Here is a 576,716-nt window from a genome sequence, read left to right as displayed (position 1 = left end):
CAATAGTTGATTCTTGCTTTTATTTTCCTTGCCTTTGGAGACAGGCGGAGCAAGAAATTGCTGCTGCTGAGGTCTAAGAGGTTGTTGCCTGTTTTCTTCTCTAGGGTTTTGATGGTTTCCTGTCTCACGTTTAGGTCTTTCATCCATTTTGAGTTTATTTGAGAAGGGCACTTGGGATGAGCACTGGGTGTTGTATGTAAGCAATGAATCACGGGAATCTACCCCCCAAACCAAGAGCATGCTATTACACTGTATGTTAGCCAACTTGATGATAAATTATATTTTAAAAAAAGAATACATATTTTTAAACTGTTCACCTGTTATTCTTTCATGTTCATACTTTACCTTTTTTGTACAGATAGAAACTATAATAATTCTACAGTATTTTATAATATTTTAAAATTTATTTTGTCTTCTTTTATGCTAACCAAGATCTGTGGCATTACAAGAAACACACTTGTGTTTACCTTTCATTTTTTTCCACACTTGTGTTTATCTACTGCAGTTGGGCTCTTGTGCCCAATTATATTGAATGACTTTTTTTTTATCACCTAGAGTTCACAATTTTATTGACACACAGCATTTGTATGATAAAGCTTGTAAAGCAAAGAACTTAATGGTAGCAATTAACCTTTTTTTATTATAAGTAACACATAATATGAAGTCTATCCTCTTATCAATTTTGAAGTGTACAGTATTGCTAACTGCAGCACAATGCTGTACAACAAGCAGATCTCTAGAACTTTTTCGTCTTGCATGAACGAAACACTATACCCAGTGGAAAATAAATCTTAATTTACCCATCTTTACACCATGCTACTTTCTTCTGCAGGAATTGGACTATTTAAGATACCTCACATAAGTAGATATATGCAGTATGTGCCCTTCTGTGACTAAACTATTTCACTTAAAGTGTCCTCAAGGTTCATCCATGTTGTAGTGTATGACAGGATTTCCTTATTTTTTTTTAAAGCTGATTTCCATGGTAAATACATACCTCATTTTCTGTATCCATGTACCCTTCAATGGAAATTCAGATTGTTTCCATTTTTTGGCTACCATGAATAAAGTTGCAATGAATATAGGAGTGCAAATATCTCTTTGAGATCCTGATTTTAATTATTCTGGATAAATACCAGAATTGGGATGGTTGGATTATATTGTAGTTCTTTTTTTGATTTTTTGAGTTCTATTTTTAATTTTATTTTAAACATTAAAAATTTTAATACTGTCTTACTTAGTACCTGCCCCACTACCAGTAAATATTTCATATCAGGTGAAGTGTGTGAGTGAGTGTGTGTGTGTGTGTGTGCGCGTGTATGCATGGCTGGGTGGGCAGCTGTGTGTGTTTAAGTAATGAGTGAATTCTAAGTTGTCAAATCCATGTATGTGGAGTTGTTCATAGTATGCCCTTATTCTCCTTTTGATGTCGGTATGGTCTGTAGTATATCCCCTCTTGTATTCCTAATATTAATAATTCGTGTTTTGTTCTCATGTTTTCTTTGTCAGTCTTGCCAGTGCTTTGCCAATTCCATTGATCTTTTCAAAGAACCAGAATTTTGTTTCATTGATTTGTTTTTTCTCTATTACTTTCTCTACTCTGTTTTCAAATTTTCACCTTTCATTTTATTATTTACTTTCTTCCATTTGTTTTTAATTTAGCTTTTTTCTTTTTCTTTGTTGTTAACATGGGAGTATATATTATTAAGTTGAGACTTTTCTCTTTTCCAAATGCATGCCTTTGATAGTATGTTTCTCAGTACTACCTTAGCTGTATCTCACACATTTTGATATGTCTGTTCATTTTTTTTCAGTTTAATGTATTTTTAAATTTCCTTTGAATTTTCCTTTTCAAGCCATGGCTATTATAGACATACATTGTTTAGTTTTCAAATGTTTGGGGATTTTCTGTTAAGTTTGATAGTGATTTCTAGTTTGACTCCATTGTGATCAGAGAACATACTCTAGATGATTTTAGTTCAAATTTAAGTTTTATTGCCCAGGATATAATCTACCTTAATATATGTTCCTTGGATATTTGAAAAAAAAAATGTGTATTCCATTGTTGTGAATAGAACCTTGTCTAAGTGTTGATTACATCTCATTAGTGGATACTTTTGAGTTCTTTCCTACCCTTGCTAACTTTCACCCATAGGCAAGGTGTCCTTTTTCACTAGCTGCCTACAAAACCTGTCTTCAGTTTAATTATAATGTACACGGTATGAATTTCTTTGTGCCTATCCAGTTAGGGGTTTACTTAGCTTTTTAACCTGTAGGTGTATGTCTCTTTCCAAATTTGGGAAATTTTTAGTCATTATTTCCTTAAAGTATTTCCTTAGCCCTATTCTCTCTCCTTTCATGACTCCAGTGATACATGCTAGATCCTTTATTTTATTCCCACGGGTCCTTGGTACTCTGTTCATTTTTAGTTTTTTTAGTCTACTTTCCTTCTGTTGTTTAGCTTAGGTAAATTTTTTCTACTTCAGTTTCTTGTTTTGTTGTTGTTGTTGTTTTGTTTTGTTTTGTTTTTTCTCTGTTCCCTCCATTCTCTGAGCCTACCCATTGATCTTTTCATTTCGGTTACTGTACTTTTTTGTGTGTGACATTTTTATTTGACTCTTCCTTTTTATGTTTTATTTCTTTGTTGAGACTTTTATTTACTGACACTTAAATTTTTTATGTTTTAACTATTTGCATTGTTTGTTGAAATTTTTTATTGTGGCTTTATTTTTTTAAGTGTATTTATTTATTTTGAGAGAAACAGACACTGTGAGTGGGGGAGGGGCAGATAGAATCTGAAGCAGCCTCTGCACTGCCAGCGCGGAGCCTGAAGTGAGACTCCAACCAAGGAACCAACTGTGAGGTAATGACCTGAGCTGAAACAAAGAGTCAGATGCTTAACTCCCTGAGCCACCCAGGTGCCCCTTATTGTGACTGCTTTAAAATATTTGTCAGATAATTCTAAAATCTCTGTCATGTGGTGGTGGTATTCATTGCTTTTTTTCATTCAGTATGAGATCTTGTTGGCTTTTGGAAAATAAAAGATTTTTTTTCTTGCAATCTGGATAATTTCATTTATGTTATGAGATTCTGATTCTTATTTAAATCTTCTCTTTAACTGGCTTCTTCTGAGACTGTCCCAGCTAGGAAAGTGCTTGTGGGTAGTACCTCAGTACAATCTGCTGGAAAGAGAAATCTATTTTCTGATCGCCCGTTAATAACTAAGGGAGTAGTAGTAGTAGAAATATGTGATGCTGAACTTCCTTACCTACCCTAGTCCTCCCCTTTACCTCCCCTTTACCTGCATCACCCCAGCAGGAAGCAGTGAAGAACCCTGTTCTATGAGGTGGGTGTGGAAATCCAGATCCTTTAATATCAAGGTCAAGCCATTACAAACAGAGAGGATCCCTTTATGCAATTGTTCTCTCTTTCTCTAAACTCTATGATTATCATTTTATTCTTCCACATGTACTTCCTTTCACTGTTTTCTCTTGGAAGGTGTATGATATATGACACATGTTCAAATGAATTAGGAGATCTAAAGAACCAACTTTTTTTTAGATACAGCAAAGGACAACAATAGATGTAACAAATATTAAAAATGTGTTTAACTGGCAAGACCACATCATTTTCATGGCTGCACAATATTCCTGTGTGAGTGTGTGTGTGTGTGTGTGTGTGTGTGTGTGTGTGCGTATCTTACTTTTCCATAGGTTGCTTCCATAACTTGGTTATTGCAGATAATGCTGCAATAAATGTAGGGGTGGATAAGAATTAGTGTTTTGGTTTTCTTTGAGTAAATTCCAGTTGTGGAATTACTGGATCATACAGTGTTTCTATTTTTAAAATTTTGAGTAATCTCCGTACTGTTTTCCACAGTGGCTGTATCAATTTACATTCTCAGCAACAGTGCACAAGGGTTCCCTTTTCGCCATATCCTTACCAACACTTGTTATTTCTTGTCTCTCTTTCTCTCTTTGCTTTTTAAGCCATTCTGAGAGGTGTAAGATGATATCTCATTGAGGTGGTTTTGATTTGCATTCCCCCGATGATGAGTGACGTTGAGCATCTTTTCATGTGTCTGTTGGCCATCTGGTTGTCTTACTTGGAAAAATGTCTATTCAGGTCCTCTGCCCATTTTTAAATCAGATTATTTTTTGGTGCTAAATTGATTAAGTCCTTTATATTTTTTGGATATTAATCTCTCATTGGATATATCATTTGCAAATATCTTCTCCCACTCAGTACATGGCCTTTTTGTTTTGTTGATGTTTTCCTCTACTGTGCAGATTTTTATATTCATGTAGTCCCAATAGTTTATTTTCGCTTTTGTTTCCCTTGCCTTAGTAAATGTGTAGAAAAATGTTGCTGCAGCTAATGTCAGAGGAATTACTGCCTGTGTTTCCTTGTAAGATTTTTATACTTTCAAGTGTTACATTTAGGTGTTTAATCCATTTTGAGTTTATTTTTGTGAATGTGGTTAGAAAGTGGTCCAGATTCTTTTTTTTTTTCTTTTTGCATGTAGCTGTCCAGTTTTCCTAGAGTTTCCCAGTTTATTGAAGAGACTGTCTTTTCTCCACTGTATATTCTTGCCTCCTTTGTCATAAATTAGTTGACAGTATAAGTGTGGGTTTGTTGTTTGACACTTTATTCTGTTCCATTGATCTATGTGTTTATTTTTGTGCCTAATCTATTTTGTGTCTAATCTGTTTTGATTAGAGCTTTGTAATGTATCTTTAAATCTCGAATTGTGATACCTCCAGCTTTGTTTTTCTTTCTCAAGGTTTCTTTGGCTATTTGGGATCTTTTGTGGTTCCATACAAATTTTAGTATGATTTGTTCTAGTTCTATGAAAAAATGCTATTGGCATTTTGATATGGAATCTTTGAATCTGTAGATTGCTTTGGTTAGTATAAACATTTTAAAATATCCATTCTTTCAATCTGTGAGCATGGAATATCCTGTCATTTGTGTCATCTTCAATTTCTTTCATTAATATTTTATGGCTTTCATAGTACAGGTCTTTCATTTCCCTGGATAAGTTTATTCCTAGGTATTGTATTCTTTTTGATGCAATTGTAAATAAAATTGTTTTCTTAATTTCTCTTTGTGCTACTTTATTATTAGTTTATAGAAACACTACTGATTTCTGGGTATGAATTTTGTGTCCTGCAATTTCACTGAATTCATTTATTACTTCAATAGTTTTTTGGTGGAGTCTTTAGAGTTTTCCATGTACACCATGTCATCTACAAATAGTGACACCTAGAGGGTATTATGCTAAGTGAAATAAATCAGACTGAGAAAGACAAACATCATAGTATTTCACTCATGTGAGGAATCTAAAAACCAAAATAAATGAATAAACAAACAAAAAAGTAGAATCAGGCCTGTAAATACAGAGAACAAATTGATGGTTGCCAGAAGGGGGGGGGTTGAGGGATGGGCAAAATGGGTGGAGTGGGAGATAGAGGCTTCCAGTTATAGACTAAATAAATAATAACTAAACAACTTAATAATAAAAGGTACTACATAGGGAATATAGTCAATGTTATTGTAATAGCGACATATGGTGACAAATGGTAGCTGCACTTGTGGTGAGCGTTAGCATAACATATAGAGAAGTTGAATTATGTTGTACACATGAAACTAACATAACACTGTGTGCCAGCTATATTCAAAAAATTAAAAATAAATAAAATTCATATTATTGAAAAGTATATTTAATTATAGTAAAACTAATTTTATTTTAAGTTATATGATTATTTGGGCACCTGGGTGGCTCAGTCAGTTGTGTCTGCCTTTGGCTTAGGTTATGATTTCACGGTTCATGGGTTCGAGCCCTGCATTGGGCTCTGTGCTGACATCTCAGAGCCTTGGAGCCTGCTTCGGATTCTGTGTCTCCCTCTCTCTCTGCCCTTCCCCCACTTGTGCTCGCTCTCTCTCTCTCTCAAAAATAAACAAAAAAATTTTAGGTTATATGATTATCAACCATTGATACAGCTTTTTGGTTTGGGTAGTGTCTATGCAATATTATTACAGTAGAGATACGAAAGTTTGAAAGATTTATTAAAAAATTAAAAATTTGCAACCTGTTTTATTTCTCTACAATATCACTGTATTTTTATTATACATTCTCTAAAATATGAATTTATTGAGATTTTCTTGTCTGTATCTGTCTCTTCAATTAAACTTTAAAATGTAATTTATACTTTCATTGAAAATTCCAGTTTTTCAGGGAGTCTTAGATTCTGAAGCTAGACATCCTGATTTCACAGTTTAGCATTCCTTTTGTGCAAATTACTTAATCTTATTGTGTGTCAGTTTCTTTTAATTATAAAGTGGGGTAATGAGGAATTGTTTTAAAGATTAAGCATGTTAACAACTGCAAATCTCTTTAAAACATATTTTAAGCATAGTGAATATTATGTGTTAGTACTTCTTTTCTTCTTTTCCTCTTCCTCTTATTTATTACTACAATTATCATCTTTAGTCATGATGCTCCATTACATAATTTAACTATTAAAACACATGAAAAAATTTATTATTTTCAGAGTAGGAGGACAGATTTTATCTCAGAACATCAAATGTTAATGCTGAAATGTCTGCCTCACTTAAAGGAAGAAAATATAACCTGTTATTGGTAAATTTCTTTGTAGACTTGTAATGGATGAGTGTTCTTCATTTATTGGGTGAATGTATGCCAATTGTGTCAAATTTTTAATTGTTACTGAAATCTCTATTACTCTCATGAATTTACTTTCTGTTTTTAGCCTCTATTTTGCTTTTTCCCCATGTATTTGGGCAGTAAATTATTAGATAAATATAGTTAAAATGATAATGTGATCCCAGTGCATTTACCTGTCTACCATTATGAAATGATTTTCTCTAGACCCACCAATGGTCGTGTCACAAAGTCTACTTCATCTAACATTAGTATGGATACATTCAGTTATTTATACATTAGTGTCTACACTTAGAATTATTACAGTATTACAGTCTAGATGGATTTCTTATAAATAGCATTTAGGGTTTGAGTTTTTTAAACGTATGTGATTGTCTGTACTTCTAAATGGGAGTCATTATTTTTTAATTCACTATAATTATTTATGTGTTTTCTGTTTGTTCCATCTTTTATTATTTGTCCCTTTTATTCTCCCTTTTTGCCTTCTTTTATATTAATGAAGTATTTCTATTTTCTCTGTATTAGCTCAATTTTATATTGTTAGCAGTAACCCTAGAGAACATAATATGTATCCTTAATTATTAGAGTACATTATAAATTAGTAGCCTTATCACTTTCTTATCACAATGCAAGGACAATAGAACATTATAACTCCCCCATCCCTTGATATTTTCACTATTATTTTTGTAGACTTTAATTATACATATATTATAAACACCCAAAAGACAATTTTAGGGTCTTAATCAGTCAACATTCATTTACATTTACTTACATATTTACTTTTTTTTCATCATTTCAGTATTTTCTTCTAGGTTTATTTTTCTTTTACATGAATAATTTTCTGCAGTATTTATGTATGTATTTAAAAGTTAATTTGTTTTTGAGAGAGAGAGAGAGAGAGTGAAAGGGAGGGTCAGAGAGAGAGAGAGCGAGAGAGAGAGAGAGAGAGAGACAATCCCAAGAAGGCCCCACGCTGTCAGCATGGAACCTGAGGCAGGGCTTGAACCTATGAATCCTGAGATCATGACCGGAGCTGAAACTAAGAGCCAATTGGTTAACCTACTGAACCACCAGGTGCCCCTCCAGTATTAACTTAATTCTAGAAACAAATACTTTTTGTGTGCTTGACTTATTTTTGAGTTTTATCTATTTTTTTTATAATCGTTTTTGATGAGACGTTTGGTGTAATACAAGCCATTCCACCAAAGTTAGGAGTAGAAGTTGTTTTGTGATGCTTTACCATTAATTATAACTTATTCATCTTTATTCTCTGTCACACAACTACTGTGTCAACATCCTTTCAACCAACATGATTTTTCATTCTAAATCCCAATGTCAAAACTATATTACAATAATCAACTGTTTTGTTTGGGCAAAAACAAATTACAGTGTTGTTCGGGCAACAAATCACAGTTTTGTTTGGACAAAAACAATTTTGTTTGGACAGAAACAACAGAGAAATCAATAGTTTAAGGTACTATTCATGGAACATGGACTAGGTGCCAAACACTATAGTGGGCATTAGATTTTCACAAAAACTTTATAACAGTGTTTCACATCTTAAGCTTTAGAAGCTAATGGTAAAAATAGACATAAATAAATAATTTACAAACATATATGATAAGCACTATAAAAGGAGTCCTTGGAAAGCTATCTAAAATTTAGGGAACAGGGAAAATAAAGAAATATTCAAATCTAAGTCAGTTTTTCAATGAATCAAACTTGTTATTTGACATTTCATTTTATTTTAGATTTTTGCTAATACCAGATAAATATATACTTTAAGTTTAAGGTAAAGTATGAGATTCTCCAAGGCATAGTTTCTAAAGTGTATCAATCACCAGTATGTTGTAGATGGCGGTTACATTCCAAATTTTGCTATTCAAAATATCCAATTATGTACATATCCAAAATATCCATTCATTTGATTCTTGACGGTAAGAAAGAAATATGTAATTTTGCTTTCCTGTGTCCTTTGGACTTTTATATTGTAACATCCATGTGTTCGTTTGTCCAGTTAGTATGGGATTATCTAGAGTATCACCATTTTCCATAATAATGGAACTGTCAGACTTGTGAAGTAGCCAAAATATTTCCAGTAGTATTTGAAAGATTCTAAAGGAAAAACATCAAGAAGAAAAATGCGATAAATGAATCAGTGATAAAAGAACATTTAGAGACAGAATATGCCTCTTGAAATTAGATGTAAGCAATAAAGGAAACTGTATTAATCAGGCAAATGAAATTGTCTTAGACAAATATTATCAGGTTTCATGTAAACATTAGCCTGTAATGTCAAAGTGCGGAAATCGATGGTCTCCTGTTGCTTCCTAGCTTCAGTACATGACTGATGCATTTTCAAAAGCAAAGAGTTACTACTGTAAGAGAATATTCCCACTGAAAATCATGAAAACTGAATTATTTCTAAATCATCATGTGGACTTCTAAAGAGTTCATCAGGACATTATTTTAAAGTTAAGGTCAGGAAAAAATTCCAATGAAATTATAATATAAATGACTTTTAGATTGATCTGATTAGCACAAAAATATTGAAGAGCAAGGATAACTTTAGTTATCAAGCATTATAGTCAGATAAGATATCATGTTAAGATTATTAGTATTGTCAGTTTAAGCTTTCAGAAACTGGGTTTTATTAGACATTGGCCACAGATGTCACATTCTACCTCTAATGTTATATGCATTATACCTTTTTTTTTTGGACTGAAGGAAAGTTTAAAAAAATAGTCCATTAATATGATGCTTTTCATCATATTTTCCTGTTACTAATACCTTAATTGTCTTATGAACTTTAGCCACTAAAATGGATATTAATTATAAGTAATAATATCCTATGAATCATATGTTCTCTCAACTTAATGCATTTTGGAACAATTCCAATGCGTTGAATAATCCAAAAACTTCATAAAGACCCGTTCTCTCCACATTGTTCCATAAATCTTCTGATTACATTTTAATATTGACTTTTAGTTTATATGATTCATTTCCTCCTTAGGTGAAATGTCTCTCACATCATTCATCTCGCTATCTTTATTGCCTTTCACACTCAGTACTGTTAAGAAAGTAAACTTTGGATTTACAGATAATTGGCCTTTATCACTTAACAGCTATGTGATCTTGTGGAATTTAGTCTTTCTGAGACTCAATGTCCTGTCTATAAATTAAGAATGATAATAATACCCAGCTTAGAGAATTCCTGTGAGGATTAGCAGTAGTACATATGTAACCACCAGAAAATTAGAAAAGATGACTATTGTTTCACCTTCTAAAAACTATACCAGCTATGCCTACCTAACTTTAAATCTACCTTCTTCAAAATCCTCAAACTTATTCCAGCTCTAGAATATTTGTAAAATCTACATAAATATCAGTTTATATTCCTTTCAATGACATTGAGCCATATATTTATACATATACATATATATATATGCACACAGTGCTATTGTTCAAGGTAATAAGATTTTCTTATATAATTTTTGCAGTGATTACACACACAATGATTACATAACTATGTGAATAATTATATTTCTATTATAAATTTGAAATGATTTATTGCCCTGAATTCAGAAATGTCTGTATGCCAGTTGTTCTTTTATTCTACTCAAATCTCTTTACCACTTCCCCTATACTACTTTTTGTCTTAAGAGCCTGGTCATAGATTACATCTCCAGCTCTTGCCCTCCAGCCCTCCTGCTTCCATTTGATTTTGACAATGTGCCAGCAGGAGATGACAGTTTAGAAGAAGAGATAGGTCATTGTAGTCATTGCCCTTACATACTTGATACTGAGTACTGGTAGTGGTGCTTTTTATAGTTATATCTCCTTGGAAGAAGCTCTCTTTTTACATTAGTAAATCCCCTATATTCCAAGAACAATGTGGGGTGTTGTTGTTGTTGTGTGTGTGTGTTTTCCTTTGGTATCTTCAGGACTAGAGCCCTACCAACTCACTGCTGGGAACAATTTTCCAATATGGTAGAGAGAATTGGAGTTTTTACAAAGTACTGTAAGGAGGCAGATTTCAGAGTTGGCAAATAGAGCAACTAGAATTTGTGTGATGAGGCATGGGAAAGACAGAATTGGACAGAGGGGGTGCAAACTCTCTGGACAGTCTGTTTGCAAATTCAGTATAAATTTGTGGTTGAGGGCAGTTCTATAGAGTGCATACAGAATAAGACCACCCAAAGATTGTTAGATAACCTCTCTGTGCTTTATTGCTGGACCAGAGAAAGTAGTGGCTGAGCAGTATCAGGGAAGAGCAGTATAGCAGATTATTAGAGTGCTTGCCTTTCGGTCGTAGCAAGACCTGATCAACCTGTTGTTAACATCTCTAACATCCAACTGGGACACCGGGAGTACTGGCAGTGTGAACCCATGCTATGGACATTAGATACAGACATCTACCCTAGCCTTACCTCTATAAAGCCTAAAGGCAAACTCTGACAAGATTCACTGGGAAATAAAGTTTGGAAGCTGTGTCCTGCCGAACTACTGGGCTAGCCAAACACTTTGAGCTTTCCATAGATCTCCATTCACAAGGTATTAAATCAAAACTACCCACGTTCAGGGTGATAAGAAAATAATTCAAATCCTTTCCAAATCAAGAATCCACTGTCTCCAAGGCATAATCTCCCTAATGTCCAAAATTAATCAAAAATTTGGGGGATCGAAATAAGCAGGAAATGCAGTCCACAGCTGAAGAAGAAGAAACAGAGGAGGAAAATGGAGATGGAAGAGGAGGAGGAGGAAATAGAGGAAAGAAAAAATTAATTCATGATAATCTAATATTTGATTTAGCAATAATGATTCTAAAGCAGGTATTTCTTAAAGCTGTTTAAAAGCAAGTAAAGCTGTTACTTAAAACTTTATTTTATTTAAAAGCTAATAAATCTATTCTGATATATTAAAAGAAAATAGCAACATATTAATAAGTGAACATAATATTGGTATAGAAATGGAAACTGAAAAAGAATCCGAGCAAAATTATGCAACCTCCTAGACAGGATATTGTATCATATGAGAGACTGCATAAAGAACGCGTTTGTAGACATAGCAATACAGAAGACCCACTTTGAAAGTCACAGAAGAGAAAAAAGTAAAATAAATGATGAAAACTTCAAGGCTCTGTTGTGCCAATGTCAAATGATTTAAAATAAGTGTAATTAGAGTTCTTGAGGAAAAGAGTGTGATATAGATATAGATATATAGATATACACATATCAGCACAGACTTCCCATATTTTATATGAAGTACACACTTATACCTCTGAGGAGGCCAGCAGAATAAGCAAAAAGAGAACTACACGCGTAGTCAAAATGCTGCACTTAAAGAGAAAAATTTATATGTAGCTGTGGGAAAAAAATCACTTTACACATAGAGGAACATGATTAAGAAAAATTACAGGCTTCTCCTAAAAGATAATTGTAGGAAGAATACAATGTAAGAAAAATTTTAGATTGATAAAAGAAAAACAATCCAACTAACATTGAGCAGAAATATTTTTAAAGGGTGAATTTAAGATGCTCTTCAGGTAAATGAAAAGTGAAAAAATCATTATCCACAAGCCTACACTGTAAGAAATTCAAAAGAATGTCCTTTAGGCAGAAGATAAATGATAACTAGTTGGAAATTGGAATCGACAGGAAGGAATAAACAAAGTCAAAATGGTAAATGCCTATTTTTAAAAGATGTTTTTATTTCTTCTCATAATTTCCTTACAATTAAGATGGTTGTTGAACATAATATTTTATAGAAAACAAATCACATTCACAATTTGTATAAAATTGTTCATATGATTCATCTCATATTTCCACATGTTTCCCATTATTAACTTAACAAACATTTTCATGTGCTACAAGGTTTTGCTTGGTCATTTGTTTAATTGGTGAGAACTATAGAGTCAAGAACAATTGTCATATTTTGTTTATCTTTTAAAATTTACAATTTTTTACAATTATTGCTGTACACAGGTGCTAATCAAGAAATTTTTACTGGGGTTCCTGGGTGGTTCAGTCAATTAAGCATCTGACTCTTGATTTCAGCTCAGGTCATGATCTCACAGTTCCTGAGTTCTAGCCGCCTCAGGATCTGCACTGACAGCCTGTTGGGATTCTCTGACTCCCTGTCTCTCTGCCTCTCTCTCTCTCTCTCAAAAATAAATAAACATTTAGGAAAAAAAGACATATTTACTAAAGGTTTTAAATATAATATCCATGTTGAACTTTATATACATTATGATTCAAAAAATAAACACAAATATAAATAAATTATTTTAATTAATATATCATAATTTGTTCCATATATGTTAGGGTGATACATGCTGAAAATCTATCAAATTTGCACACTATTTTCTTCATATTCCTTGTAGTCCATAGGTTGATTTGTACCAGCATGCTAAATTCTGTATTAGTATTTTTCATACTCGGGTGAGTTATCCTCTGAGTGTGCAAATGTCAATTTCCAGTGCACAAGCACAGTGAGGAATCAAACATAATCTTGAAACCAAAACTGTCGTGGGGTGCTTGGGTGGCTCAGTTAGTTAAGCGTCCAACTTCGGCTCAGGTCATGATCTTGCGGTTCGTGAGTTCAAGCCCTGCGTCAGGCTCTGTGCTGATGGCTCAGAGCCTGGAGCCTGTTTCAGATTCTGTACTCCCTCTCTCTGACCCTCCCCCGTTCATGCTCTGTCTCTCTCTGTCTCAAAAATAAATAAACGTTAAAAAAAAAAAAAGAAACCAAAACTGTCGTATTGGTCTTGAACTTTTATTTTTTTAATTTAAAATTATTGTTTAAAGTTTACTTACTTATTTTGAGAGAGAAAGAGGAAACAAAACAAAACAAAACAAAAACACCATGAGTGGAGAAGGGGCAGGGAGAGAGAGAATCCCAAACACGCTCCACACTGTCACCACAGGTTCAATCTCACCATGAGATCATGACCTGAACCAAATCGAGTCAGATGCTTACCCAACTGAGCCACCACGCAGGCACCCCGGTCTTGAACTTTCATATCATCTCTCAGTTCTAGATGTGAGTTCAGCCTTTCATACAAATATCCTATTTTGTCTGTCCTCTTTTGATCTGTAACTGTCTAAAACCCAAAAACCAAAGTTACTTAGTAATTGTATTTTACTGCTTAGTGGTTAATTCACATGATTTAATTTTTTTCTTTCTAGTTAGATCACAAAGTCCTTGAGAGCAAAATTAGGCTTTAGATCTCTCTCTCTCTCTCTCTCTCTCTTTTCTGTCCAGAGTACAAAGAATTGTGAAATTATCTATGTGTTAACTGTATAGAATTTGAACTCCATAAAAGAACAGAATTGGAGAAGCAGGTCTGTAAGTCCATTTTTGCTTTAAAATAAAGTGATTTTACTGTTTTCCTACATAAACTCAGACTCCTTAATCTTCTTCATTTTACTTCATACAAATTTAGATGTGACATTTACATTATATTTGTTTCATTTGGATAGCAAACCAATAAAAAGTATAAGTATTAAATATAAGAAATTAGTATAAGATCTAAGTGCAAAAATAATTAGCATTGAAGATGTAGTTTCATATTCCAGCAATTGTGTTTACACATCTATGGGAAAGCCATATGAATTGTCTGAGTCTAAGTTATCAATACAGTAAAAGATATCCATTTTAACCACATAAATAAACCACATGAAATTAGCATTGTAATGAGCAACAAAATAGACATTAAAATAACTATATATTAATTTTGTTATCTCTGATAGAATAATAGTAATTAATATTGCACAACACTTTGCAGTTTACAACATTTTTAGGTGTTTGCTTTTGTATTAACCATTGTCTTCCTCATACTCCTGCTGTTGGATAAGTATTATACAGTTAGGGTAAATCATTTATCTTCCTTGGACCTCACTTTCATAATTAAAACTACATAAAAAGATTTTATAAGGATTAAAAATGATGTATATAAAGTATCCAGCAGAGATACAAAGCATAGTACTTAAGGGAACATAACATTTAGTATTTATGTAATTATTCACAAGTATTGATAAAAATCAGAACAAGGGCTGCTCTATAAAGCCACCTAACTTTAATATTAGATTCAAGACATCGCAAGTATGAAAAGTAAAATGATACTGGCCTTCTATGTAAACTTGAATAAAGATCCTTCAGAATTACTTCTAAAGGACAATATTTTTACGCTAGCTATAATTGTAATGCAAATTACAGAAACAATTCATCAAACAAAAAAAATTCTCAATTTTGGACGTGAAAATTCCCCTCAAAAATCTGTGAGGAATGTAATTTACTTAATATTACTGTTTATATTAAACATTATATTTGATATGTACGCTTGCAAAAAATTCCAAAAAGTTGAATAGACAAAGATGGGCACAAGTTCTATAGACCTAGGATGCATACACAGTAAAGAAGATCCCCTTAGATGTCTCACAGAATTGAGACCCACTCATGTTGTAGCCCATTTGTAGTATTCAAGATAAATTCTTCATTTATTGTTTAATCACAAATTTATAAAGAATATAAATACCTAGTCTTGAGATTTACTTCTATTTTAAGTACTTTGACTATAATAACCCACTTAATCCTTTTAACAGACCTGTGAGGTAGTCCTGGATTTTCTGTTTTCAGTTGAGGAAACAGGTCTGGAAAGAATAAGTAGGAGTAATTGCCCAAAGATACCTCTATCAAATGACAGAGTTGGGGTTTGAACTCATACATACATCTGGCTCCACAATTTAAGTTTCCATAACTATACGATTTGATTTTTTTTTTTTTTAAAGCTTTTCGGCTGACCGGGCCATTTATCTTTCATTTCTGTTCTAGGCTTGTTCCACTCTCTTCTCAGTCCCCATTCTTAGTCAATTTCTGGGGATGATTTGTTTTAATTTTCTATATTTTTTCTTTGAAATTGTGCACAATTTAAATAATTATTTGACTTCTCTTGGGAGATTATTTCTGAATTTCCAGCCACCTTCCCCTTTTAATTTCATCTCTGATGAGAAACATAACAATTTTTTTTAGACCATAAATGTTAAGATGAATGGACATGAAAAAAATTCTGGGGTGGCTTCTCAAAAGCCAGTTAAAAATGAGGGAATCAGAATGCTCTTCTCATTCTTATATCACAGTTCAAACAAAGCTGTGTTTTTCTGATTATGGGAAAACTAGCTGACAATTGCCAAGAAAACTAGATTAAAAAAATGGAAACTCTGTATGTCTAACAACATACAGTTACTATACGCATAGCAGCTTTTTCAGAATGTATCTGTGACTACAGATTTCTATATTTTTAGCCTGCCTTGTTAGAGTAAACTTTACTCCACACTATCTAGATGTAACTCCCTGTCTTTGCTCAAGTATTAAAGTAAGAAAATCTCACACACACACACACACACACACACACACACACACACATCACCACAAAGCATAGAAATTATAATTTATAGTTATGCTGCAGTGAATATTGATTTATTGATCTTATGCTTTGCAATGGTTACGAATCCAAACAGGTATTATTTTCTCTATTGTTTATAGAGAATTTACAGCTTTGGGGTTCCAATGGAGAAATAACTAAGACTCTGTGGTGTCTGACATTTTGCTTGCTTTCCCTGACTTCTTCTTTATTACAAAGTAAAGATACTCCAGGAAATGGAATTTTTACAGGTTATTATATTTTGGGGTGCTATGAATTCAATCACTTCATACTTTACGAAATCCAGAGGTGTCTTACAGTCCTCCAGACATGAGCTGCGTGTCACGTTTATTGCCTGAACACTTGTATTAAAAAAAAAAAATCCCTGCAAAGAAGCACTCAGCTGGAAAGAGTGGAGAAAATATTTCTATATCAATAAAGTAACTGAAAGGCTTTCATGGTTGTATTTTCAAACTTATCTTCCTTTTGACACTTATTTTTCTTCACTGCAGCAGCAATAATATGATTTTCCTTTCTTCTTCTTATTGTTACCCTACACATCTTAACCTAGTGCTAATAATAACTTCTGGTTATTATCTTCTTCCACACCTCTGTGGCTCTTCCTTTTGACCTGGAGTCACTATTTAGTGTAGAAGGAATAGTACATCGAAAGGCACGTAAAGGTGAAAATCAGGCTTTCCGTGATTCCAAAGAGCAGTTATAGCCCTTGGCACATCAGCAAACAAATCACAAGAACTACTGAAATCCCTTGCAGGCTTTCTTTCTTGCATGGTTTGGAAAGCATAAGTGTGAGTGATAGGTAAGATGACATTACCATTTTGGGGTACACAGTTCTGAAGGTGATGTAGTGCAGAGTAATAAAGGGAGGTAAAAGATAAGTTGTTGTTGAATTGGTTTTCACACCACTGAAAGTGTATTTTAGTTTAATGGTAGTGACAGTCCGGTTCCAACCTGCTGACAGATGGCTGCTAGCAAGAAGATATATTTGAGAGTTACTGTCAAGATACAAGCTTTCATGTTAACTAAAGAACAGTTTTTTAAGAAGAATATTTCAAAGGATGATGAAAATAAAGAGAAATGATATTTAACACATACACTGCGAAAAGAATATCTGAGAGCCCAGAGCAGGGCTTAATTTGGCAAAGGGAAGATAACTGAATTTCCTAGGTGTGAACACCTCCAAGAAAAAAGTAAATCCTTAAGAAAAAAGGTTGATGTTTGGCTTGGACATTGTGTGGATAAGAGAGCCCACCAAAAATCGCAAAGGTTACCAGATAAGTACACTGAGAAAGACAGTCACCTCTGGTTTTCTAAGCAGAAAATTAGAAAAGAGGAAGAGTGAGCTTAATTTTAATGTGCCCTGACCAACATATTCATTTAGCATATTACTGATATCCATTCATCGGAACCTTGAATTATCATTAAGGAGATTAAAGGTGTTATTAATAGAGGGGCACCTGTGTGGCTTGGTTGGTTAAGCATCTGAATCTTAATTTTGGTTTAGGTCATGATCTACTGGGTGGTGAGTTGGAGCCTGAATTGGGCTCTGTGCTCTCTCTCCCTCTGCTCCTCCCTTGCTGGTGCATGCTCTCTCTCTCTCAAAATAAATCAAAAACATTTTTTTAAAAAGGTGTTTTTAATTGATACTTGTGCCAGATGTTCTTCTAAGGTGCTTAACATACATGACCTTCACCTGTAGTTTTTATCATACCATTTTGAAACACCTACTAGTGTTATCCTCATTTTACAGGAAAGGAAGTGGTAACACAGAGAGTTTACATAATTTCACAAGATCACATAGCTTTTGTAAATAGTAAACCCTTGTTTCAGAAGCAAAATGAACCCATGGCCCTTGCTCTTACACATTTGGTGAAGCTTCCTATGTAGTATATGAAGCCTTTCTAAATGTTAAGATGCCTCTCTTTACCAAGGCACCCAGCTTTGGGAAGCAAGGGTGAAATTGAAGAGAGATACTTTAATTATTAAGAATAACAAAGTGAAGCTTGGAGATCAAGGGGGCAGGTGTGTCTGGCAGGAAGATGGCAGGGGTCTACATCCAGATTGTCCTCATACTCAGTTAAACAAGTTTTAATCGTCCAAATACATAACATGATTGAACCAAAAACCAAAAGAATTAGTCATGGAATGCTCGAGAACGTAGTGTTTTTGGTTTGGTCTGATTTTGCTTTGCTCTGGTGTGTGTGTCGGGGGAGGGGGGTGCGCGCGCGGGCGTGTGTGTGTGTGAATTAAAATATGTCCTTTTCAATTTTAGGCTTACCTGTGTGATACGGAATTGTCAGTGCATTTGTAAGTTTAAATGCATTATTTTTTCGACCCTTAAACAGTATATAATAGACTCCATATAATTCTTTCTTCTTCAGATAGATACTTTTTGATACAAATGTAAAATATATTTATTAATTTCATATCCTAATAGTGTCACTAAGTTCACTACTATTTGATTTTAACTTATGAAGCCAAGTTGGAATGACCATGAGAGAAACAGTGAGAAGAGAAGAATGACAGACTTCTCTAGTCCTTCTAAAATAAAATCATTGTAAAAAAAAAATAAGTTTCTTTGAGCCTCGCAATTAAAAAAAGTTGGTCTGAGGTCGAGAGGATTCCTTAATGTTCTTGTAAAATCAGTGACTCTTCATCTTCCATTGTTTATTTTATGGACTTCATCTACCAATGTCTAACATTGACCAGCACATGCACCAAATGGTCATGTATAAACTATTATTTTTAATGTTTCCATTTGAAAACTACTAGAACATAAAGAGGTTTTTCTCTCTGCATGGGATGATTATAAAATATATGTCATATAGTGAAAGAATTGCTAGTTCATGAAATTTTATCATTACTACTGTAACTGGAGAAGGTATAGGTAACAGCATAGATGCTTAATGCATTTGTAGAGATATTTAAGCCATATGTCTCAAGAATATCTGACAGGTATAAATAAAGATAAGTATTTTTTTAATTTTTTTTAAAAAATAAAGCTTATTTATATAGAAAGAACGCACACACAGGGGAAGGGCAAAGAGAGAGGGATAGAGAGAGAACCCCAAGCAGGCCCCTCACTGTCAACACAGAGCCCCATGATGGACTTGAACCCACGAACAGTGAGATTATGACCTGAGCCGAAATCAAGAGTTGGATGCTTAACCAACTAAGCCACCTGAGCACCCCAAGATAAGTAATTTCTTATATACCATATTAAATTGTCATTCTTAGGAGTAACCAGTTCTGTAAATATTTTCATGTTACCACATGGCCTTAAATTTACCTATTAAAATTTATTAAATTTATCTATCTATTTTTGGCCTTAAAGTTATCTATTTCAAAGAAGGTAATATTTATAGAAAAAAGAATATCTACTTTCAGAGATTATCTGCAAAATGGGTCAGCACCAGTGGTGTAATAAGGGATCAACTCTCCAAATACTTCCTGTCATCCCTGAATTCCCATGCTGCTCCTCCCATCAAGAAGCAAAATCTATTTTCCTCCTTGAATCAGGGTAGGCTGTGTGAATTCCTTTTTCCAATAGAATGTAGCAGAAGTAAATCTTTGCCAGTTCTGGGCCTGGCCATTGAGAACACTGACAATTTCCAGTTTTAGTCTTGGAGACTTTGGCTACTATATTAGAAATTGAACTCTTTGCTAAAGAGAGATACAACCAACCACAGACTTTGCAGCCACCCCAGAAGAGGTCCAGGACATGTGTGTAAAGTCATTTTGAATGTTGCAGTCATGGTTGGGGTTCTAGGTAAGGGCAGCCCAGACATCACTACATAGAAGAGAAGAACCACCTAGCTGAGCCCAGACAGCATAGGAAATGATGACAGATAACACATCATCAGTGTTTTCAGCCACTAAGTTTTGAGGATTTCTTTTTCAGCATTAGGTAACTGAAACATATGAGAAACTAAGAGATAATAATTGAACCTAGAGAATTAACTTCAGAATTTCCTTAGAGATACCAAACCGTAAAATAAAGATATTTCTGCAAAGGCAACACAATAAAAAGTGTTAGTATAAATTAGGAATAGCTCTATGTGGAGAGTGAGCAGTTATTATTTCAATTAATTTAAGCAAGACACTTTAAATTCATTGAGAAGCAGCATCCAGTTGGATGCCAAGTGTTTTCAACCTTATTTATAAGGTAAATATCAGACCCTTCTCATTGCTGTCAATAATTACCCAAGAGCCCTATTCCCTGTACCTCGTGTGTAACTCTTCCCTGATTTAGTTCTAATTTTTAATTCACTGCTTTTTAAAATGTAGATGAAATCATGTCACACCTTACCTGGTATTCTTTAATGGCTTTCCGTTATCTTAAGAATAAAGCCCATGCTCAAGGGATGACTTTCCAGCTCCCTTGGGTTTGACTCTTGTTTATCCCCCACCCTCAACTCATGCCATGCCTCTGTTTCAAACCCAAACCCAAAACCAAACCAGTCACAGGAAGCCTCCAAGCCTTTGCATCTGCTGTTCCCTCCTCCTTTTCCCCTTTAGACCTAATTTCTATGTACTAACGAAAAAAAAAAAACACCCCTTTTAGCTGATATTACCTTGCACTCAAGTCTGAACCATTTACCCTACCTTTAAACTACATAGTACTCAGCATATGTACTCATCATGGCATTTAGCACCCTCCATTAGTGTGCTTCCTAAGTAGTGGAGGATGGCTTTTAGTTCTTTATTCCAGCACCCAGCTTAGTGCCAAGAATGCTAGCAAATGCAGTGCATATTGAATGAGTGGGTGAATAACAGAGGAAATGGATAATGCATGTGAAAATACTTTACAAAGTTAGAAGGGCACCAAAAATATTATTTTGATGATTTCTCCATAACAGATTGTAAAAATAGTTCTATAAAAATAGACTGAAGCCTGAAAGTGTTCAGTGAATATTTTCGGGGAGAGGGGAACACGATTACATATATATGCACATATATATGTATATTTATATATTACATAATATATAATATATAATATATATATTACATAATATATGTATATATACACACACACATACACAATAGAAGTAAGCCTAAGGATTGCCTATAAAACTAATATAAAAATAAAATATTATTTTTATAAATTTGCCTATGAAATGAATAAAAATAATTGTACACAGTTGTTTAAAAAAATAATTTTACACTAGGAAATAATGAAAAGTAAAATAAATTTTAGGAACTGGAGAGTGATCTTACACCTTACATTGTATTTGTTAAAAATTTAGATTATTTAAAACTTGATCGTGGTAGTTTTAAAAATGATTTAAGAAAAATGGAAATAGAGTAAAAATAAATTAGTCATATTATAGAATAAGAAGCATGTATTTAAATTAAGCAATGTTTCATTTAGACATAGAATTGAATTCTTCACCATCAGAATGAGAAAACATTGAGATCAATTTTTAAAAATGATTTAAGAAAAATGGAAATAGAGTAAAAATAAATTAGTCATATTATAGAATAAGAAGCATGTATTTAAATTAAGCAATGTTTCATTTAGACATAGAATTGAATTCTTCACCATCAGAATGAGAAAACATTGAGATCAATTGTTTGTTTCTTAAACACCAGGCATTGTACTAAGTGATTTGGAGACATTCTTTAGTTTAATTCTTAAAAAAAACTATCAGAAGAGGAGTAGAATCCTCTTTTTAAATATGGAAATTAAAGTTGTCCATGTTGATATAGTTTAATATATGGCCAGAGCCATTGCCAGATTTCTGGTTTAAACCCATGCTTTCTTGTCATCAATCAGAATGGAAGACAGAATGAAACTACAAAATTTCCTGCATACAAGAATCTTACAGAAAAGAAAAAAACTATTATTTCTCTTCAGTTGCTTTAACTGATTTTATTTATTAAAGTAACCCTAATCCTGTTAGCACCATGTTTTTCTCTCTTAATGTCTGTCACATCAAAAGTCATATTGCTAAGAAATAACAGATAGGCCTAACATAGTGCAGGGATTATTGCTTGCTATTAAATTGCCACACAAAAGTACCTATGTAGAGGGTGAAATAATGTCCCCTCAAAAAAAATTCTACCTGGAATCTTAGAAGGTAACCTTATTTGGGTGCCTGAGTGGCTCAGTCGGTGAAGTGTCTGACTCAGACTCAGGTAAAGATCTCCTGAGTTTGAGCCCCCACATCAGGCTCTGTGCTGACCGCACCTCCCCCGCTAGTGCTCTGCCTCTCTCTGTCTCTCAAAAATGAATAAACATTAGAAAGTGACTTTGTTTACAGATACAGTTAAGGTAAGGATTTCAAGATGAAGTCATACTGCATTAGCTTGGGCCCTAAATCCAATGATGGGTATCCTAACAAGAGACACAAAAGGAGAAGACAGAGAGAGGGCATGTGAAAATGGAGGCATAAGCAAAACACTATCATAAGCACTATCATAAGCAAAACAATGCCTGGCATTACCAGAAGCTGGAAGAAACATGGAAGGATTCTCTCCAAGAACCCTTGGAGGCAGTGCAGCCCTCCCAATCCCTGAATTTCAGACTTCTAGCCTCCAAAACTGAGAGAATAAATCTCTGTTGTTTAAGCCACCAAGTATGTGGTCATTTGTTACCACAGCAGCATGAGGAAACTAATAGAGCATGTATCCACTTCCCATTTCTGCGCACCTGCCAAGGGCAGTGAAAGAAAACATGAATTCTTTAGTTGTTTAGATGCAGTAGTTAGTGAAAGCGCTCATGAGGGTGTGGCATTCAAGATTATACCAGGAGTACTACACAGGAGGAAACAGACACTAAGAATATTAAAAGGAATAGATAACACAAAGACTAGAAAGAATTTAAGAGTGTGTTGCATGACACAAAGGAGACCACTGTAGCTAAAGTCTACTAAGTGGTGGAGCATTAGGAATCCAGTGGTTCTTGGGGAGGTAAAAAGGAGCCAGATCATGTAGGTCTTTTCACAGTTTATCAAGGAATTTGGATTGCATTTCCAGTTCAATGGAAACTTATAAACTGATTTCATCTTTGCAGTGGAAAGGTAGAGGAATACAGGCAGAAGAGTACACGCTCTCAATTTGTGTTTTAGAAGGTGATAGTAATACTGTCATGTGGACGACAAAGTAGAAACCAAAGGGGTGGAAAGAGTGAGACCTGGAAATAGGCTTTAGCAGTTGTCAGGGAGAGGGAGCAGTGGTTTTTCCATTAGTGGTGATGATAATTGAGACTTGTCTTTTTTGACGAATCTTGTGGAAGTACTTTTCAACTTACTGTTAGATATGAAGTGGGAAGGACAGTGAGACATAACAGTTAGATACCAGAGGACCTATGAGAAGTACAAAAAGCAAGTATGTTGGAATGGAGAGAATTAAGAAGTATTCCTCAGAGGAAAAAATTCTTGTATATATGAATAATAATGATCTACTAATTTTTTTAAAAACTTGCATATGAAATGTAAGAAACAAGAAGCTGTGGGGAGAATGGTAGATAAAGGATTTCGTACTAAATGCTCTTCTAACAAGACCAATTTGCAGTTGAGCTGTTTATATCCCTTTGACTATAAAGAGAAGTAATTATATACAACACTGAAACACTAAATTATTCAATTGCCTCAATTTTGTTAACCTCACATTCTTTTTACTGTGTGCCTGTTTTTGGTCCATCCTCTGCATCAAGACATTTTTAGATTTGTTTTAAATTGGGCATTATTTTATTTAAAGTGAGTGAGTTCAAAACTATTTCTATTTGATTTTGGAAATATTTTCGCTTTTTTCACTGCTTCTTCACAATGACCTTTCAGAGGTCCTGTTAAAGTGAATCCATCCCTTTAGACAAGGTTTCTTATCAGTTTCTCACACTAGAGAGGATATTTTTCCCCAAATCATGTAGTGCTTCTCTCTATAAATAGTATTCTGTGATTTTGAGTCTCAAGCTATTCTATTTAAAAAAAAAAATCACTGGCTGGAGTATATGTTTTAAGAATTACTTCATTTTTAAAAAGATATTGCATATTTTCTGCTTGTCTCAGTGACCTACTTTACTTTTTAAAACTCTCCACTCACATTTCCCTTATCTCTTAGCTGTCTTGTATTATCTGCTTTCCTTTTAGCAAAACACTCTAGTTTGTTGTTATCTTCAATAAAGGAATACAAATTTATAAATATCCATAAGTTGTTCTTTGCATATATGTGAATCATCTATTTAAATTAACAAAAGACAGCTGTATGTATATGAAAGGAGATACTGAGTAAAGTATGAACACTGTCAAAAAGACAAAATATCTTCTTGACTACTGCTATTCTTTTTTTCCTTCTGCTCTCATTCCCAGGGAATAAAATGGTTTCAAAAGAGCACCTTTCAAAATGAGTCTGCTTAGTTTTGCATATGTAAATTTGAATGCCTGAATGAAGAACTCAAAAAAAATTTTTTTTAAAAATGAGTTACAAGAAAGCCAGAGTTTCAGCAAGAATTTATTTATCCTATCTAGGGGCACCTCCTTGAAACTTAAAGAAAGATTGTCTAAAGCATATAAAAAAAAAGGACAAGTCATAGACTTATTTTCTGGAAACATAGGTTCGGACTAGTAATGGAACTAAATTATGAAGGGCTTATATATCATGTACATAGCGTGCAGCATTATTTTACTCCCCAATCCCAGGAGGTCTTTTCAAATCTTTTCCACCTCAATAACTGGTAATACTGGTTTTAGAGTTGCATAAGCCAAAACTACAAATTCATGAAATTTGAGGTTAGATTAAAAATTCAAAATTAATTTAGTATGTCAGAGTTACATATTGTGTGGTTTTAAATATATGTGTAATGTACAATATTGTATTTAATCTTGTGACAATTTCATGTATGTTTCTAAAAGTCAGTGTATATGTATATAAATATATATATATACATATATATGTGTATATATATATATATTTTAAGGTGTGAATGTCAATAATAAATTACAAGAAAGACTTCCAACCGTAAAAAGAAATTCAGAAAAAAATAGCGTAATTGTCATTTTATTGGTCCTCCTCCAATAATTTTTAAGAGAAAATCAGCATTTGGGGTACCTGGGTGGCTCAGTCAGTTAAGCATCCAACTTCAGCTCAGATCAAAGTCTCACATGATCTCACAGTTTGTGAGTCCGAATCCCCCTCAGGCTTTCTGCTTTCAGCATAGAGTCAGCCAGCTTGGGATCTTCTGTCCCTCTCCTTCTCTCTCTCTCTGTCTCTGTCCCTACCCTTCTCTCTTTCTCTCTTAAAAATAAATAAACATTTAATTTTTTTAAAAAGAGAATGTAAATACTCAATAAAAGTTAATAAAATAAAATATAAAAGCCATCAATAAAATTTATAGAATGAATGAAATTTGAGTGCTTAAAATGAACAAATGAATGAATAAATCAAATTACATATGACCCTGATTCTCACTAAGAATACAACAAATGTCAGAAATGTAAAATGAAAGTCAAGGTTAATCTTTTCTGTAAAGAGTACTAAGTTTGACTATAAATATGTTGAGCAGAACCACTGGTAATATAATGTGGAACACTTCTAAATCACTGCCAGGATCTACAACAAAAAAGTAATTTTTGGAATAAAGCAGGAGTTACAAAGTTGGCTCTACAGATAGATTTTTTTAAGTTTATTATTAATAAACACTGGCAAATATAAATTCATACCAAATAGATTTTTTAAAAATCTGGAAATGAAAAATGTGTGTATGTACATGTATGTGTGTGTAAATGCATGGAAAAATGTTTCAGTAGATGTATACTGAAAACAAAAAGCCTTTTATTTTATTTTTTTTAAATGTTTATTTATTTTTGAGAGACAGAGAGAGACAGAGTACAAGTGGGAGAAGGGCAGAGAGAGAAGGAGACACAGAATCTGAAGCAGTCTCCAGGCTCTGAGCTGTCAGCACAGAGCCCGACATGGGGCTCGAACCCACGAGCTGTGAGATCATGACCTGAGCCGAAGTTGGACGCTCAACCGACTGAACTACCCAGGCACCCCCAAAAAGCCTTTTAAAAGCTGTGAAGCTGTATTGTTTTCACCTGTGCCAAAAGCAAACTATTAGATCATCTCATGTCATGTTTTCAATTTTTTATTGTGTTTTATTTATTTTTGAGAAAGAGAGACAGAATGCAAGTGGGGAGGGGCAGAGAGCGAGGGAGACACAGAATCTGAAGCAGGCTCCAGGCTCTGAGCCATTAGCACAGAGTCTGATGCGGGCTTGAACTTTGAACCAAGAGATCATAACCTGAGCCGAAGTCAGACTCTTAACCAACTGAGCCACCCAGGTGCCCGTCATGTCATGTATTTTATATCTAGAAGTTATTAAATAGCAAATGTAGTTTTTTAAATAATGCCTAATGCAAATCACGCTTGAACATCTGTAATAAGCACTTATTTTGCATAACATTCCTTAGCTCCTTCAAAATTCTGTGAAATAGATGTTTTTTCCTTGTTTCCAGGTGCAGAAACTAATGCATAGAGAGTTAAAAATTTTCCACTGATCAAATGAGCAAGTGGTAGAAGTGGACATTAAATCCAGACATGTTCTAGACCATGGGTTCTCACTATCGTAACCAGTAGCCCTTTGTCTTTATTCAGCAATTAACATATGGTTAGTATGAAGAGAAAATGAGTATTTAATTGTATTTAATTTGGGTCAATCAATTTAAGTGTAAAAAAACAAGGAAATGAAAATAATTTTTCCATTAAACACAACTTTGTTGTATTGGTAGGATTATATTTAACTTTAGATATTGACTACTTAATATATTATTTTCTTTTTGAAGTTTCCATTCAAGTGCCTGAGTAGTTTCTAGTATTTCACATGAACTCATGATCAATCTAGTGAGTGTCAATGGGTGGACAGTTTGATTTTTTAAGCACCAATATAACATTTTAACGTATATATTTGAACAGTTTTTCAGACAGCATGAATTATAGGTATGCCTATACTTTAAGTGATAAATACCACTTTAAGTGGTAATTAAATTGAAATCCTAATTAATTTAATTATAGTATAATTAAGTTACTTTTCTAATTCAAAAAATAAGCATGGGAAAGTTTTAATTTTAAAACAACGAACTACTACTTATACAGAATTAAGTGAAAATGCAAAAGCTAGTACTGCAAACAGAATAGGTAAAAAAATAAATACATAAATACAAAGAAGAGGAGTAGAGAGAGAAGATGTGAGAATGTTAGAAAATGTAGCAAATTTCTCAGTGCCTAGCCATGGCAATTTTTGGCCACAGAGAAAAATGAAAAAGCTTATCCTGTTGAAAAATATATAATAAAATGGATTTTATTAAGAGACAATGTATTATACAATTGAAATTTACTAAGGGAGTAGCTCTTAATTATGGAGAGTAGATCTTAATCACATACATAAAATATGGTATCTTAAGTGATGTGATGGATATTTTAATTAGCTTAATTGTGGTCATCATGTCACAATGGATAGGTATATCAAAATATATTGTATGTCTTAAATATGTACACTTTTTATTTGTCATTTATAAGCCAATAAAGGTGGAAAATATTAACAATATATAGGATGGTAATGTGTATTTATTGAGACACATTTCAGCAAGTGCATAGTGATTTTGATAAACAGTTTACTCTCAGTAGTCAAAACAAATCTATGAATGTAGTCATCTGAAATCATAATTAAATATCAATAATTTTTCAAGAATTTTTAATAGGATCTGAGTTTATGCGTTTGGCCAGCTATGATTCTTGCATAGGTATAGTATTTCAAATGTTACATTGCATTTTTAGTTCTCACCTTAACTAAAGATCACATTTCCTTAATTAGGAAAACACTGGTCATGGATTTGTGCCTTGGCTCTCAGAGGTAGTCATTAGATCCCAAGTGGATTTCAAATCCTTCATCTGTAAAATACTCAAGATTCTCTAGAGATACTTCCAAAGTTGTAGGAAAGTTAAATGGGTGGTTTAATTGTCTAGTAAAAGAAGAATTAAGTATAACTTTTCTCTGGAGTGCTTGAGAACCTCCTAGCTTTCTGAAGAGGAGATGAGTTCAGGGATGTTGTGGGCAAAAATCAGATAAAATAGAAAATTTCCTTTGGGAGTGTGAGGCAGCTAAAGCCTACCTCATATGGGACTGGCAATCTAGAAGAGGGTTGGAAGGAGATAACAACAAATGGGTATCTAGCCATTGACAGTAGAGAGAAAACAGCGATCTTTCTAGGCTCTGATTCTGAGACAGCTGTTTCCCATAATGCATAGTGATTTATGTAAACAATGATTTGCCCTAAACGTAAATGTTTACATACTTCAAAAGAACTGAAAGCTTTCAGCTTCATATTCTATATTCTATGGTAGACTAAATCTCGTTAGATGTATTTTGAATTGGGAAAAAAGAAGATAAGTTACATCCTACTTATATATGAAAAGAATATTCAAACTTAAGGTTCTGAAATCAAACAGGTATGTCTTCAAAATGGAATAGGCTGTTGTGGAATAGCTGAGATGTATAGCCAACCACTCTTTGTATGGGAAATTAAGTTCCAAAGTCTAAGCCAAAGATACAAATAAGATGTATATGCAAAATGTGAATAAAGGATTTTACTGCAAGTTTTATAGATTTGCCTAAAATCTATTACTAGCGATCAATTCTTAGTTGATCTTGCTTTTAACAACTTTGCTGTATATTTTGAATGTTTTATTTTCATAATATATATATAATATTTCTAAAAAAGTGTCTCTGGGAACTAGAGAATCATGGAGAAAGTGGTGAGATGGAACAGAGATAGCTAAAAAGTTATAGAGGCAGTCTCATATGAATGCTAAGAGTACTAGTTCAGACCGACCAGAGTTTTTACACTCCATTTCCCTTTGAGCTGTATGACTGAGCTCACTCCTTAGTCTCTGTAATTTCATATTCTCTCAAATATAAAAATTATGGCTTAATAGTATTTCATAATTATTTGCAGAAAAATTAGGATACATCAAAGAACTTTTGCAGTGCCTGCCCACATTGATTTATTTTGGTTATGACCACACCATGGAATACTGTGTGTATTTTGTGCTTGAAGTGATAGATCAATAAACTCTGGGATACATGACTACATTATAAGCATTTATTACCTAAATATCAAAGTACTGGTAAGTGACTTCAGTCTCAATAAAATTCCCTTGCATAACGAGCAATGTGAGGCTTGATAGACTCTCAGAAACTTAAACATTTATGATAAAATATAAGGGTATTTCAATATTACTTCACTGAAAATAATGCATTTTAAAAGTTATGACTGAGTAGTTTTAATTAAAAATGGGTATTTATGGAATTTCTAAGTTTCTTGTATTTTGTTAGATGGCAGCTTTGACTAAAGATTATATGACAGTAACTGAAAAGCTCCATCTGCAGGCTTTCGATTTCAGTGAAAATTGTGATTATGTCCTTTTTTGATTTGATTCTCCTTCCCCTTGAGTTACTATGCAAATAATTGCTTCTCTATTCATTAAAAATTTTATAATATGTTACAGTTTTGTATTTCAAATCAGTACTCATTTATTAATAAACAAAATAACAGAAAAGGCATGTACCACTATATAACCCTATATTTTGAACATTTAACATTTTTGTAACTAGGTAACAAAGCAGGAAAATTAATTATATCATTGACAGAAGACCTTATATATAAATATCTCTAATACTAATTTGCTTATAGTGTTTACTAAATACCTCCATGTTTGAAAAATTCGGTTGTTCTTACGATAGAAATAAAAATAATTTGCTATACTGTATCATCTGGTAATTCTGTTTTTAATTTTTTAAAGAACCTCTATATTATTTTCCATAGTGGCTGCTACCCAAAGAAAATGAAAACACTATTTCAAAAAAATACGTGCACCCCTATGTTTATTGTAGAATTATTTACTATAGCTAAGATATGGAAACAACCCAAATGTCCATTCACAAATGAATGGATAAAGAATGTGGTGTGTACACACACACACAAACACACACACACACTGTGTGTATATACACACACACACATAATACGTACATATATATGTATATACATATACTTACATATATATATGAACATTACTCAACAGTCAAAAAGAATGAAATCTTGCCATTTGCAACAAAATGGATAGAACTACAAGATATAATGCTAAGTGAAATGATTCAAAGAAAGACAAATACCATATGATATCATTTACATTCAGAATTTAAGAAACACATAAATAATGAAAAAACAAAGAAAAAAGAACAGACTCTTAAATACTGAGAACAAACTGATGGGTGCCAGAGGGAAGGTGGGCGGAGGGTGGGTGAACCTGATAAAGAGGATTAAGAGTACATTTATCATGATGAGCACTGAGGAATGTATAAGTTAAGTTTTTATTTAAATTCTAGTTAGTTAACATACAGTGTAATATTAGATTCAGGTGTATAATATAGTGATTCAACACTTCCATACATCACCTGATCTCTTCACAACATAGAATTGCTGAATCATTATATTGTACATTGGAAACTAATATAACATCATAGGTTAATTATACTTCAATTAAAACTAAAAATAACAAAAAGAAAAAATTGCTATAAAAACTCACTGTATTGAAATTCTGTGTTTTCAATAAGTTGTCATAAAAACTAGATAAGACAACCTACTTTTTTCTATCATATTATTAAAAAATAATTCAAAACTAATGTACTTTTAGCACAATAGGTCCTTTAAATTTGTATGTGTGAAATTATAATTTCAAGCAACTCGGCATTTATGATGTAAGAACTCCATTACAAGCTATGAAGCATAATTTAAATAGAAATCATATCGGCAGAAAAGAGATTACTAGTTCATTAAGATCAGGAAATGTAGTCTTCATACAAGCTACTCATAAAGCTTGATTAACCAATTTAAGCAATACTCAGTGTTATTTCTAATTTTACATACAGGTATGAATTAAGCATTAGACTGATCTTAAAGAAAAATTTAGGTTTTAATAAGTATATCCATAAGCTCTGGTTGGTCACAGTCTGTATAAATAAGTTCTCCAGAAAAACCTGTATCTCTCTAAAGCATCCAGGAAAATGGTATTTCCAGCTAAATATTGAAAATAATGCATTTGAAGTTAGACTAGAGTTGAACATGGAAATCCAGCTGATAGAATATTTTGATTCAAAACAATTATTGAAGAACTATGGGCTAGCAACTCTACTAGGTTTGGGACATAACAAAGATAAATAAAGCCCAGTTCACAATCTTGACACCCTTATAGACCAGAAGGGAAAATATGATTTGATAAAGGTAGTAATAGAAGTAGTTATTGAGTTATATGGGCCACAAAGAAGAGACTAGGGGAAAATTGAAAACATTTCCCATTTGGTAACCTCCATGAAGAAAAGTAAGTATATTTTATATATATCTATCTATCTCTTCAAATAACACTTTTCTAGTGTACTTTTTAGTAATAAAAATTGTGTAAAAGTTGAGACAATTTCCCTTGTAGTTAGAAAGTCACCATCCCTGGTGTTATGTCGGTAAAAAGACTACCACAGCGTGAAATAGTATCATTTAATATTTTAATGAAAACTATTAGCTCATGGGGCACCTGGGTGGCTCAGTTGGTTGAGCATCCGACTTTAGCTCAGGTCATGAACTTGTAGTTTGTGAGTTCGAGCGCCACTTCAGGCTCTGTGCTGACAGCTCAGAGCCTGGAGCCTGCTTCGGATTCTGTGTCTCCCTCTCTCTCTGCCCATGCTCTGTCTCTCTCTGTCTCTCAAAAATAAATAAAATGTTAAAAATTTTTTTTAAACTATTAGCTCATGACAAACTGTGTAGGGATGCAAAGCAGATATCTCTCCTCACTCAATATTTTTACTGTCACTTTCTAAATGTTGTGTGAGTCACCTTTTCTGTACTCTTGACATCTGTTTCCTTGTGGTGTCTTTTTTGTCCAGTAGAGCCGTTTATGTCCCCTCTCAATGTCCTCCTATCTAGTTCCGAAGAGAGGGGAAGTGACTTAACCTGGTAGGCGTGTTTAGAAAGAGAAGTTGGATGTACACAATAGCTCATCCTCCACTCCCATCTTTCTGTTGGGAGTTGTTCTCTTCCTGACTGTCACAGTTTTAAAAATTTCAAATGCAGCATTTGTTTCTATGAGACAAGTTTTAATGGTGTTAACTTTAGCTTCTAACACTAAGGGGAAATAGATGTCCAGTCTTTCTTGAAAATACTCCTCCACCCAGTCAGAATATTAACTTATATCCCTCAACTTCCTGGCAGATAATTTATCTCTTGTGTTTCTTTTTTTGAAACTGGTTATTATATTTATTAATTCCTAAAGTATTACTTCTAAGGTATTAATCACTTGACAGTGTAACAATTTGTTTTGTATATTTGGACCACAGGTTTAAAAGGATGAGTAATTTGTATTAAATATTTAAATGCATATTTTTATTAACAATTCCATATGCTAATGCACAAATAAGTTTGAAGTATTAGAAAACATGTGTGAAATGCTTCTTTATTAGTGCTTGGGGGTGGGTGGACCATACTCAGAAGACTCAGAACACAAACAAGTTGGTTCAGTATAACTGGGTCTGAAGCTTGTGCTACCACTTACCACCTCCATGACAATGCAAAAGTTCTTTGTAATTGTGATTTCCCACCTGGGAATTGTGCCTATTAAAATAACTATGATCACTCTGATGATTAAATGATGTTTTCATGATGATCAGGTGAGATAATGTACGCACAATATTTAAAGCCGTGATATTGTAATATATGTGAGTGTTAAATATCAGAGTTTACTATGTACATTAATCAAAGAAAATAGACAATTTGCATCATATTGGTTTTTCCTGTTTTTCTTTTAAGTTCTTACTTAAATTCCAGTTAGTTAACATACAATGTGATATTAGGTTCAAGTGTACATATAGTGATTCAGCATGTCCATACAACACCTGGTGCTCATCACAGGTGCACTCCTTAATCCCCATCACCTATTTCTCCCGTCCCCCACCCACCTCCCCTCTGGTAACCATCAGTTTGTTTTCTATAGTTAAGAATCTGTTTCTTGATTTGCCTCTCTTCTGCTTTTTCCCCCTTTGCTCCTCTGTTTTGTTTCTTAAATTCCATATATGAGTGAAATCACATGATATTTGTCTTTCTGTGACTTTGTTCCTTAGCATAATATTCTCTAGCTTCATGTCATTGCAAATAGCATGATTTCATTCTTTTTATTGGCTGAGTAATATTCCACTGTATTTACATCTTCTTTATTATCAGTTGATGAACACTTGGGCTGTTTACATAGTTTGGCTATTGTAAAAAAAAATGCTGCTATGAACATCATGGTCCATATATTCCTTCCAGTTAGCTTTTTTTGTATTCTTTGGATAAAAACCCAGCAGTGCAATTGCTAGATTATAGTGGAGTTCTATGTTTAATTTTTTGAGGAACCTCTATACTGTTTTCCAGAATGTCTACATCAGCTTACATTCCCAACAACAGTACAAGAGGGTTCCTTTTTCTCCACATCCTTGACAAAATTTTTTGTTTCATGGGTTTTCAGTTTAGCCATTCTGACAGGTGTGAGGTGGTATCTCATTGTAGTTTTGATTTGTATTTCCCTGATGATGAACGATGTTGAGCATACTTCCACATGTCTGTTAGCCATCTGGATGTCTTATTTGGACAAATGTCTCTTCATGTCCTCTGTCCACTTAACTGGATCATTTGTTTTTTGGGTATTGAGTTTTATAAATCCTTTGTATATTTTGGATACGAACCCTTTATCAGTTATGTCATTGTCAAATATCTTCCCCCATTCCATAAGTTGCATTTTAGTTTTGGTGATTGTTTCCTACACTGAGCAGAAGTTCTTGATTTGATGAAGTCCCAGTAGTTCATTTTTGCTTTTGTTTCCCTTGTCTCAGAAGACATAGCTAAAGAGAGTTTGCTATAGCTGATATCAAAGAGGTTGTTGCCTGTGTACTCCTCTAGGATTTTTATGGTTTCAGATCTCACATTTAGGTCTTTCACGCATTTTGAATTTATTTTTGTGTATGGTGTAAGAAAATGACCAGTGGTCATTCTTTTGAATGTATCTGTCCAGTTTTCCCAGTAACATTTGTTGAAGACACTGTCTTTTTCCCATTGGATATTATTTCCTGCTTTGTTGAAGACTAATTGACCATATAGTTGGTGGTTCATTTCTGGGCTTTCTATTCTGTTTCATTGATCTATATATCCATGTTTTCACCAGTAACATACTGTCTTGATCACTACAGCTTTGTACTATAACTTGAAGTCTGGAATTGTGATGCCTCCAGCTTTGCTTTATTTGTTTTGTTTTGTTGTTTTATCACTTGGCAAAACCTTTGTAGAGGTGATTGTTTTTCCTAAGTGTTACATTTTATTTATTTATTTATTTATTTATTTATTTATTTATTTATTTTTAAAGTTTATTTTTTTTTGAGAGAGAAAGAGAAAGACCGAGTGTGAGTGGGGGAGGAGCTGTGAGAGAGGGACACACAGAATCCATAGCAGGCTCCAGGCTCTGACCTGTCAGTACAGATTCCAGTGCAGGGCTTAACCCACGGACTATGACGTCATGACCTGAGCTGAAGTCAGATGCTTAACCGACTGAGCCACCTAGGCATCTCTACATTTTATTTTTCTCCTTATAATGTAAATGTATTTCAGTAAGATCCAAAGTATTTCTAAAACCTTTCTTATGATCCGTTATTTGATGTAAACTTCTTTCACTTAAATTGTGGCTTTGATTTTACTTAAAAGTTGGAGTTTTTGTTAAAAGAGAAAATTTCATGTGTGTAAAATAAGTATGCAAAAATATAATGAGTTAACCTTTCTTATAGTTATAACTTTATCTTACCCTTTATTCAAAACCTGTAAAAGACATGATAGAAACTTCATCACACTAAAATTTCAACTTTTTTATAGCATTATATAACACAAATTAAAGAAAGATGGAAAGAATATTTGTACCATGTTTCAAACAAAGGAATCTGTAATAAAAAATGAAGCTTTATAAATCAATGAGAAATAAAACAGCACAGAAGTAGAAAAATCTTAAATTAGATCATAAAGCAAATTAAAAATAAACACTTGAAAAGAAAGAGAATTTCATTATTAAGAAAATGCAAATAAAATGAGATGATACTCATTTCAGGTAAAAAAACCATAACAGTATATAATCTAAACATATAGTCATTGAATCTATGACAGTATGCACTATGTGTTGGAATATATTCAATAAGTATGTAAGGGTGAGAAAGTAATAAAAAATTATCAGAAGTTTATAGTCTCTGTGCAAATCCACATCTATGATTCTGAGAATAAAACTATCAGGATTACAACACTTACTTTCATACAGGTATATTTTGCAGAATAATATACAATAGCAATAACTTTAAAACAACTTAGATGACTGTGAGGAGAAAGATAAACCATAATGTAATCATGCACATAGTGGGAAGCAATGTATCACTTTATAGTGGGGGAAATACATTTATATGTCTGATCTCAGAATTGTTAAGGGCAAAAAAAAACTGTAGGAGAATTTGCAAAGCATAATCTTATATTTACTGAAAAATAATATTAACAATCAAAATGGTAAAAAGGGAAAGATTTTGCAGTACAGATGCACCTATCCATATTCAAGGAGCAGTGTGAAATGAGAAACCACTGTGCCGATTGCAGTTTGTGGCAGGATCTTTATGTGGAGTCTGTGGTGAAAGTCTGGTATAAGTGAGTCAGTATGTGCTCAAATTCTTCATACTTTCTAGCTCCCAAAATTTGAAAGAAATAATGAATAATATTTACTCTGTGAAATTTTTTAAAAGGTGAAAACTTGTAATATGGATGAATATAAAAACAAGCAATATAAAAGCAGTAGAGTAGTTAAAAAGAAAAATGTCATAAAACCAACAGCCAATGGTACATGACATTTTTGGTAATGGGAAGAAATAAAATCCCCTGCTAAACATGCTATTCTAGGCAGTCTCCTACCCTAGCACACTTCCGGTAAAGAATGGTCATTAACAACAGCAACAGCAAAAGATGGGGTAGTGATTCCTAACACATAAATAAATTACTTTAGAAAATGATTTTTAACCTTGCAGCAAGTACTTTCTTGTTCATCACAGCCTTACAGATGGAAGGGAGGCTTTCTTCTCATCTCAAGGAACCCACTGCCATAATCTCCAATGTGCTTGGCTAGAAAATAGAATTCTTAACATAGTGTCTCCAGCACCATACATTACATTCATTCCTCTCCCTACATAATTATGTCACTATGAAAGGACTTCACTTTAGGTGGATGTTTTTCATGATGATGTAGGACTCATTTACCAGGGTTCTGTAGGATACAGACACTGGGTTGCCTTAATTATGTCCCATCATTTGAGGAATGCCAACTTCCAGAGGGTCTACTGGCCAAGATACATGCAGCTCTTTGGGGCAAGTATGCTTCAATCACACCTGCAGAGTAATTTCTATGTATTTACACCTGCCAAAAATAAGTACACAAATAGTGCAGGTGCAGTGGAGAAGATCCATCCCATTTTGCTTTCTGATTCTAACTTTCCAATAGAAGGACCCACATTAGTGGAATCTAAACTGTTTTATAGCTCTAATGCACAACCTGTCTACATAGATGTAACATTTTTGATTAGTGAGACAGTAATTCTGTTCAGTTTATCTTCATGGGGGGAAACTAAACTTTTATCTTATATTCCTAGTAGCACAGTATAAGAATAAATATAACTGAAATACTCATGCATAAATTCCCCCTCACCACTCAAGTTCCTTTCAGTGAAAGCCTTTAAGAACATAACAGAAAAGTTTATTATTATTATTACTTTTCCCCAGAAGTCATGCTATTACAAAATAGTATGCATAGAAAATTAAGTTTCTTTTCTAATCACAAAACACTATTCTTTCAAGGTTTTCCAGTTAAAGTTGGAATTTATATGTAACAATGTTTTCTGAATTCTGATTGACTTTAAAAATATGTATGAAATCATAAAATACTCTTAAATACAGAGAACAAACTGAGGGTTGCTGGAGGTGTGTTGGGTGGGAGAATGGGCTGAATGGGTGATGGGCATTAAGGAGGACAATTGTTGGGGTGAGCACCAGTGTTGTATGTAAGTGATGAATCACTAATTCTACTCCTGAAATCATTATTACACTATATGTTAACTAAGTTGGATTTAAACAAAATATATATGAAAATTGTAATGTCAGTATCAACTATTTTCATTTTCAGATATAATATTAATAGTATTGATAATTAATATGTGTTCAAACTCTTATAACCTTGATCCTATTTATTGTGTATAACAATCTCCTGTTACTTATACTATTCCATTTCCCTCCTACCAATTAGAAAACCACAGTTTAGAAAAGTTTTGCAATTTGTAAAAGGAGTCACAATCAGTAGGTGGTATATCAAAAATTTGGACCCATATATGTCTAAATTTTGAGTCTGATTTTTTTACCATTAAGTCACATTGAGTCTTATAAGGTTAATCAATAAATTGTGATTCAGTAGGGTCTTGGTCACAATGACTGCTTCTGAAGTTTACAGTCAAATTACACAATATAATTGTTAGATGTAATGACACATCAAAAGCTCCTTTTATTGCTTATCAATTGTTCACATGTACCTTTGAAGATTTTGGTACAAGTCTTTTAACAGGTAAGGATTTTCCAAGTATTTTCTCCCAGTCCATGGCTCATTTTTTTTTTATTCTTTTAGCAGTGTCTGTCACAGAGTATATTAGTTTTTGGTGACTACGCAGCTGATGGGTTAAGACACCAGAAATTAATTTTCTTCCGTTTTGGAGAGCAGAAGTTTTACTGGGTGGGACACAGGTGTTAGCAGACTCTGTTTAGAATACTCCCTTTAGAACTTCTTGGGGGGAAATGCTCTTCTGGCTTCTAGCTTCTGGTGTGTGCTGTGATCAGATGGCTCCGATCCCTACCTCCTTCTTCACTTTCTTCTTTTCTTGTGTATAATCTCCCTCTGCCTCTTTCTTCCAAACGTTGGATTTAGGGACCATATGGATAATCTAAAATAAACTCCCCATGTCAAGATCTTAATTGTATCTACAATGACCCTTTTTATTATAAGGCCACATTTACGGATTCCAAGGTTCAGGGCCTGATATGCTTGGATGGATATTATTCAGCCTACTACACAGAGCAGAAGTTTTTAGTTGAATAATGTCCTACCTATCAACACTTTTTTTTCATGGATAATGATTTTGGTATTATATCAAGAAACTTAGCATCAAACCCAACATTACACAGATTTCTTATGTGTTCTTCTAGAAGTTTTATGGTTTAACATTTGTTGAGATCTAAGGTCCATTTTGAGTTAATTTTTAAAAATCACTTTATTGAGGTATGTTGACATGTCACAAACTGTATATATTTAATGTGTTCAACCTGATAAGTCTGGAGATATGAACACAAAGCCATCATCAAAATCTATGTCATAAACATATCCATCCCCTTCAAAATTTCCTTCCTCTCTCATTATTTATATGATGATAATGATGATGATGATAATGATAATAAACATTCTTAACATAAGAACCACCATCTTATCAAACTTGTAAGTATACAAATACAGTATTATTAACTATAGGCTCATGCTGTACAGTGAGTCTGAAGGATTTATTCATCTGGTATAACTGAATCTTTGTACCCTCTAACTAATACATCCTCATTTCCCTCTTCCACTTAGCCACTGGCAAAGACCGTCTACCCTCTGCTTCTATGACTTGACTATTTCAAGTTCCTCAAATAAGTGAGATCATACAATATTTGTCTTTCTCTATCTGGCTTATTTCACTAAACATATTACACTCCGGGTTCATCCAGGTTGTCACAAATGGCAGGATTTCCTTCCTTTTTAAGGCTGAATAGTGTGTGTGTGTGTTTAAGTTTTTATATAAATACCAGTTAGTTAACATACAGTGTAATATTAGTAATAATAGTTTAATAATTGTATAGTTATTTAACACTTCCCTACAACACGCTGTGTTCATTTATATATATGAGATTTTCTTTATTCATTTATCCATTGATAGACATTCAGGTTGCTCCCATCTCTTGATTATTGTGAATACTGCTGCAATGAACATGAGTGTACAAGTATGTACATGAGTGAACAAGTATTTTGAATAAAAATTTTTAGTATATAATGTACAATAGTGAAAATAAGCAGTGGTTCCCCCATCCATTACCCTCTTAATTATTTAAAATACAAGTTTTTTTTTTCTTCTTCCTGGCTCAGATCGGATTTGAAAACAGTTGGTAATTTATATGCATATTTACATATGTTCCTTGACTCCAAAATGATTTTTTGAGAAAACTAAAACTTTGAGTGTCTAGTATGTGTTTATACCTCTGACAAAATGTTTGCTGATTTACAAGCTTTACAATATAGAAATAAAGCTAGAATTTTTATAAAATTCTAAACATCTATATCTTTTTTATTATTCTTATTAAGTTTAAAATTTTAATTCCAATATAGTTCACATGCAGTGTTATATTATTTTCAGGTGTACAGAATAGTGATTCACCAATTCTATACATTACTTACTCAATGCTTATAAAAAGTACACTCTTAATTACCATCATTTATTTTGCCCATCCCCCCACCACCTCCCCTGTGGTAAACCATTGTTTGTTCTCCATAGTAAAGAGTCTGTTTTTTGGTTGGTCTCTTTTTTTCCTTTGCTGTTTTTTTGTGTTTCCTAAGTTCCACATATGTGTGAAATCATGGTATCTGTCTTTCTCTGACTGACTTATTTCACTTGGCATTATACTCTAGCTCTGTCCATGTTGTTGCAAATGGCAAAACATAATCTACTCTATCATAATAGCTATTGTATCTTGGGATGATGTGTTAACCATGAAAAATTATGCTTATACAATGATACCACAAAGAACCAGAGTTATGTAAATCATTGGTGTAAAAGCAAAGAGGCTCTCTTTTCTCTACAGTATTTAAATATACAATGGAGTACTACGTGGCAATGAGAAAGAATGAAATATGGCCCTTTGTAGCAACATGGATGGAACTGGAGAGTGTTATGCTAAGTGAAATAAGCCATACAGAGAAAGACAGATACCATATGGTTTCACTCTTATGTGGATCCTGAGAAACTTAACAGAAACCCGTGGGGGAGGGGAAGAAAAAAAAAAGAGGTTAGAGTGGGAGAGAGCCAAAGCATAAGAGACTCAAAAACTGAGAACAAACTGAGGGTTGATGGAGGGTGGGAGGTAGGGGAGGGTGGGTGATGGGTATTGAGGAGGGCACCTTTTGGGATGAGCACTGGGTGTTGTATGGAAACCAATTTGACAATAAACTTCATATATTGAAAAAATAAATAAACAAATATACAACAAAACCTTATTTATTGAAATTAGGTTATTCCCTTGAAGCTAAGTTTTTAAACATAGCTTTCCAAATATGTTGAAATGAGTTCTTCCTAAGGCTAAAGCTAAAATATTCAAGATCAATGTGTGATTGACTCATTTAAATCAGATTAACAATTCAGTTCCAGGGAAGAATGAGTCTAGTTAGTGTTTCCATAAATTTAATGAATGCTTACTAATTAGACAATAATAATTACAAAATAAATTGCAGTATGAAATCTCCAACACATATCCCTGTTTAGAAACATCACCTGTATTTTCTTTACTAGTTATTATTATCTCATTCAGCAGAAGTTCGGGTATAATATATTGTTTTTGCAAATTTTTAAGTTTTTCATGAAAATTTTGAGCTAATAATGGAGATTATAAAATGAATCCCTACCTATCATAAGTTTGCCACATTTACTTAATCTTGTAATATTTTTATTATTTATAAGTTACAGATTTCTTCATTTACATTCCCTCCAAGCCTAGATACTGCTTTATAAAGTTGTGCATATGAATTTACCTATTATAACTCAAAACACAATTATGATTTCTCCAAGATTTTGAACCTCTCTTACTGAATTAAAATAAAATCTGAACTCTTTACCATGGTCTGAATGGGCCATAATCTCATTCCTACTTCCTTTGTAACTTCATTTTACATCAAGCACCCCTTGATCTCCGTGTTTCTTACACCTGACTTTATATTTCTCAAGTAAATCAAAGGATTTCTCATGTTTGACCTTATACTTATTATTTCCTGACCATTGCATGATTGTCTTCCTTTCACAATTCAAACCTCAACCCAAACCATATCTTCATAGAATAGCCTTTCCTGGCCACCGTATCTAAAGTGGCCTTTACCTTCTCATTGTGCTCCATCCCAGTCCTCTTTTATGTTTTTCATGGTAATTGCAATCTAAATTATTTAATTTACCCAGTTACATATTTACTGTCAATATCCACCAATTAAGTAGAATTATTATTGGGGTGATTCCTTGTCACAACCTGCTGATGGAATACTGCCTGGCAATATTAGGTGGTACATACATATTTGTTGGGGAAAAAAAAAATGACATTCTTAATTACACTTCCTATGTGACCTCTTTGGGAAACAGGTCAAGTAGAGATTTTCCTTTCTCAAATAATTTTTCCACCAAAGAGCACAACTTGACTAATTGCCAGACTATCAGACTTCTAAGGCAACAATCCCCTCTTGACTGATATGAACTTAATTCTTCCCAGTTGTTACGATAGAAACTTTTCTTTTGGTTGATTCACCTTTGAGGTCAACCTCAGGAGAAATGTCTCTAGTCCCAAAAAAAGATTTCCATTTACATGAATAGAAAACATTTGCTAGATCTCATCGTAAATAAACTTGGATTTCTAGGCTCAGTACTGGCCTTTAACCCCAGAGTTTCACATTTATCAACATTGACTGACATTATAACATGTATATCTGTATATCAGAATGTCTTCTAAATATCAGCAGTTTCCTGTGCAGTACGTTTCCTAGCAGAAAGTGGAAAAATATGTTCTTTAATATAAAGATCTTGATATGTCACTTTTCCTTATATATCATAATATTTATCTGCCTAAAGGGTAAAATTTAAAACACACTCCATTTTCAACATTTCAAATTTTTCATTTTATTCTGGGTCATTTTTATTATTTTTAAAATTTTTATTATTGAAGTATAGTCAACATATAATTTTGTGTTAGTTTCAGGTGTACACCATCATGCTTCAACAATTTTATACCTTATGTATCATTCCCCATAATAAGTGTAGTTACCATCTGTCACCATATAATGTTATTATAGTTATAAGTATGAGGTGGGATAATCTTGGCAAAGGAAATGGTGACCTCACCACCCATTGTCAGTCCTTTAGCCTTTAAAACTGAATTATTAAGATCTGACTCCATGTTCTAATATCAATTGATATTTACTTTAATGTTTTAAAATTTCTGTCAATGCACACCTTATCTAGGTAGCGCCTAGTCCTAATTTAATTCTACTTTAATCTTTATTTATCTGAGGTGTTCTTCAATGAAGGTAACATTTGATGAGGAAATGAACACTGAGATTGCTGGAATTGGTGGAGCACTATAGGAATCATGTATAGAGAATCACCAAGGAAGCATGGGTAGTTTTGTTGTCCCCAAAGTTAATCCATTGGGACAGAAACATCCATTAAAGTATAATTTAATGGAGAATGTACAACAAAAATCATTCATGAATAAAACTTAATCTGCTCAATGGTAGCAAATGAGGCAAACAAAAGAAGGATATTAATCATTTTCATTCTTGTATTAGTGTTTTTATTAGTTAAATCTCTATCCATTCATCACCACTCTTTACGTAAGAATAGTAATTCAGTTAGAAAATAATTTTGCTCTTATTTAACTTAGTGCAAAGGAGTCCCAGAGAATCTGTGTGCTAGTAATAATAGAGATCAGACTAGAGTTTTGAAAAGAGTGAAATGGAATTTGGGGATCCAGATTCTTGTATGAATTCTTGTTATCTATATTTATCTTGAATCTGTTCTGGTTGCCTTGAGAAAGAGAGAAGTTTCTCTCTGATAAACTTGACAATGGATTGTTGACAAGAGGGAAAAGACATTCTTAGGTCAGAGAATGTCTTGTCAAATATCGAATAGTATAACAAACTAAAGTGGCAAGTATTTGAATATGACTGAATTATAAGTTTTGAAGGACCTTATCTAATTATACTTAGGTGTTTGATTTTTATCCTTGTAGACAGCTGTAGAATCATTAAATTGTTACTAAGGCTTAAAATGTATATTGTGAAAGATCAATATAGATCATTTACTGAAGGCATGTATGAATTTTCTCAAAATTAAAGTTTTTTTTCCTATGAGAAGGAAATTCAAATTCCAACTATGGCATCCTGAGCTTTCTGCAAACACATTTGTCCTATCTTTCAAGATGTATTCCTCACTCCCTGTATTAGTCCTTTCCTAAACATAGTATAGTGTTTTACTACACTTCCTAAAAAGAAGTTTCTTCCATACATTCTATCCCTATTGAACCTTCTCATTCTCTGAGCCCAACCTGTCATGTTTACTGACCTTTATTTGGTCTCCTGTAAATTCCCATAAAAAATGATCTTTTTCTTTTTTTTTAAATTTCAACAGCTTTATCTTGAAGTCAGGTGATACATGTTATTGTAAGGTTAATAATGGATTATCTTCATTCCTAGGATATGTCTCCAAATAATTTTGGAGAGGGAAGGTAATTACAAATATAAGTAGAGCAGCTTGGCTCCTGACACTGGTCTTGGTGATGATTAATTTTAGGTTTAACACCAAGAACAAAGGCAATAATATCAACAAAAATAAACAAATGGAGCTACATCAAGCTAAAAAGCTGCTGCATGGAGAAGGAATCAAATAAACAAAATGGAAAGGCAAGAATTCAAATATTTGGAAATATTTGCAAATCATATATCTGATAAAGGGTTAATATTCAAAATATATGAAGAACTTTTACAACCAACAGTAAAAACACAAATAATCTGACTAAAATATGGGTAGAGGAAGTTCACATTTTTCCATAGAAGACATGCAAATAGCCAACAGGCCATATATGAAAAGGTCCATAACATAAAGGGAAGTACAAATCAAAATCACAATGAGATATGCTTTCTCACTTTCTAGAAAAGCTATTATCAAATACACAAGAGATAAGTGTTAGTAAAGATGTATAGGAAAGGGAACCCTCATGCACTGTTGCTGAGAATGTAAATTGGTTCAGCCACTATGGAAAACATTATGAACATTATGAAGGTTCTTCAAAACATTAAAAATAAAATTATCATATGATCCAGCAATTCAAAGGCTGTGTGTGTGTGTGTGTGTGTGTGTGTGTGTGTGTATCTTTTTATGTATACACAATGGAATATATTCAGCCATAAAATTAAGAAAAGTCTGCCATTTATGACACCATGGATGGACCTTGAAAGCATTATACTAAGTGAAATAAGTCAGACAGAGAAAGACAAACACTGTATGTTCTTACTTATATGTGGGATCTAGAAAAACTAAACTTACAGAAACAAGGAACAGATTGGTGGTTGTCATAGGCAGAGGTGGGGGGGGGGGAATTAAGTGGGTAAAGGTGGTCAGGAAGTACAGACTTCCAGTTATGAGATAAATAAGTTCTGGGGATATAATGTACAACATGATGACTATAATTAGCAAAATAGCACTATTATATTTGAAAGTTGCTAAGAGATTAGACGTTAAAAGTTTTCATCACAGGAAAAATAATTTTGTAACCACTTGAGGTAATGGATGTTAACAAAACTTATTGCAGTAAATATTTCACAGTATATACATAAATCATTATGTTGTACACCTTGAAGTAATACAATGTTATATGTCAATTATATCCTAATAAAGCTAGGAAAAAAACCCGACTCACCTGGCCATTAGTTTGTAATTGTCTAACCTGGGCTATGGGTAAATTGAAGTTAATTACATTGTATTCTACTTTGTATATGTTTAATATTGTCCATGATAATAATTGTTCAAATTATGGACAATAATTTGAAGACTAGTGTTCACAAAATTCATGTTAATTTACAATTCAAATAATAAGTGAATTCTCCATTTTTCTGTTACAGTTAATTTCTTGCGTATTTGTTCTCAAACCTATTTCTCAATTAGATTCATTTTGAAGATACATTTTGTATTCCATTTTTATTTTTAAACTTCTTTTTCAAGTATAAATATATGATAAAATTTGAATACATTATATGGAATACTGACAATATCAATATATTTTATACCTTTATTTTTTGTTACAAGTGTTTAAAAATTACAAAATACAAATATTAAACCAAATACATCTTAGCAGTATCTACTACATAACAGAGACAGGATTGTGAGATTCTTTTGTTTGTTTTCTCAAATATATATTCCATGCAAATCGGGGTTATTATTATTATTGTTATTATTATCATTACTATTATTTGCTTTTTTATTGCTTGGATAATGGTTGCCCTGAAACTCAGCGACAGTGTTCTTAAGCGTATTGTGAGTCAAAGATACAAGAAGGTTATCACGACAGAGAATAGATGAATCACAAATGAATTATATGTAAGAATTGAGGAGGAAATCTTTAAGCAGAATATTGTCAGCTACTCAATATGGAAAAAAGACATAAACATTCAAGAGATTCCATGGAGATCAACAAAAATATTAAAGGATTGTGAAATAGTTTCTATGAGAAATGGTTGAAAGAATGGTGGTTATTAGCTTATGGAGTAAAAAACAAAGAAGGAGCTTAACACTTTTCATAGAAAAGTAGTCATACATAAATATTCCAATGAGAGCAGAATTCAGGAAGAATTTTGAAACAACAGAAATGATTTTAGACTCACAGGGGCTTTAGGCAAACGTTAGTGATAATCTCCAAATCTGTACTAATTAAACAAAATTAAGTTGAGGTCAAGATGATTGAATCCATTGATTAGTTGTTCACTCAGGCTTTGTGACTCTGCAAGGCCAAATACAATTTTTTCCTGTATTTGGGAGGAAAATTTATTCTCTGTGTAGGTGAATAAGCTTGTTCTTCATGGTAATCTTGCAAGTTTAAAATTCTATGAATACTATCACAATATTATTTTGCATATGCTCACAGTTGCACACAAATCTACGTTAAATATCCTTTGTTCTCTTAATACCATAGTAGTTAGCATGCTAATTTGGTAAACTTTTGCCTGGTTGGCCACATGTAGTTTAGAAGTGTGAGGCTACAGGGAATGAATACAAGGATTACTCTCTTAATATCTGTGATCTCAATTTCCTAATACCTAACATGGGAGTCTGGATTGGAAGATCTCAATTTATCATTTTGCTAAATTGAAAATTTTTCATGAATGCTTTAAACTCTGATTTTGATACAGATGAAGCAGGAATGTAGCCAGCAGAGGGGTCCTGATCTTATCCCCCAAATTATAGAACCTCTTAAATTGTGGCACACTGTTGAAAGAAATCTGGGTGATTTTTTATGTGATCATAAAAGTAAGGGAAAATTATATTTATGCCCAGTTTTTAAAAAGTAAAAAATGTTGGGGCACCTGGGTGGCTCAGTCAGTTAGGCGTCCGACTTCGGCTCAGGTCATGATCTCACGGTCCGTGAGTTCGAGCCCCGTGTCGTCGGGCTCTGTGCTGACAACTCAGAGCCTGGAGCCCGTTTCAGATTCTGTGTCTCCCTCTCTCTCTGCCCCTCCCCTGTTCATGCTCTGTCTCTCTCTGTCTCAAAAATAAATAAACGTTAAAAAAAAGTAAAAAATGTAGAGGTGTATTATGCAGTAAAATTTCTCTAATGAGAGAACTGAATTATTTTAACTGTTTCAAATTAGCAATTTCTTTTGATCTTCATCAGGATTAGCTACTAGTCCCAACAGCCACTGTGAAACAGAATTAAATCCTCTAATCTTTCAATAACCGTGAAGGAAAAGATTTTGGCTGGAATCAAACACACACAGATGGTATTCCTATATTCTGTGCCTCATACAGAACACCTGCTACAAATCTCTGCTCAAAACCATTAAGGAAATGTGTGTGTGTGTGTGTGTATGTGTGTGTGTGTGTGTGTGTGTGTATATATATACATATATATATGTATATATATATGTATATATATATACACTTATATTTATATGTATATATATACACGTACATAAACATATACATATGTCTGTATATATATTTGTTGGTTTTGATTTATTAAAAATAATTTTCCTACTAATTTGTTGTAAACAAATAATATGTGATGTTATCTTTTATTTTATGAGCATAAAAGTTTCTCATTTTGGAGCCTATTTTCATCTACTGATACTATATACATAACTTCTTCAAATATTTTTCAGTTTCACATATAAATTTAAATTTGATTAAATATGTACACGTGTTAATCCACATGGCCTAATGCTTTCAATCCCTGCATAGATAGATAGATAGATATAGATATATAGATATATACATATATAGATATAGAAGAAATTTAAATATTTATTAACTTTACTATTACTTTAAAATATCATCAACATTTTTGTTTTCTTTTTTAAATCTTCCCTTAATATTAAGAACACCATAATCATAAAACTTGTACTTCCCTGAAATTCCCACCCTTAATCCATTTATTCACATTTACTGAATGTTAACATGGAGTGAGGTTCACACCTTTGAATTATTGCATTGGCTTTCAGTTTTTCTTGTAGAATACAAACCTTGAAGGTGATATAAAATGGTAATCTTAATACACTTAATGTTAATTTACTCACCAGAGGTTAAAAAACAAGTTAGTTAAAAAAGTGAAGGGATAATGAAATAAAAACACTGTATTTTAATAGGTAATAGGCCAATGAAAAATCAGAGAAGTGAGACAGAATAGGTAGTGAAGAATGCAAATTCAAACTTCTCTATTTCTTGGTGTTTCCTAAGTACCAATCTTATCTCTAAGGGAAGCATTTCGGAGATGGGGTAGAAGTAGTGTTGTGTGAGTAGTAAATCAAAATAATTAAAATAATATTTTTAAGACAAGCAAGGTATATATGGCAATATATTGTTTGTATATATAGACTGCACGATGTTATTTAAAATCTTATTTACGTTGTTACATATAACTTGCGTGCTCATAAACTATTTATCAGACAACAAATTTTTTCAAATATATGTTGTAAATGCAAACATACTACATATGAGTGTGTCTATATATGAATTACTCTTCTGTGTTATGTACTGTTTACTGTTTACATAAGTACTTTTTATGTGAATATAAATATGGGTACATATTGATATTGATGCAGACATATACAGAGAAAAAAGAGAACCATCTTTGAGATCATTATAATAGAAAAATATTACATATGAATTTTAGAGAAGTACTCAGTTAAATGTTAAATTGTTGCTTACCATTGTATCCTCATAAAAATGAGATATCATATAGTCTTCTTTCTTATGTACTTAATGAAACTGATGTGGACAACTCACAAAAAAGAGGAATATAGATTACTTGGAACAATGTCATAGTGGACATCCATTGGTATGTGAATCAGGTGATTTGTACATAGTTTTAACTCTTTTAGTAACTTCATGTGGTACCTTAGATACATAGTAAGTGCTTTGGACTTTGCCTTGTAAAAGAATCAAAAGTGATGAATCCTGAATTCCTTTTAAGTTTTATCATTTTTTTTAGAGTTTATTTGTTTTTGAGAGAGAAGAAGAAAGAGTGCAAGTGGGGGAAAGGCAGAGAGATGGGGAGAGAGAGAGAATCCCAAGCAGGCTCCATGCTGTCAATGTGGAGTCTCATGCGAGGCTTGATCTCACAAACCCTGAGTTCATGACCTGAGCTGAAATCAAGAGTTGATGCTCAACTGACTGAGCCACCCGGGCGCATCAATGGTATTTGAATGTATTCTTGACAAAACTCAGCACGAGTTGTTTTAATCATTTAACTCTTGGGGCGCCTGGGTGGTTCAGTCGGTTAAGCGGCCGACTTCGGCTCAGGTCATGATATCACGGTCCGTGAGTTTGAGCCCCGCGTCGGGCTCTGTGCTCACAGCTCGGAGCCTGGAGCCTGTTTCAGATTCTGTGTCTCTCTCTCTCTGACCCTCCCCCATTCATGCTCTGTCTCTCTCTGTCTCAAAAATAAATAAACGTTAAAAAAATTTTTTAAAAATCATTTAACTCTTATTCTAATCCAAATTCTTATTAAATTCTTCTTTATGCAGACTCTTATGTGCACTTTGTTGTTAAAGAGTGGAAAATGTTCAATAAAAGAAACACCATAGTACAAGACAAATTTATCATGAGGATAGGATTAATGCTGCTTTTACCCTTATCCCTGCCTGTGCCCTACTGTTGGAGAAACAATCATTGATATCAGTTTAAAGATATCTTCATTAAATGAAAGTCTACCTTCATTAACACTGTATGTTTTTTAAAATACAGGAAAGAATGAATTATCTCAGTATATATACAAATATGACATCATTTCCACCTATGAAATAATATCTGAAAAACTGATTTATTTAGTTCTTACTCCTTTTTAGGCAATGTTGATAAGTCAAAAGTAATATTACAAAACAAACATTGTAATTTGAACTGAGGATTTTCCTGTGATTTTACCTTATGTTCAGGGGTCTGAAATTGAATTTTTAGTTCATTTGGACTACATTTTTATTTCAGATAAAGCACATAATTTTTCTACTTTAGTTTGTGTTATATAATTTTTATAAAACATACAAAATATGTATTTTTACAAAGGATAGGAACTCTATTATTTGGAAAAGCACCAGACTTAGAGTGCAATCACTTGCATATCAGCCCGTATCTGCTATACTGTGAGATCTGTACTGGGATTCACTCTCTTTATATGTGCAGTAAAGATTCCAACACAAAATTATTATGGCAAATTGTTTTGAGTAATGATTTATCCACCAAAGTTATTTTTTCAGTACTTTCAAAGGCTTCTTAGATGAAAAAATTCCAAGGAGCATGCATGGAACCAAAATGTGCATGCTTTTGTGAAAGATTTTCAAAAACACTTTATCTTCAAAATGATCATCTAAATTTCAGTTTAAACAGATAAACTACTCAGGGAATAAAACAGACAAACAAATAAGTAAATAAGCCTAATACAAAGAAAGCATGCCTCTAAATAACATATAATTCTGTGCTTTTCTGCCTTCCCTAGAATTTCCAGTATGGAGATGATTATAGTCATAGTCATAGTCATAGTCATAATTAGTTGTGTGAAAATTGGTGTTGTCTGCTAAAGGCACAAACCTTAGATCGGCATTTATTCCTGAAATCACCAGTTTGCTATGCACAATGAGCCTTTTAAAAACTTACAACTATGGTATAATGTGAAGGACCCAGTTTATAAGTGGAGAGATCAATCTCAATTTTCATTCAGGTATTCGAAAAATATGTTTACAATGTCTCCTCTGTGTCAATCCTGTGCTCAGATCTAAATGTACAATAGTGAACCAAACTGGCATATTTTACCTATGCTTGGAACTATACTGTAGTTGAGGAAGGAGATGTTAAATAAATAAATATCTAATTGCATATTGTGATGCTGTATGAATGAAAGTATAGTGTTTAATCCTGAGAGTTACAGGGGGGATAATACTTTTAGAGTGAATGGATAAGAAAAAAAAGTACCAGAATAAGAGATGTGTCCTTGAGATTTATGGAAAGAGCAAAAGCCAGCCATGCATAAAACCTAAAGAGCCTTGCTTACAGAGGAAAATTGTAGGGGAATGTCCAGGGGCAAGAAAGTTTGGTGCTTTAAAGCCATGGTTCCTAACCAGGGGAAATATTGCCCTCCAGGGCACATTTGGCAACAAATGGCTGGAGACATTTTGTGTGTGTGTGTGTGTGTGTGTGTGTGTGTGTGTGTGTGTGTGTGTTAGTGATGCTGTTGTGTAGTGGATAGAGGCTAAACATCCTCCAGTGCACCAGACAACCCTTCATAAGGGGCCACGCTTGAGAAATCCTTCTTTAGAAGAATCAAAAGAAGTACAGTATGCCCCAAGTTTCAGTGCAAAAAGATAAAAGGAATTTGTATTCCATTCTGTAAAGAACTATGTATTATCATTAGGTTTTGAGAAAGATAATAATATTTCATTTACATTTAAAAATCATTCTGGGAGACACTGGGCCAATGAAAAAGTATAATCAACATATAAGTATAATCATAAGAGGAAGAAGTTAATTATAATGAACATGAACCCATCCAGGTAAACAAACCAAGCTAATATTTTCTTTTGCCTAGAATGGAAAAAATATCAACCTGCATATTCCCTCGTGGTAATAAAAGTTTTCCTGAGAATTAGAAGCGCGCACACACACACACACACACACACACACACACACACACACACACATTCTGAGTATTTTGTGGATAACAGAATAGCATTAGATAAGAGCAAACGCAAGAATGCCAGTAAGCAAGCTATTACAATACTCAAGGAGAAGTATAAATGATACAAGTTTGGTCTAGGTTAGAGGCAATAAAAATGGAGTGAACTGGTTGTGTTTAAGATAAACAGTGGAAGTAAAATATGACTGAGTGATAGGTTGGATGCGTAGCAGAAGGAAGAAAACCTGGTCAGGAATACTTTCCAAGTCTTTAGCCTCAGCACCTAAATAGATCAGGTGCCAGTAATCAAGATGGAAAAGATGTGGTCATGAAAGAACTTTGGAATAAATTCCATATCTTCAAATGCTCCACTTCCTCTGTAATTCAATAACATTTTAATTTAACTTAGAATCATTCTAATAATATAACCTTTGTGTTTTTCATTCTATTGAGCAAAGATTAGATTTATCTTATAGCTGTAAAACAGAAAACAACGACTTTATACTTTAGTGGCCCTGTGCATATAGAAAAAAAATTATGCATCAATGGAAAACTATGCATTATTTATACACTAGGATATATTGTTCCATTTTATCTGCCTACTATTCTATGGAAGCTATTTTTCAACTCAGCAAGTTGCAGCAAACTAATAACAATGCAAATTCAGCCCTTTCTAGTAGATGTTCAATTGACTTTCCAGTTTTCCCTTCGTTTGCATATTCGTTTCAGTATTCTTGATCTACAAGTTTATGTATTCTTTGAGGATTCTTTTTAACCAGTTACAGTATCTACTTGGTTCCCTCATTGATTAATGAATAAAAAAAAATCTTTAACATGTATTCATTTTGGTATTTCTATGAAAGTTGTAATTTCACCTTTTTTTTTGAAAGGTATATTTCCATGTGTTTATTTTACTGCATTTTAATTTACCAAAATGTGTTTTTAGCCAGTTCAGTTCTAGTTATTTATCATCGCATTCTTAAATTTCTCAAACTAGGTCATCTCTGAACCTGTCTCTGAACTATATCTTCCTAAATGTATTATCGGAATATTTACATATAAAAATGCTTCTGTGTTTTCTCTCCTCCTTGTTTTAGTAAGAGAAGAAGTACTTAGGAAAAAAAGGGTACCACTATAAATGCCTTTTACTTAACGGATCTTAATCTAAGCCTAATGTTCCTACAACTTGCTGATAAAGAATGCTGCCAGTTTCCTAGAGACTGGCAATGAAAATCAACTGTGATTTACTAACACATCCAGTTTCAAAACCAAAGTGCGTGAACAATAACCTTCCATTATAACACACACACAAAAGATTTTAAACTACTTCTGTAATGTGTGAATCAAACAAATTGATACTCGGAGCAATTACTTTTAACTTATAAATAAGTCACCCAATAAAAGTTCCATCTTGCCCAAGGAATGCTTTATATTTTCATGTTGCCTTTGACGTGTGATACTCAGAGACAAAATGCTTTGCAAAATATGTGGCATGGCCAGAAAACAGTGTTGTGAAGACCTGCAATCTGAAGTAAAATAAATAAGCCAAAAAGAAAAAAAGGCAAATCTCAGAAGATTGCTTCTCCCTTCTTCCCTCAGGCCTTTTCCAGGCAGTCAGCTCTTTCAGCTAGGAATAGATCCAAATTTTGTCTCCATAGATAAATGCCAAGCTTGCACAATGTTTCTTGACTTCAAAAATAGATGTTTCTCTTCAATAAGTTGTCAAATTATTTTAGGAGATTTTCTCCTTATTTGGCACAACTGGTATGAATTTATCACTCCAGGTAAACTGTTTTTCTAGACACCAGTGGAAAGAGAAGCACAATTAAATAGTTGTCATAGAATAATCAAGGTGTAAGTGCGAAAAATCCATTTATACAACACATTTAGGAATTACAGAGGGTTGTATGAAATAAAATAGTAACATACGAGAAAAATTTATGAGAATAAAGAACATTCAAGGAGTAGAGACAGATCCAGGATTTTAAATCTTCAAGTTTATTCTTTTACAGGAAATTCACTTTAAGAGAAAAAAAAATACAAAAAAGAAAATTACTAAGGTCCCTTCTGGGTTTTTGAGAGACTTGAGCAAATCCAGAGCTATGAAGCTTAAGTTTCATTAGAATAATTCATCTCTATTAAAGAAGGAAAACTCTTTTTACTGTCTAATTGTTCATTTATTAAACAAACATTTAAAACACTAATGCCCCTCACATGGTAGTTTCTGAGGAATACAGTGAGGAATGAAAAAAGAAAACTGTATGTTCCCTTGCAGTTTATAGTGTGGTAGGCAAAAAAAAAAAAAAAATTGATTAAATAACCATATGGCTACTTTGTTAAAGGAAGTAAGATAAATTGATGAAAAAAGGTATATCTGAAAATTTTACAAAATGTATAAGCATAAAAAATATTCATAGTCCCACCACAAAAAGGTAATTTGCCCTACTATTTTATAATAGTCTCTCCTATTTTATTTTTGCCCATTTACAAGTATGTAACTTTAGTATTCTTATAGCTGTACTATGTATTCAGATTTATGTCTCTTTATATTATTTACATTAGTGTAGCCAAAAAGTACCTATTAATATATTTTAAATATCTAATTATAGTTAATTATAACACAGTGTGTTTAAACATGCCTTTATTACTGGGGAGTATTTGTCTTCTGCTTTTGCTGTCATAAATACTATTATAACAAACATCTCGGACTGCATAATTGAATGATTGCTTAGAGTCTTACATGTGACAATCAATACTTGTGCAAAATATGATGTTTTTATATAGTTCATACATATGGCTAAGTTACTCCCAAGAAATATTTTACCAATTTAAACTTACAGGAACGTTGAATTAAGACCATTTCAATTTCACACAGCCCTCATTAGCATTGGTTGTTAGGATTTGCAATCATAACTTGATTAGTCAAAATATTATTAAAGTTTTATGTTACCTAATATTTATTTAATTCATGTTGATGGTGAATCACTTTTTATTGATTGTTAGTTTATCATATTTCTTCAATGACTTGTTCATTTGAATCCTTCATCATTTGTGTTTTTCGGGGGGAGGTTAGTATTTCCCTTTATTGGTTTTGAGATTTTTTTGTTAAAAAAAATAACTAAGTGGATCTTATCATAATTAAGGTATGTTAATTTAGTATTTTTTTTCTTGAACACTAGTGCCACATGCTGAAGTGCAGAAGATTTATGACTATAAGAATCAGACAGTTATAATAAAGGGGAAATTCCTATGAGTCTGTATTACAAATTTCATAAACCTAGTGATTCTATTCAGCAAACTGATTAGGCACACTCACACAAAAATAAAACAATTGCTAAACCTTATATTTTCACAAAGGATGTGATATTGATATGAATTTTGAGAGTGAATAACTATGAGTTAGGATAAGAAAAAGGAACAGACACTTTATAGAGATGGAACAGCATGTAGATAGGCACAGAGGGACAAAAGCAAGGAGACAAGTGCTAAGAAATTACAATACCTGCATATTGACAAAGTACAGATAATGTAGGAAAGTTGACGCATGAAAGTGGAGAGATGGACGGGGGTCAGTCGAATGACACAAGTTTCTAAGCAAAGTAATCATCTGTTCAAATTTGTGCTATGAGATTAAATTTCAAGGATCTAAGGAGCGCTTTCACAGGAAAAGCGAAGGGAATATATTACTAAAATGGTCCATCCTTCATCCCTGAGGAGTGATTGACACAAGACCCTATTAGAAGTGGATATGAAGGGAAGCAGATTTGAAGGAGAAAACTGAGGAAACTGGGTGAGTGGAATGAGGCAAGGAGGAGACACCTGACCCCTAGAGATGGGAGCATAGTTCAACAGGATGAGGGTTCTGAAGAAAACATTTGAAGAGACACAATGAGTTCCATGTTCATCATATTAATTTTCAGGTTCCTGCAAATCACAGGTAATGGTGTCCTGTAAGTAGTGATTTGGGGAAAATTGGCACTTAGTAATTGACTTTTGAATGATTAATTATATTTAAGAAAGTTTCCAGAAATTTAAATCGGGTGAACCAGATGGGAGGTTCCTCACAGGCTGATCTGACCTGTCTTACATTGTTAGTAACTCTGGGCTGCATCTCCTCCCACTTACAACTGTCGCTCCATTCATTCAGCTGCCCATGGTGTCTTACTGGCCAAACCTTCCTAATTGGTCACTCAGGTTTCAGCTTTGCCTCCATTCTAACCATTATGCACTGTTGCCAAAGAGATTTTTCTAAGGCATGCAATTAAGATTCACCACCATACTATTTCTTATAGCCTTTAGAACACTACTGGGAATACAAATATCTATGGGATGTGTTTCACCTTACCTCTCAACACTCATTCTGTATCCTAAACTCCCACCATACTTAGAAACATGTCCTGATACCTTATCCAGTATCCATTCTTGTAAGCTAAAATATTAATCTGTGGTCATACTCCATTTTAATGGCTTTTCTTTCTCCTCTGCCAGACTGTTATATTCTACAGAAAATATTTTTACTTACCTTGGCACTTAAGTATCCCTAGCACTTAACTCTATACTTAACATTTGGAGGGTGCTCAAAATATGCTTAGTAAGTTAATTCTGTTTCCTCTGAGGTAATAAACTATTTATTTTTAAAGAAGGTTTTGGAAAGGAATCTGTGAGTACAATGTATTAGTCAGGATCCTGTTAGAAACAAACACAAAACCACACTAGATGTTTAGACAGACGGAACATACAGAGCATTGCTTAAACAGGTACATAAGGCAGATAAAATGAAATACTGAATCATCATACAGGAAATAATTGCATCTCCCATCCATTGAGCTGGAGAAACAAAGAGAAGGACTTGGGTCTATCAGCGCCCAGGAGCTCATTGCAGGGATCCCAAATATCTTGGAATCACAGGCCAGAGGAGGAGGCATCTCTCTGCTGGTTCTGGCACATCTGAGAAGGCAAAATGAAGTTGCTTTGGGAACCTCCTGAGTTGGACGATTTGAGTGAAGGGCAACTCCTGAAAAGGAAGTCCACACTGGAGATTCACTGAGCAAGGGAACAGAAAGATGCAAGCATCCTGTCCTCTTCTCTGCCTCTCCATCTGCTCTCTAATACCCTTATATGTGGAACCTAGTAGAAAGCCAACTGACAAGGAATAAATTGTGTAATAACCTCAGCCCAGCACCCAAAACAGAGTCTAGATTTTGTTATACTCAAAGCAGATGAATAAACTTGGAGTTTGGAGAACAGCCTAATAACCAGCATATGTATAAGCCAAAATGGCCTTAAAATTTTATTTTATTAAAAAACAGGGTGGGTGGGGAGCACTGGGTGGCTGTCAATTGGTTGAGCAGCCGACTTCGGCTCAGGTCATGCTCTCACTGTTGGTGGGTTCAAGCCCCGCATTGGGCCCTGTGCTGACAGCTCAGAGCCTGGAGCCTGCTTTGGATTCTGTCTTCCTCTTTCTCTCTGCCCCTCCCCCACTCCTGCCCTGTCTCTCTCTCTCTCTCTCTCTCTCTCTCTCAAAATTAAATAATCATTAAAAAATTAAAAAAAATATATTTTAGAATCCTAATAAGTAGGGGGAAAAAGAGAAGAGAACCATACCTGTTCAGAGAAGAAATAAGAAAAGATGATTTACCAAAATGTCCTAAAACATTTAGGACAGATCTTGCTTATACCTCACTGTAATGATGTATAAAATAAAACTGAGCTCACTGAATTCATGGATGCCCCCTGGATGGTATCCCAGGTTTGAAGCCTGATAAGGAGTACACTATCAAGAAGAGGTACTCAATAAACTTTGTGCTGACTTCACACCATGGCTTTATAACACTTTTTGGTCTTTTAAATTCCTTGGGGGGACAACAATGTTAAATATGAATCTGCACCTCAGAGAATATGCCAGGGCTGAGGATAGAATTTGTGAACTCTAACATTTACTTGAAACCATAAGAGAGGATAAAATCTCCCAAGGGAACTGTGTAGAAGAAGATAAAGTACCCAAGACCATACTTAAGAAACAATAATAAAGTTTATGGCAGAGGATGGGGAGAGCAAAGAAGGGATTAGAAAACACTAAAAGATGTAGTTTAGGAAAGATGGGTATTGCTATCATACTGCTGTTTTAATTTGCATTTTTATTAAAATCCAATTGGATGCTTTCTCATATTTAGTGATAATTTTTTTTTTCCATTGGATGATGTTTATTTCTGTTAAGTTTTATTTTGGAGCTTTCATGACTTTGTTTTAGACATTTCTATGAACTTTTAAATATAAAGTTATATTGTCAGAGGGTAGAAAATATTTAAAGACACCATTCTAACTGCTCCTCTGAAACAGTCTTGAATTTTAGTAGCAGTTTAAGAAAATTGTGTCAAAAATACAAAATGTTTTAGAAAATCCCCCAAATATGGGTATGCAGTTGAATCTGTTCCAATATTCTCTTCACTTCCTCCCTCTCCTTTTTTTTTTTTGTAGGCAATATCCAAATATAGTTGTTAAAGGTGAAGAGTAGATGTCTCTAAAGCAAAGTTCTTGGATTTCAGTCTTGCTTTGACCAAAAAGCATAGGCTCCTGACTGAATTGTGTACCTTCTTTATGATTCTTTTTCTCTTCTATGAAATGAGGATAAAAATACCATCACTAAGAAAAGTGATATTGTGAATATTATATTATTGTGAATATTGTGTAAAGTGATTATGAATATTAATTGAATTGATACATGAATATATTAATTTAAATCACTACATGCGTATGAGAAAATACCTAGTAAATAACAGCTTTTACATTTATTCATCTATGTCCTCAATTTGACTAGCATAATTTAGCATATACTATTAAGATCTCTCTCTCTCTCTCTCTCTCTCTCTCTCTCTCTCTCTCTCTGGCACATACTGTTAAGATCTCTGTCTCTCTGTCTCTCTCAAAGTGTGTAAATATGTACAAAAACCTATATTTCATAAGTAAGTAAACTAAGGCCTAAAGATATTGATATCTTGACACCAAAAAGCAGCAAATGGGCATTCACTGACAATCGTAGCTATTAGGCTACATTCATTAATATTTTTCAAAGTTAATGATCTATCGATCACTATATCAGAATGAGATGTAGTGCTAATTAAATAAGATTACTGAGCCCCCCGCTGTTTACCAAACAACAATTACAGGGATTAATCCCAGAAATTGCATATGAAACTACTACTGCAAATGCTTCATAGGTGCACTAAGTTGGAAAATCTTTGCTCAGAAAAAAACGTGATCCAAAATTCCCCAGAAAGGGAAACATGAGGGAAGAGAACTTCCATTGATGACGTGTGTAAAACACATATATTATGGAAGATTTCAGATCTTTACTGGTGATTAAACCTTGTAAAAATTCTCTCTTTGATCTAGAAAGGCAAAGAATATTTTGAATTATAAGTCTTTCTCTGTATCAGGAGACTATTCCATTGGCTCTTAAAGAAGATTCAAAACAAATGAAGTAATAATTTGGATGGAAAAATTCAAGCTATTTTTCCTTAGTTAATTGGACACATACTTGCAGGTTTCATTTTTAAGGATTCAGTAGTAGAAAAACAAACAACAACAACAACAACAACAACACACAAAAACAAAAAACCAAAAGCAAAAATAAAATAAAGAAAAAAACAGACAAAAATCCTCCTCTCTTTTTGGCATAGTTACATTTGATCTTTATAAATACTCACCTCACATTAATCAGACTGAAGTGAGATGATGTCTGTAAAATGTTTTATAAACTGTAAAATGTAATGAATTGATAAATGGTTGTTATTATTTTACTTTTATGAATACAGTAGTACTTCTACATTACTTCCCCCCTTGATACCCGCCTTTAATAGTCAACAAATATAGGTAACTTATGTTTCAAAGATTACATGAGGAATTAAAGCAAAAAAGATAAACAGGATGAAATTCATGCCCTCAAGTTATTCATGGTCAATTCAAGAGTTTCAAAGACTAATTAATAGCATAACTATAATCACAGAGGTGATTAGACATAGTACATGTAGAGCAAAGCAAAGGAGCATTTTAAATCTTCTTGAGAATTGTTAAGGAAGGTGAAAAAGACCCCAGAATGTGAATGCAACTGAAAGGGATAACAGAGCAGAGGAACAAACAACAGCCTAGAGAAGAACCAGAGGCGTCTGGGATTATGGTGTATTCATCAGGCCAGCACCTCTGTTGGGCTAGATGACCTGCTATCTGTGGGAAAGTCAAAGATGAGCCTGGGTAGTCCAGTAGAGGATAGGTTAATTCATTTACTGTACTCATACATTACTCAATCCATGTTTTATTATCTTTATATACTAGACTAAAAGTATATAATTAATACAGAGATGAAATACAGGATTTTAAAAGGGGACACCCCATAATCAGATGCATATGTTATGTGCAGGATTGAGTAGAGGCCAGAGGCAATTATAATTCTTCTTGTGGACAATGATACCAGCATGAAGTAAAAAGTGCCACTGGAATATGGTGGAGGTAAAGGATGTTAATGAATTTGAAGTAGAGAATAAGGGAAAGAAACCAGGCTCCCAGTTTGGATGTATGAATGATTAAATTGTGGTACCTTCACTGAGAAAACCATTTTGAATGAAAGATGACTATTTTGCTTTTGTACCTTCCAAACATCTATTTGGCTTCTTATCCCCTTAAACTATAGTTATCTGGTGTCTTTCTGAACTATTTAACAGAGTCTGAGTAGGAAACAGACATCCTTGTTTTTTTGTAATTTTTAATTCAAAGCGCTTAAATCAGTGTCTGGCACATAGTAGATACACATGCATGGTTGCTGTATTGACCTGAATATGTGTACTATCTCCTTTAAAATAGACTGTCAGACTAACAACATTATCATTGAGGAAATTCAATCCAAAGAGAAACATTTACATGATTACAGTTGCTAAAGTTCTGAATTTACCAGCATGCATTCCTTTCAGAAAAGGCATCTTCAGCCATCTGAATTGCTTTTTTAACAATTTTAGCTTCATTGACTTCCATTTCAGAGTTATTTTTAGCACACAGATATCAGCTACTGAGACATATTTGGTAATCAAATAAGATACCTGTTTATCATGAGTTCTAAAGTGTTATGGGAATAATTACAGCATGAGTGCATGATACTGGAAATTTTTTGAGTTACAGCTGCCTTTGAGGACATACTCATACCCCTTTCTATTCTCCTTTTTCTTCCTCTGCCTCATATATATAAATACAGATAGAGATATGTAGATATATATGTCAAGATATGAAAATGGCAGCTTACCACCCCGAAGTTGTCAATGCAATAGCAAAAGTCCACTTGGATTAGTGTTAAATTCCTGTAACTCAGTATTATGAAACCTTGTCCGCCTGCATCTAATTCCTACTGTTTACAGGCTGGAATAGACTAAGGATACATATTGAGAATGTTGCACTTCAAATTCAGTATTTTAAGCATAAATCTTATTTTTTTTCCAAGTAAATCTATTCCTTTTCAACTTCTTCCTAAATTAATAGTTACTATCTAGTCAGACTATTAAGTTAAAAACAGCAACAACAAAACATAACTCCCCACACAAAAATAAAACTGAGCCCTTAGTTGACTCTGTCCATTCTGTCTATAGTACAGATATGAATAAAGTGGTAACATGTGCTGAACACTTTTGATGTGCCACACAGCAGCCTAAGCATTCCCACGGGTTACAGCATTTTGTTTTCATCATTAAAACATTCTTTGAGGTGAAAATTGACGTTATCTTCACTCTCCTCTTAAAGAAATTAAACCATAAACAAATTAAGTAGCTTGCCCAAATATATACATGTTTCAAAATCAGATTATCTTAATTTAAATTCTGGTTTCCCTATATTCTAGTTGTTTGGTCCTGGGTGAATTACAATCTTGGTTTGCAATAGACAGGACTTCCTGAAACACAGGATTTTTAAGGCTAAAATTGATACAGACCTGGAGTAATTGGTTACCCTTCCATATTTGAAAAATGAGTGTAGTAAAAGTGCCTACCTTTAAGGATTTTTGTTGAGTATTAAATGATAATCTGTAGAGTATTAGCATAATGACTGACTCATAGTGAGTGTTCAGTAACTTTTAATTCTTATTATCATTACTGCTGTAATTTTCACCCTTATCTTCTTTGTCCTAGATTCTCTTGCTCTATTCTATTGTGCATATTGCTACCCAAGTTATGGTAGAAAACCTAGATTGATAATGCCACTTGCATGCTAACGAAACAGGTTGGCTCTGTACTGCCTACTTAACAAAGTATCTATTTTGTAATATACGATTCTTTGCAATTCACTCTTTACTCTTCAGTGACTTCTTGAGGCAGTACAAGGGATAGAAACAGGGCAAACTCTGTGGTCAAGTATTTCAGGCTTTGGATCCAGTTCTACAGTTTAGCTGTGTAACCTTTGGAAATGCTAAACCTCTCTACATTTTCAATTTTTCCTTTTTAATTATTTTTTTAATTTTTTTTTAGAGATAGGGGTTGGGGAGAGGGACAGAGGGAGAGACAGAATCTCAAGCTGGCTCCACCCTCAGTGCCAAACCCAACACAGGGCTTAATCTCACAATCCTGGGATCATGACCTGAGGCAAAATTAAGAGTCAGACATTCAACCGACTGAGCTATCCAAGCACTTCGATTTTTCATTTTTAAATGACGGGGCACAGTATTGACCCTGTATCTCTGTGCACATAAGATAAAATGATGATTGTAAACTATCTTGCCAATAATTTGTCTTCAACAAAAGCTCATTCATTTCTGTCCTCTGAGTTTTTACATCTGCCTTCCCTTTCAATTTTTTTTTTTTTTTTGAGAGCAAGAGAGACTGAACATGAGAGGGGGAGGGCCACAGAGGGGGGGGAGACACAGAATCTGAAACAGGCTCCAGGCTCTGAGCTGTCAGCACAGAGCCTGACGGGGGGCTTGAAATCACAGACCACGAGATCATGACCCTGAGCCAAAGTCAGAAGCTTAACCCATGGAGTCACCCAGGCGCCCCCTATCTGCCTTCCCTTTCAAATCTATCACCGTTCCACACCTGTTCACCCAACACAACAATACCAACAGAGAAAATACATGCAGTATTTTCCTCATTCATGCTGTTTTCTTTCTGTATAACTTCCCATCTGAATTTATAACTTGTAGAATGGTTATAGTTTAAGACCCAGAAAAACTTGTTACTTCTTCTGTGGAAAATTTTCTAATTAAGTTTCAAATACTCTTACTGAACTTTCTATTGTCTCCATTACAGAGCATTTAACATTTAAAATTATTAATTTATTTAGTCAGTTACTTCCATTGCTATGTTGTGAACCTCTGGAGGTTCACCACATGGCATTTTATAATTATGGAAAATAATACTCCTTTAAGGATCAGTAAAGTTAATGGATAACATGACTTGTCATACTCTCTTTTATATATGAACTTGGGTTCAACCAAGGATCTGACACTTAAAAAGAAGACCACACTTCTTGATTAGTAAATAACTAAATTAAACAGTGAATCGTGTATTCAAATAGGCTTTATCCTTTGGTTGTTCCCTGATGTGTTTATGAATTTATCCTAAAGATACTTTTATTTTTAAAAACATATTGCAGAACTTCTCTGGGATGTATTTATAGATCCTAAAGCTTGAGAATATTAAAAGAAATCAGTCCCAAAATAACATTTTCATTTGTAACATAATGAGTTACAAAATAACATTTCTAAAAGAAGCTATATATTTGGAGAGATAAGGAAGATTCCTCATGTTGTCAACAAGACTGGGAAAGCACCTAGATTTTTCTAAAGTTGACAAGTCTTACACATTAGAGAAATAAGTACTGCAAATGGATGCAAAGAATACTGGCAAATTCTCAGACAACTCATTAAAATTATATAAACAGAATTTAGTATATACACAGTTAGATCGATATTTATATTCAACAAAAATATCTTTGAAATATTAAGATTAAGAAACTAGGCAGGAGAAGATCCATAGTAAAGTAAAAGCAAAATTTGACCTAGATATGGGGCTAGCAATAGTCCCTACATATGCACATTTCAAGTGTTCAGATATCCCAAGTGTTCCTCAAATTGGTTTGTGATGATGAAACATTGTAATAATTAGAAAAGCAAATCAAATATGTATAAATACTCCTGTTGGTTTCCCCTGGTGGTAACATGGGATAATTAGCTTGTATATGAGACTTTGCCTAAATTCCTCACAGAATTCCATGGCTTTAGAAGTAATTATTTATATTAGAAAAGCAATGTCATAACTGTGACAGTGCATGACATTAAGAAATTATGAGAAGTTAGGACTAGTTTGTGGGAGGATTTAATTAGTGAATGGATCTCTTGATTAAATCTGAAGTTTTATATGAAAACACGAAGGGTGTAAGATAACAGTACTGGAATTATAAAATAAGGGTCCAGTATGAATGCCACCTGGAATGAATGGAGAATAAATATATGTGAGAAAATGTAACATATATAGTGATAGACCTGCATGTGGGATATAAGGACAGGATTCAAGAAGATGGTCCAGAAAAAGAAAGAACATGAGAATGGTTTGCAGAAGAGGAGGATGAAAAAGAATTTTTTTTTAAGAAACAAAGTCAACAAGAAGAGAAGGATAATGAAGAAAAGCAAAAAAAAAAAAATTGAGTAGCAACAATATAAAAGCAGATATTAACATTTGGTGCTTATTAGGTATGGGAAACTAATCAGCATGCATTACTCTCATTTTCTAAGGCAAGTTGCACATGCAATCTTTATTATTGTTAGGTAGAAGCTAGACATGAGCAACGAAGGAACACTCTGAGTCAGAGCCCCAAATCCTTGAAGGGGAATGATAGAGACTTGAACTGGGGACAAGGATTATATTTAAATAAGCTACACATTTTAAGTTCAGCATTGTGACTTTGTGGCTTCCATGACTGTGGGTCTAACAGATCAAGAGTCACAGGTGCAGAACACATGCTCTACTCTTCTACCTCTGCTACAAGGGTAACGCCTAGACTCATTATAATGCATTTGCTTTGTGATTATAGTACCCTGATGGAGAAAGGCTGCCATAATGTTTCCAGTACAAACCTTATAGGGTCAAATATTCCCCCTCCCAACCTGAGGGAGGACACCCCCAAATGATTGGGAGCAGCCTCTGTTAGATACCACCCCACTGTATGACACAGCTCCTTCTAGCCCAGAAAGACCCAATGAAAATCCAATCCCAAAACAACCTAGGGGCTGGTTCCACCTCGGAACCTGTCCACTCTCCTACCTTGAGAGTGTACTTTCACTTTAGTTAACTATTTTGTGCTTGCTACTTTCCTCCTGACTGTCTTTATTCTGAACATGGATCCCTACATAAATCTTCTGCATAATCCAAGGACCCAGACCTCCATTCATACAATGCAGACTCTCTCACCTGTAACTTTATGACTCCTAATACTACATGAGGAAATAGACTGAAGGGATCACATACCTAATAGTTGGCAGAGCCAGTACTCAAATTCTTGCTCGAAATCATTCTAAAAACAACAAACTATCATTAGTTTTGAGAGTAATGTACAAAGAGTCTTTTGTCTAAAGTGCTGGTTGGTCTATATTACAGCTGAAATATAGGATATTGACCCACACATAACACAGAATTCTATAGTAAATAGGTAAATATTTCTTATACAAAATCAACAACAAGAGCTGATGCATTTGCCTCTGTTGTTCAGGAGTTGACAGGAGACTTGGGATAATATTAGAGGGAGAAATAGAGCTTGGATGCCCTAGATAGGTTATGGTGAAGGGGCTACAGTTCAGACACAATGAAGCCTGATGCCAGTGCCTATGAGGATTCCATTGTGTTACTCTAGAATGTTTACTTCTCTCATTTTTCTTTTTTTTCCCTCGTGAGTTTTTATATAAATTCCAGTTAGTTAACATAAAGTATAATATTATTTTCACATGTACAATTTAGTGATTTAACACTTCTGTACATCACCTGGTACTCATCACAAGTGCACTCCTTAATCCCCAGCACCTAGTTCACCCATCCCCCACCTACTTCCCCTCTGGTAACCCTCAGTTTGTTCTCTATAGTTAACAGTCTGTTTCTTGGGGGGCACCTGGGTGACTCAGTCGGTTAAGTGTCTGACTTCAGCTCAGGTCATGATCTTGCAGTTCATGAGTTTGAGCCCCGCATCAGGCTCTGTGCTGACAGCTTGGAGCCTGCAGCCTGCTTCAGATTCTGTCTCTCCCTCTCTCTCTGCCCCTCCCCCACTCGTATTCTCTCTCTCTCTCTCTCTCTCTCTCTCTCTCTCTCTCTCTCAAAAATAAAACATTTTTAAATTAGTTTTTTAAATATTTTTCAACATTTATTCACTTTTGAGAGACAGAGCATGAGCGGGAAAAGGGCAGAGGGAGGGAGACACAGAATCTGAAACAGGGTCCAGGCTCTGAGCTGTCAGCACAGAGCCAGACGTGGGGCTTGAACTCACGCACTGCGAGATCATGACCTGAGCCGAAGTCGGACGCTCAACCGACTGAGCCACCCAGGAGTCCATAAATAAAACATTTTTAAAGAATACTTTGTTTCTTGGTTTGCCTCTATTTTCCCCTATGCTCACTTGTTTTGTTTCTTAAATTCCACCTATGGAAGAAATCATATGGTGTTTGTCCCTCAGTTTTCTGATGTTAAAACAGCATCTAACCTAGGAACATGGTACAAGAGTAGCTACAAGAGTAGCCAACAGATTTTGAATGTATACCATGTGACAGGAACAGTTCTTAAGCACTTTTCTTATATTAACTTATTTTCTCTTCTCAAAAATCGTACAAAATACACCATACTATTTTCCTCACTTTATAGATGAAGAAATGAGCACATAGGTTAACTTAATTGAGGTCAAAGCTAGGAAAGGAGGACATTTAGCCTGAGATGCCACATCATTATTAACTGGAATAAGATGCTAACTTCTAGCATAATGTGGATCACTAGATTCTGAACTATTAAAAACTGAGTGTAAGTAAATTTGGGATCTTATACCTATAATGATTTATTTCTCAGCAAGTATTCAGGAAATGATTCGCAGGCCTATACATATGATATTAATATTTTACATGTTATAGAAGATTTCAGTTTAGGAAGCACTTTCACAAATATATCAGATGATTCTCACAAGAAGCCTACAAAGTCACCAGCAAGGTGCCAGCAGCTCAAAAAGAAAATTATTTGCTTTTCATGAACTGATGATGACTTTCTCTTTTTCCCAATGCACACTGAATATTCTCTCTCTTCTTTTGCCTTCATTTTTTATATGGTACCATGTATGCTATGTTTTCTAACATTATACCATTAACTACTTTATTGTGAGAATGTATAATGCATGTATCATATAGCTATGCTTAAAAATGTGCATCTTAAAAAATGTACATCTTATCTTTCAGTCTAGGTTGAGAACAAGCCGTATGTCTTATACTTTATTTCTGTACACTGTAGAAACTGACGGGCATATTGTGCTTGATAAATACTGTTGCTAATTTGAGATTTTTGTTAAGCAGCTTTTTGAAAGCTTAGTAAACGGGCCTTTTGATCTCCCTTTCTATTGCACAACACTCCAGAAACCATTGAGGCTCACAGACTTAGCATTGGAAAAGGATTCACAGACATAAAAGTGACTTATCTGGCAAAAACAAATAAACTTTTTAAAAATATATATTCATCTTTTATACTGACAGAAGTATTTAATCTGAAAAACAACATGAAGCTGGAGAAATCTTGATGAATATGTACATGATAAGGTACCTACCATCTTCACTTCAATATACTGAGAAGAAATTGAAATGCAATCTTCTCAAGGTTACAGTGGGCAAATGATGCTACTTATAGATTACCAATTCTTGTTAAGTTATTAGGGAAGGAAAAAGAGACAGCTGCGCGACACTTTCACAGTTGGTGCAATTTCATTTAGCTCCAAGGATAACAAACACAACTTAAAAGTACGAATACATTACAGTAGATAACAAGAGCTGTTAGATTTATTTGTGTTAGCTTCCCTACATATGGACAATGAAAAGAACTTATGGCTAAAGACTCTTTCAAGGTCAAGAAAGCTATCATTCTGTTTCTCAATTTTATTTTTTAATAAAAATTTTCCAAAGTGAACATACAGCGTTGGGTGGTCTTAATCCCTGCACCTATCTGAAGACAGCTGACCCCCAGAGCCATATTCATAGTATTGTTGCAAACCACGTCATATATCCTTAAATAGTTTATAAAATGCTCGTATGCTTTATTTTATAAAGAAAGGTTTAGTATAAAAAGAGATCTTTGCAGTGTTAAACTACACCTGCAATGTATGGAAAATGCATTCTGGAGATGATTTTCCCTCCAGATAACTTGCTGGTAGTAATAAATATACTCTAGCATTTTTATAAATAGATACTAAGTAATTCTAAAGTTTGTTGAATCACAAAAAAATATATCAAATATATTTGAGAAACGCTGAGTTAAAGTTAAACAGGATTATTGTTTACAAAACTGTTCAGAATCTAATATACTAATGCGTATTGTGAATTTTCAAAAATAAGGAGACTATTGTAGTTAGTGTGTCTGAAACACACCTGTCCTTTGAAATACTTTTTCAGTGAACACTTATTAACTTTATTTCTCCTAGAACAAAATTCAGAAAATGCTAAATTGCCCATTTAATCCATCCAGATTGAGTGTGTGTTTCTAAAATGGAAAGGGGCTAGTGGGAGAATTTCTTTGAAATGCTAAACAATATAGGATTTCAAAGTATATTTCATAAAAATATTCTAATGTATTTTTAAACTCTTATGAAAATTAACTCTTTAAAAGGTGTTTTCTACATCAGTGTGACAAAGAAAAATTGTAAGACAGATTTTATAAAATTGTTCACTAATCTGTGATCTTAGATACCTTTATGCTCTTCAGGTTAACAAATATTTGTTTGCCAACCAAATGAAAGAAAATTTGGTAGATGATATCATTATGTATATGGAAGGCATGAACTCTGTCTTTAAGAAATTGAGTATGTTGGAAGAAAGCAACAAAAACAAGTAAATAGGTTCAGAGCCATAGTCAAAATATTGACAAGGTGCCAAGGGAACCAGAATAAAGAATTAACTGAAGAATTCTCAGAAGGTTTTGCATAAATTGTGACCCTAAGTTTGGCCTTAAAGGATGACATTGAATTGGAAGTTGAGAAGAGAAGGAGTGGTGTATTACAGAGAAAAATTCCAAAGACACGAAGATATGAAATAGCATGGTATATGCTCAAGATATGATAGAAATTACATAATGACCATATAGGTTTCCTTTGGATATATCTGGTGTGGTACTATTTTAGTGACATTTTTCTGAAATGAATATGGCCTTGTAAATAACAAAATTTGGCATTAACCACAAATACAATGAATAGTTAACTTTAGGAAGCTATCCATTTAGTTTTTTAACCTTCGTGTCTCCATATTCATAATGAATGACTCTAATGAAAGTGTGACTGCTTTTATCAATACCTTATATCAATTACTGCCTTATCTTAAAAATCAAAACTGAGGATGAAATACAAAAGAAAGTATGTGATTGTTTTAACACCTATTTTTACGTAGCCATTAAAGACTTATTAAATTTCCTGGCATTTAACTTTCTCTACTGATGGGTCTCACTCCATCATTATCAGTCCCTGATTATGTATTTTTACTTCCTGTTGTTTTCTTCAAAAATACCTTTAATTAGTAATGCTTTCCTTTAGCAGTGTTCCTGTACTACAAAGGTCCTTTTTTTCTACCAAATTTCTACTCAGATTCAGTGGTAGCTGGATCCTGGAAAAGAAGGCAGTTTGGGTATCAGTTCCTTTCTGCCAACAATAACAATTGATTTTCTTCTTCCTAAATTGAAATCATTGAGGAGAGGAGCTCCAAATAATAATCGATGTCCACTCCACTAACCATGTCATAGTTAATTAAATAAAATATGCTTTGTTTTCCTCATTTAAACAACTCTCTAAGGGATGAATTTGGAAGAGGATTTTAATTATGCTTTAAATGCACCTCTGAGTGCTCAGACTTGGTAGTTAAAGAAGATTCCCATTGAGAATCATAAGTGATTATTATATGCAATGCTGTGGAGCTCTTAGATGAACCAGAAGATTTTGTACTCTATATGTGAACGGTGGATTACATAGGTAAACTAAGTGCTGGATTGTGTGCAGTGTGGATATACTTAACCAGTTCAGGCAGAATTAGGAAGTGTTTAGGACCAACCTCGAGGTCTTAATAACGCATTGTGCTGGATAATAAGACTATTCATGGTATATTCCAGAGACTAGGTTACCAGTCCAATTAACATGCAGTTTTGAGTTTAAAATGTTTCACAATTTTTTACTTCCACTTTAGTATACAGGAAGTTAATGTATATTCCATTTATTCAGCACATTTTCACCATTTGGTCTATAAATTGACTAGTAAATACATTCTCAAGTGTTTTTCCTTTTTTTCAAATAGACCTGCAAGATCTTCAAGTGCTAAGATCTTTGTATGTCTTACAGCACAGTACTTTTCTGAATATTTTGATCAGTGGGTAAATTGGTATCCAATTAGAATATTCAAAGGAATGGTCTCTCATTAAAGGAGCACCACAGAAGTCCTCTGCAATGGTAGTATAAGTTGTCAAATATATACAACATAAGGAGTTCAGTTGCCTTCTATCAAATCACACTATTTCTTTATTAGACTTATCATTATCAGATAAGTTATTTATTTCATTATTTATTGCTTATCTCTTCCATCTAAAATATAAAGTACATGAGTGGGATCTTGTCTTCTTCACTAATTTATTATCAATACAAAGTACAGTTGCCTGAACCATAAAAAGGTACCCAATAAATATTTGTTGAAGGAACAAATAAATGAATATTGGATGGAAGATAATGCCTATTATAAATTTCCATAAGAACTGAAAAAATTGTTATCTAATAAGGTATCAATTACACCTCTGCCAACCGTGTATGATATTACTGTATACCTTGCACCTTATCTCAATACTAGATTTTAACCAGTGTTAACCATTGCTATCTATGGATCTGGGATTTAATATCTTGGGAGACTTCCTGAATCCCCAAGATTTTAAATACTCTTCTGTATTTTCTCCTAGTAATTTCATCATTTTATTCTTTACATTTAGATCTTTCATCCATCTGGAATTTATTTTCTTGAGGTGTGAGGTAGATAATATTAACTTTTTCTCTCCAAATAGATAGCCAATTGTTTCAAAACCTTTTAGTGAAGGTTTCAAAGGTTCAAAGGTTTCAAAACCTTTTACATTCTTTCTCTACTGAGTTGGAATGCTACAACATGGGAGTGTATCTGAACTCTCTATTCTGTCTCACTATTCTATCTATTATTGTACCAACAGCACAGTTTAATTACTGTATCCTTATAGGAGATGATCTGGTAAGTCAGGTCCCCACGTTATGCTTAATATTTTGTGCAATTTTCCTGTCCACACTTAAAAATTTATTGTCCTGATTACATGTGGAACAATTGCTAGGTCAACATCCCCAAAGATCCAGGCAATATTTTTATTGATGTGGCATTAGAGTTCCAGATGCTTGGGGAGAAATGGCATCTTTACACCAATGGTTTTTCCCATGCAGGACACCATTTATTTCTTCATTTGTTCTGGATCTACTTTTCCATTCTTTTAAAGTTATCTATAGAATTAGTAGCTTTCAACACAATAGCTTTAATTTCATGCAGACAACTACCTGTCCCAATAGTAATTAAGATATGTAGCAATATATATCTAATTATTTTCCAGTCATGACTCTTTACCAGGGTTAAATGTTTTCTGATTCTAAAAGGATTGCATGATCTAAAACCATCAAGGAATGAAGCTTAAATGTGTTGAAGGAACTAAGTGGTTTTGAGGGCAGGAAGAAAGTTGATGGACAAAGAATGTGTTTGAAACTTAAAGAAACTCAAAACAGTTTTGTGTATAATCCTTTTCATCGCATGGAAAAGAGGAAGAAGTTCAGCATCATTAGTAATTAGCAAAATGAACATAAAAACCACACCCATTCTTATGGCTATAATCAAAAAGATACTGGTGGGAACTTAAAATAGTATTACTCCTTTGGAAAAGTTGAACAATTCCTCACAAAGTTAGTCATAAAGTTACTCTATGATCTAACAATTCCACTCCTAAGTAAATGTAGAAGAGACATGAAAACATATATTTACAGAAAAACTTGCATACCAGTGTCATAGCAGCATTATTCATAATAGCCCCAAAGTAAAATAAACTAATTGTTCATTAACCAATGAATAGATAAATAAAATGTGATATAATGTAATGTAATTTGGCACACAAAAAAATGAAGTATCAATACACGGCCCAACTTGAATAAACCTTAAAAATCTTGTGCTAAGTTTAAAAAGCCAGTTACAAAAGATCACATATTTTATGACTCAATTTGTATGAAATGTCCAGAATAGACAATGTATAGAGATAGAATTAGCCTTGGGTTGAGGGGATGCTGGAGGGAAGGTTGGTGAGAAGCTGCTAATAGGTGTAAGGTTTCTTGGATGGGGGACAAAGTGTTCAAAAATTAGATTGTGTAATGTACTAAAACACATCGAATTGTATATTAATAAAGGTGAATGTTACAGTAAATGAATTATATTTTAATTAACCCATTTAAAAGAAAATGTAAGGATTTCTTTTCTTCATAATAGGAAGTGATGTATATACCTTTCACATGCATTGTCAATTATTTGGAATAGCTACAGTTATATTTATCTTTATTCTGTAAAATACCTAACTTCTGATTAGATTCTAAATAACAACTTTTGGTAATATTCCAGGAGAAAACCATGACAGAGCTTTGGCTCTGTTTAAACTGTACATTGGTATTTCTGTTTGGATTGGTATGCAATATTAACTCTGAGGATTTAAAATGCTCTTTAATGAATAAATTGAGTAAAAAAAAAAGTTTTGCCCAGTTTGAAAAATACTTTTATGTTTAGAAATAATTTTAGAGTTTCAAATGCATCTGGCTAAGATGTTATGATCCCGCCTCTTTACAATCGAGTAATTCTAAAGCTCAGAAAAATGTAGGGGCGCCTGGTGGCTTAGTTGGTTGAATGTCCGACTTTGGCTCAGGTCACTGTCTCGCATTTGTGGGTTCGAGCCCCACATCGGGCTCTATACTGACAGCTTAGTCTGGAGCCTGCTTTGGATTCTGTGTCTGCCTCTCTCTTGCACTTTGTCTCTCTCTGTCTCTCAAAAAATAAAATAAAATGTTAAAAAAATTCTAAAAAAAAAGAAAAGTGTAAAATTCACAAAAATAAATCCTGAAACTGATCACCAACCTATTTTCCAGAATTCTAACAGCCTCCTCACTGCCCTACCATGGTCAAATAATGAAAATGGGCACAGAATAAATATGCTGAACTGAAAGAAAAATATATCTCTTCCTCCATTTTTTTTCTTTTTTTGGCTCTCATATGAAAAATAGAGTGACCATATTAAAAAATACGATGACACTTTTTGTACCTTTTGGGCACTACACTTTGAACGATTCAGAGTGCTACAAATAACTCTTCAAAATTTCTAACATATGCATTTGTAGATTTCAACTATGGGGGAAAATAAAATAGCCACAGAAAAGAGAAAGGAGTGGATAGTAGTGGCACATTGTGTTCATGGCAGTATTGGCTCTATAAGTTCAGCACTAATTTTGAAACAAACATGGGAAGATTCCAAATAGAAGGAAACTGAGTTTTTAGAGCTTTACCACATGTTTAAACATAACACATAACCAGAAATTAGAGTTTCAAAAAGGTTAAAAGAGCCCCACCAAATGTATATTTGTTACATGCTTGTCATTTGGTTAAGAGTGTCCCTATCAATTAAGTTTTCTCTTTGTTGATTCGAGAGCATTTATAATCCTTAGTTAAATTTGATGGAATCTGAGGTGATTCACATGACCTATCAGTTAACAGACAATGAACCTTGATAGATTTCACCTAGTTGAAAAATAAACGAAGCTAATGTGGGCTCTATGAAAACAGTAAGACAATTGAAACTGAATGTTATCAAAGATTCTGATAACCTTGAGTGAGATAGAAGCTGAGGGAGAGGAGTGCCTGGCTGACTCATTTCGAAGAGCATGAGACTCAATCTCAGTGGTTGTGAGTTGGAGCCCTATGTTGGGTGTAGAGATTACTTCAATAAATAAAACTTTAAAAAATAAAAAAAGAAGCTGAGGAACAAAGCAAGGAATATTAGCAAAGTTCTTCCTGCCCTGGAGGAGAAATTGAAATAAATATCTGAAATATAAATGTTTCATATATAAACAAATCTGAAAATAAATATTTTCAATTCTCAGAGACCTTGGTTCTATGAATGGTGTGCTTTTTACAATATGTGGTTACAATATGTGGTTAAAAATTTTGGTCAAGCAGATTCATTTTATTTGAATCCTATAGTTAGTCATCAATAATAAAATTTATGCAAAAGGACATTTCACTTATGCTTTTAGAAAAAAAAAAGGTTTGCTATCAATTTACATATGTGGGTAACTTTTCTGCATCTCACCTATCACTTTTTTTTAATGTTTTTTACTTATTTTGAGAGACAAAGAGAGGGAGAAAGAGAAACCCAAGCAGGCTCCATGCTATCAGCGCAGAGCCTGCAATGGGGCTCAATGTCTCAAACCGTAAGATCATGACCTGAGTCGAAATCAAGAGCCAGAGGCTTAACCCACTGAGCCACCCAGGTGTCCCTCACATGTCACCTTGTAAAAGGATTTATAGTTTCTGTATTTAAAAGTGAAATTTCAGTAACAAAGATATTTACTTTTATGTTTCCAGTGTTCTATTAGGTCTCTCACAGTCTTAAACATAACAGGAATTATTTCATGCTTGCTTTCTTTCCTAATTCAAAGCAGCAAGGATAAGAATTAGTTAAACTACAGGTGTTGATTCTCATTGCTTATTTATTTAGAGTATTTTAACATCTTACTGTGATGTGCCAATGAATAAAAGGTAAAAAAATAATAGACACTTACTGATAGTTTTTGGTTCTCAAGAGACAGTTTGCACTGCCAATGACATGCAGTATTTGTGCTTAAAAAATTATAATTTCATGATACTTTATAATATTCTAATTTTGGCAGGTTCTTCCTTAATCATCTAGTTGAGCCAACACTTAGTATCATTATTCTTTTATAAAGGAGAGGAGAAAAGAGGAAATGAACATTATTTAAACCATGCAGAATCAGAACTTGTAGATATACTTTGCTTGAAATAAGACAGAACAAAAAAAATATAGCTTTGTTATCTTCATGGAAAAAACATCTACGTGAAATACCATCTAGTACTTGTTGTTATTGCCCGAAATATATTACTCAATGTGTTTTATGGTAAAATTACTTTTTTACTACAACAGAATGTGCTTTATTTAACTACTGTATAAAATTTGATCATTATTTTGTTAGCTAATGAGAATATGAATAGTTCCTGTGAATCATCAATGCTACAAATTATTTGAGTAAGAATTTTTGGTAATATAAGGGTTTTCTATAAAATAATATAATTTACTTTTAATTGTTTTAAGAATGGATGAAACACAAAGTGGTATAAATAATCCAAAACTAACAAGTAGTAAACAGACTGTTTTATAATTCATGTATTTTATGCATTTATTTTCATTCTTTTTCTTATTCATCATGATAAGTGTACTCTATAATTTCCATCATCTATTTCACTCACCCCTCACCCACTTCCTCTCTATTTACAATTACTTTGTTCTCTATAGTTAAGAATCTGTTTCTTGGTTTGTCCCTCTCTCTCTCTCTCTTTTTCCTTTGCTTATTTGTTTTGTTTCTTAATTCCCACATAGGAATGAAATAGTATTATTCACACACACACACACACACCACATCTTCATTTTCCATTCATCTGTTGATGAACAATTGGGCTGCTTCCATAGTTTGGCTATTGTAAATAATGCTGCAATAAACTGTAAATCACTTTCAATTGGTGATTTTTATTTTGGGGGTAAATACTGAGTAGTTAATGACTGGATCATAGGGTAATTCTATTTTAAATTTTTTGAGGAACCTCCATACTATTTTCCAATTAGCATTCCTACCAACAGTACAAGAAGATTCCTTTTTCTCCACATCCTCACTATCACTTCTTGTTTCTTATGGTTTTTATTTTAGCCATTCTGACATGTGAGGTGATATCTTATTGTAGTCTTGGTTTCTGTTTCCCTGATGATGAGTGATGTTGTATATCTTTTCATGTGTCTGTTGGCCACCTGTATGTCGTCTTTGGAGCATGTCAGTTCATGTCTTCTGTCCATTTTTTTAATTGGGCTATATGCTTTTTGGTGTTGAGTTGTATCAGTTCTTTATATATTTTACATACTAATCCTTTGTCAGGTATCTCATTTGCAAATACCTTCTCCTATTCAGTAGTAGCCTCCAGTTTTGTAGACCGTTTCCTTCGTTGTGTAGAGACTTTTAATTTGGATGTTGACTCAATAGTTTATTTTTGCGTTTATTTCCCTTGCTTTAGGAGACATATCTAGAAAAATGTTGCTACAACCAATGTCAGAGAAATTACTACCTGTGCTCTCTTCAAGGATTTTTATGATTTCATATCTCACATTTAGGACTTTAATCGATTTTGAGCTTACTTTTGTGTATGGTGTAAGAAAGTGATCCAATTTAATTCTTTTGCATGTAGCTGTACATCCAGTTTTTCCAACACCATTTCTTGAAGAGACTATCTTTTTCCCTACTTTGTTGAAAATTCATTGACCATATAATTATGGGTTTATTTCTGGATTTTCCCATCTGTTGATCTACGTATCTGTTTTTATGCCATTACCATATTGTTTTAATTGCTACCACTTTGTACTATAACTTGAATCCTGGAATTGGGAAAATCTTAAAGATATAAAAGACATTGTATAAGAATATTCTAAACTAAAACTGTATGTTATATAAACCTTTATTTCCTGCTTTTTAATAAAGTAAATTGACAAGTTGATTAAGATTTGTATGATTATAGCATTAAGATGATATATAAAGTTTTGATGCTGTGCTTTATATTTAGCACTTTTTTTATTCAGCACTCTCATTGAAAATGTTCACATATGAATAGATATTCTTTAAAACATAATTTTAATATCTGCATAGGATATTATCACAGGGAAAATAATAATATTTGCATTTATTGAGCAATTACTATACATCATGTACTTTACATACTTAATCCGTACAACATTATTTTAATAAGTACTATTATTGTCCACAATTTGCAAGCAAGAAATCTTAGGCTGAGCTAGAAGGAGATAGAGCTGATATTTGAATATGACCTCAAAGCGTACATTCCTAACCACTGAATGATACTGTTAACTTAGTGTTAAGAAGCATCATCTTAAATATCACACAGTATTTCAGTAAACTTGTACATCATGAATTATTTATTCTATACTCTGGGATTTTTTGGCATTTAACTTAACTATAAATTTCTTCCCATTTTAAATGACACCAGAATGTATTATCCATAAGGGCAAGAATTTTTATCTGTTTTATTCAATGTGGCAATGACAGTTTATAGCACATAGTAGGCATTTCATACATATTTTCATTGAATAAATAAACACCATAAGAAAACAACTTCATGAATATAGGTTTTTTTTCTTATTAAATCTTATACCACTGGTGAGTGAAAACTAATAAAACATCAGTAGGAAAGAGAAATATTTACCAGATAGTTCTAACAATAATTGCCAGTAGTGAGTAGGCACAAATAAATGGATTGAGCTAAAGGTTGGGAAGTGAATTAGAACATTTTATTTTTTCACTTACAGTTTACAGAAGGGACCATATGGGTTGAATACAGTATGGAGGTTATAAGAATTGAAAAAAGAACATGTTTATCAATTAATAGAAAGTGGATTATATTATAATACACAATCCCTAAATACCACAGTTTATGACAGTAAAGGTATTTTTCTCAATGTTCCACATATGTATCAAGACAAGATGTCTTTTGTCATCAGAGACACTTGAAAACCCAGTTACCATATTGAATAGTGCCAGTAATTCTTCCAGAAGGCAGCCAAAGTCTCTCTCTCTCTCTCTCTCTCTCTCTCTCTCTCTCTCTCTCACACACACACACACACACACACACGCACACATTTGAATTCACACTTATTTTCTTTATTAATCACAAGGAGATTGAATCAATACATCAATAGTTGGCCCTATACAGAGCCAACAAGATTTATTTGGCAAACAGAATGGATGATTACCAATCAGGTCAGCACAAAGTAACTGCACATGAAGAACAAAAAAATTGTAAACAATGAAGTATGGATTCAATCCTGAGTGACAGAGTGGGCAGTGCAGGGGCACTTGGGTGGCTCCGTCAGTTAAGCACCTGACTCTTGATCTAGGCTCAGGTCATGTTCTCATGGTTTGTGGGTTCGAGTTCTGCATCAGGCTCTGTGCTCATGGTGCACAGCCTGCTTGGGATTCTATCTCTCCTTCTCTCTGCCCCTTAACCTGCTTGTACTCTTTCTATATATATCTCAAAATAAATAAATAAACTTTTTTAAAAATGTGAGAAAAGTGCAGATGTAGGAAAGGAGAATGAATTTGTATTTGCGTACCTTGAGTTTGAAAATGGAGCTGAAACTCCAGAAAACAGGCTTTGGAAACATAAAGGTAAGAAAAATGAGGTGAAAAGAGAGGCAGTAACTAAGAAACCTTGAAAAAGAAGGGGAGAGAGACTGATTTGGACACCAGTGAAGCTGTATGAAGGGATATGATTAATAAAGGGAGCAATGTAGGAAGAAAAAAAGAAAAAGGCTAAGGAACAAGAACCTGAAAGGATGTTTTGTTTAGGTAGGTTAGCACAAGAAAGAACAAAGGCACCAGAGTATGCAAAGGAAGGAAGAATGTTGAGAATGAGCAGGTGCTCTGAAATATCCCATACTGCTGGCAAGGCGAGGTTTAGGATCTTAGGATCTTCAGTACAACAGGAGAGAGAGAGACAGAGACAGCAGGCTTACAGCAAGACAGTAAGAAATGAGTGATGAGGAAACATTGTAAATAATTGGTATCAGCTTTTCAAGAAGGTAACAGAAAAGAACAAGACTGATATGTTAGCCATTTAACATGGTGATGGAATCATGGACAGGTATATTTGGTTGGGACCCTTGTTTATATATGCATTCTAGAGGGGAGGAGTCATGAGTCATTTAAGCAGAAAAGAAAAGGAAAAAGGATATTATTAAAAGATTGTATAAAACAACAAGATCATTAGGAATTGTAATATTAAAAACAAAAAAAATGAGTTTGTACTAAGAAAACAATATTTTTCAGTGACAGAATTTAAATTTAATAAATGTAGAATGCCAAAGATAGGGAAGAAATTTGAAGTAGAACAAAGGTACTAAAGTATTTTTATTCCAGATATCTGTTTCTAAACAAACAATTTTCTAGGGGTGAAATTGTAGAGTGATAATTGCGGATGTGGAGACCGTGACAATATTTTTGGTGGCATATGAAGTTGACACTTAGTAGTCACTCAATACATGTTTGTTAATCAAATAATAAGAATAAAAATATTTGGGGAGGGTGCATGGGTGGTTCAGTAGGTTAAGTGTCCGACTCTTGATCTCAGCTCAGGTCTTGATCTCAGATTTGTGATTTCAAGCCCGGTGTTGGGCTCTTTGCTGGGTATGAAACCTACTTAAAAACAGTAAGTAAGAAAGTAAGTAAGTAAATAAATAAATAAGTAAATAAATAAAAACATTTTAATAAGTTAGGCAATAATATTAAATAAGAGAAGAATGATTGGAAAAATTCTAAATTATATTGTTCTTTATCGTTAATTATTTTGCCATTTTCACAATCATTTAAACTGGCACTCCCTGTCATCTTCAACCCCTCCCCTCTATATCTGTGTCAGTGTTTATTTTTAATTCCACTCTGATAATTTCTCTATATTTTTGATGCCTATGCATGCTTTATCCTCAGTTGAAGACTTTATGCATCTCACTTAAACAAATGTCAAGTTGTTTGATTTCCTTATCTGCCATTATCATTGCGCCTTCAGTGCACTATTCTTACCAACACCATTATCTTCTTAACCAATGCAGCTTCTTAACCAAATCAGTACAGATCCTTCTTCAAAGAAAAAAAAATGTAATTTTCCTCCTTCCATGATAATAAAATTAAAGATAACATCTTGGCACTCTAAACCTGCCATTTTCTGGCTACAACTTGCTTACCTTTCCAATCATACTAGCATGTTCCCTGGGTTACACATGCACTGCACATTCCCAGGAATAGGTGAATTTCTGCATTTCCTAAGTCTTGAATGCCCTTTTTCCTGTCTCCTTCTCTAAGATACCATTAACCTTCAGCATTATTCTCAAATAATATTTCTTCTAGGATATTTTCCCCAATTTCCATTGAGAAAGTCACTCCTCACCCCTAGATTCTTGAATTACACTGCTTCAGTGACATGCCTTCCTCCTTCATTCACTATGAGCTGTAGCCACAGGGTATGACTCATCTTGTAATGCCCACAGATTATAGTATATTATAGATCCTTAATTTATTAAATTGTCACCTGAAAACCCAAGGCCCCCCAAAATTGCCTCGAGTTGAAAGTCATTTACTGAACCTAAATGCATCCTTCAGCTTTGTAAAATGTAAATGATGAAAGGAAGCAGATTTAGTAAAGGCAAAATTTGAAAACCCTATCAGGATCCATTAGTCTTTCTGTATTCTAAACTCAATATTAGTATTTTACTTTTGTATTGTAGTCATAAGATGATGGCATATAGTTCTTCTTCAACTATTTTCCTCCTTGTTACAAGCATTATATAATTAGATGTACCATGCTACTTGCTCAAAAAACCTAAGTATACCAATCTAGTACACTCCTTAAATTTGCTTAAATGCAAAACTTAGGGTAAAATTATAACATATCCAATAATAAATATATACAATAACCTTAATATAGACTAAAGTGTAAGGGGAATTTTGCTGACATGCTAGAACTGCTAAAAATAACCAGTGTTCTCTTATAATTTATAATCATAAGTAATTTAATGCTAAAAAAATTCAAAGGTCATACATTTATAAATTTAGCTGAAGTAATCATTTTGTTTTTCATAGCCTGACCAAAATTTTATTCTTTACAGTATTTTCCTTCAGATAGCAAAATGTTTTCATAGTTTTGATTTCATTAGGCAATGCCTTCTTTCTTTACATTTTTCTAACATCTACAAAAAAATTTTACTTATAGACAAAGTGACCTCTTTATTTTATTATCTCTATTCAGCAGATTCATTAACTTCACAATTAAATGAATAGAATTTAATTTTCAAAAATTTTGCCCAAGTAAATTCATGAAAATAGATTTTACATATTTTATATTAATTTAATTAAAAGCTATCCCTTTATATGAAGTAACCTATTACAGAGTATAGATAGCACTTAAAAGAATAGGAACAGTATTCAGTTTTATTGACAGTAATTACTAAATCATTTGCATCCTTTCCCACTTAATATGGTAATCTATTATTTTAAGTAAAGTAAAAGACTAAGGCATGGGGAGCTATTTTTTGAAAATATAAATATTTAAAAATATTTATCAAACTTAGGTTAATAACATGTTTTTTTTTAATTTTTAAACGTTTAATTTTGAGAGAGAGACAGACTGAGCGGGAGCAGGGTAGGGGGCAGAGAGGGAGACACAGTATCCGAGACAGGCTCTAGGCTGTGAGCTGTCAGCATAGAGCCCGAAGTGGGGCTTGAACTCACGAGCCATAAGATCATGACCTGAGCTGAAGTCAGACACTTAACCAACTCAGCCACCCCAGTGTCCCCAATAATGTGGTTTTTAACTTTATCACATTCAACATTAAAACATGAGAACATTGAGAACATGAAAACCTATTTGAAAAAAATAAAGATAGCAATTAAAAATTGGGGAAAAAAAACTTTCCATTTTCACCAATATACAAAGAAATGCAAACTAAACAAGATACTATGATTAGTTCTTCAAATTAGCATAGCTTTAATACTAATGTTAATGAAATTATAGAAAAATGTTCTTCATACTCTGCTGTTAGGAAATGAATATCAAGAGCCTTAAAACTTACCATTTCATCAAGAAAGGAAAATCTGCAGGAACAATGACAAAACAAGTAATAAGATAGCACTAAACACGTATCTACAAATAATCACTCTGAATGTAAATGGGCTAAACGTTCCAATCAAAATACATAGGGTGTCAGAATGGATTAAAAAAAAAAAAGTCCCATCTATATGCTGCCTACAAGAAACTCATTTTAGACCTAAAAATACCTGTAGATTGAAAGTGAGGGGATGGAGAAACATTTTTCATGCAAACAGATGTCAAAAGAAAGCTGGAATAACAATACTTACATCAAACACACTAGACTTTAAAACAAAGACTATAATAAGAGATGTGAAGGGCACCATACCATAATAAGGGGACAATACAACAAGAAGATCTAACAACTGTAAATATTTACACACCCAACATGAAAGCACCCGGATATATAAAACAATTAATAATAAACATAAAGGATAAAGGATTACTATCAATAAACATAATTGATAATAACACAATAATAGTACAGGGCTTTAATGTCCCACTTACAGCAATGGATAGATCATCTAAACAGAAAACCAACAAGGAAACAATGACTTTGAATGGCAAACTGCACCTGATGCACTTAACAGATATATTCAGAACTTTTCATCCTAAAGCAACAAAATTCACATTCTTGTCAAGTGCACATGGGACATGCTCCAAAATAGATCACATGATAGGTCACAAATCAGGCCTCAACAAGTACAAAATGATTGAGATCATACCCTGCACATCTTCTGACCTGACCACAACACTATAAAACTTGAAGTCAACCACAAGAAAACATTTGGAAAGACCACAAATACATGGAAGTGAAACAACTAGCTACTAAACAATGAATTGGTCAACCAGGAAATAAGAAAAGAAATAAAAAAAAAATACATAGGAACAAATTAAAATGAAAACACAATAGTACAAAACCTTTGGGATGCCACAAAAGCAATCCGAAGAGGGAAGTAGGTAGCAATACAGGCCTACATCAATAAGCAAAAACAATCTCAAACAACCTAATCTGACACCTAAAGGAGCTAGAAAAAGGACAACAAACAAATCCCAAAGCCAACAGAAGGAAGGAAATAATAAAAATTAGAGTAGGAATAGATGATAGAGAAAAAAATATAATACAACATATCAATGAAACAAGGTGCTGGCTCTTTGAAAAAATAATAAAAGTGATAAAACCTTAGCCAGATTTATCAAAAATAAAAGAGAAAGGACCAAAATAAATAAAATCACAAATTAAAGATGAGAAATAACAACCATACCATGGAAATACAAATAATTATAAGAGAATATTATGAAAAACTATATGCCAACCTAGAAGAAACGGATAAATTCCTAGAAACATATAAATTAACAAAACTCAAACAAGAAGAAATAGAAAACTTGAACAGACCAATAACCAGCAAAGAAAATGAATCAATAATCAAAGAATTCCCAACAAACAAAAGTCCAGGGCCAGATGGCTTCATAGGTGAATTCTACCAAACATTTAAAGAAGAGTTAATAGCTATTCTCTTCATAATATTCAAAAGATTGGAAATGGAAGGAAAACTTCCAAATTCATTATATGAGGCCAGCATTACCCTGATACCAAAACCAGATAAAGACTTCACTAAAGAAGAAAACTACTTGGGACACCTGGATGCTCAGTTAAGTGTCCAACTCTTGATTTCAGCTCAGGATATGATCTCAGGAGCCCTGCACTGGGCTCTGTGCTAACAGTGCTGAGTCTGCTTGAGAATCTCTGTCTCCTTCTCTCTGTGCCCCTTCCCAGTCCACATGCACAAGTGCATGCACGCACGCAGCTCTCTCTCTCTCTCTCTCTCTCTCTCTCTCTCTCTCAAAATCAATAAATAGACATTTATTTTAATTTTTTAAATGTTTATTTTTGAGAGAGAGAGAGACAGAGCATGAGTGGAGGCGAGGCAGAGAGAAAGGGAGACACAGAATATGAGGCAGGCTCCAGGCTCTGAGGTGTCAGGCATCCAGGTGCCCCTCATAAATACACATTTTAAAAAACAGAACTACAGGCCAATATACTGGATGAACATGGATGCAAAAATTCTCAATAAAATACTACCATCAAACTGAATCCAACAGTACATTAAAAGAATCACTCACCATGATCAAGTGGGATTTATTCCCAAGATGCAAGGGTGGTTCAGTAATCGTTAATCAATCAACATGCTACACCACATTTATATAAGAAAGGATAAGAATCATATGATTCTTTTAATAGAAATAGAAAAATAATTTAACAAAGTAAAACATCCATTCATAATAAAAACCCTCAAAAAATTAGAGTTAGAAAAAACATACCTCAACATCATAAAGGCCATATACAAAAAAACCCACAGCTATTATCAATCTCAGTGGGGAAAACCTGAGAGCTTTTCCTCTTTGTTCAGAAACAAGACAAGAATGTCCACTCTCACCACTAACATTTAACAGTACTGGAAGTGCTAGCCTCAGCAATCAGACAACAACAAAAAAAAATAAATGGCATCCATATTGATAACAGAGTAGCCAAACTTTCATTATTTGCAGATGACATGATACATTCTATGTAAAAACAGAAAGACCCCAGCAAAAGCATGCTAGAACTGATACATAAATTCAGTAAAGTAGGACATGAAATCAACATACAGAAATATTTTGCATTTCTATACATCATTAATTATGCAGCAGAAAGAGAAATTAAATAATCAATGTCATTTACAGTTGCACAAAAGCAATAAGATAGCTAGGGATAAATCTAACCAAAGAGGTGAAAGATCTATACTCTGAAAATTATTTAAAAAAAGTAATAAAAGAAGTTGAAGAGAACACAAACAAATTGAAAGACATTCCATACTCATGGATTGGAAGAACAAACATTGCTAAAATGTCTATACTACCCAAAGCAATATACACATTTAATGCAATCCCTATCAAAAAACCACCATCATGTTGAGCTAGGACAAACAATCCTAAAAATTTTATGGAACCACAGTAGACCCTGAATAGCCAAAGCAACCTTGAAAAAGAAAAGAAAAGCTGGAGGCATCACAATTCTGGATTTCGAGTTATATTACAAAGCTATGGTGATCAAGACAGTATGGTACTGGAACAAAAACAGACACATATCAATGAAATATAATAGAGAACCCAGAAATGGACCCACAGCTATATAAATGATTGTCAGTATATCTTTGACAAAGCAGGAAAGAATATCCAATCAGAAAAAGGCAGTTTTTTCAACAAATGGTGTTGGGAAAACTGGACAGCTACATTCAAAAGAATGAAACTGAACCACTTTCTTACACCATAAACAAAAATAAATTCAAAATGGATTAAAGAACTAAAGGTGAGACCTGAAACCATAAAAATCCCAGAGGAGAGCACAGGCAGTAATTTCTCTGATATTGGTCATAGCTGTTTCCTTCTGGATATGTTTCCTGAGGCAAGGGAAAGAAAAGCAAATATGAACTTTTGGGACTTCATCAAAATCAAAACTTCTGCACACTAAAGGAAACAATCAACAAAAATAAAAGGCAGCCTTGAATGGGAGAAGATATTTGCAAATGACACATCCGATGAAGGGTTAGTATCCAAAATATACACTTTATAAAATTCAACACCCCCCCAAAAATAATCCAGTTAAAAAATGGGCAGAAGACATAAATAGACATTTTTCCAAAAAAGACATACAGATAGCCAACAGACACATGAAAAGCTGAAAATCACTCATCATTATGGAAATACAGTCATAACTACAATGAGCTATCACCTCACAGCTGTCAGAATGGCTAAAATCAACAACACAAGAAGCAACAGTGTTGGTGAGGATGTAGAAAAGGGGGAACCCTCTTGCATTATTGGTAGGAAAGAAAATTGGTGCAGCCACTCCAGAAAATAGTTTAGATATTCCTCACAAAGTTAGAAATAGCACTACCCTACAATCCAGCAATTGCACTACTAGGTGTTTACCCAAAAAATACAATAATAACTGTAAGAAATACATGCACCTTGATGTTTATAGCAGCATTATTTATAATAGCCAAGCTATGGAAGCAGCCCAAATTTTCATTGATAAATAAAGAAGTTGTGGTATTGTATATAAATTATAGAATATTATCCATATATATGATAGAATATTATATATATATGATAGAATATTAGCCATAGAAAGAATGAAATATTGCCATTTGCAAAGATATGGATAGAGCAATAGAGTATATTGCTATACAAAATAAGTCAGAGAAAGGCAAGTACCAGAGGATTTCATTCATATGTGGAACTTAAAAAACAAAACAAAGGAACATAGGGAAAAGAAGAGAGAGAGAGAGAGAGAGGCAAACTAAAAAACAGACTCTTAACTATAGAGAACAAACTGATGGTTACCAGACGGGAGGTGGATAGGTGGATAGGTGAAATAGGTGATGGGGATTAAGAAGGGCACTTGTTGTGGTGAGCACTGAGGGATGTATAGAAGTGTTGAATCACTATATTGTACACCTGAAATTAATATTACACTGTATGTTAACTGATTGGAATTTAAATCAAAATTAAAAAAAAAAACTGGACATTTCATGTGTCTCAGTCATTTCTCATTGAGAATTGTTTCCATGTAAATAATCAGAAATGTGGCTAAAGAGTTTGTTAAAATTGTTCTTTGAAATAGTATTATAATAGCACAAAGAACAACCTAAATATTCACAATAGAAGATTGTATTAGTTGAGATGCAGAAACAGATACAGAAATAAACAGATAGAAATGTTACAGGCCAAATAGTGGGGTTGTCAATGGACATTCATCTGCAATGAAAACTGCTTGGGTTATGTTGTCAACGAAAAGATAGTGACTACAAAATTACATAGAGTATGATACCTATGTTGTAGAAGAATATGCATGTGCATGCATGGACTGTGAAGAAATAATTAGAAAGAAATAATAGTTGAAGTTCCTAATACTCATTCCATATATTTACTGTATTTATCTCTAGAATATGGGATTATATGTGTTTCTTCTTTTCACTTACATAAAATTTATCAAGTCTCCAAAATTAGTAATGTTTTATTGTAAGACAAGTATGTTTGCATCTATATTGTGTATGTGTGTGCATGCATTTTCCCTTATTGGAATGTTCTTTGTAAGCACTCTTCATTTATTTATTTTTCCTTTTTATTTCTGTCATCATATTTACTTTTGTTTTTATTATTTTCATAATGAAATATAAATAACATACAATATTATGTGAGTTTCTGGTGTACAACATATTGATTTGACAATTCTACATTTCATTTGGATAACAACTGACCATCTTCCATGTTTAAGCTCAAATGTCCCTTTCTGAGATTTGCCTTGCCATGTTACTTTGATTCACCATGCTACTTTGATTCTCATAGATATTATTTTTACCTTGTCATTTTTCTGTCATATTCTTATCCTACATAACAGTTATTGACATTTTAGCAGCATATTTAAATACTTACTTGGCCTTATCTCTGTAATATCTGACTGCCCCATGAGAACAAGGATCACATCTATTGTGATACCAATTGTCTGAGATTTAGTAAAGGCTCAAACAATGTTTGCAGAATGAAAGACTTCTGAATGTACATCATCTTACCCAGTTTTCTACTGGTTACATTTACTGATTCCTTAAGAAGTTTTGTTCTTAAGCTCATTAGTTCAAAACTCAGCGAACCACTTCTTTTAGGTGAAGTATTCTTCCACATGAAATATTCTTTTAGTAGTCAAAGTTATCTCCTTAGTAGAACTAAAATTTGTGGAAATTTACAGTTGTGAGCACACTGATAAACAATTCAGTCAACATTTCTCAATTTGAAAAGTAAAACGTTATAATTCTTTTCAACGTTTTGAAAAGAACGTTAAATTCTTGTCTTTTTTTCTTTCACGTACATTTTAACATTTACTTGACACCTTGAAAGATTAATGAAGCTCCACTACTAACATATCAACAGGCAAATAAAGACTTCATTTTCCCTAATACGGGTGACATATAGTAATTAATGTTGGTTGAGGAATGGCTTATATTTTCTTGCTTTTCAAATATCAACTTGAATATTTTTCCATAATGTTGCAATAGTGAACTTGCACAATGTATTTCAGAAATGCTACAAGTTGAATAGTTAGAATTTAATTTTGAATGCAAATGCATAAAAGTTACACAATATACACAATACATTTTCTTTAAAAGTTAATTTGTGAAAATGTCACCAGCTTGAGTTACTGTAAAATGACTGAGAAAGAACATTGATACAATGAAGGATTTAAGGAGCTCAAATTTCAAAGAAGTGATTAATGGTCTACTTAAAATAAACTGCAACATGGCAGTTAAAATAGAAAGATACGACATTTTCAGTGACTGATGTGTACTTAAAGGCAATGCACAAAAGATAAGTTGCTAAAAATCAAGGGAGATATGCAAGATAAGGCATTAAAATCTTTGACTCATAAAGTCGGATTTTCAATCTATATAACCCTGAGAAAATTGGAAAAGAGCATCTAAAGAGTGGTGTGAAGAAAAATAAGTGTATTATTTAACGTAACATTTAATCTCTATTAAGCTAAAAAATAAAGGCCATTTCCTGTGTATTTACAAAATGTGAAACGGCAGATGAATTGAATTACTGAAGATTGATTACATTAATGGCTCTAGTTCTTAACCCCTCCTTGTATCTGTGTCCTTTGCTTTGTGACTTTACAGCTCCTCTTACTAAAGGGACTAGGTTTATTTCCTTGACACTTTGTTCTGAATTTGGCAACATGAATTGCTTTGGCCAATGGTGTGTTAACAGATGTGGTGTATGTAGAGCCTTAACAAAGCATTTGTGTATTTTGACTTCGGCTCTTGTGATTTAACCATCACTATGAATACGTGCCCAGGTTTGCTTTGCTGGTAGTTAGAATAGATAGACCAGAACCAACTCACCCCCCTTGTATCAGCCATGGTCAACCTAGTTCCACTGACGGAAAACAAATACCTGATTGTGTGAATAAGTCCCACTAAGGCCAGTAGAAAACTCCAAGTAACCCTCAGACTTTTGAGCTAAATCAATGCTTTTGTGTTCAGCCATTGGCACTTGGTTTGTTGCACATCATTTTGAACAATAGCTACTATTACATGTGGACATGGTATTACTAAATTTCAGACTGTTTGTCTGAATAGGTCAAAAATATAAATTAGGAGTTTCCTTACTAGGGACACTGCAGCCATAATTCTCTAAATGTAATCTTTGTGGAATCTAGTTAATAAAGATGCTTCATCAGCTACTTACTCTACGCAGAAAACTGTGTCATTAATATGGGTATAGTGACTAAAAATCCTGAATATTCTAGGACTGATCAGATATATGTTTGAACAATAAAGCCATGGTAGCCATGGGACATTTAAAATATTCAAACTAGGATAGTGGTCAAGTGGCAAAAACTCTACATGGAAAGGAAAAACATATTAAAAGAAAAACCTAACTAGAGAGCTGTTAAAATTCCTGCTAAACTCTTCTGAAGGAAATGTCATGTTCAAGTTTAGTTACAATTTATCAAAAAGGCTTATAACAGAAGAAGAAGAAGAAGGAGGAGGAGGAGGAGGAGGAGGAGGAGGAGGAAGGAGAGGAGGAGGGGGAGGGGGAGGGGGATGAGGGGGAGGAGGAGGAGGAGGAGGAGGAGGAGGAGGAGGAGGAGACCATGAGATAAAAAGAGAAGGAAAGGGAGAGGAGGAGTAAGGAAAAGAAAAAGAGGATAAAGAAGTCACTATCAGCAAGAGGACAATTATTGAGATAAAAGCAAAGTTTTCAGTACTATTGGCAGAGCTTGTTTTCTCTAAGGAAAATTTTGAGGAAAGAAAATTAAAATGCCTAGGAACCATTCCCTAAAAGAGATACTCAACATATGTTTCATAGAAAAATAATTGAGCAAGACACAATGGAAGTTACCAAGGGCAGAGTGATCCACCCTACTAGAGGAATAATGTTAGGAACAATTTGTAGAAAAATGATATGTATCAGTGCCAAAAACTTCAATAGATAGCTACGCAAACACACACACACACACACACACACACACACACACACACACACACACCAAAGCAAGTACAACCAAAATAAACAAACAAGGACATAAATAGATGATTAGAAGGAAACATAAGGATAAGAAATAAGAATGGAGAGAAGCCTAGGTCTCATTCTCGTATAAGCAATCCACTAAAAGTAATTGACCTAGAAATCTTGTCAGCTTTTACAAACATGGTCCAAAACAACAACAACAACAACAAACACAATTTTTTTCACAAAAGGAAATTTAAAAAATTGTTTTTATTTATTTATTTTTTTTTTGAGAAAGAAACAGAGCGTGAGCAGGGAGGGGCAGAGAGAGAGAGAGGGAGACACAGAATGTGAAGTAGGCTCCAGGATCTGAGCTGTCAGCAAAGAGCCTGATGCAAGGCTCTCACTCAGGAACCATGAGATCATGGCATGAGCTGAAGTCAGATACTTAACCACCCAGGCGCCCCAGGGAAATTTTTTACAATTTATTTTATATCTCATTTGGTGAAACATTTGCACTACTACCTTCTGATTTAATCCTCTTCGAAACCATTATCATATTCCTCCAAAAACAGAGAGATTGACTTTCAGTAAAGTTAGAAAACTGGCCTCAAAGTACACAACAGAGAAAACATTTGCACCCATTTCAACCTCCAGTAGGAACAGTGAAATGGTTGGTACACGAATCATAGTTTGAGATAAATAATATCTCATGGGGGAGAAATAGAAGCACTATAGTACACAGGCTAGAAGCAAGAGTTTTGGTGTCGGAAGCTAGTTTGAAAATTGTTTTGCACTGATAGTACTTAGAAAAATTAGGTTCTTTAATTGCCAATTTTGTTAAGTAAAGAAGCAAAAATGATCATAGAATCTATTTCATAAGGGCATTAGCACAGACATATTGTTGGGCTTCAAGGCCAGCTCTTACATGTGGTTGTGGTGGCTGTTATGAAATAGAGAACTTGAGTGCTTAGTAATAGGAAGGAAAGAACCCATGCTTTGGAACTTGATTTGCAAACGGGCTCCAACCTGAACTGTCTGGGACTCTTAGAATATGAGGTAACATCTCTACTTTTTGTTACTGTTTTCTTCAGATAGCTCTAATATTTTCAAAATTTGAGGGGGAGGTTGTGCTTGAGGGAAAAAAAAATGAATTAAAGCTACTAGTCCAGTGCCTGAAACATAGGATGTATCAGGAATAGTAGCCATTAGTGCCAGTTCAATTATTTAGGTTTATTAATAGTTAACATGTATTAAATTACTTAAGTAATATTTAAAAGTAGTTGTATAATTTTTGGCAAACAAAGAAGAAAAAATGTTGCTTGAGTGTTCTCTATTCCGTGCTCAGAGTTATAAGTGTATGTCCCTAAGATTCTACAGAGATGGCTTATTAAATTTTAAACTGTAAGAAACTCAAAGAAAACTTATTTAAAATCTATTTTATAGTTGAATAGTTAAAGGTTCATTATTTTGCAAAGTCATTTAAATAACAATGACATGGCATAGGTAAGAATTGGGTTTTATGGTATTTGTTTCAGTGGAAAGAAGTCAGTTCCAGAAGGCATCATCCAAGAAGTGGAAATATGAGATACAACCCCAAAACTTGATAAACATGAGTGGGTAAACAAGAAGGGAAGAATTACAGGGTGAGTTAAGTAAACAAAGAAGAGTGCGCAGCTAACTTTAGAAAGTGAATTGCTCACTATCTCTGAAAGGGACTTTCCATATAGAGCACTAGCCAAAATATAAGTTCAAGGTCTTATAGAGTTGTGAACGCCTGAATTATGTGGACATTGTCCTTTAGAGATGGACAAGTCACTGGATGCAATAATAAAATTGACTTTCTGAAGTATCTAAGGACATTTACGACCAACTGGAGGGCTAGTGAAAAGGAGAAGAAAGCACTATTATTTTTTTTCTTAAATGTAATTGGTAGTCAGCAGTACATAGAAATTCAACATAGAAAATAATGAATATAGTGTATGAGGATGTATACAGAAAAGGAACAAAGTCCCACAAATAATCGTTACTTTCAAGTGAATTAATAAATAACATATATTTAAAAGGACTTTTAAATAGGTTTTTAAGGCAGCATTAAGAACAACTTTGTCATGTATATAAATACCTTTACAGACAGGATGTTTCACTAAACACAAAGCATACCATTAGAAAAAAAATGATTATCTTTGCTTCAGGCAGATAGCTATTTGTGGCTTTGATTGTCATTTCATAACATCTTTTGAGTGGCAACCAGCCTTTTACCTTAATTTTCTGATTTGACAGTTTTCCTCATGGCAAAGAATCATTAGTTCTTATCACCAAAGTTAACATATAAAATTAACCATGTCAGTAAAAACGCATTAATTTCCATTTGACTCTTCTGGAAATTGAGAGAACAGTCACCAAAGCAACCAGAATCCCTTGTCAAAATATCAAAATTATACTTCAAGTTTAAATACAACACATACATACATACATTTTATTTTCTTTGCAATGTGGATTGCTGTAAAGCCAGGGTGTAAGTAACAAGAAAAGTGGCTCAGAACTCGTCAAAAGTATATTTGTATTTTCTGTGACTACTGTGGTTTAGAAGATAAGGCTATATGTCCCAGGGTTTAATAATCTGGGGAGGATGTGCACTAATACAAGTGAAAATAACTGGCCTACTGTTACATTTACAATCATCTTCCTTATTCGCTACGATAATATAGCTTGAAGGAAATTGTAGTAGTGTTCTTCACAGCCAGAGTTTTTCATCTTAACTCTGAAAAGCTTTGACAACCCCTAAAAGCATATATCTATTACTGCTATTAAAATATGCCTAAATAAATATTGACAGAAGAACTGTGAGATACTAGTACAAAGAGTTAAACATTGTATTTTACTAGTATGTGATTTTAAAAAAGACAACAGTGTGCCATAGTAAAGTATATCTTTCAAGTAGCTGTTGTTGTTGTTGTTGTTGTTGTTTATAGCTTACATTTTTTTTCAGGAACCGCGTTCTGGTTCTGAACATTAAGTTATAAACCAGGTGCACTATTGACTTCAAGACAGAATAGAATAACTATCCAAGCATTAAATACAATTGCGCCCTCTGAATATAAAGACCAATTTTTTAGTCCTTACTCAGTCAAAACTATCTTTAGAATCAGTGGGAGTGCTTACTAAATTAGGAATGAATTGGATTTAATAAACCCACAGCTGTGTCCATTTTAGCAAAGCTTTTTCTCTAGGATTCATCGTATTTTTTTTTATTTTAACTAATGAAAAACTGTTTTGTATTACAAATATGATGAATAATTAAACAACCAGAGACTAATTTTGACAGCTCTATTTCTAAAAGCCTTCTTGAAAAGATAGCATCACTAGAGTAACATAGAACACTCATGTAAAAAAGCTAGAGTTTAAGGCAAAATTTAATACTTTAAATTGTATTTACTTCCTATTTCTATAGTACCATCTTATGGGTGTCTTTTGGATCTAAATAAAAAGAGCCTCTAGTCTAAATGAATTATTTCAAATAAATGAAGAATCCGAGGTGGGGGCGGGTAGGAAACTATATATAGAAATTTGGCAAAAGCACTAGGCTGAGGTTTGGAATCTTCCCATTCTCCCCTCTTCTTCTTTTCAGAGGACATAGAAAGGGAAAAAGCAATAATAAAACATGATTGCTTCCTATGATTATGACATTCTAAAGGGAAAGCAATTTTTGCATTAATATCAAGAAAAATCCTTCTGAAACACCCAGAAACAGCTGTTTTAATTTCATCCGTAGCAAATGTAAAAGTAAATACTCTTGAAATTATGATGACAAAATGTTCATCTCAGCAATCAAACCATACTTCCCCTCTGAAAACATTTGTATGTGGTTGAAATTAGTTTTTCCACCCCTGTGTGGTAGAAAGATCCACACTGGCTCCCATAAAGCAAGGTGAACCAGGGTAGTTCATTTTGTAGTTGTTGATGTGTTATGCACGACCAAGTAATGCTTATGATCTACTCACATGTAAAGTTTTAGTTTCAGGCAAAAGTGAGTGGAAAAACTCAACCACCAAAGTGATTCCCAAAGCCAACTTCAAGAAATAATTTTATTAATTTAAAACATTAATAACCGCTTTCTTGAAATTTTACTTTCAAACAATTCCTTAATTAAAAATGTGTCCTGTACAATTTCTAAAATGAATATTACAACACAATTTCTTCAAAAATTTAAAAGTATAAGTTAAAAAAATGCTTTAATTTTTTAAATCTCTGTATTTGCACATATGAATACAAACATGAGGTCAGTGAATGTAAATATGTAATATGAGATGTAAAATAATGTGTTACTATTACCAAGGTTAGATCTGTATCAACCACAGATAAATTAGACATAATCTACATTGTCTAAAACAACTGAGTAGGAGTGTCTGGGTGGCTCAGTTGAGCATCCAACTTTGGCTCAGGTCATGATCTCGCGGTTTGTGAAAGTTCGAGCCTCACATCGGGCTCTGTGCTGATAGCTCGGAGCCTGGAGCCTCCTTCAGATTCTGTCTCTCCCTCTCTCTCTGCACCTCCCCTGGTTGTGCTCTGTCTCTCTCTGTCTCTCAACAATGAATAAATGTAAAAAAAATTTTAAATAAAAAGGAAAGAAGACAACTGAGTAACATGTAATGAAAAAGTATATAATCATAAACAACCATGAATAAACATAAGTTTGTTCTTATTGATAGATTATAAAAGCTTCATCCAAAGACAAGATTACAATTATTTACATTGCTTTAAAGCAGGATATATGTCTTTTTCTCCCTTTATCATATTCTAATTCAGTTATTGTGATTTATGAAGTCTTTAATTCATTTTTTGTTATATATTGAAAAATTGCATGTAGTAAGAGGGAAACAGTTATAATTCTATAGTGATATACTGATATCTGTTGGAATTGGTAATTGTTCATTCACTTTCTTGTTCAGCAGACATTTCTTCCACATATTATTCACTCACTCCTACAAATGTGTGTTATTTATGCTATATGTACAGGGGTACACACTTCTGTGTACTGGAGAATAAAAAACATGGCATAACTATCTTGGGGGGAAAAGGCAGAGTTGAAAAGTGGAATAGCGTGGCATGATACTGGCTGCCAGAATTAAGAAAGTATTTTCCTATGGCAGATTAAAACCAAAGAAACAAGTTGACAACCATTTGCTCTCTAAAAAAGATTAAAAAATCAATGTGTGTGTGTGTGTGTGTGTGTGTGTGTGTTTGTGTGTTATGAATGTGTTATCTATGTATTACGTGTAAAACATGAAGTTAGATCCTTATTATATACAATATAAAAGAAAATAAATTCCTGCCCTAATGGAGTTTATGTTGCTAATAGTAAATATAAATTGTCTAGACATGCTGTGATTTTCAGTCTGATCATGAAGATCACTTAATACTTTGCTGAAAATGTACTCCTTTAACAATCTCATGGAGCAGTAAGAGAAGCTTTCTTTTGATTTAATCCCATGAAAGGAATGAGGAGTATTGTTATTGTCAATTGTCATTTATAGATATAGGTATATATACATCCACACACCTACACAAACATATATCCTATTAGAAAAAACTTATTTACACAAAATTAATGCTAAAAAGTGACATGCTTCTAAAACTGGAAGCCAGAGGAAATATGCATTAGGTAATTCATGTGTTTCTCACAAGAAGACTTGGATTTCAACTGTATCTCTGTCATTTGAGAGCTAGGCAACTTGCACAAATTTCTTAACTATTTGTCTTATTTTCTCATGTATAAAATGTGAGTCATAATGTCTATTAGCCTCAAGGGTATATGAAAGTACTTATAAACTACAAAATGATGTGTAATATTTTAATAGATAATATGAAATGAGGGGTAAGTTCTAGAATTTTTTTAAATCTGGAAATTATGTAATAAATAATTACAATGATTAGGAAAAAGAATACTAATTCAGTTTCAAAGTGAGTTTCACGTAAAAGTTTATGTGTAAATGGGGAGATAAGAACATTCCATGGGAATCACAAAGGAAGGCAGCACAAGTTGTATGATTACCATCAGGCAGACTAAAATTTACAGTAATCTAAATATTGTCAAAATTGTAAGTTTAAGGGCAAAAACAAGAAAAAAATTAAAGGTTACCTTCAAAATTGATAAACGAGAAAGCTTAAGATCAAGAGCATATAGGATAAAGTGCATGCATGCTTTTTTTTGGTTGTTGTTGTTAGAGTATAGAATAATCATGATTAAGAAGGCCTTAAAGCTCAGTGTTAGGGAGAGGATTATTTAGAGGATATCAAGCTGTTTTAAATGAGTTACATTGAATTATGCCCTTGGATAATGTAACAACTTGCAGATTTGATCTTACAACCATTGTCACCACCTGATAAATCACAAGAATAATAACTATTGTCAAAAGTTGTATGTGATAGGGGCGCCTGGGTGGCGCAGTCGGTTAAGCGTCCGACTTCAGCCAGGTCACGATCTCGCGGTCCGTGAGTTTGAGCCCCACGTCGGGCTCTGGGCTGATGGCTCAGAGCCTGGAGCCTGTTTCCGATTCTGTGTCTCCCTCTCTCTCTGCCCCTCCCCCGTTCATGCTCTGTCTCTCTCTGTCCCAAAAATAAATAAACGTTGAAAAAAAACATTTAAAAAAAAAAAGTTGTATGTGATAAAAAAAAGTCAAATTTCAAAGTAATGGAAAGAGCAAATTCCAGAAATACAGGGAAAAAAAAAAAGAGTTTGACACATAGCAGTGGCACAAATATACAGCAAAACTATTCTATTTTGAAAATATTTATGAGACATCACCATTTTCAAAGAATTATATTCAATTGTGATCATTAAAGATTAACGTAACATGAAACGTACACTCTTGCTATAATCAGGATCCTGGATAAACAGACATGTGATAAGGGTGGTGATAGATTTGCATACAAATGGTCTGAAGCATGAAGAGGTAACACCAATATTATCTAGGGAAGTGGCAATAGACTTTATATGGGAGATAATTTTTTAAACTGAATGCTAAGGAGGCAAAATACATTCACATACAGAGACACAAATCTTTCAGCGCATTCGAAAAAGAAGTAAGGTGCCAATAATTTACTAAGAACAAATAATATAAAGCTGGCATAGTGAACAAAACAATAAATCAGGAGTCAGGCAGTATGGTCTGTAGTCTAATACTAAACTACATGAGCTTAGTCGAGGTACTCAGGATTTTATATATATATATATATATATATAATTAATATAAATATATAATATTCAATAAATATTAATAAATTATTTATTTAAAATGTTTTAAATCTATATTAATTATACTTATTTTAACAGATCTATTTCATATAGTAATATATTCTTTCAGGCCCTAGTTTCCTTATTTTTAAGTAAGCATTATGCCGCAGTTTTTGTCTTATCTATTATAATCTATACAGAGAGGAGAATTTCACAGTATGTGTCTTGACTTAAACAACAAATTTGTTAAGTATGACGATTAGAAACAACAATCAAAGCTGTCATTCATTAAGTGCTTATATTAACTGTCATGTTTTATCACTGATGGTACATATATGGATAATTTGTAGACCTATAAACTGAACAGTGGTAATTGCAGATGCTTCAATCACTGTATCTACAATGGTCTATTATTAATTTTTTTGGTAACCTGAATAAAGTTCTCTAATGACAATGCTCTGTTTTGGCCTATAGTAATATTGAATATATTTAGCAAATTTGTATACAGCAGAGCACAAGTTGTATTTACCAAATTAGTAGATTATAGAAGTTAGAAAATGTAGCTAAATTAGAACTTTATAAGAATTATGCATTCTGGAACAATCAGCTAGGAGTAAAAACTAAATTTGAAAAGAAAATAAAGGCAAAATCTTCCAATCAAGAACTATTATCAATGTTTTATATGAGTAGACTATAGACATTTCATCTGATCACAAGAAAATTTGGTTTTAAATTCCTTGAAGGTAGAATATATCTGTTTTATTCTCTGTCTCGAGCCTAGTTCTGTAATTGTGATATAATAAGTCTTCAGTACATCTTTTGAACTGCGCTTCCTAGAATTTAAGTGAGTCGACATGTATGATAACTTTAAAACATGGCAATTACAACTTGCTTCAACTAAACTATAATGCCCAAGATGAGGATAGATGAAGTCTAGGTGACTTTGCGCTATATAGATGCAACTTGAGCTATCAAGACAGGATTCAAGGAGCTACACTTAAGGGATTCATTGAAAGTGACTTTAACACTGGACATTAAAAAAAAAATTTGTTAATCTTTATTTTTGAGAGAGAGAGTGTGAGCAGGGGAGAAGCAGAGAGAGAAGGAGACACAGAATCTGAATCAGGCTCCAGGCCCCAAACTGTCAGCACAGAGCCCTACGCGGGGCTCGAACTCATGAACCCTGACATCATGACCTGAGCCAAAGTCGGACGCTCAACCGACTATGCCACCCAGGCGCCCCTAACACTGGACATTTTAAAATTTATCATAATTTTCCATGTAAATATCTGCTTCATAGATACACTTTGAATTCTGTGTGGAAAATACTATGTGGTAACATGTGGTATGATGGAACCAAGGGCATGTGTGGTGTTTGCCAATGACGTGGCTTTATATTAAAAAACCAAAACACAAAAACCCTTGATTTGTAGCATTTGCTGAATTTAACAGTGTAGATAGTCCCACCAGGGCCAATGTCCAGATATCAATTGACTTTCCAATGCCAGGGCCCCAGCACCCCACCAGCACATAGTGCACTGGGTTATGATGGCACAGAGGAGATGTTCAACAAATGTTCATTGAATAAATACATCTGAGGTTGTGAGGAACAATTATATTGGTAGCTAGCCACAAAGGAAGTAACATATTAGCAATATCTAAATTGTTACAATGTTCTCACATAGAAAAAGGACTAGACTTATTCTGAATAGCTCATTGAAGTACCCCTAGGACCCAAGTTTAAAGTTTCAAGGAAAAAGAAATCTGTTTTAAACATTAAGCTAGAGCTCTTTTGTAACACAGTAAAATAAATAAATAAATAAATAAACATGAAGTTAACCACCTGTTTCAGAAATTCCATAGGGACATTCTACATTGAACAAGGAAATTAATGATCTAACTCAGTAGTTTTCAGATCACAACATATCAGATTATAGGCAGCAGATATTTTTTATACTTCCTCAATTAATTTTAATATATAGGGATGAAAAAGCTATTAATTGATGAAGTTATTCTCATTCTATGTACATGGCAGTTACAATGCTCAGTTACAATTAGGCATGAATTTTTTCATTAAAATTTTTTTTTAATGTTTAGTTTTTGAAAGAGAGAGAGACAGAGTGCTGGTGGGAGAGGGGCAGAGAGAGAGACACACACACACAGAATCCAAAGCAGGCTTGAGGCTCCAAACTGTCAGCACAAAGCCTGACATGGGGCCTGACCCCATGAACTGTGAGATCATGACCTAAGCCAAAGTCAGATGCTTAACCAACTAGTCACCCAGGCACCCCTAGGCATAATTTTTTTGAAAAATCTACAAACATGAAATTGTCTTCAGTAGTTGAAGGTCATAGTAAGATTTTCCTCATGAAGTTGAAAATTAAAGAAATGACGCTGCCACCACTCAGTGACAGAAGTTGGCTGACCCAGCAGGGTTAGCAGAAGGCTAAAAATAGAAAAACTTTTAAGAATTTCTTTAAATGAGGCAATACAGATGTAATTCTAAACAAATGGGACTGTATTCTGTATTTTTGCATAAACAAGGCCATTGACTGATCTGAAGAGAAAATAAAGGTATTGAACAAACTAGAAATAATAAAATGGAGCAAAGAAGCAAGCGTTCACATAGTTACAATGCCTACATTTCTGTGTGATGTAGAGAGAATTTTTGCAAGAAAACTTCAAATGTTTCTAGGTCCAGAGCCAACAGTGTTATTCCTGGTAAAGATTTACCAAATGGGACATTTTATAACATTAACCAATTTTCTTTAGTTCCTCTCTGTTTTCACAGAAGCAAGTCTTGGTTTGCCATGTAACTAGACTGCAGAGAGATACACTGTAAACTTCACAAAAGTATACCTTGGTTAGCACTATATATTTATGCCTAGCACAGCTCCTGGCAAATAATAAAAACTTACCTTTATATACATATATTTTAATCAATGAGTGACCACAGGTACAGCAGCATTTTTTGATCCTTGTGACATTCCTCATTCTCCATGAGAATTAATAGACTGGAATTCTTTTGTCAGTCTTAATTGTGATGGCACTTAGTTACTCAAAGCCATTTGGTCTCCCCTGCATGCTAAAAAAAGAAAATCTCTATATCTGCAAGTGGACGGACCAGATACAGCCTTCTTTATCCCCAGGCAAATGCATTCAGTTCTTTTATTTAACATAACCATATTGTTTCATTGTTACATAGACAAATAACTTTTATACGGTTTGTTTTTCCTTATTTCCTCAATTGCCTTATATCCACCATCATAGATGCTAATGTATTCCCCATATTCAGTACACGGTAAGTAAATTCTCAAATAATTGTAGACACTAGTAGTTGTGGCTTTCTTATTGCTTGCTTGTTTTTGTGTTCTGTTTTGTAACGGATATTATGTACTGAAGATAAATTCTGACTACTAGGGCTCCAGCAAATCTTGCCTTATATACCACTCCCAACAGCCCACATCATAGGCTTGTTAGGAAAACTGTGTATGTGTATCTACATTTTCTTATCGTCTACTATCTCCTCAATGCCTTGCAAATTGATTTATGCCTCTATCACTCTCCTGGGACAGCTCATTAAAAGGTTATTTATCAATGGCCAAAGGCAATAATCCTTTCCAAGCACTTTTTTCCCTGTGATCTTTAATGCCTTCAGTGTTGCTCATCTTCCCATCCTTCTGAATACCCTTCTGTCCCCCACCAGTGAACCGTCATGGCTCCCTTCCAGTCTCTCTCAATTATTCTTCTTCTGCCTCTTTCATTAGGTCACCACCCATTTTATACTTTTAGAAAAGATTGTCTTCCAAGTTTCAGTCATTGACATTTTATTCTTTCTATGCTCTACATTCCCCACTATTCAGGTATGAGGATCAAATGAAGCATATAATACATATTCAGTATACGGTTTCTATCATCATATTCTTTCTAAAAGTCTAAACACACTTTTATTGTTCACTGGATGTCAGTAAAAAAATGTCTTACTGGCATCTCAAACCCAGTTCCTAAAACTCTAGTCCTTCTTCTCCCCAATGACCAGCTCCTTCTTCTGATTATCCTGTATTTGCTATTATGATTACAATGGTTTTAACTTAAGTTAAAAGCTCTTCCCACAAAAAGTCTTAACCTGTGGAGAGCATATGGTTTAGTTAAGTCAAGAAGGTCAGTATATAGAATATATCCAATACATCTAATATGTATGTATATACATAACAATTCAGTGATTTTATAATGAAGGCAGATGAGGCCCAGAGAGTTCAAGTTCCATACAGAATCAGATTTACATCTACTACCTTATGTCCTTTAGAATTTCTTTTTATTTATTTATTTATTTTTTAATTTTCTACGTTTATTCATTTTTGGAAGACACAGGGAGAGCACAAGCAGGGGTGGGGAAGAGAGAGAGGGGGACACAGAATCCGAAGCAAGCTCCAGGCTCTGTGCTGTCAGCACAGAGCCCAATGTGGGGCTCGAGCTCGCGAACCGTGAGATCATGACCTGAGCCGAAGTCGGACGCTCAACCGACTGAGCCACCCAGGTGCCCCTGTTCTTTAGAATTTCTTATGGGAAATATGATTTTGGATATATAAAATATAAAAATAAAATGCCGTGAAGGAGAAAGTGAGCCATTTGTCAAATAAGAAATCATGTCAGGAAAAATAATTTGAAGCTTTTGATTGACGGTAGATTGTCAAGCATGGAATCGTGTTCTCTGGCTGCCTCACCACATACCTGGAGTCAATTAATATCCTTCTAAAGACCCACAGAGACACAGAAGCCACAATAACTTTAGTTAGGAAACCCTGAAGTTAGGTTTGGGTTGACACCACCAAATCCTCTGTGCTGCTCATTCCTTTTTTTCCACATGTCAATAAGGTGAATTTTATATTTATTTTATCTTCGCTTTAAATTTTACTTTCTATGAGTTGAGGACCTTTTTGTTTGTTTTGCATGTGCTGTTCATTCTTTTCTGACCTGTGCCCCAGGTCAAATAACAGGGTCTTCTTCGTTAAAACTCAAATACTTCATAAGAAAAACCTCATTATGTCTTGAACTCAATAAATAGAAATACATATCATTACAATGTGTCAATTCTGGGTTATTCTTTAAAGCCCGAAACTTAAGTAGTTTGTTTTGTGAGAGTGAATCAACTGAGCTAGCTTTTCTCAAACTTAGGATTCAATACTCTTAAATATTTAAAGCCTAAAATTTGTTATTCATTCCCAGTGCTTATAGACTTTATAGCACTCTAGACCAAAGTAAACAACCCATATTTCCAAATTAACCATATTAATTTGAATGTGACAGATGATGGTGAGTTGCTGAACTAATCCTTCGCTGGTACCAAGAATATGGTACTGTGCTTCAGGGCAAGATCCTTTCTGTGTGTTATGTCAGTTTTATTGATAGAAAATCCTCTTCTTTTTAAAAATCTAAAACAAGCAAAATTTTCTTATCTTCAGCATAGTAGTTAAGACTATGGACTTTACAAGCCAAAATGCATGGGTTAAAATTCTGTTTTTACCATCTACTAGCCGTGCACTTAGGCAAACTATGTAATATTGTCAGCGTGAAAAGTTTTGTGTCTCTGGTCTTACCAGAGTAAAGAATTAGACACCAGCACTCAAAGTGAAAGCAGAAAAGTTTTAGGAAAGCAGCAGTACACTCTCTAGAGGAAAGCTGGCAATTTCCCTGAGGTGGAACTGGCCCCTAGGTTGTTTTGAAATTGGATTTTTATTGGGTCTTTTTGGGCTGGAAGGAGCTGTGATGTAAGGTAGGGTGGTCTCAATGGAGGCTGCTACTAGTTATTTGGGGGACTCCTTCCACAGGTTGGGAGGGAGAGTTTTTGACCCTAGGAAGTTTGTGCTAGAACCATTATGGCAGCCTTTCTTCATGGGCATGTGTGAGGGGGGGTATAACCACAATGCAAATGTATTATAATGAGCCTAAGGGTTACCTTTGGGACAGAGGTGTAAGAGGAGAGCTCATGCTCTGCACCTATGGCTCTTAGTCCCTTAGCCTGAAGGTCCTGGAAACTACAGGTCACAATGGTGTGCCCCCAGGCTTCTACCTTTTTATCACTGTTCTTGTCTCCAGCTCATGTCTTACTGTCTATTATATCATTCCCCACTCATGGACTTGAGACTGAAATCTTTCAGGTTGGGGGGATGAAATTCCTCAGGGCTTTTTTCCACTGTTGAGATCTAGCTTCTCCCTAATAATATCACTGTGCCCCAGTTTCCTTATTTATATTATGGGATGAGGACACATTGCAGTGTTGCTAGTATGATTAAAGTAGCTTATAGAAGACTATAGAGCATTTGATGTTAATATTGTTATTATACATGAAAAGAGACATATCTTGACACAAAGGTTTTATTAAGTCAATATCTATGATTTTCATTAGCCTGGACCAATTAAAGAAATGTAACTTTGAGCCATATTGATCTGTATACAAGCATAAATTCAGGCATTAAAATTTTATGACAGTACCTATAGGTGAGATGGGCTTATCTCCCATGGGATCTTGTGTCTGCAATTCTGCCTTGTCTTCACTAGATGGAGCTACTATTAGTTGAACTGGGTAGACAGATGGAGAATCAAAAGTTGAGAAATCTCAGCTAAAGTTAATTGAATTTCTCCAAGAACAACAACCCCAAAGCAAGTTTTCTTCTTATGCAGTGAAGTAAACCCATCACTTGAAACTTCCTTAATCTCTGGCTGATCTGGACTTGCTTGCTATTTTATAAATTGAAACATCCAAGCTCAAGGGGAAGCCAGTTAATGGTGAAAGATCATATGGTATCTTCCACATTTAAGTCTTGTGCTAGAAGGAAATTTTTCTTTCTAATATAAATCATTGCTTTTCTATTTCACTTAAAACTATAGTATGGAGGTATTTCATAATATTGTACCTATCTCCTTACTCTCCCATCTTCTTCACACAGATGTACTTACTGTGTTACCAAACATTTTTGCCTGACATGAATTATTGTATTTAATCCTCACCCCAAGCTAGGAGACAACTTTACAGATGAAAAGCCAAAGCACAGAGGCATTAATTATCTTACAAATTCAGAGAAACTGAAGTATGGTCTGCATGCTTAGCCAGTTTATCTCTCACATATGCACATAATCACACACTTGGGGACCAGAGTAATCACAAATAGAAGTGAAAAAACATCAATTCCCTCCAGATCATATATAACTAATAGGACATGATAAGTTAGCCACTTAGTATAAATCATCCTATATACCTTGAAACTATATTTGTTCAGTTGCTAGCAACTGGTATAAATTATATTTGTTCAGTTGCTAGCAATTTTGGTATAAATTAAAAAATGGATATTTGGTTGAATTTAGATTTATAAATTACATCAGTATTACTGAAATAACTTTCCATTACTTAGCTAGGTCATTAACTTGTAAATACAGTTTCCAATATTGCTTAGTAAAGATATGTAACCTTTTTGATCATTTTAAAAAGATGAACAGAATCTAAATTCTATTTTTATTAGATTCCATTTTAAAAGTATTTCACTTAACATTATACCTCACAGAAATTCACAGCACTCTATATAAATGATCCTTAAAAACACACTGGTTTTAAAGTCTATCATGATAGAAAATCTTCCTTTGTTTTATTCTGACTATTGCAAATTATTATTATCTGTAGCCTAAGAAAGTTTGGGTATTTAAAATACATAGCACAGTCAACAAATAATTGAAGACATTAGTCACTTGAAATAAGACTTAAATGTTCAACAAAATTTTTAAAAATAATGTCTACAGGATGTGTTCTCTTCATTTTTGCCAGGAATAGAATGACTCGGATACTTGCACACACACACGCACACGCACACACACATGCACACACACAGAAAACCAATTTTAGATACAGAGGTGGTAAAATACATTATTATTTTAGCTTTAACAAATTTGTTAGAAAATCATGAAGGAAAGGCTTAAACCAATAATTTACAAAAAAGTGAAAGATCTTCAACTAAGTAAACGATTGCATGTTAAGCATAAGAATTTCTAATATCAAATCTCAGTTGATACAAAATCAAAGAATTAGAAAGTATTCTTAATCTTTAGATGGGTCACACAACATGAGATCATTGTTCAAATTAATACTCCGGCATGTTTTGCTCAAAGGGCTTCCAAATTTTATGAAGAATTGTTAATTCACAGCCTAAGTAATCGAAATTATGACATAGATATTTTAAGAAAATGTATATGTCAAATATTCCAGATAGATATGATTTAATTAATTTCTATTATGACAGATGGATTGCTTCAGATAAGGTAGGTCAAATATCAGGATTTATTAGAATTTAAGAGCAAGAGATAGTGCATCATTCCAAAGTATCATGGTTACAGTTGTTAAAAATAATTCATATATATATATATATATATATATATATATATATATATGAACAAGCCATGAATCATCCCTAGTTTGTGAAACTGTTGAAAGGAAGAGAAGACAATGAATTAAAGCATCTGTGTTTTTGCCAATGCTTGTTCGTTGAGTTGTGAATGGATTTTACAAATATTTACCATCCTGTTGCTTCCAATTCAGGATTCCCTTGAAACAAAAGGATTCTTGCCAAATCTTCAATAATCAAAGGCCAAAATCAGCAGTGTGATTTATGTTTCCTCACTGATATCCTAGTGAATATTCATGAGCTAAATTTTAGGCTTTAAGAAAAGAAAACACTACCTTGCTAGACAAATATTTATGTTGAAAATAAACATTTTATAATATGCAATAATAATGATTTCACATATTTCAACATGAGTCAACAATATAATATTTCTGTCAGGAGTGATCAGTAAATTGTTTGAAAACACTATAAGAAAAATTTGAACAATATTGTTGATATAGATAAAATTGGAATTGCTTAAATATACATAATATACCCTCTCAATTTGATGTTAATAAAACTGAGATGATACAGAGTTAGTGAGTTTACTTATTTTTGACAAAATTAGTTGTGAAATTGGTATGTTTTTTCTTTTGTGTCACATCAAGTCTTTCAAAATTGATGGACAAGTTTTGTCAAAGTGAATGAGAATATTTAAAAAAAATTGTTTTTTTTTTACAATGCATTTGGTTCTTGGAATTTTTAAAAGTTATCTGAAGCAACTTCCTCACATGGATCCATCATTTCAATTGCAAATTTTATTATATCTAAATATACATCAAGTATTTGTTTTAAAAGTTTAGTATCTAGATTTTTATATGCTGAAAATATAAAACACACCCTGGATTATAAATACTTTGTAGGGATAAATAGAAAGTAAAATAAATATTTCATTAATTATTTTATATGGACTAAAATGATAAAAATTTTGAAATATTGAGTTAAATAAATATATTATTACAATAAAACGAATTATGATAATTCACCCTATTTATTTTTACTATTTTAAATGAATAGTAGGAAATTTAGGATTCCACAGATAGCTCTCATTATACTTCTACTGGATAACAGAAGGAGAAGGAGGTTGAAAATCTCCATTTTCTGGATTGGACAAATTGGAGCATAATGAAATTATTTAACATAGGAAAAAAGAGCAGTTCCTGGATCTAGGCAGGTGGAAATCATATTATCTTTTGTATTTAATGAGTTTCAAATGTCTTAAGGACAGTCTGTTGAGCAGAGAAATATATGAAGCTCAAAAAAAAAATCTGAAATTAAAATAAAAGTTTGGTCCTTCCCAGTGAATAGGGATTGTGTGACGAGAAAAGAAAATAGCACCAGACTGGAACTCAGAATAATCCACAATATTTAAAGACAAGGCTTATAAAAAAAGGCCAAGATGAATACTTTAAAAGAGGAAGCATCAGTATAGGAAGAAAACAAAAGCAGGTTTCTTTATGGCAGGTAAAACCTTCCAAGCCTATGCACAATATATAATTTTTATTTAGAATTAAGTTTTCAAATTCTATGCAAATAAATTAATGGGTTTTCCAGAACATTCCATCAATGGTAATCACTTTGTTGATGTTGATACCATTTCTGTAACAATTCTTTTACCTCAACAGGGCAAGCAGATTAGAAATCTAACATATCTCTATTTTAAAAGAATGTATTATATTGAAAAACATAATTATACAAAATGATTCAAAATTCATTAAACAGTATTATTTTCAGTTTGGCTTAGGGTTGTCATATGCAGCAGCTACCTTTTATGAATGAAGTTTTTTTTCCACTATTTAAAAATATATTTTAATATATAACATTGAATATGTAGTGGGAGAATTACTGAAAATAATTGTATACTTCTCTCTGTAAACTGTAAAATAACAATCAAAATCAGTTTCAATACTAAAGCAAAGGATAATGACCTATTAATGTTTATATTAAATGCTGTTTGTTGTAGACTTTTTATGTTCTCCAGTGTTTACATGTATCCTAAAACAGCAGCTATAAGTTTCTATCAAATTTCACAAGATACAAAAAATGAATACATAATCATATAGAATATATTCAAATACTTGATTTTTACTATGTCTTACATGATTTTTGTATACTGGGTGTGATACATAAATTAAATCACCACAATATTCCACTTTTCGGGTTTTAAATAAATCTTGCCATAGTTAATTTTTACTGAATAAAGCAAAGTGATGATCAAATTTAAAGGTGGAAAAAAATCCAGTGGAAACCCTACTACATGAAATGTTCCCTTCTGTATTTTATTGTTGTTAGTGGTTGTGCTATAATAGTGTACAGAATTTTGCCACCTACATGACATATTTTTTTACAGCTATTTTATCCTATTTGCCAATAACATTACAATGTAACAGCAGTTTTCACTAGGTAGTCCTATACAATCTAATAAATTTTTAAAGTCGAAAACTTGGCATTGGAAATTATTACATCTCTAAAACAAAAATGTCAGAATCATTCATGCTGTGGAAAACTATTATAATTCCATTTCTATAAACTATGTCAGCCTTGCAAATAATCACTCACCTGTTACATGCCCAAGCACTGAAAACTCATCTCAGAATCCTTACACCCCCTGTGCTTTTGAAGCAGTAGGAATAAAGTTCCTGGAATACACCACTTTCATCACTTTCTGCTTCCTTCTTAGTTAACCAAGAAGTAAGTTAAAATAGAACAAGTTAAATGTAAAACCCCCAAATGAGTATCTAAACATTTTTCAACTATGTGATTGGCATATTATAAACCATTTACCTGATAGAAGCCCTGTTACTTTTTAAAGATGTTTTTTTTATAGCAAAATGAATCAGTTTAAAGAAAAATCTGACTTAACATGCTGTCTGAATTGATTTCCTCTTTATTCTCAAATTAAGAGAAAAGCCAATCATCATAAATTGGCATAAAGTATCAAATAGGCAAAATTTATAGTCAGAAAGACAGGTATATTTTTTAATGATTAGCTCTATAGAAATATAGCCTTCACATGTTAATATAAAAACATATTATGGAATGACAAATAGCTTTAATCATTATAATAATATAATTGGCTCCTGAAGATAAAAAGAAAATGAAAATAATTATCTCTGAAGCAAATTCAGGCAAATACCATAGTAAAGTATTAGACAATGGTGCCTCTCAAAGCAAAGCCTGTCACACCACTTTTATTCTTCCAAAAATATCTCATGCTCAATACAAAGAAGATTCAAACATGAAATATAAAAAATATATTTAAATGTTTCAAATCGAGGAAAATAATTTATGAGGTAAAAATAGCACCAACCAAAGAAAGGAACAATTTGGTGAGTTGAACAGTAACATAGAGGTGCAAGTTTTCAAAATGCATGGGATTTTAAATATGTGCTCCTACTTTTACAATGTAACTATAAGTGATATGTAGACACAAGAGAAACTAAAAGCAATGAGGAAATCATAGTTGGAAGAAATGGTCTGTTTTATGATCTGAAATACGACGTCAATAGAGGTAGTAAGACGTTGCACAGAGGCTGTTTCAGAAGCAAAGTTCAAAGATGTCTTGAATCCCCAATGTTTCATACCTCAAAAAAAATAGATCATAAATTGGGGTGCCTGGGTGGCTCAGTTGGTTAAGTGTCTGACTTCAGCTCAGGTCATGATCTCACTGTTTGTGAGTTTGAGCCCCGCGTTGGGCTCTGTGCTGACAGCTCAGAGCCTGGAGCCTGCTTTAGATTCTGTGTCTCCCTCTCTATCTGCCCCTCCCTCACTCATGCTCTCTCTGTCTGTCAAAAATAAACATTAAAACATGTGGAAAAAAAATAGGTCGTAAAGATAGGAGTTTATGAATGAATTAAGGTAACACATCTTGAAGAAGTGTAAATATCTAAGAGAAATCGTTATAACACAATTGGTAGCCTATTTTTTTCTTTTATAAAAGTAAGAAACTGGAAACAATGTGCCCATACATTTTGATATAAGTAATGCTTCAAGAGAAATTTCAAATTTTAAAACAAATTAAAAAGACAAGCAAAAGAAAATCAAAACTCTAACAAAGGTCAAGTTAAATGGCACAAAATCAAATGGCAAATTAGAAATCTTACTGGAAAATGAAAGCCTAACATATTATAGCAAAAGATTATATGAGGCAGAGAAAATGCATAAATAAAATTAAGTAATAAGAAAAAAATATATAAAATATCTTAAATGTTAGAAAATAGTAAGCCAGTTAATATTTTGTTGTATTTCAGTATTATTTAAAGCAACCAACATTTATTATGCCTCTACCTTTAGAGCACTGTGCAAGATTCCATGGGGATGTAACATTGCCAGGTACACAGCCATTGACCTCTCATATTTCTCTGTTACATGAGGGAGATAGAATATGCATAAATTGATTACATGGCAGGTTGTGGGAGGAACTATAATTCTGATGTATATTTAAGGTTATAATTTTATATATTTAAATTATAAGGTCATAATTTTTATATTTAACCTTATAATTTAAAGTTGATGTGAGGAAAGAAGAGTTTATTTCAACTAAACAGCATCCAGAGAAATGTATCTGAGGAGAGGTAACATTTAAATAAGTTGAAGAGGTAGGGGGATATATTTTAAACCGGGGAGCACGTTTGTTTTCTTTAAAACAAAAGAATTAAAAATCCACTCCAGAAACAGCATATATTAGAATAAGAAAACAAAATACACATGCCTACCAAAAAACAAACAAAAAAACCCTCCTAAATGCCAAACTATGGTCACCTATGTGGATAAAGAATATTAAGTTCTGTTAGAATGTTAAGTGTAAATTGATTGAATTGTTTTATTCTGAATCACTGGCCTCTCCACATGCTCCTCATACTTTTGAACCACTAAAACGTCTCTGAGATCATATAGGAATCAATTTCCTCTACATACTAGGCCAACCTCAACAGCTTATTATCAGATTTAGATTTGGTTCAAGAGCAGTATCAAGAAATCAAGCAGAAGTGAAGTATATCAGTGGTCAAAGAAGAATGGCAATAATTTGTGTTAGAATTTCATTGTTTAGTATAGTTGGAGCTTTCCAATAGGGGGTATGCTTTCTTGAAAAATTTGACCAGGGACAACCATTTTGAGAATTGTAGAGAAATACATTAGCACCAGAGCTCTTGCATCTGCTAGATATTTGGAGCCATCTTAACAAATATTGGATTGGTCAGGGAGGCAAAATAGAATTTCTCTTTTTAAAAAGTAGACTAAACTGGGGTGCATGGATGGCTCAGTTGGTTAAGTGTCTGACTTCAGCTCAGGTTATGATCTCACAGTTTGTGAGTTCAATCCCTGCATTGGGCTCTGTGCTGACACCTCAGAGCCTGGAGCCTGTTTTTGTTTCTGTGTCTCCCTCTCTCTCTGTCCCTCCCCTGCTTGTGTGCTCGCTCTCTCTCTCTCTCTCTCTCTCTCTCAAAAAAAAAAACATTGAAAAAATTAAAATAAAAAGTAGACAGTGATGAAAATCCATTCTACATGCACACTCACACACACACAGAATCCAAGCTTGTCATCCATTTACTTTCAAATAAATACTACAATAGTCATTGTTGTTGCAATAGCCATTATATGTAACAATGTATACTTCATAGAGTGTTTACTCATACTGATCAATTTGGTGTCAAGATTATATGAAGTTTACAGAGAATGTAAGAGGTAAAGAAATTGAGCCTAAAGGAAACATAGCACCAAAAGTCACCTGACCAGTAAGCATGTAGCTGGGATTAGAATCCACCTTCTATTCTATCAAATTAGAGACTGAGAATTATAATAAGTGTTTCCAAACTTCATTTACTCCCCAATATATTGAGCATTACTTGAAAATATGTTCTGAAAGTACCTCATAATGAACAGTTCTTTCTGATAGCAAGGGTAATTTATCAGGGCTCAGTACATTTCTTGGATTCTTACTGTAATGATAATGGAGAGAGTGATATTGATATTCTGAGGTTAGGAACTTTAATGCACATTGTTCAAGTAAAAGAAACAATTATATATTCAAAAGTAAAAGTAGCAAAGGTAACTCATACTTTTACATACTGAATAGCTGTACGGTTTTTTTAAATAAATTATGTTATTTCCTAGGTATCTGTAGCCACCATTAACAGAGTGAGAAACGTGAAGTATATAACAGCTGAAAGATTTGGGCAATATGGATTGATTTTTCTGAGTACAGATTGGACTTAAACTAAATTAATGAATTCAATTAACTATAATCCAATTCAAGTCCCCAAATGTGTATTGAGTGCTACTCTGTTTATAAGGAACTAAGTTAGGTATGGAGATTCTGTGGTAGGTAATTTAAGATTTTTTGAAGTATTCTTTTTAATACAATGTGTCATGATTTAAAGAAACATGATTTATTTCTTTTACATTTTAATAAATAAATTCACAAAGTTTTCCATGAGGTCTGAGTTACTGAATATAAAGAATAAAAGTAAATGTGAAATGAGACCTTAAACACACATTACAGTTAAGGTTCCCTTCTAATTTAATTTGTAAAAAGAAAAGCAAAAACAAAACAAAACAAAACAAAACACCCCAATTATCGAGGAACATTAAATACAATACCTAACTATGGTATCATAACACCTAAGTTTTTTCCACAATACATATTTTTTCCATTCTAACAACAAACTATAACTTAATAAAGGATTCAACAAAGCATGTCCAAATGCTAACATGAGCACTGTCCCTCCGGCAACATAACCAGCCTGACCTTTCTAAATTGTTACCCCTGACTTCTCCTGTTTCTGTTGCCTTCCCTTCATCTTGAAGCATGTAAAATAAATTGTTCTATGTTCAGAAGTAGTCACTCCAGAAAAGAAATAACCTTATCCATGTGAAAGAATTCAGAATTCATCTCAATCTCAGAATTTTTTCTTATTCTCAAAGTTGATGAAATCCTGTTTGGTGTGATGAAAAGAGCAGGCAAGATTTGGAGTTGAGCGGTCAGGGTTTGGACCCGATTTTTCTCCACAAGTGAGCTAATTTCCTCTTCCTAAATTGTTTCCTCAAATTTAAAAAGGAGCTAAGTCTATCAAACACTCCAAATAGAGATGCTTAAATGAGAGGCACTCACAGTCTACAGTAGTGGACCAGGAACTTCAGTTTCTTTTCCTGCCATGAAGATGAGAAAGGAAGTGAAGAATCAGATAAAATAGAAACACCTAGGAACACCTGGGTGGCTCTGTCAGTTAAGCATCCAACTCTTGATCTCGGCTCAGGTCATGATCTCGCGGTTCATTGTTTGAGCCCCACGTTGGGCTCTGTGCTGACAGCTCAGAGCTTGGAGCCTGCTTGGGACTCTCTCACTATTCCTCTCTCTCTGCCCCTCCCCACCACGCTCTCTCAAAATAAATATACTTAAAAAAAAAAAAAGACTACAAACTTTACTTAAAAAAATAGAAACACCTAATGACTTACCTTACAGAGGGAAGTGTTTTCACATGTAAAATGGACTATTATAAAAATTGAAACAAAGTACAGAAGAAAGAATTCATAAATTGTGAATATTTTTGCTTAAAGATATAATTACTAAAAATGCATATACTTCTTATTTTACCCTGCGTTTATCCACACTATTAACACAATTTTGTTCATTGTGTTTAATTTGGGGTTTAGAGAATACTTGAAGTGTGTGCAATGGTTGCATCTTTGAACCAAACACCCTTCTCAGTACTAGCTGAATTAGCAGATACTTGTTTCAAACTCTGATCTCAACTAACTGTAGCCATTTTCATAGTTATCATGAAGGCTTGGTATATATCTTATAGGTGGCTTCTCAGATTTTCTTGTGTACTGACAATAAACAAGCCAGCATAAAAACCTCCCCCTTGCATCTTGAACAAACAGTCCATGTTATGACACAGTTGTTATATGTAAATTATCATTAATACTTTGAAAGAAAAAAAAGAGTTGGAACTTAAGAAGGAAAAACAAAATGAATAGAAAGGCAGTGCAGGGTCCTTTGTATAATAAAGCTTTGTGAAATCTAAAAGGACTGCTTTCTTCTTTGTTATATCAAAGAAAGGAAGGAGCTTAGATGTGGGTTTTGAGGTGTTGGTGGAACCAGATCAGCATATCCTGCAAATTAACTCCCATGCATTAGTATGGGATCTTAATAAATGAAGCTAATGCTATGTATTGTGGAGAGTGTTAGAAATTCAATGGGGTTCACATTATTCCCTCTTTTAGTTGTACCAAGTTAAATAAAACAATTCACGTTACCCAAAGCTGTTTTATCTCAAGCTTCTAGATTTACTTTTCGCTGAAGTAATCTAACTAAGCACAATAGATAGCAATTTGCATACTTAATGGAAATGCTTGGTTTTGATCTTTCATTAATAGTCAACATTTTGAAGCATAGAAATAGAAAAAACCCTTTATATGTGTTGTATTAATAAACATGAAGTCTGGTTTCATACACATTAAATCTTCATTAGATCACAAAAAAAGTGAGGTTTCTGGAATGTGAAAATGGAGAGGGAGATGGCAATCACGAATCACGAAGCACAATGTTTGTGCAAACGTTAAAATAATATGACTCATCAAAGTTTGAATTCGGGGGGGTGGTGAGGAAAATGTAAAATACAATATCAAATTTAGAGAATGTTCTAACCTTGTAAAGATAGATCATTCTACTTAACTCCTATGTAGCAAAATTGGTATTTTCCAATGCCAGTATTTCTTACTAAACTATCAATACATCCTTCTATTGCTCTTTATATCACAAATTAAAAACAAAGCAATGCAAAAAACAATCTACTTACATAGGTCTCCAATAAAGACAAAAAATAAGAAATAGAAAACTATGATAGAATCTGTTATATTTATATGTAATTATTTGTTTTTCCCTTTGCATGTGTTGACCTTGGCTCAAGGCTTATTTTTGTGCATCACTAAATGAAGGGGCAGAGATTTGAATTTAGATTTGAAAAGCATCGAGGCACCTGGGTGGCTCAGTCCTCAGTCCTTTAAGTGTCCGACTTCAGCTCAGGTCATGATCTCATGGTTCTTGAGTTCAAGCCCCACATTGGCCTCTGTGCTGACAGTTCAGAGCCTGGAGCCTGGAGCCTGCTTTAGATTCTGTGTCTCCTTCTCTCTCTGCCCTTCCCCCCTCGTTCGCTCTCTCTCCCTCTCTCTCTGTCTCAAAAATAAATAAAACATAATTTTTTTTTTTAATTTGAAAGACTTAACAAGCCAGTGAGGAGTTCTGAGGCAGGAACTAACACAGAAAAAATGGGTAAGAACAATTTGCTGATCACAAAATCTCTCTACAAATACTGTTACAGAAAAAAACGTGAGATCTTCATTGATACTGGATAAATTAGTTAATATTAGTTGGCTGAACAGATAGGAGTCAATAAACATTTTAAATTGAAATTTACAAGGCAAAATTACATTAGATTAGATCACAGAATGGGAAGTTTCCATTGGGAAGTTTCAATGTGTGTAGGATGTTAATACTCACCTGTGATAGGATAAAGATTTAATATGTAGGATAAATAAATAAAGGTGGTATGAACTATATTGATATTTTATGATAAGAGAATCCCATTAAAGAGCTAAACAATCTTACAATAACTAGATTGTTTTGCTATTATGTTCACAGGAAACCTACTTCAACATAAAGAGTGTCTTGTTTTAGGGTAGTGACTGGATCTTCATCTCTGTATCCTAAACATATTGACACATATTGGCCCTCAATAAATGATTGATTGGTGAAGGAATGTATTACTGAGTCCCGGAACTGATAAGTGCACTACTGATTATTTCTGTGAATATGAAATCTACTGACCTCAGTCTCTTTCACAACTCCTAAATTAAACTGTGTCAAGGCTAGAGTATTTAATTCAAAATAATACTGTTCTAACAAAAGGCTTACTAAACCAAACTGAACTTTAGACCAAAGAAAATGATGCAAACATTTCGGGTAATATTTACGTGAAACAGCACAAGATATAACCTAATATGTCTAACATCTTCCAATGGCTTTCGAGGCCTCTGAGAATTTTGCTTTTGAAGGAATTACATAATTAGAATATAGTTTTCCTAAAATTGGGAGATTTCAATAATCTATGCAAGAACAGGTAAAATAAGTAGTAATCTTCAACATATTGAAAAATGGTTAATTTCTAAGGACTTGCATATTGGCAATATTTAAAAATTAAGTTCAAATTGTCACTTCTGATTTTCATCTATTAATATATTAATGAAAACTGCCAAACTAACATAGGTATTAAAGATTTCCTGGAATGTTGCTAGAAAATTGATTTTAAGAGTTTCTCCGTGGCCTCCTCTGGAAAGATTTAACAGATAAAAGAGCAATCAAGTACTAGTTGGATTTATAGATGAAAATTTTTCTTTGAAAGCCATGAAGAAACCATTGGACATGAACTCAATACAGGCAACCATAGGCCTGTCAACATTTCTGTTGCAAACTTTATTTAAGAGGGTTTATCATCTCCATCATCTTAGAAACTATGAAGCTGTAAGTTGGCACACAAATTAGCAGCATGGATGCAAATTTGTTTACACAAAACATTTGAATCAGTTCAGCTGTTTTGATTTAGACATCAGCCAAAAAACCTTAACTCGGAGTTTCTCCATATATGTGAACGCTGAGTAAATATTTTGTCTAGACTATATAGTTCAGTCAGTTGGAGCACGGAGCCAATAAATCCAAGGTAGTACGTTTCATCTCCAAGATATTTAATTGTATTTATTCTGCCTCGTCTCCTAACTTTGATCCGTTATCTTGCAAATGCAGCTTTTAGCAACACAGAGTTCAATATTAGAACATGCAGTTAGATCAGCATAAATACATTACAAACATTTGGGGGAAAATTCAAATTACACCTCCAATAACAGATTCGAAAGAGTCATTCCTATATATGGAAATCTACTTTGTATATTAAAACTAAAGTCATTTCTAAAACTTACAAATTACCTGAAGTTGAAGTCTTTTAACAGTATCTTACTATGTTTTAGTAGAATAACAACAGCCTAGATTCATATTCACTTCTCTATATTAACACACTCATGATAAAATACAACTTAAAAGTATACGTTTAAATTATTGACTGGTTGGTAGATCTCAGGTGCCCATTATGGTATTGTAAGAGGAAATGAAATTAACGTTTTTTTTCTACAGGTTTCTTTGAAATCAGACAGTACTCATAGTGTAAATAAGCACACAAAAAGTAAAAGATATGTCCCTCTAGAAAGCTAATATTTGAGAAATTAGAATAATATAAAACAATAAAACAGAGCTGATAATTTTATTAAGTAACGGTGAAAGAGAAACAAGGGGCTAATGGGAATGTGAACAAGCCCAAGAAAAGGAATTTGAATTATCAGTTTCCCCTTCCCATCACCAGGATCAAGAAAAAAAATATGTCAGTTTGTAACTTAAAATTTCAATAAGCTGAAGTGAATTATTATAATATAATCAATTTTAAAATGGAGAAATTGGTTGATAGTCAATTTCCAACATTAAATAAAATTTGGGAATGCATAATTTTAGGCAAGAGAGTAGGAGACACATTTTAGGTGTACTTTTATCCCTGACTTTTGCCAACTTTGGAAAAATCTACATCTAGCTGTTGTAAGATACAAAATTATTTTAAATAAGGATATTCCATTAAAAGGTATCCAATGTAATAACCTTACTCTATGAATAATCCATATGAAGGTATTTTTAAGATACCTGAGCTTTAAAAGTAAAAACATGGTTTAAAATGAGGTCTCTAAAAGTATATCCACAAAGAAAATTTTAATAATGCAAGTAAGAAAAAGGCTAGTTTATATTGGAAGAGTCAAAGTTCACAAAGGACGAAAGTATTTTTGTTACATATAAAAATAAATTTTATCACCTTCACAAAAAAAGGTAACATTAATTTTGTGTACTTGAGTATAGTTTACTACATACATAGGTGTATTTTTTTCTTTTGTAGATGATGGTGTATATTTCAGTGCCCCTATTTAATTTCTACGTTAATCTTTAAATGGAATGCTGTTTCTCACCAATATTATTTCATTTAGGTCTCTGTGTCTCTCTACATGATTACTTCAGGAAGTACTGCTTAGATCTGGTCATGATTTCAGTTAGAGAGTGGTCTTTCCTCTCAGGGATATTTATTCCCATAAACCAATTAGGATTATGTGAAGAGAAACATGTACTGGACAGGGAATTTATTTATTTATTCATCCATTCATTCATTCATTCATTCATTCATTCATTTAGAGAAACAGAGAGAGAGACCACATGAGCATGTGCAATTACGGAGGGGCAGAGAGAGAGAGAGAGAAGAGAGAGAGAGAATATGAATCCCAAGCAGGCTCCACGCAGTCAGCATAGAGCCTGAAGGAGATCACGACCTGAGCTGATATCATGAGGTGGGTGCTTAACCGCCTGAGCCACCAGGAGCCCCTGATAGGGAATTTAAAGACTGTTTTATACACTCTAAATCTTGGCAAGTCACTTCATTGCTCTGACCTGTCTCTTCTTTATGTAGCTATGCTCGTACATTTAGTTAGGATGTAATGATGGAATGAAGTAGACTATGTGGATAGAGCTTAGATATGATTTTTTAAAGTGTATTCCTTTGCCCTGACAAATAAATCTGATGCACATTCCCTGACTATTAGACACTAGACTAGATACAAGAACTTTCACATCATTAAAATTCTATAGAACTGAATGGAAGATTAAGGTACCAAATGGAACAAATTTATTTGCCATGGTTTACAATACAATTCGTAAACAATTTTACATCCAAATATTATTTGTGAAGTTCATAAAATCATGTACATTCATAAATTTTATGTTTTACTCAAGAGTATTGGGTTAGGATCCAAGGATTATAAATTTTGGTTCTGTGTGTGTGTGTGTGTGTGTGTGTGTGTGTGTTTAATGCACCAAATAGTTTTACATCTATCTTACAGTGACATACTTGTGTATTATTGTGCATTTACTTCACTTACTATTGCTTATAAAACTAAGAGTATCTTTCACATACAGGATCATTAAAAGAATACAGGATCATTAAAAGAATAATTTTAGGCAACTTAAGGAAAAAATGTTGAAGATTTTAATACAGAATTTATGTATTATGTAACTGTGAGATTATATAGGTTTACATACGTAGTATGTATGTATATACTGAATATTAATTTTAGCCTTTCTTTTAAATTAAATTCTCAAGGTCTCAGGTGTTTCCTAAGAATGAAGTTTAATTAGTAAGCTAGTCACTTATAGTTTCAACTTTTAATACGTTGATGAGTTTCTGAATGCCTTCTCATTTCAGATTTCACTCAACAACTAGCTAACCTTATGCTCATGGAAAGTCATTGTACATCTCTGGCTTCAGGAAATGTGGATAATTTGTAGATGGAGATAATAATCTGTACATAGGAGATAACAGCCATCTAGCAAGATGCTTTTTAGAATTCAAAGCAGGAAAATGAGGTAGAGAACCACTGTTTAAAATGTAAACAATATACTTTAACAGAGATTTCTACATTAAAAAAAAAAATAAAACAAAGAATGCTATCTTGGTAATATTTCCCCAAACCTAACAGTGTCTTATGTCCTGTCTCTATAGGAAGCACCTCTCAGCATTATGGAGTCAATCTGATGGATTTAGTTTAGTGGAAAAGTATAGCATAGTCCTAGATTTTTGAGATTTATTAAATCCATTTCTGCAGAATTTTTCCATTTATAAATTTCCTTTCAAAGTGGTATCCAACCGTATTTTAAAACATGTCATAGTTAAAAAAAACTTTATCATTAAAACTATATAATCATAAATACTCCTTTAAAATCTGCTAACATAACACAAAGGAAGTTATAACTTTGAACATTCAAAACTTGGTTTTTAAGAGAATCACTCATTACTTTTTATATATTTCAGTCACTTTCTGAACATTTAAACACCTCAAATTTAGTAGTATTCATTATTTTGGAAAATTTACTCATATCTTAGAAAGAGTTTAAATATTTCATATATCACTAAAATTGAAGATAATCTCTAACATTATCAATTGTTCTTATACTATTAATATTTCTCAAGTGTACTATTATTTATATGGTACTATTTTGAATGACACCATTGTCTTACATAGATCACCTGAGAGAAATCTGTGATGTAAGTGCAGATGAGAGGGACTGCATAAATTTTATGTTAATATGGCTTAAACATAATTAAAACATGAGAATACAGAACAGATTTTCTAGATTGAAAAGCTTATAAATAAGAAGTTGTGTCTAGATTATAAGAAATTAAGAATTTAATTTTAAATACTCTTGCTTAAAGTTTTTTATGAGACATAAAAAAACACTCAATACACTGATTTTATTTTTATAGCCTTGTAAGACTTGTATAGATTTTATTGAAGATATGACTAGTTATTTCTCTGATGTACATATTATATCAGCCTCAGAAAATATTTTCATTCAAAAATTGTTTCGTTTTTTCGCCTGCAAAACAAGTGGTTAACAATTTCTAAAAATTATAACAAAACATATATATTATATGTATATATATTATATAATCACTAATATTTTTATATGGTACTGATTGATACATGGTACATAAATATCAACCTTTGTGATCGTCTCCATTGATGTCATCTAAGCAAACTCTGAGAAGATATAGTAGAAAGAGAGTTGAACATGAACTTGAATGCCAGATGGTCTTGTCTCAGTTCTAGAGCTAATGAACTTTCTTACCTAGTAAAAATCACTTACCCTTTTTAGGCATGTGCATTTCCTGGATAAAATAAGAGCAATTAACTATTTATATTTAAGAACTTGCCCAGCCCTGTAAAATATCACAATTTGTGACAAGATGAATCATCAAGTTCAGTAGGTATTATTAATCAATTGATATTAAAGTTCCTATGTAGGGAATGGAATTAGCCGAGGAACAGGGGTAACTTTTTTAAGCTATGGGTCTGCCCCTGTTACATGGTGCTAGGTCCTGAAGTAACTGTATTAAGTATGATAAGCAGAAGTTTCAAAGTATTTCTCCAATGTATAATAGACTGGGAATATGGCCAATGTGAAATAATAGCTAGTAAGAAGATGCCACATTTTTTTATTTACTGCTATATACAAGTTAGGGCTACAAGTTAGGGTTGAAGTATGAGGGAATTCACACTGGCTTTGCACATGAATGTGCGTTTGAATAATACTAATGATAGCTACCAGTGTCAGATACCATATATGTTAAATATATAATCTCCCTTTCCGTATAGACCTGCTGATATGGTACAAACTCCTTTGTGTGTGTGTGTGTGTGTGTGTGTGTGTGTGTGTGTGTGTGTGTAGATAATGGAACTGAGTTTAGGAAAGTTGAGTTGCTAGTGCAAACATAATTGCTTGGCAAAATTATTATTTGACTTTAGGTCTCATAGCTCGAGAACTCTTGCTCTTTATTGTAGTGAAACTCAAACCATAGAGCACATCAGAATTATCTGGATGCCTTATTAAAAACACTAATGTCTGTGCCCACCTACCAGGGTGTCTGTCTCAGCGCCTTGGGTGGGCACCTGAGAATTCATATTCCTAACAAGTTTTCAGAGAATGCTGATGTTATTTGTTCAGGAACACTTTGAAAATCACTGCAGTGCAAGTATTTAAAAACTGATAGAATAACATTGTGATATCTAATACCACGTGATTACCACTGATATAATTCAACTATAAGCTGTATGACTCTAATGTTGTAGACTTTTTTTAGAGGAGATTTCAGATAGGGTTGTTGTCAATAGGCCATGATTATATAGAAAATATTACTCCTTGGAAGCTTCAACCAGCACCAAGCAATAGCTTAGCGAAGGACTTGATGGCATGAAATACATTTGATGGCTACAAGATTGGAAGTTTGAGAGACCAAAGGATGACCATCAGCCGTGAGACCCCTGAATACTGGAAGGTATTCAACAAATTGATTTTTCTCAGTGACTTTTGTAAAAATGATATTCCTGATGAGAATGAGAGCCTTATAAGAGGCCTAGTTCTGAGAAAATCTTGTAGGCATGAAAATTTATCTCTTTGGAAAATAACATGCATCACCCACCTGCTCACTCTAAGAGAAAAGATGAATTTGGTAACAGTCGTGTCTGTCCTAACATCCTTAATAGATCCCATCCAGAATTCAAATCAGAACTGCCACTGTGTCCATAAACTACACTGTCCTATGAGTAAAGGTAAGAGAAGAAAGAGGTACAAAGGGAAGCTATGTTTAAATGGATCTATAGACAAAATGGCCTCAAGTTGTATTTGTATCTCACACATTTTCTTAATCCTACACATTTTTTCTAATTTCTTTTACAATCATTTTACTTCTAATCTTTCAAACACTGGACTTTAAAGTACAAAATGGCATATTTTCTCAAACAGTCATGTTGCCTAAAGTAATCTAAAGTAACAGGTTCCTTAGTAGACACCTTGTTGGGTGCCTTCCAGTAATTTTTCAAAGTGGACAAAACATTGAAGCCATTTCTGGAGACCCTGATATTAAGTAGAAGGAAGTCATTTTTTGGTACACAAGAAATAAGTCTGAGACCACTAAAGTTCAGTTTAGTATCTTTCAGGTATTTGTATTTGAGATCTTAGGCAAATACCTTGCATTGGAAGGTTCCCACATGAGTACAAAGACATTAGTAATTGCTCTACCTCTTCTATATTCCACTTGTGATTGAGTTTTACTACATTTACAATCATGTATAGATGCCATTTGCTGTTGCTTTATTATTTCATGTTTCCTTAGATACTAAACTGTGTGTTCAAGGAAAAGACATGTATACCCCAGATTCTATTCCACTGTCCCACAAATAGTAAGGCTAATTAATATCATGAGAGTAAGAACAACTCCTGCAACTAAGTCTATGCTCCTAGAGTACTTTATTGAGTAATTCCATGCCTTTATTCCTTGAAGGATCTCAAAGGAGCTGGCATTAAGTTTGCAAGGGGCTGAAACCTGCTCCTGAATTATTTCTGCCCACACACATTTCTTACACTGGCTTGATGCAGCCTTCCCCTCAGCCCCTCGCCAGTCCCCCAACACCGGAAGATTCCGGAAAACACGGTGCTGCAAAATGACCTTTCAGAACAATTTCTAGGAGGTAACTGTCCAGGAGGACGTTCAGCTCAGAATTCTGGGAGCTGCTCAACCCTTTTCTGGGCGGCAAATTGGGTTGGCTTAGCAAGTAGGTGGTGTCAAGCCTCCCCAAAGGCGACGTGTTCATGGGGAAGGGAATTCGCCTGATGCCTGAGCCCATCTTTCTTCAGTCGTCCTACTTCATTGTTATTCTACAATGTGCTGCAACCCCCTTGCGCCTCCAGCTTTTAGCCCTGAGCTGGCCATTCCAGCGGCGCTGGGAGAGGACCACACGGTGACTTGGATGACCCCATGCTGTTTCATTTCTGCCTTTTCCCCTAGGTTCCAACTAAACCCTTGTGTCTCCTGAACCCGGAACAGGACTATCTCCTGTTTCCCTTTCCCCCCAGCCAGAGAGCTGGGGTGGGGATGAAGGGATCCTAAAAGGGCAGCAGGCCGTTTACTTGCTCTCGAGTGAGTTTTAGAACTCCCTAGGCGCCTGTCACTGGAGAATTTGAGTGAGGGGAGCGATGCGGTCAGCTTGGGGAAAGGGAGTTTTCTCGGTGCCCCCACCGGAGAGCGCGACAGCGGTGTCCAGAGCACCACCATCTAGAGTTCGGAGAATATAAACGCACTGTTACCTGCCACGCATTTCCGCCTCGGGCACCCACACCCACGCGCCCACACGCTCCCGAGGCTTCCCGAAGGCCCGTTGGTGTCAATCCAGGTGGATCTCCTCCTCCCAACAATACACACACACGCACCAAGGCCAAGTGAGGCGCTCAGTTTCAACCTCTGATGGTTCTTTGAAATTTCATGGAGTCTGCTCTTCTAGAAGAAATTAAGTATTCCCAAAGAACAAGACTGAAGGATACCCGGTCAGACTGCAGCAGCGGGACCCCTAACTCGAACACAAAATATTACCTCCCAGCACATGACTCAAACGTGCCAAACTAAAGGGAAGAGTTTTGATGGCTGCGATGGAGGGGTGGGGTGGTTGTTTGCTGTTGTTATTGTTCGGTGAGGTCTTTAACTCACTCCACCCCCTTTTGAAAAGCCCCCTCAAGACAGGACATTTTCTGCCTGGTCTCACTATTGCCTTGAGGGTGAGGAGTGAGGGTATCGAGGCTATCAGTCCCCGAAGACACGCAAGGGTCTGAGACTTCCCTCGGGGCTCAGCCACCCTGGCTTCCGTGAAACGTACTTCTGAGTTCGCTGAAGAGGGTGTGAAACCCGCTCTTCCAGAAGGAGCTCTGTGGCGGGAGTAATCTCTCCTTGGAATCCCAGAGCACGCAGAAACGTGGATCCTTCTCGAAGTCCGGGGCCTGCCAGAGGCCCTGGAAGGACGCCCTGACGCAGGGCGTGGAACGCAGCGCACTGGCTGGAGCCCACCTGTCGTCCGAGGTCAGTGCCTTCCGGTACCTTCGTACGGTTCCTGCACCTTTGCGTGGTACCTTTTGCTAGGGTTGCGTGATCCCCCGAGACGGAGCGTGGGAAAGTGGCCCCGAGTGTCTGCTTACGTGGGCGGGACGTTTCAGCACGACTAGGAGATTCACAGTTTCTATCTGAGTGAAACCTCAACAGACACGCTGCAGCTGCAGGCTGCATTTCGGAAACCTCTGCCTGACTGCGCGCGAGCGTGCATGTGCCTGTGTGTGTTACAGCCTAAAATAGGCATGCATCGGGTCTAAGCAGCTCCCACCCCAATTTAGTGTCCTCCGTCGGCCACCTTTTATTTGAGATCCTGACAGTGGAGATAAAATGGCCAGATAAGGCTGGCTGTCATTTCAACCCCATAGGAGCGGTTCAGGCCTACCACTGAAGGCCACTTTGTCTTCTGCTCTGAGGCGTTTCCTCCCACTGAGCCTCTTTGTCGCTGTTTGCAGGCAGAGGTGAGATACGAAGTGATGAAAAGTATGGGCAGAAGGTGGAATTCTTGTGGCATGAGCTTTTCGCGTGGAAAACCGCGCACCTCGGACTTCCTGAACACTCCTGCTATCCTGGAATAGGACCTGCAAAGCCCTTAAAACGCCTCCCGGTTCTGAGCTTTCTCGTGGGCCTGAGCGTCCAGAAGAAACAGCGTGGAAAACAAACTGGGGCATAGACGTTGGGGGGAACACCATTTAAGCGATTTCAGGAGTCACGGTTTTAGGAAAGCCTTGAGGAAAGCCTTTCACTGAAGTGAAATTAGAATAAAATAAGAAGAGAGGAAAGGGGAGGATAAGCAACTGTTAAGATAGGCACCACCCGCCGCTAGGGAACAGGTCTAAAGCATACAGCCCATGTAAGTTTGTTTCTCAGAATTTGAGGACAGCGTTCCAAGTTGTAAAACATAGGGGAAATCTTCCGAGTGGCAGGTAAGTGGCAAAGAAGAATCTTATTACCATTAAATGTTATCTAAGTTCCAAAAAAAAAAAAAAAAATTGGTTTTGAACGGGACCAAAGCAGAGTGTGACACACTCCTTCTCAAATGCCCCTCAAACTGGAATATACTCAGTGGAGACCAGTGATCTCAGTCCAAAGTCCAGGAGCTGTGAGGAGAGGAGAGGGGTCCTGTTTCCAGTGCCATTTAAACCAAATTAACGCGCCCTTCATTTCAGTGGCGCGTCTTATTCGGAAAATACGGTAGGTGCGGGCAGCCGGGCGGTAATTGCAGGCTGCGCGGTTTGGTGTTTGTCAGGCTGGCGTGCTCGCCCTGCTTCGGAGACTCCCTCTCCCCATCTGCCCCTCGAATGTGTTTTCGCTCAACAGGTATCACATGAAAACTCGCACTTAACCCCTGGTCATCCTCTAGCAAGAGCCACCCCAACATTTTTTCGTGCCTGGACCTGCTGCTGCCTCCCTGCGCCTCCCCCACCCGGAGCGCGCGTCTAGCAGTCAGCCCCAGGGCCATCCATGAACCACCGACTCCCTGTGGCAGACGGACTAAGCATAAATGTGAGGCTCCTCGCACGTCGAGCCGGCGACGGAAACGAACCCATTGTAAAAGCAACCCGAGACACGTTTTGTGCACTAGGCAGTGTAGTTACGCCGCTGAGGACAAGCGTTTTGCCTTAGAGCTACGCTGGAGGCTCCAGGAAGGGGGGGGGGGGGGTAGGGAATCAAGCTTTAAGGAGCAGGTTGGGATTACAAGACAGTTGCTGCCACAGACACCGGAGACGACTTCCTGGCATTTAGGGATGTAAATTAAAATTCGAGACATGCCACCCGTGGTTGCTCCTAATAGAAGGAGAGGTAACCCCTCCAGCTCCCTCCACCCAAAACATGAATTATCATTTCCACTGAATGCAAATGGACTGCCTTCTGTGGGGGGACAGCCAGCTGCAAGCTGGACAATAAACTGTTTCATAGAGACGCGGCCCGATTGCGGTTCAGAGAGGCACTCCTTTACAAAGGAAGAAGCGTCCAGTTTGTGTTGACAGCCGTGGTGCGCCTGGGCCAAAACACCCCCCACCCCCCACCCTCCACCCCCACCCACCCCCGACACACAAGACACCCGAGATTTGGAACTAGCTTCACTGAAAGCGACATCCATCGCATCTATTCGAGCTGCCATGAGTATGGGGAGGTGATTTTTCAAAAACGATGGCATGAGTCATAAACATCTCCTGAGTATTCTTTGCAGCAATTAATGGGCGGCAGGGTGCAGGAGAAGTTGTGGAACAGAACTGGGGATCTATATTCTCCCCGAGGACAGCTTTGCTTCCAATGATTCCGACTGTCCCTTGCTTTCCTGCTTAGGAATACATTTTACATCCCACCCACCCCCTCCCCTTGTCTGTGCATGTGACACTCACTCTACCTGTCTGAACGCCGAGACTTGCTGGGGATTTTCTTTTTGGTCGTCAGCTAATGACTTTCCTCCTACCTTCATTCATCCCCAAAGGTGGATCCTTACACTTCGTGGCGTCTCAGACCCTTTTAAAGCCTCATTTTAAGCCAGTCCTCTACCACAGGACCCAGGGAAGCTCCCCTACCATTTATCAATGCACACGAGCCCACGTAGTAATAATTCACATATGCATTCAGACATTTGTGTTAGTAGAGGGATGCTTGGAAGACCCCTGTGCCCTAATGCATTTAACAGCACATTCCTGGTATGTCAGTAACTTTGCGCCCTGAAAGGGTTAAAAAGCGTTTGCACGAGTGTCTTTAATATAAATATTCTAGCCCAAGCATCAAACCCCACTGGTTTCAGTAGAAATCAAGGTAATCCTCACCACCAAGTAAAGTCTTGCAGAGGAATTCTGCCTGGATATCCACTAGTTAGAGGCTATACGAACCAACTCACGTATTCGTTTGAGCATACTGCAAGAATATTTATTGAGCACAAGCTCAATCACTGCATTGAACGCCAAATCTGGCAAGCAAAATGCATTTCCTATGGGGGGGGGGGAGAGCTGTGAATCAACTCCTTCTTCAGTATTATTATCATTATTTTATCGGTGCAAATTGCAAAGTAAGCTACCAGCCTTTTTCCGGCGACAAGTGAGCTCACCAACATACAAAACAGGGGGGACCCCCGAAAGCAGACCTACCTTTCACACAAGACACCATCAATAAAAAGACGAGATTCCAAAACGTAAATCCACTTTTAATCCCCATTTTCTTCATCAGGATGAAGTCCAGGCGGCCACATTTAGCGCATCTTCTGGTGCCAGGCTCCCGGGGTTTGGATTCCTTTGCTCGGCTTTCCCCTTTGCGGATCCCTTTCATATTATTCGCGAGCTCCTAATTCCTGCTCCTCAGCCCGGCGCAGTGGAGTTGTTGCTGTTGTTGGTGCGCGGTCACAGCTCAGAGTGAATGGTGTTTCTGGGATACCACAGCAACCTTGACGAGGACTCAACCATCTCTCCAACGGGGGCACAAAGTCTCTGCTACTCTGGATTCTGTCTTTTCCTGTGCTTTTTTTCCCCTCCACCAAAATCTACCTCAATTCTAGCCCGTTATAGCAACCACCAGAAACCACTAGTGAGCTGCTTCTTCAAGCCCAGCTCCGCTCTCTGACAAACTCCCCACAATATTTGAAATTAAGGGGCTTGGTTTCTTTTTCCCCCCGAATGGATCAATTCCGCCTGTAAAAGCAGCCCGAGAAATATGATGTTAGTGAGCTCCCCATTGCAGCTTGTGAATACAGAAACATGTTTGAGGAATATTTTAATCGGAGGATCTGTGTTGCTTTTGGGGAAACCATGCTGATAACGAATCGGGCTCCATCGATGCCCACGTCCTTATAATGGGACATGTGTTACTACTGTAGTTGCAGTATATTTCAGGCAGGCGTCTCGCATTTATTATCCCATGATTTAATTGAAAAAGAAGATCACAGATAAGAATTTATTTGCACACATGCATTTACATATGCAAATGCCTGCATGTGAGCCCGTAATCAGGTTTCTATGGTACGGTAAACCGATTTCATCCGTGACTAGGGCGGGGGTGAGGTGGAGAGGGAGCCAGTCATTTCCCCAAATAGTTCGCCCTTTCATCCTCCTCAGCCGCTTTTGGGCTAATGTGTGCTGCAGCTAAACTACTTTATCTGTGGTAGTTATCTAGAACAGACTCATTTGTCTTAATTCTGAATCAGTCCCAAATATGTAAATGGAAGGTTTCTTTCAAAACGCACAATGTATGTATCTATACATCTGGACGTGGAAGCTCCACACGCCATTCAAGGGTTAACACTGCACAAGGAAAGAGTTCTTGCGCCATCTACTGGCCATCGCTCAGGTACCGGCACCCTTTTCCCATCTATAGGGGATCCTGTTTGCTTCCTCCCAGGGTGTAGGGGAGCTGTGTCCTGAGACCAGCGCGTTTTGCCTCCTGTGTGCCGATTTCTTAGTCTTTTTTGTCTGATCCGGGCCCAGATCTAACAAACCGCAAGTTCCTTAGACTAGGTGCCGGACTGGTAATCTGACTTTTCTGGAACCTGATCCCATCTCAGGAGGGGGTAGGGCTGCCGCACTGGTTCTGGAATAGATATTTGCAGCGGTTCCTGGCTCCATTTGCTTGCTGAAGGCTATCAGGAGATCAGCACCTATCTGCAGGGCATTGTCAAGAGGACTGCCCAATTTGAGTTTGCATCCCTCCACATTGTCCACAAATGATGCCCCCGTCCCATACACTCCAAGATCACCCTTGATCAGCTTTTGTCCCTGGGCTCAACGTGAAATTGCCGGCTCAGGGGAGCAAGGTTGTTGCATGTGGAGGGAATTCTGCTCCGGGAATTGGGCACACTGCGAATGTCTATAGGGGTGCGTGTTGCGTGGGCTCAATCTGCAGGCGTAGGAAGGATTCTAAGCTCTCCGGGTACGTAGCATTTTGTGTGGATCTACGATTCTCCCAGGAGTATGTGCGTGTGTGTGCAGTTGTGAAGGGTATGAGTGTGTGTGTATGGAAGGTGAGGGAAGGTGTGATTTTTTTTTTAATACGTGGGTGTTTTCCCAAATGTGTGTAGTGTATATGCGTGTGCATGCATGTGTCCGCGCACGCGCGCGCACGCGTGTGTGTGTGTGTGTGTGTGTGTGTGTGTGTGTGTATGTGTGTGTGTGTGTACTAGACAGGGATTTCTCCTCTGGGTGAGGAGCCTTAGCAAGAGGCAGAAGCTGTAGACGCCCAATTGACCTCATTAAATTCGGAGAGGTAGATTAAGGGCGGTGTGTCCCCATACTGTTCCTTCCCACCAGTGCTTTCTTTTATGGTCCAAATATGCAGGTTTTGAAGGGGAGTGGGCGACAAGGTTGAGACTAGACCGCGATTGGGAAGATCAACGCTAAAAACGTCATTAGCTTGTTCAGACACCTTGGTGGCAGCGCTGACATTGATTTTAGTCAAGATGTCAGGGTTGTTGCTGCTGTTGGTGCCTTTGCCGGACTGAACGAGGAGTTAGGTGCAAACAAGTCCTTGGAACTTAATTGAAACGCTTGACAAAACCCTTCTTACCAAGTGTGCAGAGGTTAATCACCTCAGCTGAATACACTTTGTATTAAAAGAAAACAAAAATCTTGGGTGCATGTAATCTATTTGAACACGTGGCTACATATAACAGACAGGAGGACTTTAAAACAACAACAACAACAATAAAAAAGCACTTTTCTTTTTCAAAAGAAGTATTTTAACAAGAATTATTGTGCAAAATGAACTTCGACGATGGGACCATCATGAAGAGACCAATTTCTAATGTTTACTTTCAAACATGCTACTCCAATAATTCAATTATGTTTTCCTAAACGAATCCTGCATATCATGTCAATGTGAAGTTGTTAAAAGATTAATCTGAGAGCTCATAACATTTAATAATAGTATAGTTTTCAGTTTTTATGGCTCACAACAAATCATGAAACTTTTTTTTTACTGACATTTTCCAGATTCCCAGACATGGAAAATCATATTTTATATGATGAACAAAGATAATATAATATTAATCCAATACACTTAGTGTTGGATTGCACTCTTGTCTTTCCTGCTAAGCAGTCTCCTCTCCAAGAGAGCATTTCCAAAGGTATTCCAGAAACAGTATCATCAGCCAAAATTCTGGAGAAGTCCCTCAGTTTCTCCAGAAGGAAAAACACAGTGTCTAAATTTGGGAGGAAGAAATCATTTATCTCACCTAATCTGTAGGAAAGCAGCACAGTTATACATAGATTTGTTTTAGACTGTTAGAAAATGAAGATTTAAAAAATAGCTAGCATCATCACAAGCATTAAGTGCTTACTGTATGCCCGACATTGTGTTATGTTCACATGGCATATCTTATTCAATCTTGTTACAACTTGCTGAGACAAGTACTACAAATATCCTCATTCTTCTAGGTGAAGAAACTGATACACAAAGTTAATTAGCTTGCCTTGCGAGAAGTAATATAACTAAAATGAAATATGAACCTGTGATGTCCAATTTCTGAATTAGCATGTTTGCCCACTGTATTGTCTTATGCTAGCACCCAAAGATGCTTGTTTTAAAATACTCTAATAACAAAAATATGATTTTTATATAAATTTACCTGCATATTCATAGAAAAGTAAAGATTTATAAAGTAATTGAAAGGTGATCAATTTTTAACATATGTGTGTACATGTATAAAAATCTTTTTTTTTTATTTTTTATACTTGTTGGTTAATTACTACCACCATCCCTTCCCTTTTATATACTTTATATACTTTTTTTTTTTTTTACTTCTTGCAGCCTATTGATCTTCTCACATACAAGTTAAGGAAGAAAGTGACTTGGCAAGGATCATTAAGCCAATCACAATGATTAAGTACCCTTGAGAGCTTTTAGAAAGAGTTTAGATCAGAAATAGACAGGTTCTTTACACTGGAAGTGTCAGATTTCCATTCCTTTTCAAGTCCCCCCAAATTCGCATGGAATAAAACTAAGTTTGATCTCGAAACAGAGTGTAGATGTCACTTAAAAGGCAGAAAATGTGCACCTTTTCAAAAATTGCTTCATATTAAACCAGTGCTCAGTATGTATTTACTCTGTTTTAGCATCACAGGGGCAACATCACACAAAAACGATAAAGGCATAGTAAGTACACTGAGAGAAATCAACAAAGAATTGGTAAGAGGTTCCCTTTAATTTGGAAAAGAAGTATTTATACCTTTGACAAAGTTATGAATTTAGAAAGTGTTTTTTAAATTTATATTTATATCACAGATATACAGGTTTACATGAGGATCTTTTTCTAAATGCAGTATTTATTTTGTTATAAAAATGTCCCTGCCTGTTAGACTTGAATGTCCTCTTATTGTAGAGATACAATTTTTAATGAAAAGGCTCAAATTCAAATTGTGGTTTTGTCAGGGTAAAAACAAACCAGTTAGAGTAAAATAAAACTGTTAATTATTTACAAGTAATCAAGCAGAACTTTTCCTACTTTTTTTTGTTTTTTTTACAGTTTTTATATAGAATGCATTGCCAAGACAGTAGGAGAAAAGTAAGAACTCATTTTCTCTCTTTTGTTTTTCTGTAAATGCCCATTCTCAGATTCATCCTGTGTGACCTCCCCAACCCCTGGGAAATAAAACATTTGAATTTAAATGTTGACTCTAGAATAATGATGGAATTCTAATTCAAGTCTATATATTTCCTCGATTTGCAATAGTTCCTATTTGGTTGAGGAGAAAAGAAAGAGATCTAATGTTCATGATAACATAACTTGTCTTTAAACAATCATATTTAAGGATATAAATTATCAGGTAGATAAAAGTATCTGTCCTGCTATTAATCAGGGGGTATTCCTGAGAGGTGGAGATGAGCCTCTTGGAAGTGTTGTATGTGTGCCTTCCTAGGCATTCATTCCTCTTATGTTCTGACTCCTCTTTCAGTTTCAATAAGAGTGAGGCTTAACAGGTATTTCAGTCTTTTAAGCTTTAGCCTTATTAAGAAGGTCAGAGACTGAAGTTTCTATGTCACATAAGGGTAATAATTTTAAAAAGTGAGAGAATGAAAAACCTTAAAACTGAAGGCAGTATCTATTGGTGTATCCATACAGAGCATACTTTGACTTCATAAAAAAGCTTGTTTAACATGAGTTACATATGCAGTAAATTTAGTGCATTAATATTCAAACTTTCTTAAGTGGTGTATACTAACTAAAGGCAATGCAATATGTAGTATATAAATAGTTAAATATAAGCTATATGTGCGCATTTTCCTGAAAGAAAAGAACCGTGGTGAATAGCTGGGTGACATGGAGTCCTAAAAGAAAAAAAAGATAAAAATGGGAGAGAATTTTAAAGATCTTTCTGTTTGTCTTGGGGTAAATTTCACTCTCCTGCTAACCATAGGCCTTACATCACTTAACTTGTCTCGGCATAAAGGGATAGAAATTAAAAGTCAAGCAAAAAGTGTCTTTGCTGAACAATCAGGATAATCCAGGTCTCTTCTTTCCATAAGGAATAAAGTTGTTTTGCTGACATAATTTGAATAAATCTCAACTCCCAGTGTAGCAGATCATCATTTCTTTATCTCTAATAGTTACGTGATATCAGCCTCAAATGAACTTGAGAATAAATAAATACTTAGAGAACATAAAAGTGTATATTTAAAAAAAATACCAAATCTATCAAAATTACTGTCAAAATGCAATGAGTACTTGATTTCATACCTTGAAGTTATCTGCCAATTAACTCATTATTATCTCTTAAAAATATAGTAGTCTGACTTTATTATCATCTGCATATTCTCTGCTAATCTTCAAATTTGATTATAATTTCTTGAGATAAATATATATTTTCAAATCTTAAAACCACTAATACATTTTATTGCAGCTTTTTAGTCTATCATAGGGTAGGTAGGTAGGTAGGTAGCATGTATGAGACCTTCTTTATTTTGTTTCATTTATCTACTTAAACATCAGTTTTATGGAATTTTACGGAGAAATCTAAACACTAGCAGTAAAGAATTTTACAACTGAACGTTAATTCTGGAAAAGGTGCATGTATTTGCTTTTAAGTTATATTGAATCACAATATTAGAAGCCCAAGCTAAACAAAAAACAGCCCACAGGTAGAAGGCAAGCATATGCCACCTGTGCCTGGAATTTCCTTTCACAAGACAGAGAAGCGGTTTGGCTGGTGATAAAGCAGAATTCATCAACTTCTTGTAAATAGAATTATGAAGTTATTTTCTTCTAAATATTTATAATGTCTTAAACTAGAGGAACCATTAATAATAAGAGTGATGGAGGTTTCACAAATTTTAAGTCTGTAATCCATATATGTGTATACGTGTGCTTGTTTCTGAACCATGTTAATAGTATGAATATACATTACTGCATAATTTGATCCAAAGTTTAAACTTCCCAATGATCACTAACAACTCTGTTATTTCACTGGTTTTTCAAATTTATCTAAAATTAACAAATGTTGAAATATATCCCAGAATAAGAGTGCAGGAAGCCAAATAATATAAGCATCCCTTCTTCAAAGGAAGATAACAGTGACCTTGACTTAAAACGATCATTTTGGCCACTAAAGGAAAGAAAATCAATGAAGCTGATTTTGGTTTGGCTACACAGAATCCAATTTGGATTGTAAGTGCAAATATCTGTCCCATCTGGAAGGGGATCAATTTCATCTTTGCTCTCTGTGTAGAAAGTATCATTCTCATCTATGTGCTCATTCATTTATTTAAGAAATCATTTTGAGCTCCTATTGCAAGGAAAAAGAAAAAAAACAACAAGAATTACACATTGTTTTCAAGGAGCTTACATGTAACCGAAGAGGTAGAATATATTCTCAAGTAACAATAGTGAATATCAGTGTAGCAGAACCACTTTAAGAGGGATGCCTATAAAATGACAAAATGGTGGGAGATTATTTATAACTGGGAGAACTGGAGAAAATCTCAAATAAGGGAGATAGATTTAAGCCATTCTAGAATCATCAGGGATGTTTGACAGGAAAAATTTTAGTGGAGCTGTTGTTTTCCAGAAACATTACGAGTTAGAGAATATAGGAGCACATTTAGAATTTAGTCAGTTGGGTTACCTGACATGTTTAGAGAAGTCATGGCAGATGAGGCCAGAAAGATGAAATCGGCAGGGAGAGGTGGGAATTGGGAGACAATAATAATCCTTGCCAATATTTCCTACAATTTTTTTCTTTAGTTGGTCGTAATGATTGGTCACTTCAAACACACCTCCAGTGGCACATTTTTAAGCAACTTAATCAATGGATTGTTTCATTGAATAAGCAAATCAATTTGTTTTGTTATTGTGTATGCAGTGGTTTATAAAAAGAATCAATTTAACCTTTCAAGTTGATTGAAGTCATCAGACATTTATTATAAGCACACTAAATAAGGTTCATTAATTATCAAATGATATAATTAATATAAATATATAAGAGTAACAAAATAGATAATATATAATATTAACATATATCTGTGGTTAAGTCTAGAATATTTTTGTCTCTGATTGTATATAGTAGCATTACAAATAAGTGCTATATTTGAAAATGCATGGAGAATTTACCTCATTATCCAATATATGAATACCAATCTGAATTTGGGGGAGATTTCCACATGCCTGGAGTAGGCTTGAATGAACCCTGAGTCTATTGCATAACATAAAACTTCATTATGGATACAATAGCAACAGTATCTGTTAGGAGGTTAAGCTATCCAACAATTGCAATGTGATCACCACTCAGTTTGTCCATTTCTATTTTTTAGAGTGTGCTTCTCTAGAGAGGAAAATAATATTGATCCTTATTTTCCCAATGAGCTCAGCCCTTTTCTAAATTAAAAAACAATCAAAACACAATCGAAGCAAACAACAATAATGACAAAAGAAACAACAAACATAATAACAAAAATAATAAATGACTATTTCTGGTTAGTATCTTGTGCTGTCAGTGATTGTAGAAAGTGGGGAGAAGGAATATGATGAATGAACACAAAGTCTTCCTTTCCAAAGGAAAAACAATTAAATAAATGCTTTACTAAGTCTGGATCAGCATGTAGTAACACCCTTAACATAAACAAACTATGCGGCGCCTGGGTGGCGCAGTCGGTTGAGCGTCCAACTTCAGCCAGGTCACGATCTCTCGGTCTGTGAGTTTGAGCCCCGCGTCGGGCTCTGGGCTGATGGCTCAGAGCCTGGAGCCTGTTTCCGATTCTGTGTCTCCCTCTCTTTCTGCCCCTCCCCCGTTCATGCTCTGTCTCTCTCTGTCCCAAAAATAAATAAACGTTGAAAAAAATTTAAAAAAAAAAGATAAACTAGGATTGAAAATGCCTTTAGGGTAAGGAAGCTATAATTTTTTAATAAGGGAATAAGCCTTAATTTTTCATCTATAAAATGGGAATAGCTTTACCTCACAGAGTTTTTGTTAACTCTTTCAAGAGTGTAATAGTATAAGAAGTTATGTTTTACATTTATTACTCCATACCTTTTCATATTACCTTTAATGTCTGAATGGTGAACTCCCACCAAAAATATTTCCAAGTCCTAACCCCTGGGACCTATGAATGTGATCTTTATTTTTGAAACAAACAAACAAACAAACAAACAAAGACTTTGCAGGTATATTTAAGATAAAGATCTTGAGATGAGTTCATCTTAGATATAGGGTGGAGCCTAAGTTCATGGCAAGTATCCTTAAAGAAGAAAGAGAGGGACCTAAGGCAGAAGGGCACAGAGGAGGAAACAGATATGATGACTGTACAAGGATGGAATGGTAGAGTGCTGGCCATCACCAGGAATTAGGAGACAGGCACAGAATGAGCTCTCTCTCAGAGCATCCGGAAGGAATCCATCCTGTTGACATCTTGATTTCAAACTGTGAAAGAATAAATTGCTATTGTTTTAAGACAAGTTTCCAGTAATTTGTTATGGCAGTGCTCGAAAATAGTACAGTACCCAAAATTGCCAATGACATTTGTCTTATGAACATGACTACTAGATTTCAATTTGATCTCTGATACCTGTAATCTCTCTTCCTCTCCCAAATACCCCCAATGGGCTCTTCTTCCTGTCCCCATCCTAAATGGGAGCATTCCTCACTGGAAAATGTTGAGATCTCTATGAAATTTCATTAATATTCCTTTATTTCAAAATACTTATCTATTCTTATGACTATCACCTCTTTTAGGATGAGTTTTGTATAAATCTGTGTCTGATCTAAAGCTCTCAAGCCCCAGCTGGAGCCCTAGCCAGATACGTTTTGTTCTCTTCTTAATATTCCAGACTCAATGTGTACTCATCCTCTCCCATTACTCCTCCTTCCCCAAATTTGCTTCTTCAGATTGAACTTCCCTGTAATCACTGCCTTTTTCATCCCAGCTACTCAGTCAAAAACACATTTTTATACCTCTTTCTTTCTTATACTTGTGGTAGAGTCAAATACTAGTATCTGAAAATGTATCCTTTATATTAGACTCCACTGTGACCCTATCCATCTACTGCCCTCATCTGAGCTAGGTAGTAGTTTTCTCATGAATATGTTATTATAGGGAAACCCCCCCTCCCCCCCCCCCCCCGTTACCCTGACTGTGTTCAGGCTTGCAGCTTCTGCTCTATTCTAATATTCACTGAGTATAATAATTTTATCATGGCTTTTGCCCTCTTAAACAACCTTCATGGATCTCCATTATTATTATCTTCAGGATAAATTGACGGTCTTAAATCTCATAGACAAGCCCATTCATGGATATTTCCTCAGTCTGGTGACTACTTTCTGATCAATGCACAGTCTGAATGTGTTTGTATCCACAATGTTGCTCTCTTGGCCTTTAATACTTGCTTATCTGGGGGCATCTGGGTGGCTCAGTTGGTTGAGTGTCAGACTTCAGTTCAGGTCACGACCTCATAGTTGATGGGTTCAAGCCCCGCATCTGGCTCTGTGCTGACAGGTCAGAGCTCAGAGCCTGGAGCCTGCTTTGGATTCTGTCTCCCTCTCTCTCTGCCCCTCCCCCACTCACATTCAATGTCTCTCAAAAATAAATAAACATTATTTTTTTTTTTTTGAAAAATACTTGCTTATCTGTTATTAGCCTGTCTAAATTCCATCAATGCTGAGTTCAGGTCTAATTATCTCCAGGCATGTTGTATTTGTCCATTTCAATGGACTTTAAGCGTATCTTTGTTTTTTAAGTCTATAGATTATCTTGTGACATTTATCACTGCTTTCCTTTACTTTTGTTATTTGCAGTTAATGTCTTGGTAAATACATTGAAATGTGCTAGGATTTGACATGTATCTTTAAAATCTCCACAATATACCCTTTTCATGTTATACACTTAATATATTTTTGCTGAATGCCTAGTATATAACATTTTGGCAACTTAACTCTTTGAGTTTATTTACTATTTATTTGATGTAAACATTGGTGTGTGTATGTGTATATGTATGTATGTGTATATATGCCAGAGAGCAGGGGGTGGGGGGAACGTACATGGTGCAAAGAAAGAAAAGAAAGGAAAGAAGGTTTGTGTCCACTAACATTAATTATAATAAAAGGTTTGAAACTAATGCCAGAAAGACGACTCTCCGATTTCTTCCTTGGCTCTGAGACACTCCAATTTCCCATGCAAAAGCAGTTCTGTCTAACTGTTTGGCAGATTGTTTGAGCTGGAATTAAATGTGCACAGCTGGTACCATCTGCTGCAAATTTTTTAATTCTTGTTATCTCTTAAACAGCTTTTGGTTTTGTTTTATCCATAATTCATTTATGGAGAATGAGGAAGACCTTTCAGGGTCTTAATATTGTTTAATGGATGCATTGCTGGTTCACAACTTAGTAAACAATGGTAGACTCTGGTTTATTACTAATACTAAATATGTACCTAGCTTTACTGATGACCAGACTGGTTTTCAAACTAAATCCAAGGTTAGTTTTGAATAGTCAAACAAAGTAGTTTTTAAATTATGTGTTATAATAATAGCACTTCAATTATTTACCTTTGTTTTTCATTGTGTTTTTCATTTATTTTCTTATTTATTTTACAACTGAAGTCTAGAAATTTGAATCATAGTTTCCCAGCCAGGAGAAAAATCCAAAACCTAGAAGTTATGCCTGATTTCTCTGTTTCTCTCAGCTCTCTCTTTTTCTGTTTTCTTAACATCTCTCAAATGAGTGTCTGCCTATGAATCTCATCATCACCGAATTTGCAGACCCTCAGGCCTCCACACCCCCACTTCAAACCAGTTGATTCTGCACTGAGGACTTGGAGTAATCTTTCTGGAACCTAATTCTGATCATTAAACTCTCCCGTTTAAATTTCCCCAATGTCTACATATATCCTTCAAAATATATTTGAAAAATCTGTGCGTTTCTACCAGTTACAGCTGCTCCGCTTTCCTGACATTTGCTCCTTCACTTCTGTTCTCACCTTGCCTGAAAAACTCCAGAATAGGCTTCAAACCGAACTTCAGGTAACAACAACTTCTTCTTCTTCCTCTTCTCCTTCTTCTTCTTCTCCTCCTCCTCCTCCTCCTTTTCTGTTTTGTAGGATTCATTTTTTATTCTTCTTGGTTTGAGCAAAATGACCTTCTTCTATGTCCCTATAGGAACTTGTGCATAATACTGTTGAAACATTTATCATAATATTTTGCCATTTTTACCGGCTTAGTCTTTGTATTAATGTTTGTGGCTCTAATGGAAAAAGTGTCTTTCTTTTTTCTGCCAAAATTCACATACTAGTTCAGTGCCCTGTAATATTAGACCAATGACAGATTATTTAATTGATGAATGAATGAATGAACAACTGGATCTGTAGTGAAATTGGCACATAAAAATTCAACTCATAGTAGGTAAATATAAGTCCTCTCATAAGTGGAGGCAAGAAAGTTATTTTTGTCTGGTAGTATATACAGGAGCACATATTGAAATACCTTTTTTCATTGTGTTTTAAAATTATCCTCAAGTAATTGTATCCTAATTGATTAAAGATCTTAAACACCTTTAATCAATGGGAATAAGGGCAGCCAGGGCAGCTACTTGAGCTGCATGGGTCTAAATTTAGTTTAGTATTGACAGAATACATGTTGATTGGTTCCCTTGCAACTCTGCACAGAGAAAAGCAGTTGGCTTTTCCTTTAGTCTGACATTTGCTTGATCTGGCATGGATAAGATATATCATGCTCAAGGCATCCTGCTTAAGTGCAGAATAAAAATATGGGGAGGCTTGGTCAGGTAATAAATTGTATAAGTGCCTTTTCAGAGTATTTAAGAAGATAGAACATGCAAGGAGAAAATATGCAGAAAAATACAGCAGGTTCTCTGGTATTGTGGAAGTCATGTTGAAAAGCTTCCTATTTACGGTGCTTTGAGATGCATGCCGGTCGTTCTGCAAAATACTAGAGAGAGATGTTATGACAGTATCACAGATCATTTTTCTGGCAGATCATGATTTTGTGTTAGTCAAAATCTGATGATGTCGAAAGGTTTTCACCCTGGAAGTAGCAATTGGATTTTTCTGTGACGTGAATAGGTTATTCTTAAAATTTTTGTGTCCATCAAAATGACCTAATGACCTACTGAATCAAAAAGGATGAGAGCAAGGCCCCTGCATTTTTAATGTGCTCCTTTATAGCAGAGGTTAGAAGAAGGTACTGAATTTCATGTGGATCTGTTTTCCCAGGAAAGAGAAGAGGCACTCCGCCCCCAGGTCTACCCAAGCAAGATTTTAGGTGCCATGAGCTACATAATGAATGGGAAAACAAGCATTAAAAAATGTTAAATATAAGAAAACATCCCTGCTATTATAATTAATTGAACTGTGTCATATATATGTGTGTGTGTTTGTGTATGTGTGTGTGTGTGTGTGTGTATAAACTAATTTGTTCTCAATACAAACTATGTAATTGGATCCTTGACATACTGTCAAAATATCTGGAAATCACACTAATCAACTAATACAGAGAGACCATAAGAGAGCTGGGGCTGGAAGGGGCAGGTGGGAATAGCATGCTGGTAAATTGTTGGTGAGTAAATTATGCTGATGCTCAAATAAACAGTTTTGCATCAGTTATTTGCCTATACTTATATAGTTTGTATGCAGAAGTATCCTGTAATTGACTGCCTTCCTTATACATAGTACAGTTGAATGTTTGATGCACCTGTAAACTTTTGTTTCCTTTTTCTTTGCAGAGGAAACCAGTTTTTAATTTTGGTATGCAACAAAAGCCATTGACATTTACATCAGTTGTAAATATCCCAATGTATTAATTTATTAGAAAATTAATACATGTAGGATACTGAAGGTAGACTGACTTCTAGACATTGCATTTAAATGTTGTGTAGCTGGATAGCTCTATCAATCCCTAATATTTTTATATTTCATTTATGTAATTTTGACATCGCAGCCTTTCCATATTGTATATGTATTGTGCCAGTAATAAAATGATTTGTTTCAGGTATTTATAACTCTGGGTGGAAACTTCTCTCAGATCACAGAATTTTCCAAATGTCTGAGGGCATAATTATTTAGGTGCCATCCAAAATAATTATTTTGAATAGAAATCACTCTCAAATGCAGTACATATTTCATGTACTTAAAAAATTGTTTTGATGACAAGCAGTATGTATTAACATCAATTTCTATATGGTGTGATATAGCTCTCTGATGTGACTCTTATGCTTTAGGTGACAGGAAGATTGAATTCAAATTGCTGGTCAGCTCTCCTAATAGCTTCTGACTTACGTACCTTTCACTTTCGTTTTGCCCCTGGTTCTGACATGATGTTATTGGGCATTATTCAGAAATTCCTCTGTTCTAGACTGCATATGACTGCCCTCTCACCAACATGCATACAATAGATTTTGAGAGACTTATTTTAACCAATATATTTGTTTTTGGTTCTTTTTACTTTTGTTTTGGTTTGTGCAACATAGTTTCGACTGTCCTTTTTTCTCTGGTTTATAACACTTTGATTTCCTTTCTAGTTGTTACCTCACTCTCCTGTCTCCAGTCTTTATAGAGCTGTCTGTCAAGGTTTCTGAAGATCCCTCGCCATACATGGGCATAGGACCTCGCTTTGTTCATTCTGATTTACCTTATATCTTTTAAATCTTGAATAGTGTCACAAAAACCAAAAAATGATTAGGTAAAAAAAAAACAACAAAAAACGATTTATCATAGTCATGGAAACCAAAACTGTAAATTACTTCTTACTGCATTGATCTTTCAGTATGCTCTGGTTCCTCACTTTTCTGCATCTATTTTTCAGCTAGTTTTTTCTTGTTTTAATTTTGTGAGTGACCCCAGAATCTCTCTAATGAATTCCCATTTTGCATCTGCTATCTATAATTGATTTCTATTGCTTATCCTTCCCAAATAGTCCCATAATGCCTATCAGATCAAGATGGCAAAAAAGTTGCCCAATGTTTGGAGACGTTTGATTAAGACTCTGTCCACTTGCATTTTAACCTTTCCTTAAGTTAGAAATTCCCAAGAGGTCTTGAATAGATGAAAAAAAAAATCCAAAATCCTGGGTCCCCATTAAGCAGTTTTCCTTTTTCTATAGATAATATAATATTTTGTTCAGTGTGTGTTCCATTATCCAAAGCACTGGTTATTACTTCAGTTCACAGTCACTGGTTATTACTTAAGCAAACTGTCACAACCACTACGCACAGCTACTATTTTCTTGGCCATAATAAAGTCACCCTGTGTTGGTATGGATGGTACACATCTCTCAGCGCCTGTCCCAGAAGCTTGTACCCAGCTAGTTGTGGTGATGAGGAAGGCGACCAGGTGGTCTGACACCATGACAGCATGAGTGCTGGAAGATGTGGATTGGAAAAATCTCTTTGTTCTGACTCTACTGTACAAACTACATTCCTACCACTACTTCCTACCCCTCTGGCTGGACAGTTCTGTTCTCCCATTTTTTTTGATATTCTATGTTATTTAAATAATTCCTTGTAAGGTTCATAAAATATTTTTTGAAAAAAAGCAGATGATGAGTACACACACGTGTGTGTTCACATACATATCTATATGAAGTGACTACAAATTGGTTTGATAGTGGGGGTCATTTACATAATTTTTTATCATTTTTGTAATTCATACTTTTCTGGCAGATGGTCACTTCTCATTTCTGCCCTTTCAAGCTGTCTGTTCTGCAGACCTATGCCAACCAATCTATTTTTCACCTTATTTGTTTATTCTTATTATGGAAGAGCATGGAAACCACACAAGTAAATTATGTAATATTGATTCAGTGTAATAATAAATAGGATCTCAGAGGGAAAATGAGAGTCACTATTGTTAATATTGTGTGTGTTTCAGTGTGTGTAATATGTAATATTATTACATTTCTCTGAACCCTTTTAGGCTTATGTGCTAGCACCTATGCCTGTATTCTCTATTAATGGACATTGTTAGACAACTGAACCAGAATGGGGAGTTAATTTGTTTCCTTACACTTGTTATTTATACCAAACCTCTGAGTTGATGAAGATAGGAATTACCTGTAGGGAGTTTAAGTTGCTTGTTGATGGTCACAAGCTTAGTGGACACCTAAAAAAAATGTAATTGTTGCCCCAGTTAGATTCTTTTTTGTTCTCCACAGCGTCTGTGTGTTTTGCTGTTAAGGCTTGCACCTGCAGCCTTCTTGAGAGACTTGTCCTTGGATATCAGTATGGAAAACCTGAAGTACCCAGGAATCTTTGTCCCACCTACTGCTGGAGCTCACCCATTGCCAATGCTTTTCTGGGGTGGGGGATAAAATTTCAGCCCCTTTGTCTCAAGATGTACGGATTTTAATGTATAATTTATATTTCAGTTTTTCTTCAAGGGATTTGGCTGAGTGTGAGACTTTACGGAAAATCCAGACTTGCTTACCTTTTCTTTCCTTGTTGTAGCACACTGACCCATCTTAGAGCCTGAGGCAAAAGGAAAAATACGGACCCATATATATACTTTCCAAAATATTCTCCTATCTCTTACAAGTACAAGAAGTTAATATAAGCTGTACAATTAAGAATCGACTATATATAAGGGCGCCTGGGTGGCTCAGTTGTTTGAGCGTCTGACTCTTCATTTTGGCTCAGGTCATGATCCCACATTGGTCCGTCTCTTTGCACACCATTGTCAGCTATCAACAAACTTATTTTGCAGGACAGTTGGGACTTCTGGAGTGATTGAAATGGCTATTCTTACTGCACAATAGGACAGGGTTATAGAACAGAGAATAGCACAGCAGCTCATCTTTATTGAAAAATTGACATTTTTCTCATAATGCCTTTTTTTGTATTAATTTCAATGTATGTATCCTCTTGCATGAAAGTAGAATTGATCTTGATCCCTGAGTTTTGTAGCACGCTCTTATATTTCGCACCTGAGGCCTGTGCCTCCCTGGCTTCACTGTCACCCAGGCCTTGCTCTCCTGTCCTCCCAGCTCTCCCTTTTCTGGTTTCTACTGGGAACTCTTCAGTATTCATCATTTGGCTTCTATGCCTGTGTTGTCTATTAATGGACATTGTTAAAATACGAGGCAAATCCTCTTCTCAGGAGCAGTTATGGAAGAACCTGATCTAAAATAATGAACATGCACAACTTAGATTTAATCACAGAGTGGACTTATGACCAGTATTCTTTCTATGACACTTGACTTTGCCTTGTTAAATAATTCTGCTGCTGCTGTTTAAAGTTGCCTTAGATGCATACATCTGCTTACATCTTACAAGAAATATATTCATCCTTTTATACAATTTACAATAATTGTGTTTGCTTTGCATAGAACTCAGCACTTATATTTTTGTCCCCATGAATACAATTTGTTATATACAGTTGAATGCATGATCAATTTACATTCTATTATTTATTTTCCAAATCAGTCATCTCACTGTAAATAAACATTTACTGTTCTATAATCCTAACCACCTTAGACAGTATTAGAAACAAACAAGCAAACATTTGCTGCTAGCCAAGTTAGAACACTTTATTTCAAAGTCTAAATCAAGGTGTATTAAAAAGGCAAATTTATTTTCACTAACTAGATAAAAATGAAACCAAATAAAGAGAGATCGTAGTTTAGATTTTGTGCCATTAAATCATAACAAACAAAAATGCTAACTCTAGAAGAATTTGACATCCCTTTCAGGAACTGTGTCCATTTACGTAATGAGTTTGATAGGATAAAGTGACATATGTGTAAGGTATTTAAATTTTGTGGGCATATGACACCAAATAACTCAGTATAAGTGAATTTTAAATATTTCACGTGGCTAAAATACCTTATTAAATTATATGCTTTAAACTCAAAAGACCCATGAATCTTTTGCATATAATTCACTCCGTATGCAGATAGAAGGGCTGCAGTTTTCAGGTGTCCTGAAGGTAGCCAAAGGACCCAGGCGGGTGATGGCCAAGCGCAGGGTGCTTCACCAAGCCCACTAGGGGGCGTTTCAGTATTTGAATGTAGTATCATGGGGTTTGCCAGATGCAGAACTAGACCAGCCAGGAAAAAAAACTTCAGTGGAAATTGTCTGAATCTTCGAAGGCGTGATCTCTCTCTCTGTCTCTCTCTCTTTTATTTTATTCATACCATTAACTAAGTCTTTCAGTGATTTATTACCCTGAAATCTTAACTTTCTCTTTTATCAAATAGGTTCTGTTGGCTTTTTATTTATTAATGTAATAGCTAATTCTGATTAATCGATTAATCTATTCATTTATTCAAATAATAACATTTTATTGTATGATGTCTCTGGGTTAGACGCTGTACTATTATCCGAGCCACCAAGAAATAGAAAATGTTAGGCAAAGTTTTTGCCTTTGGGATATTTACAGTTCTATGGAGGGGAAAAAACCCCACCCAGATTACAATAGAGCATTGTTGTTATGATAGACTACAAGGTTCGGTATAGCATATTCAAGAGCATTTTTACTCATTTTTCAAGGTCGGGAAAATATCATCAATCTGAAACTTAAAATATGAATAGAATTTAGCTATGCCAAGCTGGGTGGATGAATGGGGGAGAACAAAGATAACATATTGATGAAAATGAAAATTCTACATGGTTAGAGCACAGGAATATAAAGATGGGAAAATGAAGATCACTTTGCATTTGATTTCTTTGATACAGTGTTGTCATTCATAGCATTTCTTCAATCAATAAATTTTAAAAATTTTATCTTTAATTTATTATTAGATTGTTGCAATAAATTCCTAATTAGTCTCCTTAAATTTTAAATACACAATGGACTTGTGGATGCTAGCAAATATGGATTTGAGATGAAGATCAACAAAGTTAGACAAGAAAGGAAAGTGAAGGGTAGGGAGGACAATGTAGAGAATGATGAGAATGAAAGCCTTACTTACGTTAAGAAAAGGTGTAACTTGGGACACCTGGGTTGGCTGAGTTGGTTAAGCATCCGACTCTTGATTTTGGCTCAGGTCTTGCTCTCACGGTTCATGGATTTGAGCCCCGCATTGGGTTCTGCACTGACAGTGTGGAGCATGCTTGGGGTTTTCTCTCTCTGTCCTTTCCCTGCTTTCTTACTCTCAAATATATATATATATATATGTATATATGTATATGTATATGTATATATGTATATATATACATATATACATATACATATACATATATATATACATACACACACACATACATACATACAGATATGTATTTAAAGGCATAACTTACTGGGATAAAATAATTGGAGAACTAAGATGGTTGAACTAGATGAAGCAGTTCAGTGGGTAATGATTATGTGTAAAATGTGGCCATGCATGTAGTCGAAGTGGAATAAAAAATAAAGGATTTTCTTGGAGATGATGAAGTTATAAATGGAGAAAACAATGTGTTGAAAGAATCATTTACATAGACACTGTGTTATCCAGAAATATGGAGAACATGGAGTGAAAAGATGCCTTTTATTTTTTTATTTTTAATTTTTTTAACATTTATTCATTTATGAGAGAGAGAGGGAGAGAGAGAGAGAGAGCGCGCAGAAGCAGTGTGGGGGCAGAGAGAGAGGGAGACACAGAATTGAAGCAGGCTCCAGGCTCTGAGCTGTTAGCACAGAGCCCAACACAGGGCTCAAACTCACAAGCTGTGAGATCATAACCTGAGCCGAAGTTGGACGCTCAACCGACTGAGCCACCCAGGCGCCCCAAGATGCCTTTTATTTTTAAAGCGGGGAAGCAAGATGGTAGTTAGGACTGATTTAACAAATGTGGATACAGAAGGTGTTAACGCAGATGATACACCCATTCAAAGAGTAGCAGGACTTTTTACTTGAGGGTGAGTAATGAATGTTCTAGAAGATATATTGAAGTTAGGAAATATGATCATGGCTATGTTTTGATTCTGAAATACATCTATAAGGAATCTGTAGTGGAAGAAACTCTTTTAATCTAGAAAGATTTCATAGGCTAATCATGACATATTTTCATATTTTTATTTTTTAACTTAATTTTTATTTGTTATTCTTAAATATAATTTGTTGTCAAGTTGGCTAACATGCAGTGTATACAGTGTACTCTTGGTTTTGGGGGTAGATTCCTGTGTTTCATCACTTACATACAACACCCAGTGCTCATCCCAACAAATGCCCTCCTCAATGCCCACACCCATTTTCCTCTCTCCCCCATCCCCTCCATCAACTCTCAGCTTGTTTTCTGCATTTAAGAATCTCTTATGGTTTGCCTCTTTCCTTCTCTGTTTGTAACTATTTTTTCCGCTTGCCTTCCCTGATGGTCTTCTGTTAAGTTGCTCAAGTTTTACATATGAGTAAAAACATACGATATCTGCCTTTCTCTGACTGACTTACTTCACTACCATAATATCCTCCAGTTCCACCCACATTGCTGCAAATGGCAGAATTTCATTCTTTCTCATTGCCAAGTAGTATTCCATTGTACATATAAACCACATCTTCTTTATCCATTCATCAGTTGTTGGACATTTAGACTCTCCATAATTTGGCTATTGTTGAAAGTGCTGCTATAAACATTGGAGTACATGTGCCCCTATGCATCAGCACTCTTGCATCCTTTGGATAAATTCCTAGTAGTGCTATTGCTGGGCCGTAGGGTAGATCTATTTTTAATTTTTTGAAGAACCTCCACTCTGTTTTCCAGAGCAGCTGCACCAGTTTGCACTCCCACCAACAGTACAAGAGGGTTCCCATTTCTCCACATCCTCGCCAGCATCTGTTGTTTCCTGAGTTGTTAATTTTAGCCACTCTGACTGGTGTGAGGTGGTATCTCAGTGTGGTTTTAATTTATATTTCCCTGATGATGAGTGACATTGAGCATCTTTTCAGGTGTCTGTTGGCCATCTGGATGTCTTCTTTGGGAAAGTGTCTATTCATGCCTTCTGCCCATTTCTTCACTGGGTTATTTGTTTTTTGGGTGTTGAGTTTGGTAAATTCTTTATATATTTTGGATACTAACCCTTTATCTGATATGTCATTTTCAAATACCTTTTCCCATTTAGTCTGTTGCCTTTTAGTTTTGTTGATTGTTTCCTTTGCAGTGCAGAAGCTTTTATCTTATGAGGTCCCAGAAGTTCATTTTTGCTTTTAATTACCTTGCCTTTGAAGACATGTTGGGAAAGAAATTGCTGCAGCTGAGGTCAAAGAGGTTGTTGCCTGCTTTCTCCTCTAGGGTTTTGATGGTTTCTTGTCTCACATTTAGGTATTTCATCCATTTTGAGTTTATTTTTGTGTATGGTTTAAGAAAGTGACCCAGGTTCATTCTTCTGCATGTTGCTGTCCAGTTCTCCCAGCAGCATTTGCTAAAGAGACTGTCTTTTTTCCATTGGATGTTCTTTCCTGATTTGTCAAAGATGAGTTGGCCATACATTTGTGGGTCCAATTCTGGGTTCTCTATTCTGTTCCATTGGTCTATGGGTCTGTTTTTGTGCCAATACCATGCTGTCTTGATGATTACAGCTTTATAATAGAGGCTAAAGTCTGGGATTGTGATGCTTCCCACTGTAGTTTTCTTTTTCAACATTACATTGGCTATTTGGGGGTTTTTGTGGGTCCATACATGTTTTAGGATTGTTCTTTCTAGCTTTGAGAACAATGCCAGTGCAATTTTTATTGGGATTGCATTGAATGTGTAGATTGCTTTGGGTAGTATTGACCTTTTAATAATATTTATTTTTCCAACCCATGAGCATGGAATTTTTTCCCATTTCTTTGTGTCTTCTTCAATTTCCTTCTTAACTTTTCTATAGTTTTCAGCATACAGATCTTTTTATCTTTGGTTAGGTTTATTCCTCTGCATTTTATGGTTCTTGGTGAAATTGTAAATGGGATTGATTTCTTGATTTCTCTTTCTGTTCCTTCATTATTAGTGTATAGAAATGAAACTGATTTCTGTACATTGAATTTGTATCCTGTCACTTTGCTGAATTCATGTATCAGTTCTAGTAGCTTTTTGGTGGAGTCTTTCGGGTTTTCCATGTAAAGTTTGAGATACTTTCATATTTTTATTATATGACTTTATTTAAAGTCTTTGAAACATAATTGGATTTTACCAGTTGTAAATCTGAACAATTCAGTTTTTAATTATTGATGTATTCAGCAAATATAGTTTGATATATACCACTTGATAAGACTGTTGGGACTGTTGGGAGTGCCTTAGTTTTTTATATATAACAGAGATATCAAAATCCTTACCTCACAAGGTTTTACTAGGATTATGTTGAATAATGTAATTAAAGAGCATAGCATAATGCATAATTGAATAGTGGTCAGAAAAGTGATTTATTGTATCAGAGTTGTTAATAGAAATAGGATATATTAAGTCACTATGTTGATGTGAAAATTATACACATGACTAAGACGTTTTGGGTGCTATGGACTGAATATTTTTATCCTCCAAAAATTCATATATTAAACCCTCATGCCCATTGTGATTGTATTTGAAGTAGGGCCTTTGACAGGTGAGTAGGTCATGAGTGCAGAATCTTCATGAATGAGAATAGTGCCTTTATTAAAGAGCTGTTGAGAGATCCCCTGCCCTTCTGCCATATGAGATTATTGCTAAAAGTCAGCAGTCTGTGTACCAGGAAGCAGGCTCTTACCAGACATTGAATCTGTCAGCACCTTGATCTTGGACTTCCCAGCTTCCATGAACCATGAGAAATAAATTTCTGTCATTCATAGGCACCCAGTCTATGGTACTTTTGTTATAGCAGCCCAAATATGCTAAGATAATAGATAAAAAAAACAAGAAAAGGAATGTCAGATTATAGAATTTTATATTTTTATGACCATAAACACAAAGCATATTGAAAAAACAGTTTAAATAAAAAGGCTAGGCCAACAGACACATGAAAAGGTGCTCAACATCAGCATTCATCAGGGAAATACAGATCAAAACTACAATGAGATATCACCTCACACCTGTCAGAATGGCTAAAATCAAAAACTCAAGAAAAAACAGGTGTTGGCAAGTATGTATAGAAAAAGAAACACCTGTGAAGTGTTGGTGGGAATGAAAATTAGTGCAGCCACTGTGGAAGACAGTACAGAGGTTGCTCAAAACATTAAAAATAGAACTACCTTATGATCTAGTAATGACACTACTGGGTATTTACCCAAAGAATATGGAAACACTAATAGCACTGCTATGTTTATTGCAGGGTTATTAACAATAGCCAAATTATTTATGGAAACAGCCCACTGTGCATCAATAGATGCATGGGTAAAGATGTGCTATATATCTGTACATGTGTGTGCACGCACACACACACACACACTAGAATATTATTCAGCCATAAAAAGGAATGAATCATGCCATTTGCAACAGCATGGATGGATCTAGAGAGTATAATGCTGAGCAAAATATGCCAGTCAGAGAAAGACAAATACCATATGATTTTACTTATATGTGGAATTTAGGAAACAAGACAGGGGGAAAAAATAGAAATCACAAAACATACTCTTTTTAAAAAAATTTAATGTTTATTTTTGAGGGAGGAAGGGAGGGGGAGAGAGAGAGTGAGAGACAAGCATGAGTGGGGGAGGGGCAGAGAGAGAGGGAGACACAGAATCTGAAGGAGGCTTCAAGCTCTGACCTGTCAGTGCAGAGCCTGACATGGAGCTCAAACTCACAAACCATGAGATTATGACCTGAGCTGAAATCAAGAGTTGGATGTTTAACCAACTGAGTCACCCAGGCGTTCCAAAACATACTCTTAACAATAGAGAACAAACGGATGGTTACCAGAAAGGTTGGGGGGGGGCGGAGGGATAGGTGATGGGGTGAAAATGAGCACTGAGTAAGATATGGAATTGTTGCATCACTGTATTACACACCTGAAACTACTATACACCTGTTAACTTTATGTTAACACACTAGAATTAAAATAAAATTACAAAATAAATATTCTACAAGAAATATAGATATAAATATCAGAAGAAACAATTAAAAGGGTTTTAAATTGTTACCTCTTGGAAGAGGAAGTTTGGAATGTAGAGAGGGTAATCACACTTGTTAGAATGGCTATCATCAAAAAGACAAGAAACAGCAAGTGCAGTTGAGGATGTGTAGAAAAGAGGACCCTTATGCACTGTAGTGGGAAAGTAAATTGGTGAAGCCATTTGGAAACAGTATAGAAATTCCTACCAACATTCAAAATAGAACTACTATATGGTCCAGTAATCCCACTTCCAGGTATATATCCCAAGGAAATGGCAACTGGATGTCAAAGAGATATTTACAATCACATGTTAATTATACCATTATTCAACAAATAGCCAAGATATGGAAACAACCTAAGTGTCCATCAATGGATGAATTATATCTATATCTATCTATCTATCTATCTATCTATCTATCTATCTATCTATCTATCTAGTATATGTGTATGTGTATACACACCCTCACTGAAATATTCAACAGTGAGAAAGAAAGAAATCTTGACATTTATAACAACATGAATGGACCGTGAGGGCATTATGCTAAGTGAAATAAAGTCGGACTGAGGCAAACAAATACTGTATGTTATTCCGTATATTTGGAATCTCCACCCCTGCCAAAAAAAAAAAGTCAAACGTGTAGAAACAGAGAGTATAAAAGTGACTGGGGGGTGGGGAAAATAGGGAGAGTTGGTAAAAGGGTATAAACTTTTAGCTATATGAATAAGGTCTGAGAATCTAATATAAAATATGGTGACTAACGGTGTTAACATTGTATTGTTTAAACACAATTTGCTAAGAAAGTAGAACTTAGATGTCTTCACACACACACAAAAAGAATAAAAAGGATAAATATGTGAGATGATGATGGATGGGTTATTTTACCAGATGGAGATGGAGGAAAGAAATGCTTTCACAGTGTACATGTATATCAGATCAGCATGATGTACACTTTAAATATCTTACTATATGCCAATTATAGCTTAATAAAGCTGAAAGAAAAAAAATAATTCTTTGCTGTTTTGAAATATATGCATATTACAATATACTTAAAATGTTTTAAAAAATATATTTTTAAAATGTTTATTTTTGAAAGAGAGAGAGAGAGAGGGGAGAGAGAGCAAGCATGAGTGGGGGAGGGGCAGAAGGAGAAGGGGAAAGAGGGTCTGTGCTGACAGCAGAGAGCCCAATGTGGGGCTCAAACTCGTGAACTGTGAGATCATGGCCTGAGCCAAAGTTGGTTGCTTAACCAACTGAGCCACCTAGATGCACCTTAAATATATTTTAAATAATCATGATATAAATCAAATAAGGAAATTAGATAATTACCAGTATAACCTAAACTAGTACACATATATCTAGGGGAAAAAAACATTGTTTTAAATTTATATTTTTGCAAAGGAAGTAAAATAATAATAAATGAAAGAAAAAAAAAAAAAAGGAACGGTAACTCTCGGGGCACCTAACCAAAAACAATAACTCTTTTCGGTGAGGACTTTTAAGTTATACTTTCTTATCAGATATTACTTATACAATAACTCAACTGACTCTGCCATCTAGACACCTCTAAAGCATATAAAGTATTAATCTGGTAATTTCAATCGTATGTTCCCTTGTGTGATGAAAGAAGTGAATCCAAACTAATAATCAATATAGATAAGCCTTATTCATCTGCTTAGAATTACTCTTAAATTTTGTACTTAAGAAAAATGATAGTCCTGAGATGAAAGAGAACCTCATCTATGAAACACATATATTACTTACATGTCATGTGAGTTATAAATAAGCTGTGTAAGTGATACATATATTTCTATTTTGTTAATCACCCAAAATTTTCGAGTCAAAATTGTTAAACATATATATTTGCCATAAAAATCAAATGAGTAAAATTTAAAATAAAAATGAATTTAAATACAGAATATAAGCAGACATTTTATGAAAAAATACTGTGGGGCATCTGGATGGCTCAGTTGGTTAAGTGTCCAACTTCAGCTCAGGTCAGGATCTCACAGTTCATGGGCTCAAGCCCCCCATCAAGCTCTGTGTTGACAGCTCAGATCCTGGAGCCTGCTTTGGATTCTGTGTCTCCCTCTGTCTCTGCCCCTTCCGCGCTCATGCTCTGTCTCTCTCTGTCTCAAAACTAAATAAAACATTTTAAAAAATTAAGAAAAATGAAGAAAAATAACTATAAATAGCTGTTAGCCTTCAAAGATGTGCAAATTGAAAAGGAGTCTTCCCTTCTGCTCCCAGAAGGTTGGCAAAAAATTCATATTGATGACAGTGTAGGAGAAAACTGGGATTCTTGTACATTAGGGAGTTAGTAATTATTATGCATTTTTTAAAAATTTTATTTATTATTGAGAGACAGAGAGAGACAGAGCATGAGCATGGGAGGGGCAGAGAGAGGTGGAGACACAGAATCTGAAGCAGGCTTCAGGCTCTGAGCTGTCAGCACAGAGCCTGACGCGGGGCTCAAACCCACGAACTGTGAGATCATGACCTGAGCCGAAGTCGGACGCCCAACCAACTGAGCCATCCAGGCGCCCTACTATGTATTTTTTTAGTATACAGTTTTGTAACAGTTTAGCAAAAAGTATAAATATTTATACAATTTATCTAGCAATTCTCTTTCTAATGTCTCTCCTTGAGAGATTACTCTCACAAATACATTGCGTCCACAATACATATATCCAATGCAATTTGGCAATCATGAAAAATAGAAAAACAGCCACATTGTCATTATTATTAAATTAAATTAAATATGGCAACTTTTTACAATGGTATACTATGTCACAATAAAAAGAATGAGGTAGAGAGATATGAATTAATTACCAGCACACATTCTTAGAGAAAATTCAAAAATATACAGTATAATTCTTTATGTGGACGATTTCTAAATTTCTAAATTTCTAAACATAGGAAAATTTGGGGGTATTTATATCAAGTAATTTTAAGTGTTTGCCTCAATAATATATGTTCACTTTGTAAAGAATATAATTCTCTATTATGAAAACTTCACAAGAACATACTCAAGTGTCATATGTTACAAATGTAAACCTCTTAGATCATAACCTTAATTTCTGTTAGAACCACTCTTATAAAAATATATCCCCCTCTTCCACATATTAGTTCCCTTAAGAGCAGTATACATAATGAAGTTGTGGTAAAGATGCTGTGAATAGATCAGGAAAATCCTCACCAAGATGAAGCTTCTGTTTGAAAACTTATTATTAAATTAGTAGATTTCCAATATTTAATTATTAGTATTCATTATTGGTTTTTGCCACATGTTATGCATAAAAATGAATTATATTTTCTGCCTTTGTTGATTGCATCAAAAATAAGTGATAGAGAAGCTAGTGGACATAACTTTTTAGTAAATAGCATATAGTAAGTCATTGATCTTCTATAATGTTGAACAGAGACCAACTATTCTCACTGGGGATTTGGATAGAAAGTGCTGAAATAGGATGGATGTGTTTCCCTTCATGTTTAAAGATTTCTAATTATGGCACATGCATCCTTCACATAATAAATCAGCATTAATGATAGCAATCAACAGTAGTGGTGTGCATTCATTTATTACCTCAGTAGATATTGTCTTCCAGAGTGTGGTACAGATAACACAAAAATGATACAATAGCATAATCAAAGAAATTTGACAATACTTGTGGGGAAAAAAGTGGTTAGAATCAAGCTTCATTTCTACTGTCACAACATTATTTCTCAAAACTAATTCACTGTCTCAATTCATTCATTTTGACCACCATCTGACTTTTATCCCAGCAATTACTTTATTTCTACTAAATTAAAGGTATTTCTGACTAAGTTTAAAGAAATATATTAGGATATACTACATGAAAGAGTAGAAATATATAATTAATTTACCTTAGAAAAATAATGGTATTTCACACATTTTTACCTTGCCTTGTGAAATAGACGTGTGTGTGCGTGTGTGTGTGTGTGTGTGTGTGTGTATGTGTGTGTGTCTGTGTGCACGCGCAGCTCACATAGCATAAGCAAGCCTTTGAATATTGAGCTGTTAATGTCTCATCCATTTACCAGGACTCAGGAATGGTGACACTAACACCCAAATAAATGCAAGGAAGGTGAAAAACAATTACTCCTGTTTGAGAGAATAAAATACAGTGTACAGAGAACAAACTCCTCAATTGTTTTTTCACATTACTTTGATTAAATAAATAAATCTGCTTATTTCATTAAAGAAACATAATCAGTTTGTGCTAACTAATCCAGTTTCATCCATTCCTTTCTATATGCACACATCCCTTACGGTCTTCTAGACACTGGCAGCTTTAGTTACAACTTTTGTGGATTACTCCTACACTTACATCTCTCTCCCTAACTTCTTTTCCCCACCCCAGCTAACTACTTTCCTATCTTTCTAACAACTTGAATGTTGCCAACAATCATAAATTTATCATATGCCTGCAATTATTCTTCTGCTAATTCATTTTTCTACATGCTCCATTTTGTTGATGACATCACTATCTTTCCAGTTATTCAGACTTGACAATCTGTGTCTTATTGGTACCTTCTTTCACATTCAACCCCATTAACACAGAGAGAATGGCTTTCATGTTTCCAGCACTGTGAGATGCCATGACTTATAAGCCACATTCTGTTGTCTTCTAATTTTCAATGTAGTGGGAAAGGCAGACAATCAAAAAGTCATAGTCCTATGAAATAATGTTGTATAAATGTCCAAAAGCAGTGTGATAGCATATTCCAGAAATTTCGAAATGATGTTAAGGGAAATGAGAGACTAGAAGAGACTGAGCAGAAGTCAAGGAAGGCTTCCTGGCTATGGTAGTGCCAAGTTACTGGCAATTGCATTTCTGGAGGGCTCTCTGCTTCTGTTATGCGTTCTACCATTTAAAGAGACAAATTTTAATTGAGGGCCTCATTACTTGCAGAATATAATCACCCCCTTGCCCCCATCTGCTGTTTTGCTTTTAATGGTGTTGGTTACCCACAGTCAACCACATTCTAGAAGCCAATGACCCTCTTTCTGAGAGATTCTCAGAAGTTCGGTTTTACCCTCGTCATTCACCTCACTTCATCTCATCCCACAGGTATTTTGTCATCTCACGTCATCACAAGAAGAAGGGTGGGTACACAGTACAACAAGGTATTTTGAGAAAGAGACCACATCCATGTAGCTTTTGTGACAGTATGTTGTTATAACTGCTCCATTTTAGTATTAGTTACTGTTGTTAAACTCTTACAGTGCCTAATACATAAATTGAACTTTATCATAGGTATATATGTATAGAAAAAAACATAGTGTATAGTTTGGTACTATCTGTGGTTTCAGCCATCCACTGGGGGTCTTGGAACATATCCTCCAAGGATAAGGAAGGACTGCTGTACATTGTAGCAAAAGCACCAACCAAAGATTCCTTTCATCTTGTTTCTGTTTTATTCTAGTATACTCTTTCACAAGGGTGTCAGTTGCTGACCATCTTGGTATTTTCTATATTCTTGCTGTGAATATTCCCCTACTAGAAAACTTGAAATGTTTCCTATATATTGTTCATCGGTCTATTTTTCAGCCCATGGACTGGTGTTATTTGGATAAGTGTAATTCACACATTCTGAGGCCGCTCTGTCAAATATGGCAGTCACCAGACACATGTGGCTATTGGAATTCCAAGTTAAAGTAATTGAAATTAAATATAATTATAAATTTAATTCATTGGTCACACTAGCTGCATTTCTAATGTCCAACAGCCACATGTGGTTTGTTGCTACTGCATTGGATAGCACATACAGTGAATATTGTCATCCCTTCAGAAAATTCTATTCATCAGTACTGATCTAATTTCTCACAAAATTGAAGTACTTTTTTTTCCTCTAGGTAGGTCTATATGATTTTCTTCCCTCTGTTTTTTCTTCCTAAAATGTATTTTCTTATATTTCTCTTTGTTTAAATGACATGTATCTTTCAAGATCCAGTTTAAGATCATCTGCTGTCTCTTCCATGTTATTTTTTCTGCTCTCTGTGCCCAGGAGTGAGTTGTAATTACTTAATTTTCACAATTATCAGTCTTGCTTTGACATTTATCACTCTATATCTTGCATTTGTGTACAAGTCTGTTTTTTTTATTTTTTACATGTTTATTTACTTATTTATTTTTAAGAAAGAGAGAGAGAGAGATTGTGAGTAGGGGAGGGGCAGAGAGAGGGAGAGAGAGAATCCTGAGCAGGCTGTGCACTGTTAGTGCAGAGCCCACTGCGAGGCTCGAAGTGAAGTCACAAACCATGAGCCAGTCAGGAGTCATTCACTTAACAGACTGAACCACCCAGGCACCCCTGTACATGCCCTTTTTTTTTTAATCATCACTCATCAAAACATGTTGCCTCTCACACTGTACATGTCTTATTTATCTAGCAAAGTATATCCTGTCTAGCCACTGTATTTTATACATCTTCCCATTTTCTACACATACCACATTCTCATTATCAAACATGTATTAAATGATTAGATTTTAGTTGAGTTTGGTTCTTAGATTTTACATGTGGTATTCATATCTTTAATTTCTTTTAATCTTGAGAAAAAGGTTTGGAAAGAGAGTACTTGGAGACTTAATATAAAATATCTGGAGGATTGTAATGTTATTACTTTTATGTATTTAAACAAAGACAAAATGCTTAAAAATATAATTAATCCATTATCTCTCAATTAAAGAACATGTAATTACTCTAGTCTATGAAAGGTTTAGAAAAATCCCTACTGGCAGAAACTGGCAGCATTTTTTAAAAAATCAGTCAGGAATAGGTTCAGTCAGTTTTGTATTCAACTTTGATATTTATTTTCAAAATATTAATAATCCAGGTGCTTTCTAATCTGACTTCCAATTAACCACTTTCCTCCTCACAGATGCTTTTTATCAGGTAGCCTTGTATTTTCAGTACTTTCAACTTATTTTTAAACAAATCAATGTTCCTTCTAGATAATTTTAGTCAAACAAATTCCCTAAAAATAAAGATTTTAATGATCTGAATTATGTCTTAGATCATATGAATCTCAATCTACAAACTCTGTTGTGTAAAAAATACCTTAATTTTTTAATAGCTAAAGCGTTTCATGTATGAGTCCTTGTTCTACCACATATTACACTCATAATCACTATTAGTTCAGGATGTTCACACTTTTCCAAAGCTTTGTGTAAGTTCTGGAGGACTTAGATGTACAAAACCATGGCTGGAGAAGTGTCGAGTTTGGTTCATGAGCATATAGATTTTCATTCATACTGGTGTTCCTACCTTCTTGTTTGACACAGGATATTTATCCATATTAGTTGACTCTGTGCCATTCTTGACCTCTAACCAAAAGTTTCTCCTTATTTGGTTCATTGTCTGCACCATATATATCCTCAGGGGCACAGAAAACATTCTACTCTGTAAGTCCCACTGTGTGGCCATTTTGGAAAAGATGCTATTCAAAGCCTTTTACCATTATATGACATTTTTGGTGACACAGTAAACATTTTAATTATCCTGATCATAGCTGAGTGCTGGGAATTTTGAGACCATTTCTGGCTTTTTCCTAGGGGAAAATGTTCTTAGCCAATTTTATTCTATTGCTTCTGCCCTTTGCTAGTTATAGGACAATATTGGGTTCTTTGCCTCACACTGAGATTTTCCTGGAAATAGGAGCACAATGCATCTCCACCCCTGAAGGCTGAAAATCGGGTGGAGCTCTACAGTCTTCTCTTACATGGAGCTGGGACTCCAGGTGGATTTCATGTGGAAGATATGATTAATGACCATCTATATTTCACTCAACATTTTTTGCTTCTATGTGGACACTACTAGCCTGGCTGCTCAACTATTTCACAAATTACTTACCTAAGGAATGTGTTTTTAAATTTGAAAATAAATATCCAATTTCTATGTTTTGCCATATGTTGGTTCATAAACTGGCCCCATACAAAGAAGGCAAGCAATAAAGATAAACCATATTTGCTCCAGGTTACTTTTACCAGACCCTTCACAGCTGATAGGGATAGTCTTTTCATTTTTTCAACTTTCCTCTCTGTCTTGAGTCTCTCCTATATCCTGTGCCCATTCCAGGGATTTATCAGTTTCTTCCAGTCAACAGGGGATTGCCCCCATGACTGGGGTCACCATGTGTATCAGAGTCCCATATCAGGTGCTGGAGTCAGATTGAAGTATCCTGAGTTTATTCTTGCAGTGAATATGGCCCAGTCAGAGCCTTCAAAGACAGGGGAATAGAAGGCCTGTCTCATTCTCAATTTTCTAACTTTGCTATAGAGTTCCAGGGTTCCATATGCTCAGGGAGATCCCACTCATTGGACTAAGCCTGCCTGTAGGGTAGAATAATCAATCTATAAGGAAGTCAGTACTTGAACCTCCCAAGGACCATACAGGCACTGCCAGAGGGCAGGGTGTGTGGTATGGTGATGCTGCTCATTTTCTCTATCGCCTGTCCATCAGAGAAATGCCATTGCTCCCACCCCCAGTGTATAGCATAGCTGCATTAGTCATGCCTGGATGTATTCCCTGGCCTTTTTCTGGAACTTGGCAGTGATATCAATAAGCTTTGCAGATTACCTTCTCTCCTCGAGAGAGAATTTCTTAAATTGAGGGCTGGTCCGCTGGCTAAGGTCATTGTCATTGTGCTTTTGCTTTCTGTTGTATTAGAAATCAGACAGCAGGGAGCGTTTCATCTCACTGTCAGTCACCACAACAACCTCCTTTCGCTCTCCGCATTTTTCTCAGGGATTCCACCTCTATGGTCTCACTCAGGTTTTGTCACAAGCGCTTGGACCTTAATCTGTGACAGCCTGCACTCTCTTAGCTTTGCAAATCACATGCTAAATTCACCAACTTATTATCCAGCTCACCCACCTTGTCTGCCAGCCCCAAATCTAGCAAAATAGACCCACAGGCCCTTCTCTAACATCAACCCTTCTTCCCAGTTTCTAACTGGAGCTTCAGCTTCTATTCCAGCATCAGGATCCAACAGAACTGCACAGAGTAAAGACCAGCCCACTGCCTAGGGCTGGTTTTCTTTGAAATGTGCATTCTAAGCAGTTCCAACAAGTGAATCAGACCAGCCCACACTTTCCCAGTCCTTCCGAATTCACATGGGGTCCACAAAAGCCTAACACTCGGGCCACCCCTCCTCACAGGAAGGTCGAGGGCCAACCCGGGATTGCTCTGCTACCTCGCCACTGCCTCTCTCCCAAGATCTTCAGTAGCTTGCCAGTGTTTGGTTCAGAAACTGGCCCCTGTACATGGAGGGCAGGAAGAGACCAAGACAGAGGCAGGCCACTGCAGATAGGTAGTTGGTAGTGTTGATAAAAGGGACCTTATATACCAGGCTTTTCTTGAACCCTACAAGAAGAGTAGATCTCCACACCACTGACAAGAATATTAAAAGTTTATATAGAGGCCTTACTGGGCCTTAGTTGTATATATCATCAAGATGATCTCAACACTTGCTGTGTCTAGAGACTGCATCCTTGAAAATGGCTCCCACTGTGGGAATTGTGGGCAGACCATGTATTCCAAGGATTGGAGAAGGTGTGACGAGTCTCCATTTGCCTGGGGCCAGTTTACAGTTCAACTAGTAGTCACTTCCTCTCCATGACCTATTTCAACACTGTATCATCTCTTACCCAAGGTAAGAAATATTGCAGATTGAGCTGCTTATAAAATGGGGAGGACGATATTAAGATAGTGAGGAAGAAGGAAGGATGGGGCTGATGGTGAATCCCAGGCAAAAATGCAGGGGGGTGGCTAAATGCACTTAAACTTTGAATGAGGTAGCACTTCACTCATAATTGATTTTAATCCAGGCTTTCTGTTGAGAATTTTCCAACATATACCTTAAGTTCCAAAATAAAAAAGCAGACATCTGATATTTCATTTGAGGCTCAGAGGCTAAAGCATTTGCTCCAGATCCCCTTGAGCAAAAGATCCTCTCAACTGGTGAATGGAAGAGGTGAAATTTGAACCCATGCATTTTCTTTCCAAGTCAGGTAACACAGCTTATACTGACCCAACCTGACTACACTGACTATATTACACATTCACTAGACAGTTATTCAATCCCCTAATTTCTTTTTATGTATAAATTCCATTGATTTTAAAAGACTTCTCTAGTATTCCCAATATAGAATGAGTATGGGATAAAGAAAAGCTTTATTCCAATATAAAATCAAGCTGCTTTATTCCTGGTTAGTTTGCTATTGCAGAAGAACCTATCCATTTTTTCAATTATAGGATTTATTACTATACTAGGCCACAGAGTAAAATATATTTTCTCTGCTTTAATTTTTCTCATCACAATACGAATGTTACTTAAGTCAGTGTACTTTATGATGGGATCCAGATTTTCATGGGTACACCGAGGCCATTTTTTATTTCTTCAAAATGATGAAATGAATTCCAACAAGACACTTTATTTTATGACATAAAAAAAGAAATCTCAATTAACGCTTAAAATTAAGTCCCACCATAGATAAGCACTCTCTTAAGTAAAGTCTTGAGTACAATGGGGAAAATTTAAAGCTGGTAAAAATATGTATTATAACTAATATAAATCATATAAGAAATATTTTACCTCTGGTACATATAGGAAATCAACTCATGGGAAATAAGATTAAAAGCAGCATTAGAAATAATGTAAAATCGTTTTAAGCTAAATGTAATTCTCTAAAAAATGACAAGTTGACAGTTTAAAGAGCCTCAAGCTTCATCCTGCCAATGTTCATTTCTCTTCTGCTTTTCCATTTGAAGATGCTTCTAAAAGATAGGCATCATCAAAGTATTCCTGGCATTGCTAAGCACATCAAGACAGTTTTCCTCATTCCCAAATTTGGTTGCATACAGTAAGTCAACTTTTTGATTTATCTTTAAAGATGTGCAAATATTCATCTTAATACTGATGTCATTAGAAGGTATATTCTAATTCTGTGAATATGTCTTTTCTCAAATGTCTTCTTTAACGTTGACATTATTGAACAAAGTTATTTCTTTTGAGAGAGTAAAGTCTTTCAACATAGTAAGAATAACCATAAAACTAAAAAGTGCATATTTCTTAGATTAAAAAATAAATAAAATATAAAAATATGAAAATATATGTTCCTTTTTTCTATGAATTTATAAAATAACACAATCACTTTTATTAAAATTACTAGTTGATTCTGCAAAAAAATGAAACCTTTCCTCTGAAATATTATTAACTTGAATATACCTAGATTTGCATATTATGGTTACAGTATATATTTCTTCCCTTTTGGGTAACTTAGAGGCATCTTATTTCCATTTAATGTGTATAGGTAGATGCTTTGTCCTTAACAACAAAGAAAAATTTTTTAAATGGCAGAAATTAAAACAAAAATTTTATGGTCTTATCTCACGTGTTGCTATCCTCCCCTTGGTGCCTTGATGTGAATATTGCACAAGAGTGGAGGTTTATCTGTTTCTGCAAAAAAAAAATAATAATAATAATTTTTTTTATTCTTGAGAGATAGAGACAGAGCACGAGCAGGGAAGGGGCAGAGAGAGAGGGAGACACAGAATCTGAAGCAGGCTCCAGGCTCTGAGCTGTCTGCACAGATCCCAACATGGGGCTCGAACCCATGAACCATGAGATCATGACCTGAGCTAAAGTCAGACACCTAACCAACTAAGCCACCTAGGTGCTTCTATCTGCTTCTGCTCCTTTTAGTGAATTTCTCCTCTTCTTATAAAGTCTGTAGATATGGAAAGAGAAGGATTATTTACAACTGATGTTTTCTCCAATTTTTACTATGTGCCATACAGTGGGTTGAATGCTGAGTATTTAAAAGATGGTGACTAAAGATCTGTTTTTAAAAATTTCATGATATAGTGGAAGGAACTGACATGGCAATATAGATTTATGACCAAGTGTAATGCTTGTAATGGTAGTATGAGTGCAGTGCTATACAAACACAGATCACATTGCTTATTATATTGCCTTGGAAGAGTCAAGTGAAATGACATTGGAACTGCTTGAATAACAAAAATTAGCTTTTTTTGTTGTTGCAAAAGTGAAGGAAAGGAATCACAGGCAGGATACAGTATGTGGAATTAAAGAATAGTGAAATGTCATGTTGGATTTTTTCCTCTATAAAGAAGATATTTGTATTAAAGACTGCTTGAATATTTTATTAGTATAGTTCATTTCTTTTATTTAAATAATTTTGGACAAAATATGAAATTTTTAACAGCTTTATTGACTAATAACTCACATATCATACAATCTACCTATTTAAAATGTATAATCCAATGTTTTTTTAGTGTATTAGAATATATATCCATTCATCACCACCACAGTCAATTTTAGAACATTTTCTTCACTGAGAGAAGAAATCTTATATCCCTTATACCCTATTCCTCTGCCCTGCCCTTTCAACCCTAAGCAACCATTAATCTACTTTCTACCTATATAGATGTTCCTATTCTAGACTTTCATATGAATAAAATCATAGTATGGGATCTTTTGTGTCTGGTTTCTTTTACTTAGTATAGTGTTTTCAGGGTTCATCCATGTTTTACCATTTCTTTCATGACCATATAATAATTTATTGTGTGAATGAATTATATATTCACTATACACACACACACACACACACACACACACACACACACACACACACACCACATATTGTTAATCAGTTCATCCACTGCTGGACATTTGGGTTGTTTCTCACATTTTGGCTATTATGATTAATGATGCTATAAACATTCGTGTACAAGCTTTTATGTGAATGTACGTTTTCATTTCTCTTGCATATGTATCTAGAAGTGGATTATGGAGTCATAGTATAACCCTATGTTTAATCTTCTGAGGAACTGCCATACTTTTTTCCAAAGTGGCTGAATCATTTTATATTCTTACAGTAGTAAATGAGGGTTTCAATTTCTTCACATTATCAGCAACTGCTACTGTATCTGATTATTAACTTTTAGACATTCTAGTGAGCATAAAGTGGTATCCCATTGTGGCTTTTATTTGCATTTAATATTTTTTGTTTTCAGTCTATTTTTTCTAGTATTAGTTTAGCCACTCCAATTTTCCAGTGGTTACTGTTTGAATTATATTTTTCCATTCTTTTATTTGTCTATTTGTCTATTTGTCTTAAATCTAACTGTGTCTCCTGCAGACAACATATAATTGGGTAATTTTTTTTTCATACAGTCTAAAACCTTTGAAGGGATTGCATAATCCATTCACATTTAATATTACTACTGATATAATTAAATCTATGTCTGCCATTTTATATTTTGTTTGTTTCTTATCTTTTATGTTCCTCTATTTTTTTGCCTTGCTTTCTTTTGCATTAAATACATATTTTTTAATGTAGCATTTTAATTTCAGATTTTTTTGATGGTTAATTTTATTTGTCAACTTGACTGGGCCATAGGGTGCTCAGAGATTTGTTAAGCATTATTCTGGCTCTTTTATGAGGGTGTCTCTGGATGTGAATAACATATGAATTGGTAGACTGAGGAAAGCACCTCAAATTTATTTTTTAAATAATTTTAAGTATTTTATTAAAATATCAGTGGATAAAAATAAGAGATTATATCAGGTGCAATAAAGTTAAGAACAACTAAATGACTTCATATTTGGGATGTCAGGAGACTAAAGAGATATTATTTCTAATAATAATTGGAGAATTACAGATTAAAGCATGTTTAAACCTAATATTTGTTACTTATAAAATTCGAATAAAGAGCTTAAGTGAAAAAATACAGCATTTTAGCAAAAAGAAAATAAATTTTCATAAGAGCATAAAAATATAAAATTTAGACATATGTTATGAAGATAAATATAAATCACTCAAATTTATTTTAAAAATACATACTCATTAAACAAAAAAATGAAGAAGTAATACCAGGAAAAAATATTGATGCAATAAGCTAAGATTTTATTTTATCTTCTTTTAAAGTTTATTTATTTATTTTAAGAGGGAGGGAGGGAGAGGGAGAGAGAGAGAGACAGCAGGAGCTAGGGAAAGGCAAAGAGAAGGAGACAGAGAATTCCAAGCAAGCTCCACACTGTCAGCGCAGAGCCTGATGTGGGGCTCAAACTCATGAACTATGAGATTATGACCTGGTCCTAAACCAAGAGTAGGATACTCAACCGAATGAGCCACCCAGGTGCTCTAATAAGATTTTAATATGAATATAAAAAGTTTAAGCAAAACTCATTTTCTTTTTTTTTAATATATTTTAAATGTTTACTTATTTTTGAGAGAGAGAGAGACAAAGCGTAAGCAGTGGAGGGGCAGAGAAAGAGGGAGACATAGAATCAGAAGCAGGCTCCAGCTGTCTGCACAGAGCCTGACATGTGGCTCAAATCCACAAACTGTGAGATCATGACCTGAGCTGAAGTCAGACACTTAACTGACTGAGCCATCCAAGTGCCCCAAGCAAAAATCATTTTCAATCACGAGAATTCTGTTTTGTTTTTTCGGGAGGGACTATTTATAAGGTAGATATAATATACATGAGCACCCAACCTCTCTCCTACAAATGTAAACTGAAATGGCTGAAGAAATGTAAAATTAGAAAAACTTCATCACCATTTGAAACCTACGGAGTGATACTATTGACTATAACTTTGAAGGAATTTGTATGAAATACAGGGCAGAAGAGACAGGATTGGTAGAAAACACTGAAGGCTGACATAGAACTTCCTTTCTTACAAGAGTGAGGTGATATCAGAGTAAGGAAATAAATAAGATAGGGTCAAACTCCCTGAATCACTTTGATTTGTTCAGTCATGGGCTGTACGTGAAGGTAGACCAGATTCAGACCAGTATGGTCCTCCTACGAAGTTTTTTACCAATGGGAAACAATATTCAGTTCTATGGCAAAATATGCATGTTTACATATTCTACACTTACAGTAACTCATTCAACACAAGATTTGTATTTTTCTTTGTAAATCCAAAAGAACTTGCTCCATGAGAATGGATTTCCAGGATTTCCTCCATTATACAGGCATGTAAGAGACCTAGTGATCTTCATTTTGTGACTGAATTTCTTTTACTATTTTTAGTAGGTTTATAAGTGTTTGAATTTTTCTAGATGGATCATCTATAATAATTTAATGTTGAATTCTCTTTTTAACTATGTATTCTTCATATTTCCTTCTTAAATTATTGTATTAGCTAGAACATCCAGTTAATTTAGGCCACCCATATTTTGTTCACAATTTTCACACATTTTTTTAAATGTTTTATTTATTTTTGAGAGAGAGAGCATGAGTTGGGGAGGGGCAGAGAGAGAGGCGGGACAGATGATCCAAAGCAGGCTCTGTGCTGACAGCAGTGAGCCTGATGCAGGACATGCAGGACTTGAACTCACAAACCATGAGATCATGACCTGAGTGGAAGTTGGATGCTCAACTGGCTGAGCCACCCAGGCACCCCTTAACATGTTTATTTCTAATGTACCACCATTTACTTGAAACACATTCTTACAATTCTGGAGTCTAGAAGTCAAAGATCAAGGTATTGCAGGGTTGATTTCTTTTGAGGTCTCTCCCCTTGGCTTGTAGGTGGCTGTCTTCTCCCTATTTCTTCACATATTTTCTTTGTCCAGATTTCCTCTTCTGTTACACAGACACTACACATACTGCATTTTAATTTGGTTATTTTGGTGATGTGAGTGTTGTTGGGTTGTATACTATTTGACATATATTCCTTTGAGAAGTATTTCTAGTAATACTGTTTCCTGATTATTCCCCTACCAATTAAAAATTAACATTAATATTGGGACACCTGGGTAGCTCAGTCAGCTGAGTGTCTGACTCTTGATTTCAGTTCAGGTCATAATCCCAGGGTCATGGGATTTAGCACTAGCAGAGCCTGCTTGGAATTCTCTCCCTGTCTCTCTCTACCCCTCTCTCCTGGTTGGACTCTCTCTCTCTCTGTCTAAAAGTATTTTTAAAAAATTAACATTAATATTGATATTTCACTCTTCTAATCCAAGAGTGGAATCAGTGTCATTCTTCTTTTAATACTGAAGGGCATGGATATATATATGTGCTGTCTTAAAAAATATTTTGTCATACCTAAGCCTTCTAATTACTACAGTTTGACAATAACTAGATTGCAAGAGTACTTTTTTTTTACCTTTTTTAAAATTTTATTTTTTTAATTTACATCCAAGTTAGTTAGCATTTAGTGCAACAATGATTTCAGGGGTAGATTCCTCAATGCCCCTTACCCATTTAGCCCATGCCCCCTCGCACAACCTCTCCAGTAACCCTCTGTTTGTTCTCCATGTTTAAGAGTCTCTTATGTTTTGTCCCCCTCCCTGTTTTTATATTATTTTTGCTTCCCTTCCCTTGTGTTCATCTGTTCTGTGTCTTAATGTCCTCATATGAGTGAAGTCATATGATATTTGTCTTTTTCTGACTAATTTTGCTTAGCATAATACCCTCTAGTTCCATCCATGTAGTTGCAAATGACAAGATTTCATTCTTTTTGATTGCCGAGTAATACTCCATTATATATACATATATACATACATATATATATGTATATATATATATATACACATACATATATACATACACATACATATATACATATATATATATATATATAATGTATACACACACACACATACCACCTCTTCTTTACCCATTCATCCATTGATGGGCATTTGGGCTCTTTCCATACTTTGGCTACTGTTGATAGTGCTGCTGTAAACGTTGGGGTGCATGTGTCCCTTCAACACAGTATACCTGTATCTCTTGGATAAATACCTAGTAGTGCAATTGCTGGATCATAGGGTAGTTCTATTTTTAAGTTTTTGAGGAACTTCCATACTGTTTTCCAGAGTGGCTGTACCAGCTTGCATTCCCACCAGCAATGCAAAAGAGATCCTCTTTCTCCACATCCTTGCCAACATCTGTTGTTGCCTGAGTTGTTAATGTTTGCCATTCTGACTGCTGTGAGGTGGTATCTCACTGTGGTTTTGATTTCTATTTCCTTGATGATGAGTGATGTTGAGCCTTTTTTCATGTGTCAGTTGGCCATCTGGATGTCTTCTTTGGAGAAGTGTCTATTCGTGTCTTTTGCCCATTTCTTCACTGGATTACTTGTTTCTTGGGTGTTGAGTTTGATAAGTTCTTTATAGATTTTGGATACTAGCCCTTTATCTGATATGTTGTTTGCAAATATCTTCTCCCATTCTGTCGGTTACCTTTTAGTTTTGCTGATTGTTTCCCTCGCGAGTACTTTTTTTTTAAACATACTTAAATATGAACTGTAATCTTGAAAAAATTCATACTATAGATCCACTTTTGTACAATGATTACTTAAAAATGACAATAAAATAGACATTTTCTACTTCTTATTTAGATTAATACATACTTTTGGGGCACCTGGATGCCTCAGTCAGTGGAGCATCCATCTCTTGGTTTTGGCTCGGGTCATGATCCCAGGGTTGTGGGATCAAGCCTTGTGTTGGGCTGCATGCCGAGCATATAGCCTGCTTAAGATTCTCTCTCTCTCTCTCTCTCTCTCTCTCTCTCTCTCTCTCTCTCTTCCTCTGTCCCCTGCCCTGCTCACACTCTTCCTCTCTAAAAAAATTAAAATTAAAACAATACATACTTTGAAAATGGGTATAAATAAAAGGTTAGATTTCATATTAAATACAATTCAACATGTGGGCACACTTTTTCTATAATCTTTCATAATAATTATGCTTTATGAGAATTAGTTACTTTGTCTTAGCTAAAAAATTTTCATTAAAAAATAAATTTTATCTGACATCTACAAAGATTCTTTTTAGCATCAGTTTCTAAACAAGTGTACTCAAATTAAAAAAAAATAGCCATGTAAAATTCTGTTTAAAATTTTAATGCAGTTTTGTTTGGGGGAATTGTTTTGTGCGTTTGGCAGAAGATTCATAAAAAAAACAACATGTGAATCTGTTAAAATGAATTTTATAAAAACAAGAAATCTACACACCAAATAAATTTACAAAACTTTACTTTCTAACCAAGAATTTAATAAAGGATTATTTTAGGCAATATTTACATTCTCTTTAAATTGCTCATAAGCCAGTATCTTTATAAGTTGAAGGATAAAAAGCAAAGCGTTTTACAGTCTGGATTACATAAAAGTATGATTAGGGCTGGACTTTCAGAACTGTTTAGTATTCCATTGTGTACATAATATAAAGAGAACAGCTTCTGTGTATTTTGAAGTGCCTGAGGGCATTTCAGAATGTCTAGGCCACCACACAGCTGGAAATAGAAATCCACTTTGTATTTTGCGTTTACCAAAAAATAATAATAATTAATGCCTGGCATAATGTTAGTGACTATGTTAGACTTGGAACTATAACACCAGTAAAATGAAGAAATCTGGTTATGTTCATTAGGTGAGTGGGTGGAGTTATAGTAATGCAAACAATTAATTAAAATTTCCTTAAGATAAAAGATGACAGATAGCTTGTCATGGGAAACTTGAATGGAGAAACAAATCACAGAGCCAAGAATAGAATCCTATGGGAAACCAAGAGAGGTCAAGAGATGTAAAATAGTTTCCATTGCCCTTTAACCAAGTAATTATTATGGCATGCCAAGTTTGATATAAGGGAATTCAAACTGTAAAGCAAATTTAATGGTAAAGAAGGAAAAAGGAAAGTGACAGTTTGAAAGGTGTAATGATTTTATTCATATTCTACATCTAGATTGACAGTTTTGAGTGAACTAACCAAATGAATAAATTATAAGCTAATATCACTGTGATGAATCTATCAGTTGCTTTGTTGCATTCAGTCAAGTGTTCAAAACAAGTCACCTTTCCAGACATTTTCTTAAACACAAATGCCCTGGTTGAGATGTCATTTCATCTATCTATCTATCTATCTATCTATCTATCTATCTATCTATCTATCATATATCTACTTTTTAAAAAAATATTAATTATCTGTATTGTGAACAATCTGGTTTCAAGGTGGATGTTGTGAAACGGGTAAAACCCTAATAAGGAGATTTGGTAAAAGCAATGTCTAACTTTAACATCTGATGAGTATTCAGTTTCTTTCCTAACTTCTCTTTCCAAGGAGTAAGTACTCCAGTTTTTGGATCACTCTGTAATTGACGATGGATAAATTGCATATAGGAGACAGTTTGGGCTTTCCTCAGAAACTGCATAACTTTAACTCTGTAAGTGACAGCTTTTGGAATGAGATTTAAATAATTGGCTCTAAATTCATTGTAAGACTTTCATAGCTAGTATATACTTGACAGTTATATTTTGTTAGTTTATTAGCCATAAACTAGTTACTCTATTACAAAAAACAATACAAAAGGTTATTTATATCAATGAACTGGAAATCACTAATTAAATCATTAAAGTAAGTAAACTTGGTGTTAAGTAATTCATGGTGAATTATGTTGTTTATAAAAGCCTTATTTATTTTTCATTCTATACCTCACGAAAAAAAATTTAGAAAAGAATTGGAGGAGGTGTAAATTTTTCAGGTCCTTGAACTTGAGGACAATGATGTAAAAAACTTTACCTTCTTCCTGGCACACAGTGACCACACAATAAACACTTGCTAAAATGCACTATTTTTAACGGTGCCCTCTACTTTCTCTCTGTTCTTTTCTTTTCACTGCATTTTTTCCATGGATGCTTTGCTCAAGAGAACATTGATAAACTCATTCAAGAATTTTTGTTTAAGTCTCATTGTAATGTTTTATGGTATCTGAATTCTTGAGTACAATATGAGGACTTGGGTATGGTTCCTTTAGTAAAAAGGAAAGTAAATTGCTCAGAGCTTGACTTCAGGGAGAGTATTCCCTAAGCACACATTTTTGTGAAGTCTTGGAAGCCTAGGTTTATAGAGTATAAATGTAGAAGTGTATTAAGTTGTTTGGATTGTAGAAATTCCTGGAGAGGGTCCTAATAACCCCTATCAAACAGCTCATTTGATAGAGTTAAACAGGGCTGAGAAGAAATTTTATCCCTCTATGTCTTTACCATCTGTTGGGACAGTGCTTTCCAATACTTGTGAAATTATTACGTCCAATGAACTCCTTAGCTCTGATTCATTCCTAGTGAACTTAAAGCATATTCTCCTCCAGGGTGTGCCTTGATTTTTACTAGATTTATTTCCCCGCCCTTCTGCCCCCGCCCTCACTCCACCTGACATACTTTATTTTTTTAAGCTTATTTATTTATTTTGAGAGCAAAGAGAGCATGAGTTGGGGAGGGGCAGAGAGAGAGAGAGAGGGAGGGAGGGAGGGAGAGGGAGAGGGAGAGGGAGAGAGAGAGAGAGAGAGAGAGAGAGAGAGAGAGAGAGACTCCCAAGCAGGCTCTGCATTGTTAATGTGGAGCCCAATGCAGGGCTTGAATTCACAAAGTGTGAAATCATGACCTGAGTAGAAGTTGGACACTCCACCAACTGAGCCACCCAGGCACCCTGATGTCACATACTTTAAAAGCCAATATTGTTTAGTCAATTAGCTTTGGAAACCTTAAGTGAAATTGAGCTAAAGCTGTGTTTAGTGCATACTTCCCCCTATTCCATTCCTTATGCTCCATACTCATTGTCAAATGAATAAAGTTTGTGAAATCTGCAGTATTTCCAGGACTCCATGTAACTCAGAATGCTATTACTTATCACACCTTAACAGTATCTGGAAAATGTTTCATAGAATAGAAATTGCTTTTTTACAAAGTTGATCTATTCTATTTTTTAAATAAACTCTTAATTTTTAGAACAGAATTTTGGATTTATGGAAAAGTTGCAAGAACATTGTCAAGAGTTTCCCAGTATTATTTAGGATATTATATTAATATGATGCATTTGTTCCAATTAACAAACCAATACTAAGGCATCATTAACTGAAGTCCACATTTCATTCAGATTTCCTTAGTTTTCACCAAGTGTACATTGCTTTTCTGTTTAGTATTCCATCAAGGATATCAGAATGCATTTAGTCATCCTGTCTCCCTTTGGCTTATATTGGCTATGACAGCTTCTCAGACTTCCTTAGCTTTTAATGATCTTGACAATTTTGAGTAATATTGATCAGATATTTTGTAGAATACCGTCAGTTGAGATTTTTGTCTATTATATTATTAACATGACATTTTTTTCAGGGGTTTTATATTTATGTATTTATTTTTAAATATAATTTATTGTCAACGTGGCTAACATGCAGTGTGTTCTTGCCTAAGGAGTAGACTCCCATAATTCATCGCTTACATACAACACCCAGTGCTCATACCAACCAGTGCCCACCTCAATGCCCATTACCCAGTTTCCCCTCTCTCCCACTCCCCCAATAAACCTTTAGTTTGTTCTCTGTATTTAAGAGTCTCTTATGATTTACTTCCCTCTCTGTTTGAAACTCTTTTCCCCCTTGCCTTCCACCATGGTCTTTTGTTAAGTTGCTCAAGTTCCACATATGAGTGAAAACATATGATATCTGTCTTTCTCTGACTGACTTACTTCACTTAGTGTAACACCCTCCAGTTCCTCCACATTGTTGTAAATGGCAGGATTTCATTCTTTCTCATTGCTAAGTAGTATTTCATTGTATATATAAACCACATCTTTTTTAGTCATTCATCAGTTGATGGACATTTTGACTCTTTCCATAATTTTGGCTGTTGTTGAAAGAGCTGCTATAAACATTGTGTACATGTGCCCCTATGAATCAACACTCCTGTATCCTTTGCATAAATTCCTATTAGTGATATTGCTGGGTCGTAGGGTAATTCTATTTTTTAATTTTTTGAGGAACGTCCACACTGTTTTCCAGAGTGGCTGCACCAGTTTGCATTCCTACCAACAATGCAAGAGGGTTCCCATTTTTCCACATCCTTACCAACATCTGTTGTTTCCTGAGTTGTTAATTTTAGCCACTCTGGCTGGGGTGAGGTGGTATCTCAATGTGGTTTGGTTAGTATTTCCCAAATGATGAGTAATGTTCATGTGTCTGTTGGCCATCTATCTGGATGTCTTCTTTGGAAGGTGTCTATTCTTCTCTTCTGCCCATTTCTTCACTGGGTTATTTGTTTTCCAGGTGTTGAGTTTGGTAAGTTCTTTATAGATTTTGGATACTAACCCTTTATCTGATAAATCATTTGCAAATATCTTCTCCCATTCTGTCAGTTGCCTTTTAGTTCTGCTGATTGTTTCCTTCACTATGCAGGTTTTTTATTTGATGAGTTCCAAATAGTTAATTTTTCTTTTTGCTTCCCTTGCCTCTGGAGATATGTTGAGTAAGAAGTTGCTGCAGCCGGTGTCAAAGAGGTTGTTGCCTGCTTTCTCCTCGAAGATTCTGATGACTTCCTGTCTTATATTTAGATCTTTCATCCATTTTGAGTTTATTTTTGTGTATGGTGTAAGAAAGTGGTCCAGGTTCATTCTTCTGCATGTCGCTGTCCAGTATTCCCAGCACCACTTGCTGAGGAGACTGTCTTTTTTCTATTGGATACTCTTTCCTGCTTTGTCAAAGATTAGTTGGCCATTCATTTGTGGGTCCAATTCTGGGTTCTCTATTTGATCCCATTGGTCTATGTTTGTTTTTGTGCCAATACCATACTGTCTTGATGATTACAGCTGTAGTAGAGGTTAAAGTCCGGGACTGTGATGCCTCCCACTATGGTTTTCTTTTTCAACATTACTTTGGCTATTTGGGGTCTTTGTGGTTCCATACATGTTTTAGGATTGTTTGTTCTAGCTTTGAGAAGAATGCTGGTGCAATTTTGATTGGGATTGCATTGAATATGTAGATTGCTTTGGGTAATATTGACGTTTTAACAATATATATTCCTCCAGTCCCTGAGCATGCGATGTTTTCCCATTTCTTTGTGTCTTCAATTTTTTTCATAAGTTTTCTATAGTTTTCAGCATACAGATCTTTTACATCTCTGGTTAAGTTTATTCCTGGGTATTTTATGGTTCTTGGTGCAATTGTAAATGGGATTGATGTCTTGATTTCTCTTTCTGTTCTTTCATTACTGGTGTATAGAAATGCAACTGATTTCTTTACATTGATTTTGTATCCTGTCACTTTACTGAATTCATGTATCAGCTCTAGAAGTTTTTTTGGGGGCGGTCTTTCAGGTTTTCCATTTAGGGTATCATGGCACCTGCAAAAAGTGAAAGTTTGACTTCTTCTTTGCCGATTTAGATGCTTTTTATTTCATTTCCTTGTCTGATTGGTGAGGCTAAGACTTTCAACACTATGTTAAACAATAGTGGTGACAGTGGACATACCTGTCATGTTCCTGATCTCAGGGGAAAAGCTCTCAGTTTTTTGCCATTGAGGGTGATATTAGCTGTGAGCTTTTCATATACGGCTTTTATGATGTTGAGGTATGTTCCTTCTATCATGACTTTCTTGAGGGTTTTTATTAAGAAATTATGCTGTATTTTGTCAAATACTTTTTCTGTATCTATTGACAGGATCATATGGTTCTTATCCTTTCTTCTATTAATGTGATGTATCACATTGATTGATTTGCGAATATTGAACCAGCCCTGCAGCCCAGGAATGAATCCCACTTGATCATGGTGAATAATTCTTTTAATATACTGTTGAATTCAGTTTGCTATTATCTTGTTGAGAATTTTTGCACCCATGTTCATCAGGGATATTGGCCTGTAATTCTCCTTTTTAGGGGAGTCTCTGTCTGGTTTAGGAATCAAGGTAATTCTGGCTTCATAGAATGGGTCCAGAAGCTTCTCTTCCATTTCTATTTTTTGGAACAGCTTGAGAAGGATAGGTATTAACTCTGCTTCAAATGTCTGGTAGAAGTTCCCTAAGAAGCCTCTGGCCCAGGACTCTTATTTGTTGGGAAATTTTTGAAAACTGATTCAGTTTCTTTGCTGGTTATGGGTCTGTTCAAATTTTCTATTTCTTCTCATTTGAGTTTTGGTAGTGTGTAAGTGTCTAGGAATTTTCCCATTTCTTCCAGGTTGTCCTGTTTGTTGGCATATAATTTTTCATAGTATTCTCTAATAATTGATTGTATTTATGTGGTGTTGGTTGTTATTTTTCCTCTTTCATTTGTGATTTTAACTATTTGGATTATCTCTCTTTTCTTCTTGAGAAGTCTGGGTGGGAGTTTAATCAATTTTGTTTATTATTTCAAAAAAAACATCTTAGATTCATTTATCTGTTATGGTTTTTTTTCCTGTATTGTTTATTTCTGCTCTCATCTTTATTATTTCTCTTCTTCTTCTGGCTTCGGGGTTTCTTTGCTGTTCTGCTTCTAGTTCCTTTAGGTGTGTGGTTAGGAAAAAATTAGGATTTTTCTTGTTTCTTAAAATAGGCCTGGATTACAATGTATTTTCCCTTTATGAAGACCTTTGCTGCATCCCAAAGGGTTTGGACTGTCGTGTTTTTATTTTCATTTGCTTCTATACATTTTTAATTTTTTTCTTTAACTGCCTGGTGGATCCATTCATTCTTTGTAGGATGTTCTTTAACTTTCATGCATTTGGAGGCTTTCCAATTTTTTCCTTGTGGTTGATTTTAAGTTTCATGGCATTGTGATCTAAAAATATGCATGGTATGATCTCAATTCTTTTATATTTATTGAGGGCTGTTTTGTGACCCAGTGTGTAATCCATTTTGGGGAATGGTCCGTGTGCCCTCGAGAAGAATGTGTATTCTGCTGCTTCTGGATGAAAAGTACTGAATATATATTTCAAGTCCATCTGGTTTAATGTGTCATTGAGAGCCATTGTTTCCTTATTGATTTTCTGCCTATATAATCTGTACATTGTGATAAGTGGAGTATTAAAGTCCCCATCATAGTATTATTACCTATATATTTATTTATGTTTGTGATTAATCAATTTATATATTTGGGTACCTGGGAGCATAAATGTTTATAATTGTTAGTTCTTCTTGATGGATAGACCCCTTAACTATGATATAATGCTATTCTTCATTTCTTGTTACAGTCTTTGTTTTAAAATCTAGTTTGTCTATAAGTATGGCTACTCCAGCTTTCTTTTGCCAGCCAGTGACATATGGCATGATAGATCGTTCTTCATATCCTCACTTTCAATCCGCAGGTGTCCTCAAGTCTAAAATGAGTCTCTTATAGGCAACATATAAATGGATATTGTTTTTTTTTATTCATTCTGATACCCTATATCTTTTGATTGGGGCATTTAGTCCATTTACATTCAGAGTGATGATTGGAAGATACGGATTTAGTGTCATTTTGTTATCTGTAGGTTTCGTGCTTGTTGTGATGTCTCTGGTCCTTTGTAGTATTTTCAACATACCACCCACAGAGTCCCCCTTAGAATCTCCTGCAGGGCTGGTTTAGTGGCCATGAACTCCTTTAGTTTTTGTTTGTCTGGGAAAGCCTTTATCTCTCCTATTATGAATGACAGCCTTTTGGATAAAGAACTCTTGCCTGCATATTTTTCCTATTCAGCACATTGAAAATTTCCTGCCACTCTGTTGTAGCCTGCCAAGTTTCACTGGGCATGTCCACTACTACCCTTTATGTGTCTACCCTTGGAGGTTAAATCTTTTTGTCCCTAGCTGCTTTCAGAATTCTCTCTTTATCTTTGTATTTTACCAGTTTCACTATGATATGCTGTGGTGAAGACCTATTCTTACTGAATCTGAAGGGAGTTCTCTGTGCCTCCTGGATTTAGATGTCTGCTCCTTCCCCATATTAGGGAAGTTCTCAGCTATAATTTGTTCAAGTAAACCTTCTGCCCTTTTCTTTTTCTCTTCTTCAGGAACTCCTATGATACAGATATTATTTTGTTTCATTGAATCACTTAGTTCTGTAATTCTCTTCTCATGGTCTAGTATTTTAAATCTCTTTTTCTCAGCTTTGTCAATTTCCTTAATTTTGTCTTCTATTTCACTTATTCTCCCCTTTGCTTCCTCCATCCTGCTGTCACTGCATTTATTTTATTTTACACCATATTTATAACATTGCTTAATTCCTAGTGACTATTTCTTAGTTCCTTGATCTCTGCAGCAATAGATTCTCTGTTGTCTTCTATGCTTTTCTCAAGCCTAGCTATTAATCTTATAACTATTATTCTAAATTCTTAACCAGATATATTATTTATATATGTTTTGAGCAATTCTCTAGCTATCATTTCTTCCTGGAATTTCTTTTGAAGACAATTCTTCCATTTCATCATTTTGGCTAGTTTTCTGTCCTTTATGTGTTTTAATAGTTTGTTATGTGTCCTGCACCTGCAAGCACTACTATATTAAAAAGGGGTCATACACTGTGTAGGGTCTGTCCCTTCAGGAGGTGTTTTTGGAGTGTGTTGTGTGCTCTTTGTTGTGACTCTGGATGTTTTATCTCCCTACTCATAATGGTGGTTTGGAACTTCCACCAGGTGTGCTTTGATTTTTTGTCAGTGTAACCTTGGAAAAATTTAAAATAGGGGGTGGTGGTAGAATAAGCCTTATTGCATACAATGATAGAAATAACAGGAGTGGAGAACAAGAAAAAAAAATGACTGGGCAGAGAATCAGAGAAACTATATGGCTTAATCCAGAGAGAGAGAGAGAGAGAGAGAGAGAGAGAGAGAGAGGATAATAAAGAAGAAGGAGATACAGAAGAGGTATAAAAAGAATAGATTAAAAATGTCTGCTTAGGGGTGCCTGGGTGGCTCAGTGAGTGAAGCATCCAGCTTCAGCTCAGGTCATGATCTCACAGTCTATGGGTTCAAGCCCCGCGTCAGGCTCTGTGCTGATAGCTCAGAGCCTAGAGCCTGCTTCACATTCTGTGTCTCCCTCTCTCTCTGCTCCTCCCCTGCTCATGTGTGTCTCTCTCTGCCTCAAAAATAAACAAAAACATTAAAAAATTAATTAAAGAAATGTCTGCTTAAACAAACCAACAACCAGAATAGAGAATGGAAGAAATAAGAGGAAGAAAGAAAACACACACACAAACACACATGTATGTATGTATGTATATATATATATCTATCTATCACTGGACCAATGTCTGATGGTGCTTGCAGGTGCAGGACACATAACAAGCTTTTAAAACACATAAAGAACACAAAACTAGCCAAAATGATGAAACGGAAGAATTGTCCTCAAAAGAAATTCCAGGATTCCCCTGACTTCCTAAATGATTTTCTTTCTTGTTCTCACCCCTTCCCCTTTGCTTATGCCTCCCTATCCTCTTCTCCTCCTCTTTCCTGGTTTTCCTCCTCCTCCTCCTCCCCCTCCTCCTCCCCTCCTCCTCCTCCCTCCTCTTCTTCTTCTTCTTCTTCTTCTTCTTCTTCTTCTTCTTCTTCTTTTTACTTTCTTCTTCTTCTTCTTCTTCTTCTTCTTCTTCTTCTTCTTCACATTTAGGTTCAGTCTGTGGTGTAAAGTTCTATGGGTTTGACAAATGCATAGTGCCATTACTGCATTGTACAGAATAATTTCACCTCCTACTATTTGTCATCCTTCTACCCCCTGACCCTGAATCCATGGAAACCAATGAACTTTTTATCATCACTGTTCTTTTGCCTTTTCTAAAATGACATAATTGGTAGTTATATAGTCTGTAGGCTTTTCAGACTGACTTCCTGCATTTAAGCTACATGAATTTCAGATTCAGTTTTCTTTTTTATTACTTTGATAGTTCATTTCTTATTATGATTGAATAATATTCCATTGTATAGATGTACAGATGTTTTACATTTTTTATTCATTCATCTAGTGAAAGATGTATTAGTTGCTTATGGTTTTTGATGATTTTGAATAAAGGTGCTATGAACATTCTCATGCAGATTTTCAAGGGGACATAAGTTCTCCATTCATTTAGGAAATATGTTAGCACATTTTCTGGATATATGGTAGGACTATGTTTAGCTTTGTAACAAAATGCTAAATTATCTTCCAAAATTGCTGTGGTTTTGCATTCCCACCAGCAATGAATGAAATATTCTGTTGATCCATATCCTTGCTAGCAATTGGTATTCTCAGTTTTCAGCATTTTAGCTATTCACAATAGGTATGTAGTGGTATCTCACCATTGTTTTGAGTTGTAATTCCATAATGATATATTATGTTGAACATCTTTCTGTATACTTATTTGCATTATGTGTATTTTCTTTGGTGAGTTATTTTCCATCCTTTGCCCATTTTTTTTAAACTTGATAGTTTCTTATTTTTGAAACTTAAGTTTTTTAAAATATATTTGGATAGAAGATTTTTATTAGATATTTGTTTTACAAATATTTTCTCCTAGCTTTTTACTTATTTTTTCATTCTCTTAACAAGATTTTTCACAGACTGGAAGTTTTGAATTGTAATAAAGTACAACTTACACTTTGTTTCTTTCATGGATTATATTTTTTGGTAGTGGACTAAAAGCCACCAGAGCCAAGTCACTTGTCACTAAAACCTTATAAAGGTTTCATCATCTTGTCTTTTTAATTAGGTTTATTTTTAGTTAATTTTCTTGAAAAGTATGAGGTTTGTGAGTTGGTTTATGTTTTCACTTAGGGACAGCCTAATGGTTCTAGCACCATTTGTTGAAAGCATTATCTTTTCTTCTTTGAGCTGCCTTTGCTTCTTAGTAAAGGGTCAGTTGACTAAATTTATGTGAATCTCTTTCTGGGATTTATATTCTGTTACATTGATCTATGTGTTTCTTTTTTTTGTCAGTATATACTGTCTTGATTACTGTAGTTTTATGGTAAGTATTGCAATTGAATAATGTGAGTCAGCTTTGTTCTTCTTATTTAATACTGTGTTGGCTATTCTAGATATCTGCCTTTCATATAAACTTTAGAAACATTTTGTTTGTATCTTCCAAAGATGTTGCTGGAATTTTTATTACAACTGTATTGAGTCTATAGATAAAGTTGTAAAGAATTGACATCTTAACAATAATTGAATTTTGTAATCCAAGATATTTATGTCACTTACATCTGTATGTATCTATTCCATACACACACATATGATTGAAAATTAAACAAATTACAAGCAGTATTAATACAATAAGTATTTGAATTACTCCATATCGTTAAAGAAAAAAGCAGAGTGGCACTAAGTAACAGATTCTAAAGTGATAGAACAGAAAAATGACCTTTTACAGAAGATTATGTGTTCAGATCAATAATTTCCAATTCACTTAACAATTATTTTAACACAAAAGTTTTATATTCACTTTCTTTTTCTGATTTACTTTGATGTACCATGCTACATATGCTATTCCAACACAATGATTTTTAAATTATAAGTCAACCCCTCAAAGAAGAATCTTGTTTTTTTCCTTCTTTGACTATAAGTTCAAGAATTCTAGAACTGGCTGTAAAGTCTAGGAATTATCTGATCTGATCCTTATATAGAAATAAGGAAAGGAAGAAATATAGAAATAACTTATATAGAACTTATATAGAAATAAGGAAATAAGAAAGAAATGACCATTTCTTTTTTTTTCTTGAAAGAACTTTTTAAATGTTTATTTCTGAGAGAAAAAAGAGAGAGCAGGGGAGGGGTAGAAGGAGGGGGAGAGAGAGAGAGAGAGAGAGAGAGAGAGAGAGAGAGAGAATATGGCACTAACTGTGAGATCATGACCTGAGCCAAAGTCAGATGCTGAACGTACTGAGCCATCCAGAACCCCAGAAATATGACCATTTCTGAAGAGAATGCTAAAGACTTGCTAAAGTATTTAGTGTCTCAGTTACAATCTCTTAAAGTTTATAGGCAATAGCCAGGAAAATGTACAATTCACACAAATAAGTTTTTGAAGTTGAGACTAAAACTTCTCTATCTCTTCTTTGTATTTTCCTTCTCACTTGTATCATTATTCAACTTTTATGGGGTAACCTTAATGTTCACCTCAAATTGCTGTAAAGAGTTTTGACAATATAAATGTTTATTGTTTTTCTCTAAAAAAAAAGAATGCCACAAATTACAACTGAATTCACATATAGGAAAATCAAAGATTTTAAAAACTGTACCCCAAAATTCCAGTGGAATGAATACTTAAATTTACATTTATACAACACTGTGATGTTCACAAGATCCAGCTCATAAAGGCCATTGATAAATTTGTCTATTTGTGTTTATGTTATATTCAGATATCTCTCAATGCCTTTATATGTAACTTTATGTCACTTTAGACTTATCCACAGAGGTTTTAATATACACATAAAAACATAAAGTACTTAGTAAATTATTTTTATGGAAAGACCAGTTGCAAATGTTCAGCATTTTGCATGAATTAAGGCATACCGCATCTGCATGCTAGATTTTGCATTGTGTGGGAGTCAATTGCATGACTTCGACATGACTTTCGACAGGGAAAAAGCACAAAGTCACTTTGGATAAATTTGCAAAGAGAAGGTAGTTATCGTTTTGCCAAATACCAGAAAATCATTGGTTGTCTTACTCTGCCCTTGGAGTAGGCAGGATAACTGCCTGGGATAACCATGAGTGTGTACTGACAAAAACTCCCATGAATTAGCTGTTTCAGATTCACTATCTGCCCAGTGGCTCGTATCACAAAAGTTTTTGTTTTGCTTTTCAAATGAGTGTCTGCACTCACAGACTCCAAGTCCCACAGGAGACTTACTATACCAGAAGGTATCTGCGTTGCCATTCCAGCATAAATGGAGTCACTTCTATTAAATGCATGAACTCCTCGGGTAGGAGACATTTTTGACCTGCATTAGGAAAAGATCTCAGCTGGCTCAGCGCTTGTAACATGCCTGCCTCGTCTCTCCCATCACTCTTGAGCTCTTCTTTTCACCTGAGATCTACAGAGAGATGCTTCCTTTTGTCAACTCCTACTTGGTTAATTGCTTTTTTTGAGGCATTCGGGGCCTTCCTCCCCCGCCCCTCCCCCCCGCCAAATTACCCAGAGAAGTAATTTTCCTGTTATCGAAATTATGTCAGAAATATACATCAGCATGGGAACAAGGCCATGTTAATGTAATATGCTAGGAATCTTGGACTGATCAAAATTTACCCTATTTATTAAATATATATTGAGATGGTTCATCCCTTTAGCTTTTTTTTCCCCCTTAATTATGTGGAAGTGCTTTTGCTCAATTACGTTGGACCCTAAGATAATGCCCTTCAGTGAGCAGGGGGCGGTGATCCTAATCATCCTTTAATAGATAGGATGGTTCTGAACAACAATGAAATATACTGTTCAGAATGGCAACAGTGCCATAGTTGAAGAATACCTATTCCTGGCCAGATCCCATATGTGTATCCACCATACTTTAATCACAAGTTTCCAAATGAAATAGGTTTTGCCTACTCTTACCAATTAAAGTTTTCTGTCTCAATTAAGTCCTTTTACATTTGTACTTGGAGGCCACCTGTTCTAATTAGAAAATTATTTCTGATACTCTGTCTTCTGAATACTATTATTTGTAACTCAATTAGCTTGCGCAAATCACAGTGCTCCAAGGTCACTGCTCTCATTTCAGACTGTCTGTAAAAGCAACAAGATTAGCTCACACATCTTAAAACACAGTTACTGACAATTAAAAGTAATACCAAGACTTTCACTTATTTTGTCTCCTTACTGTGATCTGACCCTCTCATCATTTTTTTTCCTGCAGTTTCAGAACTGCATTAGTATGAGGTAAAGCACTTCTCAGCGCTTTTTTTTATTTTTTATTTATTTTATTTATTTATTTATTTTTTTTTTTTTTACCCTTTCCCTTGTCTCATACCTCAGCAGTTTACAAAGCTTGCCTCCAAAGTTGCTGCCTGCCAGGCTGGGGCTTGCAAGTCCTCCAGGACCTCAGCCATTCCCAGCACTGCTTTCATTCTAACTATGGAGACCACAGTTTTAGTATCTGCTTCCTTGCCAACCAGACACCTAAACTGGTGGTTTCCTATTTCTTTTTGTTTTGTAAAACCTCAGGTGCCTCTTCTATTGAGCCATATAAGCCACAGAGTAATTATAGATTTTGCTTACTTCAGAATTTAGAAAGAGAGAGAGACAGGGAGAGGGAGAAGGGGAGAGAGAGAGAGAGAGAGAGAGAGAGAGAGAGAGAGAGAGAGAGAGAGAAAGTTTAACCAGTTGGCCAAAGAGATAATATACTTTTACAGCTGTTCTCCCTAATTCTCCAGCTGCATAGCTTTTGTTGTCTGGTACCAAGTTTGGTTAAAAATATGATCCTGTTTTGGGGGCACCTGGGTGGCTCAGTCAGTTAAACATCCAACTCTTGGTTTTGACTCAGGTCATGATCTCATGGTTCATGAGTTCAAGCCCCGCGTCAGGCTCTACACTGACAGTGCAGAGTGTGCTCCTAGAATTCTCTCTCCCTCTCTGCCCCTCCCCTGCTCACTCTCTATCCCTGTCTCTCTCTCAAAATAAATAAACAATTAAAAAAATATGATCCTGTTTTTTTTTTATGTGATCATTTCATTCCAGTTGTTTTATATCTCCCCAAGTCAGTGTATCTGAAGTGGAATGCTTTGCATTAAACAACTTTAGGCATCAATCTGCAGGGCTTGTGTTTTGAGGATGGAACTAGAAAGATGGCCAAAAACTCAGTCAAATGACATAGGTCCTTTAATATACACAGAATTGCTACTCAAAGCCAGGAAAATAATAGTCAAAATGACAAGCTGCTGTGATTTTCAAATCCCTGCAATAGCACCCAGTGCCGGTCTTGAATAGAATGAGTAGTGAGTGCATTACTCCTTTTGCAGACCAAGTCTTCAACCTTTTTTATGGGACAGGATATATTTCTAGAGTCAAGTGCTATCTGTCCATGCCAACCAAAAGCACGTAACTGCTAACAGCTCAAGTATTTTCCTTAGTGTTTATTGTGGGTGAATCAAAGGTTGGTTTCCCAGGTGTGCCATCTTTTTGTTATTCTACACTTTAGGCTTCCTTAAAGTCTCTTCCTATAGGTAATTGGCTCCAATTTCTAACTACCATTGAAAAGGAGTTTCAACAATGATTATATTCACCATATCATTGATAGCTTTTAGGAGATCATTACCAAAATAAAAATGATTACTGCTAAGTAATACAACGCATAAATGTTACCCATTACTATATTTGGCTCAGTGTGAAAATGTGCATTGGAAATTATGCTCTTTGAAAGTGGATGTTCCACAGACACACATGTGAGGTTTCTCTCAAATCAAGTTAGACCGTTGGTAATGTGTACTTTGAACAAGATCCAAACCAAATGGATTTCTAGGAAAAATAGCATCTGTAATACAATCTATACTTTGAGACTTTAGGTTTTCAAGTAAATATAACTGGAGTGCTAGTTTGGTTCCAAGTAGTCTTTGTAGGACAAATTCCAGCTATATCTGCAGGTATCTTTGGAAGGTACAACTTTTTAAAAAGTTGAGGTGTTCTTTATAGTTGAACAACAATGTTGCCAGCACTTTCTGAACTTTCTGTTAGAATGTCAGCCCTATCGCTGGTTGATATGGCAAACTTAATCTTATTTCTCTTTAGTTACCAATACAGAATTGTTCCATCCAAAACTATTGCCTCGAGTTGTGTTATTCAGCTCCCCAGCTTAGAATGTAAGACTTCTACTCTGCCTTCTTAAATAAAATTATGTCGTAAAGTTGTTCATTTGGGTTACATTAGTTTCTCTAAGAAGTCTTCATGTATTTGTATTTAATATTATGCCCGTACATAAAGAATTATTGTGAAATAGTAAAATGGACAATCTTAATGAATTTGTTATAAAATTTCTCACACAGACACAAATGGGACTTTAAATTATCCATTAAAGTTTTCCTGCTTAAAATTTCTCAGGACTTCATCATAGGAAAAAAAAACAAACATTTGGAGAACTTCAATGGTTTATTATTCTTCATGATGAAAATGTTACAATTTTCTATGTCCTTTTTATTGTTTTATTGTTTTAACTCTCAAGAACTATACCTTCCTTTTGGATGGATAGACCCCTTAAGTGCTGGATGAGCTTGTGTTCTGGGATGGTACAACTACTTACTGCTGCATAACGATCACTCCAAAGCACAACAATATTATTTACTTTCAATTTTGTGAGTTGACTGGATGATTCTTCTATTAGCCTTGCCTTGGCTTAGTCATGCCTGTGGGGTTTAGGCTAGGCTGAAAGGCCCACAAATGCCTCTTTACATTTAATATTTCTCCTCATGGCCTTTCTCTCTCTCTCTCTCCCCCATATAGCAGCTGTCTTGTGTATTTTTGCAGCTAGGTGAGTAGTCAGGCTTCCAGGATGGCGACTGGCTTCTAAGCAAAAAGGCAGAACCAGCCAGTTGTTTTAAAACTTAGACCTGGGAAAGACAGATACCATATGTTTTCACTCCTATGTGGATCCTGAGAAACTTAACAGAAACCCATGGGGGAGGGAAGGAAATAAAAAAAGAGGTTAGAGTGGGAGAGAGCCAAAGCATAAGAGGCTCTTAAAAACTGAGAACAAACTGAGGCTTGATAGGGGGTGAGAGAGAGGGGAGGGTGGGAGATGGGTATTGAAGAGGGCATCTTTTGGGATGGGCACTGGGTGTTGTATGGAAACCAATTCGACAATACATTTCATATATTGAAAAAAAAAGACAAAAAATAAATAAATAAATAAATAAATAAATAAATAAATAAATAAATAAAAGAAAACTTAGGCCTGGGAATGAAACAGCATTACTTCAGCTTACTCTATTGATCAAAGCAAATTTTAAAGCTACCTCAGAGTCAAGAGAAAAGGGTATGGACTCTACGTCTCAATGGGTAGAAATGCATTCATTTATAGAAAGGAGAAGACTTGATGGTAATCATCTCTAGGGGCTATCTATTACAAGGCAATCAAAAATTTGTTATATAGCAAATCAGTCAGTGGACTTCTTTTAATGAGTGGACTAAAGTTTTTGATGATTTTAATCAGTGAGGCAATTGATAACGTTGTGCAATAGTGGATCAGTTGCTAAGAGGAAAAAAAAATGGTATTAAGCAATTTATTAATCCAATTCCTTTAAGAAAGAGAAAGGTAGTACCTGATACTGATACTATCAGTCAGGCCTTAGCATTGGTAGGAGTGGCCTGGCATGCATAGCTAGGACTGTATTCTCCTCTGGAATCTAAAAAAAATTCACAATATATCTTCATCAGACAAGACCACCCCTTTACTATAAAGAATCAAAAAAAAAAAATAAGGCCCCTCCATTATTATATTTGAACATAATCAAAAACATCAATATCTTCCAAACCAACAGGAGGACAAGACATCCTCCTAATGTGGCTGATATGAGCCACCACTGCTATTTTATTGATTATTATAGCTTTGGCCTTTGTCTAGTCTTATCTTCTCCTAGATGAGATGTATTACAATACCCAATCAAAGAATTAACTCCACTTCCTCATGGTATCAAACCTACAGTAAAGCCTAGCAAACTCTTGGTTCCATTGATCTGCCCCAAAGTCACCCAAAACAGTACCAAATCCTATAATTCCTTTCTAAAACCCTCTTACTGAGATGGTTCATTGTTCCCCAGAATGGGTGTTCTCCCTCACTGCCATGAGTCATAAACCTACTTGTTTAACTACAGGTGTGTTCCCGGTGGTCTTTGGGTAGAAGGTACTGACACATTATTCAACAGGGACAGAAGATCACAAACATATGTTATACATCTGGGCAATGCTAGCTAGGCATTAAATATACTGTAAAAAAGACACATGGGATGTGCATGGCTTGGAGAACAGTACGAAAATGAGCAGTTTCACTATAATATGATACAAGCCTTAATAAGAACATTTAGGAAAACTTCTAATATTATCTATCAAGTGTCACTAAGAAAGTTACATGGCTAACAAAAATACCAAAATAATAAGTTCCGGTTTTAAATGTGCTAATTTACTTCCTCTTCCCGTCAATATTCTTACAGATTCAACCTTGAGGCCCCAAGGGAGTAGGCAGTGATTAGTGGTGTGGGGATGTCTCAAATTTCCCTACATAAAGATACATCTATCTGATACATTGTGTCTGAGGATTTTCTCCTCTCATAATTAGAATTTATATTATGAAGTGTTGTTTATTTTGTTCTCCTTGACTATGTTTGATAATAGAATAGTTTGTCTTACTCAATGTTTGGTTCCAACTATTTGTGTCAATAGCATGGAGTACAGGGAACATAAGGTAGGGAAGATGTTTATAGGACAAATCATGAGGGAACTTTTGTTAATGCTGTTTATACTTACTCAAAGAGGGGCACTAATGTCTTTCAGTGAAGGAGATGACATAATTATATCTGGATTTTTAAAATTCCAATTTTGCTGCGGGAAGAGCGGTCCAAGAACAAGCATAGGGAGTCCTAGTTAAGTAGCCATTATTACAATCCAGCAGGGGAACAAGGTGGATCTGAAACAAAGCAGGCAAGTGTGAATGGAGAAAAAGGGTTTGTGGCATTTTTAGGAGGAAAATTGATAGGATTTAGAAACCACTTGGATTCAGTAGATAAGAAAGAGGATGACTCATTGTTTTTGGCTTAATGAGATGAATGGTCACATGATTCATAAAAGAAGAAATCATGATGTAGAGAGCAGGTTGAGAAAATCAGTTTGGACACATTGAATTTGTATTGCTATGGAGTGGGCCATAATGGAGATCTAGTAGGCAGTTTAAAATGTACCTGAACTTCAGTAAAAAGCCTTATGTTAGACTTCTGTTTTATCCAAGGACATGCAGTTGTGACAGAGCTCCGCATGACTTTTTATTCCTTTTCCTACACTGGACTATTGGCTCTCATTTCTGTGTTTCTCCTTCATAGCAGTAGCTATTCTACTCTTCAAATATCTACTTACTTGCACTAACCTGGTAGGTTTCATTGTTATTGTTTGATTTGATCACAGACCCCATATATTTATGTGTTACATTTCTTCTGTCCCTCCTCCCTCCATCCTTCCCTCTCTCCCTCTCTTTCTTCTTTTTTAACTTCCTTTCTTTTTTCCCTTCTTTTCATCCTTATTTCTCCCTCTTTCCTGCCTTCCTTCCTTCTCCTCCCCCTCCCTTCTCTACTTCCTTCCTTCATTATTATTTTTGCAGGTATTTACAGAACATTTGCCACATGACACTGTTAACTGTATAGTGATCAACAATGCTTGATCCTCTGTAGAGTTTACTCTGGTGAGGGAAAGAGGATATAAGCCAGTGATTTAAAATTCATATTTACTCTAAATTGTTAAAAATCTAAATTATTATATGTTCTATGACGGAAATGAAAAAGGTAAAGAGTCTTTACTGCTATATATAAAGGCTTCTACTCAAGACATCTGATATTTAAGTAAGCATTTAATGGATATATATTGAATGAAAGAAAAATAAGTTCAATGAGAGATGGATGACTAATGAGTAAATAACTAGAACTCAGGTTTTCTGACTCTTTGTTCAGGAAAGTTCTAATCATACCTTGAGTTACAGCAGGAAACAAAAACCTTACGTTTTGTATTCTGAAGTCAAGGATAACTTGAAAAATCATATCAATTCTGTGAATGCAGTAATTCATCAAAATTGCTTTTAAAACTTCAGATCAAATGTTGTTCTTTTGTACAGCATCTATATATCTCACACCATCCCTGCCATGTAGAGCACATTTAGATGATTTCAAAGCAGCCTGTGCAACTAACTCTCTCTCATTTAACTCTGATTTATTTTCTTCATGTAACTTCTAACTAATTGACTTGTTCTTAATCATTAACCTTTTTCTCTATTTCAGTCTCATCCCAACTAAAATGCAAAGTTTAGAAGTACAGAAACTTTGTACATCTTCTAGCTCTTGGATTGTCAGCTTGTAACATTCTAAATAAATTATAGTTGAGCGAATAAATAAATTATTATGAATCATAATTTAAAATTCTCTATAAATGTTTTAGAGGCTCTTAAATTAACAACAACAACAACAACACAAAAACCCTTATCTGTGCTGTATTGTTTTATACCCTGAGAACTTTTTGTGATTTTCAAACCATGATTTCTTTCAGGGAAGTAAACTTATGCCATGTTGACAACCTTCTGGTGTTGTAGTGTTAGAGCAGCAGATTCAGGGATAAACTTTAAATTCCTTTATGGACACTTTGATTTACATATAAATATTTTATTTTGTCAAGGTCTCACTTTGGTATCTGACTGAATAGTGTAGGTACAATTTTAGTTTGAAATCTAGAATTAATATTTAATGTTCCTTAGGCAATATTTCTTTACAATAAACATATATTCATGAGCCATCTTTTCCCCTGGCTTTATTCTCCTCAAAACGGAGCATATAGGTCTTAAAGTTTTAGATTCACAGTATAGTGTTTTTTGCAACATATTTCTTTTCTCAAACAGTTTTCTTAGAGAAAACTTTGATCTAAAGATCCATATTCAGAACTCTCTAAGACCTCTTTGGGTGGCAAGTCATGTATTTAGTTCAGCTCTGGGATCCTTGATTAGTTTTAAAAACAGGTTTTAAAATCCCATGACCATATATGTATTTGGAATCTATAGCTTCTGCTTTTGAGTTTCCAAATATTTTCTTACAGTAATATGATTAACTGTTTTCCGTATTGTTTTACAATCTGTCTTTAGGGGTTACTGGTTATATTCTTTTGCAAACCTTGAATGTTAAAAAAAAATCACAGAAAGTTCTTAGGAGTATGATGAGTGTATGTGTGTTCTGCTTGGGTCGGCTCTGAGAACTTGGGGCTTTTGTGTAAATTAATAAGGCCAGCCAAGGGTCTGGAAAAAATTGCAAAGTTTATTTTACCATCATAGTTTTAATCATTTTTGAATATTATATTAAGTTTTCATCTTTAATAATTAATTCCAAATTCTCTCCTTTCCCAATTCACTAATAAAAATTTCCCAAATTACTCTGGGCTATTCATTTTATGCCTTGTGACTAATGCAATTCCTCTATAGAATATTTTACAGAAACAATTTCCAATAGCTACTAATGGTAGTCATATTCATCGGCAGCCAATTTCATGCATTTAGTCCGGCGGCAAAATGAAACCCTGAGGTCACAATTTCTTTTTTCTTTTTGTATTTTCTGACATCAGATTCCAGAATGTGTTGGGAAATGTCCCCATGTCCCTCTTGTGATTTTACAAGAGTACAGTTTTAAGGAAGCTCGGTGGTGATTGCAGTTGACTAGGGAAAAAAAAAATAGAAATTCACTTAATATCCGCTTTTTGCAGAGATAGATGGCAGATTTGCTGCGAGGGGAAGGAATTAATACAGCTGAGCAGCATATGTATCGTCCTACTTCCAAACATCTTGGCAACCTGAATTCAAGCCCTTTGGTAAATCATCTAACAGTTCACTGGCAAGGAATAATTACACCACATGCAATAAATAAGGCAGCATCAATGAGCACAAGCTTAAAAGTTAGACAGACATGGGGGTAATGTCTGGTTCATGCAGAGCTAATTCATTGAAATTTGGTGACTCGTTTAACTTCCCTATTTAGGATGGCCCCTGAGTAACCTAGGGAATCTAGAGAAGGGGACCTTCACAGCATTTCCCATTTCTCCCTGACTCGCCATTAAGAGTAATCAAATTAAGCAACAAATTTTGCTAAACTTTTGAGGAACAGAATATTTATTGGGAGTAAAGTAGATAAAATAGCTCATCAGCAAACTAAGTGTCTGCACCCCTATTATTCCATCCTGGTTCCCACAGCATGGTATTCTTGTTGGATGCCTGGCTAGTGATGGGTGTAATAGTGATGGGGTCGATGCTTCTTTGACCAGAACTTGGATGTTGCCAAGTTCCCACTTTACTTCCTTCCTCCTGGCAACCTGAGGAATCAAATTATCTTCTCACTGCACCATCTGGTCAAGCAGATTGAATATATTGACAGCTGTAGATTTTATTGTTTTCAGAGTGTTTTTTGTTTTCTGAATCACAGTATCAAGAGTTGTATCTGCACTACAGTGGGGCTTCTTCACCATTGCTATATCAGATTGTGTGTGTTACTCTGGACTTACTTATTGCAAAGGTTCCACAACAAAATTGAAGCCAATTCTCATTGGTTGAGTTGTTTCTATTGTTTAGTACATCATGTCATGAAATGTATCTAATATTTTTATCTATCGTTTCTTCCATCTCTATATCCCCATGATACCCCTGCTGTGGGTAATGCTGACTACATTTTTGAAAGCCAGGAGATTTATACAATATCTTCTGGTTAGAAACTGCTCACTAATGCTGCCCACTAAATTTTAACTATCAAAATTAATTTTCAAATTTATAAAAAGCTAAAAATTCAGCTGTAGTATTATATAGTGTTTACCCAAATCTTAAACAAAACAAAGAGAAAATAAATAATTTAATCATAGGTCCCTCAATATACTGACCTTATTTTAAGTTATCGTAATAGATTTATTTGTGCTGCTTCATTGTATGAAACTGTTGAAGAATAGATAATAATTTTAGCAAAAGGCCTGCAAAATTATATTGCAGTGTTTTAACATAGACTATTTATTAGTTTTCACAGTAGGAACCGATTTTTGGCTCCTAATAACTGTTAAATATGTTTATATTAATAATTGAGTCAGTGGAAAAAACTAAACTTTTCTTTTTAAAAAAAGGTTTTTTAATGTTTATTTATTTCTGAGAGAGAGAGAGAGAGAGAGAGAGAGAGAGAGAGAGTGAGCCGGGGAGAGGCAGAGAGATAGGGAGAAACAAAATCTGAAAAGGCTCCGAGCTGTCAGCGCAGAGCCCAACACAGGGCTTGAACCCAAAAGCCTTAAGATCGTGACCTGAGCCAAAGTTGGAAGCTTAACTGACTGAGCCACCCAGGTGCCCCAAAACTAACCTTTTCAATTAAAGAATTAAGGTTTATCAGACAACTTCATGATTTCTTAACAGTCAGCAGAAACAGTGTGTATGTGTGTGTGTGTTTAATTTGTAGTACATGCATTATATACTTGCCATAATCATCGCTTTGGATGTAATATAAGAATAATGGATTCAATTTTGGCTCACTAAACAACTTCAAAAATAAGAAGGGATTTTGACATTCAAAAAAATCTAGAGATGTACTATGTGATTATCAATTGAAAATTGGAATGTGAAACTTAGGTTAAAATTTGAAGCAACCATGAGAGTATTTCTAGGTATAATATATTAGATAAGCAGTGATGAAAACGTATTTACTAGAGAACAATGCTAACATGAAAGGCAATAAACCTGTAAAGCCACTTAGGCAGTAACATCTCTAACAAGTAAATGATGGAAGTAATCTATCGTTTATTATATTTTAGAGAGTGAGTGGGAAAGAGCGAAAGAGTGGGCAGAGAGAAAAGGAGAGAGACAGAGAGAAAATTTCAAGGAGGCTCCACACTCAGTGCAGAGCCTGATACAGAACTTGATCCTACAACCCCAGAATCATGACCTGAGTCAAAATCAAGAATTGGACGCTCAACTGACTGAGCCACCCAGGTGCTCCTATCTATCCCTTATTATAAAAAAAGCATTTTCTATATGAAAACCTGTGATTAATTTATATATTAAAGTATATATAAAGTTTTATATCCAGAGTGATTTATATATTTATATTTATATTTATATTTATATTTATATTTATATATATTAAATTATGCAAAAATTATCACATTAAATGAACAAAATTATTAGCATTTTTCCATTTTGATTTTAACTTTATGGATAATAGGTGGTAAGGTCCATCAAATCAATCAAACCATAATTAGTAGGAATGATTCTATTATTTGAGACTTTAATGAACGTATCCATAGGTAAGTAATGGTGATTTTTTTTGTGTTTTTTTTATTGTATAGTTTCATTTATTCCCAATAAATATGTAAATTCCTAAAGAAAATGTACATGTCTTTTTATGTTATAGCATCTAGTTTAGAGTTTAGTTTATATTCCCTGTTTGAAATACTTTTTGTTATGTGGCATCCATAGCAAATATTCCAAACAAGCTCTTTTCAACTTCTCACCTACCTCCTCCTCTGTTGCATCAATTTTCTGACCTGGGTAAAATATACTTGGGAGTTATGGCAATTTGACTGACCCTAAATATTTTGTTTTCTGTACATTGCCTTTCTTAGGTCCATTGTGGTTTTAAGACTGCATGTTTTCCCCATAATCATCTCTCTCCAATGAAATGTCATATAACTATTTTTTAATTAAATGCTACTGTTTTTCAAATAAATTATATTATGAATGTCCATACATTAAAAAATTCCAAGAGAACAGATATTAAGAGATACAGTTGACCTTTGAATGATGTAGGGGTTAGGGGCACCAACCCTTAACGGTTGAAAATCTACATACAACTTTGACACCCCCCAAATTGTAATTACCAATAGCTTAACCATTGACAGGAAGCCTTACCAATAACATAGACATTCAGTTGACACATATTTTGTATGTTATATGTATTATATACGGTATTCTCAGAATAGAGTAAGTTGGAGAGAAAAATGTTATTAAATCCGTAAGGGAAAAATCATAAGGAAGTGAAAATGCATTTGTGGTAGTGTACTGTATTTATTGAAAACATTTGTTTGTAAGTGGACCCATGCAGCTCAAACCTGTGTTGTTCAAGGGTCAGCTATTTATTTCCTGAATTCACCCACTCATGAAGCCTTTTTATAAGACTATTTTTCTTGCTTCTATAAACTTTGGAGCTACATGGCTCTTCCTGAGGTTAAGTTGTTCTTACATGTATAGGGGTGGACAGAAATGTTGTGGATAGTTGAATTTCTTGACAATTTTGTATAGATAGTAGACATTTAACAGTAAATTAAATCCTAAATAGTCTTTCAACATGGCACTACCTTGTTATGCAAGATAATATTTTAAAATTAATACTTCATTGTCTTAATTTTGTGTGTCTTAACAAACATATGTAACCTTAGCAAACCTTTATTCTGTAAAAATAATGGACAAGATGGGATGCCTAAATAACCACAGCTGGTGAAAGTTAATTGCATTAGCTATATTAGTGAGTTATTAAGCTAAAAATATCAGTGCTAGAACATCCTGGGATTTGTTTCTGTTGATATACCTTGAGAGTAGACAAATAGTTCCAACTTTTGTAGTGATCATATAATAGAGGAAAAAAGTATGTTTGGTAGAAAATGAGTTTTATCTAAAACATTTATGTCAGCTTAACAACAACTAGTAATTAAAGACCACCTGTCCAAAGTTTAATTCAAGTGGAATCTTGCCAGATCTTCTATCAGGGAGGTGAAAAAAACTCTAGAAGAACAAAGGAAGAAAGCCGTGGAAAAAAAAAAGAATATTTATGACCTATATATATATATATATATATATATATATATATATGAAGAAGAAGAAGAAGAAAGAAAGAAAGAAAGAAAGAAAGAAAGAAAGAAAGAATAACCTTTAAAATTGTCAAACATGCAACACTGAAGGCAAGAAATGAGAATAAATTGTTACATAAAGGAGAATATTCTCAAGCATATGTCATAAAATACCACAGAGTTATTGAAAGCAAAGCAGCCCTCTTGACATTAGATGAACAACTGCATTATCTGCATTTAAGCAGATTGTCTCATACCCTTGTCTGTCTCTCCATATATCTCTTTTCTAGTCTCTGCTGCTCCTTTTAACCTACTGTGATTGTCTGACACTTTGATATTTTCAAAATATCATTTGTAGAAAGTCTTCCTTTGTGGAAAATATGATCCAAAAATCAAAATCTGAAAAAGAAACACCAGATATTTAAAATATATTAATTTAATACCTCCTAAGGGAGAAACTGTTAGGGCTGATGAAAGAAACTCTGTATCTGCTAGTATTTGGGATATTAGAGATGAACCCAGAGTAATATGAGAGCAGAGAAGTATACACCTAAGCCTGGAGACATCAAGGATATGTTCCACAGAGGTGTTACTTGGGCTGAGAATTGAGAAGGTAATATGTTTTTAAATTAATATAATTAAAATCTATCATAATTTGTACAATAATACTTAAATGTCATAAAAGAATCTTTACTAAGCCTAAAATGGGTCTTAATTTCTTTCTAAGAATGTCCAGAAACTGGACAGAATCATGCATCCTTTCTTTCTCTTCCCTGCCACATTCTACCATCATATTGAATTCCTAGAGAAAAATCTTATTTCTTCAAACTCTAAAATATATTTCCAGTCCATCCATTTTTGTAATCTTAACTGATATCTGCTCAAAATGTCATGATTCTGACCTGAGCTACTGCTATAGTATTCTTGCTGAACAATCTGATTTTATTCCTGTTCTTTGTAATTTATTGTCTATTTGGCAACCCGAAGATGTACCTTTAAAGCATAAAACAAAGCTTCCTATCCCAGTTATCACAATTAGGGAAAAAATTTTAAACTCTTCATAGTGAATGTAATGCTTTACAAGAGCTGGACTCACCATCTCTCCAAGCTCATCTTATACAAGTCTTCTCTTTGTTTGCAGTCCCTCTGGCCTTTCTATAACTCAGACATATCAAAATTTAAATTTGAGTTCTTATTTCATGAATGCTGTGCTTCCAGATCTTCACATGGCTACCTCTTTGCTTCATCCAAGTATCCACTGAGATGTATCTGCTGGTTAGAGGATTTGAATGAGCACCCTAATTAAAGTAGTCCTTAGAAGCTGACAAGGGGCTGAGCAGTTAGTTTTACTTATTTTTATTTTGTAAAATCCCTTCCTTTCTTCTTGATTATAGTAATGGATATGTGACTCTGTACCTTTGGCAAAACCATGTAACTGTGCAGATAAAGCAGTGTTTTAATATTTTGCTGTATCTAAATTATGAATAAATTAATTAATTGATAACAAACTTTACTATGGAAAGTCCTTGGAGTGTTTTCATGAAAGGACTGACCTATTTTTTTTTTTTTTATTTCAGAAAGATTATTTGGAAATTGAACGGAGAATGAAGGAATGGCCAGCATGGTGGCAGACCTCACAAATAGGAGACCAGTTAGTTTGGAGGCTATGTAAGTAATGAAAGCAGAGATGTTGAAGGCTTGAATTGTGGAAATCCAGGAAAAATAGAGAAGGGAACTGATATAGCCTATGTTTTAGTGGTTCAATACCAGGAAATGTTGATGAATAAAATATTTGTGGGAGGTTATATAAAGAAAGGAATCGAGAATGCTTATCTTTTTTTCTTTGTTTCACCTTTTGCATTTCTCTGTATTGTTTGCTATGTCTTTTCCTAAGAGCTATAATTTGTTGGCAAGGAGAAAAAGCAAGGGTAAGAAGTAGTGAGCCCTTGCATAACAGTTGGCATTGAATTCCACTCTGTGCTTTCAACCAATAGACATATTTACTTTTCCCTTCTGGTTCTTTCTGAGATCTTGCCCCCATGAATTTAACTTTGAAGGCACTAGGGTCAATGAATTTAACATGTAGCATCGGACTTGGCTTTCATGGGTCTCTCACTTTGGTTTGGTGTGGCTATTGATGATTAATGAATCTAAATGATCTCTAGTTTGAGGTGCCTATTGATTTTTTTTAATTAGAAAATCCTACCTAGAGTGCTTTGAAGTATTTTCTAATCATCCATATTCTCACTGTGATTTTGCTTATTAGCTCTTGATTTTGGTAGGTGAAATGACAGTTGCCATGCAATTTATAGTGTCTGTCTTCTCTGCTTGATTTCACTCTAACAATGTGTGTGTGTGTGTGTGTGTGTGTGTGTGTGTGTGTGTATTTTATTGTTATAGCAAATTGTAATTTACTGCTTCTAGGTAGTATTTTATATGATCACAAGGATAGATTTTTGAGGCAGCATATCACAGGCATCTGGCACTTATTTTTCCAGGGATATTTCATTTGAAAGCTGGGAGGAAATTCAGAAGAAAGAAATGTATGTCCTAATGATATTTAGGGATACAGATCAATCCATTAGATTAGTGAAGGGTTTGTGCTTTTGATTGAGTCTTTCTTGCTCTCTCTCTTTCTGCAGTGCCAGACTTCTTACTATTCAACCTCACAGCTCATGTTCCATTTAAGAAGACAGCAGCGAGAGGAAAGAGCAGTGTGGTATAATTAGGGCAAAATAGCTGAGGGCTTAAGTTTCAGGAAAGCCTAGTATTCTGCACTTCTGCACATGGGTGTTCTCCATGCCTTTCTCTTCTTGAAGGCCAGTACTTTCTTGATCTGATCTTTCAAGATGAGTATGTTCCCTTTAGTCTTTTAGTATTGAGAAATTGTGTTTGAAAAAAATATTCAGTATCCCTAAGTGAGTAATTACATAATTATTTCTGCTAATATGATATAAATATGTGCCATTGTATCCAAGACCATTCAAAAGCTGTGAACATTCCAGATTTAGACACATGCAGAGATGATGTACAAAAATAATATTATTAGATGCTATTTATACAGAATGGGTCCAAAAAAAGTTGTGGATTATGAAGATTCTTTAGGAGTTGTATTTATTTATAATTTGGTGCAAAAATAAGAGGAAAAAGAGGATTTTTTTTAGTCTTAAGAGACCTGGAGCCTGATGAGATTGAGAAGATTTCCATTTTTTATCTCTCTCTATTGTGTGGATGAAAATCATTCCACAGCCTCTCTTTCATAGCTACAATCCCCCCCAACTCACTCTAAATACACCAAGAAATGATTTCAAATTTTTATTTACTTTACATCAGTACCAAAAGTAGCCTCATAATGTTGTTTAGGAGTAATTACCTGTAACACGTGATGCCTTTATGGGTACGTATAAAAGCTAGTATTATCTATCGTCTTTCCATTTCTGTCTTTACTGTTATTGATCCTGACGGATACGTGTTGACTCTGTTATTTTTCTATTACTCCAAAATTCTGGAGGAATAAAGTTCATAATGCTTGTTCTTAAAGAAGTATATTTCTAATCACATTTGTTCTCAAAATGCTTCATTTTGTTCATGTCGTTTTTCCTTTCCAGGCCACATTCCCTCTGTCTGAAATAACTGCTCTTCTTGCTTCTGCACCTTCTCAAGCCATATTTTCTCACAAAGTCCTGCACAAGTATACTCTTCTCTGAAAATATCGTTGTCTTCGTGTCTCTGGTGTGCTTTGCATTTGCTTCTCTGAAGCTCTCGTCCCAGTATATTGAGTAATGATTTGTTTACCTGTCTGAATCCCCTACTAGATTGAAGGCAGAGCTGAGACGATTTCATCTCTCACCATGTAGTATACTTAGCAGACATTCAAAAAATGTTTTGAATGGCTGCAAGAAAGAATACGTTGCTAAAAAAAGAATTAGTTTATTTTAAAGCATTGAGGACGAGAAGCAATCAGCCACAAAAGCCAGTGGTTTGCTCCTCTATTAACTGTGTGTTGAATTGAAATGGCTGCATTTTAGTGGAGAAAGAGTGTATGGTAATGAAACACAATCTAAAGGCTTATCAACATGAAAATTTGCATTTGGTGGTCATAATCTGGGGTTATTCTGCAATCTTGTCCTCAACATGACTTCAGTGAAGACCCACACAGACAGGATAAAGTTTTCTCTGACCCTTTTATATTTGTCTGAGACTAACACTAATAGTTCCCAGCCTGATGGGAAAAAGGAACCAAATCCTCCTGAAAATCCTATCCTAATATACAAGTTCATTAAGAGCTAGGCAGGAATAATTTTCAACCTTTCAAAGGATTCTGTGATCAATCTAAAATAGCATGCATGAGAAGGGATTCATTTACAAAGAAAATTGTCATTATAGAGTTATTAGAAAGGGATGCTCTGGGTCATCTAAAGTACAAACTTCCATTTCTCCAAACTTTTAACTTTCATGAAGTTTAGAAGTTTAATTAATCTTTTCTCATTATTGCTTCTGACTTTTTTCCCTCCTTGTTTCATTTCTGATTATAAGTGGAGAAAAAATTGATACCATGGATTAGGTTTTTTTTTTCTACCTTTGACTTGGAGCAATGGATAATTCACCTGAGGATGTGAATCATACATGCTGAGATCATTCAAACTACCTTTAAGTGGACTCAACTATCACTTTCCCCAATAATCACTTACCCTCCATGAACTAAATCCTTCCCCCACATTCCTACCTTAATTCTACAAACATTTATTGAATGTCTACTACATGAAAATTGCTGTGCTAGGCCATGGATCATTGGCAATGTTTTAGATGGAAGTCGTAGAAAACCAAAATATCTTTTTGTATCTGAAATCCATACTGATTTCGAGAAAAAATTATGTTGCTCATAAGTCATATTACCGATTGATGGTATTTGGAGATAGAGAACTGATCAGTTAAAATATAAGGAGACACTTTTTATCTTAGATTGAGCTTAAAGCTCCAGATTAAAATTCTAAGTAAAACTAAAGGGAATGAGGAAGCAAAAAAGTTAAAATAAGAAGAATGAAACATTTTAATATTTGCTAAAGTATTTCAAAAATGATTTTAAAAAATATTTCTATTAATGAAGGCATATTGTAGCAAAAATGTTGAAAGTAGAATGTATGTTTCTATATACACATTGATATTCCTTATGTCTATACTTACCTATCTATAAATAGATGTAGACTTTTATATAGATACACACAGTCAAGTATGCATTTCGAAGTATATTGATGAACCATAAGAACTATATGAAGGTTGACTTGTTTTACCCACTAACAGTTATGATTTCCCCGAACTATTCAGTCCCTTTACAAATGATTCTTAGTTACCCGTGGTAAGTATTTTACAAGAGTGCTGACTTTCATTTCTTTAATTTTTCAAATTGATTTATTTATTTTTGAGAGAGAGACAGACAGAGCAAGTGGGGGAAGGCCATAGAGAAAGGGAGAGAGAGGATCCCAAGCAGGCTCCGTGCTGCAGCACAGAGCCCAAAGCGGGGCTAGAACGCACAACTGTGAGATCATGACCTGAGCCGAAATCGAGAGTCAGACACTTCACCAACTGAGCCATCCAAGCGCCCAGGAGTGCTGACTTTTAATTAATATTAAATAAAATGATACACTATTGTATCGGAACAAATTTAACTACCTTTTGGACTTTTTGATGTCACCCTTGATTTTGGCTTCATTAACCATATGCTCTGGTTACCAAGAGCACAAGTTTTTGGGAGGGATATATGGATTAGTAATAAGATTTAATTCAAAACTAAGCTTTGACATATACTAGCTATATAACTTAAAGATTAATCTGAAGATCTCAATTTCTTTTTAAATAAACATATGTGGTGACAAAATCTAACACAAATGATAAAGATTATATAAGCTAATATATTTTCAAGAACTCTGTAATCTATAAAGAATTATTTATAATTGTTATTAGCTTGTGTTATCATAAGCACAGGACTTGTATTCCATGTAGGTTTTCCACTCAAACTCTCTGGGCAGAGACAATGTTTCACTCACTATTATGAATATAGGTGCTAGAAAGAGGCTTAGAAATGGAGATGTCAAATATATTCTGAATTCAATATATAAAATTCTATGAAAATGGAATATTCAGATATGGATATTAGTACACCCATTTTTAAACTCCTCCAGTCTGTTAATTTTTATCAACTTTGCAAATATTTGCCTCACTCAACAGAAATAGTAATACATTGCTAGACTCTCTCACCCAAGCAGAAGTAAGCATGGATCATGGTATTTTACTGCTACCATAACCACAAGTTGAAGGGGACCATTAAGTGTGGGAAATAGATCCATTTCTTGTAGCTTTGATGATTAATTGGAGTTGAGTATCATTGAGGATGTTTTACCCCTAGGCCTTAAAAATAATCTTATTTTACATTTTCTTAGCTAGAGATTCACGGGAAAATAATTATAAATGCAAAAAAATTACATTATTTTCTTTCGCATGCAAAAAGGATGAGTAGGACAGTTTGCTGGCAGGTGTGCCTGGATCTGGAAAGTTTCATGTAGATGGGATAATGGGAGATGCACGTCTGAAAGGAAATGGTTAGTAAAACCGGGTCAGGCTCTCACATGTGAACCACAAAGCAGTTAGTGTATAGATTGTTTTCACAATTCTTCCCTTTCCCCATACTCTAGCTATTTTGGGCTGTTAAAAATTCTCTGGAAATCAAAAGGGTTTTAAAATTTCTACAATGCTATCCTTTCCTTTCAGTTTTATTTTTTCATTTCAATATTTTATCATTTTCATAATAGTAGGTATTGCCTCCCCAAAGTATCTCTTATGGGCCTTCTGTCAATAAGACTCCACACATTTTCATCCTCATTCTTCCAAAGACTATGCTGTGATATTTAGCATTTAGAAGATGATACATAAAAGTTTTCTGGGACAAATAAATTGTTCATTAATTAATACAATTTATGAAGGTGACACTAGATTTTCCGATTTTCAGACACTAGATTATCTTATCTTCTTATAAAGAATATGTAATACTTGAATTGCATGCTGTATGTAAATTTAGACTGGAAATGATGTTAGGTAATCTTCGTATTTCTGGTATTACAAAATTCATCCCACTTTAAAGCCACACATAAGTTTGACTTCTCATTTTTTAAAGAAAAATATTTCATCAAAGAAATCATGAACTTTATTTTACCAGATTTTCAGGGAGTCAGAATTGTAATAAATAGGTCAAATGATTTACCTTAATTTTGTCTGACTGCTGGATTTTGAACTTTTAAAGGAATATTTTATGCAAATTTTGTCATTCTATATGTATGCATTCTTCAGAATATGAAATTCATATTAACAAAACTGTTTGGTTCAGTCTACCATATTACCAGCATTTGCTAGAGTGTTTCATGTGTATTCTATGTATTGATTTTTCCCCTTTCTAGCATTCAATATATTCTGAAAACTTAATGCTTTAAAATCAGTGCATTAAGATATCTGGGTACCATTTAAACTTTCTTATGATTATCAGTATGTACTTAACATTTTTGCAGTAAAATAAAAAGTCACATCTGAAAAAACTTACTGAAAGGTTAAAGGGAAGAAATACCATAGAAAGATGCAGAAAAAAATAATAGTATGTCAGTAAATTGTTCACACAGAATACCACAAGTAGCAGTGAGGAAAACAATAATAGTGTCAATTGCATAGTAAAAAGGAAAAGCGCGGAGAAGTTCAAGAACATAGCTTGCTTTCATTCTCAGCCACTAATTTTCCATTAGTCTCCCACACACACCATTGCCTTCAATGTACTTAGGAGCTGGATTCTTCAAGGTATTGTTGCCAGTCATACATTCTGAAAAGGACTATGCTGTGCTTTGAATAAGGCGATTGATTGCCCTTTGGCTGGTAAGGCCAACTTTCTGATCATGTTCACTCATTCATGTGACACATATTTTTATGCCTCCTCTAAGCTGGGGACAAAATCATGAACCACATAGTTTCTGTGCTCAAAGAGATTTGTGCATTGCGGTGATTGCTTTTCCGTGGTTATGTGTCTTATCTCACTTTTCTGGCCAACAATTATGAGATGGCTTTCTGGCCAGAGGAAGGGATCGTCTATCTCAACTAAAATAAACATCTGAAGGGACTTAAACCTTGACATCATATTTTTTTTTTTTGGAAGGTGTTCTGTTTTGGTTTATTGTTTTCATGCCTATGAAACTCTACAATTGTGATTATCAAACTTTAGTGCCTGAGGTAATCACATAGGAAACTTCTTAAAAATGCAAATTTCCAAGACCCACCTTGAGACATTTTGATTTAGTAAGTCAAGACTGATGTTCAGAAACCTGTTCCTTTAGTACCTCAGGGGTAATCCACATTTTAAAAAACAAATCTTAATTTCAGATTATAGAGTCTGTGTAGGTTTCAGATTATATTTCTGAATCTTAACATTCTTTGTTGTTTGTTTTCCTCCTTAATGGTATTTAGAACATTTTTATCTTGTGGCAATTTCTTATCTGGCTATGAGATATGTCTTACAAATTTTTTTTTCCCTCTCTCTCCACGTGATTTATTTTAACACTCAACAAAATTGTCTAAAAGAGAAGTCAGACATACACTATTTTGATTACATAAAATATACTGATGGGGTAGCTGGAAAAAAATGAAAATGAGAAAAAAATTCATAGAGAAAAGCCTCTAAGTCTTACTGTTTCAAATAGAGCAGGGGTAAGCCAAAAGTTTCTTTTTTTTCCTAACACTGAACCTGCAAAGTCATGTCAAGTACAACGGATTTGGAATGTCAGCACCCTGATTAACCCAGGTTGTCTGAATTGCAATCTCTTAAAAGTGATTTTTCCCTTTCTGTTAAAGTTCTGCTTTCTTCTCTATGGATAAAATGTTCCAGATATGGTGTGTCCTGACTAATTTTTCTCTGTAGTTATACACAGATTCAGGTCAAATATAGGTACTACAGAAATCTCTAGGTTTATGCAGAGTATAAAGTATCATTTCTCTTAAAAACAGATCTCTATGTCCAACTGTGGTATTTCTTCCAAAGACAAGGATTTTTCATAGTTTCTCTAACCTTGAAAAGGTTGAAAGTCACAGGCATAGATATACTACTGATCAAATCATGGGGTGCTAATAATGTCAGGTATATGAACTTGATCTGAAAAATACCCAAGAAAGTCAGTACACTATTTTCTATTTCAACCTATGCTTCTATCATCTTTCCCAAGTTGTTATAATCACTGGGTGACTAAGTTTCACTAACTCAAATAAGAATTGTAATATTCTTTAAGCTCAGATAAATCAAATTTAAAATGCCTTCTTTTAAAAATAAAAAGTTCAGAATATGTAGAACTCTGCATATAGGGGAAGTTCTACATATTCTGAAATTTCTGAATATACGCCTACATTTTTCTATCGTTTTTAAGGTACTAGAGCACTTACCTATGTCTACTGAAGGAATTAGGAGTATAAAACAGAGAAAAAGTACGTTTACCACCAATTCTACTACCTCTCAAGAATGCTACCAATTATTTCAGTAAAGTTTGTTTGTGGATGGTAATTCACTATATTTAATCCTATTTAAGTTATCCAAATTGGTCTGTTTTTAGAATGTTCTAAGAGATAGTAATCTGGGAAACAGTTCAACTTGTTTCAATCTCCAAATCAGCTCTGTCTGCCTCAGCAGTTCTCAATTTATACTGAGAAAGAAAAAAGAAAAAAGAAAAACAAAAAAACAAGAAGTAACAGACTTAACTGAAGCATGAGTGATGTAGGTTAGATAGGAAGAAGAAATTCCTGACAATAGGATTTTAAAACCTTGGAATGAATTACAGAGGGGAGTTATACAATTTCTCCTCAATTGAGGTCTTAAAATATATAATTTGCATCTTTTAGCGATGAGTCTAGGGTTTTCTTTACTGAATGGAGGTGCTCTTGAATATACTTCCAGGAGCTATAGGATTCTAAAATTTTTATAAGCTCATGTTTTGCATTTAAGAGAAATGAATTTTCCTATTCATTGCTAAAATGACTCTTCTTGTGTATGGCTTAATAGAAATTATTGAGTTTGCAAATTAACAGAATTTCAGTTGGAAAAATTTCAATATTATTTCTGATATACTCTATTTGGTTAACTCATTTTTATTCTTCAAAATAACCACTTGGGGCACCTGGGTATCTCAGTCAGTTAAAGCGTCTGACTCTTGATTTCACCTTAGGTCGTGATCTCAGGGTCATAAGGTCGCATCCCCACATCAGGCTCTGCGCTGGGTGTGGAGCCTGCTTGGGATTCTGTCTCTCCCTCTCCCTGCCTTTTCCCTGCTTTCTCTCTGTCTTTCTCTCACTCCGTTTTCCACTCGCAAAGTTAATAAACATTAAAAAAAATAACCACCTACATGTCAGCACGACTAATAGGTTTTATAAATGATCATGGGAAAACCAGAATATTTGTATTTTTTTCTTAAATATAATTCATATAAGGGAGAAATGCTCTATTGTGATTATTCTGAACTATGCAGGGTATAAATATTTTATAGGATTCTATTTAATAATTGCTTTAATACACCAATTAGAATTTTAAATAGCTATAGTATAAACCTATAATCAAGATATTTCTTCTGCTGGAATGTATTTGTTTAGAGAACTGGCACCCTTAATAGATTTAAAAGTTTACAATAAAAGGGTGCTAGACAAGATGATCTCTAAAGCCCATATAAGCTCCATGATGCTCTGATTATTTGAAAGGACTGGCAGAATCAGGAACTATGTGGAGAGAATTGGAAATTTCTAATCTTCCCCTTTGTTTCCTCAGTGAATGCATTGCTTCATATTTGAACCTTAAAGGTATAAATAAAAGGCTAATTTAAAAGTGTAAATTGTTAATTTCCTATTCTGTTTCTATATATATCCTATTCTGAATGCTACATACTTGAGTTTATTGTTTATTTACTATAATTTGGAATGCACAAGACTTAACAAATCATCAATTGCTAATAATTCAATGTGATACTTTCTTTTAGAGTGTTCAGATAACTAGAATTTTCCCAAAGCGTATTACTTAATGAGTAGCTAAAATGATCTAAATGAAATAAGAAATTAAATCCTGTATCATTTAATAATAGAGACTGCACGCCAACTTTATATTTTTTCCATATAGAAGTATAGAATATTTTTAAATGTTAAGGAACACATTCATAGACTAAGTTTATACGGTTACACTGTCATCATTATTTAGGCATGCAGTGGGATGAAATGATGGACAAAATACAGATAGCACACACACATGTGCGCATGCACACACATATGCACTATTGTTAACAGAGCAGTATGAAGTAGGTAATACTTAATGGACAAGGCATTGTAGGAATGACACAAAAGTTGTTAAGAACCAGGGCTCGGAAAAGAGGTGATAGATAAACTGTACCCTCCTAACCAGAAATCTAGGTGTTCAGAGGAGGGTTTTGTAGGATATTTACTGGGGCAAACCATTGTTTGCAAGATAAAGTATAATGTAAATTGTGAGAGACTGTTGCCATTATGTTATCTATCATCAGAAATCATGTGTTATTCTCTCACTGTATTTAAATTATCTTGTCTTTGTGTGTCTATTTGTGTGTGTGTGTGTGTGTGAGAGAGAGAGAGAGAGAGAAAGAGAAAGAGAGAGGGAGAGATACTCCTTTTCACTAGATTGTCCTTCTATCAGGCAGATAAAACAACTTATTGTGAGTTGAGAGAGTATATGTTCATTGAGATCTGAGACTCTGATAGATTTATATTTTTATCATCTTGTAATGAGGTAAAGATTTGTTGTACTGAATCAGAAAAATGGAATATTTCTACATCTGGCATAGTTCAAGTGGAGCCTTAAACAAATCACTAAACCTCTTTTTGTTAGCCCACATAGCAGCCGGAGACACAGGTAAAGTGTGTTTTTGGGTGAAACTCTGGACAACTTAAATCATTGTGGCAGCTGGCAAGCAGCTTTGGAAATAGGTACTACCTCTCTGTTTGACAATGAGGTTCCTCAGAAGAACTTCCTGGGAGAGAATATAGAAATAACCAGCCACCCCCCCCAAAAAAAAGTTCTCTTATTTTGAGTGGTATGCTAAATATACTAATATTCAAGCATTAGTTTTCAACTGCAGTGGTAAAACCCAGATGCCCAAGGTCCTCTGGGATTCCACGTTTCATGTGAATTCTGTTAATACTTCATGCTAGTGTACAGTGTTTAAGACTTCGGGGTGCCTGGGTGGTTAAGTATTCGACTTCGGCTCAGGTCATGATCTCATGGCTCGTGGGTTCGAGCCCTGCATCGGGCTCTGTGCTGACAACTCAGAGCCTGAAGCCTGCTTCGGATTCTGTGTCTCCCTCCCTCTCTGTCTGTCTCTCTGTGTGTGTGTCTCTCTCTCCCCCTTCCTCGCTCTCACTCTGTCTCTCTTTCTCAAAAATAAGTGAACATTAAAACATTTAAAAAAAAAGTTCTTATGATTATTAGAAATACATGCATCAATCAACTTGTATGAATTTTTAATGTGACCTGGATATTAGTCCTTTGTTAGAAATATGTGGCAAATATTTTTCCCATTCTGTGTCTTCCCTGTTCATTTTATTACTGATGTCTTCTGATAAGCAGCAGTTTTTAAACTTGGCAGAGACAAGTTAATACATTTTTCTTTTATGGTCACTGAAATGAAATTAAACCACAATGAGATGGCATCTCACAAGTATTAAGATGAAACTAAACGGAAAAGAAAAAATATGAAGATGTGGAGAAATTGGAACACTTGTACACTTAGAGGGAATGTAAACTGGTGCAACTGTTATGAAAAATGGTATGCAGGTTTCTTAAAAAAAATTAAAAATAGAACTACCATATGATGCAGCATTCCTACTTCTGGGTATTTCCCCAAAAGAATTTAAGTCAAATCTTGAAGAGATATTCCCTCCTGTATTTATTGGAGCACTAGGCACAATAGCCAAGATGTGGGAAAAACCCTAAATATCCATTGATGGCTGAATGGATAAAAAAAATGTGGTATGTACATAATAAAAAACATTCAGCCTTAAACAAAAGGAAATAACTGCCATATGAGACAACATGGATAAACATTGAGAATATTATGCTAAGTGAAGTAAGTCAGTCATAGAATAATGCTGCATGATTGCAATTACATGAAGTATCTAAAGTTCTCAAACTTACAGAAGCAGAGAGTAGAATAGTGGTTTCCAAGAGACTGAGTGGTGGGATGGGGAATTGCTATTCAACAGGTATAAAGTTTCAATTGTACAGGATAAATAAGTTCTGGAGCTCTGATATACAACATTGTGACTATAGTTAACACACTCAATGTGTTAAGAGGGTAAATCTTTTTTTTTTTTTCAACTTTTTTTTTTTGGGGGGGGGACTGAGAGAGACAGAGCATGAACGGGGGAGGGGCAGAGAGAGAGGGAGACACAGAATCTGAAACAGGCTCCAGGTTCCGAGCCATCAGCCCAGAGCCCGACACGGGGCTCGAACTCACGGCCTGCGAGATCGTGACCTGGCTGAAGTCGGACGCTTAACCGACTGCGCCACCCAGGCGCCCCAAGAGGGTAAATCTTATTTTAAGTGTTTCTACCACAAGTTTAAACATTATGGTCTAATTTGATAAATCTATTTTTACAAGGATAATCATTAGATAATTTTTTAAAGAAAGAAAGAAATCTAAATGTATATAAATAAGAGAATAGACTACTAATCTAGTTACATCCATATAATCAAGTAATAGTCATTTAATTTTTTAAAATTTTTTTAAAATTTATTTTTGAGAGAAAGACAGAGCCTGAGTGGGGGAGGGCCAGAGAGGGAGACACAGACTCTGAACCAGGCTCCAGGCTCTGAGCCGTCAGCACAGAGCCCGATGTGGGACTGGAACCCACGAACCTTGAGATCACAACCTGAACTGAAGTCAGATGCTTAACCAAATGAGCCACCCAGGTGCCCCAAATAATAGTCATTTAAAAATGAGTCATTTATTTGCAAAATGTCCTAGTTACAAAATCAAATAAGTGGAAAAATACAGATTATATTATAAAATTAATTTTAGGTATAAATATATAAATTTAAATGTAAATATATACACATATTTCATTTGTAACTTAGTTAAAAAATACTTGTACATATATTTTTGGATCTATTTCAGGACCGTCTATGTTATTGCTGTGTTATCTGTACACCAGCACTACCAACTCTTAGTTATGGTTGTAGAATTTCCAAAAAGAAGTTATACTAGCAGTCACAAACATACTGCAAAGATGGCCAATGTTATTTTCATCAGAAAAATGAAAATTAAAACCACCATGAGGTATCACAATGTGCCCACTAGAACAGATAAAGTAAAATAAATGAGTAACGATCCCAAATTTAGAGAGGATGAAGGGACAGTTAGAACTCTCAAATTGTTGGTAGGAGGGTGTCAGATCACCAAATCACAGGGCAAAACTATTTGTCAGTTTCTAATAAAGTTAAAAATATATCTACCTTATGATCCAATAATTCTAATCCTAAGTATTGGCAGAAAAGACATCCAAACATGTGATCATGATATGCAATTTAATGATTGTTCATTTTAGCTTTATGCAATATAGCAAAGTATTGAAAGCAATATGAATATTCATCAATGGGAGAATAGATAATCAAGTTGGTCTATTTATGAATGAAATGCTACCTAGAAATTAGATAGAAGAAATTAGCAATGACTAGTAATACATGCAAAAACCAAAATGATCTCAAAAGCATTGCACTCAGCAAAGAAGCCAGACTTAAAAGTACAGACTTGTAACAGTACAGACTTAAAAGTAAAGTAACAGACTTAAAAGTACAGTATGTTATTTTAACAAAGTTCAAGAACTCTGTGGAGACCATTGAAGGATTATCCACAGAAAAGGCATGAAGGGACCTTTTAGAGTAATGACTATGTTTTATATTTTCATTAGAGGTTTGGTTAGAAGAGTATATACGTATATCAAAACATTTTGCACTGTGCTCTTAAGAGTAGTGCTTTTATTTCATTATATCACAATAAAAATATACATGCCTATAGTAGTCTCCAGCATAAAAAAATATTTCTTATTCCCTTACATACAACCTCTCAAGAGATATTTATACATTTGGGGATATAGGTAGATTTAGTTGTATTTTATAAATTGAAAACCTGGGATTTTCTTTTTTTAATTTTTTTTAACATTTATTTATTTTGAGAGACAGAGGGACAGAGCAGGAGTGAGGAAGGGGCAGAGAGAGAGAGGGAAACACAGAATCCGAAGCAGGCTCCAGGCTCTGAGCTGTCAGCACAGAGCCCAATGTGGGACTTGAACACACAAACTGTGAGATCATGACCTGAGCCGAAGTTGGCCGCTTAACCAACTGAGCCACCCACGCACCCCAAAACCTGGGAATTTTCTAATAATTGAAGTACCCTGAGAGGGAAGACTATATTAGGAAATATATCTTGCTCATTATAGTCTCCAATACACTGAAGTGCACTTCAGGCTAATGCCACAGTCTAGAATATTTGAGAGAAGCTCTCCGGATGCAGCACAACAGAGTCCATAAAAGCATGGGGTCTGAAGTCACACTGCCTTAGTTTCAAATCTGGCTACACCACTTATTAGCTGTGATCCTGGGCAAACCATTTAGCCTTTCAAGCCCTTGATTTCTTTCCTTGTACAAAAGGAATAATTATTATAAATTTATCATGTAATTGCTGTGAGGATAAAAGATATGTTACTGGAAAAAGAAAAGTGCTTGCTACACCACCTGCCATATAATAAATGCTCATTAATGTTTCTGAATGCCATAATAGTAATATTAATTCATAATGATTATATCATTAAATTAATTCTATACTAACAATATTATCAATTATATTCATCATATAATTAATCATGATTTTTATAGAGGCAACTTTACAGGGGATATTGGTGGCTAAATCACTTCCTAGGATATCTGATTAAGATGGGAACTAGATGGAGTCTCTGTGTAATGTCAGCACCCTGAATTCAGGGAACAGTGAGAGGGTAGGAACTGGGCAAGCAGAATTTATCTAGTGTTTCTATTTGCATGTGACCATCAAAGAACTATTCTCTCGCCTACATAGGCAGACCTGTCAGTGCCTCTCAGGGAACACGCACTATTCTGTCATTGTTATAGAAAGCAGTACTTTGTTGTCTTGATAGATGGCCATGGTAAGTTGAGACAGCAGATGGAGGACCTGATGACACAAATGGCCTGGAACAGGGCACGGAAGTGTTAACAGTGATGGGGTCTTCCTTTTCACTGCGGGTGGCCTACTTTGACTCTGTTATGTGCAATGAATGATGGCATTCTGCCAAGGCTATATTGTACCCAGTGTTATAATTTATTTGTTTTAATTAATAGATTTTATTTTGTAGGATAATTTCGTATTTACAGAAAATTTGAGCAGATAAGACAGCGGTCTCCAATATACCCTCTTCCACCCCAACAGTTTCCTCTGATATCAACATCTTGCACTAGTGTGTATATTTATTATAATTAGTGAACTATATTGATTATTCTTAAGTAAAGTTTATAATTTACATTAAAATTTACTCTTCTTATTGTCCAGTTCTATGGATTTTGACAAATACATAATGTATCCAACATTACAGTATAATACAAAATAGTTTTATGGTACTAAAAATCCCCTCTGCTTTACCTATACAACCCCACCCACTCCTGCCTAATCCTGCCAGCCACTTGTCTCTTTATTGTCTCTATAGTTTTACCTTTTCCAGAAAGTTGCATAGATGAAATAATATATTAGATCGTCTCTTTAGGATGGCTTCTTTCACCTGGCAATATGCTTTTAAGTCTCCTATATGTTTCTCCATGCCTTCATAGTCCATTTCTTTGTATTGATGAATAATATTCCATTGTATAGATATACCACAGTTTGTTTACCCATTTACCTAATGAAGGACATATTGCCCACTTCCAGGTTTAGCATTCATGAATAAAGTTGGCGTAAGCAATCATGTGCAGGCTTTTGTGTGGACATAAATTTTCAATCCAATTGGGTAAAAACCTAGGAGTGTTATTGGTAAGTTTCATGCTAAGACTATGTTTCATTTTATAAGAAAGTACCAGTCTGGGCTTTCAAAATGGCTGTACAATTTTTCATTCTCACCAGCAATGAATCAAAGGTCCTATTGCACCACATTCTTACCATCATTTGATACTGTCATATTTATAAATTTTAACCATTCTAATAGATACTCATTGTCTTAATTTGTAATTCCTTATTGATGTCTGTTGTTTAATATCTTATATGTTTATTTTCTGCCTATGTATCTCCTTGGGAGAATATTATTTAGATTTTTTACCCATTTTAAAATTGTGTGATTGAGTTTTAAGAGTACCTTGTATGTTTTGGATAGAAGTCCTTTATCAAACATGTGATTTATAAATATTTTCTTTTAGCCTATACCTTTGTTTTCATTCTCTTAATAGTGTCTTTTGCATAGCAAAAGTTTTTACTTTTAATAAAGTCCAGGAGTGTCTGGGTGGCTCAGTCCGTTAAGTATCTAGCTCTTGATTTAGGCACCAGTCATGATCTCATGGTTGTGAGATCGAGCCCCACATTGGGCTCTGTGCTGGCAGCATGAAAACTGCTTGGGATTCTGTCTCCTTCTCTCTCTGCCCCTTCCCTGATCTCTCTCTCTCTCTCTCTCTCTCTCTCTCTCTCTCTCTCAAAAATAAATAAATAAATATTTAAAAAAATAAAGTCCAGCTTACCATATTTATTCTTTCATGGATCATGCTTTGGGGCTGTTTAAAAATGTATTGCCAAACCCACAGCCACTTACATTTGCTCCTACATTATCTTTTGAAAATTTTATATATAGTTTTGTGTTTTACATGTATGTCTGTGATCCACTTTCAATTAATTATTGTGAAAGGTGTAAGACTTGTGTCTATTCATTTTGTTGTTGCCGTTTTTGCATTTGGATGTCCAATTGTCCTGGTACCATTTGTCATAAAAAAAAAATGATCATTTCTTAATTGAGTTGCTTTTGTTTCTTAGTCAAAGATCTGCTAACTGTAGTTTGTAGGTCTATTTTTAAGTTCCCCATTCCTTTCCATTGATCTATTTGTCTCTTCTTTCACCAATATTGTGCTGTCTTGAGTACAGTAGCCTTTATAGTAAGTAGTGAAATTTTGTAGTGTTAGTCCTCCAAATTTGGTCTTCTGCTTCAGTGACATGACTATCATGAGTTTTTGTCTGCCCTTGCATTTAACTGTTAAAATCAAGTTTGTTGATGTCATCAAAATAACTTGCGGAAACTTCACTGGAATTGTACTGAATCTATAGCTTATGTAGGAAATAATTGACATCTTACCAATATTGAGTCTTCTTAATATTGAATATGTAATACCTACTTATTTATATCTTCTTTGATTTATTTAGCACAGTTGTACAGTTTTCTGTATATAGACCATTGTATATATATTGTTACGTTTATTCTTAATTATTTCATTTTTCAGTGCTTGCCAAATCAGTCGCGCACTCTGATTTTACACAGCATTATAATTATACAAAAAATGGGACACAGATATTTGAAAGACACAGGTGAAAATTCGAGAAGTAACATCAGCACATCTCTATAGAACCTTGCTTTCTTCATTTAAACAGCACACTAGTGTAGAGTTAACATGAGTGCCTAGGAATTACACACAGGGAATCACTTAGCCAGTGGTAGCTTTTTAGGTCATGAAACATAAGTTTTGTATTCCAAGTATTATATATGTTATGTGACATTTTCCAGCTTTCCCTGGACCCCTTATATACATAAATTCTAGGTTTGTTTACTATAAACAACCTAGACACTAGGTAAATCATGATGAAAGTGTTCCATAGGCAAGGACTTCTTTTATCTTTCTGTTAGTATTTATCACCAACAGAGGATTTGACTTATTTCTTTACCTTTCTTTCCCCAAGTGAGGAAGTTTGGATTAGAAACCAGCTGCTAACACTTTCCTTCATTAGGGTGTGTGCATAAGTACTTTGAAGATTGGGGGAATTGGGAAGAGTAAGGTACCAAGAGCTTCTGAGGAACTTTTAAGGTTCCAATAATTATGAGAATTACCTGCGGTTAGAAAGTTGCACTGATTATCCATGTTTTCATTGTATATTCTTTCCTAGAGGAGATATATTTTTCTACACTGTACAATTTGATGCTACTGACCATTTCTTGAATTTGGTACTTTCTGACTGCATGAAATTAACAACCTAGACATCTTTTTGTTATTATATGTATGAAATGGACAGTATAATACCTTCCTTGCAGGATTATCTAAGGGATTAGAGATAATATAATAAAAATATGACAAGATTGACACATGTCAGGCATGACTATTATTATAATTACCATATCACATTCTCCATTATTTGTGTGGAATACAGTACACTGGAGTTCTTCTTGTTTAAAAATATGGAATGGTATAGTCAAGTTAACTTTAAAAATTATTTCCCAAAAGTCATTCTTCCCCAAGTTATTGTCTTAAAAAAAAATCTCAGCCAACACTGAAAACTAGATCAGTATAACATTAGAATTGGCAGATCAGAGGAGGAAAATATTCAGTATAGAGAGTCTATTCAACGAGTTGTAAATGTAGGAGTTATACTAGTTTACTCAAGTTTTAGTAATAGTGGCCTACTATCTGCATAATAGAAGCTAAAGATTATTTTGGTCAGGTAGAAAATATGACTAGAATTGTATCTTTGCTCCTCTTGAGGATCAGATTGAGTAGATTTTGAGAAATAAAAAAGTCAACAGAAGATTTTGGTGTACAATGGTATAAATAGCCACTAATTAGAGAGATCAGTAATAAGCTCTATCAATACAGAACTTAAAGGTTAGAATAACTGAGGCTCATGTTTCTTTCAATGGGCTGCCTTTTTTAAATCAGTAATTACCAAGTATTTATGGTTATAGGTCTCAGCCCTGGATGTACATTGGGGGAGCTTTGAAAAACATGATTTCTAGGTCTCCAAACCAATTAAATCAGAATCTCTGAAAGTGGAACCTGGGCTTGATAATTTTTAAATACTACCCAAGTAATACTAATGAGGAGTCAACTTTGAGAGCCAATGATCTAGTGGCAAGTTATCTGACGAATACTCTGATATTTCTTAAAATAACCAGATAATACTGAAAGTTTTATTTCATTACTCTCTGTGGGAGAAATGGAGTTTCACACTACAGCTCCAATATTTGAAAAACGTCAATTTAAGAAATATAGAAACATAAGTTGGGCTGGGGATCTACAATTTGTAGACCTTGTGTTCTTTTCTATTTCTACTTCAAAGAAAATCTCTATTTTATGAGTTGTACTGGAAGCTATGTGGTTATTGTTTGGGAGAAATTTGAGCAGAGTTGTCATTTTCTAAAACTTTTTAAAATTTCCAGTTCCTCAATCTTTGTAGGTTGTTAGGCTATACTAACAAGAATGCAAGATGCTCCCTAACGGAAATACTCCCTGCTTCAGGTCCATGGTCCCTAGAGCTCTACATTTGTATACACTGACCACACATACCACATCTACCAGTGCACATATTTTTGAGAAGGACAATCACAATCATGATTATGATATGCTAAGCAGCAGAAATAGCAAGCTAAAACTAAAGAAGGAAAAGTAGAAATCATTAATAAGCTTTAAAATTTTATGAGAATAAACAATCTGAGAGATGACTGTGAAAAGGAGAATTTTCTTCAAAAGTTTGAATGTCCTCAAAATGTAATTTTTGAAAACAAATTATTTTTATCATTTGAATTATAAATGAAGTTTGATAAAATTGGATTGATGGAGGCAATTATTATTTTAGTTTCAAAGTTGAGATTAAATGCTTAATTTCATTCTAACCAGAGAAAATATTAGCTGGTAAAGACAACACAAGTTAGAATCTTGCACCTATACTCAAATATGTATAGTATAAAATATGAGAAGCTCTGTGATAGGCTCTCCTGGGTCTGTTATTTTTTGTATTACTACAGATGTCTTCAAAACATTTAAAATATTTGGAAACACTTAGAAGAATATTGATAGAAATCCAATATGTTACCATATATAATATACACAGTATGACATTAATATTCACAAGCCTAATATCGATGCAACTATTGATGGAAGGAATTCAATAAATTGAGATTTAGTGTATTGCAAATCTATGTCCTTTCATGATGAAGATTTGTTTCTGAAAAATGGTTTTCTAATTGCATTTTCTAAAGATTTATTTCTACTTTTACCTTTTTTTACAAGTTGATCTCCAAACATGACTAACACTTTTCCTATACGTTAAAGATTTGCATTAAGAATGCATGAGGATTTGATAAGATACTAATAAAATTCAATATAAAAAAATTCATAGGAGGAGCATAATTTTATAATTCCTATGAGCAGACCATATATTGCTTAAAAATAACATTTTAGGAAAAACATTAGATGCATTTGCAGGGTAAAAGCAACAAAAAATTATCTTTATTCCCTTACCATAAAGGGAGTTTTTTAAACAGAAGATATTGGAAGTTTGCAGAACTAAATATAGGCTGGGGATTGAGGCTACAAAACAATCAGGAGAGAGAGATGAATATGGCAGTGGAGTAACAAGACCCTAGGCTCACCTTGTCCTACAAATACAACTAGATTACTATCAAATCATCTTAAATACCCCAGAAATTGACCTGAAGACTGACAGAATGTTCTCTCCATAACTAAGGGAAAGAAGAAGGCACATCGAAGAAGGTAGGAAGTACAGAGACATGGTTTAGCGGAGAAACAGATCCTGGCTGCTGTAGTGGGTAGGGAGTCATAGACATGGAGAAGGGAGAGCAAGAGTGAGAGCCAGAGTGAGAGAGAGAGAGAGAGAAACACACAGGGAATGCATAAGGAGAGTATTCTCCCACAGCTACTGGCTTGGAAAACAACAGGGACTGAATTTCATGAGTTCTTGCAACAGAGGAGCCTCAAGTTTTAGAGGTCAGCAGGTTTGGTTGGGATACAACCTGAAGGACACTGTGCTGCTCTTGGAGAGATGGAAAGCAGACAACCTATGGACATATAGCGGAAAAAGTGATGTGAAGAATTCCTGGGGCACACAGTGGGGGGTTATTTGCTCTTCTTGGAGCTTGTCCCTGAGAAACAACATTCATAGATACATCTCTTCAGGAACAGAGGAACTGGTCAGAGCCATTTTCCTCCCCTTTCCCTCAGTATAAACACAGAGCCACCTGAGGGAAGCAGAGCATCCCAGATTTGAGCTGCCTAACTTGCTTACACTGAGCACCACCTCTGTGCTCTGGTGGAAGTACCATTCTCAGTCACCCTTGCCTTAATCTCAGGGAAGTGGGCCCCTCCACCAGAAAACCAGCACAAGTCCCTGCCCACGCCGGGTCTCCTGACCAGAGTTTAACAGTGCCTCAGTTCCACTGGAGGTGGTGACAGGTCTCATTTTACAAGCAAACCAGAGCATACCTGGTTATAACTCACCACATTTGGGCCAGGGACAAAACACTGTCCACAGAAGGCGGGGAGAGCCTCTGCAGACAACTGACATGAAGGATACAGCAGCCAGAATAGAGAACACACAGCACACATAGTGGAGAAAATCCCTGAAGTGTCAGGCCCTGGGCACTACATGACCTCCTCTACATAAGGTCATTATTTTCAGGAGTAGGAGACATGACTGGCTTTTCTAACAGAGAGAAAAAGGCAAAACTTAGACAAAATGAGAAGACAGAGGAATTTATCCCAAATGAAAGAACAAAGTAAGGCTATGGCCAGAGATCTAAGCAGAAAGGATATAAGTAACATTCCTGATAGAGAATTTAAAGCAATGATCATACAAATACTAACTGGGCTTAAGAAAAGTATGGAAGATGTTAGTGAGACCCTTTCTACAGAGATAAGAGAGTTAAAAAGGAATCAACCAGAGGTGAAGAGTGTAATAAATGAGATTGGAAACAGGCTTATACAATGAATAGCAGGCTGGAAGAAAGCAGAAGAATGAATTAGTGACCTAGAGGACAATGTAATGGAAAACAATGAAACTGAACAAAAGATAGAAAGAATTATGCAAAATGATAATAGGGAACTCCATCAAATGTAATAGTATTCATATTATAGGCCTCCCAGAAGAAGAAGAGAGAAAAGGGAGCAGAAAATTTATTTGAAGAAAAAGTGGCTAAAAACTTCCCTATTTTAGGGGAAGGAAATAGACATTTAGATCCAAGAGACACAGAGAACTCCCATAAAAGTCAGCAAAAGCAGGCCCACACCAAGACAAATTATAATTAAATTTGCAAAATATAGTGATAAAGAAAAACAATCTTAAAAGTGGGAAGACAAAAGAAGCCATTAACTTACAAGAGAAAACCCATAAGGTTATCAGGAGATTTTTCAACAGAAACTTGGGAAGACAGAAGGGAGTGGCATGATATATTCAAAGTGCTGAATGGGAAAAATCTGCAGCCAAGAATACTATATCCCCAAGGCTGTAACTCAGAATAGATGAAGAGATAGTTTCCCAGACAAACAAAAACTAAAGGAGTTCATGACCACTAAACTGGCCCTGTAAGAAATATTAATGGGGACTCTGAGTGGGAAGGGAGAGGCCAAAAGTGACAGTGTAAAGGCAAGACATACAAAGGGGTAAAAATGAGTATTTCTGTAAAAAGTTGTCAAGGAACTCACAAAAAGGGATGTAAAATATGGTAATATATTACTAAAATGTAGAGAGGAAAAAGAAAAGAATGGGTTCAAACTTAAATGACCACCACCTTAATATGCAGAAGAGATTATAAACAAACCTAATGATAACGATGTATCAAAAACCACTAATAAACATGCAAAGAATAAAGAGAAAGAAATCCAAGTGTATCAGTAAAGAAAATCAGCAAATAAAGGAAGACAAGAAAGGATCAGAGAAAAATCTCTAAAAACAACCACAAAACAAGTAATAAAATGGCAGTAAATACATATCTACCATTACCCTGCATTAAATGCACTAAATGCTCTACTAAAAAGACATAGGATATCAGAATGGATTAAAAAAAAGACCCAAGTGTATGCTGCTTACAGTAGACTCTTTTCAGACTAAAAGATACTTGCAGATGAAAAATGTGGGCATGGAGAAATACTTAACATGCAAATGGATGTTAAAGGAAAGCCAGAGTAGCAATAATTATAGCATACAAACTAGACTTTAAAAAAAGACTATAACCAGAGGCAAAGAAGGACACTATGTAATAATAAAAGGGACAATCCAACAAGAAGATATAATAATTGTAAATATTTATGCACATGACTGGCAGAACCCAAATACATGAAACAATCAATAACAAACATAAAGGAACTAATCAATAATAATACAATAACAGAAAGAGACTTTTAAAACCCCACTTACATCAATAGACAGATCATCTAAACAGAAAATCAACAAAGAAACAATGACGTTGAATGACACACTGGACCAGACAGACTCTAAAGATATATTCAGAACATTTCACCCTAAAACAGCAGAATACACATTAGTTTCAAGTGCACATGGAACATTCTCCTGAATAGATCACGTATTAGCCCACAAAATAGACCTTAACAAATATAAGATCCAAGTTATACCATGCACCTTTTCTGACCACAACACTATGAAACTAGAAGTCAACCACAAGAAAAAAATCTAGAAAGACTACAAATAAATGGAGGTTAAATGAATGGGTCAACTATGAAATGAAGAAATAAACAATGAATGGGTCAATTATGAAATGAAGAAATAAAAAAGTACATGAAAACAAATGAAAATGAAAACACAGCAATCCAAAACCTTTGGGATGCGGCAAAAGTGGTTGTAAGAGCGCAGTATATAGTCATCTAGGCCTAAATCAAAAATCTCAATCAAAAATCTCAAATAAACCACCTTACCAAATGAGCAAGAAAAAGAACCCCAAATGAAGCCTAAAGCCAGCAGAAGAAAGGAAACAAATATTGGAGCAGAAATAAATGATATAGAAACTAAAAATACCAGTAGAACAGATCAAAGAATCCAGGAGCTGGTTCTTTGAAAAAATTAAAAAAAAATTAATAAACCTATAGCTGGACTTAAAAAGAAAAGAGAAAGCACCCAAATAAATACAACCACAAATGAGAGAGGAGAAATAACAAAAATAACACCACAGAAATATAAACAATTAAGAGGATATTATGAAAAACTGTATGCTAACAAATTGGACAACCTGGAAGAAATGCACAATTGCTAGCAACATATAAACTACTAAAACTGAAACAGGAAGAAATGGAAAACTTGAGCAGACTGAAACCAGCAATGGAATTGAATTGCTAATCAAAAGACACTCAACAAATGAAAGTCCAGGGCCAGATGGCTTCATAGATGAACTTTACCAAACGTTTAAGGAAGAAATAATACCTATTGTTCTCAAACTATTCCAAAAAAATAGAAAAGGAGGAAAAAGTTCCACATTCATTCTGTGAGGCTAGCTTTACCTTGACACCAAAACCGGATAAAGACTCAATTCAAAAAGAGAACTATAGGCCAATATCCCTGATGAACATGGATGCAAAAATTCTCAATAGAATACTAGCAAACCAAATCCAACCATACGTTAAAACAGTCTTCCACCACAATCAAGAGGGATTTATTCCCAAGGTGTAAGGGTAGTCAATATTTGCAAATCAGTGTGATATAGCACATTAATAAAAGAAAGGATAAGAACCATATGATCATTTCAGTAGATGCAGAAAAAACATTTGACAACCTGCAATATCCATTCACGATAAAAGCCCTCAACAAATTAAGGTTAGAGGGAACATACTTCAACATAATAAAAGTCATATACAAAAAAACACAGCTAATATCACCCTAAATGGAAAAAAAATACAGATATTTTCCTCTATGGTCAAGAACAAGATAGGGATATCCACTCTCATCACTGTTATTTAACATATTTCTAGAAGTTCTAGCCTTAGCAAGCAGACAACAAAAAGAAATAAAAGACTTCCAAATCAGCAAGGAAGAAGTCAAAGTTTGACTGTTTGCAGATGATATGATACTCTGTATAGAAAATCTGAAAGGCTCCACCGAAAAATTGCTAGAACTGATACACAAATTCAGTAAAGTTTCAGGATACAAGATCAATGCACAGAAATCTGTTGCATTTCTTTACACCAATAATCAAGCAGCAGAAAGAGAAATTAAGGAATCAATCCTATTTATAATTGCACCAAAAGAATAAGGTACCTGGTGGGGGGGGGGGCTGGGTGGCTCAGTTGGTTAAGCGTCTGACTTCTGCTCATGCCATGATCACACCATTCATGAGTTTGAGCCCTGCATGGGAGTCTGTGCTGACAGCTCAGAGCCTGCAGCCTGCTTTAGATTCTGCCTCCTTCTCTTTGCCCCAACCCCCCCCCTCTTTCTTTGTCAAAAATAAATAAACATAAAAAATTAAAAAAAAATACCTAGGAATAAAAGTAACCAAAGAGGGGAAAGATTTCTACACTGAAAATTATAAAACACGGATGAAAGGAATTAAAGAGAACACAAAGAAATGGAAAGAAATTCCATGCTCATTGATCAGAAGAAAAAATATTGTTAAAATGTCTATACTACCCATAGCAATCTACACAATGAATGCATACCTATCAAAACACCACCAGCATTTTTCACAGAATTAAAACAAACAATCCTAAAATTTGTATGGAAACACACAGACCCCTAATAGCCAATGTAATCCTGAAAAAGAAAAACAAAGCTGGAGTCATCACAATTCCAGTCTTCAAGTTACATTACAAAGCTGTATTGATCAATACAGTATGGTAATGGCACAAAAATAGACCCATAGATCAGTAGAATAAAATAGAAAACCCAGAAATGAACGTATTTTCAAAAAAGCAAGAAAGAATATCCAATGAACAAAAGACAGTCTCTTCAATAAGTGGTGTTGGGAAAACTGGATAGCTACATGCAAAACAATGAAATTGGATCACTTTCTTACACCAAACACAAAAATAAATGCCAAATGGGTTAGAAACCTAAATATTACACCTGAAATCAGAAAAATCCCACAAGAGAACACAGGCAGTAACGGCTTTGACATTTGCAGCAGTAGTTTCTTTTTAGAAATACCTTCTGTGTTAAGGGAAACAAAAAGGAAAAATAAACTATTGGGACTTCATGAAAATAAAAAGCTTCTGTACGGAGAAGGAAACAATCAACAAAACTACAAGTCATCCTTCAGAATGGGAAAAGATATTTGCAAGTGACATATCCGATAAAGGATTAGTATCCAAAATATATAAAGAACTTACAAAACTCAGCTTCCAAAAAACTAATCATCCAATTAAAGAAGGGGCAGAACAAAACATACAGACGGTCAATAGACACATGAAAAGATACCCGACGTCACTAATCAGGGAAATATAAATAAAAACTGCGATGAGGTATCACCTCACACCTGTTAGAATGACTAAAATCAACAAGAACCAATAGGTGTTGGCCAGGATGTGGAGAAAAAGGAACCTGCTTGCAGTGTTGGCGGGAAGGCAAACTGGTGCAGCCACTGGAAAACAGTGTGGAGGTTCCTCAAAAAGTTAAAAACAGAACTACCCTACAACCCAGCCAGTGGACTACTAGGTACTTACCCAATGAATACAAAAATATTACTTCAAAGGGATACATGGACCCTGATATGTATAGCAGCATTATCTACAATAGCCAAATTATGCACACAGCCCAAGTGTCCGTCAACTGATGAAAGGATAAAGAAGATGCATACCTATGAATGCACACACACATACCTATGAAACACACATACACACACACACACACACACACACACACACACACACACACACACACACACTGGAATATTAGCCATAAAAAAGAATGTAATCATTCTGTTTGAAATGACATGGATGGAGCTACAGAGTATTGTGCTAAGCAAAATAAGTCAGTCAGAGAAATGCAAATAGCATATGACTTCACTCATACATGTAATTTAAGAAACAAAACAAATGAGAAAAGGGCAAGAAAGAGAGAGACAGAGAGAGACAGAGAGAGAGACAGAGGAAAACCAAGGAATAGTCTCTTACCTATAGAGAGCAAACTGATGTTCACCAGAGGTGAGAGGTGGATGGAGGGATGGGTGAAAATAGGTGATGGGGATTAAAGAGGGCACTTCTTGTTGTGATGCACACCAGGGGATGTATGGAAGTGTTGAATCACTATATTGTACACCTGAAACTAATATTACACTGTACGTTAACTAACTGGAATTTAAATAAAAATGTAAAAACAAAGATGACATAAAAAAATCAAAATAAAATCCAACAGGTAGTACATGGGAAAGGAAGTAGAATTACCATAAAGTTCTTAAACAAGAGCATCTGGAAATAATGGTGTCAGTAGCATCTGCCACAATTTTTAAGCTCAAGATTTGAATTCTCTACGGGGTTTTCACCTAAAGTACATTATGTACTTGTCCCTTGGTTTTCCCAATGACAAGAGATTTCTCTAAACACAGTGTGGGATAATGTTGTAAATGGATGCTGCACATCCAGAAATAAGCATATCTTCTCCATTGGAAATAAAATAAAAATTGGCTATATCAGAAATTGCAAATCTGAAAGTTTTTCTTAACATCCAGCTTACTCAAAGAAGTACAGCACGAGGCTTCTTTCATGTATGTATGTATTTTTAAATTATCTTTAAAATAGAAAGGAGGGGCGCCTGGGTGGCTCAGTCGGTTGAGTGACTGCTTGGGCTCAGGTCATGATCTCACAGCTTGTGAGTTGGAGCCCTGCGTCGGGCTCTGTGCTGACAGCTGGGAGCCTGGAGCCTGCTTCGGATTCTGTGTCTCCCTCTCTCTCTGCCCCTAACCCACTTGCATTCCCTCTTTGTCTCAAAAATAAATAAATATTTTAAAAAATTAAAAAAAAACTAAAATAGAAAGGAAAGCGGGGTGCCTGGGTGGCTCAGTCAGTTAAGTGTCCAACTTTGTCTCAGGTCATGATCTCATGGTTCGTGGGTTTGAGTCCCACATCGGGCTCTCTCTGCTTTGGATTCTGTGTCTTTCTCCTCCCTTCTTCCCCTTCCCCACTCACGTGCTTTCTGACTCTAAAAAAATGAATGAAAGTTACAAATTTGTTTTTAATTAAATAAAAAGTAAAAAATAAAATAAAATAAAAAGGAAAAAAAATTTGAAGTTATAACTTAGACCAAGATGCAAAAGAGTGATTCTCTTTCTTTCTTTCCTTCTTTCTTTCTTTCCTTCTTTCTTTCTTTCCTTCTTTCTTTCTTTCCTTCTTTCTTTCTTTCTTTCTTTCCTTCTCTCTTTCTTTCTTTCTTTCTTTTTCTTTTTCTATAAGTCTCAAACATCATAATGTTTGTGTACTATAAGAATATCCATATGCTCATCATAGGTGAGCATTATTAGAATTGAAACCTGGGCAAAATGAGGGCTGTGTTTTCACAGAGTTCCTGATCAAGTAGGATTATAAGTATCTACTGAGCTAAGAATCCAATTATCGTAGTTTCTAAACCCATGCTCTTTTTCAGTTGAAATATTGAGACTACATTTGATTTCCAATTTCCATTATAATGTGTCAGGTAGAACACTTGTATTTTTTTGCAAGCTATAAATGCAGTAGACAGGCCATGTGAGGATAATACAAAATGGAAACTTGGATCATTTTACTCTTGGAGTATTTTATTTGGTTTCATATTTGCAGAGTTATTTCCATCCACTTCAACTTGGGAAGCCCTTTCAAAACAAGATCTTATCCCAATTCCACTGGTAATGAAAGAAAACTGTTCTTTTATTGCATAGTGTAGGAAAAACATTTGTTTTTATGTTAGAAATAATGTCAGCTATGATTTTATATGACTAAATGTTACATTACACATTTTCTTTTAATGCAATCTTTAATTGTATTTTTCTTATGTAAGTTACACACATTTGGTTGTTTTCCCAAAAGCTGTTCTGCCCTTCTTTACTTGCTAACAGATCTCAAATGGAGTTTCTACACTAAAGTTCTCAGCCCAAGAGGGTGAGTTATTTTGGGTTTATTTCTATAATGACATTCCTAGTCCCAGTTTTCTAATGATTGTTCTAGGGATAGGCATATGACACAGTTCTGGCCAAAGACTCATAGGGGATATCTGTTTAAGGCTTGTGGGCAACATTTTCTTCCCTGAAAACAGAAGGGATTAAGAACTCTGCGTTTTTTGTGGATGGTGTCCTTTAAGATTGTAATGCTTTAGCTGCTACATTGTATTGAGGCCATGAGAAAAAAAAAAAAAAAAAAAAAGCCAGGAAACACTCAGAGAAGTGCCTGATGCTAATTTTCTTGAAACATGAAACAAATATCAGAGAAAATTTTGTGGTCTGTTAGCTGCTGACAAAAATAATTCTAACTGATGTACTAAAGTTAGTTAGTTAGTTAGTTAGTTAGTCTTCCATTTAACAAATGATAAATGTAGTTTATCCTAAATTGTATAAGTAAAATTATATTTTTTTGACAAACATTCACAAGTTATTTATAATGTCACTTGCTTTTTGGATTAAATGATTTTAAATAGATTGAAAAACATCTCGGAGTTACTTCATCAAAAATGGAACAAATAATGAGAAATGGTCAGTGTATTATAATTTTTATTGTATTTGTTGACATAAAGGGATTTATAATGAGAAATGGTCAGTGTATTATAATTTTTATTGTATTTGTTGACATAAAGGGATTTTAGGTTGATATTTGCAATAACTTAACAAAGTACATAATGTGAGATGCCTTTTATTTCAAATAAAATTTTAAGAACATCGTCTATTATCTTCAGTGCTTGAATCATGTGTTTATAATTTTCATTTATCAGTGTTTTTGACTTACTAGAAACATTGTCATACTCACCATACTTTAAAATTATAACTCAATTAGAGAAAGAAAAAGCAAAATTAGTTATGTACACTAATACCTAATGGTGTATAAAAATTCCCAAAGGGTATTTCATCATGATAGAAACAAGCAATATCAATACAAAACATGAACATCCAGTTCTTGACAGATGATGAATCTTCACTGCCCTTCAGAAAATTTGACCAAACTCTTTGCAACACAAACAAAATCTTATTTTATATATATATATATATATATATATATATGGCTAGTGATAAACTACAGGTAAGGCAATATAGTCTGTGTATAATTCCTATAACTAGGCGCCAGAGTACCTGAATTTGAATCCTAGCATTGCTACTTCCTAGTTATTTAATTTTAGTGGGAAAGTTATTTAATCTTAGTGTGCATTAGTTTCTTCATCTATAAAATGGTAAATGTAGTAATTGTTGCAAAGAATCTTTGAAAATTTTAAAAATGATTGAATTACAATGTGAACACTTTAGTGTTTCTTAAAAATTAACACCAGCCTTATTATTATTTTAGGTTGGGGACCCTAGTACTCCTACAATACGTTTCAAACTAAGTCAAATCTATAAATCCAAAGAAAGTAGTAGAACTAATCTGAATTACAGATGCTAATACAAATATCTCATGTTTTTCATGGTTGTGGCTTTTTATTTATAGTAATATATTTCTTCTCCTTATTTTAAGATATTGTAAAAATATCTTGGTTAATTTATGGCAAGAAATTTAGATATATTTAGTACCATTGCACCTAACCTTATAAATTATACTAGAGTTTTAAAAGAAACAGTGGAAAGGAAGATTAACTATCAAGGCGTGTATTTAAAAAAGAGCCAGAAATAATAACTAAGTTAAAAGAAATTAACGTTAGCTCTTAATTTCAAAAATGGTGGAATAAGATAGTTTTGCTAATAACAGTATTATGGAACTTTGGAAAATGTGACAGGGTGCAAAAGAATGTGACGAACTGACAGTTTTTCCTTATTGGTTTTAGACACTAGCATATATCTAAGTAGACATGTTTTATAACATATTTTTTGAAAATCAACTAAAATAATGTGGTTATTGGGCTACATCTACTAAACCGAAATGTTTGATCAGAATTTTTATTTAAGGGACTGGTCATTAACTAGATATGGTCTGGCTACTTAAAATTCATTTGGTAGAATTGCTAACCTTGAATTTTAATTTAGCAAGACTAATCAATTTTGAGATGTATTAATCTTGACGTTTTAAAACATAGTTATATCATTATGTTTGAAGTTTATTAAATCTAAATTTTACTTATCGTTTTTTGATAGATTTTTCTCACTAGTGTGAGAAATAGAAATAGATTTTGGCAGAATCTTAAGCTCATTAGCGTAAGTCAGTGTTATTCAGAAGCACGGATAATGACTATGAAGTCATTTGCTCTCTCCTTTTGAGAAGAATGTTACCTTTTTCTCTTACATACATATTTTATAAATGTATTTATACTTGTTATATTTTAACCAAATGACACAAAATAACTTCAACTTCCATTTTATTTGAAATGTCATCCAAAAGTTTCAGTGATTAAAAAGTTTTTTAATTTATTTTTTATACATATATTTAAAGTGTGCCTAAATATTTTATACAGTTTGGGCTAGTTCCTAAGAGTCTTAAATAACCATAGTGCCATTTACATACCTTAGGGAGTATATCTATTGACTTTTTGTGAGTTGCTTATTTTAACAAACATTTTAATTCAGTGTGAATTGTTGAGCATTTACTGTAATGTATTATAGAAATATAAGATAAGCATATTTTCTACTTTCATACCCCTAGGACTTAAAGGGAAATTATTCTAGGGAGGCTAGACAAGATGGTAGTTGGTCAGGGGATACATCACGAGTGAGATGAGAGTTGATTTAAGTCTTGAAGATGATTAGATACAACAAGCAAAATTTATGTGGAGAGTGGATCTTAGACAAGTTGATTACTTTTAAAGTGAATTCCAAGATTTTGTGTGGGGTTTTAATGATTAGAGATCATGTATAAACACCTGTCCCCTCTTTTCTACTATATAATTGGGATCTTCTTAAAGAGGAAAATATTGTTCTCCCTCAACATCTAACAGAATACTTAGCATGGATGGGATTCTGAATAAATTTTGATTGAATAATAAATTAATAAATGGTTTGGTAAATAAGTAAATAGTTATCACTAAGAGTTATATAATTCGAGTTCATATTAACTATACTATATTAATGTAGATTTATGTTTTCAGTACTGCAATGCTAAGTCTTCCACTGTGGATGATGGGTAAAGAAAGATGGTCTATTTTTGGCTTTTTAATTGGATTCTAAGTTTCTATAGTTTCCTAGTATAAATTTTGTGAACTCAGAATGCTGTAGCTTAGCTGATAAAATTAGAATGACGGAAAACTAGGACATCACTGTAAGACACTCGTAACTACTTTAACCTATAGCCCTAGTTCCTAACTTTTTCTTTTTTGTATGTACCCATAAACCTAACATTTCCATTTCCTGTGTTTGTTAAAACCCTATCACAGGGTGCCTGGCTGGCTCAGTCAGTTAAGCATCTGACTTTGGCTCAGGTCATGATCTTGAGGTCTTTGAGGTGGAGCCCAACATAGGGCTCTGTGTTAACAGCTCAGAGTCTGGAGCCTGCTTCTGGTTCTGTCTCCATCTCTCTTCCCCTCCCCCTCTCATGCTCTCTCTTTCTCTCTCTCTCTCTCAAAAATAAACAAACATTAAAAAAAAAACCCCAGAACTATCTTTCTATTTGACTACATAGAATATCCAAGTGAATCACCTGCTCAATCTCTTACTGCATTGAGCTTGCTCTTTTTTGTAAACTTTCTTGGGACCAGCTTCTTCCCTTATACACAATGAAGGAGTGGTTTTCGTTTTGTTTTGTATTGTTTTGTTTTGTTTAATTATTCAGACTTCTGATTATTTAGAATCAGGAATTCCAAAATACTACTCCAAATAGCATGCAGTTGGTCTGTCAAATTAATTTTCTATAATAATCTCTGAAAATCTAAATTTTATATCACCTTATCTGTACTGATTTTAAAAGCATAACAAGATAATTTTTCTTAAATTAAGAAATATATCTAATACATGATGAATGAATTCATTGTTTACAAGCCATGGGAAAAATAAATTTTGAAAAGCTCATTTTTCTAATTAGTCATCATGCATCTATGGAAACAATCATTTATTAACTCAAAATAGAGAATTAAGTACGCAGTTATCTTTCCAAAATCAGCCCGAAGGTAAGCCTAATTCTGCACATAGAAACTCACTTTTATACTGTGAATATGTAAATGGAGGTCAGTGCTCCCTTTAAATAAAAGAACAGAATGTGAATTTCATTTGGACACTTCAAGGCTTAATTCTAATCTTAGAAAAAGGAGGTATTACTTTTAAGTACTCATGTTTGCAATTCTCAGATTATTTGAAATTTTGGAATTTATATGTGTAGTATAAGATCCTAACAGATTTTCTTATAAAATCTCACTTTATGTTATATCTGTCTCTTTTTATTTGTTACAGGACAATATCAATAATAGTAATTACACTGGCTATAAAAAGTAATACCAATTATTTATCTACTTCATATAGAATAGGTCTCTCATGTTCACAAGCAAAAAGTATACATTATTATAGATAAAGTGATGTGCAAAGAAGCATATGAATTTCTAAATATTACAAAGCTAGTAATTAATGAAATGGGTATTCATATTAGGTTTCTGTAACTCTAAAAAATTATTTTACACTGTATCAAATCTGTATTTATTTACTTGATATGTTAGACTTTATCAACAATCATAAACCTGAAAATAGTTGGTGATATATTTGCTGATATATGATGAGAAATATATGTATGTTATATATATATATTGCCTAAGTATAAGAAATACATATATATATGTATATAGAACCTCAAAATAGGGACATCATCAGATGAAGCTTTTTAAAAATGATAATTATGGATAAAGAGAAACCATTACAGTTTTATCCAAATTAAGTCTGTGTTCTTAAAGAACCTGAATAAAAATGTCTACTTGAATATTGAAGGCAAGAAAAGGAAAGTTGCGGGCCCTTAAAGAAGCCATAAAAGTAGTATAAATTGAATTATTGTATTTGGCTGATACGGCTTCATAGTTGATGAAGAGAAAAAGTACGTAAATATTTCAATAGACACAAACAATAAATTTGATAAAATTTGACATAAATTTGTGTTAAAACTATTAGTAAATTAGGGGAAAAAAGAGTTTCTTAAGGAGTTAAAATATCTGTTAAAATTATTTATTCTTCAAAACAATTAGTAATCAGGGAAATGCAAATCAAGCAAAGAAAAGACACCTTTTTATATTCACTGGTTTGTCATTGCATCATAAAGTCGAACATTCACATATCCTGTGACTCAGCAGTTACCAAACTAAGTATATAACCAAGGTACATTTTTGCATCTGAAGCTTGGGAGATATGTACCAGAATATTCAAAAATATGCTATAAATAATACCATAGGAAAAAAGGAGGAAATAATCCAAATGCCCCATAGCTAGACAATGGTTGAAGAAACTAGGATGCTAATACAATAGTATAAATTAAAGATCTTCAGTGCTGTTTACTAATGCATGAATCTGAAAAGCACGATAAATGAGAATAGGTCACCTAAAATTAAAAGCTTAATGACAAGTTACTCATATAGCTAAAAGAACCAAAATTAAATATATATTTATTTACCTGAATTTATTTATGAAAGATACACAACAAAGAGAAAAATATCTGAAAAGGAAAGCAAGAAAATAATAATGAAAGATTGAAGGACATGGTTAAATGGGATGAGGGAGTCAGGAACATGGGAGCAGGGAGGATCACACGGCTAGAGGAAAATTATTTTCAAGGTCTTAGCCACTGGAGAGGGTGGTGGTTTCATAGAACATATTGCTTTAATATGAAGAAGGAGAAAAGGAAGGAAGGGGAGAGAAGGATAAATTCATTAATTAATTCTAAAAGGCCACATGTGTGCCGATAATAAATATATATCATACTTCTTTGATTATGATTACCCTAATTCTTTTCCTTGAGTGTGGTAAAAATATGTACACTTATATTCAAGTATTTAAGAAACTTCTCTTGAGTAGTTGACCTGCTTGCAAAGAAATGTTTAAATATTTGCAAATTTTCAAAGGAACAGAGAGAACATTTTACTCCTTCTTTGAGTGAATATTTAGTGATAATCTACTATAAGCCAGGCACCATGCTAGGTACTGAGGACAATGCTGTGAATAGTGTAAACATGGTCTTTGCAACATTATGAAAATGTTCCCATGGTTTCCATGGTTTTTTCCCCTCCCTCATTCCTTTTAAAATATATTACAGTTGAGACTTGGGATATTCTAGTTACCCAGGGTGATGGGACAAAGAAATATGCATCTCATGAGCTTAGAAAAATCCTGTAAATAATGTAGCACCGTTTTAATATTTCCCTCCCAAATTTGAATAAATAGTTTTAGGAATGGAATGTAATCCCTTTTGTAATAGAAATTAATTTTTTAAATGTGATTCACCTTCTACCAGATTTGGTAGACTACATCAATGTTCTAGTGAAATTTGAACCTTGGGACATTTTTTATCAAACTTTTCTTAGTGAATAACTGCTAAAATTCATAAGTGCTCTTGTCTAATGAAATATTATTATTTTTACATTCAAGTGGACCGGAGTGTATAATAACCAAAAATAGTATCATACTGTTGACTCTCTTTTGGATTTTATACATATTGATTGCTATTTACTTTTTTTTAAATACATTTGTATCTCATTTGAGAAATGCTGTTCTTCATGTGTGTGTGAAAATTATTTGTGTGGCTGTGGGTGTGTGGGTGTGTGGGTGTGTGTGCGTGTGTGTTTATGTTTAATGCAAGCAGATCAATACCCCAATTTCTTTCTTTTCCCAGGACTATGTTGCAAAAAAATAATCAACATACTGTGGTCAATGCTACCATAGGATTTATCAGTGTCTAAGGTCTGGGATGTCTTATTTGCTTTCCTTACACAAATTTCAGAACTTTGCACTATTTCCAGGTACACATTAATGTGTTCAACATATAAAGAACTTCAATAAAATGACATACAACTAAAAGAGAAATGTAGTCTCAGATTTCCTGCATGCTAATGATAAGAAATTTCTCCCCTCAGTCACCTACAGGAAGATAGTTAGAACCCCTTTCACCTTTTTTGCTGCAAAAACAGCTGTTCAATGACTGTTCAGCTTAGATTCGAACATTTTACATTTTTTTTATTTACAAGATTAACAGGAAACAGATTCTTTATTTGACTCTTCATGATCTTTCATGAGGAAATAACTGTGTTACTCTCAGATGCTGTCAAAAGTCTTGGCATCTGATTTTTAGTCAGGTCCTGGCATTTTGTTTATATTACATTAATCTAAAAACCACTTAGACTGATTAGCACAGGGCTTTTGACGTGCTATGTGGTGAACAGGTACTTTTTTTTTCATTGATTCATAATTGTTTTAAAAGGAACTTATTTGGATGATACATGTTACAATTGTAAAAAAAAAATTGGAAATATACTGATTTGTATGGTAAGAGACATAGATTTATGTAGATATCTTGGTTTTCTTATGTAGCCAACTCTAAGTATTTTTGTGAAGAAAATCTCTCCTAACAGCTATTTACATTGCCTGGGGCTACCCAACTAATCAGCAAGAATGTTTGTTAAGTGACATTCATAGTATTAGCAAATGTGTTAAGGCCTCTAGTATTTTCCTATTGTCGTTTTATCTTGTGTCTAATTTATTTTACATTTTGTTTATAGTCTTTCTCTTTAAATACAGAAACATAGAAAATTAGTTCCAGTAATGGAAGAGACTTTGCCCATGTTGTTACCCTTTTCCAGTGATAGCTACCTGAATAACCATGTTTCCAAATTTCTTAATATTTTGTTAAATACATGAATAAGTGAGATTGCCAGCGTGGCATGATAATATATCAACATATTAAATTGTACCGTCTTGCTGGTATTGTCCTACTGATATCTATCTAGCTATATCTAACTATATGCATGAAATATCTATAGGTAGATGATAGATACATAGATACACAAATAGGTGCATAGATAGATACGTCATATTGATTGTCAAGGTTTTCAAAAAGACTTAATTTTTTTAAACTTTGGTCTCTTCAGTATAAAAAGGATGTTTTGTGTTGTGGAGGCTGTATTTTAATATAACATAGTAACACTTCAAACCAGGCATTTGTTTTAAGAATATATACGCTGACTCAATGAGTTTGGTGATAAGCCTAGAAGAGGTACAGTTGCCCTGCCCAAGGAAATATAAAAAACGGTTTTTGGGGAACGCCTGGGTGGCCCAGTTGGTTGAACATCCAGCTTCCGCTCAGGTCATGATCTTGCAGTTCCTGAGTTCCAGCCCCAAATCAGGCCCTCTGCTGTCAGCACAGAGCCCACTTGGGATCCACTCTCCTTCTCTCTCTGCCCCTCCCTGGCTTGTGCTCTCTCTCCTTTTCTCAGAAAGAAACATTTTTAAAAAGAGGTGTTTTGGATGTGGGCAACAAGGGTAGATTCTGCAGGTGCAGTGAACACTGTGACCTGGACCCTGTGGGAGGAAGTCCAACGGGAGGGCAGCAGATCTCTGCAAGTTGAACACTAATAGCAGTTGCTCCTTAGCAGCTTGGCATGGTGGACCCGGAGCTGCCCTTCTCAAGTGACCACACATCCCTGTAATAAAATTCTAGTGACTACTGTTGATGGACTGCAGACCCAAAGCTTTCTACGTTCTAGGCATCTCATAAAGCACCATATCCTCAGACTTGTATAACCTTAAGAAGGAGGAAGGACCATTCCACTTGATGAAGTACTTCCCCATCATCTCTTGTGAGGTAATGCTGAGTCAACATTTATCAACTTTAGAATCTATACTATAATGTAAAACTTCTTAAGTCTTAAATGCTGTTCAGCATATTCTCACTATTACACAAAAATCTGCCTGACATCCTGGCGTCGGAGCAAGATTAGGAAGACCATATTTGAGCTGTCATCATATAGCAGCGATGATCTATATTGTAACAGCTGAATCATAGGCTTGATTTATCATTTTCATGCACATTCATCAAGAAGGATCACAAAGCCTGCCTCAGCATCCATTAGTGTCTATTTTACTTCTAAAAATCATTATTTTTTTCTACGGGACAACTCTGATCAAATTCTTCCTATAATTAAGAAATGTGAAGGGACAGGATACTTACATACAAAGACACATGTAGTAAAATAAGGAAAACTTTATAATATTTAGAAATTATCCATTCTTAGATCAGAAATATTAAGCATCTATATATATATTTAAGTTTCATATTTATTAAAGAAAACAAAGAATTATATAAGATACTATAAGTGAAAATAGTTTAGGAAGAACAGTTTGAAAACAGGTCATTGTATGCCATGTTCCTACTTTAAATAGTCAGCTCTCCATTCATTCATTCAACTGTTGGTCATTGAGTATCTGTTTAATAGTCACTTTCTCCCTCAGTTGAATACTTACTTAATGTCTCATAGTAGAGAAATTCAAGATTCATTTATTTGACAACAAACTGCTTGAAATAAGAAAAAAGAAGAAAATACAGAGATTCTGTCCTCTTGTGGCTTATTTTTAACAGCTCATGGTGATAGTGGCCATTTACCTTCTATCTTGCTTTATTCACATAACATTTGGATTGTAGCCACAGAATTGCTTCCTGGTGATGACTGAGCCAAACGATGGGAAGAACCAGGAGAGTCTGGAACACCATGGTGTTGTAAGTCAGAAATAAGTGAGCTTTTCTGTCTGCAGAATGGCCTCTGGGATTTGGGGAGCAATATAGAGATTATCATGCTTCCTTTTAGCACCTGGCTTTGGGGAAGGGAATTGGCATCTTGACAAAGGCCGTGAGAGCCCACGGCACAGGGAGAGCTATTTGAAAACTAGCACAGAAAGTGCCCTGCCAACGAGGACAGTGATGGTGAAAGAGATGGTGTTGGCAGAAGTTGAGAAGGAAACAAAACCGGCTTTGTTCTGGCTTCTGACTTAGGAGGCCACCTGAAAGAGGCAGCCCCAATACATAGCCCAGGACTGGCAGAAAAATTAACTTTCCTATAAAGTGCTAGGCAGGTGTAGCCACAATGGCCTCCTTGAAGGTGGTGCAGTGGCTAGACTGTGTCATGGCAGGAACATATAACATGGACAGTATGGAAGTTGATGCTAGCAATGCATGTAGTGAAATTCTCCCTCTGGGACCTCCTAGAGACAAAAATAAGAATGTGGGAACTAGATTCCAACAGAAAGGCAGCAATTAACAATGTCATTACTAATTTTAAGTTGCCCACAGTCCCCTTCCTCAGCCTGGACTTTAAAAAAGATTGTGTCACTGGGGTGCCTGGGTGGCTCAGTCAGTTAAGCGTCGACTTCGGCTCAGGTCATGATCTCATGCCTCATGAATTCAAGCACCACTTTGGGCTCTGTGCTGACAGCTCAGAGGTTGGAGCCTGCTTCAGATTCTGTCTTCAGCTCTCTGTGCCCCTCCCCCACTCGCATGTTCTGTGTGTGTGTGTGTGTGTGTGTGTGTGTGCCTCAAAAATAAATATTAAGAAAAACAATAAATAAAAATAAAAACAAAAAAGATTCTGTTATGAATGAGAACAACCTGGGCTCCTCTCTTTGAGGCCTTAAACACTGCTCATCGTTGTCAAGACCACGGTGGCTTTGGAGCTGATGCTACTACCTTTAAAATCTGATTTTCTAGCCTCAGTGTACAGGTATTTGAGCCACATTCCTCAAGAGCAACCTCCACTTCCTCACGTCCAATCCTTACAGACTTTTATCAGATCCAGCAAATGTGAGGAGTTGTAGCTTAGCAATCCTCATGATTTCAAATGAAGTCATCTTTTATCCCAATTTCTGCCAAGGCCTCTGGTCAACCTGATCTTCACAGTCATATTTGAGAAGGCACAATATCACATTCTACACTGTGATATTTAATGAAGGAAGGGCAGTTCTCAGAGGGTGTCAGTATGCATGGAATTTGCCCAAAAACAATTCATGTTTTTCTTCTTAAAACCACTGACATTCAGATGGAGTATCATCTGCCCTTCAGGTAAAAGTAGACATACATTTTTGCAGAACTATCTGGAAGCAACTTTTCCCAAGTGTTCCAAAGCAGCACTTTCATAAATAGGATAAATTGCCTCTTGCCTTCCTTCTTTCCTAGTTTTGAACATTTAAAGTTTCTGTATAGTCTAGTCAAAGAGGAATCCTACAAGTGCCTCAGCGGTACGACTAGGACTTGCTATCTACTAGCTCCTTCTGTTAGTCATTCTCTAACACATGGGCCCAGTTCTTGTTCTTCCCATTTTCAGTGAAAAATCTTGGAATGATATCATTCGTTACCAGTATTCTTTCTATTTCTTCCCTATATTTCTGGACCTATACTACTTCATAAGGCCCATATTTCCTAAGAGCAGATTTTCATTTTCACTTGGCTTGAAAATAACTGAATGCTTTAGGGCCTTGTTCAGCATTGGCTTTGGAATGTCAATTCTTATTTACTGAGAAAAAGGAAGAGGACAGGGCACACACAGCGTTTTATCCCCAGTTCTCTATCATCCTCTTGGATTCCTGATAATCCTCCTTCCCCCACTGCCTGGGCTTTTATTCTCATGCACCCTGGAGGGAGGCATAGCAGTAACTCACAGCCAGAGGGAGGCCTTGACTATTGTAAAGGCCATTGCTTTAGTATACAGCTATATTATGGGAATCAAACAGTCCATTATATCCAAAATTTCTGTGTTCTATTTTCCTCCGATCTGTTTGTTCTGTGTTCTAAACAACTCCTTGGGATATAGTCTTTACTCCGGTTGAGCATTGTGTAATATACCTAAACCAACACAGGATTTCTTGAAGATGTGTAGTTTGGCTGTCTGTTTTTTAAATCACTTTCCCAGCTTACAGTTGCCTATTTCAGTTCACCAGACAGCAGGTGTTTAGATTTTCTGCTGCCATTTAGTCTCAGCACTCAGCACAAGTTCTGCCCAGCTGAGTCGTTTTTCAGCAGGCACTCCTAAGCATTAGTCAGATCTTTCCTGGGTCAGCTATCAAATAACAAAGTCAACCATGAACTCCCAGAGCCTTCTGTCACCCAGGCCACAATGTGATATCTCTGAGAACTTCTTTGTTACATGTCAAGTAAGAGAAAAACAAGAGATGCACATTGAAACCTCTACTCCATATTAATCCACCCTATAGATATTTGATGTTTCTCTTTGTCAGTTACTGAACAAAGTGAATATTAATGGAAATTATGTTGAAACTGTATTTTTCATGTGGCTAATCAAACAGTCACCTCTCAGCAGGAAAATTCAAAACGAATATGGCTGTGTGAGAAAAGACAGGAAGGGAAGAAAAAACAATATAACAAGGAAAATGTTAAATTGTAGTTGATAGAAATTGTATCAAAATGCAACCCACATAGAAATATTAACTTTTTAAGAGTTATTCTCATGACAATTAACCATCAATAGAGACATCCATAGGCACAATTTTCCTGTGTGGATAACTGAGATGTGTGTTAGTATTAGAAAAAGAGAGCAGTGGGAATTAAGAAGAGGATAGGGAGGTAAAATGGGTAACATAAAAGAAGAAATATTTCTCAAGTTCAGCCTTAGGAGAAATAAAATTGAATCAAAACAAGAAAGCTGAGTCAAAATCTCCAGGGCTTCAACATTTTCTTGTCTGTTAGCAAAAGAACTAATATGAGTGGTAACATATTTTGCAGGATTAGGATTTCTACTCAGAATTTTGGTGTATCAGTTGATTATACCTAGAATTATTTTAAAATTTTTAAATGTTTTTATTTATTTTTGAGACAGAGAGAGAGAGAGAGAGAGAGAGAGAGAGAGAGAGAGAAAGAGCAAGTGCATGAGCAGGGGAGGGGCAGAGAGAGAGGGAGACACAGAATCCGAATCAGGTTCCAGGCTCCGAGCTGTCAGCACAGAGCCCGACACGGGGCTCAAACTCACGGAGTGTGAGATCATGACCTGAGCTGAAGTCGACCATTCAACCAACTGAGCCACCCAGGTTCCCCTACCTAGAATTATTTTAAAAGATTTCAGTCAAGCGTAAAGGGCATTGTGGAGGGTGTTACATTCAATCTAAAAGTAGGGAGAAATGTATTTCTCTAAATGTATTTCATCTAAATGTAGGGAGAAATATACAACTCAAATTATCAATACATTTTTCTTAAAAACATTAAATGAAGAATTATTATTCTTCTGGCATCTCACTCTCAATTTTCCCTATCCCACAAAATACCGTGATGTCTTATGATTTATTTAAAGCATAACACTTACAATGAATTTGTGTGTGTGTGTGTGTATATATATATATCTATATATCTCTCTATATATCTATATATGTGTGTGTGTATACATATATATATTTATATATATATTTATGTGTATATATATATATACATATATATATATTTATTTTCTAAACCTAATATAACTGCATATAAACATTATATAAATTGGGTTTTTATATTTGGCTATTTTAAAAATTGGATTTTTTAGTTTTCATGTTATAAATTACTTAGAATCTTATGGTGTAGTAGAAATACCAATAGACTTGGTATTTGGAAACTTTGGTTCATTTTACTATGTGATGTCATGAGGGAAATTCTGTGTTGAAGTATCAATTTCCTTTTTAATAAAATGAAGTTAATGAATTTTATTTCCCTCCTCTAGCTTTCCTTTCTTTGTGTTTTTGAGAATCAATGTTGGGGTGCCTGGGTGGCTCAGTGAGTTAAGTGCCTTACTCTTGATTTCGGCTCAGGTCATGATCTCACAGTTCATGAGTTTAAGTCCCATGTGGGTCTCTGTGCTGTCAGTTTAACCTGCTTGAGATTCTGTCTCCCCCTTTCTCTGCCCCTCCCTTCCCCCAGATAAATAAATAAAGTTAAAAAGAGTCAAAGTCAACACAATTTTTCTTAATCCCAGATACCACCACAGGCAGTCAACAAGGAATGCTATTCTTTCCACCTAAGGTGTTTGGAAGAAACCATTGAATCCAATGAAACATACAAGAAGATTTAGCTGTTACTTCACTGATGCATGAATTTAAAGTTCCTAGCAGAGACCAGACATTTTATTATATTCATAGCTATGCTTCTAAACCCACTTATTTGACTAACAGTTGCAAAGTAACTTTTAGTATTTCACAGGTGCATCTGCCTCAAGGACATCTCCTGTCCAAACTGCCAGATGGTCAAACATCAGAGGCCTCTCTGTACCTGTAAAATGACTATACATTTATAAACACTCTATTTATTATGCAGGTAATTTTTACACTTTTGATTTATTTATGGTGGTGTTTATTTGGTACCTGAAAACTGTGCATACATATTTTATATTGTTGATGTGACTTAACAGGTACTGTCATTCCATATAGTTTAGAAAATACAATAATCAAGTTGAAAAGTTTGGTTTTTATCCTTTGCATCAAAGTTTTCAAGTGGATATTTCATTTCATGACTTATTTGGTTGAAATCATTAAAATTCAGTAAGTTTATATTGTATTTAAGAGGATATTGTAAGTCAAAAGTCCAGACGATAAGGTCCAGGAGGTGTATATCCTCATGTATAGGATGCTTGTCTTCTTGATTATTGAAGTCATTATAGATCTATCTTAGACAATAGGATACATAAAGGACTATTGTGTCTCCCAGGTAAAACAATGTAGACAAAACATTTTTCTTTTAGTTTATATATTGAGAGAGAAATACAGTACAAGTGGGGAGGGGAAGAGAGATAGAAAGAGAGAGAGAGAGAGAGAGAGAGAGAAAGAATCCCAAGCAGACTCCATACTGTCAGAGTGGATCCTGATGCTGGGCTTGAAGTCACAAACCATGAGATCATGACCTGAGCTGAAGTTAAGAGCCAGACGCTTAATCAACTGAGCCTCCCAGGTGCACCAAGTCATATCCATTTCTAAGGTCCCTGAAGAGGTCAAACCAATTTTGGCATGACTTTTAGGTGTTTCTATTCACTCTTTTGGTAGGCTGAGGATTTGGATCAAAACCAATTCAAGGATAGATAGAAAATAGACTGACAAAAATATTTACAACATATATAACCCAATGTAAAAATATTTACAACATATATATATGTTACAACATATATAACATGTATAACCTAATATTTTAGTTGAAAAATAACTGGCAAATAAAAAACCAAAATAAATATGTTTAAAACCAGTATGTTGGAAAATATACTAAAACATTCATGATGTCCAGTATTGTATTAAGTTCTACTCCACATTGTGGGGTTAACATACCTTAAAATGTACCAGAAGAGTAGGACTTGGGAAGAGAGTGAGGTAGGAAAATAATATTCATGTTACATAATGGACCCATGTTTATCTTCAAAGAGGATTTGTGGATTTTGTAAATGGAGAAGTAATTATGATGATACGGTTAGTGGTGTTGGGATGTTAATTATAATCCAGAGAGTCAGGAATTCTTCACTCAAAAATCCCTAACTTAGGCCTTGGATGGAAAAGCTTTTGTTCCACTCAACACCTTACCATTGGTCTATAAGAATTACTCACTGGTGCACAAATTGTCTAGGAAGGAGAGCTTGTTGAAAATGTTTCACAAAGTATTTGGTTACATATAAATGGTGGAGAACATACCTTAGGAGAAATATCGAGGTTAATCAATTTAGTAAGCTTGATTTATCCCTGAAAGAATTCAGTTGACTCGTTCTTTATAAGTCTGGAAGGATGTTCAAAGTAAAAACTCTTCATGAAAAAAATCCCTCATTCTCTTAAACTCAAATCTGTGAGCTGTTACCAGGAACTCCTAATTGATCTTACCTGTGCTGAGGGAAAGTACCGATTTTTCATGATTCATGCCCTTTATGTTTGAAGTTGATGCTTATTAGGATGTTGTTATTGAATGTGAATGAGCATAACTAAAAAAAGCTGATGTAATTAGTAGTCTTTACAAGAAAGCCTTCACATAATGATCTTTTTTTTTTGCGGGTATTTGTAATCATTATTTACCATGCTGCACCTTAAACTCATAGTTATGTTTCTCAAAACATGAAAAAAAATCAAAATGACTCATTTCATTTAAAATTTTGCTTGAAAAAGTGTTTTCTATTACTGTCTCTTCAGGGCATTAATTGAGGGTTTTTTGTTTTCAATGTGTCTATAAAAGTTTTGTACACCAACTCTTCTCATTGACCTACTTCACCTAATCATTCAGTCTCCAAGGTCTCCAGCAGTCCAGCATATTTCCTAACTTGTACAGCCCTGAAAATTTGCATGATGCCATCATCCCTAAAGGATCTCTGACACACAGGGCTGAATCTTACTCTTGATCCTATAATACAGGATCAGTTAAACTTGGTAATTTAAACATCATTTAAACTTGCTGAAAGTGTTGTGAAGTACACAAATTTTTCATTTCATAGATAAATCACTTAAACTGGATAGCATTCATTCCTTTGCTCAATCATTTACTAAATAAACAGTATAACTTCTAAATGTCAGGCATGATTATAAGTACCCAGAAACAGACACAAACAAACGGACCAAGTTCTTTCTCTTTTATTAAATGTTTATTTTTTGAGAGAGAGAGAGTGTGTATGAGTAGGGGAGGAGTACAGAGAAAGGGAGACACAGAACCTGAAGCAGGCTCCAGGCTCTGAGCTGTCAGCACAGAGCCTGATGTGGGGCTCGAAACCATGAACCGTGAGATCATGACCTGAGCCAAAGTTGGATGCTTAATTGACTGAGCCACCCAGGAGCCCCTCCAAGCTCTGTTTCTAATAGAACTTACATTCCAGTTGTGGTATTCTAAGAACAATGTAATGAGTAGGTGAACATTTTAAAACAAAAAATATTAAGTGCTGCGTTGAAAATAAAATAATTTGATGTGAGTCTTTACACCGACTTTGTAAGAGCATGTCATTATTCCCATTTCAGAGAAGATGAAAATGAAACCTAAAGATAATGAGCAAGTGATTCAAAGGAAGTAAATAATCAGTGGTAGAGCCTCAATGTGAATTCATGCATCTTACTCAAGTTTATCTTTATTTATAATATGCCATATTGCATGCTGATCACCATCTTTATTCTTAAAAGTTCACTTTGGTGTAAAACTTAATGCCAGAAACATCTTCCACATCATCATCCTAATCTCAAAATACTTGCTTTTGTTATATGTTGTTAGGTGAGCCTCAAAGAATAATATTGTGCTTTATTTTCAGGGACTAAAATGTAGATAATTAAGAATTTTTAATCATCATAATAATTGGTTACTATAATGGCATCTTCTAATATATGACAGATCAGTGTCTACTAAATGTTCCACATTCACTCTCACCTTCAACCCTCACAGCAGCTCTAAATTACAAGTAGGTTATTATTCTCATTGAATATTAGAGGAAGCTATGTCTGAGGAAGGTCCTATATATTGTCTTCTTTCTGTTCCTTGGATGATCCAAACTCTTTCCTACCTTTGAGCTATCGAACTTACCATCTTCTTTGCCTGGAAATTTCCTTTCTCCTCTTCCCTTATCCCTTCCAAATCCTCATCTGGTTCTCTCCTTCAAACCAGTTCAGTCTTAAATACCATCACATAAGTCTTTTTGTAGTAAATAGACCATTACTGTACTTATAGGTATACTCTCCTGCTTTCTTCTATAATTCTATTTTAATTTTTAAAGCAGTTTTTCACTAAATTGCTATTATTTACATGTTTTGCTTATGTGCCCCAAAGAGCAGTCACTATCTGTCCTGCTTACCAAAATCTACACAGTGTTTCAAGCAATGCCTGGCTTTTTTTAGATTGTGTACATATATATATATATAAAAACTAGCTATGATTATAAGATCTTAATCACCTACAGTTTAGCACATGCTTTAATATTCACTCAGTAAATAGAAATATAAATGGTATTGGCATAAGAAAACTAGGGAAAGGATAAAGATGTTAGTTACTCTAAGAATTTAATCAATACCTTTGTAAGGAAAGATCAGAAATTAACACTGAATCCTCACTATACTGTATCTGTATGTGATATGTATTAGCAGTGAAATTATTACTGCATCTGTGTTACATATTAGCAGTGAAAATTATATATTTGCATATATACATGCATTCTGGCAATTAGCTTTACTATCTGGGACAATTTTTTGCCTTCAGGAATTTGTCAATTTTCAGAGTAAGCATAGGGGCGGGGTAGAGAAAGAAAGGATGGAAGGAAGGAGAGAAGGAAGGAAGGAAGAAGGGAGGAAGAGAGAGGCACCCTAGAACTTCAGTAGTCTCCATTAGATAGATAGATAGATAGATAGATAGATAGATAGATAGATAGATAGATAGACAGATAGACCTACATGTATATGTATACTTCTATCTATATCTATATATCTATATCTGTATTTTTGTTTTGTTTTCTCTGTGATCAGTAATTATATCTGTACCTCACTTTCATGGGTGGATTTGCATTAGATTTCTTCTTGCTTCACTTTCATGGGTGGATTTGCATTAGATTTTTAGTGATCTGTAGTTGATTTCATCTACTTTTACATGAAATGCTAAAAGGGTTTGCAGAAGTATCTGCCATGACATCTGTCAATAACCATCTGTGTTTGTTTTCATTGGAGATCTAAGAGAAACTGTGCAGGTTATTTGGGAAACAGAAGACAGATCAGGCAGATCACATTTTAAAGATTTCTTACAGGAGAGTATTAAAGGTGGTGAACCCCATAATTGGGAAAGTAAAGAAGAAAAAATTGGTGTAGAGTAACAGTAAGGTGGGCTGAACTTCCTAGAAATATTTTCTTTAACTTGGTTTGCACTCTCTTCTGCTTAATCTCTATCACTTTGATTCTTATTTTCTTCCAGACGTGTCTTCAAATTTCTGAACCACTGATGGCATATTTTCCCGTTGCTAGCACTGTTATAATTTTATTCTTTATTTGTATATGTTTTGTGTCATTTCAACAAAATTTTAAGGGGAATAGAAAATAAATATATTTATTCAGTCTATCTCATTTAATTTGCCATCAAATGATGGTTACTAGTACAGAGAACAGTGATGGAAATCAGATAGCATGTAACTCAAAAACTGCCTGTATTTGTGTGTAATCACCAAGATTTTTTAACGATGGGCTAGATGGAAGAATGTTTCCCCCTGGGGTGTGAGGAGAACAGTAGCCAGAAATGGGAATCCCTCACGGTTTTCCAGTGTGTTCATGGAAAGCATCATTCACACTGATCCAGCCAATACCAGTCTTTTTAAATGTAGTAAATTCATTATGTTTGCCAAGGAACTGACAAGCTACAAGGCACAAATTAAAAAAAAAAAAAAAAGCTTCTATCTATCTAGATATTTCTGTATTTATAGAATTCACATACATGTATTTTATTTTTTTTAATTTTTTTTAACGTTTATTTATTTTTGAGACAGAGAGAGACAGAGCATGAAATGGGGGAGGGTCAGAGAGAGGGAGACACAGAATCTGAAACAGGCTCCAGGCTCCGAGCTGTCAGCACAGAGCCCGATCCGGGGCTCAAACTCACGGACTGTGAGATCATGACCTGAGCCGAAGTCGGCCGCTTAACTGACTGAGCCACCCAGGCGCCCCACATACATGTATTTTAAAATATATCTGTATGGGATGGGGCACCTGAGGGAGAGGGGGAGAGAGAGAGAGAGAGAGAGAGAGAGAATGAATGAGAATGAGAATCTTAAGCAGGCTCCACCCACACTGCGGAGCCTGACAGCAGGGCGCAATCCCACCACCCTGAGATCATTACCTGGGCCAAAAGCAAGAGTCTGATGCTCCACCAACAGAGCCACCCAGTTGCCCTGCCCATTCCACCATCTTTCTATTTCTAAGGGATCTTTTCATTACCATATAGCTTCCACAAACCAACCAACCAACAAAACAATATAGCCTTCACCAGAGCACGTGTGTGCACCTGCAGGGCCTCTGCTGCTACATTTTTTGGCCTGTCTTAGTGAGTTAATCTTATCTGGGGCACTTTCATTTTCATCTCTACAAAAATACCTTTCTTGTCCCCCTTTTCCCTCTTTCTTCACTTTTTACAGTTTATCTTAATCTTTTTTTCCTGCATTTCCCTCTTGGACCCAAGTCTCATTTCTCTTCTATCAATGACTTCCTTCTGCAAATAAACATCCTCAGGTTCTGTGTAACCACCAAAATAACTTTTTTTTTATATTTTCTAATCTGTTGCCTCTTCAAGTTTCTGTCTTGAGCATTTCACCAGCATCTTAAAATTTTTCATAAGTTTAAAACTCAAATGATTTATCTCTTATCCATCTTGCCCTTTTCAATCTGAATTATGACTGTACCATTGAAGCCACTGAAGCCACTTTCTTGGATATAACCAAAGACAGGAAAATTGATCCCAAACTTTCTTTCCCCCTCAGTATTCATTCCCACAAACCATTTGCAGAATTTTGTTCATTAACAAGAGAATCTTTCTTGAAATCTTTACTCTTTTTTTTGTCTTCCAATGATGCCAATATTCTGATTCCCTTAATTCTCTCATTTCAATTTACCTGTCCTCCTCAATGTGTTGTATTCCTGCTTCCATAAAAGAAGAATGAGTTACCCATATTCATCCTCACTAACTGCATTCTTTTCTTAATTAGTTTCAGCTCTTCCAACATTCCCCTGTTATTTCTATTATTTAAATATCCTTGTATCCATTTACCCTTTTTTAAGTGCAATTCTTCTGCTTTAATCACCTATGAGAAAATACTATACTTCTGTTTGCAAAATATGTTCTCTAGACACATACTACAGAAAATGTGCTGGAAAACTTTCCTGTAGCCCAGCATTCACTCTCCTCTTACATGATATATATGACAATGTTAGGGGCATGTAGAAATCGTGCAAAAGAAATCTCTTAATTCAGATCAGATATTCTAACAGTTGTTTCTCTAGAGTTCAGCCCTCTACTTCCTTTTTCTTCCCTTATAAAAATCCACTGGGGGCACCTGGGTGGCTCGGTAAGTTAAGCCTCTGACTCTTGGTTTCCGCTCAAGTGAGGATCTCACATCTCACAGTTGTGAGATGGACCTTTGTCAGGCTTGAGCTGAGTGTGAAACTTGCTTGGAATTCTGTCTCTCCCTCTCTCTCTCTGCCCCTCCCCCTGCTCGCTCACTAGTGCTCTCCCTCTCTGTCTGTGTCTCTGTCTCTCTGTCTCAAAATAAATAAATAAACTTAAAAAAATTCCTACTAATCACTACCAGAAATATGGCTTCCTAGAAAACGAACTGCAGACTGGTATTTCACATGAAGTCCCAAATTTAGCAAGTCCCAAACAGAATTCATATGGACATGCCTAGTAGAGGCTCCATGAAGCTCCAGGTAGCCTAATTTCAAAATAATGGAGTTATCTTGCTTTTTTCTGCTCCCAATAGTCTACATCTAATCACTCAGCAAAATTGGTTAATTCTATTTTAAAAATGCTTCATACAGTTGGCACTCTTCCCATTTTAGCAGATATTAGCTTATGTTGCAGACTCCCTATACCTCTTAGGCAAAATTTCAAGACATTTCTATTTAGGTTTCTCATTTTCCTAAAATTAAAGTATGATGTTGTAATTTTCCCACTTAAATTCTTCATTACTAAAATTATTTCAATAGAATAATAGGCATCTCTCATTCTGACATTTAGACTACATATTCCAATGCATGAACCTAATCACTCAAGTGAGATGGAATTCATTCTTTGTGGAAGTGTTATATTAGGTTGCTATTTAAGACACTTCAAACCATAAAATATTTTGGTTATCCTCATTAGTGAATTCGTTTATTCAGGAAAACTTGGGGTGTTCAGTATATGCCTGGCCTCATGAGACTTTGTGTGGACACACAAAGAAAAATAAATTCGCATTGGGCCACTGTGTTTATGTGTGTTTTCGCCATGTCACACTGGCTCTCTGATTACTCTGGGGGGAGCAGGGGGGACATTTACTCAGTGAAGGCTACCAAAGAATTGAGAAAAGTTAAGATCTCATATAACAGGATTCCTTCTATTAAATAAAATACAGCATATGTAGGTGACTATGATTATAAGCTGCATAAGACTTCAATTAAGATATTTATGCAGGACACGTATGTTATGTTCACTGCTCCTGGTCTAAAGAATGATTTCCCCATTCCCACTAATGTATGTACAAATTCATTGCCTGGTCTCCATTGTTCAAATTCCTTAACTCTGCTAGATTGGGGTTTCGTGACCTGTTTATAACACAGAGGTTTAGGCATCATGAGCTGCAGTCACATAGCACAGAATCAAGCTCTGACACTTACAATTATTAGTTTTACTTTAAGTAAAATAAAATTTCAATCATTTTCTCATCTCAGAAATGGTGAAAAACATTTTTACTCTAAGAATTGTGAAAATTAGTTTAATGTGCCTGGCATATAACTGCTCAAAAAATGTTACCAATTGTTAGTAATTCAGTATCAGAACTCATGCTTTTATCTCTCAAAGAGATATTGATTTTGTTTTGTTAACTTGAGTATTTAGGCTGTAGTTCTGTTAGTCTACAAATTCCTTTAAGGCAGTGGAATAGTTTTCTGTTAGTGCTGTAACAAATCACCACAATTTTTTTGTCTAGAACAACATAAATTTATTATCAAATAACATATATCTTATTAAATTAATATAACAGTTCTGAAAGTCAGAAGTTCAAAATTGGCCTTACCACAGTAAAATCACAATGTTTTCAGGGCTAAATTCCTTATGGAGGTTCTGAGGAAACTGCCTTTTCTGGCTTCTTTATAAAGGCCACTTACATTCCTCAGCTCATTACCCTTTCCTTTATCTTCACGCCAGTAGAAGAATAGTTCAAATTTTTCTTTCTGAACTTGACGTCCTTCTCCTGTTTATAAGGATCCTTGTGATATTATGTTGGAACCAAGAGGATAATCTGACATAATTCTGTCTCATAATCCTTAAATTAACCATTATCTGCAAAGTTCCTTTTACTGTGTAAATATTCACTAGTTTCAGGGATTAGGAAGTAGACCTCTTTGGGGCCATTATTCTGTCCACCACAGGCAGGGTATATAGATTTCATTTTATCTTAGTTTAGTTTCTATAGTGTTTAGTGTACCTTGTCTTCACGTAAGGGGTACAATAAATGTCTGTTGAATAAATGAATCTGTAATGGCAGAATAAATAAGTAATAATAGAAAATCTTAAAAATACTTGAATTTCCTACTCTACGTTTGAATACTACTTAATTATTTAAACCAGAACTTCCTGCACTCCCCTAGAGTAGCAACTAACTCATGGAAAATTTAGGTTTATCTATTTATTAAAAAAAAGGCCTACCTACCTGTTATAAATCAGCTTGATATAGAGCTCCAACAAGATGTGTACTTTCAGGACAAACTTGCATCATTTGCTAACTTAACTCTCATCCAGTAATGTATTTGCTTTCAATGGTAAGAATGTTTTGGATGAGTGACATATGTCAGGTATGTTTCTTTGAGGATGGTGAATGCTGAACTTTGTATCATGAGCTGTGGTACTGTTTAGAATGTTTCAAGTTGTGACCTTAACTTGAACAACATTTTACTTTGTGGAATGTCAGAAGATTTTATGTGTTACCTAAAAAAAAGACGCTTTTATTTAAATTCATGAAGGCTTAATAGAAATAGAATGTTTGGTAAATTTATCAGTATAGATGGGGTTACTTATATAGATTGTACTGTTCATTTTATGTCAAAACCTGCTTTAAGCTACAGTGATAGAGCTTTGTATTTAAATGTTTTTATTTACAAACTGCTCAGAACTGTTATTCAATATTAAGTTTTAAGTTTTTACCAAAGCTCAGTGGAATTTAGCTCATGGCAAAGCAGTACATAGATAATGAATTATTGCTTCAAAATAGAACCATGAAATGACATGAAAAATGTTCATATCTTGATTGAAATATGAGCATTTACAAGGTTATGTTTAATTCACTTCATGTCTGCAGCATCAGTAGTTTTCAGTGCTACGATTCTATGTTTATTTGCACTGCAGACTCTCATACTGAAGGTTGTTGGCTCAATCAGTTCACACTGCTGCAGGCAGAAAATTCTGTATATGACATTCTTGTCCTCTATGTTTACAGATAAGTTTCAAATTAAAAAAAAATTATAACCAGCTACATTTATTTGTTTAAAAAAAATCCCCAAATAATGGTATTGGTTTTTATATTATCTAACAGATTTGAACTAAAGAGATATCTTCAATGAAAGTTTTAGCAACATTCAAATCAATCTATAGGATGCTCTATTTGGAAGGTAGACATTTTGGAAAAAATCAAATTTCTGATCACAATTTAAAAATACTGAGAGATTTAGGTACCACAGCAAGTTTTGTTTTGTTTTGTTTAATGTTTCTTTAGTCAATGCCTACCCAAAAGAGAAATGTAAGTGCTAAGAATATTGTTAAGCAGACCCAGGGGCTAATTCTCACTTAAATTCTCAAAACAAAAGGGAAAAAATGTCTATTGAAAAACTTTGGAAAGTACCCTAAGGTGAGAGACATTCTAGGGAGACTGACAAGAAGAAAAAACACCTGTAAATCTAACAACAACAACAACACAAAAAATCTTTTATTCAGTTCAGATGGAACTCAATTGAAGACACCAAAACTACAGGTTTTTTTTTCCACATAGTCCCAGTTTATAGCTGTTGCCTCATGTAATTATTTTTTAAATTATTTTTTATTTTTAAAAAATTTTTAGAGAGCTCACGTGCACATGCAAGTGGGGGGAAAGGGCCAGAGGGAGAGAGAGAGAGAGAGAGAGAATCTTAAGCAGACTCCACACTGAGCGTGAAGCCCAACTTAGGGCTTGATCCAATGATTCTGGGATCAAGACCTGAGCTGAAATCAAGAGTCAGACACTCAACCAACTGAGACGCACCCCTCAAGTAACTATTAATAGCCCCTCCTATTACTCTCCAAAGTGTCCCAGTTAGGATGATAAATTACATGACCACATAAAACTAATAAGCTTAATGCTTTAGATTGTAAAGGTCCTTTCTCTATTGAGAAGAAATTACTCCCTAAACTAAAAAGATTACTGGAATTTGAGCAACTTTTGCTATTCTATTGGAATAAAAGTCATGAAGTTTGAAGACTAATCTCTGAGAACTGATCTATTTGATGTGTATATTGCTTGTTCTAGTTTGTGACAGTTTCATTAAATTGATGTAATTTTCTTTGGCAGAAAAGTGATTGTATCTAATTTCAGAGCCAAATCTCTTGAGAACCCTAAGCTAACAATTGCGATATAAAAAGCTTATCACCTATTTAAATTTTATGTTAAGGATTTGTTGCACTTAATGGAAATTTTTTTCAAGATTTCAAAATTCTAGAGGAGAATGAAATAGGAGATATTTGCTTATAAATTACTATTCTGAGGGAACATTATAAACTCCAATACTAAAATGTTTGTATACCAGTGTTTGCTTACCATTAACGTTTCTGGCTTGATGTGCTTACTATCACTTTGTAATATGTAGAACATGTTATGAATTGGCCTATTGAATCAATATTAATAAAAATCAAGTTAAAACACATGAATCCATTGTGTCTGTTTTGTATTTGCATTATATTTTAATACTGCTATGGACTTTGAGGAAAACAGTGATATAAGACATGATTTTAGCCCCTACAGAAATCATTGTGACATCAAAAATAATGATCATCATCATAATTGATAATAGTACCAAAGTTCTGGCAGGACAGAAATGGCACTCGAATGCCATCTGTCAACTACAATCCTTGGATGACCATGTACTTTGCCTTTCCTTTTACAGATCTGCATCCTCTACTTCTGTGTCCTTCACTTTTTAATGTTGTACCTTTAGCTCTGAAAAGATTTTATCGTATTTTCAATAAATGTGTGTATATATATATATATATTATAAAAATAATTGACATTTACTTAGTTCATAGTATGCAAGGTATTGTTCAATACACTTTTTGTGTATTAATTTTTATATGTATGAACAACAATCCCACATATCTTGTGGTAGACGTAGAGCCTCTCCCTAAGGAATGTGGTGGAGGCTGCCTCAGAACAAAGGAAGGCAACATGGTCTATCAACTCCTATACAGTATACATAGCTTGTGAAAGGGCGGGCCTACGCCGGCTGACTCCATCTTGTTCTGTGTCCTTCACCTAGACCACGCCTCCTCCCCTTGAGTAACCTCTCGCTCACCCGTTCAAACTTCCTGATCAAAACACGCCCAGCGACCTGTGTAACAGGACTCCGACCCTTCCCCAGCCAATCTGCCGAGGCCACAGCCATTACCTCACCAACTGCCCCTAGACCCCAATAAAACCTTTGTGCTTTTGAAACTCACTCTCTCCCTGGTATCTCACTGCTGCATCGGTGCAGGTAGGGGATTGAGCTCGAGCTAGAGCTAACTCGAATAAAGGCTCTTTTGCTTTTGCATCGGACTCGGCTCCCTAGTGGTCTTTGGGGATCATGAATTCTGGGCATAACACTTGTAGATCTGAACGGCTATCTAACTTGGACTGTGTCCAATCAGACTATATGTGTCACCATATATGGGAGACAAAGAAGTAGAAATTGCATAAAAGGCTATACCCCACTGTATTTGGGGCTCAGTTTTTCGGGTACGAACCCACTGAGCCGATGCTGGCAAGTGGAATAAAGTTGTTGCTTCCTGGAAGAAGATAGCCTCAGTGAACTGTCTCTCTGTGCGAGAATCCTGCTATAATTCAATTTATAGATAAAGAACATTTTAAACATAGACATGGTAAAATAAATTGTTGAAATTCACCCTATCAGTAATTATGGGATGTGGTATTAAAACACATTCATTCTGGCTACAGAGGTATTCTCTTTAACATAGTATATTGCCTCATGAGTTATATTTATGTATTACTACCCTAATACATACATTGTGCATATATATTTTATATTGCCAAAGATATAAATTTTAAAAGAAATAAGAATAAATATGTAATTTTGGCTTTTATCTCTTACATCTTCCCACTTTTATTTTTTTTAATGTTTTTATTTATTTTTGAGACAGAGACAGAGCATGAGCAGGGGAGGGGCAGAAAGAAGAGACACAGAATCTGAAGCAGGCTCCAGGCTCTAAGCTGTCAGCACAGAGCCCAATGCAGGGCTTGAACTCACGGAGTGTTAGATCATGACCTGAGCCGAAGTCTGACGCTCAAACGACTGAGCCACCCACATCTTCCCACTTTTAAATTTACTTTCTTTGAAGACTACAACCAGTTGATGCATGCCGACACACTTTTGTGCGGTCTTAGCCTGCCATTAAAAAAATATTGTGGTAGGACTGGCCTTTGTGGTTCTTATATGTTTGCAAAATGCCTTCCAGCAATAAGCATCAGGAAACTTTGAAAAAAAAATAATGTTTATTACTTACAAAACCTGGAAATCACATAGCACACCTGGGGCCACACAGCAGGTGTGGGGTAGAGAGATAGAGAGTGCAGAGGCAGGCCTGGGGTTCTGCTTTTATTGGGGTCAAAGGCGGATGCCTAGAGTTTCATGGGCTCACTCTTTTTGGTAGATTTAAAACCTAAGCGTGGGGAATTTAAAGCACAGGAAGAGAAAAAAATAAGTGGCCCAAATGCTCAGTTATTGAAATCACCCAAGATCTTTAAAACAAAGGAGCTTCAGCAGGATGAAAAGGCCTGGCTCTTTGTCTAGAAAGGCTGGCAATGTGTTTATTCAAGATCGCCATCTTTGAAGTGGATGCCTCTAGCAATCAAAGCTGAAGTCAAGCACTTGCATTACAAAAAGAAAAAAAAGAAAAAAAAAAAAACTGCCCGGGTTTACAGTACACAATTGGTGGAATTCTATATTCCTTTAACATGTGGGGTGGAAAATTTTAACTTGGTGGCTTATGGAAGCTTATTTTAGGTTGGGTGGGAGTTTGCATTGGTGCATCTGTCTTTTGATTGCTGTTGCTGGGGTAAGGGTTTTTAATCTTAAATACACCATTCTGTTATTCAAGACTGACTATAGCTTTAAGGCTTTAAGGGCTTTGTCTATATAAGAGTTTCTCAACCTTGGCCCTATTGATTTTAAGGCTGGATAATTCATTGATGTGGGGAGCTTTACTGTGTATTGTAACATACTTGGCCTCTAATCTCTAGATGCCATTAGTACCTTCCCTCCAGTTGTGACAACCAGAAATGTCTCCAGATACTAATGTGTCCCCTGGAAGGCAAAACTGCCCTCGACTGAGGACCTTGATTTACAGTTAATAGCTGCTTCTTATAATTCTAAGGTGTATATGTGCTTAGACTTGATGGTGAAAGTTAAAAGTAGAGATTAGGTGTGGTTTTGTTGCAATTTATCCTGCTGGGTATTTTTTGATCTTCTTGGACCCATGTTTTGGTGTCTGACATTAATTTGGGGGAAACTCAGTCACTGTTGGTTCACATATTTCTTCTGTTCCTCTCTCTTTTCTCCTTCCAGTTTTCCCAGTAAAACCATGTTTCATCTTTTGTAGTTATGCCATAGTTCTTGGATATGTTGTTCCGTTTTTTTTTTTCAGTTTTTTTCTTTGCTTTTCAGTTTTGAAAGTTTCTATTGACATTCTCAAGCTGAGAGATTCTTTCTTCAGCCACATCCGTTCTGCTAATGATTCTATCAAAGACATTCATTTCTGTTACAATGTTTTTGTTCATTTAACATTTATTTTTGATTCTTATAATTCCATCTCTGCTTACATCATCTATCTATTCTTGAATGTTGTCTGCTTTTCCCATTAGAGCCCTTTGCATGTTACTCATAGTTGTTTTAAATTTCTCTTTTGGTAATTCCAACTTCTGTGCCATATCTGAGTCTGACTCTGATGCTTACTCTGTGTCTTCAAACTGTGTTTCTTAGTTGGCTAGTATGCCTTGTACGGTTTTTCATTGAAATACAGACATGATATACTAGGTAAAAGGTACTCTGGTAAATAGGACTTTGTTGTGGTGGTAAAATATGGAGCAAGGGAACTGTTTTATATTCCAATGTTCAGGTCTAATTTTTTTAGTGAGACTGTGCCCCTAAGTTGTGGACTGCAAAATTGTTTCTAATGCCTCATTCCCAACTCCTGCCTTAGGTGGACAGGGTGGCTTTAAAGGGCTGGACGTGGGTATTGTCCTTTCCCCAGGTCAGTTAGGGTCACATAAACCCCAGTAGGTTAGGCTTTGGTAAAATACTTTCTCTTAAGGGCAGGCCTTGTTGAGAAACACAGAAGGCAGGGCACCTGGGTGGCTCAGTTGGTTGAGCATCTGATTCTTGATCAGCTCAGGTTATGATTTCAAGGTGGGTGGGATCAAGCCCATATTGGGCTCTGTGCTGGGTGTGGATCCTCCTTGGGGCCCTCTCTCTCCCTCTCTCTCTCGGCCCCACCCACCCCCTGTCTCAAAATAAATACATAAACATGAAAAAAAAATTTTTAAGAAAAACAGAATGTTCTGGCATCTTTTTATTTTTTCCTTCCCCCTGTTGGAAGACATAAGGGATTTTTTGGGGATATTCATTGTGTGATACTGATAGAACTCCAGGGATTAAAACTCACAAAAGTGTTGAGTTCCCCTATGAATTGGCCCCACTGGAGTCTTTAACTCCCAGCATTGTCCACCCAGCCTCCGGCAATTCATCAATTACAGTTCAGATTTTCCTACCCCAGCACCAGTTCCTGTGGGAGTTCTGCTGTTTGCGTCTCCTCTCTTGTAAGTTTTGATTCCCTTTATCCATCTATCTGTCTCTTCAATTATCAGGACAGTGGTTTGCCCTTTGACCTCACTTCTCTGACAGATCTAAGAAGAGTTATTGATTTTTTTCAGTTTGTTCAGATTTTTACTTGCCGTTAGGATGAACTGATACTTCCAAGCCTCTTACATACTGGACTGGAAACCAGAAGTCTGGGAACCATTTAAACAAGGGTAAACTTTATGACCTGAGCAGAGATGAGGTGAGACTTTGAAAATGGTCTGAGGTGAGTGGCAGGTGCTCACAAATGGCAGTAAGCAAGGCCTACCTGCTAATGTTGAAATGGAATCACATTTGGAGTGTGTGTGTGTGTGTGTGTGAGTGTGTGCTGCAGTCTCAGCAGAGGTAAAACAAGGACAAGCATTGAAGCAGGGCTTCATGTTGCTACAGAGTATTAATGTGGCCCTAACTCCTAATTCTTGGTGCCAGGCATTCTTGGGCACTTTTCATAGCCCAGCTCAAATTCAATTCTACTTTCAGGTTAAAGGAGGAGACTGTGAAGAAGCTAGATATCTTTGGATTTATATGGTTTATCCATAGGCATCAGACATCACTCTCTGTTCCTTGGGACCAAACTGGCTCTGGATTTTTTAATTACATAAGCTCTGACCAGTGCTTAATTTTCTATGACTTAATCTGTGGGTTCACCCACAAAATATAGTAAAGTATAAAACAAATAATAGTGATAGTCGGTATATTAAAATAATAGGCCATTTTTATGACTTGAAGTAGAGAAGCAACTTAAGAACTTATTGCAAACTAATAAAGTAGCATTAATGTTCTGGGTCTGAAGTACTTTCAATCTTGTCAGATTTGCTTCACAGTTGAAAAGAGAATGGATTGATGTGAGAAGAGTGGTTTAGTCTGATGATCAGGATAGAAGTAGTACAGGAATAAAAAAGAAAATAAAACAAGTCAGATGGATTGAATTGGAGGAAAAGAGATATTCTTAAAGAAAAGGTTGAGATCTTAGGGAACAGGTTAAGGAATGAGTGGAAAATAAGATCTTGAAGGTCAGGCTAAATTGATAAGCACGGGCATATTACTGCTCTTAAAGAGGGCATTAAAATAAAGACATATTTTCAATGCAACTGATAAATAGTGCCTGATGCCCAAATAAATCCCATAGGAAAAAAACAAAATATCCCAGAGCAGACAGAATTTATCCCCTGTAAAGGAATTGGGTTTCCAGACATCTTGAGAGACACCTCTGAAAGCTGTGGTTTGAGGATCCATAATAAGAATCGGAGAACTACCCATTAAAGATTATTACAAACCTACTAAAGGTTAAAACCTCTAGACATATTAGAGGCATGAAGGCCTGAAGATTAAAATATAGCAATTGTATGTGAAAATGATGGCATTACCTTAGTTTGGAAGAAATCAAACTAAGAGAAGGCACAGGAAGGTATCAGTGACAAATAAAGTCTATGTCTGGATTAGATGTTGAGCTGAAGAGAAAACACGTCATAGCTAGAATTATACAATTCAAGAAAGTAAAATAAACTACATTTATTGGATGTGTTTAGCATTGAATCATAGTAATTTCTGAAACTCAGAAGGTCTCATTCCAGTGAAAGACCTGGGGATAGTGACAAAACAAAAAACAAAAACAAAAAACAAAAAACAGCTATCCAGATGCTGAAATGCCTTTGAGATAAGTGACTGAAAAGGACTGAGGGTCTGTGCTCTAACTTTTCTCTGCCCACCATGATCTTTCCCCAGAAAACCCATGTGGTTCACTCTCCCAAGTTGCCTACCTCAAATCATGTCAAATGGTACTTTTTAAATAAATCTTACCCTAACCACTCTATTTAAAACTTTCACCTGTAACTCCTTATCCAAATTCACTGTTGTCTTTATCTTGTATATATTTTTTCCGAATAGCACATGCAAAAATTTTATATAACTTATGTTTTTAATATATCATTAATTTTTTATTTTATGTCATAGTCTCTAGAATATAAGATTTATGAGAACACAGATATTTGATATGTTTTATTCACTAATGTATCCTAGGAATTTAGGAAAGTGTCTGTCACACAAGAGGCACTCAATAAATATTTGTTTAATGAATAAATATAGTACTTATGACACTTGGAAATAAATGAATAAAATTTCAGGGGCTCTACAGGAACCACACAATTCCAAAGATGAAATTTCTAGGTCCTACCAGTCATCGATTACCCCCTTAAGAAAGAATTAACAATTCAGAGAGTTGGGAGAATGGTTTTAAGATTTAAATTAAAACTTTGGAACTTGAATCATTAGTTCACAAGGAGAAGAAGGTTTCATTTTGAAATTTTCATTTCTTGTGTGTTTTTTTAAGTATTTGTTTATTGAGAGAGAGAGTGAAAGAGAGTGGGGAAGGGGCAGAGGAAGAGAGAGACAGAGAGAGAGAGAACCCCAAGCAGGTCCACACCCGCACAAAGCCTGAACTCGGGTTCAATCCCATGACCCTGGGATCATGACCTGAGCCATAGATAGTTGGGCACTTAACTGGCTGCGCCACCCAAGTGCCTCTAATTTATTTTGTCTTTAACTTGATTGCAAGGAGGTTTAATCTTTGAATTTGAATTTCTTCCTAAAATGTAATAGAGAATTTGTGTTAAATTTGAAGGTATTTCTATATTTTGGCATAGTTTTTATTGTTGAAATGTATTTTTACATCTTATTAGGGAAGTATCTTGATGTGACTTGAATTCATTGAGTTTATTCTAATTGATATAGAATGTTGAATAATGTAGCTGGACTTAATTTGGTATGAAAATACAACAAAAGGTAAATTTTTAACAGAGTATCAAGTGATCTTAGAGTCAGTTTAGTGAATGTATTGTTGTGATTCATTCCAGTACCTTTGGGGGACAAAATCCAAACTGAATACTGATGGTCTCAGGAGCATTTGCAGATATTAAGGGAAGTGGACTCATGAAAGGTAGATGTAGTACTACTCAGATAAACTGCTGATCACTTGGGTCAGGGAAAATGCCATACATTTCTTCAACCATAGGCTTCTTTGTTAAGCCTGTATCAAGGGAAAGCAAAGCAAAAACAAAAACAAAAGCAAAAACAAACAAACAAACAAACAAACAAACAAAAAACCAAGAAAGGATAGAGGAACCCTTCCTTCCCATGCCTGATAGTTTCTTCCTTTAAAGGGAGCCCTGGCCAATCTCCGCTTTTACTAACTCCTTCCTAGGGACTTTTAGTAAACTACCCTATTAGTAAATTTGAGAAGAATTAATCGGACATGCCTAGCTCAGCTCCTACCATTTTTCTTGGAAGCTAATCAAATCACAAAATCTTACCTCTTTGCTCCCTCTCAGTGGAGGACTTCGTGAATGCAGCATGACAATGACTTGTTGGGTAATTTTGCCTCATTTAGCTGGAAGTCCCATTTTGTGTTAAATGAAGCTACACCCTCCACATTAGTCTTCACTAATAACAAAGATTATATATTAGTGTGGACCTTTACTCTTTGTTGTTCAGACCTAGGTGAGGAAGAAGCTTGCTATTTATTGCCCTTCTCTTAATGAATACAAAAAATATTTCTTGCCTGTTACCTACTTGGATAACTTTCTCATTTTAAGATTTAAGGAGATGATTTCATCTTCTGGTTTGTCCTATATCATGTTCTCATAGAGCTAATGGGATCTTCCTTGTTTTGCCCTCTGGTACAGCCTTTTAACCCCAACTACTCCAACCACAGCCAGTTCAGTGGGCTGGTGTCTCTCACTAAGAGAACCAGTTGGCAGGTATGACAGAGGTTGCTTCAGTTCCTGCCATAATTATTTCATTGGCACTAAAAGTCCAAGTAAAACCTTTTCACTTAACGGTTGCACAATTGTATAAGGAAATTATACCTAAGATAAAAAACGTTTTAAAATTTTTACTTTCTAAAGTGATTTCAATGTACTCCATTAAGTATTTCTTCCTGAAATTTCTCACAATCCCTCAAAGAAAGACCCTTAAAAAGAATATCAATTCTTCTTAAAAGAAATGATACACCTTAAAAAGGTGTTTCTACACCTTAAAAAGAATATCAATTCCTGCAACTATTTTCTGAACCTCTTGAAATGCCCTATTTCCGTGTCTGTTATTCTGCAGTATTATCCATTCCTTGGCCTTCAGGTAATGCAGTTCATGCGGGATTTGTACTTCGCTGCTAGAGGTCACTTGAAAATATGTGGGAAGACTTTGGTTGTCAAAATGACTAGGAAATAGTACTACTATTTTTGGTGAACTGGAGGATGCTAATTATACCACAATAAGAACAATAAGATCCAGATGTCAAAAGCAACCCATTAATTAAAATTGAGAAGGTTGTTTCCAGTTTTGGCTTTTATGGGCAGTGCTATGATGATCATTGCTGCACATGTCTTTTTCTGCCAACAGGTACAGTAATGAAATAACTGGGATATAGGATATGCTTTGTAAGCTTCAGTAGACACTACCAAGTAATTTTCCCAAATGGTTGAATAAAATTGATACTTTCATGAGCGGTGTATGAGTGTTCAGTAGCTCTGTAACCTTTCCACTCGGTACTTCATTCTTTTTATATATTTTTTCTTAGGTTTAGATTTATTTATGAGTATATAGAGTTATTCTGGCTTTCATTTGATTTATCTGATGACTTAGTGTGGTGTAGAGCATTGCCATATGTTTTTGGGGATTTGCCCCAAATTCTTTTTTGGAATTCCAGTTAAAAATTCTTCTCCCGCTTTATGTCCTGCCTTTCATTCTTTCAATTGTATCATGTAATGAACCAAAATTTAACAATCTACGAGTTTATTTATTTTATTTCTTAGATAAAAATATTTATCATTTAACATTTTTAAAATAATTGAAAGTACTTTCTGATTTTTCTTTTGACTTTCTCTTTGCCTTATGGGTTATTTGAAAGTGAGTCACTTAATTTCTGTATCTTTGGATAATTTTCATATATCTTTCTTTTAGTGATTGTTTTTAGTTTAATTGTGTTGTTATCAGAGAACGTATTTTGTTTTTTTAATTAAAATGTTTTATTTATTTTCCCCAGGTTTATTGAGGTATAATTAACCAATAAAATTGTATATATTGAAAGTGTACAACATGATGACCTAATATACATATACCTTGTGAAATGATTATTACAATCAGGTTAATTAACACACCCATCTTCCTACATCGTTACATTTATGTGTGTGTATGTGTGATGATAATGCTTAAAATACTTCCTTAGCAATTTTTAATTATCTAACACAGCATTATTAACTATAGTCACCATGCTCTACACTATCCCAGTACTTAATCATCTTATGTCTGGAAGTTTGTACCCTTTGACCAGCATCTCCCCATTTTCCCCATTCCTTCCTCCTGATAACCACTATTCTACTTTCTGTTTCTATGGGTTTGATTTGATTTTTTTTTTTTTTTAGTTCCCCATGTAAGTGGTATCAGACAGTATTTGTCTTTGTCTGGCTTAGCATAATGTTGTCTAGGTTTATCTATGCTGTTGTGAATAGAATGATTTTCTTCCTTCTCACAATTGAATAATATTCTGTTACATGTATATACTCCATCTTTTTTTTTTTTGGTAAAGTTTATTTATTTTGAAAGATTGAGGGCATGTGTGTGAACAGGGATGGGGCAAAGAGACAGAGGGAGAGAGAGAATCCAAAGCAGGCTCTGTGCTATCAGCAGGAACCCTAACACGGGGTTCAATCCAACAAACCATGAGATCATGACCTGAGCCAAAATCAAGTCAGGTGCTTAACCAACTGAACCATCTAGGTGACCCATATATACTACATCTTCTTTATCTGTTATCTGCCGTTGGGTACTTAGGATGTTTCTATATCTTGGCTGTTGTGAATAATGCTGCAATAAACACAGGAGAGCAGATACCTTTTTAAAATACTGATTTTGTTTCATTCAAATATATACACAGAAGTGGGATTACTGGAACATATGGTAGTTCCATGTTTAATCTTTTGAGGAACCCCCATAGTTTACCATGGCCATACCCATTTTCATCCCTACCAACAGTTTCTAGGGGTTCCTTTTCTTCACATTACCTACAACAGTTGTCATCTCTTGTCTTTTGATAAGTGCCATCCTAACAGCTGTAAAATGATATCTAATTGTGCTTTTGATTTGCACATCCCTGTGGATTAATGATGGTGAGCAACTTTTCATAGACTTGTTGGCTATTATATGCCTTCTTTGGGAAACTATATTCAGTCCTTGGCTGATATTTTCAATCAAAATAAGTGGGGTATTTTTGTTGTTTTGTTTTGTTTTGCTATTAAACTGTATGTGTTCCTTATATATTTTGATATTAACTGCCTATCAGGGTTCAAATATTTTCTCCTATTCTATAGGTTGCCTTTTCATTTTGTTGATTTTTCCCTTTGTTGTGCAGAAGCTTTTTAGTTTGCTCTAGATCTACTTGTTTATTTTGCTTGTGTTTGTTTACCTGTGCTTTTGGCGTCATATCCAAAATATCTTTGCCAAGACAGACTTATGTGGATTTATTTTCCCGTAGGGATTTTGTGGTTTTAGGTCTTATGTTTACATGTTCAATACATTTTGAGTTATGTTTAGTGACTGGTGTAGAATAGGGGTCTGATTTCTTTTTCCTTTTCTTTTCTTTTCCTTTCTTTCTTCTTTTTTTTTTTTTTGCATGTAAATATCCAGTTTTCCCAACACCATTCATAGAAGAGATTGTCCTGTACATACTGTGTAATCTTGATATGCTTCTCAAAGATTAGTTGACCGTATATGTATGGGTTTCTTTCTGATCTCTTATTCCGTCCCACTGGTCTTGTGTCTGGGTTTGTTTTTTTGTTGTTGTTTTGTTTTGTTTAGTTTTGTATTGTTTTGCCAGTACCTACTGTTTTGATTGTTCTGGACTATACCTTGAAATCAGGAAGTGTGATGCTTCTAGTTTTCTTCTTTATCAAGATTGATTTGGCTATCAATCAATCAAAATTGATTTGGGATCTCTTGTGGTTCCATACAAATTTAGAGATGTTGTTTCTATTTCTTTGAAAAATGCTATAAGGATTTTGATTTGGATTCCATTGAATCTGTGGATAACCTGTTGTAGTATTGACATTTTAACAATATTAATTCTTCCAATTCATTAACACAGGGTATCTTTTCATTTATTTATGAATTCTTCAGATTTTTTTGGTCAATATCTTATAGTTTACACTCCTTAGTTTAGTTTATACTTCTTTATAGCTTCAACTCCTTAGTTAAATTTATTTCTAAGTATTTTCTTATTTTGATGCAGTTGTAAATGGGATTATTTCTTAATTTCTCTTTGTGATAGTTCTTTGCAATGGCATAGAAATGAAACTGACTTTTGTATATTGATTTTCTGTTCTGCAGCTTTACTAAATATGTTTATTAATTCTAGCAGGCTTTGGTGGAATCTTTATGGTTTTCTATTTATGAGATCATGCCATACGGAAATAGACAATTTTATTAGTTTTTCCTTTCCAGTTTGAATGGTTTTCGTTTCTGTATCTTGCCTAATTTCTCTGACTAGGCCCTCCAATATTATGTTGAAATAGAAATAGTGAGAATGTGCATCTTATTCTTGCTTCTCATCTTAGCAAAAACAATTAATTTCAGCTTTTCCCTATTGAGTATGATATTAGCTGTGGGTTGGACATAGATGGCTTTTATTATTTGACATAAATTATTTCTATATTTATGTTGAGAGTTTTTATCATGAAAGTAGTCTTAATTTTGTCAAATGCTTTTTATGCATCTGTTATGATTATATGATTTTTATCCATCATTCTATTAATGTGATGTGTCACATTTACTGATTTATGTATGTTGAACTTGCATTTCAGGTATAAATCCCACAGGGTCATGATATATGATCTCACAATGTGGATTGAACTCTGTATCCTAGTATTTTGTAGAGAGTTTTTGCATCTATATTCATCAAAGATACTGGCCTGTAATTTTCTTTTCTTGTTGTATCCATTTTTTCAGCTTTGGTATCAGGATAATACTGACCTTGTAAAGTGAGTTTGGAAGTGCTCCCTTCTCTTAATATTTTGGGAGACCTTGAGAAGGATTAACAATTATTCTTTAAATATTTGGTAGAATTTACCAGAAAGACCATGTAGTCCTGGATTTTTGTTGTTGTTGTTGTTGAGAGATTTTTGATTACTGATTCAATCTCCTATGTACTATTGAATTTTTCATTACATTTATCGTATTATTCAACTCCAAAATTTCTGTTTGATTCTGTTTTTATGATTTTATCTCTGTGTTAATTTTCTCATTTTGTTTGTGTATTGTTTTCCTATTTGGTTGAATGGTCTTTCTGTGTGTGTGTGTGTGTGTGTGTGTGTGTGTTTAGTAACTCACTGTTTCCTGAAAACAATTATTTTGAACTCTTAATCAGACAAATCATAGATCTTTGTTTCCTTGTGGTCAGTTACTGGAAAGTTATTGTGTTCTTTTGGTGCTGTCATGTTTTCATGATGTTTTGTGTTTCTTGAAGTCATGTGCTGTTGTCTTTACAGTTACTGAAGTAGCAACTTCCTCCAGTCTTTACGAAGTGGCTTCTGGAAGGAAATGTTTTTACCCCGTCAATCCTGATAGAGGTTCTGCAGCTTTCTCAATCTGCTTTATGGAAATGTCTGTTCCACACTTGTTCTCACCTGGGGAGAGAGAATAATTCTTAAGCTTGTATGTCTTCTCTTGATCCTACAAAGCCAGTCTGAGTGATTACAGCCTCCCGTTTGTTTTCACTAAGGTGTTGAATGTTCAACTTCATGTGCTTTTTCCCAGTCCTACATAGTTAGGCTAGCTTTCTGGCCATGCCCACTAGCTATCTATAAGACTTGTACCTCCTATTCACAGGGCACCCTCAAGGAGGGGGATATGTGGGTGAGGTGCCTGCACCAATGGGCTTAGGTGGGTCCACAGGTGAGGCATCTCCAGCATCCTCTGGTGGAGTCCATGAAGTGGTTTGTGGGATACACAACCCTTTTGATGAGTTCCAAGCCCTAGTCTCTCACTGTCCCTTATTTCTGCATAGTATTCTGGATAGGGTGAGAAAGAAATGGAGCAGCATCTCACAGAGCTGGGAAAGAAGCTCACTTTCCCCTATAGGAGACATTATGGGTCAAGTGGGTCTCTTGTGGTACTAAGCTGTGCTGCTTTGAGTGAGGATGTTGTTGGTAAAGTGAAATTTTCTCTTACCCCCCCTTAGTGCATTCAATCTCAGATTTTCTTGCTTTAATAGTGTGCTGGTATTCTCTACTTGACTTCCCTATCTCCACAGAAGTGCTCTTATCAGTGGATGATTATCAAAATTGGTGTTGTTATTCATCACCTTCCTTTTACCTGAGGCCTTGTTAATACTCCAGCAAATACATACCATATAGCATAATAGCTTCAATTGCTGTTATTACTTCTCACTCTTCTGTAACACAATCCTTTCTTTCTTTAGGAGAGAGACTGGTGAATTATTTCAAGCTATACAGAGACTTGAACCCTTACATTCTTTATGTCTATAAGGCTGATAATAATTTCTGTCATCACCCTCTGAAAGCAATGTGTGTATATGTGTGGGAAGGAGTGTCATATTTATACTTACTATCAAGTTCAGATGTGGGCATATGTGCAAATTTAGAGAAATCATTCAGTAATTATATTAGAAACAAGCAAACCTTAAGCGATACATTTCTATTGACAAAAACATATAAAGAAAGCAAAAACAGAAAAACATTAGCCAGTGTTATGAAATGTATTGACATAAGCATAAGAAAAAAATATCAAACTTTTTTTTTCTGAAGAGAATGATCATCTGATTAGGAAAGTATAGAACATTTTGATGTTTAAAAAGTAAAGTGCAGTGTAGGTAAGATTGTGGGAAAACAACTATTTAACACCTGTACCTGAGCCCTAGCTCTGTCCTATCTCCATCACATTATTAATTATATTACCATATGTTTATGGAATGCCTACTAATTCTGTATCATTTTATATTTATTCCCCTTATAATTATTTACAACCCTTTGAAGTAGAATTCCTAGGATACTGATTGTTAAGCTTGAGGAAGAAAATTAACATAATGTAAATAACATGAACCTATGAACCTAAGTTTCTGCTCCTAATTTCCTAGCTCTACCAATTATCACTGAAAATTGATGAATTGCAGTGATATAACTTTGTGGTTCTTGGTACAGTTGGGATATTTTGATGCATTATCTATTATATTTATCTCTTTAGAAGTTCTAGAGGGTTAGAAATGCTCAAAGAGATAATTTTCTTAAAAGTAAATGAGGTAAATGCCAGACCTATGGACAAGTGAGTTTGAGTAATGTCAAGAAAATTTTGATGAAAAAATGGTCAAACAGATGATTTATAGGCATTTAGAAAAGCAGTTAATGACTCATAAAAGCCAATGAGGATTTAAAAAGTCATGCCATTCAATTAAAGATATATGTTGACAAATAGATGAGAAGGATTCATCCCTTTGTTCCTACATTAAAATTTTTATTCATCAAACATTTATGGAGTGCTAGGTAGTCTCAAAAGACGAGGGATAAGCTTATGAATGAAACAAAAAAGGCCTTTCCCTCTTGGTGAAAAATGAAAAAGGATAAAAAATGTAATTGCTTAATATAAATATGTATTTATATCTATTTATATAACTATATATCTCTCTATATATGACTTTACCTATCTGAATCTATTATCTATCCATCTGTATATGATATATAATATTTGATATGCAATGTCAAATAGTGATAAATGCTATCAAAAACCAAAAAACAGTATAAAGAGATAAAACGTGAGGGAAGGAGCATGTTTTTTTGAAACAGATAATTAGGGAAGGCATCTATGGAGATATCACATTTCAGCAGAGCCTGCACAGTGTGAAGGAGAAAGTCATGTCCCTAACTAAGGGGAAAGTATTTTATCTAAGAAAATCAGTGGTGCAAAATTTCTAAAGAAAAACAATGTTTTGCAAGAATGGTAGGCGGTAACTAGAGATCAGATCATGTAGGGATTTATAGAAAAGACATTGATGCATTAGGATCAGGGCTGTATCTTAAGCAGATTTGAAAGATTATTTTGATCTTGTACAGGGAACAGTCAGGAGGAGGACAATGGAGCAGAAAGACCAGGTAAGAAATGGTAAAGATACAGAGTAAAACAAAAAAATTTGGCATAGTTCTTGGAAATTCTTTTTTATATTTTTGAGAAATTAATGGAGAATTCTGAACTTTATGATAACATAGTTAGCTTAATAACTTCTCAGTCAGAATCCCAAGATAATGTTGATTAATGACTTAATTGTCAACCTGGAAGGAACTGAGGCATAGGACTTGGTTTTTAATATTACCCTGTTGAACATCTTTATCTGTGATTGGGCACATGGAAAACATGCTAATGAAATTCACAGATGAACCTGAAGCTGGAAGTAAGACATTGAAACACATAGGCAGACTACAAAATTACCATTACAGAATGGAAAATATAGTCACATTTTCCAGAGAAACTGTATTTTGCTTCAGAGAAGCAAACCTAAGACATCAGGCAGAAATTCCAAACGAAGCCAAGATCACCAACTGTGCAAACCCCCAAATCCCATAAAAAGTTTAAACAACAAGATAGAGATCAGACTACAGCTACAGCAGCAGAGAAAAACAAGAAAGACTGCCATCAGTGTGTCAAAATCTTTCAGAAATTTCTGTCAGTAAAGGAGATTTCTGTTTCTGATTCTACAGAGAAACAAAACCACAGAAACCACAGTTCGAATCAATAGCAAAAATATATTGTTGATGCAGTACAAATATTTCAAGGGATATATAAACCAGACTTAATAGAAATAGTATTGAACCTTCTGGCATTCTCTAAAGTTATTAAGTGAGAAGCTGTAGTATAAGTGAGTAGGCCAGTCAGTGTTAGCACTGAAAAATGAGGAACATGTTTGGGAGTTAATAACTTCCCTATAATTCTCTTCCTTTTATACGCTCAACGAGATTAAATACAAAGAACAAACTTTGGAGAAAAAGAATTATCCATTCAAAAAAGATATGAAAAAATCAGAAAGAAAACTAAATCCATGAAAAACGTCACAAAAAAATTTAACACTCAATGACTCTAAATGAATAGAAGTCTTTAGAAACAAATGTGTATTGTAAACATGATTCCAGGGGCACCTTGGTGGCTCTTGATTTTGGCTCAGGTCATGATCTCACAGTTTGTGGGTTCAAGCTCATGTTGGGCTCTGTGCTGACAGCATGGAGTCTGCTTGGGATCCTATCTCTCCCTCTATGTCCCTCCCTGGTGCGCGCTCTCTCTCTCTCTCTCTCTCTCTCTCTTTCTCTTTCTCTCTCCCTTGCAAAATAAATAAATAAACTTAAAAAAAAACATGTTTCCAAAGAATATTGCTCTAAGAAAAATAAATCAGGTAGAATTCTTGAAATAAAGACATTTTATTAAATTAACAAAAAGGAAACAATTAGTGAAATGGAACATAGAAAAGATGTTCAAACACACAGTAGAAAAATACAAAGATTGGAAAGGTATGAGAAAAAAGTTTAAACACATGGAACATAGATATAGACAGTTCAAACTTTACTTAATAAGAGAAGCAAAACATAATTGAGAGGATGGAAGAATATAAGGTATTAAAAGTAATACAAATAAAATCAAAGAATAAATGATGTGACCAATAAGAAAAGTAAACTGTTCTGTATACCCAGTTAGGAAGACAAGTTATGCTGCACTGAGGAACAATTGCCAAATATCACTGGTATGAAAGAACAATGGTTTATTTCTTGTTCATACTGTGTATCCAACTTGGCTCTGTGTATTGCTCTGGTCAGTTTCATCCTCACTCAGTGATCTTGGGTGATGGATTACCCATCTTGTAAACCATTTCTTTGCTGGAGTTGGGAGAAACAAAGGTAACAAATTACACATAGCCTGTTAGGGGATATGAACAGGATATGAACATACTTGAGTGTAGTACATATTACTTCTGCTCATATTCCATGGCCCAAGCAATTCATGAGGCCAAAGTTTCACTTCAAAATACAAAAAACAACAACAGAAGATATTTACAATAAATTAAAGAAGGTGATTATTACAGAGGCAAAGAAGCATCAAGCAACACATAACTGGTACCCAAGAAGCAGGCAACAATGCAAGTGGAAATAAGATAGTAGGAATAAATATATAAGAAAAGAAAATACCCTCAAAAGTTGACTTGAATTTATAGATTGTAAGAACTCAATTCATTACAGGAACATTTTATGTAAATAATTAGCACTAACAAATATCATATGAAGCCAGTGGGTAACTAGTCAGAAATGTCTATACTGTTGGAAAATCATGTTGGCTTCAAATATTCTCATGATAAAACAGAGCTTTGAGGAAAGGAAATTTACACCAGTGATTTTATATTCAGAACAATTTTCACCCAGCCATAGAGCAATGGGTGTCCTCCTGTCTACAAAACAATCTTTGAGCATTTATTGAGAAAACTACTGTAAAACTATCATATCTGGATAATTAATAAATCACTAAAAATAAAAATAATGGAGGAATTTGGAGAGCTACAACTTAAAAAATGGTGAGGAAGTTTGATTCAATAGAATCTTGTATCAGGGCAAACTTAATTTTTAAAATTACATTTAGGTAAGAGAAAGTACATGTTGCATATCTTAATTTAAAATGATAATTCAGCTGACAAAATCAAGTTATATGAATGGGAATAAAAGAGGGGATGAAGAATGAAGAATTAAGTGTGCTAAATGTCTCATTTTTTTAAGAAATGAGGGTCAATAGATACTGTCAATAATATAAATATGCTTAAAATATTTAAATTCTTTTCATATAATTTAGCATCATTTACACATCATCATAGTATAAATTAATGTACATAGACATAGGCTATTTTTTCAGATAGCAAAATGTCTTCATATGAAAACACTTGGAATATGAAAGCTTATATAAGGATGCATCCATTCAGAATACATCTCAACAACAATATATAAAGCACTCATATTAACATGTTTTAATAACAGACAAAGCTTTATTCCCGGGAATTTGTAATTCAGGTTTGGTCCATTGTTCCTCTAAGTTTCCTGTAACCATTGCCTTCCCAATTTCCAGTGAAATCTTACTAGAATGCAGCCTTCATACTTATAGTTAAGATATGCACGTAAGCTCCATATGTTTGTAACCAAATTTCAAGTCTGTTAAAAAGAAATCAATGGAAGGAGGAAGTTAGGCAAGGGCAGAGAAGGACACATCTCTTTCTTTAAGGACACTTTTAAATTTAGCACAGAATTCTTCTTTCTATATTCACTTCCCTAGGACTTAGCTATCTATGCTCAGTTGCATTGCAGGGAAAAATACAATCTTCCTTCTGCACCTTAAAGAAACAATATGAAAAATATTTGACAAAAATAAGTTTGTTTGGTCTGGAAAAAAAAAAGACATGGTGGACATGAAACTTATGCTAAAATACTCAATGTCTGACACATAGAAGAATGACAGCCAACTATTTTTGTGACTCTAGAGACCTAAACTGAGATCCATGTTTGTAAGATTTTGGGAGGAGGTGGCAGAATATACTCTAGAGAACATGAACAGCTGTACATTTCTCTGATAATAGAAATGATATTCCCTGTGTTCTGTGAAAACATAGGACACTAGTGATGTTCAAGCCAAAACAATGTGGTGTTTCTTTACAGTTCATTTCAGATTTGAGCTCCCTAGAATAAAATAGTGCTTGGGTTTAGCACTATTTTATTCTTTAACAATATTTTTATTGTGTAACAATATTTTTATATGTTAACAAAATTATTGTACTGGCAATATCACAATACTATTTTATTCTTTTATTCAAGTATAATTTACATACAGTGTTATATTGGTTTCTGGTGTACAATACAATGATTCAACAAGTCTATACATTACTCAGTACTCATCACCATAAATGTTCATCACAGTAAGTGTACTCTTAATCTCCTTCATTTATTTCACCCATAACTCCACCCACCTCCCCTCTGGCAACCATCAGTTTCTTCTCTACATTTAAGAGTCTGTTTTTTTGTTTGTCTGTTTTTTCTTTGTTCATTTTTTCTTTGTTCATTTGTTTTGTTTCTTAATGACACATATGAGTGAAGTCATATGGTTATTTGTCTTTCTCTAAGTTATTTCACTCAGCATTTATCCTCTAAATCCATCTATGTTGTTGCATAGGGAAAGATTTCATTCTTTTTTATAGCTAAGTAGTACTCCATTGTGCATACTCCAGCTTGCATTCCCAACAGTATAAAAGGGTTCCTTTCTCTCCTCATCATTGTCAACACTTGTTATTTCTTGTATTTTTTATTTTGGCCATTCCCACAGGTGTGAGGTAATAAAAAATACTATTATATAGCAAATATATGATAATATCGTATAACAATATTACCACAGTAATATTTTGTTGGTGAGGTTTCAAGTAGCAAAATTAGGATTAAACATGTAGCAGGTATGAAATATCTCTATTCTTTTTGTTATTATTCTTTGCTTTTTGAGATAAATACAGCATTTTATTTCTTATGCTGTTGAAACTGTCATAATTTAATAAATAAAGGTGCCCCATATCAGTGTGTTTTTATTAAATGAACATGCAAATATCAGAGGAAAATAAAAAATGAATAACTAAAAGAGAGAAGCATATGAAGTAATTTTCCTTAATTAAGTTCAAATCCCATAAGAGAATGGATCTTAAATCCAAAAATACCACCAAACAAAGTTTATAAAGAACTATTTTTTAGACATATTTATTTGTTAGGTAACTTTTACAGGTCTTCTACACACAATGCAAGAATATTACAAATTCACATATTAACTCATTAACTTTATCTTCAGACTCTTACTATATCCTGGTTTAGACAGCTCAATTTTTTTTTTATTGTTAACCACTGAGGTTAAGTTATAATAGTTAGAAGCACCTCACTCTTTTTCCAAGATGTAAACTTTTCAACCTGATTTTGTTTCCTTCAAGTGAAAACAGAATTTCTTTTGCCCAACTCTGAACTGGACAAGAAAAATTTCAGTGACTGGAGAGTTTCAAGGAGCAAATTTAATACTCAGTGCTTTAGTGAAAATTTAGACATTTTAGACAGTGGACCCATTCTTTATGAATGAACTAAAATATATATAGAAGAAAAAAAACCTCACACCAAATTCTAATAAGGAAATATCCTTGATCTTGTATACTTTCTGAAATTCACCCATATTTTCTTCTTTAAAGGTATTCTCTAGATGTTCTATGTAAAGGGTTTCACATGAACAAAAATCTACAAGCCCATAGGTTCACAGAAAGAGGAGTTAGATGGCATTTTTGAGGGCAAAATACATCCAAGACACTGTGCACTGTGCAGTACGTATATCTGAAACAATATTTCTATTTAAACATACACTTCAATTTCTTCTAAATATTTTTCTTTATTGTAATATTTTACAGATTTTCTTCTTTAATTTCCCACTGCCTTTATTGTTAAACTTTATAGTTTTTCCCCTTTAATTTCATATTACATTGGACTGCAAAAGGGATACAGGATAACGTGTGTGCATTAACTAAATTAATTTTGATATGAACAATTACATATATCAATTAAATTTAATCTTTATATTTTTGGAAAAGTGGGACTAATTCATTGGGTTTGTTAATGACTGTCAACTATTTCCTTTTAACACAATATTTTTATCATTATTGTTTATTAAATGTTAATATAGAACTAGCATAGACCACTATTTTCAATACCTATGCACTCATTCTAAAGAAGTAGAATACTTACCACACATGATCACCTGTAATAGAGACCACTGGTCCACCCTCCTTTGCATTGTGGAGGGGCTTTGCAAGTGCACTTCAGTCAAGGGGATGTAAATGGAGTAAATGGAGTAAATGGATGTAAATGGGAATCTCCTAAGGATAAACTAAGTAGCACCTTGATCCTGTTGCTTTTGATCCTCTTTGCATTTTCTTGCCTTGAGCACAGATGCTACTCTGGAACGTGAGAATGAGGTCCAGACTCTGAAAAAGGCTGAGTGAGTAGTGAGCTGAGTTCCTGAAGACATTTTCTTGCCATTATGCCAGTGTAATTTGGGTGTTTTTCTATTGCTTACAAGTAAATCTGTATCTAAATTATATATGCAGTATTCCCCTCACACAGTGCATTTAAAAATTTTTTTTGAATGTTTATTTAGTTTTGAGAGAGACAGAAACAGAGCGCAAGTGGGGGAGGAGCAGAGAGGGAGACACAGAATCCGAAGCAGGCTCCAGGCTCAGAGTTGTCAGCACAGAGCCTGACAAGGGGCTCGAACACACGAACCGCGAGATCATGGCCTGAGTCAAAGTTTGATGCTACACTGACTGAGCCACTCAGGCGCCCCAACACAGAATGCATGTTTAATTTGAACTATCCTTCCTTAATATAGATGTGCTTGCTTAGTCTAAAAAAGAGTGAGTCCTTATTTCATGTACAGTCAATTTGTTATCAGCTAAGTCAATGGGAAAATTGGCATTGATATCAAGAAATTATGAGATTCACTATATACTAGGAAACTAGTGTCAATTTCCAAGTATGAGGGATCTTTCTTTGTCTCTGAGATTCATACTGCAACCTTTTGCGTTCTCTCTCTAAATGATTACCTAAGGTGACCTTATCCAGTGTGATATACTTTAATAATATCGATGTGCTTATGGGCCTCAGAATGAACAGACCCAGCACCTACCTTTTCTCCTGAACTCAAACATATATATCTACTTTCCCACTTCATGTTATATCCACTTGGATTTCTAATACTCGTTGCAAACATGGCATCAATAATAATAATAATAATAATAATAATGCAACTTCTACACCTGCATTCAACCTTCTGCTCAAGAATTATTTTTCTTTTTCCTTTTATCATTCTGTATCAAAACTATTGGTAAATTTTAATGACATTATATATACAAAACATTTAACAAATCTGCCCTTTCCACCACTACCACTTGAAATAGATGGAAATAGATTAGCAAATAAATCCATCCATTCAGATCTATTCTAGGATTAATAAAATAGCATTTTTTTTCTAACTCCCTTTTTCAAAATTCACCCTGTTTCAATTTATTCTCTATACATCAATTCATTCATTTCCCTTTTCTTCAACCAGAATGGTCTTTCTATAGATCCTTAGGTCCTGAAGACACCTTGTTTAAGCCCTCAATGGATTCCCATTAACCATAGAATATAATCCAGCCTTCATATGATATTCTAAAATGTGTGACATTAACTGAAGCCCTACTCCCTGACTTCATTTCTGAAAATTGTCCAACACCCTCACTGTAGTCCATTCACATTTCTCTATTCTCCAGTTCTGCCACTACCCAATTTTCTTCCTCCTGACCTTTACATGATCTGCTTCCTCTTCCTCATCTATCTAAACCATTCATCCTTTCTCTCAGTTAGCATACTTTATTTTTATTATACATCACTAGTGATCAATCCCACTATATTTTGTTTGTTTTCGATTTACCTTCATCATAAGGTGAGTTTCATGAAAGAGTGATCGTTTCTTCTTGTTTGTGTCTACTTCCCCACAACCTGAAACAGTACTTGACACGCAGTGAGTCAAAGAATATTTAGAATGAATGAAGGAATAAAGTACTTGGAAACTTACTGTCGTGAAGTCTCAACTCCTGTCTAAAGATGTTGCCTATATTCCACATTACTAGTTTTTCCTCAATAGTTATAAAATAGGCAATGAAAAAGGATTTCTAGATTTTCATTTTGCTCTTGATTGATGCACATGATTTTATTTCTTAATGAAGAAAGTATTCTCAATTATCTATAGACACAATCATTGGATTGGTGCACTAGCCAATGACAGGGCTACTTTGTTAGACAAAAGGCAGAGCTAACTTTGCCCTGAGCTGTTGGGAGTAAGGATTAGAATGAAAATTCCAGTTTCTGGTGACTGCAACTCCACCTACTACACCTGTCTAGTGTCCAGTAATTTCTTTTTAAATTTTATGTTTTTATTAATTTTTTAAATGTTTCTTTATTTTTGAGAGACAGAGAGAGAGAGAGAGAGAGAGAGAGCACGAGCAGGGGAGGGGCAGAAAGAGAGGGAGACACAGAATCCGAAGCAGGCTCCAAGGCTCTGAACTGTCAGCACAGAACCTGAGATGGGACTCGAACTCACAAACTGTGAGTTCATGACTTGAGCTGAAGTCAGATGCCTAACCGACTGAGCCAGCCAGGCGCCCCATTGTGTCCAATCATTTCTGATGCAATCCAGACCCAGTGATTATCTTTGTTTTTCACTTCTTAAGGTAACTGGCAGTTATCAATAAACAACTACTTTTGTAGAGGTAAGAATATTGTAGATTCAAATCCTGGCTTGCTGTTCTCTAATATGCTTTTCTGAGGTTAATCCATTTCAGAAAACTTAGCATTAATCATAATTTTAAGCTGTCTTTAATGACATTCATCTAGTTGGTGAAAAAGTGACACCAGCATAATAAAAATAAAACTGATACAATTTGCTAATAGTTATTGAATATAGAGTAACTGCCCAACAATGAACTCAAACATTATACATATTATACACATTCTATTCTTTGAAGTGATTACTATTCTTATTATCATTCTGCAATTGAAAAAAGTGAGACTTGAGGATTTAGGACTCAAACTCACTCAAATGCACACAGTTGATTTCAAATGCCTCACTTAAACCCACTGTATTATGGAGGAACATTATTTCACTCAGGAAAAAAAATACCTAGATCCTTTGGGTTCCATGAGGTAGAAAAATGATAGGTCTCTCTTTTTTTTTAATTTAGGCTTCAAAATTAGGGAATTTCTCATAGCCTATTCTTATGAAGAAGGCTGCCAGTATAGACATGAAAATTTTTAAAGTTTTGAAACACTGGTAACACTATACCATACTATGAAAAGGTTTAATTAGAGAAGATATCTATTTTATTTTAAGATGAAGATATACCTCTGTCAAACTTTATATTGCTGCTATTTGGTCTGTTTTAGGGCTGACCCATTGTACTTTAAGTACTGAATGGCAGGATCTAATTGGGAAAACTTATCTGGTACTTAGAACATAGTGAAATACAAGAATTCACAGTAAGCAGGAATAGCCTCTTTTTTTTTAATAGTCTATTGAAAAGTAGGAGAAAATCCACATTAGCTTATTGAGAGATAATTTTAGCTTCTTAGATCTAATTTCATTTTTCCAGTGATACAGCTATTCATGAAACAGATGTAAATTAACGTTAAAGGTCCCATTTAAATGGGTAATTTTTTTAATTTATTTTTTTTTATTTACATCCAAGGTAGTTAGCATATAGTGCAACAATGATTTCAGGAGTAGATTCCTTAATGCCCCTTAACCATTTAGCCCATCCCTCCTGCCACAACCCCTCTAGTAACTCTCTGTTTGTTCTCCATATTTAAGAGTCTCTTATGGTTTGTCCCCCTCCTTGTATGTATGTATGTATATATATATATATATATATATATATATATATATGTGTGTGTGTGTGTGTGTGTGTGTGTAGTGTATATATATATATATATATATATATACGTATATATATACATATATATACGTATATACACACACACACACACACACATATATATATACACATATATGTACATATACACACATATATACCACATCTTCTTTATCCATTCATTCATCGATAGATATTTGGGCTCTTTCCATACTTTGGCTATTGTTGACAGTGCTGCTGTAAACATTGGGGTGCATGTGTCCTTTCAAAACAGCATACTTGTATCCCTTGGATAAATACCTAGTAGTGCAATTGCTGGGTTATAGGATAGTTCTATTTTTAATATCTTGAGGAACCTCCATACTGTTTTCCAGAGTGGCTGCACCAGTTTGCATTCCCCTAGCAGTGCAAAAAAGATCCTCTTTGCATCCTTGCCAACATCTGTTGTTGCCTGAGTTTTTTAAAAAAATTTTTTAATGTTCATTTATTTCTGAGAGAGAGAGAGACAGAGTATGAGTGGGAGAGGGGCAGAGAGAGAGAGAAGGAGACACAGAATCTGAAACAGGCTCCAGGCTCTGAGCTGTCAGCACAGAGCCTGACGCGGGGCTCTAACTCACGGACCGCAATATCATGACCTGAGCTGAAGTCAGATGCTTAATCCACTAAGCCACCCAGGTGCCCCCTGACTTAATGTTAGCCATTCTGATAGGTGTGAGGTAGTATCTCGTTGTGATTTTGATTTGTATTTCCCTGATGATGAATGATGTTGAGCAGTTTTTCATGTGTTGGTTGGCCATCTGGATGTCTTCTTTGGAGAAGTGTCTATTCATGCCTTTTGCCCATTTCTTCACTGGATTATTTGTTTTTTGGGTGTTGAGTTTGATAAGTTCTTTATAGATTTTGGATACTAACCCTTTATCTGATATGTCGTTTACAAATATCTTCTCCCATTTCGTGGGTTGCCTTTTAGTTTTCCTGATTGTGTCCTTCACTATGAAGAAGCTTTTTATTTTGATGAGTTCATTTTTGCTTTTGTTTCCCTTGCCTCCAGAGACATGTTGAGTAAGAAGTTGCTGTGGCCAAGATCAAAGAGGTTTTTGCCTGCTTTCTCGAGGATTTTGATGGCTTCCATTTAGGTCTTTCATCCATTTTAACTTTATTTTTGTGTATGGTGTAATAAAGTGGTCCAGGTTCATTTTTCTGTATGATGCTGTCCAGTTTTCCCAGCACCATTTGCTGAAGAGACTGTCTTTATTCCATTGGATATTCTTTTTTGCTTTGTCAAAGATTAGCTGGCCATACATTTGTGGGTCCATTTCTGGGTTTTCTATTCTGTTCCATTGATCTGAATGTCTGTTTTTGTACCAGTACTATACTGTCTTGATGATTACAACTTTGTAATACAGCTTAAAGTCCAGGATTGTGATGCCTCCTGCTTTGGTTTTCTTTTTCAAGATTGCTTTGGCTATTCAGGGGTCTTTTCTGGTTCCATACAAATTTTAGGATTCTTTGTTCTAGCTCTGTGAAGAATGTTGGTGTTATTTTGATAGGTATTGCATTGAATATGTAGATTGCTTTGGGTAGTATCGACATTTTAACAATATTTGTTCTTCTTATCCAGAAGCATGGAATATTTTTCCATTTTGGGGGGATTTTTTCAATTTCTTTCATAAGCTTTCTATAGTTTTCAGTGTATAGATTTTTCACCTCTTTGGTTAGATTTATTCCTAGGTATTTTATGGTTTTTGGTGCAATTGTAAATGGGATCGATTCCTTGATTTCTCTGTTGCTTCATTGTTAGTGTATAGGAATGCAACAAATTTCTGTGCATTGATTTATATCCTGCAACTTTGCTGAATTCATGGATCAGTTCTTGCAGTTTTTTTGTTGCAGTCTTTTGGATTTTCCATATAGAGTATCATGTCATCTGCAAAGAGTGAAAGTTTGACCTCCTCCTGGTTGATTTGGATGCCTTTAATTTCTTTGTGTTGTCTGATTGCTGAGGCTAAGACGTCCAATACTATGTTGAATAACATTGGTGAGAGTGGACATCCCTGTCGTGTTCCTGACCTTAGGGGGTAAATGGGTAATTATTAACATCATTCAAATTGATTGTCACTGATTTGAAAGCCTACAAAAGTAAAGCTGCTGAGATTAAGGTGCCTATCTTCCACTTGTTTTATCTTCCATAGCCCTTAGGTTATTACAGTGTGTACACAGACACATACACACAATTAAACGGTAATTCTGAAATCTTAGGAAGAGAATTGTTTCATGTAAAAATAAAATTTTTAACTTTTCAGAAAGATTAAGCAGTACAACCAATGAAATTATGGGACATAACATATAGGCATGAAAGAGCATCTTTGTAATTATATATTACATCTGTATAGTCATTGTTTTGATTACTGATGCCCTTATTAGAACAAGTGGCCATTTGGAGTATGTTCAAAATTCTCTTCATGAACCTTCATTTAACTATGACTATTCCAAACATTGACTTATTTGCAGAAACAGCATTATAAAACTGTTATTTTCTTCCAATTTATTCTATTCTAGTTACTTAAAACAAGAGACTTGAATTAAGTTAGCATCTTAGAATAAAATACTTGGTTTGACAGTAAAAGTGGGATCATAGCCTTGTATCAAGTTGCCAACGCTGTATCACTTATCGTGTGGTTTGCAGAAAGAAAGGACATCTAGAACACTGAGAAATGACTTCTAATTATCTGTTGTCTCATATACGTCACAGTGTGATTCCATTCAGAGGCTATTGGATCATAATTCAGCCGTGGAACTAAGTGTGTGATTCATCTATGGGACAAAATCTTGGAGAAGCTGGTTATGACTATGAAATGCAGAGGGAAATCTGGCTTGGTACCAAGTATTTATTATATTCCCTTCCTTGAATAAATAATATTTTTTATTAGGCAGAAAAAGTATTGGGCATCAAGAACTATTTATGTTTGTACTTTTCCTAGATAATTAAATAGACTTTCTTATGAAGTTAACTATAACTTTCATCTAACCAATACCAAATTAAATCCAATAAATTTCCCATATATTATACATTTGAGTTCCACAAGGGCAACATTTTATTAAAAAGTTATTCAATCTTTCAAAGTGGGATAAAACAAACTACACATTGTTTAGATGTTCCACTTAACAACAGACTGCCTGTGTAGCTCTATAAAACAATTTGAAGAAGCATTATTTTTGTTTAATTAAAGAATAATAATTTAGTATTGACCCTGTGATTACATATTGTCCACAGGCTATGACTGTGGGCACTTGAGGCAGTCATAGTGAATCTGATTATGCCTACAACTTTTTGAGCTGTATGATCTTGAGGAGAATCTTTTACATATTTGTAAAATGGGACAAAATTCATTATCTACCTTCCAGGCTAGTTGTGAGATTTAATTCGTAATAAATATGAATTTCCTATGTTAGAAAATTGAGAAAGAAACCAATCTCTCTTGACTGTGTCGACTTAAAAAAAAAGAAGTAAAATGAGGCAAGCACAACATTGTCAAAAAGAGGAGTTATTTGGGAATAGCAATACACAGACTATCACAAACAATAGGTAAGTGCACTGAATGTTTGGAGTAGGCTGTATTTATGGGCAGGAACCGTAGAGGGGAAAGTTCAGTTAGAGTCTGCTAAAATCAACTGCAAATGGAGACCAGATTTGAAAATTCCCTGAGCAAAACCAGTCCAATTATACAAACAAAGCTCAGTTCAGTTTATTTTGTGAGATCACCCTGACCTGGGTCATTGCTTGTTCATGTCCCTTGAAACCATGAGCAAAAATTTCACAAGGTGGATATAAGGTAATGCCTGATGAACTCCCTATTATTTAAGAAAATTCCAACATCATCAGTTCTCTGTTAATCAAACATTTATGGGAAATCAGTCTTTCACTCCTTAAGTTTCATTTTCCTTAGGGCACATACATGACGTTTTCCATTATCTATCCTCTTGTTCCTTCTTACATTGAACTTCTTTCACAACTGTCCCCCTCTTTTTTCTGGGATTTCTTAATTAGATGAAGTACTATGCAATAAAATGTGTAATGTGGCTTCCTTAACAAGGACAGAGGTTCTGAATGTCAGAACCTGGAAGTGAGTGAGATTCTGCTTACTGTGAGTTGAAACTTAATCAAAGAGAAATGTCAGATAGGAGATAGCCAGACATGTAAATTCCTTGTAGCCCTCCAAGAAAAGTTCACCATGCTGTGTAAATACACTTGCTGAGAAACTCCTTTAAAAATGGCAGAGGAAGCTATAGTTCCTAACATTCTATGAGTCTAGCTTGTCTTGATACCACAAGCAAAGACATCAACAGCAAAAGAAACTGCAGATGAATAACCCCTTTTGAATATAGACAATTTCCTGAAAAAATTACTACAAATTAAGTCCTGAAGCATAAAAAAAAAGGTTACATATCATGACCAGGTGGGATTTATCCCAGGGATGTAAGATAGTTTCAACATATGAAAATCAATGTAATAGCTCACATTAATAGATTAAAGGACAAAAGCCATATGGTTATCTCAATAAATGCAGAAAAAAATGACAAAATCCTATAACTTTCATGATAAAAACACACAATTAACTAGGAATGGAAAAAAATATTCTCAGGGCACCTGGGTGGCTCAGTCAGTTAAGCCTCCAACTCTTGATCTTGGCTCAAGTCATGATTTCACAGTTTGTGAGTTTGAGCTCCACGTCGGGCTCTGTGCAGACAGCACAGAGCCTGCTTCAGATCCTCTGTTCCTCTCTCTTTCTGCTCCACTCATGCTCTCTCTCTCTTAAGCGTAAATAAACATTATAAAAAGATTTTTAAAAAATAAGAAAATATTCTCAATATAACAAATGGCATCTATTGAAGAACATGCAGCTAACATCATAATAAATGGTGAAAGAATGAATGGTTTGCCACTATTATCAGGAACAAGGAAAGGATGTTCACCCACCCCACTTCTGTTCAACATTGAACTGGAGATTTTACCCTGGGCAGTTATCAAGAAAAATAATAAAAAGGAAAGGGAAAGGATGGGAAGGGAAGGGAAGGGAAGGGAAGGGAAGGGAAGGGGAGGGAGGGGAGGGGAGGGGAGGGGAGGGGAAGAGAGGGAGGGAAAGGAAGGAAAAGCTTTATTTGCAGGAAAAAGTAAAAAAAAAAAAAAAAAGGAAAGGAAAAAGTAAAGCTATATTTGCAGATGAAATAGTCTTGTATATATAAAATCCTACAGAATCCACTAAGAAAATGAAAACCAATAAATGTATTTGCAAGTTTTCAGGGCATAAGATCAATGAAAAATATATTAGTGGTTTCCTATGCAGTAGATATGAGTAAACATAAAATGCAATTAGATAATTACATTTATACTACCAGCAAAATTACTTAAAAATGAATTTATCAAATAAGTTCAAAACTCTTACTGAAAGCTACAAAACATTTGTGAAAAAAGCTAAAGAAGGCTTAAATAAATGGAAAAATTTGTAGATTTATGGTTAAGGTGATAATATATCCTTAACTGATCTACTGATTCAATGTAAACCCCATCAAAACCCTAGCTAATGTCTTTGCAGAAATTAATAAGCTGATCCTAAAAGGCATGTGGAAATTCAACAGAACAAGAATAGCCAAAATAATATTGAAAAAGAACCAATTGGATCAATGGAATAGAATTTAGATTTCAAAAATAAATGTACACATTTATGATCAATTGATTATCAGCAAGAGTGAAAAGACCATTTAATGAAGAAAGAATAGTCTTTTCAACAATCATTGCTGGGACAACTGGATATATACAAACAAGTAAAAGAAGTTGAGCCCTTCAACCATATTCAAAAATTAACTCAAAATTGATCAAATACACATATTTAAGTACTCAAACTATAAAACTCTGAGAAGAAATGTAAGTGTAAATCCTTGTCAACTTTGTGAATTAGAAAAAAAAAAGTTTTAGATATGACAGCAAAAGGCACAAGAAATAAAAAACACAAAAAAATGATAACCGGACATAATTAAATTTAGACAAGGGTCTGGGATATATAAAGAACTACTGTAATTAATAATAAAATGACATATAACTCCACTGAAAAGCAGCAAATGATTTGAATAAACATTTCCCAAAGAAAATATAAAAATGAATAAGTGGGGCACCTGGGTGGCTCAGTCAGTTAAGCATCCGACTTTGGCTCAGGTCATGATCTCATGGTTTGGTTGCTGAGTTCAAGCCCCACTTGAATACTGAGTATTCCAGTATCTGTCAAAGAAATTGTATGTGTTATTAAAAAGCTTCCTACAAAGGAAATTTCTATCTTGATTAGATTCACCAGTGAATTCTCCCAACAAAAGGAGAAATAACACCTATGGTGAATGAACAAAGTTTTCCAAAGGTCCGCTTAGTATAATAAAATAAATTATAAATCAATCTTTTTCATATACATAAGTTATTGATATGGAATGTATTTACAAACCACATCCAGACATGTAGTGTTCTGTAATCAAATGTTGCCTTGTTTACTTCTGTATTTTTTCTACTTGCGCAAATTACTTCTATTTAAATGCTTTCCCTTGTATTGAAAAGAAGTGTTTCTTTCTACATTGCCAAAGAATAGATGTTGATACATATATATTTATAATATACAAGTCATTAATTAATATTGTTTAGGTCTTCTATGTACTTATGTTTTTTCCAGTTGAAATGATTTGGATTTAAGTAATAAGTTAAAATATTTTATTTTGGTGAATTTTGTCTGCTTCTCTATCTCTCCCTTTATTTCCTGTAGTTTCTACTTTAGAAATTTTGCTACTATGTTAGATATTTGGGTCTGTCATACAATCATTATGAATTCCAACCTTTAAAATGTTTATTTAATGTTTGGGGGCTAAATTCTACCTTCATTGACAAACCTCTATTTTCTTTTGTTTGAATTTGGAATATGTTTTGTTGATCACTTTATTTTAACCTCTTTTTCCCCCTACAATGTCTGTGATTTTAATAATGATAATGATATTAAAAGCAAATACTCATAAAACATTTGCTATCTGCCTGGCATTATTCCAAGTGATTTTCCATGTATTAACTCATTGTCCTTAAAACTAAAGTCAGCTACATAATTTGAAAGACCAAATGCAAAATGAAAACACGGGCCTGCTGTTTAAAAATGAGGAAGAAAGTGCCATTAATACTAGGTACTGAAATATAAAACTTTTTTCTTTCTTCCTCTTGTGTGGCGTTAAAATTTGTACTTAATGTCATTCTAAGTAAAAAAAAACTAAAAATTTGAATTATGAACATGAATTTTGCCTTCATCTTTATATTTTAGAATGTCTGTTTTATTTTTTGTTAATTTTTTTTTAATTTTAGCCTCTTTAATTCAATTTTTTTTAGGCATACCTTTGGATTAAGGACATAAATCTAATACAGAAAAAAATGCAACACATATAAAGTTAATATAAAAAACCGCAGATTAAAATACCTTCTGCCTCAAAAAAGCTGAAAATGGAAGCAATTGAATATCACACACATAATATAAATGTAATATAAAATACAATTCAGCAATTGCTTACAAGAAAGAAAGCAACAAATTCAAAATCCAAATATAAATGAAGGAAAAATAAGAAAATTTTAAGTTTGAGCTTCTTGAAATCAGAAAAGAAATGGACAAAATGACAAAGTAATTTCAAAAATAAAAACTAGTTACAAGATATCCAAAATATAAATGACAAAAAGCCCTGTTAGGAACATAGAGATAGAAGTGAAAGGAGCAAATAAAGGATGGTGGTAGATACAGGCAGTAGACAAACATATTTCAAAATATTAAAACTGGTAACTCTTATGGAGAAAAACAATATAATATAATAAAACCGCAACTGAAACTGTTTCAAGGAGACAACCTAATTTAACATATTGATGGGGCACTATCAAAGATGACTCAGGTTGGCCACTCAAGACCCAATAAGCTAATAGGGAAAAAAAAATTCTAAATGTAAAGGGAGAAAAAAAAAGAAATTTGTTAAGAAAAAAAACAGTTTAATGTGTCTATAATCTTTCTTAAATGAAAAGGAAAGCTGCATATATGTTGATTTTCTTACACAAAGTTTGTATATTATGTGTTAAAAATTATCTGGATGTATTTATATATGTGTGTGCAAAGATATTTATAAAATGAAATTTATAATTACATGTATGGTTATATTTATAAATATATGACATCTACCACATAAATATACATGGATATATATGTATGTGTATATATTATATATATATGTATGTATGTATATGTGTACATGTATAAGTTCCCTCCCCCTCTTTATATGTGTTTATATATATTTATATAAATATATTTATATTCATATTTATATGTGTTTTAATACATATATATACATATATATAAACTCATAAATATTCCAATACTCTAAAACCAGTCAAGTAATAAAAATATACATGAGAGGTACTTGGGTGGCTCAGTTGGTTGAGCATCATCTGACTTCAGCTCAGGTCATGATCTCACAGTTAGTGAGTTGAAGCCCACGTCAGGCTCTGGGCTGACAGCTCAGAGTCTGGAGCCTGCTTCAGATTCTGTGTCTCCGTTTCTCTCTGCCTCTCCCGTGCTCACTCTCTGTCTCTTTCTGTCTGTCTCTCTCTCACTCCCAAAAATAAATAAACATTAAAAAAATAAAAACATATATGAATGATATGAGTGTGTGTTTTTCATAAATTACTCAATCGGCTATTCAATGTAGAAACAGCCAGGTCATATTTTTCAGTCAAAATTTCTATGACAGTTAACTCTATAATGGTAGGTATTAAGTATTAATGCATTTTAGCTAAAAATAATATATGAAATGTATTTTATACTGTAAACATTGAATTAATGTTAAGGATTGCAGATAAATAAATTACCTTGAAAAACTATTAAGCTTTCATTCACTTAAATGCTCCCAATTATTTTTATCATTTGGTTCCACCATGTTCATTCCCTAATTTTAGCCATAACTATTACATAATTTGATGTATTTTAACTACAGATTTTTTGTTTTAGCAGCACATGTTTATGTTGTTATTTTTAGGAAAAGTGAGTGAGCCGAATAATTCACATATTAATAAAATATTGACTACTTGTATTTGAACATTGTGTAGGGAAAAAAACTACAACGTCTTACTGCTCGTTTGAAATGTCAGATGCTTTCTAATCTCCTTGGGAGTGATCAAACACTAGAGATTCTAGAGGAAGAGTGGTGGGGAGAAGATAATGCAAAGCATTTTTTTCTAAGGGCAAAAGGAAGACATTGGTGACTTTAGAGAAAACCTTTCTAATTGTTTCTCAGGGAATTCGCGGCAAGTAATATTCTGATAAGTATGTTTTGTTCCAACTTTCTAAATCAGACAAACATTTTATGTAATAATATATACATAATAATAAATAATGACATACATCTCCCTTTTTATAAGACACAAAGAAATATTGCTTAGCTTCTAGTTCAAATTCCTTTTTGCATCTTGGCGACTGGAAGTTGGAATAGGAATAAGGAGAAACATTTGTTGGGTGAAGCTGAGGGAGACAACCATAGGGAAAAGATTTTGTCATTATTGTTTATAAAGCCCTCATTAAAAAAAAACAATATATTTATTTTTGTTTCTTTTTAGCATTGTTGTATCTTTAGCATCCCACAGAGGTGGGAACTCTTAAGGGAATCTAGAAACATTCTTGTAACTTTTATTATGATAAAAGCACTACATATTTGGGGATATATATATATATATATATATATATATATATATCTACTAATGGAGTATCTGTGGTGCTGAGTAATGTGAGTTTACAGATTAACTAGTTATATATGTTGTAAATGATCACATTTAGTCAGCCATCTGTCCCTTAAATATTAAGACTTATGCACAGTTTCAACATCTGTGTATGCACATATATTTTTGTACATTGCTGGTAAAATGCTGACAGGAGTGGAAAACAAAAATGATAAACCAATGAAACTTCAAAGGACTTTGCTTTTTTGATTTTATGTAGATTTATCTCCTGCTTCTAAAGTACATCTGTTGTTGTCTTTACTGAAATTCTAAAACTAATCAAAATCCTTTTGAGAAAAAATGCATTGAAATTAAATTTTACATGCTTTGTAAATTTACAAATTTATTTGTAAATATACTCAGTTAAACTAGATTTTTGTCTATCAGTGAGGTAATTCGGCATAAGCAATCTATAGACATCCAGTGACTTAAAAAAATCCCTACTTATTAACCTTAAAGAATTAAGGTAGTCATTTGCTATGACTACATTTTTTTCTACTCAAGAAAAAAAATACACACATATGCATATATAACATTAATTAGATAAGGGAGAGAATATAACTTTTTATCTGAAAATGTTTAATATATTAAATTTCTGGATATATATCTGAAGAATCTATTAAAGGCATAAATTTCTCTTTATACTTACAAATAAAGAGAAAAATAAAGGAAAAGGAAGAAAGGAAAATGGAAAGAAGGAAAAGGAAGGAAGAAGAAAGAGAAAGAGAAGGATTGTAAAGAATTTACAAAAGAGAAAACAAAAGGGGGGAAGGGACAGAAAGGAAGTGAAATCACTAGAATGAAATAATTAAATAATTCATCTAAAAAAAGTGTTTAGGATATAAAAAGTTAGCAGTTGAAGTAAAAATATGTATGCTTTACAAAATTTTGGAAATAGTCTTATTGTACTATTTTTCATGTGTGGACACAACTTTGATCTTAGAACGTGGCAGGAAATGCATTTGATTTGAGAAAGATGTCACTTTTATAACTTTGAACCATATAGAGTAAATCATGGCCAGCTCAGGCTACCATATGGCCAACAGGGAATGGCAAAGTAGGTGCAGTGAGGTAACAGTATGTTTTCAACTAAAACAAAACCCACAGAAACCTGAAAGAAGAGGATATAGATCATTATCTGAGATTATTATCATCGTTATTGCCATTTCAGTTTTCAGTATACAACTTCTTGAGAACAGATGACAGCTCCGAAGTATTTTGAGCATTTTCTGTACACTGTGAATATCTATCCCTTAACTGTTGATAATATTTATAGTAATATATCTAAGGGAACTGAAAGTTGGATAGTGATACTGCACTATAAACAGCAGTTAAACAGTAGCCACACTGAAGAATGCAAAAAGCCTTTTGAAGGGTTTGAACTGTGAAGAAGTCTTTAGTGATTCTCTGTTAGTAAATTGTCACTGCTGTCTTTCAGGGAGGTTCATTACTAACCATTGATTTCCATATACTTCTTCATAGTTAGTCACCATTTTAGCAACATGACATTATTGTAATAGGGTGCTTGTTAGTAGATAAAACTATTGAGGAATTCCAGGAGCCCTGGAAACTTCTCAGGATTTAGGATAAGTTGATTCACTTCTGAAAGAATCAGAAAGTTTCTGAAATAGGTACCCTAGCATCACCAGGATACTGATTTTCTTTGTCTTTTATCCATATTCAAACAAACACCTCTCCTGGAGGGTTCGGAAGTGTATTTCCTGCAGGATTGAATAGAAGTGCATCCACGGGGGTGGGAGGAGGATCTTCTTTCATCAGCCAGTTTCATAAAGCAGAACCTCAGGATTCCATTATGTTTTTTATCATTTTAATTCGATCTGCCTTTCATTCATAGAGCCTAGTGTTAGGCTATCTTTCAGTCCTTGTTTATGGCAATGTCCTGATGTTTTATGGACTTCACAGGTATGATAGTATATTGTAAAAATTGAGAATTATGTTAGAGCACCCCCATAAAAACTTTGAAATGTCCTAGAATATCTTTTCTAATATTGGGGCTGAATAGATGTAGTGACCTGAAGATGGTCTCTCTTTTCAGATGGTCTCTCTTTTCATTTTTTAATTCCTCATCAAACCCACCATCACTATCTGTTATCTTTCACAAAATTGTCAATAGAAAATGCTTTCTTCTTGTAAATATTTCTGATTTTTCTGGGCACCTCAATTTGGTTGATGTTTGATTTTGTGAGCTATTTTTAATAGACTTAATCCATATTTATACTTGTGTTCTGTATAATATTTTTCTGTATTTGCCAATAATCATAGAGAGCATGGTTTCTTTTTTTTTATTTTTTAAGTTTATTTATTTTGAGAGAGAGAGAGATAGAATGAGCAGGTGGAGGGGCAGAGAGAGAGGGAGAGAGAATCCCAAGCAGGCTCCATGTTGTCAGGTCAGAGCCAGACACGGGACTTGATCCCACAAACTGTGAGATCATGACCTGAGCCAAAACCAAGATTTGGATACTTAACCCGCTGAGCCACCCAGGTGCCCTGAGAGCATGGTTTCTTAACAAAAGTGAACTTGCTCTTTTCAAATAAAAGCTTGGGTTAGTTTTATACGTTGTCAAGGCTGTAAGTGTCCTCTCACTCTCAACTTAACCACATACAGGAAATAAATTGAATACTAAATGGAATATCTATGAGAGCTGATATCTATGGACAGAATATCTATGAGAACTGGCAGAGTTATCTTTAACTGGTGTCATCACAACAAAATGGGTCCCTGAGCATGCTCTGATATTAAGACTAAATACCATTTATTATTTGTCATGACCTATGTATTAATGTTGCAAAACTATTCATATGAGCATAGTTTCACACACACAAAAAAAACCAAAAACATAAACATTGGCACTTTAAAACTTTAATACCATGATTATATACTTAAACTTTTGTGATATTTTAAATCAGTTGATTCTCACATGGTGATTTTTTGTGTACAAAATAAATTTTTACCAACAAAAGGGATTCGCATTACAAAATAGGAAATGACCCAGCAATGTTTGTACATTTTGCATTTATTCTGTAAGAAGAAAGCTATTTTGTGCTTCCTCACGACTGTCATAACTGATAATTTTTAGAGCAGCTATAGCACCTTCTATGTATTTGTGACTTTAATCCTAGGCATATCTGAACACTGAGGCAATATTATTGGTACTAACAGAGAAGGGGATCATATATTTAATGAATTTTAGAAGCAATAAAGTACTTTAGAATTTAGGCATCTGACTGAATGTCTGAAATGGGCACTGGAGGATTTAAAACAATATCAAGATAAGTAAATAGACAAAAGTATGTAAAAAAATAAAAGATAAAATCTGGTGTTGTATAAATAACATGCTATATAAATACTTCAAAATAGTAACATATTATAGAATAATTAATCTAGGAAAGATTTTCTATCTGTGCAGCTTTGTCGAGTTAGACAAGCATTAAAATAATGACTTACTTTCATCTTATTTCATGTAAACATACCTGCTTGAATACATTCAGTTATAGACATTCCAACCCTAGAAGCACATAGTTAAACGAAGAAAGGAGCTCACAGCAAAGACAATATGAGATATTAAGAGAGAGAATAGATAGACTAATGACAAAGGATTGAAGTATCTCAAATTTTGTGAGCTAGAGTGAGCAAAGTCTACCAGGGGACATGAAGTCTACCTATAAATATCAAGTACTTGTAAACATGGATTAAGAAAATATTTTAACCCAAGAGTGATGACGGGAAAACTAGATTAAAAAATATGACAAATAAAGTATATTGGATATTTGAGAAACAACTACATTACTTCAAGGGATTGTTATCGACATAGCTTTTTGATTCTTTTGGAAATACCTTCATGGCAAACTGGGTGGTGTAAAGGCAACATAGTTGCCTATATCAATTCAGTTGATAAATTCACTGTACAAAATATAGGAAAAATTAAACTCAAAAAGTATTTGCCGCTTGCACTGGCTTTTTGTTGTTGTTGTTGTTGTTGTTTTGGCATACAGTAGCCCCAGTTCCTTATGTGTTACAAACAGTAAACTGAAAAAAATATATTTTTAATTCTTTCTAGGGTTATGTGAATTCCACTGTAAGTAGAATACTTAGATTGAGGAATTTAAAGACATAATTAATTGAGTAAAATTAATATGTTATATATATTTTAAAATCTAAAGCCTCTGTTCAAATTCTGGACTATGATCACAGCTATTAGCCTGCTAAGAAGATTGAGAGCAACTATTAACTTAAGGCAAGTATACATTTCTTAATGTTGGACATCTCCTTGCCCTATCAACTTTTGGGCTGATTTTGACTTTGAATATTACATTCTAGGCTTCTGTCTTCGTTCTGGCTCACTTCTCTCATAATCCTGATTTTGGTTATTGGATCCATTATTTTTTATCTTTCTTACCCCAAATTCTGATGTAATCATACATTCCTATTATTTGTGCATGTTCTTTATTGATCCTTTTACTTTATGCAGTCATAGTATCAATTACCACTGTCTGCTTAGAACACTATATTAAGAAGATTTTTGATTGCCAAAAAAATAGGCACAGTCATTTGATGATGTATAACATGGTATAGTGGGAGGAAGTGGCAACATGTGGATCATGAATGAACCACTGTTAATCATATTACATATGATTCTAAAGCACATGTTCGTATCACATCATGGGACTCTTAGCTAAGAGAATTACTTTTTTTTCTGTCGAACCAGCTCTAACATGAATATATGTAATACTCCTTACTTTATATTGTCGTTTGAATATTTCTAAATTTCTTAAATATGAAATTTCCACCAAAAATCTATTGCTTCCCATCTGCTTCCCTCTTTGTAATTATAATGGTAAGGATAGTGTCTTACAACAATGGTAATTTCAATGAATTTGAACTAAATAAATGGATAAAGAACATGAATGGGCTTCAGTTTTCTCACCATTTCAGTGAGGGAATTGATCTGAATTATTGATTCTCCATCTCAGATTATAACGAAAATTAATGTGGATAATCATGGTAATAATACCACATAATACCACTGCTCTGGTAGAGTTGGGATGGAGCATAATAAATTCATTTTCTGATCTTGTTTCAAGTAAGAAGACCCAATTAGATCATGTCCTAGGAAGAAGATGGAATTTAGCTCAGAGATGACAAAAATTAATACCCAGTAAGTGGGTTACAGTGGAACTCATGATATAGAAAAACTTGCCTAGGCTTCAAAATAGGAGAAATCGGAATGAAGAGCAGATAGGACTGGAGAAAAAGGTTTTATGTCTGAATCTCTAGATGAAACTTAGGTTAGAAATTAGGGTTAAAGATTAGAAAATTCTAGGGATTGGGTAATCAGAACATTTACACTGCTTCTTAACCATTTCCCATAACTGTAGACACATACATTTCAATTTAATTGCTTCTGAAGAAGTAATGATGGATATATCTAAAAGTGGGTGTGGGTGTGGGTACCATCTTGGTACTTTGAAATTACTTCCAGGAATTTCAGTTCAACCATGGTGGTGAAAGCTGTCTGCAGCTACACTAATCAAGAGTTTAGGGTACCTGGCTCGCTCAGTAAGTAGAGAGGGTGACTCTTGATCTCGGGATTGTGAGTTCAAGCCCTGCATTAGGTAAAGAGATTGCTTAAAAGTAAATCTTTTAAAAAGAAAAAAAAAGACAGTTTGGTAGTGATGAAAGGTAAACATTATACATGAGTGGAACAGAAGAGAATACAGAAATAGACTCACATGTTATAGTATTGATTAATTTTGACAATGTAGCCAAAGCGTTTCAATGCAGAAATTGTATTCAATTTAAATATAAACTCTTACCTCACATTATAAACAAAATATTAACTCAAAATGGATCATAAGCTTAAGTGTAAAACCTAAAAGAACATGAAAGTATAAGTCTTTTAGAAGAAAAATGGGAGGCCATTTTTGCTACGTTGGAATAGACAAAGCACTCTTAGACATAATACAAAACGCATGAACTATTATTTAAAATCAGTACACTGAATTTCATGATAAATATTTTTTAAGTTGGTGTTCATAAAACACCATTAAAAATTAAAATGCTAGCCATAGAAGAAGAGAATTTATTTGCAACACATATATTCGAAATTGAACTTGCAATTAGAATAAATGCAAAAAAGAATAATGTTTATTTATTTTGAGAGACAGAGAGATAGAGCATGAGCAGGGAGGAGCAGAGATAAAGTGAGAGAGAAAGAATCCCAAACAGCCTCTACACCTTCAGCGTAGAGCCTGACATGGGGCTTGAACTCACAAACCATGAGATCATGGACTGAGCCCAAATCAAGAGCCAGACACTTAACCAAATGAGCCACCCAGATACTTTATTCAAAAGTAATTTGTATGACTGATAAACACTGGACAAACTCAATATCATCATTAGTCACCCAGAAAAGCCCATTTAAACCACCATAAGTTACAAGCTACACATCTTTGTGGTAAAATAATAATAATGGTAGTAATAATTAATATATTAAAAAAACAATAAAAAAACCAACAAAGTAAAAACTGACCATGCCAACAATTGTTGAGGATGAAGAGAACTCTTCTCCATTGCTTGTGGAAATGCAAAATATACAATCACCCTGGGAAAAATGTTTGACAGTTTCTTAAATACTCATCGATGTATGACCCAGCTTTCCACTGCTAGCTAACTACCTACCCAAAAGAGTGAATGTCCATACAAAGGTTCACCCATAAATGTTTATACAGCTTTATTTTTAACAGCCTAAATCTGGAAGCACCTCAAATGGCCATAAATGGTGAATGAATAATTTCAGTATAGCCACACAGTGTTATATTATTTAGCAATAAACAGGAAGCAACTACTGATATATGTAACTACATAAATGAAACAAAACAAAAATATAGATGATTTTAAAAATCCTTATGTTGAGGGAAAGCAACTAGGTAATGAAGACTTTTGTAGTAAATTGAAATTTTAAAATAATATAATCTATAATCACAGAAAACATATCAGTGCTTGTGTATGGACGGTGTTGAGGAGAAAATTGATGACAAAGGACATACAAGGGGATTGAGGAAATAGTATCTTGGTGTGTTTTAAAGTTTGTCAAACCTTTAAATTTGTCGAAACTCATGATGTACTCCAAATGTGTGCAGCCTTTTGGGTATCAATTTTACCCCAAGAAAATATGTTTTTTTTTAAGGTGCTTCCAAATACTCATTAATCCCAATTTAAGCTTTCTCCAGCTAAAGAAATATAGAAGGAATTGGCTTCTTGTTTAAATCTCTTCCTTCCCATTCTGAGTTCATTTTTTAAAAAAGCATACAATAGCAAGATATTAAAAGTTACTCATTTTTCCCCTATAGTCATTATATTAAATATAACCCAAGACAGCCTTAACCAGGGTGTTTTAAAAATGAGAATAGAATAACTTCTTGTTCAAATGTTTCATTATTAATCAATACTATTCAATCTATTAAATTTTAAAAATACCCCCAATGCAGGGGCGCTTGGGTGGCGCAGTCCGTTAAGCGCCCGACTTCAGCCAGGTCACGATCTCGCGGTCCGGGAGTTCGAGCCCCACGTCAGGCTCTGGGCTGATGGCTCAGAGCCTGGAGCCTGTTTCCCATTCTGTGTCTCCCTCTCTCTCTGCCCCTCCCCCGTTCATGCTCTGTCTCTCTCTGTCCCAAAAATAAATAAACGTTGGAAAAAAAAATTAAAAAAAAAATACCCCCAATGCAAAAACAAGTCAAAGTTACCCAATTACTCTGTTTAAAATCATCCAACAAAAACAAACAGTAAAAACACTGGTTTATTTTCTTATTTGCTTTTAGTCTTTAGCCTTTCAAAGACTCATTATGATGAAAAAGAGAAAAGGCTACCTATAAGGCATAAAAATAATTGAAAATTATTATCACAACTTAAATCAATATATTCCACATGATATTGAAGCCAGCCTTAGGCAAAACTAAAATGCAAATTATATAAAGACTATTAGGAATAAGAAAACCTACGTGTACTGGGAAGAAATATTATTTGATATGAATGAATGAATAGCAATCACATTCATTTATAAGTAATCCATACTGTGCAATCAGATACTTAAGGATGCCTGAGCACGTTGCTTGATAAGTTATAAGTCTTAATTTTCCTCCCACTTTTCAATCTCTGTTAGACCTCTAGATGTTGAAATCTCTAGGGATTAGGCCTCAGAATCCTTCTCTCTTTCGACACTTACTTTTTATGTGGTCTTTTTCACTTCAAATAGCGCCAATATGGTAACGACTCCATGAATTCTTTAATTCCAGATGTGTGTATCCTTGTGCATAGTCAATGTCTCAACTAGGATGTCTTAAATCCCCCTTAAATACATGTGTTAAATCCACCCTAAATACATGTCTAAATACAGGTTTAAATTTTTAATCATTCTTCTAAAATCACTTTCCTGCACTCCCAGTGTTTTTCACTTTGGTAAATGGGTAAGAAAACAGGGGCACCTGGGTGGCTCAGTAGATGGCATGTCGGACTCTTGGTTTCCACTCAGATCATGATGTCATGGTTCATGGGATCGAACTCTGGGTAGGGCTCTGTGCTGACAGTGGAAAGCCTGCTTGGGATTCTCTGTCTCCCTCTCTCTCTACCCCTCTCCCGCTTGTGCTCCCTCTCGCTCAAGATAAATATATAAACTTAAAAAAAAAATCTGTTGAAAGAAAAGAATGGGGACTTGGCTGTGGTCCGGTGGTTTTCTCTTACTTTGAAAATCCTTGGAGGTTTTTATATATTTTGATTTTACCATACCCCTTGGATATGGAGAGAAAACAATGCATGGCTAAGCAGCTATATTTGTCTGAAATCTGCTCTCAATCTTTTTAATGTGATACAACTCTTTTATTATTTAATATTTTTTAATAAGCCAAAATCTATGCACTTTCATTTTCCGAATCCATGTCATTGTTGCCCAGATTTACTTAGGTGTTACTGAGAAATAAAAATTGCATATATCAAAGTTATACAAAGTGATGATTGATTTGATATACATATAAATTGTGAAATGATTACCTCAATCGAGCTAGTTAACCCATCCTTTGTCTTATATCGTTACACTTTTTAATGAAAATACTTAACCTACTCTCAGCAAATTTCAAGTATGCAATATAATATTAACTATAAGTCACCATGATGTACACTAAATTCCCAGAATTTATTTATCTTATAACGGAAAACTTGTCTATTGGTTTTTAGAAGTTTTTTTGATAAACAATTCACATATATCATTGTGTAAGTTTAAGGCATAGAGTGTGATTGTTTGGTTTACATATATTGTGAAATGATTCCCACAATAGGTTCAGCTAACATCCATTTTTTTCTATAGACACAATAAAAATGAAAGAATAAAATGAAGGAAAAGTTTTCTCTTTGTGATGAGAACTCAGAGTTTATTCTTTTTTTTTAAGTTTGTTTATTCATTTTGAGAGAGAGAGAGAGAGAGAGAGAGAGAGAGAGAGAGAGAGAAAACAAGCAGGGGAGGGGCAGAGAAAGGAGAGAAAAAGAATCCCAAGCAGGCTCTGTCCTGTTAACACAGAGCCTGACATGGAGTTCTATCTCACGAACTGTGAGATCATGACCTAAGCCGAAATCAAGAGTCAGTTGCTTAACTGACTGAGTCACCAGGTGCCCCAGGATTTATACTTTTAACAGCTCTCCTATATACCATACAGCAGTATTAGCTATGTCATCATGTTGTACCTTACATGCTAGTACTTATTTATCTTATAACTGAAACTTGATACCATTTGACCACCTTCTTCCAATTCTCCCTCCTCCTAACCCCTTCCTCTGGTAACCACAAGTCTGATTTCTTTTTCTATGATTCTTTTCTTTTCTTTTCTTTTTTTCTTTTCTTTTCTTTTTAAGGTTCCACGTATGAGTGATCTCATAGAGTATTTGTCTTTCTCTGTCTGACTTCTTCCCCTTAGCATAATGCCTTTAAGTTCCATTCAAGTTGTTGCAAATGGTAGGATTTCCAATTTAAAATATATATATATTTATTTTGAGAGAGAGAGTGAGAGAAAGTGTGAGCAGGGGAAAGGCAGACAGGGGTGGTGGGGAGAGAGAGAATCCCCAGCAGGATCCTTGACTTCAGCACAGAGACAGATGCGGGGCTCAAAGTCACAAACTGTGAGATAATGACCTGAGCTGAAACCCAGAGTCCGATGCTTGACTGACTGAGTCACTAGATGCCCCAGATTTCCAATTTTTATGGTTGAATAATATTTCCTTGCATATATATACCACAACTTCTTTTTTATTAAGTTTTTAATTCTTGTTCCAGTGTTGTTAACATAGTGTAATATTAGTTTATGATGTATGATATAGTGACTCAATAATTCTATATATTATTCAGTGCTCGTCATGTTAAGTGTACACTTTAATGCCTATCCACCTTTTCACCCATCTCTCCCTCCCACTTCCCCTTTGGGAAGTTCCCCTTTGAGAGTTTGTTTCTTGGTTTGTCTTTCTCCCTCTCTCTCTCTCTCTCTCTCTCTCTCTCTCTCTCTCTTTGTTCTTTTGCCCATTCGTTTTGTTTCTTAAATTCCACACATGAGTGAAAGCACATAGTATTTGTTTTTCTCTGACTGACTTATTTTGCTAACCATTATACTCTCCAGCTTCACCCATGTTATTGCAAATGGCAAGGTTTCATTCTTTTTTAGGGCTGAATAATCCATTGTGTGTGTGTGTGTGTGTATGCACACACATATATACATTTATATATATGGGATAATATATATAATATATTATATATGGAATATATATACATTCATCTATTAATGTACACTTGGGTTTTTCCATAATTTGACTATTGTGAATAATGCTACAATAAACATGAGGGTGCATATGTCCCTTTGAATTAGTGTTTTTGTATTTTTGGGTAAATACCCAGTAGTGTGATTCCTAGACCATAGGGTAGTTCTATTTGTAACTTTTTAAGGAACCTACTTACTGTTTTCCATAATGGCTGCACCAGTTTGCATTCCCACCAATGGTGCATAAGTGTTCTTCCTTCTCCACTTTCTCGCCAATACTTGTCGTTTCTTTAGTTTTTGATTTTAGCCATTCTGACAGATGTGAAGTGATATCTCATTGTAGGTTTGATTTATATTTCCTTGATAATGAGTGATGCTAAGCATGTTTTCATGTGTCTGTTGTCCATCTGGATGTCTTCTTTGGAGAAATGTCTGTTCATGTCTTCTGCCATTTTTAACTGGATATTTTATATTTGGGGTGTTAAGTTTTATAACTTCTTTATAAATTTTGGATACTAAGCCTTATCTGACATGTAATTTGCAAATAATTTCTCCCATTCTGTAGGTTGTCTTTTAGTTTTTTGGATTGTTTCCTTCACTGTGCAAAACATTTTATTTTGGTGTAATCCCAATAGTTTATTTTTTCTTTTCTTTCCTTTGCCTCAGGAGACATATCTAGAAACATGTTGCTATGGCCAATATCAAAGACATTACTGCCTGTGCTCTCTTCTAGGATTTTTATGTTTTCGGGTCTCACATTTATGTCTTTAATACATTTTGAGTTTATTTTTCTGTATGGTGACAGAAAGCGGTGTTTCATTCCTTTTATGTAGCTGTCCGGTTTCCCAACACCATTTGTTGAAGAGACTGTCTTTGCCCCACTGCATAATCTTTCATCCTTTGTGGAAGATTAATTGACCACATACCTCAATTTCTTTATTCATTCATCCATCGATAGACACTTAGGTTGTTCCCACATATTAGGTTATCATAAATAATGCTGCTATGAAAATGGGAGTGCAGATATCTTTTCAAGTTAGTGTTTTTGTTACTTGTTGATATATTCCCAGAAGTGGAATTGCTGGATAATACTGTAGTTCAATTTTTAATTTTGGGGGTATCCTCCATATTATTTTTCATAATGGCTGTTTCAGTTTATAATCCCACTGACAGTGCACAAGGGTTCCCCTTTCTCTACATCCACAATACCATTTGTTATGTCTTATCCTTTTGATGATATCCATTCTAACTGGCATAAGGTATTATCTCATTGTATTTTGTTTTGTTTGTTATGCATTTTCCTAATGACTAGTGATATTTAACCTCTTTTCATGTTTATATTGTAAGATAAAGCATTAGTTTTGGTTTATTCCCAGTAACAACTGTCTCCAAAGGGCCGGAGTAGTCATTGACCTCTGCTACAATAGTCTATCCTTACTTTGTTATGTTTTGAAGGAAATGCTATACCAGATGTGAATATTTAGAATTTTTTTTGTTTTCCTTATTTTACTTGGTCTAAGTAAGAAACCAAGGCCAAAATATAGATCAAATAGCATATAAAACTATTAATATGAAAAAAGCACTGTGTTCAGTTTTACAATGCGCTTTCTTACTGTTACTTTTTCAGCAAAGCAGAGTAAGCATGCATTTTGCTCATATTTCAAATTATTTTCCTATTTTTTTCTTTTAAAAATGTTTTTATTTTATTTTTGAGAGATAGAAACAGAGTGTGAGCATGGGAGCAGCAGAGAGAGAGGGAGAAACAGAATCCGAATCAGACTCCAGGTTCTGAGCTGTCAGCACAGAGCCGGATGCAGGGCTGGAATTCTCGAGTCCATGACATCATGACCTGAGCTGAAGTTGGACGCTTAACTGACTGAGCCACCCAGGCGCCCCTCAAATATTTTCCTAATTACATGGCTTTATGTGTCATCTAAACTCAATATTTTTCAGGATGCCTGGGTGGCTCAGTCAGTTAAGTGTCTGACTTTGGCTCAGATCATGATCTCCTGGTCCATGAGTTTGAACCCCATGTCAGGCTCTGTGTTGACCACTCAGAACCTGGAGCCTGTTTTGGGTACCGTGTCTCCCTCTCTCTCTGCCCCAGCCTGATTGTACTCTGTCTTTCAAAAATGAATAAATGTTAAAAAATTTTTAAAAATAATCAATATTTTTCTTCTTTGTTCTTGTGTCATTATTTTATATAATATCTATGTTCACATAGAATGCTAATATCCTAACTTTTTATGTATTACAATTGTCTCTTTAAAAATATTTCAGTCTTTAATTGTTCCTTTTCTTTGTTACTTGATCAACTTTTATTTAGAAAAATCTTTTTATTCTCAATTTTTACTGTTCTCTTTTTTCCTAATATTTTTCTCCTCAACAATTAAAAAAATATTTTCCCTCACAGTTTTCATTTCTTTTACAAGTAGCTCTTTTTACTTTCCTTTTCCTTTAGAGATGATTTTTTCCCTCTTAACGTTAGCCTCAGGATTTAAACAAAGTCTCTTATTTTACTATCCCCTAGGTTGGAGTTTTGTTTTCTTGAAATCTTTTGTCAAAGTTATGATTTACTAGATAAAGAAAAAGCATAAAGGTATTTACATGAGTTTCAGTAGCTACCAGAAAAATTACTCCCTGTATCCCTTTCTTCCAAGGACGTCTGAATCTTTCCTTTTCTTTTTTGAGACCCCCTGGGAAAAAGAATCTGATGTTCAGTGCTGGCCTACTTGGGTTTTGACAAAGGGGCATTGTTATGCAGTTTGCCTAAGAAACAGAATCACATTCATTATGTCAGCTGGACTCATGGTTATATCCTCACTCTTGAAGATGGTACTTAGGGACTTACAGTTAAGGACATGGCAGAATACTTTATCCCTCATCATGTTCACAGGAGGAGAACATGTGTCTTTTACTATTATTTTCCATGTCTAAAATTATTTCTTTGTTATAAAAGCTTATGACCAAATTACTTTGCTATTGACAATGTATTACTAGAATCTTTGTTTGCAACAAGTGGAAAGGGAGGAAGAACAAAAGTAAAGAAGAGAAGATCTCTGATTATTTTGAACAGTAAAAATGCTTAATGGAAAAACATTGGGGAGCTTACAGAATTGAGATACATGAATTCAGTGATGCCAGCTGTCATGTGTCAGTAGCAACTTTCTGTTCCCTTTGGCAGAATAAGTAGAACAAATACACAGTTTCTTCTACAATATAACACAAACCAAGAGTTTGTCCAGAGCTAACACTAGGATAACTGGAAAGCCTCTTAAAATTTAGGCACAATGTTTCTGTGGCTTTTAAGCGATAACGATTCTTTTTTTTTTTTTTTCTAATGGACACACTCATGCTCATCGGTTTTAATCACAAATAATTTTGTGTAATAGGTTTTAATATTGATATATAATTGACATATTAATTTCAGGTGTACAACATGATTCAGTATTTGTATATACTGCAAAATGATCGCTACAATAAGTCTAGTTAGCATCCATCATGATACAGTTACATTTTCTTTGTGATAAGAACTTTTAAAATATAAACTCTTAGCTAAGAAAAAAGATGTAATTGCTTAGCAACTTTCAAATATGCAGTATACAGTATTATTAACTATAGCAGTACTGGTGTACATTACCTGCCCAGGACTTACCTGTCTTATAACTGGAAGTTTCTGCCTTTTGATCACTATCACCCGCTCACTCCAGCCTCTGGCAGTCACCAATCTGTTCTCTGTATCTGTGAGTTCAATTTGTTGGTTGGTTGGTTGGTTTTAGATTTCACATTTAAGTGAGATTGTATGATATTTGTCTTCTCTGTCTAATTTATGTCATGTATAGCTCTTCTTAGTATCAATTAATACAATCTGGTGGTTATTTCCTTTGGCTTTTCTATGATATTTCATGTATAAGTATCTGAGGGTATGCTTTGAAATTGTAATCTTGGTACATGTTGTCTATATGATCTAACAAATTTATTAATTTCTTTTAGTTTCTTCACCAATAAAATATGGATAATAATTATATTTATTTCATAGATTCATTTTCAAGGAATAAATGGATTGATAAGTTTAAGTAATTTGGCATTGTTTCTGGTATTTAGTTGGTGCACAATAAAGGTTATACACCATAGCTACTACTTAACCCTTAACTTTGTACCTGAAAATTATGCCCATATGTGGAATGTTTTCTAGACATGTTTCCTAAAGGGAGAATTGTTAAATAAGCACATACTAAATCTTGACAGTTTCTGTGTAATTGCTCGCCCTAAAGGTGATACATATATACATACATACATATGTATGTGTGTCTGTGTACATATATATATACACACATATATATATTAATGATATGTTATGTATTATATATATTATATATTAATTATATATTTTATATGTATATCCCATAAGGGGTGTCAGTTCCTAATTTCCCACACTCATGACACTACTTGATATTACCAACATCTAAAGCTATGACTAGTGAAATGGTGAAAATTTAATATCTCAGAGCCAGTTGTTCAGTTATTACATTGTTTGCCTATAAGCCACAACCTACCATGAATGAGGGCAGTATATAGGAGGAGGCATATTGCTCAGGAATCCATGTGAGGTACATTCAGCTTAAAATGAGAGACTAGAACAGAAAGCTCCTAGTAACCAGTAATCAGGTACATTTCTTTGTTTTCAGGAAGACATTTGCCTGAATTCAGTCCACTGACTCCTTTCATGAGTCTCTAATCCTTTATGAGCCATAAGATTAAGGGGAGGGAGAAAAAGATAAAAGAGTTCCCCATCCTACAGTAGGGGTGCTAGAGCTTCCTCATATTGTAGAGAAAACGAGGATCTTTTGGGAAAATTTCAGGGCAAATGGTAGACACTTGACAATGCCTGGGAAGGTAACTAATTTCCCTTAAGACAGAGAATCCAAGCCCGAAAGAATTTCTAGAAATTTAAATGTTAATTTCAACTTACGAATGCTGACAAACAGCAAGATATGGTTTACATGGCAGTCTCCCTTCTAAATAAAGCAGTAGACTGACCAATCCTGAGGGAGACAGAGAGCCACCGACCTCAGGGAGCAAAAAATACTTCTTTAGACTCTGATTCCATTTGGGGACAGCCTGTCATATTAGAAAAGTTCCCTTCCTAAATTGCAGGGATGTCTAAAGGATTAATGTTTGCCAGCTCTGGGCCAGACTTCTGGGAAGTTTGCCAGAAGCTGAAGCTCTGTGGGTGATGCAAAAACCAGACTGGATATGAAAGAACTGACAGGGATAGAATTGTCAGGACTGGGCAAACTGGGATAATGACTGGAAAGCTAACACAATTCTAGGGGAAGAAACATCTGGAAGATAAAGAAGGAGGGGAAAATATCATTAGGAAGTCAATGTGTGAGGAAGGCCTATGTTAGGGGACCATTATCCTTTAGAGATCTAGGCTGTTCTTTCTCACCCCCATAGCACATAGCCTCTGAGTTCTCAAACACACAGTGAGGAGGGATTGCTTATCTTGTCTCAAAATTACTTAAAATAAAAAACAAACAAACAAACAAACAAACAAAAAACAGCACAACAAAACAAAAACTCTTCACTATTCCTAATGCCACCCTGCCATCAGGCTTCTCTGAGTCTGCTCAGACAAGAGAAGAATACGCCTGGAAGGCAACAATGCCTCCCCAGACAGTTTCATGCTCAAAGGAGAGGGGACCATTCACATTCCTAAGTCAAGTGGACAGCAGAGCCCTAGAAACTGAATTTTGCCTCACTTGCTGGAATTGGTGTTCCTTCAGCAACAGCCAAATAAAGCTAGCGCAGTTTAGCTTGCTCAGTAATACTGGCTGATGGCTTTTATAGTGATGGATGGATCAAATCAGAGTTTGTTGCAGGCTGGAATGATTATGGGAAAGATGTAGCTGCACCATAATCATAGCTTTTATCAGGAACCCCAGACTTCCAGGAGAGGAGGAATGTAGAAATGGGAAGCAGAAATGAACTTCTTCTCTTTTCCTACGTCATCACCAGCAGATATATAGATGTCTATCCCTGGATGAAACAATTTCTGAGACTCTGTGGAAAGATAATAGTAATGTAACAGACTGTTTCACTAGTGAGGGAAATGACCAATCACAACTGATACATAAACAAAATCTACTCCGGAAAGCACTTGAGAATTTGGGGTCAGGTGGAATGACAAATAACCCCTTTTAATTTATATCCCAGATATATGTGATGAGTTGAACTCAAATATAATGAGCAGAACTGTCTGAGGGGACTTCCAGGAAACTTGGAAAATTTGGTAGGTAGCTGGTGGTCAAACACATGGCTTCCAAATTTGTCTTGAGAAAAGTATTCAAAAGTTATTCCATTTTACGTAAGATGGACAACAGTCCACATTTGTCCTGGAGCGATGTTCATGCTCTTGCTCTCACTCACAATCTAGTCCACAGGGATTCTAACATTGACATTTCATAGAATATTATGCTGGGGTGTTATGCTAGTTGAACCTGGCTACTAGAAATACCAAGTTACTCTTGATGCTTTAGTATGGAGTATCCATGCTAAAGACAAGGAGGTAAGCTTCTAAAGGTTTTCAGGGACCTGAAATACTGTGAAGTTTTTATGTAGCCAGTGGTATGGGCACGCTGAGACATCACCTTTAAAGTCAAGGCCAGATTGTTGTATCTTTCACGTACTACTATCAAGAGAACAACTTAGATTGTTCCAAGGGACAACTCTGCAAGCCTTCATGGATGTGGACAGAGTCTCTAATAAGCCCCAGGAGTAGAGTGTGGAAGGTAAGATTCTAATTCCAACTTAAAAATTTTTTTTATGTTTAATTTATTTTGGAGAGAGAGACAGAGGTGAGTAGGGGAAGGGCAGAGAGAGAGGGAGACACAGAATCCGAAACAGGCTCCAGGCTCTGAGCTGTCAGCACAAAACCTGATGCAGGGTTCCAGCTCACAAACTGTGAGATCATGACTTGAGCCTAAGTCAGATGCTTAACCGTTGGAGGCACCCAGGTGCGCCTCTAATCCAATTTTAATTCAACAGCCCTCACCCTATAGCACAAGTGATTATGATCTATAACATATTAAATGGGAGATTTATATAGATTATGATCTATATATTAAATATAAAATATAATAATATAATATATCACAATAGTTAAATATATTAAATATAATATTAAATATATTATATTTTACTGAAGTAATTAGGGTCCCAAATCACTTTACCTCACGATAAAGAGATTGTCCTTGGTGAGCCTGATCTAATCATGTGAGTCCTTAAAAGGAATGGAGTTCTTTCTGGTGAGAGATGTTCGAAGTGTGAGAGGATTTGACATCAGTGAGATTATCTATAGCTGGCTTTGAAGATGGAGAGAACCACACTTCAAAGAATACAGGCCAACTCTAAGAGCTGAGAATAGCCGCTGGCTGACCATCATCAAGGAATGAGCATCTCAGTACTATGACAACCGCAATTTGGATTCTGCCAGTAATAAATGAGGTTGGAAGCAGATGCTTGCCCAAGTTCTCCAGACAAAAGCTCAGTTTGGCTGACACCTTTATTCTGGTCTTAGATCCTTAACAGAAAGCCCACCCAGACCATGCCTGGACTTAGGACCTAAAGAACTGCGAGATAATAAATGCGTGTTGTTTTAACTGTGAAGTGTGTGATAACTTACTATAGCATCAGTAGAAGAACCAACCAACCAAGAGAGAAAAGCACAGATCCCTAGGATTCTGGAGCAAAGTCATGCCTTTTGCAGCAGGGCATGGTTTGCTACTGGAAAAGATATCCTAGCAAGTGAGTGGGTCATAGAGTGGACTAAATAGTTCACTCTAAACTATCAAATGACTGTAATCAAATCCACCAATTCTGACCTTGATATTATATGATCTAGTAAGTTGCAAGTTCAGGGGGCATAATAACAATCTCTTTAGGATGAAAATTGTGCAGTATAGGTTGGGGCTAAAGTAAGTTTAATGATCACACACACATGTTGCCTGTGTTGCACTGAAGCTTTTGCTATAACTCACATCTATGGATTAGGGTGATTTTTTCAACCAACTAGCAATGGGTGAATAAGCTGTTTTACTGGTTTATCAGTTTGATATGCTGGTACAAACCAAAAAAAGGATTAAGATTGCACTCCAGCTCCCTTGTGCTGTGGCCCTAAATAATGCATCAGGAAATTCTCTCAGAGGGCATAACTGTGAGCATTAAACATGGTTATCTACATTTTATGTGAAAAATGGCCTAATATAGGACTAAACATTTCTAGGCAGTGGAAAAATAGTAGGAAAATGGTTAGTTAGGGGTCTGGAAGAAATAAATTGAGATTTCAAGAGACAGCAAATAGATATTTTAGAGTATCACAATGTGTTAGGTATTTGTATCTTAATAGTAATTCACACCAGAGTGTATTAATCAAAAAGGAGCCCCTTGACATCCTTGTAGATAGATTGATTCATCCTAAGGATGTCAATCAGTCTCTTCTCCACTGTCTCAGTCTTTGCACAAACGGTTTATAAGTGGAGTGGCCATGGTAGCAGTTAACATTAGTATGCATTAGTTCCTTCTCATCAGGTCTCACCTTATTACTACCTTTTCTGAGGGTCAAATCTGTCAAAACCAGAGATCAATATCCAGCCTTTAATATGGTACTCTTCTTCAAAAAAAAAAAAAAATAACCAGGCACGTAATGGGAAGTTGATTGTATTGAATAATTTCTACCTCTGAAGGGACAATGATTATTTCTCATTGGTCTTGATAATAAAGTTTGCTTTTTCTAACTACAGTTTCTCTTCCAGTACAATCCCTTATAGGATCTCACAGTTATCAACTCAGACCAATGGACACATTTTATGATAAACAAGATGGGATAATGGGCACATAACTACCTTATCCACTGGTCCTACCAGACACTGCTTGATCTGGAAGTATAATGGAATGTTAGGATGTCCTATTAAAGATCAATATGTTGGTTTCGAGAAAAAAAAATCTGTAGGTTTAGGGAACTATTCTACAACACGAAATACTATAAATATACCAGGTCAATAGCTGATAGTCATGAGAGTCACTGTTGTTTTCCCAGGTTTAGAATGCTCATCCAGGAGCCAGTGATAGAAGTATAATTAGTCAATTACATCATTATACCTTGCAACACACTTGCCAAATTTTCACTTTGTGTCCTCTCATCCTTGGAAGGATTAAAAATCTTCTTCTGGAGTAGGGTGGAAGGAGGCTTCTACCAGGGGACACATTAAGGCTTTCATTGAACCTGAGGTTATAGCTCCCACCTGAGGTTATAGGTCATATTTGGCTTCTCATTTTGGTGGTTCAGCAGACAGCAGCAAAAGGAGTTAACTTATTGTTGGGGATTCCTAAAGTTTTAGCAACACAATAGGTTGGAAAGGAATATATTTGTAATCTTGGAGATTCACTGGGGCAACTCTTGATGATCTAAGTTCAGTGATACCTGTGTGCACTATTGCAACAACTATAACCTCAAAAGCGCAGTGACTGAAGGCTCTCATTCCTCAGGGATCAAGATAGGCGTCCTCTCATTAGTCAATAAACAGAGAACAGCTGAAGTACTTGCTGAGGATAAAAGTAATCTAGAGGATGTGGTAAAAGAGGGAGATAATGAATAATAGTTAAGGCCTAGGGACCAGTTATAATTCTGAGTATTTTAACTTATTCAATTAATACTCGTATTAATATTTTTGTGGTGTATTGGACTTAATGTAGGGTACAAGAGGTCTTGAGTGGTGAAAGGAGAGGTGGTGTCTATCAGAAAACTTTTGTGTTTCTCTCACAAATACCATAGGTTTTTGCTTTAGCACGATAGCACCTTGCTATGGGTATACAGCACATCTCTTGCTTTCTTTTCTTGCTATTACAGCTGCATGGATGACTGATAAAGCCTACTTCACTGAGCTGATGCATGTGTACATGTATAACTGTGGAACAGTTGACACTCCCTGGGTAAAAAATACTACCCTCTTTCATGTCTTATGTTGATATGCATTTTACAGGGTCCCTCATGGAGTTCCTAATGGGATTGAATTCCAATAGCCTTTAGATGGAATATCCCAATAATGTTCCTTAATACAGCTTTCCTTCTGTCTTCATTTCAGTTCTTCTACTCCTTCCATTTTGATTCTCAAAATAAACACCTGCCTAAGAATCCTTGTCCCAAGGTTTGCTTAATTGAGGGAACCCAAACAAGGAGAGCAGGGTTGCTGAAATATCCTGTATAAAGTGCCCAGTAAATAAATATCTTCCCATCAGATATGGGCAGTTGTATCTGCCTGTTGTATCTTCTTTTTAATATTCTCCTTTTCTGTGGACACCAGACCATTAGAGGCAGAACACTTAGGAGACATTTTTTATTGACATCAGAATTTGAGATTAATTCTTTTAATTATTTTTTACATAAAAATATCTAAGGAAAATTATAGAGAAGACATAGTCTAGGAGCCTGACCAACTTTTTCTTCGCTTTCTCAATTATCTCTTTATCTGGACTTTGTAAGGGGAAAACACGAAAAGAAGTGCTACAACTAGTGTCATAGCTACTCTATTAATAGGCTCCCTCTGAGTTTGGGGGAAAAAAAAGAAAAGGAAATATTTTAGGATGAAAAGCCCCTTGAGATTTGGGTAAACTTTGACTATATCATACTTTAAGAATATACATAGCTATCACAATGATACATCTGCCAGTGATTTTAAATGGATGTTAATGCCTCAGAATATATAGCAACTATTATATGTCCTGGTTTCTAGAATAGGTTGGTGGTATTCTGCCAATATCTTTCCAGATATAACTGAAAAGTAAGGCATGATAAGTTTCCTTAGAGGAAGCTAGGTGTTACTCTCAGTATTAGCCTTAAAGCAACTCAAAATACCCTGATATCAATGAAACAATAACAATTTTGAATCTTTTAAATATAAAATCTATTAAAGATTTTAGGTGAAGGTATTAACTCACATTATACAAGTTTTTTCCTATAGTATAGTTTCATGTGAATTTTATTTAGAAATTTATGCCAATAATTTCCTTCTATGGGGGTTTTACTTAATTTTCTACCTTATCTGACACTTAGGACATTTGTTAGAATGAATAGGAATATTTATATCATTACAATTCAATCTCACCACCACAAAATGTTTTTATTATGTATAAATCTATGTTAATATTTTGGTATAATACCCCTTTCAACATTTGAATAGAAGTCACTTTAACTGTATTCAATTGATATTCAATGAAATATAATTCTAAAGGAAACTGCCATAAGCGTATTTCATCCCCAGAAAGTTAATTAATATCTTAGAAGACTTGCCACTAACTTACATTGATCATACAAAGGATATGGGTAGCATATAAAAGTGTAATACAGTCATAATCCCTTCATATTTTCATTTAATTTTACTTATTTCAAATTTTCTTTAATGGTCAAATTCATAGTTTTCTGTACTTTATAAAATTTATAATAAATAACTAAAAATAATTAACACTTCATTTTGAGTTTCTTTTATCTCAAAAATAGTACATTGTGCCTATTTGATTACATATGCAAACATAATAAATAATAGAATTCTTAAATATAGACTAATAAAAATTATAAATATTCTTATTTATACACTAAAAACAAGTACTCAATAACCTATGAATAAATTATGATTCATTATTTCTTTGATTACACATATAAGAAAAGCATGGCAGCCCAGCCTACTTTCTAAGTGTCATGTAAAGGACAGTTCTTTTTTGCAAAATTGTGTGTAGTGGTGTTGGGTGAGGTCATTGAAAGGGCATAACCTCTGGTTGACACTCGAGCAACACCCAGAAATTGGAGGCTTCTCACCGACTCTTGTCCTTGGAATGCATGATCCACCCATCATTCTCATAGCCCAAGTCATTTGAAGGACATAGCCTTGAGAGAGTGAGGTGTTGTTGAGACCCTCTGGCTGGTATATATGACTGAATCCCATGAAGTCCTTTACATAAACTTCTAAGATTCTTGTGGATGGATTCTGAGATCTACTGGTTTTGAGGCTGTGGAAGACAAGCCTTCTAGTTAAGCTCCCTTGGTTATGAAAACCACCACCTACCAATCTGGAGTGGCCTTCTTCTTTTTCCCATTAAGAAACCTAAATTAACATTTATTTACTAATATTATTATTTACAAAAACTATTATTAATGATCATTATAATAATTATTTTATTTTTTATTAATATCAGACAAAATAGACTTAATTTTTATTTTTTTAATATGATTTATTGTCAAATTGGTTTCCATACAACATCCAGTGCTCATCCCAACAGGTGCCCTCCTCAATACCCATCACCCACCCTCCCCTCCCTCCCACCCCCCGTCAACCCTCAGTTTGTTCTCAGTTTTTAAGAGTTTCTTATGGTTTGGCTCCCTCCCTCTCTAACCTTTTGTTTTTTTCCCTTCACCTTCCCCATGGTCTTCTGTTAAGTTTCTAAGGATCCACATAAGAGTGAAAACATATGGTATCTGTCTTTCTCTGTATGACTTATTTCACTTAGCATAACACTCTCCAATTCCATCCACATTGCTACAAAGGGCCATATTTCATTCTTTCTCATTGCCATGTAGTATTCCATTGTGTATATAAACCACAATTTCTTTATCCATTCATCAGTTGATGGACATTTAGGCTCTTTCCATAATTCAGCTATTGTTGAAAGTGCTGCTATAAACATTGGGGTACAAGTGCCCCTATGCATCAGGACTCCTGTATCCCTTGGGTAAATTCCTAGCAGTGCTACTGCTGGGTCATAGGGTAGGTCTATTTTTAACGTTTTGAGGAACATCCACACTGTTTTCCAGAGCAGCTGCACCAGTTTGCATTCCCACCAACAGTGCAAGAGGGTTCCCGTTTCTCCACATCCTCGCCAGCATCTGTAGTCTCCTGATTTGTTCATTTTGGCCACTCTGACTGGCGTGAGGTGATATCTGAGTGTGGTTTTGATTTGTATTTCCCTGATGAGGAGTGATGTTGAGCATCTTTTCATGTGCCTGTTGGCCATCCGGATGTCTTCTTTAGAGAAGTGTCTATTCATGTTTTCTGCCCATTTCTTCACTGGGTTATTTGTTTTTCGGGTGTGGAGTTTGGTGAGCTCTTGATAGATTTTGGATACTAGCCCTTTGTCCGATATGTCATTTGCAAATATCTTTTCCATTCCGTCGGTTGCCTTTTAGTTTTATTGATTGTTTCCTTTGCAGTGCAGAAGCTTTTTATCTTCATGAGGTCCCAATAGTTCATTTTTGCTTTGAATTCCCTTGCATTTGGGGATGTGTCAAGTAAGAATTTGTTGCAGCTGAGGTCACAGAGGTTTTTTTCCAGCTTTCTCCTCTAGGGTTTTGATGGTTCCCTGTCTCACACTCAGGTCCTTTATCCATTTTGAGTTTATTTTTGTGAATGGTGTGAGAAAGTGGTCTAGTTTCATTCTTCTGCATGTTGCTGTCCAGTTCTCCCAGCACCATTTGTTAAAGAGACTGTCTTTTTTCCATTGGATGTTCTTTCCTGCTTTGTCAAAGATGAGTTGGCCATATGTTTGTGGGTCTAGTTCTGGGGTTTCTATTCTATTCCATTGGTCTATGTGTCTGTGTTTGTGCCAATACCATGCTGTCTTGATGATGACAGCTTTGTAGTAGAGGCTAAAGTCTGGGATTGTGATGCCTCCTGCTTTGGTCTTCTTCTTCAAAATTACTTTGGCTATTCAGGGTCTTTGTGGTTTCATACACATTTTAGGATTGCTTGTTCTAGCTTCGAGAAGAATGCTGGTGCAATTTTTATTGGGATTGCATTGAATGTGTAGATAGCTTTGGGTGGTATTGACATTTTAACAATATTTATTCTTCCAACCCATGAGCACGGGATGTTTTTCCATTTCTTTATATCTTCTTCAATTTCCATCATAAGCTTTCTATAGTTTCAGCATACAGATCTTTTACATCTTTGGTTAGGTTTATTCCTAGGTATTTTATGCTTCATGGTGCAATTGTGAATGGGATCAGTTTCTTTATTTGTCTTTCTGTTGCTTCATTATTAGTGTATAAGAATGCAACTGATTTCTGTATATTAATTTTGTATCCTGAGACTTTGCTGAATTCATGTATCAGTTCTAGCAGACTTTTGGTGGAGTCAATCAGGTTTTCCATGTATAATATCATGTCATCTGCAAAAAGTGAAAGCTTGACTTCATCTTTGCCCATTTTGATGCCTTTAATTTCCTTTTGTTGTCTGACTGTTGATGCTAGCACTTCCAACACTATGTTAAATAACAGCAGTGAGAGTGGACATCCCTGTTGTGTTTCTGATCTCAGGGGGAAAGCTCTCAGTTTTTCCCCATTGAGGATGACATTGGCTGTGGGCTTTTCATAAATGGCTTTTATGATGTTTAAGTATGTTCCTTCTATTCCAAGTTTCTTGAGGTTTTTATTAAGAAAGGATGCTGAATTTTGTCAAATGTTTTTTCTGCATCCATTGACAGGATCATAAGGTTCTTATCTTTTCTTCTATTAATGTGATGTATCACATTGATTGATTTGCGAATGTTGAACCAGCTCTGCATCCCAGGAATGAATTCCACTTGATCAGGTGAATAATTCTTTTTATATGCTGTTGAATTCGATTTGCTAGTATCGTATTGAGAATTTTTGCATCCATATTCATCAGGGATATTGGCTTGCAGTTCTCTTTCTCTCTCTTTTTTTTTTTTTTTTTTTTTTTTTTTTTTTTTTTTTTGCTGGGTCTCTGGTTTAGGAACCAAAGTTGTACTGGCTTCATAGAATGAGTCTGGAAGTTTTCCTTCCCTTTCTATTTTTTGGAATATCTTGAGAAGGATAGGTATTATCTTTGCTTTAAATATCTGGTAGAACTCCCCTGGGAAGCCATCTGGTCCTGGACTCTTATTTGTTGGGAGATTTTTGATAACTGATTCAGTTTCTTCACTGGTTATAGGTCTGTTCAACTTTTCTGTTTCTTCCTGTTCAAGTTTTGGAAGTGTGTTTGTGCTTAGGAATTTGTCCATTTCTTCCAGGTTGTCCAGTTAGTTGGCGTATAATTTTTTATAGTATTCCTTGATAATTGCTTGTATTTCTGAAGGATTTTGTGTAATAATTCCATTTTCATTTATGATTTTATCTATTTCGGTCCTCTCCTTTTTCTTTTTGAGAAGCCTGGCTAGAGGTTTGTCAATTTTGTTTATTTTTTCAAAAAACCAACTCTTGGTTTCGTTGATCTGCTCTACAGTTTTTTTAGATTCTATATTGTTTATTTCTGCTCTGATCTTTATTATTTCTCTTTTTCTGTTGGGTTTGGGTGTCTTTGTTGTTCTGCTTCTATTTTCTTTTGGTGTGCTCTTAGATTTTGTATTTGGGATTTTTCTTGTTTCTGGAGATAGGCCTGGATTGCAATGTATTTTCCTCTCAAGACTGCCTTCTCTGCATCCTTAAGCGTTTGGATTATTGTATTTTCATTTTCATTTGTTTCCATATATTTTTAAATTTCTTCTCTAATTGCCTGGTTGACCCATTCATTCTTTAGTAGGGTGTTCTTTAACCTCCATGTTTTTGGAGGTTTTCCAGACGTTTTCCTGTGGTTGATTTCAAGTTTCATAGCATTGTGATCTGAAAGTGTGCATGGTATGATCTCAATTCTTTTATACTTATGAAGGGCTGTTTTGTGACCCAGTGTGTGATCTATCTTGGAGATTGTTCCATGTGCACTCAAGAAGAAAGTATATTCTGTTGCTTTGGGATGCAGAGTTCTAAATACATCTGTCAAGTGCATATGATCCAATGTATCATTGAGGACCCTTGTTTCCTTATTGATCGTGTGTCTAGATGATCTATCCATTGTTGTAAGTGAAGTATTAAAGTCCCCTGCAATTACCACATTCTTATCAATAAAATTGCTTATGTTGGTGATTAATTGTTTTATATATTTGGGGGCTCCTGTATTCGGTGCATAGACATTTATAATTGTTAGCTCTTCCTGATGGATAGACCCTGTAATTATTATATAATGCCCTTCTTCATCTCTTGTCACAGACTTTAATTTAAAGTCTAGTTTGTCTGATAGAAGTATGGCTACTCCAGCTTTCTTTTGACTTCAAGTAGCACGATAGATAGTTCTCCATCCTCCCACTTTCAATCTGAAGGTGTCCTCAGGTCTAAAATGAGTCTCTTGTAGATAGCAGGTAGATGGGTTTTGTTTTGTTTTTTTTTTAATCCATTCTGATACCCTATGTCTTTGGTTGGAGCATTTAATCCATTTACATTCAGTGTTATTATTGAAAGATATGAGTTTAGAGTCATTGTGATATCTGTAGGTTTCATGCTTATAGTGATGTCTCTGGTACTTTCTGGTCCTTGCAACATTTCAGTCACAGAATCCCCCTTAGGATCTCTTGTAGGGCTGGTTTAGTGGTGATGAATTCCTTCAGTTTTTGCTTGTTTGGGAAGACCTTTATCTCTCCTATTCTGAATGACAGACTTGCTGTGTAGTTTTTTCTGTTCATCACATTGAAGATTTCCTGCCATTCCTTTCTGGCCTGCCAAGTTTCAGTAGATAGGTCTGCCACTAGTCTTATTGGTCTCCCTTTATAAGTTAGCCTGTTTATCCCTAGCTGCTTTCAGAATTTTCTTTTTATACTTGTATTTTGCCAGTTTCACTATGATATGTCGTGCAGAAGATCAATTCAAGTTACATCTGAAGGGAGTTTTCTGTGCCTCTTGAATTTCAATGCCCTTTCCTTCCCCAGATCAGGGAAGTTCTCAGCTATGATTTGTTCAAGTACACAAAGCCCCTATCTCTCTCTCTTCCTCTTCTGGAATTCCTATCATACGGATATTGTTGCATTTAATTGCATCACTTAGTTCTCTACCTCTCCCCTCATACTCCTGGATTTTTTTGTGTCTCTTTTTCTCAGCTCCTCTTTTTCCATAATTTTATCTTCTAATTAACCTATTCTCTCCTCTGCCTTTTCAATCTGTGCTATGGCCACCTCCATTTTCTTTTGCACCTCATTTATATCATTTTTTAGTTCCTCATGACTATTTCTTAATCCCTTAATCTCTGTAGCAATAGATTCTCTGCTATCCTCTATGCTATTTTCAAGCCCAGCGATTAATTTTAGGACTATTATTCTAAATTCTTGTTTTGTTATATTGCTTAAATCGTTTTTGATCAATTCATTAGCTGTCGCTACTTCCTGGAGTTTCTTTTGAAGAGATTTCTTCTGTGTTGTCATTTTGGGTAGTCCCTGGGGTGGCTCCAAAGTGCAGGGCACTTCCCCTGTGCTGTCTGGAGTATCTTGTGTTGGTGGGCCCGGCCGCAGTCAGACCTGATGTCTGTCCCCAGCCCACCTGGGGCCATAGGCAGACTGGCGTGTACCTTATCTTCCCCTCTCCCAGGGACAGGACTCACTGTGGAGTGGTGTGGCCCCTGCCTGGGCTATTTGCACACTGCCAGGCTTGTGGTGCTGCTTTGATGGGATCTGGCATATTAGCCTGAGTGGATCCACAAGGTGCACAGAGGTGGGAGGGGCAGGCTCAGCTCGCTTTGCTGTCGGTGGTCCCCTGGGGGAGGGGCCCTGCAGCACCAGGAGGGAGGCACCTCTTCCATGGGCCTCTTGTCTACGCTTGGCACCAGAGAGTCCATTCTGCTAATCTTCTGGTGGTTTTCTGGGTTATTTAGACAGATGTGGGTGGAATCTAAGTGATCAGCCGGACGAGGTGGGCCCAGCATCCTCCTACGCCACCATCTTCCCAGTATTTATTTTAATAAACTACTCTTTGTTCCACTATCAACTGTTGAAACTTCTTCTTCTTCTTCTTCTTTTTGTTTTTTAAATCAATTGTTAGAACTTGTAGTCACTGTATTTAGCAAGTAGTCCCAGAGACACTTCTGTGATAGAGGTAGCTTTCTCACTTGGGGAGTGAGGATTTTGATTATATATGGTCTTCCTCAGACAAAAGAGTATACTGGTTAAAGTCTCTGGCTCTCAGTCACACATCTACTGCATGTTCTGTTCAAAGTGTTTCTCTTTGAGTTTTAAACTTTTCACTTGTAAAATGAAGACAATATTACTAGTGCCTAATTCAAAAATTGCCAGGAATATTAAATGGGATATTCTACATAAACATTTCACATGTGTCTGGTTCATATTAAATGCCAATAAATTTTGTTATTTTTATTATCGTTATGTCTTTTTTTGGTGATTGCTGGATAACATAATGCCTGTAAAAATCATTTTTTATATTATTAATTTCTGTTAAATGTTGATTATTATTGTATTACTATCCAGACTCCAAAAAATATCAGCAAATCAGTTTAGGGTGGTGATTTCTACTTATAATGTCTGACAAAGATAATAAGGCTAGTCATTATGTAGATCAGGAAACAAATAAACATCTCTTCCATTGTTTGGATGTGGTTGGAAACTCTCAGGTAACTGTATAGTGTGACATAATTTATTTATGAAATAATGACATGGTGAATGTCTTGGCTACCTTTTACCTCAGCCCCAAGTCTTAAAAGAGGACACATATTTGGGATTTTCTTGCTTCAAAGAGGAGTAATCATATCAAGCAAGGTTGCCCTGATAGAAGATTCCAAAATTTGCTACAAAATAGCCACATCAAAAATAGAATCAGACATTGATAAGGGGTAGACTGTAAGAGTTAACTCAAATCAAAGAGCTCAACTAAGAAAATCTAAGACAGTTAGATGCCAACATGTGGTAGACACAGATATGGTCTACCCAGTTCCTGCTTCAACAAAGGACTCAATGCCCACCAGCAGGCAATACCATCTGCTCATGGCCTTCTGCTGTCAGTGCCTTCACATCAACCTCAACTGCAGAGTCAGCTCCTCCAGAGTCATGTCCTCGGTGGCAGCCCAGTATAGTTACTGAGTCAGGTAGGGATATAAAGGTTAAAACCTTTTTATACTTAGATTCTGCCTTCTGCCTTTCAACACTATATATCATCTGAAAATTAAATCACTTTCCATCAAAACTACTCTAAATTTTGTTAAAAAATGTCTTAATAGGATGCAGAATTTGCTATACATTTGCATCAGGTTTACAGCAGACATTTAGTATATTCTGAGTTAGGTTATTCACTTGTTAAGTATCCATGCACATGCAAAACATTTTGGTTTATAGTTCTTAACCTTGTCCCATAAACACAGTGGGAGACTTAATAGAACACAAAAAGAAAAAGTTAATTCTATGATGGAATTGTCAGACAGGATGAATGACACTATTGTATCTTGTAGTATGATATATGGGAGGTTTAGGAATATTTGCAATACCCAAATTGTCACATGAACAATGGATGAACACATGAATGAATGAACGAACATAATATTTAGTTGCTAACTAATTGATCCATGACAAATAATTATAAAGATACAAAAAATATGTATTTTTCCAGAGGGCTTTTTCTCCATTTTTTTCACCTCTGGATTTTGAGATAGGGTTTTAGGGTGATAAAATCAACCCTTTGCTTTATCTAAACAGACATTTCTTGTCCTCTTTTTCATTACTTAAATTTTTGATTTCTAAGTGCTTCCATGCTTTCCAGTCTTTAAAAATTTTGATTACTAAAATCATCTAAGTATTTTCTTTTCTGAATTTGGAAACATGATCAAATTATTGTTATTCTATAAGGTCTCCTGATGATGTCTGATTCATTTTAGTGACAAATGCTTTCTAATTTTCAAACTTAGAGATATTATGCATGGATAAGCACCAAAGCAACTTTATTTTATTGCTCTTATTTGAATTCCTTTTATTTTCCCCTACCTCCTAGGGCTCCTCATAGTCTCTGCTTTTAGCATAATCACGGAAGACAGTAGATCTTTTTTATCTATTATCTAAAATAGTTTTCCCGCTGTTCCATATGTATTGATTCTCATGCTTCTAAAATCTCTTTTAGAAATCAATATTATGACCTTGACATATTCTTAATTTGAGTATTAAAAATACATTCCTTACTCAAGTTTCATTTCCTTTGACTTGGTTTTCTTTATTGAACTGAAAGTTATGAAAAGAAAAAGTAAAACTTTTACTCTGAGATATTTTTCTTGATGAGTTTTCATTATTTTCAAATCATTGGCACAAAGATTATGGTAAAACCTGGCCTTTATGTTACCTAGTATGTAACCTATTTTGGGTTGACAGTACACCTTTTAAAATCTCAAATTACATATATATGTATGTAAGTTAATATATATAGTTAATTATGTAAGTTATATGTAAATTATATAAATTACATACATACATACATATACACATACATATATAATCTTTCTGCCCTACCATTGCCTGTATATACATTTTTGGTTGTTCATTCTTACCCTGCCTTACTCCCAGTCACATAGTGTTCTTGCCAACATGACAGCATATTTTTGGAAGGTCTCCTCTGTTTTTCTCAATCTTTCATTCATTCACTTTAAATATTATTTCAAATTTTTCTTCCACTATTGCATTTTTTAAAAAGGTTTATTTCTTTTGAGAGACAGATAGTGATCAGGGGAGTGGCAGAGAGAAAGAGAGAGAGAGAATCCCAAGCAGGCTCAAATGCTGTCGGTGCAGAGTCCAACTCGGGACTCAATCCCACAACCGTGAGATCATGACCTAAGAGAAAATCAAGAGTCTGATGTTTAACTCACTCACTCAAGTGCCCCCACTATTGAATTTATCATGATTAACCATTTCTCTCTCTTTCTAAGTTCTGCATTGTATTTAAATCTAATTCCCACTAGAGCATTTTGAATATATTCATGTTCTCCATTTGCTTTAATATTTTTTCCATGTATTTTCCTCTGCTTGTAATAAAAATTCCCCCTTTTCTGGTAGAAAATTAAACATCATCTCTTACAAGAAGTTTTTCTGTTTCCACTGCATAGAATTAATTATTTGATTTCATGCCACTAGATGACTGTTTTATATGTATCTTGCATAATAGAGATCATTCTAAATGCTATTTAATATTTCAGTATTAAGTAATTTCTAGTTTCTTAGTGAGGGATAAATATATATCTAAGCAATCATTGAAATTAAAGCCTTTCCTTCACCATTCTTCACTATAAACTCTAGGAAAGTGGTTGGAGTTAAGTTATTCACTTAAAATATGAGCTGTAACCATCTTGAGCTATTTTATTATAACTTCCAAAGACTAGTAAATTATCCACAAAATAGTAGTGTTCAATAAATGTTTGTTGAATTTATTTTGTCAAATAAAATTCATATGTCATCAGTCACTAGAGACTGGTTATAGAAAAAGTTATTAAAATCAATAGGTAAAATTTATGAACACATTCTAAATGATTAGATCCTAAGAAAATTATAAAACTGAGATGAGAATTAGAACAATTTACTTAAACAAAAAGAAATATTTTAATCAGCCATAATACCCTTATTTTCTGTTTCTGTGTGTGCATGTGTGTGTGTGTTAGTGTCTATGTTTTGTTCCATTGTTTCCTGTTTCCTGTTTTCCTGTGGATTATTTGAACTCTGTTTAGTAACAATTTTAGTTTATCTATATTTTTCAAATTTTATTTTATTGTGGTAAGAATACTGAACTTGTGATAATATCTTTTTAACAAAATTTTAGTTGTACAGTACATTATTGTTAACTATAGGTATAATGTACCATCTAGAGCTGATTCATTTTGCTGAGCTGAAACTTTATGCTCATTGTTGGGTCTCTCATTTTCCCATTCTCCCAGCCCCTGACAACTATAATTCAACTCTTTGATTCTGTGAATTTGTCTATTTTAAACACCTTTGTCAAAAAAGTGGAGTCATGTAGCATTTGTCTTTCTATGCCTGGCTTATTTCACTTAGTATATAATGTCTTCCAGGTGCATCCATATTGTCACATATGCAGAATTTCCTTCTTCGTAAGTCTGAATAGCATTCCACTGTATATATGCACCACATGTTCTTTATTTGTATAACTTTTGATAGACATGTAAGTTATTGCCACGTTTTTATCTTGCTTATTGTGAGTAGTTCTCCAATAAATATGGGAGTACTAATATCTCATTGATACCCTGACTTCATTTATTTTAGATATATAACCAGAAGCAGGATTGCTGGATCATATGGCAATACTAATTCTAATACTAATACTTCACTCCATACTGTTTCCCAAAGCAGATTCACCATTCTACATTTTTACCAACAGAGTGTATGGGTTTTAATTTCCCCACATTCTTGCCAACACTTATCAGATCTTTGTTATACTTGTCGATAGTTACTTGGACAGATGTGAGTGACGTCATGTCTCATTGTGTTTCTGATTTGTATTTCTCTGATGATTAGTGATGCTGAGCATCTTTTCATAGCCCTGTTGGCCATTTGTGTGTTTTCTTTAGAGGAATGCCTATTGAAAGTCATTGACCCACTTTTATATATATATATGTATATACACACACACACATAGGTAGATATGGATATAGATAGATAGATATAATAGAAATATAAATTATAAATACAAATATATTTAAAATATATAGTAAAATATATATAATATATTTTGCTATCGAGTTCCTTATATATTTTGGACATTAATCCCTTATCAGATATATGGTTTACAAACATGGCCTCCCATTCCATAGGTTACCTTTTCACTTTGCTGATTTTACTGGCAGCAGTTTTTAGTTTGGTGTAATTTAACTTGGTTTTTTTTTTTTGGCACCTGATTTATCCATATTTATTGTTATTATATGTTATTCTATAAGTTTTTAGTGGTTGCTCCCTGTTGGTAAATATTTTCTGTTAAAGATCATATAGTATATAGTGTAAGCTGTGTGAGACATATGGTCACTTAGTCAAGTCTGCAAGAGTAGCAAAATAAATAGCCATAAACAATACATAAATGAGTGGACATAGTTATGTATTGGTCTAAATTTATGTTCAAAAACAGATGGAGGATGTGTTTTAGTCCAAGGGCAGTACTTTGCTAAACACTGCCACTTTGGGGATCACAATCTATATATGTAACATTACCATCTACTAATATCAATATTTACCAATTTTAAGGGACAGTCCATATCTTAATGCATTTTAGTCCCATATATTCTCTATTTTATAATATAGTTTTATTAATTATTATGTCTACATATTTTGAGGTGACATTTGGTAATTTTTGCTTTCAACTATAAAACAATTTTATTATTTATTTTTATTTAAATCCAACCAACATATAGTGTAGTATTGATTTCAGCAGTGGAATTTAGTGATTAATCACTTCCATATAACATCCAGTGCTCATCCCAACAAGTGCTCTCTTTAATGCCCATCACTCATTTATTCTATCCTCCCCCCACCCCACACCCCTCTAGCAACCCTCAGTTTGTTCTCTGTATTCAAAAGTCTCTTATGGTTTTCTTCCCTCTCTTTTTACCTTCTTTTTCTTCCTTTCCCCTATGTTCATCTGTTTTGTTTCTTAAATTCCACATAAGATATGTATCATGTATCACATATGATATATATCTTTCTCTGGCTGACTTATTTTGCTTAGCATAATACACTCTAGTTACATTCATGTTGTTGCAAATGGCAAGATTTCATTTTTTTGGTTGCTGAGTAACATTCCATTGCATATATATACAACCTCTTCTTTATCCATTCGTCAGTCAATGGGTATTTGGGCTCTTTCCATAATGTGGCTATTGTTGATAATGCTGCTATAAACATTGGAGTGCCTGTGCCCCTTTGAATCAGCATTTTTGTATCCTTTGGATAAATACCTAGTAGTGCAATTGCTGGGTCATAGGTAGTTGTATTTTTAATTTTTTAAACTCACCAGGAGATATCATGTTGTAAATGAGAGTTTAAAATGGTGAGAATCAATGTGTATGGAACAAGGGGAAGACTATTTCAGAAAATAGATTAAAAAAAAAAAACTGTCTTTACTCATTATGTTGAAAGCAAAGACCAAGGGGAGTCATAAGAAGTAGAAAACAAAAGAATTCAAATAATAGCAATAAAATAAAATTACTTTTGTTATTGTCCTAAGTGGTTTATGAGTCTATTTTCATTTTCTTTCTGCTCTTCAGATGTAGTAATATCTGTTAATCTATCTCTAAATTCCCAATTATTTCCTCTGTCAACTCCATTCTGCTATTGAGTTCATTCCAGTGAACTCCAAATAATTTGGTCATTATTTTTTTTAGTTCTAAATATTCATTATTTTTCTTTTGTATTTTATTTTATTCCTGATACTTATCATTTTTCCATTTGTTTTAATAGTGTTTGTAATTATTTGTTAGAACATTTTTATGACAGATCGTTTACAATATTGTTGGCTAATTCCTGATATCTGTCATATCAGGAATGGCACCTTTTTTTAATGTTTACTTGTTTTTGAGAGAGAGAGCTTACAAGGCATGGAGGGGCAGAGAGAGAAATGGACAGAGGTTCTGAAGCAGGCTCTGTGCTAATAGCACACAGCTTTGACTCGGGGCTGAACCCACAAACTGTAAGATCATGACCTTAGACTAAGTCAGACACTTAACCAACTTAGCCACCCAGGTACCCCATTAGAGGCACCTATTGATTGCCTCGCAGACTTTGAGTCTGGAGTTCTCTCTCATCCAGCAAGAGAGTGGATGCAGAATTGAATACGAGAGAGGCTAATATCCGGGAGGAGACAAAAACCCTGAGTAAGGTCCTTGATTCATATTTATTAGGATCAGAGGCTTACAAAAATGATGGATGTGCAGAAAGAGACAAACACTGATAATTAACTCATGCATGTGAGAGAAAGGGGGTTTTGAAAGTATGTGGTGTTAGGGGTTAGGGTCAATATAAATCAAAGTGCCAGCACTGAGCAGAAGGCCCTTTACTGTAGGCATCAGGCACTGTGTGTTTATCCTAACTTTTCTAGGGGCTAAGATAGATAGAGCATGCTACCTCAGGGTTAAGAAGGCATTTTTCTCACTAATTAGCTCAGGGTGCTTTCACCTGTAGCACCTTTCTGCTCTATGCTTTGTTTTACTTAATGATAAATCCTGGGCTCTTTCACTCTGCTGGGTTGGCTTTCCACCTCTGGCTGTTCCTCTACCTGTTCTTGGACGTTTTCCTCCTGTGGAAGTGGCTTTCTGCTCTGTGCTTTGTTCTATGCTGAGCACTTTCGCCCTGTGGAAGCTTTCAGTCCAAAGCCTTGATAACCCATTGGTGCAAGCTCAGAGAAATCTTAAATTTATTCACCGCAATTGTCTTTTTTCATGAGAGTTTAGATTTTGCTGATTCTTGGAAGTGATGAATAATTTCAGATTGTATCCTGGGCATTTGAGTATTATGTGGAGAGTGTCTGGTTTCTTTTAATAATCTCTATTTTTTTTCAGGCATGCAATATATAAGAGTTCAGAATATGCATCCTGACCAACTTTGTGGGATGAGGTTGAAATATCAGCTTTATTTTCAAAGCCTTTGCAATACCATTCTGTTCTGTCCCACTTACGTGCTACCTAGAGGCCAATCTAGAACCCAAGTTGTATTCCACACCAGAATTCAGTTATCAAACCTTTTACTATTTTTTATTTGGTTGGTTTCATGTATGAACTGCTCTGTAGTCTGGCCACCCCTTCATACACAGAATTAAAATATCCTTCTCTCTAATTCCATCCTTTTCCTTGCTCTTTTATTGGGAAAAAAGCATAAGTTCCCTCATTTTTTTCCTGGGGAGAGACTGGTAGACAGAGCTCTGTTCTCCATCTCAGTAGCTTTGATATCTGCTGGGGAGAGAGAGGAGGCTGCCTCATTATTGCACGGTGTGAATACATGACTGGCCTCTTCTCCCAATGTGTGTGTGGTGTGAGGAGTGATGCTCCCAACTTGTTGCAGGGTAGAGATGAAAGGTAAGTCTCCATTCATAGTCACTGTGGTCAGGGGGTCACATCCCTTTACTGTTGCAGGGCAAGGATAGAAGACAGCTCTGTTCAGTCTTTACTTCAGAGGAAGGAAAAGTGGTGCAGAATTTTTATTATAGTGTTCACTTGGAGTAAGGCATGCATGGTCAAAATTTTTCTCCTCTGCTTAACCACTATTAGCTTGTGCTTTATCTAGAGAGATTAGGCTTTACTTGTTTGTTTGTTTGTTTTGTCTGTGTCCATTGATGTTTCTGAGTAGTGGACTTCCCCAGCATACAAAACAGAATATACATGACCCCCCCCCAAAAAAGTGTAGAAAATTACTGCTGGTTTGTTACTCAAGTCTGTGTTTCATAGTGACTACATCCTCTTTTCTCTGCCTTTTGGAATCATTACTCAATTGCTCTATGAATTTGCTCCAGGAAGTTTTAGTTAGGGAAGGATGGGAAAAATGGAATGGAATGGAATGTGCTTACTCTGCTTTTTCCAGAATGAGAACCAGAAGGTTAGTTTTTATATTTACAAGAATAAGTTTAATTTCAAGGTATAAGCCCAACAAAAAGAGGTTGACATGAGAGAGGGGAATGAGATGATATAAAGTGTGAATACAGATGTATATTTGAGAAATTTAACCATTATAAGATGCAAAGAGATAAGATGGTAGGAGAGGAATACATAAGTTCATGGAAGAACTTTTTTTCTTCCCAGAAGAGTCAACATGAGCAAATTTAAATAATTATGGGAAGTAGGCACAATGGAATAAGAAGCAAAACCCAGACAGGGAAGGAGATTTTGAAAAAAAAAAGTCACATATTTTATTTTGTTTTAACAGAAGAACAGAGAAAAATATAACTGTCTTTATAAATAAGTATATTTGGCTATAAGCACTTAATTGAGATATATAGCTCCTTTCAGGTTAGGAGAATAAATTTGAACATTTAAAAACATAGAAAGGACTTTAAATACCTTACTTAGAGAACTGGAGAAAGAGAGCTGACTAGGGAAATTAAAGCTGTATAAATTCGGAAATATTTTCAAATGGTTGGTTGATGTAATGGCACATGGAATCCAAAAAGAATAAAAAGGAATTGATGACAGAGAATGGCCAGTTGGTTGAAATTAGATAAATCGAGGGATCCAAATGTTAGAGGTCTCTATGGGATTAAAAAGCAGGTATAAGCAATGTAAATGCATCAGAGGTTCAGTAGGACAGGGATTTTAATCATAATGACATATTTAAATTTATGAATTTATGGATTTGTCATCTCTGAATAACAACAAGATGTACAGTTTGGTCACAGGAGTAAGTGACCAAATTGGAATGGAGTGGGATAATGAGGTAGAAACCAATAACCAAGAGTGTAAGATGCTAAGTAATTTTGTGAATATACTTTTATTCAGGCTGGTACCAAAAATTGGGATAGAAAAACTGTGATTTTAATTTCAACAACCTTGGTTGGGAGAGGGGAGAGAATGGAGGTAGGCATTCAGATTAAGTGTTAGCAGTGAAGGAGTTTAAAAAGCAGTAGTACTGAAAATAATGGCCTCTAAAAACAAAGTGTTAAATAAGTAATTTTATGAAAATGAAATTGACTAGGAAATAATAAGGTTTCCAGATTAATGTGATTTGGGGCTATCAGAAAATAAGTAGCTTTGGGGCCTGGGTGGCGCAGTCGGTTGAGTGTCTGACTTCAGCTCAGGTCATGATCTCATGGTTTGTGAGTTCAAGCTCCATGTCAGGCTCTGTGCCGACAGCTCAGAGCCTGGAGTCTGATTCAGATTCTGTACCCCTCTCTCGCTGTGCCCCTCCCTCACTCATGCTCCATCTCCCCCTCTCTCTCAAGAATAAATAAAACATTTAAAAAATTTACAAAAAAGAAAATAAGTAACTTTGATGGATGTCTTCAGGAAAGAAGGAGTCTTCAAAGAAGTACCTGAAGATTCAGGATGCTTGTGAAATACAGGTGATCAGAGTTGTGGTTCAAACATAGCCCGCAGAGCCAGACAGCGTGAGCTCAGTCCTGGCTACCTGTGTGACCTTGGACAAGTTACGTAACTTAATGACTTCCAGGTTAGTCATCTGTGAAATGAAGGTATGCTAGTGTCCATCCTAGATGACTAAACAAGCTAATGCATGTGTGTCTGTTATAAAGCAACTGTTGTCTCTCAGCTTTAAACCTACATTTCTGGGGTACCTGGGTGGCTCAGTGAGTTAAGCGTCTGACTCTTGATTTTGGCTCAGGTCCTCAAGGGGTTGTGAGCTCGAGCTCTACGTCAGGCTTAGTGCTGCAGTGCAGAGCCTGCTTGGGAGTCTATCTTTCTCCATCTCTCTCTCTCTGCCCCTCCCTCACAGGCAAGTGCACGCCCGTGCGCACTCTCTCTCAAAATAAATAAATAAGCAAACAAACAAAAAATAACCCTTCTATGTTCTGCAGCAGCGATTGGTTCTGGTAGGAGCTATGATTTCAGTTTGCAGATATTTTTGGTTACTCCTATAATCCAGCTCAGAGCACCCATCAGAGATATGGGCACCAGCGGCTGGGGCCTCTCTCTTACAAGTATGATGCCCGTCTCTGTGCGATTAGCTCTAATACCAGAGGGGACACTTTCAGCCAGGCAACAAACTCCCTCCAGAGGTCTGCATCCTGTTTTGCTGGTTCCCATCTCCAAGCTCTAAATTCTAAAAGTCCTAAAATTCTGCTTTGTTTCCCTAAACCTTGGGTTGGAACTGCATTCTGTGATACCTCTGTATTGCCCTTTGGTCTTTTAATTTCTTCAGTGCTCGTTAAACAATTATTTGTCTTTAACTATTTCTATTAAAATAGCAGTGTGATTTATGTCCTCCTGATTGCATGTTTATTGACTGTACATAGAAAATATTTGGCAGAGAAACTTCTTAAACATGCCATCTATGATTTTGTTTCTGTTACAGCAGAAAGATTTAGGCATCCTGGGAGATATAGGTGGTCGGGTTAAGGAAGAGATGGTGAGGGTCAGCATGAGAACATGCACATAGGTAGGAATATAACACCAAGGGTGTTACCTCTTATATGTTGCCACTAAGAATATTGGGATGAAAGAAAATATACATTTTCTTGTACCCATAACTAATTAATAAATTTAGTTTCTTACAGACTTAGCTTATTTCTGAGCAAAAGGGATGGCGCAGGAAGACGATATTAGTTGTCAGGGACCTGGCATCCTGGTACTGAGGACATCTCCAGCTATGGCCTAAGGAAGGAACTTATGGAGATGAGACACAGAGTTATATAAGTGAGGATGTCAATACTGGTGAAGACACGGTATAATCTAAAGAGGTGACTACAGTGGAAAATGCCTTGTTAAATTGCTGTATTACATACGTCATTAAATGCCCAACTATATTAGGGAGATGAAACAATCACCACATTCATAATGCAGACTACAAACATATTAGGTAAACTATATTAGTTATGAGAGATCAGACTTAACTAAAGATCTTTTCTGTGCTTCATTCAAATAAAAAGTGGATTATATAAATTTGTTTCATACTTTATGGGTATTTTAATTTTTATGAGATCAAGGCAGTCAGAAGTAGAACATCCAATCTTTAACTCTGAGTAATAAAGTGGTCTTCATTCATGAGGTAAAATAAGGGGGCACTGAAAAGGAAACACCTGCATTACGAAAGGTTTACCAAAGTACGAATAGAGTATAAGTCATCCTTGATGGGAAAAGCAAATTGTACAAAGACAAATGTCTAAATACTAAAGAGTGAAAGACTGGTTTCTCATGATGTATATTTTAAAAGCAAATGAGCATGTTTTATTTATTTTTTTTAACATTTATTCATTTTTGAGAGACAAATCCTGAGTGGGGGAGGGGCAGAGAGCGAGAGGGAGGGAGACACAGAATCTGAAGTAGGCTCCAGGCTCTGAGCTGTCAGCACAGAGCCCAATGCAGGGCTCAGACTCACGAACCGTGATATCATGACCTGAGTTGAAGTCAGACATTTAACCGACTGAGCCAACCAGACACCCTGCAAATGAACACATTTTAAAATTTATACAGTGACTTGTGAAACCTTAAAGGCCATCTAAAGAGACTCATGTTATTAAACTAAAGTCTTCTGACTCTCACAGATTTCCAAAATACCTTTTCTAATATTAATGAATATGAGGAATTTTATCAGGAAGAATAGAATCACAAAGACATGGATAAGTATCATCATGAGGACTAGCTAAAGGCAGTAGTGGCTTGCCATTTTCTCTCAAGGCAACTCAAAGTTCTTTAAATAACTTTTGGTAAAAATATATACAGGGGAGCCTCGGTGACTCAGTTGGTTAAGCATCCAACTTTGTCAAGGGTCATGATCTCACAGTTTGTGGGTTCAAGGCCCACATTGGGCTCTGTGCTGACAGCTCAGAGCCTGGAGCTTGCTTCAGTTTCTGTGTTTTCTTTTCTCTCTCTCTACCCCTCACCCACTTGTGCTCTCTCTCTCTCTCTCCCTCTCCCTCCCTCTCAAAAAAAACAAATAAAATAAATAAACATTTAAATAAAAAATATATAAAGTTGCGCATTTATTAAATGGCATAAGATATGTGGGAAAATGCACTATTTTTTACTACTCTTCCTTTAAGATTAAAGAAATTATATATCCCTGCTCATTGTGATGTGACTTACACTACCTTCCTATGAAAGGAGTGTACTTCTCAGTGATAACAGGGAAGATAAATGAAACGTAATCATATGTGACAATATGGTGATTCTTAGCAGAGATTTTAAGAGCCATACTTTATTTCTCCAACTTTCTTTTTATTATTCCTTATGAAAAGAGTTTGTTATATGTGGGGGGTTCTTCTTCAGTTTGGATCCTGGAATGAGGGCAATAGAGGAGAGCCAGACAATCAGAGATACAGATGACATACACTATGAGGAAGATATAATCCCTTGGGGTGTCTGGGTTGCTCAGCCAGTTAAGGTTAGCATCCAACTCTTAATTTCAGCTCAGGTCATGATCTCAGGGTGGTGAGATCCAGCTCCCTGCTGGGCTCCAAAATGAGGGTGTAGCCTGCTTAGGATTCTCTCTCTCTTCTCTCTTTCTCTTTGTCCCTTCCCAACATGCACTCTCTCTCACTCTCTCTCAAAGTAATTAAATAAACATTCAAAAAATTTAACATTCCCTCCTCATGAATTGACATATTACATTGTTTATCTACTCTTTAAAAACCAGCTTTATCGAGTTATGATCTACATACTATACTTTATACCACACATTTTATCTATTTAAATTTTAAAACTAATTTTTTAGTATATTTACATATATGTGCAACCATCATCATAGTCAATTTTAGAATATTTCATCACCTTCAAAAGAAGCACAGTACCCTTTAGCTATGCCTCCCCTGTCCCATCATCTGGGGGATATAGAGATAGTTTTATTTCTCCCTTTCCCATATGGATGCTTTTTAAAATTTTTCATGCTGAATTTTCCTAGCTAGAACTGCTAGTTTAATGTTAATATAAGTGGTGAGACCAGACATCTTTATCTTGTTATTAATCATATGAAGAAAGGATCGAGTCTTTCACCATTAAGTAAGATGTTACCTGTGAGTTTTCCATAGATGTTCTCTATCAAGTTGAGCATGTTCCCTTCTGTGACTAATTTTTTGAGCATTTTTATCATAAAAGGATGTTGGTTTTTATAAAAAAAAAAAAAAGGTTCTGTGCCTAATAAGATGGTCATGTAATTTTTGTTTTTAATTATTTTGATATACTATATTGCATTAATTGATTTTCAGCTATTAACTAACCTCGCATCCCTGGGACTGATCACTTGGAAATGGTATATAGTTTATTTTATGTGTTGATAGGTTTATTTTGCTAGAGTTTTGTTTTGGATTTTGTGTCTGTGTTTATAAAATATATTTAAAAATATATTGCAAAAATCTCTACAATTTATTCATCGTGCATAACTAAAACTTTATACTCAATGAACAGCAACTCCCCATTAACGCCTTCTTCCAGCTTCTGACAACCATCACTCTACTCTCTGTTTCTATAAGTTTGACTCTTTTAGGTACTTATATAAGTGGAATAATGCAACATTTATCCTTTTATGACTGGCTTATGTTCTTAATATAATATATTCCAGACATTCATATTGTCATTTATGGCAGAATTTCCTTCTTTTAAAAGGTTGGATAATATGCCATTGCACTTTATCTATTCACTTGTCAATGTACATTTAGGTTGTTTCCATATCTTCGCTATTGTGAATAGTGCAATGAATACAGTAGTGCATATATCTTTTCTAGATCCTGATTTCAGTTAATTTGAATAAATAACCAAAAGTGGCATTGATAGATCATATAATATCGACCTCAATGGGCCATGGACCTGGGGCAGCGAAGAAACTGAGAAAAAGAGAGGACAGTATAGAGAGGCACAGGGGGCCCCGGGCCAACAGCTTGAGGCACCGAGGTTTATTGTACATCTTCTATACATTTTCAGGAAAAACAGATCAGCAATGATTAACAACAGGAGCTTAGCAAAGCATGTCAACAATGTATATCTGAATCAGCTATCGTACATATCTTGCCTAAGACAGCAGTCTTGCAGATACATATGTTCCGATAAGAATCTTTACCATAGAAGCAAAGGCAAAGAAGGGAGTGACTGCACTGTGCTATATAAAGCTGGCTTCCTTTAAGCAAAACATTCCTATTTGCATACTAAAGAACAGACCACATTTCCCAAGGGCAATTCACTCAAGTCCTTTCAGGTTATTTTTAACCTTACAATCTCCAGTTTTCTCAGAGATCTTGGAGCCTTAATGAATATGCCCCATGGTCATTGTGGTGTTCTGTTTCCCACAATATAAGAGTTAATTTCTCATTATTTGAGGAACCTCTAGACTATTTTTCATAGTGCCTGCACCATTCTACATTTCTACCTTCAGTGTACAAGATTTCTAATTTCTCTGTATCCTTGCCAACTCTTGTCTTTTTATTTTTTTTTAATAATAGCCATTCTGAAAGATATGAGGTTATATCCATTGTAGTTTTAATTTGCATTTTCATGACGATTAGTGATGTGGAATATTTTTCATATACCTGTTGACAATTTCTGTGTGTTCTTTCCATAAAAGTCTACTCAAGTCTTTAGCCCATTTTAAAAATTTTGTTTGCTGTTGAGTCGAGTTCCTTATATATTTTGAATATTAACCCCTTATCAAATAAATAATTCATGAATATTTTCTCCCATTCTGTTGGCTGCCGTTTCACTATGTCAATTTTTCCTTTGCTATATAAAAGCTTTTTTGAGTTCCTTATATATTTTGAATATTAACCCCTTATCAAATAAATAATTCAGAATATTTTCTCCCATTCTGTTGGTTGCTGTTTCACTATGTCAATTTTTCCTTTGCTATATAGAAGCAGTTTAATGTATTTTCACTTGACTATTTTGCTTTTGTTGCTTGTGCTTTTGGTGTCATATCCAAGAAATCATTGCCAAGACAAATGTCCTCAAGCTTTTCCTTATGTTTAAATGTTTAATACATTTTGAGTTGATTTTTGTGCATGATGTAAGATGAAAGTCTAATTTCATTCTTTTGTGTGTATCTAGCAATGTTTGTTGACGAGACTATCTTTTCCCCACTGCATATTCATAATGTTCTTGTTGAAGACTGATAAACTGCATATGTTTGACTTAATTCTCGGCTTTCAGTTTGGTCCCATTATTCTATGTGCCTGTTTAAAGCCAGGACTGTACTGTTTTATTACCATAGCTTTGTAATATATTTTGAAATCAGCAAGTGTGATACCTCCTGCTTTGTTCTTCATTCTCAAGATTGCTTTGGCTATTTGAGGTCTTTGTGGTTCCATATGAATTTTGGAATTATTTTTTCCAAGTGTGCAATGTTTACATACCTTTTCCTGGCATTTTCCTTTAGCCAGTGTGCTAACATATGCAGAGATCTTGTCTGTCTGATTAGCATTGTTTTCTCAGTACTAAGAATAGTGATAGAAAAATATTGTGTTTCTCAAGAAATATGTCTTGAATACGAGGAAGGGAAGCAAGAAAAGGAAGAAAGAAGGAAGAAAGAGAGGATCAATGTACAGAAGGTCTCTCTTTAGTCTCAGTGGTGAAGATGGTGAGATGCTGTTGCTGCCGCTGCTGCTGCTGAGAGCAGTGGTGACGATGGCAAACAACAGTGATGATTAAATCAACTTGGAAAATGCTTATGGCCCTTAAAAAGATCTAGGGATGGTTATATATTCTAGAATGACAAATCACAAATTTAGCAATCATGTCCCACATGGTTTGTTATTCATTCGTGTGTTAAACTAATGTTTCTTTAACACAGGGCATATGCCAGGTTCAGGTGATCAGAGCTAAAACTATATGTTAACTATATGCTATTATTATTATTATTATTATTATTATTATTATTGTCAAGTTAGCTAACATACAGTGTAGTCTTGGCTTCAGGAGTTGATTCCCATGATTCATCACTTACATATGATACTCAGTGCTCATCTCAACAAGTGCCCTCCTTAATGCCCATTACCCATTTTTACAACTCCCCAACCCCTCACCCACATCAGCCCTCAGTTTGTTCTCTGTATTTAAGACTCTCTTATGATTTGCTTCTCTCTCAGTTTGTATGTTCTTTTTCCTTCCCTTCACCTATGGTCATTAGTTAAGCTTCTCAAATTCCACATATTAGTGAAATCATGTAATATCTGTCTCTCTGACTGACTTATTTTGCTTAGCATAATACCCTCCCGTTCCAACCATGTTGTTGCAAATGGCAGAATTTTATTCTTTTTCATCACCGAGTAGTATTCCATTGTGTACATATATCACATCTTCTTTATCCATTCATCAGTTGGTGGACATTTGGGCTCTTTCCATAATGTGGCTATTGTTGAGAGTGCTGCTCTAAACATTGGGGTGCCTGTGCCCCTTTGAATCAACACTCCTGTGTTTGCTTTGGATAAATTCCTAGTACTGCGATTGTGAGATCACAGGGTAATTCTATTTTTAATTTTTTGAGGAACCTCCACACTGTTTTCCAGAGTGGCTGCACCAGTTTACATTGCCTCCAGCAGTGCAAGAAGGTTCTCCTTTCTCCACATCCTTGCCAACATCTGTTGTTTCCTGAGTTGTTTGTTTTAGCCACTCTGAATGGTGTGAAGTGGTATGTCAATGTGGTTTTGAATTGTATTTCCCTGATGATGAGTGATGTTGGGCATCTTTTCATGTGTCTGTTTGCCATCTGCATGTCTTCTTTGTAACATTGTCTGTTCATGTATTCTGCTCATTTCTTCTCTGGAACATTTGTTTTTTGAGTGTTGAGCTTGATAAATTCTTAATAGGTTTTTTATACTAAGCCTTTGTGTCATTTGCAAATATTTTCTCCCATTCTGTTGATTGCCATTTAGTTCTGTTGTTTCCTTTGCTTTGCAGCTTTTTATCTTGATGATGTCCAAATAGTTAATTTTTGCTTTTATTTCCCTTGCCTTCATACACAGGCCAAGTAAGCTGCTGCAGCTGAGGTCACAGGGGTTGCTGCCTGTTTTCTCCTGTAGCATTTTGACGATTTCCTGTGTCACATTTAGGTCTTTCGTCCATTTTGAGTTTATTATTGTGTATGGTATAAGCAAATGGTCTAGCTTCAATCTTCTGTATGTTGCTGTCCAGTTCTCCTAGCATCATTTGCTAAAAGAGGCTTTTTTCCATTGGATACTCTTTCCTGCTTTGTCAAAGATTAGTTGGCCATATATTTGTGGGTCCATTTCTGGGTTCTCTATTCTATTCCATTTGTCTGTGTGTCTGTTTCTGTGCCAATACCATACTGTCTTGATGATGACAGCTTTGTAATACAGTCTAAAGTCTGGGATTGTGAGGTTTCCAGCTTTGGTTTTCTTTTTCAACATTACTTTGGCTATTTGGGGTCTTTTGTGGTTCCATACAAATATTAGGATTATTTGTTTTAGTCCTGTGAAGAATGCTGGTGCTATTTTGATTGGGATTGCATTGAATGTGTAGATTGCTTTCGGTAATATCAATATTTTGGCAATATTTGTTCTTCCAATCCATGAGCGTGGAATGTTTTTCCATTTCTTTGTGTCTTCTTAAATTTCTTTCATAAGCTTTCCATAATTTTCAGCATACAGATATTTTACCTCTTTAGTTAGATTTCTTCCTATGTATTGTATGGTTCTTAGTGCAATTGTAAATGGGATCGATTCCTTGATATCTCTTTCTGTTGTTTAATTATTGATGTATAGAAATGCAACCGATTTCTGTACATTGATTTTATATCCTGTGACTTTACTGAATTCATGGATCAGCTAGCTCTAGCAGTTTTTTGGTGGAGTCTTTCAGGTTTTCCATGTAGAATATCATGTCATCTGCAAAGAGTGGAAGTTTGACTTCTTCTCTGCCAATTTGGATGCTTTATTTTGTTTTGCTGTCTTACTGCTGAGGCTAGGACTTCCAACACTATGTTAAACGACAGTTGTGCGAGTGGATATCCCTGTTGTGTTCCTGATCTCGGGGAAATCTCTACTTTTCCCCATTGAAGATGACATTAGCTGTGGGCCTTTCATAATATGGCCTTTATGATGTTAAGTCTATCCCAGCTTTTTTGAGGGTTTTTATTAAGATAGGATGCTGTAAATATCAAATGCTTTTTCTGCCTCTATTGATAGGATCCTATAGTTTTTATCCTATCTTAATTAATGTGATGTATCACATTGATTGGTATTAGAATATTGAACCAGCCCTGCAGACCAGGAATGAATCCCACTTGATCATGGTGAATAATTCTTTTAATATACAATTGAATTTGATTTGCAGGTATCTTATTGAGAAATTTTGCATCCATGTTCATCAGGGATATTGGCCTGTAATTCTCCTTTTTATTGGGTTCTTTATCTGGTTTGGGAATTAAGGTAATGCTGGCTTCATAGAATGAGTCTGGAAGCTTTCTTTTTGTTTCTATTTTTTGGAACAGCTTGAGAAGAGTAGTAATTATCTCTGCTTTCAATGTCTGGTAGAATTCCCCTGGGAAGCCATCTGGCCCAGGACTCTTATTTGCTGGGAGATTTTTGATAACTGATTCAATTTCTTCACTGGAGTGGGCCTGTTCAAATTTTCAAATTTTCTATTTCTTCCCATTTGAGTTTTGATAGTGTGTGACTGTCTAGGAATTTGTCCATTTCTTCCAGATTGTACAGTTTGCATACAATTTTTTCATAGTATTCTCTAATAGCTGTTTGTATTTCTTTGATGTTGGTTGTGATCGCTCCTCTTTCATTCGTGATTTTATCTATTTCCATCCTCCCTTTTCTTTTTGAGAAGTCTGGCTAGGGGTTTATAAATTTTGTTTATTTATTCAAAAAACCAGCTCTTAGATTCATTTATCTGTTCTACTCCTTTTTGTTTTTGTTTGTGTTTGTTTGTTTGTTTTAGATTCTATATTGTTCATTTTTCCTCTAATCTTTATTATTTCTCTTCTGGAGAAATATTTTCCTTTAGGACTGCCTTTGCTGAATCCCATAGGGTTTGGACTGTGGTATTTTCATTTTAATTTGCTTCCATATACTTTTTAATTTATTCTTTAATATCTTGGTTGACCCATTCATTCTTTAGTGAGATATTTTTTAACCTTCATGTATTTGGGGGGCTTTCCGAATTTTTTTCTTGTGGTTGATTTCAAGTTTCATAGCATTGTGATTTGAAAATATGCATGGTATGATCTCACTCCTTTTATATTTTTTGAGGGCTGTTTTGTGACCTAGTATGTGATCTATTTTGGAAAACGTTCCATGTGCACTCAAGAAGAATGTGTATTCTGCTGCTTTTGGATGAAGAGTTTTGAATATATCTCTTAAGTCTATCTGGTCCAATGTGTCCTTCAGAGCTGTTGCTTCCTTATTGATTTTCTGTCTATATAAGCTGTCCATTGTGGTAAGTGGAGTATTAAAGTCCCCTACAATCACGGTATTATTATCTATACATTTATTTATGTTTGTGATTAATTCATTTATATATTTGGGGTCTTCCACATCAGGGGCATAAACATTTACACTTGTTAGCTCTTCTTGATGGATAGATCCCTTAATTATGATATAATGCCCTTCTTCATCTCCTGTTAAAGTATTTGTTTTAAAATCTAGTTTGTCTGATATAAGTATGGCTACTCCAGCTTTTTTTTTCCTCCTTTCAGTCACATGATAGATGGTTCTCCATACCCTCACTTTCAATCTGCAGGTGTCCTCAGGTCTAAAATGATTCTCTTGTAGGCAGTATATAGATGGATATTGTTTTTTTTTAATCCATTCTGATACCCTATATCTTTTGATTGGGGCATTTAGTCCATTTACCTTCAGAGTGATTATTGGAAGGCATGGATTTAGTGTCATTTTGTTATCTGTAGGTTTCATGCTTGTAGTGATGTCTCTGATTCTTTGTAATTTTTGCTGCATTCCACTCACAGAGTCCCCCTTAGGATCTCCTGCAGGGCTGGTTTAGTGGTCATGAACTCCTTTAGGTTTTGTTTGTCTGGGAAAGCCTTTATCCCTCCTTATATTCTGAATTACAGCCTTCTGGATAAAGGATTCTTGCCTGCATAGTTTTCCTATTCAGCACATTGAATATTTCCTGCCACTCCATTCTGGCCTGCTAAGTTTCAGTAAGCATGCCCACTACTACCCTTATGTGTCTACTTTTGTAGGTTAAGACCTGTTCATTCCTTACTCCTTTCAGAATTACCTGTTCCTCTTTGTATTTTTCCAGTTTCGCTATGATGTGTTGACCTGTTTTTGTTGGTTATGAAGGGTGTTCTCTGTGCCTCTTGGAATTGGATGCCTGTTTCCTTCCCCAGATTAGGGCAGTTCTCAGCTATAATTTGTTCACATAAACCATCTGCTCCTTTCTCTGTCTTTTCTTCCTCTGAAACTCCTATGATACAGATATTATTTTGTTTCATTGAATCACTTAGGTCTCTATTTCTCCTCTCATGGCCTAGCAGTTTCTTTCCCTCTTTTTTCAGCTTCATAATTTTTCATAATTTTACCTTCTGTTTCACCTATTCTCTCCTCTGTTTCTTCCATCTTCACTGTCACTGCATCTAATTTATTTGGCATCTCATTTATAGCATTTCTTAATTATGACTATTTCTTACCTGCAGCAATAGATTCTCTGCTGTCTTCTATGCTTTATTCAAGCCCAGCTATTAGTCTTATGACTCTATTCTAAATTCTCATTCAGATCTATTGTTTATATATGTTTTTGAGCAAGTCTCTGGCTGTCATTTCTTCCTGGAATTTCTTTTGAGGAGAATTCTTCCTTTTCATCATTTTGGCTAGGTTTCTGCCTTTTACATATATTAATATCTTGTTAGGTGTCCTGCACCTGTGAGAACTAGTATATGAAAAAGGGCACATCCACTGTCTAGGGCCTGGAACTTCAGGAAGAGTTTTTGGAGTGTATTGTATGCACTCTGATACTGCATATTTGGCTGCTCTATCCCACTGGTCAGTCTTCTACAAAGCTCCTCCTTGCTCATCTTGGTGGAGTGTTTGAACCTTCAACCAGGTGTGCTTTGATTTGTTCATTGAAGTAACCCTGGGGGGGGGGAAGGAAACACCGGGGGAAGCCTGCTCCTATAAAAAGCGAAAAGTGAAAGGGGTGAAAAATAGCAAGCAGAGACTCAAAGCAACTATAAGTCTTCATCCAGAGAGAGAGAAAGGAAAATAAAAGAGAAGGAGATTAGAAAAAGTGTAAAAAAAATACAGAAAAAAATGTCTGATTACAGAGACAAACAGAGCAGAGAATGAAAGAAAAAAAGAAAAAATATATATAATAAGAATTGACCAAAAATCAAATCAGAAACTATGAGCCTGATTCCAAAGCAATAAAAGAAAAGAGAAAAAAGAAAAGGGTACAAAGAAAAAGAAAAGAGAAGAGAAGGAAAGGAAAGAGAAAAGAGAGAAGAGAGAGAGAAAAAAAAGAGCAACAGACTAACATAGAAAACCACAGGATAGTTGTTTGTTGGTGCCTGGGACTGGTGGCTGTGCTGGTCTGGAGGAGAGGCCATCTGGTTCACTCAGTGTCTGTAGCGCTCCAATAGATAGGCAGTCACCTGGCACAGGGGGGCGAGGTTTAGTGTAAGTGGTCCTGCCTCCATGAGGGACTACTGTCCTGTTCCCTGAAGCCCCACTATGTTGGTTTGGGGGAGAAAAATGGTGACACCCCAATCTCTCCTCCCCTCCCCCAGGTGTCTCAAACACTGATGTTCTGGAAGCCCTCACAGAGTAGCACGGGCTTGGGTAATGCCTTGCTCCATGGTCTCCTACACCTTCTACTTGCTCAACTAAGATTCAAAACCTAATGTCTTAAAGGATCTATCACCACAAGGACCGGTTCTGGGGTAGCACCACCCTGCCCTGCTGAAAAGGCAGTGCCTGCAGGGTCTTTTGTCCTGGGGGGGGGGGGCAGGGGGCGGGGCAGTATTCCCTCTTCCCACAGTACTCAAGGGAGGGGATTGCTCTCTCCCAGGGCACCCCTGAGATCACTATGGTGCCCAGGGCTGGCCTCCCTCCCCACCAGGTGCATGCATGTGCTGGTGGCTTTGGTCTGGAGAAACTTGTGCACTTTTGAAAGCTCCAATCTTTAGCTCCTAAGGCTGTTTGCTAAATAGAGACTGGTACTCTCCATGTTTCTTGTTCCCCAGTCTGTGGTCTGGAGAGGTTTTTTTCTCTTGTCCTCTGTCCCACCAAGCTGTCTCCTTCTACCTGTGGAGATTTTTCTGTCACTCTACAGATAGAGTTCCTGGGTGTTCGAAGTGTTCTGACCTAAATACAGCTGTGTTTGAGGGAGGAGGGAAATCCCAGGGAAACCCCAGTCCCCCTACTTCTCCTCCATCTTAACTCCAAATAGTTCCTCTTGTGAGTGACAGCATAAAATGCCTGACTGACAGGATGACATGAGGTGAGTGATGCAGGACCATCTGATGATTCCTCAGGAGGAGGACCACGGTTTGGGGACCTCCTCAGTAAACCCAAGTAACAGAAGCTGTGGAATGCAAAACTGTGGGTAAGGGTGGTGGGGAACAACCACTGAAACTTAGGAATAGTCAGATGGAAGAGACCTTGGGCACCTTGTGTGGGAAGGGTAGCTTTCTCAACTTCTGCCAGGACCTCCACATTCACCCTGTTAACTATATGTTAATTGCTCTTAAGGAGCTTAGAAAATCTGTCCCTTCCATTTTTGGTGGGGGGAGAAATTAGGAAGGCTAAAGCCCAATAACTAAATAAAAATAAGTACAAATACCAATGACATGTTTCTAAACTCAAAAAACTCAGAATGGTGTGACAATTTTCTATCTACACTAGAGTTCAAAGCATAGACCTTGTTTTTCCTAAAGCACTTTATCAACCATAAGTAAATTTTATGTTCTTTTTAACATTAAAATGTAAATATCTTATAATATTACTCCTTTTAAAGTAATAGTTAATAAATTTGTCAATAAGCTAATTAGCCCATATTTTTTAATTACTCAGCATACTGCATTTATGGCTTACTATGTATACATTCCTAATAGCAAAAATTGCTTTAATCACTACTAAATTAATTTTTAACCTATGGATAGTATTAAAGTTAAAAACTTTGTGTTTAAATTTGTTTTGAAAATTAAATATTTGAATGATTTCCTTATTCAAAATATCCCACTAGGTTCTAATAGTCAGATATGTGTTCCATATGTAATATTTGGTGTTTAATCCCTTTTTTCTTGTATTTAATTTAAAATACATGAACAGTTAACATATCCTATGAATCATCACTCTAGTGTAATGAGAATTTATGCACTTCTCTATTTCAACTGATGAATGGTTATGTAAGAAAAACAGCTTCAGGACTTGTTGATTATATTTTAGAATTAGACCTAAATGGAATAGCAATCATGTACATGAAAAATAAATAAATAAACAAATAAAGTCTTGCATTGAGTATAAACATAATCTATTTAGAATATACAGTTCAACCCAAAACTCAGATGCTTTATCGATGGCTTTACTTGGAAGAAAGGAAGTTTGTAGCCACTCAAAATAAAATATGATGGTTTGTGTCATAGTGTTATACAACATATTCCTCTTAAGAGCACAGGGGGAAAATGAAAAACAAGATGGACCTTGAATAACAGCTCAACGGTAATGTTGTATAATTGCTTTTCATCCTTTCTATCAGCAGTGAAGCTTTAAAACATTGATCAAAGATGATGACTATCACAAAGTGCTTAAAGTGCAGCACATTGTTAGATTTCCTCAGCCTCTGAAATAATTATAGCACGAGCAAGCATAGAGATGATTCCCCCACCTTCACCCACCTTCCTCAAATGATTTGCCAGCCAAGGTAGTTGGGATTAAAAGAAATCTGACATGAATGAACTATATTAGAACATCAATGTCAAAATATCTATCACAGACACATACCTCAAAAGGATAAAAATACCGTGAACATTTCACATTAATGCACACCAGGATTCAGTCACTCTCCTTACAAACACAGGACTATAATAAAGGACACAAAGCGTACCCAATGGATAAGAAAGTGCAACACAGAAATGAGAAGTGTTTATTGATGATGTGATGGAGATAGCTCTTGTCTGCTAAGAGTTTACAGCTAAAACAATGATTGAAGGAGAAAATCTTTTTATCCACTTATGGGAGTAATAGGTAAAGGACTTCTCCCAAAGAATTTAGTAGTTTATGCTAGATAAATATTTTAAGCTCATGGTTTCATTAGAATTTAACTATATTAATTTATTCATCACTTAATGAATTTAAAAATAATTATTGAAATCGTACTAAATGCCAGGCATTGCACAGAAACACAGGTACTGCGTTATAATAGTTACATATGAGGCTCCATGCCACGTGCTCTTAGCCTGTCTGATTTTAGTACCCACAGCTGGTATAGGTAGTCACACACCTTTGCCCATTTTCTAGATCAAGTGCTCTGATGTCTTTCTGCTGTGGAATGCCATTCAATTACAATTAAAGGAATTAGGAAGTAAGGGGAATTTAATGCCCTTCAAGTGAGTCTCAACCAATGGTATAAATGGATAGATATTTCATTCTCCCATGTTCTCTGGGAGGATGATTGTAAGGGGTATTTGAAGTAGTTTCTCAAATGATTCCCTGAGAGAGGGTTGAGCCCTCACTGCTCACAACATTAACCAGCCCATTAGTGCCAATTACTGGCCTTTCTTTTTTTTTTTTTTTCCCCATCTCATTTTCTCTCCCAATTTTGTTTCTCCACTCTCTCCCAAAACCTACATGTTTCCAAGTAGCTTGTTCCAAGATCTGCTTCCCAGAAGAAACCTAAACCAAATCAGTTGGTATTGGAAGTAACAATAGATGGTAGCCCCTCAATATGGGATTCTGAAATTGGTCTCTTTGTATGTCAGAGGGCAAAAAAGACCTCATTGCTGGCAATAAATGAGTTGCTGGAAACTCTGGGTTTGCTTTACTACCACATTTGGTAAAACAGGTTTATGTGATAGCTCTAGCACTTGAAAGCTATGAGGGCAAGGTATTTATAAGGCTTGTGAAGGTAGCTTACCCTCTTTCGACCATTTCAGAGGCCCTGAAGTAAGAAAGTGGCAGTCTCAGCCAACTATCAGTTCAGGACATGTTTGGGATTCAAGAAGGGCTTCCTACCCTTCTTACAGTGTTTATTACCTGAAACTGGAGGACAGATTGCATTGACAAAACAGGTTCAGGATTTGATTCTAAGTGTTGAACAAATGCAAAAGATACAGAATATTCAGCTTCTGGAGGTTTCCTGATATCAGGGCTGTGGGAGTGAATATATGAGATCCTGAAAAATTGGATGGACTGCTGGGAAAGATTGACCTGAGAATGTTGCACCCCCAGATTTCCTGATATCTTTGGACTTTGAAAGCATCGTCATTACTGTTGCTGGAAGGCAATGTTAGCCTTGACAGAGGACAATGTGAAGAAATCACCTGGGGTGAGTACCTTGCAATATATTTTTCCCCCTTAAAGTCATCCACATCCTTAATATTTGGCTCAAATCTATAAATATACTCAACTCTCATTCTAAGAAGGTGCATATAGTCTCTGCTATGAGTAAGCTATCTCGTTAGATTAGCTTCAGAACAGGCTTATAGATAAATATACAGTCACAAAAATTCAGAAATATATATAGGAGTGGATATTGAGAATATCACTAGATAGCATTGGAGAAGTAAGGTTGTGTTTACCTGGAGCCACACCCCCACAGCATAAAATGTAATGATCTGTGTGAATACTTGGAGCTGGTTTTATTGATACTTAAAGGAGGGGTGCTTACAGATTGCATGTGATAGCATTTTGCAGTCAGTGATATGGGAAGGCCACACTCCCTTTAGCAAAGTATTAAGACTGTATCCTTTGGAAGGCCCAGAGAGCATTCAAGTGATACAATTCACCACAAAGAGGGTCCATAATGTATTTAAGAAGGTTAATGTTGGCTATTTTTTGTAGCTCAGAATGGATAGTGAGTGATGCTTCCATGGAGCTTGGTCTGATAGAATCCCTTTCTAGCAGAAGACAGGTGATGGCACTTCTAGGCAAGATGAACAGAATGGTAATAATGGGAATAAAATAGAGTGGTAGGTTATATTTACTCAAAGAAATTATGGCTATGACTGTTAGACCATGGTGGCCTCAGAGAGGAGAGAAATTGGCAAAAAGGTAAGCTATTGTTTGACTTATTTCACCAAAATAGGTCGATATTAGTTCTCTTTATGGGGAATTGTGTTCCCTTGCCCTATTTTCAGATTTGAACCACTTAGGATCCAGAGCCCATTGATAAAAGGGAACTCTAGATATTCCTGAGTAAGGAGCCTGCAAAGTCACCACATGTATATGAAGTACATATTTCCTCATTTCTTTTGTAAAAGGCCTGTAGCTATTTAAACAAGTAACTGTACCTTAAGGAAAGGGCAATTCCTTCCAATTGCTAAATGTAGGATCTGAGCCTACAATGATATCAGTGAGACCTAATACAATTACATCCCTTGTTTAAGCTTGGACGTTATGGAAGCCTGGTGCTGTATGGAGTTCTAGTCCAAGTCTAAAGAATCTATAGACCTAATCTCTGGTTATTTTCTTGACTTTGAAGTATATATTTATGTTGAACATTCCTGGCAATTGGAAGAACTTTTACACTGATTCTTTGGTTAGAATAGACCCAAGGTAGTATTTCAATGGAAGGCCTTGAAACCACCCTTTCCTGAGAAAATAAATTGGAAGCAATATAAAACTGTGAGTAGAATGACAGATAATAATGCTGTTCTCATAGACTGAAAGAAGAAGATCTTATTCATTCTCAATTCACCTTTTAACCCCTCCAAAAATCAGATGAATTCTGGCTAATGACACTGGACTATGTAAACTTAGCAAGTAGTTGCCCCCATCAGAGTCACTGGGCTTAATGTGATATATTTATCAAAAGAAATCAATACGCTTCCTGGCACGTTGTATGTATTATTCACTTAAGAAATATATTGGAATGAGAATCAAAATGAGTTAGTGGTTGCATAGTTAGAATATCAGTGGCCTAGAGATGTCTACCACTATCCTCAATAGGGAGGGTGAAGTGTGTAGAACCCTAAGATTGGGGGACATATAGGGGTCTTCTGGAAATCCATTCTCACCACTTCTATATAACATTGTATTGGAGATCCTAGCCAGTACAAAAGAGAAAAAAAATAAAATTTACTTCATTCACAGAAAATATGATTGTGTGTGTACAACCCCAAGAAATCTGCAGACAAATCTAGAACTAATAAGTGGGTTTACAAAAGGTCAAAGGATACTGAAACTACACTGAGAAATTATTTATATATTCATGTACTAGAAATACACAATTAGATAATGAAATAAAAAAGAAGTACCAGTGGATATAACATGAAAATTCTGAAAGTATAACAATACTTTTGGCAACATAGGTGAAGGATATATACAATGAAAATTACAAAACATTACAGAAAGAAATTAAAGAGGAACTAATAATGGAGAGTTGTATTGTGAATTTTTTGGTTGAAGAAAGTTTTGTACAAGCTGGATGAAAGTTATATGAAAATGTAATACAACTAGAATAGCCAAAATAATTAGGAAAAATAAGAACCAAGTTGGTACTTACAGTATATTCACATATGTTCCAACTCAAATTTTCATTGAAGCAAATTGATAAACATATTTAGGTATATCAGTAAAGTGGAATATTACTAGCAATAATAACAACAGAATATTACTGATACAAAAAGGTGAATGTCAAAAGTATTCTGAGCTAAAGAAGCCAAATACAAAATTGTATACATTGCATTATTTTATTTAAGTTAAATGGCACAATATGATTCCACGTTAAATTTTAGAACAGACAAAACTAAAATGTAAGGACAAAGATAATGAAAGTTGGTTCCTGGGGATTGACCACAATGAGACACAAGAAATTTCGGGAGAATGGAAATATATACACAAATATACTACTATTATAATTCCTTGAACTATATGCTTAAAAGTGCTGAATATTGTTGTATGCAAATCATACCTTAAAGTTTATTTAAAATAAATGATCAAACAATAAATGATTGAAACTTTACTGCTGTAAGAAATCGAATCACTGGTTAATCAAATTCTATAAAATAATGGAATTACTGAATGAGTATTAATGAAAGTGACAACTTATTAAATGGATATTATTAAAGTCATGAGGGGTGCCTGTGTGGCTCAGTTGGTTAAGTGTCTGACTTGGGCTCAGGTCATGAGCTCATGGTTTGTGAGTTTGAGCCCCGCATCGAGCTCTGTACTGACAGCTCAGAGCCTGGGGCCTGCTTTGGATTCTGTATCTCCCTCTGCCTCTGTTCATCCCCCCACTTGCACTCTGTCTCTCTCAAAAATAAATGAAGATAAAAAAAATTAAAGTCATTTATGATTCTTGAAATCTATTTGCAATATTAACTAGTGTCAACTTTCAACTAGAAATGTGATCTAGCACTTGCAAATTTCTTCCCCCTACTATTGGAATCCCTAACCTCCCAATCGGGCTGTGTATATTTACACAAAACTATTTTTTCCAGTGAATGATATTTTATAAAAATAGAAATATAGTGAAATAGAATAGAGAAAGGTTACCACTACTCTCCCTCACCTCTGTACAAACATACTTATTATTTTGGTACATTACCTTCCATTTTTAGGCATATTATTTTCCAAAGTTATAATTGTGCTCTATTTACAGTTTTAATGTTGCAAATTGGGTGAGACATGATTACAATGTATGTATAATTTCAAAAGATAAATCATACACTGTACAGCACCTTGCTTAAGAAAGGCTTTTCAAATAATGATGTAGGATTCTCAGATTGCAATCCAGAACGTGTATTGGCCAATCAGATTCTCTCTCCTGGGATTTTGAAACTTAAATGAGTGTTAGAAAAACATGTAGCTAGTTAGAGGTCACTTTGATCTCAGCCAGCAGCCACAGGCAGAGCAGGCAAATCTTTGCTGTGGTTCCTGCTGCCTCGCCTTTCAGAGCTTGTCTGGATCATGCCTGTTTCCTAAGCCTCAGTTCAATCTGATATCCTGCCAATAAATCCATTTTTGGCTTAAGCTGGTTAGATTCACTTTCTGGCAGGTACATTTAATATCTCTTTACTAGATTACATCTTTAGGGAGGAGAAAATACATTTTATTCATCATTTTTTCCCCAGTGGTGCAGTATAGGAATAGTGCCTAATGCATAGCTTAATCTGAATAGATATTTGGTGGGTGTACACATTGAAGTGTGTAAGAATGGAATGCATAGAACTTTTTTATGGAGCTGTAAGCTGTCCTGTTTGGTTGTAGTGCGGGTGCATTAAAAGAAATAACAGGATAAAAATTTTGAATTGTAGCTTATAATCACAATGTAGACAGATTGAAAAGCCAGATTGAGATGTTTATGTTTAATTTATTGGCAAGGTAGAGGTCATGAAATGATTATTATTTTTAAAGAAATAAATCAGAAGAAGTATATAGGATGAATTTGAGAGGGATTTTAAAGGGGAAAATAATATTGTTTTGGTTACTGCTTTTCTTTTTAATTTTTTTTTTTACATTTTTATTTATTTTTAAGAGACAGAGAGAGACGCACAAGTGGGGGAGGGGCAGAGAGAGAATGAGACACAGAATCCGAAGCAGACTCCAGGCTCTGAGCTGTCAGCACAGAGTCTGATGTGGGGCTTGAACTCACAAACTGTGAGATCATGACCTGAGCCGAAGTCGGACGCTTAACTGACTGAGCCACCCAGGCACCCCAGGTTATTGCTTTTCAATTGGATATCTCAACATAAACACACTGGTTAGAGGAATATCTATCTATTTATCTATCTATCTATCTATCTATCTATCTATATGGAGAGAGAGGCAAGATTAAAGCTAAGACATTTAGAAGTGTACAATCACAATGTAATCTATAGTTTAGAATAAGCAACCATGAAATCATAGAATATCCATTGGAATGTCTTCCATAATGTATATGTAAACAAACAGAAAAAGAAGTCATCCATTGTTTTTGGTGAGAAGTAATAAGAAACAGAATTGGGATATGGTGTATTTCAAAGTTGTGTATTTGACATGTCTCTCCCTTGATTAGTCTTTAGTGTTTTCACAGTAGATGCACAATAAAATTCAGTGTCTTGACATTACCAATTCATTGTCGTACAAAATCTATAGGCATCCAGCAATCACCTTTCTCTGTGTTCTTAAATCATTTTGATAGGTAGGACTATTCAGAACATCCTAGGTGAGTTTCCTGGCCAATTCCATTTAAAGTGTTCAATTTATGGGGATACATTTGTTCACAGTATTTCTTTGCCGTTTTTAAATGGCCGTATGATAGGCAGTGACGTCTACTCTTTCATACTTGCTGTTTTAAATGTAGACACCCCTCGCCTTTAACCCATAAGTTACTTAGGGATTGTTGATATTTTAGTATTTTATACTTATCTATTATTGATTTCTAGTTCAAATTTGTTATAGTCTGAGAACAAATTTTGTATGATTTCTATCCTTTTCGATTCCTTAGGCTTCACTTCTTGCATGCACTGAGAAGACTGATCAGACAAAAGTGAAAACTTAAATTTTTCTCAGGTCTTTTCTGCCCACATTCTTCCTTGGCCACATACATGGCTCTTTAAATTCTCAGGTATACACGGGCACTTTGAATGTCCGAATGCCCAGGAGACACTTTCTCATAAACTTTTCTACCCAGGCTTAAGGCTATTTCTTGTATGTGGAGAGTATAATCTTTTGCCTCAGGTTAACTATGGACATTCTGTTTGCCTTACAATGATTTGAACAATTCCTGCTGCTTTTCTACCCTGGGTGAGTTCTGAGTTCGGTGGAATAGGGACAAGTATCTTCTGTCAGTCCTACAGGTAGCTCCCAGGTAATTTAGAGCAGACGAGAACAATGATCTACAAATATGGTCAGTTATTCTTCCTCTGGAATCAGTTACCAGGGTCACACCATCAGGAGAGAACACAGACTGCTACCTTCGAGACTGCTGCCAAGCCATAAAGAGTTGGGGGCAAAGGAAGTTAAAAATGCCACTAAATGTTTCCTCCCATTTTTAAGGTGCATTTTTTCAATCCCCATTTGCCCAGTTGCTGTAAACCCTTGACTGTTTTCCAGAGTTCTGAGTAATTTGGCTCATTCAAAGTGATTATTGATATGGTTGGAATAAAATATAGTTTCCCCAGCTATTTTCTCTGTGCGTGTGTTCTTTGAACACTTCAGTGGTTTTTATCTTCTATTAGGTACTTGTCCATCAAACCTGAATTGAATGTGTCTTGTTCAATCTAAGCTGCTTTGCACAATAAGCTTTTATGAGTTTATTTAGAAAACTTTTTTTACTGAACAACTGGTGCATCCTCATGTCTATTTTTAGATTATTTTAGTCATTCTTTGGTGTTACTTGTTTCCTAGGTTTGATCTTAGGCTACTTCACAGATGGGCAGAGAAGACAAATAAATGTACGGATGATACTTATGAAACTGCTGGGGAAAACATATGTGTTATTCAAAAGCAAAGTGAAGGTATTAGGGTCTTATCACTGCTAGAGATCTGTGTCTTTAGGACGTCAACATGTAGTCAATCTTGTTTTTATTTCATGTTTTTTCTTCTAACGGAATTATAAACATTTATCAATACTCATATGTTAGCTGTATTATTCTATATGATTCATTTGGTGGTGTGGCAGTTTTTAAATCTAAATTGGAAAGTAGCTTCTGGCATTCTAGTTATAGTTATAAATGCCAAATTCAAAACATATGATTAGTGGAGTCATGGCATATGCACACTTAACACATAAAATTCAGCCATATATGCTATGCCAATTTAAAGACTTCTCTAGCTGTTTCCTATTTCATTTGTTCTTTCTTTCTTAAAATATTCTTTTTTTGCCTTCTAGTCTAATACAGTATATTTTATAATTCAGTTTTATTTCCCTGTTAAGTTTTTTTTTTAATTTTCTCATGTTTTAGTGTCTTTGTTAAGTTTAGGATTATACATCTCAAAATAATCTCTGTATACCTTCAGAAATGTTTTATAGCTTTACGTGTAGTATAAGAACTTTTAAACTATATTTTCCCAATTTTTTCCATCTATCCCTGTTACCATTGTTGTCACTCATTTAATTTTTGGGTATGTATTGAAAACAATGCATTGTTACTATTTTATGATTTAAATGAGTATTTGGGGGATTAAAATAAAATATTTTATGTTTTTTTCTATCTTTAATACTTTTCATTTCTTTCTATAGATCTGAGTTTCTGACCTGTATCATATTTCTTCTTGAAGATCTCTCATAGATTAGATAAACTGGCAATGATTTTATCGTTTTTGTCTGAGAGTCTTTGTTCTATATTTCAGTATTTTTTTTTCTTCTGCATTTATTAAGTTATAATAGAGGTACGCTAATCTACACATATTTAGAGTATACAGTTGGGTCAATTTTTACACATGTCTGTATTTATGAAACCATCACCACTCTCTTGTCTCTTTTAATTATAGCTTTCATTTCCTTCTTCATTTCTGTAGTTGCAATGTATTTGTGGAAGAAACCAAATTGTTTACTCTGTCAATTTCTCACATTCTGTGTTTTGTTGATTTCAGTACTATTGTAGTATTTAACATATTGCTCTGTTTTCTTTATTTTCTTTAAATTGATAGTTAAATCTAGTTGCTTTATAGATTCATTCTTGATATTTTGAGAGAGTGGGTAAAGCTACGCCATAGATAGTCGTCCTTTTATACAGTTGGTTTTACCTTGAGTTGGCATTCTCCTTCACAGTTGACAAGTATTTATTCTAGGTTCAGAGTACTGGGAGAATAGGATTTTTCTTTTAGAATTCTGTAGGTTCACACTATTTTGTACTTGCTTGCATAGTTTTTGATGAGAAGTCTGCTGACATTTTTTACCTTTTATTCTCTACAGGGAATGTGTCCATTTTCTTCTTATGGTTTTGAAGAGTTTCTCTTGGTGTTTTTCAGTAGTTTGAATATAATATACATAGATGTTTTTTGTTTGTGTGTGTTTGGGGCTGTGTGTTTTGTATTACTTGGTGTACTTTAGGATCTGTGGTTTAGAGTCTATTAAAAATTTTGAAAAGTTACATTCTTCTTCAAATCTCTCTTCTACCCTACTTTCTCTTTGTTAAGTGACACAAATGTTCTTTTTAATATTTATCTCACTGCCTTTAGATGCTTTGTAATGTTTTTATTTTTCTTTACTCTTTGCATTTCAGTTTGAGTAATGTTCTACTGACTTGTCTTCAAGTACACTGATTATTTCATTGATGGTGTCATCTACTGATTTTTATCTCTGCTACTGTGTTTTATCTCTTAGTATCTCCATTTGATTCTTAGACTTTTTCTCTCTGTGTTGAAACTACCTATTTGATCATTCATGTTGTCTAATATTTTTTCGTTAGAACCTTTAACATGTCAAACATAGTTACATGAAATTTCCTGTTTGATAGTTACAACATCTTTTATTTAAAAAATGTACTGTTTATTTATCTTTGAGAGAGAGAGAGAGACAGACAGACAGACAAAGCGTGAGTAGGGGAGGGGCAGAGAGAAGAAGACACAGAGTCTGAAGCAGGCTTCAGGTTCTGAGCTGTCAGCACAAAGCCAGACATGGGGCTCCAACTCATGAACTGTGAGATCATGACCTGAGTCAAAGTCAGATGCTTAATGAAATGAGCCACCCAGGTGCCCCTACAACATCTTTTAATATTTGAAGCAAGTTCTGATGATTGCTTTTTCTCTTGAGACTGTGTAGAAAACATTTTTGGGTATCTCATTTTGGTTGTTGAGAGTTGGACAGGTTGCCTAGAACATTAGATACTAAGATGATTTTTAAAATTTACTTTTTCAAGTTCTTCAGTATTTAGTTTTCTGTTAATCTACTCAGGTGTTGGACTTTTTTTTTTTTTTTTTTTTTTTTAATTTATTTTGAGAGAGAGAGGGAGAGAGCAGAGGAGGGGCAGAGACAGGGAGAGAAACAATCCCAAGCAGGCTCTGCACTGTCAGTGTGGAGCCTGACCTAGGGCTCAGTCCCAAGACCCTGAGACCATGACCTGAGTCGAAACCAAGAGTCCGATGCTTAACTGACTGAGCCAGCCACGTACCCTGTTGGACTGGTTTTGCTATTCTTATTTCTATGGGTACCCTGAGTGCACCAGAGGCTTCACATTTTTCTGGCGATAACTATATTTAAGGAGTGTGCTAATTTGCTAGAGGGTTTGTCTTAATCTCTGACTTTTATTTGACTCTAGATCAATCTATCTGTCCAACCTAGGGTCTTTTGTGATGAAACCTAGAGGAAATAAGTCTCTTGCAGCTTTCCCGGTTGCTTTATACTGTTATTTTTGCTTGATGCTTGTTAGCACAATAGTGGGGGTGAGTGATAGATGTTATCTGATTGTACTGACTTAACCTCAATCTAAGCCTGGTAATGTGAATCTGTTTTAGGAATGTGGTGTTCACCAGTGCTACTTACTATTCCTCCTCGAGCGTAACACTAAACTTAGCATGTATTCTTGCCCATCCTTAAAGTATAACATTTTCTTCTGTTTGCTTTCCTTTCTTATTTCCTATCTCCTAGAAGCAGTGGATTTCTATCACTGTCATCAGGTTACAGTTTTTCACTATTCGTTTCGCAGATTGAGGCTTTGGTTCCAGAGGCGTAATGGGGAAGATGAGTCTGTGTGAGGTGTCAGCAGTGACTGCTGTTGCCCTACAATCCCCACAGGAAAGAAGTTTTCTCAGAATTTTCTTGCTCTTGTTAGAGCCTACTAGATTCCGGAAGGAAAAGCCCTCAAGAGGGTATCAATCTCCATATGTCTGCATCTGTTATGGGCTTCATAGGCTCATGCTAGCCCACACTTGACCCTTAGCAATTAGTTAAAAAATTACTAAGCTGACTCATTTTTCTGTATTATATGACATTTGGAAACTTCTGCCCTATGTGAGCAAATGCCTGAATCCTGTTTCTACCTTCAGTCACCTGTTTTTCTCCAGATTTGGGGTTAGTTGTTTCTCCTGAAACCATCTCAATTCCCTGATGTAAAGTAGTTACAGATTTCCAGCCTTTTTCTTGTTGTCAGGGTAGAAATGATACTCCACAGCTCTCAACATCCTTGAGCTGAGATTGAAAGTCTCCTCTGGGACTGTTTTGAACATAAATTTCATAGGAAGTTCTGTGGTGGAGTTGGAAGTGCTTGCATTTTAGAATTCACATACTTGATTCACGTTCCAACTCTTCCTGCTACATATTCATGTATCACGAGGTTGGTGACCTCTGATCAGCACCAAGAGGGAACTAATCCTAACCTTGTAGAGCCATTGAGTGACATAAATGACGACAAGAAATAGGAAACCTCTAGGACAGAGAAAGTACCCATTACATAATTGTTTCCTTCTCTTTTCCTGCTACGGCAAGATCTTGACTTTGAATTGTTTATGTGTCTGTGCGTCCTAACTAAATCCTGAATTCTTTGAAATTAGGAACAACATCTTACTTAGATTAGACTGATTAACTCCTTGTACAGTCCTTGGAGCATAAAAATTTTTGCTGAAAAAATATTCTCATCCAGATCTGTTTAAATCTATGGAGTAGGTGGTGCTTCAGAAGAGATTCACCAGCTGTACTTAAGGTATGAAAAGCTCCTGCAAAAAGATCGTGATCAAAACTTTGAAAGTCAAAGTTAAGCCAAAAGTTAAATATTTTTCATCAGTGCAAGGTTAATTAAATTGTAAAATCCAATATAACATGGAAAAATATAAAGCGTCAAATATAATTTGCCATATATAAAGCTCCTGCAACTATAAAATTAAATAGTTGGGAAAATCATGTTCAGAAGAGTGAACCATTACCTCTCAGAAGAAACTTGTCCTATTTGTAGACCTTTAGGGAATGATGAGAAAGAGAACACAGGTTTTGTTATGAGGTAACCTTGGTGTTTATCTTGATTTCTCTAAGCTGTGTGTATTTAGCATATTAGTTAACCTCTTTACACCTTCAGTTTTTCCTCTCAATTTTATAGAATTTTAAGAATTAGAAATAACTTGTGTTCAGTTCCTGGCACACACAAATGCTTAATGCATATTAATTCTTAATTTTTTATGTAAAACCTTGTTCTGAGTGATCATGTTCTTTTAGTAGACGTTCTATATTTTTTTTTAAAAAATGCTCTATGCACCAGAGGAGCTCTGTAGTGTAGGTACAGAACTTAGGAAAAGACACATGTTTTGATCTATAGAAACTTGGTTCTGTGAAGAATGTGAATACTCTTCAAACCTTGTTTCCTGGGCCAACCGTCAGGGTGCTAAAACAATTATGCTGAAAGTTTTATAACAACCAATTTTGAAAACATAAACAAATATGCCTATGTTTATATCTAAATTTTAAGTATAGATGAGTGTTAAACGTAAAATTATGGTAACTAGAAGTCTGTATCAAATAGAACCTCAAAATTTATTAGCTAAAGTTCTACCACTTGAAAGACATGAAAAACTGTCAAAATATTCACTTCTTAAAAAATGGAAGGGGGATGGAGAAGAAATCTTTTGACCTTATACAGTATTTATTACCACAGGCCATGCAGTAAATTCCAGGGAATATTGAGCTGGTCTATTCCACATCCCCAGACAGAAAACGTATTAGCATTTTTGAGACAAATGTATTTAAATTATCTAATAAAAGATATACATTTATCTAATATCTATCAGTTAAAATATTTGTTACTAAAAATTATGCTGCTTTAATTTTACAAAATTCCTTTTGGATCTTCCACATATAATGACTTCTCATTATTAAAATTTCTCATTTATTTAGATTTAACTATGACATGGATTCTAAAATTTTCTGGAGTTTATATTCAAAATAATTTATTAAAAGCATTTTTTAAATTAACACTTGTCATTCTTTTTGAGTAATCTAGTTCTAGCTATATTTTAAATTTATATTTATAAATTAAATAAATTATATTTAAATATAATATATATTTCTATATTTTAAATTATATAAATGTGTAAATAATTAAATGCATATTTATATATTAAAGTATAATTTATTTTTATATTTCATTTTCTAAATTTTAATTATTTTTTGATATGGTGAAACATTTATATTTGAAAAAAATAAAAGCAGTTTTATCTAGAAAAGAAGAAAAATAATTAGTAAACATTTTTTGTTTAAACATTTATGAATTGCAGAGTGTTTTCTCTTTTTTGATGTTTATTTAGTATTTTTGAGAGAGAGGAAGAATACAAGCAAGGGAGGGTCAGAAAAAGAGGGGGATGGAAGAAGCAAGTTCTGTGTTGACAGCAGAGAGCCTGATGTGGGGCTCGAACTCATGAACCTCGAGATCATGACCTGACCCGAAGTCAGATACTTAACTGACTGAACCACCCAGGCCCCCCTCGAGTGTTTTCTTTTTAATTATTCTAGGTGATTCTCAAAGCACTTCTGTCAGTGGATACATAATTCATCCAAGGCTACATAACTAATGGAAGAACCATGACTCATTCCAGGAATGGATTCATATGTCAGCTCTCTCCACTAATTGTATCTGCTATGCCTTCCATGACGCGTTATATTTTTCCATGTTATATTGGATTTTACAATTTAATTAACCTTGCACTGATGAAAAATATTTAACTTTTGGCTTAACTTTGATTTTCAAAGTTTTGATCACGATAGTTTTTCTTTGCTGCCTAATATTGCTACATATTCTTCCCCAGTATTACTCTCTTCTCCCCAAATCATCACGACAATTGATATAAATTAAAACTCTTACCTCCAAATTATTTGAACAGAAGTTTATTGCTAAAGCTTTTTTTTTTTTAACACTGATGCATATAGAGCATGAATCATTATGTTACAAACTTTAACATAGATCTCTTGCTAAATATCTTTTAGCCAGTTTTGTATTCTCCTAATTTGCCACATATAAATATGGTCATTCTGTCCCTCCCTTCCATCTCTTCTTCCTTCATTTTTCCATTTTTTGTCAAAAAGAAAACAACATCCATGCTTTCATAGAGTATGACTTCAGAATCCTTTTCTGTAGAATAGGCACCTAATGAATCAGTCCCTTAGGATGTCACAGGAGGGGAGTGAGAGAATATGGATTTCCAATATGTGATAAGAGATGAATTCTTAGAGGCTTCTCGGTGGCTCAGTTGGTCAAGCATATGACTGTTAATTTCAGCTCAGTCATGGTCTCATGGTTCATGACATCGAGCCCTGCATTGGGCTCTGTGCAGAGTGTGGAACCTGCTTGCTATTCTTTCTTTCCCTCTTCCTCTGCCCCTGCCCCTCGTAATAAATAAATAAACTTTAAGAAAAGAATTCGGGGGGCGCCTGGGTGGCTCAGTTGGTTGGGTGACCAACTTCGCTCAGGTCATGATCTCACAGTTTGTGAGTTCGAGCCCCGGGTCGGGCTCTGTGCTGACAGCTCAGAGCCTGGAGCCTGCTTTAGATTCTGTGTCTCCCCCTCTCTCTGCCCCTCCCCTGCTCATGCTCTGTGTCTCTGTCTCTCAGTAATAAATAAACATTAAAAAAATTAAAAAAAAAAGAAAAGAATTCAGAAAATAAAGAAATTCTGAGAAGAAAATTGTAGTGTATAAGTGGAATTTTATGCATCTTACACAGATACTCATTTTTGAAAACTATTGTTTCATTTATTTATAGTAAATATTCCTTAAATTAAAATTTGATTAGTTTTTTTTAATTTATTTTTTATTTTTTATTTTTTGTTTTTTGTTTTTTACTTACTAGGGAAAATAATGCAGTAGGGCCAACTTGGTTTATTCTACAGAGATTCAAACACAAAATTATAATTTAAATAACCAACATAGACTCCACCCTGGCCACTATGCCACTTATGTAACCTGTACCACCTCCCCCTTTTCTCTCTTTCTATAGGATTCATATACAGGGAAATATGTGGTTTTATTTTAATTGATAGTAATGATAGCATGCATTTCATTAGATTTCTGTAAAATTCATAATTTTACTTCATATTGTTATGCATAACACTATCATAGGTTTTTCTTAAAAGATATGTGGCATAGTTTTAGGGTGTTATTTGGAAATCTAATGGCCTACTCTAATTTTACTTATGAGTACATTGTTCTCATTCTCAGAAATGAATCTTTAAAAAAACATATGTTCAACATTTCCTTTAGGAAGAGATGAAAGTTAAATGTCTGCTGAAGGAGGAACGAGTGGATCAAAGCAGAGAGGAAATAGAGATAGATGTACTTAGTTGTTGAATAAGAAGCTCACTATGAAATTCATCTGGAAAGCTCTCAAGGATAGACAGTCTAAAGAGGAGTTAATTAAAATAAATGTAAGCACCACTGCCTAATTGTGATCATTTTCCTCCTGTATCTACTTGATCTCACTTTAATCCTTACAATCTAAATATAAAATAATGGTCAGCTTTGGTAATTACTTTGCCAAGCAAATCCATCAATGACAGAGAAACCAAGGGATCTGGAAGGGATTTTATTTTTGTAAAATAGAGATTGCTTCTTTACTTTTTAACCTTAAGTATAAATTGGACTTAACCCAACTCATTTTTAGTTGGGGGATAAGTTTTTATATCTTTGCAGTGTTACCTAGGAAACCAAGCCCTTGCTACACATAGACCCCTGCATGATTACTCTATGTACATTATCGTAGGTCACTTGTGAGGCAAATCAAAGAAAGTCGTCTAACCAAATAAGATTCTGGTAAACTGAATGATTACAAAATATTTGAGGCTTTATGTTTAAGTATTTTTAAATTATTCAGAAAAAGAGGCGCGCCTGGGTGGCTCAGTCGGTTGTGTCTCACTTTGGCTCAGGTCATGATCTTGCGGTTTGTGAGTTCGAGCCCCGCTTCAGGCTCTGTGCTGAAAGCTCAGAGCCTGGAGCCTGCTTTGGATTCTGTGTCTCGCTCTCTGTCTGTCCCTCCCCTGCTCGTGCTCTGTCTCCCTCCCTCTCAAAAATAAATGAACATTACAAAAAATTTAAATTATTACGAAAAAGAAAAACTGCCTTTTTCCAGTACAATTTTTTAAAATAAATTTTGTCCCAAATAATACTTATTGCCTATAGTGTCCAACTTTATTACCAAGACACTATAACTAAAATTGGTAACATGCTGTTATTGACTATGATGTTGATACTGATTATAAAAAAGCCTAATTCATTCTAATTTATATATTGGAGTCAATAATAATTTTTAATCATTTTGAATAAGATTTTGATAGTATTTACATAATCAAGCAATGGAACTAAATCCCTAATAAAGATTTAATTGTAAAGAGAAATAATTTAATTGTAAAGAAATAATATAAATACAGAAATAGTTACTGTATAAAACTGTAATGATGTAGTATTTTTCTACTTATCTCTCTAACCTGCTTGTTATCCGGGAATATTTATTACAGCACATCATACCATGACTCAATTAAATAAGAAGTCTTGTCTATTCTACCCCAGTATATTCACACTTAACCAACTCTACTAAAATATCATCATATTCAAGTTACAGACAATTCCTTTTTTAAACTTTTCCAGTAGGCTTTTAAAGGATATTCCGCTTCCATTCTCCTATGGTCCATTTCTACATAGCAGCAAAGGTATTCTTTTCAAAAGGAAAATTAGACTCCATCACTCACCTTGGTTAAATTGTTTGCTTCTCATTGCACTTCATGTACAATCCAAACTCCTTATATGGGCTTGCAAAAGCCTATTTAATTTGCTCCTGGCTATTTCTCTAAATGCATCTTTTATTTTGTGCCGTCTCACCCACCACACATCAGCCATTCTGGTTATTGCGTAGTTCACACAACAGCCAATTTTCATCAGAGGCTGGCTTATTTTCCATGGTAATATTGTCTGTCTGAATTGGAGATTAGACCTGTTTTAGGTCTGGTAATAGGAAAAAGACTGAGGTGAAGATTTACTTGCAAATAATTTACCTAAGAAGCTGTGAAAAGGATAATGGGAGGAAAGAGACCAGCTGTAATAGAAATCTCATGCAATTGCTCAGATAACCCTTCAAGATGGGCTTCATTGATGCAAAGGAGTCAGACCTTTGCACCCACCCTAGATCAATCTTTGGGTGGAGGATTCTCCCTGGGGATAGGCTCAAAACTTGAGCAAGTTCAGTTTGGCCAAAGGCCAAATGTTGTTAGCAAGGAATATGTTAGCTGCTGGGAAAATGACCCCTTTTGTAAATTGAATCCACTTACTTTATGTAAAAAGTACTTATCTTTTTTTGGAATAGGTTCTCTGGGCTTCTGAGTAGTCTCCCTCACCCCACCATCCTTGGAATACTTACAAGAAGATAGAAAAATGACTTAAAAACCATGATACTGCAACTGGTCTCAGGGCTGCAACTTACTCATATTACCTTGCTCCACTATTACTTAGTCTAGCTTCTCACCTGCAGTTACCACCTCTAAATGCCTGGATGAGTCTAGCTGCCAGATACTTCTTAGGCTGTGGCTGCTGCTCTTACCTATTCAGCATAAACAAATGTGTAGGACTGTAATAGACATCCCAGTGGATTATCTAGATTACCTAAATATTACATGTATTCTTTCCTGCTCCATGTTTAATAGCTTCCCCTTGCAAATCAGACCAACATAATCACTCTTTTTCTGTTTCTTTAACCATGAAAATTGTATAAATTACTAGGTGTCAGCAGTGACTTTGCTTTTAACTGAATTCTTACTTCTTCCTCCGGCAGAATTTCACCTCTGGTAACCAGGATATCTGTACCTGCAAAACTTAGTTGTGTAAACAGAAAACAGAAACCCTAAGTGAATCACTGGGATGTTGGTAAAAGAGTCCATAGCTATAGTTCTTGCTTTATGTCCCATGTCTCCATATTGTGTACATACAACTATGGTTTTTATTGATCTTGTTTTAGAGTTTATATTAAATCCCAAAGGATGGTTGATCATCCTTCTGAGTTACCATCTCCAAGGAATCTAAGTAAACTTTCAAAAATGTGTTCCATTCTTATCAGGCCAATGGCTGGGTTGTGTGGTAGGTGAAGGAATGAATGCATGTCATGATCATGTGCTCACTGAGACGCTTCCTCTCCTTGGTCCCATCTGATCTAATGAGGGATCTTATGTCAGTGGATCACTGCATAAATCTATAGATAGTAATGCTGGCTGAAGTCCTATGAGAGAGAAAGACAAACCCATGTCCAGAATGTGAGTTAGTTATAGTCATGATGAAAAGAGTCCAATTGTGAAAGGAGCCCAGTGTAATAACCTTGCCACCAAGTAGCTCATTGATATCTTCTAAGGATGAATTCATAATAGATTTTATATATTGGTTTTTGTTGGATATTCAAAGATATTAGTAGCTATATTAACCTTGGTGAGTGGGACTAGCTTTGTTACTGTCACACAGGCCCATTTATAACAGCACTGAGCGTACTGAAGACATGCTAGCTGACCTGAATTTCTCAAGTCAAAGCTCTATGAATTAGGAGATTTCACTTTTTTCAGGGCCATAGCTGAGTGTGGCTGTAGCATAGGAACAGTGTATCTTCAGTTTGCATCCATATATGAGCTAACCCATGCATAAACCAAGCTCATCCTTGTTCTTCCTCCCTCATCTGTTATTTTTTAAATGTTTGTTTGTTTCTTTATTTAGAGAGAGAAAAAGATAGAGCATGTGCAGGGGAGAGGCAGAGGGAGAGGGAGACAGAGAATCCCAAACAGGCTCCACACTGCCAGAGCAGAGCCCAACATGGGGCTTGAACCCATGAACCTTGAGATCATGACCTAAGCCAAAATCAGGAGTCAGACACTTAAGTGACTGAGCCACCCAGGCCCCCTGTCCATCATCTCTTTTAAGTGCCCCCTTGCCCCTTAGATGCCACCCAGGAACCTGTTGGTATGATCTGAGGAAGAAGTGTTGAGATAATATTGGGGGACATGGGAGTCTATGTCACTTTCTTGTGTGGCTTATCTCTGCTCTACGGACCTAGCTGTACACCGTACTTCATGTGACACTTCTGCCTTAATGATGTATTGCTACTGGGCCTCCTCAGCCTTTCGGCTGGCTATGTTGGTGGGTCTGACAGAACCTATTCATGATGGTCTTCTTAATAAAGGTCTCTTGATATGTATTAATCAGATTTTCCATTTGTTTTTAGTGCACAGTATTATTTCACATGATGGCATGACCTTGCTATAGAAAATTAAGGTTTTACGTGATGATGCTTCGACTGGGTCTTGCCATACATTATAACTTGTATTATTCCCACACATCAGTATGGCCCAAGAAGAAGGTCTGCTTGAATCACAACCTGTTTCTGCTGTATATATCTTTTCCGCTTTGGGTTTCACTGAAACCTGTCATCCTTCTGAATCACCTGGGAAATTGGTCTAAGTGATCATATCCAGTGTGGAATATGTTGCATCTAGAATACAAAATTTCTAGCAGGCACTGTACTTTGTTTGTAGTTGTAAGTGGTGCAAGATGCAATCTATTGTCCTTTACTTTTGAAAAATTATACCCCAGTAAAGTAAAAACCTAACTGTCATGATAGATCCTATAGCTTTTTTTTACTTATTTCCCACCCTCTGGCATAGGCAATCTTACCAGGTTCTCAAACATACTTTTTTTTTTCTTTAGTTGGTTTGCTTGTTATGCCATTGATAAAGTGAACCAGTTTAATAGTCTGCACAGTATCTCAATGGTCTAGATTCCTTGGGACTACTTAATGAGAGAATTGGAGAGAGTTACACGGTCTTATGGCATGCCATGTAAATGTGAACTGATTCTGGTCCTCCTTCACAGTAAAATTTAAGAAGAATGAGTTGACTAGATCAATGACTACATACCAGGTGCTGAAGGCCATGTTAATATGTTCTTAAAGAGATACCTACTCTTATACAGCAGCAATATTGATACTATTTGCTTAAATTTGAGGCAGTTGACTGTCATTCTCTAGGACCCATATTGTTTTTCTAAGTGCTGGCATGATGAATAAATGAGGATATAATAGAGACCACAATCCTAGAATTCTTTAGGTACTTAAAGGTAGGGCTGACCTTCCCTAATTCCTCTTACTATTCATCTTAAATGTAGTTTTTATATAATAAGTTGGCTGAGATATTGGCTTCACCTACAAAAGGCTTTGTTAACTACACAGGTCAAGACACTAATCTGGGAACTGGTTTACTGACAAGAATGCCTAATTAAATTATACACTCAGGTATTGGAAAAATGAGGACTAGGTGATAGTGAGTCTGTGAAATTAGTTGATCCTATTGTAAGCCAGACTTGACCCAGTTCTCTACTTAGTACTTGGTCCCCATGCTAGCAAGCATTATGATGCTTCAGGTGCCATATATTAGCATCAACTAGGACTCTTTCCATCAATCTTTTAAAGATTTATTATTCCCATTACCCTACTGTATTAATTACTGAGTAAATAATCCTGGATCTCTTTGGAAAGAGGCTACGTGAATTATTACTATTTACATATAATGAGGATGTTCAATGTCTTTCTTTCTGGGAACTTGGACCATCCCTTAGTCAAATAGTTTTGGCCTGAAAACTGGCCCCAGAATAGAAAGTGGTCACAGCATCATGATTTTGTGAGTGACTACCCTGAGTCTCCCGATCATGCATCCTTAGTTCATCTTGATTGTTTAGATTGATTTTACACATTGAGCCATTCATCTTGCCATATGTATTTTTCCCCCAAGGATGCCAGATCTCATCAAAAATCTCTATAGCTGGATGTTAGCCTCTACCCTAGTTTTACTATGACCTTGTTGCTTATTACAGTAATTGCACCCATCTTGTTATTGACCATTAAGAACCATCACATGGTCCACTTTCAGGAAACTCTCATCACCATTCCTACTGCTGTCTAGGAGCCCAGTTCTGTAATAGCTTTGCCAACTGTCAGACCTGAACAACAGAGTCGTACAGAGAAACCACTGCTTAGTTTCTCAGAAGTACATGTCTTATTGACTTAGTAAATGGAGTATCATTCAGTACTCTTTTAAAATATAGTTGGCTAGTGGTTTCCAGGCTTACATAATAGGTATCCATTCCAACATTTCATTTTGCTGAGCTTCTCAATCCCTTTTTACACTGCTTGCATTGCAGTGATGGCTTTTATTTTTCATTTAATGGGTGACATTGACTTGTCCAGGCTTTAAACTGATACCATACCAGGATAGCATTGTCTCTGTGTCCTTGACAGAGTTTTAAATACATTTTCATAGGAATTTGTTCCCAGTTTTATAACCTTCCTCCTTATGTGACTCTACGTCATAATAGCCTTAATAACAGATTTTCTGCATCCCGTCTCTTACATAGGCTCTGACTAATGTTAGTACATTTGGCAAGGCTGTATAGCTTTTAGTTATAGTCCTTTTATTTCCTTAGTAGGTCAAGTACCATCTCAGCTGAGTTATATTGTCACTTAATATTGGTTATTGCTCTCATAGACAGAACCACACAAGTGGAGGTTCTGTTGAACACATGTTATCTTTTAAGGAAATAACTGGTAGATTTTATTCAAACAAGGTGCTTGCAAAATTTTAACATGGAGGTGTGCTAGAGGATTATGGTGAGTACTGAGAGTTTCAGATGATTAAGAGATTGTGTAGTCTCAGAGTTCAGGAGAATATGGATATTCTAGGTGCTCATGCACATTGGAACACATGTCTTCATCCCCATAAGGGTTCTATTCCTTCTCAGTTAAGGCTTGGATCATGGTGTAATGGAATTGCTAGAGTAGGGTTTCCAGTCTTCTCGGGAGCTGCGTCACAATTATAACTAAGTGCTGATTTTGAGCCTTAGCTTTCTGCTTTCTAGCTGCAAGGATAAAATTCTCCATTTAAGTTTCTAAGGAGGCACTATAACTTTTAAACACATTGTCTTAAATTAGTGATGAATTAATTCAATTTTGTTGTCTTTTTCTAACTCACTGATCACCCCTAGCAACACCTTTAGCATTTATGTTCCTCATAATTTTTGCTTACCATGAACTTCTTAAATACCTAAGATATTGACGCATTCATTCACTGATACACCATTCCAGTTTACCATCGGTGAGAATATTAACAATTACACTGCTATCTTATGCCAGAGGTGATCAGTATTCCACCTATCCCAGTAATGGGATCCTCGTTGCTAACTGGCCAACGAATATTTCATCTCCAAAAGCCCACATTTAGAGACTACCAAGACCTACCTTCTTCCTGACACCATTTGTCATTAGCTTGGTTCTGCAGAAAACTGAATCTTAGAAATATTAGGGAATGTTCTAGAAACAATACCTTTAAGCAGTTGAAGGAAGCAGGACAGGGCAGAAGGAAAAGTTGAGGTGCAGTGCAATTGAAGCAAAATTCCCAGCCAGTCACATAGGTTGATCTGAAGCTGGAGTAGCTCTTCAGAGATATGCTGCATTGGATCTGAGGTGTAGGGGCTGGGGAGGCTTTTTACACTTGCATCCAACAGTCATTGGAAATAGGTTTCCCCAGGTAGGAAGAATGACCTTGAGAAAGCAACTCTTTTTGCCTAATAATAAGTTTGGCAGGGATTCATCTGTGACCCAGCAGCAAGCGAAACTCTTAGTCCTGGGGCAAAATATCCAAGTGGTATGTCACAGCATTTTTCTAGGGGATCCATTGTAAGAACAGTTCTAATAAAATTGTGTCCCATATACCCAGATTGGTAGCCTTCCACATTTTTTTTTTCTTCCCATCTTTCACCTGCAGATACCTTGCAGAATAAGTCTTGCCCTGGGGACTTTTCACATAGAATATCGGAGAACTTGTGAATTCTGAAGACAGGTTATTAAAAGATAAGAAAATGTAGTAGGGGCTGCATTAAGATTTCTTAATTCTTTTATTTTAGCTCCCCAGTCATAGAGGTCACACTTTTGACCTCTATGGAAAGGGAACTTTCCTTATGGAAAGGGAAGAGTATGGGATTAGTGAATGGAAGAAGACTGAAAAAAATGAAGAATGGGAAATGGTATTCCATTTTACACTGTTCAGTTGTTTTGCATTAACAGTGGTCTTAAACATAGCAGTACATTAGAATCATCTCTAGTGGATAGTTTTTAATTTTTTTAATGTTTGTTTATTTTGTGAGAGAGAGACAGAGTGCAAGCAGGGGAGGAGCAGAGAGAGAGGGAGACACAGAATCTGAAGTGGGCTCCAGCATAAAGTCTGATGCGGGGCTCAAACCCATGGACTGCAAGATCATGACCTGAGCAAACACGGGCACTTAACTAACTGAGCCACCCAGGTGCCCCTCTAGTGGATTTCAAAATATACCAAGACTTAAGTCCACCACTGACCAATTAAATCAGAATCAATGAGAATGGTGGTCAGCAACATCTAGGTTGTAAATGGTTACTAAGTAATTCTAAAGTTCAGTCAGTATGGCAGCATACTGGGCTTACTGGTTAAGCTTACAACCACCTATTCTTGTAGTTGCTTTTCTGACACCAGCAGTCATATGTCTATATGTGTACCTCTACTCTGCTAATATTAACCACTGTTCCTTTGTATATCTTTCTGGAACCACCAGAAGGTAGTTTTTATTTTGTCTTTGGTAGTCGACAGCATGGATCAAGATACAGTGTTCCCTGATGGAAATGTATGCTTTTCTACCTTCTATCTTAAATTAGTCCTGAACAGAAGTTATACATTTGGTCTAAGGTTTGTTTGTTTTTTTTCTTTTCTAATGTTTATTTATTTCCTTATTTTGAGAGAGAGAGAGAGAGAGAGACAGACAGACAGACAGACAGTGGGAGCCAGTGGGGGAGGGGCAGAGAGAGAGGGTGAGAGACCCAAGCAGACTCCACACTCAGTGCTGAGCCTGACAGGGGGCTTAATCTCATGATCGTGAGATCATGACCAGGACAGAAATCAGGAGTCAGATTCATAACCAACCAAGCTACCCAGGCACCCCCATACATTGAGTCTAAATGGCAGCATATAATTTCTGCAAATATTTTAAGATTATTAATGTTAAAGAATAATGATAGACATTTAGGTTGGTTCCATATCTTAGCTATTGTTAATAATGGCGGATTGTACATAAAGAATGAAGATATTTCTTCAAGATTTTATTTCCTTTGGAGAAATATCCAGAAGTGGGATTGCTGGATTATATAATACACTGTTTTCCATAATGGCTGTATCAATTAACTTTTCCACTAACAGTGCATAAAGTTTCCTTTTTCTCCATATTCTAACTAACACTTACCTTGGACTTTTTGATAATAGTTATCCTGACAAGTGTGAGGTGATATCTCATTGTGGTTTTGATTTGCATTTCCTGATGATTAGTGATGTTGAACACCTTTTCAAATACCTGTTGGCCTTTTGTATGTCTTTTTGGAAAAATGTCTCCCTATTTTTATTCCTGTCATTTTATTCTTTACTATTACATGGCTATTTTTTGCTATTACATTGTGTGTGTGTGTATATGTGTTTATAAACCTTTTATATATATAAAATATATAAATATATATACCTTTTATATATATACATATTTATGTGTGTCTATATATATATTTTTATATATACATATATATGTGTGTCTATATATATATAATATATACATATATATTATATATATTTTTTATCCTATTAGTGGTTTGCAAATATTTACTCCCATTCTATATGTTGCATTTTCACTATGTTGATTGTTTACTTTGCTGTGTGGAAACATTTTGGTTTTATGTAGATGCATTTGTTTATTTGTGTTTTTATATTTATTTATTTATTTATTTATTTATTTATTTATTTATTTATTTCCTGTCCTTTTGGTGTCATATTTAAGAAATCATTGCCATGACTTATGTGAAAATTTTTTCCTATGTTTTCTTCTTGGAGTTTTATGGTTTAGGTCTTATGTTTAATGTTCAACCCACTTTGAGTTGATTATTCTTTTTAATTTTACATATTCCCACTGGTATCTTATTGTGGTTTAATTTGGTTTTCTCTATTGGCTAATAAATATCAGCATTTTCATGCAGTTTTTGGTGAAATATATGTTTAAATTTTTGTGCATTTATTTAATTTGTTTACTTGCTTATAACTAAGGCTTGAGAGTTCCTTACATATTCTGGATATATATCCTTTATCAGATATATGCCTTGCAATTATTTTTGTCTGGTCTGTAGTCTGTTTTGCTTTTTGATATTCCTAATTGTGTTGTTTGAAGAGCAGACATTTAAAATTTTTGATGAAATTCAATTGGCCAATTTTTGATAGATCATAAATTATAAGGAGGTTCCAAGTCTCTCAAAAATGTAAAAATTATATAGATCCCATTATATTTATAAATGCATATTCATTATTAAGAATGAATATACACAAAAGATTCTAGATAATATGTCATGAAAAAATGATTAATTCCAGAAATTTGAGGTTTAAATATATTTTTTTTCAAAATCAGTTATAAATCACTACATTAAGAGTATATAGTAATTAAAGAGAAAAATCTCATGTTCATCTCAATCGTCTTTGGAAGCTATAAATAAGGAAATTTCTTCATCTTTTCCTATTGTTTACTAAAAATAAACATCACATATTCCCAGGATTGCCTCATAGCACTACTTATGTTCATTGTTGCACTAGGATTCCTAGAAGTGTAGATAGGAAAATATAAATTAAAATAAAATTCAAGCTATGTAGATTTAAAAGAACAAAATGAAACTTTTGGTTTGCATAGACATCATAGTTGTGTGCATTGTAAAGTCAAATAATCTACCAAGAGGCTCTTAGAATTTAAATGTATATTAAGCAGATTTCTCAGGAGGAAAGGGGGACCAATCAAAAATCAATTTTATTTTTTATATATGAGCAATTGACAACTAAAACTAAACCTTTAAGAAAGGATTTCATTTACTATGGCATTAAAATCAAAGTACCTTAAGAACACATCCTTTGAAATATGCTAGTCATCTCTACTGGAAACTGCAAAATATCACTGAGGCAAATTAATATAGAAAACTAAAATAGAAAGGTAAACCTTGTTTATGCATTGGAAAACAATTTTATTATGTTAATTCTCCCCAGATCAATTCATAGGTATAAGGCAATCCAAATCAGAAACATTTTTCTTAAATTAACATTTTCTAAAATTTTATGGAAATGCCAAATGCCCAGGACAGCTAAGAAAATATTGGGATATCAAAATAAATTATGGAGTCATAGTAATTGCTGATGGTGTAATATCAGGGCAAACACAAACAAACTGACCAATGAGGCAGAAAATAAGAACCTATAAATCATACTGCATTAGCTAGATATTTAAAAGTAAAAATGAACATTGACGTCTAACACATACTGTAAACACCAATCAATTTGAAATAGAATATAGACATAAATGTAATGCATCTAGGAAAAATATAGTATATTTTATGCCCATTAAGTTGGCAACATTTTCTGAAGCAGAACACTAAAAGCACTATTATGAAATAAAAAGGTAATAAACTGGACTATATTGAAATTTAGAAATTAGTGACCTCAAATGCACCATCAAGAAAATGAGAAGGTAAGCCAAGGGAGGTATTCGCAGTACTAGATCTGCCAAAGGCCTTGTATCCTGAATTTATGAAGATAGTTTATCTTTAATACACACAAATAACCCAATTTTTTATGGGCAAAATATATTTAAAAAATGTATTTTGTGAAAGAGGATATCTAAGTGACTAATATGAAAAGATGCTTCACATAATCTGAGAGAATAAGAAAAAAACATATTAAATCATCAACAAAACCAAAGTCAACCTACCGAATGGAAGAAGTTATTTCCAAGTGATATAATCAATAAGGGCTTAATATCCAAAAAATATAAAGAACTTCTACAACTCAACATCAAAAAAAGAAGTCTATTTAATAGTGGACAGAAGACCTGAATAAACATTTTGCAAAGAAGACATACACATGGGTAGCAGACACATTAGAAAACGCTCAGCATAACTGACCATCAGGGAAATGCAAATCAAAACCACAATGAGATGTCACTTTGCACATGTCAGAATGGCTAAAATAAAAAATGCAAGAAACAACAAGTGTTAGCAAGGATGTGGAGCAAAAGCAACCCTCATGCAGGCTGATGCAGCCACTGTGAAAATCAGTGTGGAGCTTTCTGAAACAATTAAAAATAGAATTACCATAGGATCCAGTAATTCCCCTACTGAGTGTTCAACCAAAGAAAATGAAAACACTAATTCAAAAAGATATATGCACCCCTATGTTTATTTCCCAGGACAGCTAAGCATTATTTACAATAGCCAAAATATGGAACAACTGATGTGTCCATCCATAGGTTAATGGATTAAAGAAGTATAGTATACACACAATGGAATGTTACTTAGCCATAAAAAGAGATGAGATCTTGCCATTTGCAACAACCTAGAAGGCATAATGCCGAGTGAAATAAGTCAGTCAGAGAAAGACAAATACCATGTGATCTTACATACTTATATGTGGAACGTAAGAAATAAAACAGATGAAAAAAGAAAAGGAGACAAAAATACAGAGAACAAACTGGTAGTTGCCAGTAGGGAAGTGGGTTGGGGGAATGGATGAGATAGAAAAAGGGGATTATGAGTACTTGATTAGCACTGGTATATAGAATAGTTGGATCATTATTAAAAAAAAGTTTAACTCAGAATGAGCTCCTAATATTATGCACAAACAATACAAAATTAAAGAGTGACAATAATAAGGTGGATGAAAATGTGGAGCAGTCAGAATGTTCACTCGTTGTTGGTGGAACTGTGAATAAGTACAAGCCCTTCATAAAACTCTTAGGCAGGGGCAGCTGGGTGGCTCAGGCGGTTAAGTGTCTGATACCAGCTTAGATCATGATCTCCCGTCCCAGTCTGTGAGTTTGAGCCCTGTGTCAGGCTCTGTGCTGACAGTTCAGAGCCTGAAGCCTACTTCAAATTCTATGTCTCCCTCTCTCTCTCTGTCTGTCTCTCTCTCTCAAAAATAAATAAACTTTAAAAAATTAAAAAAAAAGAAAACTCTTAGGCAGTATACATTAAAGCTAAGGACATGATTTCACTAGGTCCTAGAAGCTGCACACTTTGGTATATACCCAAAGGAAAGTGCTTATTTCCATTGAAAAAAAAGAAAAAAACATACAGATGTGTATTCATGTAGTGTTACTCATAATGGCCCCAAACTTGAATCAAACTAAATCTTTGTTAACATGTGATCATTTAAAAATATTTATAAAATTCAATAGCACAATACCAATGTAATACCAAAATAATTTTAAAAACACTTTAAAACTGTCTAGGTTCTAAGTTAACGTTTCTTTGATCGTTACTGCAGTAAGTTTTGGTTAAATTAATATAAATGAATTAACATTTATCTTATAAAAGAAAGACTAACTTAAAGTTATAGTGTATATATTTCCTTCCTACATTATATAATTATTTTGTTACTGATTTTTAATTAATTTCTAATTTTATTTTTTCTGATCATAAGTTACTTAGAGAAGACTATCTTTATTGCAAATGGAAATCTGAGTTCTGTATATTTTGTTTGAACTATTATGGTTTGCTTTTATTTATTATGGTTGGTAGGTATAGAACAAATGATTTTTTTTTAGATTATGGGAAACATTTTTATACTTAAATATGGCAAATTTTTAGAAATTAGAGCAAATATACAACTTTTTCTTTGATGGGTTTAAAGTGCTATCTCAAAAGATGGATATATGAATATGTATATATCTTATTTGTTACTCAAATTATCTTTTCATTATTTTATATTCTATATTGGTATGTTGTTTTTAATAAATTGGATGGATTTTTTAACCAAATCTCAGTTAAACATTTTTATATCTATCCTTCTATTGCTATTAGCTTTTGTTGTATGTGTGTGTATGTATATATGTGTGTGTGTGTGTATATATGTATATACTTGAGGTGTTTGTTTATACATATAATTTCATGGCTCTTCTATATTCTTGATAATTTGTATTGTGTCAATAAAAAATATCCCTTTATTCTGTGTCCTTCTTTTGACTAGGTCTTCCAAAAAGCAAACATGAAAATAAGATTAAATGTGCAAGGATTATATTAGGGGAAATGCCTTGTTATAGAAAATGGGAAAAAGCTGGAAATGGGTGGACAAGGGGTCCAATAATGATTCAGTCCTAGTTTTGAATGAAGGAAAGAGGGAGAATTTTGGGTGAAAAGCATCCTGAGCAGTCCAGGGAAGATTCTGCAAAGCCATCAGTGTTGTTGAACAAAAGGAAGCTGACAAAGGGACCCTGTCTCTCCCAAGAATTCATGTGGCTTGGTGTATCTGATGCACTGCAGTATGACATTATTTTTGTGCAAATGGGGTGATGGATTCTAAAGTGGAAATATCCTTGGTCATTTATATTACCTACAATGAAGTGTCAGCAAGGCATACTCACATGACTGCCACATCCTAATGTAATAATACTGGCACAAAATTCTACTATATATGATAATATTGCCATAGTTATATTTGCTCATACCTATCTGGAATATAGTATCTATAGTCTTCATTTATTTTAGGTGTATCTCTTATTAGAAGATCATTTTAAACAATTTTTATATTCCGTCAGGATATAAATCATTCTGATTTATTTGGATTATTGATAGGTTTGGATTACTCTGTGTTATTTCATATATTTAGTCTTTATAGTGATCTCTTTCTATTTTCTTTTCTATCTCATTTTTTTGGTCCCTTTGGACAGTTTCATTTTCCTTGTTTGTTTTGATAACCCCTTGTTGATTAATCAATGATGTTCCTTTCTTTTCTAGTGACATTTAATAGTTGATTAGATATATTCACATTAATGTATTTTGGTCAGTGATCTTTATTACCTCCAGAGTAGACCCAAATGGCAAAATATTTTGTAGATTTTTACAACCCATAATTTGAATATTACTTAAAGGAATTAAGAAATTCAAAACTCTGACATAGGAACAGAGTATTTTGTATCATGTGGATAGATTTTTAACATTGTTTTATGAAGAAGAGTTTAGAATAACTCATGATGTGAGTATATAATCCTAGTTGGCTCAGAAAAAAATAATTATTTCATACTGTTATAACTTAAATAGATTGGGGCAGGAGTATCATCACCTTGACTTTCTTTCTAAATATGCCCTTTACCTGAAGAGAAAACTTTTTTTTAAAAAACTAACATAGTTTCTCAATATTTGCAGAGTTAATGGTGTGTACATTACATAAAATTGATATATACTCTTAAAATTACTTTGAAAATACTCAAAACAATGAAAAGAATAATTCATATACACCTGATGCACGACCCTTTGGTTCATAATAAAAGTACAGAGAAAAAAGCTTTTACCTCTGTTCTAAGTAACTGGAAAATAATAATGTCAAGTTGCCAGTCTGAAAATTGCGTACAGAAAAGCTATTACCACAATGCAATTAAAAAGACTATTGTCCTATTTTTCTCTCTTACATTCTTTCGGTGTGGGTGGTCTCTAAGCATGAGATCTGTTCTTGACATTTTGCACCAGGTAGCAACATTATTTTTGAATGCCATTTACTAATCATTAAGATATATTGTCAGGTTACTCTCTTTTGATACCAAGTAGATTTTCTCTTTTCTATTTACTTTCATTTTACTCCTTGTGAAGTGTACCACTCTACACGTTCTGTAGATTCCTCATAATTTGTTTTGGCAATATCAAATATTAGAATTAACACATAAATTAGAACTAAATTTCCAAATGTGGTCTTTACAAGAATGGATGCCTTTCAGTCTGATATAATTTATATCTTTTGAAGATCAGTATTATAGACTCTAGAAAGCATCCGCAATATACAAGAGAAAACTAGCTTTCCACAGCATACAAAGACAAATTCTCCTTTCCACTGATTCAACAGAATACATTGAATACCTACTACATGCAATATACAATGTCATTATTTGGGTTATAAAAATGACACATGAGTTAGGCAATGATACATGAAAATAATAGCAAAATATGATTTTGACTGTAGTTGCATATGTAATGGAAATCTCAAATATATAAAGCAGAGAAAATTCAGTATGCCAAAAAGGGCTACATTAATGGAGATATTCTTAATCAATAGGGGGAAATACTAATACATTTTATATCTAATTTCTGACTCCATATACAACAAGAGCCTTGAAGAAAGATGCTTCAGCTCAGAGCCTGGAGCCTGCTTTGGATTCTGTGTCTCACTCTCTCTCTGCCCCTCCCCCACTCATGCTCTCTGTCAAAAAAAAAAAAACATTAAAAAATTTTTTTAAAAAACATAATTTAAGACCTATGTATTATTATTTTCTTTGTTAAATGATACTAAATAGTTACAGAAAATGTAGTTTGTCTTGATGATTTTTATTCTTAGTGTTTCTTTTTAAATTATATATTTCTTCTCACAGTATCCGTAGGAATTAGAATTATATTTTTCCACTTATAATATTTCAAGTTGGCAAAAGGAGGAAGTGCAAAGAGATAAAAAAGAAACACACTGAAGAGTATATTTTAGTGATTTTAAAAAATTACTTATATATGAAATTTCCTTTACTTGATCCATGGAATTTTGCCAAATCAGTTTTACCTACATATATTTATTCAGTGATAATTCCATGGATATATTAAAATTTTTTTTAATGTTTACTCATTTTTGAAAGACAGAGACAGAGCACAAGCAGGGGTGGGGTGGAGAGAGATGGGGACACAGAATCTGAAGCAAGCTCCAGGCTCCGAGCTGTCAGCCCAGAGCCTGATGCGGGGTTCGAACCCATGAACTATGAGATCATAACCTGACCCGAAGTCGGATGCTTAACCAACTGAGTCACCCAAGCACCCTTAAACCATTCTTTACTTAGGCATATTAAGTCATGTAATTTGACTATAATTCTTATCTTCTGAGTTAGTTGGGAATCCTGAAATGAATTTAATCCATTACAGCATGAAGGTTCATCAAAAAGTTAAAAATAGAACTACTTTACTATCTAGAAATTGTACTACTGGGTATTTACATTTACCCCAAGGTTCCAAAAATACTGATACAAAAGGATACATGCACCCTGATGTTTATAACAGCCTTAAAAATAGACAAATTTTGGAAAGAGCCCAAATCTCCATCCACTGATGAATGGATAAAGAATGAAATCTTGATATTTGCATCAATGTGGATGGAGTTACAGAGTCATCAGAGTCTTATAAGAGGTAGACTTATTCTGAGACAAATATCATATGATTTTGCTCATATGTTGAATTTAAGAAATAAAACAGACGAACATAGGGGAAGAAGAGAGATACAGACTAAGAAACAGACTCCTAACTACAGAGAACAAACAGGGTTGCTAGAAGGGAGCTGGGGAGGGAAAAAGATTAAATGGGTTATGGATATTAAGGAGCTCACTTGTTTTTGTGCTATATTTAAGTGATAAATCACAAAATTCTGTACTTGAAACTTATGATACACTATGTGTTAACTAACTGGAATAAAAAAAAAAACTTGGATGAAAAAAAGTAATCCATTACTACCAATGACATGGGTCAGCTACCATCCGTGTTTCTTGTTTTGTTTTTACCTTTGGAAACATAGGTAACATAAATTGATACATCGATGACACTGTTTTATCTCCCTTATAATTGGAAAATAAAATGTATAACACATGCATGCTAAAGAATTATTGGTAACAATGAATCTTAATTTCATAGTTTCTGTACTCTAAATTGGTTTTATAAAAAGTATACTTTCTACCTGATGCTACTCCTTAACATAAAGGTTTTCCTTTCTTTCGTTTCATCCTCAATGGGGAAAAAACAGAGCTTTTCCTCTACAATCAGGAAGAAGATAGTGATGTCCTCTCTCACCACTGTTATTTAACATAGTACTAGAGGTCCTGGCCTCAGCAATCAGACAACAAAAAGAACAAAAGGCATCCAAATTGGCAAGGAAGAAGTCAAACTTTTATTATTTGCAAATGACATGATACTCTATATAGAACACCCAAAAGACCTCACCAAGAAACTGCTAGAACTGATACAGAAATTCAGAAAGTTGCAGGATACAAAATCAATGCAGAGAAATCTGTTGCATTTCCATACACCAGTAATGAAGCATCAGAAAGAGAAATCAAGGAATCAGTCCTATTTACAATTGCACCAAAATCCATAAAATACCTAGGAATAAACCTAACCAAAGAGGTAAAAGATCTCCATTCTGGAAACTATAAACACTGATGAAAGAAACTGAAGATGACACAAAGAAATGGAAAAACATTCCGTGTTCATGGATTAGAAGAGCATAAAGATTACTTTCCTTTTATTTGGATAAATTATAACTCATAACAATATTTTTGGAGAGTTTAGTTTTCTATTTAATAAGTTTATATCCCTTCATCCATTTCTCTGACCCCCCCATTCCCCTACCCTTGCCAATCATTAATCTTTTCTCTGTATCTGTGAGCTTGAATTTTGTTTGTTTTTTGGTTTGGGGCTTTATTTTTATTTTTTTAAATAAGAAGCAACCATTTTTTGGATAAATTTTTATCTGTTTTATAAAAATAAATGTCTGAGTTTTTAAAATTAAAAAACAGATTTACTTTGCTTTTATTTTAATCATCACAAGTGCACTCCTTAATCCCCCTTATGTATTTTTACCCATTCCCCCACCCACCTTTCTTCTGGTAACCATCAGTTACCAGTAAGTGATGGTGTAAAAGTAAGTAAGTAAGTGTGGTGTTAAAGTACCCCACTATTATTGTGTTACTCTTGATTATTTCCTTTATGTTTGTTATTAACTGTTTTATATATTTGGGTGCTTTCGTGTTGGGTATATAAATACTGTATTTACAATTGTTATATCCTCATGTTGGATTTTGCCTTTTATTAGTATATACTGTCTTTCTTTGCTTCTTGTTACAGTCTTTGTTTTAAAGTCCATTTTGTCCAATATTAGTATTGCTACCCCAGCTTTCTTTTGACATCCATTTTTATGATAGAAATTTCCCCATCACCTCACTTTCAATCTGAAGGTATCTTTGGTCTGAAATGAGTCTCTTGTTGGCAGCGTATAGATGGGTCTTGTATTTTTTATCCACTCCATCACCCTATATCTTTTGATCGGAACATTTAGTCAATTTATATTCATTGATAGATATGCAGTTATTGCCATTTTGTTATTTGTTTTGTGGCTGTTTCTATAGATTTTATCTGATCCTTTCTTGCTCTCTTTCATGGTTTGTTGGCTTTCTTTAGTGATATACTTGGATTCCTTTCTCTATATTCTTTGCATATCTGTTACTGGTTTTTGATTTTTAGTTACCACCAAGTTTGTATATAACATCTTCTGCATATAGTAGTGTATATTAGGTTGATGGTTGCTTGTTTTTTTTTTTTAATTTTTAAATGTTTATTTATTATTGAGAGACAGAGAGACACAGAACATGAGCAGGGGAGGGGCCAAGAGATGGAGAGACACCGAATCTCCAGGCTCTGAGCTGTCAGCACAGAGCCGGACATGGGGTTCGAACTCACAAACCACGAGATTGTGACCTGAGCCGAAGTTGGACGCTTAACCACCTGAGCCACCCAGGCACCCCAGATGGTCGCTTAAGTTTAAACACATTATTTACTCCTCTCCCCTCATATTTTTGGTATATGATGTCATATTTTGCATCATTTTATTTTATGATTCCCTTAACTGACTTTTACAGTTTTAAAAAATACTTATTTTTACTGCTCATGTGTTTTTTTTTTCTTTTTACTTTTCATGCTCTCACTTATGTCCACTCATATAGTCCCTCTAATATTTCTTGTAGGGCTGGTTTAGTGGTTATGAACTCCTTCCATTTTTGTTGGTTTGAGAGATTATTTCTCCTTACATTCTGAAAGATAGCTTTGCTGGATATTCTAGGCAGCAGATTTTCCCTTTCAGCACTTTGAATACATCATGCCATTCCTTCTGGTCCACAAAGTTCCTGCTAAAAAATCAGCTGATAGACTTAGGGAGTTTCCTTTGTATGTAACTGTCTTTTCTCCTCTTGCTGCTTTATTTATTTATTTATTTATTTATTTTTTTGCCACTTTTGTCATTTTAATTACTGTTTGTCTTGCTGTAGATTTCCTGGGCTGAATTTGATGGGAGGAATCTGTGCCTCCTGGATCTGGATGTCTGTTTCCTTACCCAGAATTCCCTTAAGGCTATTCTCAATTTGCATAATTTTCTTTCCTCTCTTTTGCCCAGCTTGGTTGCTTTCCATTCCTTTGTCTTCCAAGTTGTTATTTTGTTCCTCTGCTTAATCTAGCCTGCGATTTATTCAATCAAGTGTATTTTTAATTTCATTTATTGTGTTCTTCATCACTGAGTGGTTCTTTATCTCTATGTTAATGGTCTTACTCTTGTTCTACACTCTTCTCAAGTCTGGTGAGTATCTTTATGATCATTACTTTAAATTCTTGATCAGACCTATAACGTATCTGTTTTGCTTTGATTTCTTGCTATGGTTTGGTCCTGTGCTTTCATTTGGGAGATAATTCTCTGTCTCCTCATTTTGTCTAACTTTCTGCACCTCTGTCTCTGTGTCAGCTACTTCTCTTGCTATTAACAATAATAGCCTTATGAACAAGAGGTCCTGAAGTGTCCTGCAGTACAGTGTCCCCTGTTCTCCATGGCCTGGTGCTACAGGAAGTGTCTCCTATGTGTGTTGAATGTGCTCTACTGTTGAGTCTTGGCCTCTTTTGTTCTTTAGTCCAGTTGTCTGCAGAGGCTCTCTTTACCTGTTGTGGTCAGTGTTGGGTGCCGAGCAGAGTGAGGTGCATTTTAACAAGGCATGCGGTGGTCTGCTTGTGGAATGAGATCTGCCCCCATTGCCACTGGGACTGAGGTCCTGTAAAACACAAAGGTCATGAAATGTGGTGTTGGTAGGTTTGTGCTGGTCTTCTGGGGAAGTGACCCCCACCCCTCCAGCGAGTGCTGGGACTAAGTTCAACTGTGACAGGAAAGGGTGCATCTGCTGAAGTGCATGTGGGGGGTGGCGAGGCTTGGTGAAGTGGGTTAGGTAAGGAGTGTCAGCACTGAGCCACTGAGTTTTAAAAACCCAGTCTTTAAGTTCTGTTGGTTGTGAGATCTCACAAAATTTGGCCCCTCTTGCTTTCAAAGGCAAATATTATGGGGATTTGCCCTTCCCATATATGGGCCCCAGGTGTGAAAGTCTGTTTTCCACCCTTCTCCACACCACTGGCTCCCTCCCCACTGAAAATGGCCCGCATCCCTTTCACTCTCAGACTACATCTTCACCCTTCCTACGTTCTTCAGTGTGGCTTCTCTACTCTTAGCTGTAGATTCTGTTTTGTCAGGGTTCCAGTTGCTTTCTGTGCTATTTATGCTGATGTAAATGTTACTTCGTTGTATCCATGGGACAAGGCAATCTTAGGGTCCTCCTACTCTGCTGTCTTCCAGTGTATGATCCTTTTAATGTGTTGTTGAATTTGGTTTCTTAATATTTTGTTTAGGGTTTTTGCGTATCTGTGATCATTAGGAATGTTGGTATTCCCCGCCTCCCCCCACTTTTAGGATCTCTTTGTCTGGTTTTGGTATCAAGATAATGCTGGCCTGTAAAAGTAGTTTGGAACTGTTCCTTTCTCTTCTGTTTTTTGGAAGAATTTGAGAAAGATTTGTATTTATTTTTTTGCTTAGTGTTTGGTGGAATTCACCAGTGAAGCTGGATGGTCCTGGACTTTTTTTTGTTGGGACTTTTGTTTGTTGGGACTTTGTTACTGATTCAGTCTCCTTATTAGCAGTTGGTCTGTTCAGGTTTCTATTGCATCATGTTTCAGTCTTAGAAGTCAGTATGTTTCAAGGAATTTCTCCATTTCTTCTAAGTTGCCCAATTTGTTAATTGTTCATAGTTGAGTTGCTCATAGTAATCTCTAATGATCTTTGTATTTTTGTGGTATCACTTGCAACATCTCCTCTCTCCTTTGTGATTTTATTGATTTGAGTCCTTTTTCCTTGGTGAGTCTATCTAAAGATTTGTTAACTTTTTTTAATCTTTTCAGAGAAGCAGCTCTTAGTTTCATTGCTCTTATCTATTGTCTTTTAGACTTTATTTCATCTATTTCTGCTTTAATCTTTATTTACCTTCTAACTTTGGGCTTTATTCTTCTTTTTCTAGTTCCTTGAGATGTACAGTTAGGTTGTTTATTTGAAACTTGTCTTGTTTCTTGAGGTAGACATTTAGACATCTATCACTATGAATTCTGCTACATAAGTATAGGTATTACACCTTTTTTTTTGATTTCCATTTGCATGGAATATATTCTTTTCCATCTCTTTCTTTTCAGACTATGTGTTTCTTTACATCTAAGGAGGGTCTTTTAAAGGCAACATGTAGATGGGTCTTATTTTATTTTATTTTTTTATTCATTCAGCTACTCTGTATTGGAGAATTTGGTCCATTTACATTTAAAGTAATTATCTTTTTAGGCTATTTATTTATTTATTTTGAAAGAGAAAGAAAGCATGTGCACATGGGGGAGGGGTAGAGAAACAAGGAGAGAGAGAATCCCAAGCAGGCTCCACACTTTCACTGTGGGCATGAACCCGACATGGGGCTCCATCTCAGGAACTATGAAATCATGATCTGAGCCAAAATCAAAAGTTGTTTGCTTAACTGACTGGGCCCCTCAGGCGCCTGCATTTAAAGTAACTATTGATATGTATGTACTTATTGGCTGTTTTGCTCATTGTTTCTGGCTATTCTTGCAGTTCTTCTCTGTTCCTTTTGTCTGTTTCTTTGTGGTTTGATACATTTAAAAAAAATAACATTTATTTATTACTGAGAGACAGAGAGAGACAGAGCATAAGGGAGGGGCAGAGAGAAGAAAAGGAGACACAGAATCCGAAGCAGGATCCAGTCTCTGAGCTGTCAGCACTGAGCCCCTAGCAGGGTTTGAATTCACAAACCTTGACATCATGACCTGAGTCGAAGTGGGGCAGTTAAGGGACTGAGCCACTCAGGCACCTCCATTTAAAGTAATTATTGATGGGGTGCGTGGGTGTCTCAGTCAGTTAAGTGTCTGACTTTGGCTGAGGTCGTGATATCAAGGTTCATCAGTTCGAGCTCCCCGTCAGGCTCTGTGCTGACAGCTCAGAGCCTGCAGCCTGTTTCAGATTCTGTCTCTGGCTCTCTGTGCCCATCTCCTGCTTGTGCTCTCTCTCTAAAATAAATAAACATTAAAATATTTTTAAAGTAGTTATTAATATGTATGTACTTATTGCCATTTTGCTAATTGTTTCTGGCTATTCTTGTAGTTCCTCTCTGTTTTTTTTGTCTCTTTCTTTTTTGCGGTTTGGTAACATTTTTAGTGGTACACTTACATTCCATTATCTTTCTTCTGTGTGTTCGCTATACGTTTTTGCTTTGTGGTTTCCATGAGGTTATTATATTTATTAATGTATATAATATATAATATAAATTAATATATAATATATGTGTGCTACGTATATTATATATAAATACATATATATGTGTGTTATATTTGTGTATACATATGTACACATATATATGTTTATATACATAACATACAAAATGTAATCTATTTTAAGTTGATAGCAAATTTTGATCCCATCAAATCTCAACATTTTAATTTTCCCCTTCATTTTTATGTTGTTAATGTCACATTTTATATCCTTTTATTTCGCTTTTCCATTAAATGATTACTATATTCATGGTTATTTTAGTACTTGTATCTTTTAACTTTTATTCTTGATTTATAAATGATTCGTCTACTATATTAACTATATAATTACCTTTCTAGTGAGATTTATTCTTTAATATGTATTCTTGTTATCTTTAGCATCCTTTCTTTATATTTATAACAAACTTTGTTTATATTTATAACAAGCCAGTTAAGAGTAAATGGTTGAAGAGAAAAACAAATTTCCTAAAGACCATATGCTTGGACTACTTTAAATATCTGTACTGAAACTAGTCAAAAAACCGTGATTGTAGGAAATTTCACAATGAAATATGATAAACATATTTCTTGCTATTCAATTGATGGTTTGATTGGATTATGCCATAGGAAATTTGAATCTTACACTTGTAAATTATGAAGATATAACTGAAAAGAGACAACAACTGAACCAGATACCTTCCATTAAAGCAAATATTGAAGTAGATTGAACACAACTATTAGTGAACAGAATTTCAAACAAATTAAGATCTGGAAATGTTAAGCAATATTATTTTTTTTAATTTCAAGTTTGTTATTTCCTTAATCTATAATTCCTTAAAATTTTAGTTACATACCATCAATTAGCCACATAGATCCATAGTTACATAGCTCAAAGATGCTATTATTCTCTGTTATAATACCTTTTTTATTTCCTTTACATATTTATATATGTGTTCTAGATCATATTTTTAAATTGTAGCTATACAATTTTTAAGGACAGGGATTATGTTTATCATGTGAATACCTAACATAATGCTTGATATTTTTTAGCTATTCAAATACTATTTGTGTGAATAAATTAAGCTATCTATTTTTTATTCTGCATATCACTTGTGTATTCTCTATCCTGTTGTGGCAGGGTGCAGGACTTCTATTGTTGCAGGATTTATAGTCAAAATATAAATTTTTACAGCAGTAAGTTTGGTTTTCTTTCTTCACATAAACTAACAAAGAAATAAACATAATAATAAAACTTCCTTAGCTATATACCCAGCAGGCATCTGACTAAAGACTTAAAAAACTGTAGATATTGAATATTAATCATATACCATTTAGTATACTATTTCAGTTTTCCACTCTGCCAAGTATTAGTTTAAAGGTGAATTATTGAAACTAAAACCAACTATAATATTGCAGTTATTTTGGTACCTTAAATGCCAAATGCCTATAGGTGACTTCCTTATAAAGGATGGATGTAATCTCACTACAGCATTGGCTAAATGAAATTAGTATCCTTCCTACCTTTAATAAGCATAATGTCTACATTTTATTATGCCTTTAATAAGCATAATGCCTATATTTTATTATGCTATATCTAACAACCATTCTTTCTTAAGTGTTTATTCTTATTTTCAGAAAATTAAATGAAGAAGTGACTCAGTAGGTTGTATTTAAAATGTGAATGTTAGGGGCGCCTGGGTGGCGCAGTCGGTTAAGCGTCCGACTTCAGCCAGGTCACGATCTCGCGGTCCGAGTTCGAGCCCTGTGTCGGGCTCTGGGCTGATGGCTCGGAGCCTGGAGCCTGTTTCCGATTCTGTGTCTCCCTCTCTCTCTGCCCCTCCCCGTTCATGCTCTGTCTCTTGCTGTCCCAAAAATAAATAAACGTTGAAAAAAAAAATTTAAAAAAAAATGTGAATGTTATATAGAAATTATCTTTTTCACATAAAAGAGTGCTTTCTAAAACTAAAGATGTTTTCTTAGGAAACTTTTTGGAAAAAGCAACAGTTTTTATGGTAAAATTTAGTCAATGTAGGAGTCTTATATTTTTGTATGTGTACATAATTAAAATTGTGTTTTTTTTTCCAGTTTAAATAATGTGGTCAGTTTAGAAAAACCTGATAATCACTTCCATATTTTTTTGTGTCTTAAACCTTTAACAAATTGATATGCTTCAGTATCTCAACTATAAATTCAGTCTGGTTTTTGGGATTTGGATAATGTGATATACTTTTTGCATAGTATGATCCTAAATATTAATAAAGAGGAATCAAATTCGTTTTCAAGGCCATCGTTTGGTAAATACAATAGCTATCAATTAAGTCCTTGTCTGACAACTTTAGAATCAGAGACTGCACAGATAAACCAATCAGAACTGATTTATTTGGCACTAAAAATCTATGTAAAATTTTGATTTATGTTGTTTTTAATAATCCTATTTCCTCTAAATTTGCTTTTTAATGCAATGCTTTTTATAGCAGTTTCTGTAACTATTACAGTTATATATGTTGTATCATCATCTCTGTTTCACTGATAGGCTAAAAATCAGTGTTTTATTCAAGGGATTTACTTAGATTTTATACAGTGGTTTACTGAAAGACATGAGAAGATTCTTGATTATAACGTATCAACTTACTTCTTATCTTCTAATGTTTTCCTATTAAACACATTTTGAAAGAATTTTAAGAAACTAACTCAACTAGATTTTGGTGGTACACACAACTGGTATATGCGATGGCAATATTGTTGTAACACTTGATTTGGGAGCACATGTATGAGACAAAGTTAAATAGATCAAATTTGATCTTGTAGCAGAAGAGGAAAGACAAAGAACTTGAAGTTTTTTAGTGACATTCTTGGAAATACACTCTCTGATCCTGAGAGCATTTTGCCAGACGACTGAACTAAGAATCCAGCATGCTGGTTATTGCCAATACGTTGTACCAAATGAGTATGAAAAGACATTATCAAAATAAATAGAGCGTCTCCAAATTACTTGTCCCAGAAATTATGACGTCAAAGCCATATAGAGAACCTGATGGGTAAAACCCATGTGAACCTTTCCAAAATGACGTGATAGAGGATCCTATAAGTAACTCTAAAGCTTTATTGTCAAGTCCCTCCTTCCTTGTTCCAGACTCCTCCTCATACTCTTGAGCTACCACAATTGGCCTACTCCCTTTTAAGATAAGATTAGACATCACCTTTTTCAGGCAATATTTCCAGACCTACAGAATGTTTGGTTGCAATTTGAGGTACCCTGGCCATCAGTTTCTTCTAGCATGTTGTTTTTTTACATTTATAATTTATTTCCTTGATAGTAGTAGAAAATATAATTCATTTTCTAGGCTATGGTAGGCATTCAATACATGTTCCTTAAAGGAATGAATAACTAAATAAGTGAATTAAAGGAAAAAAATAGTTAAGTGATAATGAGTCATTTTACTGAGTCAATATTTGGGGAATACCTATGTCAACTAGTCCAGAATTAAGATATGATTCAGTGGCTTCAGATTCCAAGTGAGAAAGTAACTCAGAAGCTTCTGGAGACGCTTAAAAGTAAACCCTTGATATTATAGTTACAAATGTTTCAAATCAGAAATAAATGGGAGGAGTATCTAAAGGAAACCCACATGGCATACAGTGCTTAGGAATTCTTACTTAAAAATAACTTGGATGAATGACTTTTTTAAATCATAGTTATTCCTGAAGAAAAATATCCAGTTTTGAATTCATGTCATCAAATGATCCTGATGTGACCATAAAAGTAGATTAGAGTTTTGCAGCAAAAATCTTTGGAATTCACTTAGGGAATTGATTTGACTACCCTAAAGGAATAAAAAAAACCCCAAAACTGACAAAAGAAAACTGGAAGTTAAGCATAGAGATAAGTAAATCCAGGGAGATTTTTGTAAAGAGAATTAATATATTGATAACTAAAATTGTTTCCTCAGGATTAAGGTCAATTTTGGACATAATTTTCTCAGAGAAAACTATGTTTCAAACAGCCCAAGTATCTGACAGTGACGTTGATTTCGTGAGAGTAATTACAGTATTCCTAACTGTAATATAATGTATTTATTTGTTTCTTTTTAATTTTCATACACATATATAAACATATACATACATACATATATACTCATGTATTTTTTTTCTTATGAACTCACAGTACTGGACTTATGTTTACCTTTTTTTTTAATTGAATAAAACTTTTAAATTAGTATCAACATAGCATTGTGAAAGGGAAAAGGGAAAGGTTCAAACTGATGATCTTTCTCCTAGAATTAGGATTAATGTCTAAGGTTTTCTCTAAAGCAAATGAAATCATTGTTTCCATGCTACTTATAACCTGGTATGCCAAAGAAAGCTACCAAGAAACACCACGTTGTCCTAAAATTTTACTGGAAAGCTACTTTAATAAGTACATATATTAAATATGTATTTAGTTCAATCATGGAGGGAGTCTAGGGTTCATATTTATTGTGATGTTTTCTTTAATATAATTAAAATTTATAAACTGTCACTTTTAGTGCATTTTGAATGCAGTGTGCTTTAGCTGTTAGGCCTTTGTTTTCCTCTAAGAACACTAAACATTGAGAAAATGGCTTTGTTCTTAAAAATGATATACTATTCAGTTATAAAATTTAATTCTTGAATTATATTTTTAGATCTCTTTTCTAAATAGAAGAATATGTCACCATCAATTATCTATGATAAGACATATTCACTAAATGAATGGAAAAACACCCAACTAGGTTAGCTAAAGTTATGTAATAAAAATAAAGCACCAAACAAGAAATATATTAGAAAATAAATATACCGCATTTAGAAAATGGATCTATGATCAAGTGCTAAAAGCAGTCATTTTAATTTTTGCAAAGAAAATAAACTTGAGTTTAGATAGTTGAGACTGTATTTATCCTACAATTTACTTTATGATGTAAAATCATTTGAGGATGATTCATGACAGGATCCATGATTCATAGTAAAATTACAAGTTTGAGATTTGGCTTATCTCTACTTAAACTCTTCCATACCAATAGCTCACATTTATTTAGCACTTACACATTGTCATATGCTATGCTGGGCTTGTTACACACATAATATGTAAGAGGTAGGCATTGTTATCCCAATTTCTTAGGGAAAAAAAAATGATCAGAGAAATTGGTTACCTTTCCCAATGTAAAATGTTTAATAAATGGCATGTCTGGAATTTAAATGCAGAAATTTTTGGCCTTAAACTTAAGGTCATTTTTTTCTCTACCAAACTGCCTATCTGGATAGTTGGATCATATCTTACTCTTTTCTTTCCCAACTCTTTTTCTACTAAAGCAATATAAAAATATACTACTTTTTTGAAAATCTCATGATTTTCATGCCTTACTCTCTTTATCCATTTTTTCTTTTTTTAGTTTATGTTCCTTCTTAGGAACATCTAAGGAACTTCCTTCCTTTGGTTCTTTCTACTTTTAAATACATGACAAACTTCTATTTTCCTGAAACAGTATCCTCATATCATAGATTCTCAGTAAATCCCTTCTTGACTACCACCAATTTTCTCAAAAGGGACATTTGCTTTCTATTTAACCTCTGGGCTTCTATGTTTTCTGTACCTTTTATGTGTGTGATATATATATATATATATATATATATATATATATATATATATATAGTCATCTAATAACATGCTAGCTTCCTCAGAGATTACATGTACTATACTTGTATTTGGATTCACAGTGCCTAGAACATTGTCTAGTATGTAATAGGTGCTGAACAAGTATCATACTGAAGTAAAGGCCTTCATTTAGGGTTTTGTTTTTATTTATTTATTTGTTCATAATCCTGTTGATAAGGGAAAGAGCCCAAATATGTGTAAGAGGAGAATATCACTGTTTTTGACTTTAGATGATTGGAATTATAAATTAAAATTTTAAAGTTGGAATACTTCCTAAAAGGATACTAAACTTGAAGTCAGATGACCTAAATAATTGGTTTCTCATATATAAGCATTGGGAACTTGGGCACTTTATTTCTCTCTAAGCTGTAATTATTTAATCTATAAAATATGACTTCTACAACTCCTTTTTAAATCATATGGTTATTTTGGAGAATCAAATGAAAATAGAATAATGGATATGAATATACTTACAGAGTGCAAACCATTATATATGACATTCTTATTATTACTTTAGGGAAAGAAAGTGAGTGACCTAAGAAAGATTAGCAAGGGGCGCCTGGGTGGCTCAGTCGGTTAAGCAGCCGACTTTGGCTCAGGTCATGATCTCGCTGTCTGTGAGTTCGAGCCCCGCATCGGGCTCTGTGCTGACAGCTCAGAGCCTGGAGCCTGTTTCAGATTCTGTGTCTCCCTCTCTCTGACCCTCCCCTGTTCATGCTCTGTCTCTCCCTGTCTCAAAAATAAATAAAACGTTTAAAAAAATTAGCAAAATTTAGTGGGAATACCACTCAGTAGTTTAGTATAATTAGGTGCCATGGACTATCTTAACTGAATTCTTTGGAAGTCTTCAAAGATTCAGTCGTGAAAATTGTCAGTTAACTGTATTTAACCTGATATTTAGTTGTTAGTGGAATACCACAGACTGAATTTAGCCCTCATCTGTTTAGGAATCACATCTGAAATTAAAATGAGATGTAAAAATCATGAATATTATTTTTCCTTTATTTCCAAAACTGACCACCAAAAGGTAATGAGGTTTTGTAGAGAGAAAAAAATAAATAAATAAAAAGGAAAGAAAGCAAGAAAGCAAGAAAGCAAGCAAGCAAGAAAGAATGAAAGAAAGAAAATATAGTTAGAATAATTTAGGGTCATCCCACACTATATTCTCCTTTGATGATTCAGAATATCCACTTTCAAATTAAATATTAATTCCCTTTCAAAATTTAACAATTTTCGGAAATTGAGTTTCATTTTAAGCAACCCCAACACAAGTTACTATGTTACAAAAAGCAGTTTGGGAAAAATCTGTCCTAGAAATTTTTAGCAAATAAATAAGAAGGTAACAGAGGAGAGGCCCACAATTTGAAGATCAGGAGTAACTGAGAATTTATCTCCAGGTAGATTCAAATTAAGAAGGATGAATAGTGAGATCTTAGAATTATCCATTATTCCACTGTGGTTGCTTCAATTTTTAGTAGTAGTAATGAAAGTAGCAAAGTGATCTGTCAATCATGTATATTCAGCAGAGTCATCTCAAGGTCTAGGTAAGCCAATAGCTATACATTTTGTAAATATACTCATCTTTTTATTACTGCTTTACTCGTGGATGAAAACAAACTGTATGCTGGGATATAACGGTAGTTCAAGGGGTAAGAGAGAGCACATTATTGCACAGCTAGTATATAATGATAGGTACCCTTAGGGAGTAATTGTTACATTTTAATCCAGAAGTAAGCAAAGACTATCTAAATAGCTCTTTAAAAGAAGAATTAATTCATAATTAAAAAATGATGGAGTTCTTAACTGTCATGTTATAAGAAAACCCATGAGCAAGCTCTATTCTAAGTAGACTTTAAAAAAAAGAAAAGTAGTTGATATTAAAACAAGACAATTCATTACATTTCACAAGGGAACTTGCAGTATACAGATGTAGGCCAAAACATAAGGGCCTTTAGGTCAAATGTGAAATTATTTTAAATTAATTCTTGGCATTAAACTAAAATGACTTTTGAATAGTAATTATCTTTTACTTTCATTAGCAATGGTTCTTGAACTTTAATTTCTAAAGTGCGATACAGCAAGGTTCTTAGTATGCATTTATAGTAAATGCAGGCTCTCTTCCAGCATTTTAAATCTCTTAACAGGTCTTTCCTTTTCTGGAGAATTTCACTAGATGAATGTTAATATTACTCTTGGTTATGGAAAGGAATATATTAAAATTTCTTTGCCTATTAATGTCTTTTTAAGAGAAGTTTAATATTTAGGTAAAGTATTCAGATTCTATGCCTACACTAACATTAGAAGCTTAAAAAGTTACTAGACAAGGTAACATAACATTGTGTACTTTTGCAAAATACAGTTTGAGGAATAATGTACACTTCCATTTTGAGAAGTTCATTATTTATAATCATTTTTGTAAGTAAAAATAGTGAACAATATTTTGATTTAGACTTTTATATAATTTTCTAAAGGAATTGAAAACTTTCTGAAGGATGAAAGAAAATAGCTGGGAAAAGATGAGAGGAAAGAAGAGAATAAAAATTATTTTTAAATTATACTGATTTTAATATTTGAGGAGAATTCTATAAGGAATGATTAAAGAAGTGTCATCTTGCAAAGGTTGATGATCAGTAAACATAAATAAGAGTTGATGAAGAACATGTTATGTTCATATGTAGTAATATGACGCAATGTCATTCTTTAAAATATTGTGACTAATAGTCACACCTGGGTGGCTCAGACGGTTGAATGTCCCGACTCTTGGTTTCAGCTCAGGTCAAGATCTCACAGTTTGTGGGTTCAAGCCCCACATTGGGCTCTGAGCAGATGGCATGGAGACTGCTTGGGATTTTCTCTCTCTCCCTCTCTCCCTCTCTCTGCCCCTCCCATCTCTCTGTTCACGCTCTCTCTCCCTCTCTCAAAATAAATAAATAAATTTTTAAAAATTAATAACATGTTATGACTTATGAAAGTAACATACACATTCACGTGCAAATAGTCATTGGTGTCTGTTGTTTCCAAGCCCTTCCTTAGATTCTGTGAACACGTGTTGTAAACAAATAACAATAGCAACAACAACAAACCAGCAAATGAAACCCTTGCTCTCATGGAACTTACATTCTAAGGAGAGGGCTAACTGACAAATAATTCAATATGTAAAATGAGAAAATGAAAAAAGATAAAGAAGGAACCAGGGAGTGCTTGGGGTGAAGGGTGTTACCATTTAGAAAGGGTAACAATGGAGGCCCTAATGGGAAAGAGAACATTTGAGAAAATAACTGAAAGAAGAGAGAGGGGAATCGGTACATCTATTGAGGAGAAGAGAGCTAGAAAGGATTCACAAAGGGGTACCTGGGTGGCTGTGGGTTAAGACCTCAATCTTGATTTCAGCTCAGGTCATAATCTTGCAGTTGGTGAGTTCAAGCCCCAATTTGGGCTCTCTGCACTGACAGCATGGAGCCTGCTTGGGATTCTCTGTCTCTCCTGCTCTCTTTGCCCCTCCCCTGACTTTCTAAATAAATAAACTTAAAAAATAAAAAAGGGCTCACATATCTTTGCCTTGATTTTAGTGATGCTCATAGTAAGGTCTCATATAAACCTTAGATCTAATGTGATTAAATGGTCATAACTATAAATGAAAATAATACTCTCAAAGGGTTTGTTCATAAACTGATGCCAGCTTATAGTAAAATGCATGTCAAAGTTTCTGACCTTCAGCCTGCACTCTATATTAGTTAATAGTTGGAAATCAAGACCTAGAAGGCCCACTTTTCATACTAATAGGCACATCAATAATGCTAAGGTTAGTTAGTCCTGCATGGATAAATTATACTTCTTTTCAAAATTGGACTTATAATAACAATAGTAAATTTGGCAAATATGAATATTAGATCTTGTGTTTGAGAAAAATAAACTTTGTAAATGTAAGATTATTGAGACATGGATAAACAAAAACTTTCCTTAAAATATTTGAAAACATTGACCACAGGCTTAACATGCTATTGAGTTTTGTCAGATTAAAAAATAGCTATATTAACTTAGGCCTTACTATATTGAGGAAAATAATTCAGATATTGTCTTTTACAAGTGTTTATTATGTCATAAAATGTATTCAGTGTAAAAATAATATTTTAAGGGATCACTAAAATATTGATGTTAATCTAGAAAGGAATAATAACTCTAGAAGATTTAAAGCTTTAAATGTAGTTTCTGAGAAACACTTAACACAGGTAATAGCTGTTATTACAAATTTCAGAAAAGTGTAAATTTCCTCCATGGTTGTCTTAGGCTGGTCAAGAAAGGTATTTATGCCATTCACCTCTGGACATTGCTTTTAATCAATGAACTCAGGCATGCTGGACAAGCCAAGTAGCTAAAGGGTTGTAAAAGTTTATTTCTGTAAACAAGGCATTGTTTTTGGAAAAAGATGTGAATGTGAGAAAAAACATAGATTAGCAAGCAAGGATTTGAGGTGATAATTCAAAGAAAATCAATAGGTAAATCTGAGTGAAAAATTATATAAGAACACCTTGGAGACTATATTTAACTTTTAAAGCAAAGATTTCAAAAAAAAATGCATGCATTTATTTGAGAAATTATTATAGACCTTAAGGAATGGTATCTGGTCAAGCAATGAGTAGCAAACTGAAAAAAGAAAAAGAAAAATTCCTTGCAGACATTGAAGTTAGTACTAATGTGTTGAGGGGGCCACATGAAAAGAAACTACAAGCAGTCTATAAGTGTCGAGACTGGTCCCTCACTAATGGCCAGGAAGAAAAGGGAGACCTCTTACAATCACAGGAAATGAGTTGTCTTCTCTGCACTGGGAACAGTGCTCCTGCCACAGCCCCTCATCCCCTGAAAATGTATGCCTGTGCAAAGTTCTCCACCACCTTCTTGGTCAAGAGCACCTCTCAGCTGTTGAGCCAATCACTATCTGCTGTAGTAGTGCTAAAACCACTGGAGACCCTGACAGATGAGAGCCTTAGCAGCTTGGCAGCCATGTGTCCCCTGACCTCACTTACTCCTAGCCACATATTGAGAACCAGTGCCATTTCATGGGGCAGTGACACAGCAGCCAAGTTCATTGGGGCTGGGGGAGCCATGGTAGGGGTGGCTGCCTCTGAGGCTGGAATTGGGACTGTGTTTGGGAGCCTCATCATGGGTTAGGCCAGGAGCCCCTTTTTGAAGCAGGAGCTCTTCTCCTAGACTGTGCCATTCTAGGCTTTTCTGTCTCAGAGGCGATGGGGTTTTTTTGCCTGATGGTGGCCTTTGTCATCCTCTTCTCCATATGACAGAGCTGTCTTCACCTGCCATGGGTCTTTCTCCCAGGTCTCATATGCTTTGTATGTTCCTTTTCCTACACCTCCCTACACGGAGAAAGTGGTTGGTTCAGAATTTGACACAGAGAAGACAAATACTGTATTAATAAGAAAAAAATTATTATTTGTATTATTTAGTTAATTTAATTAATTAATTAATATTATTTATTTATTTATTTATTTATTTTTATTATGAGGCACCTGGGTGGCTCAGTTGGTTAAAGCGTCCAACTTTGGCTTAGGTCATGATCTCACTATTCGTGAGTTTGAGCCTCCTGTTGGGCTTTGTGCTGACAGCTCAGAGCCTGGAGCTACTTCAGATTCTGCATCTCCCTCTGTCTCTGACCCTCCCCTGCTCACTCTCTCTCTCTCTCTCTCGCTCTCTCAAAAATAAACATTAAAATAAAAATTTAAGAAAAAAGAAAAGAAATGAATTTTGCCAACAATCTGAAGGTATTTGAAGTAGATTACTGTCTCATATAGTTTTCAGATTATTGACTTTGTTAAATTAGCATCTATTAAGTGGACCCCCAGAGTGTCAGATGGTGAACAGTGATTCAACAGAAGACCACAAGAGAAAGCAAGATAGACACATTTATTATTCATAGGTTCTGAAGGAGACGCAGGTCACACCCCCAAGGGCACGCGGGAAACTCAAGGCAGGTAGAGAGAACACAGTAGGGTATGCGACACATTCCATTATTAGGATCTAAGGGTTGCATGCTTTGGAGTTCCAAGGCTGAGGCTGTATTGGTCAGTTCAAACCAAAGGAAGCAGGATTTTGGTAAGCTTCTATGGGTGGGGTATCTGACCAAGGAGCTCACAAGGGGAAAGGCCAGGGAGGCAGGGGAGAATGCATATTGCAAGAGATGTTGGAGGAAGTCTTGTGGCTCTGGGGGCTGTTATTGAGGGCACATCCTTGCACTCTTGAGAGGGATTAGTGTCAGTTCAAGGCCCGCCGTCCACTTGGCCACAAAAATGGATGTCACGGTAGGATAATGTGGACTAGTTTAGCTAAGCTGTCAATAGAGATGGGCATTCAGTCCCTGAAAAAAGGACCCTGCTAAACTGCCTGCACTCCTGACCACGGAAACTATGAGACAATAACTGTGTGTTGTATTATGCTTGTAAGTTTGTAGTAATTTGTTATTCAGCAATGGAAAACAGATATAAGCCATTGGAACAATTTCAATTAGCAGAGTGGTGTGGTGGTGGTTATTTAACCTAAGTCCAACCAAATGGAACTCCATTCCCTCAGCCAGAAAAAAAATGATTTAGAGATGAACATGTGAATCAAGCTGAGTTGATCAAAATTCTTTTTAAGATATTTTCTGCTACAGCAGATAAAACATGTTCTGCTAAAGCTTTTTATGCCAGTCATCATGCTACCTGAAAAGAGAAAAAAACAACCCTAACATTTCCTCCATCTAGCTATATATAAACAATCTCTAATAAACTGCACATCTTAGAATTCCATAATTCCATAAGAAATATCACTTGCTAATAATAAGTCATGGCTAATACAAAGACTAATGGTTGGATCTATTCCTTCCTAGCATATTCTTCATGACCATTAAATTCTGGCCAAGTTTAACTATATGCCATTTCCCTAACTCATCACCTATACTTGACTTCTGTGTCTTTGCTCACAATACTTTTTTCACTGCAATGCATTCCCTTGCATACACTTTCCTTGACTTTTTATATCCAATTCATATCCATTCATCAACGATCTGAGTTGAAGTTGCCTGTCACTAGACTGTCTTTGCTCAAAAATTCAAAATAAATTTCCAGAACAATTTTACCTTGGTCATACAAACTGATTTCCACTTTGGAATTTATTAAAAATGTCTCTGTGGCTTAGAGCATGATCATTCCATAGTAATTCCTCCAATCTTACTTGAAATGAATGTATATTCTGCTTATAGGCTTTCTTTTTGTTTAGATCCTTTACCTAATTAAAGTACTATTTATAGACTTTTCAGTTATGTTGTAAATAAATCTATTCTAAGTTAAAATTTAAATACATTATATCTAATTAATGTTGATATTTTTAAAGGAATTAAACTTGAAATCTGGAGACATACATGATTATAAATATAGTTCTAATCAAGCAAGATGCTACCATCTTGACTTCTGAGAATGAAGAGCCTACCGTAGACTATGCTAGTGGAACGAGACATAAAATACCTCCTGTCACGTTGGCTAGTCATTTTGCTCTGGACACAGGATATTCTACTGAATCATGATCCTGGGTACTGGTATTTAACTCTTAATATCGAATTCTGATGAAAACATTGAGTTGGACAGGTTTTACCTATAGCTAACAAGCTATGCATCTCCTTCCAAACTCTAATTAATAATTTCATATTTGTATAAATTTGTATAAATTTGCTTCATTTTCTAGACTGTAAAATTTTGTGTGTGACAGGAAAACTATCTACTCTACCTTGACTTTATATGCTCTGAGCCAAGCCCCAGCAATAAACAGTTTTTACTTAGCACATTATTGGTACATAAAATAATGACAAACTAAGGAAGCAGTACTAAGCTCAGAACTGAGTTGTTTAGTGAAAATGTTTCCACTTGGTGAAGCAGCTTATGGGACTTGCCATGAATTTAATAATAACAGTGAATTAATCTACTGAGGAAAAGAGGGCAGACAGATTATGTGCTAACAGATTTGCAATGTATATACTCACTGATATTCTTAAATCAAACTTTAGGACCTTCCTTGATTGACATATTTAACTTCATCACTATGTATGCTGCATAAAGATGGGATCTTTGTAAATAGTATTTCTCCATCTATTCTCAACATATATTGGGCCTTTGGCAAATATTGATTACATGTCTTAATGAATTAATAATCAGAACAATTATTAGAAATATGAATTAGAAGAAAAGTTGCTTGCCTTGTGGATGCTGCCACCCCACACTATCCATGCCACCCAGCCGTGGTCAGCACCACTGTGTTTTTTGACATCACTATGGACTGTGAGCCTTTCAACTGCACCTCCTGTGAGTTGTTTCCAGACAAAGTTCCAAACACAGCAGAGAACTGTCATGCTCTGAGCACTGGGGAAAAGGATTTGGTTTTAAAAACTACTGCTTTCATAGAATTATTCCAGGATTAATGTGCCAGGATGGTGGCAGTGAGTCCATCCAGGGGTAGAAATTTGATGATGAGAATTTTATCCTGAAGCATATGTGTCCTGACATCTTGTCCATGGTATATGATGGACACGACACAAATGGTTCCTAGTTTTTCATTTGCACTGCCAAGACTAAGTGGTTGAATGTCAAGGAAGTGGTTATACTTGGCAAAGTATAAGAGGGCATGAACATTGTGGAAGCCATGCAGTGGTCTGGGTCCGGGAATGACAAGACCAGTAAGAAGATCACCATTGCTGATTGTGGACAAATCTAATAAATTTGACTTGTGTTTTATCTTAACTATGATACCATTCCTTCTGTAGCTCAGGAGAGCACCCCTTCATCCCCATCTGCTGGAAATATCCTATGATCTCTGTGTTCTTCCTGCAGTTCTATGGGTTCCATGTTTTCCTTACTCCCCTCCAAGTCTAGCTGGATTGCAGCATTAAGTTTATTATAATAAAATAAAAACTGAAACAAAAACAACAACAAAAAGAAAATAATTTGCCTAAAATATGTTCCTTATTTGTTACATGAATTTCTGGCTGTCATTTATAGCAAGAAAGCCCAGTGAATTTGAAGAGCATCTACTTTTATTTTGTTTGCAAAAACTCTTGGCTTATATTAAGAAAGGTCTGTCCTTACCCTGAGTTCTCGCATTTTATATCTATGTTCCACTTGGTCTTCATACTAACATGTCCAATCCTCTTTGTTATCATCTTTTACTCAAAATGGATTGACTTCTAGTCTTCCTATTCTATTACAAGCACTACAGTTTTTCTAGCTATCAAATCCTGCAAACTTATGATAATTTTCAAATGTATTCTTGTTCCACATTATCCAATTAATTGTCTTAGACTTTGAAGACATCTGTTAACCACATTTATTTTGATAACGACCCAATTGGACATGGTAGAATTCTGTATACAGATGGGGAGATGGTGAGTCACTTTGAAGGTTTAAATAACCATTATTCAGGCCCAGATCCTGTCACAATATCCCCATTAGCTCTTTCTGTAGCATTTACTCTTCTATTTTATTTTTTTCTGACACAATGTGTATAATATCCTATATTTTAATTTTATGAATCTTACAGTTGAACTGTTTCACTTGTGCTTAGCATGTTTCAAGCTATAGCAATGCCTTTGATGGCTCAGAATAAGGCTCTCTGTGTCCACTCCAAAAGGTGGCTGTTTTTGACCACCTCTGAAAGATGAATAGCTATAGCGTTTCTATTTACTATATTCCTTCTAGACAGTTACTTTCAGGGCAATTACCATTCTCATTTTGAATCTGCCTTATGATCACAGACAAATCCCTAGCAGGCACGTTCTATTATAAAATTTTTCCAGTGTGGTGGATTTGTACCTCAAGCACACTTATAGCTATCAGACAGATGTATTATCACTAATACCCATAAATCCACAGTCAAGGTGAAAAGACATGCAAATAAATAGCAATTTCTCCTGTTAGAGATATGTAACAGGAACCCATGATACCTATAGAGAGTATCAAACCTAATGTGAAGAAGTCTTGAAATGTTTTTCAGTGGGTGGAGGAACTCATATTTTTATTTAGATACATTCATATGACATAAGATTCTCCACCTTAAACATTTTAAAATATACAATTCAGTGCTATGCAGCATATTCACAATGTTGTGCAACCATCACCACCACCTAATTCCTGAAAGTTTTAATCACCTCAAAAAGAAACTCCATACCCATTTTAAGGAGTCACTCCTTATTTTCCCCTGTCCCTTCCCCTAGAAACCAATAATATATTTTGTCTCAATGGATTTGCCAACTCTGAACATATTCTAGAAATAGAAACATAAAGTAGATTAGTCTTAATCTAACAAGATCAATTTTGGGCTTCCTTAGGGACAGTTTCTGTTTATTGAGTTTCCTCCCCTCCTGTTTATGGGCCATATATGATCATATTAGTTGTATGCATCATATTTTTGTTGAAAACTGAACATTTTTAATATAATAATTTGGCAACTCTGGAAATCACATTACCCAATGCCCCCAAGGTTTGCTGTTTTTCCTTGTTGCTATTCTTTGTTTGGTCACTTTTCAGAGCTAATTTGTAAAGTCCCTATTCTGGGTCATGTGTTGCCACTAATGTTTCTATTAGTTTGGTGACGAGCTAGAGACTGGACAGAGATTTGCTTAAACACTTGAAAACAATAAACTCCAGTCTTTTCCAGTGGCATGTATGTATGCTGGGCATGTCTTCAACACTCAGCTAAGCAGTCTACAACTCTGCCTTAGCCTTTACTTCCTCCCTGTGTAGATACTGAAGGGCAGTCAGAGTGAGAGCCTAGGGCCTTCTTTATTCTTTATTGAGCATTGCCCTGCTCTGAAAATTCACATGACTTTCTAGATTCCCAGGACTATGTTTAAGCTTTTAAAAACAGGTGTTTCCCTAAAGCATCTCATTCCCTAGTCTTTTCTTCTAAGCTCTTTCATTAGTGAGTGATTTTCTCCAAGTGTTATCCATTGTTTCAGACAGATATACATCTCCCTGTAAATGTTTTTGACAAATGCCCCAGAAAGCTGCCTCAGCACCTGTAGAGTTCCAAGTTAGGCAGGATAAAGGCAAACCCTCTAAGCTGGTCTTTCAGAGAGCCGTTAGACAGGTCAAAACAAATAGCCACGATTCTTTGAGAATGAGTTCTTGTCCACCCTCTGGTACTGGTACCTGTATAAGGGTTGTGTATTAACTGGGGAATGTGAAATGAGAACAGGGAAAGTTAAAATACCAAAAATCTCTCTGTTCTTACCAAGATTCAGAATACTTTTCTTACTTAAATCTTGCCTTCGTTGTTGCAAGCTTTTGATCTGTTTCCAGAATTCCGAAAAGGTTGATTCTGACAGTTTTTACAAGATTTTGTTGCCTTTATGGAGGGATGAACTTTTGGATTTCTTTACTCTGCCATTTTCACTGACAACACTAGAAAAAACTTTTCAGATGATATTACAATTAAGCTGGGTTTTAAAGATCCAGCAGGAATTGGTCAGGTAGAAAGTTAAGAGAACAAACTAGATAGAGCTTTTTATCCAAAGGCCCAGAAGTACAAGGAGGAAATTAACATGTTCTGGGAAATGATCCTAATTCAGCAAGGCTGAATTATAGGATACAATTATGTAAAAAAGACATGCATTTTGGAGGATATAGGATGAAGACTCAGAACTCCTTATGCCATAACAATATTTGAACTTAATTTGGGCAGTGTGTACTGAATTATTTAAGCAAACTTGTTTAAAAAAATGAATCTGATTTACCTATTCATTTTGCAAGCGTTATGGAATATGGATAGTTTGAGAATGAATTTAGGCAAGGAATCTAGTAAAGAGACTAATATAAACATCATGAGCATAAGAGATGATGAATCAAACTGAGGATGTGACTGTTGAACAGAAAAGAGTATTTAGTACTTAGAGAGGGAGATACTTAGGAGCTAAAATTGGTACTCTCCAGATGTTTCAATGTGTGGAGAGAGGGAATGCACGGCAATGAGGAGAAAGTGTAAGGAAAAGGTCTAGAATAATGCCGGTATTTTGGCTTCAGAAAAGTGACTGGACATTGATAGCATTCACTGATTAAGAATACTCAACATGAAGTAAATTTGGAAAAGAAAAGAAAAGCTAAATGAATTCAGGTTTGAACATTATGAGATTAAGTTGTTCATGAAACATGCAGAGGAATATTCAATGGACACTGGGGAGACACAGGTTTGATTGTCAAGAGGGAATGTGGAGCTGCCAATGTAGCCTTTGGATAGCTAAGGTATATATTAGTGATAAAGAAACTGTGGGTATAAATGAAGTCATTAGAAATAAAAAATATAGGGGTGCCTGGGTGGGTCAGTCAGTTTAGTGTCCTACTCTTGGTTTTGGCTCAGGTCATGATCTCTTGGCTTCATGGTTTTGAGCCCCGCATCGGGCTCTGTGCTGGCAGCACGGTCCCTGCTTGGGATTTTCTCTCTCCTTCTCTCTCTGCCCCTTCCCCATTGGTGCTGTCTCTGTCTCTCTCAAAATGAATAAATACACTTTCAAAAAAAATAAAAAATATGGTGCTCACTTCTGTAGTGCATATATTAAAATTGCAATGATACAGAGAAGATTACCTTGGCCCCTGCACAAGTGCTCCATATTGTGTAATCTATGGACATGGTATTTTGTGAATGGCCTTTTCAATAAAAGAAAACCTTATGGAAAAAAGTGAAATAAATATAGTGAAAGAATATGATTAAGGCTATCCTAGAACTGTTTAACAATTGAATAGAAAATTTATTATTAGTATTCCTAGCCAAATTGCATAATACAATAAAAGTCAATTAAAAGGTTTATTCATACTAGTGTATGAAGTGATGATACCATTCTTTATTATTAGATGTGTACCTTAACTTTAGAACTATTGAAGTTTTCATATAGTCAACACAGAAAGTTTTCTGATGGAAGATTAAGCCTGGAGGGAGAGTTTTGTTCCAATAGTGTAGAATCCAAAGTTCTCATTTATATGGTAGAACAGTTTACCTGAGATAACCATTCTTTTGTTTTGTTTTTTTAGATATAGGTCCTCAGTATGAATTTAATTTTTAATATTGTGATTTGCAAGGAAATTAAGTTGCTTTAAGAAAATAAGACGAGAGAGTCCTCCAAAATATAATCAGGGGGGAAAAGCTGCTCTTGAGAAATGTGAGGTATAGTTAAATCCCCCAGGATTAGTTTTATTCCCAACTTTAATGTATCCTAAAGTTAGAATTTCTTTAAATTACATCCAAAGACATAGCTCATGCTTTAACAAATAAATAATACATTATTTATATCTATTTAAATGTGCTAGTATTTGTGGATAAGAACTGCTTTTAGGTTTTTTTTTCAAACTAACACCATGATTACATAATGTAATATTGCATATATGATACAAAATACTATATATTTGACAACAGAAACACAGTATTTATAAATAAAGATTGTAATAATTGGTCACAACCAGTGTTCAAGATGGACATATCTAATGAAGAAGAGTAAACTGAGTTACTTAGAAAAGATTCACTGCAAAGGAATGGAGATTAGCTCCTTTCACACGGCAAGATAATTCCCCAGCTACCATGTCATATGGGTAGTATTTGTGAGGGGCAGCACATCTTTCTATAAAGAAAGCAAATATTTTAGGCTTTGCAATTTATACCATCTTTCATAACATCGGAAATATGTCCATGTATTGCAAAAACAGCCATGGGCAATACATAAAGGAATGAATGTGCTTAGTGTTTGAAAAAAATACACAAACAAACAAACCTTATATACAGCTGCCAAATTTTGATTTCCTATAACTTTCATGCATCAGGCAATATGATGCTTTTGATTGTTTTCAACATTGAGGGTAAAAAAATACTTTCTTAGTTCAACATGGAAAGCAAACACAAACAGGCAGACGGTCACATTAGGCATTTGGACTGCAGTTTGCTGACTTCTGATTTAGCACCTAAAATTTAGGTGATTATTCTTTCAAACTGAGTATATGATAGCCTAAGACTGAGTTTTCTGGATTCTGAAAACTCTGAGGTTGGAGCAGTGGGGTTTTTTTTCCCCCTCCTATCTTACTGTCCCTCTTATTTGACGTTAAATAAATGATTTTGTTTCATAGACTCTTACACGTAGGTATTTAGAATGACTATACAGTCATTCTGCAGACTACACATGTATGGCTGAATAAAAATATGAATGACACTTCTATTTTGGTAGGGCACTAGACAGAACCCAAAATCAAATGACTCAATTTTCTTTTTTCCCAACATTTTTAATGGGACTATATTATAAGAAGTCCAGTTTCTTCACTGATGTTGACTTAACCCACAATATGTAAGCATAATCAGTTTAAAATTCCATATCCATTTCAATTACTCACAAAGGAGCATAATAACAGAGTTCATAACTGGTCTAAATAAATATATTATTGGTTCTGTGCCTACAAAGCTTAGGCATTTAAAGACTAGAGCCTAGGTGGTTCAGTCAGGTGAGCTTCTGACCCTTAGTTTCAGCTTAGGTCATAATCCCAGGATTGTGGGATCCATGCCCAACATGGAGCCTGCTTGAAATTCTCCCTCTCTCTCCCTGGGCCCCTCTCCCCAGCTTCCTCTCTCACTCTTTCTCTCTCTCTCTCTCTCTAAAGTAAAAGAAATTTAAAGAAGACTGGAGGGTTGTTGTTTTTTTTTTATGGCTATAAAGCACAATTATTTTAAATATGGCATTATTTAATAAATATATGTATATAAAAACCAGATAATCATATTGATTTTCTTTTGGCTACATAATAGTGTACTAAGCATTGGAACCTTTGTTTCCCTCAATCATGTGTTCAGTTGTGCTAACTCTCTAGGTGTTTAATTCTTCAGGCGATAATAGATTAGCAACCTTGATATAATAAAGCATAATGGTTAAGAGCATAAGGTCTGCAATTAAACAAAACTTCATATCTCAGATCTTACTTCTGACTACCTATGTGTCCTTGGACAATTTACTTGTCTGTGACTTGTTTTCTTCTCCTTTGCATGGAGGCAACAATTGCTTAGCTCAGAGGAAGTTAAAATTTAAGAGTTAATATGTACAAATTGTTCACAACAGTTTCTGGTGCATTTTAAGGACTTAATACATGTGAGACATGCTTATTTTTAGTTATCTATTTCATCCCACCCACCAAGTATAATATAGGAGAAAATAATTAGGAGCCATTGGAGAAGATTTCAGACAAATTGCTTGATACATTAAGAATATTTCACATCATACAAGTAACCTACATTGAAAATGAGAACTGAAAGAATATTCCTACCAGCAGAAAGCAGCTAAAGGCACTGTGGAATTTTACTCCAAATCAACAGAAGAAATGGTTACCTTTTCCTTTTAAAAGGACATACTCATATTCATCCATAAGCATGCTTTTACTTGTATCATGTTTCTTTTACTTTCAAATATTTTAAGTTAGAAGGCACATCTGTCTCCCTTTATGTGAATAAATCCCCTTTGAATGTTGTCTTTTCCTTGGCTGTGGAAGCATATTAATGAGAAGGTTATTTACAAAACTCAGAGTTATCTTGTATCATGATCACTATACTTAGAATAGTCAGATTCAAAAGTGCATAGAAATAATAAAGTAAGGTATCAAAATTGAATTAAAAAGGGAAAACAAAATTTTTATTAGAAATCATTGCCACATATCTTATCTTTAATTTGTTGAATACATTTATTAATTTATTGATTCATTATAAAGAAGTTTCTAGTTTGGAATCTTCCAGAATAGGCATAAATTAAATAAATAGCTTTTGATAAAAAGCAAATAATCCCCAAATATCTTCAAGTACAGCTGGGTGGTTTTTTGTTGTTGTTGTTTGAGAAGTTTTTGCTGTTGTTGTTACTGTTCTTTTTTAAGGAACTATGTTCGCAGTGAATAAGATGCTTGACACTAGTCGGTTTTCAGTGTCTAAGATAAATATGTACCATATCTGAGGTAATTCTCTTTTAACATCCTAAAATTAGGTTCTGTTTATAATTTTGAGAATGTTAATTCATACATTACAACATTAGACATTTTTTCATTTCATAAGGCACAATTTATATCAATCAATTACTATTTTATCTCACAAGAGATAAATTTTGACAAACGTTTTCAGTGAGAGTATTAGAATCTCTTCGTTTTCGTGCAACTTCAATGCTACACCCTTATCGTTTGCATGCTCCCTCCCATACCCAAATAACCATTTTTATTACATTGCTTCTTCTTGCATTTTCATCAGATTATATTATTTAGTGTTTGTCACTTTGTAACTTAAAAACATTATACTATAATGTACTTTTCAATCTTGCTTATTTTACTCATTATTTCACTAATCGTATCCATTTTGTTACATGTATCAAGCATATAGAAAATAGTGTTTGCTTTTCTCCATTTGTGTTTTAAAAAAATATTTGCTAATTCTGTTTATTTGATTTGTCGTTTTTATTAAGGGAATGTCAAGTATGCTTTAATACAGGGAGAAGTGCAATTTAAAATTGACATCTTGCGTTGCTTGTTCACCCAGAATTTCTACACAAGAAAGAATTATACAGCCTAGCCTTTTTTAGCTATATGCTGATAGATGCAGCAAGGTAAACTGATTTCTAATCCCTAGTGTTACAGAGATGATATATTTATCACAAATAAACGAAACACACTCCAAGAACAATTTTATAAAGTTTCCCCCAAATCCACATTTCTTCCTTATTGAATTAGATAGAAATATTCATCGTCATAGGCAACCAAAATTTCTCTTGGTGGTTTTAGTTAATGTTCTCAGTGGGAAGAGAATAATGCAAACCCAAATATAAATATGGCTTGTACTAAATCAAAATGAAGTTTAATATTGTTCACAATACCAAATTTAATAAGCATTACCAAAGGGTTAAAAACAATTTATTTGGGGCGCTTGGGTGGCTCCACTGGTTGAGTGTCCAACTCTTGATTTAGGCTCAGGTCATGATCCCAGAGTTGTGGGATCGAGCCCCGTGTCAGGATTCATGCTGAGCCTGAAGCCTACTTGAGATTCTCTCCTCTCTCTCCCTCCACCCCTCTTCCTGGCTCGTGCACACTCCCTCTCTCTAAAATAAAATAAAAAATAATAATGTAACTCTCTTAATTTACATCTGACACCTTAATATAAGATAATAAGGCTTGACTCAGACACATGGTTCATTTAATCAAGTAGGCTTTTGTCAACACAAGTCTACTGACAGATGTTTATAATAATACAGATGTCACAACAATACAGATAAATAACATCTGGGAGATTATTTTTACAAGTGAATATTCTTGGACTTTATTCTCAGAGATTCACTTCAGTAGATCTGGATTAAGGCTGAAGTTTGGACTTTAGATGGTCAATCTAGAAATTTTTAGTGTGATTTTCCACTCATCTTGCATTGAAAACCACTGTGGTCCCTTCTCTGAACTTGTACCATAGTTTACATGTATCTTTATGAGGAATACAGCACATAGTTCAGTATTATAAATTTTTTCCTCATAAGGAAATAATTTCATCAATGGTCAGAAAAAGGTTTATGTTGCTTTTGTTCTTTTTTGATGTTAAATTTCATGTTGTAAGCAAAATATGAAGCACATTAATTTTTAAGGAGTAATTTAAATACCTTCCATATATTTCTTAGATGTCATATTGTACTAGGAATGCTTCAGTTATAGCTTTTTTTCCTTAAGTTTACCTGTGTTTGTCCATATAGCCACTATTTGTATGTAAATCATTCACATTGATTTTTTTTTAAATAAAAACATACTGAGTACCTACAAATTACCATTTATGGTTCTTGAGTTGCTGGGATTCCACACAAAGTCCTCTCCTCTCCCTAAGTAAACTATCCGATTGAGTACTATTTAGTAGGTACAAAAGAAAGGCTCTAGACATAAATTAATACATTTCAGGTACTAATAGGAATTTTAGGGAAAAATATAGCACAGTTGGTTGGATCAAAAGTGGTGTAAAGGCTAGCTATTTTATATAGACTTAATAGAAAAGGCCTCTGTGGAAGTGACACTTCAGCAGATACCTAAAGGAAGTAAGATCAACAACTATAGACATCCAGGAGAAAATAATTCAGGTCAAGAGGTAGCAACTGATAGTCCTTAAAGCAGAAATTGGCATAACGATAAAGAGAATGAGAGGACACTGTGAAAGCAGCAGATTTAAGGATGAAAAAATGGTAAAAAATGAAGGCAGTGACATAGCTGGTTGTCTTATGGGTCATTTAAAAACTTTAGCTTAGGGGCGCCTGGGTGGCACAGTTGGTTAAGCGTCCTACTTCGGCTCAGGTCATGACCTCACAGTTCGTGAGTTCGAGCTCCTCATGGTGCTCTGTGCTGACAGCTCAGAGCCTGGAGCCTGCTTCCATTTCTGTGTCTCCCTCTCTATCTGCCCCTCCCCACTCTCTCTGTCTCTCCCCCTCTCTCTCAAAAATAAGTAAACATTAAAAAATTAAAGAAAAATAAAAACTAAAAAATGAAACAAGTAAAATATTTGGCTTAATATGTGTGAGGGGGAAGCTACCTGATTGATGTTAATATAAATGCAATATATCTGGTCTTTTTGGTTACTGGATGGAGACCAGACCATTGAGGGAGGAGTGGAAGCAGGGATACCAGTTTGGAAGCTACTGCAATGCCCTAAGTTAGGGCTGCCAGGGCCTATACAGTGGGGTTGTTATGATGATTATAAGAAATAGCTAGACTCTGGACATTTTTTCAAGGTAGATTTGATAGGATTTGCTGATAGATATGGATGAGAAATATATGAAAGAGATAAGTGAAAATGGCTGGAAAAATTGGGCCTAGGAAACTGAAAGAATGGATTTCTACTTACTGAGAAATATCAGATTGCATCAGAATCATGTTGAAAGTAGATTTAAAATACATATTTATTTATATTAAGATACCTATTAGACATTCAAGTGGACATGACTGTGAGGATTTCTTCTGGCTTGCCCGTATTATGTTTATTATTTATCACTGGTGTTTAGTGTCCTCTACAACCTTGAATGTTTAAAAGTACAACAGCTATTAATGGCAATTTATGCAACTATTAAATACGTAGTATTAAGCCTGGATCTGAGATAATCATCTTTTAAAATTCTATATCCAAATAAATCTGCATTAATGTCTACCTTTAGTTTTGTTTCTAAATAATCTTTCTACCAATAGAAGAATGAAATGTCTGCCCCTCATTCTCTCTTTTCCCACCCTAACATGCACACGCCCTAACATACACACCACCTCAAACACACACACTCCAAACACACACCCCCAACACACACCCACACATGCTCTCACAAGTTTTTTACCCCAATGAAGCTCAATTAACTAGATATATAATGAAATAGGACTTCAAACTATGTTCGTATTTGTATGTATTTATTGTTGAAACAAAAAAGGAAAGCAAGTATTAACCTGGAATTTGAGATTTTTCTCTACAGTATAATATTTATATTTCTCATTCTCATCTTTATAAAAGTGAAACAGAGTTTAGCCTAATGTTCAAAAGACAGATGCAATGACATTTTGCTTAAATGAAGAAAAGGAGTAGAGATAATTCTGTATAAGTCAACATAATATGGCTATAGAGATGTTTAACTTGTAAGCAGAGCTTATAATAGTAATGATATGAACATTTGCTGAAATCTACTATGCACTAGGCATTTGCTAAGGAATTTGCATGAACTATTAAATATTCACACAAATATTGTGAGGTTGATTCCATTATCATTCCTTTTCTAGATTATAGGGAAATGGAGGCACTAAGTAGTAAAGAAACTGGAATGTGGTAACACAGCATTATTAGGTATACTTAACATGATCCACTTCTATCTTACTCCATCATCTGTTTTTATAAGCATGAAGCCACACAGGGTTAAGTGAATGAAAAAAATATTTCTGTATGTGCAGTTTTGATATAAGAGATTTATGTGAGAGAATCCACTAGACTAGCCTTGTTTATATGATTGGTATTTGGATAACAGTGTGGTTGGCATCTCTGGGAGTATTATTTGCAAGGTGAACCAACAGTTGGCACATGTTGCTTTGCGAGATAATGATTTGAGATTCAACTCAATAATCCAACTCTTCCTTTGCTACTAGGACAAGGAAAGAAAAAATGACTGGGATAGCAGTTTCTGAAAGATGTATCTATAAAATAACACTAATCTTGAAGTAGCCTTCTTTCCTTCTGGTTTTCACTCAGTTGTGCTCCCACCTCAGGTTTTGCACATGTTTTATTTTCTGAAGATGTGCTTCCTTGATTTCTTTCATTTTTTAGTGGCCTTCTAAACTCAAATATCATATCATCAGAGAGGAATTTTTTGACTACGTGATCAAGAGACTTCCCCTTACCTACCATGTGCACAGGCATTATTACTTTAAAAAATCATAGTCTTGTATTTATTTCCTTCACAGCACAGCTCATACCATTTTAAATTCATTTCCTTGTGTACTTGTTGATTGCATGCCTCCATTTCTAAAATATAAGCTTACTTCACTTTTCAACGTGTAACACTTGTCTATAATATCTTCCTATACATCACAGATGATCGATAATGACTTCTTACATTAATGAATCGATAGTGCCACCAATCTCTCATCGTCTTTCCACTACATCCAATGAATGAGAATTTGCCTCACTTTTCAGTGCCTGGTGTTAAAGACTACTTACTGTGATTGAAAGATGTAGGTCAGAATGTGAGAAATTAACCAAGCTTTCTATAAATTAGGCTAGCCCAGTAACCATTTGCTGCAAATAGGTTTGGAGTTAATATTGAAATTACTCCAAATTTCCAGTTAAGAATTTTTCCTAAAAGCCTATCATCACTTCACACTTCTAATAATTAAGACAAGACCTGCCATCTGGAATCTAGTAGGTTCCTCTACTCCATAAACCTGCTTCTGTCGCTCATTTACTAAGCCTAAAATCTCAATACCTAAGCTTTATTTTTCAGTCTTTTTTAGTCCTTTCCTTATAAACCCATGTGGTCATGGAAGTCTTTACCTAGTCATTTATCTGTAAATCTCTGATGGAATGGGAAATGGGTGTGTTGTCCTAGAATATTTTTAAATCCAGTCCTGTCTCTGGACGTGGACAAGTTTTGACATCTGAGGCTCAGATTTATCATCTATTCGAAGTGAATGATATGATATGGTTCTAATTGGTATTATGCAAATTACACTATGATGCAATTAGAGCTTTGGGATTTGAAAGACTTTTATTAGAGTCTTGAATCTTCCCCTTAACAACTGTTAGTCTCTGAGGAGTGTTCCAACCCATAAACTTGAAAAAGGACTAGCATCTACTTCATATGCATCTAGAGTGAAAAGTGCACTTCCTTATACAGAATAGAAACTAAATAAATGGTAGCTACTGAAGAGCTTGGTGACTCTAAGGGAAAGTTGGGCATACAAATATGAGTACAGTAGCAAGATTATATGCGGAATAATGATCTCTATAATCAGAGAAGGCAGTAACCAATCTTCTGAGGAAGGGATTCTTTACAAGATGAGACAGTTAAAATGAATGATGATCAATAGGTTTTCACCTGATGCTCTCTGCCTTTCCCCTGCTCTCTCTCTCTCTCTCTCAAAAATAAATAAAAATTTTTAAAAAATTAAAGAAGTGTGGTAGAGAATGAGAAGCAACAAGAAATGGTATGATGATCTGAGGCTGAATTGAACATTGGATGGAAGTGGAGAGCAGGAAAAATGGCAAATACATTGTTATATCTCATTGTAATTTTGATTTGTATTTCTCTGGAGATGAGTGATACGGAACATCTTTTCATGTATCTGTTAGCCATCTGGATGTCTTCTTTGGAAAAAAAATGTCTATTCCTGTCTTCTGCCCATTTTTTAACTGGATTATTTGTTTTTTGGATGTTAAGTTTGTTAAGTTCTCTATAGATTTTAGATACTAACCCTTTATCAGATATGCCATTTGCAAAAATCTTCTGCCATTCCAAACATTGCCTTTTAGTTTTGTTGATTGTTTCCTTCACTGTGCATAAGCTTTTTCTCTTGATGAAGTCTCAATAGTTTATTTTTGGTTTTGTTTCTGTTGCCTCCAGAGATGTGTCTAGTAAGAAGTTGCTATGGCCATTGTCAAAGAGGCAACCACCTGTGTTCTCCTCTAGGATTTTGATTGTGTTCTGTCTCACATTTAGATCTTCCATCCATTTAAATTTATTTTTGTGTATGGTGTAAGAAAGTGGTCCAGTTTCATTCTTTTGCATGTTACTATCCAATTTTCCCAACACCATTTGTTGACAGATATCACCTCACACCCGTCAGAATGGCTAAAATTAACAACTCAGGAAACAATATGATGGTGAGGGTGAAGAGAAAGGAGAGCCTCTTACACTCTTTGTATAAATTCAAACTGGTGCAGTCACCCTGGAAAACAGTATGGAAGTTTCTCAGAAAAATTACAAACAGAACTACCCTACTATCCAGCAATTGTACTCCTAGGATACAAAAGTACTGATCTGAAGGGATACATGTACCCTGATGTTTATAGTAACGTTATCAACAATAGCCAAATTATGGAAAGGGCCCAAATGTCCATCCACTGATGAGAAAACAAAGAAGTGATAGATAGATAGATAAATAGATGTGGATAGAGATAGAGATAGAGACATATAGAGATATATGAATATATAGTTGAATATTACTCATCAATAAAAAATGAAATATTGCCATTTGCAACAACATAGATGGAGCTAGAAAGTATTATGATAAGCAAAATAAGTCAATCAGAGAATGAAAAATACCATATTATTTCACTCATATGTGGAACTTAAGAAGTAAAACAGATGAACATGGGGGGTGGGAAATTGAGGCAAACCTGGAAACAGACTGGTAACTAAGAGAACAAACTGCAGGTTGATAGAGGGGTGGTGGACAGAGGGATGGGTTAAATTGGTGATGGATTTTAAGGAGGGCACTTGTAATGAACACTGAGTATTATATGTAAGTGATGAACCTCTAAATCCTGTACATGAAACTAATATTACACTATGTGTTAAGTAACTGGAATTTAGACAAAAACTTGGAAGGAAAAAATCAAAGTTAAAACAAAAACAAATACATTGTTAGATGTAAATAAGGACCGATCATGAAGAAATTTATGTGGCATAAAAAAATATAATTTAATTCTTACCGTGATAGAAAAAATTGGAGGATTTGAACCAAGAAATTGTCAACCTCTGAAAAACTGCTGTGATATTTATGATTTATAATAATAATATATATTTGGTCTTTGTCTCATTCTCTTATACAGTGCTCATAAAGCCATTAGAATTCCCTAACTGATTACAGTTATAAAACTGCCTCTTGTTATTTTATGAGGTAACTTTTAGACCCTATCTAAGGATGGGGGCTGGTTGCCAGGACAACCAACCATGTGATTAAAGGGTTTGAAGTTACTTTCCACACCTGGACTTCTGGAGAGGATGGGGACACAGGCTCAAGGTTGAATCAGTCTCTAATGATCAATGATTTAATCTTGACTTTGTAATAAAGCCTCCATAGCAATCCAAAAGTACTGTTTTTGAGAGCTTCCAGATTGGTGAACACATGAAGATGTGAGGAGAGTGGCCCTCCTGGAGAGTGCATGGAAGCTCCTGCCCTTTCCCCATATCTTGCCCTTTGTATCTCTCCCATCTGAATGTTCTTGTTATATCCTTTTATAATAACTCAGTAATCTAGTAAGTAAAATGTCTCTTTAAGTTCTGTCAGATGCTCTAGTAAATTAATTGAACTTTCTGAAGGGGGTCACTGGAACAGTCAATATATAGCTGGTAGATCAGAAGTATAGGTGATAACCTGAGCTTTGGTGTCAGAAGTGGGAGAAGAGAACAACAGTCTTGAAGGCCTGGGGAGGGTGTACTTGGAATCTCCAGTTCTATACCTGGTTGGTGTGGTTCAGAATCCATCCATAAAAATTAAATACTACCAGAAAACCTAATATTTTTCTTCGATATTTATGAATATAGTGCATATAATAAAGTGAAGAGTTCCTACTATTTTATGTTGATGAGTTTTGAGGATATGTGTATCTTTCTACCACTATCCAAAATCAATGGAAAGTTCATCATCACCATGGAAAGTTCCCAAATGTTTCCAGTCAATTCCTAGTCCTTCTCTGCACCCCTACCCACTAAGGAAACCACTTTATGATTATATTATCATGAATTATTTTGCTTACTTTGGGTTTAATACAAATAAAGTAACAGAGTCAATATGGTTTGGTTTGATATATTTTGCTCAATCTAATGCTTTTTTGTATATGCTAACAATATAAATTTCTTTCTTTCTTTGGTTTCCTTTAGCAGACTGAGGAAGTATGCTTTTATTCCTAAGGTGCTGAGAGTTTTTATTATAGATGCATGTAGAATATTATCAAACATTATCTCTGCATTTATTGAGATTATCATATATATCTCTTTATGTTGTTAGTGCAGTTAATTAAATAGATTTTCAATGTAAAATCTGTTTTTCATTATTGAGATAACATTTGATCATGCTTTCTGTATAATAGGATACAATTTGCTAATATTTTGTTAAAGGATTTTGCATGTATGCTGATAAGAAATTATTATCTGATTTTATTTTTACCATATTTTTATCAGATTTTCATGTCAGGTTATATTGACCTCACAGTACAATTTGGGAATTGTTCCAATCTGCTAGATTTTCTGGAAGAGTTTGTATAAGACATTTATTTGTTTCTTTAAAGTATTAATAAAATTTACCAGTGCTGCCATCTAGGCCTAGAATTCTCTTCATAGTTTTTAAGATTGTTTTCAAGTTGGGTTTTGCTTTATTTTTGTTTTTGGAGAAAAATTTTGTGTTTGATATAAGTTTTCAAATATATTGGCATAACGTCCGTGTATGTCCTTAGCATCATTTTAATTACTGGGATGTCTCTACTGGTATCTACACTTTCATTATTGAAATTGTTAATTAGTGTTTTCTCTCTTCTTGATTAGTCTTGCAAGGGATTTATTAGCTCTATTAATCTTACAAAAAGCAACTACATTTACTTCCTGTCCCTGGAGATAATGCAAACCTGCTACAATGTTAGCTCCTGGAATCATAATAAAAGCAGTGATCTATACGGAGGTGGATAATGTCTGTAATGAGCATGTTAAAGTGAATGCACCATCCATTCTCCAAAACTCACCAGATGGTCATCTTTTATGGGAAGGCTTGGAGGTCATTCCATCTACCAAAGCAAAGAGGGATGCACTGGTTAAGTGGTACAAAGACCAGTATCTTGGCAGTTCATTGGTGGTTTTCCCAAAGGAACTGAAAACAATTACTCCAATAACTGCACTGAAAGGAAAATTGGGGGAATATCTAAATGCTTTCAAGATTGCTGGTCACACACAATGTTCAATTTTACATGGATTTCTGGAGATCTGAAAGTGGCATCATGATGTTGGTAGACAATTCTACATGGTCCTCTCAATTTTTGCATATCTTGAATCAACTTTTGTTCTGTAATAAGTTTCCAAATAATGTTTGTATAGCAGACAGCCTTAGAAGATAGAGATAGGGTCCCCTTCCAGGACAGAGGTTATATTGTTTGGCTTTGATGATAAAGATAATGTTTCTTCTGGGGAGGTATTTGAGCAAGTTTTCTAATAGCTTCCTCATCACACATTTGGAGTTTAAAAGCTTGAGGTCCCTCAGTTGTGAGGCAAATTCACTCTTTGTGCAACATTCTGTGGGATCACTCCATGTGAACCTTGATGAGACTTAGAGAGCAGGGAGAACTAATGCAAACATGAACTCAAGATTCTTTCTCTGTCAGGACTAATAAAACACTTTGCCTTTGTCTTTGACCTGAGTTTCATGTCTTCTGCTATCATACATGCACTTGTGAAAGGTTGACTTGTTAGCTTGGAAACAGAAAATTTCGGATACTTCATAGCTTTTGATAATTAACCCCTATACCCTTACAGATTTAGAACATAAAGGAAGCTACTATTAAGCTGAGTTCAGACTAAGTGGACTGGTCAGTCCACAGACCCACTTAGAGGTCATTGCTCTAACCACTAGATGTATAATCAAAATCAATGTAGTTGGCAAAATGCATAACCACTACATTTGGTCCTTGGCCTGTGTGGTAGGAACTCTTGTAGTTTGGAAGTCTATGTGGTACCTCTGAAATTGTCCCTTTCCCATAACCAGTATTTTATTTTATTTTATTTTATTTTATTTTATTTTATTTTATTTTATTTTTAATCACATGTTTGAGGAAATAGCAAAAATTAACAGCACCTTAAAGAACTAATGAATGCAAGAGTGGTAATCCTACCATATTTCAGCTTAGCTTCCAAGTCCAAATGCTACAAAAATCAGACAGAATATGGAGAATGAAAATTATATACTATTATATCAAGGAAGTGATAGCTTCAATTCAGACACTCTACCAGATGCAGTATCTGCACTAGAGAGAATTAACATGATCTGAGAAACATGGCATGAGACAAAGTATGATTTATAAAATTGATTTATTTATATCTCTCTCTGTTAGGGGAGAGAATCAGAATGAGTTCACATTCACTTAGAAGAAAAAATGGTATATAGTTACAACTTCTCCAGGGCTGTGTTGATTCCCTTGCTCCCTTTTATATCCTCCAAAGAGATCTAGACTCTTTGGACATTACATGAAATATCACTGGTACATTGAATTGATGATATCATACAAATAAAAGATTGGATGAGCAAGAAGTGGCTAGTGTATTAGAGGCCTGGGTAAGACATGAAGTCCACAGGGTGGAAACTAAAGACTAGAGACCTGCTACTTTGGCAAAATGTCTAAGGGCTAATGCTCTTAGCATTCTGGGAAATCCTCTCCAAAGTAAAACAAATTATTTCATCAGACTCTCTCACCATGAGGACTCTTGAGATTTATTTCTCTTATTTTATAGTGATTCTAGAAATAAAAAATATCTTACTAGATTTTGTATTCAAATAACATTACGCTATTTCATGAACAATATAAGAAACTTATAATTGTACAATTCAATTTATTCTTCTCTCATACTTTGTCCTCTTGATGTCATATATTTTACTTCTGGATGTACTACAAATCTCACAGAATGTATAAATTTATTTTAAAATAATTTATTAGTTAATAATATATCCACTGAATGTGTAGGATGGCCCCTTGGCCTTTGCCTCCTGGTGCTATGCCCAAGAATAAGTTCCATTAAATGGAAAAAAAATGACATTGTAGATGTCACTAAGATTATTAATCACTTGATTTTAAAATAAGGTTATACTGGATTATCCAGGTGGGTTCAGTGTAGTCACATGAGCCCATAAAACCAGAGGATGTCTAAAGAAGAGGAAGTTAGGGAGATTAGAAGAACAAGAATTTGACCTTTCATTGTCGGCTTGAAGATGAAGGGGCATTGTGGAAAGCATGAGAAGGAAAAATTTCTGGCATCAATCAGTGCACTTAAAAGTGGATCCCAAGCATAGAATATAACTGAAGTCAGGCTGATAACTTTTTTTTAGCCAAATGTGACTCTGACCAGATTTATATACTACCTATCAAGTTTCTGACCTTCACAACTATGAAGATAATAAATTTATATTGTTTAAAGGGCTGATAATGTGTTATACAATGATAGAAAGCTAATTATATACAAAACATACATATGTGTGTGTTATAATTATGTATACCACTAATTATGTATATTATAGACATTGCATATAATTAAGCATATATGCATATATGTGATAGATACACGATAATGAACATATCCTTTTCTGTTACTTTTTACTCCTTTTACTCTTCTATCACCTGGTATTAGGAAGTGAGGCCTTTGGGAGGTGCTTAGGTCATGAGGATGAGGCCCTCATGAATGGGATTAGTGCTTTTATAAAAGAGGCTCCAGAGAGCCCCCTACCCCCCTTCCACCATGTGAGAACACAGCAAGGCACTAATGATGAACAAGTAAGGGGGCCTCTACCGGAAGGTGACCACGCTGATACCTTGATTATGAACTTGCCAGTCTCCAGAATGTGAGGAATTTCTGTTGTTTATGGGCCATTCAGTCTGGGATTTTGGTACAGCTCTTTTTTTTTTTTTTTATTTAAAAAAATTTTTTTAATGTTTTATTTACTTTTGAGAGAGAGAGAGAGAGGCAGAGTATGAGCGGGGGAGGGGCAGACAAAGAGGGAGACACAGAATCCGAAGCAGGCTTCAGGTTCTGAGCTGTCAGCACAGAGCCCGACACGGGGCTTGAACCCACGAGCTGTGAGATCATGACCTGAGCTGAAGTCAGACACTTAACCCACTGAGCCACCCAGGTGCCCCTTGGTACAGCTCTTCTATAAATAAACTTAAGACATACTCCTTGTGGATGTAGGCTTCTTTTATTACTTTCCATTAGCTTGAAGAATTTAGCATTTATTAAAGGTTGTATCTATTAGAAATGCAATCTGTCAGAGTCTGTCAGAAAATGATTTTATTTCCCCTTCTGTATTGAAGAATATTTTCACTGGTTATATAATTCTAGGTTTTTTTTTTTTTCATTCAACATTTTAAAGATGTCGTTCTACTGCATTGTTAATTTGCCATGAGAAGTCAGCTGTCATTTGTATCCTTTTCCCCTTTGTGTAATATGACATATCCTTGTTTGGCTTTTAAGAACTTTCCCTTAACTGCGATGTTTTTAACGTTAATCTACAATATGCCTAGCTGTACATTTTTTATATTCCTTGGGTTTTCTAGGATCTGTTAATGCCTCACTAGTTTTTTTTGGAAAATTCTCATACATCTTCAAACATTTCTTCTCATCCATTATTTCTCTTTCTAGGAGACTCAAATAACATTTATATTAAACAATTTGATTTTGTCCCACAGATATCTGACCTTATTTTCCATTTTGTTTTCACATTTTTTTTCACTTTTAATTTTGTAATGAGGTCAGTGGAAAGTATCTTCACCTGTAGCAATCCTTTGTTCTGCTGATTCCATCATGTTGCTAGGTATGTCAAATAATTTTTAATTTTTGATAATTTTTTTAATTTCTAGCATTTATATTTTATTCTATATTTTAATGAATTTCTCTGTATAGGAATTTTCCATTTGTCCATATGTATTCTCAATCTTTTCCACACAATGTGTCATTTAAGACATTTATTACAGTTATTTTAATGTTCTTATGTGATCACTACATTGTTAGGACCATATCTTGGTCTACTTCTGTTGGCCTTAAATCATATTTTTGTTCTTTTTTGTATGTCTCACAGGTTTTAAAAATGTTATTCCTAACTATACTAGAATTAATTTATTAAAATTACCAATAAGGAGTTAATCCATTATAAACTCCCAAAATTTTTTTATTTCCAAAATAGTGTGTAAAAGCTAAGAAGAGACTGAAGTAAATATTTATTCCCAGAGAAGGCAACATCCATTCTTCTGTCAGACTGCTCTAGGGTGACTGCTGTATGGAGTCTGCAGTTCAGCTGGGCCTGGGCTTTATTGCAAATTCATTTAGAAGCAGTTCAATGCTGGCTTCAAATGTTTTAGTGGCAGGATCTGGGCTTGCTCTTCAGCAGGGTTTGGGATCTACGCACCAAAAAAGGCTCGGTGATCTTTTTACATTTTCTGTAATAATAAAAGTGTTCACCTTCTTCAAGCATCTTATGGTTCCTCCTACTTTAGGGTTAGGATACCTACTTCTAGGTGACTTTGGAAACATTATTTGCTCCTAAATCCCAACTTCCCATCCTAACCTTTTTGCCATCAGGCTCTCTCTCTCCTCCCCTTGTTCAGCATCAAACCTTTAACCTATCATAACTTGAATGATTTTTTCTGAACTCTCCTGTGCAGTATACTTGAATAGGCCACTGCCTTTTACTTGGTATACAGATTTCAAGGTGGTCTCCATGCTCTCCACCTCCTGCTATTCATGCCTTTCTGTGATTTCCTCTGATTCAGTGTGCACAGGACTGGTAATTTCTTCTAATCAGTGGATGTGGCAAATGTAACGTGATATATGTGATTGTGTTGTGCACATGATTACATACAAATACAGCACCTATCTCTGGACTCATTACCTCTGTCTCCCTCTCTGCCATTCCTTCTCTGTTCTATCCACTTACCACCAGCAGGCTTTCAATAAGTCATCTGCTATTAATCCTACAAGGATTATAGGAGAGCAAAAAATGCCAACAAGTGTGTGGATGTCTGTAGGTGGCTGACATAAGCCATTCCTGGATTCTAGAACTTCAGATACCATGAGATAATAAATATGTGTTGTTTTAAATCCCCATGTTTGAGGTAGTTTGCTATAGACATTCTTAGAAACCCCATCTGCCTCATGGGTGATCTTCCTCAGCTCTTTTGCCCTCTCTTGGGCCTTTTGTGTGTTGCCTCCATGCATCTGATACAGACTTGTAAAAGTTGGGCAGGTGAAGACTTGCTGTGTATACTATCAGCCCTGGTATACAGTAGAATCCCCATGGACTATATACCATGTTATTAAGGACAGACATATTTATACTCGATAAATTTCATTGTTTACCATTGTTTACACTTAAGTGTAGCCCTATATTTTTTAGAGGGCAGTCATAAATGGAGAGTCACAACCAAATATTTTTTGATGTCTGTGCCACTCTCACCAGTTTATTCCTAACGGTCTTGATAGATGGTATGTTCATTTTGGCCTTCCCAAGGAGCATCATCTTGTGGAGGTCTTATGGCCTCACTGAACATATCCCATCAGCAGGCCCACCTACCTGAGTTTTTTGATAACATCCTTACTATCTGTCAGGGCAGGCTAAACATCTATTTATACTTTGCTTAACTTTGGCCATTACTTTCTTCATGTTTCTGAGATTTTAACCCTAACAGAAAGTTTGCCCCATTCTTTAAGGTCCTTGCCAAATTATCATTTTCATTTTTTTTAGTGTTTATTTAATTTTGAGAGAGAGAGAGAGAATGCCTGAGTAGGGGTGGGGCGGAGAGAGAGGGATACAAAGAATCCGAAGCACACTCCAGGCTCTGAGTTGTCAGCACAGAGCCCAATGAGGGACTTAAAGCCACCGACCTCAAGATCATGACCTGAACTAAACGGCTGCTTAACCAACCCACCCACATGCCCCCAAACTATCACTTTCTATTCCAAAAAAATGCCTGATGCCAGTTAATTCTCATTCAGTTTTATATTCCAGTCTCACTTAATTCTCAAATAGAATCTCAAGGATACCCTCTGTCTCATAATGGGGTATGCTAGCTAAATCTTGCACTTCCTGTGGGGTGTAATTACATTCCATGCTTATCAGGTTTAACATGTCTCCAGCCAGCTTATGATGATATAGCCCTTGTTTTAGGCTTGGTGGTTAGGAAATTAGCTCCTGAGAGTCAATTGTTATTTTGTAGACAAAAGGCCTATTTTGTGTCTTCCTGCATGGGGGAGACATTATTATTATAATTGTTATAATAATAATAATTATTATTATATTTGATAATAGTCAATTTGACAATGTGAATGATATCTTATTGCGATTTTGATTTGCATTTCCTTGATGATTAGCCATGTTGATCATCTTTAATGTGCCTGGTGATCATCTGTATGTCTTCTTTGGAAAAATCTCTACTCCAGTCTTCTGCCCATTTTTTTAATCAGGTTATTTGATTTTTTGATATTAAGTTGTGTAAATTACATATTTTGGCATAGCCTCTTATTGGTTGTATCATTTGCAGATATCTTCTCCCTTCCCACAGCTTACTTTCCACTTTTGATTTGCTGAGCGAAGCTTTTTAGTTTGATATAATCCCATTTGTTTATTTTAGCTTTGTTGCCCTTGCCTGAGGAGACTGGCTCAATTAAAAAAATTTTTTTAAAGAATGTCAAAGGGCTTATTTCTTCTGTTTTCTTCCAAGAATTTTAAAATTTAATCCATTTTGAATTTATTTTTGTATATGGTACAGTAGTGCTCAAGTTTAATTCTTCTGCATGTAGCTCTCCAGTTTTTTCCTACACCATTTATTTGTAGAGACTGTCTTTTCCCCATTTTATAATCTTGCCTCATTTTCCATAGACTAATTCCTATGGCCTTTCATTGATCTGCATATCCCTTTCATTCCAGTACCATACTGTTTTGATTGCTATAACTTTTTAGTATAGTTTGAAACCAAGGAGTATGATACCTCCAGATTTGTTCTTTCTTAAGATTGCTTTGGCTATTCAGGGTCTTCAGTGACTCCATACAAACTTGAGATTCTTTGTTCTAGTTCTTGGAAAAATGCCATTGATAGTTTGATAGGGATGTCATTTATTTTTTTTTATTTTTAAAGTTTATTATTTATTTTTTTGGGGGGGGTGGGTCAGAGAGAGAGGGAGAGAGAGAGAATCTCAAGCAGGTTCTGCATTTTCAGCACAGAGTCTGATGTGGGGCTTGAACTCATGAACTGTGAGATCATGACCTGAACCAAAATTAAGAGTCAGACGTTTAACCAACTGAACCACCCAGGTGCCTGGATAGGTATGTCATTTAACCCGTAAATTGCTTTGGGTAGTATGGACCATTTTAATACTAATTATTCCAATTCATGTGTATGAAAATATCTTTCCATTCGTTTGTGTCTTCAATTTTTTTTTTTTTTTTTTTTTTTTTACCAATGTCTTATAGTTTTCAAAGTTTAGGACTTTAACCTTCTTGGTTAAGTTTATTCCCAGGTATTTATTCTTTTTCTTATTTTAAAATTTAAATTATATTAAAATAATTTTTAATGTTTATTACTTTTTTGAGACAGAGAGAGACAGTGCAAGCGGGGGAGGGGCAGAGAGAGAGGGAGTCTGTGAATCTGAAGCAGCCTCCAGGCTCTGAGCTGTCAGCACAGAGCCTGATGCAGGGCTCAAACCATGAACCGTGAGATCATGACCTGAGCTGTAGTCAGACACTGAACTGACTGAGCCAAATTTTGTTTTTATGTTTATTTATTTTTAATAGATAGAATGTGAACGGGAGAGAGGGAGAGTGATAGAGGGCAACACGGCATCCAGGCTCTGAGCTGTCAGCACAGAGTTCTGTGTGATGAAGTGAAGAGTTAAATCAGATGCTTAACTGAATGAGACACCCAGGTGCCCTGGTATTTATTCTTTCTGATGCTATTATAAATGGGATTACTTTCTTAATTTCTCTTTTTGATGACTCTTTATTAACATATAGAAGCACAACTGACTTCTGTATGTTAGTTTTTTATTCTTTGACTTTACTGAATTCATTTATTCTGATAGTGTTTTGATGGAGTGTTTAGGGTTTCCTGTATATAGTCTCATGTCATCTGTGAAGAGTGACGATTTTATTTTTCCTTTCCAAATTGGATGCCTTTTATTTCTTTTTCCTTTCCTAACTGATATTGGTAGGACTTGCAATAATATGCTGAATAAAAGTAGTGAGTTGGGCACCCCTATCTTGTTCTTGATATTAGAGAAAAAGTTTTCAGATCTTCACAATGGAGTATGATGTTAGCTGTGATTTTATCATATATGGACTTCATTATGTTGAGGGATATTCCTCTATACCTATTTTGCTGAGAATTTTAATCATGAATGAATGTTGAATCTTGTCAAATGTTCTGAATCTATTGAGATAATCATTATTTTTATCCTTAGTTGGTTTCTTTTATAATTTTGTGGATCATATATATTGATTGGATCAATCACTGGAATGAATGCCATTTGATCATGATATATGATACTTTTAATGTATTGCTGAATTTGGTTTGCTAGTATTTTGTTGAAACTTTTTGCACGTATGGTCATCAGGGATATTGGCTTGCAATTGTGTGTGTGTGTGTGTGTGTGTGTGTGTGTGTAGTAATTTTGGTTTAGTTTTGGTATTAGGGTAATGTTGTCCTCATAAAATGAGTTTTGAAGATTCTTTCCTCATCAATTGTTTTACAATAATTTCAGAAAGATAGGTGCTAACTGTTATTTAAATGTTTGGTAGAATTTATGTGTGAAGCTCTCTGGTCTTAAGCTTTTGTATTCAGAGAGTTTTTAAATTACTGCTTCATACTCATTACTTGTACTTGGTCTATTTAGATCTTCTATTTCCACAAGAGTTTGTTTTTTTTTCCTTTAAATCCCTGTCTTTCAGTTAGTCTGAGTGACTGTTGCTTCTTTACTTGTTATAGCTTTATCCTTTCACTAGTCTGCCCTTCCTATAGATATAATTTACAATATACATTATACAATATACAATAATATACAATAATAAAATTACTCCTACTTCTTGACAACATCCAATAAAGAGTTAAACGACACATACATCTTCCCTAAAATCACCTAAAGAAGCCTAAAACCTATAACAAGTTCTTTCTAATACCCTACAATTGTGACAATCCACAGTTCCTTGTGGTGTGATTTTTCCCTCATTAAAATGAATAATAACCCACATTTCCAACTACTGGTGTGTTCCTCCTGACGTTTCAGTAAAGGACATTTATAAGAAGGATAAAATAGGAGCAGACTGGGAGAGAATTTAGTCCACAATGCCTGTCTGATCCTTATGACAGGAGACAGGGAGAGAAGGAGGACTGGCTAGCAAGAGACTCTGATCCAGAGCAGTTCTGAGGAAATGTGATCTGGGCAAGTGGCTTCAGCAGAGATTGCCCATCAGTGGAGTTCCTTAATTTGGCAAGATGTGTCTCAGCCTTTGGTTGGTAACAGTCTGGGGAAAGTGCAGCCAGAGGGCGAATGTTGGAGTAAATCTAAATGTAAGGCAGGTCCACTTCTCACAAAAGTTTCTTTTCAAGGGAGATCTGACTGATGCACCTCCATGGATGCTATGGAGAGAAGAGAGATAGCTAACAGTGATCTGAATCACAAGGCCAAAATTTTATCACTGATGTGAGGTAGTACAGTTTGAGAATAGTAATACAAATAGTGGATGGAAAAGGCAATTTTAAAAGCTGTGAAAATAATTAAAAAAATAAAAAGCTATGATTGTTAAAACTTCCCATCTGATTGGATATTGAGGATTAAAAAACAGGAATAATTCATGGAGAACAAGAAGTGTGAATAACTCTGAGAATGGTAAAGTCAACACAATAATATTGGAGTTTCTGGGTGGCTCAGTTGGTTAAGTATGTGACTTTGGTTCGGGTCATGATCTCGCAGTCAGTAGGTTCAAGCCTTGCGTCAAGTTCTGTGCTGACAGCTCAGAGCCTGGAGCCCGCTTCAGATTCTGTGTCTCCCTCTCTCTCTGCCCCTCCCCTGCTCACACTGTGTTTTTCTCTCTCTCAAAAATAAATAAGCATTAAAAAATATTAAAGTTAAGATAAGAACAGTTTGTTGGAGGCTATGATGAGTGGATTTTGAGATGACAGAGGGATTTGTTAGAATTACAGCAGAAAATTAAAATGAATACTGGAATTCATAAGAGAGGAGGGATAAAGTTTTTGTTTTTGTTTTTGCTTTTTAAAAATTTTTTAATGTTTATTTAATTTTGAGAGAGAGTGGGAGACAGAGTGTGAGCAGGGGAGGGGCAGAGAGAGAGAGGGAGACACAGAATCTGAAGCAGGCTCCAGGCTCCAAGCCATCAGCACAGAGCCCAGCGCAGGGCTCGAATCTACGAACGGTAAGATCATGACCTGAGCTGAAGTCGGACACTGCTGACTGAGCCACCCAGGTGCCCAGGGATAAAGTTTTTAAAGAAAAAAAATGAAATAGATTTGGCATGAATTTACTTCTATATTAAGTTGAAACTATGAGAAGTTAAATAAGATAGCCAATATAGGAAGGAAAAAAAAATCATGCAGGGATTAGAGTATGGAAAATAACAATAGTAAAGAGGAAGAGCTATTAATGGAAACAAAGAAGGAGTTCAAGAAGTCGGGAGAATAAGAGCTAATAGAGAATCCTACAACGACAGTGAAAATATATAAATGAGGTAAAGGAAAAAGGTGTCAAGTTCTTCAGAAAATCAAGGACAAGAATTATTAATTTTTTGATTAGAGAACCATTGGTATTCATTGAGTAATATCAACATGGTGATCAAGGCAAAGGATGATATGTTCTAGGGATAAAATGTGTTTTCTGAAGTTTGGTTAGAGCCCACTTAGATTAATAATGGAAATTCTTGTCTTCTCCCCAGAGAGGCTAAATCAGAATTAATGTAGAATAAATTGGGTGGGGCAGTGAGTCCTATAAATCAAAGTGTGAGAGCCACTGGAAATACCCATTTTCTAAAGAAGTTTGGTAGTAAATAACAAGCCACAGATAGGCATAGAAACAAATATGTTCAATAATGTTAATGCCACTCCAATGAGAGAAACATGAGACAGAAAATCCGATAAATAACTAAAAAATTAAGAACTCCAAAATGACAACAGAGTAGAGAATTAAGAATATATATTTATAGTTTTTCTTACATACAGATAAGCCTACTCTTCTTTTGAAGGGCAATTTGGAATGGAACGAATAAAACTTGGTGAGGCTATGCTTTTATAAGGCTAAACAGTTGAGATAATGCTTGCTATTTCTTCCCAACCCAAATATTACTGCCTAAAATGACAGAGCTACTTAATCTGTCTAACTTTTGGTAGTTTTTATTTAGGCTATATACATAAGTATGTTAAGAATTTGGAAATGCTGAAAACTGCCAATGACAAAGAGTATTTACATGTGGTCAGTATGGAATAGTATATGAGACTATATGACAGGGACAAATCTATCTGTAGGGAGGTTCATAATTTGAGTATATATTTTATTTTCAAGTTTATTAGGGGAAAGGGAGAGAGAAAGGAGGTTTGGGAGCCAATCTTTAGCATATGTCACTTTAATATTCATAATATGTCCCCAGTCAGAGTGATGTTTAAATGTTATAGTAGTTAGGGGATCTGGGTGGCTCAGTCAGTTAAGCATCCAACTCTTGATTTATCTCACGGTTCATGAGTTCAAACCCCACATCAGGCTCTGCACTGACAGCACAGAGCCTGCTTGGGATTCTCTCTCCCTCTCTCTCTCTCTGCTTCTCCCCCACTCTCTGTCTCTCTCTCAAAATAAATAAATTTTAAAAGATTAAATATTAATATGAATCATCAGTTCAGGCTACAATTTACATTTTAAAATAGTGAATAAATATTATTGAATATTATTCTGTTTATTTTATAGGCTAAAGAGCAATAGTGATTTATGATAGTGTTATATTTTGGATAAATTGTGTGTGTGTGTGTGTGTGTGCGTACACACGTGCATATTGATGTTATCAATATTGATATATATTTAGCCACATTTTCAAATACTGCCTATTTAGCTTTATATTTAGACTGATATTTTGGACTGCTGGAAACAATTTCATCATGTGGTACTTTTGAAAAATTTTGAAAGAGAAATTGTTATAACTAAAGAAGATATTTTTAATGGCTTTGGTCTATAGAATCTGTGTTGTCTAATAAAGTCACTGTTTACTTAAATAAGCATGATTCTAAAATAAGTGGTGGCAGGAAAGATGACGATTGAAATAGTTACTTTAGAAATAGTGTATGAAGACGTAGTAACAGATGACAACTTAAAAAATAATAATAGAACTGTTCTTGAAGGTGTGTGTGTGTATATATATATATATATATTATTGTGTATATACACATCTTGAAGGTATATATATATATATGTATATATATACACATCTTGAAGGTATATATATATGTGTGTATATATATATATATATATATGTTATATATTTAATCAACCTACACAGTTTTAAAATGAGGAATTAATATTTATTTCATATTGTCTTCTATTCATGTTAAAATCTTGAGGTGATTATTTTATTAGAAAATAAACTTCTAGTAAAAAATTCTTTGCTTGCATTTGAAACATGTTTCAGAGAAGTCTAATCTGAGGTAGACACCTAAAAATATTCTACAAAGATTTTATTCAACTTTTTTAGAAATGAAATGTTCAAGGAAATATTAAAGACTGAATTTAGATATTACTTGGCCCAAATCTTCCTTCACTCTTTCCTGGTTTATAGCAGCGAAATCATATACACCATTTATCACAATCAGAACCATCAGTCTTGACCTTCCAAAGTGTCATTTTTATTCTAAAAATTCCAAAACAGTAGAAAAATCAGGGCACATTTTCCAGGAAAAAAAAATCTAATTTATGAACCTTGGACAGGTACTAATCAAAAATAGTTTTTAATAGAATGATATTAACACTAAAAAAAAGAATATGCTTTATTTCTAAAGGAAAATCTCATTTTTATGACAGAAGGAAATGTGAAACTCAGCTTACAAACATAAAAGTGAACTTTGAAAATAATAAGCGTTCAGAGTTAAAATTTATTTATTATTTTTTATTTAAATTTTCTTTTTAAATATTTATTTGTTTTTGAGCGAAAGAGACAGAGAGACAAAGTGTAAGCAGGGGAGGGGCAGGGAACGAAGGAGACACAGAAACAGAAGCAAGCTCCAGGCTCTGAGCTGTCAGCACAGAGCCCGCCACAGGGCTTGAACTCACGAGCCGTGAGATCATGACCTGAGCCTCTCAGATGCTTAACTCACTGAGCCACCCAAGTGTCCCTCAGAATTTCTTTATTATTGAAATATTTTGTCCTATTTTATCTTTCATCTGAGGATACATTTAAATATTAATTGCTTAGTGACAAGATATAAAAATATATTGAAAACTAAAACTTATTGTTCATTGCGATGTGAGAAGTTTCATCTACTAAAATAAGAATTTTCCTCATTGTATATTGAACTACTGGCTTTTTAAAAAAGTACATTTTCTGTGAATCTCATCCTTTTTTGTGATATAACTGCAATTTCTAAATAGAGATAATCTTAAATACTGAAGTTATATAGAATCACCCTTCTTAGAAAATTATGAGTGGAATTACCATTTCTACATTGTTATACCTATATTTCTCATTTTCTCATATAGAAACAATTTATTTCAGTGTTAATTGGTAAATTACAAATCTGATAGTACTTCCTGGGATTCCATCCCAGTAATTGAATACATATAAATTTAAAAAGTCACATCAAAGAAGTGGAAGTAGAAAAAAATACTTATGATTGTAGAAACATATAAGGTATGAGCACTAAAAGAATTTTCACACCATATTCTGTTTTAAAACATGTCTGAAATGTAAAATAAAACTTCATAGCTCCATAGTTACTTGTCTAGTGAAGATTTTAAAAGAGGCTTTGAATGCCTAAATATTGTCTGAAAACACTTAGTATTTTATAATCTGTGATTATTGAAGTCATTAAAATGGTGTCTTTTTTCCCCAGGGCTGTGAATCTTCCTTTTTCTCTGTGTTAATCCTGAAAGTATTTCTTCTGTTGGTTTGAGTAACTCCTCCCATTTATTTTACACACTTTGGCAACATATCCAGGGATATCTGGGCAGATATTTCAGTTCTATTGTCTGGAAACTTTCCAGGACACAATATTTTTTTCTTTTTAATTTTAATTGAATATCAAAGATGTTTCTGCTTACATATTCATCTAAGAGGTATAACTGTCACATAGCAAGGAATTCAAAATGAAGCTTTTAAAAGTACCAAATATCTGTTTAGTTTCATAACAGATTTAAACACAAAGGTTTATGTACTAAAAGAAAAACAAAGGGATGAGGATAACCCCTTTATAGATGATTAAAAAACTTTTAATGATAAAAACTCAAACATGGAAGTTAGCTTATATAGAAAAATCATTCCGTAAAGGACATGACTTGCTATTCAGGCTCTAAGACACTTTATTGATGATAACCCATTTAAACATCATAGGTTTGAAGGAAATGAGAAAGATCAATAACTTTAAAGTTTTAGAATACAGGCAATTAAAAGATTATCTAGCAAGATTTTTCTTTTTGTTTCTCTATAGCTTCATGTACATTAAGTACAGTTTTTGTTGAAAATATTGAATAGTTTTTTTGTGTAAATCAATCATTATATAATAATAGATTATATTATTCTCTCAAAAGTATATACAACTTAATAATAATTTAGCGATTACTATGAAATTTGAATATTAAATACTTGTCATTCATGGATTTCCCATGAAAAATTTTTAGAAAGCTACTTGCTGTAAATGTCCCATATGAAAACAATGAACACTTACAAAATAAACCATGTACTATTTTTAACATGTTTACTAGTTAAAAAAATGACTCAACATAAAATAAGTACTTTGTCCAGAGCATCAAAAAGAGTCCAGAGTACCTTCTTGACAACATGAAACATACATAGTTACTATTTCTAGCTTTAATAAGTAGCTGACTACATAATGAGATAAAATTCCAGGAGCTATCTCTCCCACTGGTCTGCATAGGGGTTGAAATTGACTTATTCAGAATACATTTATGAACTCTTAACTACTGTCAGCAAATCTAAGGAAAATGGATTTAAAGATAATCAGAAAAAAAGAGTCTCTGCCCACACTATACTTACAGGCTAACTCCCTAAGGTAGAGACGTCTTTGGCTCTTATAAAGCATACAGTATATTTGTTCAGGGCATATATTTTAACACTGTAGCACAGAATCATCTCTGTGTTCTTTTGCAAACTATACAGCTGAGTAGAAAATGACAAAAACAATGCTTAATAAATATATAATTATAATTTAAATTATAATTTAAATTTAATGATTATAATTTAAATTATATTTCAAGTATAGATACAGAATACATGAAATAAAAATATTCTACCTATTAAAATTTAAAAATTTGTTCATGATCAAATGCTGCAAGATTGGAATGTTGGAGCAAGTTTCTTAGCCAAATAGTGAACTTAATGAGTAACTTCTAAGTAGGAATCAAACGTTTTAATATGACTCATGAATTTGGCATTTCTTCCCAAGTATTGTAGTGTGTCTAACATCATTTTTTAAAATTTCAACTGAGGTAAACCCACGTAACATAAAACTTGCCATCTTGCCAATTTCTAAATGTATAGTTCAGCAGAGTTATATATATTTACAATGTTGCACAATTTCTAAAAATTTTTCATATTGCAAAACTGAAACTCTATCCATTAAACAATGATTTTCTCTTTCTCCCTACCACCAGTCTCTGAAAAGCCTCATTTTACTTTCCGTTGCTATGAACTTGACTACTCCAGATACCTAATATCGTTGGAATCATATAATATTTGTCTTTTTCTGACAGGGTTACTTCACTTAACATAGTATCCTCAAAATTCATCCATGATTTAGTATGTGTCAGAATATTCTTCCCTTTCAAGCTTAAATACTAACCCCTTGTATGCATAACACCTTTTGTTTATCCATTCATCTGCCAATGGACAGTTGGATTGCTTTTATCTCTTGGCTCTTGTGAATAGTGCTGTTATGAATATGGATATGCAAATATCTCTCCAAGGCCCTACTTTCAATTCTTTAGGATATATAATGAGAACTGAAATTACTGGATTGTACATAACATCTCATTTTTAAACAAGCACCGTAAGAGCTACATAACAACTTCTTCTCTTGTCACCATCTTCCTACACTTATCTTGTTTCACTATCTTGTGCATTCCAAGATTTTACCCTTCTCCAAACCATATGGGGAAGTGATGAAGCATTTTCCCCCTTGTTTTTCTTTTTTCTCATATTTGGGTTCTCCATAAAAGCCATCTTTTCAGTTTCTCCTCCCCTGTTTCAAAGATCTCTCTACCATCTTCCTATCATTATCTCCCATCTCATACTAGTCTTTATTGCAGCTGTTCATTTCTTTGCTTCATTTCTGACTCAAAATTAATACTCAGAGTATTTCCTTTTTTATTTATTTCAAGTACCATGAGGCAAAGAACATATCTCTCATTCACTGCTATGCATTATTTCTGTTCACAACTGTGTACTGTCTACTGACTACCTAATGAATGAATGAATGAATATGACTTACACTAATAATTTTGAATTCCAAGGAGGATGAAGTGGGCGGTTGGCCTATTATGTTAAAATAGTCTTTTTTGAACGGATTATTTTTTTTACCATGTTCTTACGATGCTTATTTTGTACTTGCAGACATAAATATAAATAGGTCGTTAAGACTCTTCTTCGTCATTCAAACTGGTTATGATTCTATTAGAGGGTAATGTGCACTCAAAGTTATATAATCCTTAACTCTTTGATTCTGTCAAAAATGAGGCAAATTTCTATTAAATAGTGTTTGTTTGGTATAGCATAATGAAAACTTTATGAAATCTTGAGCAATATAGAGCTCAATTTATCAGCCAGTTCAGCCACTTCTTATCTCCGAGCTATCTGAATCTCAATATCCTCCTATGTAAAAATAAAGCAAAAATATATCTTCGAAGTTAAGGTCATCATTTGGTAGGATAGCATATGCAAAAGGGCCTAGCACACACACCCATAATTATAACTTTTTCTTCCTCTTCTCTTATTTTATTTTTTATTTTTAAAATATGTTTTAAGATTATTTATTTGAGAGAGTTAGAAAGAGAGAGAGAGAGCACAAGCAGGAGAGGGGCAGAGAGAAAGGAAGAGAGAATCCCAAGCAGGATGTGCATTGTCACCACAGAGACCCATGCAGGGCTTGAACTCACAAACCATGAGATCATGACCTGAGCCAAAACCAAGAGTCAGACACTTAACTGACTGAGCCACCTAGGTGACCCTCCTCTTCTCTTATTTTAATCAAACTGTTATGCATTCCTGTTTTTAGATATGTAGAAAAATATTCTAACACAGTTACCTGTTAGTTTATTTAAAATCTTATTTTTATAACTGAATTTCTTCGCAAAGGGATATAATATAACTTGCAACAAGAACATTTACCAGTCATTGATGGGAAAATACAAATGTCTAGATGAAAAAAAAATGTATATAATACAGAAACATTTGCATGGTTGATATAGAGGATTAACTCTAAGATTTTTTGTTATTCAAAGTGGATAAATAGAACAAATAAAAAAATGTGGTATATATATACATTGGAACATTGTTCAGCCTTACAAAGGAAGGAAATTCTGATGCATGATATTAATGAATGTTGAAGATTTTATATTAAGTGAAATAAGACAGTCACAAAAGGACAAATACTGTATTAATTCACTTACATATATGAGGTACCTAGAATAGTCCAATTCATTTAGACAGAAGGTAGAATGACATTTGCAAGGGGGTGAGGAGAATGTGAATGCACATGCCATGGAACTATATGCTTAAAAATGGTAAATGTTATATTGCATATGTCTTACAATTTTTTAAATTTTATGAAAAGATATGCAGAAATCTAGTGAACAAATTATTAAAGATAAAAATCAATAACAAAGCAATAAATAAAATTTTCTTATCTCTGAATACAAAGAGCAACATATGGCATATCATAGGTTGATGTTATGATTCAGGTAATGACTAGGTGAAGAATCTATATTTTTAAGTGTACTACTCTGGTGATTTTGATGAATTAGGACTAATGTGATAATAGAAAATATCCTCAATAACACTTCTATAAATATTGACATTAATTAATATTACAAGAGAGTAGAAATTTACCTGACATAACTACAACTTCAATGTCAGGGCATGTTGTAAAAACTGCTCTGAGGGGTACCTGGGTGGCCCAGTCAGTTAAGCATCTGACTTCAGCTCAGGTCATGATTTCATGGTTTGTGGGTTCGAGCCCCCGCATCGAGCTCTGTGCTGACAGCTCAGAGCCTGGAGCCTGCTTTGGATTCTGTCTCTCTCCTTCTCTCTCCGCCCCTCCCCACTCATGCTCTGTTTCTCTCTGTCTCTCAAAAATAAATAAACATTAAAAAAATTACTCTGAGTTTAGTCTTATCATACTGGTATGATGTACCTTTCAAAACTAGATGTTTCCTGTAGAAAACAAGCATACATAATGCAATTCCAGTTCATTAAAGATTATAAACAAAGGAATTCTCTAGGAAATTGGGAGGTGATGAAGGAATCTTAAGTTTATACCTAAAGTAAATTTAAACACATAATTGTTTTTATATTTCAGTATTTGATGGAAAGAAAAAAAGAGCCCATATACTCCTTATGCCAAGAGAGAATTCCTTGGAGGTTATACATTTTGGGGGCGGCAATCAGAAAAGCACTAGAACCATGCAGAGAGCATCTACTAGAAATTCTAGACCATTTGTTCCAAAGCCTGGAAACAATGGTAACTATTAGAACATTTGGTTGAGACTGGAATATTTTACTGCAATATCAGGGATTGAGGATGATTACTAGCAAACGTCTTGGGTGTCCAATAGGAGCTACATAGCCTCCAAACCATCACTGTCTCATCTCAGTGTTGGAAGCAATAGTTTCTGGTTATGCAATACTTTGTTAAACAGGACTGTTAAGTGCATTGAAAAGCATTCACCATGTTGGGATCTTGCCCCAATCCTCAATGACACATATGTAGTATACTAGTGTTTTTGAGATTCTAAGTCAGTGATGAATGTTAAATGTTAGTGTAGAACTTGTCTCCCATGAATTCTGTTTTCCTTGCCTGTCCAACTCCCACAAATTATAAAGTGTTATGTACTCTCCCAGTCTTTTATCTCTTCACCTTTAGCCTTAGCTCTTCGGCCTGTGATTCTACAATCTTTGTCTCTTTATGTTTAGATCTTCATCCTCCTGTCAATCAGTCCTATTCTATCCTTGTTCTTATCCATGTTCATATCAATCAATCCTGTTCTTACCCATGCAGGGCTTCAACAAGCATGCATGTGAGAAGGGCGCACACACATGTACACAGAGTCCTGTGAAAATTGACATACAAAAATAAATTAAAGAAGGAAATCAGACTTCTTTAAAACTGACTGGAGGGGCGCCTGGGTGGCTCAGTCAGTTGAGAGTCCGACTTTGGCTCAGGTCATGATCTCACAGTCCGTGAGTTCAAGCCCTGCATCGGGTTCTGTGCTGATGGCTCGGAGCCCAGAGCCTGTTCTGGATTCTGTGTCTCCCTCTCTCTCTGCCCCCCCGCCCCCCGCTCATGCTCTGTCTCTCTCTGTCTCAAAAATAAATAAAACATTAAAAAAATTAAAAAAAAACTGACTGGAAACATGCATGTGAAATAAGGAAATTCAGTTTCTATTTCCAAGTCTTTGTTTCTTGTTTCCTATATAATTTTCTGAACATATCCAAACTACTATAATCTATTTCCTCATAGTAATTACAATATATGATTACCCTGGAATCATACCAGGATTACAAGTCTTAAATGAATATTACTATAAATCCTCCAAAATTATCAAAATTATTAAAATATAAGGATGAATAATGTGTTTATAGCTAAAATTGTTCATATGTTAGCTGCTTATTACAAGTCTTTATGCTTTTGATTTCATATGTCAACACTGCTAAATGATAGATTTCGTGTGTCCATTTCATTGGCCTTGTCAGACCAAACAGAATTTCCACCAAAGAATGATAAAGAAGAAGTGGAGATTATAGTTCTTACCTACTACATTTGTTCTTCCAGTTCATTTCACATAGTATTAAAGAAATTAGCAAGCCACTAGGATCTCTTGGCTCTTTTCAGGTTTAATTTCTTTGCTACAACAAATGCTTTCTCCCATCCTTTGACTTCTTTTCTCTTCTGTGGTAACATTCTCCATTCCATCGGACAGTGATCTGTTGTTTACATGCCAGATTTTTAAGCCATTAATTTATAGCCAGACTCTCTTGATCAGTATAACAGGTATTCATCTTTCAGTTGTATTTTGTTCTCTTGCTTGGTAACAGACTGAATTGAAAAGCAAAAGGACTGGGAAAATAGAAACAATTGCCTGGGATAGGTTACATAGTACGTCAGGATACAGAGACTCCAGCCGTGTGCAATTTGAAATTCACAATAATGGACATTTCACTTTGTGAGACTTTGCTATTATCCATAGAATATGCTATTATAGAGAATGGAGGAGGAGAGCTAAAAATAATCCATGGTTTTGTGCTGGTATCCATGTGGCATTTCTGCTGTTTAAAACTTCCGCCGCTTTGTATGTGCAAACCAGTTAGACATAGGAAGGCTTTTGGGTCATGTACACAATCTAGCTAGTCCCATTTCTTTTTAAAAGGCATGGGAAGGGGAAAAAAAGGGCACGAGAAGAAGAAAGGCATGAAAAGCCATTTGGGAATTTTGTGTGTGGGTGAAAGGTAGCCCAGAAGCTCGCAAAAAATATCTGACTTCCAACATTTGTCCTCATTAAAATGTGATACATGTAATTGTACTGTTAATACATTAATTTTAGTAGTTATGTTCATAATACCATCTTTTACAAAAATAAACATATGAAATCAATGTATCATATGAAAACAATCGCTGAAGTTCCATACTTCTGAAAAAAACCACAAGAATGATTTACGAAGGTATATATCTTCTTTATTATTCAGACATCTGATCATTTTTTTAAAATAATTAAACGTTGGCATTTTAAATGCAAGCTCTACTTTCGAGAGGTTTGTGACTTGGCTGCAAAAATCAATACCTAGCTAGAATTTGGCATAGTGAGTATGTAGTGCAGTGACATTTCAAATGCGTTTTTCTTAAATATACCATGAACTGTATTTCAAAGAGATTGGCAAGTTTAATTTCAGAACAATTCATTGCCTCCCAAGATCGCCAGTCCAGCTACCTTACATAAACACACTATCCAGGTAGAGTATTACGATACGCAGATTTGTGGAACACTGAGAAATCTCAGCAAAGTGCAGAGAACAGAAGAGTAACTTCATTTGAAAAGTTGCTGCTTCATCGTCTCGGTCATATCCTTGTATTGAGGAATGTGGGATCTTGGAGAAAAAATTGGAAAATTTCAGCAAGTTCTATTTTATAATGTTAGTAGAGTGTTACGACTCATAATTTTCAAGTGAACTGATGTCACATACACCAATGTAAAATAAGCAGAGAAAATAGTGATCGATGTATTGTTTAATGCCCTGTGCTTCAGTTGAATGACAAATAATCAAAGGCAGAAAGGGAAAAAGGAATGCCGAAATGGGTGAAAATGTACCACAGCTGTATGATAACAGGGACATTAGAGTGAAAATCAACAGATGTGGATTTGAGAATCTTACTGATTGTGAAAGCAAAACAAATTATCTTTCTTTTTCAAGTCTTAGAGGTTTCAACTGTGAAATAAGGAATTCAGTTATTTAATGCTAAGAAAGATCTATTTTTCTTTAATTTTTCTTTGTAAATGCTAAATTAAAATCCTTTAGGTTAATAACCAATTAAGATTTTATATGTATGAAATAAACTCTTAGAAACTAAAAAAAAAGTCTGATATTTGTAGATCAATGATCTGATCTTTAATTTTTCTTTTTATCTCTTAATTTTACTTTAATTTTCTGTTTTCAAGCATGCAATTCATAATAGTATGAATGATAAGAATTCCATAATTCTGGAGGATAGTACAGAACATAAAAGTAAAAAAATGCTGTTTTAAATAAAAGAAAAAGTGTACAATTAAAATAAAGCTTTTCCTTTGTCCTTCTGAAAGATTTATAAAATATTCAGAAAAACTTATTTTTATGTATAATGAATATGCTGTAGTCATGGGGCACTTGAGAATTTTAAATGCAGGAAGCTGGACCATTCATGCCTACAATCATTTTTGACTGTACTTTTTGCCTTAGTCCATAATGTTTTCCAGTTAATAATTATGAATGTTACTGATGTTACTTTTGGGACAATTAAATATGCATATATATATATTATAATATATATAATATAAAATATATATAAAATATATATAAAATCTTATTTGATTGTTTCAATGTACTCTGTTAAGTATATTGTATTTTTCTAGTAAGAATTCAATATAATTTTTCATATCTGAATACACCATTTGGTCTATTTTTAGAGAAGACCTAGCCTCATGAATCTGCTTTTCTCACCATTGTCTCAAAATTCCCAAATGTCTGCTTCTTACAGATGGAATCACTGGAGAATTGAGAAAGGTGGAGTTTGGCCTTTTGCTAGCTTTGATATGGTTCTTTCTTTTAGGGCAAGCCATTCCCTATAAAAGGACTTTTTTTATTGCTTTGCTGTTTATTTTGATTGAGTTTCTCTTTCTGTTTATATTCAAATAAAACTTGATGGGGAAAGAGATCTTTCTAAAGGCCAAAACAAGATCAGTAAACATAACATCACAAGGCATATTTTTATTTTCCTTGGGTACTAACCGGTTACTTAATAGCAAATTTGTCAATCTGCTGTTCCAAGTAGTCTCTACCTTTGCCAAAGTGAACTAAAGTCCTAGATCTAGATCAAAGGTTACACTTTCTTCTTTCTGTGCTGGAAGTGAGCCCAGAGGTCAAAATGTAGTAAAATAAAAATATATACTTCATCATCCAAAACCAGAGAAAGTATTAGATTGTAGATGGCAGAAGATTAAAGACTTATTAAATTGATGTGCTAACTAATTTGAGAAGAAGAAGATGAATAGCTTTGGTGAACACCCCTCTGCCAACTTGGCATTGTCTATCGAATTATATTAATTTTGTGGAAGATCCTGAATATGATAATGAAAGGAAGATCTAGGTAAGGGAATAGTACATAGGTACTAAGGGCAAGAGAATGTGGCAAATAAGGGATTGTAAATAGATTTAAAAGCCTAGAAAGTATAATACCTATGACAATTAATAAAAATGAAATAATATAAGCCAATATTTATTGAATACACTTACATGAAATGATACCAATTATGATGTTTCTGAGCTCTCATATCAAATATGTATAATAGGTAGAATTATGTAAGTCAATAATTGTGTAATAATTTTATTCTTTTTTCACAATCTCATTACTTAAAAATACACAGGTAGATTTCAATTCCATGAAATAAAGAGCTTAGAAGTTTTTACACCTGTTCTTATAATAAGAAAAAAGCTAGACATCCTGGAAATCAGTGACTTTTTGTCAACCCATCAGAAAACTAAGATTTCAGGGCAAACAGCCAACCCAAAATGTCAAGAGATGGATCTATCCATAGAATTATATCTGAGATCTGATTACCTAGAGTAATGGGTGTTGGAATCGTGACTAGTGGCACTACTTAAATAGTAATTTTGAAGGACTGCTGATGTAGTAGGAGACTGAGAAATTTCTGAGGCCACAGTCTTTGGGAGGTCCCACACTTTTGTAGGCTTACCTCCAGGAACACCACCAGATTCTCAGGGTGAATTCTGAGAAAGATGCTGCTTATCACAGCAGCAGGAGGAGGGGAAGATTAATCCTTGAGACATAAACCCAGAACATTCTCCATAATAAAGACCTAACACTCAACAGAAAATGCTTTGCCAAAAGCTTACCTCAGCTAGATGAAAGGAATTTCCTCCAATCTAGCCTTTTCCGGCTTTCCTGTCTAGCCCAATGTTTAGAGAAAGAATGTAGTAAAAAGGGGGAGAGAGAGAGAGAAAGAGAGAGAGAGAGAGAGAGAGAGAGAGAGAGAGAGAGAGAGAGATTTTAAACACTGTAATTAGGAAAGGGAGTAGGGGACCAGGGTGGTGGGGTGGAATTATACCACTGGAGAAACACTTGTGAGGGCCACATACCAGAGAATCAAAGCCTGAGATTTAAACATTAGATTATAGAACACTCTCTTCATCTTGCACTATGCACCATTTACAACAACAAGGCTCTAGTATAAAAACAGTGGATTACAACAAAGAGCTGCAAGAGGCAGACTCCTTACAGAAGTTAAAGGCAAGCATGGTGACAAAAATAATGACAGTAGAACAGTTTGATCTGATGGCACTTAAAGCTACAGCGAGCATTAAATATAGTCCAACTCCTACCCAAAGTAACATAAATCCTAACCCCAACACCTACTTACCTTAGTCCCTATGACCTGATACATACCTGGCTTTCAACTAACAGTTATTAATCATGCCAAAAGGTGAGAGAAAACATAGTCTGAAAAGACAAATCAAATGTCAAACTCAGTCTCTGATATTACAGATATTAGAATTATCAGACAGGGAATTTAATATAATTATGCTTACTGATATGTTAAGGCTTCTAATGGAAAACATAACATGCAAGAACAGATGTTTAATGTAAGTGGAGAGAGAGAAATTCTTAGAATTAAAAGGAAATGCTAAAAAAAGAAACTTCCAACACAATGAATATTGGCTTTGATGGGCTCATCAGTAAACTGAACATGGCTGAAGAAAGAATCAGTAAGCTTAAGTACAGGTTAACAGAGACTTCCAGAACCAAAAAGCAAAGAAAAAATACAAAAGGTAACATCTAAGAACTCTGGTACAATTTTAAAAATGTTAATTGGAATATCAGAAGAAGAAGAAAGAGAAAATTTAGCAGAAAAAAATATTTGAAGTAGTAATTCATGCAAATTTCAAAGCTAAAGACAGACAACAAACCACAGATCCAGGAAACTCAGAATGCACAACACACACATACTGATGTGTATTATGTTCAAATTACATCAAAACATAATACTGCCTAATAGAAACTAGGTAAAAAAAAATGAATTGGCAATTTTCAAAGAGAAAAACAAAACAAAACTAATAAAGAAGAGGTGAGTGAACAGGGAGCCTGGATGGCTCAGTCGGATAAGCGCTGTTGTACTTTGGTTCAGGTCATGATCCCATGGTTTCTGAGTTTCAGCCCCACTTCGGGCTCTGTACTGACAGCTCAGAGCCTACAGCCTGCTTTGGATTCTGTGTCTCCCTCTCTCTCTGCCCCTCCCCTGCTCACCCTCTCTCTCTCTCTCTCAAAAATAAATAGTAAAAAAATGATAAAAATAAGTATTAAAATTTTTTTTAAAATGAAGGAGAAATAAATTTTAACAAACAAAAACTGAGGAAATTCATTGACGGTAGGGCTTTCTTCCATGATATAGGATACATTATATATACATACTTCAGGCAGAAGAAAATTTTATAGGGCAGATTTGTGGGTCTAAGTAAAGAAAGGAAGAAGGCCAGAGAAGGAATAAATAAGGTAAAATAAGATTTTTTTTATTTTTTTAATGTTTATTTATTTTTGAGACAGAGAGAGAGACAGGATGAGCAGGGAAGGGGCAGAGAGAGAGGGCGACACAGAATGTGAAGCAGGCTCCAGGCTCTGAGCTGTCAGCACAGAGCCCGATGCAGGGCTCGAACTCACAAACTGTGAGATCATGACCTGAGCCGAAGTCGGACGCTTAACCGACTGAGCCACCCAGGCGCCCCTAAAATAAGATTTTTTAATTTGGGGACACCTAAGTGGCTCAGTCAGTTAAGTGTCTGACTCTTAATTTCTGCTCAGGTAATGACCCCATGTTATGTGAGATCAAGCCCTCCATTGGGCTAGTATGGATAGTGTGAAGTCTGCTTAGGAATCTCTACCCCCACCTCTCTTTTTCCCTTCCCCTGCTTGTGCTCTCTCTCTGTCTCTCAAAATAAATGAATAACGTTTTGTAAAAAAAAAAAGATTATTTTCTTATTCTTAATTGTCCTAAAAAGATAACTGTTTAGTTAAAGTTATAGTTCTAAGAACGTACTGGGTGAAAATAGCATATGTTCAAGTGAAATGAATAACAGCCGTGTCACAATACATGCACAAGAGGAAATTGGGATATTCTATTATGTACCTGCAGTACATGTGAACTGATACGGTGTTATTTGTAGGTGGACAGAGTACTTAAAAATATAAATTGTGAACTCTAGGGATGTAGTAAAAAATTAAAAAGAGGTATAATTGGTATGCTAAGAAAGGACATAAAATGGAATCATTTAAATTGCTTAATTTACATTAAAAAAAGCAGAAATAGTCGCAAACATATTTATCCAGTTGGATTAACCAAGAAGCAGGTTGTTATATCCCCACACATGGCCCATACTCACATCAACTGTCCACACTGAACATTGATTTATAGAGAGGTACGCTGGGGAAATATATCAATTATCATTAGAACAAATATAAGCATAACTTTTACACATTACAATCCAGTCTTGGAATCATTGCCTTGTAGAGTTGAGGGATTCTTAGTTGGTTTTTTTTGTTTGTTTTTTGTTTTTGTTTTCATTTTTTTACTTATCATCCACATCAATCATTTTCCTTCCTTTGACATTAGAAAACTTGTACTCTAGTGCACTGATATTGAGTCGTTTTCTTCTTAAATTTCTTTAAAATTAATATAAGAGCATTTGCTTGATGTACTGATGCTCTTACCCTAGTGAACAAAAAAGTATTTTTGAGCTAGAATATTAAAATACATTTAAGTGTTTGTCCTGCCCAAACCCTGGAATCCATAAGGAGTCTTGATGCATTATGAATGTGTCTAAAGAGAGAATGGCATTGAGAACTCAAGTTCTGTGTACTGTGTACTACTGGAGTGCCATTGCTTCTCAGTCTTTTCAGTGTACAGAGCTAAGGAATATAAGAATGCATACTAAACTAGAAAATAAATGTCCATGCTGATATATCTAACTATATGCCTATGTGTGTGTGTGTGTATACACTATATTATGAATTACATAGATTCATTATATATTCATATACATGTATATAAATATACATACATATATATGTATATATGTATATGTTGAAACTGAGGGCACCAAACTGATGTAGCAACTAATAATTTGAGCAACAAAATAAATATGATAGTACTTGATTATAATCCATAAAACCAAAATAAAATGAATCCATAAATATGTAAATAAATATTACTCTTAAAATATATATTAACTGCAAAGGAAAGACAATAACTCTATAGTGGAGAAACCAGGAAAGTCAACCTCATGGGTAATAAAACAGAGCAGTATTATGAACCCTGTCATATAATGCTTTCAGAAGAACTCAACATCAGCTCTGTGATATTCTTGACAAAAATACAAAATATCAGTCTAGTCATGAAGAAGCCTAACACTCAACCAAACTGACTGTAATTAGACAAAATAAATTATTAATATTCTTCAAAAATATCAAGGTCATGAGAGACAAGGAAAGCTTGAGGAACTGTTACAGACTAAAAAAACCTAAGGAGAAATAATAACTAAATGCAATGTGAGATCCTGAAACAAAAATAACTTCAGTGGAAAAACTGGTGACATTGGTATAAAGTCTTTAAGTTAGTTCATAGTATTATAGCAATGTTAATTTCTTGGTTCTGACAATTCTTTGGTTAGGTAAAATGGAAATATTAGAGAAAGCTGGAGGAGAGATATATAAAATGTCTTTATAGAATTCATCAACTATTCTCTGGGCCTAAAGTTAGCTGCAGAGACCTTTTAAAAGATCTCTAATTGTCTTGGGATTCAAATATTTTATTAACAATTATCTAAACTGTGAATAGCTTTAAATATCTCCCATGCCCAAATTTGGAGTCGGATCCAGCTCTACTGATTCCAAGTTCAATGATCTTTTGAATATTCTCTGTTCTTCCAAATCTTTTGGGGATATATTTTACTCAAAGTACAATTGATCTGGTAATGCAATGAACTTGAAGTCTATTGTTAGGCATCATAAAATATGAAACTCATTTTTTAAAAAGTCTCATATATCCACATTCTTGATTCCTCTAAAAATAATCCAGAAACCCTTCTCTTTATTTTGTGGTTACTCAATTAGTTATTTTCTGCAAAAGAGATGAGAAAGCCAAGATTTATTTTCAAGAAGGCAGTAGGTTGTCTTCTTTTTTAAAGAGATTGTAGAATTATAGAGAAAAAGCATTTAGAATATTTTTATGTTTCTTTCCTATCCTAAGTGTCTTTCCTATCCTAAGTTTGTTCTTAAAATTGGTAGCTTCAGATCATCCAGGTAGTTTTATAATACTGTTTTGTTTCTTCCGGGGCGTTTAAAAAAGAACATATTAAGACAATATAGCTTTTTAAAAACATTATCAGTAGAGAAAATACACATTCTGAATATAGAAAATAATGGTATTTCCCTGGACTTCCGAAATCAGCCTTGTCATTCTTTAAGCAATAGTTAAAATCATATTTCCTGATGCTAACTTATAAAATAAAACTGTTGGATATTCTCATTGACTGTGCTCTTTGATTTTGCAGCAATTTCCAGTGCCATATAAGAATATCTATTAGTATGTGATTGAAATGCCATCAGTGCCTACAAAAACATGGAGAAAATTTAGCTCACAGAGTCACATGCTGAATTTTATAGATGGTTCTATAGTGGTATTTCTAATAGTATTGAGTTACTATTCATAGCATTTAATGAGAATATTATATAACTGTGTTATATAGAAATTAATCATTGATTAAAAATCATTATTTGGGGATTTATCAGCAAAATACTAACTTTATTAAATTGAAATTCTGGATTTGGAAATATTAGGCTAAAATTCCAACCTTCTATCATTTTCCTGAGTCTTCCACAATAGCATCTGCAGTGTCCTCATTGACTAATTGATTTTGCATGAGCTTCATTCCCATTTTGAGTAGCTAATTGAGACGATTACAATTGTCATTTTACCTTAAAACTTAAAGTGAAGTTACTTCTATGAAAGATCCTGGACAGAAACACATAGAAACAAATCCATTTAAACAACAAATTACTTTGAGGATCCCACAGAGGTAAACTCAATAGGAGCTGTTCATAATACAAACCCTGGGGACCTCCTTATTAGTCTACCCACCAAGTGGACTGTGTGTGTGTTGTGAACTCTGTGGACTGGCAATAGCCAATAATTTAAAGCCAGTAGAAGAATCATTCCATACATTTAAAATGTGATCACCTACTCTTTGCTGGCATTTAAAATAAAATGAAGAAGTGTAAAGTTGGTGAAACGGACTTAAAATTCTCCAAGGGCATCCATAAAGTTGTCTTGTGGTTTTGTATTGACAACTTTATGTTGAGTATGGATGTTTAGGCTGTCAAGGATTTCCTCCTTTTGGGATGGTAGGCATGAGAGACATAATATCAAATGTTTATTGAGTCCCTGTAGTTTTCCTGCCTAAAATAAAATATGCTCCAACAGAATAATTGCCAGATGGTTAAGGTAGGTCGTGGTGGTAATAATATGAGGAAGAAGATGATGGTGGCATGCTGTAACTTTAAATACCAAAAGAAATATAAATAACAGAAAGCATAATGTAGATAGGATATGGTTGCCAGAACTCAGAATATGTAGCCTCTAACAATCATCCTTAAATTTGTCTTTATTCTCTCTTGATCTGTGTTAGGGAGTGTTATTAGTGATTTAATGAAACCACTTTCACTAATTTCTTATGTAGAGTAAAGAGAGATGTAAGCCAAGTTAAGCTTCCTTTCAATATGTTCCTATGTGTTCTATAGATAGCAGAATTTCTAAAATAAAGAAGTCACACAGAATTTAAGTTCACAGTATTTTAGAGATGGATCCCAAATTCACTTACTATGTTATTTCTCTCAATCATTTCATTGGGAACCTTGGAAACTAAAGTAAACCCAGGCTTTTGAGAGTTTTATATTACTTGGAAACCTATACATTAAAGTTCTATATCCTCCACCATAGAAAGTTTACTATAATTAAATATCCTGTAATATAAATCTCATAGGTACTTCTAGTGTAATTTACACAAAATCCAAAAATCAAAAGCAACTAAGGAAAATCTGACAACAATACCATTAGAAGAGAGGTAAGGCAGAAGCTCACTCACAGTCCAACTTCATTTAGAGGATAGAGACACAAGGTCTGCTAGAATCATATAAACTTTTGTTCTAGAATTGTTATTCTTCAATGTATTATACAGTTGTGGGGACAAGATTAGTTACTGGTGGATTGTATTACATTTCCCTTTATTGTCCCCCAAAATATGGTATGCATATATATGTCTTATTTTCAAGTGAATTTTAATACTGTGGTGTTGATTTTACCTCTAATTCCATTCTAGTTTTTTCAGTCTTAAGTCTTAGTGGCTTTGAAAGTAAGAAAAAAGCATCATCTAAAACTGGTTTTGCTTTATTTTGGCAATACCAGAAATGCAATTCATGTGTTCTTGGTATGAAATCATGAATAATATGATATTGTTAATGACTATGCTTTTAAAGACTTCCTATATATCAGAAGCTTATATTATTTCATTGAGTTCTCTCAATAGCTCTTTTGGCCACTGTTATGTGTAATGAAACACAAAATTATTTTCAATCTAGTAAAGTGTAGAAAATTTAATCCCAGATTTGACTGATTGGTACCTTTGTGCCTGCCAACACTTGACTAAAGTGTATACAATTATGAGAAATTGGATAATTAGTTAAGATTAGGATTCACAATCTTGATTTTGGTTCTTAAAGAGTTAAAGGAAACATTTGTTGGTTAAGCATATTTTTTTCCTTCTCAGTTCTTACGAAAATATTCAGAATTTTACTTGTGGTACTGCTTGCTGAACTCTTTATTTACATCCTTATCTTGACAAGCAGATAGATGATTAAAGTGCTTTTTCTTTCCAAGAAAATTGTAGTTTCTGGACTAGCATTTTTATAGTTCTACAGAAAGACCAAAGTAGTGATCTATCATTTTATTATAATTCATCACTATTATCTCCTCTATTCATAAATAAACATGGTGGGATTTGAAAGTTTACATCATGTTCTACTTTGTCAAAAATACCTTCTTCAATGATTTCTAGAATACCAATTGAAGACTAAATTGTTTGAACTGTTTGAACTTGAAATACATACTGAAGGAGGAAATCCTTGGATACTCAGATCGTGATTTATATAATACATATATTCTGATTTGCTCTTTGCAGATTAATGCATTGACATTCAGATATTTTGGGATTGGCTTAGTTAGCGATTGGAATTGATATTTCTATAAAATAATTTAATCATTATTAGGGAGAAGATGCCTTAGAGAGATTCCACATATCAACTGAATTCAGAATTAAGTTTGGACAGGTGCTTGAACATAGAACATCTTCCCAAATGATTAGGGAGAATCATATAGAATGATTCAGTTTGTGAATGCTAGACATTATACTATTTAGCTTTTTGTTTCATGTGGAAGAGGTATGCTGCAACTCCTTTTTTAATTAACATAAACACCTTATTTTCTCTCATCAAACCAGTTATCTCTCCTGAATTTCTATCAATTTTTTCCAGTTTTCTATTCAGTACCCCCTTTTAGTAACAGCAAGTTAATTTTTGTTTGGGAAAATATTTACTTGCTCTTAGGAAATAGTTTTTTGTTTTTTATTTGCTAAAACTAATGTCCCTCTCAAAAAGACCTTGTATGTAATCCCAATTTCAAAGACTATGAAGAATGACAGATAGAATTAGGTTTCCAAGTGCTGTCAGTTTGGTTTACTACTAGACCAGCAAAAATGCAGAACAACCATTATCTAAAAGATCAAAGTGATAGGTGAGTTGACCACATTCCATTTCTTACCACTCTTTCAGGTTTACCACAGTTTTGATCATGAATTACCATATCCATCTTCTTCTGAATGAGACGTGAATATTTGGTCTAAGCTAGACAAATGTAATTTTCTCCTCCTAGAATTTAAATATGAATTTACAGAATTTGATTCATTATGGAACTAATATTCCATTGTCCCTTAGAAGCTATTCTTTTGTTCCTTTTACTTATATCCTTCTATAGTAGGACTCCCTTGTATTTTTTATAGCCTTATAATATCATATTTCTTAATTGGATTTTTAAAAATATTAGTACATATCTAATTTTGTATTATTTTCATTTATTACTTTTTACGTAATCTCTATCCTCACCATGGGTCTCAAACTCATGACCTCAAGATCAAGAGTTACATGCTCTACTGACTAAGCCAGCCAGGATTGTTTTTCTGTTGGTAAAAACTCCCAAAGTATAATCCCTTCAATCTCATATACTTGACCACCACTAATTTTGTGTTTTCATTCCAAAACTGAGACAGGATGATACATTTAAATCTAAAATATTCCTGAGAGAAAGACAAATAACGTATGATATCAGTCACTTGTGAAATCTAAAACAAAACAAAACACTCAAACAGTGAATAAACATACAAAAAAAGAATCACAGAATATAAATACAGAGAACCTATAAATACAGAGAGCAAGCTGATGTTTGCCAGAGGGATGGGGTGCAGGATGGAAAAAATGGGCGAATGGGTGTGGGATATACAGATTTTCAGTTATGAAATAACTGGGAATACAAGACAGCATAGGGAATATAGTCAATGATATTGTGATAGTGTTGTCTGATTATAGATGATGGCTACACTTGGAGTGAACATAGAAGAATGTATAGAGAGGTTGAATCACTGTGCTATACACCTGAAAATCACATAACATTGTGTGTCAACTATACTCAAATAAATAATATGAAAATATATTGCTGAGAAAACATGCTGTCTTAGGATTTGCAACTTGCTCGTTGTTTACATTACATTATGTTTTTTCTGAATCCGTGCTTGTCCTTTTGAAAATAATCTTTTACTATTCACAAAATAACTGTTGGTATTAATTTGTGTCTTAGTGTTCCTTTCTGACTTATGTCACATTTCTGAAACTCACTTGATTTTATGTATTTACAATTTTTGGTCTGGACCCCTTGCCAAAAAGGACAGATGACAATTTTTGTTTATAATAATGATCTCTGGTCACTAATATTATTCCATTGCCCCACCCACATTTAAAAATTTTACCTATAGGGTGGCATGTGTAAGAGATGAATCACTGGGTTCTACTCCTGAAGCCAAAACTACACTATATGTTAAATAACTTGAATTTAGATTTTAAAAAATACATAGATTTCAGAAAAAAAAAAAAGAAAACTTCACGTATACATCTTGTTTCTTTGTTTGTTTGTTTATTTATTTATTTATTACAGAGAGAGAGCAGGAAAGGGGCAGAGGGGAAGAGAGAGAGAGAATCCTAGGCAGGCTCCTCACTCAGTGCAGAGCCCTATGCATGGCTTGCCCTCAAGATTTTAAGATCATGGCCTGAGCTGAAATCAAGAGTTGGATGCTTAGGGGACTGAGCCACCCAGGCACCCCCACATGTAAAATTTAAAGTGCCATATTTTACAGAGGCAGTTTTGCTGATGGATTATTTTTTTTTTTCTTTTTCAACTTTTTATTTAAATTCCAGTTAGTTAACACACAGCGCAATACATCATTTTCAGGTGCAGAATTTAGTGATTCATCACTGACATACAACACCCAGTGCTCATCACAACAAATGACCTCCTTGATACCCATCGCCCATTTAACCCATCCTCCAGCCCACCTCCCCATCAACAACCCTCAATTTGTTCCCTATAGTTGAGTGCACTTTATGGTTTACTTCTTTCTCCCTACCCCCCACTATGTTCATATGTTTTGTTTCTTAAATTCCACATATGGGTGAAATTATATGGTGTTTATCTTTCTCTGACTGACTTGTTTCACTTAGCATAATACTCTCTAGCTCCATCCATGTCATTGCAAATGGCAAGATTTCATTCTTTTTTATGGCTGAGTAATATTCTTCTTTATCCATTCATCAGTGGATGGACATTTGGATTCTTCCCATAATTGGCTATTGTTGATAATGCTGCTATGAACATTGAGGTTCATGTTATCCTTTGAATTAGTATTCTTATATCTTTTGGGTAAATATCTAGTAATGCAATTGCTGGAGTGTGGGATAGTATTATTTTTAACTTTTTGAGGAAACTCCATACTGTTTTCTGGACAGCCTGCACCAATTTGCATTCCCTCCAACAATGTAAAGAGGGTTCTCCTGTCTCTGCATCCTGGCCAACATGTTTTGCTTCCTGTGTTGTTATTTTAGCTATTCTGACAGGTGTGAGTTGTTACCTCATTGTAGTTCTGATTTGTATTTCTTTGGTGATGAGTGATGTTGAGAATCTTTTCATGTGCCTGTTGGCCATCTGGATGTCTTCTTTGCCCATTTTTAAACTGGATTATTTGTTTTTGGGGTGTTGAGTTTGGTAAGTTCCTTGTAAATTTTGGACACTAACCCTTTATCATATATGTCATTCACAAATATCTTCTGCCCTTCCAGAGGTTGATTTTTAGTTTTGTTTATTGTTTCCTTTGCTGTGCAGAGCTTTTTATCTTGAAGTCCTAATAGTTCAGTTTTGCTTTTGTTTCCCTAGTCTCACAAGACATATATAGTAAGAAATTGCTGTGGCTGATGTCAAAGAGGTTACTGTCTGTGTTCTCTTCTAAGATTTTGATGGTTTCCTGTCTCCCATTTAGGTTTTTAATCCATTTTGAATTTATTTTTGTGCATGGTGTAAGGAAGTGGTCCAGTTTCATTCTTCTGCATGTTGCTGTCCAGTGTTCTCAACACTATTTGTTGGAAGAGACTGTCTTTCCTCCTTTGGATATTCTTTCCTGCTTTGCTGTGTATTATTTCTTTTTATGTCAATAGTCCTTTCATTCTTTTTACACTGTAGTTTTGGTGTCTTTTTAAAAAACTGATTTTTTAACTGATTAGGAATGATGATAAGTACGGATTAGTATTTTTCAGATTACTTTCCAATAACTGTACTCATTAAAAAATTTGTAATTATAAACGCCTAGCAGCACACAGTAGACAGTGTACAACTTTTGTTTTTATGAAAGTATGAATTGGGTGAAATTAATGAAAGAATGAATAGGTGAATTTAATATAATAGTGAATTTGCTTTCGTATTAAGGTGAACAAATAACAATCATTTAATTTGATAAGTAAAAACTAAGTTGATGTGATACTAAGGACCCCAATTCAAGTATAGAAATGATAAGAATACAAACATAATTGTATTTATTTATTTATTTATTTATTTATTTATTTATTTATTGTTGAGAGACACGAAGTGCGTGTGGTGGGAGAGGCAGAGAGAGAGGGAGACACAGAATATGAAGCAGGCTCCAGGCTCTGAACTGTCAGAATAGAGCTTGACATAGGGCTCGAACCCAAGAACTGCGAGATCATGACCTGAGTCGAAGTCAGACACTTAAGCAACCAATGTAATAAATACATGACTTAGACATGCATATTTGTTTTCAATGAAAAGAATGACATAAGTTTGATATCAAATGTATTATAAATTGCCTGTAGCCTCATAAAATATATCTATCTTTGGATAAAATTTCAATTAACAGAATTAAAGTCTCCCATTTCTCTAGTCTGTAGTAATTTTATCATGCTGTGTGAGTGTTTGTGTGCATGTGTGTGTGTGTTTGTATTATTTGGTTGTAATTACCACTAGATTCTGGGACCTTAAAGATAGAGATTTTAATTAAAAAAATTTTAAACACATTTATTTAAGTAATCTCTATACCCAAGTGGGGCTCAAATTTATGACCCTGATTCAAGAGTGGCATGGTCTTCTGAGACAACCACGCACCCCAAGATTTTAATTTTTAAATTTTGAATCCCCATATTTTAGATTTTGAATCATTCTAGTTCTAGAGTGATGTTATGTAGAAAATGGGCACTGAATATATATTCTTGATTAAATCAATTGACAATTACAAGTATTGTTTCATAGTTCTTTTGTATTTCAATGCTGCACTGGTAAAATCTTATGAAAACATTTCTCTTGTCTGTGATTAATATAAACCCTAATAACAATTACATTTAAAATACGCCATATTACTTCTTAAACACATTGCATTTCTGGCCTTTTCTTTCAACTTTCTGTCCATTCACCTCAATGTCTTAGTATTCACACAACTGAGTTGACATTTCTTCCCCAGAAGCCTGTACTAAATATTCTTTCTCCCTATTACTTGTTTTCAAATATTCTTTAAAGAGAAATATCACACTTATTCCTGAAGAGCCCTCTTTATCTTCACACTTTCACACCTTAAGTTTTTTACTTGACTCCAAGTCAGTTTCTTATTTATATAATTCTTATGCCAATCCCAGAGTACTGCTTTTACTCTAGGTAGTCTGTTGCTGAAGCACTTTGTTTTAAGATACAGGTTTTTGACTCTTAAACACAGAGAACAAAATGGTGGTTGCCAGAGGGGTAGTTGATGGGGCAGATGGGCAAAATAGATAACGGGGATTAAGAGTATACTTCTCGGGACACCTGGGTGGCCCAGTTTGGTTGAGCTTCCGACTTATGCTAAGGTCATGTTCTTGCAGTTCATGAGCCCAAGCCCCACATTGGACTCACTATTGTTGGTGCAGAGCCCACTTTGGATCCTGTCTTCCCCTCTCTCTGCCCCTTCCCCACATGCTCTCTCTCTCTCAAAAATAAATATAAAAATGTAATTTAAAAAAGTACACTTCTCATGATGAGCACAATAATGTATAGAATTGTTGAATCATTATATTGTACATTTGAAACTAATATACTATATGTTCATCATATCTCAATAAAAAATAAAAATTGTAGGTTTTAAAAGCACTGTATAGTGACAGATGATAGTTACACTTGTGGTGAGCATAGCTAATGTATAGAGAAATTGAATCACTAAGTTGTATACCTGAAACTAATGTAACATTGTGTGGCAACTCTACTCCATTAAAAATAAATAGTTATGAGGAGCACTGGGTGTTGATTGTAAGTAATGAATCACTAAATTTTACACCTGAAACTAATAGTACACTGTATGTTAACTAACTGGAATTTAAATAAAAACTTGAAAAAAAAGAAAATATTACATAAATTAAATGTAGGTTTTATAGCTATTCAGGTATGGCAAAGCCAGCATGTCAGGAGACAATCACCATTGAGAAGAGAGTTGTGACACTCACTGATTCCAAGAGAATGGGGCACCCCCTCCCTGGGAGGCCAGAAGGGCAGAAGCACTAAGGTCAGTTAGGAGGCAGTTAGGATGTCAAGGAGAAAACAACCTTTGTTATGGTTTCCATGGGAATGAATGGGTAAGGCAGAGTAAACAGATTGAGGATTGGCTAATACCATTATGTGATTGGCTAATCACCTAATAAGTGAGGTGATTAGGGCAGAGGAATATTGGCCCTGAGTGTAAAAGTCCTATAGAGTAGGCGGTTGGAGTGCAGGTGGTGGATTGTTTGGTTCACGTATGAAAGTCACACTCACAGGCATGTCTTTTACTCTCAGTATTAGCTAATCCTGGGAGAAGTAGTTTCTCCAGTGTCAGCAAGGCCTCAAAGGTCAAAGCATCTAAATTATAGCAAATAAAAAGATGTCCTTAATACACCCTTTCATAATTAAAAAAATCTATACATTTTTATTTATTATTTGGATCCATTACATCATTGCATATCAGTTCAAGTGCTTGAGTGGTGTTAACCATGGTTTTCCTTTCAGAAATTTTGTTGACTTCTTCCTATGAGATGATACAAGTTTAAGAATTTGGTGAACCTGCCTTTTATTGATTCCATCTGGCTTCCAACCATAGGCTTTCACATCTGTTTGCAGCTCCCTGGGTACTCTATGGACCCTACACAGAGATAAGTTTGGAAGAGTGTAAAAATCATCTAATTACAAGTTAGCAATAGCAAATTGTATATTTTGAATAATGTAAGGTTTTTACTTTTGCTTTGCTTTGCATATAATGGATGTCAGGTTATTTTAGTGGCTTATTCAAATCTGTTTTTAGGGCGTTGGTGAGTTTGCATGTCTTGAATTATGGTTGAGTTTTAGAATCTTTCAAAGAGACATTTTAAAATTTTGTTCTCTCTCAAGTTATGTTTGTTACATGTTTTTCCTTGTTTATTGTGTTTTTTTAAGTTTTTTAAAAATTTATTTTGAGAGAGAGAGAGCACATGTGCACACACACACGCTCATGGAGGAGGAGAAGAGAGTGAGAAAGAGAGAGAGAGTGAGTGAGAGAGAAAGAGGGATACAGAGGGAGAGAGAGAATCCCAAGCAGGCTCTGCCCTGTCAGCACATGGATCCAGCCCAGGAACCATGAGTTCTTGACCTCCGAAATCAAGGGTCGGATGCTTAATCAACTGAGCCATGCAGTGGACCCTCCTTGTTTTTTACTTTCTTTTTTTTCTTTTTAATGAAACTATTGGTAATTAAAGAAATGAGTACTTCACTTATCATCTGCTTTGCAAACACTTCCCCCTACTTTGTTAGATGTTTTTGCTTTGTTAATGGCATTAAAAACATATATTTTAATAAAATTAATAGACTCTATTTTTTAGCCTTTTACTCTAGGTCTTATTTTAGGTCAGCTTACATAGTCCTTCTATACTTTAAATTGATAAACTTATTTAACCAGATTTTCTTCTAACATTTTATTTCTGTGTCATATTTCCGACATAGATCTTTCGGGCACCTGGAATTTATGTTGGTATTTAAATAGTGTCTTAATTAGATAGCAAAACCAGGAATATATTTAGGATTGATTATAAACTCTCTATTTGTTATCTAGTGACAAACTTTTTTTGTCAATAATAATGTTTTAGTAACCAGCAAGTCTGTTAATACTCTATTTTTCTTTATCCTGATTGTATCCTGATTCTACATGCTTAATTTCCAGACAAACTTTACTATATCTTTGTCAATTTCCAACAAAAAAACCCAGAAGTCTATTTTAATTGGGATTAAGTCCAAAAATATGTAATTCGGGGAGGATTGATACTCATATATTTAGTATTTTAACCCAAAAACATTTAAATACGGTTTTTCAGTATTTAATGGGAAGCAGTAAGATGTACCTCCCATGATCTCCATCTTCTGGTATTTATATTCTTCTCTAATCCCCTCTTCTTTAGCATGGGTAGGACCTTCCACTTGCTTCTAACCAATAGAATGTTTCACAAGAGTTGGAATGTCACTTCAGGATTATGCTTCATAAGATTGTAACTTTCACCTTGTAGGAAGAACCTCTTTCGTGTTGGCTGTGATAAAACACATTGTTTTGTGCAGTATTCTATGTAGGGGCCCATATGGAAGGAACTGTATATGACCTCTGACTGATAGACAGCAAGAAGCTGAGGACTTTAGTCCAACAACCCCCCCAAAACTGAATTCTGCCAACACCAAATGATTTTCAGTAAGATCCCTTCCCAATCAAATTTTGAGATAAGACTGTTACATAGAGAAAAATCTCATTTACATAAAATGTGCAATACGCTAAATTTAATGAGCTAATACTTTCAGTTTTTGTGGGTTTTTTTGTATTGGCACTTTTCAGTTAAGTTAAGTAAGTGGAAATTTTTGCACTTTGTTGTATCTTTCTCAGATTTGTTATCAATGCTAAATTGGCTAAATAACAAGATAAATGGCAAAGTTTTCTATTTTTCAAATCTTAAAAGTTATATTGTATATTATTTCCTTCATTAAAACTTTAAAAATTCATGCAACTTCCTCATAGAAACTCTATCAGAAGCAAATGCTGTAAGGTTTGTGAATCTTTAATCAGAGCTTGGAATTGTTTGACATTCAATAAATGTTAGTTTTATTAATAATAGGACTTTGACAGTTTTACCATTTTTTTCAAGGTATTTAGTTGTTTAGGTTTTCCAAATAGACAGTGATATTTTTAAAATTTGTATTTTATATTTTATCTAGTGCTTCAAATTATTTGCATGAGTTTTCCAAAATAGTTTTTGACTGTTTCCATGTACTCTGTATGTGCTGTGACTTTTCTCATTCTTATTCAGTGCATGTGTGGCTTCTCCCTGTCTTCTTTTTAGATAGAATTGTTTCTTGTATACTTTATTATTATACGTGTTCACCATTTCCTAATCTAGTTTTTCTTTTATATTATGTCCAAATAGATGATTAATTCAATTTTATTCTCTCATGTAGCATTGAAACAGATAAAAACTGATACTTTTTCTCTAAAAGCAAATTTAAATAACCAAAAGTCTATACATTTATTCTTTACATTAAAACTATTTTTTAATATTTAGCAATTTTGGTTATATTTTCTATTTTTGACAGAACATTATTAATAGATTTTCTAATTTTTTGTATTTTTTCTTTATCTTTCATTATTTTTACTACATTTATTTGTATTGCTCAAAGTACATGATCCATATTATTTGGTACTTTTTTAATGTTTAATTTTGTTAATATTTACTTATTTTTGACAGAGAGAGACAGAGACAGAATCCAAAGCAGGCTTCAGGCTCTGAGCTGTTAGCACAGGCCCTGATGTGGGGCTCAAACTCATGACCCGTGAGATCATGACCTGAGCCAAAGTCGAACACTTAACCCACTGAGCCATCCAGCTGCCCCAATATCCTTTCTTTCTTTAAGGTACATTCCCTCACATAAACTGACAGAAACAGGTTAATTTTTATTTCTATTGTATTACTGCAAGTTTTGTTTTTATATTTCCTATATTTTATAACAGTAGGTAGGTTTTTAAGGATTATGTCATTTCTAATCTTCACTGTGGATTTCATCTTTTGTCATTTTATAGTACCCTCTCGTAGTGTCATTTAATAAATTTATCTTATATACAAACTTACTTGATGATAATATTTTGAACTAGATTTTTTCTTTTTCTTTTTTTTTTGGTAATGCTTGCCCAGCAATTTTCATCCATCTTCTACTGGACTGTCCATATTTTCAATCCTAAGTAAAAACATAGAGTAGTGAAGAGTATCTAAATAACGAACTATACAGACCCCTTACCCATTGAGACCAACATGTTCTGAAGCTATCCTCTCAATGTTCCAAGCACGGCAGTTCTTATGGCAATTACATTAAAGAGACAAACAATTATGAGTCTCCCTGTGGTATAATTCCATCAGGACAAGTACTTATGGGAATGAAAAGTACTTTGTAGTAGTGAGATCAGCATTATTTTAAGCACTAAAATACAACTTACTGAGGCTAAATAACCCAAGTGATAGCATTCATAGGACATTCTTGGATTTGAGGTTAGCAAATGTCATCAGTGATTTGGCTATATAACATTCAATAGAATCACAAACAGAAATGCGTTACCAAAAAGAATGTCTCAGAAGATAGAAGTTAAAGACATAAATTTTAAACACTATACACCTTTCCTACTATTTTATTAGACTTCTGACTTTTTAATATAATATGGACAAACACAAGAGACTGTAGTCAAAATAGTTGTTTTCTAAAAATATTAAAGACCAAAAACAGAGTTTTCTTTTCCTCTCTCCCCCTTATTCAAATTTTACAGAAATGTAATATTGCTTGGATCTTGGAGAACTTGATATAGAAACTACTTTTATGATCAAGAGCTCACGGTGATTTTATCCCTGCTATACACAAAATTCCGTGAATGTAGTAACCAAGCCTCCAGTAATTCTCACTGCCTAATACTGTGTGTAGTGCATAAGTGCACTGTTGTTGCTCCATACATATTTTTCACTTTGAATAAATGAATGAATAAGGTTGAATACTACTACCTACTGTAAATTAGAAGTTTGTAATCCCTAAATAGTGACACAATGTCCTATGAGATTAGTTTCTAAATTAAAAGAAAAAAAAGTCTAATTAGTGATAATTGTGTGCTTATATGTGGCAGGATTGTCCTAGGTGCTGAAAATCCATAGTAAGCAAAGCAGGCAATATGCTTCATCTTTATGAACTTTTTTTTTTTCAAAAGAAAGTTTCATGTGAAGTTTAGCCATTATATTCAAAAATAGGGTGTATATTACTTTGTCCCATTAGAAGGCAGTTACAAGATTTGACAGTGTACATTTAAAGTAGGTAAGTCCATCAAGTGATGAATAGATAAAGATGATGCGGTTTATATATACAATGGAATACTACTTGACAATGGGAAGGAATGAAATCTGGCCATTTGCAGCAACATGGATGAAACTGGAGGGTATTATGCTAAGTGAAATAAGCCAGGCAGAGAAAGACAGATACCATATATTTTCACTCATATGTGAATCTTGAGAAACTTAACAGAAGACCATGGGGGAGGGGAAGGGGGAAAAAAGTTACATAGAGGGAGGGAGGCAAACTGTAAGAGACTTTTAAGGACAGAACAAACTAAGGGTAGATGGGGGGAGGGGGACAGGGAAAAAGGGGGTGATGGACAGGGAGGAGGGCACTTGTGGGGATGAGCACTGGGTGTTGTATGGAAACCAATTGGACAATAAATTATATTTTTTAAAAAGTCGTGGTTGCCATTTATTGAGAAGAGCTATTTACCAGTAAGTTGCTATACCTGAAAGCCAATTCAGAATTGTCCCTTAAGAGAGGAGTGCTTCTAGAATGCTACCATCTTCTTAAAGGTGTAGGCATTCTGTACAAATTATGCTCACAGGATACATAGGCAAGGTCTCCAGACCTCCTTGATGCTATTAAGAGTTGAGTAACTCATAATGTCCACTACTTTAGTCATTGCCATCAAACCATAGTCATAAAGGGCCTCTTTTATTAGCAAGAAGTTAAAAAAAAATCAAAGTACCAGTGAAACTCTGAATCTTGAGGTTCTAATAAAAAATGTTTACTTAAGTTAATAGAGTTATTTGAATGATGTGGAAAACAATAGGAAAAACCCTCATGAAATTAAGTCAGTTATGTTTTTAGCAATGTAGCATTTATTGAGCAACTGTCCCTGCATTTATCACTAAATTCTACATAGAAATATTTATAGCTCTGAAATTTTTCTAATTTATCCTAATAGGTTTATCTGTTTGTCTATTGCCTCCACTATTCAAAGAAGAAATTAAAGATAAAGCCTAGGTCTTCTGTACCAATAATAATAACAAAATCAACAATAATTAAAAAAACCTATGAACACTATGTTGTATGCATTTGTTGAAGCATTTTACAAACATTAATGACACTCATAACTATCACATGAGGTGGTATCTTTAATAAAACCTGACTTCAATTCCAGTATCTGGATTTTAAGTCCATGCTTTTAACCACAATATAATGCAATATCCACTAGCACATTATAGTTAGTTAACAACTGTCTCTTTTACATAATTTGTGGGGAATGCTTACATTTTTAGAAATGAATGACTATATACATGCATAAATATGAAAAATACAAATATAATCTCTCTTCTCTAGGGTTTCACAATGTAGGACTAGGAATCTAGTACATATGTATATGAGTACATTCAAATCTTTTTGTGCTATGTTTTTTCACCTTTTCTGTTTTTATCCAAAGTCGTGTTGATTTCTCCATGTGTGTATAGTGATAGCATATTTCTAAGACTAAATATGAATATCTTCTGAGGCCTTTTCTCATATAGAGATAGTATCTCTTATTCATAGAGCCCCTTACTGGGCTGTAAGATGTAGTAACACTATTTAAGCATAATATTCTTCTCCTTTTTAAGATTTTATTTTTTTTTAAATGTTTACTTATTTATTTTGAGAGAGAGAGAGAGCAAGTAGGGGAGGGGCAGAGAAAGAAGGAGAGAGAAAATCCCATGCATCCCCGTGTTGTCAGGGCAGTGCTGAACATGAGGCTCAATCTCATGAACTGTGGGATCATGACCTGAGTTGATATCAAGAGTCGGATGCTTAACCCACTGAGCCACCCAGGCACCCAGCATAATATTCTTCTTGAATTAAAAAGATTACCTTTTGTCTCAATGTTACTATAGTATAATCAAAAGTACTATAGTAGCACTTCCTTTTAGGTAATAACAGTGAGAGAATTTAAAACTTACTCTATAAAAATATAAATACTATATTGTATTAAAATATTTGATTCAATTTTTAAACTTATTAAATTACCATTAAATATAGTATGATATTCTTTACCTGGAGGTTTTTATTTTCTTCCAAAGATTTCATAACACAGTAACATGAATTTAAATCTAGGTATAAGGTATATTAAAATCTTTTGTACATTCATTTAGGTTTATACATTTAGGTTTCTGTCCATACATTTAAGTTTCACTTGTGGAATCCTTGTCTTCTTTCCCCTTCCCTTTCTCAAAAAGGATTTTATTACACTATCCCCTATCCACAATGAATTTAGTTATTTCTATGCTTACTCAAAGATAGATGCTACGGACATCTAGTTCAAAGTCATATGTGATAGGTTGACTGCATGATTTTTGTTCAAGCTGAGCCACTCTTGAGACTCAAAAGTGCTTTTGATAATTAAGCAAAGATAGGAAGTGTAAACCAGTGCTGTTCTAAGTAAACTGGGACATAAGTTCATCCCATGTACAAATTTTCCAACTCTACCTAAGCTAATCTGCCATGAAGGAAAGGTGCATTCATAGCTCTCTCACTTTCCTAAAGGTAGAATTTTATCATATCTAACATTCCATCTTTTCTGGATATCTAATGAGGACAATTTACAAATTTGGCCACTAGAGGCATACTGATCTAATGAGCTGCCTAGTAAACAGATACTACATGTACTATTAAGGAAAAAAAGGGGCACCTGGGTGGCTCAGTCAGTTAAGTGTCTGATTCTTAGTTTTGGCTCAGGTCATCATCTCACAGTTCGTGGGTTATAGCCCCGCATAGGGCTCTATGCTGGCAGCAAGGAGCCTGCTTGGGATTCTGTCTCCCTCTTTCTCTGCCCCTCCCCTGCTCTCTCTTTCTCTCTCTCTCTCTTTCTCAAAAGTAAATAAATAAACATTAAAATAATAAAAGAATATTTTCCAATTAAACAGTTATTTAATGCCTATTTATTGTATTCATCTTTAATATTTATTACATTATTGAAAATATTTTATCATATACTTGTCATACAAAAAGTAAAATTGTAAGGGAAATAAGTTAGTTGATTTATTCCTAAAATTGTTTTTGTGTTTACAGTAAAATTCTTCTGATCACTTTTTAAATCAACAATTGATAGCTGTGTTTTCCCACACAGTATCATTGAGTTCATCATGCATATAGGTGATAAAACTCAAACAAAAAATTTTTATAGCATAACTAAAAGGCAATGAAGTCTACTTCCTAGGAGAGCTTTGCAGCTTAGTAGAATTAGGTGTGTTTTCAAACTATATTTCATTGGTACACACCATCAGTATGTAATTCAAAACCTGTAAAGGTAGGGGTACCTGGGTAGCTCAGTCAATTTAAGCATCTGATTCTTGATTTTAGCTCGGGTCATGATCTCACACTTGCTCGGGAGATGGGAACCCCACATGGAGCCCTGAGATGGGCTCTGCGCTAGGTGTGGAGCTTGCTTAAGGTTTTCTCCCTCTCCCTCTGCCCCTCCTGTGCTCACTTTCTCTCTCTCTCTCTCTCTCTCTCTCTCTCTCTCTCTCTCTCTCTCTCAAAAATAGATAAAACATTAAAAAATAAAAGTAAATTAAAGATATCATAATAGTTGCTTATTATTATACCTTTCAAAGTTTATGAGGTGAATTTAAAGGTTGTAAACTATACCAGAGGTGTTTTACTTAACCAGTCATCTAGATTGGATAGTATGCAGTGATATAATGTCCTATCTTCTTTGTCTAGTTTTGTTTACTATTTTATCCACAGAATTCTGGCATTCATGTGCATATAGCAAAAGTTCATTCCTTTTCATTGCTGCATGGTATTCTTTACATGAATATGTCATAATTTATTTGGGTGTTCTATTGATGGATATATATGGGTTGTTTCTGGTGTGGCTAATTATCTGAACTTCTTGAGCAGATGTTAGTATTCCCACATCAGTATATGAATTCCAGTTCCTAAACATTCTAATAGTGGTTATTGTGAATTCTTTAATTATAGGTATTCTGTTGGTTGTAAAATGTCATTGAAAAGTACTTATTAGCAAGCATGAAGAGAGATAATCCCCAGATCCATGGTTAAAGGTAGAAAGTAAGTACCAGATCATTGTTCTTATATGTATTCTGGTAATATGGTTTTATTAAAAAGTTTAAGATAGGCAATTCTTCACTGTAGGGGGCTGAGCTGGGCACTGTAGGGTATGTAGCAGCATCCTTGACCTCTACCACTAGATGCCAATAATACTTGTCTTCTCCGTGCCCCCACGATGGACAACCTCAAGTCTCCTGTTATTGCCAAATATCCCCTAGGGGGCAAAATTACCCAAGGTTAAGAACCACTGAATACAGGATTCAATCAACTTTATGTACCACATCAGGAAAAAGAAATCTTTTGGAATTTTATCTAGACACAATATCATGCCTCAGGCACGTTCTCAAAGGGGAATAGTGGAATACTCACCAGTGTTACACCCTATTGATCAAGAAAGGGAAATATATCAAGAAAAGGAAATATTGATCAAGAAAAGGGAATATATCTTAAAGATATTAGCCGTGTCATATAATCTTGACTATAAATTATCTCACCAATGAGAATGTGTTTCTAATATACATTTTGTGGATTAACAAGCCACTAACATTCACCAAAAGGAGACAATTTATATTGTAATTATAATTGTATATTTTTGGAAGGTATAGGACACTGAATCAACTTGTAGTGAACACTTCTGGAGTATTGCTTTTCCAATGTAATGCTAAATGTCCATTCTTGGAATATGTATTAATTATTAATATGGATTAATTATTAATTTTAGGATGATTAACTGTTCCATGAACTAGCCTAAATTAAGACATATATAATATCCCAGTGTTTATTTAAAAGTAAATTACAGATATCATAGTAATTGGTTATAATTATACCTCTCAAAGTCTATGAGAAGAATTTAAAAGTTCTGAAAGATGCCAGAGATATTTTACTTAACCCATCAGCTAGGTTGGAAATTAAGTTGCTTAAATGCTTTAGTACTATTTAGTAGGATGCTATTAGACATCTTGGCTTCTCAACCTTACTTTTACTATAAACTTGTAAATATAGCATTATTAAATTTCATGATCTGTTATGATTTTGTATTTTTATATAATAGTGTTACATTTCTTTTCCTACTTTTCACTCCATTTGTGACTTCATTCTTTTATATCTGATTAAATTAACCAAAGAGTTGTTTAAAATTTTAAGGGGATAAACTATTTCTGAAAGGAAATATTTGCAGTATCAATCTATAATTGGCCATTAATTAGATTTTAAGTAATAGTCTCTTCATCAAAATATCTCAAGGAATATTTACCTTCTCCCTATTCAAAGAAAAATGTTTTCCACCGATTATCTACTTTACTGACTTTTTTTCCTATTAGAAGAATCTTGCATGGTGTGTTTTTGGGTTCTCCCTCCTTTTGTGTTCCTGCTGACTCTATTCTACTCTAATAATGCGCAATTATTTTTCCCTTCACTAATTTTGGAGAAAATGGTAACTTTCAGAATGGTTTTACTAAAAATTGGTCTTGTATCTGATAGAACCTTGGAATCCATGGAACTTTTCAAGTGACAAGTTAAATGAGCTCCTCTACTTTAGCAGTTGAAGAGTTTCAACATTATACAATCTCATCTCAACACGTCTATAGATAGAACTTTTCAGAGGTGGCTCTTCACAGAGTAGGGACTTGCTTTGATACAAGTGGTATTCATAAACTAATTTCATAAATCTCATAATTTGTAAATTCTCAATAATCCTATAAATATATAGCAAATATATTTTGAATGGCATTAGTGCTGAAATGATGACACTCATTTTGAGAACTCTCTTTTTTAAATATTGTATGTGCCATATTATGTTTATATATTATTTCAGAACCACATTTTGTCCGTCTAAGAACCAAATATATTCTAACTACACACTTTTTCAAGTTGTTTTATTTTGTTGCTACTATAGTTCCTCTACTACATTTGGCATATATATTTGTGTTCTTGTTAATATTGTTCTTGAAATTTCAAACAAATGATGTCTTCTTTTATCTGTAATGTTTCATTTCAAAGACTATAATTACATAAACACAGTAGTCAGAGGATATTCTATTTGGAAGACAATAATTGCTTTCTCTTAGGGTACTAGGGATGCAGAATGCATATATAGAGGGATAGTGTTTATACACAAAAGGAAATATCAGTCTTTCCTCCAAGTTAGGAAATTGTTGTGATACCTTCATTTTAAATATGAAGATATTTTATAACTGAAAGTTAAGAAAAACATATTTTGTAGAGGACACACTAAAAATCACGTCTCATATGTGGCACTGGAAAGGAATGGTATTATTATGGACTTAATAAAAGCTCAGGTTTCAAACGACTTGTATAATTCATTCTTTTTTGTAATGATTTATTTATTTTTAAGAGAGAAAGCATGAGCAGGGGAGGGGCAGACAGAGAAGAGGACAGAGGATCTGAAGCAGGCTCTGTGCTGATAGCAGCCAGCCCCATCGGGTGCTCAAACTCAGGAACCGTGAGATAATGACTTGAGCCGAAGTCAGATGCTCAACCAACTGAGCCACCCAGGTGCCCCATCATTCTTAAACAGTCTATACTACAGTCAAACCAAGTACCTAAAATAATTTTGATAACTTTTTTCCCTTGGATTATGCTACAGTTAGCTCAACTGAATCACTGTGTTTGTGCCATAAGAAAAAGAAAAAAAAAAACAGGAACTTTGATTCTGTGTACACCAGTATAAGAAAAAAACATAAATAATAAAAATTATAGACTTTTCACCTTTTTTATTTTTTTTTCAAATTTAAACATACTTATTTATTTTTTGTAAAATTAGAATCTTAAAGCGTTTTATTTCCAATATTCTCTTTTTAATTCAGATGCTCTTTTGGTTAATGTTATGGGGTTTTCTTGTTTTCATTTAAAATTATTATTTTTTGTTTGAGGGAAGTTTATACACAATGTTACATTCGTTTCAGATGTACAAAGAAAAAAGAAAAGAAATAAGTGAGACTGAGAAAGACATACACCATTGATTTCACTAATATGTGGAATCTAAAAAAAAAAAAAAAAAAAGAAGTCAAAAGAATAAAGAAACAAAAAGTACGATGTAAATACAGAGAACAAACTGGTGGTTCCAGAGGGGCAGGGGATGGGAGATGGGCAAAATGGATAAGACGAGAAGGAGATACAGGTTTTCAGTTATGAAATGAGTAAGTCATACATAGAGAATGCAGTCAATGATATCGTAAGAGTGTTGTATAGTAACAGATGGTAGCTACACCTGTGGTGAGCACAGCATAATGTATAAACTTGTTGATTCTCATCCTATTTTAATTTTTTTATTATTTAAAACTGGGTTAATGATATCTTTATATTCCCATGATATCCATAAGTATGTATCAGACAATAATAGCCAAATGATGTTATGTAGCAAAATACCTCATTTGGTCTTCCCACCTACTTGACCAAGCACGTATAGTTGCCCATTACTTACCCACTTATTTGCCTTGACCAGATATTAGTCAGGTTTATCTCCTCCCCAGAGCCTTGAACTTTGGTTTGTTCCTAAGTGTATGTATCATTCCCCTTTAACAACTCATTCCAAGGATTGGCTGACCACAGAGAGAAACATTTTCTCTTAAGTGTCTAATTAAGCTTTCTGTTCACCCCCACTAGTTGCTTCTTCTACAATAAAGTTTCTGTTAGTTCTACTTACCTCTCCTTATAGGAAAAAAAAAACTTTTTGTGGTTAATTTTGAGATGCTTTCAAATCTTGTAGTCAGAGTATTCTTCCTACTATGACAGTCTTTCCAAAAAAGTTTATTCTTACTAAAGTCCAGGTCTGTTTATTTTTTTGTTTTATTATTTTTTGGCATACAAATATATTCAGTTTATATTCAGCAGGTTTATTTTTATTTGGCAAACCAATGTTATTATCCTCACTTTTGCCGTTTAGGAAACTGCATATGAAAAAAGTAGAAGTAATTTAGCAAAGATAACGCATATAATAAGGTTCATATTAGAGTGTTAACATAGGTCTGGATTACACACAATTCTCACGTATGACATAGCCTTATATTATACTTCCCCAAATGTAAAAACATTAGAAAGGGGTGTGCATGTTTAAAAACACAGTGTTTTTTTTTTTTTAAGCTTCTAATCTATTCCCCATCCTTCCTCAGTTTTGGGAATGCATCTTGCGAGCCACCACTCAGTAGAATTATTAGGCACATATACTTTTTTTGGCCACTTGGCCATGTGTTTTGTCCTCAAAATATCAAGCATAAGTTTATATTTAAGCTTAAATCTAACAGCTGAGTCATGTGCTCAGGTACATGCCAAGCAATAGAGACCACATGCCCCTGTCTCCTGGTGGCCAGGCTGATTCCTCTGGGATACCTCATCCGCAGCTGGTGGGGGTTGTTTGGATCCCGCCCTCCATCTGAGTTTTCCTGCATTTCATCCCTCAGAGCCTTGAGATATGATCTGATAATCAGATTCCAGGGGTTGATTAAAACTTAGTAGGGGACTCTACAAGATAATCTTTTAAACCCAAATGAGTGAAACTGTGAATTCCATCATCACTGGATAGAATTCCAGGAATTTAAGCAAATGAGACGTTTTAGAAATGTGGGGCTTGAATTTTCTCTTTTCAAATGTACCACAGAGGAATTTTTAAAAAATATGTCAAGTCATCTGTAGCCTTTGCTGAAGTATCTATCTGCAAATCCCATCACTTTGTAGTTTCATTGTAGGATAAATGAATTAGTGCCACCTAGATTTTTAGCTTATGTCGAAACCAACAAAGGTGGCTTTTCTGACTTCCCACTTCCCTGTGCGATTTGAAGAAAACTTACTATCACCATTCCAGTTTTTGATTGTTCTTTAATGTATTAGACTACAATTGGACTTAGAATAAGTAATAAAAATTTCTTTAGAACAGTTCAAAATATGCCAGCTGATCAAATTGTTTATCAAGCCAATCTGTATGGTTCTCTATATGTGTTATTTCCATGATGTAACCCATATACTTTGTGGGCCAGGCTTCTTCTAGAATAAATAACAGATGTGAGCACAAAAGAAAGGAGACCTATTCTGAGAACAATGTGAAAAATGATTCTGGATTTCTAAGTTTAAGGTGTTAGCTATGATTATTGTGCTACAAAAAATAGCAAGAGTCTACCTTTAGGATAAAGAAGCAATCACTGATGCATGGCTGGGCACAAACATTAGCAATGGAAAATTACTTTTTCAGGCTATGTAGGAGTAAAAAATTAAGCTTATGTTTATATTTGAGCTGAAATCTAACAGCTGAATCATGTACTCAGGTATAGGTCATTGTAGTGTGTCCTTTTCTTGTGAAATATTTTAGTGGTATCTTCCTGAATTTGAGCATTGTCAATAAACAATGGAATTATAAAGTATCTGAAGGGGATGCTTGAGTGGCTCAGTTGGTTAAGCATCCAACTTCAGCTCAGGTCGTGATTTCGCAGTCCATGAGTTCGAGCCCTGCTTCGGTCTCTGTGCTAACAGCTCAGCCTGGAGCCTGCTTCGGATTCTATGTCTCCTTTTCTCTCTGCCCCTCCCCTGCTTGCTCTCTCTCCCTCTCTCTCTCACAACAATAAATATAAATAAAAATAAAAATTTTAAATAAAGTATCTGAAGGAAGAAGGATGCTAAAATTAATACAAACAACTAAAGTGAAAAAAAGGTTAAATGAAAAGAAAAAGGGAAAAGAGGGCAAAAAGAATCCAATTATGGGATTCCAACTAATTAATAACTGTTAGACTGATTTTGTAATCTATTTAAACAGATAATTTTTCTTTTGCTAAATTTGAGATAAATTTAGGATTTAAATTCTATGGTGAAAATAAGGAAGTATTAAACTATAAAAATTTATCTTGCCTCAAAGAACAACATCTATTACAAATTGATATCTATATCTATACCTGTCTGTTTCTATGTATAGGGTAGTATATGTTCATTTATAAGTTAAAAGTAAAATATATTCATAAGTTGAGAATCTAGCTTTTATCATATTATTTTAAGAAATAGTTCTAATAACTTTTAATTTTATCTTATTATTTTAGGAAATAACCTTTAATTTAAAATTTAGGAAATAATTTTAAAAGTTATTATATATTAAACATTAAAAATAATGTGTGTTTTTTGTGGTTATATTTTTAATTTTCCTTCCCTATTTTCAATATCTCCACCTTCCACAGCTTCCTCTCATCTTTATGTACCCAATTGAGAAGTTCTTTTACTCAAAAGATTAAAACATACAGTGCATAGAAAATACTTAACCCATGGCCTAATACATAGTGTTTGCTTGATAAATTATAGTTATTAATAAAAGTATACATTAGCTAACTTCCGAACTTCTTTAAGCCTCAAATCTGTATCTTCAGCTGAAGTGATTAAACACTTGATAAGTAAAACTACAACCCTAGAGTAGTTCTTGTAGAATAGTGGTGGATTGGTGGTGGGCGATTGGCACTATATAAGTATCTTACTTAATACACAACAGTGCTCAAAGGAGTACATATATAAAACCACTGCTTTGAAAAGCAGACAAGTTATCTTTTTAAAGCAAGATAGAAGAAATACTAAGCACAAACCTGTATCAGTGTTTCAATTTTTTTTAAATGTTTACTTATTTTGGGAGAGAGAGAGCATGTATGCACGTGAGTGGTGGGGTTGGGTGGGGGGAGGAGGAGCAGAGAGAGAATCCCCAACAATCTCTGTGCTGTGCTGTCAGCATGGAGCCAGACAGGGGGCTTGAATTCATGAACTATGAGATCATGACCTGAGCCAAAATCAAGAGTCAAATGCTTAACTGAAGCCACCCAGGCACCCCTTGAATCTGTTACTGTAATGGACATAATAATTGCCAATCTTTTTACTATTTTAATCTGTCTCATTCCTCTATAGTCTGAAGACTGGCACTGTACTTTTTCCAAAAATATATATAAAAATTAAACTGATTAAGATGGGTTCTGGCATCATCTCGTTGGACTCAGATCCATAGCATAATTCTGGGTTAGCTGTGTTTGCTGAAAGGTCTCTGAATTTGCCTCAGTTGTTTCCTTTGGATATCAAGGCTTGACATAAATTTTTACCCTAATGATACAGCCTAGAGCTTTTACAGACAGTACTTTCTATTAAATGCAGCATGGAGGATGATAAAGTATTTTAGGCGAATTCCTATTAGGCTTTTACTGTGGTTGTCTCTCCTAAGGATAAAGAAAAAAATATTGCAGAAAGCTATTTCTACATGAGCTTTGTCCCACCGCATGGTAGTTATTTCTGATCCAATGAGGGATTCGTTGCCTACCCAAGTGATTAAGTTTCTAATTTGGTAATTCATATTCTTTATTTCTATGCATTTTTTTTTCTGTTACACTCCCTAGGCCTTTCTCAGGAATGGTTTCATTTACTCTGAATTTGCTTTCTTTATGGAGATTGGGGCTCCTGGTAGCTTTTGAAAATATTTTACAGGCTACACAGCCCTCTGCTAATTGATGCTTTGCCCTTTTTCTAAACAGACTTAAATATTTGGGTCTAGCAAAAGCTAAAATATTCTGAATCTAATATTGAATAATTCTACAAGAGTAACACCTTAACACTGTTTTTATGTGTTTATTAAAGTAAGCGTACTATATGCAGTATTCATAATTTAACAAGGAAATTAGAGTTTATAAGATGTAAAATGTGCATAATTGTTTTTAAGCATATTTGGAGTAAGCCATTGTCTCCTCAAATGCTTTAATTAATTGATCAGTTAATGGCTATGGAACAGTCCCTTATCAACATTGAGATTTGCTGGATGCACATTGAATAGGACTATAATAGTCTGTGTGTGTGAATGAAGCCATGAACCTTCACTGTAAGAAACTGAAATTTCCACCGTAGAGACTAATCCAATGCTTATTAAACTTTAGTTGAACCAATTTAGAATTGCCTGATTAATTAAGTGACTGAATATGTTTCAAAAACCACCTGCAACTGTCTTCTATTTGTCAATCATTTCGATAGACTGAGTATTTAAATCATTTAAAGTTATTCAATTTCTGTATTCCATAGTTAGCATTGGTGTTTACATACATGAATGATTTCATTTTGTTTAACTATACTCTATTTTTATTTGGTAAATAGCTGTAATGAGGCATATGTGAGCTAATTCAGAACTGGTAAGAGAGAACAGATCAATAAAACAATGGAGCAGACTTGCCTTATTGCACTTTACTTCAAATTCCTAAAATTGACATGTACATATGTGTCACATGTACATGAACTTGCATATATACTCACAAAAACTCTTTATTTGTCACAGTTATATACATATATACATATATATACTAAATATTAATATATGCAACATATATACTGCAAATTAATATATATGTAACATACATATTACAAAATCCATAACTAGCTTGAGAAACAAAAAATAGTCACTGGGAAAAAATATTGAAATTAATTCCAGAAAGACTAAATGTGGACTGTGACCTTAATGGAAATAGGGTCATTACAATTGCATTTAGTTAAGATGAGGTCATACTGGAGTTGGGTGGATCCCTAATGTAATATAACTAATGCCTTTTAAAGAGGGAAATTTGGACACACACACACACACACACAGAGACACACACACACACACACACACACACAAATGCCATATGAATGTTGGAATTGTACTTTAATAAACCAAAGGACTACCAGAGGCTAGGAGTTCTGAACATACCTTTCACTAGTGCCTTCAGAGGTAGCATGGCCCTCCTAACACCTTATTCTGACACTTTTAGCCTCCAGAACTGAGGTATGATAAATATCCATTGTTTAAGCTATTTAGTTTATGGTGCTTTGTTATGCCAGCCCTATCAAACCAATGCACCTGTACAGACAAATATGATCAGTGGACACATATATAAGTATTACAAATACAACCAGAGACAAATATCTGAAGATTGTCTCTCAAAATTGAACACTGTTCAAAGTTAGATTGGCTAATGTGGATGATTTTTCTTCTATATTTTTGTATTTTATTGCTTCTAAAATGAGTATTTATTGTCTCTTTGATTAGAAAATAATGCCATTTTATTGTTATAAAATATAAGATGTTACCATAGCATCTCAGAATTATCAGGATAAGTAAGCAATATGACATTTACTTGGAGACAGTAAGGAGAATAGTAAAACTTGGAATTCAGATAGTTTGAATAAAACTTTTGCTCATTATTTATCAACTGGGTTATTTTGCTCAAATTAGTTAACTAGGCCTTAACTTTCTCATTTATAAAATGTGGGTAGAATGAGTACTTTGGATGATTGTTATTAATACTGAATTTAAAAATCTGTATAAAACGCAAGTCCCAGTATGACTAAGTATGAAATACTGATTAAAAGTCAAATGTCAGTATGTATTAGTATCATTTTCACTTATATAATACTACCTTAATTTGCTTTATTCTGGTCAAATATATTGGTTCATATTACCTGAACCTATGGAAACATTTTGTTAGTGGCCATAGAACCATAGAAAACAACTGTGCAAATATCTAGCTCATTTGAAACATATTCATAACATCAACACCCAAAACAAAATAATCCATTTAAAAATGGGCAGAAGACATGAATAGACATTTTTCAAAGAAGACATACAGATGGCCACCAGACACATGGAAAGATGCTCAACACCACTGATCATCAAGGAAATACAAACTAAACTACAGTATCACCTCAATCTGTCAGAATGGATAAAAATAACGTAGGAAACAACAGGTATTGGTGAGGATGTGGAGAAAGGGGAACTCATGCATTGTTGGTGGGAATGCAAACAAGTTCGGCCACTCTGGAAAACAGTAAGTTAAAAATATAGCTACTCTATGATCCAGCAAATTGCAGTACTATGTATTTACCCAAAGGATACAAAAATACTAATTTAAGGGATGCATGCACCCTGATGTTTATAGCAGCATTATCAAATAGCCAATTATAGAAAAAGCCCAAATGTCCATCCACTGATGAGTGGATAAAGATGATGTGGTATATGTATACACACACACACACACACACACACACACACACACACACACAGGAATATTACTTAGCCATAAAAAAGAATGTAAATTTGCCATTTACAACAACGTGGATGAAGCTACACAGTATTATGCTAAGAGAAATAAATTAGTCAGAGAAAGACAAATACCATATGATTTCATTCATATGTGGAATTTAAGAAATGAAACAGATGCACATGGGGGGAAAAGAGAGCTAAGCCATGAAACAGGCTCTTAACTATAGAGAACAAACTGAGGGTGTCTGGAGGGGAGATGGGCAGGGTGATGGGTTGAATTGGTGATTGGTATTAAGGAGGGCACTAGCTGTGATGAGCACTGGCTGTTATATATAAGTGATGAATCACTACAATCTACTCTTGAAACTAGTATTACATTGTATGTTAACTAACTGGAATTTAAATTAAAAGTTGAAACTCAAAAAGAAAGAAAGAAAGAAAGAAAGAAAGAAAGAAAGAAAGAAAGAAAGAAAGAAAGAAAGAAAGAAAAAGAAAAGGAACAGACTCTTAACTACAGATAACAAACCAATGTTTATGAGAGGGATGGTGAGAGCAGAGATGGGTTCAATAGGTGATGGGAATTAATAAATGCATTTGTGATGTGCACCTGGTGTTTTATGAAAATATTGAATCACTATATTGTACACCTGAAACTAATATTACATTGTATGTTAACTAACTTGAATGAAAATAAAAACTAAAAAACAAATTCATAACAAATTTTATAGAAATCTAAATTTTAAAAATTTTTACTAGTATCCACAATATTACTAACAGGTATATACATTATTTTGATCAGTTACTGATTTTTTTTGGCTGTTGTTATCCCAAAATGAAAATACATGACTTCATTAAATTTAGAACAGGGATTATTTGTTTGGGATATAATAAAGTAATATGTGCCAGGTACATATCTTTTATTTTATGATTAAGTACAATTAATCAATGTTTATTATTTGATAGGCCAAATACAATTATGTAAAGTATTCCCAAATATAAATTACATCTTATAATGTCAGTCTATGAATGGTAGATTTTGGCTATGCATCCTATGTATACTCTACAGGTTCACTTAAATAAAAAGAATTTAAAAATATACAAATCCTGGAGTCTTAAAGAAAGGTTGGCACTAAAGCTAATATATGTTTAACAAAAGCAGTGAATGTTGTTATTTCTGAGAATTTGAAAACCACATGACTCAATACATGTTGTAGCACTACTGGAAGTTACCTTTCATTTATCAACTTTTAAAGAGCAACTAGACAAAGGACCCCATTTTTAGCCAATATCTATGTCTTATGCCAAAATGAAATATTTGTATTTAGTTTATAGAATCTCCTCCCTTATGGAGTCTTTTAAAATATGAGATATAGTAAGAAGATATCATTATGTGATTTTGTGTGATTTTTTAAATTATTGGTCCTATTTTAATGACAGGAATGTTAAATTTATGTTATTTTATCTTTAGGAAATGATACTACCAATTTTCTCCCAAAATAAAATTCAAAGCATTGATTTTTGTATTTAAATCCCCAGGGTTTCAGCCCTTAATCTCTACATGTCACAATGATATAGATAACCATACAAAATGGAATGGTTATTCTATGTTCTGTGAAACCTCACAGAATTGCCACTTTTCCCTTACTCCAGTTTCATTCTTTGAGGTATTTCATCCAAATAAATTTGCACATGTTTGGAATAATTAAAATTGAGAATTTTTTAAATATTTGGATTAGCTACCTTACTAGCTAGTGTGCAAAAACACCATACACAAATGAGCAAAGACATGGTTTTAAAATCACATGGTTAATATATTCCATCTATTAGTGCATGACACAAAGACAACTAATTGAACGGGAGAAAACATTTCTTTAGAAAAGGACAAATAAAATAAAATATTTGAATGATCCTGGCAGTGACTGATTAGTCATTTGTCCAATTCACTAAATTAGAAGTTCTTATAGGAATCTTATAATACTGGTTCTGCACAGAAGAGACCAAGATGGAACAGAGAAGATCCCACCCCACAGTCCTTTCCATTGCTACCACAATGGGGAATGATGCATTTAAGAAAAGTCTTAGTTGCCTAAATCTCAAATGTATTTAGAACATCAAAGAGCCAATTATAGTCAGGTACGTTTTGGTTTTAAACACATTTTTATGGGGTGCCTGAGCGGCTCAGTTGGTTAAGTGTCCGACTCTTGGCTTCAGCTCAGGTCTTCATCAGTTCCTGAGATAGATCCCCACATCAGGCTCTCCTCTGTCAGTGCGGGATTCTCTCTTTCTCTGGCCCCTCTTCTCCTCCTATCCTTTCTCTGGCCCCTCCCTCCCCTCCCTGTCTCAAAATAAATTAATAAACTTAATAAAATAAATATATTTTTATGCAAACTGCTCTTATTTGGAAAATGAGTTTAAAAATAATACTGGGGAAATGCAATGAGCTTCTTTGAGTAATACCTGAGATCAGTTATTCACATCAAGAAAAAAGTGTGTTTATTCTTTAAGTGCCTTTCACTTGTTTCATTAGTTAAGACTGCTTTTTGCCTTTGATATTTTTACAGTTTCCTCTATTTTTCAAATTGCCTCTCACCGCAAATAGTTTCAACCTAGAACTTCCTAATTATTTCTAAACACAAGTTCCAATGTTGTCTGTCCTTGTTAAGGTACTGGGCTGTCAACTAATAACAGAAATAGGGTTTATTAAAAACTAAATGAAGATAATTTATTTAGGTTGAAAGAAACCTCCATATTTCATACAGTCATAATTCCTTGTTAAATTAAGTTGTCTCTCACTTGTTTGCAACGTAGTTGTAACCCTAAGTTGAACATTAAGGAAAGAAAATTTAATGGTGGTCCACAGACCCCAGTTCATATCTGCAAAGATATCTCTCTACACCCTCCTAACACGACATTGCATAATTCATTACACAAAGACACAAAAAGATCAGTTCAAAGAATAAAGTATTAAATATAACTTATTATCAATAGATTATCATTTTTAATCTAATCAATTCAATACACACACTTCTTTAACCTGCTAGGTTATGTCCTGTTTTACCACCACCTCACTGCACTTCTCTCTACCACATTTCTAATTATTATTAAGACTATATTCAATATACACAGAGATAACTCATCTAGTACTGGATCCAACCACTCACTTCTCTAAACCCTTCCCTAAGATCTTGTTTTCTGTCCAAATTTACCAGCCCACTTCTGTGGCCATGCACTGAAATTTGTCATTACTTGGGGCACCTGGGTGGCTCAGCCAGTTAAGTGTCTGACTTTAGCTTAGGCCATGATCTCTCTGTGCGTTCGAGCCCTACATGGGGCTGTCTGCTGTCAGCAGAGTTTGCTTCGCATCCTCTGCCTCCCTCTCTCTCTCTGTCCCTCCCCTGCTTGTGCTCTCTCTCTCTCTCTCTCTCTCTCTCTCTCTCTCTCTCAAAGATAAATAAACATTTAAAAAATTTAAAAAACAATAAAATAAAATTCGTCATTACCTGTTACTTAACTATTAAAACATGTATTTCAATACTCTCATCATTTCACCACTACTTCCCCAATTCTAGCAGATTTCCTCTTAGTACTATTCAGTTTGATAAGATTTCAAATAATGGGGATAGCTAGTTCCTTAACTTTACCCCATATCATCATTCTCCAAGTCATGATTCCCTTTTATCTTATTTAGATCTCATGGTCCATGCTTTTATCCATATGCATACCTTCATTATTTCCTTTCCCTCCCTTAGTTTCCATCAAAGAACTTATTTTAAAAAGTGTAAACCAGTAAAATGATGCCTTCTTCTGTTTTTCATATATTAAAAGAAATGAACATGACTGGAAGGGAAAAAGGAAGGGATCTCGTGCAAATCACTTTACTTTGAATTTATGACCCCAAAAGACCCCTTGCAATTTCCCAGAAACCCTTTCATATTTTCAGAGTCAGTCTAATTTATCAGTCTGTGATGGCTATTTCATATCTTTTTACCTTTTCAATTACAAGCAGTCCCTACTCTCTGTTCGTCTTCACTAATGACCATCCTTATGATTTCACTGCAAAAAAAGAAGAAAAGATATATAGAGAGAACTGCCTTAGTTTCCTACTTCCAAAAAAGACAAACTGGCTCTATCTAGAGTCTTCTATTCTCTTTTCTCTCCTCATTACTATGCATGAACTACCTCTACTTTGATCTAAAGCTAAACCTTCCATTTTCCTCTCACCTATTCAAGGTAATTGCTCTCCAAATTTTTCCTTGCATCTTTAAATTTTGACACTGGCTAAACCTTTGGATATATCTATGCTGTAATGTCCCTCATATTTAACTAATTTTTATGCACTTCATGAAAATACTTGTTAAATGAGTGAATGACTTAATTAATGGCTCCCAGGAGTCTACCTCTATTTTCTTCATAATTGTGAAGATAATTTTGTCACCTGTCTCCCATTCCTTCTACTCTTTTTTTCTTCAAAAAGCAACTAATCTTTGGAAGAGGAAACAAAATTTTCCAAACTTTCAGGTCCTCACTTTTAGGAAGGCTACCAATATAGTTTTAAGCCAGAAATAAAAGGGAATAGTGTGCATTAGTCTTCTTGAACAATTCCCTCTTAGTTGAATGTAAATATTTTGCATTTCTGCCTATAGTTTTTATTGTGGACACAAATTCTACCAACAAATAAATCACCTGAGGATGATACATACCACCCTCACTTTGCACAGTAGTGCAGAAAAATTAAAATGCAAGCTAAAGCTATGAATAGTGATCATAATAATCAATGGGAAAAATACAATTGTCCATAAATTTAAAAAAAATTACTACAACATTAAAAACACTTTTATTGGTATACATGCATAGTGAAGTGAAAAAGCAAAGTTAATATTTATTTAGTTTAGTGTAACTTAAAATATTAGAAGTGTTAAAAATTAAAATGTTTATTTCTTCATAAAAATTTACCAACAATAGTTTGAACAATACTTGTCTTCTCATTTTATGCCTTACAATACAGTATATCCTTTATATATATTGGAAATTGTCATGAGAATTTCTAAGTTCTGAGATCAGCTTTCAAAATTTTATACTTAGAGCTTCAAATGTCACAAAATATCTCCAAGAGTTCCATTAGTGTGTGTGTGTGTGTGTGTGTGTGTGTGTGTGTGTGTATGTTTTGTTTGTTTTGTTTTGTTTTGTTTTAGGCTTCGCAACCTCTGAGACTTCATAATTTTTTATTCACAACAACTTTTTTCATTTAGGTTGATAAGCTCACCCTCAATACATTCCTTCGGTGAAGACTAGAGTCTCTCAAACTTTAGCAATGCCAACATCACCACCATCTGCTCTTTCTTCTGTAACTCCACTTAAATTCCACTCAAATTTCATATCCAGAATTATCACCTTTCGGGTTTTGGCCAAATCCCTCTTTAAAAAATGTTTATTTATTTATTTTGAGAGAGAGAGAGAGAGAGAGAGAGAGAGAGAGGAGGAGAGGGGCAGAGCGATAGAATCTCAAAAAGGCTCTGCATTGTCTGCACAGAGTCCAAGGCACAGAGTCCTTGGGCTCAATCCCAAGACTGTAAGATCATGACCAGAGCGGGAATCAAGTGCCAGACACTTAACCGACTGAGCCACCCAGGCACCCTTCATATCCCTCTTTTGATGATTCGTTCTGGTAAACTGTCATGTGGGTTTATCACATGGAGATAAGGAGGCAATACAAATACAACTCTTTTTTTTTTCTTGCATGAACTCAGTAATAAGACAGTACCCAATTATAGACAGACTTCAGAAGTGGTATAATTGGTCACTGATCATGATGGACATCAGTGATATACATAATGATTTATGGACAGAGGAGTTAGTAGCAAAGTTTATCTTTCAACAATTATCTACAATTAATATAGACCAGTAACTGACATTTAATTAGTATTATTGAGATACTGGTGTTATTTGAACTGGGTTGACGATACCATGCAAAGCCAAGATTGCTTTATTCAGTTGTGTTATTTTATACTTTTGAAAGTGTCTTGCTGTAGGGATAATACTGAAAATTTTGCAGTTATTTCATAGTAAACCTAGGCACATTGTACTCTTCCAACATTTCAACTTGTCACAACAGGCAATGCTATTTTTATGGCAAGGCATCTTAACTTTTTCTGGGTTATAAGATCATATCCTCCTATGCTGGTATGTGTCTCCCTTTCCTACATCCTGCATAAAATCAATAGAGTTGTAAAGTGAAATATGGTATGCAATTTCCATGTTACTATGCAACCTTATCACTCATTGCTGTGTCTTAAGAAAACAAATGGCCACTAAAGGTGACTGATTTTAGGACTAGGAGATGATCTTAAAATTAGAGTTTTAAAGCCTTAGGTCTGCATTGATACAGTAAAAACTACAGTTCACCTTTATAAATGTTGGATTATTCTAAATACTATAATTTTATCATAGCATGCCTTCCTTTGCCATTATAGTTTTCAGTTGAAATTCTAGTAATTATAAGTCCAAAAATGTGCAGGAGGTAATCAGAATATATAGCTTAGTCATAAAATATCAATTAGAATATTTATTTCCATTACTCCATAAATTTATCACCTTATTTGTTTTGTTGGTATCAGGTTATTAGATGGCTTTGAACAATTTACTGTCTTTTCTCTGAGAATGTATGTCCCATAGCTCTGAAGGTAAGGAATCAATTTGCCTGAATCGCCAGAATGCTGTTTTTAGTCTCTTATCTTTTTTATACTTATAATCTTCCTCAAGCAGCAAGAAGAGTAAGAGTTTTATTCTTTGCCATCATGTCACTAGACTCTCCCACACAAATAAACATATTAAAAATATAAATTAAAAAAATATACTTACCATTTGTTGCTGATTTAGAAAGGTTGATTCCAGGGATCCTTTGGAGGAAAAGGAACAAGAAAAAGGGACATGATAGAGCAAAGCAGAAAATAAAAGAAAAAGAGAGGAATATTGTAGTCAGTGTCAAGTTGTTGGGATATTTTCAGAAACAGAAAAATCAAATTGAATCTGCTAATTTGAAGATACTAAGGCCCCTTCCATCTTTATCCACTACATTCTGAAATTTGGGGCTATGGTAATGTAAACTGTGGGGTATTTGGGAAAGGATAAACAAAGAGATAAGCAAATATAATGCGTACTGGTTTATGACTAAAGTTCCACTGTGGAATAGGAAGAAAAAAAAGTTAGGCTTTCCAAAATATGGTCCTGAGTCAACTGGCTATACCATAGAAAAAGTGAAATGAAACTTGACTCTTTTCTCAAAGCATCCACAACTAGTTCATAATAAATTGTAGATATAAAGTGTTTAACATTATAGCTTATAGAAAAAATATAGGAAAAAAAAACCTTGACATATGGCAATACTTCTTAAACAGGATATATGAAGTTCTAAGTTAAAAAAAATTAAAAGGTGTATCTAAAGACAGCTTTGATTTAGGAACTGCCAAGCCACAGACTGGGGTAAGATACTTCCAACACATAAGCTGAATTTTCCAGGATATGAAAATAACTCATTCATTCCAATAAGAACAAAGATAATTAAATTTAAAAAATGAGGAAGAGGCCTGAACAAACAGTGCTTCACAGAAAGCCAATGAATATGTGAAATATTGGCCAATCTCATTGGTCATTGAGGAAATTAAATTCACAATGAGATGCCACTACATACCCACTGGAATAGTTAAATACTGATCATTCTAATTGCTGGGGCTGATGTGGAGCAACTGTTTCTATCATTAAAAACACATGAGGGTAAATTGGAAAATAAGCACAGTAAAAGATCATCAATACCATTAGTCATCAGGGAAATGCCAGCAAAAATGACAATGATAGTTAAATAGCATGGTAAAGGCATAAAACAGGCATATAAACAAATGGAACAGAATAGAGAGCCCAGAAATAAACCTATACATATGGTGTCAACTAATCTTTGTCAAGGGTTCGAGAACATAGTTTCTTCAATAAGTGGTATTGGGAAAGACGGGTGCATATGCAAAAGAATGAAATTGGACCCCAATCTTACACCACTCAAAAATATTAACTCCAAATAGATTAAAAACTTAAATGTAAAAACTGAAAGCATAAATGTCCTAATAGAAAACATAGGAGAAATTTCCTTGGTATTGGTCTTAGCAGTGATTTCTTGGGTAAGACATTAAAAGCACAGAAAACAACAGCTAAAATAAACATATGAGACTCATCAAATTTAAAAGCTTCTACACAGCAAAGGAAACAAATTGAAAAGTCAACCTATTGAATAGGAGAAAATATTTGCAAACTATATATGTGACAAGGGTTAATATCCAAAATATATAAGAGACTCATACAACTCAACAGCAACAAACAAACAAAAAACAATTGAAATAAAAAGTAGACAAAGGACCTGAATAGAGATTTTTCCAAAGAAAATATCCAAATAGCCAACAGGTACATGAAAAGATGCTAAACATCACTAAATATCAAATGCAAATCAAACCACAATGAGATATCACCTCAAATATCTCGTATCAAAAGACAAGAGATAACAAATATTGACGAGAATATGGAGAAATTAGAACCCTTGTAAACTGTTCGTAGGAATGCAAATGTTACAGCCATTATGCAAAACTCTATGTAGTTCTCCCCCCACCCCCACCCCCCAAAAATAGAACTACCATGTGATTCAGCAATCCTACTCTTGGATATATATCCTAAGGAAATAAAATCAGCATCTCAAAGAGATATCCAGACTCTTATGTTCATTGCAGTTATTCACAATAGCCAAAATATGGATACAACCTAAATGTCTTTTAATGGGTGAATGGATAAGGAAAACATGTGTACACACACACACACACACACACACACACACAATGAATTATTATTCAACCATTAAAAAAAGGCAATACTGCCAATTGTGACATCACGGATGAATCTGGAAGGCATTATCCTAAATGAAATAAGCCAGACAGCAAAGAACAAATACTATATAACTCATTTGTGGAATAATAATTATGATCATCATCATCATCCCCAGTACATGGGAAACAGAGAATAGAATGGTGGTTGCCAGGGTCTAAGGGGGTGGAAAAGGGAAATGGGGAAATTTAGGTCAAAAGGTACAAACTTTTAGTTACCATTTTTGAAGATCTAATATACAGCATGGAGACTATAGTTAATAATATAATATTGTGCATTTTAAATTTTGTAAGAGCAGATCTTAAACATTCTTACTACTGAAAAACAAACATACACAAACAAAAAACTATGTGAGATAATGGGTGTGTTAATTATCTTACTTTAAACATTTTTACCATGTATGTATATATCAAATCATCATATTGTACATTTTAAATACTTACAATTATATTTTCCAATTATTGCTTAAATAATCTGGCATAAACATAAAAAATAAATAAAAGGCATAAAATGTTTCAGTTATGCAACTTGAATTAATTCTAGAGGTCTGTATAGCATATTGCCTATAATCAACAATACCGTGTTTTGCACTTAAAATTTTGTCATGAGGTTAAATCTCCTGTTAATTGTTCTTAACATATGCAAAAAAACCAAACCAAACTAAAACAAAACAAAACAAGGACACAAAGGAAGTTTCGGAGGTAATATCTATGTCCATTACCTTGATTGTGGTGATGCTTTTATGGGTATAGGCATGCATCCAAACTCTTCAAATTGTATACATTAAATAGGTATAATTTTTTATATCAACTATACTTAGTAAAGCTGTTTAAAAATAAAAAGTAAATGTTGGACAACAGGAGGTGTTGACAAGAAGATGAAATAAATGGAAGTCTAATGTGTTGCTAGTGGCAATGCAAAATGGTAAGGCCACATTCAAAAAATGTATCAGTGTCTTACAAAATTAAACATATACTTACCATACAATTTACCAACTTTACTTCTAGGTATTTACTTAAAGGAGATTAATGTTTATGTACTATGAAGTTAATATTTATAGCAGCTTCATTTGTAATATCCCCAAACTGGAAACAACCTCAAAAGGAGCAGATACTCTCAGAAATGTATTCTGTATGTTGATACAATATAATACTAATTGTCAGCAGAAATTGACATTTGCAGCTGAAAATGGATCAATGGATCCACTGGATCAATTGGATCCAGTGGATCCAATGGACCAATTTAAAAGATATGCCAAGTGAAAGAAGTACGGGGTTATAAAATATCTATTTTTATGACATTCTAGAAAAAGCAAATTATCACAGCAAATAGAGATCACTAAGATACCACATGCAAGGAATAATTGACTCTCCCCCCCAAAAAACCCAAATCCCAAAGATTTGTATAAATAAAGAAGTAACCTTCTAGTTAATATTAATCTAATTAAAATAAAAAATCATTTTGGGGCGCCTGGGTGGCTCAGTCTGTTAAGCGTCTGACTTCCACGCAAGTCATGATCTCTTGGTCTGTGATTTCAAGCCTCGGGTCAGGCTCTGTGCTGACAGCTAAGAGCCTGGAGCCTGCTTCAGATTCTGTGTCTCCCTCTCTCTCTGCCCTTCCACTGTTAGTACCTCTGCCTATCTCTGTCTCTCTCAAAAAAAGTAAACAAACATTAAAAAATTAAAGTAAGATGATAAGATAAGAAAGATAAAAATCATTTGGGCATTCAAGTGAAAGATTTATTTTTTTTTCTTAGAGAAAAATCAGAGTTCACTCAGATTTTTCCACCTCAATATTCAGCACGTGAAAACAATGGTGTGACTTTTATGCTTAAGAAAAGCTTGCTAAATGGTTTATACCTAGCCAAACTGCCCATCATTATAAAATGGCTACCAAAATATTGAACATGAGAAATAATTTTCCTAGAGTCCTTCTTAGGCAACTACTAGAATGTAGCACTCAACCAATCAAGAAATGATAGAAAATTAGTCTATGTAAAGACTAAGGATCAGCATGGAATAAAATTAAAGTGAAATATGAAGCAAATAGAATTATGATGATATAAGAGGATGTTAACAATTTAAGCTATGGAACTGTAGAAATGATCTAACAAAATATTAGGAAAAGAAGGAAAGGAGAGAAAAATATGAGATATTCATAAATATAGCTCATGTGAGAAGTTTTCAATGAATGGTATTAGGAGGAAGGAGAAGCAAACAACAATGGAAAAGATCTTCAAAGAGTATACTAAAAGATCACAATGTATGCTATGATCCCAATAAAACATAAGGAACATCATATTTATATCTTATGAAATAATTTTTATTATAAATTAGAAAACAAAACTATAATTCAATGTTATCTTATTGAATTATGAATTTCTGAAGATCAAAATATTTAACACATTTATATTTTCCTTTTATGTTTTCTTATATAATAATTCCTTGTGTGTGTGTGTATATATATATAATCAATTTCATAATGTAATAATTCAAACTCAGTTCCTATTCTTTTTTTTTTTGGTTATAAAATTAAAACAAAATTTAATTAGTATTTCTCAAATCAAATCTATTCAATAGAAGAAAATACCTCTGGCGATATCAGTGTTCATTTATATTAATGATATAATATTACTTATAGTGCATATATATCTAATTTAATTATAAAATCAAACATACACAAATTAAATATAAGCAGTAATACAAAACAAATAAAATTCCAGTTAATAATTTTAGTGGGATCAATTATGTTGTTTTGAAGAAGATAAATAATTTTAAATATTGGCTTATTTTTAATGAACCAAAGAAATAACAACACACATCAAAATATTTACATTATTAACTATTGAATGACTATTAAACAATTGAATAGTAAATGGAATATATTTTATAACTATTAATGTCTTCACAATTACAATTGATTATAGTTAAATAATTTTAAATTAGCTACCTATTAGCAACTTTGCTATTACATTTACTATAAATTAGCTGTTAGAACTTGATATGTACAAAACTGGACCTTCCTAAAATTGAAGGTTCCTTTACATTTGGCATAATTATTCTACCATGTGAAGTGTGTAATTCTATTATACCTTTTTATTATACCTTAACTCATAAAGTATTATGTGATGTCATGGCTTTCCATTGGTGTTACTATGCTTTTTTTTAATAAAGTCAACCTAAGTTTCAGATTTGATAATGAACACAATTGTTTGTATTTTCACATTAAGACAAGCCAAAATTAGTTTAATGAGATATACTTATCAAAAGAGTATAAATTAAATGTTGTCACTTTAAATACTTAACAACTTTTCAGTGCTAAACCCAAACTTTGGCTCTATAATTGACTAGTACTGTAAAATTATGGAGTTGCCATCCAGAGGATTTAGAATAAATGGCAGTTAACAAATTATTATAAAATTATAAGAAAGATATGGCTCCTTGAAAATGTATCCTAGATTTGAGTGGCATTGGACAAGATCTTATCTAAGGGTAATCCTAAATGCAATAAGTATACTTATTTATATTATTGGCTTTAAATACCCAGAGTTTATTTTTTTAAATATTATTTTTCCAAATCCCAAAACAACTTGGTGGCATTTAGAATCTCTCTATATTTTTTAAATATTTAATGATGTCTCTTCATTCTCTAAGCTATATCTTTAAAATTCTGGTTGACAGGGGCTCTGAAACTACTCTCAAAATACAATAATAAATTGTACTTACTGCTGGGTCTATGGTGTCACTATTGTCCATATTCAGAAGATCCAGCTGTTGAAGCAGCCTTTCACTCGGGGACTCATTACTAAGTAACTAATTACTCAACCTCCATGGTTTATGTGTAAAATTATTGTATTTAAAATTCTGAAGTATTTGCAGAACTTCATTATGCCTTTGTAGTGGATATGCAAAAGTATATTAAAATATGTGATCAACTTTTCTATGTGGAGGAACAGTAGTAAAAACACACCACTGGGACCTGAAATTTTACCTTTCACATAATGTTAAGATAACTCCAGGGAGATTAAATTAAATAAATCATACATTTCATTCTTGTAGTATATAATTACAGGGATGTTATTAAATATTTGCAAGTGAATAATCCTCCTTGACTTTACACAAATTTAGAGAAAGCAGTATTTTCAGGGTTTCCCCTTATATGCATAAAGAAATGTTACATAATATATTATGATTTAATATTATTACTCCATTGCTTAATATTCATTGTTGTTGCTTCATAAAAATACATTTCAAAAAGTGAAGAAGTAATTTAGCTTGAATTCAGTGTTTATTAGTGGTAATGCTCAATCTTATAGCTTAAATAGGTGCTCCATGAAGATGAACAAAATAACAGAGTTCATTAAAGAAAATAGATAATACACTAGGAATAGAAGAACCTTTTGTGAAAAATACCACCAATTTGAATGCTTGGTAACTGTTCAAATATATTTTTCTTCTCACTAAAATCTAAGAATATCTAGAACAGTAGGTAATAATTTGAGGGAAGTCTTTTCTGTTTCTTTCTCCAGTTTTTCAAGGACGTTATGATGTTAGAACTTCAGTTATTAGGTTCAAAAGAAAATTTCCAGGAAGCTTGTGAATGGCAGGCTTATAAGGATTAAGACTCAAAGTTGAATAGCTGAAGTCCAAATAATGACTTTGATATTTCTTTCGACCTGTTCTATAAATCAAGGTGAGGGCTCCTCAGTGAGGAAGAATGAAGGTCAATAGACAGGAGGTGTTTGGCAGCCTTAATTTTACTAATATGCAAATGCCTAAAAACATTCTTTTTAAAGTACTTGGATCAATTACTAAATCAGACATGAAAGGTCTAACTTTCAAGGAAACTAAACTTAGGATTCAGTCTGCAGCATTACGGAACCAAAAGAGTAGCCAGCACTCACCATGGAGTGTGATGTTGTTGCATAAGTAAGAAAAGGGAATTACTTTCCAGTACTGTGGATTTATGATCTGTGAGGAAATGACTTTCAGTGTGGAAATTTTCAACATTAAGTGTTACCCACTTCAAAGAATAGCAAAATTGGGAGGGAAAAAAAAACAACCAAAAAACTCCAAGAGTATTAATTTTGAAGTTAGAAAAGTATTAAGATATTTCCTCATTTTAGACAATATTTAGAACAATTTTGAAAGCAGTCTCATATGAATTTAGAAATTCTTTGCAGGAAGGCAAATTACTGGATATTTTTATTTTATGATATACATTCTTCAATTAATACTTATGTCCTTACTAACCAAGAAGCCAGGTACTTGGGGAGTCAGTAAGATATGAAATAAACAGGGCTGTTGTGGTCATACAAATAGCCTAGCTTTGCTTCTGGGGGAGAATTTTTGGGCAAGTGACAGCCTCTCTAATATCAAGTTTCTTATTTTTATAATGGCATAAGGATACCTACTTCACTGGATTTATTGAGATAATATGTCAGTGTCCTGGCATTTTGCAGATATTCAATAAACATTCATTTCCTTCCCTTTTTTTAAGAAGTAGCTCAGTGTATTGAATGCTACTCTAAATGTGCTATCTGAAAACTTTGTTGGATACTGCCATTTTCTAAACTGTTTTTCTCTACCCACAAATTTGGTAGTAAAAATGCCTGCCTGACCAAAAGCAGAAAGATTTTGATGGTTAATTAAGATAAAAAGTTTTAATGTTTTCAAAACCTATAAAGGATAAACGCAATGTAAGTTACTCTCCTAAAATAATGGAATGTTACAGATATAAAATATGTAAAGCATACCATTTTATAAAATGTGAAGTATCTATATTTCTACAGTCCACCTTTAAAAATAAAAATTTACTTAATGTAATGAAAACCACACGTGTCTTTCCTGTCACCACCCCTATCACTTACCACCCTCCACACCCATATGCAAATAACTGCAGGTCTAATTTGACATTCATCATTATTTTGGTTTTCCCTGTGCTTGTAGTACATATGCATTTTCCCATAAATATTATCTTGCATGTTTTGATTTTGTTGAATAGAATGTGTTATGCTACCTGTATTATTCTATAATTTGATTTTTCTTAGATGTTATACAGTGAGATATAACTTGTTAATATACAGAATTCAAATTCATTCATTTTAATCTTCCTTTCTTTAAGGAAACTGGGCTACATGACATTATCACATATTCTAAACAGAAGAATGGCTAGATAATCATAGTCACAAATTCCAGAGAATAGGACAGCTATATCAAGGGGAGGAGGCTTTGAGGGCAATCTTAGAATTCTTCCTGTCTCATTGTTCTAATTCAACCATCCCTTTATTGTTTAAAATCCATGTTTTTCGTATAAATTTTAAAATCATCTTATAAAATTTAACAAAAACCCTCTGATTGTATTCATTGCATTTATATTAATATGTACATATAGGATAAACTGGCCCTTTATGATATCATATTCTCATAACTTCTAAATGTGACATATGACTATTTTACTTTAGTATTCATTCTTATGTACAATTAATTATATATTTTTTTCTTGGTCTTGAACAATTTTTTGTAACAATTGTTTCTGAGTAACAATTATCTTGTTAAAATTAAATTTGTGAATGATATGTTGTAAAAGCATATTTAAAACTGTTTTAGTTGGGTTGGAGAGTTCAATTACATTTTTATGAATTTTATTAAAATACAAAATACATATGTAAAAGTATAAAATAAAAGGCATATAGCCCCAAAATTTTCTCATGGTGAAACCACATTTAAAGTCAGTGCCCAAATCAAGAAATGAAACACTAATGGAATCCACAAACACCACTAGTTAGTTACCTTTCTACTATCTGACTTCCCACTCCCTATGTAGACCCTAGCCCGTTTTTTTTTTCTTCTTATACTTGAGGTGAAATTCACATAGCATACAATTAATCAATTAACCATTTTGAAATGCACAAGTCTAGTTTTAAAACTTATTCATCATCTCAGAAGAACATTCTGTACCTTTTAGGTAATTTCTTTTAGTACTGGTTTGTAGGTTTCAGTGTACTAGTCTTTCCCCTCCATGGTTAAATTTCTTCCAAGATATTTTTTGGATGCTATTACAATTGGATTTGTTTTATTAATTTCCTTTTTGGATTTTTCACTGTGGTTATGTAATAATACAAGTAATTTTTATATGTTGATCTTGTATGAAATCATGTCACCTGTAAATAGGCATAATCTCCTTTTTCCTTTCCAATCTAAATGTCTTTTATATTTCTTTCTTTCCTAATTGTTCTGGCAAAGACTTCCAGTACATTGTTGAATGGCAGTGGTGAAAAACAGGCAGCCTTACCTCATTCCTGATCTTGAGTGAGAAACTTTCAGTCTTTCTCCACTGAGTATAAAGTTAGCTTTAATTAATGCTGCTAAGGAAGTTTATGCCTATTCATTCTCATAATTCTGTAGTATGTTTTTTATGACAAAAAAGTTCCTAATTTTAGTGTGGTAATTTTCTTTTTTTTTTTTCTTTCCCTTCACTGCCACTAATTTTTGAATCTTAAACTACAAAACTTTGCATATAATAGGGTCTTAAAGATACTAACCCATTATCTCCTAAGGGGAGAAAAAGACACAACTCTTGCTTTACTTTTTTATATTTCAATCAACAATAACATAGAATGTATATATGCTCTATGTACACACATATCTATATACATAGAATATATGTATGTGTGTGTATGTAGATGAAATAGCATTAGCTAAAAGTTCTTCTTTTCCATATATTGTCCAATGGCTTAGTATTATAATTGAAAAGTCCATCTTTTCCTTACTGCATTGAAGTTTCATGTTGTAATAAATCAGGTAACTTTATATGTGTATATCTATGAAAAATTTTGTTCTGTTCAACTGAACTTTTCTGGTTTCTTTGTACCAATACTATACCATCTTAATTATTAGAGCATTACAATAGACATACTATTTGAAATGTAAGTCTTCCTATTTTTATTTCTTCAAAATTTCCTTGGCTCTTATTTACCTTTTCCATTTTCACATGAGTTTTAAATCAGCGGCTTGGTTTAGTACACACAGAATAAACCTGGGATTTTGATTTAAATACATTGAATCATTAATTCATAATACACTTAATTTATTCCTCATCATTGTTTGCCTTATTGTTGCTATATTGTACTCTTCAGTAATTTTAAAACAATTCAATTCTTAATAAAAATTCAATTCACTGTAGAAAATCTCCAGCTTTTCAGCTATTTTTGAACTTTTTTTCTTTCCGTATTTTAGAACATACTTATCATAGTCACTTAAAGTCCTTGCCATCTAATTCCAATATCTGATCCACCCGTGTATTTGTTTCCACTGTCATTTTCCCTTGATGTTCAGTAATACAATGCCATTATGTACCCTACCTAATAATTTTTATTTAATGACAGACATTGTGTATGAAATATGTAGAAGACTCAAATGAAATTATCTTTCTCTAAAGAGAGTTCTTAGTTTCTACTACTAGGCATTAATACTGTTGTTTGATCAATTTTTTTCCCATCAAGAGGATTAATCAATTTATTCTAACTAAGAACTATTTTATTTGAGGCTAGATTGTACCTCTAGTAAGGTTCAGTTAACCTCTGCTTCATTGGTGTCTCTTTAGTGTTTTCATACATCAAGCCTATTGTATTCTGCAGGTGGGTCTCCCTTCAGGGCCATACTAACACCTGGTTGTCCTGTAAGCTTTGCACAGATTCTCAGTCCCCGCTGGCATTTCTGACCCTCCTGGGTTTTCAACAAATGTCTATCTTAATATTTCCTCTAATGCAGGGTTTGGCAAACTCCTGCCTACTGTCTAAATCCACTATCCTTCATCACTTCTCCATCAGGTTTTGGTAGTTTAAAGATTAAGAACTGTTCATATATGTTTTATGTTGGAAAATAAAGTAAGAATAATACTTTAGGGTACATGAACATTATATTAAATTAAAAGGTCATTATCCATAAATATAATTTTATTGGAATCCGGACACATTATTCATTTTAGTTACATCTAAGACTTCTTCACCACCAAAGCAGCAGAATTGAGTATTTGAGACAGAGGCCATATGTAGTGCTTTCTCTACATTGCTGCCCCTGGCACTAGAAACTGTGGTGAGAATGCTATGACATGACAGCATTGTGAGTGTCCCATGTATCACCTGTCTGTGTGAAAAAAACAAACAAAACAATTTTCAAAGATATATAAAATCTCTCTGTAGATCAGCATCAGCAGATGAGCAATCAATTGTTAAGATAGGGAATATAGATTTTGAACCCCAATTAGAAAAAAAAGTTTTTCTTTAAAAAAGAATTCCATTCTGATATTTAATATATTTGTATTTTTGAAAATTGTTATTATATTTTAAATTGAATCAATAAAATATTTGGATATTTGTTATTTCTCTAAATGTCTCTAAATAATATCCTCACTTTTTATTCTTGGCCCACAAAAACTAAAATATATTATCTGACTCTTTACAGAAAAAAAGATTGTTACACCCTGCTCTAATGGGTCCTATATACTAGTTGTTGTTTTTCAAGTTTGCTAACGATTTCTGCACTGTGACTTGATTGTGGTAACCTTATAATACAAATATTCAAATATCTGGTATTGCAAGCCTGTACTTGTTTGTATCTTTAATAATTTAAAAGCTATTATAAATTCATTATAAAATCCAAATAGCATTGCAAAGGCTTTGAAAACTGAACTCATCGGAACTATAGCCCACAAAAGGCCAGTGTAACTTAGTGCCTGAATATACCAAGTTAAATGTCTGATAAATATAAAAGCATCAACATTCACCACATTCTTAATCCTCAAGATACAATACTGAAAACTTCTAGGAAGCAATTCAAAATATTTATCATATGAAGATCCAGGAAAATCTCGATTCACATAGGAAAACACAGTAAACAGATGCCTACACTGAGATGGTACAGGTGTTGGAATTTTCTGACAAAGACTTTAAATACCCCAACAAGCAATTATGAACACTCTTGAAACAAATAGGAAAATAGAGAATGTCAGTGAAGAGACAGAAGATGTAAAGAAGTACCAGATGGAAATTTATAATTAAAAATTACAATAACCACAATAAAATCTATTGAAATAGGTGGCTGTGGTGGTGGCTGTAAACTTATCTTCTCTTTGAATGAGACCAGACATTGAAGTTAGACTGAGAATTTTTTTTCTCATTTCCGGTAAGACATTAATACTCCAAAATCAGTATAGAAGAACTTCTCCAATTTCTTGTTTTGAGTATTATTTCCTATCCATATACAAGGTATTTTGATTTGGGGGTAAGAGCTGGCCATACAAATCTAATAACAAACACCCTGGATGTTTCTGATATAGCTTTTCTAAAGACCACACTGCCCTAAATAATTTCTGATATAAAGATCATTTATGTGTAAATTCTATTGATTTCTATTTGTTAGTAATTATATATGCACTTCTGTTCTTTAGAGACTCATTTCATACTGATGAGGTTTTGGGGTGATGGGTGTTCAGGGCTGATGGCCAAGAAAGAACTCCTGAAGATGTCTTTGATGCAAAAAGGTGATTTTATTAAAGCACAGGGACAGGACCTGTGGGCAGAAAGAGCTGTGCTGGGGTTGTGACAGGTAACTGATTATACACCTTCAGTTTGGAAGGGAGTTAGGGACAGTGTAAGTCTCTAAGGAATTTTGGAAGCAGGGTTTCCAGGACCTTGAGGGGCTAGCTATTGCTGGGGAAATGCCATTTATTGCCCATTAGTAAAATCTCAGTCATGAGATCCTTCAGATGTATATCAAGGGGCCATAAGCTTGGAGTATGATTACCAGCATGTATCTTGGGGGAGTTGAGATAAAGGAAGTTTCCAAAGGAATTTGTATATGTTAAAGTAGACTTACAGGATCCTTGTGGGTCAGGATAAGGTTAAACCAAGATTCCTTTCTGCCCCTGGCAAAGTGTGTCTTCATCACAGAGGGAGCTGAGATCCTAGAGGGAGGTCACTCTACCAGTTTCAAGGACTTGTCAATGGGCTTTAGGCAGTAAGAGAATTCAGTTTTTCATTTGCATTTGTTCCCCACATCACCATGGCAAGCACTTAAACCTCTTTCATTTGTTCACGGGTAGCCAGGAGTGTTTGAGGAATATCATGCATATTCTACCCTGGTGGGGGTTGCTAGCTTGTACTTTGCCCCCAGCTTGCATTATGCTTCCTCTTCAGTACCACCCCCCTATGTGCTTCAATGCCTACATTTGCTATAATTAGAAAATTAGGATATGTGACTTGGCATTTCTTTGAAAAGTAAAAATAATAATAATAATAAATAAAAATTGGTGTCACATTTGGAAAACAGCACTGAGGATTTAAGAAGGGTAAAAGTGAAACAAAATCATATTTGGGTCTTATAGCTCACCTTAGTAAAAGAAATGTCTACTATATTATAATGGATATATAATGCAGTGCCTTATCTAGTTTATGTACTTATTTTCAAGTGTAGATAATGGTCTCCAAGCAAATATCTGTAGAATGTTAGACTATGTGAAATAATGTGTGAAAGAATCAAGTAGGATTTGAGATTTGTCTTATAAAAATAGATATATTCAGGTCAGGCTGTTCCAGTTTGTTCAAATACACTTGCCATGAGATTATTATGGATATAAACCTTATAGCTTTTTACGTGTTAAAAAATGATGAGAATGTGGACTCATTTATATATTTACATATGACAGAATATCAGTTACTTTACCTCCTCAGTGCCCTGGCTATTGAATCAGCAGTGTAAGAACTAACCGTATGCACATCAAATGCATATGGCCAAGTAATCACAACAGCTACATTTATTGTGTTTGTATTCTGAATCATGATTTTGATTCACTATCTTTTTGAATTCTCTCCAAACCTTATAAGGATGTTCTTCTTATTTTATATGGTAAGTAACATGAGTTCGTGAAAATTCTGCAATTTTTTAAGTAATCACACAGTTTATATTTGAGTTATTTAATCACTGGTGAGCCTGACTATAAAATTTGTCTTCTTCATGTCTTACACTGCTTCAAGGATTAGGAGAACAGAATAACTACCCAATCTTAAAAAAAAAAAGAGAAAGATCTGATTTTTTTTCCAAGTTATCATGTCATATTCCTAATAACTGTATGTTTATAGGGACAGTACATTAACCTAATCTACTGAGATACTCAGACTTGGAAGGAATAATAAACTCCTGTGCTACAAACTCCAAACCCAAGAGCTCAAGACAAGTTATCACAGAACTTAGAGTTATATAAATGTGTTTAGTGGTAAGGCATTCACTTACTCCTAATGTAGCTTATTGCAGTTTAAAATTTGTCCTTATAATTTTAAAATGTATTCATCTTTTAAAATTCCATCTTCCAGAATTATAAACAAGACTATCTCTTCTTTTTTTGTGTGTGACAAATCTTCAACAATTAAAAACAAGTCCCATTGCATTTTTTCTCCTTCACATCTATCTTCCCTTTTACATTAGATCTGACTTCTGGTCACCTCACTATCCTCATCTGGTATGCCTTGGCACACAACTCTAATCCACATCCTTCTAATATCAAGCTATCCAGACACAAATTCAATACTCCAAAGTGTTTTGGCTAGGGTTGCAATTATTCTGGGGTCAAGATTTTTTGTTGAATAGAATGAAGAACAAAACAATAAGTGCCTATAATAGTACAGGCTTAAGTGCATGCCATTTAGTTGAGGAGTGTCATTTGTATTTGGATACCATTTTTTCTTTGCTTTTGAGAATCAGGGAGACAGACTGGAGCCAAGGGTTAAGGAAGAAGAGAATTGATTTTATTCTGTCCTCCAGACATTTTCTAAATTTGGGGCTTTTATTTCAGGAAAAAAGTAATTTTAGGGTCCCTAGCAAGTTGACCTGCTAGTTAATGAGAAGGTCAATGAGACCAATTCCTTATGTCTTTCGGGTAAAAATGGCATAGTAATTGGAAATTTTATATTTGCTTTATTTATCCAAAAATAGCCATGGTGGTCTGCATACATGTAGTCCCTAAACTGCATCTTTAAAATAGAAACATATGAGATGATCAGAATCTGGTTTGCATTTTATATTTAATCTCTCTATTAAGGTAGTCAAGTGTAAATTCTTGACACCTGCTTCTAGGATGTATGAATGAAATAGGAAATCTCATACACCTTCATTCTTTGTATCCTACACACACACACACACACAACCTAGAGGTGGGATGATTTTCAATATTGTTGCATAATTTTGTTAGAAAATATGAGATGGAAAGGATTAATCATAAATCCATCCCATCTCCTTGACTGTCACTAGTCTAGAAGTACTTTTTTGGCATATACCTTAATAAATAGATTGTTTCTTCTGGTGATTCCTAAAATGGTAAGTTTCCACCCACCAGTATCTCACTGATCCAATACTATTAATAGAGTTGAAGGGCTCATGATACAATTGCTGATTTTGTTACAAATGCATGAATTGATTACTTTGTTTTGTGTTCTTACCCTTCCCAATTTCCCAATAAAATCAGCTTCTTTCTTTTTCCCATTTGTTCGTGGAAACCTGTGCAATCTTTTTAAAATATTTTGATACGTACTTGCCTAAATAAGGTTCTCTTACCCTCATTTTGCTTGGGAGACAGTAGAACTGCGGGTTCAGTGCCCAGACTTTAGAGTTGATTTTTGTGGGTTTGAATGTGAGATCTACTAGTGAGAAGTTATTGAACTTTGGATACATTCTATAATCTCCTCAAGTCTGCTTATTCATCTATAAAAGGGAAAACCTACATCAATTAGATCAGATGCTTAATAAATAAATGATATTTTTATATGTATAGTATTATAGTACCTGGCGAATGGACAGTCCCCAGTAATTTTTAGACAAGTGGATTTTTTTAAATTTGTCTATTTGTTATTTATTCATTTAGTGGAGGGAAAACTGAGTTTATTTTAGCATGAAGAATTTTAAATTATGAGTGTGCAATGATTGTTGTCTATTTGGCTAACAGAGCCCAATAAATCTTTACATTAAAAATATTTACTTAATTTTAGGTAATAGCATAAATCAGTAGAGAACAAAACCATATGACCAGTAAGTCACTAGGTAATGCATGCTTCCTAAGATAATGTTGACCTTACTGTGAAGTTTATTACATATTTTGCAAGAGTACTAAAAGTAGTTCCTAGTATTCTGAGGCTACCAAAACAATGCATCCAGCAATCCTTAGAAGAATTACAATCACATTTAATCATACTTTCTGTGTCAGTCTTTCTACGAGAAGAATAAATTGTTTATATTTCTAATAAAGCCTGAACCCTTAAATTCAATTCTCTGAGTGTGACGATTTTTCTTCCAATTCCTTCTACCTCTCTGGGAGTTCAGCTAGAAACCTCCTGGTAATTATAAAGGCCAGATTACTTTTGGGTTTACATTGTTTTTCTAACTTGAAAATATTTGAGTATAAAAACATTTAACACTTGACTGTACTTTAATGAGTTACTAATTAACTTGAATTAACGAGTCTTTCTCCCATTATTCTTGGTAGAGATCGGCAAACTTTTTTCTGTGAAGGACCAGGTAGTAAAACATTTTAATTTTGTGGGCCATAAGGTCCCTAAAAGCTATTTAATTCTACCTTTGTAGTGTAAGAGCAGCCAAAAACAATATGTAAATGAATGAGTGTGGCAGTGTTTCAATAAAACTACTTACAAAAAGAGGAAACCTGCTGGATTTGACCCACAGGCCATAATTTACCCAGCTAGACTAAAACAAGCCCCAACTGAAGATCACATAAGTGTTAGATTTTTTGTGAAAAACAACTTCTACTTATGTAGACAGAATTATTAGGGTTGAGCCTATCTAACTTGTACTCAAATCTATGTAATATTCTCTAAAACTGGAATCTAAAGGACAAAAAGCCTAAAAAGGACTCCCTTTACCTTGTACACGTCCCTGTTAACCCCTTAGTCTCCAGGTCAGGAAATAGATTTGTTCAGTTTCAGAGCCATAGTTGGAATAATCATTTCTGGTTTCCCAGTTTCTCTGTTGTATTGTAACTGGGTAGTGGATTATAAGATTCCCCTTTTCTTGTCTTCTCCAAGGAAACAGTTCAGTCAAGAAACTGGGTAAGAGAGTTAAAGCAGCAAAGGTTTTATTTAGCCACGTTAAAGTACACTCCAGAGAAGTAGGGGAGGGCTGACCAGAGGGTGGGTTACAGCCTGCTGGGTTCTGCCTTGTGTTTTTGTGTTTGTTTTTGTTTTAATAGGGGCCTATTTGGTCTCTTCCTCCCCATCCTGTCAATATCACACTTCCCTCTGGACCCACCCTGGTTTCCTCCCTTCCAACTTTTTGTGCAGGCTTGTGTCCACCATCTTCCCATAAACACCTAAGGGAAACACAGGGGGCTACAACCCAAATGTAAATGATATTATAATGATATTACAACATCCTTGGGGTTACTAGCAGACAAGGGTTTCTCTAAATGCACATAGTTCACAGTTGGGACAGTCCCCTGCAGTGAGTATTTCTGCTTATCAGTCTCTGCTAAACAGCACATGGGGGTGGTCTAAGGGAGAGGGGTGGTATCTGGCAGTTTCCCATCTGCCTTCTTCTTCTCTCCCTTCCCACTCATGTCTAACTAACTGCCAACTGTAACAGTATCAAACCTGAATACAGTCTTATGTTGGAATCCCCTAAGAGACTACATACTTTCTTTAGTGTCCCTTTAGAACAAACTAGCTAATACTTTCCTGCTTTATCCTGGGAAAATCAGCAATGTATCTTCGTCATTATTTTCCCCTGGTTAAGGAAGACAGTGTACTATTCATGTCTCTAACCAGTCCCAAAGAACTTTAAATTTTCTTGGGTGCCTGGGTGGCTCAGTGAGTTAAGCATCGACTCTTGATTTCAGCTCAGGTCATGATCTCAAGGTTGGTGAACACTGCATGGGACTATGCTAACAGTATGGAGCCTACTTGAGATTCTCTCTCTCCTCACTCTCTGCACCTCCCCTCCTCCCTCTCTCTCTCTCCCTCTCTCTCAAAATAAATAAACATTTTAAAAAAACTTTAAATTTTCACATGATTCTTTTACTCAATATTTGGATGACCTTTTTATCCCCTAAAGAGTAGGGATAGCTAAGATTGATTCCATTCATCTATTCATACTTTTTGTCAAAAAGGATATAAGTTTGCCAAAAAAAAGAACAATTTGTCAAAGTAAATTGTATTACCTAAGATATGATTTATACAAAAGAGTTAAATCCCTTACTCCAGACATGCGAAAATCCGTTCAAAATTTTCCAAGGACAGTAATTAAGAGTAACTGGGAGTACTTCAGGGTCTCTGTGGCTAACACAGGCATTTCTGTAATCTCCAAACCACTCAATATATGACTTAAACTAAGTACTCTATAACCTAATCTCTTCCTCAGATGCCTAAACATTAACACAGTCCTTTGTGATTTAAAGTTAGCTCTTTGGCAATCTCACAGTGTAGCCTAATTGGTTATCATAAATCTTTCTGCCATTTTATTCAGGATGGGTCTGGATGCACTCTTAAATTCTGACTCAGAAGGAAGGGGATTACCACATACCAGTAATATGCTACAGCCTCTCACCCTATCTAGAAGTAGGAAGCTAAACTAGTGGAGGCCTCTGCCATCTTGGTTTACGGTCTTCTTTAAACATGATAGTCTTCATTCTGTAAAATCTATTTTGCTCACCAAAAATACATGTTTTTTTGTAAGTAGGTTTGCCTCCTGTAAAATATTGTTTTCTCCCTCTTGCATTTCCATTCATTATTGTAATACTGCTACTCCTTTTCCATTACTTGAAGGTAGGGGAACTCATGACACACTAGCGTCTATTCACAAGCTTTATACACCTCAGAAAGATTTATTGGAATTTTCTCTTGAAAAGCTGAATTATTCTTTGGTTGATGGATCAGATCTTAAAATGCAAATAGAATACATCAGGATGGAAATAATTATGCAGACCAAACCTTGTCAATTAGATAGACATAAGAGGGTTAATATGTATACACTGGTAATAGATATGTTTTGGGATAGTCCATACTTTTAGAATGCTTTGGAGATAATGCACATAGGAACTCCAATTAAGGATGGTTAGCAAAGTAAAGAATGTTCAAATTCCCTAATTATTAAAGACATGAAGATTTTAAAGGTAGGAACGCATGTAAAGTGGGATAAAATGGAATCTAACAACAATTTCCAGACCAAAAAGTATACTACTCAGGCAGATCTTCCTTCATATAGGTCCCAGCACTTCTAAACCTCAAGACCAAATCTTTGGAGAGTTTCAAGGAGGCTATTGGACAATGCCAGCAATTAAATAAGAAAGAGTTCTGGGATGAAATCTGATTACAAATTTAATAAGAATAACCTCTTGTGTTCTCAGGATGGTTACTTAATATTACCAGAGAAACTAATATGACATGTTGCAATAATTTATAAGAAATTAGTAACTCAAAAAAGACAAATAGACCAATAACCCTGGGTGAGAAAGATTTACTAAAATTGCTGATTTGTAGCGGTAACAAATTCTCCCAGTTTGTCTAATTTTTCCCCTTAATTTATGAATTATTTTTTTGTTGACAGTTATTTCATTTCAAAACTTGAAAGATGTCATCACATTATCAGTCTTATTTGTTGCTCCTTTAAAGTGATGCATCTGTTTTCTTCTGACTGCCTTTAAGATCATATCCAACCTTGGTTTTCAATAATTGTAATGTGCATAAGATGCGTTTTACTATTTTTCTTTTAGCTTTCATGGAAACTTCTATGATCTGTATCTTGGACATGGATCAGCTTTGGTACATTCTCAAATATTTTTCTCTCCCCATCCTTCTGCACCACTATGCTCTCTTTACTCAATTTTTGGGACTTTAGCTTCACACATTAGAACTTTACATCTAGCTTCATGTTTTTCTTCTAGTCTCATGACTTTTCTATTTTTTTCTTCCCATTTTTAGCATTATTATTTTCTGATAAACTATTTCCCTATTTACCAAACCCAGTCTTTACAATGTCCAGTCTGCTGTTAGTCTTTCAAAGACATGGTTTTTGTATCTTATGGTTTAAGAAACTTCACTAGAGTTTTTTTTCAGGGCATCTAGTTATCCTATAAAGCACTTTTGGTCTGTTTTCCTCAGCATATTATTTATAGTCTTTCTCCATCATTTTGTTTTTAAATTAACATTTATTTATTCTTGAGACAGAGAGAGACACATACACACACAGTGTGTGAGTGAGGGAGGGTCAGAGAGAGAGGAAAACACGGAATCCAAAGCAGCCTCCAGGCTCCGAGCTGTCAGCACAGAACCCGACACAGGGCTTGAACTCACAAACCGCAAGATCATGACCTGAGCCAAAGTCAGAGGCTTAACCAACTGAGCCATGCAACATCCCATCTCTGTCAATATTAATAAGGTCATCTGTGGTCCTGTTTCTGTTGTCTGTTTCATTCTTCTTCCTATTTCTTGGTTAGCCTCATTTTTCTAAAACTGATTTTTTGATATCTTAAGCAAAAATTTTTACAGCATCATATGTTGTCATTAATCTTTAGTAGGATTTCAGCCCATCCTCTCATAGGTAGAAAGTGTAAATTACTTTAATCCAATAAAGGTTTGACTTGAGTCAAGACTGGTTTGCCTTCTGCTAAGGCTTTATCTATTTCTTTTACATGCTCTGCTAGGATATAGATCTCCAGGCATCACAAGTGAGAGTGTTTTGTAATTAATAAGACAACCTTCTTAGTACCATGAGTCTACCTCAGTCTCTGTGCCTTTAAGAAGTTTTATTTAGCTTTTTAGCTTCTTGCTGTATGCAAGTCAAGAATTTTTAAAATGCCAGGAGGAGAAACCATAAAGTGGAAGAATCACTTCTTTGTGGCTCTCTTATCTCCCGATAGCCTTAGGAGTTCAAACTCCAATATTTTTTCTTGCCAGTCCCATGAGTCTACCAAAAGTAATGCAAGATTTTCTATGTTTAGCCATGGTCATTTTTCTTGATTCTTGGCTTCTTGCCCCATGTCAAAATTCAGCAAACACCCTAAAGGGAAAGGTTGCTTGAATGAAGTCTTACTTTCTCTCCCTAACCTTTGCCCCTAAGATCTTGGCTTCCTTGGTCTCTGATATTTTGTACGCCAATTTTTTCTTTCTTTCTTTCTTTTTAAAGTTTATTTTTTGAGGTGCACGTGTGCAAGTCAGGGAGGGGCAGAGAGAGAGAGGAAGACAGAATCTGAAGCAGGCTCCAGGCTCTGACCTGTCAGCACAGAGCCTGACGTGGGGCTCGAACTCACAAACTGCGAGGTCATGACCTGAGCCAAATTTGGTCCCTTAACGAACTGAGCCACCCAGGTGCCCCCTGAAGCCAGATTTCTAAAATTAGTCTCAACTACTCTATCTTAGCTGGAAGAATAAGCTGAGGCTTGCATTAGATCTGTCCCTACCTCACAAAAAAAGAATGCCTTTTTTAAGTATTTTTAAGGCCTGATTTTATTTCAGCACAGAGATCTGACAATTGATTTTATTTCAGCACAGAGATCTGCAAGATGTAACAACCACTCATTCTTTCTACAGCAATATGTCACCAACAACATGTACACAGGGAAGACTATAACTATAGAAAGAGACTCTCACATAATTAAACCAAAGGTCGTACCTGTAAATTATGTAACATTAATCGGTACAAATTTTTATGCTAACCAGGTTAATGCTGTTTAAACAAGTCACTCCATGTAAACTCAGTTATATGAGTCATTGCTCCAGATATAAGTGTCCTTTTTTTCCGTTTATAATTTCTCCAATAAAATTGCTTACTCAGTTGTAAGGATAATTTATATAGTTAACCAATTTAGGCAGGTAATTTTGAATTTTGAATTAGGTATGTGTTGCTTTATCAAATCATTTATGTTTTTCAAACAAAATTCTGACATCTAAAAATTTTTAGTGAAGGCCAAATAATTTTTTAAAAATGAAATTAGAGTTACTTTGGCAGAAAAATGTATGAAAAGTGGAACTGGTGGCACTTTGACAGCACTACGGTCAAAAGTAGTAATAGAAGCAACTGTGATGTAATAAGCTGAATATAGCCTCTGACTTTCCACCATCCTCATATTGCTCTTGTGAAATCAAAGATTTCTTGTGATATCAAATTGATATTGTAGAAACTGGCTCCTGAAGATTAGCTGCATTCTTTTGAAACAAATACCAGGTAACCTTTGGTAAAAAAATGTAGTTTCTCTAGTATATGCAACCAAACCATCATAGAGCAGGAGAGAAAGAAATTTTTTCAGCATGAAACAGAAGTTCTCTTAGTTAATATGATTAGGATCTATAATAGGTGATTCAAGGAAGACTTGTGTTAAAATGATAAATAAAAAAAAACAATAGACAAATTAAATGAAAATGTATTTCAACTTTAAACATGAAATCATATTTGTTCATGAATCTGTTGCTTCATAATCAACTAGCCCCCTTTTATTTCATTTTTATTTTTTGAAGTTTATTTATTTATTTATTTTGAGAGAGAGAGAGTGTACCCACATATGCACACATGAGCAGGGGAGGGGTACAGAGAGAGGGAGAGAGAGAATCCCAAGCAGGCTCTGCACCCTCAGTGCTGATCCTGACTCGGGGATTGATCTCAGGACCATTGAGATCATGACCTGAGCTGAAATCAAGACACTTAACCAACTGAGACACAGGCATTCCAAGTGGTTCTTCTGAAGAATAAAAGTCAGTTATCTTAATAGAGGATATCAGAAATAACATTAAAGTTTTTCCAGCTGAAATTCTGTTAATTTACAAATTCAGTAATTTTTATTAAGCCAGATTCAGTGTCTTGTGAGGACCTACTTTTCCTGGTTCACAGTCAGCCATCTTTTCTCTATATGCTCAAATGGTGGAAAAGGTGAGGTATCTCTTTAGGGTCCCTTTTATAAGGGCACCTATCTCATTTATGAGGGTGCTACTCACCTTTTCAAAAGCCCCACTTCTGTATACCCTAACAACTAAGGATTAGGTTTCAATATACAAATTTTGGGGGATACCACATTCATTCTAGAGAAAAATGTATAATTCTAAAATAAAACAGAATGTATACAATTTATTTCAGAAGTGAAATCAAAGGACCGTAAGTAGCATTCACTCAACTTGTGTGAGTGTGCACACTTCCTAAAGTAGAGCTCTGTTGTTTCCGTGGTTCGTGTGAACTATAAATCAGTGTTTTCCTGTCATTCAGCCAGATCCTGAAGTGTTTCTCGATTTAACAAGATAAAGAATGAGCAGTTTGATAGAATGTGTTGAGGATGGCAGTTTTTTGAGGAAGGGGTGTAGTTACTGGACTGAATGGTTTGCAGATGATGCTGCACAGAGATAGGAAGAACAAGGATCAGAGACAGGTCAGAAAAGTAGGGAGCATTAGCAGATGGGCCATCTTTGCAAACACTTGAGTAGTCATAAGTTCCCCTTTGTTTAGTACCATGGAACACTTCATATAACTACAATCCCTACATTGATGTATCCATGTTAGATAAATGGGTTACAGTCGGCCTCTGTATATTGGTCTTACGTCATTTACTTCTTCAGAATAGACTTATACCCATTAGTTCAGCCAAAGTCAAATTTTTACACATGCAGTTAGTTTTTTTGTTGTTGTTTTTTCTTTGTATGTTTGTTTCTTTTTCTTTATTTGTTTTTATTAGAGATAGAGCATTAGTAGGGGAGAGGGGCAGAGGGAGAGAAAAATCCTCATGCTCAGCACAGAGCCCAACATGGAGCTCGAGCCCACGACCCTGGCATCATGACCTGAGCCCAAATCAAGAGTCAGACGCTCAGCCAGCTGAGCCACTCAGACACCCCAGTAGTTGTTTTCATTATAGTTCCAATAAGCTGATTTTTAGCAATGTAGAGGCTATTGGCTTTGCATTCCCCACAAAAATGCACCTAACATCTGCTAGCCATAAATACAATAAGCCGTTGAGCTATAAATTACCCCAAGCTTCTGCTGTCCTTTGGAGAGCTCTGACTCAGACTCCTCAAATTCTGCTGGGTGACATCATCTAGCTACTAAAGCCCTTTCTCTGAATCCACCTTTCTCCTTTGCCCTCTTTCGAACTTCTGGGTAATGGCCACACTCTGGCTGACCATTTCCTCTGAAGGTTCTCAGACTGGGAGGGATATCCCACATGCAAATCTGTCAAAGCACCACCCACCTAGAGTTATTTGTGTATTATTGCCATCTCATGGTCAGACCTTTTTCTTGATCAGTCCCTAATTCTCTTCAAACTCATGATTTTCCATTACAGAAATACCATTTTAAGCTTTGAATTCTATTCCATACTCACTGATAAGGAGTGTTTGATAAGATTGAAGCCTGTAGCATGATCCTAAGAGAGAAAACTTCATCTATTTCGTATGCTATGATATTCACCCTGGATCTTTTAAGCAAATTGTAGCACACAATCACCACTGATTAGTTACCAGCAATCAAGAGTGCCAGAACACTAGAAACATAAAGCAATGAAATAGAACCATTTCAATTATGACATGTAAAGGAGCAAAACTCTTTGAGATTTGTAGCCACTGGACCCATTGGCTTCATCAGAGTATCTAGAAACTGAGTTCTGTTTCTAGTAATGACAAAATAGCTTATATCAAAATAACTCTCACACAGGAAACAATTATAACCTTGGAATCAAATAAAAGAAAATCACCAACTAATAAACCAACAATTTATCGACAAGGAAATATAGGTGATTGGACCTTTCAAATAGGTCATCACTGGGTGAAGCACACATTTAAAAGACTTATTTCCTGATGTCATGCCCCAATCCATATTAAAGGAGATTAAAACACAAACAGAATGTTCCAGTCATACTATGAGGAAGTCAGACAAAAGGATTAGGAATGCCAGAACATCTGGAAATCAAAGGAAGAAAAAATTCTGGAGAAGAAAGGCAGAGAGGGGAGGACTGAAACTATGAATGTAACACCTTCCAAAATCCAAATACTGAACCTCCGAATTAATAAAATCTTAAAAGTAACTATGAAGGAAAAAAAACCTTCAATACATACAAGGAAAAACAACAGGAATTTCAGTTGGCTTAGCAGAAACACAGAGGCAAGAATATAATGAATTATAATCATTAAGGAGGCAAAACTTAAAAAAGAAAAGATATTGTTAATTTAGAATGCTATATCCAATGAAAATGTTTTTCACAAATGGAAACTTAATAAAATACTTCAGATTAAAGAAAATGAATTTGTGTCCAGCAGACCTGCATCAAAAAAAAAATACTGAAGATATATCTTTAGAATGGAATGAACTGAAATAATCCACAAAACTAAAAGGCAGTTTACAGAATAGATATCCAACAGACATGTGAATAGATGTTTATCACCACTTAACATCATGGAAATTCAAATTAGAACTGCAAGGAAATATCACCTGACACCTGTGAGAATGGGTGAAATAAACTTCACAAGGAACAACAGGTGTCGTTGAGGATGTGGAGATAAAGGAACCCTCTTGCTCTATTGACAGGAGTGCAAACTGGTGCAGCCAATGTGGAAGACAATATGGAGGTTCCTCAAAAAGTTAAATTTAGAACTACCCTACCATCCAGCAATCACGTTACTGGGTATTTACCCAAAGAATATGAAAACACTAAGTCGAAGGGATACATGCACCCTGATATTTATAGCAGCATTATTTACAATAGCCAAGATGTGGAAGCAGCCCAAGTGTCCATTGTTAGATGAAAGGATAAAAAGGTCATATATGTATACCATGGAATATAATTCAGCCATAAAAATAAAAAAGAATAAAAAATAAAAAAATCTCATTATTTGCAATGGCATGGATGGAGCTAGAAAATATAATGCTAGGGGTGCCTGGGTGGCTCAGTCTGTTGAGCATCTGACTTTGGCTTAGGTCATGATTAATGGTTCCTGGGTTTGAGCCCTACATTGGGCTCTGTTCTGACAGCTCAGAGGGTGGAGCCTGCTTCAGATTCTGTCTCCCTCTCTGTCTGCCCCTCTCCCACTTGCACTCTGGCTCTCTGTCTCTCAAAAATGAATAAACATTTAAAAAGTTTAAGAAAATATAATGCTAAATAAAATAAATCAAAGACAAATACCATGAGTTTACTCATGTGGAATTTAAGAAACCAAACAAATAAAGGAAAAAGAGAGAGAGAGAGAAACCAAGAAACAGACTCTTAATTATAGAGAACAAACTGATGGTTACCAGAGGGGAGGTGGATGGGGGACTGGGTGAAATAGGTAGGTGATGGGGATTAAGGAGTGCACTTGTGATGAGCACTGAGTGATGCACGGAAGTGTTGCATCACTATATTGTACACCTAAAACTAATATAACACTTTATGTTAACTAACTGGCATTAAAATAAAAACTTTAAAAAAGAATGAGAAGGAATGACAAGAGATGAAATTTCAGATGTCCAGATAGGAAGACAAAACACAAGAAATGAATGAATAAACATAAAATGTTCTTCTTCTTTTTCTTTTCTTTTATAATTAAAAAAAATCAACTGCTTATTAAAGGTGAAAATAACAGTATAATTTGGGGTGTATAGGACACATAGAAAATATTTTACAAAAAATGGTAAGGGTGTTTTTAGAATTATATTGTTTTACATATGTATACACATTCACATTGTTATTGTATATAAAATAATATACTAATTCAAATCAATTAGTGATTAATTAAAGAGACATTTACTTCTCTAGAGCAAACACTAAAAGTATGCAGAGATAGAGCTGAAAATATGAAAAAGACATATCAAGGTATAAACAAAATATATGTATTTTAACCAAAATGATAATAGAAAAATGTAACAATTGGATAGAAAACAGAAAGGACAAATAAAAAATGAATAGGATAGGAGACAGAAAAACATCTTATTACTAATTACATTAAATGAGGATGGATTAAATTTCAAAATTGTATAACAATAAGAAAATCAAGACAGCCATATGCTGTCTAAAAAAGATGCTAAATGTATGTTAAAAGATATATTATGCAAGTAATCATCATAGGAAAGCTGCAGGCTACAAAACAATAGATAATACCAGAGACAAGGGGGGACTATTCTTATATCTGAGTCAATTAGCATATTAATCTTAAAAATGCATGAAAAACTGGCGGAAATAAAAGGAAAAATAGATAAGCCTACCTACAGTTTCATGTAAAAATTTCAACTCTTCGGGGCACCTGGGGGGGCTCAGTCGGTTGAGCGTCTGACTTCAGCTCAGGTCATGATCTCGCCATCTGTGAGCTCGAGCCCCGCATCAGGCTCTGCACTGACAGCTCAGAGACTGGAGCCTGCTTTGGATTCTGTTTCTCCTTGTCTCTGCCCCTTCCCTGTTCATGCTCTGTCTCTCTCTGTCTCTCAAAAATGAATAAACATTAATTTTTTTTAATTTCAACTCTCTTCCTAGTAATTTTAAAACCTAAATGAGAAAATTTACTCAGTGTCTGAAGTCCCTCCAATTTTAACAACTCACTCAGAATAAAAGCTAAAATCTTTACTCTGTCCTCAAAACCCTATATAGCATCCCCTCTCATTATACCTCCTCTGACTTTCCCTTTCCTTTAAAGTACTTTAGTTACCCTGTCCATTTTGCTATAGCACAAAGCCTCCATCAGGCTTCTGTTTCAGGGTTTCAGGATTTTTCTTCTTTTCTGTCTAGAACAGCCTTCATCCAGGTAGTACATGGTTTATAAACTCATCTGTTAGGTCTTTATTCAAATTCATACTCTTATTGAGGCTTCTTCTGCCCATCAAATTTAAAACATCAAGCACTTCTGCCAGCACCTTCTACTCTCCATTCATCCTGAATTTTACTTGGTTTTAATTATCATCCTACACCCTCCCTATGTATTTTACTTGTCTAATTGTTTATTATTTCTTTCCATGCACTAAGATATAAATGACATGGGTGAGGGACTCATAAGTTTCATTCCCAGTCATATCTGCCAGTGCTTAGAACAGCCCTTGTCCGTGTTGTTGAATGAAAAATGAATACATAATTAAATACTATTTCTCGAATCCAGTGGTGGATCTAAAATCCACATACTCTGTGACTAAACAAAATGTATATTAGAGTCATTTATGAAATAAAATACAGGGATGCCTGGGTGCTCAGTCGGTTAGGTGTCCAACTGCAGCTCAGGTCATGATCTTGCAGTTGGTGAATTCAAGCCCCACATCGGCCTCTGTGCTGACAGCTCAGAGCCTGGAGCCTGCTTTGGATTCTGTGTGTGTGTCTCTCTCTCCCCTTCCTCTACTCACACTCTATCTGTCTGTATATCTCTCTCAAAGATTTATAAGCATTAAAAAACAAATAATATGAAAAGAATTAAAGGTTTGGAAAGGAACATTTTGGTCTAGCACAAGCCTTTCATTTTACCACCAAGAAAACTGAGACCCAGAGAGGTTTGCCTAGTACACAACAAGGGTGGGTTGCAAAATACACCACTCTATACATTTCTACTCCATTATAATGGCCGTCCCAGAATTTGGGCTCATTGAAGTTTTATTTTTGTCTCACATAAAATTAAAAAAAAAAGAAAGAATTAGTTGCCAATGTTTAAACATTAGCACATTTCTCATAAGGGTCTAAATACCAACTTCTCTTGAAAGTTGGAACGTTTGCAACACAAGATCTGTATTTCCATTTGGCAATAATTTCCACTGCTTAGATGAGGCATGTGTTATCAAATCTGCTTCCCTTTTTTATTTACCTCATCTTCCTGATCTTTGGAGGTATCTGATTTTGCGACCTTGGATTCATTCCTAATTTTCATATTTTGCTTTAAGTATGTGTTCACGAAATCATTGATTCTGGTAATTACAGAATAACAATGGACGGAGGAGAAAAGAAACTAACATTACTGCAAGGGAATTTAAATGATGCTATAATTCAAAATCTCTGCCCCATACATTTTACAAATATTCATATACATGTATTTGATTGTGCTTTTCAGGATTTCAATCTTCTACCTCAGAAAGTTACTTAGGGAAGTAATCCATCAGTCATTCACATTTTATTCTTATAAATTAGCTTAATAAAATCATACTTTTTTATTTTCCAGAACCAGCAGGCTTAATTAATTAAATATAGGTCTTGAATGATAAATAGGAAATTATAATTATGACTATTTTTTTTTAAATTTGAGATGCTGTGAAGGAAACGAAAGACAGGTTAACTATATGGGGGTAGTTGATAGTCAAAGAGAAGTACATGTTTATATAGGGAGTTTCAGTACAGGTTTATTAAAAGAGGGGTATCAAGAAGTAGGGCAAATACTTACATTAAATGTCACCTAACTGTGTAGTTTTCCTGCGTGTCCTTGATATATCCTGCTGATGCGAAACTGCTAAATTAATCTTGCCTGACCCAGCTTGTATTACAGTCTCATATTTTTGTGAATATCCAAATTTCTTATATCAATCTTGTCTACAGCTTAATTGTTGATAATATCAACAGTATGGCCAGGCTATTTGGCTCCAGCTCTAAAGTAGAATATTGCATATATTATTAGTGAAAATGTGAATTGAAGAGAATCCAAAGCATTAGTTTATTTCCCTCTGTTTTAATGACATTGTAAATAATTTTCTCTGGTTGTTTTATTTTTCTTTATTGCCCACACAGCCTCCTACATAGCCAAATTCATTTCTTGATTGCATATTGGTGACTGAACATGTAGGTGCTTACTAAAATAAATGTGCTGATGAGACATATGGGCACAGCTTTTTTTCCAGCTAATTTAATATTTTCCTTTAATGGTGCATAATATTTTGCTTTTCTAAACTGTATAACTGGCATTGATAACTAATTTTGCAAGATTATGTTCTCTATTCTAAATACTCCTATTATCATCTGTCCTGTAGGATGATTTTTTTCCCACTTGTGTTAGGAAGATTCCATATGATATTCTTACTCAGGCCATTGCTGCTTAAAATCTAAAATATTCTCTTTTCATATTCTTTTCTCTGTACCTTTCTTTTTCCAAGAGGAAATCACCTACCTCGGGGCATAACAAACTTTTCTTCTAGAAAAAAACATTTCTTTCAGCTGTAGATGGTAGGCATAAGACATCATGAGGGGATAATACACTTTATCTGAAGAGACATCACACTTCTTGCTTTTTCTAAAATTTTGTTGCTACCAGCTTGACATTGTCATTAAAATACTAGATTATATTGTTGCTTCTGTTACTTAAGAAATCATGATGCATAGATTTTGGAAAAGACCAATAGGTTTCCATTATGAAGATTCTGTCATTTGTTTCCCATATCACATCTTTAGTGTAAAAATGTGATTACTCTGCTCTAGTACTGGGCACAATGTTCTATGCTTTATATGGAGAAAGAATGCTTTTATGTAAGTGGAGAAAATGATAATTCCTCCAGACAGTTGTGCATTATATCTTTATTGCTGCTTTGTTTTGTCTTTTTTTTTTTTACTTTTTTTAAATTTGATGTTAGAGGTTTGCATCAAAACAGAAAATAATTTGGGCTGGAATTAGTAGGATCATATTTGTACACTGTGTAGACCCGTTGAGGAGCTCCACTTCTATGATTGCTTGAAATGCAGAATACGCTGGCAAGAGATAGTCATGGCTTATACGACATAAGACCCTTATTGCCTTCCTACCCTCACAGAATTCTCTTTTGTGTTCTTAGATGAAAATTGCACAAAGGCCTCCAATTTCAGATAGGCATTTATGACTTAATTATAAAACTACCTTTACTAGAGATGTAGGTAATCATATAGTAAAGAGCAAATCTGGACTCATTAAATGGCCCTGGATGAGACAGTTAAAAGAAAACAAAACAAAACCTTTTACATTTGTGTAAAACTTACATTCTTATTCACTCATTTATTCATTACTCACATCCGTAAAGAAAGAGGGTCTAAAATTGGAATGCTAGGGTTCAAAATCCATATTTGCCACACGTTAGCCGTTTATAATCTTGTGCAAGTAAAATTCTTTGTAGGGGGTGAGACTTCTAAATTATAGGTCTTCTTAACTCTCAAATATGTTGTAAGAATATATTCATAATACGTACAAAGAATTACTACTTAGTCAATACTACTCACCATTAGTGGTTTTATTATATGCCAGGAACTGTACATACAAAAATGGAGATGACAAAATATTAGGTGTTCAAGAAAAACTCAAAGACATGCAAATCATGGAGTTTGAGGGGAGACGTGGAATCAATCTTAATATATTGTTATATATATAGATAGACACATAGAGATGATAGAGATACATAGAGATGATAGAGATACATAGAGATGATAGAGATATTAAGGATGTCATAACAATGATATAAATATCTATGATTTATATATATATATATAGACATGTAGATATTGGGAAATAAGAAATAAACTTACTTTACTGTGAAGACTGGGAAGATGTCAGATGAAGCCTGAAAACTTGAAAGTCATGAGGTGAATAAGAAGCGAAGGGTATTCCAAGCAGAAGGAACAGAATATGTAAGGTTTTATGAGGTAGGTGAGTATAATCAAGGGCAGTATCATCAAGGAAAGAAAGTGGACTGAGATGGGGCAAAATGAAAATGAAGATAAGTTCAGGAAAACATAAAGATTCCACAGCTCTGTAAGGGGTGGTTAGCTGAGTCCTTAAAGAGTATAAGCAGGACAATTTATTTTAATTTAATGATTTAATTTAGTGATTTAATTTGCGTTTTAGGAAATGGCAGTGGTACCTAGAGTCGATGTGGATGTGAAAATGCAAAAGGTAAATAGACTACGTGGATAAATTTTGCAATGACCCCAGTGCAATATGTTGCTGACCTGTACTAAACAAAGAAATGAGAAGAGAGAATAAATCATTGTATATTTATGAAACAGAATCTAACCCAGACACCATGTAGTGACACGGGAGGGAACCAAGTTGGAAATGGCACCTAGCAGCTTGGCCTGACACTCCCAGGAAAGCATTTTTCTGAGTAAGATGATAAATCTGGTTTTTGTTAGACTAAATCTCAGTTGCCTGATCTGTTAGACATTTACACACATGCAAGGTGAGATGATTGATGATCCAGGGAGGCTGTACCAGAGAACCATTCTGGAAGTAATCATAAAATGGTAACTGGAACCGTGAATGTAGATGGGATTATCTAAGCAGGGAGCGTACAGAATGGCCTGGGAGGTATAGAGAATCCAGAAGAGAAGAGTTAGTCCAGTAGCAAAGAGGAACCTCAAGAGAGTGAGTGATAGGAATTCTTAAAAGTACCATTTCCACTGGTAAATTTAACAAACAGTAGTGACATTGCTAAATTAATTTCACTGGAATGTTGCTGACAGAACCCAGATTGTGCTGTGTATAGTAGAGAATTTCTGCTGTTCTCAAACAATATTTAATGTTATAGATACATTAACTGTTTCAAACAGTATGTGTGGCATGGTCCCATTTCTGTTCAGAGTTATTTATGCACATGGGCAGTGATATGTGATTGTTATATGTAAATGTGAAGAACAGCAATTCTTGGTGGAGTTAGGAGTATTTGCTTTTCTTCCTCGAGCTTTTCTGGGGTGTTTTTCCAAAATAATATACATGCATTCTTATTGAAATTAGGAAATATTCTTTAAAGATTAACTGTTAGGGGGCACCTCGGTGGCTCAGTTGGTTGAGGTCTGAGTCCTGATTTTAGCTCAGGTCATGATCTCACAGTTCGTGAGATCAAGCCCTGCACTGGGGTCCACACAGACAGTGGGGAACCTGCTTGAGATTCTCTTTCTCCCCCTCTCTCTGCCTCTCCCCTGCTCGTGTACACATACTCTCTCTTTCTCTCTCTCTCTCCCTAAACAAACAAACAAACAAACAAACAAACATTAAAAAAGAATGAGCTGTTAACTAAGGAAAGAAAAAAATGTAGAAGTAAAGTGAAAGCCAGAGCCTAAGGAGTTTTATAAGATGGGAGACATATAATCATGTTTTTTTGCTGAAAAAAAGAGACAACGGAGAGAGAAGGCTAAATATGTAAGAAGTGCAATCATGACGAGAGAAAGCCCTGGAGGAGAGAGAAAGCACAGGGTAGAAGTTTGATAACATGGAAAGAAAGTTAGCCTGGCAGCACAAGACAAGACACTTTTTCTTTAAAACTAATAGGAAGGGATTCAAGATAGATGTGGGCTGAAGAAGCTGGTGCTTATGAGGATGTAGCCTACCTATCACTGTGAAAACGGACTTAAAAAGTTAATAGTCACCTAAAATATGTGGTAAAAGAAAATACTAATGCACAAACTCTTATCTATAGTACGTGCTGGAAAACTTTATTTTAAATTTATTCAGCTCATTTATGTAAGGGCCAGACATGTAGTTAATTTGGGGCTCAGGCTAACTGTGAAATAATAAGAAATAGTAGAGAATAATATAGTCGATTCTTAAAATAGATTAAAAAAATTAAACCCATACAAATATGGGGTTGGGTACAGCTGATAGATGTCAATTTTCCAATCTATTAAAAACAACCGTTAAATTAAATGAACATATTCAAATAAAATTTTTCAGATAGTGTTCACTTATACCGTATATATCAACATCACTTAATAGAAACATGACTACCTCAGATTCCTTCCTTTACATCCATGTAGATTAAGTTCCCTGATAGAAAAAATATGTTGTCTTACATTTTCTTAAATGGTTTCACTTTGACAGCTTTCTGAATAAAAATTCGTGAATATAAATATGATGATCATTTTCAAATTATGCATGAATTCTTTGCATGGATATTTGTGGTTTTTGTGCTGGCTTTTCGCTAAGTAAGATTTCAAACAATAAGAATGAGAAACCAACACAAATTACAACAGAATTCATTTTAAGCAAAATGAAGTGGAATGTAAAATATAAAACTAATGTCTAAAAATGAGATTTTTGAAATGCATAAGATATTTACATTCTCATTACTTTTTTTGTAATGTAAGAATAACTTGTTTCCTACCTTTATGTTTTGAGGCAAGATTGTGGGTTATAATGTTTCACAGAGTATGATGTAAGCTTGCAGATATCAAAGCATTGAAAAGAAGTAATTTTTGCCAAACTATTTATATTACTACCTTCTAGAGGGAAAGAATCAGCCAAATGTTTCCTTAATTTTGCATCACATGAAGAAACTGTTAGACTTTTATATTTGCAATCCTGTTCAAAGGCACAGTATATAGTAACCTACAAGCATTCTTATTGGATCAGTGGGTGGAGGGATACAAAATGAACATTCATTAATAGGGTTAGATTATTTTTAAACAAGTTGAGACTTCTGTCTTGGAAACTAGGAAACCAGTGCTTGAAAATTGTGCTTCTGAAGTCTTAAAAGAGAGCATGATGATCCTTATATATTTCTATATCACCAATGAATATTTAATTGACTATTCTTCCAGTACTTTACCTGAAAACAACATTTTTTCCATGACATTTATCCTCTGAGATGAGCTAGTCACAAATTTCCAAGTAGTTTGTGTTTTCACTTGGCCGTGTAATCTCCCCTACGTTAGAACCAAATTCTGGAATTAGAAACAAATATGTATGAAATAATTGTATTTTATAGATTCCTTAGTGAAGTTGCATGCTACTATAAATGTGCCCCTTTCTTTTATATGCTCCGAAAATAAAAAGGACCCCTGAGCTAGCAAATAATATATTCAATCCAATTTGTAGGCATTTCTGTATATTATTTGTAAACCAAACAGAATTTCAGTAATTGACTTAATAAACTTTATCTTTTGTATTTGTGAATACTATTATTGCTATTGCCTTAATTTGAAAAGTGCATAGAGGAACAAATATTTTAGTTAAAGGATTTATCAAAAGATTTGTAGGCTATAAAATACTGAATATAAATAATATTACCAATTTTAGTTATCATATTTTTATTTTATTATTTTTTTATTTTTATTTATTTTTTTTAAATATATGAAATTTATTGTCAAATTGGTTTCCATACAACACCCAGTGCTCATCCCAACAGGTGCCCTCCTCAATAGCCATCACTCACCCTTCCCTCCCTCCCACCCCCCATCAGCCCTCAGTTTGTTCTCAGTTTTTAAGAGTCTCTTATGCTTTGGCTCTCTCCCACTCTAACCTCTTTTTTTTTCCTTCCCCTCCCCCATGGGTTCCTGTTAAGTTTCTCAGGAAATATTAGTTATACTACTGCTACTATGACTGTTTTTTGCATGTTTTAGTTGTTTGCAAATGTTTGAAATACATCAGGTGACAAGTTACTAATTTAGCGTTTAAATTATTACTATTTTAGTTTATTTATTTTTATTATTATTTTTAATGTTTATTTATTTTTGAGAGAGACAGCACGAGCAGGGGAGGGCAGAGAGAGAGGAGGACGGAATCCGAATCAGGCTCCAGGCTATGAGCTGTCAGCTTAGAGCCTGATGCGGGGCTTGAATTCACAAGCTGTGAGATCATGACCAGAGCCAAAGTCAGATGATTAACCTACTGAGCTACTCAGGCACCCCAGTTTATTTATTTATTTTGATAGAGAAAGAAAGAGCATAACGAGGTAATGGGAGAGAGAGGGGAAAAGAGGGAATCCCAAGCAGGCTCTGCCTTATCAGCACAGAGCCCAATGCATGGCTTGATTTCAGGAACCATGAGATCATTACCAAAGCCGAAATCACGAATCTGACATTGAACCAACTGAGCCACCCAGGTGCCCCCAGGGTTTAAATTATTAATTAAATTAAGTCAAGTAGTTCTTTAGGACAGCTCACTTTGAGAATGAATATTAGAAGCCTGCATAGTTATATGTCACAGTTACAACTTATTTTCACTGCTAACAGATTTTTGGATGGAAAAGTTATTAACAGAGTTTTTTATATTACAAAATGCAGTGGGAGTAAAGAAATACTGATACATACGTGGAATTCTAAAAAAATAATTTAGTTTGTCCTAAAAAATCTAAAGGGCATATAATCTCAAAGTATTATCCATAATTTTGGGAACCACTTAAATAGTAAATAGAATGTTTATTTTAAACAGTAACCTAAATTATTGATGCCTGAGGGGCACGTGGGTGGCTCAGTCATGATCTCACAGTTCCTGAGATTGAGCCCCAAGTCTGGCTCTGTGCTAACAGCAGGGAGTCTGCTTGGGATTTTCTCTCTCTCTCTCTGCCCCTCCCCTGCTCGTGTTCTCTTTTGCTCTCTCTCTCTCTAATTAATTAATTAATTAATTAATTAATGTCTAAGCTAAATAAACAATTACACTGATTTTCTCATTGAATCTTGATCACACCAGTACGAGACAGGTAATATTCTCAGATTCCACATAAAGATACTGAGGCATCCCCATATCACAGAACCAGTGAGTGCTGATTGTAGTATTTGAACCTTGCAATCTATTTTCAGAACCTACCTATTTACCCACTTTGTTTCACTGTCAAAGACTGACTCCTTCTTCCCTATATTAAACATCAAGTATAGGTATCAAGTGCAGGTAAAATTTTCTTCCTGTTTCTTTGAGATTATGTTTATAAAGTACTATTTGTTTCTGCTAATCTTTCAGCAATTCCTTCTTTTCAGGCATCAGCATGTATCTTTTGCATCTTCAATTCTATTCATCACATTTTACTTGTCTTTCAGAAATTATAGGTAAATTTCAAGTGAAGATGATAACTAATTATTTGAGAATATACATATACATATATATACATACATATATACATTCTTATATATGTATTCCTATATATATTACTATATCATATATATGATATATATACATATATATACACTAATATATGTATATATATACACACATACATACACAGTGCATATTAATACACACCTTTTAGAGTTTTATTGTTTTTAAACTATAACTAGTGTTTACCAGCATTTCAAAAATTTTTAAGCTCCCCTGGAGCAGGTTAAGCATCAGCATCTACCATTTATCTACAGCAAGTGTGAAACTGTGAACTCTAAGATTTATGTTCTTTGCTTTTATAAAATGAAATAATTTTTCACATGTTGCATAATAAATGCTTAGCAAGGTCTGTAATGCTATAGAAAAAATGGCAAATGCATTGGGAAAATTTTATATGTTTAACAACACTTATTTTTCCATTGATTTCTAAATTTAAAATTTACCAAGTTAAAACTTAAAAAATCAGTGGAACCAACCAAAAGATTTGATTTCAAGAGCCTGTGGAACTAAAGTCACCTTGAGGCATGGGATGTTAAAGGATGGTATGAGAGAATCAACATGTCTATGTTCTAAGAGTTGAGACACTGTGGGAGCAGTTCAGATAGAGTATCAACGTGGATTAGCAGAAAAAATTGTCCAAATTGTACAAGGGAGAGCCCAGTAATAAAGCTAAGAGTGGCAAATGAAGTTCAATATGAAATCTTCTTCTTCAGTAACAGAGAAAGTAATGAAGATAAATCTACAGACTTTACTAAACAGCATGCCTTTGTTTTGGTGAGTTACTTAATAGGCCAGGTGAGCACTGGCTAGGAGGTATCTTAAAGTCATTAAGTGACTGGACAGACAGCCTAGTAAAGGAGAAGAACTTTGAGAGTGTCGATGTGCAGATGTTGTTCAGAATCATGTAACAATTATTGACTAGATTTGTCCCTTATGATCAGATACTAAAATAACCTATTTGGCCTTATTTGTTTTTAATGTATCATTTTAGTAAAAGTAATGGTTAAATTTAATTCTAACTTGGGAGAGATGTTACACTAAATTGTTTTGGTAACGTGCGACATATCACCTAATTTATATATCGACTTAAGTTCATTACTTCTGTGTATAGATTGAAACATTTAAAATGTGTTCTTAGGGGCACCTGGGTGGCTCAATTTGTTAAGCATCCAACTTTGGCTCTGCTCATGATCCTGTGGTTTGTGAGTTCGAGCCCTGTGTTGGGCTTTGTGCTGACAGCTTTGAGCCTAGAGCCTGCTTCAGATTCTGTGTCTCCTTCTCTCTCTGACTTTCCTCCACTCACACTCTGTTTCTCTCTCTCTCTCTCTCTCTCTTTCTCTCTGTTTCTCTCTCTCTCAAAAAAATTAATAAGCATTTACAAAAAATAAAATGTGTTCTTATATTTTTAAATCCAAAAACAAAAAGAAAGAAAACAATGGCTACAAGAATAAAATTTCTTGAGTTTGTTAAGAAACTGACAAAGATATGGGGCGCCTGGGTGGCTCAGTTGGTTAAGCGTCCAACTCTCAGTTTCGGCTCAGGTCATAATCTCGTGGTTTCATGAGTTCGAGCCCCGCGTCAGGTTCTGCACTATCAGTGCTGAGCCTGCTTGAGATTCTCTCTCTCCCTCTCTCTCTTCCCCTCCCCCACTCACACTGTCTCTGAGTCTCTCCACACAATGGAGTATTACTTGGCTATCAAAAAGAATGAAATCTTGCCATCTGCAACTACGTGGATGGAAGTGGAGGGTATTATGCTGAACAAAATTAGTCAGTCAGAGAAAGACAAATATCATATGACTTCACTCATATGAGGACTTTAAGACACAAACCAGATGAACATAAGGGAAGGGAAACAAAAATAATAAAAAACAGGGAAGGAGACAAAACAGAAGAGACTCATAAATATGGAGAACAGAGGGTTACTGAAGGGGTTGTGGGAGGGCAGATGGGCTAAATGGTTAAGGGACATTAAGGAATCTACTCCTGAAATCATTGTTGCACTGTACACTAACTAATTTGGATGTAAATTTAAAAAAATAAAATTAAAAAAAATTGGCTCCCCAAAATATGAAGCAACTTATTCTGAATTCTCATTCAAGTATTCTGATCTCCATTATGAAAGACTTTTGAATAGATTTAATGCTGACATTGTGAGTGCCCTTATCTAAATATTTTAACTGCTTTAGTTAAGAAGTACATCATATTCTGGTTTGATAATGCTATTCAATAACCACTGTTATTTAGAGAACAAACATAGACATTGTCTACAGGAAATAAGCAAATAATAAAAATCAACTGGGCTGTTATTTTAACTTTCTCCACAGGACTGGGATTCTGGGTGTAATAGCATTTCTTTCTTTTTGCTCTTCTGAGCTGCTTTTTCCTTTAAGAACTGCCCTTTTCTCCTTTACCACAGGAGTGGGTCCCTGGAGTCTTTCAGGGAATTGACACTGACACTAAGGAGCATAGAATGTGTCTTTTCCGTGGGATTTCAATCTCTAAAGGAAGATTTAGACTTGACTCTCTTGAGGGAAGTTTGATGCATACAGAGGAAGAGAATTTTCATGACAATTAATAAAGATAGGGGTAGGGATGGGAATAAAGATAAATATAGGAGTAAAAGATGGAGGTTTTTGACCATTTTGAAGCTCCTGATCCAGAATGCCAGAATGCAATTCTCTTTGGGCCTCCTCGTCTATTAATGATACACCAAATATTTGTGATCACCTATCATATGCCAGGCATATTCAAAGCACTGGGGGTTATAGCAATTAACAACAATAGCAACGAAATTCCTTATGGACTCACATTTTAAGTGGGAGAGACCATAAACACTGTTATGCAAGATTACAATGGCACCTTTTTGAAAAAAGTAGGGAAAGTGAATTGGCAATGTGGATAGTGGAAGCTGGGTGGAATTTTAAATAGGGCCAACAGGGAAGATCTAATTGCCAAGGGTATTATTTGAGAAATTACTTGAAGATTTTGATGAAGCCAGATATTGGAAGATGGAAAAGAAAGTCAGTGTGTTTGAGGCACAATAGGACAAGTGGGCAGGCATTTTGTTTATTGTCTGTCACTCCTTATAAGGATACAAAATCCAGGAAGGCATGTGTTTTCTTTGGTTCACTTCTGTATTTCTAATCACTAAAGTAATGCCTTGCACATAGTTGCAACTCAATAAATTTTTGTTGAGTGAATAGTGATACCTTATATTTTCTTAGAAAACAAATTGAATGTCTCAATCAACCAATAAAAATTGTATGTAAAAATTGTATTCTGATGACCTTACTTAATTTAGGGGGAAAAAAGACGTTACTTTGGCTTGCCAGGTTTGCATCCTAATAATGGTAAGGCAGCTTCACGTTACAACAGGAATGTTATCACAAACATATATTTCACTATTAGTAAGAAAATAATATAACTAAATATTGAACCAAGTGTAAAGATAATGACCCAAACTGTATAGGTTAGGAAGAATTTCAGTAAAATGTTTAGGGAGTCTTTGGACATAACAGTAAAAACCAAAGAAAGTCATTGATCTACAACAGAATGATAACACAGACAATAAAAACTAACTCTAGGAATTGAGACTGTGGATGGCCAGCAAACTGTAGGTGTTAAAAATCAGAACAGCTAATCATTTTACTAAGTACGATTGCTTATAATTTGTACTCAAGTAAAATACTGCTCTCCTGCAAGTTAACATTTACAATTGCATTCTGCAGCTGTGCTCCTACCCACAGGCTAGTTTTTTCTCTCAGAGATATTTGTTGTTCTAGCATTTAAAGATTAGGTTCCCACTTCAAAATCTAGAGGTTCTAATTATCTCAGATGTGGAGTAAAATCTTCCATTGTCCACTTGTCTTGATTTAAGTTCTAGGAAATTGTGACACTAAAAATATGTGGTTTCTTTTATTTATCTTATAATATTGTGCCTTGCTGAACTATTTTGCTATGTGATATACACTATGCTTTTCTACTCTCTTATATATGTTACTCATTTGCCTGGACAGCCAAATGTTGATAACAGGGAGACCGTGACCTCTAAATTTTTGCAGTTGCATTGATAATAAGACCAAATACACAGCATAGGGAGTATGCTATGTACTCTATAACCAGTATAGAGCTATACTGGTTATAGAGCTGAATAAAACAGTGGAAGAAATAGTCTGGATCTTTATTTCAGAGAGCAATGCCCCTCTTACTGTTAACAAGTTCAATAAAAAAAAAAAGTAGGGGACAGCTGCAACTGTAAGAAGAAACTGGGACATTTTCTTTACCCTAAGTGAGTGATGGACTGGGATTGAGATACTGGTTTCTGGGTAACTGAAGTAAGGCACCAATTAGTGGAAACCTAGAAGCAATGCTCCAGGGAAAAGCAGAGAACAACAGTCACAGGCTTGATAAATGGTAGAGATACAAAAGCAGAGGATTGTTTAAGCATTTGTAGATCTCAGATCCTAGGAGATATTTTTCTTGACTGGTAAGTAATTAGACCTATAAGAAACAGACTTATAATTAATGTACCTAGAGATGAGAGAGAGGTTATTTAAAGGATTTATCAATCTCCAGGTTTCCTTATGTGAACTTCAACAATAATGTTTGTGACATGACTTTTGTTAATGATTGTCTTAGACAGCGAGGGCTGCCATAACAAAATACCATAGACTGGATGACTTGAACAGCAGAAATGTATTTTCTCACAGTTCTGGAAGCTGTAAGTCCAAGATCAGAGTGCCAGTATGGTTGGGTGCTGGTGAAGGCTCTTTTCCTGTTATGCAGACTGCCTCCATCTCCTTCGGTGTTCACATGACCTCTTCTATAAGTGTACAAGGGGAAAGAGAGAGAGCTAGCTCCCTGGCTTCTTTTCTTTTTCTTTTTCTTTTTCTTTTTCTTTTTCTTTTTCTTTTTAAGTTTATTTATTTTTGAGAGAGAGAGACAGTGCAAACAGGAGAGGGGCAGGCAGAGAGGGAGACACAGAATGTGAAGCAGGCTCCAGGTTCTGAGCTGTCAGCACAGAGCCCAATGTGGGGCTCAACTCAAGCTCACAAACTGCGAGATCATGACCTGAATTGAAGTCTGATGTTTAACCAACTGAGCCACAGAGGCTCCCCTGGCTTCTTTTCTTAAAAGGACACTAATCCTATTATGAAAGTTCCATGCTCATGACCTCATCTAATCCTAATTACCTCCCAGAGGCCTCATATCTAAATACCACCACATTAAGAGTTAGGGTTTCAACATGATTTGAGGGGAACACAATTCACTCCATAGCAATGGTCCATATGAGACATGTTATAACCTAGTCTCCCAAACCTTTTGATAAGACCTCAACTATTTATTGCATCGCAGGTATTTGTACACAATTATCTATCCTCTATTAATCTCTCAGCATTTTTAGCCTAGAGACTTTACCTTATTCATCTGTGTACCTAAGAATTTATTAGCCCATGTGTATACTTGCATCAGGCACTTGATGAAAGGAGATAAATGATAATAAAAATAAGCATTCTATTTAATAACAACTAGAGAGGAGAGTGGCATAGACTGATATTAGGCATTTTTCCAGGGCTATAATGGGTCATACGTATAGAGAAACCTTAATAAATGATAGCTTTTATTATTCATGTTAGGATGGAAAGAGAAGTAAAACCAAAGATGCAGTTAATTTTAAAAGATCCTTAATATCAGTTTTACTTTTTATTAAATTTCAGGGTCATGGTTTACATAATTAAACATGATTTCTTATGCTAACATTAATTTAAGTAAATATGAAGTAGTCTCAAACTAAAAGATGGTTCTGAATGTATTTTGTGACCCCAAACACAACACATTACTATATGGTACATAAGACAGAGTTGATTAACATTTAAATGTTTACTCTTTTCAGTCATTGATTAGAAATATGCACATGCACACACAACTGTACATAGCTACATATACAAACATACATGTACATATGCATAATTGTGTAAAAACATGTATGTACTTTGTATATATACATATCTTGTATATAGGTGCACATAGACACACACACATATATACAAGAAAGAAAAAATATTTGGATCAAGAGCTATGACAATCAATAATTATTTTACTTATTCATTATTCATCTATAGTAAATTATGGTTGAACAGAGAATAAAACCACATTATTCATGTGGCATTCAACACAATTATTAAATATAATTATTGTGGCTTATAAAATGTCTAATATTGGTGATATGGTAATTTGAGAAGATACCCTTCTTTCCCAGTACAAATTTCTGTAACCTCATTGTCTAGGAATTCATGATTATAATACAGATAGTGACTATTTGCAATATCTAACAACTCATTTTTATTTATTTACTTTTAATGTTTATTTATTTTGAGAGAAAGAGAGAGAGAGCATGAATGGGTAGAGGTGGAGAGAGAGGGTGAGAATCTCAAGCAGGTTCCATACTATCAGTTCAGAGCCCGATGCAGGGCTCAATCCCATGAACCCTGAGATCATGACCTGAGCTGAGATCAAGAGTCAGATGCTTTACCAACTGAGCCATCCAGGTGCCCCACAACTCAAGTTTTTAAATTATTAGTATAGAAATACTAGAACCTCATCAACTTGGGGGATAACATTGTAAATTATAATGCAATGATTAATCCTAAATTTAGTTTTCTGGGAAATTAATATACTAATTTTTCAACATATCCTAGTTTTAGTAGACAGATATTTTAATTATGTCTTTTTATGAGTTACCAATATCAAATTTCTCACTCTCTAAATATGTATAAATGTATGTCTATCTCTATCTATCCATCTGTGAACATGAAGATCTACAGATAAATATTGTTTCTCAATAAAACAAATGTTAATATTATGTGCCATAGAAGCAATATTTGAACAGTCATTAGCTGAGAATTGTTTAGATTGTGGAAAGATATGACTTCTTAGATTAAAGTTGCCGTGTGAACCTAAAAGAAGAAGAAAGATAAATTTATAGCTATATGTATCATAATGAGACATGAAAAACAAGGAAAAGGCTAATTTTTATCTAAAAAATCTTTAGATTTTTGAGATTTTTAGCTAAAAATCAGTGGTGGCTGGACTAATAGCACACAATTTGCATCAATAGAAGCTAGAAAACAATAGAATATGTATTTTTAATGCCAAGGAATACTATCATTTTGGAATTTTATAAACTAATAAAATATCTTTAGAGACTGAGGCCAGCTAAGAGAAACACATTTTTAGAAAAAGGCTATATAAGTTTACCATCACAAACCCTCACAAAAGTAATGGTTACAAACTGTACTTAATTAAATAGACAAATACAAGTCAAACATAAATGCAAAATTACAAAAAAAATGGTGTAATTCATTGGTAAACTGCATTAATTATTGAGTGTAAACTCTGCCTGAAAAGAGAGACAATAAAATAATTCAAGATCAGCTTTTGTCGTAGAAGAGATTAAAACTATGAAACAAAAGTAAAATTGTTCTCCTATGCCAATCAAATATAAAAAGATCCGACAAAGGTATGTTTCATTTCTTAATCCACCCAATTTTAGATTATATATGTTGACAATATTCCCTTATCCTCTCCTTCTCCTAACTTTATCCTGTCAACCTAATTATATCACTTTTTAAAATGAAACTAGTAGCACTTGTGGATATGTAAAATTGTTAATTATATTTTATTTTTTTTAATTTTTTTTTGTTTTTTTGTGGTTTTTTTATTTTTATTTTTTTTTATTTATATATGAAATTTATTGTCAAATTGGTTTCCATACAACACCCAGTGCTCATCCCAAAAGGTGCCCTCCTCAATACCCGTCACCCACCCTCTCCTCCCTCCCACCCCCCATCAACCCTCAGTTTGTTCTCAGTTTTTAACAGTCTCTTATGCTTTGGCTCTCTCCCACTCTAACCTCTTTTTTTTTTTTCCTTCCCCTCCCCCATGGGTTCCTGTTAGGTTTCTCAGGATCCACATAAGAGTGAAACCATATGGTATCTGTCTTTCTCTGTATGGCTTATTTCACTTAGCATCACAGTCTCCAGTTCCATCCACGTTGCTACAAAAGGCCATATTTCATTTTTTCTCATTGCCACGTAGTATTCCATTGTGTATATAAACCACAATTTCTTTATCCATTCATCAGTTGATGGACATTTAGGCTCTTTCCATAATTTGGCTATTGTTGAGAGTGCTGCTATGAACATTGGGGTACAAGTGCCCCTATGCATCAGTACTCCTGTGTCCCTTGGATAAATTCCTAGCAGTGCTATTGCTGGGTCATAGGGTAGGTCTATTTTTAATTTTCTGAGGAACCTCCACACTGTTTTCCAGAGCGGCTGCAGCAGTTTGCATTCCCACCAACAGTGCAAGAGGGTTCCCGTTTCTCCACATCCTCGCCAGCATCTATAGTCTCCTGATTTGTTCATTTTGGCCACTCTGACTGGCGTGAGGTGATATCTGAGTGTGGTTTTGATTTGTATTTCCCTCATAAGGAGTGACGCTGAACATCTTTTCATGTGCCTGTTGGCCATCCGGATATCTTCTTTAGAGAAGTGTCTATTCATGTTTTCTGCCCATTTCTTCACTGGGTTATTTGCTTTTCGGGTGTGGAGTTTGGTGAGCTCTTTATAGATTTTGGATACTAGCCCTTTGTCCGATATGTCATTTGCAAATATCTTTTCCCATTCCGTTGGTTGCCTTTTAGTTTTGTTGGTTGTTTCCTTTGCTGTGCAGAAGCTTTTTATCTTCATAAGGTCCCAGTAATTCACTTTTGCTTTTAATTCCCTTGCCTTTGGGCATGTGTCCAGCAAGAGATTGCTACGGCTGAGGTCAGAGAGGTCTTTTCCTGCTTTCTCCTCTAGGGTTTTGATGGTTTCCTGTCTCACATTCAGGTCCTTTATCCATTTTGAGTTTGTTTTTGTGAATGGTGTGAGAAAGTGGTCTAGTTTCAACCTTCTGCATGTTGCTGTCCAGTTCTCCCACCACCATTTGTTAAAGAGACTGTCTTTTTTCCATTGGATGTTCTTTCCTGCTTTGTCAAAGATGAGTTGACCATATGTTTGTGGGTCTAGTTCTGGGGTTTCTATTCTATTCCATTGGTCTATGTGTCTGTGTTTGTGCCAATACCATGCTGTCTTGATGATGACAGCTTTGTAGTAGAGGCTAAAGTCTGGGATTGTGATGCCTCCTGCTTTGGTCTTCTTCTTCAAAATTACTTTGGCTATTCGGGGCCTTTTGTGGTTCCATATGAATTTTAGGATTGCTTGTTCTAGTTTCAAGAAGAATGCTGGTGCAATTTTGATTGGGATTGCATTGAATGTGTAGATAGCTTTAGGTAGTATTGACATTTTGACAATATTTATTCTTCCAATCCATGAGCAGGGAATGTCTTTCCATTTCTTTAAATCTTCTTCAATTTCCTTCATAAGCTTTCTATAGTTTTCAGCATACAGATCTTTTACATCTTTGGTTAGATTTATCCCTAGGTATTTGATGCTTCTTGGTGCAATTGTGAATGGGATCAGTTTCTTTATTTGTCTTTCTGTTGCTTCATTGTTAGTGTATAAGAATGCAACTGATTTCTGTACATTGATTTTGTATCCTGCAACTTTGCTGAATTCATGTATCAGTTCTAGCAGACTTTTGGTGGAGTCTATCGGATTTTCCATGTATAATATCATGTCATCTGCAAAAAGCGAAAGCTTGACTTCATCTTTGCCAATTTTGATGCCTTTGATTTCTTTTTGTTGTCTGATTGCTGATGCTAGAACTTCCAGCACTATGTTAAACAACAGCGGTGAGTTGGGCATCCCTGTCGTGTTCCTGATCTCAGGGAAAAAGCTCTCAGTTTTTCCCCATTGAGGATGATGTTAGCTGTGGGCTTTTCATAAATGGCTTTTATGATCTTTAAGTATGTTCCTTCTATCCCAACTTTCTCAAGGGTTTTTATTAAGAAAGGGTGCTGGATTTTGTCAAAGGCCTTTTCTGCATCGATTGACAGGATCATATGGTTCTTCTCTTTTTTTTTGTTAATGTGATGTATCACGTTGATTGATTTGCGAATGTTGAACCAGCCCTGCATCCCAGGAATGAATCCCACTTGATCATGGTGAATAATTCTTTTTATATGCCGTTGAATTCGATTTGCTAGTATCTTATTGAGAATTTTTGCATCCATATTCTTCAGGGATATTGGCCTGTAGTTCTCTTTTTTTACTGGGTCTCTGTCTGGTTTAGGAATCAAAGTAATACTGGCTTCATAGAATGAGTCTGGAAGTTTTCCTTCCCTTTCTATTTCTTGGAATAGCTTGAGAAGGATAGGTATTATCTCTGCTTTAAACGTCTGGTAGACTCCCCTGGGAAGCCATCTGGTCCTGGACTCTTATTTGTTTGGAGATTTTTGATAACCCATTCAATTTCTTCGCTGGTTATGGGTCTGTTCAAGCTTTCTATTTCCTCCTGATTGAGTTTTGGAAAAGTGTGGGTGTTCAGGAATTTGTCCATTTCTTCCAGGTTGTCCAATTTGTTGGCATATAAATTTTCATAGTATTCCCTGATAATTGTTTGTATCTCTGAGGGATTGGTTGTAATAATTCCATTTTCATTCATGATTTTATTATTTGGGTCATCTCCCTTTTCTTTTTGAGAAGCCTGGCTAGAGGTTTGTCAATTTTGTTTATTTTTTCAACAAACCAACTCTTGGTTTCGTTGATCTGCTCTACAGTTTTTTTAGATTCTATATTGTTTATTTCTGCTCTGATCTTTATTATTTCTCTTCTTCTGCTGGGTTTAAGCTGCCTTTGCTGTTCTGCTTCTATTTCCTTTAGGTGTGCTGTTAGATTTTGTATTGGGATTTTTCTTGTTTCTTGAGATAGGCCTGGATTGCAATGTATTTTCCTCTCAGGACTGCCTTCGCCGCGTCCCAAAGCTTTTGGATTGTTGTATTTTCATTTTCGTTTGTTTCCATATATTTTTTAATTTCTTCTCTAATTGCCTGGTTGACCCACTCATTCTTTAGTAGGGTGTTCTTTAACCTCCATGCTTTTGGAGGTTTTCCAGACTTTTTTCTGTGGTTGATTTCAAGCTTCATAGCATTGTGGTCTGAAAGTATGCATGGTATAATTTCAATTCTTGTAAACTTATGAAGGGCTGTTTTGTGACCCAGTATATGATCTATCTTGGAGAATGTTCCATGTGCACTCGAGAAGAAAGTATATTCTGTTGCTTTGGGATGCAGAGTTCTAAATATATCTGTCAAGTCCATCTGATCCAATGTCTCATTCAGGGCCCTTGTTTCTTTATTGACCGTGTGTCTAGATGATCTATCCATTTCTGTAAGTGGGGTGTTAAAGTCCCCTGCAATTACCACATTCTTATCAATAAGGTTGCTTATGTTTATGAGTAATTGTTTTATATATTTGGGGGCTCTGGTATTCGGCGCATAGACATTTATAATTGTTAGCTCTTCCTGATGGATAGACCCTGTAACTATATATAATGTCCTTCTTCATCTCTTGTTACAGCCTTTAATTTAAAGTCTAGTTTGTCTGATATAAGTATGGCTACTCCAGCTTTCTTTTGGCTTCCAGTAGCATGATAAATAGTTCTCCATCCCCTCACTCTCAATCTAAAGGTGTCCTCAGGTCTAAAATGAGTCTCTTGTAGACAGCAAATAGATGGGTCTTGTTTTTTTATCCATTCTGATACCCTATGTCTTTTGGTTGGCGCATTTAGTCCATTTACATTCAGTGTTATTATAGAAAGATACGGGTTTAGAGTCATTGTGATGTCTGTATGTTTTATGCTTGTAGTGATGTCTCTGGTACTTTGTCTCACAGGGTCCCCCTTAGGATCTCTTGTAGGGCTGGTTTAGTGGTGACAAATTCCTTCAGTTTTTGTTTGTTTGGGAAGACCTTTATCTCTCCTTCTATTCTAAATGACAGACTTGCTGGATAAAGGATTCTCGGCTGCATATTTTTTCTGTCTAGCACACTGAAAATCTCGTGCCAATTCTTTCTGGCCTGCCAAGTTTCAAAAGAGAGATCAGTCACGAGTCTTATAGGTCTCCCTTTATATGTGAGGGCACGTTTACCCCTTTCTGCTTTCAGAATTTTCTCTTTATCCTTGTATTTTGCCAGTTTCACTATGATATGTCGTGCAGAAGATCGATTCAAGTTACGTCTGAAGGGAGTTCTCTGTGCCTCTTGGATTTCAATGCCTTTTTCCTTCCCCAGTTCAGGGAAGTTCTCAGCTATTATTTCTTCAAGTACCCCTTCAGCACCTTTCCCTCTCTCTTCCTCCTCTGGGATACCAATTATGCGTATATTATTTCTTTTTAGTGTATCACTTAGTTCTCTAATTTTCCCCTCATACTCCTGGATTTTTTTATCTCTCTTTTTCTCAGCTTCCTCTTTTTCCATAACTTTATCTTCTAGTTCACCTATTCTCTCCTCTGCCTCTTCAATCCGAGCCTTGCTGGTTTCCATTTTGTTATGCATTTTGTTTAAAGCGTTTTTCAGCTCCTCGTGACTGTTCCTTAGTCCCTTGATCTCTGTAGCAAGAGATTCTCTGCTGTCAGCTATACTGTTTTCAAGCCCAGCGATTAATTTTATGACTATTATTCTAAATTCACTTTCTGTTATATTATTTAAATCCTTTTTGATCAGCTCATTAGCTGTTGTTATTTCCTGGAGATTCTTCTGAGGGGAATTCTTCCGCTTGGTCATTTTGGATAGTCCCTGGCGTGGTGAGGACCTGCAGGGTACTTCCCCTGTGCTGTGGTGTATAACTGGAGTTGGTGGGCGGGGCCGCAGTCAGACCTGATGTCTGCCCCCAGCCCACTGCTGGGGCCACAGTCAGACTGGTGTGTGCCTTCTCTTCCCCTCTTCTAGGGGCGGGATTCACTGTGGGGTGGCGTGGCCTGTCTGGCTACTTGCACACTGCCAGGCTTGTGGTGCTGGGGATCTGGCGTATTAGCTGGGGTGGGTAGGCAAGGTGCAGGGGGGCAGGAGGGGCAGGCTTAGTTCGCTTCTCCTTAGGTGATCCACTTCAGGAGGGGCCCTGTGGCAGGGGGAGGGAGTCAGACCAGCTGCCGGAGGGGTGGCTCTGCAGAAGCACAGAGTTGGGTGTTTGTGCGGAACAAGCAAATTCCCTGGCAGGAACCGGTTCCCTTTGGGATTTTGGCTGGGGGATGGGCGAGGGAGATGGCGCTGGCGATCGCCTTTGTTCCCCACCAAGCTGAGCTCTGACGTCCCGGGGCTCAGCAACTCTCCCTCCCCTTGTCTTCCAGCCTTCCCGCTTTCCGAGCAGAGCTGTTAACTTATGACCTCCCAGATGCTAAGTCGCACTTACTGTCGGAACACAGTCCGTCAGGCCCCTCCGCTTTTGCCAGCCAGACTCTGGGGCTCTGCTTGGCCGGGGAGCCGCCCCTCCGCCCCGGCTCCCTCCTGCCAGTCCGTGGAGCGCGCACCGCCTCGCCGCCCTTCCTACCCTCTTCCGTGGGCCTCTCATCTGCGCCTGGCTCCAGCGACTCCGTTCTGCTAATCCTCTGGCGGTTTTCTGGGTTATTTAGGCAGGTGTAGGTGGAATCTAAGTGATCAGCAGGATGCGCGGTGAGCCCAGCGCCCTCCTATGCCACCATCTTCCAAGGATCCCCTTCTGAAAATGAGTCTAAAATTGTTAATTTTAGACTCAAATGATGGGTAAATATCTTATTACAAAGTGTTATTCCCAAATTTCTTAAATATAATTATTGACTCTTTTCTCCATCACATTGCCGTCTATGTATTTATTAGGAGATACATTTTGCATACTTCTGTAGACGAATCTTGTCCACATGCTAGCAAACATCAGGTTTTTTTCTTTGTATCTTGTGAGTTCCCTCCTGGGGCTGCCATGCCTCCTGCTGCCACGCTAGGTTCTTTCTGAGTTGGGTAAAATAGCTCTTGTACTGATCCTTTTTTTGACACTTTACTATATGAGATTACATGTCTTCTTCTTTCTTGGATTATTCCCTTCTTCATTTTCTGGATAAAACCTTTCATTAGTTTCTGAATTAAAAAAAAAAACATGTTTGGGAGGTAAATTATAAATTCAAATATGATTCAAAACACTTTGATTCTTCCCCTAAATACTTAATTGATATATATCCTTAGAATTTAAAGGTGTTGTACTTTGTCATCAAAATATTGCCATTGTAAAATGAAACTGTTTTTACTCCCATTTCCATGTGGGTGATCTATGGTGATTCCATATATATATATATATATATATATATATATATATATATATATATTTCTCTTTCTTTAGGTAAGATTTAAGATCTGATTTTTACCCAGTATTCTAAAGTTCTATAATGATGTGCCTTGGTTTGAATCATCATAATCCCACTAGTAGTAGTAGTAGTATGTTAGAATATTGGTCACTCAATGGGCCCTTTAATCAGAAAACTCATTTTTTCACAAATAATGCAATTTTTTCATTTTCCCCTTTAGTTTTCCATTTTAATGTTAGAGGTGAGGTTTCATGATCCTTAACTTACTATTAATAATTAATAGTGAGATTTTTAAACAGCTGGTAAGATGGAGAAAGCTTATCAGCTGATGGACACTGATAGCTGACCTGATGGTGGTCTGACCTACTACCCATGATGGAAACACATATGACACTCTCTTGGAGCTTTTTTTGTTTTTTGTTTTCTCAGACCTGTTCAATTTTTCCAGTGAGAAATACTTGAGTCTCCTATGGAAAGGGTCGGTTTGGGGAGATGGGCATGGCCTCAGAAATCTATGACCGGCATGACTGAAGTGGCCAAGGATGCTTTTCTTTGTCTCTATGACATTTTATGTGTCTTTATATCATTAAACAGGGTTGCATTAGAGAAAGAAGATAAGTACAAATGATTAGTTGATGGTATTTCATCATGCAGTTGGTACAAACGTGCAATCAGGCCCTTATTTTTTTAAGATGGCTATATAAGGTTAGTAAGTATAGACAATCTAAACATCTAAACATCTAAATGACATCTTTTGAATCTAAACATCTTTTGAATACATCTAAACATCTAAAAAATCTTCTGAATACATTAAAGTATTTCATATAATTATTAAATTATAGTGTTCCTTTTTAAAATAGATAACATATGTATTAGAGGAATTATGGCAAAACTGGTTAAGATTCATGGTAATAGATCAGTTTCAACCTAGGAGACTGGTGTTCTGGAAAAGATTTTTTTGTTTTGTTTTTTGTTTTTGGTTCTGTCCTTTCATATCTTATTGGTACATGGATAAAGGTAAAAAGGCACATAGTGAAAAATAAAAACAAAAACAAAAACAAAAGTATGACCCAAAGCTTATAATGAAAATTCATGCATCACCTGAACAGATCAGGTATCAAAGGTATACATCATAACTAGAATAATCATGTCAAACTATAAATATGGAATTTAATGAGTTTAAAGTGTTTCTCAATTTTAGTCAAATAATTGAAGAAGTAAAGCACTTATGAACTGTAGAGTGATAGCAGTTCATGGAAAATGCCCTGAGGATTTTAATTTACCTCTTTTAAAGAAAAGAGAAGAGTATTTCCATTCCACAATGATAGAGGCAAATTGATATTTTCCATCATGATAAAGTAACTCATACCAGCCTTGCCATTCACAGGAAACAATGATGAAACTAGAAAAAAATATATCAGACACTTGTTTTCTGGCAATAGATAGTGCAAAGTTGTTGTTGTTTTTTTGTTTGTTTGTTTGTTTTAAACCGCACAAAAAGCTAAGTTTCACATTTGATCTGGCCTTCTACCTGGGGCATTTTCTGAACCATGCACAGGAAGCTGGAGCTGAGACAGAGTACAGCAATCTTTCTAAGCTGGGAAGTACGGGCTTAGAATTTGACGCCACTAAACCATCTGAATATTTGAGGGTAGGTATGGGTAGAAAGAAGTTATGCCGAGTTGTTTGGCTGTGGGTCTTTGGCTAAGAACTTGACTGCATATACAGGGTGAGATTTCACAAAATCTGGAATGCTAGGGACCCTAGAACTGATCAGATATAGAAGACTAAGATCAAACCAAAATAGACAAACTTTAACAAAGAATAAAACCATCATTAGTGGATCAAGTGATTATGCTAATAATTAGCTCCCTGACAAACAAAAGTCATCCCAAATCCTTATAGTGGACAACCCATGTGTTCCACATACAACAAAAATATTATTAGACAAATGAAGAAGCAAAACAACATAACCCACAATCAGGATTAAATAGTCAATATAAGAACCAACATAAATGAGAGGTTGAAATTAATGGGTAAAAATTATGTTATAGTCAATAGAGATATGTTCAAAGATTTAACAAAGAGATAGGGAGAATGCATTGTCATATTAGAAATTTTTATCTCAGCAGAAAACATGAAACTTAAAAAGAATGGAAAATTTTAAATAAAAAATTGCAGTATCTGAAATGAATATTATTTTAAGATGGACTTAACAGAATGAAGATAACAGAAAAAAAAAGAGACTGATACATCTGAAGACAAACTAATGGAAATTTTAAAACCTGAAGAGCCAAGAGAAATAATTTGAACTTAAAAATTTAAAAAAAGAGAGGGGGTAGCCTCAAAGGCATGTGCAACAATATGAAGCATTTCTGACATTTCTGTAATTGTTTTTACAAAAGAAGAAAGAAAAAGAATGGTACCTTTGATCTCTTTGAAAAAATACATGCTGAGGCGTGCCTGGGTGGCTCAGTTGGTTAAACATCCAACTTCATTTCAGGTCATGATCTCATGGTGTGTAAGTTCAAGCCCTGTGTGAAGCTCTGTGTTGACAGCTCAGGGCCTGGAGCCTGCTTTAGATTCTGTGTCTCCCTCTTTCTCTGCTCCTCCCCTGCTTGCTCTCTCTCTCTCTCTCTCTCTCTCTCTCTCTCTGTCAAAAATAAACATTAAAAAATAATAAAAATAAAAATAAATAAATGCTGAAAATTTGCCAAATGTGGTAAGACATCAACCTACAGATATAAGAAAAGTAGTTAATTCAAATAGTGCATTTAAAAAAAAGAAAATCACAAACAAAATCTAGACGTAGTAAAATTGCTAAATACCAAAGGTAAATTCAAATTATTAAATTCATAATTTGGCTATTGTTGATAGTGCTGCTATAAACATTGGAGTGTATGTGCCCCTTCGAGTCTGCCTTTTTATACCCTTTGGGTTAATATCTAGTAGTTCAATTGCTGAGTCATAGGACAGTTCTAGCTTAATTTTTTGAGGAACCTCTATATTGTTTCCCAGAGTGGCTTCAGCAGTTGGCATTCCCACCAACAGTACAAAAGTGTTCCCCTTTCTCTGCATCCTCACCAACATCTGTTGTTTCCTGAGTTGTTGATTTTACCCACTCTAACTGATGAATGGGTAAAAAAGATGTTATATATATAATATATAAATTTATGTAAGTAAAATTTATATACTATATATAATGTTATATCTCACAATATATTATATATATAGTGGTATATATATTGTGAGATACACACACACACACACACACACACACAATGGAATATTACTCAGTGATCAGAAAGAATTAAATTTTGCCATTTGCACCAATGTGGAAGGAAATAAAGCATATTATATTAAGCAAAATAAGTCATTCAGAAAAAGACAAATATCATATAATTTCACCCATATGTAGAATTTAAGAAACAAAACAGGTAAAGATAGGGGAAGAGAAGGAAAAATAAAATAAGATAAAAACAAAGAGGGAGGCATAAGAGTCTTAAATACAGAGAACAAATTGAAGGTTGCTGGAGGGCAGATAGGTAGGGAGATGGGCTAAATGGGTAATGGACCTTAAGGAGGGCACTTGTTGGGATGAGCACTGGGTGTTGTATATAAATGATGAATCACTCTAAATTCTATTTCTGAAACCATTACTACATTATATGTTAATTAACTTGAATTTAAATTGAAAAACTATTAAATTCAGCCAGAGGATAAGGGTGCATTGTGCCTAGGGTCTATCCACCATATAAACATATCCTCAGATCTCCGTAAAGGGATTTTACTGCAGCGACTGACACAATACGTTTAGAGTCCCAATGCCATTGACTTTAAGACTTTTATTTCCTTTAGGCGTCTCCCTCCTGACACAGGTGAGATGATAGTTTGGGCCACTTTTGACTATTGTGAGGCTTCTCTAATAGGCAAACTTTGCTCCGAGACTTCTGGTCAGTCTGGTCAAGACTTTCTTAGAAATCTCCTGGTAACATTTTTCTTACCCAATTCTTTCTCCTTTCACAGATGTCCAACCTTCATTATAGTCTGTAGCCTCTCCTCATCTATGACGTACTCCCTCTTGCAGTATCCTCTGTAGACATTTCTCTCAAAGACTATCATATATCTATTCCTTCCTGGCATCTGCTTCTCTAGGACCCAAACTAACATAGAAGATAAATTCTATTCTCATCAAAAGTAACAGAAAATTGAAGATAATTGAGTGATATTCCTAAAATGCTAAAATCTAACAATCCAGAATACAGTATCCAGTAAAATATTATTTAAAAATTAAAATGAATAGGTTTTTATAAATGAAAACAAAGCAGAGTACCAAAAGCTGAGTAACCAGCAAAATTACATAAGCATTGCTAAAGTAGCATCCTTCAGGTGGAAGAGGAATGATACTAAATGAAAGCTCAAATGTACAAAGACTGAAAAGAATAAAAAATTGTAAGCATGGTAATAAATACTAAAAATACTTTAAAGTAGTGTTTTATCTTAATTCTTGTAAACAGAGTAAACATTTTTAAAAGCACAGAAACTGATGAAATAGAAAACACATCAAAAATAGAAAATATTAAAAAGCTAAGTTAGTTCTTTGAAAAATTAACATCATTGATGAACTCCTTGCAAGCACAATCAAGAGACGCTAAAGTTAATAAAAATGTCAGCAATGAAAAGGGGATATTCAATACAGATTATATGTATATTATCAGTTAAGTTGTGCTTATAATTTTAGGACTTAGATGAAATAGACAAATTATTTGAAATTCCAAATTATAAATTGTAAAATAAATGAAATAGAAAAATTACAAGTTAAAAACTTGCAAAAAAAAAGGAAATTTGAATAACCTTATATATACTGAAGAAGTTGAGTCTATAACCATAAACTTCCTCAGAAAGTTTATACCCAAATTATTTCATGATTTCTATCAAAAATATCCAAAAATTATTCATAAACAGATAAAAAATCCATAACACTACATTAGCAGATTGAATCTATAGTATATAAAATAGATAATATATCATAACTAAGTGAGGTTTATTCAAGTAGTATAATTAATGGTTAAATTTGAAAATGTTTGTCATTGTTACAAGGATATTATTTCAAGCAATGCAGAAAAATTTTTGATGAAACCCAAAGTTTAATTTTAAAATTCTCAGCAAACAGGAATATGAAGGGAATTATTCAATCTGATAAATTTCTTTAACTATCATCATACACTTAGCTAACATATATAGTAGTGAAATACTGAACTCATTTCTCCTAAGATTGAGACCAGAGCAAGCAGTCCACTCTCCATTTCCATTCAACCTTGTCCTCAAAGTCCTAGTCAATGAAAATACGACAATCAATCAATCAATGCGTGACATAAAGTCTGTAAATGAAGAAATAAAAATATATTTACAAAGCACATAATTGCTTATCTAGAATATTTAAAAACTAATAAAAATCTATAAAAATTAATACATGAATTTAGCAACATTCTAGTACACACATTTTTGTATAGAAATAAGTTGATTTTTAATATACTGACAATATAAACCATAGGATATTACATTTACAATTTCATTTATAATTGCATAAAGACATAAATTAGAAATAAAATTAACTAAAACAGAGTAAAAATTTTGCTTTTTGATGAAAATTATTAGACATTACAGAGAGAATATAAAGGAAACATAAATAGAAAATGATATCATAATCATAGTTTGGAAGGTATAGTTTTTGTAAGATATCAGCTATTCCCAAAGTGTTCTGTAGTTTCAATGTAATATTAATAAAATTTTAAGACCTTGTTGTTTTAATAGAAGTTAAAAGAAGTAGATTCTAAAGTTAATTTCCCGATTATGGAAATATGTGGGGACTATGATAGCAAACACAATCTTGAAAATGAAAAACAAAATTTGAGGACATATGCCATCTGATTTCAAGGTCAATTTAAAATCACAGCAATCAATAGTATATAGTATTACATTAGAATAAACAAATAAATAAATGAGAATTTGACCCACAAAATAAATAGATCTTTCTCAATAAAGAAGGAAAAATCTCTTCATCAAGTTAACTGGGAAATTTGAATAAATATGCTAGAAAAATATGACCCTCAACTCCTATACTACACAACACACCAGAATTAGTTTGAGATGGGCCATGGACATAAACATATAAAAGCTAAAACTGTACAAATTCTAGATGAAAATATGAGAGAAAAATCTTTGCACAATTGGTTTCTCAAAGTGAACTTCAAAAGCACTTTCTGTGGAAAACAAATGGAAACTTGATATTCATCAAAATTAAATGTCTTCTGATTAAGAGACACTGCAAACTAAATGAAAAGATAAGCCACAAACTCGGTGAAAATATTCACAGTGTTTACCTCTGACAAAGGAATTATATCAAAAATATATTAAACTCATACAAATAAAAAATACATGTCAGTAGAATTTTGCAAGAAAATTTTAAGGTTTTTTTTCAATAAAAAGCATAGTAATGAGCAATAAGTACACAAAAAACTACTTAATACCAATTAGCTCACAGAGAAATGCAAATTGTAATCATAAGAAGAAACCCCTTTATGTGCACTCAAGTGGTCAAATTAAAAAAGACCAACCACTACCAAATGTTGGTAGTGGAGGTATAAAATGGCATAACCAATTTGTAAATATGTACGTACAGAATTTTCCTTATAAATTAAACATGCAACTATTCTATGACACAGGATTTCTATTCCTAGCTATTAATCCAAGATAAATGAAAACTTAAAACCATGAAAAATCTTGCACAAGAAGACTGCTGGTGTCTCTATTTATAAATCCCTCAAACTAAAAATATCCTAAATGTCCCAACAAAAGAGTGCCTTATATATGTATATTAACATAATGGGATAGCAATAATCAGCAGTAAAATATAACACAAAAACACATGCAAGATCTCCAAAACATTATGTAGAATAAAATAAGCCAGACGCACAAAAATATATAGTGTATGGTTTTACTTTTGCGACTCTTTGGGGGAAATAAATAATCTATGATGGTAGAAAGGTGGTAGAAAGAGATGGTTTCTTCCTGGTAAGGAGAATTGATTGAAAAGGAGTAAGAGATAGCTTTCCAAGGTGATAATCTGACACAAAGTTTCTCTGTCTTGATTTATGTGTTCATAAAAGGTACCTGTGCATTTGTCAAACATATCATATTGTACTCTTGAGATCTGTGCATTTCATTGTGTATAAATTTTACCTCAATACAAAAAAATTAATACAAATTTAGAACTAGAAACAGACATGGTTGAAAAATCCTATATCAAAAATTTCAATAAAATATTTTTCCCTAAAATCCAGAAATACAAATTTCTGTACCTCTCCCTCTCTCTCTCTGTCTCTGTCTCCCTGTCTCTCAAATAAACATGCAATGCATTATATAGAATACATCTTTATATTTTTATATAGGCCAAGTCACATTGTAGGAGTCATAACTCCATATTCTTATGCTTGTGTCTGAATAAACTTGTGTTTCCCTAGCAGTAGGACACCATGAGGGCATTACTGCACAGATTAGAGCTAAGGACATGACATGATACAGTTGATAACTGACCCAGGCTTAGTGTAACCTGAGATACACCTTACTTACTGTAATAGACACTTAAGGTCCATTTTTCAAAGAAAACTGCACATTTTATGACAACAGAGTTATGATACTAAGTACTTACTATATGTTAGGATCTATGCTAGATACTTCACATACATTAATTTTACTCAGTTGTCACAGTCACCCAGTCATGTATATAGTACAATTATCTTTATTGTAGGTAAATAAGAACTGAACCTCAGCATCATCAAATAATTGCCAGTGACTATTGTGCTCCTATGTTTCATAGCCAATTCTTTTTTTAATTTTTATAAATGTTTATTTATTTTTGAGAAAGAGAGAGAGACAGAGCACAAACAGGGGAGGAGCAGAGAGAGAGGAAGACACAATTTGAAGCAGGCTCCAGGCTCTGAGTTGTCAGCACAGATCTCGATAGGGGGCTTGAACTCAGGAATCTTGAGATCATGACCTGAGCCGAAGCCGGATGCTTAACCAACGGAGCCACCCAGGCGTCCCATTTCATAGCCAATTCTAATTCAAATAATCTGTTTTGAGTGTTTTACTCTTATTTCTGTGGCATTCTCTTTAATTAAACATAGAGATGTTCTCTATTAGCTTAAACCACATTCTGCATTCTCAAGCCATAAACTATATTTGGTAGTGTTTCCAATCGGGTCGGTAAACAAACTAGCTCTTGAAATTGACAAGTATCTTCAATATTGTCCATAGTGAATACTCCGAAATTTGCCTTCACTGACTGTGTGAAAGCCATTGATATTCACTGATATTACAGTACAACTAAGAAAAAATAATATTGGAACCTGTTTTGAGTTTTAGTGACAATGGGCTTCTCTTGCATAAAGCTAGCTAGACATTCCATTGTAATAACAAACCACATTTATTATCCAGAAGTTAAAATATCAACAGCAGTTTCAAGTAAATAGCCAATAGTTTTCTATCATATATTATTCTAATGTATAAGATTGGGCATTGCAATCTCAGTCTTAAAATAAAATTTTCAACTGTGATGACATTGGCAAACTGTATCATAATCTGCAATGTATCAAATTTAAGAAGTTGAGAATACAGCCTGAAAATGATTGCTGGTAAATATTATCCAAGTTCTTTTGAATTGCCTATTGCTAAATACAATAACTGAAAAATGAGAGATATTCTTTAGTTACAATCAGCTTTATCTTTCTTTATAGTTGAGATAAAGCACAGGCAATAGTATGAAAAATTATGACATGTTTACTAGTCTAATGAACAAAAATAGCTAATGTGGAACTCCATTCTGCCATGCTACTAGCTCGGCAGTCTTTAAAAGTTACCCAAACTCTTAGATCCTTTCATGATTTCTTTACAGCGTGTTGTATGTATGATTTATATCACTTATATATAATATGATTTATTTCTTATATACTGTATACTAACTAGATGGGACTGCACATTAGGTCCACGTTCACTAATCCATGTTTCTCATTTCTGCTTGGAATATATGATTTATGAAAGTTGATGACAGGATATGCCTCTGGGCTTTAATAATAGACGCTTTTTAGTCAAAATGCCCACTGTCTGAATCACCTTCCCGGTTTTGAGAAATGCATATTTGTGTGATTATTGGAAAGAGAAAAATATTTTTCTTCAGAAAGAAGTCTGAGGGAACAGACACCATCTTTATCCTTTGACACCAAGCACGAGAACACGTAGCTAGTTTCCACCAGGTATCCACCAAGGATTTTGAGTCTTCGACACGTGACTCAAGATCAAGAGAAAATGAAATTAGAATCTTAGTGATGGAGTGGGGAGAACAGCATTTGGATTTATTTGTGTTTGTATTTGTATCAGTATTTGTATGTCTGAGTAAAGACAGGGTTATTTACTCGAGACAGAACTGTCTATATTTCCAGGCTTAGTTTCCAAGTATCTTGTGAAACCTGTAGGTTAAATTTATTTTCCTGCTAACATTAAAGCATGTTGCTAACATGTACATTCAAAACTCTGGCTGAATGACTGGAACACCTATTGTACAACAGCTCTTGACATAATTTTAAGTCACTGAGACAGCCAACCTAAATGCTAAATGTAAAACTCTAAAAGCTCATGAACATGTTTTTGAAGTGGGGAAAAAATAAGACATGGGTTTTGTTTGGAAGAAAGAAAAGAAAGAAAAAGAAAAGAAAAGAAAAGGAAAGAAAGAAAGAAAGAAAGAAAGAAAGAAAGAAAGAAAGAAAGAAAGAAAGAAAGAAGAGAAGGAAGGAAGGAAGGAAGGAAGGAAGGAAGGAAGGAAGGAAGGAAGAAAAAGGAACAGAAGGAAGGAGGGAGAGAGGGAGGAAGGCAGGAAGGAAGGATGGAAGGAAGGAAGGAAGGAAATACAGTATGTAGTGGACTGATAGAACATCATGAGAAAAGTAGCAATGTGCCGACCAAAGACAAGATGAAATTAGAAAATGGATTAAAGCCTGTCACTGCGGACATGTCCCCAGTCAATGCTTTGCCTAGTGATGATTTTGCCTGCTTATTAAGGAAGGGGAAATGGGTAAATAAAGTCAATATATCCCCAAGGTTGACAAAGGACTCAGATTTTTGTGGTTCTTAGAATGAGGAAAGCAAGAAGGGTAGCAGTGAAATGACATTTAGTGCAGTTAAGTTCTGGAACATATAAGTAAGATCAACTAACATGAAATTTCTAAGTTCAGAGAATATCTCATCTTCTAAGTACACTAAACTTTTACAGAATATTTTTATTCATTTGAATGATCAACTTTAAATTTCAGAAGTTCTATTCATGCCTGGATGTGTGTCTGCAGGGGTATACATAGAGCCCCTATTCCACACATCAGTAAATGTTTATTGATTTGAACAAAAAGGATATTTTCTGTATCCTGAGGTCTCTTTACTTAGAAAAATGAACACATAATGACAATATCAGGAGGTAATATGCTGAGTAAGACTTGTATTTTTGAGACAAATAAATCATGAGAATGTTTTGAAGAAAACCACAATAAGCAATGAAGTTCATATTTTGAGGAAATTATAATTAGATTGGAAAGTATTTGTAGAAAACATGTAAACTAAATCTGGTAAATATACTGAAGGAATGAGGAAAGTCACATCAAACTTGTATCTAGTTGAGTAAAGAAGAGTTTAGCATACACATCTTTGAGAAACTCCCAAGACTTTTTAGTAATTTTGACAGCATAATCCCTAAAATCAATCATTTAAACATTGAATTAAGATGTCTCTTATCATTTATTTATGTTAGTAATCCAATTGAGTTTACCAAAAATATCTTATTGAAAGTAACATCAGCAAATCTCAGGACCAATATTAAAGCATGTCAATATGTTTCAGAGATGGTAAAAACTTTGATGACGGCCAAAAATCTTAGTGTAATTCGTAAGCTCTTTGTATTATGATGAAGTCCCCTAGCTAGCTGTGCAAAGCCTGTATGTTAATGCATGATACACAAATAGAGACCAGGAATTCTCCCACAAGTACAACTAATGTCTATTTCTTGCATTTACCTGAATTATTTAAAACATTTACAATAATTTTAAGAGATTAAGACAATTATATCAGAGCTATAGTACTAAATTATGAACCATTTACTGGGAGATTCTATACTGAAATTATATTTCTACCAGAAGAGAGCTATCACACATAATGCAAATGGCTATAGATGGACCTATTGACCTTACTGCTTTTTAAAAAAGAGAAACAAATATAAAATATTCCTTGATCTTGAAGTTTATAGTGAGCAAATTAGTAAATACTACTTAGGTAACATCATTTTCATGTACAGAAAGTCAGTTAATAACAATTCACATAATGGATTATAAAATACTCACTACTGTTAATTGTCCTTTTTGGTTTTGTGGGACATGATTTTAATTATTTATGTACATGGATCAATTTGATTTGCTGGGAGAAAATTAATGACTATACATATTTTTACTCTTTCCATGATTTTTCTGACAGTCCTTTGAAAGTATTTTATGATATTTAAAAATGAAAATCTATAACTAGCTTAAAATAATTATTTCTGGAATCCTTTTAAGAATCCAAAGAATTAATTAAACTTGATATTTTAATGATTTTATATATTCAAGAATGAAAATCACTAAAGCTTTTATCTTTGCTTAGTTATTTAAAAACCCTGATTTTGAAGATATTTTCAGAGGCCATCTATTATGTTCAAGATCCTGTCTTCACAAACTAGCAAATGGACCATTCAAAGAAAATTATTCCCTAGTATAACTCACCCATTCTTGATAATCAAAAAATTCAAAAACAAAACAAGACAAAAACAAAAACAAAAAAAATACCAGATGACTGATTCTATTCTGTCTCCTGTTGAGGGAGCGCATGAAGATGGGAGTTTACACATATTTTACAAGAAAGTTACTAGACTCTTCCTTAAAGTATCACTCATGCTTCTTCATAAAACTTTTTTCTCCCTTCAGTGTGTGAGTCACTTGGATGTAAAAATGAATAGAAATACTGCATGCCCTTCAAGAGAATATTATCAATCAGGGAAACAAACATGTAAAATATGGAAAAGATGGAGTGAGTAGAGTAAATGGAGCTATGAATAAAATAAATTTGATTACAAAAGAAAGAATTCCAGGATTCAGATAAAGCTTGACAGACAAAGTACATTGGAACAAGAACTTGAACGGTGACTAGGATTTAAGAAGACGGAAAACAGAAGGGTACCCCAGAAAGAATGAAGTTATGTTGCAAAAATTTACGCATGTGAAACAGCACAAAACACTGGAACACTTGACTACAGAGCCAAACAATGTATACTACTAGATTTTGTTTATTTAAGGGTTTTATTCTTAAGCATTTGTAAAATTTCCTTAAGATTGACATTCTCTCAAGACATGTTTGAGAGAATAAAATTTACAAGTACATATATTAGAAGTAGATAAGTAACCCTCAGACTATTAAAGTTCTTTGCTAAAATGTTAAAAAATATATTAAATTAGAAAGGAACACTCTCAGGGGGAATTCTTCAAAGTTTATTAAACATAGATGAGGAAGGCTAAGAAAAGGAAGAGACACTTCCAGAAAGTTTTCTAATAAGTTTTGCTAAGAACTTCCTCTGCATTTTTTTTTCAACACTAACATTTACATTGTTGCATAGAATGAGAAGGAGTAGTGATATACATAGAGATTTCAAAACATTGGTAGCATTGACAGCCTCTTATTAATAAGTTACAGGACTATTTTTCCAGACAGCCAAATTGAAGAGGAAGACAGACAGACAGACAGAGAGAGAGAGGGGTAGAATGAGAAGAAAGAAAAAAAGGCTGACTTTGCAGAGTTACAAATTTGGGCTTGATAGACTCTATGTTTCTAACAACCTGAGTCATATGGAAACCATATTCATCACAAAAGTGTGTGGCTGAGTTGACGCTGTTGAATCAGAAATACACATTTTTGGAGAAAAGATGGACAAGGTGATCTCACACATTCTTGTTCTAAGGTTGTACTGTTCCAAAGGATCTGTTTCAAAATTGTAACATATATAATGCATATGGTATACATATGGTGATGATGATTCTTTTCCCAAATTTGGGGAAATGTCTCTAAAAGAAAAGAAAGGTGCAGGGAACTGATTGGTGGGTTTGATCCCACTATAAAGACTCCATTCTTTGGGAATCTTAATTCCTTGTCTCATATGTCTGCTTGTGATCCAAGAATAAAGTCTGGTGAGTGGCTCCTCTCACTGCCCAGTTCCTAGTAGGAGTAACTGGAGGAAGAGTTGTATCAGATGTTGAGTGACCAATTTTGTAAACTTTTTTTAAAAGTTTATTTATTTATTTTGAGAGAGAGAGAGCAAGCACAAGTGAGAGAGAGGCAGAGAGAGGAGAAAGAGAATCCCAAGCAGGCAGAGCCCAACATGGGCTCGGACTCATGAACTGTGAGATCGTGATCTGAGTTGAAATCAAAAGTTTGATGCTTAACTGATGGAGCCCCCCAGGTGCCCCTGTTTTGTAAACTTTTCACTCACTGAATACTTCTTTAAAGACTCAAATTTCTCATTTCAAAAGATACAATGTCACTAGCTATATTTCATAGGATTGAAGATTAGATGTGGTAATATAGGGTAGATGTATACAGCAAGGACTCAATAACATTAGTAAGTACTGTCTTAATTATTGTATTTTCTTAACATTCTGACATATAAAGACTAAGGAAGGAAGAAAAACGAATTGGTGGTGAGCCGCAAAGTATGCAAAAGTACTTCAACTTCACAACAGTACTCTAACCTTGCATCTATTTAGAAATAAAGAAAAGGATGATCATGCAAAGTCAATCGGGTCAGGAAGACATATTTATGCTGTGTAGGACAGAGGTACAGGAGCAAAACAGCATTGAACCCAGTGACAATTATATGATATTATGGTGGCATAATGGCAAACTTAACCCATACTAATACTAACGCAAGACAGTATTATTTATGACTTCCGTTAGATTTGTAGCCAGCCTCAAGCTACATTCTCTGTTTATTCTAGTTTTTCCAGCCTCGAAACACTGTTATTTTTTCCCTATTTTATGATACTACTGCCCAGACCATCATGATTATTATGGGTTTCCAAAGCATTTTTCAGAATATTATGTTTCTTAAAGCCTGTGCAAAAGGTGAGTAGAATCATTTTGCAGGTGAATGAAATAAAAACACTGAAGCTTTAAATAACAATGAGGCTTCACAGCTGTTACTTTTGATACATTCTGTAGATTCTGAGTTTATTTTTAAAATACCATGTAGGTATTGCTGTCTTGATAATTTTCTATGCAGTATTGAGCCTGTAGGGCATTGTGATAGACTTTGTTTCCTTTCTTTCACCACTTGTGAAAGATTTGGCTAACTCCAAACTACTTGTAAATTATATTCAGCACACACAAGAATATACCATGAATTCCTGTTTTATTTGGCTGTATCAAAGCTAACACCTGCACCTTGTTTAACAAGTCACATGCAGAGTGGGATAAAATGATTAAAAAGATGTATTTTATTTACTGTTTTGGTGACTTTTGCTTCTTTTCAGGTCAACAGCATGTATTTAGTGCCCACTATGTGTTAGAGGCCTCCTATTGCAAACCTTGAGAGATAAACATCAAAATTCATTTTACAGATGAATAAACTGAAGTTGATAGAGAATGCATTTTTAATACTTATTTATTTGTTTATTTATTTATTTTTGAGAGAGAGAGAATGAGCATGAGCAGGTGAGGTGCAGAGAGAGAGGGAGACAGAGGATCCGAAGCTGGCTCTGTGCTGACAGCAGAGAGCCCAATATGGGGCTCTGAACTTAGGAACCATGAGATCATGACCTGACCCGAAGTCAGATAATCAACCAATTGAGCCACTCAAGTGTCCTGATAGAGAATGTTTTCAGGGGGTCACACAGGCCCAAAGTGGGGAAGTTCATGTCTGTTTGAATTCCAGTGTGATGCATCTGCCCACTTCCTTAGGCATCTTCTCTATGTCCCTTCTGCTACTGCCATCAACAACTGTGACCTTGTTTACTCCTCTTTTTTAATATCTAATGAGACCACAAATATATACCCATCCGATTTGGAAAAATTTCTGTCTCTCTTCTCTCTTTTCTCTCTTCTCTTTCTTTCTCTTCAGAATTGAGACTGAGATTAGAGGCAGCAACTTAATTTTTGTTTTTTTTTCCAAACAGATAATGAGGTCACCAAACCCTGATTGGATGGTGGAAAGAAAGCAAAAGTTGGTGAACAGAACTAGATGCACTTTAGCAAATGCCAAGAAAGAAACAAAGATGAGATATAGAAATATAGACCATGCTTTTTAGGTTTCTTATATCTCTTCAAGTCCTGATTCTTTTCCTTGTGTTTTGTAACAAACATTTTTCTTCTTATAACGCATTCACTTTATTTTATTAAATAGCAAACTATTTGTTTATATTGATCGCAAATTGGCAATATTAACTAATATTCTAACGTGTTCAACTAAAATCAGCATGCTTTGAATCTGAAATGTGTAACTACAACATGGACTCTAGGTTATTTCATGTGGAAGCACAACAACTTGAACGTAATATGTCCATTATATTTCTCTCACCTTTACCATTTGTTTATTTTCTCTCTGTTACTACCACATGCCCCAAACTAAATGATTTGATAGACTTTATATTTTGCACTTCAGAAAATGAGAAAAGATAGATTGAGTGTCAGGCACAGACATAGAACATTTCATAGAGTAAACTCAATAAAAGTAACTCAAAACTCCTAGTGTAACACAAAAAATGTTATCAATTATCAATTTTATAATTATTATAGCCTACATGTTATCACACATAATGTTATTAAACAGAAAACCTGGGAACGCTACCATAAAATAAAACATGTACTAGTTTTTCATAAGTAGACTTATTGTTTTTGCTGAATGAGAAAAATTTTATTACAGTAAACCAATGTGGAAAGTTTTCTTCTATTCAATAGAAGAAGAAAAAAAAAACATTAGAATTTTCATATTAAGATAGCAGTCAGAATGTGTTCAGCAAAGGTCAGAGAGAAATGATAAAACTGAAGAATTATATCAAAAGAAAGAGAATTCATTACTGAAATTAATAGCAAGTGGGTGAATCAATTTTGCAAATGATATTAAAACCTGTTGTCTCAAATTTAAAATTTATAGACTCTACTTAAGTTGAACTTGCTGCAAGATGAAATAACAACAGAGTTTGGTATTTTCTTTAATTAATGGTAGAAAAAAATCCTCTCTTTGTCTTACATACTTTATTTTATTTTTTATTTTTTTGACATTTATTTATTTTTGAGACAGAGAGATAGAGCATGAACGGGAGAGTGTCAGAGAGAGAGGGAGACACAAAATCTGAAAGAGGCTCCAGGCTCTGAGCTGTCAGCACAGAGCCCGACACAGGGCTTCAACTCACAGATCGCGAGATCATGACCTGAGCCAAAGTCGGACACTTAACCTACTGAGCCACCCAGGCACCCCTGTCCTCCATACTTTAATAACCCCATCACATAAAAACAGATGAAGGAAATGAGAGGGAGGGAAAACAAAAAATGAAGGGAAAGGTCTCCTTATATGCATACAATATCAGGATCAATTACAAGGAATAATACCTTTCCATCCCTCACCCAATTCCTATGTGGGGTCCAAGGCCACCTGTGAATAGATGGAACAGGAATTAAAACACTATTGGCATAGTACCATGGCCAACATACCAAAAGATGGAGAGAGAGAAGAGAATTTCCCAAGGAGCAAGGCCCTGAGCCTCATCTGCTTCCCCAGGGGGGTGGGGGGAATGAGACATCTTGGCTCAGCAAGAAGGCAGTTGGCACAAATTACAGATACCTTAGCAGAATTCTCCAGATCACCAACTACATGCTAAAGAATGTCCAGAAGTCTATCCAGTCCATGCTCTGTTCTCTGCTTTCTACAAGACATCTCTTTAGGCTTGAAACTGACAGCTGACCTGATTCTCCTCTTTTTGGAAGGCAAGAGAATAAGTGTTTATTCTACCCTCTCTACATCTAGGCTACTCCCATTATTACTTCCCTGGCTCTAAAGAGACAGAAGCCTCCTAACAAAGCAGGCTCCCTTTGTGAAAGTCAGCTTGAGGGAAGCATTTACCTAAAATATGGCTCCTTTGTGTAGTATCCAAAGTTAATACAGGTGCCCTGATATAGGAAGGTTCCCAAAAAGATAAGCACTGGTATTAGTACTAATACTTGAACTATTTAGTACCATTAATAGTAGAATGCAGTATTGCTTATGCTAGTGATATTCAGTACTGACACCATTACTAAATAACTAGCATTCTAGCTTAGAACAACAAGCTGTACAGAACTAGCCTCCTTAGTTATATCTTTGGCTATAAATCTGCACATCTATTAACTTTCATATTCCTTCATCATTACAAATATATTTTAAAACATCTTTGGCTAAACTAGAATAAAGACAATTTAAGCGTTTCCCAAATTCATTGTGGTAAGAAGCCCATTATATGTCATTCAGTGTTATGTGTATTTTATTTGCAAGTATGCCTATGCTGACTAATTGCATGTTACCCTACTTTTTTTATAAATTGAATTTTTCAACACTGTTTTGGTTGATTGATGAACATCTATATTATAGTACCCTCCAGATACTAACATTGAGTACAACTAACAAACAAAACTGAATCGGGTGGAACACACTGTAGCAGCCGTGCTATAGAATAATGTTCTCTCCTCAGTGTGCTATTTAGGTTATATGCGTCTGTTCTTGCTACCCATTTTGAAATATGATAATTTGTTAATGGGGTGAGAGCTCATGAAACTTGTTATGAATTTTACACCTTAGTAAAAAATGTTGGAAGATAGAGATTGAAGCCAGTTTAGGGAACAGTTGCTTTAGAAATTTGTTTACACATTTTGAAATGATCAGTTAAAATGCTTCCACAGCTTGGCTTTTCAGTTAATATTTAATAAATACTCAAATTACATTGACTTCTAAAACCATTTTTAAATATATAACTCTGTTATGAAGCTCTGGCTAGCTGCTCAGGGATCTAATGATGTTGAGGGAGGTCATTGAGAGGACACGCTAGCTTGTTCACCTGTAAGCTGGCCCCAGGCAGTAGGAGTCTCCTCACCCCCTTTCCTGTTCTTGGAATATACGTTCTGCCTACTGCTCCCACAATGGGAGCTGTTCTGAGTACATAGCTTTAAGGGAGTAAGGGTATTGTTGAAACTATTTGGACTGAATATGTGAGTGAACACCATTAAGTCCTCTCTATAACTTTTTTTAAAACTTTTTAAATGTTTATTTATTCTTGAGAGAGAGATAGAATATGAGCAGGGGAAGGGCAGAGAGAGTAGGAGACACAGAACTCGAAGCAGGCTCCAGGCTCTGAGCTGTCAGCACAGAGCCTGATGTGAGGCTTGAACCCACAAACCGCAAGATCATGACCTGAGCTGAAGTCGGACGCCTGACCGACTGAGCCACCCAGGCGCCCCTTTATATAAATTTTTAAGATTCTGATGGGTGGGTGTGGAGATCTACTCATCTTGTAGATGCCCAAGGCAAACCTTGTATGTAAGTTTGCTTGCTTATTAACACCTCCACCTATGAATCTGGAGTGACCTGACTCTGTCTTCGGTCTCTCCTTGCCTTCTGCATATGGTGCCCATTTCAGATTTCACCTTGAGAACTCCCCAGGTTGTGAACTAACAAAGGTGTACTTTTAAGTATAAAAAAGAGGAACAGATGCCTAATTCTAAGTCTCTATTTTTTATATATTTAAAAAAAACTATCTGCCTATCATTTCTTTTTTTATCTAAAATTTCAGCAATCAGGGGAGATGAGATAGCTGTTCTTCATTTATATTGACTCAACTTTAAGAATACACGCTAATGTTTTGAGAGGATAATATTCTTCAGTTATATTGGTAGTAAGAAAAAAAGTTTGCTCATATTCACCTTCATGGTTATTATTAAATAACATAAACAACATTTTGAGAAATGTGTAAGATAACAATTTCTAAATTTTCTTGGTGTTTCCTATCACGTTTGTGTTATATAGATAAGACTTTATCTATGTGGTGTCATTTTAATTACATCATGTAGTTATCAGTAAAGTAGATTAAATGAATTCATTTTTTTTTAATGTTAAGAATGGCATGAACAATAATAATGCTCTTGAGGCTAAAAAAAAAAAAAAAGCTTGCTCAGAATAGTAAATGGTATTTTTTTAAAGTTTATTTATTTATTCTGAGAGAGAGAGTGTGTGCATGTGTGCAAGAGTAGGGGGAGGAGCAGAGAGAGGGACAGAAAGAAACCCAAGCTATGGACCCTGAGAATGGGGCTGAGGCTCAAACTCACCAATGGTGAGATCATGACATTAAGCTGAAAATCAAGAGTAGGCTGCCTACCTCACTGAGCCACCCAGATACCCCTTAAATGGTATTTTTTTGCCTTTTTCTCTAAATAGGTGTGTGTAATGCTTGTTAAATTTCCAAAGCACCCAAATAGAGTCTTTCTCAAGTGAGAAAATTCAGTAAAAGCCCTGATCTCCATCATGGTCAACCTTTGCCCCATCCTTGTTTCAGAGATGACTCTTTCTATAGAAAATGCTAATTGACTAATTAAACATGTGGTGAAATTTTGTTGGAGCAAAAATGCACAAGATTTAGAATGTCCAGGTCAGAATTACAGCTTAATTTTATGATTTTTCTTACAGTTTCCAAGATTCTACACCTACCTTACCTGTTTGCTTTGGGTCTCCAATGATACATTAATCAATTAAGAAATTCAATTATTTTAAATACATTTGGTCCATATTTTTTGAACACCTACATCATGCGAAGAGCTATAAGTGTTGGGAAAACCGAGATAAGATACCCCATATTGAAGGACAGAATCTTAATGAATATTATAAATTCCTAATCATATTAGTCATATATTAAGAGACCTAAATCCTTCTCACTTAGGGTAATACAAGGAAAACTAATTAACATTAGACACATAAACAGGTAGTAAACACTATATGACCTAAAATTTTTACCTAATCATATTTCTCTGCCTCTAAAAAATATAGCAAATGAAATCACCTAAATATTCTATATAATACCTCATGCCCTTTTATAATATGACAAAGGTTTTCCTGAGAGATCTCTAATATGCTTGAGATTTTCTTAAACAGATTTCTAACAAGCAGGCAGCCATTCCACAAAAAGAAATTGGTATTAATATATAAAAATGATATTCATCCTTTTTATGGTTTTCTAGATGGGATTTGCATATAATTCTTATTAATATTTGACACCTATTCATTTCAAAGCCAATGTTCTAAAAGGTTCTACTATATATTAGAAATAATAAGTATGGTATATTATAACATCATAATGATAGAGAGAGAAAATGTCTTATTTATTATGGTAATAAGTCAGGTAATAAAATATAACCTATGTTGGACCTAGAGGATTAAAATATATTTTAAATCAATTTAAAACAGTAAAATACAGACATTTAAAGTTTATGCTAAACTGGGACAGAGAATTAACCTGGCTGGAATAAAGAGAAACAGTCTCGTCAGCTCAGCTGAACTAAGACAAGAGCCGAACTGCCAGCTGTGTGAGCAGCCAGTGAAAATAAGCCAGAATGGCAGTCAAGTCTTTAATCACTTAGTGTGACTGTATGTGCAAGTGGCTAAACTCCTCTCCTCTTCCATTTTCCACATGGAACTGCATTCCATGTCATTCTGTTGGAAGAAATGGAACTGGGTGGAGGGTTTAGATTTGGGTCAGGATATCAGCATAGTGGAAAAGTACTTAGTTTATTGAGTCTGAGTAGATAAGTGCCTTCAAATTTTCCCCTTTCTCCCAATAAGAAAGTCTCCTCAGATGTTCCTGACAAAAACCTTGGCAGAAGTCTCCAGATAAAGAGGTCTCTGAATAAAGATGCTTGGCTAGCATTGCAGATATGCATAAGAACATGGCTGGCAAGGGGGTGGTGGGGCTAAGTCCAGGAATGCAACCGTCTTCAGAGACTGAAATGCCCTGGCTGTGCTTCAAGTCCGGTGTGAGGAGGGCAGCCTCCCTCTTGAGGCCAGGTAAAGGCCTAATAATTCCATATGGCTGGGTCTGAAAAAATCACATATGGGTTTTTTAAAAAGGAGACAGACTCTTTAATTCTATTTTAATCACTGGAGTCCTAGAGTTATAAATATATTATTAAAATTCATTTCCAATATGTGTATATATCTAATTATCCTAAGTCATCTTTCTTGCTTTCAGCACATATTTGTCATCCAAGGGGATACTTCTGAATGTTTTTCCACTGAAACAATGATCCCTCTTCCATGCGTGGCACACTCCTGAGAAAAGGCCAGTTCTATGAGGTAAAATCATTTTCTGATATTTGCAATTTTTCACACTTTTTCCCCATGATTATTTATATTTTACCTTTTCTAAGTGACCAAACAATTCATTGAATTTACTGTCAAGTCCTTGGTGAGGTACCATGAGACTAGGGTTGACATACTTACGTTATGATGTGGTCACTGACAAAATTATAAGTTAGAACTAATATACTTTAAGCCTCTATATTCCCCATGCATTCTCTAGTTCCTCTCATAGGAACAAATAGTTCCATATTTTAAATTCTGTCTTTAATACCTACCTTAAAATTTTATGAATCATCACTGACATTCCATTGTATATAGACTAGAATTCAATAATTAACTTCTAGACACCTAATGTACAGCATGGTAGTTACTAGAGTTAACAATATTGTAGTGTATACTTATAATTTGCTAAGAGAGTAGATCTCAAGTGCTCCTACTACCATATACACACACAAAGTATATAAGGTGATGAATAGGTTAATTCGCTTGATTGTTGGTAGTTATTTCACACAGCACATTGTACACCATAAATATATAAAATTTTCACTTGTCAATCATACATCAGTAAGGTTATGGAAAAAAGTAATTGGTTAAAAAAAGAAGAAATGAAAAAGTATTCAAAATCTTTAACAAGGCTTACAATATAATACACAATCTGATTCTGGCAAAATATCTGGTACCTTGTACCACTGTGAACATACCTCTCTGCATAGCAACATTGAACCAGGATCTAGTTAGCATTTAATAAATGGCTATTTTATGAAGAAACAAATAGAGTTAGTGAATGAATAACAAGCATCCTATGTGATATACAGAATATATCTGCATATGTATTTATTAAATCTCATTGAACTGACTTTGCAAAGACATTTCACCTGATCTGGCAAAAGCTTTAGACACTAAATTACTGTAAAATCAAGTAACAAAAAGAGAGTTATAGATATAATTGAAACCTTAAGTTTGTTTTTTTTTTAATTAAGCTTTTTATTTGGAGTTAATTGTAGATACACATGCAGTTGTAAGAACTAATGAAAGGAACTCCCATGCATATCTTATTCAGCTTCTCCATTACTAATGTCTTATCAAACTGTAGTATGATGTCACAACCAGGATATTGACATGGCTACAGTTAAAATACAAAATGTTGTTTATCTTTTTTTTTAAGTTTATTTATTTATTTTGAAAGAGGGAGAGTGATGGGGCGCCTGGGTTGCGCAGTCAGTTAAAGAATCCGACTTTGGCCAGGTCACGATCTCGCGGTCCGGGAGTTCGAGCCCCGCGTCAGGCTCTGGGCTGATGGCTCAGAGCCTGGAGCCTGTTTCCGATTCTGTGTCTCCCTCTCTCTCTGTCCCTCCCCTGTTCATGCTCTGTCTCTCTCCGTCCCAAAAATAAATAAAAATGTTGAAAAAAAATTTTTTTAAAAAAGAAAAAAGAAAAAAAAAAAGAAAGAGGGAGAGTGAGAGTGCGAGTGGGGGAGAACTGGAGAGAGACAGAGAAAGAGAGAGAGAGAGGGAATCCCAAGCGGGTTTCGTGCTGTCAGCATGGAGTCCAACATAGGGCTCGAACCCACAAACTGTGAGATCATGACCTGAGCTGAGATAGGTCACTTAACCAACTGAGCCACCCAGGTGCCCCATATCTACAAGCATTTTTGAAAGATCTTGTATTGAAATTCCTCTCATTATGGAATGGTGGTCCTAGGTAAAATTTACGAGATGCCATGGGAAGGTGCTAAACACCTGTCAGTCTACATAGAGAAGATGATAAGCAAGTAAAGTGAAGAGTGCAAAAGATGGTCCATCATTGGGTAAGTGTTATCTATAAGTGACAATTCCTGAACTAATATTACACTGCATGTTAACCAACTAGAATGTAAACAAATTGATACAAAAAAATAAATTCTAGGTACAAAAAAATAAATTCTAGGTAAGGATGAAATAAAGTTAGATGATTGCCTCTATATATCTTTCAACTGAGGCACTTATGTGTTTCTAGTAGTGATTTTAGTTAAGAGGAAAACGTCTATAAGGTATTTGTGTTTAAAGGAAAATGTCTAGAAGGTATTTGTGTTTAAAACAATTTGCCTTTATCTCTTATTATTCTTGTAAGTTTTCTGAAATGTAGAAGGCACATATCAATACCTGTAATTGCTGATACGTTGCATATACAAAACTAAAGCATATACACCCACTAAATTAAAACCAGATTTATGTGTGCATCTATATCTGTCATGAGATGATTTCAACTGGCAATAGAGTAACTACATTGCTTAGGCCACAAGAAGCAGCCTGTCAATGGCCCGCAGACTCAGAAGGGAAGTGGTATTTCCTTGGAATTCATAGATCTGCCATTATGTGTACTCATTTACTCACTCTCACTCAGCCCCTATTAAATATCTGCGTCTACTGGGCATTGTTTTAGATGCTTCAGATGTAAAGAAACACATAGATTTTTGTCTTTCTTCAGATATCTGAGAAACCATTGGGGCTTTGACTGTATGCCATTTGTAAATACATATGGAAAGCTATCTGCGATTACAAGAAGACCTGGGAGAGATGTAGACAAAGTTCTGAAAGGCAAATGAGAGCCTTTTGGAGCCAGTTATACCTAAGACAAATGGCAAAGGATAGAGCAGAAATCAGATGCACAGAAAAGAAAAGGGAAGTGGTCCAGGTCACAGGGTTTTGCAACCTCAGCACTGTTGACATTGTGGGCCAATTATTTCTTTGTGTGTAGGTATTCTCACATATCCCCAGACATTGACAAATGACACTTGGGGGTAGAGTTGCCAGGTTTAGCAAACAGAGATAAACACTATAGCAAATAAATATAAGACATCAATTCAATTTGCATTTTGGACAAAAAACATTTTTTTTTAGTTTAAGTATGTCCCATATTATGTATTGTTTATCTGAAATTCAAATTTAATGGGCATCCTGTATTTTTTCTGGCAACCCTAACTGCCTTAAATTGCCTTAAATTGGTTGAAAACTTCTGAGTTAGAGGATAACATGATCAAATTTTATATTGGATAGCATGATCAAATGTTATATTTGATCCATCAATTTTTGGAGTTCATCAGTTGGTTTGAGGGACAATGAGTTGACTAGGCTTTGGCATAACCTTTTCAATAGATGTGTATGTCCTCTGTGCCTTGCACTGTTCTAGGTAGAGGGTATAGAGTACAGACAGAAGAGCAAAATTCTCTGTCTGATGGAGCTTACATTATCATGAGGAGAAGACAACTAGTAAATACATAGCTGAGTAAAATTATAAGATCCATCAGGCAGGAGAGACTAGGTTTTGGTGCTGTGGAATCAAACAAAACCCAAAATCTCTATAACTAAAAACGGTAGAAGATTTTCCCCTGTGTTACATGTCTATCACAGATGGCCGCACCTGTCCTTCAAATGACCTTTCCTCTAGCACCCAAACTGACAGAGCAGCCTCTATCTGCAATATTTGTGCTTGTCCTCAGTGCAGAAAATGAGACTGTAGCAGAATATATGCTGACTTTTAAGATTTATTAGCCAAAGCAACCACATTTTTCTAAGTTGAGTGGGGTGGTATAAAACTCCTACTGGTACATGGTAACAGAAGAGATAGAGCTTTAAAGAAGCTAATGGAAAATTGGGATCATGATCTCTCAGACTGGTTCCCCATAAAAATGGAACCTGAGATAATGACTTGGTTTCAGGTAGTTTATGGAGGATATTCCTCTAGAAAGCCAGAACAAAGCAGTGGAGAGACTGAGTCAGGGAAGGAAGAAAAGCCAATATGCTGGTGTCCCATAGGGGTTGCTTCTCTGGCCAATGGGGATTTGCAATACCTCTGCTAGCAGCCCCTGAGAAGCATCTGGAATGTCTATTGGAATTCTTTATTTGGAAGAAGGGGATGCTGGAGCTTTTTTTTACTGGCTCTGTTCTCAGGCGAGCGACACCAAATATAGGCAAACAGCACTACATTCTACTGTATATGTAATGTCAGGCATAGAGAAAAAAAAAGAGAGGAAAAAGAAAAGGGAAAAAAAAGGATTAGAAGACCCGGGTAATGAAGCAAGTAAAATGTTGATTTTTATAATACTGATAAGACAGCTGGGAAAGGGGATATTTGAGCAAAGTTCTATAGCCAATGTGAGAGATCTTTATGGATACCTGGTGGGGGGAAGAAAAAAGAACCCCAGCCAGAGGAATAACAACTACAAAATACCTGTCATAGCAAACCTGGCACCTTCAGAGACCTGGAGCTATAATTCTGCCAGTAAGGACGTTGTAAAATATAAGGTCAGCAGTGTAATAGTGATCAGGAGATCACGAAGATCTGCATAGGCCATTGTAAAGATTTAGGATTGGGGCGCCTGGGCAGTTCAGCTGGTTACACATCCCACTTCAGCTCAGGTTGTGATCTCATGGTTCGTGAGTTTGAGACCCACGTTGGGCTCTCTGTTGTCAGTACAGAGCCTGGAGCCTGCTTCAGATCTCCCTCTCTCTGCCCCTCCCCTGCACTCTCTCCCTTTCTCTCTCTCTCAAAAATAAATAAGCATTAACAAAAAACACATTTAAGATTTAGGATTTACTCTCACGTGAGACTGGGAGTCACCAGAGAATATAGTGCAGAGGAGTGCTGTTACCTGACTAAATATTTAAAAAGATTACTCTGGTTACTATTGAGTAGACTATAAGGGATCAAAATCAGAAAGACCACGTTAAGGCTATTACAATAAGAGCTGAGTAGATATAAACATCTACACAAGATGGTAGCCATAGAGACAGTGAGAAATGTTCAAAATCTGGATATGTTATGAAAGTATAGCATTTGGTTTTGCTGATGACTCAATGTGTGACGTAAGAGAAAGAAAATCAACCTAAACACGCACAAGATGGAGCTACCCTGAACTGAATTTGAGGATGAGGAAAGCTAACCTGTGTGAATCATGCCAAAGATGAGAAGTTTATTCACAGAAATCATGATTGGTGTTAAAAATTACTCATTTAGCTCAAATCTAGAATCCCAGTTTGTACTGAGAGGTGACAATTTTCCAGAGATCGCTTGAATTTTTCCACATCTTTTGACCAGACCACTTTTGTTCTAGAATATCTTTTTGAGATGGGTGTATAGCAAACAACATTGGAATGGAGGTGTAGTGTCTCCTTCCTGAGCAAGGGGCAGCCATGCTCGCTGCACATTATACAAGTTTCCCTTAGGTTCCCTAAGCTCTGAGTTCCTCTGCTTTAATGCAACCTACTCTGGGCCAGTTTCCCTCTGGTTCCTTTCAAATTGTCCTGTATAATTTAGGGCTCAGAAAACTGGTACAAGATTGGGCACCTGGCTGGTTCAGTTGGTGGAACATGAGACTCTTGATTTCAGGGTCGTGGGTTTGAGCCCCAATTTGGGCATGGAGCCTACGAAAGAAAGAAAGAAAGAAAGAAAGAAAGAAAGAAAGAAAGAAAGAAAGAAAGAAAGAAAGAAAGAAAGAGAAAGAAAAAGAAAGAGAGAGGAAGGAAGGAAGGAAGGAAGGAAGGAAGGAAGGAAGGAAGGAAGGAAAAGAAACAGAAAAAGAAGAAAAAGAAAAAGAAAAAGAAAAAAGAAAACTGGTACAAGAAAATGCTTATAACATTGGTTATTGCTATTGCTGAGTGATGAAGTTCTTTGTGTGACCCAGGACACTTGTAACGTTTGCTAGATTTGTGAAACTGTAGCAGAAGATTCAAGTGTATCCACACAGGGGGATTAAATGACGTGTGATTATGGAGCAGAGATTGCAATGATGAGTCTACAATTCAAGGAAAGCTAAGGATTGCTAGCTACTACTAGAAGCTGAGAGAGACAGGGAACAGATTTTCCCTCAATTCTCTAGAAAGAACCCTGCCGATAACTTTGATTTCAGACTTTAGCCTCCTAGACTATGAGAGAATAAGCTTCTGTATTGCCACCCAGTTTGCAATACTTTATTTGAGCAGCCCTAGAAACTAATACACAAATTATAATTGGCATTCTGGAAAAAAAATAATCATTACAGTTGACAAATTGGCACAAGCTCTAATTAGTCAGCATTCTACATGGAAGATTGGGGTTTTCAAATCTAGGCAGAACCATATAGTGTTATACTTTTTATTAGTTAAAAGCTGATCATTGAGGAAGTCAGTTCTCCGTATTCTGTTTGAGTTTGCCACGTATTTTTCTCTGTCATTGTCATCTTCCTCACTGTTAGCATTATCATTGTATCCATTATCACCATCTTCAACAACACTGTAAACAAATCTGAAACTATTTAAGCACTTCATTTAGCTTAGCATCATTTTAGATGTATCATCCCTGACATAAAGAACATGAAGAACAACCAAATATTGAACAAGCACATAAATAATGAAGAGTGCACTTCCCTTCCTTAAACCCATTTGTAGCAAACATCATTACAAAGAAATGTTCTTTATAACCAAGTTATTTTGACCATGGGCGCAGGTCCAATCCTGAGTGAACTCCAATAATGCGATTGAATTGAACCCTCTACAATGAATCAAATTATATTGTGGATGATTCTATGATCTCTACCTCAGCAACAGCCGTTTTCAAAACCAAAAATAAGTGTGATTTGCATTACCAGAGTCAAGTGGGTCCAACTTCAGAAATGTTGAGACAGAAGAGGTCGAAGCAAAGATTTCATTAACTCTTTAATTCTCCATTAATTTACATACCCCTGAATGCCACACATTTCCATTTTATTCCCCCCAAAGCCTCCTACAAACTTAAGTAACATTCACGCTGAATGTTACAGGATCTTGCCAAAAGAGAAAGGGAGAGAGAGCAGTAAGAGGAGTGCAGGGGAAATAAAACAAAACGGAAAAGGAGTGAGAGGGAAACTGGCAAGAAGAGAATTCTCTCCATAGTTTACTGCATAGAGATGACAGGATCTGTGTCCCTTTTTCCTCTTCTGAGTTCAAAGCTGGTTTTTTTTCCCATTCTAATGAATTAGAGAAACTGGGCATCAATTCAAATTTTACTCTAATTCTGCTGACTGGAAATTTGATATCAAATAAAAGATTCATTATAAGATAAGCCTATAACAACACAGCAGTGTGCAAGTACTGCATTTCATCATAATGGAATTCTACCCCTATAAGCTTCCCCAACATATTAATGAGTTGTAGAATAAAAATACAAGTATTTGCAATTCAGAGTGAATTTTTGTTTAAAAATTATGAGCATGAACACATTTGGATTGGACTGTGGGCTCTTATTTTCGTCATTAAATACATAAACTGCATTACCATTCTACATAATGTAATTTCCATAAATTATTTTTAATGCGAAACATTCCTTCAGTAGTCTCACGTGAGATAATTAATGCCACTAGTGTATGAAGCAATGAAGCTATAGTTTTTTTTCAAGATAAGAATCAAGAAATATTCAGAACACCTACAGTTTGAGAGACTTTTTCAAGGGTAACTTCCCTTGAATTTTACACTAAACAGTATTGTACAAAATTTATATTTTATCAGAGTTTTCAAAATTCTTGTGAGATCTTTTTTCCCTCCTTAGGTATCTGAGTAAGTCTAGATCACTCACAGTTTTTGGTGGCAGACCCAGATTCTTCCTCATACCTGATACCTCTTCGAGAAAGGAAGGGTGCTCTGGACTTCCTATAAGCTGTGCTAAGGCAGAAATGATTAGAAATAAGGTTAAATCACAATCCTATCTTATACAGTGCAGGTTAATAGGTGTAGTCTTTTCTGCTTTTGTCATACAGAGGTCTTTCATAGGAACTTTGAAAATTTTTACATGTTCTGTTTCTAACAAAAATGTACGGTTCCATTTTTCTGAAAGAAATGGACATGAATCTTGATGTGACCTAATGAAAATAATGTACAAAGTCATGACTTATTATTTCTATGTTTACCTGAATAAAAAGGCGGGGGGCATTCAATACAAATGAGAGGGAGCTTCAGGCCTAAAAGGAAAAATTTCATCAAGGTCTTCTACACCATCTACAGAACTATATCTTAGCTGTGACCTAAGAAGACACCTTAATGGTGGTGATGATGATGATGATGATGGTAATAATGATAATAATGTATAATTATGTGCTTTAAAGTTCACAGTGACTTTTCAAATCTATTATTTCATTTCCTCAGTATAGCACCACTATTGAAGTAGGCATTGTAATCCATGTTTTACTAATGAGAAAATTAGCTCAAGGTCTAATATATGAGTAAATAATTCATTCCTTGGATTTAGGAATTCTCAGTCCAAGTTCAGTGCTGTGTTAAAGTATTAAAAATAAAAAAGTCCACAGTACTAACATGAACCATCTGTCCTACTGCAGAGCCTGAGAAGACCACTAAATATTGAACATTAAAATGTTCAATGGCTTGACACAGCACAGGAAATACAGTCAATGACATTGTATGGTGACAGATGGTAGCTATATTTATGGTGAACACCACATAATGTATGGAGAAGTTGTGCAGCTGAAACTAATGTAACGTTGTGTGTCAACTATATTCAGAAATTTAAAAAAATGGCCTCATTGTAGTGGGATTTCAAATGAAAATTGTTTTGTAATCTTCTCTTCTTCCTTCATTTTGAAAAAAAAAATACCTTCAGCCACTGATCTAGCAATGCCATTAATGTGATGCATTATATATAATTGCATTTATGTATAAAATTGCATTTATATATAAAGCTCTTTGGACAAACATTCCTCAGAATCTTGTTTCTTCGCTTTTCATTCCCTAGTACATATTTCCTTTTTCCAATCCCAGATGAGCCCTGATTACAGAGTCTATTTTATTATTCTTATGTCCTTGCATTTTTAAGAAAACTGCTGAGAACAGTACGGGGACTTTATCTAAGGGGCTGTTCCCTCTTTGTCATAGGCTGCTCAGGCTGCTGTAAGAAAAAACTATGGATTGTATCATTTACACAGTAGCCATTTATTTTTTCACAGTTCTGGAAGCTCTGGTAGATCAAGGTACCAGCTGATTTCGTTCCTGATGAGGACACTCTTCCTATCTCCCAGATGACTACCATTTTTCTGTGTCCTCACATTGCATATATATATATATATAGAGAGAGAGAGAGAGAGAGAGAGAGAGAGAGAGAGAGAGAGAGAGCACTCTCATCTCTTCCTCTTCTTATAGGGGCACTAATGCCATCGCAGGGGCCTCATCCTTGTGACCTCATCTAAACCTAATTACCTCCCAAAGACCCCACCACTAAACATCATCACCTTGGGGATTAGGACTTAACATATAAATTTTGGGGAGGATGTGAACAGTCAGGCTGTAACACCGTTTTACGTGTCTCAATGTCTGGGGAAATAAAACATAATTTTTTTTTTCTGCACAAAGTTTAAGTAGTGGCTTCTTAGACAACAGTCAGGGATTTCTAAGACTAAATCTGTCTGGTATGCATGGAGGTAGAATGGCTATTGACAATGCAGGAAAATAACTTTTATGTACTGAGCACCTCTAGGAGGGAAACTATGATAGACATGGCATGTTCTTCATCTTATTGAATCCTCACAGCAATGCTGTAAAGGATATTTTCTTACTGTGATTTTGTATGTGAAGATATCACTGTTCATAAGGTTTGAGTAGCTCTTTCAAATTACTCACCTTTTAAGTAGCAGAAACCACAAAAGAAACATTTTTTTTAACTGAAAATATCTGCTTTTACCTATTGTAAATATAGTGCATAAAGTAGGCCTCAATCCAGGGGCTCTGGGTTCCATGAGTATATAGTTTTAGGGTGACATCAATCTCTTTAAAGTGGCCATTTCTCTGTAGCAATAGGAATTTGTACAAGGTAGAATGGGGCAGAAATGGAATTGATGAGACACCAGAGAAGGCTCTCTAGAGAAGGCTGACTCTAAAATGAGATTTAACGTAAAGGTGATTCTATGTAAATAATAGAGGGACCTTTAATCCAGATGGAGGAAATACTGTGTGTAAAAACACAGAACTTTGTGCAGTTGTAACCAAACAAAAAATACAAACAAATTTCTCATTGTGGTGGTGGCGGTGCTGATGCTGACAAAGGAGACATTTCGGAAAATTACTAAAGTCCGGGGAGCATGCTTCTGTTGCAAAAGGAGGAATGTGTATCCTGAGAAGAGGGGAGGAAAAAAAGCAGAAGACATGAAGCGAAGCCTGAAGTTGCCGCCATGCATGTGTTGAGCTAGTAGTACCTTAGTAGTGGTATCACAGGAAGAGGCAATAATCAGAGGAAGGGTGTTGCATACTTTTTATAAATAAAATGAGTATAATACTAACATTTAAGATGATTAACTATGAACAGCTACTAGCAGTTTTAGAAATTTTAGAATCGTATAAAGTCTCAGAATTTTATAAATTCAAGGCCAAGTTTAACAGCCACACAGAAGTAGATTTTGCTTTTGTAATTTTAATACATTTAGAAAACAAAGGTTTAAACACAAAGGTTTAGACAAAGGTATAGAAAGTCGTTTACAGTTCACCGTCTGGAATGACCAAATACTCATTTGATCATTTTATTTTAGATCTCTTTTTTTTTTAATAAAAGAAAAGGAGTTTATTTAATAAACTCATTCTTCTTTTCTTTAATCTTCCATATGGCTTCTCTTCAGTCCTTAGAGGTGATTCTTAAACTACCGTGTATGGGATTTTTTAGTCTTTGTTTTTATTTTTTAAGTTCATAATCTTACCCCATGTATACATTAATAAAAGTATATATTATTGCTTAAAAAGTATTACTGCTGATAAACAGAATATTCCTTTCTGTCCTTCCATGTATCTTTTTTTCACACCCAAAATCCTAAGACCAAAATTATTTTGACTCATTTTTGGAATAAGAAGGGAAATGAGAGACACGGAGATTCTCTAGCAGCAACAAAAGCTTCTTTAATGAAAGATTAGGAGCAAAGTGTTTCAGAATAACATCGTTGAAGGAAAAAAAAATCCTGTATTTACAATGACCTGGTCAAAAATATTTAGATGACCAAACACTCATATGTAAGTGGGGTAAAGACCAAATGGTGAGACACTTATGATGAGGTAGGTGGATCAAAGGAATAATAAATAGATGAAGTCCAAAATGAGAAAAGTCTTTTTAATTTTTTTAATGTTTATTTATTTTTGAGAGACAGAGAGAGACAGAGTATCAGTGGGGAAGGGGCAAAGAGAGATTGAGACAGAATCCGAAGCAGGCTGCAGGCCCTGAGCTGTGGGTACAGAGCCTGAAAGGGGACTCGAGCCTGTGAACCAGGAGATCATGACCTAAGCTGGTCGGATGCTTAGACCGAATGAGCCACCCAGGCACCCTGAGAAAACTCTTTTTTAAAGTCTAATCAGGAAATAAATTTATTCAAATGTAATAACAGGTACTTTATTAACACTGTATTGAAGTTAGAAAAATCTCATTTTTTAGTAAAGTAGCGGGGTACTGTGGGCACATGCTGCAGTTAATAAGAGGCTATAGAATTGAGAAACATCTTTATAACCTAGCTAGGACCTTCTCAAAGAGATATTCCCTTGTTGAAAACAAGACATTTAATTTCTTTGTTGTTCCCTCAAAAGAGTTCTATATGGGGGCGCCTGGGTGGCTCAGTCGGTTAAGTGTCTGACTTGGGCTCAGGTCATGATCTCACAGCTCATGAGTTCAAGTCCCATCTTGGGCTCTGTGCTAACAGCTCAGACCTGGAGGCTGCTTTGATTCTGTGTCTCCCTCTCTCTCTGCCCCTCACCTGCTCACACTTTGTCTCTCTCTCTCTCAAAAATAAATAAACATAAAAAAATAAAAATAAAAAAAGAGCTCTATATGGTTGTACAAACCCCACAATAATTAACAGTTTGAGGAGAGTTAAAATGGTACATAAAATTTCCAGTGTTTTAGATAGTCATACCAACTCAGTGATGCAATTCAGCAAACTTTGTGTAGATACACATTTGTCCTGACATAATTGAAACAGAAACATTAATTTTCAATTACTGAAGAAATTATTAATTAACACCCATCAATGTGGCTTATAGTATGTCTTTTAGGGCTAATTCCTGTGGAATTAATTTCCTTCACAAATATTTGAGTCCTCCCCAAAGTATGTGGCATCACTCAAGGTGTTGGTGATACCACAGAAAATAATAATAATGATAGCACAAAATATATTTCTATCCTTGTGGAATTCTAGTATTGCATAATATGTTTGCAAACTCAAATGTTTTCATACCTTCCATAAAGATTAATGCACTTATTTGAATTTTGCCTAGCCAAATTATAATGTTGAATGATTGGAAGGGAAATATATCTACCATATGTACAATATTAAGAGGTGACATGAATATAGGGATAAAGAAGCTACTGTCATTCAGATATCATTAAAATATAATAAACCTTGGGGCGCCTGGGTGGCTCAGTCGGTTAAGCGGCGGACTTCAGCTCAGGTCACGATCTCGCGGTCCGTGAGTTCGAGCCCCGCGTCCAGCTCTGGGCTGATGGCTCAGATCCTGGAGCCTGTTTCAGATTCTGTGTCTCCCTCTCTCTCTGTCCCTCCCCCGTTCATGCTCTGTCTCTCTCTGTCTCAAAAATAAATAAAACGTTAAAAAAATTTTTAAAAAATATAATAAACCTTATTTCAATTTTCCCATTGTTTTATTTCTAAAATACTATTTTTATTAAATTCTCCTCCAGAAATTTTCTCAAGAAAATATGCTCATATCACTCTAATTTAGGAAGGTTATAAATACACAATAGCAGATTAAGTCCTTACAGGAATCAGGCAGAAAGATATTCATTTTTTTCTTTCCAGTAATATTTCCCAAATGTCTCACCATGGAATTCTTTACCCATGTGTCGGCAATTAATTTCTCAGGAAACCACTACCCAGCAGAACATTTTGAGGACTGTTTCTCCAAAGTAAACCAGACCTTAGGATTACTATAGTTGTGATGAAAAATATTATTCTCATGGACACTACTAATGTCAACGATATCTATTCTACCATTAAAAAAAAAAGACTCCTACTTTTGACTGGAAGCTTGAATGCTCAGTCAGTGAGCACATTTCTCAGGTCCTGCGCAGCATTATATGGCCACGAGACTGGACCTGGGCCACATAAATAAAGTTGGGCCAATGACATTTGTAGAAAAGTAATGAACAGTTTTATGTTATATGCTTAAAGACCTATACGTCTTATAGGTTTTCTCCTTTACTGTTTGTGATGTGGTGCCAAGATGTGGTACCTTAGGTCCAGAGGGGATGATGGAATGATATAGCTAGACTGAGTCCATTAATAATTTTGTGTAAGAGCTTGCTTTTGATGAAGTGTTACAGAAGAGAGACGTAAATATCAATGTTTTATGAGCCATTATATATTGTATTTAAAAAGAAGAGTAGGGGCGATTTGGTTGGCTCAGTCAGTTAAGCATCCAACTCTATGCTGACAGCACAGATTCTTGGATTGGGATTCTCTCTCCCCCACTTTCTCGGCCTCTCCCCCACTCTCCCTTGTTCTCTCTTTTTCAAAATAAACAATCATTAAAAAAATTTAAAATGGAAGATGAGACCAATGCTTATTTTAAGATTATTGAATGCAAAAAGTCACATGACATAAAAACTGCTATTTTTTAATGCCTAGGTTTACCAATTTTTTCAAGTTATATGATAGCTTGGAGGATAAGGATAATACTTCCTTTTATATACAAATTTTCATCAACTTCAAATATTTCAAATTCCAGTAAAACTATCTGTGACCAACAGACATGCAATCACTAGTGTACTGCATCTTCCTAGATCTCCTGATTGGTCCCTACTGCTGCGCACGGTCCCTTTGAGTAGTAGTCTACAAGACGGGGCAGTAACATTATACACAACAGCCTTTTATCATCATGTTTCTAGGTATCACTTTTTGCAATCACTTTCAATCACCAACTCTTCTTTTTATATTTTTATTCTCCCTAGTGTAAACATTGTATCATTTTAGGGAAAATGGTAACTAAATCTTCCTCATACAAAGTTTAGCTAGAGGTTTTCTATTACACTGAGGTTAAGTCCCACTCAGTAGGGAGAGGGATGCTCTGAAAAATGGTATATACTTGTTTTGAGGACTAAATGAGATCATTGCATGCAGCATTTATGAATGTCAAACTAAATGTTCCTGTGTATATGAGTTAACACTATCATCATTATCATCATCATCACCTATAAGTAACTTTTGAGACCACAGCCCTCACTTTTAGCCTAGCCCAAGATCGTTGTCACGTATTTTTAAGCCCTTCAACTTTCCTCTGATGTCTTGCTATGTAATCCTACAACTTTTTCAGTCACAGGACGAATTTTATGTTTCCCATGAACACTGTGCCAATGAGTTTTTTCCTTCTTTTCTCTCTTTGCACAGCTTATTTAGCATATATTGCACTGCAACTACTTATTATTCTTTTATTGTTTATGTATCTTCTTGTTGCCATATCACTTTAATTAGATAAGCTGGTTTTTAATGCTTGTTGAGATAACATATGTACAGAAAAGTGAATGAAATATATTAATATAAGTGTAATCTTAATGAATTTTTACCTAGCATACTCCAATAAAACTGCCATTCATATCAAGATGTAAATCATCTCCAGGTACCTGTAAGATTTACTTTTATACCTTCCTGGTCTATAGCACTCTTACGTCCCCTCCCACAGGAACATGCACTTTCCTGACTCGTGTAACCATAGATTAGTTTTGCCTGCTGTTGAAGTAATGCATGGAAGCTTATCGTTCTAGTGTTTTTTTAAATGTCTATCTTGAAATAATTACAGATTGACAAGAAGTTGCACAGAAATGTACAGGGAGATCCTGTGTACCACTGACCTAGCCTTCACTAATCTTGGATAGCTATAATACAGTATCATAACCAGGAAATAGATATTAGTATGATCTACAGATTTCACCAGTTATGCATATGTACACTCAATTGTGTGTGTGTGTGTGTGTGTGTGTGTGTGTGTGTGTGTGTTTATCTGCAATAAAAACGCATTTATAGATTTAAGTCACTAAAGCGCAAGACATAGAACTATACTGTTATCCCAGGCCCTCTGGTACTTTTCCTTTAGCCATACCCAGGCATCATCACAACACCCATCTACCTTCCATCTTTAAACCTTGGCAAACACCAATCTCTTCTTCATCTCTATGAGCTTGCCATTTTAAGAGTATTGTATAGATGGGATTACATAGTGTGTATCATTTTGAGATTGCCTTTTGTTTCATGCATTGTAATTCTTTTGCTGTTCCTCCAAGTTGTGTGCATAGCATTAGTTTGTTATTTTTTATTGTTGAGTAGTATTTCATGGTAGGGGTGTACCACATTTTGTTTAATCTTAATTCACCCATTGAGAAATATTCGGGCCGTTTCCAGTTTTGGCCATTACAAATAAAGGTTCTATGAGCATCACACACAAATATGTGTGAATGTAAGTTTTCATTTCTCTGGGATAAACGCCCAATATTTCAATTACTGTTTATTGTTAGATTAAAAAAAAAAACCACTAAACTCTTTTCCAATGTGTCTGTAATATTTTACATTCCCAACAGCAATGTGTAGTAATTAAGTTTCTTTTCATCTTTGCCATTGCTGGAGTAACCACTATTTTTTTTTTATTTTAGCCATTCTGTTATGTGTGGTTTAATTTGCATTGGATTGAGGTTTTAATTAGCATTTTCCTAATGACTAATGGTGTTGAACAGCTTTTCAACTGCTTATTTGTCATGTATGTATTCTTTTCAATGTAATGTATGTTCATATATTTTTCTAATTTTTAATTTGATTGTTGTTTTTATTAAATTTTGGATTTGGGATTTCTTTAAATATTCCAGATGCAAATCAAGACAGTGTGATAGTTACAGAGTGATAGTTATACAGATGAATGGAACAGAATAGAGACCTCAGAAATTGACTCACAAAAATTTGCCTAAATGACAAAAGTCCAAAAGCAATTTAAAAGAGAAGGGATGGGTTTTTCAACAAATTGTGCTAAAGCAATTGGACATCTGTAGGTAAAAAATAAGCCTCACCTAAGTTTCATATTTTACACAAAAATTAACTCAAAATTGTTCATGAAGTTAAATGTAAGTAGAAATCTAATGTTTAGAAAAGAAGAAAACATAGGAGTAGACAAAAAATATACTTAAACTTGACACTAAATTCATGACTCATGCAAACACAAGTTCACAACTGGACATCATGAAGATTATAAACTTTGTTAAGAGGATGAATAGAAAAGCGAGAAACTGGGAGAAAATATTTCCAAATGATTTTTAACACTTTTTAGGGCAAGAATTATATTTGTGTGTCTTGCTCGCACTTATCTACAAACATTTCCTAAATAAAAATAGTACATGGTAAGTTTGAGAAAACCTGTTGAGATAAAACCTGAAAGTTGGCTGACAGAGACATTCTAACTCTACTTGGGTATCGGAAAGGGCAAATTATTTTGGAATGCAAAGAGAAAAGTCCGATTTGGTATTACATAATTCACGAAAGAAAATGCAAAACATTTTTGAGATCTTCAATTTCCCGTGGACCCTGTTTCACACGATGCTTCTGTGAGAATGATGTGCATGCATTGTTTACCATGCATGGGTCATACTCGAATGCTCTTGTTGACAAATATAATTGATTGCAATGGAACTACTCTTGACAGGGCTCAGTCTGCTCGTTTTGCAGAATTTGAGTGTCCTACCACAGTGGTGCTTCAAGACAACAGGAAAAAAGTACCAATCTCCCTGAAAAGTCCTTTTAGATGTATCCTGGCTATCAAATGTCAATGCAGCTGACAAAGTGGCCAGCACACTGCAAGTACTAGATATCACGTGGTGATTATAAAAATTTACAGCTGTCAGCTAAAATGAGAACATCTCCCAGGGGTGTGGAAGTAAAATGTGAGGATTAGCTGATGAAGCATTCTGCTCTGGCTTTTTCTTTCATGAACAAGATCACAGAGATGTGAGAATGTCATCCACAAGGTTCAACAAAATGTTCGCCAGAATTTAGAACATGATATAAGACTTTGTGAAAACATCTTTCTTACAGAAGACAGAATTTTTCCACTCCTGTGAAAGGCAGGGTGAAGTTCTTAATTGGCAGGATAAACTCAGAAAAGATTAAAATACACCGTAATTAGCATCCCACATCTTAAGCAATGAATCCTATTCCACAGTAATCTTTGCTCGTGGCATAGGTATTGCTGCCATGTTAAGGATGCTGCTCATCTAAAGATAAAGATCAGTTTCTCAATCATGTCTAGAGAGGTCTAGGGCTTTTGAAGAAAGCAGGGATGTGACTGAATTTGATTCAATATTTTCACTTCCCTAACAGGATTTTTTTTTATGAGACAATGTGTTCATACAATTGTTTGGAAACATACCCTTATCAAGAAATGTGGATGAACTCAATATATTGTTATCTGTATTTTTTCTGACTATGGATGCAGTCATGTTTAATATAAGAAAATGGCTAATTCAGCATGGGATAGAGATCAGCAAAAAATACAGAAACTTCCTAGAGGTGAAGCAGACACAGATAAAGAATGAACAACAACAAAAAAGAATGAACATGAGGCGCATATAGTTTCCTATAGCTCATACATATTACTCTTTCAAGCCATCTTATCACCACATTTATAAGATCAATCTACCTTATTAGTACACAATTCTGTATCCAGTCACTCTCTAATGCAACACTTTATCTCTCCTGGATATGTGCTACCTTGATTTCTCTCTCTTCAGTTTCTTTCCATTACATCTTCAATCTTAGGTCAACTTTTCTAAAGCACAGTTCTGATCACAATATTTACATACTCACAAATTTTACTACCAAATAAAGCCATAATGAATTAGCATGACTTTCAAAGTCACCAGCTTTTTGACCTCAATTTATTATTGCAAAGGTACTTCCCACTCTTTTCCTTCAGTTATCCAAGTAAATTAGATATGCCATGCAGGATACCCACTCTTAATATGGCCTGCTTTCACTGGAGTTTCCCTACTGGTGTGTATTTTATTTTCAGTATTAAACTTAGAATCAATATAAAACATTAGAGAAGCCACTTGTAATGCACTCAGAAAAAATGCAATATACTGGGGTGTATGTCATGACTTTATGAGGAAAGCAAATCTGGTAAAAATAAATTTCTTTCTAAAAGTTTGAATGGGATAAAATCAATTGGATGAGTTACTGAGCAGTGGGAATTGATGCTAATACATGCAAATTTAGAATCTTGAAGCATCTGAGACCATGAGTACTGAAGCTGAACTAAAGCTACAAAGAGATAAAATATATAATAATCAAAAGCAGTAGGAGTGTGTCATTGTACAACCTGATGAAAGGACTGTAAGAGGGATGCCAGCAGGCATGAGCAGAGGGTGCTAATTTCTGCACAGGAGGCAAACTATGTAAGAAGTCAGCAATGTGAAAAAGGCTCTACCAAACAGGAATTGTCACAGCATTGTCAGTCAGAGGAAGTCTTCCTTGAGGCTACTTCCTATAATATCCATCCAGCTGATAATGACACCATGTAATTGGGGTGTGAATTTCAGTTTTGTTTTGTTTACTGAGAAATTACCTTTTCTATTTCCATAGAATTTTTAAATCCTTCTTGAGCCTCAAGTTGGTTGTAGAGAGTACACCATTAGGTGCACATAAAAAGGTAAAGACCATAGAGAATGCCCAAGTGCTTACTTGGAGACTGGTCCATTTTCAAGGTCAATATATCACCAGCAGTCAAGGAAGTTAGGCCATTCTAAGTTTATTCCTAAATTGAGTCTCAGTATTAGTATAGTTTCCATTTGGCAGGTTTAAAGCTGGTTTCATTTAGTAGGTTTTAGCTGTTTTCTCTTTAAAAAATAAATTTTACAAATCAGGTATAACCTGCTGATTACTACTACTGCTACTACAATTACTTTTTGAATCACTCAATTAAAAAAATGTAGTATGTTAAGTAAAGCAATATCTGTATATTATTTTCCCCTTTTTGACCCTTGGTTCAGAAATTTTGGGATGATTCCAAGATGTACAGAGATTAATGATACCCCTCATTAGCATCATATCAGCATCCATGATCTACCTAGAAAAATAAAATTCTCTGTAAAAATTAATAAAGACTAATAAGTATTTACAATTAGCAGAAAAATAATAGTGAAAAAAATAACATTTCCAAATACAAACACTTGATGTTTACCTAGATTCTCTCTTATTTATGTGTATTTTTTCTTTATTTTTATCTACTGGCCACAAAGGTTTTTTTTTTATAGATTTTAAAATTCATTGAACAAGTGTCATATTAATACCTCAGTATAACACCATTCTGAATTTCAGAAGTTAATTGAAAAAAACAGTATAACAAAATTAATTACAGGAATCATCATAGATTTTTAAGGCATAATCCGTAAATTTCAAATAAGACATTTTCTGTGTACATTTTGAAAATATTTTCTGGTTTTCTATAAGCACCAAGGTTCAAAATCCGAGTTCCAAGTTGGATTATCACATGTTCTATTTGCATTTTATTCCTCTTATGTTTAGATAGTGTTTCCCCCTACTTTTAGAATTAACATCTAGCTATGTCATATCCCACTTTCACACATTTCTTCCAACATAAAACAAATAATTCAGCAAGTAACAGCTATAAAATATTTCAGAGTAGATAACTCTGAGCATTGACTGAAGGTAAGCAGTAGCTTCTTTGAATTTTCTCCTTGAGATTTGGAATGCAGGGAGAAAAATCACCCTCTCCAGCATTTTCTTTCTATCTCAGAAACCATTGTTTCAAATCTACATGCATTTATTCCATAAGACTTATGTTGGAAGAGCTAAACTGGACAGTCCTGTTTCTCTCAATTATTTCAGTTTGCTTTAGCTCAGGAAGAAAAAAAAAAGATAATCTCTATAAGAAAACTAACGGCTGTTGTAGAGAATCATCACAGTTGTAAGGATCATGGTGAGGTAATGATAGATCTGGCATGAAGAAATCAACAGTAGCAGTCAAAGGGAACATGTTACTTTAAGAAAAGGATACAAAGAATTTACATATATGAAAATGATTTTTCATATTACCACAAAATTACAACTTGGTGGTATCTTCTCTTCAGATTCAGACATACCCAACTATAGAGGTGTGATTGCCATCAGATGCTTCAAGGACCTTCCTTTGTAATTTTTACCCTCTTGGTTCCACTAGACACGGCACTAGAACACATACAATATAGGCTTTAGACTACAAACCCTGTCTCCTGTATTACTTTGCTTATACTTGGAATGCCTTTGTCTGGATCTATATAAATATGTGAACACTCAAGGATAAATTCCAAATAAATTTTTGGACTGCCGTGTGAGCATAGCTTGAGGCCTCACACCTGCACCACCCCTCACCTTTCTTAAAGTGATCAATAACCCTAAAACAAGGAAAAACTTAACTGAGTGATGAACTTGAGACACAAAATGTTATCTGTCTGCCTGAAACAATAGAAAATGTATCGCATATAAAAAGTAGATGAAATTTGATAGGAGAGGATATTTAAAGCTGACCACATATTATCCCACCAACTAAAAGATGAGAGTACCTCAGCAATAAATAGAGGGCACTTTTGCAACATACCACTTCTAATACGAGAACACTTCTAATACGAGAAGCCAATATAGTAGAGGACCTGTTCCAGGAAAAACCTATGCCACAAGCAGAATCTTCCTAAAGAGGCAGTCACCAAGATGGGCCAAAATTGTCTCTGGTTAGAGTATCTTAAGCTTTAAAGGGAGAAGACCCTCCATATTGCTCACCTTAAACATAGTGCCTGGCATAACATAGATACCCAAAAAATATCTACTGACTGTTTTTATATTTAAATGTGTATGTCAGAATAGATTGAATCCCATATTGTGGAATATTTTTCAACATTGTAATAGGAGAATGTAAACTAAATACATGATAACAATTTTAAAAGAAAAATAGTGTGGTTAGGAAAAATTCCAAAGTATTAAGTAAAAAGCAGGATTTTGTTTTAAACAGTGAAATAAACAAGTTCCCCAGAACAAAACATAAAAATTTGATAGGAAATATCTCTAAAAATCTCATGGTAAATTAGAAAGTACTGGAATCATCCACCATCTGGTGATTGTTTATAAAACGAATTGTACAGGGATTTAGACATTTCTACTGGGACTTAATGAGTTAGTTGGAAAGAACAAGAACACACAAAATATTCTCTACAAGTATTATAATTAGATGGTGTTCCAATTTCATGTAATAAAGGTGGCTGGTATGTAGATATCCAAAGTGTACCTTCAACTTTGTAATATATCTGACTGCTACCTCACTCATGTTTCTGATCCAATGCCTTTACAGAGGCTTGTGTGTGTATTTAAGAGGTTTGAGGGTGGAATATTCAGGGAAATATTTAAGGACTATAAGATTCCACTTTGACTAATTCAGGTTAAGTGATAATCATGCCCTAAATTTAAATAAATTCATTTTGACAAAATGATAAAGATGAGTTTTCAATGTTAGAAAGTTCTTCTTTGTTAATGCACAGGCCATTATTATTATTAATTTATCGAAATATATATTTTGTTCTTTTTTCCTTTCCCATGCTAAAAAAACGACTCTCCATTTCTCTGATTACATTAACAAGACAGCAGTGGATTTGACTGCTTCTTTGAATAACTTGAGCATCTTTAATACTTTTTTCAAGTACTGTTAGAATCAGAAACTACATCTGCCCAGATGATATATGGGAAAATTAACACTGCTCTTTTTTGCTACCATTGTGAGTTTATCAGTGATTATAGAGTGAAAAAAAAATATGTACATGAACTTTCTTGGAAATATCTCAAAACATTAACTGGCATAAGATGTCTTGAGTTTTTTCTCCAATCGATATGTCAAATCATGCCACCTTCATTATTCTTTATTAATTTTTCTGAACAATCAAAAATAATCTAAAAATGTGGTTATATACAAGGCTGAAAATTGTTCCATTTAACAAAATTTGCTTCTATTTAGCTACTTTATAAGCAACTCAGTTTAATAGAACGATGCATACAGATCACAAGAGGAAAATGCTTATTAAAAATATAGTTATAGTGGAATCATGATTTACATACAAAATAATAAGTGTATTATAAGCTAACTGCAATGTGAAAATATTAAATATCACTACACAAGTATATGTTATTGTCTACCTCATCATCATTTATTAATTAAATTTTAATATAAGGTATATGGAGTGTTCTCTTAGGAATTTCTTCTGTTAGAATGAATCTGAATTACAGTGGAACTTCATGAGTATCATTGAAGCAAAACTTGGCATTGTGGGGCATTGTGGGTCTGGAATGAAGGTCTGAATTGGGACCAACAGAGAGAAATGCTGGGACTATTTGTCTGATAATAGAAGGTATTAACTGAGTTTCATTACCTTACATGTTTTGTGGTTCAATTAAAAGTATTTAACAGAGCCTGGGTGGCTCAGTCGGTTAAGTGCCGACTTCAGCTCAGGTCACGATCTCGCAGTCTGTGAGTTCGAGCCCCGCATCGGGCTCTGGGCTGATGGCTCAGAGCCTGAAGCCTGCTTCCGGTTCTGTGTCTCCCTCTCTCTCTGCCTCCCGCATTCATGCTGTGTCTCTCTCTGTCTCAAAAATAAATAAACGTTAAAAAATTTTTTTTAAAAAATAAAAAAAAAGTATTTAACAGAGAATTTTTGTCTGTACTATTTTATAAACCATTGCTGCTTCCTGAGTACCTGTTTAAGGATATTGATGATGATATGATGATATTGTATATATTTTATTATGACTAACAACTTAAATTGTTTTATATTTAAATAGTGGATAAATCTGTTTCAATCTGTCCCATTTGGGGGTTACATTGGAAGAGAATATTCACATTTTATTTTAGATATATCATATGCCTTGCTTAACTTCAATATTTCTGGTTAGTGACACATGTGCAAAACAAACAAATCCACGTGCATGGTTACACTGTCTGATTGTAGAAGATAAAAAGAGTCAGCCTAAGGCAAATTTGTGATGGAGACAAAATTGTACATCAACTCATTTATTTTCTTCTGTTTTCTTCCAGAATGAAACATCTCTTTTTCTAAGCTTTGCTAACCCTCTTCCTCCTTCCTTTCCATGCTCCGCATCTTGAGACAGACTGACATATTTATTATATATCTGCTGGTTTAATATTTGATATGAAAGAACATAAACAACATAATTAATAGAGAACCCCTATTGCTTTATTTTGAAGCTTAAGTTATATGCTAATTATGCAATTAATAAAACTAAGAAATACTATGTCAAAACCTGTCTTGGGAATGAAAAGGCATGAGAGTGAACTCGTGGAGCTCTAGATTGTTCTAAAGTTTTAATGCATGTGAGACAGAAATAGCTAGAAGGACATTATACACCTGATTTTTTCCTTCCCCCAACCTCTTAAATGTGCCCATTTCATGAAGTACAAGGATACTAAATCTTTATGACTGCTAATGTGTAGAATCCCTGTTATACATCTTTCTTTACTAAAGAGGTTCTTGAAGTGTGGTCTGCCAGTGACGAGTAGTCCAAAGGGCTCTTGTCAAGACATCTACAAACTCAAAACTATTTTTATAACACTAAGATGTTATTTACCTTTTCCACTGTGTTGACATATATACTGATGCTGTAAAAACAATGGTGCATAAAATTGCTCGTGGCTTAGTACAAATCAAAGTATGGGTAAATATGTTTCTCAATATTCTGTGTGACACAAGGGCAAGTAGGCCATTTATAAGGATGGTGGTTATATTGAAAAACAGTGCTTCTGTTATTGTGAGATTTGTGAACTGAGTTGGCCATTTTTTAATGGAATACCATTTTTATTGAGAAAACAACTGGCAGACAAACATTGATCATTCAGACTTTTGTATTATACTGACATTTTCTGAAAAAAAGGTAAAAGAAAAGAAATGTCTCTCTACTGTAAAAAAATTATAATATTTATTGTCAACAATAAAATTCCAGCTTTTAAGAGAAAATTAGTTTGGGGAAATTTGTGTCACTGGAGATTGACAGCTTATAGACTGAATTCTTTAGACTTTTTTTCATGAAAGCAGTGATAATAATGATCATGAGTATTTTGGGTACCATATAATGAATCGTGTCAAAATATGAAAGATCTGCCTAACTCAATGAACCAATATTTTCCAAATGGCCAACTCTTGTTGCATTGCATGAAGTTAAAAAATATGAAATGGCAATGCAAAATGTTACAAAATTATGCATGAGTAAATAAGCCAAAGTGTAAGATAGAATGTAGGAAAATGCAAAATTTTCCATGATGTTTATGATTTGCTATTCCACACTGCATATAAACCTTTAAGAAATTCTGACTCGTAAAATGTTTAAAAACAAAGAGAATTTTGGTAGTTATTTTCATAGATGTTAAGATATACTTCCCCTTTTCTACTAAATGTCTGTGAAGCCATATTATCTTCATATATTCCAATGAAAAATTACAAAACTACAAGTTGAAATGCAGATGCAAATATTAGAAACCAGCTAACTTCCATTAAGCCAAACGTTAAAAAAATTGCAAAAAATGTAAACAATGCTTTTTTACACACTGGTTTCTTTTGTTTTCGAAAATATAGTTATTTTTCACAAAAGTTGCTGGTTTATGTTAATATATAGTGAGCGTATTATTTTTATATTTATTAACTTATAAATCAATATTTTAAAATAATTATTTGTAATTATAAATACAGTAAGTATTGATAGATCTAACCCACCTAACCACTCTTTGTGCTCCTCAAAAGTTTCCAAGTGTATAAGGGGTTTCCCAAGAACAAAAATTGCAAGGATCTCTGATTTATTACATTTTCACCTTCAGAGAACCTGGAAATGTCTGCACATTTGGCCTGCAGCTAAACTAGTCTGTATGATAGTTCTCCTGTAAGACATGATTTGGTTATCATCCCTAAAGATGTGAAGATTATATACTACTAAGAATGGAATTTTATTTATTCTGTAATATTTACTTATTTATTTTTGAGAGACAGAGGAGAGAGAATATAAGCAGGGGAGGGGAAGAGAGACAGGGAGAAGAATCCCAGGCAGACTCAGCACTGTCAGCACAGAGCCCAATGAGGGCTCGATCTCAGGAACTGTGGGATCATGACCTGAGCCAAAATTAAGAGTCAGATGCTTAAATGACTGAACCATCCAGGTGCCCCTAAAAGTGGAATTTTAAAAGGAGGAAAATTTATGCGATAAGTTTATGATTTCAGTAGATGCTAAAGTATGATGTTAGATATTTACACGATTTTGATCAAGTGTTGTTAAGGAATATTTTTTTAACTCTTGGTAAAGCACTTAAGCCTGTTACAATTCAGTTTTCCCATTATAAAAAGTACCCCCTCTATTCTTGTTAAATTAGAATGTTTCAGAATAATTAACACATACTTGTCAATTAAGTTCTCATGTGTAGATTCCACAGAAATCCTAAAGATAATAACATAATTCTATACAAGTGATACATATGAGAATGGATAATGAATATAGTAAGAGGATATGGAAATGCAAACAAAATATTAAAATTTAAAATATCTACTATTGTTTAGTTTAATTTAAATATGGGAGAGAAAATACAATAATGTTCAAAAATGTGTTTAGTAATAAATAATGATAGAAAAAAGATTCTGCTGGAGACATATGGCTTTGGGTGTAAAATTAAATAATAAAATAATATTGCATATGAAATTTTCCAGTGTGCAAGAGCCACGGCACTTAAACTACTTCTCAAGAAGAAGTAGCAGTAAGGCTTATTATATAAACCAAAAGAATTAAGTCATCCATAAAAGTATCAGAATATTTACAAAGAAACTTCCCTAAAGTATATTACAAATCTCTTAAAATTTCCATAACTAAAATCTACACTGCAATTAAATATTATAGTCTATCTTGAGAGTTCTAATTTAATATTATAGTCTATCTTATATTTGTTGAACTTAATTATTTTAAAATTTATTTCACATATAACCATTTTAAGAGTCAGGTGTAAACCGGAGACTATTTCAAGAACTTCTTATTTATGAGTGAATTTATATAGTATTATGTTTGTCTACAACCAGTCAGTTAGATCTTGGGAGTGAAAATAATAGGGGTAATTCTACCTAACAGTTCTCGAGGGTCTAGTATACACAGACATGGTGGCAAGTATTGTCTATTAACTCTAAACTTACAGCTACTCTGTGCTATAGAGATTGAAACAACTAACCAGGACACATTCTCTTTTGCAATCATGGTCCTTAGGGTAAAGAATAGAAGGATACAATCAAAAGACAGTCGTCACCTGGCAGATTATTAACTGTATGGTGTTCAAATCAATAATAGAGAAGTGAAACTATGTCTCATTCCCAAGTTGATTCGGATAATTTTATAAAATTATACAATTTCTGAATTATAATAATTTAACCAGTTAACTCTCAAGAGTTGTATCCCTATGTGGAAACAGCCTCTTAACTACCCACTAGTAGATAAAAGGACTGGAAGGAAAACACCTTTTCAGGCCATTCAGCTGGTTGCTGCATTTTCAAATTCTAATTGGGCTGATCTTATCTACTAATACCTGAAATATTTCATACCTTCCTCCTATCCAAAGTAAAAAAAAATCTTAATTTCTAAATTTTGGATAACAAATAATAGAAAATACACATTCTCACCCTTTGCCTTTGTTTACCTAAATTTAGATGCAAAGGCATGGTTATATAGAGGAGACTAAGAAACCCAATTAAGGGTGAAGAATGAAAACATTAAAAAGTTTCAAACAAATTATGATAATTTCAGACAGGAAGATCTTTTATAGCACAGAAAAAAATGAGGAAGCTAGATTTTGTATTACATTATTTTCTGTTTGAGTTCATTTCTAATTAACTCAAAATTTAGGCTTCTGGTGTATGCAAGAGAAATTATTTCAGCAATTCATGTTTGGAAGGGCCTCTTTTGATACACCATGCAGCCTCATGCAAATTATCCTTTTCGCTTGTTTGTTTAGTGGGCTAATAAGAAAATAAATTTAAGAAAAATAAAACAATAAATTCACCTGTATTCTTCCCCCATGCCACTAAACAGAGAGTAGGTAGAAAACTAGCAAGGATTGGTACAGAATGCAATTTTCAAGGAAATCGTAGAACTTTTGACACTCTTTAATTTAGTAGTAAAACAACATCAAAATACATACTAAGCCTTTAAATGCATCAGTCACTATGCTATAAAATATATAAAGAGAAACAGATTTTTGAAATTTTAAAGTTGATATCCAACATGTAGGGGAGAAATAAACTTAATGTTTTTACTTTTGTTTGAAATTAATTAGTAAATACTTCAATATAATAATTATACTTGAAAATTTTAAAAATATATAAATATAAACATGTTTAACTATATTTTATTTAAAATAAGAAATATATTTATATATAAACATATATATAAGTAATAATTATATTTATTAAACTGTGAACTGTGCTAGATGTTGGAAATGCAAAGGTAAAATAGCTTATAGCCCAGAGGGAACACAAGTATGCCAACAAGTAAAATTAAGCTCATTGTATTACTTGGGGTAATGTCCCACAGGGAAAGAGGTAATTGTATCTTCTTTAGAAGCCAGGTTCTAAAATATTACATGTGTGTGTGTGTGCATATATATTTATGTATGTATATATTTAATTTCTTTGCCATTCTGACTAACTCAAATATGTACTAGGTATAATATGCATTTCTGTAATCTCCTTTAAGTATTCTTACTAAAACTCATCAGGGATCTATCTTTGTTGTTGTTTTTGTATTTTTCTATTCAAAATATACAAATAGTTGAACTTTTTATACATCTTGGGATTTATTTTTAAATATAAATGCCATTTGGACAATAATCAAAATTGAGGAAAAATCAAAGATTCATTTCTTTCCAATATTGTATTATTGAAATTTTGAAATTTGTGAATATACAAATGATGAAGAGATAGGAGTGCATTGTGAGAATCATCAATTGCATGATCAAGAAACAGAAGTCACAAGTTTCCCCAAGATAGTTATTAGTTCTCTGACAGTGAAGACAGCCTATCTGTATAGCCTAATTTTATCCATCAGTTGGCTAATGCAAGAATAAATATATGATAATAATGTTAGGGACTCCATATCTAAAGAGATAAATTGAACTTACTCAATTAGCAATACTAACATGGAATATAAGAATAGAATCAAATAAAAGAATAAAATAAATGAGTTTCTTCTGTTGTCATAGAATAATGATTAAGTGATACATACATCATGGGACACACACAGATAAAGTAAGATTACATGCATAGGAAGTTACTAAATAAATCTAGTCTGCTTTGAATTGGTTGTTCTATTTTCAATTAATCTGGGAAACTCAGGTAGACAACCAGGACTTTTTCAATAAGTCAACGAAATCAACAATTAGAGTACATGTTTACTAAAACCTTTACTTTTGTTGTATGTTAGTATGTGTACAACTGATTCTGATATCATACTAGATAGTGTAGGACATAACGGTGTGCTTTATTTTCCAATCATCATTGTTGTTTCATTACATATGTTTTCTAACTAAATCATATGAAATAGATCGGTAATAACTAGCAACTTGTGGCAACAATGCTAGTGTTCAAACTTCCTTAGGAGGTAGGGAAGTGTAAGTAGAGCATATGAGATCATTCCCTTAGGGAAAAAATGTATCATCTAAAAATAAATCAGTATTATCTATAGTAGGATTTACTGTGATTTTATTTCTTCTAGAGTACCCATACGTTATACTGCAGTGACCTGAAGAAAAGCCAACCCAATCTTGCTTTTATTTGTGTTTCTTTTTACTGAATAGAGAGCAAATTCATTAAAGTGCTTCTTCTTTTATTATTTTTTATTGCAAATACAGGAGAGAAAAGATTTTATATATATGACTTAATATATTTGGAAAGTGAGCCAAAATGAATATGTCAGTGGAAATCTGATTTTTATAACACAAAATTATAAATCCAATTATTAAAAAATCTTACAGCTAAGAGAAGCACAGAGGAATTGCATGAATACTTGCCATTACACATTCTGCATGAGGCATTATTGTATAGTTAAGCTTTCATGTGAATAGAGATATAGATATATTGATATATAGATAGAGATAGAGATGATAGATAGATCAATCTATATATCTTTTGCATTTAAGGATTCATTCTATTGAAAGATCTGTAGTCAGGTTGTGTTTCGGCTACTAATTGGTAGTATGATTTTATTAAGTCATTTAATTTCCCCTGAACAAGAATCCAATGGGATATTAAATATGACTTTTAATTTTCTGGACTTTTGACCATAAATAATAGGTTCAAGATCATTTGCAAAAGACAACCTAAGAAATTATGAAACTTATTGTGTGATTCTTAGCTCATCCCCCTTTTAGAGTTTATAAGAAAAGTCAAGGAGACTGATCAGGAGATGACAATAGTGGGGATTTCATAGAATCAACAGTATACAGTCCACATCAATGCATAGTTGTGAGGGGAAAGAAAACATCTTCATCCATGCTCCTAAATAACTAAGGTGGGCTTCAGAGAAATTTGAACCAGTTTGACATTGGTTTCCTTGGATTTGGCTGTGTCATGTGAACTGGTTCTTACTCCTCTTTTAAAAAGTCTAAAGACCAAGGGCTGTCTAGACCTATCCCTGATTTCAGTAAGAAGGTAAAAGGCAAGAATGGAAGTGCACCACCACAAATGGCATGACAAAGATCTCACTCCTGTTGGTAGCAGATGAATACCAAGATTGAATGTTCAATCAAGTTATTTTGAAAAAAGGCTTTCATCTAAGGGTATAAAGGAGGCAGAAGTGACAATAAAATGAAAGTTCATGTAGAGTGGTTGGTGAGATACCTACAGGGTAGAAGGAAGGAGTAAGTAGTCAGCAGTAAAAATAACCAATTGCATGACGAAGAAAGAGAATGGGTTGCATAATAACCCACAAAAGTTTTTTGGGGGCAAGGAAAAAGGCTGCATTTAGAGAGCTACCATAGTTGAGGGTGACTGCCAAGAAAGAACTACTGATATGTTGCAAGATGAAGATTTTTTTTTTCTTTTCTCCTCTTGCAAATCCGTCCATTCTTTGACAGCTCAGGGAATGAGGGTAAATGACAAACCCCCAAAAATATAATGAAAAAACACACCCATCTTATATCTATCCCTTGCAGCCTTTGGAGCCTGAGCTAGCCTGAACTTGAAGGGAGAAAGGATTTAAAACAGGTACAGGATAGATATCAGATTTTACTAGACTTTTAGAAACTGAAAAGAAGTTAATATCTTGAAGTTATTGGAAAATCTTGCTTAGATTTAATTATCAGCAGTAACAAAAAAGACTACTATTGCCTTCTATGGTATGCATAATAAATAGTACAATGTTTCTTCCCCACACACTCAGTGAGAGATATAGTCAGTTGGTTTTGATTAAAAAAATATTTATTAATTGTTTTCTCTTGCCTATTCATATAAACGCTTTATGGTACATATACTGATCTTTCAAAAATCTTAAATGGTGGATATGATTAATATTCCATTTGACAGAAGCACAGACAGACTTAAAGTGATTAAGTAATACTTCTAAAGGCATATAGCCAATAATAGGTAATGCCTGCATTTTAACCAAGGTCCATCTGACTCCAAAGTATTGACTATGCTCTATTAGACCATTTCTGAGTCTTCTTTAATATACTCTCTCCAAATATATTCAGCCAAACTTTACAACCAGAATAATTTATACTCTTCTGACCTGACTCCAGGGTAAAATTTAAAAAGGGGCAATATCTTCCTGGCATCACTTTTATGCATGATTTTCCCTAGAGCTGTTTTACAAGCTCATTATATGGAAGAGATACAGGATGGGAGTTGATAAATGTCAGCTGAGCACCTCCATATCAACATAAAAATTTCTACTAACTTGTTTTAAAAGCTGAGCCAAGAGGACAACTGTGTAAATATTTATGTTAATGAATCAAGGTTTAGTAAAAAAATTAACCTATGTGGCAGGTTTGGAAAATTTTGTTAGAGTCTATGTTTCCACTTGATCCAATATGGCTCTAAATAAAATCTCAGACTTTATCATTGAAACTTAATAAATGATAATTAGATTTTGAAGCACTTTGTTCAGTTTACTCTTTTAAGGTTGGTAATTCCCAACACTGATATAAAATTAATATGGTACAGTGAGTATTTTATCTTTCTAAAGCACTTTGGCAAAAGTTGACTTCAGATGGAATTAAGTTTCCATGTCAATATTAAAGGGAATATTTTAAATGAAATAATCAGTCTTTCCCTAATTATTATAGCAGGTATCCATCAGAATATTGTGCAATCAAGACATATTGGTACAACATATCACTAAAAACATCACCCCACATCTAACTTACAAACCCTGCATGAGAGTTTTTAAAATTGCATTTTAAGGCCTACTGGGGCATAGAATTGACTTAATTAAAATCCTTTCTTTCAGGGGTGCCTGGGTGGCTCAGTCAGCTAAGCGTCCCACTTTGGCTCAGGCAATGATCTCACAGCTCAGTTCGAGTCCCACATCAGGCACTGTTATGACAGCTCAGAGCCTGGAGCTTTGGATTCTGTCTCCTCTCCCTCTCTGCCTCTCCCCCCCTCACACTCTGACTCTCTCTCAAAAATAAACTAAACATTAAAAAATGTTTTAATCCTTTCTTCCTGAAATATGTCCTCATTTTCCGTAAAGGATTTACTTCATCTTATTTTATTTTATTTCATTTTATTTATTTTTATCGTATTTTATTTTACAATACCTATGCACCCCAAAGCAGAATATACCAATAATTTGTATATGCCTGTGTGCTCACTTTCACCATCTCCTTGCATTTCTCTCTTAGTAAACATTATTCTAATTTTGCCTCATCATGTTCTTACTTCTGTGTATTATGCTACAAAGTTTTATAAGTGCTATTGTGTGTAGTTTAATATCTCTGATTTTCATGGCTGTAGAATAGTCCATTATGTACATATGATGGTTTGGTAATCAAATATTCTGTCTACCAGTGAGCACTTAAATTGCATTTTTTCTAGATTTTTTAAACATTTTTACTCTCTCTGTTATACATATGTGTTTACCTGTCAGTTTTCTTATTTATTTTGAATTCGGTAAAGTCAGATGACACTACTCTTTTATACTTGTGACATCTTGAAAAATGCTTTTTATAGGTATTCAATACATATTTTTGGTGTTCAATAAATATTCATAAATGATGAATAAATGAGCAATATTTGGGGTGATTTTTTCCATTTTTATTTTCATTTTATTAATATCAATTTTTACTGATCTCCAGGCTGATTTCATGTGCTTTTTGCTGTATAAAAGATATTAATATAAACATGTAATGATTAAAAATGCATGACATAGGAAATGCTGTGGAGAATTCATAGAGAAGCAAGTTTCAAATAAAACTGCCATCTTCTGATCGATGGCATTGTGTAATGATTCACTTCTCTGTTTAGAGAAACGTGATCTCATAAATAATAAATAGTAAGTGTGGTATCAAAGACATATATACATGCTAAATTCAACTGGAAAACTACCTAAATTTTGAATCTCAAGCCCATTTTTACTGAGATTTAGGGTGTCACAGGGGGAAAGATATTAGCCTACAAATGAGAAAACCTGGATTTTAGGTCTGATTAAATGATATAAATTAGTATAGGTCAGAACTTCCTATTTTGGCCTAAAATTCTATAACAAGAGCAGAGAATTAGGATCATGAACAGATTGAAGCAGAAACTGTGGTTCAAGGAAATGTCATAGAGTGCATGTGTTTGTGTGTGTGTGTGTGTGTGTGTGTGTATGTGTGTGTGTGATGTTACTAATGTATAACATAGAGAGCTTTTATTTCTTCTGAGGAGATACACTTATGATAAGGATTAAAGGAGAAATAGTTTATATAAAACCATTTCCTGAAAAACTACAGGTTTAAAGAAAGAGACATTTTAAGAATTGTAAGTAGGGACAAAGGAGGTGAGGGAAGCAGAAATGACATCGTACCAGAAAAGTAATCCACAAATCCTGGCCAGCAGGAGAAAGAAGTTCATTTTCACTCAGAACAATGTCTCCCAGTGTCATCCATGTTGTAGCCAATGGCAAGATTTCCTTCTTTTTATGTCTGGATATATTCCATTATGTAAAAGACAAATCCTGTACAATCATAGTTCTTTGTGGAATCTAAAACAGCCAAACTCATAGAACCAGAGAGTAGAATGGTTTTGCTCAGGTGGTTAGTGGGTGGTGTAAATGAAGAGATGGTGGCTGAAAGGGAGCAGTTTCAGTTACAAAATGAATATGTTTGAGGGACCTAACATATAGCATGGTGATTAAAATACTATATTGTATACTATATTGTATACATGAAATTTGCTAAGAATTGATCAAAAATGTTCTTATCACGCGCACACACACACACACACATTGTAACTACATGAGGTGATAGATGCATTGATTAACTTGATCATGATAGTCATTTTACAATACATATGTATATTAAATCATAATTTTGTACACCTTAAAAATCATGTATGGCATAAATATATATAATTTTTTAAATTTGTGAATGATACCTCAACAAAGTTGGAGGGACAAGAATCAAAGAAAAGAAATGAAGAAAAGGAAGGAAGGAAGGAAGGAAGGAAGGAAGGAAGGAAGGAAGGAAAATAAAAAGGAAAAGGAAAAGGAAAAGGAAAAGAAAAAAGTAAAAGAAGGCTCTTATTCCCCAAATTAACATTCAAGTGCCATGGAAGATGAGTTCATAGTTGTGGAATTTCAACTTGCTGTATCTCACTGTTTCTTAAAAAAAATATTGTTTAATTATTATTTACTTTGAGGGAGAGAGAGAGAGTATGCGTGTGTGTGTGCACGAGCAGGGGAGGGGCAGAGAGAGAAGGTGAAGGAGAGAATCCTAAGCAGGCTCCAAGCTGTCAGCACAGAGTCCCAGTGGGCTGAATCCCACCAACTGTGAGATCATGACCTGAGCTGAAATCAAAGGTCAGATGCTTAACTGAGTGAGCCACCTAGGTGCCCCATCCTGTAAATCACTCTTACAATTTATTTTTTAAGCAGAGAATTTATAAAATTGATGAATT

At 34.6% G+C, this 576,716-nt stretch overlaps 1 protein-coding gene, 1 long non-coding RNA gene, 1 other non-coding gene and 1 pseudogene across 8 annotated transcripts in view; 3 read left to right on the top strand and 1 right to left on the bottom strand.

Moving 5' to 3' along the window:
- The window catches only part of CSMD3 (CUB and Sushi multiple domains 3), a 1,242,277-nt gene extending 1,114,542 nt beyond the window's left edge, over positions 1-127,735 (bottom strand). Inside the window, exon 1 of one of the 6 annotated variants that reach the window (XM_027064013.2) lies at positions 127,108-127,735. In XM_027064013.2, the coding sequence (XP_026919814.1) occupies positions 127,108-127,285 (178 nt within the window). In that variant the 5' untranslated portion in view covers positions 127,286-127,735. The remainder of the gene's footprint in view (positions 1-127,107) is intronic. The other 5 variants (XM_027064014.2, XM_027064015.2, XM_027064016.2 and 2 more) reach the window with 5 other exon arrangements.
- A 67,517-nt stretch (positions 127,736-195,252) lies between these two features.
- Positions 195,253-544,409, top strand: LOC128312805 (uncharacterized). The gene is made up of 4 exons (XR_008292563.1): positions 195,253-195,344; positions 338,646-338,742; positions 542,428-542,531; positions 544,239-544,409. It is a non-coding gene; the product is annotated as an uncharacterized LOC128312805 (long non-coding RNA).
- LOC106975517 (ATP synthase F(0) complex subunit C2, mitochondrial-like) lies at positions 386,154-386,778 on the top strand (annotated as a pseudogene).
- LOC113600726 (U6 spliceosomal RNA) lies at positions 394,047-394,148 on the top strand. Its single transcript, XR_003421839.1, has one exon. It is a non-coding gene; the product is annotated as a U6 spliceosomal RNA (small nuclear RNA).
- Positions 544,410-576,716: the final 32,307 nt, after the last annotated feature.

The sequence above is a fragment of the Acinonyx jubatus genome, chromosome F2, assembly GCF_027475565.1.
Source record: "Acinonyx jubatus isolate Ajub_Pintada_27869175 chromosome F2, VMU_Ajub_asm_v1.0, whole genome shotgun sequence".
Classification (NCBI taxonomy): domain Eukaryota; kingdom Metazoa; phylum Chordata; class Mammalia; order Carnivora; family Felidae; genus Acinonyx; species Acinonyx jubatus.
Note: the sequence above shows the minus strand (reverse complement) of the source record. Positions and strands in the feature narration are given on the sequence as shown.